Source organism: Aspergillus karnatakaensis (assembly GCF_047715665.1).
Source record: "Aspergillus karnatakaensis strain CBS 102800 unplaced genomic scaffold BJY04scaffold_10, whole genome shotgun sequence".
In the NCBI taxonomy this organism is placed as follows: domain Eukaryota; kingdom Fungi; phylum Ascomycota; class Eurotiomycetes; order Eurotiales; family Aspergillaceae; genus Aspergillus; species Aspergillus karnatakaensis.
In genome coordinates this window covers 111-502,177 of record NW_027395722.1, presented here as the reverse complement: position 1 = coordinate 502,177, position 502,067 = coordinate 111, and the positions used below count along the sequence as shown (strand labels likewise).

At 51.3% G+C, this 502,067-nt stretch overlaps 194 protein-coding genes and 1 non-coding gene across 195 annotated transcripts; 89 read left to right on the top strand and 106 right to left on the bottom strand.

Annotated features, from left to right (window-relative positions):
* The first annotated feature begins 140 nt into the window (after nt 1-140).
* Nucleotides 141-1,617, top strand: BJY04DRAFT_182618 (uncharacterized protein). Its single transcript, XM_073710358.1, has 4 exons — nt 141-267; nt 336-412; nt 477-887; nt 1,011-1,617. Exons 1-4 carry the CDS (start codon nt 216-218, stop codon nt 1,272-1,274), a joined length of 804 nt encoding a protein of 267 aa, XP_073574316.1. The 5' UTR covers nt 141-215; the 3' UTR covers nt 1,275-1,617.
* A 175-nt stretch (nt 1,618-1,792) lies between these two features.
* BJY04DRAFT_182616 (uncharacterized protein) lies at nt 1,793-3,345 on the top strand. Its single transcript, XM_073710357.1, has 4 exons — nt 1,793-2,363; nt 2,415-2,673; nt 2,737-3,224; nt 3,277-3,345. The coding sequence occupies exons 1-3, from the start codon at nt 2,112-2,114 to the stop codon at nt 3,111-3,113; spliced, it is 888 nt and encodes a 295-aa protein (XP_073574315.1). The 5' UTR covers nt 1,793-2,111; the 3' UTR covers nt 3,114-3,224; nt 3,277-3,345.
* Nucleotides 3,346-3,422: 77 nt separating this feature from the next.
* On the bottom strand, nt 3,423-4,832 carry BJY04DRAFT_225686 (uncharacterized protein; the record flags this gene model as incomplete). The annotated part of the gene is made up of 3 exons (XM_073718254.1): nt 3,790-4,832; nt 3,658-3,753; nt 3,423-3,548 (listed from the first exon to the last, which is right to left on the bottom strand). Exons 1-3 carry the CDS (start codon nt 4,810-4,812, stop codon nt 3,423-3,425), a joined length of 1,245 nt encoding a protein of 414 aa, XP_073574314.1. The 5' UTR covers nt 4,813-4,832.
* Nucleotides 4,833-5,014: 182 nt separating this feature from the next.
* BJY04DRAFT_215465 (uncharacterized protein) lies at nt 5,015-6,785 on the top strand (the record flags this gene model as incomplete). The annotated part of the gene is made up of 4 exons (XM_073715489.1): nt 5,015-5,233; nt 5,293-5,412; nt 5,471-5,698; nt 5,784-6,785. The coding sequence occupies 4 exons, from the start codon at nt 5,015-5,017 to the stop codon at nt 6,783-6,785; spliced, it is 1,569 nt and encodes a 522-aa protein (XP_073574313.1).
* A 329-nt stretch (nt 6,786-7,114) lies between these two features.
* BJY04DRAFT_215464 (uncharacterized protein) lies at nt 7,115-8,632 on the bottom strand (the record flags this gene model as incomplete). The annotated part of the gene is made up of 6 exons (XM_073715488.1): nt 7,115-7,454; nt 7,539-7,634; nt 7,727-8,106; nt 8,165-8,238; nt 8,302-8,355; nt 8,413-8,632. The coding sequence occupies 6 exons, from the start codon at nt 8,630-8,632 to the stop codon at nt 7,115-7,117; spliced, it is 1,164 nt and encodes a 387-aa protein (XP_073574312.1).
* A 1,401-nt stretch (nt 8,633-10,033) lies between these two features.
* On the bottom strand, nt 10,034-12,951 carry BJY04DRAFT_225684 (aconitase iron-sulfur domain-containing protein; the record flags this gene model as incomplete). Its single annotated transcript, XM_073718253.1, has 7 exons — nt 10,034-10,401; nt 10,474-10,651; nt 10,734-11,098; nt 11,154-11,691; nt 11,749-12,108; nt 12,164-12,349; nt 12,406-12,951. 7 exons carry the CDS (start codon nt 12,949-12,951, stop codon nt 10,034-10,036), a joined length of 2,541 nt encoding a protein of 846 aa, XP_073574311.1.
* A 193-nt stretch (nt 12,952-13,144) lies between these two features.
* Nucleotides 13,145-14,559, bottom strand: BJY04DRAFT_215462 (3-isopropylmalate dehydrogenase; the record flags this gene model as incomplete). The annotated part of the gene is made up of 6 exons (XM_073715487.1): nt 13,145-13,380; nt 13,441-14,083; nt 14,147-14,242; nt 14,302-14,373; nt 14,423-14,443; nt 14,506-14,559. The coding sequence occupies 6 exons, from the start codon at nt 14,557-14,559 to the stop codon at nt 13,145-13,147; spliced, it is 1,122 nt and encodes a 373-aa protein (XP_073574310.1).
* Nucleotides 14,560-14,775: 216 nt separating this feature from the next.
* On the top strand, nt 14,776-16,100 carry BJY04DRAFT_215461 (aminotransferase; the record flags this gene model as incomplete). The annotated part of the gene is made up of 4 exons (XM_073715486.1): nt 14,776-14,818; nt 14,879-14,911; nt 14,978-15,798; nt 15,858-16,100. 4 exons carry the CDS (start codon nt 14,776-14,778, stop codon nt 16,098-16,100), a joined length of 1,140 nt encoding a protein of 379 aa, XP_073574309.1.
* A 242-nt stretch (nt 16,101-16,342) lies between these two features.
* Nucleotides 16,343-18,192, top strand: BJY04DRAFT_215460 (aldolase; the record flags this gene model as incomplete). The annotated part of the gene is made up of 3 exons (XM_073715485.1): nt 16,343-16,513; nt 16,562-18,055; nt 18,109-18,192. The coding sequence occupies 3 exons, from the start codon at nt 16,343-16,345 to the stop codon at nt 18,190-18,192; spliced, it is 1,749 nt and encodes a 582-aa protein (XP_073574308.1).
* Nucleotides 18,193-18,475: 283 nt separating this feature from the next.
* On the bottom strand, nt 18,476-19,584 carry BJY04DRAFT_205934 (isopenicillin N synthase family dioxygenase; the record flags this gene model as incomplete). The annotated part of the gene is made up of 3 exons (XM_073713650.1): nt 18,476-19,144; nt 19,199-19,363; nt 19,423-19,584. The coding sequence occupies 3 exons, from the start codon at nt 19,582-19,584 to the stop codon at nt 18,476-18,478; spliced, it is 996 nt and encodes a 331-aa protein (XP_073574307.1).
* Nucleotides 19,585-20,736: 1,152 nt separating this feature from the next.
* BJY04DRAFT_215458 (cytochrome P450) lies at nt 20,737-22,379 on the bottom strand (the record flags this gene model as incomplete). Its single annotated transcript, XM_073715484.1, has 2 exons — nt 20,737-21,495; nt 21,552-22,379. 2 exons carry the CDS (start codon nt 22,377-22,379, stop codon nt 20,737-20,739), a joined length of 1,587 nt encoding a protein of 528 aa, XP_073574306.1.
* Nucleotides 22,380-22,926: 547 nt separating this feature from the next.
* Nucleotides 22,927-44,808, top strand: BJY04DRAFT_215457 (uncharacterized protein; the record flags this gene model as incomplete). Its single annotated transcript, XM_073715483.1, has 3 exons — nt 22,927-26,940; nt 26,998-36,883; nt 36,953-44,808. The coding sequence occupies 3 exons, from the start codon at nt 22,927-22,929 to the stop codon at nt 44,806-44,808; spliced, it is 21,756 nt and encodes a 7,251-aa protein (XP_073574305.1).
* Nucleotides 44,809-45,063: 255 nt separating this feature from the next.
* On the top strand, nt 45,064-46,269 carry BJY04DRAFT_182608 (Clavaminate synthase-like protein). The gene is made up of 3 exons (XM_073710356.1): nt 45,064-45,331; nt 45,388-45,451; nt 45,510-46,269. Exons 1-3 carry the CDS (start codon nt 45,096-45,098, stop codon nt 46,215-46,217), a joined length of 1,008 nt encoding a protein of 335 aa, XP_073574304.1. The 5' UTR covers nt 45,064-45,095; the 3' UTR covers nt 46,218-46,269.
* Nucleotides 46,270-46,493: 224 nt separating this feature from the next.
* Nucleotides 46,494-48,213, top strand: BJY04DRAFT_9127 (cytochrome P450). The gene is made up of 2 exons (XM_073721283.1): nt 46,494-47,138; nt 47,197-48,213. The coding sequence occupies exons 1-2, from the start codon at nt 46,532-46,534 to the stop codon at nt 48,135-48,137; spliced, it is 1,548 nt and encodes a 515-aa protein (XP_073574303.1). The 5' UTR covers nt 46,494-46,531; the 3' UTR covers nt 48,138-48,213.
* Nucleotides 48,214-48,278: 65 nt separating this feature from the next.
* On the bottom strand, nt 48,279-50,192 carry BJY04DRAFT_225678 (uncharacterized protein; the record flags this gene model as incomplete). Its single annotated transcript, XM_073718252.1, has 5 exons — nt 48,279-48,581; nt 48,631-48,956; nt 49,007-49,415; nt 49,476-49,853; nt 49,917-50,192. The coding sequence occupies 5 exons, from the start codon at nt 50,190-50,192 to the stop codon at nt 48,279-48,281; spliced, it is 1,692 nt and encodes a 563-aa protein (XP_073574302.1).
* A 3,697-nt stretch (nt 50,193-53,889) lies between these two features.
* Nucleotides 53,890-54,990, bottom strand: BJY04DRAFT_225677 (isopenicillin N synthase family dioxygenase; the record flags this gene model as incomplete). The annotated part of the gene is made up of 3 exons (XM_073718251.1): nt 53,890-54,552; nt 54,605-54,778; nt 54,829-54,990. 3 exons carry the CDS (start codon nt 54,988-54,990, stop codon nt 53,890-53,892), a joined length of 999 nt encoding a protein of 332 aa, XP_073574301.1.
* A 249-nt stretch (nt 54,991-55,239) lies between these two features.
* BJY04DRAFT_215452 (putative ABC transporter) lies at nt 55,240-60,499 on the top strand (the record flags this gene model as incomplete). Its single annotated transcript, XM_073715482.1, has 14 exons — nt 55,240-55,467; nt 55,523-56,045; nt 56,103-56,329; nt 56,387-56,666; nt 56,726-56,959; nt 57,014-57,807; nt 57,864-58,026; nt 58,084-58,428; nt 58,475-58,598; nt 58,652-58,723; nt 58,776-59,507; nt 59,561-59,644; nt 59,709-60,095; nt 60,229-60,499. 14 exons carry the CDS (start codon nt 55,240-55,242, stop codon nt 60,497-60,499), a joined length of 4,464 nt encoding a protein of 1,487 aa, XP_073574300.1.
* Nucleotides 60,500-60,790: 291 nt separating this feature from the next.
* BJY04DRAFT_182604 (NAD(P)/FAD-dependent oxidoreductase) lies at nt 60,791-62,496 on the bottom strand. The gene is made up of 5 exons (XM_073710355.1): nt 62,265-62,496; nt 61,742-62,214; nt 61,250-61,673; nt 61,090-61,163; nt 60,791-61,025 (listed from the first exon to the last, which is right to left on the bottom strand). Exons 1-5 carry the CDS (start codon nt 62,412-62,414, stop codon nt 60,944-60,946), a joined length of 1,203 nt encoding a protein of 400 aa, XP_073574299.1. The 5' UTR covers nt 62,415-62,496; the 3' UTR covers nt 60,791-60,943.
* A 973-nt stretch (nt 62,497-63,469) lies between these two features.
* Nucleotides 63,470-64,989, bottom strand: BJY04DRAFT_215450 (glycoside hydrolase family 76 protein; the record flags this gene model as incomplete). Its single annotated transcript, XM_073715481.1, has 4 exons — nt 63,470-64,039; nt 64,088-64,543; nt 64,589-64,836; nt 64,890-64,989. 4 exons carry the CDS (start codon nt 64,987-64,989, stop codon nt 63,470-63,472), a joined length of 1,374 nt encoding a protein of 457 aa, XP_073574298.1.
* A 1,318-nt stretch (nt 64,990-66,307) lies between these two features.
* Nucleotides 66,308-66,828, bottom strand: BJY04DRAFT_182600 (uncharacterized protein). The gene has a single exon (XM_073710354.1). The coding sequence runs from the start codon at nt 66,629-66,631 to the stop codon at nt 66,317-66,319; it is 315 nt and encodes a 104-aa protein (XP_073574297.1). The 5' UTR covers nt 66,632-66,828; the 3' UTR covers nt 66,308-66,316.
* A 2,903-nt stretch (nt 66,829-69,731) lies between these two features.
* On the top strand, nt 69,732-70,384 carry BJY04DRAFT_182599 (uncharacterized protein). Its single transcript, XM_073710353.1, has 2 exons — nt 69,732-70,066; nt 70,132-70,384. Exons 1-2 carry the CDS (start codon nt 69,776-69,778, stop codon nt 70,204-70,206), a joined length of 366 nt encoding a protein of 121 aa, XP_073574296.1. The 5' UTR covers nt 69,732-69,775; the 3' UTR covers nt 70,207-70,384.
* A 480-nt stretch (nt 70,385-70,864) lies between these two features.
* Nucleotides 70,865-72,456, bottom strand: BJY04DRAFT_215447 (endonuclease/exonuclease/phosphatase family protein; the record flags this gene model as incomplete). The annotated part of the gene is made up of 5 exons (XM_073715480.1): nt 70,865-71,264; nt 71,325-71,495; nt 71,565-71,846; nt 71,926-72,182; nt 72,256-72,456. The coding sequence occupies 5 exons, from the start codon at nt 72,454-72,456 to the stop codon at nt 70,865-70,867; spliced, it is 1,311 nt and encodes a 436-aa protein (XP_073574295.1).
* Nucleotides 72,457-72,802: 346 nt separating this feature from the next.
* On the bottom strand, nt 72,803-78,883 carry BJY04DRAFT_215446 (tetratricopeptide repeat protein; the record flags this gene model as incomplete). The annotated part of the gene is made up of 3 exons (XM_073715479.1): nt 72,803-73,438; nt 73,482-78,494; nt 78,542-78,883. The coding sequence occupies 3 exons, from the start codon at nt 78,881-78,883 to the stop codon at nt 72,803-72,805; spliced, it is 5,991 nt and encodes a 1,996-aa protein (XP_073574294.1).
* A 655-nt stretch (nt 78,884-79,538) lies between these two features.
* BJY04DRAFT_215445 (uncharacterized protein) lies at nt 79,539-80,621 on the bottom strand (the record flags this gene model as incomplete). Its single annotated transcript, XM_073715478.1, has 1 exon — nt 79,539-80,621. One exon carries the CDS (start codon nt 80,619-80,621, stop codon nt 79,539-79,541), a length of 1,083 nt encoding a protein of 360 aa, XP_073574293.1.
* Nucleotides 80,622-81,331: 710 nt separating this feature from the next.
* BJY04DRAFT_215444 (SDR family oxidoreductase) lies at nt 81,332-82,467 on the top strand (the record flags this gene model as incomplete). Its single annotated transcript, XM_073715477.1, has 3 exons — nt 81,332-81,662; nt 81,718-82,117; nt 82,179-82,467. 3 exons carry the CDS (start codon nt 81,332-81,334, stop codon nt 82,465-82,467), a joined length of 1,020 nt encoding a protein of 339 aa, XP_073574292.1.
* On the bottom strand, nt 82,451-84,065 carry BJY04DRAFT_182589 (kinase-like domain-containing protein). The gene is made up of 5 exons (XM_073710352.1): nt 83,746-84,065; nt 83,354-83,682; nt 82,998-83,299; nt 82,774-82,939; nt 82,451-82,715 (listed from the first exon to the last, which is right to left on the bottom strand). Exons 1-5 carry the CDS (start codon nt 83,991-83,993, stop codon nt 82,528-82,530), a joined length of 1,233 nt encoding a protein of 410 aa, XP_073574291.1. The 5' UTR covers nt 83,994-84,065; the 3' UTR covers nt 82,451-82,527.
* Nucleotides 84,044-85,451, bottom strand: BJY04DRAFT_182586 (uncharacterized protein). Its single transcript, XM_073710351.1, has 3 exons — nt 84,673-85,451; nt 84,354-84,602; nt 84,044-84,299 (listed from the first exon to the last, which is right to left on the bottom strand). Exons 1-3 carry the CDS (start codon nt 85,198-85,200, stop codon nt 84,204-84,206), a joined length of 873 nt encoding a protein of 290 aa, XP_073574290.1. The 5' UTR covers nt 85,201-85,451; the 3' UTR covers nt 84,044-84,203.
* An 866-nt stretch (nt 85,452-86,317) lies between these two features.
* On the bottom strand, nt 86,318-87,288 carry BJY04DRAFT_215441 (uncharacterized protein; the record flags this gene model as incomplete). Its single annotated transcript, XM_073715476.1, has 2 exons — nt 86,318-86,948; nt 87,011-87,288. 2 exons carry the CDS (start codon nt 87,286-87,288, stop codon nt 86,318-86,320), a joined length of 909 nt encoding a protein of 302 aa, XP_073574289.1.
* Nucleotides 87,289-88,416: 1,128 nt separating this feature from the next.
* On the bottom strand, nt 88,417-90,994 carry BJY04DRAFT_205924 (transcription factor domain-containing protein; the record flags this gene model as incomplete). Its single annotated transcript, XM_073713649.1, has 2 exons — nt 88,417-89,680; nt 89,727-90,994. The coding sequence occupies 2 exons, from the start codon at nt 90,992-90,994 to the stop codon at nt 88,417-88,419; spliced, it is 2,532 nt and encodes an 843-aa protein (XP_073574288.1).
* A 120-nt stretch (nt 90,995-91,114) lies between these two features.
* BJY04DRAFT_182582 (putative 2-haloalkanoic acid dehalogenase) lies at nt 91,115-92,337 on the bottom strand. Its single transcript, XM_073710350.1, has one exon. The coding sequence runs from the start codon at nt 92,328-92,330 to the stop codon at nt 91,551-91,553; it is 780 nt and encodes a 259-aa protein (XP_073574287.1). The 5' UTR covers nt 92,331-92,337; the 3' UTR covers nt 91,115-91,550.
* Nucleotides 92,338-93,703, top strand: BJY04DRAFT_182580 (PhzF family phenazine biosynthesis protein). The gene has a single exon (XM_073710349.1). It carries the CDS (start codon nt 92,661-92,663, stop codon nt 93,621-93,623), a length of 963 nt encoding a protein of 320 aa, XP_073574286.1. The 5' UTR covers nt 92,338-92,660; the 3' UTR covers nt 93,624-93,703.
* An 83-nt stretch (nt 93,704-93,786) lies between these two features.
* Nucleotides 93,787-94,953, bottom strand: BJY04DRAFT_182579 (uncharacterized protein). The gene has a single exon (XM_073710348.1). It carries the CDS (start codon nt 94,850-94,852, stop codon nt 94,322-94,324), a length of 531 nt encoding a protein of 176 aa, XP_073574285.1. The 5' UTR covers nt 94,853-94,953; the 3' UTR covers nt 93,787-94,321.
* Nucleotides 94,954-95,292: 339 nt separating this feature from the next.
* BJY04DRAFT_9019 (uncharacterized protein) lies at nt 95,293-96,493 on the bottom strand. Its single transcript, XM_073721271.1, has 2 exons — nt 96,307-96,493; nt 95,293-96,253 (listed from the first exon to the last, which is right to left on the bottom strand). The coding sequence occupies exon 2, from the start codon at nt 96,150-96,152 to the stop codon at nt 95,427-95,429; it is 726 nt and encodes a 241-aa protein (XP_073574284.1). The 5' UTR covers nt 96,153-96,253; nt 96,307-96,493; the 3' UTR covers nt 95,293-95,426.
* Nucleotides 96,494-97,011: 518 nt separating this feature from the next.
* On the top strand, nt 97,012-98,675 carry fmqD (FAD-dependent monooxygenase fmqD; the record flags this gene model as incomplete). Its single annotated transcript, XM_073715475.1, has 5 exons — nt 97,012-97,185; nt 97,243-97,459; nt 97,507-97,883; nt 97,937-98,313; nt 98,402-98,675. The coding sequence occupies 5 exons, from the start codon at nt 97,012-97,014 to the stop codon at nt 98,673-98,675; spliced, it is 1,419 nt and encodes a 472-aa protein (XP_073574283.1).
* A 277-nt stretch (nt 98,676-98,952) lies between these two features.
* BJY04DRAFT_215435 (uncharacterized protein) lies at nt 98,953-101,270 on the bottom strand (the record flags this gene model as incomplete). The annotated part of the gene is made up of 4 exons (XM_073715474.1): nt 98,953-99,769; nt 99,821-100,678; nt 100,728-100,891; nt 100,950-101,270. 4 exons carry the CDS (start codon nt 101,268-101,270, stop codon nt 98,953-98,955), a joined length of 2,160 nt encoding a protein of 719 aa, XP_073574282.1.
* A 1,094-nt stretch (nt 101,271-102,364) lies between these two features.
* On the bottom strand, nt 102,365-103,285 carry BJY04DRAFT_215434 (uncharacterized protein; the record flags this gene model as incomplete). Its single annotated transcript, XM_073715473.1, has 3 exons — nt 102,365-102,511; nt 102,590-102,900; nt 102,994-103,285. The coding sequence occupies 3 exons, from the start codon at nt 103,283-103,285 to the stop codon at nt 102,365-102,367; spliced, it is 750 nt and encodes a 249-aa protein (XP_073574281.1).
* A 225-nt stretch (nt 103,286-103,510) lies between these two features.
* BJY04DRAFT_8994 (uncharacterized protein) lies at nt 103,511-104,760 on the top strand. Its single transcript, XM_073721265.1, has 2 exons — nt 103,511-104,320; nt 104,378-104,760. Exons 1-2 carry the CDS (start codon nt 103,591-103,593, stop codon nt 104,695-104,697), a joined length of 1,050 nt encoding a protein of 349 aa, XP_073574280.1. The 5' UTR covers nt 103,511-103,590; the 3' UTR covers nt 104,698-104,760.
* A 163-nt stretch (nt 104,761-104,923) lies between these two features.
* Nucleotides 104,924-107,568, bottom strand: BJY04DRAFT_215432 (uncharacterized protein; the record flags this gene model as incomplete). The annotated part of the gene is made up of 3 exons (XM_073715472.1): nt 104,924-105,716; nt 105,763-106,866; nt 106,937-107,568. The coding sequence occupies 3 exons, from the start codon at nt 107,566-107,568 to the stop codon at nt 104,924-104,926; spliced, it is 2,529 nt and encodes an 842-aa protein (XP_073574279.1).
* A 462-nt stretch (nt 107,569-108,030) lies between these two features.
* BJY04DRAFT_205913 (nucleoside phosphorylase domain-containing protein) lies at nt 108,031-108,825 on the bottom strand (the record flags this gene model as incomplete). The annotated part of the gene is made up of 1 exon (XM_073713648.1): nt 108,031-108,825. One exon carries the CDS (start codon nt 108,823-108,825, stop codon nt 108,031-108,033), a length of 795 nt encoding a protein of 264 aa, XP_073574278.1.
* Nucleotides 108,826-108,894: 69 nt separating this feature from the next.
* Nucleotides 108,895-110,817, bottom strand: BJY04DRAFT_215430 (uncharacterized protein; the record flags this gene model as incomplete). The annotated part of the gene is made up of 4 exons (XM_073715471.1): nt 108,895-109,137; nt 109,197-109,493; nt 109,554-109,899; nt 109,958-110,817. 4 exons carry the CDS (start codon nt 110,815-110,817, stop codon nt 108,895-108,897), a joined length of 1,746 nt encoding a protein of 581 aa, XP_073574277.1.
* Nucleotides 110,818-110,944: 127 nt separating this feature from the next.
* Nucleotides 110,945-112,174, top strand: BJY04DRAFT_8981 (uncharacterized protein). The gene has a single exon (XM_073721262.1). The coding sequence runs from the start codon at nt 111,072-111,074 to the stop codon at nt 112,053-112,055; it is 984 nt and encodes a 327-aa protein (XP_073574276.1). The 5' UTR covers nt 110,945-111,071; the 3' UTR covers nt 112,056-112,174.
* Nucleotides 112,175-112,549: 375 nt separating this feature from the next.
* On the bottom strand, nt 112,550-115,060 carry BJY04DRAFT_182563 (deoxyribodipyrimidine photo-lyase PHR1). Its single transcript, XM_073710347.1, has 2 exons — nt 113,864-115,060; nt 112,550-113,809 (listed from the first exon to the last, which is right to left on the bottom strand). Exons 1-2 carry the CDS (start codon nt 115,024-115,026, stop codon nt 113,266-113,268), a joined length of 1,707 nt encoding a protein of 568 aa, XP_073574275.1. The 5' UTR covers nt 115,027-115,060; the 3' UTR covers nt 112,550-113,265.
* Nucleotides 115,061-115,546: 486 nt separating this feature from the next.
* Nucleotides 115,547-116,861, top strand: BJY04DRAFT_182561 (uncharacterized protein). Its single transcript, XM_073710346.1, has one exon. It carries the CDS (start codon nt 115,567-115,569, stop codon nt 116,461-116,463), a length of 897 nt encoding a protein of 298 aa, XP_073574274.1. The 5' UTR covers nt 115,547-115,566; the 3' UTR covers nt 116,464-116,861.
* A 20-nt stretch (nt 116,862-116,881) lies between these two features.
* Nucleotides 116,882-118,370, top strand: BJY04DRAFT_225661 (branched-chain amino acid aminotransferase). The gene is made up of 2 exons (XM_073718250.1): nt 116,882-117,187; nt 117,294-118,370. Exons 1-2 carry the CDS (start codon nt 117,115-117,117, stop codon nt 118,358-118,360), a joined length of 1,140 nt encoding a protein of 379 aa, XP_073574273.1. The 5' UTR covers nt 116,882-117,114; the 3' UTR covers nt 118,361-118,370.
* Nucleotides 118,371-118,619: 249 nt separating this feature from the next.
* BJY04DRAFT_205909 (glycosyl hydrolase family 76-domain-containing protein) lies at nt 118,620-124,051 on the bottom strand (the record flags this gene model as incomplete). Its single annotated transcript, XM_073713647.1, has 19 exons — nt 118,620-119,186; nt 119,283-119,342; nt 119,379-119,435; nt 119,466-119,504; nt 119,535-119,735; nt 119,802-119,867; nt 119,934-119,958; nt 120,040-120,056; nt 120,096-120,155; nt 120,201-120,283; nt 120,320-120,373; nt 120,434-120,560; nt 120,594-120,673; nt 120,725-120,782; nt 120,816-121,497; nt 121,578-121,795; nt 122,541-123,107; nt 123,175-123,896; nt 123,955-124,051. The coding sequence occupies 19 exons, from the start codon at nt 124,049-124,051 to the stop codon at nt 118,620-118,622; spliced, it is 3,780 nt and encodes a 1,259-aa protein (XP_073574272.1).
* Nucleotides 124,052-124,669: 618 nt separating this feature from the next.
* BJY04DRAFT_215423 (MFS general substrate transporter) lies at nt 124,670-126,176 on the bottom strand (the record flags this gene model as incomplete). The annotated part of the gene is made up of 4 exons (XM_073715470.1): nt 124,670-124,837; nt 124,887-125,325; nt 125,382-125,623; nt 125,679-126,176. The coding sequence occupies 4 exons, from the start codon at nt 126,174-126,176 to the stop codon at nt 124,670-124,672; spliced, it is 1,347 nt and encodes a 448-aa protein (XP_073574271.1).
* A 317-nt stretch (nt 126,177-126,493) lies between these two features.
* Nucleotides 126,494-128,472, bottom strand: BJY04DRAFT_182552 (chaperonin-containing T-complex subunit CCT2). The gene is made up of 4 exons (XM_073710345.1): nt 128,389-128,472; nt 128,176-128,333; nt 126,745-128,119; nt 126,494-126,695 (listed from the first exon to the last, which is right to left on the bottom strand). The coding sequence occupies exons 1-4, from the start codon at nt 128,389-128,391 to the stop codon at nt 126,636-126,638; spliced, it is 1,596 nt and encodes a 531-aa protein (XP_073574270.1). The 5' UTR covers nt 128,392-128,472; the 3' UTR covers nt 126,494-126,635.
* A 145-nt stretch (nt 128,473-128,617) lies between these two features.
* BJY04DRAFT_8840 (WD40 repeat domain-containing peptidylprolyl isomerase) lies at nt 128,618-131,035 on the top strand. Its single transcript, XM_073721228.1, has 3 exons — nt 128,618-128,704; nt 128,756-129,133; nt 129,180-131,035. The coding sequence occupies exons 1-3, from the start codon at nt 128,632-128,634 to the stop codon at nt 130,616-130,618; spliced, it is 1,890 nt and encodes a 629-aa protein (XP_073574269.1). The 5' UTR covers nt 128,618-128,631; the 3' UTR covers nt 130,619-131,035.
* Nucleotides 130,871-132,364, bottom strand: BJY04DRAFT_8824 (uncharacterized protein). The gene is made up of 2 exons (XM_073721225.1): nt 131,532-132,364; nt 130,871-131,478 (listed from the first exon to the last, which is right to left on the bottom strand). Exons 1-2 carry the CDS (start codon nt 132,161-132,163, stop codon nt 131,124-131,126), a joined length of 987 nt encoding a protein of 328 aa, XP_073574268.1. The 5' UTR covers nt 132,164-132,364; the 3' UTR covers nt 130,871-131,123.
* Nucleotides 132,365-132,968: 604 nt separating this feature from the next.
* On the bottom strand, nt 132,969-134,120 carry BJY04DRAFT_8905 (uncharacterized protein). The gene is made up of 2 exons (XM_073721244.1): nt 133,896-134,120; nt 132,969-133,841 (listed from the first exon to the last, which is right to left on the bottom strand). Exons 1-2 carry the CDS (start codon nt 134,014-134,016, stop codon nt 133,123-133,125), a joined length of 840 nt encoding a protein of 279 aa, XP_073574267.1. The 5' UTR covers nt 134,017-134,120; the 3' UTR covers nt 132,969-133,122.
* Nucleotides 134,121-134,175: 55 nt separating this feature from the next.
* Nucleotides 134,176-135,460, top strand: BJY04DRAFT_8856 (aldo/keto reductase family protein). Its single transcript, XM_073721235.1, has 2 exons — nt 134,176-134,857; nt 134,907-135,460. The coding sequence occupies exons 1-2, from the start codon at nt 134,335-134,337 to the stop codon at nt 135,413-135,415; spliced, it is 1,032 nt and encodes a 343-aa protein (XP_073574266.1). The 5' UTR covers nt 134,176-134,334; the 3' UTR covers nt 135,416-135,460.
* BJY04DRAFT_8819 (dihydrofolate reductase family protein) lies at nt 135,460-136,255 on the bottom strand. Its single transcript, XM_073721224.1, has one exon. It carries the CDS (start codon nt 136,150-136,152, stop codon nt 135,505-135,507), a length of 648 nt encoding a protein of 215 aa, XP_073574265.1. The 5' UTR covers nt 136,153-136,255; the 3' UTR covers nt 135,460-135,504.
* A 405-nt stretch (nt 136,256-136,660) lies between these two features.
* BJY04DRAFT_215416 (uncharacterized protein) lies at nt 136,661-137,969 on the bottom strand (the record flags this gene model as incomplete). Its single annotated transcript, XM_073715469.1, has 2 exons — nt 136,661-137,220; nt 137,294-137,969. 2 exons carry the CDS (start codon nt 137,967-137,969, stop codon nt 136,661-136,663), a joined length of 1,236 nt encoding a protein of 411 aa, XP_073574264.1.
* Nucleotides 137,970-138,761: 792 nt separating this feature from the next.
* Nucleotides 138,762-139,529, top strand: BJY04DRAFT_215415 (uncharacterized protein; the record flags this gene model as incomplete). Its single annotated transcript, XM_073715468.1, has 1 exon — nt 138,762-139,529. The coding sequence occupies one exon, from the start codon at nt 138,762-138,764 to the stop codon at nt 139,527-139,529; it is 768 nt and encodes a 255-aa protein (XP_073574263.1).
* A 278-nt stretch (nt 139,530-139,807) lies between these two features.
* On the bottom strand, nt 139,808-144,169 carry BJY04DRAFT_225650 (major facilitator superfamily domain-containing protein; the record flags this gene model as incomplete). Its single annotated transcript, XM_073718249.1, has 12 exons — nt 139,808-140,106; nt 140,193-140,451; nt 140,562-141,056; nt 141,106-141,159; nt 141,216-141,396; nt 141,444-141,523; nt 141,574-141,631; nt 142,415-143,308; nt 143,363-143,692; nt 143,769-143,842; nt 143,896-143,917; nt 143,979-144,169. 12 exons carry the CDS (start codon nt 144,167-144,169, stop codon nt 139,808-139,810), a joined length of 2,937 nt encoding a protein of 978 aa, XP_073574262.1.
* Nucleotides 144,170-146,026: 1,857 nt separating this feature from the next.
* Nucleotides 146,027-147,867, top strand: BJY04DRAFT_225649 (uncharacterized protein; the record flags this gene model as incomplete). The annotated part of the gene is made up of 2 exons (XM_073718248.1): nt 146,027-146,262; nt 146,319-147,867. 2 exons carry the CDS (start codon nt 146,027-146,029, stop codon nt 147,865-147,867), a joined length of 1,785 nt encoding a protein of 594 aa, XP_073574261.1.
* A 723-nt stretch (nt 147,868-148,590) lies between these two features.
* Nucleotides 148,591-149,909, bottom strand: BJY04DRAFT_215411 (uncharacterized protein; the record flags this gene model as incomplete). The annotated part of the gene is made up of 2 exons (XM_073715467.1): nt 148,591-149,442; nt 149,502-149,909. 2 exons carry the CDS (start codon nt 149,907-149,909, stop codon nt 148,591-148,593), a joined length of 1,260 nt encoding a protein of 419 aa, XP_073574260.1.
* Nucleotides 149,910-149,995: 86 nt separating this feature from the next.
* BJY04DRAFT_182538 (Zn(II)2Cys6 transcription factor) lies at nt 149,996-153,646 on the bottom strand. The gene is made up of 5 exons (XM_073710344.1): nt 153,023-153,646; nt 152,945-152,971; nt 151,542-152,893; nt 150,539-151,497; nt 149,996-150,492 (listed from the first exon to the last, which is right to left on the bottom strand). The coding sequence occupies exons 1-5, from the start codon at nt 153,082-153,084 to the stop codon at nt 150,406-150,408; spliced, it is 2,487 nt and encodes an 828-aa protein (XP_073574258.1). The 5' UTR covers nt 153,085-153,646; the 3' UTR covers nt 149,996-150,405.
* Nucleotides 152,951-153,646, bottom strand: BJY04DRAFT_182537 (uncharacterized protein). Its single transcript, XM_073710343.1, has one exon. It carries the CDS (start codon nt 153,308-153,310, stop codon nt 153,092-153,094), a length of 219 nt encoding a protein of 72 aa, XP_073574259.1. The 5' UTR covers nt 153,311-153,646; the 3' UTR covers nt 152,951-153,091.
* A 480-nt stretch (nt 153,647-154,126) lies between these two features.
* BJY04DRAFT_225644 (putative integral membrane protein) lies at nt 154,127-157,733 on the top strand (the record flags this gene model as incomplete). Its single annotated transcript, XM_073718247.1, has 8 exons — nt 154,127-154,207; nt 154,273-154,310; nt 154,390-154,413; nt 154,479-154,675; nt 154,827-154,986; nt 155,037-155,215; nt 155,931-157,195; nt 157,245-157,733. 8 exons carry the CDS (start codon nt 154,127-154,129, stop codon nt 157,581-157,583), a joined length of 2,283 nt encoding a protein of 760 aa, XP_073574257.1. The 3' UTR covers nt 157,584-157,733.
* Nucleotides 157,734-157,851: 118 nt separating this feature from the next.
* On the top strand, nt 157,852-158,962 carry BJY04DRAFT_8726 (presequence translocated-associated motor subunit PAM17). Its single transcript, XM_073721215.1, has 2 exons — nt 157,852-158,479; nt 158,536-158,962. Exons 1-2 carry the CDS (start codon nt 157,913-157,915, stop codon nt 158,710-158,712), a joined length of 744 nt encoding a protein of 247 aa, XP_073574256.1. The 5' UTR covers nt 157,852-157,912; the 3' UTR covers nt 158,713-158,962.
* A 25-nt stretch (nt 158,963-158,987) lies between these two features.
* On the bottom strand, nt 158,988-160,123 carry BJY04DRAFT_215406 (enoyl-CoA hydratase/isomerase family protein; the record flags this gene model as incomplete). Its single annotated transcript, XM_073715466.1, has 4 exons — nt 158,988-159,135; nt 159,217-159,573; nt 159,628-159,738; nt 159,804-160,123. 4 exons carry the CDS (start codon nt 160,121-160,123, stop codon nt 158,988-158,990), a joined length of 936 nt encoding a protein of 311 aa, XP_073574255.1.
* A 313-nt stretch (nt 160,124-160,436) lies between these two features.
* On the bottom strand, nt 160,437-162,331 carry BJY04DRAFT_182515 (MetAP 2-2). Its single transcript, XM_073710342.1, has 6 exons — nt 162,244-162,331; nt 161,430-162,190; nt 161,118-161,381; nt 160,906-161,070; nt 160,768-160,854; nt 160,437-160,711 (listed from the first exon to the last, which is right to left on the bottom strand). Exons 1-6 carry the CDS (start codon nt 162,284-162,286, stop codon nt 160,655-160,657), a joined length of 1,377 nt encoding a protein of 458 aa, XP_073574254.1. The 5' UTR covers nt 162,287-162,331; the 3' UTR covers nt 160,437-160,654.
* A 922-nt stretch (nt 162,332-163,253) lies between these two features.
* Nucleotides 163,254-164,928, top strand: BJY04DRAFT_8586 (uncharacterized protein). Its single transcript, XM_073721200.1, has one exon. It carries the CDS (start codon nt 163,383-163,385, stop codon nt 164,640-164,642), a length of 1,260 nt encoding a protein of 419 aa, XP_073574253.1. The 5' UTR covers nt 163,254-163,382; the 3' UTR covers nt 164,643-164,928.
* Nucleotides 164,929-165,768: 840 nt separating this feature from the next.
* Nucleotides 165,769-166,328, top strand: BJY04DRAFT_215403 (DUF3602 domain-containing protein; the record flags this gene model as incomplete). The annotated part of the gene is made up of 3 exons (XM_073715465.1): nt 165,769-165,805; nt 165,903-166,112; nt 166,186-166,328. 3 exons carry the CDS (start codon nt 165,769-165,771, stop codon nt 166,326-166,328), a joined length of 390 nt encoding a protein of 129 aa, XP_073574252.1.
* Nucleotides 166,329-167,306: 978 nt separating this feature from the next.
* BJY04DRAFT_8435 (uncharacterized protein) lies at nt 167,307-169,057 on the bottom strand. The gene is made up of 2 exons (XM_073721171.1): nt 168,831-169,057; nt 167,307-168,597 (listed from the first exon to the last, which is right to left on the bottom strand). Exons 1-2 carry the CDS (start codon nt 168,900-168,902, stop codon nt 167,467-167,469), a joined length of 1,203 nt encoding a protein of 400 aa, XP_073574251.1. The 5' UTR covers nt 168,903-169,057; the 3' UTR covers nt 167,307-167,466.
* A 4,661-nt stretch (nt 169,058-173,718) lies between these two features.
* BJY04DRAFT_8513 (velvet factor family protein) lies at nt 173,719-175,982 on the top strand. Its single transcript, XM_073721180.1, has 4 exons — nt 173,719-174,302; nt 174,358-174,437; nt 174,493-174,981; nt 175,036-175,982. The coding sequence occupies exons 1-4, from the start codon at nt 174,066-174,068 to the stop codon at nt 175,325-175,327; spliced, it is 1,098 nt and encodes a 365-aa protein (XP_073574250.1). The 5' UTR covers nt 173,719-174,065; the 3' UTR covers nt 175,328-175,982.
* Nucleotides 175,967-177,267, top strand: BJY04DRAFT_182487 (putative IgE binding protein). Its single transcript, XM_073710341.1, has 2 exons — nt 175,967-176,705; nt 176,772-177,267. The coding sequence occupies exons 1-2, from the start codon at nt 176,448-176,450 to the stop codon at nt 177,117-177,119; spliced, it is 606 nt and encodes a 201-aa protein (XP_073574249.1). The 5' UTR covers nt 175,967-176,447; the 3' UTR covers nt 177,120-177,267.
* Nucleotides 177,265-178,936, bottom strand: BJY04DRAFT_215399 (WD40 repeat domain-containing protein; the record flags this gene model as incomplete). The annotated part of the gene is made up of 3 exons (XM_073715464.1): nt 177,265-177,508; nt 177,564-178,648; nt 178,712-178,936. 3 exons carry the CDS (start codon nt 178,934-178,936, stop codon nt 177,265-177,267), a joined length of 1,554 nt encoding a protein of 517 aa, XP_073574248.1.
* Nucleotides 178,937-179,159: 223 nt separating this feature from the next.
* Nucleotides 179,160-182,171, top strand: BJY04DRAFT_205896 (MutS family protein MSH4; the record flags this gene model as incomplete). Its single annotated transcript, XM_073713646.1, has 7 exons — nt 179,160-179,657; nt 179,705-180,023; nt 180,082-180,122; nt 180,166-180,315; nt 180,363-180,482; nt 180,536-180,623; nt 180,667-182,171. The coding sequence occupies 7 exons, from the start codon at nt 179,160-179,162 to the stop codon at nt 182,169-182,171; spliced, it is 2,721 nt and encodes a 906-aa protein (XP_073574247.1).
* A 95-nt stretch (nt 182,172-182,266) lies between these two features.
* On the bottom strand, nt 182,267-184,905 carry BJY04DRAFT_8377 (E3 ubiquitin-protein ligase HEL2). The gene is made up of 3 exons (XM_073721168.1): nt 184,318-184,905; nt 184,017-184,255; nt 182,267-183,967 (listed from the first exon to the last, which is right to left on the bottom strand). Exons 1-3 carry the CDS (start codon nt 184,753-184,755, stop codon nt 182,362-182,364), a joined length of 2,283 nt encoding a protein of 760 aa, XP_073574246.1. The 5' UTR covers nt 184,756-184,905; the 3' UTR covers nt 182,267-182,361.
* A 141-nt stretch (nt 184,906-185,046) lies between these two features.
* Nucleotides 185,047-187,302, bottom strand: BJY04DRAFT_182474 (SWIB/MDM2 domain protein). Its single transcript, XM_073710340.1, has 5 exons — nt 186,678-187,302; nt 186,463-186,599; nt 185,941-186,387; nt 185,834-185,887; nt 185,047-185,779 (listed from the first exon to the last, which is right to left on the bottom strand). Exons 1-5 carry the CDS (start codon nt 186,682-186,684, stop codon nt 185,594-185,596), a joined length of 831 nt encoding a protein of 276 aa, XP_073574245.1. The 5' UTR covers nt 186,685-187,302; the 3' UTR covers nt 185,047-185,593.
* Nucleotides 187,257-189,853, top strand: EifCb (translation initiation factor eIF3 core subunit b). Its single transcript, XM_073721164.1, has 4 exons — nt 187,257-187,454; nt 187,525-187,717; nt 187,789-189,319; nt 189,372-189,853. The coding sequence occupies exons 1-4, from the start codon at nt 187,382-187,384 to the stop codon at nt 189,798-189,800; spliced, it is 2,226 nt and encodes a 741-aa protein (XP_073574244.1). The 5' UTR covers nt 187,257-187,381; the 3' UTR covers nt 189,801-189,853.
* A 293-nt stretch (nt 189,854-190,146) lies between these two features.
* Nucleotides 190,147-191,182, bottom strand: BJY04DRAFT_215394 (putative extracellular SCP domain protein Pry1; the record flags this gene model as incomplete). The annotated part of the gene is made up of 2 exons (XM_073715463.1): nt 190,147-190,776; nt 190,859-191,182. The coding sequence occupies 2 exons, from the start codon at nt 191,180-191,182 to the stop codon at nt 190,147-190,149; spliced, it is 954 nt and encodes a 317-aa protein (XP_073574243.1).
* A 43-nt stretch (nt 191,183-191,225) lies between these two features.
* On the top strand, nt 191,226-191,527 carry BJY04DRAFT_182468 (uncharacterized protein). The gene has a single exon (XM_073710339.1). It carries the CDS (start codon nt 191,262-191,264, stop codon nt 191,481-191,483), a length of 222 nt encoding a protein of 73 aa, XP_073574242.1. The 5' UTR covers nt 191,226-191,261; the 3' UTR covers nt 191,484-191,527.
* A 114-nt stretch (nt 191,528-191,641) lies between these two features.
* Nucleotides 191,642-194,708, bottom strand: BJY04DRAFT_8348 (exocyst complex component Sec10 family protein). Its single transcript, XM_073721161.1, has 2 exons — nt 192,043-194,708; nt 191,642-191,995 (listed from the first exon to the last, which is right to left on the bottom strand). The coding sequence occupies exons 1-2, from the start codon at nt 194,295-194,297 to the stop codon at nt 191,725-191,727; spliced, it is 2,526 nt and encodes an 841-aa protein (XP_073574241.1). The 5' UTR covers nt 194,298-194,708; the 3' UTR covers nt 191,642-191,724.
* A 1,054-nt stretch (nt 194,709-195,762) lies between these two features.
* Nucleotides 195,763-197,055, top strand: BJY04DRAFT_205891 (ubiquinol--cytochrome-c reductase catalytic subunit CYT1; the record flags this gene model as incomplete). Its single annotated transcript, XM_073713645.1, has 5 exons — nt 195,763-195,837; nt 195,948-196,096; nt 196,219-196,281; nt 196,340-196,737; nt 196,790-197,055. The coding sequence occupies 5 exons, from the start codon at nt 195,763-195,765 to the stop codon at nt 197,053-197,055; spliced, it is 951 nt and encodes a 316-aa protein (XP_073574240.1).
* A 43-nt stretch (nt 197,056-197,098) lies between these two features.
* On the bottom strand, nt 197,099-198,733 carry BJY04DRAFT_8261 (uncharacterized protein). Its single transcript, XM_073721147.1, has one exon. It carries the CDS (start codon nt 198,586-198,588, stop codon nt 197,449-197,451), a length of 1,140 nt encoding a protein of 379 aa, XP_073574239.1. The 5' UTR covers nt 198,589-198,733; the 3' UTR covers nt 197,099-197,448.
* A 267-nt stretch (nt 198,734-199,000) lies between these two features.
* BJY04DRAFT_182458 (uncharacterized protein) lies at nt 199,001-203,974 on the top strand. Its single transcript, XM_073710338.1, has 5 exons — nt 199,001-199,921; nt 199,971-200,126; nt 200,175-200,260; nt 200,319-203,403; nt 203,453-203,974. Exons 1-5 carry the CDS (start codon nt 199,541-199,543, stop codon nt 203,687-203,689), a joined length of 3,945 nt encoding a protein of 1,314 aa, XP_073574238.1. The 5' UTR covers nt 199,001-199,540; the 3' UTR covers nt 203,690-203,974.
* BJY04DRAFT_182456 (3-deoxy-7-phosphoheptulonate synthase) lies at nt 203,975-205,923 on the top strand. Its single transcript, XM_073710337.1, has 4 exons — nt 203,975-204,187; nt 204,251-204,305; nt 204,367-205,272; nt 205,332-205,923. Exons 1-4 carry the CDS (start codon nt 204,179-204,181, stop codon nt 205,481-205,483), a joined length of 1,122 nt encoding a protein of 373 aa, XP_073574237.1. The 5' UTR covers nt 203,975-204,178; the 3' UTR covers nt 205,484-205,923.
* A 292-nt stretch (nt 205,924-206,215) lies between these two features.
* Nucleotides 206,216-208,531, bottom strand: BJY04DRAFT_205889 (F-box protein; the record flags this gene model as incomplete). The annotated part of the gene is made up of 3 exons (XM_073713644.1): nt 206,216-206,250; nt 206,281-208,077; nt 208,159-208,531. The coding sequence occupies 3 exons, from the start codon at nt 208,529-208,531 to the stop codon at nt 206,216-206,218; spliced, it is 2,205 nt and encodes a 734-aa protein (XP_073574236.1).
* A 228-nt stretch (nt 208,532-208,759) lies between these two features.
* On the bottom strand, nt 208,760-209,591 carry BJY04DRAFT_8276 (uncharacterized protein). Its single transcript, XM_073721148.1, has 2 exons — nt 209,418-209,591; nt 208,760-209,344 (listed from the first exon to the last, which is right to left on the bottom strand). The coding sequence occupies exons 1-2, from the start codon at nt 209,464-209,466 to the stop codon at nt 208,989-208,991; spliced, it is 405 nt and encodes a 134-aa protein (XP_073574235.1). The 5' UTR covers nt 209,467-209,591; the 3' UTR covers nt 208,760-208,988.
* A 209-nt stretch (nt 209,592-209,800) lies between these two features.
* On the bottom strand, nt 209,801-213,071 carry BJY04DRAFT_182451 (putative DUF221 domain protein). The gene is made up of 4 exons (XM_073710336.1): nt 212,624-213,071; nt 212,399-212,563; nt 211,172-212,333; nt 209,801-211,103 (listed from the first exon to the last, which is right to left on the bottom strand). Exons 1-4 carry the CDS (start codon nt 212,783-212,785, stop codon nt 210,109-210,111), a joined length of 2,484 nt encoding a protein of 827 aa, XP_073574234.1. The 5' UTR covers nt 212,786-213,071; the 3' UTR covers nt 209,801-210,108.
* A 152-nt stretch (nt 213,072-213,223) lies between these two features.
* Nucleotides 213,224-218,305, bottom strand: BJY04DRAFT_182448 (putative glycogen debranching enzyme Gdb1). Its single transcript, XM_073710335.1, has 3 exons — nt 217,887-218,305; nt 213,502-217,828; nt 213,224-213,427 (listed from the first exon to the last, which is right to left on the bottom strand). Exons 1-3 carry the CDS (start codon nt 218,099-218,101, stop codon nt 213,359-213,361), a joined length of 4,611 nt encoding a protein of 1,536 aa, XP_073574233.1. The 5' UTR covers nt 218,102-218,305; the 3' UTR covers nt 213,224-213,358.
* On the bottom strand, nt 218,290-220,650 carry BJY04DRAFT_182444 (glycerol-3-phosphate dehydrogenase family protein). The gene is made up of 4 exons (XM_073710334.1): nt 220,070-220,650; nt 218,870-220,002; nt 218,762-218,813; nt 218,290-218,681 (listed from the first exon to the last, which is right to left on the bottom strand). Exons 1-4 carry the CDS (start codon nt 220,321-220,323, stop codon nt 218,585-218,587), a joined length of 1,536 nt encoding a protein of 511 aa, XP_073574232.1. The 5' UTR covers nt 220,324-220,650; the 3' UTR covers nt 218,290-218,584.
* BJY04DRAFT_215386 (FAM207/SLX9 family protein) lies at nt 220,354-221,394 on the top strand (the record flags this gene model as incomplete). The annotated part of the gene is made up of 2 exons (XM_073715462.1): nt 220,354-220,365; nt 220,870-221,394. 2 exons carry the CDS (start codon nt 220,354-220,356, stop codon nt 221,392-221,394), a joined length of 537 nt encoding a protein of 178 aa, XP_073574231.1.
* Nucleotides 221,395-221,986: 592 nt separating this feature from the next.
* BJY04DRAFT_8153 (putative ATP-dependent Clp protease) lies at nt 221,987-224,213 on the top strand. Its single transcript, XM_073721131.1, has 2 exons — nt 221,987-222,542; nt 222,614-224,213. The coding sequence occupies exons 1-2, from the start codon at nt 222,107-222,109 to the stop codon at nt 224,026-224,028; spliced, it is 1,851 nt and encodes a 616-aa protein (XP_073574230.1). The 5' UTR covers nt 221,987-222,106; the 3' UTR covers nt 224,029-224,213.
* Nucleotides 224,214-224,227: 14 nt separating this feature from the next.
* On the bottom strand, nt 224,228-227,798 carry BJY04DRAFT_182435 (putative Chromo domain protein Chp1p). Its single transcript, XM_073710333.1, has 3 exons — nt 226,341-227,798; nt 225,397-226,266; nt 224,228-225,345 (listed from the first exon to the last, which is right to left on the bottom strand). Exons 1-3 carry the CDS (start codon nt 227,538-227,540, stop codon nt 224,398-224,400), a joined length of 3,018 nt encoding a protein of 1,005 aa, XP_073574229.1. The 5' UTR covers nt 227,541-227,798; the 3' UTR covers nt 224,228-224,397.
* Nucleotides 227,799-228,219: 421 nt separating this feature from the next.
* Nucleotides 228,220-229,139, top strand: BJY04DRAFT_225639 (Rab family GTPase; the record flags this gene model as incomplete). Its single annotated transcript, XM_073718246.1, has 4 exons — nt 228,220-228,244; nt 228,406-228,816; nt 228,874-228,954; nt 229,012-229,139. 4 exons carry the CDS (start codon nt 228,220-228,222, stop codon nt 229,137-229,139), a joined length of 645 nt encoding a protein of 214 aa, XP_073574228.1.
* Nucleotides 229,140-230,147: 1,008 nt separating this feature from the next.
* BJY04DRAFT_8102 (putative mitochondrial carrier protein (Rim2)) lies at nt 230,148-231,480 on the top strand. Its single transcript, XM_073721123.1, has 3 exons — nt 230,148-230,361; nt 230,419-231,145; nt 231,206-231,480. Exons 1-3 carry the CDS (start codon nt 230,243-230,245, stop codon nt 231,416-231,418), a joined length of 1,059 nt encoding a protein of 352 aa, XP_073574227.1. The 5' UTR covers nt 230,148-230,242; the 3' UTR covers nt 231,419-231,480.
* A 1,115-nt stretch (nt 231,481-232,595) lies between these two features.
* On the top strand, nt 232,596-234,496 carry BJY04DRAFT_182420 (S8 family peptidase). Its single transcript, XM_073710332.1, has 3 exons — nt 232,596-233,133; nt 233,199-234,122; nt 234,179-234,496. Exons 1-3 carry the CDS (start codon nt 232,753-232,755, stop codon nt 234,317-234,319), a joined length of 1,446 nt encoding a protein of 481 aa, XP_073574226.1. The 5' UTR covers nt 232,596-232,752; the 3' UTR covers nt 234,320-234,496.
* A 112-nt stretch (nt 234,497-234,608) lies between these two features.
* On the bottom strand, nt 234,609-236,201 carry BJY04DRAFT_182419 (ribosome biogenesis protein BRX1). Its single transcript, XM_073710331.1, has 2 exons — nt 235,905-236,201; nt 234,609-235,800 (listed from the first exon to the last, which is right to left on the bottom strand). Exons 1-2 carry the CDS (start codon nt 236,138-236,140, stop codon nt 234,951-234,953), a joined length of 1,086 nt encoding a protein of 361 aa, XP_073574225.1. The 5' UTR covers nt 236,141-236,201; the 3' UTR covers nt 234,609-234,950.
* A 381-nt stretch (nt 236,202-236,582) lies between these two features.
* Nucleotides 236,583-237,993, bottom strand: BJY04DRAFT_182418 (ketohexokinase). Its single transcript, XM_073710330.1, has 6 exons — nt 237,886-237,993; nt 237,436-237,832; nt 237,213-237,371; nt 237,097-237,158; nt 236,934-237,044; nt 236,583-236,879 (listed from the first exon to the last, which is right to left on the bottom strand). The coding sequence occupies exons 1-6, from the start codon at nt 237,930-237,932 to the stop codon at nt 236,702-236,704; spliced, it is 954 nt and encodes a 317-aa protein (XP_073574224.1). The 5' UTR covers nt 237,933-237,993; the 3' UTR covers nt 236,583-236,701.
* Nucleotides 237,994-241,300: 3,307 nt separating this feature from the next.
* BJY04DRAFT_215378 (uncharacterized protein) lies at nt 241,301-242,095 on the top strand (the record flags this gene model as incomplete). The annotated part of the gene is made up of 1 exon (XM_073715461.1): nt 241,301-242,095. The coding sequence occupies one exon, from the start codon at nt 241,301-241,303 to the stop codon at nt 242,093-242,095; it is 795 nt and encodes a 264-aa protein (XP_073574223.1).
* Nucleotides 242,096-242,492: 397 nt separating this feature from the next.
* On the top strand, nt 242,493-243,659 carry BJY04DRAFT_182414 (uncharacterized protein). Its single transcript, XM_073710329.1, has 3 exons — nt 242,493-243,273; nt 243,346-243,421; nt 243,475-243,659. Exon 1 carries the CDS (start codon nt 242,759-242,761, stop codon nt 243,266-243,268), a length of 510 nt encoding a protein of 169 aa, XP_073574222.1. The 5' UTR covers nt 242,493-242,758; the 3' UTR covers nt 243,269-243,273; nt 243,346-243,421; nt 243,475-243,659.
* Nucleotides 243,660-243,991: 332 nt separating this feature from the next.
* BJY04DRAFT_215376 (uncharacterized protein) lies at nt 243,992-244,774 on the bottom strand (the record flags this gene model as incomplete). Its single annotated transcript, XM_073715460.1, has 3 exons — nt 243,992-244,469; nt 244,556-244,608; nt 244,706-244,774. The coding sequence occupies 3 exons, from the start codon at nt 244,772-244,774 to the stop codon at nt 243,992-243,994; spliced, it is 600 nt and encodes a 199-aa protein (XP_073574221.1).
* A 300-nt stretch (nt 244,775-245,074) lies between these two features.
* abp2 (putative ARS binding protein Abp2) lies at nt 245,075-248,264 on the bottom strand. Its single transcript, XM_073710328.1, has 2 exons — nt 247,274-248,264; nt 245,075-247,211 (listed from the first exon to the last, which is right to left on the bottom strand). Exons 1-2 carry the CDS (start codon nt 247,919-247,921, stop codon nt 245,559-245,561), a joined length of 2,301 nt encoding a protein of 766 aa, XP_073574220.1. The 5' UTR covers nt 247,922-248,264; the 3' UTR covers nt 245,075-245,558.
* A 309-nt stretch (nt 248,265-248,573) lies between these two features.
* On the top strand, nt 248,574-251,275 carry BJY04DRAFT_182410 (uncharacterized protein). Its single transcript, XM_073710327.1, has one exon. It carries the CDS (start codon nt 248,803-248,805, stop codon nt 250,927-250,929), a length of 2,127 nt encoding a protein of 708 aa, XP_073574219.1. The 5' UTR covers nt 248,574-248,802; the 3' UTR covers nt 250,930-251,275.
* Nucleotides 251,276-251,582: 307 nt separating this feature from the next.
* On the top strand, nt 251,583-252,555 carry BJY04DRAFT_8034 (uncharacterized protein). The gene is made up of 2 exons (XM_073721107.1): nt 251,583-252,251; nt 252,311-252,555. The coding sequence occupies exons 1-2, from the start codon at nt 251,719-251,721 to the stop codon at nt 252,471-252,473; spliced, it is 696 nt and encodes a 231-aa protein (XP_073574218.1). The 5' UTR covers nt 251,583-251,718; the 3' UTR covers nt 252,474-252,555.
* A 1,933-nt stretch (nt 252,556-254,488) lies between these two features.
* Nucleotides 254,489-255,497, top strand: BJY04DRAFT_215372 (uncharacterized protein; the record flags this gene model as incomplete). Its single annotated transcript, XM_073715459.1, has 3 exons — nt 254,489-254,524; nt 254,686-254,758; nt 254,917-255,497. 3 exons carry the CDS (start codon nt 254,489-254,491, stop codon nt 255,495-255,497), a joined length of 690 nt encoding a protein of 229 aa, XP_073574217.1.
* Nucleotides 255,498-256,175: 678 nt separating this feature from the next.
* On the bottom strand, nt 256,176-257,051 carry BJY04DRAFT_215371 (uncharacterized protein; the record flags this gene model as incomplete). Its single annotated transcript, XM_073715458.1, has 3 exons — nt 256,176-256,792; nt 256,876-256,945; nt 257,016-257,051. 3 exons carry the CDS (start codon nt 257,049-257,051, stop codon nt 256,176-256,178), a joined length of 723 nt encoding a protein of 240 aa, XP_073574216.1.
* A 712-nt stretch (nt 257,052-257,763) lies between these two features.
* On the top strand, nt 257,764-258,566 carry BJY04DRAFT_215370 (uncharacterized protein; the record flags this gene model as incomplete). The annotated part of the gene is made up of 2 exons (XM_073715457.1): nt 257,764-257,838; nt 257,892-258,566. The coding sequence occupies 2 exons, from the start codon at nt 257,764-257,766 to the stop codon at nt 258,564-258,566; spliced, it is 750 nt and encodes a 249-aa protein (XP_073574215.1).
* Nucleotides 258,567-262,510: 3,944 nt separating this feature from the next.
* BJY04DRAFT_7937 (uncharacterized protein) lies at nt 262,511-264,284 on the top strand. The gene has a single exon (XM_073721088.1). The coding sequence runs from the start codon at nt 263,142-263,144 to the stop codon at nt 264,237-264,239; it is 1,098 nt and encodes a 365-aa protein (XP_073574214.1). The 5' UTR covers nt 262,511-263,141; the 3' UTR covers nt 264,240-264,284.
* A 381-nt stretch (nt 264,285-264,665) lies between these two features.
* BJY04DRAFT_7855 (C2H2 type zinc finger domain protein) lies at nt 264,666-267,461 on the bottom strand. Its single transcript, XM_073721076.1, has 7 exons — nt 267,273-267,461; nt 267,191-267,206; nt 266,591-267,117; nt 266,331-266,540; nt 266,235-266,279; nt 266,083-266,184; nt 264,666-266,026 (listed from the first exon to the last, which is right to left on the bottom strand). The coding sequence occupies exons 1-7, from the start codon at nt 267,357-267,359 to the stop codon at nt 264,842-264,844; spliced, it is 2,172 nt and encodes a 723-aa protein (XP_073574213.1). The 5' UTR covers nt 267,360-267,461; the 3' UTR covers nt 264,666-264,841.
* Nucleotides 267,462-267,873: 412 nt separating this feature from the next.
* BJY04DRAFT_182399 (putative MFS transporter) lies at nt 267,874-270,544 on the top strand. The gene is made up of 5 exons (XM_073710326.1): nt 267,874-268,853; nt 268,912-269,239; nt 269,291-269,457; nt 269,515-270,191; nt 270,247-270,544. Exons 1-5 carry the CDS (start codon nt 268,593-268,595, stop codon nt 270,383-270,385), a joined length of 1,572 nt encoding a protein of 523 aa, XP_073574211.1. The 5' UTR covers nt 267,874-268,592; the 3' UTR covers nt 270,386-270,544.
* On the bottom strand, nt 267,923-268,477 carry BJY04DRAFT_7853 (uncharacterized protein). Its single transcript, XM_073721075.1, has one exon. The coding sequence runs from the start codon at nt 268,360-268,362 to the stop codon at nt 268,075-268,077; it is 288 nt and encodes a 95-aa protein (XP_073574212.1). The 5' UTR covers nt 268,363-268,477; the 3' UTR covers nt 267,923-268,074.
* Nucleotides 270,545-271,093: 549 nt separating the features above from the next.
* On the top strand, nt 271,094-271,891 carry BJY04DRAFT_7665 (uncharacterized protein). Its single transcript, XM_073721033.1, has 3 exons — nt 271,094-271,426; nt 271,497-271,546; nt 271,623-271,891. The coding sequence occupies exons 1-3, from the start codon at nt 271,294-271,296 to the stop codon at nt 271,800-271,802; spliced, it is 363 nt and encodes a 120-aa protein (XP_073574210.1). The 5' UTR covers nt 271,094-271,293; the 3' UTR covers nt 271,803-271,891.
* Nucleotides 271,892-272,417: 526 nt separating this feature from the next.
* Nucleotides 272,418-273,942, top strand: BJY04DRAFT_7611 (NADH:flavin oxidoreductase/NADH oxidase). The gene has a single exon (XM_073721017.1). The coding sequence runs from the start codon at nt 272,522-272,524 to the stop codon at nt 273,866-273,868; it is 1,347 nt and encodes a 448-aa protein (XP_073574209.1). The 5' UTR covers nt 272,418-272,521; the 3' UTR covers nt 273,869-273,942.
* Nucleotide 273,943: 1 nt separating this feature from the next.
* On the bottom strand, nt 273,944-275,370 carry BJY04DRAFT_7706 (polyubiquitin-binding protein UFD1). Its single transcript, XM_073721039.1, has 3 exons — nt 275,244-275,370; nt 274,883-275,182; nt 273,944-274,827 (listed from the first exon to the last, which is right to left on the bottom strand). Exons 1-3 carry the CDS (start codon nt 275,244-275,246, stop codon nt 274,042-274,044), a joined length of 1,089 nt encoding a protein of 362 aa, XP_073574208.1. The 5' UTR covers nt 275,247-275,370; the 3' UTR covers nt 273,944-274,041.
* Nucleotides 275,371-275,542: 172 nt separating this feature from the next.
* Nucleotides 275,543-276,883, top strand: BJY04DRAFT_215363 (GYF domain-containing protein; the record flags this gene model as incomplete). The annotated part of the gene is made up of 1 exon (XM_073715456.1): nt 275,543-276,883. The coding sequence occupies one exon, from the start codon at nt 275,543-275,545 to the stop codon at nt 276,881-276,883; it is 1,341 nt and encodes a 446-aa protein (XP_073574207.1).
* A 156-nt stretch (nt 276,884-277,039) lies between these two features.
* rvb2 (RuvB family ATP-dependent DNA helicase reptin) lies at nt 277,040-279,151 on the bottom strand. Its single transcript, XM_073721038.1, has 3 exons — nt 278,706-279,151; nt 278,206-278,652; nt 277,040-278,146 (listed from the first exon to the last, which is right to left on the bottom strand). The coding sequence occupies exons 1-3, from the start codon at nt 278,712-278,714 to the stop codon at nt 277,196-277,198; spliced, it is 1,407 nt and encodes a 468-aa protein (XP_073574206.1). The 5' UTR covers nt 278,715-279,151; the 3' UTR covers nt 277,040-277,195.
* Nucleotides 279,093-281,945, top strand: BJY04DRAFT_7634 (uncharacterized protein). Its single transcript, XM_073721022.1, has one exon. The coding sequence runs from the start codon at nt 279,190-279,192 to the stop codon at nt 281,728-281,730; it is 2,541 nt and encodes an 846-aa protein (XP_073574205.1). The 5' UTR covers nt 279,093-279,189; the 3' UTR covers nt 281,731-281,945.
* Nucleotides 281,946-283,970, bottom strand: BJY04DRAFT_7726 (putative alpha/beta hydrolase). Its single transcript, XM_073721040.1, has 6 exons — nt 283,204-283,970; nt 283,107-283,146; nt 282,921-283,045; nt 282,640-282,835; nt 282,258-282,561; nt 281,946-282,193 (listed from the first exon to the last, which is right to left on the bottom strand). Exons 1-6 carry the CDS (start codon nt 283,386-283,388, stop codon nt 282,162-282,164), a joined length of 882 nt encoding a protein of 293 aa, XP_073574204.1. The 5' UTR covers nt 283,389-283,970; the 3' UTR covers nt 281,946-282,161.
* Nucleotides 283,971-284,601: 631 nt separating this feature from the next.
* Nucleotides 284,602-285,332, bottom strand: BJY04DRAFT_215359 (uncharacterized protein; the record flags this gene model as incomplete). The annotated part of the gene is made up of 2 exons (XM_073715455.1): nt 284,602-285,206; nt 285,287-285,332. The coding sequence occupies 2 exons, from the start codon at nt 285,330-285,332 to the stop codon at nt 284,602-284,604; spliced, it is 651 nt and encodes a 216-aa protein (XP_073574203.1).
* A 1,987-nt stretch (nt 285,333-287,319) lies between these two features.
* Nucleotides 287,320-287,890, bottom strand: BJY04DRAFT_215358 (uncharacterized protein; the record flags this gene model as incomplete). Its single annotated transcript, XM_073715454.1, has 2 exons — nt 287,320-287,593; nt 287,706-287,890. 2 exons carry the CDS (start codon nt 287,888-287,890, stop codon nt 287,320-287,322), a joined length of 459 nt encoding a protein of 152 aa, XP_073574202.1.
* Nucleotides 287,891-288,831: 941 nt separating this feature from the next.
* Nucleotides 288,832-290,335, top strand: BJY04DRAFT_182379 (TMEM53 family protein). The gene has a single exon (XM_073710325.1). It carries the CDS (start codon nt 289,241-289,243, stop codon nt 290,132-290,134), a length of 894 nt encoding a protein of 297 aa, XP_073574201.1. The 5' UTR covers nt 288,832-289,240; the 3' UTR covers nt 290,135-290,335.
* A 24-nt stretch (nt 290,336-290,359) lies between these two features.
* On the bottom strand, nt 290,360-291,435 carry BJY04DRAFT_215356 (uncharacterized protein; the record flags this gene model as incomplete). Its single annotated transcript, XM_073715453.1, has 2 exons — nt 290,360-291,303; nt 291,369-291,435. 2 exons carry the CDS (start codon nt 291,433-291,435, stop codon nt 290,360-290,362), a joined length of 1,011 nt encoding a protein of 336 aa, XP_073574200.1.
* A 216-nt stretch (nt 291,436-291,651) lies between these two features.
* On the bottom strand, nt 291,652-297,636 carry BJY04DRAFT_225631 (DNA-directed RNA polymerase III core subunit RET1; the record flags this gene model as incomplete). Its single annotated transcript, XM_073718245.1, has 6 exons — nt 291,652-294,569; nt 294,622-295,427; nt 295,489-295,531; nt 296,185-296,699; nt 296,757-297,285; nt 297,335-297,636. The coding sequence occupies 6 exons, from the start codon at nt 297,634-297,636 to the stop codon at nt 291,758-291,760; spliced, it is 5,007 nt and encodes a 1,668-aa protein (XP_073574199.1). The 3' UTR covers nt 291,652-291,757.
* A 5,101-nt stretch (nt 297,637-302,737) lies between these two features.
* BJY04DRAFT_225628 (putative RNA-binding protein) lies at nt 302,738-309,184 on the top strand (the record flags this gene model as incomplete). Its single annotated transcript, XM_073718244.1, has 7 exons — nt 302,738-303,010; nt 303,283-303,710; nt 303,931-304,171; nt 304,228-305,167; nt 305,228-306,323; nt 307,550-307,919; nt 307,977-309,184. The coding sequence occupies 7 exons, from the start codon at nt 302,738-302,740 to the stop codon at nt 309,141-309,143; spliced, it is 4,515 nt and encodes a 1,504-aa protein (XP_073574198.1). The 3' UTR covers nt 309,144-309,184.
* A 4-nt stretch (nt 309,185-309,188) lies between these two features.
* BJY04DRAFT_182363 (uncharacterized protein) lies at nt 309,189-311,628 on the bottom strand. The gene is made up of 11 exons (XM_073710324.1): nt 311,508-311,628; nt 311,347-311,454; nt 311,194-311,297; nt 310,878-311,139; nt 310,799-310,829; nt 310,665-310,746; nt 310,578-310,615; nt 310,421-310,518; nt 309,955-310,352; nt 309,723-309,888; nt 309,189-309,628 (listed from the first exon to the last, which is right to left on the bottom strand). Exons 2-11 carry the CDS (start codon nt 311,375-311,377, stop codon nt 309,432-309,434), a joined length of 1,407 nt encoding a protein of 468 aa, XP_073574197.1. The 5' UTR covers nt 311,378-311,454; nt 311,508-311,628; the 3' UTR covers nt 309,189-309,431.
* A 523-nt stretch (nt 311,629-312,151) lies between these two features.
* On the top strand, nt 312,152-315,197 carry BJY04DRAFT_215350 (plasma-membrane proton-efflux P-type ATPase; the record flags this gene model as incomplete). The annotated part of the gene is made up of 4 exons (XM_073715452.1): nt 312,152-312,577; nt 312,633-312,863; nt 312,914-315,017; nt 315,067-315,197. The coding sequence occupies 4 exons, from the start codon at nt 312,152-312,154 to the stop codon at nt 315,195-315,197; spliced, it is 2,892 nt and encodes a 963-aa protein (XP_073574196.1).
* Nucleotides 315,198-316,457: 1,260 nt separating this feature from the next.
* BJY04DRAFT_215349 (EF hand domain protein) lies at nt 316,458-320,646 on the bottom strand (the record flags this gene model as incomplete). Its single annotated transcript, XM_073715451.1, has 6 exons — nt 316,458-316,487; nt 316,548-319,828; nt 319,887-320,084; nt 320,164-320,287; nt 320,350-320,507; nt 320,634-320,646. 6 exons carry the CDS (start codon nt 320,644-320,646, stop codon nt 316,458-316,460), a joined length of 3,804 nt encoding a protein of 1,267 aa, XP_073574195.1.
* A 616-nt stretch (nt 320,647-321,262) lies between these two features.
* Nucleotides 321,263-323,573, bottom strand: BJY04DRAFT_182354 (tubulin alpha chain). Its single transcript, XM_073710323.1, has 6 exons — nt 323,158-323,573; nt 323,055-323,095; nt 322,920-322,946; nt 322,738-322,813; nt 321,712-322,666; nt 321,263-321,658 (listed from the first exon to the last, which is right to left on the bottom strand). Exons 1-6 carry the CDS (start codon nt 323,180-323,182, stop codon nt 321,433-321,435), a joined length of 1,350 nt encoding a protein of 449 aa, XP_073574194.1. The 5' UTR covers nt 323,183-323,573; the 3' UTR covers nt 321,263-321,432.
* A 194-nt stretch (nt 323,574-323,767) lies between these two features.
* Nucleotides 323,768-324,999, top strand: BJY04DRAFT_7496 (uncharacterized protein). Its single transcript, XM_073721000.1, has 3 exons — nt 323,768-323,789; nt 323,859-324,264; nt 324,349-324,999. Exons 2-3 carry the CDS (start codon nt 323,977-323,979, stop codon nt 324,790-324,792), a joined length of 732 nt encoding a protein of 243 aa, XP_073574193.1. The 5' UTR covers nt 323,768-323,789; nt 323,859-323,976; the 3' UTR covers nt 324,793-324,999.
* erdS (aspartyl-tRNA synthetase, cytoplasmic) lies at nt 324,875-328,340 on the bottom strand. Its single transcript, XM_073721001.1, has one exon. The coding sequence runs from the start codon at nt 328,081-328,083 to the stop codon at nt 325,207-325,209; it is 2,877 nt and encodes a 958-aa protein (XP_073574192.1). The 5' UTR covers nt 328,084-328,340; the 3' UTR covers nt 324,875-325,206.
* A 234-nt stretch (nt 328,341-328,574) lies between these two features.
* BJY04DRAFT_182350 (alpha/beta hydrolase) lies at nt 328,575-330,439 on the top strand. The gene has a single exon (XM_073710322.1). The coding sequence runs from the start codon at nt 328,598-328,600 to the stop codon at nt 329,948-329,950; it is 1,353 nt and encodes a 450-aa protein (XP_073574191.1). The 5' UTR covers nt 328,575-328,597; the 3' UTR covers nt 329,951-330,439.
* An 11-nt stretch (nt 330,440-330,450) lies between these two features.
* Nucleotides 330,451-332,512, top strand: BJY04DRAFT_225621 (serine hydrolase domain-containing protein; the record flags this gene model as incomplete). Its single annotated transcript, XM_073718243.1, has 4 exons — nt 330,451-331,009; nt 331,058-331,177; nt 331,230-331,485; nt 331,540-332,512. The coding sequence occupies 4 exons, from the start codon at nt 330,451-330,453 to the stop codon at nt 332,510-332,512; spliced, it is 1,908 nt and encodes a 635-aa protein (XP_073574190.1).
* A 109-nt stretch (nt 332,513-332,621) lies between these two features.
* On the bottom strand, nt 332,622-335,237 carry BJY04DRAFT_182347 (rDNA-binding RNA polymerase I transcriptional factor). The gene has a single exon (XM_073710321.1). The coding sequence runs from the start codon at nt 334,957-334,959 to the stop codon at nt 332,827-332,829; it is 2,133 nt and encodes a 710-aa protein (XP_073574189.1). The 5' UTR covers nt 334,960-335,237; the 3' UTR covers nt 332,622-332,826.
* A 165-nt stretch (nt 335,238-335,402) lies between these two features.
* Nucleotides 335,403-336,892, bottom strand: BJY04DRAFT_7473 (uncharacterized protein). Its single transcript, XM_073720989.1, has one exon. The coding sequence runs from the start codon at nt 336,433-336,435 to the stop codon at nt 335,686-335,688; it is 750 nt and encodes a 249-aa protein (XP_073574188.1). The 5' UTR covers nt 336,436-336,892; the 3' UTR covers nt 335,403-335,685.
* Nucleotides 336,893-338,708: 1,816 nt separating this feature from the next.
* On the bottom strand, nt 338,709-340,380 carry BJY04DRAFT_205865 (rRNA-processing protein PWP1; the record flags this gene model as incomplete). The annotated part of the gene is made up of 2 exons (XM_073713643.1): nt 338,709-340,065; nt 340,127-340,380. The coding sequence occupies 2 exons, from the start codon at nt 340,378-340,380 to the stop codon at nt 338,709-338,711; spliced, it is 1,611 nt and encodes a 536-aa protein (XP_073574187.1).
* A 274-nt stretch (nt 340,381-340,654) lies between these two features.
* On the top strand, nt 340,655-341,262 carry BJY04DRAFT_7455 (COX assembly mitochondrial protein). The gene is made up of 2 exons (XM_073720986.1): nt 340,655-340,804; nt 340,875-341,262. The coding sequence occupies exons 1-2, from the start codon at nt 340,771-340,773 to the stop codon at nt 341,132-341,134; spliced, it is 294 nt and encodes a 97-aa protein (XP_073574186.1). The 5' UTR covers nt 340,655-340,770; the 3' UTR covers nt 341,135-341,262.
* A 128-nt stretch (nt 341,263-341,390) lies between these two features.
* Nucleotides 341,391-346,576, bottom strand: BJY04DRAFT_205864 (uncharacterized protein; the record flags this gene model as incomplete). The annotated part of the gene is made up of 9 exons (XM_073713642.1): nt 341,391-342,172; nt 342,253-342,342; nt 342,428-342,510; nt 343,021-343,038; nt 343,078-343,755; nt 343,813-344,298; nt 345,036-346,030; nt 346,090-346,293; nt 346,346-346,576. The coding sequence occupies 9 exons, from the start codon at nt 346,574-346,576 to the stop codon at nt 341,391-341,393; spliced, it is 3,567 nt and encodes a 1,188-aa protein (XP_073574185.1).
* Nucleotides 346,577-347,573: 997 nt separating this feature from the next.
* BJY04DRAFT_182339 (F-box protein) lies at nt 347,574-349,097 on the bottom strand. Its single transcript, XM_073710320.1, has 2 exons — nt 347,865-349,097; nt 347,574-347,808 (listed from the first exon to the last, which is right to left on the bottom strand). The coding sequence occupies exons 1-2, from the start codon at nt 348,909-348,911 to the stop codon at nt 347,662-347,664; spliced, it is 1,194 nt and encodes a 397-aa protein (XP_073574184.1). The 5' UTR covers nt 348,912-349,097; the 3' UTR covers nt 347,574-347,661.
* A 1,953-nt stretch (nt 349,098-351,050) lies between these two features.
* Nucleotides 351,051-352,256, bottom strand: BJY04DRAFT_182332 (actin-related protein 2/3 complex subunit 2). Its single transcript, XM_073710319.1, has 3 exons — nt 352,123-352,256; nt 351,122-352,047; nt 351,051-351,071 (listed from the first exon to the last, which is right to left on the bottom strand). The coding sequence occupies exons 1-2, from the start codon at nt 352,182-352,184 to the stop codon at nt 351,363-351,365; spliced, it is 747 nt and encodes a 248-aa protein (XP_073574183.1). The 5' UTR covers nt 352,185-352,256; the 3' UTR covers nt 351,051-351,071; nt 351,122-351,362.
* Nucleotides 352,257-352,419: 163 nt separating this feature from the next.
* BJY04DRAFT_7352 (snoRNA-binding rRNA-processing protein DIP2) lies at nt 352,420-355,516 on the top strand. The gene is made up of 3 exons (XM_073720967.1): nt 352,420-352,441; nt 352,508-352,762; nt 352,821-355,516. Exons 1-3 carry the CDS (start codon nt 352,425-352,427, stop codon nt 355,432-355,434), a joined length of 2,886 nt encoding a protein of 961 aa, XP_073574182.1. The 5' UTR covers nt 352,420-352,424; the 3' UTR covers nt 355,435-355,516.
* Nucleotides 355,517-356,376: 860 nt separating this feature from the next.
* BJY04DRAFT_182328 (metalloendopeptidase WSS1) lies at nt 356,377-358,120 on the bottom strand. The gene is made up of 2 exons (XM_073710318.1): nt 357,575-358,120; nt 356,377-357,526 (listed from the first exon to the last, which is right to left on the bottom strand). The coding sequence occupies exons 1-2, from the start codon at nt 357,856-357,858 to the stop codon at nt 356,560-356,562; spliced, it is 1,251 nt and encodes a 416-aa protein (XP_073574181.1). The 5' UTR covers nt 357,859-358,120; the 3' UTR covers nt 356,377-356,559.
* A 102-nt stretch (nt 358,121-358,222) lies between these two features.
* Nucleotides 358,223-360,501, top strand: BJY04DRAFT_182326 (DUF1776 domain-containing protein). The gene is made up of 4 exons (XM_073710317.1): nt 358,223-358,710; nt 358,780-359,122; nt 359,181-359,344; nt 359,394-360,501. Exons 1-4 carry the CDS (start codon nt 358,678-358,680, stop codon nt 360,240-360,242), a joined length of 1,389 nt encoding a protein of 462 aa, XP_073574180.1. The 5' UTR covers nt 358,223-358,677; the 3' UTR covers nt 360,243-360,501.
* Nucleotides 360,502-361,864: 1,363 nt separating this feature from the next.
* Nucleotides 361,865-364,875, top strand: BJY04DRAFT_7257 (uncharacterized protein). The gene is made up of 2 exons (XM_073720946.1): nt 361,865-364,185; nt 364,248-364,875. The coding sequence occupies exons 1-2, from the start codon at nt 362,123-362,125 to the stop codon at nt 364,393-364,395; spliced, it is 2,211 nt and encodes a 736-aa protein (XP_073574179.1). The 5' UTR covers nt 361,865-362,122; the 3' UTR covers nt 364,396-364,875.
* Nucleotides 364,876-366,737: 1,862 nt separating this feature from the next.
* On the top strand, nt 366,738-368,199 carry BJY04DRAFT_7314 (DUF3712 domain-containing protein). Its single transcript, XM_073720957.1, has 5 exons — nt 366,738-366,809; nt 366,966-367,134; nt 367,206-367,621; nt 367,677-367,798; nt 367,850-368,199. Exons 2-5 carry the CDS (start codon nt 366,986-366,988, stop codon nt 368,129-368,131), a joined length of 969 nt encoding a protein of 322 aa, XP_073574178.1. The 5' UTR covers nt 366,738-366,809; nt 366,966-366,985; the 3' UTR covers nt 368,132-368,199.
* Nucleotides 368,200-368,476: 277 nt separating this feature from the next.
* On the top strand, nt 368,477-370,085 carry BJY04DRAFT_182315 (asparaginase ahrA). Its single transcript, XM_073710316.1, has 3 exons — nt 368,477-368,944; nt 368,993-369,693; nt 369,761-370,085. The coding sequence occupies exons 1-3, from the start codon at nt 368,770-368,772 to the stop codon at nt 370,007-370,009; spliced, it is 1,125 nt and encodes a 374-aa protein (XP_073574177.1). The 5' UTR covers nt 368,477-368,769; the 3' UTR covers nt 370,010-370,085.
* A 782-nt stretch (nt 370,086-370,867) lies between these two features.
* On the bottom strand, nt 370,868-372,458 carry BJY04DRAFT_7221 (glycoside hydrolase family 18 protein). Its single transcript, XM_073720937.1, has 4 exons — nt 372,180-372,458; nt 372,068-372,092; nt 371,769-372,003; nt 370,868-371,713 (listed from the first exon to the last, which is right to left on the bottom strand). The coding sequence occupies exons 1-4, from the start codon at nt 372,365-372,367 to the stop codon at nt 371,052-371,054; spliced, it is 1,110 nt and encodes a 369-aa protein (XP_073574176.1). The 5' UTR covers nt 372,368-372,458; the 3' UTR covers nt 370,868-371,051.
* A 2,128-nt stretch (nt 372,459-374,586) lies between these two features.
* On the top strand, nt 374,587-376,044 carry yth1 (cleavage polyadenylation factor RNA-binding subunit YTH1). The gene has a single exon (XM_073710315.1). The coding sequence runs from the start codon at nt 374,697-374,699 to the stop codon at nt 375,459-375,461; it is 765 nt and encodes a 254-aa protein (XP_073574175.1). The 5' UTR covers nt 374,587-374,696; the 3' UTR covers nt 375,462-376,044.
* A 98-nt stretch (nt 376,045-376,142) lies between these two features.
* Nucleotides 376,143-377,574, top strand: pst2 (putative NADH-quinone oxidoreductase Pst2). The gene is made up of 5 exons (XM_073710314.1): nt 376,143-376,250; nt 376,324-376,502; nt 376,569-376,654; nt 376,718-377,117; nt 377,170-377,574. The coding sequence occupies exons 2-5, from the start codon at nt 376,476-376,478 to the stop codon at nt 377,263-377,265; spliced, it is 609 nt and encodes a 202-aa protein (XP_073574174.1). The 5' UTR covers nt 376,143-376,250; nt 376,324-376,475; the 3' UTR covers nt 377,266-377,574.
* BJY04DRAFT_182302 (GPALPP motifs-containing protein 1) lies at nt 377,526-378,632 on the bottom strand. Its single transcript, XM_073710313.1, has one exon. The coding sequence runs from the start codon at nt 378,410-378,412 to the stop codon at nt 377,639-377,641; it is 774 nt and encodes a 257-aa protein (XP_073574173.1). The 5' UTR covers nt 378,413-378,632; the 3' UTR covers nt 377,526-377,638.
* Nucleotides 378,633-378,926: 294 nt separating this feature from the next.
* On the top strand, nt 378,927-381,288 carry npl4 (nuclear protein localization protein 4; the record flags this gene model as incomplete). The annotated part of the gene is made up of 4 exons (XM_073718242.1): nt 378,927-379,025; nt 379,099-379,229; nt 379,284-380,736; nt 380,799-381,288. 4 exons carry the CDS (start codon nt 378,927-378,929, stop codon nt 381,054-381,056), a joined length of 1,941 nt encoding a protein of 646 aa, XP_073574172.1. The 3' UTR covers nt 381,057-381,288.
* Nucleotides 381,288-383,288, bottom strand: BJY04DRAFT_7110 (uncharacterized protein). The gene is made up of 2 exons (XM_073720915.1): nt 382,934-383,288; nt 381,288-382,885 (listed from the first exon to the last, which is right to left on the bottom strand). The coding sequence occupies exons 1-2, from the start codon at nt 383,081-383,083 to the stop codon at nt 381,476-381,478; spliced, it is 1,560 nt and encodes a 519-aa protein (XP_073574171.1). The 5' UTR covers nt 383,084-383,288; the 3' UTR covers nt 381,288-381,475.
* ppe1 (putative ribosomal protein/carboxylic ester hydrolase (Ppe1)) lies at nt 383,200-385,135 on the top strand. Its single transcript, XM_073710312.1, has 5 exons — nt 383,200-383,669; nt 383,745-384,241; nt 384,299-384,389; nt 384,448-384,701; nt 384,781-385,135. Exons 1-5 carry the CDS (start codon nt 383,494-383,496, stop codon nt 385,014-385,016), a joined length of 1,254 nt encoding a protein of 417 aa, XP_073574170.1. The 5' UTR covers nt 383,200-383,493; the 3' UTR covers nt 385,017-385,135.
* An 11-nt stretch (nt 385,136-385,146) lies between these two features.
* Nucleotides 385,147-387,575, bottom strand: BJY04DRAFT_182285 (putative transcription initiation factor TFIID subunit). The gene is made up of 4 exons (XM_073710311.1): nt 387,437-387,575; nt 387,341-387,384; nt 386,476-387,290; nt 385,147-386,425 (listed from the first exon to the last, which is right to left on the bottom strand). Exons 1-4 carry the CDS (start codon nt 387,528-387,530, stop codon nt 385,372-385,374), a joined length of 2,007 nt encoding a protein of 668 aa, XP_073574169.1. The 5' UTR covers nt 387,531-387,575; the 3' UTR covers nt 385,147-385,371.
* A 557-nt stretch (nt 387,576-388,132) lies between these two features.
* Nucleotides 388,133-388,959, top strand: BJY04DRAFT_182284 (mediator of RNA polymerase II transcription subunit 11). Its single transcript, XM_073710310.1, has 2 exons — nt 388,133-388,262; nt 388,335-388,959. Exons 1-2 carry the CDS (start codon nt 388,179-388,181, stop codon nt 388,776-388,778), a joined length of 528 nt encoding a protein of 175 aa, XP_073574168.1. The 5' UTR covers nt 388,133-388,178; the 3' UTR covers nt 388,779-388,959.
* cap2 (F-actin-capping protein subunit beta) lies at nt 388,793-390,361 on the bottom strand. The gene is made up of 5 exons (XM_073720895.1): nt 390,179-390,361; nt 389,682-390,061; nt 389,334-389,603; nt 389,220-389,267; nt 388,793-389,170 (listed from the first exon to the last, which is right to left on the bottom strand). Exons 1-5 carry the CDS (start codon nt 390,205-390,207, stop codon nt 389,097-389,099), a joined length of 801 nt encoding a protein of 266 aa, XP_073574167.1. The 5' UTR covers nt 390,208-390,361; the 3' UTR covers nt 388,793-389,096.
* A 90-nt stretch (nt 390,362-390,451) lies between these two features.
* Nucleotides 390,452-393,769, bottom strand: mph1 (3'-5' DNA helicase; the record flags this gene model as incomplete). The annotated part of the gene is made up of 1 exon (XM_073715450.1): nt 390,452-393,769. One exon carries the CDS (start codon nt 393,767-393,769, stop codon nt 390,452-390,454), a length of 3,318 nt encoding a protein of 1,105 aa, XP_073574166.1.
* Nucleotides 393,770-394,218: 449 nt separating this feature from the next.
* BJY04DRAFT_6995 (uncharacterized protein) lies at nt 394,219-395,557 on the top strand. Its single transcript, XM_073720893.1, has 3 exons — nt 394,219-394,731; nt 394,784-395,140; nt 395,195-395,557. The coding sequence occupies exons 1-3, from the start codon at nt 394,602-394,604 to the stop codon at nt 395,338-395,340; spliced, it is 633 nt and encodes a 210-aa protein (XP_073574165.1). The 5' UTR covers nt 394,219-394,601; the 3' UTR covers nt 395,341-395,557.
* A 339-nt stretch (nt 395,558-395,896) lies between these two features.
* Nucleotides 395,897-397,066, top strand: BJY04DRAFT_182266 (HD domain-containing protein). Its single transcript, XM_073710309.1, has one exon. The coding sequence runs from the start codon at nt 396,245-396,247 to the stop codon at nt 396,950-396,952; it is 708 nt and encodes a 235-aa protein (XP_073574164.1). The 5' UTR covers nt 395,897-396,244; the 3' UTR covers nt 396,953-397,066.
* Nucleotides 397,067-397,090: 24 nt separating this feature from the next.
* BJY04DRAFT_6983 (uncharacterized protein) lies at nt 397,091-400,724 on the bottom strand. The gene is made up of 2 exons (XM_073720887.1): nt 400,384-400,724; nt 397,091-400,323 (listed from the first exon to the last, which is right to left on the bottom strand). The coding sequence occupies exons 1-2, from the start codon at nt 400,575-400,577 to the stop codon at nt 397,230-397,232; spliced, it is 3,288 nt and encodes a 1,095-aa protein (XP_073574163.1). The 5' UTR covers nt 400,578-400,724; the 3' UTR covers nt 397,091-397,229.
* A 1,382-nt stretch (nt 400,725-402,106) lies between these two features.
* On the bottom strand, nt 402,107-402,402 carry BJY04DRAFT_215314 (dolichol phosphate-mannose biosynthesis regulatory protein; the record flags this gene model as incomplete). Its single annotated transcript, XM_073715449.1, has 2 exons — nt 402,107-402,292; nt 402,346-402,402. 2 exons carry the CDS (start codon nt 402,400-402,402, stop codon nt 402,107-402,109), a joined length of 243 nt encoding a protein of 80 aa, XP_073574162.1.
* Nucleotides 402,403-402,737: 335 nt separating this feature from the next.
* BJY04DRAFT_215313 (pre-mRNA-splicing factor CWC22) lies at nt 402,738-405,309 on the top strand (the record flags this gene model as incomplete). Its single annotated transcript, XM_073715448.1, has 2 exons — nt 402,738-404,760; nt 404,837-405,309. 2 exons carry the CDS (start codon nt 402,738-402,740, stop codon nt 405,307-405,309), a joined length of 2,496 nt encoding a protein of 831 aa, XP_073574161.1.
* Nucleotides 405,310-405,418: 109 nt separating this feature from the next.
* Nucleotides 405,419-407,131, bottom strand: BJY04DRAFT_215312 (putative MYND domain protein; the record flags this gene model as incomplete). The annotated part of the gene is made up of 1 exon (XM_073715447.1): nt 405,419-407,131. The coding sequence occupies one exon, from the start codon at nt 407,129-407,131 to the stop codon at nt 405,419-405,421; it is 1,713 nt and encodes a 570-aa protein (XP_073574160.1).
* A 1,150-nt stretch (nt 407,132-408,281) lies between these two features.
* Nucleotides 408,282-409,977, top strand: BJY04DRAFT_215311 (major facilitator superfamily domain-containing protein; the record flags this gene model as incomplete). Its single annotated transcript, XM_073715446.1, has 4 exons — nt 408,282-408,636; nt 408,720-409,409; nt 409,474-409,727; nt 409,807-409,977. 4 exons carry the CDS (start codon nt 408,282-408,284, stop codon nt 409,975-409,977), a joined length of 1,470 nt encoding a protein of 489 aa, XP_073574159.1.
* A 481-nt stretch (nt 409,978-410,458) lies between these two features.
* BJY04DRAFT_215310 (WD repeat-containing protein) lies at nt 410,459-413,955 on the bottom strand (the record flags this gene model as incomplete). The annotated part of the gene is made up of 5 exons (XM_073715445.1): nt 410,459-410,467; nt 410,522-410,635; nt 410,682-410,929; nt 410,976-413,710; nt 413,798-413,955. 5 exons carry the CDS (start codon nt 413,953-413,955, stop codon nt 410,459-410,461), a joined length of 3,264 nt encoding a protein of 1,087 aa, XP_073574158.1.
* BJY04DRAFT_6672 (uncharacterized protein) lies at nt 413,896-414,783 on the bottom strand. The gene has a single exon (XM_073720823.1). The coding sequence runs from the start codon at nt 414,677-414,679 to the stop codon at nt 413,990-413,992; it is 690 nt and encodes a 229-aa protein (XP_073574157.1). The 5' UTR covers nt 414,680-414,783; the 3' UTR covers nt 413,896-413,989.
* Nucleotides 414,784-415,703: 920 nt separating this feature from the next.
* BJY04DRAFT_6936 (uncharacterized protein) lies at nt 415,704-417,765 on the bottom strand. The gene is made up of 2 exons (XM_073720879.1): nt 417,407-417,765; nt 415,704-417,332 (listed from the first exon to the last, which is right to left on the bottom strand). Exons 1-2 carry the CDS (start codon nt 417,452-417,454, stop codon nt 415,992-415,994), a joined length of 1,389 nt encoding a protein of 462 aa, XP_073574156.1. The 5' UTR covers nt 417,455-417,765; the 3' UTR covers nt 415,704-415,991.
* A 6,562-nt stretch (nt 417,766-424,327) lies between these two features.
* On the top strand, nt 424,328-425,119 carry BJY04DRAFT_6591 (uncharacterized protein). Its single transcript, XM_073720815.1, has one exon. It carries the CDS (start codon nt 424,565-424,567, stop codon nt 424,991-424,993), a length of 429 nt encoding a protein of 142 aa, XP_073574155.1. The 5' UTR covers nt 424,328-424,564; the 3' UTR covers nt 424,994-425,119.
* A 2,450-nt stretch (nt 425,120-427,569) lies between these two features.
* On the top strand, nt 427,570-427,982 carry BJY04DRAFT_182233 (uncharacterized protein). Its single transcript, XM_073710308.1, has one exon. It carries the CDS (start codon nt 427,616-427,618, stop codon nt 427,844-427,846), a length of 231 nt encoding a protein of 76 aa, XP_073574154.1. The 5' UTR covers nt 427,570-427,615; the 3' UTR covers nt 427,847-427,982.
* Nucleotides 427,983-428,731: 749 nt separating this feature from the next.
* Nucleotides 428,732-429,997, bottom strand: BJY04DRAFT_215308 (PP2C family serine/threonine-protein phosphatase; the record flags this gene model as incomplete). The annotated part of the gene is made up of 1 exon (XM_073715444.1): nt 428,732-429,997. One exon carries the CDS (start codon nt 429,995-429,997, stop codon nt 428,732-428,734), a length of 1,266 nt encoding a protein of 421 aa, XP_073574153.1.
* Nucleotides 429,998-432,275: 2,278 nt separating this feature from the next.
* BJY04DRAFT_6577 (uncharacterized protein) lies at nt 432,276-435,021 on the bottom strand. Its single transcript, XM_073720814.1, has 3 exons — nt 434,791-435,021; nt 434,371-434,738; nt 432,276-434,324 (listed from the first exon to the last, which is right to left on the bottom strand). Exons 1-3 carry the CDS (start codon nt 434,939-434,941, stop codon nt 432,549-432,551), a joined length of 2,295 nt encoding a protein of 764 aa, XP_073574152.1. The 5' UTR covers nt 434,942-435,021; the 3' UTR covers nt 432,276-432,548.
* A 501-nt stretch (nt 435,022-435,522) lies between these two features.
* On the top strand, nt 435,523-437,090 carry BJY04DRAFT_6514 (putative L-cystine transporter). Its single transcript, XM_073720810.1, has 4 exons — nt 435,523-435,622; nt 435,704-435,721; nt 435,813-436,251; nt 436,323-437,090. Exons 1-4 carry the CDS (start codon nt 435,582-435,584, stop codon nt 436,686-436,688), a joined length of 864 nt encoding a protein of 287 aa, XP_073574151.1. The 5' UTR covers nt 435,523-435,581; the 3' UTR covers nt 436,689-437,090.
* A 1,705-nt stretch (nt 437,091-438,795) lies between these two features.
* Nucleotides 438,796-440,472, top strand: BJY04DRAFT_6486 (putative C2H2 transcription factor). The gene is made up of 2 exons (XM_073720803.1): nt 438,796-439,351; nt 439,417-440,472. The coding sequence occupies exons 1-2, from the start codon at nt 439,220-439,222 to the stop codon at nt 440,284-440,286; spliced, it is 1,002 nt and encodes a 333-aa protein (XP_073574150.1). The 5' UTR covers nt 438,796-439,219; the 3' UTR covers nt 440,287-440,472.
* A 757-nt stretch (nt 440,473-441,229) lies between these two features.
* On the bottom strand, nt 441,230-442,863 carry BJY04DRAFT_215304 (uncharacterized protein; the record flags this gene model as incomplete). Its single annotated transcript, XM_073715443.1, has 3 exons — nt 441,230-441,359; nt 441,416-441,613; nt 441,662-442,863. 3 exons carry the CDS (start codon nt 442,861-442,863, stop codon nt 441,230-441,232), a joined length of 1,530 nt encoding a protein of 509 aa, XP_073574149.1.
* Nucleotides 442,864-443,097: 234 nt separating this feature from the next.
* BJY04DRAFT_6489 (uncharacterized protein) lies at nt 443,098-443,445 on the bottom strand. The gene has a single exon (XM_073720805.1). The coding sequence runs from the start codon at nt 443,333-443,335 to the stop codon at nt 443,144-443,146; it is 192 nt and encodes a 63-aa protein (XP_073574148.1). The 5' UTR covers nt 443,336-443,445; the 3' UTR covers nt 443,098-443,143.
* Nucleotides 443,446-443,931: 486 nt separating this feature from the next.
* On the bottom strand, nt 443,932-444,589 carry BJY04DRAFT_182219 (uncharacterized protein). The gene has a single exon (XM_073710307.1). It carries the CDS (start codon nt 444,414-444,416, stop codon nt 444,126-444,128), a length of 291 nt encoding a protein of 96 aa, XP_073574147.1. The 5' UTR covers nt 444,417-444,589; the 3' UTR covers nt 443,932-444,125.
* Nucleotides 444,590-446,790: 2,201 nt separating this feature from the next.
* Nucleotides 446,791-448,120, top strand: BJY04DRAFT_182214 (uncharacterized protein). Its single transcript, XM_073710306.1, has one exon. The coding sequence runs from the start codon at nt 446,857-446,859 to the stop codon at nt 447,469-447,471; it is 615 nt and encodes a 204-aa protein (XP_073574146.1). The 5' UTR covers nt 446,791-446,856; the 3' UTR covers nt 447,472-448,120.
* A 47-nt stretch (nt 448,121-448,167) lies between these two features.
* BJY04DRAFT_215303 (phosphotransferase family protein) lies at nt 448,168-449,552 on the bottom strand (the record flags this gene model as incomplete). Its single annotated transcript, XM_073715442.1, has 3 exons — nt 448,168-448,873; nt 448,922-449,217; nt 449,292-449,552. The coding sequence occupies 3 exons, from the start codon at nt 449,550-449,552 to the stop codon at nt 448,168-448,170; spliced, it is 1,263 nt and encodes a 420-aa protein (XP_073574145.1).
* Nucleotides 449,553-449,823: 271 nt separating this feature from the next.
* Nucleotides 449,824-450,581, top strand: BJY04DRAFT_215302 (dUTPase-like protein; the record flags this gene model as incomplete). The annotated part of the gene is made up of 3 exons (XM_073715441.1): nt 449,824-450,172; nt 450,253-450,425; nt 450,498-450,581. The coding sequence occupies 3 exons, from the start codon at nt 449,824-449,826 to the stop codon at nt 450,579-450,581; spliced, it is 606 nt and encodes a 201-aa protein (XP_073574144.1).
* A 220-nt stretch (nt 450,582-450,801) lies between these two features.
* Nucleotides 450,802-452,207, bottom strand: BJY04DRAFT_215301 (pyridoxal kinase; the record flags this gene model as incomplete). Its single annotated transcript, XM_073715440.1, has 6 exons — nt 450,802-451,438; nt 451,497-451,614; nt 451,667-451,879; nt 451,928-452,007; nt 452,087-452,097; nt 452,157-452,207. 6 exons carry the CDS (start codon nt 452,205-452,207, stop codon nt 450,802-450,804), a joined length of 1,110 nt encoding a protein of 369 aa, XP_073574143.1.
* Nucleotides 452,208-452,770: 563 nt separating this feature from the next.
* On the top strand, nt 452,771-454,380 carry BJY04DRAFT_182207 (uncharacterized protein). The gene has a single exon (XM_073710305.1). The coding sequence runs from the start codon at nt 453,096-453,098 to the stop codon at nt 454,140-454,142; it is 1,047 nt and encodes a 348-aa protein (XP_073574142.1). The 5' UTR covers nt 452,771-453,095; the 3' UTR covers nt 454,143-454,380.
* A 269-nt stretch (nt 454,381-454,649) lies between these two features.
* BJY04DRAFT_225609 (AFI1/MesA family protein) lies at nt 454,650-457,842 on the bottom strand. The gene is made up of 3 exons (XM_073718241.1): nt 456,777-457,842; nt 456,658-456,718; nt 454,650-456,603 (listed from the first exon to the last, which is right to left on the bottom strand). The coding sequence occupies exons 1-3, from the start codon at nt 457,409-457,411 to the stop codon at nt 454,933-454,935; spliced, it is 2,367 nt and encodes a 788-aa protein (XP_073574141.1). The 5' UTR covers nt 457,412-457,842; the 3' UTR covers nt 454,650-454,932.
* Nucleotides 457,843-457,858: 16 nt separating this feature from the next.
* Nucleotides 457,859-459,261, top strand: BJY04DRAFT_6418 (putative calmodulin). Its single transcript, XM_073720794.1, has 3 exons — nt 457,859-458,091; nt 458,145-458,616; nt 458,679-459,261. Exons 1-3 carry the CDS (start codon nt 458,089-458,091, stop codon nt 459,077-459,079), a joined length of 876 nt encoding a protein of 291 aa, XP_073574140.1. The 5' UTR covers nt 457,859-458,088; the 3' UTR covers nt 459,080-459,261.
* A 186-nt stretch (nt 459,262-459,447) lies between these two features.
* BJY04DRAFT_6413 (rab-GTPase-TBC domain-containing protein) lies at nt 459,448-461,516 on the top strand. The gene is made up of 3 exons (XM_073720792.1): nt 459,448-460,086; nt 460,178-460,974; nt 461,235-461,516. Exons 1-3 carry the CDS (start codon nt 459,643-459,645, stop codon nt 461,356-461,358), a joined length of 1,365 nt encoding a protein of 454 aa, XP_073574139.1. The 5' UTR covers nt 459,448-459,642; the 3' UTR covers nt 461,359-461,516.
* Nucleotides 461,517-462,050: 534 nt separating this feature from the next.
* Nucleotides 462,051-464,379, bottom strand: BJY04DRAFT_182198 (RNA-binding protein). The gene is made up of 4 exons (XM_073710304.1): nt 463,624-464,379; nt 463,404-463,560; nt 463,152-463,347; nt 462,051-463,090 (listed from the first exon to the last, which is right to left on the bottom strand). The coding sequence occupies exons 1-4, from the start codon at nt 463,699-463,701 to the stop codon at nt 462,226-462,228; spliced, it is 1,296 nt and encodes a 431-aa protein (XP_073574138.1). The 5' UTR covers nt 463,702-464,379; the 3' UTR covers nt 462,051-462,225.
* A 1,754-nt stretch (nt 464,380-466,133) lies between these two features.
* BJY04DRAFT_6394 (major facilitator superfamily domain-containing protein) lies at nt 466,134-467,986 on the top strand. Its single transcript, XM_073720786.1, has one exon. It carries the CDS (start codon nt 466,274-466,276, stop codon nt 467,969-467,971), a length of 1,698 nt encoding a protein of 565 aa, XP_073574137.1. The 5' UTR covers nt 466,134-466,273; the 3' UTR covers nt 467,972-467,986.
* Nucleotides 467,987-468,286: 300 nt separating this feature from the next.
* Nucleotides 468,287-469,294, bottom strand: BJY04DRAFT_215294 (glutathione S-transferase family protein; the record flags this gene model as incomplete). The annotated part of the gene is made up of 5 exons (XM_073715439.1): nt 468,287-468,501; nt 468,571-468,738; nt 468,801-468,858; nt 468,920-469,144; nt 469,199-469,294. 5 exons carry the CDS (start codon nt 469,292-469,294, stop codon nt 468,287-468,289), a joined length of 762 nt encoding a protein of 253 aa, XP_073574136.1.
* Nucleotides 469,295-470,106: 812 nt separating this feature from the next.
* Nucleotides 470,107-471,361, top strand: BJY04DRAFT_6381 (uncharacterized protein). Its single transcript, XM_073720782.1, has one exon. It carries the CDS (start codon nt 470,582-470,584, stop codon nt 471,323-471,325), a length of 744 nt encoding a protein of 247 aa, XP_073574135.1. The 5' UTR covers nt 470,107-470,581; the 3' UTR covers nt 471,326-471,361.
* A 65-nt stretch (nt 471,362-471,426) lies between these two features.
* BJY04DRAFT_182191 (uncharacterized protein) lies at nt 471,427-472,870 on the bottom strand. Its single transcript, XM_073710303.1, has one exon. It carries the CDS (start codon nt 472,690-472,692, stop codon nt 471,586-471,588), a length of 1,107 nt encoding a protein of 368 aa, XP_073574134.1. The 5' UTR covers nt 472,693-472,870; the 3' UTR covers nt 471,427-471,585.
* BJY04DRAFT_182190 (uncharacterized protein) lies at nt 472,818-473,262 on the top strand. The gene has a single exon (XM_073710302.1). It carries the CDS (start codon nt 473,019-473,021, stop codon nt 473,199-473,201), a length of 183 nt encoding a protein of 60 aa, XP_073574133.1. The 5' UTR covers nt 472,818-473,018; the 3' UTR covers nt 473,202-473,262.
* Nucleotides 473,263-473,269: 7 nt separating this feature from the next.
* On the bottom strand, nt 473,270-474,287 carry BJY04DRAFT_182188 (F1F0 ATP synthase subunit delta). Its single transcript, XM_073710301.1, has 6 exons — nt 474,101-474,287; nt 474,002-474,024; nt 473,780-473,910; nt 473,593-473,681; nt 473,446-473,535; nt 473,270-473,383 (listed from the first exon to the last, which is right to left on the bottom strand). Exons 1-6 carry the CDS (start codon nt 474,230-474,232, stop codon nt 473,351-473,353), a joined length of 498 nt encoding a protein of 165 aa, XP_073574132.1. The 5' UTR covers nt 474,233-474,287; the 3' UTR covers nt 473,270-473,350.
* Nucleotides 474,288-474,983: 696 nt separating this feature from the next.
* BJY04DRAFT_182187 (60S ribosomal protein eL29) lies at nt 474,984-476,018 on the top strand. Its single transcript, XM_073710300.1, has 4 exons — nt 474,984-475,066; nt 475,165-475,216; nt 475,388-475,490; nt 475,556-476,018. The coding sequence occupies exons 1-4, from the start codon at nt 475,060-475,062 to the stop codon at nt 475,589-475,591; spliced, it is 198 nt and encodes a 65-aa protein (XP_073574131.1). The 5' UTR covers nt 474,984-475,059; the 3' UTR covers nt 475,592-476,018.
* Nucleotides 476,019-476,107: 89 nt separating this feature from the next.
* On the bottom strand, nt 476,108-476,747 carry BJY04DRAFT_182184 (uncharacterized protein). Its single transcript, XM_073710299.1, has one exon. The coding sequence runs from the start codon at nt 476,593-476,595 to the stop codon at nt 476,296-476,298; it is 300 nt and encodes a 99-aa protein (XP_073574130.1). The 5' UTR covers nt 476,596-476,747; the 3' UTR covers nt 476,108-476,295.
* Nucleotides 476,748-477,098: 351 nt separating this feature from the next.
* On the top strand, nt 477,099-479,685 carry BJY04DRAFT_225603 (uncharacterized protein; the record flags this gene model as incomplete). The annotated part of the gene is made up of 3 exons (XM_073718240.1): nt 477,099-477,605; nt 477,653-478,587; nt 478,638-479,685. The coding sequence occupies 3 exons, from the start codon at nt 477,099-477,101 to the stop codon at nt 479,458-479,460; spliced, it is 2,265 nt and encodes a 754-aa protein (XP_073574129.1). The 3' UTR covers nt 479,461-479,685.
* Nucleotides 479,575-481,355, bottom strand: BJY04DRAFT_205838 (cytochrome P450; the record flags this gene model as incomplete). The annotated part of the gene is made up of 6 exons (XM_073713641.1): nt 479,575-479,766; nt 479,815-479,943; nt 480,011-480,112; nt 480,168-480,929; nt 480,992-481,077; nt 481,127-481,355. The coding sequence occupies 6 exons, from the start codon at nt 481,353-481,355 to the stop codon at nt 479,575-479,577; spliced, it is 1,500 nt and encodes a 499-aa protein (XP_073574128.1).
* A 1,030-nt stretch (nt 481,356-482,385) lies between these two features.
* Nucleotides 482,386-483,733, top strand: BJY04DRAFT_215287 (uncharacterized protein; the record flags this gene model as incomplete). The annotated part of the gene is made up of 4 exons (XM_073715438.1): nt 482,386-482,565; nt 482,624-483,117; nt 483,195-483,203; nt 483,274-483,733. The coding sequence occupies 4 exons, from the start codon at nt 482,386-482,388 to the stop codon at nt 483,731-483,733; spliced, it is 1,143 nt and encodes a 380-aa protein (XP_073574127.1).
* Nucleotides 483,734-483,811: 78 nt separating this feature from the next.
* On the bottom strand, nt 483,812-484,438 carry BJY04DRAFT_215286 (uncharacterized protein; the record flags this gene model as incomplete). The annotated part of the gene is made up of 1 exon (XM_073715437.1): nt 483,812-484,438. One exon carries the CDS (start codon nt 484,436-484,438, stop codon nt 483,812-483,814), a length of 627 nt encoding a protein of 208 aa, XP_073574126.1.
* A 597-nt stretch (nt 484,439-485,035) lies between these two features.
* On the top strand, nt 485,036-485,127 carry BJY04DRAFT_t33. The gene has a single exon. It is a non-coding gene; the product is annotated as a tRNA-Lys (tRNA).
* A 2,262-nt stretch (nt 485,128-487,389) lies between these two features.
* BJY04DRAFT_215285 (uncharacterized protein) lies at nt 487,390-488,136 on the top strand (the record flags this gene model as incomplete). The annotated part of the gene is made up of 1 exon (XM_073715436.1): nt 487,390-488,136. The coding sequence occupies one exon, from the start codon at nt 487,390-487,392 to the stop codon at nt 488,134-488,136; it is 747 nt and encodes a 248-aa protein (XP_073574125.1).
* Nucleotides 488,137-491,171: 3,035 nt separating this feature from the next.
* BJY04DRAFT_182179 (uncharacterized protein) lies at nt 491,172-491,935 on the bottom strand. The gene has a single exon (XM_073710298.1). The coding sequence runs from the start codon at nt 491,460-491,462 to the stop codon at nt 491,304-491,306; it is 159 nt and encodes a 52-aa protein (XP_073574124.1). The 5' UTR covers nt 491,463-491,935; the 3' UTR covers nt 491,172-491,303.
* Nucleotides 491,936-496,806: 4,871 nt separating this feature from the next.
* On the top strand, nt 496,807-498,040 carry flbD (putative MYB family conidiophore development protein FlbD). The gene is made up of 2 exons (XM_073720769.1): nt 496,807-496,876; nt 496,975-498,040. Exon 2 carries the CDS (start codon nt 497,012-497,014, stop codon nt 497,954-497,956), a length of 945 nt encoding a protein of 314 aa, XP_073574123.1. The 5' UTR covers nt 496,807-496,876; nt 496,975-497,011; the 3' UTR covers nt 497,957-498,040.
* Nucleotides 498,041-502,067: the final 4,027 nt, after the last annotated feature.

Below are 502,067 nucleotides of genomic sequence, written 5' to 3'. Positions count from 1 at the left end.
TTGGGTTTGTATATACAGATAGCAGACTGTGCTCAGAGTGTTAGATTGCCGATACGAGGTGCAGGAGATGGTCGCATCGTGGCACCGAAGGGCGCGTTGTGAGTCACACACCAGAACCTATAAATGGTTTACACCATCATGCCATCATCATCTTCGGAACCCAACAATCATCCAGACTCGAGCAATTGTGCTGTAAAGCAGTTGCAGCAATCGAAATGACCGCCCAACCCGACTACCACCTCCTCGGGACCTTCACACGGTACTCCAGTACGCTTTTACCTCTCCTCCTCACCACCAGACAACGGCCTCATGCAAATGACTCACCAAACAACCAGGCTGGACCTCCCGCATCGAAGCAATCCTCTCCTACTTCGAAATCCCCTACACCAGCAAATTTATCCCCCTCGAAGATGTACTCACCTACCTACCCCCTCCCTTCTACCTAACCACCACTCACTCACTGAAACAAACAACAGGTCCCCACCCACTCCCCCAGCGCCCTCGTCCCAACCCTCACCAGCGCATCTCTAAACATAACCGTCACCGACTCCCTCGCCATCGCCGAATTCCTCGCCGACCAAAACCCGCACCTCCCCCTGTGGCCGCGCGACCCCGCCCTCCGCGCCCTCGCCCGCAGCGCAGCAGCAGACATGCACGCCGGCTTCGCGACGCTGCGAAACACCTTCCACACGAACTTTGTCGCTATGTACATTGGCGATATACCGCTTTCCGAGGACGGAAGGAAAGAAGTGAAGCGCGTGTTAGAGATCTGGGGGAGGGCGAGGCGGGAGACGGCCAGCCGGTTGGCGGAGAAGGGAGAGGAGGATGAGGGGTTCCTGTTTGGCGGGTTTAGTATTGCGGATGCGTTTTTCTGGCCGGTTTTGTGGGTGAGTTTTTTACTCTTTCCTTCATTCATTTACCTCTTTGGTTTTCTTGCCTTGGTTTGGTGGCGAGGCTCTAGGGTGTGTGGGATATGTATGCGTGTTTGGTACCGCTTACTGACGAGACAGCGCTTCCGCACGTATAACCTCCCGCTTTCTGACGCTTCAGCTGAGGCTCTAGCCTGGGTTGAGAAGATGTGGAGTGATCCCAAGATTAGGAAGTTGATTCATGGGTATTATCGGCAGTTGGAGGATCCGGCGACGCGGATTACGAAGTATGATCAGCATTTCGCGGAGTATGGTGTTCGAGTTGGAGAGTTTGGGGAGGACTGGGAGTTTAGCCGCGAGGCTGCGGCTCATAATCAGAAAGCTGATGGGTTGGTCGGGTGGTAAGACCAGGTGAGAGTGAGACTGAGAGAGCCTGAGACAGGAAATATTCCAGGACGAGGCTGGTGCTACCCCTGTCAGCAGTAGCAGTGGGTAATTCCATTGTCGGGCCATCAGGCTATTGTTTGAGAAGTCAATTGGCATTGTGTTTTGAGATCAGGTTTGATCAAGATCATCAGGATGATACATCAGAGTAGTACTTTGTAGAATTGGCCTTGTTAGCGGTCGCAGAAGGTCACATCGAGAATATCTCCAGCATGATCAGCAGGGGCCAAAACTATAACAGCCCTCTGGATGACGTTTCTGCTCGGGCTCTCAAACCCAAGGCTAGCATTCCATCACTCGCAGAATACGTCTGTACGGAGAGATTCCCACAATAAGCAAAGGCTAGCCATCTTGGATAGCATCATTGCCGCAAGATGACGGAGTGGCTGAGCCGCAGACCAAACACCGCAAGCGCAAGCACACACTGCCCCATCGCTAAGCAATCCTGCGATCGTCGCTGCCGATCAGTAATTCCCCTGTGGCCTTTCATGACGATCACTCGGCCTTGCCCCATAAATGTCGCATTGTCCGCTGGTGGCCGCGAACCGCCAAGGTTGGGGGCCGGACACACGCTTGAAGACAAGGCTTGTGCTGCTGTGCAGTGTGATGATACCCTGAATAGCAGCAGCCTTCCTGAAGGATTCGATCCACTTGGGGGTTTAAATGAGGAGGGCGATGTTGGTTTCTGGGGTATAAGAAGGTTGAGGACCTCTGGAGTTATCGCAGATCATTCACACACATCAATCCTCTCCATCTCCATCTCCCAACAGCCAATAACTTCGGTTTCACTCTTTCAAAATGAAGAGCACCATGAAGATCGTCTCGGCGCTCTCCGCCCTTGCCCTCGCCCAAGCCCAGCAGCTCGAGAAGCCCGCCCTGACCTCCAACCTCGACTACCTGCTTGACGGCAACGCCGCCAACCTCCCCGAGGTCGCAAGCCAAATCTCTCAATGGGAAGCTGGCTTCATCCCCAAGGACTGCAAAGACCTTGGTGAGGGCGAGGGCTTGAACGCTGCCGATTTCGAGGTGTATGATGTTACCTATGACGACGTACGCCTTTTCCCATATCACCCTACCCGATAGATGGTTAACAGCAAATAGTGCAGCGACCCCTGGCTCATCTGCCGCCACAAAGACGCCGAGCCCGTCATCGCCGACGTCGCCAACACCTTCGGCAAGCTCCCCGTCAAGATCCGCGACTGGGTGCGCCAGGTCCTCGTCGTCCCCGGCGGCAACTCCGCATTCGCCATTAACGGCAACGTCGCCTTCATCGGCACCACCGGCACAAACGTGGACGTGATGATCCATGAGGCCGCCCACGGCCTTGACGGCTTCGCTGCTTTTGGCGAGAACCTGAGCAGTATGTTCCAGCCCACCAACTCCACCCCTATCAAGGGAGGAAACCGATATTGACTATCAATAGCAAGCCAAAAATTCCTCGACGCATACAACGCCGACACACACGTCCCCGACGACTACGCGCGCTCCAGCCAGGCTGAGAACGTCGCGCAGAACACCGTCGTGGCCGTCTACGACCGCAACGTCCCCGGCGGGTTCCCGGGCGTGCAGCCCGAGTACGAGGGCATCCTGAACCAGTACACTGTGATCAAGGATCTTGGTGGGGATGCGCTGATCCCGGGTGGTACTTGTGATCGCCATCTCGAGAACTCGGAGACTGTCTCCACGACGGCGAACTCGAGGCTATTCAGGAAGGGGGAGAAGCCTGATACTTCTTTCAAGGGGAGCTATGGCAACATTGTGACGGAGTTTGAGGGCTTTGAGGTTAGGGAGTCGTTTTAGATTTGTTTGTTATAGGTGGTGTTGGTGTGGGTGAGATGGGGAGTTGATGTGTGATTCGAGATTTTTCTTATATATCATGTCGATGTGAATGTTCATGTTTTGGTGATATTAACCTAGGATGCATGAGTATGGAAGACCAACAAGCGATAATACCGTTCCAAATACCTTAGTCCAGGCCCCTCATCCTTTCTTTCCACCCCTGAGGACCACCGAATTTCTCCTCCAACCGTCTTTGGAACGCTTGAGCTAGCCCCTCAGCCCCTCTACGCTCTTCACTCCTCCTGCGCATCTCGGCTAGTTTCCATTCGTCTATAGCGGCCCTGTCCATTCCTTCCGATGTTTCCGGCTGAGATTCGCGCACTTGCCTAGTCTCATCCCCTTCTGGGGACCCAACCATTCTCTCAGAGTGTACCTGGTCTCCAACTCCTTCTGGACCTAGTCCCTGCTCATCAGAAAGTGCCTCCGAGTCTGTCAGTGGATGGTCTTCTCCTCGAGACTCGACATCACTTTCTGTTTCCACCGAACCATCCTCCCCATCGAGGACCCCATCATCCTCCGTCTCCCTCGGGAGCACAAACAAAGCCAGCTCCTCCAAATGCCTCCCAACGTGCTTCTCAAACGAGGCATTTGGTAGAGAACCCTCAAGGCACAGCGGACACGTGTAGCTCCCCCGTACATCCTGCGACGTAAGATGCCGTTGGCGAATATGCCCATACCACTCCTTACGGCTATCATAGAGTCTATTCTGCGTCGAGCAGCGGGCAAAAACACAAATGTAAGGCGACAAGTCGCGAAAGATATGTCGTGCCCAGGACTGTCGGTTCTTGATCGTAATGATAAAGAAACAATAAGGGCATTCGAATGGTTGTTGGTCTGTTGCGTTCTTGGGGAGGGCGGGTATTGCTAGCCGCTCACCGGAGAGTAGACTTCCTGCGTATGACGTGAAAGAGGTGTCGGAGTTGCTGGTCAGGTCATGATCAAGAGACTCTGGTATGAAAGTACTCGCAACGGTCTCGGAGAGCTTTACGGTGTCGTTGTCGCAAGCATCATGCAGTCCTAGTCCCTGGCTGAGCTTTAGGTGGTGGCGCTCGCGATATTTCAGGATTGCTCTCTGCTGCGCCATTGCAGAGCTGATTCGATCGATGAGATAGATTTCGGACTGTGGGAACTTGTGTGAGAGGTGCTGCCGGAAGTGGAATTTGAAGGGCTCGCCGTCTGCTCGGGCGGTTCCCAGGAGACGGTCGTGCTGTGCTGGCTTGCGTACTGTCATTGAGATGTCGAAGAGTTGGGATATCATGTTGGTGAGTCTTTCGTGAGCGTTGCGCAGGGTTGATGCGATGTCTGAGGGGTCGGCTAGATCCATGCCTGCCACTAGGTCTTGAATCTCCTCGTCGAGCGGCTCGTTTTCTACTTCGTCTTCATTGAAGGTGTCGTGCAGCTCTCTGAGGAGCTTGCCGATAGCTGTCAATATCTTGATTGTCTGACTCCTGATGTGGGAAGCATCTCTCAGTCGATAATCCAGCGAGGATTGCCCAGTTCGATGAGCGCCGATATTCCCAGCCCAGAGACGCAGACGCCCGAGCTCATCTTTCCACTCGCGGAGTGGAATCCCGCCCTGGCTCTGAACGAGAGCAGTTGAAGAGATCAGATTGTTCAGTTGCGTGAGAGCGCTCTGGGTCAGGCTCGATATCGTAGTCATTGTGCGGGCGGCAGCTGATATCCGACTGTGGTCAAAGCACTTGAGTCCAGATGTCGGTGAAGATATGACAATCCCTGCAGAGCCCTGCCCTGCTCATTGGTCTCGTACAACCCAACATCTGAGCTGGCGCGGGGCTGGCGCTGACAAAGGATCGAGCTTTTATCCTCTTTCTACGATCATACTCTCGGACTCGAAGACAGAAATGGCGACTGGCATCGAGGCACTCGGCGTCTCCCTTGCTCTGCTTCCGTTGGTCGTCAACCAACTCGACAACTACGCCCGCGGCATCGAAGCAATCAGATTACTGCGGTTCTATAAGAGTACACTAGAAGATGTTGCGCTAGAGCTGGGCGCACAGCACAGGATATTCCTGAACAATCTCGAGAAAGTCCTGGACGGGGTAGTCGACGACGATGACCAGGTGCGCAGTCTGATCAGCGATCCCACTGGAGATGCAGGGGCGAGCCTTCCCTCCAGCAGGGCCTTACGGCTAAGCTAGGGGATGATTATGCCTGTTTCTTTGGTAATGTTCTTAGCGCCCATGCCATGCTGAAGCGGCTGGCAGTGAAGCTCGAGGTCGACCTCACCGAGGGATGTCAGGTTCGTCTCTAGCGACCATGCGAGTCTAGTCGCCGTCTAATCTGTTATAATCGTGCAGACTAAAGCTCCTTCGAAGAGACAGATTGTCCTCTTCCTGAAAGCCATGGCGAAGGCCGTCTATGACGAGCTGCTCCAGAAGATCAGAAGCTGCAACGAAGTACTGAAAACGTTAATGGAACAATCAGAGCAGCTGGAATCTAGACGAAGCAAGCGCAGTCCTTGGCAAAAGTTACTTCCTAGATTTCGAGAGTCTCGAAAGAACGCCGAGGGTCTATTCCGGGCCATAGTGGGCGGGCCATAGTGGGCGGGCCATAGTGGGCGGGTCATACTGGAGTTGCTCCTGTCAAGGTTCTCACGATGCCCATCTGCAGGTTCAAGTGAACCCCCTCGCAGAGACCCAGAATGGCAGCAAGACAGTCAATCACCGTGTTATATTCTCCAACAGCAGCACCTTTACAAAAGATAAATGGAACTGGAAGGAGGTGGAATTCGAGGCATATGAACATCATGCTTTGGCGCCGCTTCCCAACCCTCCACTACCAAGTCTTGTATCACACAAGCAACGGGTTCGCTTTGAAGCGATTGAGATCGATGACGAGAGAAACACCAAGCATAAATCTTGCAATGTCCCTCCGATCCTAGACTTCTGCTCCGTCCTCTGCAGTAGCGAGATGCACATCCAAAAACCCGTGGGCTTCGTCACCGACCACTCGAGTGTGAATATCCGGTACAACATGCACATTCTCAGTAGCCAGCTAAAGCCAATCCAGCTCCAAACCCTCGAGTACGCATTACAGAAAAGCAGCCGCCGCCACCGGCTATATCTCGCCGTAGGACTCGCATGCACCGTCATCCAATACCACGGCACCTGGCTGAAGAGATCCTGGAACAGCGCTGACATCCACCTCCCCGCGAACGACAATGAAGCCCTCGATCTAGACCTCGATAATATCGACGACGCCCCACCAAGCAACCTGTACCTCCCCTGGTCAATAACCCCGCTATCTCCATCGAAGACAAACAACTCGCCACGCTCCCCCCTCGTCCTCAATCCTCTCCTCTTTCCGCTCGGAATAGCCCTGACGGAACTCTCGCTGGGGAAATCCATTTCCACCCTCCGAAGGCCAGAAGATGAGCAGGGAAATGAGGATTCAACGAGGTTTGTCACCGCGTTTCAGCTTTTGAACCGGGTTCAGTGTGAAAGCGGGGTGGAGTATAGGGATGCAGTGCAGAGCTGTATATGCGGAAAGGCAAGCGAGGAGCGGTTTTGGGGGTTGGAGGATGAGACGGTTGAGGGGAGGGTGTTTGCGGCTGTTGTGGCGCCGCTGTTGAGGAATTTGGTGTGTTTTGAGGGGTGGGCTGGTTATAGTTAGTTAGAGAAGTATCAACAGTTCTCGTGGGATTATCAATGGTCATGAACAAAGGGCAGGTTGGAGTCCAGATGACTTCCATGTTCTCTTACGTTTCGCTTAACTCCCACTGTCGCAGTAGTGTAGTAGGATCTTTTATATCATAATGCCTTTAGAACTGCTGATAGAGAATATTCGATCAGGCTCCAGTGCTTTGCTACCTTGTCTCTGTTGGCGCTACACCAGACAATATACCAGATACACCTACTGTGATAATGTTTACGATATAGGTACCACCATACCCAACCCAAAGGCATTCCTCTATTGCTCCATTTATAATAACCGAAGAACCCTCACGTAACCCCCACCCCCTGCACACTGTCACTCCTCGAACAAAGCGAGCTCGGAATCGGCCCGTTCACAGCTAACGCCCGCTCGACATCAGCATCATCTCCACCCCGCAACGGCGCAGCTGTCCCTGTCTCCGCCCCCCTCCCACCCTTTTCCTGCGACGACCGTCCAGACCTAGACCTAGACCTAGACCTAGACCTCGATCTCGATCTCGATCGAGACCGACAAATCCGTATCCGAAGAGAACTCGACTCGGTGAACCAGCGGGGGGCGTGGTGACGGGTGAATTGCCGCAGGTAGGGGAGGCATGCGCAGAGGATGATGAGGTTTGCTTCGATTATGCTGTCGATTTAGTGTCAGTGGTGATATGGAAGTGCGTAAGAAAAAGGACAAGGGGGAGGGGGAGGGGGGAGAGAGCGCGCATACATGAAAATACTCGCCTCGGCGAATCCATACGGCTTATCCTCTGTTGTGATTTGCGGCATGAGGGTTGCCAGGCGCACGATGCTCATTGTTGTTGTTCTGCAAAGCCCAATAGTCCAGTCAGTCAGTCAGTCAGTAAGGACCATCTACCACTCTACCCATCTCAAATGAAGTTGGAAAGAAATACTTACAACCCCCCCACCCCAAACATACAAACAACCCCAACCCTCCTCCAAAACCCCAATCTCAGCCTCGTGACAATCGGGATCGGAATCACCATCAACACCAGATCGCTAACTGTATTCGTGATTGCCGTCGCTAGGTAGACGCCGTTCCTGCTTATGCATTTCCCGTCCGTTATGCTCGGGTCCCATGCTTTGTTGATCGGCGAGCACCCGAAGATCAGCGCTAGGATGAGGGCGATGCTGTACCCGCTTATCAGAAATGCGCAGATGTAGATGATGTAGCGCCATGGCGGGGTCAGGTATAGCAGGGTGTGGAAGAGGATGAGCAGGGCGAGTTTCGCGAAGGCGAGGGCGGGGATGTAGATTATTGCGGAGGCGAGGACGGCCTTTAGAGATTGATTAGGATACAGAATAGAGAGAGATTAAGGGAAGGAGAAGACAGACCTTCGCGTATGTACTGTGCAAGGGTACTGTCATGTCCCAGATGTGCAGGCCGTAGCCAGCATGGTTGTAGCCCCCTATAAGATCGACATGTTAGCTGGATATACCTCCTACATCGAGATATGATGTAGCAATCTCACAGATTATGATCGCCTGCGTCGCCAACGCAAACACCCAAGCGAGAATGATAAACACTGGCAATCTGCATTAGCTTAGCAGCCTTACAGCCCGTGGATACAGCGCAGGCATACCATCGTCCCACCAGAACTTCCTCAGCAGTCGAATCTTCGTGTAGACCCTCATCCCGAGACAAAGAGTGCACAGCGCGATGCCAACCCCCGCGATGATAAGATTCGCGTCTCTGAAGCGTCCGTCTGAGCCATGGCCTGTGAGATGGGCGGTTTCGCCGGGCGGAGGGGGCACGACGCCGCCGTCGCTCGTTTCCTTGATTTCGTCGGGAGGTGGATGCATGTTTGAAGAGCCGGCCAGCCCGGAGGCGCTGGTCGGAAAGCTTGAATGAGAAGACAAAACAAGAAGGGAGTTTTATTACATTTTTGGAGAGTTGGAGAAATTTGAGGTCCGGATGATGGGTAGGTTTGGGTCGATGGCGTCACGACAGGGTTGCAACCAGAAGGGAGAGCTGGGTGGACCCTGCATTTTGCGGGGGTTGCGATGCCTTTATTTTGGAGAGGGAGACGGTTGCGGCGATGAAACGGAGAAGGATTGCGAGTTTAAACTCGTGGCTGCAGACTATTGAATTGTTAAGGTTGGAGGAAATTAGGGTAGCGAGCTATCGCGGATAGACCAATCTCACCAGGTAGCTAAGAGCTCATATCCTACGGTCTTGAGTGGTCAAGAAAGACAAGAATGGAAACGATCATGGGCATTGAAAGTACTCTCAGGTCTGGACCATAGCGACTGCCCCAGATCAACATGAATTCACCACCATACTGGCAATATCGCGGACCATCACAAACCCATAAAACGCCAAAACGCCTGAGCGTTACGCGCCCCTTTCTAGGAATCTCTTCTGGAGTATTCTCCACCCTTCTAATAACTAGCTATACCACCTCTCCTAGTTCTGCTGCATGTCACTACAGCTGTCTACCTCAAAGGCTCAAACCCATCCCAATACCGTACCTTACTCCACGGAACCCTCCAATCTCCACATTGAACCTGATCGCCGGCTGCTGCAGCGTCCTCCCCACCCGCTCTCTCTGGCACTTCCCTCCAGTGCCCGCAGCACGGCTGTCGCTGCCGACCAGGGCGAGCCAGTGGCCACAGTAAAATGGAGGCACGTACATTTGCTTTTTTTTTTATCCCTGGCGTATTGGGTTTATAGGGAAAGGCGTGGAGGGTGTCGTGGGCTATTGGTATCAACCTGTCAATGGGGTTTAGTTTATGGGTTACCGAATCGTCTTCGGCCGGGACGAGGTAGGCGACTAGGAAGACGGGGCTCTAGGTAGGATCTCTGGTTGAGAATTGCTGCTGGAGCCGGCGCACTCTGTAGAGGACGCGGAGTCCTGCTTGCTGTTAGACCCGGAGAGAGTTCTGGCTGGGTGGGACTAGGGGCGGTCGATGATCTGCAGCTTGGAGGGGGAGACATGGCCATTGTACTCCGGCGTAGGCTGAAAGGTTTGGAGGTGACAGCCGTTGTGTGGCGAGTCAAGAAGTGGAAATGCAAAGTGTGGTAACTGGTTCGATGGTGCGGGGTGTTGGAGATGATTTCGTGCATCGTATACCTATGGAATAATATTCTTTGGATGCTTCAGCCGTGGATATACACAACACCTGACTCCAACTACTTGCCCCGTTATAGAAAGGCCTTGATTGTGAAGGTGAAACCACATATGCAATACTATATCAAGGCCATCACCAAGCAAGCGCCTCGCCAACTCCTTTTGCCCCTGCTTTCCTCAAACCCATTCCAGCACTCTCAAATCCCTCCAAATCACCCCCACAAAGCGATCTGAAAACCGCCTTGCCGAACTTCTTATACGCCGCCGCCAGCCCCCTCCGCTCAATCAACGCAAGCTCCATATCATCCATCACAAACCCAAACTCCACCCCGCCAACCCGAACAACTCGCTCCGACGGACAAACCTCAATCCCCACCCCGGTCTGCGCAAGCTCATAGAACCGCTCATCCGTGATAATAATCCCCAACAGCCCAATCGTCGGCTGGTTCCGCCCGTAGATGAAGGAGAAGGATTTGGCGATGACGGCTTTGATGCCGATTCCTAGAGGATGGATGCATTGGTTAGCGAGCTATTGTCTTGTATTGTCTTGATCTAGGCTTGAGGCCTTCTTACCCTTTAGTGCCCGTGGGGCTTCTTCTCGCGATGATCCGCAGCCGAACGCTTTCCCGGCAACGAGGACTTCGTGCCCTGTTTGTACGTGTGAGCGGAAATCTGGGTTGGTGAATTCTAGACAGTGGCTGCCTAGCAGGGCGTCCGTGGGGCTTTCAAGGATGAATGCTGCGGGGATGATCTAAAGCGCGGCTGGTGTTAGATGTTGGTTTCTGTGGATATGGCTTTACATCTTTGTGTCTGGGGGAAGATGTTGGACGTACCGCGTCAGTGTCGACGAAATCACCTACAGCGTACACCTTGCTGGTTATCTTTCCGTTGTGTTCTTGCAGGTGGCTAGCTTGTTCAAATTTGATCTGAGGCTGATATGGTAGAGTTGCGCGTTGCTGGAATGAGAGGTACGGCTCAACGTATGCTGGCATTGTTGCAGGCTTTACCCGCTGCCTGGAGACCTTTGCTGCCTGGCGACTGGCGGTGGGTTTGGATACTTTGTAGTCTCGGCATTTGCGGAGCAGCTGTTCATATTGCTCTGGAGAGACTCGCGCGAGGAGAGGTCGTGGATCTGTTACCTTCATGCTGAACGAGGAGGCCGCAACGACAGCCGCAGAGCAGATATGGCCGGTAGATCCTAAGACATCTGTCAGCTCTGGCGTCTACCCAAATACCCGAACAGCAAGACTCACCATGCCCCATCCGATTCTTGAAATTCCGATTCTGAGATGACAGCCAGTTCTCTCCATGGCCTGCACGATCTGCACCCATGCCCAAGCACAAACTACAACTGACAGCCGGCTGCTCAAACCCAGTCTCCTCAAAGACGCTCAGCAGGCCGAGTGCGCGCAGGTTACTCACGATGGGTAAACTGCCTGGAACGACCATTCTTTTTCCGGGTGCGAGCTGTAATCCTTCTTGAAGGCCAGCCTCGAGTATCAGAGCCGCGAGAACCAGATCCTCTTCTGTCGTTGTGCAGGCGCCAATGAAGCAGCCGTCAAGCGGCATTCCAAGCTTTTCAGTGACAGGAACTACATTATCGGGCGAGGGGTATAGCGCGACGAAAGACTCGACTTCAGAGAGATCAATCTCAAACTTTGCGGCGTATGTTGCCTCAAGGTCTGGCTGGAAATATACCGAGTTGGACCGGTATCTGCTATGCCGTCGGTTTGATACAAACTCATGCGTAACCTCATCTGGGACAAAGATGCCGGTAATTGCGCCCAATTCCTATATCATCACTGTCAGCGAACGAGGAAAAAGTCCTTATGAAATGTTCTGACAAACCGTGCACATGTTACAGATCGCAAACCGCGCATCACAGGATAGATGCCGAGCACCTGGCCCTCCAAACTCAACGATCCTATCCGCCGCGTACGTGTTCCTTTTCAATCTCTTCAGGATATACAAGATAATATCCTTCCCCTTGATATACCAATCCGGTTCGCCTGTAAACTCAACCTTGATCGACTCAGGGCTCTTGAACCACGTCTCACCGGTTGCTAGCGCAGCCATGACATCCGCGGCTCCAAGCCCTATCGCCAACGAGCTAACAGCGCCAGCAGAGCAAGTATGTGAGTCTGAGCCGATAACGAGCATTCCGGGCTCTGCGCGCTCGCGCACAAACTCGGTGTGGAGAATTGTATACTGCCACAGACTCATTAGTTGTCTAACGAAATTTGAACTGAGTCGACAGACGTACATTCGACCCTTGATTTTCCGTCATCTTGAATACCCTCTTTGCATCCTCCATCCCACCCATGAGCTCCTTCACCCGCGGCTGATTATAAGTCCGCGGATCAACGGTGTGGTCACCCGCGAGCCAGAACCGGTCGTTGCGCCAGACGGTCGGTTCCTCGCCGATGCTGGTCATGCTGTGTTTCATACCCTATCCATCTATTTTAGCAGTCTTTCAAATTTCACTATTGATTGAGCTAAACCTACCACCCAGGACAGCTCGCTAGCAATAACCCAGTCCACAGAAACCCGCATGAGCTCGCCGACCTTGATGCCGTGCGGTGACGGGAGGGAGAATGCATGCTGCACCAGGATCTTCTCGGCTAATGTCATTGGCCATGTGGTTGGTGCCTTCTTGGTCAGCGGTGCGGGCAGCTTGGGAGTGGATTCTGTTGCGTTGAGGGCTTCGAGCCAGGCGTCGATGAGAGAGTGCACGGAGTCTAGCTGTGCTGGCTGGGGCCAGCTTGACAGGTCGGTGGACGTCAGGGCTAGACCGCCTCGGTCTGTTGATGTTTGACTGATGTCGAAGACATGTTGGAGGGTGGGGGATTCTGTGTGTCGGCCGATGGCTTCTAGGGACTTGCATAGGCTGGTGAAGAGTGACTCGAAACAGCTGATAGGGTTTTGTTGAGATTGCTCTTCTACCACGATTCCACGAACATCGGCAAGGGTCGTGATCACGTTGCGTACGAAGTTAAGAGCATAATCTGGGAGGGAGTCTGACAGCGTGACGAAGATTAGATTTGAAGACATGGTTGGTAATAAGTTGGATGTCATAGGGCTGTTGACCGGGTACAGGGCTGGCTTTTATATCCCTTCCCACTCCGAGGCTTAGCTTTGTGGAGTATTCAGCCGCCTTATTGTTAAGAATACCATGCCTGTTGACTCTTTATATACTGATCAGAGGCTATTTTCTTAACTCCATTTACTGTCTGCATCTTCTTTCTCACTGCTGCTCATCCTCTCTCAAACAAGCCACAACCATGTCACCAAACGCTGCAGTCGACGTCGCCCCCCCTATATCCCTCGTCCTCCCTCCTCGTTCAATAACCCTACTAACCGCCATCTCAACCTTCTCAGCAGCCCCCGGCATACCAAGCGAATACCGCAGCATCATCGCCACCGAAAGGATCATCCCAACCGGATTAATAACCCCCTGCCCCGCAATATCCGGCGCAGACCCTAGATCATCAGCATCACACACATCATCCCATCATCCAATCATCCAACCCAACTACATACCATGAACAGGCTCATAAATCCCCCTCACCCTCCTCCCCTCCCCTTCCTCCCCAGGAACCCCACACAAACTCGCACTCGGCAACACCCCCAAACTCCCCGGCACACAACTCGCCCCATCACTAATAATATCCCCGAACATATTACTCGTCAGCACCACCCCATTCAACGTCCTCGGACTACAAGCCACCATCATCGCCGCCGTATCAATAAGCACATGCCTCACCTCCACCCCCGGAAACTCCCGCCTCACCGTCTCCTCCACAACCCCGCGCCACAACCGCCCACAGGCAGCCAGCAGATTCGCCTTATCGAGACTCGTTATCGGCAGTGGCGGTGTAGATTGCATCGCTAACGTCCCTGCTAGCCGCGTCACACGCTCGATCTGCTCGCGCGTGTAGATATCCAGATCAGACGCGCAGTTCAGTTCTCCGTTGTGCTCTGATCGAGCACCGTAGTAGATCCCGCCTGTCAGCTCGCGCACGATCAGGATGTCTGTGTCTCGCACGACATGCTCTTTCAGGGCAGAGGTTTCGAGAAGGCACGGGTGGATGAGGTTTATGGGGCGCAGGTTGCCGAATGCGTCGAGGGCTTTGCGGAGGCGGCCGAGGCCGGATTCGACGGGGATGGGGGTGTTGGTCCATTTCTGATTGAGAGCTGTCAGTTTGGAGATTATAAGTAGGGATCTAGAAGATGGGGAAGATTGTACCGGACCGCCGACAGCACCAAGGAGGACGGCGGATGCGGCTTGAGCGTCGGAGAGAGCCTCTTCTGTGATTGGGGTGCCGTGTTTATCGTAGGAGGCCTGTGATGGGTTTTGTTATTTGGATGGAGGATACACCGGGTGAGTGGGGTGGTACGCACGCCGCCGAGGAGGTGATGCTTGAGGTTGAAGTTGACTTGGTGTTTGTATTGCTGTTGGATCTCGGCTAGGACCTGTATCTTCGCGTCAGTGCTGTGTAGAGGCGGATTCAGCGGAGCATACTTTCAGGCCTTCGGCCATCACCTAGGTATATTGCTGCTCGTCAGTGTTTCTGTCGATGGAGCAGGCTTAACAGGTCAACGAACCTCAGGGCCGCCATAGTCGCCTGGGAAAACTACGATGTCGAATGTTTCGACCATGCTGGCGGTAGTGAGACAGATATTTTCAAGGGTAGGGCTCCTATTTAGATGGATAGCGCTCACTATATATACCCTTTTTTTTACCATCACGACTCCCGAGCTACCGCTTACCTATACCTAACGGGCTAGAGACAGTTTCCCCACGTTGGTAGATAAATACCCAGCAAGTTCCCGAGAAATATACAGCACACAGATGACACAAAGACTCGTCACAAGATGGCTGGCCCAGAATACCCTCGTCCCCCAGTCCCAGGACTCGGTCAGTCCACCCCCGCCTGCTCTTGCGTACTCAATCCCACTAACAAAACACCCAATCCAGACTGGAACAATCTAGGCTTCGATCCAGTCCAAGGTATCTCTCCACAAAGATACCTTTTCCATATCAAACTCAAGTCCTAACACCTCTCCGAACCAACAGTAAACGGCCACATCCAATCCCACTACCACCCCGACACAAAAGCCTGGAGCACACCAATCTTCCACCCCTCCCCCTACATAACCCTGCACGGCCTAACGCCCGCCCTAAACTACGGGCAGCAAATCTTCGAAGGCCTGAAAGCCTTCCGCACCCCGTCGGGAACAATAACGCTCTTCAGACCAGAGCAGAACGCCGCTCGGTTCGCCAAGTCCGCTGCTGCAGTCTCCATCCCGGCTATCCCCGAAGAATTGTTTCTGGAGGCTGTCAAGTTAGCGGTCGGGTTGAATAGCGAGTTTGTTCCGCCGTGTGGAACGGGGAATGGAACTGGGGCTGGAGCTGGAGCTGGGGCGGCGATGTATATCCGCCCCGTGGCGTTCGCGGTAACTCCCTGTGTGGGTCTTGCGCTGGCGAGGAAATATTTGTTCTGTGTGTTTGTGATGCCTGTTTCGCCGTTGCATGGCGCGGGCACTCACCAGGAGAAAAATAAGACCCCTGGGGTGAAGGCGTTGGTGATTGAGGACTTTGACCGTGCGGCGCCCCGCGGGACAGGGGCTGTGAAGGTCGGTGGGAACTACGGGCCTGTGTTGGGAAAGATTGACGCGGCGAAGAAGGAGGGGTATGGGTTGACGCTGCATCTGGATAGTCGGACGAATACCCTGGTTGATGAGTTCTCCACGAGTGGGTTCATTGGTCTGCTGAGGAATGCTACTGGGAAGCCGACGCTGGTGGTCTCGGATAGTGCGGCGATTGTGCCGAGTATCACGGTGGACAGTGTTTGTCAGATTGCGCGCAGTTGGGGCTGGGGTGTCGAGCGGCGCGCTGTAAGTTACTTCCATTATAGCGTGTGGATTGGGCCAGGGCTGACACTCATACTGGGTAGATTCCGTTTAGCCAGGTGGGAGAGTTTGCGGAGGTTTATGCGGCTGGGACGGCGGCGATGCTGGTTCCTGTGCAGGTGATTGAGCGGTGGTCAACGGAGGAGGTCATTCAATTCGAGTCAGATTATTCGGACCCTACGAGTGGCTTTGCGCAGCTGTATGAGGCGTTGGCTGGCGTTCAGCAGGGGCTGGTGCCGGATCAGTGGGGGTGGACGCAGGAGGTGCTGCGGCCGGACATACTGTAGCATAGCCATACTCTTTAGACAAAAATAGAATCAAGGCCAGCCCACCTGCTTGATTAAGGCAAAGAGATGCTTTGGAACTGTATAGGTGCTGAGTCAGAGACGGTATACTATGCTAGTTAGTCTACATCGACCGAGCTCTCGGTGACTAAGCTGACAAGAGATGTATGAGTTTTGTATAAAACACCAGAAGCAAGACAATTAGGGCTTGGAAAGCGGAGTATCAAAGAATACGATCTGCAGTCATGACGACAATCTGCGCGGGCGGACAATCGCTACAGAGCAAGTATGGTGGGCGAGCACCGCCGGAGATACACCTACCAGAGAGGCAGTGGCCATCAAAAAAGTTGACAAAGTCCCCAATATGGCTGTCTACAGATCTCCGAGATGGGAACCAGGCTCTTCCTAACCCTATGGTAGGTAGTTGAGTGTAGTAAACAAATGGCAAGGCTAACTCGTAGTAGACAACGGCACAGAAATGGCAGATGTTTCGACTGCTGGTCGACATTGGGTTCAAGCAAATCGAGGTCTCCTTTCCCTGTGCCTCGGAGACGGAGTACAACTTTACGCGCGAGCTCGTTGAAACGCCAGATGCGGTGCCAGACGATGTCAGCCTCGAGGTCATGACCCCATGCCGCAAGGAGACCCTCCTCCGCGCCGTGGAGAGTGTGAAGGGCGCGAAGAAAGCAATTCTCTTTACATATCTCGCGACTAGTGACAACTACCGCGAGACTATCCTGCAGCGGTCAGAGCAAGAAACACTGAGGCATGTACGGGAGTGTATCGAGTACGCGCGCAGTATCACCAAGGACGACCCCACAGGGCACACAGAATGGACGTTAGGATTCGGCATGGAAGACTTTGCTAATGCACGACCTGACGTTGCCCTGCGGTTAGCCGAAGTCATTCAAACCGCATGGCAACCTTCAAAGCAAAAACCGGTGATCTTAGGGCTAGCCTCCAGTGTCGAAGCAGCCACTGTCAACATCTTCGCGGATCAAGTCGAGTATTTCTCACGACACCTGCAAAGCCGGGATACAGTATGCATATCGATCCACACACACAACGACCGAGGCGGCGCCGCTGCTGCCGCCGAGTTGGCTTGTCTGGCTGGAGGCGACCGCGTCGAGGGCTGCCTCTTCGGCAATGGCGAACGAGCGGGGAATCTAGATCTCGTCACCGCCGCAATGAACGTTTACACGCAGGGCATCGACACTGGAATGAACTTTGGCAATCTTCCCGATATTCGGCGCGTGTATGAAGAAATCACTCAACTCCCTGTTCATCCTCGAACCCCGTACTCAGGGGACTACTACTTCCGTGCCTTCTCCGGCTCGCACCAGGATGCTATCCGGAAAGGACTGCAGAAGCGGGCTGCGGACCCAACAAGAGGTCCTTGGCAGGTTCCATATCTACCGCTTGACCCTGCAGATCTCGGAGTATCCTTTGACAGCGTCATCGGGGTGAACAGCCAAAGCGGGAAGGGAGGCGTGGCCTGGCTCATCCAGAAGGGGCTCGGCTTGAGCATTCCCACCGAGCTGGCCGCTAGCTTCAGTGTTGTTGTCAAGGAGCGCTCGGTTGCGTTGGAGAGGGGGCTAGCGGCGGAGGAGATTTGCGCCTTGTTCGCGGACCGATATGACCTTCGACACTCTCCCAGTGGCCAAGTAGTCCGTGAGAAAGTACGGATTACGGCATTCGAGAACCCTGGTTGTTCTTTGGAGCTAGAAGATATCACGGCGTTGACAGCGAGAGCGGCGGCGATAGTGACAAGGGGGATGGGAGTATTGCTGCAGTGCACCCTGGCCGCTTCACATCTCTTCCCGGGGCCCGCGGAGGCGAATCTCACGGTGGTGTATGTGAGATGTGCCATGTCAGGGACCAAGGAAGAAGCATGGGGCGTTGGAATCGGCTTCAGTCAGGATTCGGCCATTGACCGGGCCTTGCTGTCAGTAATCAATGTGAGTGGACTTCTTTGGACCGGGCCAAGTTGTCTTTTGCTAATACTCCGCAGAGGTATCATCAGTCCAAGCCTCCATTATGCCCGAGAATCAGTGACAATCCAATATCTCCCTTGGAGCTTGTGCCCAGTGGATGAGCCTACTCGACGATAAATATTTACGAGAATAGAAATGTATACACTGCGCATTTTGATACCTGATTAATCAAGCTTTACAATTTACTATTATTGCCAATGAATCAACATACTACAACGTTCAGAGATAGAAAAAGTATGTGCACTTAAACTAGACTTCTACGTCAATAGACACTACCCTTTGGGATTTCACAACCTGTGCTATTCAATATATACACATCTCATAACTAAAAGATCTATTACAGATAGAAGCAAGTATGTGCACTTAACACCAACGCAATTCAATCTAACCATAAGTCCTCGTCAACTTCATCTGCATATACTCCAACGCCGTCACTCCATCACGATAAACCACCTCCTCCCCCCCCTCAACATCCACACACTCTTCCAAACTATCAACCAGCACCCCACGATCCGGCTTCCCAAAATACGCCACCGAGAACCGATCCTCCAACATCACATCGGACTCCACATCCATCCCCTCCGGCAACATCACCCGATGATTCGCCGAGCAAAGCCGCTTATTCGTCCACCGCTGCAGACAATCCCCGATGTTAATCACAACCTCGTACCCATCCTCCGGCTCAACGGGGATGAACGTGCCCCGGTTCCTCTGGTCTTCGACCTGCAGTCCTCCAACAGAGTCCTGCAGGAGGAGAGTCAGGGTTCCGAAGTCGGAGTGCTCGCCGATGCGCATGTTGCTTTTGAGTGCGTTGCAGGGGATGGGCGGATAGTGGACTAGTCGGAGTTCGCTGGTATTGTGTTGGTGTTTCGAGGGAAGGAGGGTAGGGGGGAGGTTTAGGCCGATGGAGATGGCGTCGAGGAGGTGCGCGTGGAGTTCATCGCAGGATTGGTAGAAGGCTTCCATGAAGGTCCGGAACCCCGGGAGGTCGTGCTCGTCGACCCATTTGTTGGGGAAGAGGGTGTCGTTGGAGGCGCCTTGGTCGAAGGATTCCTAGATAGAGTAAATCAGCCTTGGTTTGAACGATCTGAGTGAGCGAAAGCGTACTCGGAACTCATTGTAGCTGTCTGTCCGCTCCTTGTTCTGCTCGAAGCCGGAGATCTTCCAGACACGCTCTTGCCCGACGGCGCTCCAGCCTCGATGTGGGTTGGGTGCTTCGGGGTGTTTTGCTTTGGCTTTGATTTCGTTGGGGAGGGCGAAGAATGATCGTGTCTGGTGTCGATGGTATTAGTGACTCGGAGAGCTGATAGAATCGCTCATAGTAGACTCACGTGCTTGAATATCTGGTCTATGAGGTCATTTGACAGCGTCGTGTTGCGGATCTTCGCGAATCCGTAGACGGAGAGTGTTTCGCAGAGCTCCTTGCAGAACTCTTGACGCTGGCTGGCGTCTGTGCTGCGAAACCGGTTGAAATCGAGTGTGATAATTGCCATTGCGTGGATTGAACCTGGATGTCCTTGTACGCTGTTAGAGTATCCTATCTCACTAGGTCTATATATAATGTCTCAGATCACCGGATGCTCCAGCCTCTAGACAAAAATAGAAACCGTCTCTGGGACATAGAGGGCCTTGAGGCTGAAGCAGGAGAAGATGGTCATACGATTGGGAGTCAGTGATTTGGAGACCTAAAGGTAGAAACAATGACGGTATATACTTCGTCAAATAGCTAGGACGCGCTCCCAGAGAGAGAGATTTAACTACACGAAAGATATTTATATACTGCATATATCATAGCTCTACAGATAGTCTACCTGTTTCAAGCTTCATATTGAGTCGAAACAACAAGTTTCAACCGGTGAAATAGCGAGATGCGGTCAATAAGACAGACGTACAAAGCCGAACAGATAAGGAATAAACATAACCACAGATGGAAAACTGGAAACATGATCAGCCACAGAGTCTACACTTATGTCGTCCGCGCGATCCTTACTCTAGGAAACGGATAGCAAGAGCCAGGAGCATTCATATCTGGTCATCGCGCAGCCACAGCCATTCCGTTCACAGTCTGCTGCCGGACCTTCCGCATATACGCCCTCTGTTCGCGTGGTATCTCTCTATACGCAGCATTGTCGCGGTCCAGCGGACGATACATCTGATACACGCCGATGCCGATAAATAAGGCTGCCACGCAACCAACGATGACGATGAAGACGTAGAGGGAGTATTTTGAGGAGTCGTCCATTTTGTTTCACAGTGGAGAAGCCCGCCGGCGACAGAATTGGTGGGACTGAGAGGAGAGAGGAGGTCTAGACGTTGGAACTTGGAGGGCTAGCCGGCTAGGCGATGGAAGCGGTATTCACAACTAAAGACAATGGGAATAGCGGGAATTGCAAGATGGAGTTATTGATGAATCCGCCCTTGGCTGGAGGCTGTGACTTAAAAGATAGATTAAGGCCATCCGTCTGGTGGGGGGTTATATGAGGTTTACGGCGAGTAGGTTTAGATAAGCTATAAATGGCATCAACCATGACAAGGGATACTGTTTTGCTGAGCCACATCTTCTATGGGATACACGGGCTTGTTGGTTGGATGTTCACCGTCATGAGTACTTAGAAATCTTGTCAAACTGTCTTCGAGACAACGACTTAGGCCCCCCGTCTCCTGACAGTCAGCCTAAGGCTAGCATCAGGCCTCGTTGTGCCCACCTGCACCTGCTTTTCCACTGGCTGGGTCAAGCGCGCCACATCATAATGCTGCACAATATACGCCAGGATGAGTTTCATGATTAGGGCGGCGAAGAACCGACCTGGACAGGCGTGTCGCCCATGCCCAAATACTAAGAAGGAGTTGGTTGTCGTAGCGAGCGATGGCCTCTTAGAGGGTGACTCCGAGACACCGGAAGAGTCCGTGCTAGGCTCTGTAACAAACCGGAAGGCATTGTAGCTTAACGGCTCAATGTAGAACTCTGGATCCCGATGTATTGAATGAGCAGGCACACACAGCTTTACTCCAGGCGGAACATGTAGAGGCTGATCCCCCGTCGTCTTGAGATCGACACCGTTGGGATTAGCCACGACGCGAGGGATCTGGATATGCGCAAAGTCGGAAACGCGCATTGATTCGCGGATCGTGGAGTCGATGCGGACTAGCTGGTCTAGATGGGATTTGGTCCATGCTCCGTCTCGTGGAAGCACGCGTTGGCATTCTTCACGTAAGCCTGCGACGAAGACTTCGGCGTCCGCAGAACTGTAGAGATCCGCTATGGCGTGGGTTATGCCCATGGCGGTTGTTTCGATGGATACGAAGTTGAGCATCAGCAGGCGTTGCGTTAGGAGGAGGGGGTCTAATTCGGAGCGGTCGCTGCGCTGTAGAGCGGCGTCTACGAGCCATTGTAATACATCGGTCTAGTAGAAGTCCATCGTGTCAGTAATGATTGCGGTGGAGGGCATGAGCTGCTAACGGGTGCTTCATAGGTAGATAACGGGCTGCTGCGCTGCTCGACAGCCTGCTGCACCCGGCGGCGGATTACAGGTACGCAAATACTTCTGCAAATGTTCAAGTGGCGGCGATATGAAGCTCTCAAAATCGGTGCAATAACTGAACGTAGCCACCGCGGTAGAAGACGGATGATGATTCCGGCGCGGACGACAGCTTCTGAGTATCGCTGCATATGCTCGATGAAATTCTCGTTGCTGCAGACGTCAGGACCAGCAAAGACACGGTTCGCCGTCCGGATGACAATGTTAGTACATGTCTCTGAAAGGTTGATCTCTCTTGTTGCCGTGGAAGCAGATCCCCAGTAGTGTCGGAAGCTCCTGTCAACCTCATCATGCAAGGCTTCGGCGACTAAAGGTAGTTGACGAGATAGCTGACGGCGTACGATATCGTACTGCAGTGGCACTTCTGCGGTATGGTGGCCTAAGGCCCCTTGCGTGTGGTAGATCTGCAGTTGCTCCTCATGGAGGATGCTATGATCAAGGTCGGCATCTGATTTAAGGATAAGCTCGCGCAGTGAAGACGGCGGAAGCACCAGCCATGGTGGTTCTGCAAGACTAGGGAGGACAAAAGCTTTCTGGGACTTTGAGAATTGCTGGTAGCCTTGGTCGAGAAACTCGCGTACGCCGCTGAGGATCCTGATCGATGCTCGTAAGTGGGCAACCCATTCCTCACGGACACCGACCCACGGCTGGGAGGACAGGAATGCCTCCTTGGTGTCATTTCGTTTCAGGAGAAAAAAGTAGAGGGCTAAGGCCAGGGCAAGGCTGATAGATCCGGCCAGGACGTGCATGATCATTAGCGCCTCTGGAGGGACACGAGGTGTGAGAGGATGTCTGATGTATGAACCTCCAGTCAATCAAGCGATCAACCTCCCGTCGCCCCACCGAACAGGAGACGAGGTGATTAAGAGGACTTCTTGTGAATGACGGCACTTGGTCTGGCATATACAGCTGGCATGCACCCTCTCACCCTCACTGCCCAACCTTTCTTATACTCAACTTCTGCGCCTTAATCCCATAATGTCAGAATTCGATAGATGCCTCTAATGACAAGGGATTCCCAGTGACTAAGCAGCAGCACGAGGCGAAACAGGCTACAATCTCCGTGGTGGAGCTTAGTAACAGCCCTATTTTCAGCTGGCCGTTAGGCCCTCTGCACCGCCACCAGGCCCTCTATACCTACCAATTCGTTAGACAATATAGCTGTTGCTGATAGCAAATCTGGCTGCCCTGCACACTTTCCACCACTTTCTCCTATTCAGTTTCATTCATCGCTTCCAGCTTCCCGAGCACCCTGTATACTACTAACATACTAACTGACATACTAACATTTGCAACATGCCGCCAGCACCAACCACAGAAACGACCGACATCATGAGCGACACCACAGTCACAGACCAACGGCAAACCTTTCTGACAATCTGCGCAGAATCCCTCAAAATCTCCACCGACGACCTACACGAAACAGAATCATGGGTCTCTCACGGCGGCGACTCAATGGCGATAATAAGCCTCATTGCGCGCTGCGAGGAACGCGGAATGAGAGTCAAAACAGCAGACGTTATCCGGTGTAGCAGCATCGCAGAGCTGTACGACACGATCGAGTACTTGCAGCCTTCAGAGCAGATTCATCAGGGGGAGGGTGGATTTGAGGAGGGAGACCCGGAGCCCTTCAGCCTGTGGCCGGAATATCACAATGTGTCAACAGAGGAGGAAAGAGGAAACCTGGTGGATGCGGTGGCAAGGCTCTGTGCTTTGGATAAGGAGGATATTGAAGATGTATACCCGTCCACGCCATTACAGGAAGGCTTGATGGCTATTACGGCCAGGAATCCGGCAGCTTATGTTGACCGGCGCGCGTTTGCCTTGCCGTTGAATGTGGATATCGCACGATTTAGGGTGGCGTGGGAAACGCTCACAGAACGAACGCCTATTCTCCGGACACGGATTGTTATGGATCCTCGGAGCGGGCGATCGCTGCAGGTCGTTACGCGGGATAAGGTCACTTGGGGAGGAAGCACGACCCTGGAGGACTACCTCGAAGAAGATCGGCGCGAGGGTTTTATGGTGGGCCAGCCATTGGGTCGATGCGGGCTGATAAAGAATGGGGAGACAGGAAAGCAACCCATCTTTGTCTGGACAGTCCACCACAGCATCTACGACGGATGGAGCGCGTTGCAACTATACCGACAGTTAGCGGCCATCTACAATTTCGAGAACCTACCACCTGCTGTACCCTACACACGATTCGTGCGATATCTTCAGCAACAACCTCCCGACCGTGCCAGGGACTATTGGCGGAATCAGCTCCAGGGCGATGCGGTCACGGTAGACTGGCCGCCTCTACCCAGCGCGACATACCAGCCGAAACCAAAGGCCCAATACCAAGCCACGATTGCGCTCCCTGAGGAGTCTGGCAGTAGCTCGGTGTTGATGTCGGCTATCCTCCGCGCAGCATGGGCACTGGTAATGGCGCAATACAGCGGACAGAGCGACGTGATATTTGGGGTTACGCTGTCGGGCCGAAATGCCCCTGTTCCCCAGGTTGCGGATATCACTGCGCCATTGATCACCACGGTACCTGTGCGGGTTCAAGTGGACCGAAATAAAACGGTCGCGGAGCTTCTGCGACTGATCCAGCAGCAGGCGACGGAGACGATAGACCACGAGCATACAGGACTGCAGAATATCAAAGCTTTCGTCCCTGAGTGTGCGTCATCACTCGACTTTCGAAATCTTCTAGTCATCCAGCCGGCGGTTGAGCGAGATGTGTATCAGGCTTTTCCCGGGCTTTCGCCGATTCCGATCGAGTTGGAGGAGTTTGACAGTTATCCGCTTAATACGGAGTGCACGCTTGGACGTGAGCAGATCGACCTGCAGGTTAATTATGACGAGCATGTTATCGCGACGGATACCCTGCGTAGCGTGCTGGATCAGTATTCGGCGCTTGTGCGGAGGATGTGTACGATCGACGCCCATGATCAGACAATAAGCGACATTATGAAACTTCCGGCAAAGGACATGGAGCAGATCAAACGGTGGAATACAAGGATTCCTTCACCAGTAGCACGGTGTATTCATGATCTGGTGGATGAGCAGGTGCGGTCTCGCGCGACAGCGATAGCGGTCGATGCGTGGGATGGGCAGTTGACCTATGCTGAATTGGCACACCAAAGCATGCAGTTGGCTCAGCACCTATCGGCCAGGTTCGGGGTAAAACCTGAACAACCCGTTGGTCTCTGTATGGACAAGACAAAATGGGCGGTGCTGTCGATGCTGGCTATCCTATATGCAGGAGGAGCTGTTCTTCCACTCTCGGGTAGTCATCCACTTCAGCGTTTGCAAGGGATTATTGAGGATGCTGATGCAAGAGTGATACTTTCTGACCCAGTTCAATCTTCACGATTGAGGGATTTAGACCGGGAGGTGCTTATTGTCGACGCATCACTCCTGGATTCCTTACCATCTACTGACCATGCACCAACCTCGGGGGTGACCACGTCCAATAGTGCCTGGGTAATGTACACCTCTGGAAGCACAGGAACGCCAAAGGGCGTTGTCCTAGAGCATCAATCCCTCAGCACAAGTCTCACGGCACACGCAAATGCCATCGGCATCAATGAACACACCCGGACGTTACAATTTGCTGCATATACATTCGATGTCAGTATCATGGATACATTCAGCACACTCCAAGCGGGTGGCTGCGTCTGTATACCGTCTGAGGAAGAACGACTCAATTCACTAGCAGAAATGGCAACTCGTTTAGAGGTTACTTACGCGGAACTTACCTCGACAGTTACCGAAATGTTATCACCGGCCCAGATACCGTCTCTGACAACTTTGTTACTCAGTGGCGAGCCGCTAAAGCCAGCTGTATTGGAAAAGTGGGCACAGCATGCGCGAGTGTTTAACTCCTACGGGCCCACGGAGTGTTCTATTACAGCGTCGAACAGTCGACAGCTATTCAACATCGATGAGGCGAAGAACATTGGGCCCCCCATGAAGTCGTTGTTTTGGGTTGCACAAGTCAATGATCATCAAACCCTATGTCCGATAGGAGCACCCGGCGAGTTGCTCATCGAGGGGCCTCTTCTTGCGCGCGGGTATTTGAATGACGAAACGACGACTAATGAATCCTTCATCACCGATCCGGCCTTCCTGAGGCAGTTGGGGTTCGAGTCCAGAGGGCGCCGGATGTACCGAACAGGCGATCTGGTGCAGCAGAACCGAGACGGTTCCCTACTCTACCTAGGTCGGTGCGGCGGCCAACAAGTCAAGATCCGTGGTCAGCGTGTCGACATTGGGGAGGTCGAATCTCAAATCTCACAGCGCCTTCTAGGTGCCAGGACAATAGCGGTTGAGCTAATCGGGCAGAGTAGCCAGCTTAGCCTTATGGCTGTTGTGGACTTCGCCAATGAGCCGCCAACCCCAACGACGCCGGTATTCGAAAGGCTGCGAGAGGACCTCTTGAGGGTGCTCCCGCAGTACATGGTTCCGACCTTGTACATGCGAACGGGTCGTATCCCCATTAATGCTTCGGGGAAGCTTGATCGACGAGCCCTGCGGGCGCAACTGCAGGAGCTCAAGCCCGACGACCTTCAGCGGTATGCGCTGAATGCTGGAACCAAAAGCGCACCTTCAACTGGAACGGAGCATCAGGTTCGAGAGCTGTGGGCTCAAACACTCAACGTTCAACCTGCCAGCATCGGACGAGAGGACAATTTTGTCCTCCTGGGCGGCGACTCAATCGCAGCAATGCGCATGGTTTCGATGTTAGCTGCGCAGCAACTACGACTCACGGTCGCGGATATCTTCCAACACTCGCAACTATCAGAGCTTGCGCAGGTCCTTGAGAGCCGATCGACGAGTGAGAACGTGGAAGAGGAGGATCCTGCCCCATTTGCGCTCTGGAGCTTTGAAGAAGATGACCGCACACGAAGAATCACGAACATTGCAAAGCAGTGTGGTGTTCACGTCAAGGACATTGAGGATATCCTTCCATGTACGCCCATGCAAGAGGGGCTCATGGCCCTTACAGCACACCAGCCTACTGCATATGTGGGACGACAAGTGTATCGGCTGGGTGGCTCTATTCACAGTCACCGATTCCAGGAGTCTTGGAGGAGGCTAGTAACATGCACCCCAATACTGCGGACGAGGCTCGTGGTTGACGGGTCCACAACGTCCCAGAGCGGCTCTTTGGTGCAGGTTGTCGTCCGTGGTGACTTCCACTGGCAGTCAAGTGCGAATCTAGATGACTACCTGGCCTGTGATCAGTCAGAAGGCATGGCGTTAGGGCAGCCACTGGTTCGCCTTGCCCTTGTGCAAGAAGACGCCGAGAGCTTCTTCGTATATACAGCCCACCATAGTATATATGACGGATGGAGTGCTTCTCTGATGCTTCAGCAACTAGCCGATATTTACCTGCACAACACTACCACTTCAACCCTCGTACCTTACGCTCGGTTTGTCCGACATTTGCAATGGCAGAACACTGCCTCGACAGCAGGCTACTGGACCAGCCAGCTACAAGGCGAGGCGGTCGTTGACTGGCCACCGCTACCCAGAGCAGACTACAAGCCAAATCCCAAGCACAAGCAGACACACACGATCATTCTCTTAGACCCCAAGGGGCGCAAGCAAGCTCTATCCGAGCTACCACATACTCTTCGTGCGGCATGGGCGCTGTTAATGGCAACTTACGCCGGCGGGCAAAGCAATCGAGTGGTCTTCGGGGCGACACTTTCTGGGCGGAACGCTGCTGTTCGAGGTATTGCCGAGATGGTTGGACCTACCATTACGACTGTGCCAGTGGCAGTCCAGCTGGACAAAGAACAGACAGTTGACAATTTTCTGCGTGCGGTACAGAAGCAAGCGGCGGATATGATTCCTTTTGAGCAGAACGGCTTGCAGGAAATTCGGAAGCTCGTCCCCAGTTCCTATCACGCGTCATTGGACTTCCGCAATCTGTTCCTGGTTCAGCCCCTTCCAGACAGCAATGGGTCGGAAATTCCGGGGTTGGAGCCCCTCCCTGTGACAATGGAGGGATTCGATACATACGGGCTCACGGTACAATGCTCGCTTGGTGCTGATACGGTAACAGTGGAGATGCGCTATGACGAGAATGTGATCAAAACTTCCCGTGTGAAAAGAATCCTACAGTGCTTAGAGCACGTTTTGCATCAGCTTCTCGGCAAACTCAATGGGAGCGAGCTTCTCAAGAACGTATCCATGCTGAGTGAGGACGATACGGCAACAATTGCACGATGGAACCAGAAGGTTCCTGAGTCTGTCGAGCGCTGTATAGATGATCTTGTCGAAGAACAAGTGACAAAGCGGCCAGATGGTTTGGCAATTCATGCCTGGGATGGGGACCTGACGTACGCCGAGTTACACACGCAATCGAAACAGCTCAGTCGCTACCTTCGCGCTCTAGGAGTTAGTGCAGAACATATGGTAGGTGTCTGCATGGATAAATCAAAATGGGCTGGAGTCGCAATGCTGGCAATCCTTCAAGCTGGTGGTGTTGTTGTTCCGCTTGGTGTCAACCACCCCATGAGCCGCGTCAAGGGCATTGTGGAAGACACCGGGCTTGATATTGTACTGGTGGATGCTGAACAGAAGGACCGTTTGTCAACTCTTCCAGGCGTGAAGCTAGTGCTTGTTGAACAAGCACTGTTGAAAAACGTCACTAGCAGCCTGATTGGCAGCATAGCGGGCTTGGAGGTCACGCCCAACAACGCTGCATGGGTCATATATACGTCTGGTAGTACAGGAAAGCCAAAGGGAGTTGTGTTGCAACACCGTGCCTTGTGCAGCAGTTTCCAGGCGCATGGTGCACGATTCCAACTTGGCCCTGAGACGCGAATGCTTCAGTTTGCTGCACACACCTTTGACGCCTGTATCCAAGATTACTTCACGACGTTGTCGTGGGGTGGTATAGTGTGTGTGCCGAGTGAGCACGACCGTATGAGCAATCTGACCAGCGCTGTCCGCACTTTGGGGGTGACATTTGCCACGCTCACTTCTACAGTGGCGCGGTTGATTGACCCACATGAGGTGCCTGCTATGAAGCAGCTCGCCCTAGTAGGAGAGCCAGTGAAAGCAGACGTGGTAAAACGCTGGCTGGGCCATGTTACCGTTCTAAATGCGTACGGTCCATCAGAATGCTCGATTCACTCAACCTGCAGCGAGCCTCTAGTGGATCCAACGCAGGCTGCCATCATTGGTACTGGCATGGGCTCTCGGGTCTGGGTTGCTGATGTCCAGGATTATAACCGCCTCGCACCGATCGGTGTCCCCGGTGAACTATTAATCGAAGGACCAATCCTAGCACGAGGATACCTCAATGATCCACAGAAGACACAGAAGGCCTTTATCACCAAACCGAGCTTCTTAGACGATTTCAATATGCCCCACACCAACGGCGACGTGCGCATGTATCGGACCGGCGACCTGGTCCGATTGAACGAAGACGGGTCTCTCACCCACTTAGGTCGACGAGATACGCAGGTTAAGATCAGGGGGCAACGCGTCGAGGTCGGTGAGATCGAGTATCAGATCACCCAGTATCTGTCTGGGGCACAATCAGTGGCGGTCGAGCTCATGGAGGACGAAGGCCAAGGCCAGGTAAGGCTAGCGGCAGTCGTGGATTTTGTTGCAGACAGCAATATTCGACAAGGCGCAGTTTCTGAGATGGGCGTACTATTACCGTCGCCTGCATTGTCGACAGCCCTGCAGCGTCTTCGGGGGTCGCTGTTCCAAGTGCTCCCGACGTATATGATCCCCACTGCGTTCTTGCCCATCCTGCACATGCCACTGAACGCGTCGGGAAAGCTCGACCGGCGTGCTGTTCGAACTCTTCTGGAAGGTGTGCCACGTGAAGATCAACAACAGTATCTGTCCTCACCTGCTCATGAGTTATCTTGCATTCCCTCTACACCAATTGGGCTGCAACTGCAGACGCTATGGGCGGACATACTGCGCCTACCGGTTACGCAGATCGGTATCCAGGATAATTTCTTTCAAATCGGAGGAGACTCTGTGGTTGCAATGCGTATGGTCGCTACCGACTCCGCGCGCACGCTACATTTATCTGTGGCGGACCTCTTTCAGTGCCCGCGTCTCAACGATTTAGCCTCCTTGTTGGGCGAACGAGTGCAAAGCGACAAAGAGAAAGAAGTCCTAGAAGAAGAGCCAAAGCCGTTCTCACTATGGGCAAGCGGCATTGACAACCCAGAACGCCGGCAAGAGCAGCTCGAGCAAATCGCCCAGGATTGCAGTATTGCGGTGGGCAGCATCCAGGACGTGTACCCCTGCACTCCATTGCAGGAAGCAATGATGGCAGTCACGACTCGGCAACCATCTGCGTACATCAACCGTCAGGTTTTCCAGATCGACGAGAGCATTAACCGGGACCGGTTGCAGGGTGCCTGGCAGATACTAGCGCAGGCTGTCCCTACTCTGCGGACTCGGATTGTATTGAGTCCGGGCAAAACGTCAGACTTCATGCAGGTGGTCGTAGATGAAGATGTCTCATGGACAAAGACCGATAGCTTGGACGCATACATCAAGCAGGATCAACAACACGGCATGTCCCTAGGAGGCAAGCTAATGCGATTCGGATTAGTCCACGAAACAAGCCCCAGCAGGCACCTCCTGGTCTGGACAGCACACCACAGCGTTTATGATGGGTGGAGCACGCGTCTGATCTACCAGCATCTAGCGGATATCTATCATGCTGGCACTTTGCTGCAAAGTCCGGGCTCTTATCCAAGCTTCATCCGCTTCCTCGCGGGTCAGGACACTCCGCATACTCACCTGGCGGCAGCCAATTACTGGTCAACCCAGCTACAAGGAGAAGCTATGAGCAACTGGCCACCTCTGCCTCATACAGACTATCACCCACGCCCAGGTCAAGAATTGATCAAAGTCGTAAATCTCACTCACAATGGCTCTGGCCAGACTGTGACCCCTGCCAGCATTGTCCGTGCTGCTTGGGCTATCACGATGGCTCAGTATGCGGGCCACGATGATGTGATCTTCGCTGCGACAGTATCTGGTCGCAATTCTCCTGTATGGAATGTAGCGAACATTGTGGCTCCAACATTCACGACCGTTCCCGTGCGTGTGCGCCTTGACTGGGGGCAGAAAGCATCCGCGTTCCTGGAGAGTGTCCAACGTCAGGCTGCTGAGATGATTGCATATGAACATACTGGTCTCCGCAAGATCAGGACCATAATACCCCCAGAGCTTGCGACTTCCCTGGATCTCCGAAACGTCCTCGTCGTCCAGGCAGCAGGGGAGGCTAGCACGGGTACTGCTCCATTCTCAGGAATTCAACCACTTTCTTTCGAGGGTGCTACCGACTTCGATAGCCACGGTCTCACAGTCGACTGCACGGTTGGCGACGCAGAGCTCCGAGTGGCCTTCCGATTCGATCCAGTCATCATTCCCACAGCACAGGCGGAAAACATTTTGTCGCATTTTACACACCTCGTTCGGCTGCTGTGTGATCCCACCAATGTTGGCGAGCGCACCTTAGCGGAATTAGACCTGCTGAGCCCTGCCGACAAAGCCCGCGTGGTCGAGCTAAACGACGCGGTTGACATTTCCCGTGCGGACGACTGCATACATCATCTCGTGAGGAAACAGGCATCGGCCCAGCCAGAGGCACCCTCTGTATGTGCATGGGACGGAAAGCTCAGCTTTGCGGAGCTAATCAAATATGCCTCTTGTCTAGCACATCGACTCATTAGTCTTGGTGTCGGCCCCGAACGGAAGGTCGCTGTGTGTATGAGCAAGTCGCGGTGGGCTATAGTGGCCTTCTTGGCCGTTCTGCAGGCAGGAGGCGCCATTGTCCCATTGGGAGTGACACACCCAACGTCACGTCTGGATGTGATTGTCCACGACAGTGCAGCTACCATAATCCTTGTTGACACACAGCAAGACCGACGCCTAGCTGATCTTCGCAGTAATATCCCTCGAATGGTTGTCGACTCTGATATGGTCGAGGCGTTGCCACTAGAAGATTATCCCCAGACAAATGTCTCCCCCGATAATGCTGCCTGGGTTAACTACACGTCCGGGAGTACTGGTACTCCCAAGGGCATGGTATTGGAGCATGGCGGGATCTGCACTAGCATGCGGACACAGGCTGCTCGGATGCATATTTCCAACAAGACGCGGGCATTACAATACACCCCATTCACCTTTGACGTGAGCATATCTGACATTTGGGCGACGTTAATTTACGGAGGGTGTGTATGTCTTCCTTCAGAGAGTGACCGGATGAACAATATAGCCGGCAGTATTGGGGCCATGGATGTCAACTTTGCCAGTTTAACGCCGACTGTTGCTCGCCTATTGGCTCCCACCGAGGTTCCATCTCTGAAGACCTTAGCTCTGACAGGTGAAGCCGTGAAGCCCGATGTCGTGGCCTTGTGGAAAAGTGTTCCCGGCGTTGCGCTTTACAATACCTATGGCCCCTCCGAGGGATCTGTGTGCACCTGCAGTGGACCGATCAGCAGTCCCGACGAAGCAGATATTATTGGTACCCCCATGGCAACACGGCATTGGGTCACGCAGCCTCATAATATTCATAAGCTGGCTCCTATTGGGGCGCCAGGCGAGCTGCTGATAGAGGGACCTTTGATCGCCCGAGAGTACATCAACAACCCAGAGAAGACAGCAGCTTCCTTCATATCTCCACCAGACTTCCTGGACAAGCCATCTGGATGCCGGATTTACAGGACGGGAGATTTGGTGCGCCAAGATCCTAATGGGTCATTCACGTATCTAGGTCGCCGAGACACGCAGATCAAAATTCGCGGTCAACGCGTTGAAATTGGGGAGATCGAGCATCAGATCGAGCACCATTTTGCTGCTGCCCGCACAGCTGTTGTTCATTTTCTTGAGGCAGCCGGTCTTGTTGCTGTTGTTGAGTTACGCGTTTCAGGTGCAGAAGCGGTAATAGACTCAACTGCGACTCTTGCGCCTTCTCCTATCCTGTGCTCTCAGTTTGCTGGCCTTCGTGAAGCCCTGCTCCGTGCCCTGCCAGAGTATATGGTTCCAGCGCTTTTTGTCCCGGTTCACCACGTTCCTACAAATATCTCTGGCAAGATTGATCGCCGCGCAGTACATACGCTACTGACATCGCTTTCCTTTACTGCACTTCGACAATGGACCTCGGAGGGGCAAAATGTGGTCAAGGCAATCTCAAAACCATCAACGCAGATGGAAAAGCTTGTGCAGGAATTGTGGGCGCGTGTGCTCAAGGTCCCTGTTGACACCATTGGCCCGCAAGATGACTTCTTCCGCCTTGGAGGGGACTCTGTTGCGGCAATGCGAATGATCGCAACTGCAAATCGCACCAACAAGGAGCCCAGGCTTGTTGTAGCAGACCTCTTTCAACATCCTCAACTAGCGGCGCTTGCCCATGCGCTAGAAGAACGCGTACAGCAACATTTAGTTGGAGGCGAGGCGGAGGTCTCTGAAGCACAAGATCCTGAGCCGTTCGCTCTCTTCAAAGGCATTTCAGCTCCAGGTGATCGGCCACTCGAGGAGCATCTAGCTGCTATTGCAAGGCAGTGCGATGTTCCAGTCGAGCAGGTGCAGGACATCTACCCCTGTACGATGCTTCAGGAAGGTCTTTTGGCCAACACGGCACGGCAGCACGCGGCGTACGTCAGCCGGCAAAGTTATGTCCTCTCAAGTAATGTCGACCTGGAGCGTTTCAAGCAAGCATGGGGGGCATTAGCAAAAGCCACTCCGATCCTCCGTACACGCATAGTAACTGGCACGAATGGCAGTTGGCAAGTGGTTGTGGACGAACCTATTCGGTGGCTGCACTATTCTGGAAGCCTGGAACAATACATTCAGCAAGACAAGAACCATGGGATGGCTCCAAGCAAGCCGCTGGCACGATATGGCATCGTGCAACCGCCTTCAGGGGAACAGATCTTTGTTTGGACGGCACACCACAGTATGTACGATGGCTGGACCGTCCGTCTGTTGTGCCAAGAGCTCATAAAGCTCTACAAAAAGGAGGACTACGTGCCAAGGCCAGTCCCATATGTCCGTTTTATCCAGTACCTAGGACAGATTGACGAGGCACGCAGCGTCGAATTCTGGCAGCAGCAGCTCCAGGGTGACGACGTGGAGGCGGATTGGCCACGACTCCCGCATGTGGGCTATGAACCACGCCCTCGGTGCTCTATTTCTCGGGATATTGTCACTCCGTCTGAGGGAGTGAAGGGCATTGCCCAGGCTAGCATTCTCCGAGCTGCATGGGGACTGGTCATGGCACAATTTTCGGGGCGGAACGATGTAGTATTTGCGGCCAACGTGTCTGGCCGTACTACGCCAGTGGCCAATGTCAGCGAAATCATCGGTCCAACCATTACGACGGTTCCGGTCCGAATCTTCATCAACGCTACAAGCTCCACAGCTGTCGGAGAATTCCTTCAGAACGTGCAAGTACAGTCGCAGGAGATGATCAGCCATGAGCAAACCGGGTTGTTGGCGATACGCAACCATCCTAACCTGCAGCTACGCAATTTGCTTGTGATCCAGCCACGTGCAGAGAGCGACACCGTTCTTGACTTCCCCGGGATCGAGCCTGTGGATAGCAGTGTGGAGGACTTTGACAGCTACGGGGTGAATGTGGAATGTGTGCTGGGCAACACGGTCAGGGTTGGAGCTCGGTTTGATGAAAGGGTAGTGAGCGAAGACTACATGAGACGCGTTTTGGACCATTTTGCGTATGTTGTGCAGCAGTTATCTGACACCACTTCGCAATCACTGCCCTTGAACCAGATTGTGTTATTGAGTCCTCGAGACCAGCAGCAGATAGCCGCTTGGAATGCTGCCGCTCCGGAAAGTGTTGAGCAATGCGTGCATGAGATGGTGGCGGAGCAGGCTCAGGCACACCCGACCAAGTGTGCCGTATGGGCGTGGGATGGACAGTTGACGTATGGAGAATTGGTTGGTCTATCGCGAGTCCTGGCGGACCGGCTCGTTACCCTCGGTGTTGGTCCGGAATGCATGGTTGGAGTGTGTATGGATAAATCAAGGTGGGCAGCAGTGGCCTTTCTAGCAACTTTGATGGCTGGTGGCGTGGTTGTACCCCTTGGCGTCAGCCATCCAATTCAGCGCATCCAGAACATTCTTGATGATACAAAGGCCAAACTAGTTCTTGTTGATGCGAAACATCGCCAGCGTCTGGGTGCTGACCGCAACGTACCACAAGATTTGCTCGTGGTGGACGACAGTCTGCGCCAAACTGGATCCTCCTCCATCGCAGCCAACCAACCAGCCACAAAGCTCACACCTGACAATGCAGCGTGGGTGATTTACACCTCAGGGACAACCGGCCTTCCAAAGGGTGCGGTGCTCGAACATCGGGCTCTCAGCTCCAGTATTCGGGCTCATGGCGCTCGTTACAAGCTCGGTCCACAAACCCGCAAGCTCCAATACGCAGCGCACACATTTGACGGAACAATCGAAGACTACCTTACCACCCTATCGTTGGGGGGGCTTTGCTGCGTCCCCTCGGAAGACGACCGGCTCGATATGAGCAGCCTCACGGCGTTCATGCGCCTGACCGAGGTGAATGCTTTGGCTACAACGTACACCGTCGCAGGGCTTTTCAGCCCCAACCAAGTGCCAACCCTGCGCACACTCGTGCTTGGTGGGGAGCCGGCTACGGTGGAGGTAACCGAGACCTGGAGAAGTAAGCTGGATCTCTTCAACTGCTACGGCCCATCAGAATGCACGATCTTCTCATCAGCTGCGGGACCAGTAAAGGATATCAAGGAGATTCACAATATCGGTCAGCCAATCGGCACACGTCTTTGGGTGGTCAATCCCGAGAACCCGGGTCAATTGTGCCCGATAGGAGCACCGGGCGAACTGCTTATTGAAGGGCCACAGCTTGCTCGGGGGTACTTGAACGACGAAGCAAAGACAAACACGGCTTTCGTTACAGACCTTTCCTTTATGGCACAGTTCGATATTCCGGTAGGTTCTCGGTTCTATCGAAGCGGTGATATCGTGCGCCAGAAGGATGACGGCTCGTTTGTCTATGTGGCCCGGCGCAACACGATGCAAGTGAAGATACGCGGACAGCGCGTCGAGGTTGGGGAAATCGAACACCAGATTGGTCTACATCTGCCGGAAACTCGAGCTGTTGCTGTCGAGCTGCTCAGACAGGGCACCCAGGGGCTGCCTGTTCTTGTCGCCGCGGTTGATTTTACCGACAACAGCCAATATCGCGTGACAAATGCAGCAGACAAGTCAAAATTCACAGATGGGCTTCTTCATCCTTCATTGTCAATCCAACAGGCATTTAATAGCCTCCAGAGCGCATTGTCAACCGTGTTACCCAGTCATATGGTGCCTTCGATCTACCTTCCTGTCACTCAACTACCCCGGAATCTCTCCGGCAAGCTCGATCGCAAAGTTCTCAGAGAGATGCTTCATCAAGTCCCCAATGAGGCTATGCATTTGTATCTGAACCCAGATGCCGAATCGAAGGAAGCTCCGAGCACGGATGTGGAGAGAAGCCTGCAGGTTCTATGGGCTCAAACCCTGGGCTTGGACGAAATCCGAATCGGAGCGCAGGACAATTTTTTCCAGCTGGGGGGGGACTCAGTAGCGGCTATGCGTCTGGCAGCAGCAGCTCAGCAACAAGAAGGAATTCAGTTGACCGTTGCGGATATCCTTTCGCATCCTTGCTTGTCGGATTTAGCCGACATCTTGACCAAACGTGCCGGTTTGGGCATCGATAGGACATTTGAGGCTGACCCAGAACCACATTCTCTTTGGTCGAATACCTCCGACGATGACCTACAAACCATCGCTGCAAGATGCAATGTCAGCGTGGACCAGATTGAAGACATCTACCCCGCAACGTCACTGCAAGAAGGCTTCATCGCAGTCACTGCACGGCAACCAGCAGCATATATCAGTCGGCAAGTATACGAGCTGTCAACAGCCGTACTAGATGTAGAGCGATTCAAGAGGGCGTGGGAGGTGGTTGTGAGCTCGACTCCTATTTTGCGGACGCGTCTGTCGATCGGACGCGACGGTCACGTGCTTCAGGTCGTGGTCCGAGATCCCGGCGCGTGGAGATACGGCGCCCGCCTCGCCTCCTACCTTGCAAACGATCAAGAAGAGCCGATGAAATTGGATGGTCCATTGGTGAGATACGCCATAGTCACTGAGCCAGACACGGGTGGCTGCTACTTTGTTTGGACCGCCCATCACAGTATCTACGATGCTTGGACAATCCGTGCAATCAGCAACAGGCTTGCCGAAATATATAATGTCGCTGACGGCAGTCTAACAAGACTACCAACAGTACCATATTCTCGATTCATTCGGTATCTCACGAGGAGTCATGCTGAGACGAACAAAGAATTTTGGAACGAGCAGCTATCTGGCGATGTGGTTGCAGATTGGCCGCCTCTGCCACAGAATGACTACCAGCCTCTCCCACGGTGTCGTATCCAGAAAGACATCAACGTTACCGGGCGCAGTCTCTCAGGTATCCTAGACTCCACCATTCTGAGAGCCGCATGGTCTATTGTCATGTCGCAATATGCTGGTTCGAACGACATCGCTTTCGCTGCGACCCTCTCCGGGCGCAATGCCCCTGTGCCGCAAATCAACGAGATTGCAGGCCCAACACTCACCACCGTTCCAGTCAGGGTATCAATCGACAAGAGCAGCCGTGTTGATAAGTTCCTTCAGACCATTCAAAACCAGTCTACCGGAATGATCCCACACGAGCAGACCGGACTTCAGACAATCAAAGCCTTATTACCGGAGTCAACCCAGGCCACGCTGAACCTCCGCAACTTGCTCGTAATCCAGTTGGCAACAGAAGCAGAAAGCACAATTGCATTGCCGGGTCTGGCAGCCCAACCGTCGTCGTTCGAAGATTTCGGTAGCTTTGGGCTGCAGATTGAGTGTACTCCTATTCCTGGGTCGACCACCATCAATGTCGAGATTCAGTATGACGAGAAGGTGATTTCCACTACATCTGTTGGCAGAGTAGCGGAGCATTTCGTGCACGTCGCGGAACAATTGTTCAATCCTGACCTTGCCAAGTCTACTTTGGGTGACATCCAATCTAAGCTCAGTTCAGAGCACCGGGATATGATCCTAGGTTATAATACTGATTTACCACCTCGTATTACCAGGTGTGTCCATGAACTGGTACTCGCAACGGCAGATGTGCAACCTGTCGCTCAGGCCATCTGTGCCTGGGATGGAAATCTGACCTACCGGGAGATGATAACACTCGCTGTCTCGCTTGCTTCTGATTTGCACACCAGAATAGGGGTCAGAAATGGGGACATGATCGGCCTCTGCATGGATAAATCGAAATGGGCCGTGGTCGCCATGTTGGCTGTACTTTGCGCTGGAGGCGTTGTGGTACCGCTTGGAGTCAACCATCCTGTACAGCGATTGCAGGCCATGGCAAAGGACACGCAGTTGAGGCTCATTCTTGTTGACAACAAACAACGAGAAAGATTAGCCGAGCTCGAACAGCAGTTACTCACCGTTGACGCACATCAGATGGAGAAGCTTCCTACCATTATGGAAGAGCACAGGGCATTCATTACAGCTGCGACACCCGATGACCTCGCTTGGATCATCTACACCTCAGGCAGTACCGGAACGCCGAAAGGGGTCATGCTGGAGCATGGTGCTCTCGCCACGAGCATAGAGGCCCATGGATCTGCCTTTGAATTCGATACCCAAAAACGAGTTTTGCAATTTGCTGCACATACGTTTGATGCCGCAATCCAAGATATCTTCACCACGCTTTGTAAGGGCGGCTGTGTTTGCATTCCCTCTGAACATGACCGCGTCAATAGGCTCACCCAGGCCATGGCATCCATGCATGTCAACTGCGCCACCTTGACGTCGACTGTTGCTTCTCTCCTTGTTCCCAAGGAGCTTCCGTCCATGAAAACGGTAATATTGGTCGGCGAGCCGGTTACTCGTGCGGCTGTTGAGCTGTGGTCTCATGTGACAGTTCTTAACGCGTACGGACCGTCCGAATGCTCTATCCATTCCTCCTGTAGTGACCCAGTGACTGACCCGGCTCTTGCACCTATTATTGGACGACCACTTGCGAGCCGTTTCTGGGTCGTTGATCCGGAGAACTACCACACACTTCGCCCGATTGGCGCCCCAGGCGAGCTTCTCATTGAAGGACCTATTCAAGGGCGAGGATACCTAAATGACGAAGAAAAAACAAACGCCTCCTTTGTTACTGACCCCAAGTTCCTGGAGGAGCTTAGCTTAGCCGGGGGCGGCCGTCGACTTTACAGGACTGGAGATCTTGTACGTCAGAACGATAATGGAACCTTCACACATCTGGGAAGGAGAGATCTCCAAATTAAGATTCGTGGTCAGCGAGTTGAGGTCGGCGAAGTGGAATACCAGATTCGACGACTACTCCCGACTGCTCAAACAGTGGCGGTTGAGCCGGTGAAGCATGGAGAGAACGACAAGCATATCAGTCTCGTCGCGATTGTGGACTTTGCAGGCTCAACAAGCGATGAGCTCACGGCGACGGGAGCGCCTGAGGCTCTGCCTAATACTGCAGCTTTCCAGGCCATATTTCGTGAGTTACGCCTCTCGCTGCTTCAGGTCATACCTGCGTACATGGTTCCTGCGGCGTATCTTCCTGTGGATCGCCTGCCGATGAACGCCTCAAACAAACTTGATCGACGAGCAATCCGAGAACTTCTTACTCGCTACTCGCTTGAAAGCCTGCAGCAGTACTTAGCAGAGGGCCAAAATGAACACATCAAGACTGCCCCCCGAACGGCGATGGAGCAAGATATCTATGGCGTCTGGGCCAAGGTGTTTGGACTACCTAAGGATGCTTTTGGTGTTCATGACAACTTCCTCCAATTGGGTGGAGACTCTTTAACCGCGATGAAGATTGTGGCGGCATCAGGAGAATATCTGCATGTTCGGGTCACGGTTGAGGATATGTTTAAGCATCCCACAGTGGCCGAGCAAGCCATCGTGCTCTCCGAGCGGTCATTAGAAGACCAGGCAACGAACATTGAGAAGCACGAGGATCCGGCGCCGTATCAACTGTGGATTGACCAGAGCAAGCTTTCAAAAGGTCAAGTGGAGGACCAACTGGATGCCGTTGCGGCCCAATGTGCGACAGACCGCTCCCTCATTGAAGACGCCTACCCATGTACTCCTTTGCAAGCCGGTCTGATTGCAATCACTGCAAGACAGCCGGCGGCATATGTTAGCCGGCAAGTTTATGCCATTGACACTAGCATCGTCGATCGTGTAGCTTTACAACAAGCATGGGAGAACCTGACTGCCGACGCAGCCATTCTTCGAACACGGATTATTATGGCACCCGATTCATCCTCTACTGCCCTACAGGTTGTGGTGCGTGATAGCATACACTGGGAATTCGGCACTGACCTAGAGAAATACCTGCGCAGAGACATCAACCGAGGTATGGCACTTGGAGAGCCGCTTGTGCGCTATGGTGTGGTGGAGGAACCATCTGGCAAGTGCTATTTTATTTGGACAGCTCACCACGCCCTATATGATGCCTGGACCCTTGGAGCCCTCAGCAAGCGACTTGGTGACATCTATCGCCAGAGAGCCGGGTCAGCTCCTTCAGCCCCATATTCTCGATTTATTCGCTATTTGCAGGACGGGCGTCCGACTACCGAGGCTAGTGCCAACTATTGGCGCGAGCAACTGCAGGGAGATGCCATGGCGAACTGGCCGCGCCGACCTACATTGGACTACCAGCCAATGCCGCAAGACACTCTTCGACGCGCGATGATTCTGAGCTCTGGTCAAACTTTGGTGACAACTCCAACCATCCTACGTGCTGCCTGGGCCCTGGTCGTGGCACAGTACGCAGGTCACAAGGATGTCGTGTTTGCAGCTACGGTTTCCGGTCGAAACGCGCCAGTCCCAGGAATTACGGAGATTGCAGCACCTACCATCACGACAGTACCGGTTAGAATTGAGATTGATGCAGGAAGCTCAGTGGCGGAGTATCTGCAAACCGTACAGAGACAAGCGATCGACATGATCAGCTACGAGCATACAGGGCTCCAAGACATCAAAGCTCTTGTTCCAGAGTTGGCGTCCGCACTGGACGTTGGAAGTTTAATGGTTATTCATCCGGCAGATCAGCGCAATGGAGACAGCAGTTTGGACTTCCCTGGGTTAGAGAGCGTGGAAATGCCGACTGCGCCGTTCAACAGTCACGGTGTGACTCTAGAATGCAAGCTTGGAGGACAGAACCTTACAATGGACGTCCATTACGACTCGAAGATCATTCATTCTGAGCAAATGACGCGGGTCATTGATTACTTCGCCTGCTTGATCCAGCGGCTGTCCGATCCTACCGCAACATCATCAGCCGTCGCGGACATCCTGGAGATCAGCGAGCATGACGAGCAGCGAATTCATGATTGGAACTCAACAATCCCACCACGTATGGAGAAGTGCATCCATGAGATGGTACAGGAGCAAGTCGCTCGAACACCAAATGACATCGCCATCAATTCTTGGGACGGGCAACTCACTTACCGCCAGTTTCATAACACCGCCACCACCCTTGCTCACTACCTAGTCGGCTTAGGTGTCGGACCAGAGACTCTAGTTGGCGTATGCATGGAGAAATCAAAATGGGGCGCTGTATCCATGCTGGCTATCATGCAAGCGGGGGGAGCGATCATGCCCCTGGGTGTATCGCAGCCTTTGGCAAGGATACGAACAATTATCGATACATCAGAGCCGGCGTTCATTTTGGCTGATGAGGATCAGAGGCATCGACTGGGTGAACTTACTACACTGCATAAGTCGTTAACCCTAATCACTGTTGGCAACAGGCTCTTTTCCGAGTTGCCGGGTCACACTCAACCCCCTACTACTGGGGTCACTCCAGACAATGCATCGTGGGCAATATTTACTTCTGGCAGCACCGGAACGCCTAAAGGCGTCATCATCGAACATGGTACAATGTCGACTAGCCTTGACGAACAGGGCCGTTGGCTCGGGCTTAGCCGGAAGACCCGATTCCTGCAGTTTGCTTCTTACACCTTCGATAATGTCATCACCGACACCTTTGCTACAACTGCATTTGGAGGATGCGTCTGTATTCCTTCCGAAAGCGACAGAATGAACCGGCTTGAAGATGTTATTCTAGAGATGAAAGTCAACACCGCAATGTTGACTTCGACAGTTGCTCAGCAGCTCTCTCCTACTCGCTTGTCACTGATGAAGAAAATGATACTAACGGGTGAGCCTGTTCGTGCTGATGTTGTCCGCACCTGGTTGGGTCACGCCGAGATTTACAACGCGTACGGACCGACTGAGGGCTCCATGAGCACCTGCACAGCACCGTACACCAGCAGCTTCGAGGCCAGCAATATAGGGCATCCTCTTGCAACGAGGCTGTGGGTTGTGCAGCCTGACAACCCTGCTCTCCTGAGCTCAATAGGAGCACCGGGTGAGCTTTATATTGAAGGTCCATTTTTGGCTCGAGGCTACCTTAATGACAAGGAAAGGACTGATGCCTCGTTCCTGGTGGATCCTCCTTTTACACAGCGGTTGGGCCTCACGGGACGAAGAGTTTACCGCACTGGTGACTTGGTCCGCCAAAACGATGACGGCACGCTGATTCACCTTGGTCGCCTCGACTCCCAGATAAAACTACGGGGTCAGCGTGTAGAGATCAGCGAGATCGAGTACCAGGTTACCCATAATCTTCCAGAGGCTAGCACTGTTGCTGTGGTTATCCTCGACGATGATCCAGTGACCCTAGCTGTTGCGATAGAATTCGACAACAATAGCCCTCATCGCATGGGCTCACATAGCGATATAGAAGGCCTGTTCGACCCGACAGAGGCACTACGCATTGACTTCACCAAGCTATACGGAGCCTTATCCCAGGTCCTGCCGATCTACATGGTCCCGAGCATTTTTATTCCAATGCAGGAGATGAGTCGTAATTTGTCGGGCAAATTGGACCGACGAGCCTTGCAGACCCTCTTGAGAGAAATACCCGACGCTGAACTTCGCCGTTACCGCCTCGGAGAGGGCCCTAAGATTGCACCCTCGACTGCGATAGAGCGACAACTGCAAGCAAACTGGGCGAAAGCACTCAATATACCGGCGGAGCAAGTCGGAGCACATGACAATTTCTTCCATATCGGTGGTGATTCTCTGGTCGCCATGCGTATTATTGCTATGGCTCGCACACAAAAGCTCAAGCTGACAGTGGCCGATCTGTTCATGTATCCCTGCTTGTCTGAACTCGCGAAGATAGTGGAGGATCGGGTCGCAGCTAGCAGCATCACACTAGGAGGAGAGGAAGCGGAGGAAGTGGCTGCTCCTTTTAGTCTAATCGCCACAAACCAGATCGAGACTTATGTGCAACGATTTGCGTCGCGTTTGTTGGGATACAAGGCGCATGATGTTGTCGATATACTACCAACAACTGACTTCCAAGCCCTGACAGTGGCGGAGGCCCTAGCTGCCCCTTCCACAGCCAACTTTGCCCACTTTCTGCTTGACGGGAAGGGCATATGCGACGCCGAGCTATTGAAGAGAAGCTGTCTCCAGCTCATCGAGGCCATTCCGGCGCTACGTACTGCATATGTCTTTGATCAAGGAAAGCTGCTACAGGTAGTTCTTCGCGAATATGAGCCAGAACTTCAGATCATGGAAACAGACGGTGCTATCGAGGAAGTGACCGCTGATCTCATCAAAAACCAAATGTTCCAACCCCCGCAACTGGGTCGTCCTTTCACAGAGATAGCCATCATCAAAGAGACCATATCCAGTCAGCACCGTTTGGTTCTTCGCCTGACACACGCAGAATATGATGCAGTTTCGATGGAAGGTATATGGCAACGCTTACGGTCACTTTATGAGGGAACGAATCTGCGACCACAACCGGCCTTCTCCTCGTTTTTATACAGCCAGCGACAGAAGATAACCTCCGAGAGCTATACTTACTGGCGAAGCCTGCTTGGGGAGTCATCGATGACACCGTTGAGTACACAAAAGACAGCAAGTACTATCGGTCAGTACCCTTCCAAAGTAGCACGGCTACAGTCTTGCACTGTCCAGATTGGCAAATCCCCCGTGCAAGGTATAACGAGTGCCATCCTTATCAAGACTGCTTGGGCACTTGCTTTAAGCCGGCTCTCAAACACTCAGGATGTTGTTTTTGCAGACACGGTCTCCACCCGCGGGACAGTCGATGAATCATTTATGGACGCGGCAGGATGTTGTGTTAATCTTCTACCTGTGCGAGTCCAGCTTATACCCCAGACTTCCATACATGAGATTCTCGTCGGGTTACGGGGACAGCAGGCTGAAAGCTTTGAGAATGCACAACTCGGCTTCCGAGAGATTCTGCACGAGTGTACCGACTGGCCGACTTCTACCAGGTTCACATCAGCTATCAACTGCATATCCGCTTCAAGTGATAGTGCATTTACGATGCGGGGAGTCGAGTACTATCTCTCTAATTTCGAGAGCAAGGATGCTACGTGGACTGTTGATCTGGGCGTCACGGCTACTGTGCGTGAGAACGGAGACGTTGAGCTACAGATGTCCTTCTTACCAGAGAGGATGTCCGAGGATATGGCCAACAAATATCTTTACGTTCTCCAAGATATTCTGCAGGCCATGATCAATGATCCAGCTATGCTCATCTCAGAGCTCCTCTCAAGACAACTCGGAACGCCAGCATTTGAGCAAAAGGTGCCTTTCGAGCCCAAGGTCGAAGTAATAGAACCAGAGCCGGAGTCCAAGTTACAGATCGTGCAAGGAGATACAATGACCTACATGGAGCTGAAAAAGACGCCTCAATGGGAAGACGTTCTGGGCACCCGCCGAAGTGTGAGCATTCCCGGGCGACAGACGGATCTCTCCTTCTCACAGCGAGGAGGAGATCTGCTGGATGCAGTTAACCTGTCTTCTATAATGAGAGACAGGAACCGGACTATATCTCCTATGTCTATTTTAGAAGGCTCTAAGGAGGAAGAGAGCAGAAAGCCGATCCCAGCGGCCGTGACCCAGCCACAGCCGGCTCCTCCAGCCACAATATGGACCAGGATCCGACTACGTTATAAGAAAATGGTCTCTGGCTCGCGACGGAGAAAGGCGAATGGCTCTGTGCTTACTTGAAATTATGCTGGATTTCATGTGTCAGGGGGTGCGGGTGTTTGGTTTAGTGTGCGACTGATTTTTTGTATGTAGACAACTACAGATTTTCCTGTTCATTACAATTTAGGCTTTAATTTCTCACACGATTTCGAAGTAGGGAGGCTGAAATAGAAGAATACCTCAGCTGATTAGCCAGGCGTCCGATGAGGCGCAGCCTATGGGACCTTGAAGATATAAGTAGATCCCATCCCTTCCTTCAAAGCAACAGTCCACCATCTCTCACCAAACACTCACCGATACTCACCAATATGGCTTCCATATCGTACGATGGCCTCCTCCGCGGCGCGCCTAAAGATCTGCAGACCCTCTCCGAGGCTGCTCTTGTTCATGGCTTCTTCTATCTGCAGCTTGATTGCGAGGAGGGAAAGAGTCTCCGGGACGATGTCCTGTTCTTGGAATCATTTACGAAGGAGATTTTTGCTACACCGGAGGATTCAAAGCTGGTGTTTGATTTCAAGAAGCTAGGGAGATTCAGAACGACTGGGTATGTGGTCTCTCTTGAGTCTGAGGGTCCTAAGCTAATCACCTTCTGTCGTCTAGATTCAAACCACTCGGAATCGAAGAAGGCGCCGAGGGCAAATCTGACGGGTTCGAGATGTTCATGGTCCGTATCAATCCCTACCGTCTCATCCTCACCTACTTACTATCCTTATTGCCTCCAGCTCCCTCAAAACGAACTCCTCCTCCCCACCCACCACGCAAAGCTACAATCCCCCCCAGCGATCTTCACCCACCGCGCAGCCCTAACCCGCTGCATGGACCACTACAACACCCTCTCCCACCTCATCCTCCACCGCATAACCCAAGTCCTGTCCCTCGACGACTCCCTGCTCGCAGCGCACAACCCGCTCCTCCCATCAGTCACAAACCTCGGCATCCTGCAATACCCGCCCCAACCACCAACCTCAAACAATTTCGGCCACATCGCACACACAGACGTCGGCACCCTCACAATCCTCAGCGCCACGCAGCGAGGCCTCCAAGTCATCGACAGCACGACCCAAGACTGGATCTTCGCGGACCCGCATCCCGAGCGACAGTCGCTACTAGTCCAGTTCGGGGACTGTCTTAAATTCCTCTCTGGCGGGAGGGTCGTGCCGTCGATTCATCGTGTGATTCCTTCTGACCGGGAGGAGGAAAGGGGTGGGACGAAGGGGACGCTTGCGTACTTTGTTAGGCCGAATGAAAACGCGAGGATTGTTGCTGGGGATGGCAAGGAGTGGGTTTATGGGGACTATCATTGTAGGAAGTTTGAGGCCTTTGCGAGGCCTGTGGGCGAGGTCCTTGGGAAGGGAAATGGGAAGGAGAGGCCGGTGGGGGAGTACGATATGATTAATATTCGGAAGCTGGTGGGGGGAATTGCTGCTTAGAGGTGCATCTGTATGGGTTGCTTTATTCTTTGCTTGGACTGGCTTTATTGAGTGGAATGAACTATCGGATGAGATTGAGAGTGTGCGTATATGGTGGGATAGATAGCACCGCCTCAGGTCTCCCAACATTGGCCGGAGGCCTTAAGCAGTGGACAGATTCGATTGATAGCATGGCTTGATGTCTGAGGTGAGCTGACAGGCCTAACGTTAGCAGTAAATTCTTACCGAGCAGATATATAGGAGAATCCATATTCTGTATTCTTGTTTCTAATCTATTTTCATCTAACCTCACATATTATCCCCTCTGAAGCACGATGATAGCCACCATGGACCTTTCATTCAACCTCTCCACCATATCCTGCATCGCCCTCATTGCCCCCTCCATCCTCATCTACCTCCTCAACAAACTCACAACATGGGAGCATATCGTGCCCCCCTCGATCCGCTGGATCGACCGCCGCCCTGAACTGCTCAGCTACATCCGCTCCAAAGCGCGCTCCTTCTTCGCCATGCGCGAGAATGTCATTGAGGCCTACAAGCTCAACAAGGAGGGCCACCCTGTAGCCCTCGCCATCGCCTTCGGCCGGCCGCAGATTGTGCTTCCGCCGAAATACATCAAGTGGATCGTTGACCAGCCGGAGTCAAAATTGAGTATTGATCCGATCCATAATGAGTTCCATGCTTTTCTTCGCGATGGCCTGGTCGGGGATCATATGGTGCAGGAGGTGATGAGGAAGGAGCTTGCGGTGAATCTGGCAAAGTTGACGGAGGAGATGAATGAGGAGATTGTGTGCTCATTGGAAGATGTTTATGGAGGCGAGGGGGGTGGGAACGGGGAGTGGAAGACGTTGCCCTTGAAGGATAGCATGAGGATAGTGACTGCGAGGATTTCGAATCGGCTGTTTGTTGGGAAGGAGCTGGGTGAGTCCAATATTGCTGACTATGTTACGGTCCTGACTGGCTTGCTGACTATCTATAGGTCGCAATGAGGAGTATCTCAAGCATGCGATTGGGGTCGGGATGGCGGTTATGCCGCAGACGGTGGTGCAGGATCTTATTCCGCGACCTCTGAAACGGCCGCTGTCCTTTGCGACAAAGATCTTTACGAGCTTCTCGTTGGGCGGGTTTACGCGTCTTCTGAGACCTGTTGCTGAGCAGCGCGTGCGCGAGGTGCAGGGTGTTGCAGGAGGAGAGGGGGATACACACCCCCATGAGCTGTTGACGTGGATGGCTCGACGCGCGGTCCAACGCGGCGAGTCACCCTCCGTGATCATAGACAGACTGATCTTTCGCATCGCGGCAACTAACCTGGCCTCGATTGAAACTACCACCGACACGGTTACAAAGTGCCTGCAGGACATTACGAAGTTCTCTGAAGAGGGCGGGAAAGACTACCTCGAACGCATGAGAGAGGAAGCGCGGACGGTTTTCGAAAGCTGCAACTATGCCCCCGCCAAAGCAGACATTGACAAGCTAGTCCACATCGAAAACGCACTGAAGGAGTCTCTGCGACTCGGCGCTGTCCTCCCGGCCCTGATCCGCCAGGTCACCACCCGCACCGGCCTCACCTTGGACGACGGCACGCATCTTCCGTTCGGAGCTCGGATCAGCGTCGCCGCGTATGCTATCCATCGAGATGAGGACAAGTGGACAGATGCGACGACTTATAACCCTTCGCGCCACGAGCAGGATGGGTTGCCCATGTCGCGGGCGTCCGAACGGTTCCTGTCTTTCGGACTGGGAAAGCGCGCGTGTCCCGGCCGATTCTTTGTGACTGATGAGATGAAGCTACTCTTTGCGCATCTGCTGGTCAAGTATGAATTTCGGGTGGTGACGCCCCCAAGGACAAAAGTAGGATTGTTGCAGGAGCTGGCAATGCGCGGGCCACAGGAGCAGTTGGTTATACGGCAGATCAAGTAGTTGCAACGGCGGTAGTAGTAGATCAGTTTGTTAACTATAGTACGATAGAACAGATATGCATCAAGTATTTACGACAGGGGCCTTCAATAAAATTATCTCAATATGACAGATAGAATAGTTGTACCATAGGTGATGAACTATCTAAAGCAGCTCCTTCAGTTTGAACTTCAGCGCCTTCCCACTGTGGCTCTTCGGAATCGCCTCTATAAACCTGACATTCTCCCGCAGCCAGAATGGCTCGCTTAGGGTCTCCTGGATGTGCCTCTGGATGCTCTGCCGTAGGGCCTTCTCGTCAAGATCAGCATCCGCAGTCTTCGAACGCACAACAAAAGCAAACGGCCGCTCGCCTGCCCCGTCATCATTGATACCAATGACCGCAACCTCGCCCACAGCGGGGTGCGTCAATAGCCGGGCCTCAATCTCCGCCGGAGCAACTTGAATGCCCTAGACCTAGTCAGCAGAATGGCCTCAACGTACGAGAAACAATACATACCTTGACCTTCATGATATCCTTCTTTCGATCGACAATGAACATGTGCACCTCTCCATCAGAGCCCTTCCGGAAGCAAGCAACATCACCGGTGATCAACCACCCACTAGCATCAAAGGCACTCGTATCGGTCACGCCGTCGGTCAGATACCCCTTGACAATACTAGGAGATTTCAAGAACAGTTCCCCAGGCACATCATACTCCGTAATCTCCACTCCATCCTCGCTAACCAGCTTCGCCTGAGCATGCGGCAGCAAACTCCCCACAGAACCAGGGTAGATACTATGCTTGCTCGTGCAAGACACAAACACCGCCGCCTCCGTCAGCCCTAACCAACATCAGCACCTTATTGACATCTCTGAAAGAGAGACAACATACCATACCCCCCCAACAACTCCCACTCGGGCCTCACCCTCTTCAACCCCTCCACCAGCTCCTTACTAACCATCGCACTCCCAACAACCAACCCCCTCACACTACTCAAATCCGCCAGCCGAAACAAAATCGGATTATTGACCAGCGCCGCAACAAGAGCAGGGACAACGTAGAGCCTCTGAATCCGGTATTGCTGGATCGACTTAAGCGCCGCAGGCATATCGAACTTGCTGTGCAGGACTATGCTATCCCGGCGGTAGAGCAGCGTTGTGAATGCCACGAGTCCGTAGGCGTGGCTGAGGGGTAAGATCCCGAGGGTTACCTCGGGGGATTGGCGCGTTGCGTAGCCGTCCAGGGTTGTGGCTTGCAATGCATTGGCCTTAACATTGTAGTGGGTGATCTGCGCGAGTTTCTAGGTCACAGTCCCATCAGCGAGGGCAATGCTGCAATGAATATTAAGTTGTGTACGTACCTGGTATCCCGAAGTCCCACTCGTAGGACACAGATACGCAACGCGGCGGCTGCTCTCGCCCGATTGCAAACCCACCTTCTCAATGCTCGGCAGTTGCTCGCCGTCGGCGACCAGCTGGGCGGCGGTGACAATGTCTTTCTCTGTGGTTTTCGTTTGCTCCTCGCCAGGGAGATCCAGAAGAAACAGCTTTGAGGAATCTAGCTGGAGTGCATTGAACACCGCTTGAGAGTTCGGTAGCAGATCTCGACAGGTGAATAGCGCCTTGCACCGCGCCTGTTTCATTAGGCTTTCAATCTCCGCTGCCGACGACGTGGGGTGCAGAACGAGGCAGATTCCGCCAATCCGATGAATCGCCCATGAGAGGGGGACGAAGTCCATCTTTATAGAAATTATTAGCCCTCTCCGACGTCGTGATATCCGAGTAGAATAGGATGTACGCACCGCGTTAAACGAATATATTCCCACGACTTTATCCTCCGGGACACCATCGTTGGGCGACCACCCGAGAGTACTTGCTAGGCTTCTTGCTAGTAGGTCGACTCGTAGTTCGAGATCTCTAATGCTGTAGGATTTTCCTGTTGCGGCGCAGATCAGGAGGGGGTTTGTTGACTGGTTAGAGTCGGTGCCGTGTCCCTCGAACACAAAGTCTGCTATGAGCTTTGTGTCCGGGACAGCAGTGACGAGGGCGCTGCACCAGGGGGGCGAAGTGAAGACCATTTTGGCGGGGGGGATTGAGCTATCGGTTTTTGGTAGGGTGTTGATATCTTGGTACGGCGGGACGAGTAAGAGAATACAAACCAGGTGGATTATTGAGTCTATATAGTTCATGTTCAGCTCAGGCGGCTTATAGCCATAGCCACGTTGCACTGTAATAGCATGTTGGACATTGTTGGAACTTTTGCTGCGCATTAGCTAGGGCTTACAGGGTGGTGGGCGTTGAGTGCATGTTTAGTGCAGTCAATATGGGTATTTTGAGCCATCGTCCACTGTTGAGGGTGCAAATGCTAGAGTGCGACTGGAATCAACCTGGCTATGAAGAAACAAGTTACAGAGGAGGGCCAAGGTCTGTCTCCCCTGGTCTCATACCTTCACCATGCAGGTATAATTATTTCTCATCCAAGGGGTTTGAACGGAAGTCACGTCATGTCTGTCGTATCGCATTATGGTATCTGTTTATACACGCTTACAAAGGTCAATCAAATCATCACTATCATACAACAGGTCCCCAAAGGAGTCCTCGTCCAGTTCCTCAAACGCCCACACCCCGGTCCCATCCGCCCGAGTCAACCCCCCAAATACATCCAGCGCCTCACTGATCCTCCGCAGAAAATCCCCCCGATGTTCCTGCAGGTAATCCAAAAACATCTGGACCGTATCACTGGGCAGTTTCTCTATCCTAATCCGCGTTAGCACTCTTCCGTCAGTACTCTGCAACCGGATGTCCCACTTACTGATCAATACTAATCCCAAATCTACCCGCGCAGGGTATTAAAGCCAGGATGCCCCCCGGAAACGCCTGTTCAAACTTATACCAATTCCGCGCGCATGATAACCGATTGCGAAGCTTCATCAGCTTTCTACTATACACGCAGTTCTTACTGCCACCGGCTACAGGCTTGAGGTCCGGGTAGAGCATCTGCATCAAATCGGTGAGTGCCTGCGTCTTTGTGCGGTACTTTGGGCGGCAATCGCGCTCGCGCTCGCGCTGCTCGGATACCACATTCCCACCGCTTTTGATTAGCTCGACGCGGGCGCAGTCGTACTTGAGCATGCGCTTTGGGCGGCGCCAGGCTTGCTTTGCGGTGATGTGGTCTTGTTCAAGGCGGGTGCGGTGCTCGAGGAGGCGGACGAGGTAGTAGCGGCGGAGGATGTGGGAGAGGCTTGTGAGGGAGTCGAGGTGGTCTAGAGCTTGGACTGTGGTGGCTAGGTCGTTGGTGTGGGAGATTGGGGTGACTGGTGTGTTTTCGCGGCTTAGTTTGACGGCGTGGCGGAGCTGGGAGAGGGCGTCTGGGCTGCCGATTGCGTAGAAGAGTCGTGTTAGGAGCTGTGCGGTTGGTAGCTTTTCTTCGCCGAGGTGCTTGGTGAAGGTGGCCAGCACCGTGGCTGGTGGTGGGAGGTAGTTGGGTATTGAGTGCGTCCAGCTTGGTGAGTCTGTTGTGATGGGGGAGATAGGGCATGCTGCTGGGGTTGAGGTTCTCTGGCAGGTCGTGTAGGTTGAATAACGGTTACGTTTGCGGGAGGTTTTATGATGGCTATGGGGCGGCGGTGTTGTTGTTGGGGAGGGCACCGGCAGTGCTTGAGGCTCTTGGTTTGACAATGGGGCAGTCGCTCTAGACCGGGGGGTGGTTGATGGAAGTGGTGCTGGGTGTGAGGACGTAGTGTGCCCTGGTGAGAAAGAGGGCTGTGGGAGTGAACTGTTGCTGTGGCGAGTCTCTCGTGAAAGGGCCGGAGGGTTTGCCTCCATGTCAACAACGTCATTCTCGTGGCCCGGTTGACCAGGGGTTGCAGCAGGGGGGGTTCGATTGGGTGATGGAGTAATCACGGCTCTCGTTGCGTTCGGTGGAGAGTCGACACGGCATGATGAGGGCGTCTCTGGTGAGGGTTGACTGGTAGGTGGGGTTATAGCGTTGGTGGGGATAGAGTCGAATACAGGGTCCAGCTCCATCTCACTATAGTCGAAGGAATCGGCCGCAAATGTGCTGATGGAGAATACCTCGCCGTCTGAGAGAAGGTCGAAGTTGACAAAGTCTGAGCAGCAAAGAGGAAGCTCCGGGACTGCCTTGCTTGGATTACCTGGATCCTGGGCGTTCGGGCTACTCTGCTGTTGACGAGTCGCGGCAAAGGTGGGTTCTGGTGTTCCAAGGACCTGTTGCCCCGACAATGGCTCATGCACTTCAGGCTCCTGTGAGCCTCTTGTGGGATGGATGCCATCTTGCATGCACATAAGCTCTTCCTCTGATGTGTCTTGCCGCGCTGCAATCGTCGATGGGCATGACCCATGGGATCTATCTGGAGTCGGAGGTAGGTTGGGCAGTGGGGTAGGATGATAGTGAAAGTCGGTGGATGGAGGCGTATAGATGGACGTATCGGGGGCTGCCATGCATTCGAGAAGCTCAAGAAGCTTTTCCTTGGCAAGGTTGCGGGCTTCGTGGAAGTGGCTCTGACACGAGGTGTATAGCACATTGAGCAGTTTCTGCCTGAAGTCCATACATAGCCAGGCTACCAGCATCAGGTCTTGATATCTCTGATCCCACTCAGCCAGATCAAACCCTTCGCTCTGGCCAGGGAGAACATCGGGAGTCTGTGATGGCAACGGGGTTCTCTCCAAGCTCTCAGTGAGGTCCATGACTGTGTTCACTACCTGTCTGAAGTGGTCGGTCCATAGTAAGGCCCATATAACAAAGTGCGGCTTCTAACTCTTCAGCGGCTGAGGCTTTCGGTTTTGCCCGCGATATGCACTTTGCTATATTTGGCTTTCGCCGCAGGAAGATTCCGTGGGGCTGGGTTGCCCTACACCACATCATTGTTCAGGTCCGTCGGTTCTTCATGTCGTTGTCCGCTGGGAGGTCTTCGGCTCCTTGCGGCCGACGCAGACAGGATTCAAGGCCTTGCAATTTAGGCCAGGGCAGACGTCCTCCCGCTCTCTCAGCCGCAGCCGCGCAGGTACTCCAACTGAGACCAATGGAAAGGAAATATGCTGGAAGAAATACAGCACAAGGAACGAAAAGGCCTAGGGCCTGAAGCGAGGCTGTGAAGAGCAGAAACTTTCGTCCCTCGATGTGGACCTAGCAAAGCGTGGCAAGGGTAGCCATGCCGACATGCTGCTAAAACATGGCCTGACCCAGAGCCGAGCTGGCCCTTTGCAGAAACATAGCCTTCGAAGTTCGAGGCCGCCGTTTCAGCACATGTGAAAATTAGCGGCATTCTCTAGTTAAAGGGTCAGGGAGACATGAGCTATGAAGAACGAGGGGGTTGGCCCAGGGACGCCTGATGGTGCAGGACCAACACGAACGATCCAATCAACCAGGAGAACCGCATGTTTCGGCACTGGGGGGACTACTCCGTAAGGCGTCCCGCAGGCTGCATTAGCCCGGATGTCCTGTGGGATGCCCTAACTACTACTACCAATCTGTACTTCTGCAACCATAAGCACTAGCGGACTAAACGGTGCGGGCTGTCACTGTTATGCTGCCCTATCGCCGCCGCATGGTAACTTTCACCGTAGCTATCGACTATGTAAGCGGAGCTGTGCGGCGTTAGCCTACAGCATTCGAGGCTTTTTTTATGTCATCATCTTTAAAGTAACAACGACCAGTCCGACAGCCCCGACAACCCCGACGATTCCGACGGAGTAGCGACGGTTAAGATTGCAAAGACGGCAAACAAGTCAATCTATACCCTAACTATGCTAGAGCTAATACACAATCCCCGTCCTCAGCTGCTGATACGCCAGCGCTGTCATATCCTCGTACCTAGCGGGCTGCTCCTCCGTGACAAAATGCGAGATCGGCGCCACCGACATCTGCCGGTGCGCCTTCATGAAGAATGCAACCGACCGCCGTGCAGGCAATTTCTCGCTCCCTAGACTCTGCATCTGTCGAGGGGCCGTGACCTGGTGCAATCCTGCCCGTAGTCTTCCGTTTGTCCAGCGTTCTAGGACATCGCCGATGTTGACGACAAACTCCGACGGGTCTTCCCTATTTACAGGTAGGAACTCGCTTGGATGCTCTCTATCCTGGATCTCCAACCCGCCAATGTCGTCTTGCGCGAGTAGTGTGATGATTCCGAAATCCGTATGTGGCCAGATCCGACTGGTCTTGCCTTCCTCGATTGTCTGCACGGGGATCGACGGGTAGTGGTTTAGTCGCAGTTCGCTGGCGTGGCCGTTGCAAAGTCGGACGAAGGTGTCGATTGGGACCTCCATCGCTAATGCCAGTGCTTCGAGTAGTCCGAGTGTGATGGCCTGGCTGCGGTCAAAGTAGGAGTTCATGGTCGTCTGGAAGCCAGGGAGGACTTGTTCCTCGGGCCATTTGTTGCGGAATTCCTCGTCGCCGGCTGGACCAATGTCGAAATGTTCCTGTCAATGGGTTCTTAGTTCAAGAACTTTGCTCAAACATCAAGATTCACACCTTCGCATCCTGTCGGTCGTTTTCAGCCCCCTTTGCTAGACTGAGCTTCCCACCGGGATTCAAGAAACCTGTCTTCTCGGCGCCGACGCTGCTCCAGCCTCTCTGCGGCTTGGGGCCCTCATCATTGCGGATGGCAGCTTTGCGGTCGTTCGGTAGGTCGAAGAATCGTTGGTTCTGAACACAGTCAATGTTGGACCTGGACAACAGCAACCACTGTAGCATACCCATTGAAATATATCGGCCATCTCGTCCTTTGAGAACCCATGGTTCACCAGTTTCACAAAACCCGTTGTAGTAAAGCCATCTAGGAGGGCCTGTCCAAATTCGCGCCTCTCGGCTTCGGTGCCAGAGTGGAACTTTGCAAAGTCAAGCTTTAGGACAGACATATCTATTTGGTTGTATCGATAACGCTGGGATTTTGCGCTGGCCGTTATACGAGCTTATATACCTCGAGACAGAGCTATGTATAGCTAGGCGTACCAATCTAGTATTGGGCACCTGAGGCTGTGTGGCCGTCAGCGCTAGAGAGCAGCTCTTCCACCACCGCTGCCACCACCTGGTCTCTTCTAAAGACAGAGAGCTTGTCAACATCATGCCACCGACGACTGAATTTGATTCTGTGAACTGGAATAGCGATGGATGAAAGCGCGTGGCCACAATGCCATATCCGAGTGCAAGACACGTTCGGCCCGCAGGTCTCTGGCTGCTACGAAGACTTCGACTTCACCCTGCTCTTTGAAGAGAGCATTCTGTACCTACCTGCCGTCTTGACCGCATCCGCTATCTCAGCATGGAGACTTTGGCGTCTGCGATCGGTAGAGAACCTGCTGAAGCGCGCGGGGGTTCCTTCAATCCTCAAGCTTGTACGTTCCCTCGCGCAACGAAGTTCTCTACTAACCACCACCATTACTCTTAAAGCTATGCTGGACAGCATTCACCCTCCTCAATCTCACCCACCTAATCCTCACCTCTATCCTCAAGACCTCCACAACCCGCCTCACCACCGCCGCAGTCGCCCTCGGCTTCATCACCTCGCCCATCCTCGCCTGGCTCTCACTATGGGAGCACACCCGCTCCCCACGCCCGTCGACAATCCTCACTGTATACCTACTCGGCACGATCCCCATGGACGTCGCACGCGCGCGAACCCTCTTCCGAATGCCTGGTAACCATGCGATAGCAAGCGTCTTCATCACGGTCGTCGTGTGCAAGGGGATTTTGCTCGTGCTCGAGGCAATGGAAAAACGGAAGCTTCTGTTAAACCCACGCTTAGCGCCGGAGGAAACAGCGGGGATATTCAATCGCAGCTTTTTGTGGTGGTTCAATCCGTTGCTGTTGTCCGGGTATAAGCAAAGCCTTACGGTGGATAAGCTGATTGCGGTGGATGAGGATATTGCGGTGGAGAAGTCGAAGGATGATATCAGACGAAGATGGGCGCAAGGTATACCTGTTATTTCAGGTCAATTGTCTCAGACATGACTGACTGAGTGGTGTTTAGCTCGGAAGCAGGATCCTCTGAGCCTACTGAAGGTCCTTTTGGCCGTGTACAAAACACAGCTGTGGAAAGGGTTTCTTCCGCGGTTGTGTCTCATCGGCGTCAATTATGCGCAGCCTTTTCTTGTGAATCGTGTTGTGAGCTTTCTTGGGCAATCCGATACCCCTACCAGCAAGGGTGTCGCGTCGGGCTTGATTGCGGCGTATGCGATTGTGTACATGGGCATTGCAGTAAGCTGACACGGTCTCTCCAAAACCTCTAGTGCGCACTAATGAATGTTATTGTAGATCCTAACGGCTATGTTTCATCATCGGTCGTACCGAATGGTCATGATGATTCGCGGCGGGTTGATCCTGTTGATCTACGATCATACCTTGACCCTGAACGTCGCCTCGCCTTCGAAGAATGACTCGTACACTCTGATTACAGCTGATATAGAGCGTATTGTGTCGGGCCTACGCAGTTTGCATGAGACATGGGCTAGCATAATTGAGATTGGGCTTTCATTATGGCTGCTTGAGACCAAGATTGGGGTGTCCGCAGTTGCGGCTGCTATGGTCGTAGTTGGTGAGTAAACCAATTTCACCATATTTACAATGCTGTTCCAGCTGACTGTATACTCATAGTATGTCTGCTTGTCAGTGGCGGGCTCAGTACACTTCTCGGTGTCCACCAAAACCGCTGGCTCGAAGCCATGCAAAAGCGCCTCAACGCCACTTTGGCAACAATCGGCTCCATCAAAGGCGTCAAAGCAACCGGCACAATGAACAGTCTATACACGAAAATCCTCTCCCTCCGAAGCACCGAGATCCAGCGCTCTCTTAAGTTCCGAGAGCTCCTCGTCGCCCTAGTCACCCTTTGTAAGTCCACCCCCCTCAAGTCAATATCAACCCCACTCACACCAAGCGAGAAAGCATACCTCTCAACAACCATGTCCCCAACATTCGCCTTTGGCACATACAGCATCATCGCCAAGCTCCGTAACATGGCGCCCCTAATCGCCGCCCCCACCTTCTCCTCCCTAACAATCATGACCCTCCTCGGTCAGGCCGTCGGCGGCTTCGTGGAATCCCTCATGGGCCTGCTCCAATCCACCGCCAGCCTCGCCCGAATCCGCCTCTACCTCACCGACGGAGACACAGACACCTCTTCATCCTCCCCGGAGAACCCACGAGCAAACTCAACAGACGGCCTCCTCACTTGGTCCATCACGCTGGACGAACCCTTCATCGACCCGCTCTTCGAAATGCGCCGCATAAGCTCCCAGTACCGCTTCTACAATCTCGACGACACACCCGATACCCTCATCACAATAAAAGCCCTCTCCGCGCGGTGGGAGCAGCCCGCCGAGAACGTCCTAACTGATATCAACGTCTCCATTCCGCGCGGGTCCTTCACCGTCGTCGTTGGACCCATCGGGTCTGGAAAATCCACTCTGCTCCACTCTATCATGAGTGAGGTACCATACACGAGCGGGCTGGTCAGCGTGCAGGAAACCGATACGGCATTCTGCGCGCAGACACCCTGGTTAACGAACACGAATGTGCGGGAGAATATCGTCGGCGCGTCACACTTCGACCCGGTGTGGTATAAAACCGTCGTCAAGGCGTGTGCTCTGCATCGAGACTTTGCGCAGTTGCCGTACGGGGATCGCTCGATGATTGGGAGTAAGGGGATTCTGCTTAGCGGGGGGCAGAAGGTTAGGCTTGTGAGTATTGTCGCGAGATGACTCGCGTAGTCCTGGTAGCTAATCGTATGCTGTAGGCTTTGGCACGCGCATTGTATGCGAAGAAATCTCTGCTTATTCTAGACGATGTCTTTGCGGGTCTGGATCCGAAGACGGAGCAGGAGGTTTTTGAGGCGCTGTTTGGGGGTGGCGGGTTGTTGAGGGAGGGGAAGACGACGACGGTGCTGGCTACGAATTCTAGTAGGTTATTTTCCAAGAGAGTCCCTGGGAAGATAGGCCTTGGTTGACATGTCGCAGTGCAGAACCTCGCTTCAGCAGACTATATCATCGTTCTCGGGTCGGAGGGCAGGCTTATTGAGCAGGGCACACCGACCGAGCTGCTTAATTCAGGGAGCTCGCTGAACTTGGAAGAGCTCGTCAGTACTCGAGATAGCAATAGGAGCTCTGAACCGGAGCGAGAGAGGCCTGAGTCAGTCCTCACAATGCGGAATAGTATCCAGCCGGGTGCAGTCGCGGTTGCTGCGCGGCGGAAGTTCAGTGACTGGGCTGTATACAAGTTGTATATCAGAACTATTGGGTGGAAGTCGTGGTGGCTTTTTGTGTTCTTGTGTGCTGGTTTTGTTGTGACCCTGACTTTATCTCGTGAGTTTATTGATTCTATACGAGATAGAGAACTGACCATCTATAGAAATCTGGCTCAAGTTCTGGACTGAGGCGAACGCGCGAAAACCCCATGATCGCCTGGCATACTATCTCTCGCTGTTCTCTGTGTGGTCCCTACTGGCCATCACCTTTTTCTTGTTTGCATGCCTGTATGCTCAACAACTATCCTCTTGACAGGCAGGCAGCGAGCTAACGACTACAGCCACCTAATGCTGAGAATGGTCCCCAAAGCAGCCAAAGACTTCCACAGCGCCCTACTCAAAACAATCAAAAGGTGAGGTCCACCTACTACCCATCCTCACATCCAGCCCAACTGACCCCCGCAGTGCCCCCCTGGTCTTCTTCTCCAAAACCGACAGCGGCCAAATCTCCAACCACTTCAGCCAAGACCTCGAGCTCATCGACATGGAGCTCCCGCGCGCCCTGATCGGCGCCGTCATCGCCCTGATCCTCTGCATCGCTGCAATGGCCGTCATAGTCTCCAGCTCCAACTACCTCGCCGCCACAATCCCGGGTCTCCTCGGCCTGCTCTACCTCGTGCAGATGTTCTACCTGCGTACATCGCAGCAACTGCGCGTGTTAGAGCTCGAGACAAGAGCGCCCTTGCTCTCGCACTTTATGGAGACGATCCAGGGTCTTGTGTCACTGCGTGCATTCGGCTGGACGGCACAGTATACAGCTCGGCATCACGATCATTTAAAAATCGCACAACAATCCGCGTACCTGCTGTTCTGTGCGCAGATCTGGCTCACCCTGACGCTGGATATCATTGTTGCGTTTCTGGCGATTATCCTGGTGAGCATTGCGGTGACGATGAAGAATTCCTCTGCGGCGTCGATCGGGCTGGCGTTGGTCAACCTCATTGCCTTTGGAGCGAATATGAAGGGGCTGGTGTATAACTGGACTGCGTTGGAAAATGCGATGGGAGCCATTGCGAGAGTCAGGGAGTTTACGACGGAGACACCATGTGAAGTCCAGGCCGGCGAGTCGAATACGCCGCCACCTGACTGGCCTCAGCAGGGCTTGATCCAGTTTAAGAATGTCACGGCGAGTTATGAGTGAGTCAAGCAAAGGACTGTATACGTATTGTCTGGTCTCTGATATATGGCAGCGTCGCCTCACCCCCCGTCCTAAACAATATCACCTTCACCCTCCGGCCAGGCGAGAAACTCGCCATCTGCGGGCGAACAGGCTGGTATGTACCCACCCACCCACCCTCTCTTCCTATCCACGAGCTGGGAGATACTAACCCTACACAGCGGCAAAAGCTCCCTAATAAGCACCCTCCTCCGCCTCCTCGAGCTCCGCAGCGGAACTATCGAAATCGACTCCGTCGACATCTCCACCCTCCCCCGTGAATCCGTCCGCTCGGCGCTCAACACCCTCCCGCAAGAACCCTTCTTCTACGCCGGGTCGATCCGGCAGAATCTCGACCTGTGGAGCCTCGCAGCCGACGGCGAAATCCTCGACACGCTAGGTGTTCTCGGGTTACGCGAGATCATCGCTAAACGAGGCGGGTTAGACAGCGATATGGACGAGGGGTTTCTGTCTCAGGGACAGCAGCAGCTGTTCTGCCTTGCGCGAGCGATGATTAAGGGGAGGGAGGGGCGGAGTAAGGTTCTGGTGTTGGATGAGGTTACGAGTTGGTTTGTCTTCCCTTTCTTTCTTTTTTTCTTGTTCTTGGCCTCCTTCTCGGTTTCCTATACTTATACCCCCTGGCCTATATATCCCACAAGACCGAGCGTTGTCGCTGTACTAACCACACCTGTCTGATCTTAGTGTCGACCAAGAAACCGAAGCGCTCATCACAAAGGTCATCCGCGAGCATTTCCGCGACCAAACGGTAATCTCGATTGCGCATCGGCTGAGCACGATTATGGATTTTGATCGTGTTCTTGTTTTGGATAAGGGGTATATTGTTGAGCAGGGCAATCCAGAGATCTTGGCGTTGCATGATGGGGTTTTTGCGAGTTTGTTGAGGTCGGGGGGTGATGGGGATGGTGATGGTGATGGGGAGGAAGAGGAAGAGGAGGAGAGCCTGAGTACTTGAGACTTCGCATTGACGCGCACTTAGTACGTGATGCTGAATATGGCGTACGATGGATTTAGATAGATCTCTTATAAAGTTGTGATATGTTTGACTGTATGATGCGGGTATGGATGTTTGTTGATATGCTATATTCACTGTAAATACTCCGTAAGGACACATGTAGGTGCGTCGCTGTGCTACTGTGAATCAACGGGTTTGCCTTGGTATATAGACATGTATATTCGAGGCGCAGCAAGCTGATGGGTCAGGTAGTTTGTTCCTGCAGAGCTTGGACCGCATCATATAATGGACCCGGTCTATATGCGTCTCATATGTAGATTCAAATTCGATCAACCCCGAGAATCTATATTTGACAATTCCAGAACCAAACATATCTAGATCCGTCACATATCACGTCGCTCTAAGAAACAACAAGCCTACCCTCTAATCTAACCCGCCCCTGACCTAGAGATGATACTGCTGCGGCCCATTAACCTTGAACCCCATCCTCTCCCACCACCCATCAACGCCCATATCCTCTCTCCCACTAAATCAGCTTAATTAGTACTCCGTAGCACATAATCAAAGATCAGAACAAAAAAGAAACTTACTCCTCCCGCTCAATAACCGTCGGCTCCGTCTCCCCCTCCGCCTCATTCGGGTTCCGGAAGACAATGTTGTATTTCTACCAATTTTCAGATTAGCTCAAAGTCCACAATAATCGCAACAGCCCCGATGCAAACTGACAGAAGAACTGAGAGAGAGACATACCAATCCCAACGTCAAATGGATCCCCGCCGGCGCGCGCGGAAACTCCTCTAACCCGCCCTCCCCCCGAATCAACGCATTGATATTCCTCGCTACAACACCCGCCTGTACGGCGCCGGGCCGCGCGGCCTTGCGTAGACCGGTGTCGGCGATGTCACCGACAGCAAAGAGGTTAGGATACTGCGGGTCGGCGAATTGCATCGTTGGTCGGATGCGGATGAAGCCGTTGTCCGGGTTTAGGAGGGATGAATTGGATGTTGAGGGGGCGAGAGTCGAAAGGAGATCTGTGTTTGGCGTCTGTCCCGTTGCGAGGATAACAAAGTCGTATTTCCCCGGTAGGGGCGTGTTGTTTGTTGTTTGGACTTCGAAGGGGGTTGTTTTGGGGAAGCCGCTGGGGGGAACGGAGACGCGGGAGCCCGTTATGAATCTGATTTAAGACTGTTAGTTTATTCAGATCAACCGACTCGGGGGAGTGTTAGAGTGGTGGAGGCGCACTTAATCCCCAACTCCTCGAACCGCTTCCTGATGATCTGATCGAGCTTGCCGTGATACTGCGGCATGAGCTTTGGTCTCGACTGCACAACCGTAACCTCCTTGTCGGGGTAGTACTCCTTCAGATCTGTCGCCATCTGCACGCCTACCGCGCCGCCGCCGGCAATGAGGATGCTCTTGGCCTCCTTGATGTCGTTTTGATGTTTTTGCAGGTATGTGACGGAGGAGACTTTGTCGTCGTCGCGCATCCCCGCTGGTTCGGAGAGGCGGGTTCCTGTTGCGAGAACAAGGTACTCGAACGGGAGGTCACTTGAGCCGTGGAAAGGGCGGTCGAGGGTTAGGTGGTTAGGGAGCACGGAGAGAACACGGGCTTGGACTACAGTGTGGTTTGTTGGTGAGGATGAGAGGGAGGTGAAGAGGTTTGTGTAGGGAATGAAGGCTTTGTGTTCTTGGCCGGGGAGGATGGCGAAGCGAGGCTGGGGTTGTTAGTATGAGTTGTATTTGAGAGAGAGAGAGAGAGACATACGAAAGCGAACAAATGGTGAAAGTGGCTATGCGGCTCAATCAGCAGGACTCTATGTGTAGCGCTGGGCACCAGTTTGGCGAGCTCTTGGGCGGTGGCCTTTCCGACGTAGGAGCCGCCGACGACGATGATGTTCCGTAGAGTGCTTGCCATTGTTTCCTGTCTTGTAGAATGTAAAATTGTAAAAGGAGTGAAGCTGGAGATGATATAAGTAAGCGGAGTAAGTCTTATCCCCCCAGCTCCGCAGTGGCGCCAGCCGGCTTATCAGATCCGTCTTATCTCCGAGCCGAGATCGGATACCCTGCCTGTTGCAGCATCTCCACCTCCGAGTTGGCTGCCTGCTGCTGGAGCCTGGAGTTCTCCGGCAAGTGGAGGTCAGGATGCTTAGCTGCATGCCCGGCGCTTGTTCCCGATTGCGTGCGCGGTGACGAACTTGAAGGCTGAACGTTGTGGAACTCGAACTATGTCAATTCGGACTTATCCCCGTCCGAGGTAGTAGCACCTCGGACATTTTACTATCGTTGTCCGATAACATCGTAAACTAGAGTAGCACCCGTTGTCAACGAGGAGACTAGTTGGTTGCAAAAGGCGACTATACTCGGCTGGATTGCTGGACAGGTATTTCCTCGGAGCCCCCCGAACTGTCCTCGGGGGTCGGCTCTCCGACCTTTTCTTGTGTGTCAACACTACATACTTTAGCTTTGCCTCTAGGTTACTAGTGACGTATGCAAGACTTGAGATGATGAAATATGATAAGGATCTTTCTAGGTTTGTCGGCAAGTACAAGGTTTGTCCAAAACAGGGCAGGTCAAATGTCAACAAAGTTTCCAGCCCTGGAGGAGGGGAAGAAGATTCTGTCTAACAGCTTGATTCAGCCAAGTACCAGGAAGAGACTAAACTTTATGCGCCAGTTGCCATGATGGGCCTGCTGTCACGTCATCGGGAATATCGTGGTGCTCCACCAGAGGTTCAGTCCGAATGGCACAGGTAGATGACAAGGGGAAGAATGATTCAGGAATAACTAGTAAACAGGAGAAACAGGAGATAGAAGAGAAATAAAAGCAGTATAGTATAATATATAGAACCCGCGCCAATAATCAGTCCTTAGGCCCTTTTCTGGAGTGCTCCTCCCAGTAGATTCACCACCAGCCTCAACCACCCAGTATAGCATAAATCACAGCGCAAGCAATGCAAGAGAAACCAGAGACCTACTGCTGCTTAATCAACCACCAGGCCGCAGCAACAATACCCCCGCCCCAAAGCACCGTCAAAATCCAACTACCCACCCTATCGCCGGTGGAAATATGCGGCAATGAATCCGGCGTATCATCACTATACGTATCCAAAAACTGCTCCTTGGCATTCGGATTCGTATCGATCGTCTGCGCCCTCGCACTCGTCATGAGCATAAGATTACTCACAATCCCACCCAATGCCGCCATCTGCACCTCCAGTCCCTGAATCCCGTCCCAAGTCTCCTGATACCAGCGGGAACCGCAGAGATTCTCGGTCTCGCCGTCGCACTGTTTGCCGATGGCGACGGCGGAACCTTGCAGCTTTGGCGTGATGCGCTCGCGCGTGTCGGGGGCTAGTTGCGCGGCCATGGCCATCCACATGGAGGACCAACCTTTGAAGTTGAGCATGTTGCGATCGCAGGTGTGGAGCTTTTCACAGGAGACCTCCGAGAAGACGTTGCCGCCGTAGGCGGCCGGGAAGAAGTGGGTGGAGAGGCGGCGGAGGATTTGCTCGGTGCGGTTGAGCCATTTGGCGTCGCCGGTCTGGGTCTGTTAGTGACGTTTACATAGTGATAAGCTGGCAAGACATACTCCGTTGTACATGTAGGCGGTACCGGCCAGATACACGCCGTAGTTGTAGGACCACTGCATGTCCCCGCTGTCAATGCAATTGTTGTCGCCGGAGGTTGAATCGGCGATGAACCACGGGTCTACGTCTGTTTGGATGAGCGGAGACTCGTAAGACCAGTCCCAGATGCGCTCGGCCCAGTTGTAATAGGTCTGGTTGTTGGTGAAACGGCCGAGACGGGCGCAGAGCTGGAACAGCCCGCCGTTGGAGATGGAGTTGCGCAGCGTGTAGCCGGCCTGCCAGGGGTGGATCTGCCAGCTGATGCCGCCGTTGCAGGTGCGGTTGTCCCAGCGGTTGTACTGCATGGTGGCGACCGCTCGGGCAAGAGAGGTCCAGGTGGGCTTGTTGCTGATTTCCGGAAAGCCGGTCTCGGAAGCAGTGATGGCTGCAAGGCCGAAGAACATTTGATCGTCGTTTCCCTGAATATGTCAGTTTTGTTTGGACGGAAGGAGCGGTGGACGCACAAGCCATTGACTGTAGTTGGAGTCGAAGTAGTCGTAGTTGCGACCGGCCTGGAACATCATGTCGTGTGAGACAACACTGTTGTACTGGTTGTCGCCAGAGGTTTGCCAGTACTGGATCAGGGTCATATACATGGCACCGGCGAGATACCAGGTATCTGTCAGTTTACCGGGAATGCCTTCGGTCTGGTTCGCCAGGTAAAAGTCCCACATGGGGGCGGCGATGGCCTTGCCGGCCTGCTTGAGGGAGTCTGTGCATAGAGTCAGTGACGAATGGATGGATATAGATGGACAGGGTGCAGACCAAGATTAGTAGGCTCGACGGGAATATCGGAGACGACGAGGTGACCCTGAAGCAGCAGGGCCAGGGCGGCCCCACCAAGGGATGACAACCCCCAGCGCATTTTCCGGGGGAAGCAGTTGGTGCTAGGATGAATTTAGAATTGGACGATATGGAGCTATCACGGATGCAAGAGACGGAAGCAGGCAGGTTCCTGGACAGATCGCTGGGAGTGAGGTTAAAGGAAATCTCACCTGATGTGGCCAAGAGTCCCTAATCTTAGCCGCAAATCATCGACGCTCCCTAGCCCCTTGCCTAGACCTGCCAAGACAGACTCAGCCACCGACCTGCAATAGCTGTCCAATCACACTACAGTATCAAAGACATGCCAAGACATTTGCAGTGCTCCAGCCAGGAAAAGGAGAGCTGACTCAGCCTCTCCCAGGCCCAGGCACCAGGAATCTCTAACAATCTAACAACCACGGCTCTTTCATCCTGAGTGTCAGCGATAGAGTGATACGCTCGCTGTATACCCTGTCTGCATAGAGTCTACTCCCTCAGAAATCGATACCAGCGTTGGCGGCAGAAATTTATGTTGACTGTATGGGGTAGACGAACCTATAATGGCAAAGGCAAGCAAAGCACTTCTATACAAAATCACATAACAATCAGTGGGTATACCCAATCTCAACAGAAATCAGAAACAAAACACCCTACTCCAACACAAGGGACCTCATGCTTCTCCGGGAATTATCTTCCGATCATCGTCGTCATGGTCATAGCACACCTGTAGTCCCTTGACATTGACCTGGGTGGTCGAAGCTGACGCCCCAGGTGCCGTTCCAGGATGGTACGAAACCTCCAGGACCTCAACTTTACTCTTCAACACAATATTTTCACTTTTGAGTCTTTCAATATACCGTAAAGCACTGTCTATAATGGATGCCTTGGGCGACTGCTGCCGCCGGGGGTTGAGAGAGGAGGGGGTGGAGGATGCGGTCGTCGAGGTAGGGTTTGGGTTTTGGGAGGGAGACGTTGTCTCGGTGCCGTTGTGGACGACCTCCTCGAGGGCTCTAAACTTCTCGTTGAGGTTCAACCGATACCGCTTCTCCACAATGTTGTGGGACTTTCTGCGGTTGGCATGTTTCTGCTGCCGGTCTAGCTCGTGGGCGTTGATCTCGGGGGCTGAATGGCGGCGGTAGGGGCCGCTCATGATATTCATGCTGATACCTGGCTTGCTTAGCGACATACCTGGTCTATGGTATGGGAATGGCGGCGTGGGGTACGGGGGGCAGTGGCCCGCGGTGGTCGGTACTGTCATCGGGGGCGCGGCCGCTGCGACGTGCTGCTTCATATCGGGGAGGGCGGGGATCTCGGTGCTCTCGTTGGAGGAAGAGTCGGTGGGGTTGAAGTCGAAGTTCGTAAAGTAGTCGTTGGAGGGGGGGAAGAATTCAGGGAAATTCTAAGCTGTCAGCCTGGGTTCTCCTCCAGACTTTCGGGGCACACACGGTTTGAATTAACGAATTATCCATCAGAGGATCGCTCGTGCTCCCAAATGCAGTGTCTCCCGAAGTGGCATTCTGATCTATAGAATACCCACAAGGCAACTGATTCAACTTGGTTCCCCACCCCTGCCCCGTGGACGAAGGAACATACGTGCTGGAAGGAAGGGAAGAGTAGTCCCCGATTAAGCCTGCCATGTAGTCCTTGTCCTGCGTGCGAGACAATGGAGCTGAGCAGGGATCATTCGAGTGCGGATTCATCATGTTGAGAAAAAGTCTAGAGAAAAGAAAAGTATTTGTTGATTGACGAAAGAGTGCAGAGTTCTGGACAGATATAAGTAGCGTGCGCCTACTTGTGCCGCCGTAACGCTCATGGATTTGGGGTCATCTAACTTTCGCACTGGTGGGAAAAGTCGGACACGATGCTTAACGGTCCAGTGTTCCTGGCCTGCCAATGAAACCGATGGTAGCGAAGAATATAAATGTCATTGCTGCGCTTGTCGGAGAGGGATTTCTCGAGTGTGGAAAGGAACCTGGGGTAACTACTGGAACTTTTATCAGCGGAGTCGCCACAGTACCGCTAATGGCTGGCTTGAGTTGTCGAGCGCTCTAGACCCATTGTCCAATCGTGCAAAGGCTTTGGTAGATGTCCGAAATCCCTCTGGCTCGTGATGCTCATTTCAACGGCCTTGCAAGAGAGGAGTAAGTAACTACCCCCTGTGGCAACTGCACCCAATGTATAGCTTCTCGATTTGTAACAAAGCTTCAGCTGAGTGGCTCGCATATGTTTCCGACGAGATTCTAGCTGGAAAGGATCAGACGACCTTACGCGGCCGTTTAAGCCGTCCAGAGAGGGTGGCTCTGTTCCCTGGTTGTCGAGCACCGTCGGCCCCGATTCGGTCCTGGACAACTTTATCATCGAATACAGATAAGACAGTGAGTTCAGCTGGAGTACCTTATTTCTAATGAATACAGAATTTGGCTCTTACCGCCAGCATCCGGCGAGCTGGATGTACGTTACCTCTCTGCACTGCCTCTTCCCAAGACCGAACTTGATCGAACTCGATATGCTGTTTGGTCTCAATCATAGAACCTTAAGCAATAGGTCATGTCTACGGCTTCTGTGCAGTAATAAGTTTTAAAGTAACTTGGTTCTTGTACCTTAGCATATGACGTCAACCACTCCTGAACCTAAGTACTCCTGCAACCAGAACAACTACCTAGTATAAAAATATCATCCGAGGCTTTGCCTTGCATGGACCTTTGCAATGCCGATGTAGTGCATGGGAGAAATCATTGTTGGTACTCGGGATATATATAGAGTATTCGAGTGTTGATCCTCATGCTAGAGCGGTAATTAGCCCTTGCTGCTGTGATTTCCTAGAATGATCGGTAGTGATGTAGTCTTTCAAGGCCCGGGGATTGATAAGTGATCAATGCAGGTAAATCGCCAACATGCCTTCAACTGGGAATGCGGGTTTAACTCACAACTAGTCCAACGCATTGAGGTGGAGCTGTGCTCGGTGTTATTCTTGGCCTAGGTGGACTACAAACATATCATCTACTAGTACAAATCATATAGATCATCCACCTTGTATGTTATCCTGGGCTGCTCGGTGTCATTCCTGATAGGTTCATCAAATACCTCAGGAGCGCTCGAAACGCAAAAGGAAACTCTCCAACACCATCATGAATCATTTCACCATATCTTACCCAATCTGAGCTCTTCCTCTGACTCAATAAGACACTATCCAAGCCACAGTTATGGCCCCCCATTTGGGCGCGCTCGACTCTACCCTTATAGATAGAGTATACGCTGCGAACAGTACAGCCGGCGAACGACCCACAACAGCCTCCCGGGCCATTCGGGGAGATCCATGATTCAAGAAGACCTTGATTTGTGGCAGAATGCGCCGACGGCGCTCGCTTCAGGTGTCCAAGACTCCAGGTCCACTACTAGTAGTTAATGACTTACACATTGGGGCAAATCGTCATGTGGCGGGCGGTCTAGGCCGCTTGCACAACGGCGAGTGCTAATCATGCACTAAGCTACAGCTCACCTTGCTGGCATTAGACGAACTCTACAATGTAGAGTGCGAGATGTCAAGAGCTCGGCTCCGCTTCGAATTATCCATATAGTCCCGGTAAATCTCAAGCCCGACTGCACAAAGCAGGCTGCCCTGGTATCCAGAAGTACAGTACGTGTCTGTCTAGCAATGGTATCCGCAGCAATCTGCAGGACTTAAGCTTACTGACAGCTCTGCTGCTTGGTGCGAGCGGGCCGATTTACCTTGTGCTGATGGATCTGCACCCTGCCTACCCATGAGCGTTTTCTGGAGCTTGACGGGTGTCCACTGTGTGGAAACTTCGGGATACACGGGGAGACCAGTGTTTCTTTTGATCCACTGATGGTTTTGACCTTTGATTCACGAAGATCAGACTCCGCTGCAAGCAGGTCTGTGAGTATTAGGTTAATATAAACAATGTTGTTTGCCCCGGTTGTGGCGCGCGAGGAGTGTCGTCTTGGCTGCAGAATCTTGGAAGCTGCATGCGTACTACTCTTAGCTCCATGTGTAGTATCCTCGCGCTTGTCTATATGGTGCACTGACTGTGAAGACTTTGACACGGTAAGCATACATGCTTAGAAGGTTTATGGTATAGAGTCTAGCACCATGTGAATGTGTGCGTAAAGTAAGTTCTACGAGCTACTCGTAGTACATGCCAAAGCTTTGCCTATCTACTATTCAACTGTTGGTAGAAGTTAAAGTGTAAAAAAAGATATAACAATCTTGATTACACGTCTATCTCCATCACTCTGAAGAGAGGATCGCTGAGATGATTGCTCGTAGAGGTAAAAGCTCTCCTGGCCAATATGCTGGCACGGTGGGACCTCCCTCGGTCTTTCTAGCGTCACGTTAAATGACCGAATCCATGCACGCTCAGTTGTCTTTGGCTGCTGGCGAAGACTCGGTGGAACAATTAGGTGCCAAGGGGCCGGGGGGTGTTGACCGGGTAGACGCAATAAGCACCCAAAATCAGACTTTGTACCCCCTTGCCCCAGTGAGCTGACTCTGCAGTCTTTATAGATGGTCTTGGCCCACCGAGATTGTATGAATTTATCGCTTTGGGGGCCGAAACATTGTATGTCTCTCCCAAGCCCTCCGGCGGTGGTTAGTGCAACCACAACAGCGAGAGCAGGTTTGGCATAACGTGAATGATCATGCCATGGCTTGCGAAGGTGTACTACCGACTCCCCAATGTCTGTGATACTAATGTTATAGGGCTATGACGCAATATCAATGTTTACAACTATAAAGTCGGCGGAGAGAACATGGCCTCAATACTCTAAACCAACCCACTCAACCTTCAAGTCTTTTATCCTCAATCATCTCCTCCATCAACTTCACAATGAAGCTCTCCATCCTCGCCGGTGTCATTGCCCTCGCGGCCCCATCCCTCGCCCAGCTCCGTCCCCCCATCCAATTCCCCGGCCTCGGCGAATGTGGCGAGGGATGTATCGAGATCCGAGTTCCAACCAGCGGTGCTCTCATGGCCTGCTGTGGTGAGGGTCTCAACTGCGTCGACTGCTCCCCGACATGCACAGCGCTTTGCGGCGGTGGCGGATACGGATCCTGTGTCTCCCTGGGTTCCACGGAACTCACCTGCTCTAGGGGCTGCGAGGAAATGTGCGGAAGCGATGTGAGTAATATGATCGAAACCTGAGCGCTGTTCTAGAGTGTCTGAGAAAGGTCTAACATGAATAGGACTACGTTCTTTGCAACGTTGGTGGATCGCCTCTGGAGCCTAAGCCTGAGGGCTGCGTAGGTTTCCCTACCTAATTATATCCTATTTGGACGGTATTCCTCAGTCCTAACTTTATGTGCAGCCTTAGATGATGAGACGAGAAGCCTTGATGGGGGTAGAGTATCTTGGCTTGCTTTCGAAACCGGGCGGCGGGCTAACTCGATAGTTAGACTGGGATCTTGATATATGGATGTGAGGAACTGAAGAGTGTGATGTTGCAGACTTCAAACAAGTCTATAGAATTGTACTGGATCCTTCAGCACCTGTCTCACCTTTAGATATGTCAATGCATTCGTTATTTTCCGCATAATACCTTAATATCTTATTAAATTCCTAGAACTGTAGTACGACCATCACAGCTTGTGCCGCAGATAAGGCTGTTCCGACTCAATCCTTGATTTCCAGTCTTATGAGTACTAAACCTGAAACTTTCCTTTTCAGTGCTAGAGCAGTTTGGCCATCTTGTACCAAGTCTAGTAAGGTGGTCTCTATCGGTAATGATGCGATACACTCCGCTAGCTCTAAGAGGATGCCAAACAACAGTTCGATCATCCTCCCTAACAGTTCCTACAAGGGTCTATAAGGTCTGCTATCTGTCTGCCACGCAATCTGCAACCCCCCATATTTAACCCTACCCAGCATTCACCCACTACCCTCCTCACCCTTCTTTTCCCCAGTAGCCACTATCAACAGCTAATACCGTCCATACACAACCCCCACCATATCAACCTCCTCCCCACTCCTCCCCATCAAGCCCACAACACCAAACCCCTCATCTGCAGTCCACTCAACACATTCCTCCGTCTCCACCCCCGTCGCAACACTATTTCCTAGGTTCGTCGTAGCCTGCAGGTAGAAAATCCTCGTTCGGTCATTATACTTCCCCTGGCAAACTCTCGTAGAGGTCCAGTACTCCCCGTCGGAAAGAGACAGCTCACTCGCTGTGCCACCGGTTCCGCCATGCGTGGTTGATGTGCCGTCGGAAAGGGTCAGCGTGATACTGTCCAGGCGGTTGCCGCCAGCAAGGGACATTTTGGTTGCTTTTATGCCGGAGATTGAGGTGGGCAGGAAGGGGAGGGTGTTGAACCAGGTTCTTCGCATGTTAGTATCCTATCTTGTATCCTGGGCAAAAGGGCGGTAATTGGGAGCATACCCATGCGGCCCGCCATACAGATCACTCAACCGGAAGTCATCTGATCTGCTCCATGAAAAGTTCGCGGCGACGGGGTTGTGGTCGGATAGGATATCTCCGTTGTTCAGGAACTTGCTATCCTCGTACGCCCATTCGGTGGCTTGGATGGTCAGGGCGCGGCTTCCGCGGTAGCTAGAGGGATATTGTTAGCACGCTGTAATTCAGACGAACACGAGCTATACTTGGAGAGTAAAGACATACAAGATCTTATCAACAGTCTCGCACTCCATCGTCGTCGTCGGGTTCGAGCAGGTAATCGCATCCGTCCCGATCGTCGGCTCCTGGCCGTCAAGAATCAATTCAACCCAGGGGTCGACCATGTCCTCCTGCGAGCCGAAGATGCGGATATTTTCGGACAACGTGGTATACCGCGCATTGGTATCGCCAAAGACCATCACTGCGTTGCCGATTGAGAAGGTCGAGATGTGATCAGCGACTTGCTGGAGGTTTGCGCTGCGTGTTGCGCGGTCTTCATCACCGGAGCTACACAAGTCAGCGTCTTCCCTACCGTGTAGACTGAAAGCACTGGAAACATGAAGGGAAAAGTAAAGAGGAGACAAACCCCGCATCAGCATGCAGATTGTAACAATCGACATAAACGCCCTCGTCCACTCTAACACGCATAACGGTGAACCCCTTCGGGGTGAGACAATCGGCCCCAGACTCGTTTGAGCAGGAGTCCCATTTGACGCGGTGGAAGTCGATCCAGGGATAGTTGGAGAGGGTGTTTAGGCCAGAGCCGAAAGGGACGCCGCCGGATGTTGCGGTGCGATAGGGGTGTGTGTTTGTCGAGTAGAGGTAGGCGTGGTAGTTGAAGTCCTGGGATTCGTTTTTTAGTACATGATTGAAGTAAGGGAGGGAATTAGACAAAGATAGGAGCAGGGGTATTTACTTCCTGCACGTGGATAATATCATAGTCATACTGGGAGAGACGCTCGCCGATGATTTCGGTGTTTGTGGCTTTGTCGCCGGGGACGTCGTTGCCGTTGATGATTTCGGGGAGCCCTGCGACGTTGAAGGCGATGATGTTGAGTGTCCCCGAGAGGGCGGCTAGCGTAGGCTCGAGCAGCGAAAGTAGTACGACAGACTTCATCTTGCTTGTGATCTTGCTGATGGCTCGAGATTGGCATGCAGGATTGATGCAGGATTTATAGTGTTGCAGCCTGCAGGTCGGTAAAGGAGTCTATGCTTCCTTGGTCTATATCTCCGCACCTAAGGACTAGTTAGCCGACTGTGAAGAACATCTTAATTAATTTCTCCAAGCGACACGTTTAGTTCTGACGATCACTCATAGGTCGAACGGGAGACAATATATTGCATGCATCATCAGACTGTACTGAGTAGCCAGTGACATGGGTTGATTCAAGCATCAGTACACTATAGACTACAAAATTAATTAATACCAGACATTAACACTACATTACTTCCAACATCCAAGATTACAACGCACTGATGGAGATCCGCTTCGCGCCCGCATTTCCCGAGAGCAAGGCCGACCCACTCGACTTGCGTAGATGGTTCTCATGCGCTTCCGCCTGGTCCACGTCAAGACTGAACCTTCGCGGCCGCTGCCACATGCCCACCGACTCATCACTCGTTGAAGAAACTTCAAGGCGCTCGGCTGGTAACCCGAACCTCAACGCGATCTGCTGCACGCGATCGTGCGCCGTTGCGGCGTCGATTGCTGCGCTTTGCCCGTCCTTTGCGAGGCGCATCTGGGCGTGCTGGAGCAGTTCGAGGTGCTTCGTTACTGCCTCCATGGCACCATTCTTGCCGTGCTCTTCGCTGTTCAGAATTTCCGCGAGAGCGGTTTCATGCAACGCAGCAGAGGCGAGGTAATTCCCGGACGCAGTATATAGACCAGAAAGCAGTTTGTTCATTTCAAGGGTGACCGGGTCGCAGTTGCCCCAAACCTGTCGAAGGTTGTAGCAAATATCCTTACCGAGCTGTGTTGCTGCGTTGACATTACCGCGACAGAAGCGGGTTTCGACGAGGCGACGACCGATCCAGACAACGGCCGACAGCGACCATGTTTTCTGGATCATCCGGGATGTCCATAGTTCGGTAAGAATGGCCTAGACGATTAGCATTGGTCGGTTCGGCAAGTAGGTGACATACCTCTAAATCATCAAACATCTCATGTTCTCCGAGGACGGTGACAAGGTCGTTGAGTTCCTCAAAAGGCAGCTCCGTGAATTCCAACGGAATCTCCTTTGCATTCTTCATCACGCCCTGCAACAACATCTGCGACTGGAGAGCCATCTCTTTTGCGGTCGCTTCGTTGGAGCACTTAGTAGTCTGGTACCCGGTGAGGTACAGGCAGAGCTTGATGGCCGTGAAGATCGTCTCGAGCGTTCGGAGGCCGTCCGTCAGATGGACAAACGAGTGGAACACACCTGTGAGAATGGCCGCATCCTGAAACCGCGACTCATTACATAAATCGCGCACCAGCCCAGTGGTTTTATTGACGATATCAACTTCCGAGTCGGTGTTGAGGCTCTCGCGCCGGCACATGCTGTAAAACACATGGACAATGTCCTTTGGGCGGGTTTGCGGAGCAACGGACAGGGTGTTGCAGAAGTACTGGTACAGCTGGTCTTCGGTGTTCTTCGCGGCAGCCATGTGCTTTTGTTGCGTTTGGAGACGGTACAATTTCTCGCCGGCGGCCAATGTTGGCATCAGGTCATGGGTCGTTAGACTCTGCTGGAAGTTGCTATACACCTGGCCTTCGCGAGACATTTCATCCAAGATCTCCCGGGCGGACTGTCGCTTGCCAAACACTTCTTCAAATGAGGCAACAAAGACGGCTGGTCGATGCTCATCCAGGGCTTGGCGATGAGTGGCAGGCGTTTCTTGAATGACGCGCTGGTGTAGATGGTTAATCAACGCATTGCCCTCATCAATGTAACCACATTCGAGGTAGATTTCCGCCAGCTTATGACCTCTGTCAATAAGTGTTTGATGGTTGGCAGTGACACGGATGACCTCTTCCACATGATCTCCCAGAAGCTGAGCACCCTGTTGTCGCGAGCTGGTGGACTCAGAGCTGGCATGCATACGAGCAATTTCTCGGAGCCACATCAGCGTTCCAGGCGCCGACAGGCCCTGGTGCTGTTTAGCCAAGGCAAGCTCCTCCATGTACAGTTTCCGCGCCTCGGGAGATGCCTGCTGCCGACGCAAATATAACTGTGCCATGCGATGTTTGATGTCAATGGGAAGCGCCTCCTTCATGTCTGGTAATTCACGAGAAGCCTCTGTCTGCGGCACCCAGTCGTGAGTATTCAACACCTGCTGGTACAGATGAATCGCTTCGTCAAAATGGCTGTCGTTATTGGAGCAAAGTTCTGCCAAGAGCAGAGTCGCGTCGCGGGTCCTTTCATGTGTTGGTCCGTAAAGCTTGCGACACAGCTGTTGATGCTCCGAAACGAGCTGGTGGCGCTCGGCGTACGAACCCTTGACATCAGGATGATTGAGAAGCGTCATGTAGCCGGTGTAAACTTTCGGAAGCAGCCCCTCGAGAAGCGCATGGTCATAATCGTCTTTCTCGTCAAACCGAACTATCGTTGGCCACAGGTGGCGGTAAACTTGGAGAGCTGAGTCCCACTGACGGTCCTGCTCGTAAAGCGTAACGAGAGCCACCGCAGCACGAACTCCAGATGACGTTATCTTGCCATCTCGAACGCAAGCGCGATAAATATGACTGTAGCTATTTTCGGCTTCCTCACGGCGGTCAAGGCGAAGGGCAAGGTCGCCCTCGTAGTAGCGGCTGTCAAGGGTGTGCTTTTCATTCTCTCCCAGACGGGAAGCGAAGAACTCACTGACTTGGCGCAGGAGGATCAACGCTTTGTCGAACTGGTAGGTACTTTCGTAGAACTCAACGACTGTTTTCACGACCGCTGTGACTGAAGCCACCGCTACTTGATCGGCAGTAATCGCCGCTTTGAACGCGTTTCCATAGACAATGCTCGCCCTGCCAACGTCCAGTCGACGAAACAAACAGTACGCGTGGTCTTGCGCCAGATTAGCCATGATGGGAGCCTCGTCGGATGAGAACTTTGCCTTGGAAGCAGGATCCTCAATACCAGGCCAGGTGTGTTTGAGAACCGCCCAGGCACAGTCGCTGCCTTGGCGCCACTCCTCATCACGCATATGATGACGCGCCAGTTTGTGGCACAATAAAAGAAGTGGTATCCGCGATTGTTGGTCTTTGCATGCAGAAGCGATACTATCGATCCACTCGGGGAGCATTCTACTCTCCTCCCGCGACAGATTTCCCATCGAGTCGGCCGGGTGCCCCTCGGCTGGAAGCGTTCCTTTAGTTAGAGTCTGAGCGAGGCTAACAGCATCAGGATGATATTGCTGGTTCGTAGACTTGTAGTACTTCCATAACTGTAAGCCGAGAGTGCGATCCATATCATGAAGCTGCATCTCTCGGGCTTCGCGACGGAGCTCCTGTGCGCGACTCGCCATCGCTTGGGACTTGACACCACCCTCTGCTTCAAGATCGGCAGACAGGGCACGAAGAATAGCGGTGGCATCATCAGGGCGACGTTGCCGACGGAGGAACTGAGAGTAGTAGAATGCAACCTTTGTTCTTTGGTCCCATGAGGGTGTTGTGTGCTTTTCCGGAGCTGACAGACTTTGCCACAGTTTCGACAAAACAGCGCCGGCCTCTGCGGTTTGCGAGTTCTCTTCATACAGTTGCGCAAGAGCAAGGGAATAGGCGACGCGGCGTGGATCGGAAGCGTCCATTGAGCGGACCATTGTTTCATACTTGGTGCGTGCGAGCTCGAGTGCAAGGTCGTCTGGCGGTGCAATCTTGAAGTTATTGGTTAGGTATTCAGCAGCTGCCATGGTCTCTGATGAATACGGTCCGTACGTTCCGACTGTTTGCCGATAAAATTGCTTGCAAACAGCATAAGCGCTGTCAGACTTTTCCTCCTCTTTGTAGGCCTTGACAAGTCGGTCGAGATACTGCAGTCGCTGCGTAAAACTGATATCAGAGTTATCCCAATTGGCTAACGCCATGTCCCTGAGTGCATCTGTCTTAAGGCCGGCGGTGCGGTCAGCTCGACCAGCACCTTCAGGTGTAGCGACCAGAAGCTGCTCGAGGTCTCTTGTGATATTGGCGCTAGCGCCTAGACGAGACCTACTGCGCGTCCAGGCTTCGTACAAGTGATCATTAGCCCAAGGTGCTTGTGCCTTATCCGCTGCCCGAGCACTGATGATCAAACTTTGCAGTAAAGCTGGAGAGTCATCACCAAGCACCCCGCGACGCACAGAAACGGAGAGACGGTACAGTTCAACAATGCTTGACCGGCTGAACTCAGACTGAAGATTGGTGAGCTCCAGCTGGGCAAATAGTACCGTATCTGGCAACGCTCGCTGGAAAGAAGGGGTGAAAGAAAGCCTCCCAGTGTCGGATGCCACGTTTGAAGAAAGCATGTGTGATAGCCAGTAGCGGGCAGTGTATTCGAGCAGTATAAATGCATCCAGGTAACGATCTCGCGCGTGTACGGCCATCTTGTCCCAGGTCACGGCGACCTCATCCGTCAGATTGCGCCGGACCCATGTCAATGAGCGAATGAGCAAATCATGATGGGCGTCGACGAGAGAGAAAGAGACTCCTTTTTTCACCTTTGCTCGAGCTTGTATATGTTCACGAATCATCGGGTGGCGGAAAGTGACGAACCCATCTTGTACCGTTACCAAGCGGCGGAGCGGCTCAAAAACCTCTTGGTCGAGCTTTGCAGCGCGTGGCACAACCTTCAGAGTTTGCGTATCGACAGCGAGGAGCTGCTCAACCTCTTGGGGGCGCAGAGGACGTTCGGCCACTGTGAGCCAAGCAAGAAGGCCGTGAGTGCCGGGTCGCTGAAGGTTGGTGTGTCGCAGGTGCATATCAATTAGATCACCCAGGTTGTTGGGGATCTTGTCAATGGCATTCTTCATATTACTGTAGGCGGTATGGCCGCGAAGTGATTCCACGGCTAGCTGCGCCCATATGAAACAGCCCTGAGCGCGGGATGCAATTGACAAGATCAACGGGTCGCGCTGGGACGGACTCAAGCCGAAAAAGACTGGATCGTACGCCATTGTGTCCGACACCGAAGTGGTCAGGTCATGCTCTGTAATAGACGCATCCATCGCGATCTGGTGTGTGGAGGTCGTCTCACGTATGGGAACTTGTTCGGTGGTCATTGGGCGTGTAAAGACAATGAGCTTAGAGGGAGTATCGCCGACCATGTCGCGAAGAAGCCCAAAGAAAGCACGAACGGTGGATGTCGCATTCTTCATTTGATCCATGCCGTCGACGACAATCATAAAATGCAGGTTAGACCGTGCAGCGGTACGAATCGCATTCCACAGAAGAGCTTCAACCTGGGGATCAGGCGCCCCTCTTTCAGCCTGGTTCTTGGCTTTGGTAATGGCAGCAATGATGTCGCCCTGGGTCTTACGGCTCGTTACGCAACAGTCAAGCATCTGAATCAGAATACCTTTCAGGATGCTGAGTGTCAAAGTCGTGATAGGCACGTCTGATCGGATGACGATGGGGATAACGTTCCAGATGTCGTATTCAGACGAAACCTGTAAGCGCTCTATTGTCCACTGCGCTAGCGCACTTTTGCCGGACCCTGGGTTGCCGCGAATGAGCATCGTGCTTCGCGGACCGACGGTGAAGGTGGTCAAATGTGGCTCGAACCAGGAGAATGAACCGTCAGCAAGCGAGTGTGCTTGGCTTTCTAGTAACATTTGTAACGGCCGGTCCTGTAACTCAAGGAATTGATAAACTGAGGCGAGGTCGGCATGCTGCTGTTTGACAACAGTCGATTCAAGGACCACCCCAGATATGCGGCGCCAGTGTGTGGTAAACCGATTGAAGTAGCAGAAGAAAGCATGGTTCGCAACGTCTGTCATAGAGTCCCAGTTTTGGTTTCGGATAACATGTCGATATTCCGCCGTAATGTGCACGACTAATTGGAGCAGATGCGAATATATCTCAGCCACTTCTTGTTGAAGAGCTCTCGAGCTCTGAAAGTCGTTTTCCTGCTGGAGAAGATAGGAGATCCCCAACGTCACACGACCGTAGCGGCTAAACAGATTGTCAACCATGTCGATATTATCGATGCCCATCTGTCCACCATCAGCACAGGCCATATTCATGTTTGTTGTGAACCTACCTCCAACAGAAGCAGGGTGGTGCCCCAGATCATTTTTGTCGCATCCTCGGCGCCATCCATGAAGCTCGTGACGGAATCACGTAGCGAGGCCACGGCAAAGGCCAGACGCGAGGCCCGTCGGAGGGCACTGTCAAGGCGGCTGCCATCCGCGGGCATGCGTCTCAGTCGCTCTGTTGCGATGGCGTCGAAAAACACATCGACGGTAGGCGACTTCGCCACAAGCTGATCCGAAGTTACTCCAAGACGCGAGGTGCACTCTTGAGAGACGGTATCGACGGTACTCCGCAGGATCGGAAGTGATGTGGCACCCCCGTCCAGGGAGTTGGGCCCGGCTGCCGACATGCTGTATGGTTTGCAGTAGGCCGAATCCAGAATCACGCTCGATCCTGAGTATAATAATTCGCTAGTCTCGTCCTGGGAGACTGCGCATGGGTGTGTTAGAAGTTATATCAGGTTGCGGGCTTGTCGAGCTGCACTGCCTTCACTTCCGAGAGTTCTGACATCACGAGTCTCTTCACCGTGGGCTCTCAGATGGGGGTGCCGTCTTGCTTGCCACCATGAACTGAAAACATCTCAACGGGTGAGAATTGGCGTAGTCGTGTTGTCATGTCATTAGGCTGGCGGCCTATAAAGTCAATGACATCAACCGACTGATCCCCCCTCGGGTATGCAGGAGCAACCATCATTGGGCGGGATCACAGACCAGATGTTGAACCATGGTAACACGCGGGGTAAAGTGATCTTAAATGGATATAGCACAACAATGCCATTAGAGATGAGTCTTCAAGCCGAAAACGAAGGATGAGATGCGGAGAAAAGATGAGGTTGAGAAAAGATGCCTCGACCGTCACGTGTAGTCGCCCCTCCGTCACGATGGCCAACACCATCATACTAGAAGGATTGTACCTTAAAGCTTTATAACAACTGTATTCTCTGCCGTTAATGACGGTTGCCTACTGCCTTGAGACCTATTTTGCTCCCACTTGAGACCCTGCTTTCAAGGAAGCGGCACAAACTTAGGTCCTTTCTCCAACAACTCGATCAGCGACCCCCCGAAGCCCAAAGCTTTCTGATCCCATGTATACTTGACAAAATTGAAGAGACGGTCGACACACGCCGGTCGCGTTTGAAGCCAAGTCAGTCCCTCCCAGAGTCCTTCCAACGGCACTCGGACCTCGAGGAGTGCGAGGAGTAATGGGAACACAATATTTTGCAGCTTCGCATTGCGTCCTGCCTCCACAAAGAATTGGTGCCTGGCGTCAAGTATCTCTGTCGCAAGAGACGTCGCCGTTGTATCCTCATGCCCGAGCAAGGGATGGCGGAGACGGTGAACAAGGAGAAGACCAGCGATTCGGTACATTCTCGCTTGGGTGCGCATTGACAGGATCTCCAGCCTGCTAAATGTCGACGACAGATGAGACTCCGAAGCATCAGGGGCCCAGGCTTGAATTCGCTGTTCTATCCCTTGGAGACCGTTGTTGTCGACAGTTCCGTTTTCAAGCTGCTGACTGACGACACACAGATCGTATAAAATCGACAGTAGCGACGTGCACAAACCAGCCGATCGATCAACCACACCAGTGCGGTTGAGGACTGGTCGTATCATAGGAACTTCGCGGTGTAAAAGACACCACACTGTGTCCCATAAAAGGGGCGAAATGGCGATGGGCTCGAGGAACGAATGTTGAACAATCTCCGCATACCACGGACGAGCGAGTAATAAAGAGTGCCGGATGATGAGATTCGAACTCTTCGATGTGAGAAGAGAATCAAACGCTGCCAACGCTTGTCCAAGCATAACAATTGCGAGGGCATCATGCATGTTTGAAATGACTGCATTTCTCAGCTTCTCCAGTGACACCGCGCCGCTGTGAACATTGACTTGCTCTTTTGTAAGTTGGCCGAATCGAGCATACGAGAGCATACTTCCCAGCGCAGCAAAGCCCTCTTCGAAAATACACGGGGAGTGACGGTAGCAATACTCGAGAGCGCGGTGGAAAGCAGTTGCAAAGCTCGAGCCGAGCATATAGATATCGTTGAGACGGTAGAAACTTTCGACGTCCACGTTCAGCGAAGGCATTTGGGCTTTCTCATCTTGCGGGAGCTTTTCCGGTAATGTGTGGTCCCAGATGTCCACCAGTCCATCTTCAACCCCAGCAAGGGTGTGTTTGGGCGGGCGTCCCGGACGCAATTGCGCTCTGGAAAGTGTGCACGCATCGTGTGCTTTCTTACATCTGAGGCATGTGGGTGAATCTGATTGGACAAGACAGCGCTTCCTCTTTCTATGACACTGATCGCAAGCCTTTCGTTGCATTATCAATCGCCATGCTCGCCATGATCACAGGTATCGGATAAGCTGAACTTAAAAGATGGGTGTCGGGGGGCGACGAAGCTGAGCAGCAGGCTTTTCTGATTGACGCGCACTTTAGGCCCACCTGCATTTAACGTGCGAATTGCATGTCTGCTGGCGTATCAGACCGCGACTATGCCTTGCACGGACCCCGCTGGCGGAGGGTTTTATCTATTTGCGGGTTAGTGTCGAGTACGGGCTACAATAACTATCATCACTTCGCTCAAATCAGGCCTGATGATAACTTCTGGACAGGTATAATCCACGTCTCTAGGAATTCTGACTGTGAAGCCTTGGGGCTGCATGCATTCAAAAGTCCCGAGAGCCCTCCGCCAACGATACACCTGCTCTTTTTTAGATTACGATATTCTGAAGTATATATAGGGAACCAATCTGTCTCTTCCTCCCGACCAGACCCTCTACTAAATGTATCCGCTATCATGGCTTTTCTGAATGTACCTGAAATCCTTCACGGGGCTCACTCTCTCTTCCCGGCTCTCCCACCACCTCTTCAAGCCATTCTATCTCACCCAGCCTTCCAAACAACCCTCGCTTTGGTGGCCACCATCCAAGCCCTTAAAAGTCTGAACAAATATCTAACCAGACAGGTCCAAAACCACTGGACCCCGCCTCGCCCCTGGGACGCATCGCAAGAACTTATCCTCGTAACCGGCGGCAGCAGCGGAATAGGCCACCAAATCATACTCGACCTGTCCGCATTAGGCGTTAGAGTAATAATCTTTGACATTCAGGACCCTCCGTCCCCTCTACGTAAGTCCGCCTTCACCATTCAAATCCCACTCAGGACTTACGTATGTCTTCACAGCGCCGAACGCCCACTTCTATAAAACCGACCTCACGCTCCCCTCCTCAATCGCCTCCTCTGCTGCACTCCTCCGTCAAGAGCACGGCGATCCCACCGTTCTGATCAACAACGCCGGGGTCGGCACCAAAGCGCCTATCCTCTCCACGCCCGAAAACCAGATCCGAGCTGTCTTTAACGTGAACGTGCTCGCGCATTTCTGGACCGTCAAGGAGTTTCTCCCGGCTATGCTCGAGAGTGATCATGGGCATGTTGTTACAGTGGCGAGTATGGCGAGTTTCACGACGAGTGCGGAGCTGGTTCCTTATTGTTGTTCCAAGGCTGCGGCGTTGGCGTTCCATGAGGGGGTTGGGCAGGAGGTTAGGTATTGCTATGGGGAAAAGAAAGGCGGGGTGCGGACGAGGTATGTTGTCGCTATCCATGTTTTCTGTGAGAGGAAGCGCTGACTCTGGTTTGTGTTGTAGTATTATCCATCCCTTGTGGGTGCAGACGCCTATGATCAAAGCTATGGTGCAGAAGGGTTCTCTGTTTAAGCAGCCGGTCTTGACGGTTGAGGAGGTCTCGAGGGCTGTTGTTCAGCAGATTGTTCGTGGTAATGGGGGTCAGCTCTGTCTTCCCGGGTCTTATGGGATGGGGGCTATGGTCCGTGGGCTTCCGGGGTGGATTCAGGAATGGGTGAGGGATTATTACTCGAACATATATGTTAGACTGGGACGTATGGAGGAGGAGGTAAGGCTTGGTGAGGGTAACTGATGAGTGTATTCGGATGCGATCATTATCATATATCTGAGGATGTGTTAAACACAGAAGACTTTACACCTTGTTCAGCCAGGGATCGTCCAGCAACTCCCTCGCTGTCTTCCTGTCTTCAGGTCGCCATTGTAGCATTTTCCTCATGAAAACTAAAAAGTCTTCTTTGTTCTTGCCCTTGAGAAACCTTTCCGAGGTCTCTAGGCTCACCCCTCGCGGTATCATAACCTCTTGTTTGTGCTTCCACTCTCCTAAAACAGTACAACAGGTCAGCACCCGCTCGCCCGCAGCTAAAAGGGCTTCTCTTACCTCCAGTCGTAAAGAACTCTGAGCTCCGCGCCCCTCTCCTCAGTAAATCCAACGGTGGTCGACCCAGCAGCCCAACCACTTCCGCCAGATGTGCGCGAGTCGAATACTTCTTGCTCTTGGGTTCCTCTCCGTAGAACATCCGCCTGCCCTCAAGTAGATCCCATACCTACATAGAGCCATGTCAGTGCCACAGGGAAGTGCTAGAAAAGGCCGATCAAGCATACCATAACCCCCACGTTCCAGATATCTACCGGGTAACCCCACTCAGCCTGGAGCATTATCTCAGGCGATCTATAGATGCTACTCTGAGCGTCGTGGTTTTGTATCTTATTTCCTCCGACCGCGGCGCCGAAGCCGCTTAAGACTGCGCGTCCATATGACCTAGGCTGATCGAAAGATCGAGAGACATAGACTGTCATTCCTCCGGCGATCTTCCGTGGCGAGGGTGTTTCCAGCTCCGCTGTTGTGAAGTTGACAAGGATGGTCGGGTCGGTAATTTCTAACAGGATGTTTTGGGGTTTGATATCTGCTCATTCCTTATTAACTAGTGTTTCCGCTACAGGTCCGGTGCGGAACAGACCTGTATGTATGAGCTTGCACTCTGTATGCAGATAGTCCAGTGCTAGGAGGACCTGCTTAAGACCAGCTTTCAGCTGTTCCTCCGTGAGTCTGTGGATAGGGCTGCGGGAGAGCAAGTCTCTGAAACTCCCCGACGCGGGCGTGTGAATGAAGCAGCGATGATCGTTTCCGGGGCCCTTGCGACCAAGCGTAAATCCGTCTAGAGCCTTTCTGATATGGAGATGTCCGGGATGTCGTTGGCTCGCTTTGTCGAGAAGTTTGTATGTATCGAGTTCCTTCCGATGCCCCTCGGCGCAGTTGTAGATTTTCAGTGTTGAGTATTTATGGGCTCTATGTTTCTTCCACGTTAGTATGTCATGCTTTAGATATTGGTTCTATATAGGAAAGACTTACACAAGATCCCGAGCGAGCCATGCTGTCGACTTCGACCCGAACCCAAGTTTCCCGATGACTTGGTACTTGAAGGCGTAGGTATCGCCGATGTAAACGGGGTAGTAATGGCCCTTCTGAAAGTCGATTAAATGTTCCTCTTCGATGATCTCTGATTGTTTGATGACTTTAAAGCCGCTTGTTGCGAATTCGAGGGGTTGAGCTGGGGTCTTCCGGAGTGCACTCCTGGCCCACGGTGAGAGCTTACTCATGGTGAATACATCAAACTGAGGGAAGAGAAACAGATCTACAGCGATGTATCGATACGTCTTCTCCACTACTGCTCTGCATGATGGAAGAAACACGGTGGCTGGGCTGGTGTTATCCCCGCATCACATGACAGATGGCCATGCAGGGGTCCGGATGACTACAAGACATGCACAAAGAACCAGCTCAACATATTCTACCTCAGCCTGATATCTTTACAGCTTCGCTTGCTTCTCCTTTCTCTTCTTCGCCGCCTCAATATCATCTAGATCAAACTCCGTCGTACAAAGCAAAAACGTATCCCGAAGTGCCTATACTCAGTCAACACGTCTACTTCACTACATCAAAGGACAAGTGCAACTCACCCCAAGCCGATGCTTCCGATTGACCTCCTGGTAATCTTCCCCGGCAAGCATATCACAAAAGTGCCGAAGAGAGGGATAATGTACGATTGAGATCTCATTCCACCAAGTCTCTTCTGGCCGATCAACAGCTCCTCTGGAATCCAGCCCGGTCGATGATTTCGAAGCAGAGGAAGATGAAAGAGAAGGCCGAATCACGTTCCCTACTAGCTTTGCATTGCCACCGCGTTTGGCTGCGACGGGGGTAAATGCCTATCAATCTCTTGTCAGTGTCTAGAAGAAATACTGAAGGCGGAATGGCGAATTGCTCAAGGGGATATACCTGTCCATATCGATAGTAGCTCTCCTTCCCACCGGGCTGATGGAAGTGCAGCAGATTCAACATCGTGACAGCGCCATCATGTACATTCTTGGTGAAATTCTCCATGAACTTCAACAACTCCCCTGAAACTTCGAGATTCTGTCCCGACTCCTCGGGGTTTAGGTTGTCCAAAGAACCTGTTAAAGGTGCGCTCTTCGCATCTTGCTTTAGTTGGTTGGATCGCACAGTGTATGTGCTTAGTAGTTTTGATGGAATGCCGACATTGATTTTGTATTCTTCCTTGATCTGCGACGTTAGGTCTGCTGGGAATAGTGAGGTTCCGGGGTCTAATTGCTGGAGTAGCAGGAGTAAGTCCCACGACTCGGTGAGGAGAGGGTCTGAATCGAGGATAGTAGGGCTGATTATGACCCGTCGGGGCTGTGATGCGACGATGATTTTCACGCCGGCGTGGTTTTTGAGGTTGGCTAGGAATGTCTGTGGTGTTGTTGCGGGGGTGAGGGTCAGGAGATGGAGGGTTAGGGCCGGCATGGCTTGCTGTACTCTTGCAATAGTAATACAGAACTGCAGAAGAACAATGATGTTGTCGAAGATGTCTTGTAGAAGGGTGATAGTTAGATGGAGAGTGGTTGGTTATGACGGGATGAACCGAGGTTAAGTTCTGGCTACTTAGGTATCCAATGCGGGGCTGGCCTTATTCTGCATAGAGATCTTCACCAAGCACCTTCTCCTACATTTATTTTAAACTGAGTTCATAGGTGTTCTGGACCTCTGAATATCGGATGCCCTGTTGAAGGGTGCAATATCCGATGTTTCGGAGGGATGCTGGACTTGATGAGAGTACTACAGTAGGAGCCTGTACTAGGTTGTCAAGCTGTTGTTTTTTTTTTGATGAACTGTTATTTCTCAAGGCTATCTATATCTCTAAGAGGTGGCATAGAGTGTCGATGTCAAATTAAAGTGTCTATGCTCAGTTAATCCGTTGTGATGACAGCCGAAATTCAGGTAGATACATAGTGGTACACATTTTCCTTATAAAACCATCTCCCATCAACCGTCAGTAAATCTTCATTGTTAGGTACAGCGATACAAATTGCCAGATTTCACTGCATGGAATGCCACAAATGATGGTTGTTGCATCTGCCGAGCAGGCAAATTAAAGACCGGGGAAATCTCGGTAAATCCATCACCGGTTTCACCATCGATCCTCCAGGAAGTCCAATTTCATCAAACCAGAAGCATGAAGAATCACCCTTGCTCGAACCGTCAATCAAAAGTTGCTGCGATATTAAATTCCCCAGCGAGAGTCGGCCCGGGCCTCGAGTCGAGAGCGCGCGGCCCTGAGTCATTTGACCAGGAAAAAGCGGTGGTGCGACGTGGGTGGCTTGACGCCGTTTTGCTCGCTGTGCTCGGCGATGCGATGCAAATCGACGTGGCTTGGATGCCGTTGATTTGTGAGCGGTTGGTGAGCGACCGATTTAGCCGACGTCGCTTGGAAGCTGCTGCATTTTCCTGGTTGAGCCTGGGGACGACTCGAGCAGGAAGCAGTCAGGGTTGCGGAGGATTGTCCGTAGGCCGCACGGGCGAGACTAAGGCAAACCCCTCATTCAGAGTGGGGAGCTTAGAATAGTGTGGTCTGGTCTGGCCCTCATACCCCAGCTTCGGTCCCTGCGTCAGGTTTTTCCAACGAGATAAAGGCGTTTCGGTAGTTATAGTTATTCTGAGCATGATCTTGGTGGAAATGTGTTTGACAATCCATCATCATTTCCATGTCCAGTTCGGCAGGATGACTCTCGGGCGGGCGGATGGTGAAGCCACCCTGGGGATCCACAGGCAGCCAGTTGGCGGTGAAGCGTGTGGTGCCGTCTGGCATTTCCAGCGGGGTCAGACTGTTCTTCCTTCCTGACTGGGTTCGATGTGCTTTCTTGTCGCCGCTGTGTGGGACTGCCGTGGCCACATGATCGCGGGATTGGAGGTGGATCGAGGGAAAATATCCGTTAGTGGTGTTGTTTGCGTCGGCTTCGGGGAGCTGGTAGACCTGCGCGTATTCAAACGCCGGCAGTTCGTGGTCATCGGTGTCGCTTGCATTGGAGTGATGGCTTGGGCTCGCGGCGGGTGAGCTCATACCAGGCTCCGGTGTTTGGTGATAACCAGGAGTATGCGAGCTTGGAGGCGGGATGTTCATGTAGAGCGCACGCTCCGTCGCTAGCTGCGAGGCAGTTCGGAGGAGATCATCGAGGGAATATGGCGTGCTGTTGTCGGCATGCAGATTGTCAAATCTGGTATCGAGAAATCCAGTCAGCCTCTGCTTCCGTGTGTTTGACCTTGACCGAAGCCATACCTTGGTAATACTTTATCCGGCCGATTGTGGAAGCCAATTTGCGGAAAAGGGACCTGCTGGTAAGACGTCTTGCCTGATGCTGGAGAAGACAAATCGTATCCAGCTTGGGCCATTTCCACCGGCTGCCACTGCGGCAGATCGAATCCATTCATATTGAACTGGCTTCTATACCAGAGCTCCTCGTCGTTGGCAACACCAGGCTCGAGGGTGAATCCTGGCCCTGGATTCATGGGGTCGAACCAGGTGGGCACATCAGTCGGCATGCGCGTCTCGGTCATTGTGACTTCTTGGACAGTTATGTCTCGAGTTGATATAATTCTGCTCTAAGGATCGAATTGAACGCGGCGCATAAATATGAACTGGTTGAACTGCGATCCAGTCGAGAGCTTCAAGTTGGGAAATTCATGAAGATGGCTGCCAGGGGGAAAGAGCAAACAGGGTCTCCTTGGGATTTAAACCTGGAAATTAACCTCATCAGGTCAAGAACAGCTTGACAACGGCGAAATGGAAGGGGTCTGGGTCATAATATTATTACAATTGAGCTCCTCCGGAGCACAAACAGTGTAAAAGCATGCTTCGGTAAATTGAGGACTCACAATGATTCGTTGCCCGCATTTTTCTCTCCACATGGGGTCCGTTCTATTTCCCTTCCCTGTAAATGAAGGGGGCCTGCAGAGCGACCATACGATCATCGCGTCGCTGTGGCAGGTGTGGTCGCTGGCGCGTCGCAGATTCAGGCCCTGAGCGGCGGTGGCACGGAAATTAACCGAGTCTGTTCCCCAGATTCCACCTGTGGGATTGCGGAGGTCGCCCAAACTGCCCAATCCCAGTATAGTCTACTAGAGTGTGGGTGGATTCTCGGTTGAGATCAGACTCGGTAGAATGCCAATTACCCGTCGCCAGCCACTCGGCTCGGACTGGTGCTGTCTGGGGAAAGACGTCCTTGCCGGCTGGGGGAAAACGTCCGGAGTCTGCGTTCTGGATTTTTGCTCCTTTCAGAAGTTGCCTTCGAGAATCTGCAAGAATGCGGAGACGAATCATAAGACACCAGCTTTTCCAAGATTCAAGGCTTGCTCTCTGCTCCATAAACAAAGACGTCACTACACCGCACAAGAATATGCATCATTGTTTCCCGAGAAAATTATTTACATGAAAGCCACGAGGGACCACGATTTCGAAACAATTCAGTAAGCGGTTTCCGAAGAGGTGAAATCGACATCAACGGGATGAAGCATCCAGACTCCCCGTTTCACGTTTGGGCAGGATCGACCGAAGAGTGTCAGCCACAGGTGCTCTGAGTACCTGACGATAACAAGCAAATTAAGCTTAGCGCACCCCGCAAGAAGAGGCGCGGTAGTCAACTGTCGGCAGCTGATGCTAATGGCGTGGCGGTCTGGGTACTAAAATCAAAGAGCCAACCCGGTCCCTTTCCTCGTCCATCGATAGAGCGCTAAGACGGCCTTGCGCCGGTGGCGAATCTCACTGTGATTGACTGGCCTTCCCCGCGCCTGGGCAACGGCACTGCGCATGACCTGTCGGAAATTTCGCTGGTACTCGGTGTTCAGGGTCACCACGCATGATTCGGTGGCCCGGATCATCACCTCGCATGCGTTGAGGATTCCATCCCCGGCTTCTTTCTGCAAACGCTCAACGATCAGCAGGAGTAGGAAGCTCCCTTGCAGTAATTGGATGCCGAAAAAATAAGGCATAAAACTAATATCGGGATCGAATCGTAGGATTTGGTCAACGGAGTCGGCAGCGTCCAGCGCGTGGGAGATGGTTGAGGCAAATGCAGGGGATGATGTCCAGAAATCTTTGTCTTCAATCAGGGACACGGGGTCCCACTTGCCCACGAGCAGGATGTGGAGCACATGGACGAGGTATGACGCATATGAGATGACGGTTTGGGTGTGCCATGCATAGGCTTGGGAGAGAGAAGGTTCTGCTGGTAGATGGTCGGGTTTGGCATGCGCGTAAGTGGAAGACAGTGGCGCCTCGGGGTCCGATGTAGTAGCAGCAAAGGTAGTGAGACTAGCTTTGTAGATTTCAAGCTGCCGTAGCACCTCGCTTACATGGACATTCCACGCATCTTTGCCGTGGAGTCGCATGCCAAGCATCGGATGGTTCATCGCTTGATTCAAGTCGATCAATTCCCCGGTGATCGTCATGAGGGGGAGGAAGAAGCCAAAGACAGAGTGATCGTGGCAGATGAAGTTGGGAAAGAGTCTTCGCTTGTTTTTGTCGGCAGAGATTAGACATTGAGGGCCGTCAGGCTTTGGGCTGTTGCTGTGTATGTTACCCGACTGCCATGACCCTTCGTCAAGAGGTAAGAGAAGATCCTCGCTCTCTGCATCTAGCAGGGCCAGAGGCCGGTTATAGCAAAGCGCGAGATGCCGGTCCATAATGTACAAAAGCCACCAGGTTCTGCGACGTTCTTCTCGATGCTCTTCCGTGATAGTGATGTTCTCCCGGCGATCACAGACACAGTTCAGACTGGATCGGGTGGGATTTGAGTAATCGAACACAGGACCGGGGTCTGCGCCATCCCACCCGGGAAGAGAGTATCCAAAAGATGGGCTTGAGCCTTCGGCCTGGTTCTCGCCATTGGGCATTACCTCAATCTCCTGGTTGAGCTTGAGCTCACGGGCCAGGGTAAAAGCCGCATGCCACCTAATACTGTTAGCGAAGTAGAGAAACCGTGTCGCGTAGTACCAACCATCGCATACTGGCAGCCTTTTGCTCACTCGATGAGATAATTGAAGCAACATGGATGTATGTAATCACGTCGTCGAGGGAACCAGCTGGCCCGACCAAGCCTCGGTCATCACCACCTCCCTCGAACGGATGGTGGACAGTAGTCGGTGGCAAGTCCGGGCCCACCCCAGCAAACGCGGGATCGTTTGTCGCCGCTGCCGCCGCTGCTGCCACGGCCGCAGCGGCTCCCCCTTGGTCTCTGAACGAGACATGAATCAGCGGCCGTAGCAATCGTATCGTCAGAGCGCACAGGAACTGGCAGATTCGCTTGCGCTGGGGAGGAGAAATGGGCAATGAAAAGGCCCTGTCATCCAACGCAGCTACCCATAGCATACTCGAGAGCAAGGCCGGACTGCTGAATCGCGGCGCATCCTTGCTGAGGAATGATGCTTTGCGCAAGAGATAGCAGTGAATGTGATGGCAGACGGGGTGCATATGAGTTGAGAACGCGCTCGTAAAATACAGATCGAGCAGGTCAAAGACCAACTTCCGAGGCAATGCACCTTCGACAAGCGGCATCAACGGCTGTAAAACAGGATATTTCAAGGGCGCGGTCGACGATGATGGGCCGGTGCCATTTGTCCCTTTGGAGCCTTGAGAAGGAGCGGCACTATACGCAGCGAGGTCGACGCCATTCCAGACATCAAACATGCGTGAGAAGGCTCCGTCTCCAAACCCGTTCAGGATATCGTATGAACCTGGTGACACGTGTGTCCCTGCCAGCCACTCCTCGGTCATGTTTCCTCCATGTTCTGGTCTTCGCATGCCAAGCGGCGGATCTGCTTGCGACCGTCGCTCGTCGATACTCGGGGCCGAGACGGTGGGAGGATTTGTCGCGGGCGACCGGTGGTGGAAAGTCGAGACAGGGGAGGCATGTTGTATTGGAGGAGCTTCAACTTCAAGAACAGGTTGAGTCGGTGGCGGGTTGTTCAAAGGCTTTGGGGGTGTTGGCTTTTCCGAACCGTCGGCAGGTTTGTTGTTCATTTCGGCCAACTTGGATCGTGCGATTCGACCTCGCTTCCGGCGCTCCCTGGTGAATTCGCAAGTAACCTCGCTGCGGAGACAGCGCGAACAGGGAAATTGGCGATCGCATCGCACGCGACGGGAGTGACAAGAATCGCAAGCTATTCGGTTACGACGCCATCGACGTTTGGCGGAAGAATCTGGGGGTGGATCGTCAGCGGTGGTCGGGGCGCTGGGTTGGAGATTCCCCTGGTGGGAAGACGCCATTTCAGGACGGCATTGGCAGGTGTGGAGGATGTGAAGGGTGTGAAGGATGAGAGTTTGGGGATAATGAGAGATAATGACAATTAGGGAAGTGCCCAGAGCCGTAGATAGCCGGGCGAGTGAGAGGAGTGACAGTGAGACAGAAAAAATGAAGCTGTTGTCGGCAAGTCACGATGGATGGATGACAGGCGGGGGTGCCGGGGCTCCGCATTGTTCTTCGGACCCCGTGCCGCTTCGCTTCGCTTCCACTCGCCCGTCTCTGAGTCTCAACCTCATCACCACCATTTCAGATGGAGCAATCCCGATAGGTAAGTCTTCAATGCCGAGTTGTTACGATGTAAGACCAACAGCTACCACCAGGAGCTGTAAGCTGAGTTTAGCGCGTTCTAGAAGTTCTGCTCCGGCGATCCCCTCAAGGTCCCCAGGTATTCCGTACCGGAAAGCTCGCAACAACATCTCGTATCTATGAAGGAGTACGAAGTGTCGGAAAAGACCTGGGTTCAGAATTGAGGTCGGAGCTAGGATCGCATACAATGCATCTTCCACACAGAACGGGTGTCTAGCATGCGGATGCTCTCACTATGCCCTTCGCCATTTGGACCAACCCATCCGCAACAACATCCATCTCCTCCTCATAGATCTCTCCAGTGCCCTTCCCCTCTAACTCCGTGCAATACGCCCCACGAAACCCGACCTTGACAGCCGCAGAAACATCCCACATATGGGCCGCCGCAAACCACACTTGACCCTCCGACTTCCCCTTCTCCTTTGCCAATTTATCAAGCATCGCACGATAAGCTCCCAGATCGGGCTTTGCGACGCCCAAACTGTCGCAGCTAACCACATTTCTCTCCGGTATCTCCACATCGCCAGATTGAAAATACCCCTGCACCCGTGCTAGATCTCCAGACGTCAGGCACCAGACCTCGAAGTTCCCTTCTCGAAGTATCTCAAAAGCCTCCTTGACCTGATCTCTGATCTTGAGCGTCGAGTAGCCCTGTACGCATTCGTCTCTCTCCTCATTGTTGACCAGATCCCGCGGATTCGAAATACCGGCCATGTAGAGTGACCGGTAGAACAAGGCTGATAGAATTTCTCTGTAAGGTTTGTACCGCGAGGACATGGAGAGGAAACTGAATTCCAGCTCGGCGGCGGTCATCCAGGTGTACCCGAAGTGCGCGGCATTGATACTATACTTCTGTAGCCGAGGCCCAATGACGTCGTCGATGGTCTTGTAGAAAGATTCAAAGGATACGCAGGTGCCGACGACATCGAAGACAATATGGTGTTTTTGGTCGGACATCGTCACAGTAGGTGGTGCAGTAAAACTTGGAGACATTGGAAATTGCATGGGCTGATTTATATATATCGTCATACGTTACCCCGCAGAAGGAAACGTTCAAGATCATTTCGTTCGATCCAAGACTCTCTACTATATGGAAGATTGGAAACGTTGCATTGAGATGTGTATTGTTTTCTTGCAGCTCTTCAAGTATTCTAGTCGACATTCAACGAAAAGGCGCAATGGCGCGACGGCAACTCCAGCTGCAATCCATGACCCACGCGTCAGCGCATTCCTGCTGAAACTTGTCTATCACTCTCCAATCCCCCTAAGCCAATTCTACTATCAATTACACACGACAATCGACTTCAAAAAATCTAAACCAAAATGTCTCTCCCTTTCAAAACCCTAGACGTCTTCACCACAACCCCCTACACAGGCAACCCGCTAGCCGTGGTAACAATCTCACCAGGGATAACCCTAACGCAGCGCCAAAAACAGCTCATCGCACGGCAATTCAATCTCTCGGAGACGACCTTTGTTCATGAGATTGACAAAAATGAGGGTGATGCATCACCAGAACGCCGGTTTGACATTTTCACCCGCACGGCTGAACTGCCCTTCGCGGGGCATCCGACTATTGGGACTGCGGCTGCGGTTTGGGGAGATGGCGTCAGGAGATTAAGAGCGAAGGCGGGGGTAATTCAAATTGAGAGCGAGAGTGTCGACGGTAGTGTCGATGGCGTGAGGAGGTATCGAGCTGCGATTCCGTTTGATGTGCGGTTGCATGAACAAAGGGTTCCGTTTATTCAGCACGGGGATGAGTCGATTCCCGAGGGGATCAGAGCTGCAGAAGGTGGCGCTCCGCTGTTCGCTATTGTCAATGGCATGACGTTCGCCTTGATCGAGCTTCCTTCTGTTGAAGTTCTTGGGAGCCTGAGGACAGGTGGGGCGTCTAAGCTACCGGAGTTGCCTGAGGAGCTTCTGGACGATGGATGGAGGAGTGGATGGGTGACAAGGCGATACTACTTCGTGAGGCTTGGGAGTGAAGTTGCTAATGGGAAGACCGTGTATAAGCTCCGGACGAGGCTGGTGAGGCGTGATATGGAGGACCCCGGGACGGGGAGTGCGGCATGTGCGTTGGCGAGTTACCTGTCGTTGCATATACTCAAGGAGGAAAGGGAGATTGGCTTTGAGATCACCCAGGGTGTGGAGATGGGGAGAGTGAACCGAATTTCGGTTGATGTTGAGGTTGCAGAGTTGATGAATGGGAAGAGGAAGTTGGAAAAGTTGTATCTCGGTGGCTCAGCAGTCCAGGTTATGAATGGCTCTCTTGTGATACCAGAGTGAATTAAGGATGTTATTCAGAGGTCTGCCCGCCGCACAAGTCGCTATATGGTCTTTCTTTCAGGAACTAAATATCTATCCATATACATAAAAAAGTCACCGGTCAACCCCAGAGCTTTCTTCAAATATTGTCATATAGCCGAGGCCGGCTATGCTCGAGCGTCCACTGCGTATCGTCTCCTCAACGAATCAGGTCCTTCTCCCAAGCACTCAATCCTGACCCTAGAAGCACGACGCATTTCTCCCGGACGACAAACAAAAGGAGCAACTTCAAATTCCTCGTACACTTAATACGAGTTTGGAGACAAGCCGAGAAAATGCGGGTGTTCGAAAAGGAGGGGCATGTCGCGGATGGTGTATAGCGTCGTATTAAGGCCAGCAATGAAGAAGGCTTGAGTTAGCCTTCTCACGCAACCTTTTCAATGCCCTCGGCAATGTTTTCTTTTCGAATATGACCCCGGGATGGCGGCTTGTGAAGTAGAAAAGTTTCGTGGGTAGGCAGTGAACCAATGCGTTCAAAAGGGTATGAAACGACTCCAGTCGAGTCACGATCTGGTTACGTATCATGAGGGCCGGCCATCACTAACTCCTTTGTGGCAATGCAGCATCTGAAAACGGATAACAAATCATCAAATGTCTCTCCCCGCACCACTCGGGCAGCCATTATAACAGGCCGTTTGGCCTTTCAACTCTGTCGCCACTCACGAGTCCAAATCTGTTGCCTCAATCCTAGCGCAATAGTCCCGCATCAACCTATAACACCCATATGTCTCATCATATCCTTCACCCTGAGCCTGATTCAAGTCCTCGCTCTCGCATACCATGTCCCAATCCGAGTCCAAAGCCGCACCAACTTCCCGGACCATCTCCTTGGTTACACCCAGAGCCGGGTTGAGAATGCGTTTGACTATCTCCACATGACCGGCGTCTACCGCGACGTATAGCATGTTATGGTTATTTTCGTCGAGGTGCCATTGATCCGTCCAGGTTTCTGGGATGGTTAGAAGAAGATCAAATAATTCCGGCTTGTTACAAGCTACTGCATTCATCAGTGGTGTATAGCCCAGGCTGTCGACAGGCACTTTATCGACATCATCTCGGGCAATGAGAAGTTTGAGTAGGTCGACATGGCCGTTGATCACTGCTATGCCAAAGAGCGTTGAGTTGCATTGATCCTGATAGGCTTCCACGTCAAAAGTCGGGTGTGAGAGTAACTCTTCGGCGATTGCCATGTCAATTAATACCAAATCAGCCCAACCTGCGAAACTTAGATACTGACCCACGAAATCATCCTCTTCGTAGCTTGTGCCTACGTTGGCGTCGATTTGGGGATGTTCCAGAAGCGCCCGAACCTTGCCAAGGTTTTTCGCATCGATGGCTGCGCGTAAAGCAGTGCGGCCCTTATGATCGCGAGCGTGCACGTCCACTTCCTCGCGCGAGAGTAAATATCGAAGCATCTCTACCGAGCCGTGTCTCGCAACATAAACGACGGCTGGCTCGTATTCGCGGCGCTCGAAACACTGTATTATGTCAGGGTCCGCTTCCACCATTGTTTTCACAATAGCGACGCTGTCGCCGTCAAAGGCGAGTTCAAGAAGATCATCCTCCCAGTGCTGCACGACGTATGACATACGCGGAAAGAGCATTCTGAAGAGCTGACCCCGGCCATGCGCAGCAGCAAGCGACAAGGGCAATGATTGATACCCATGCTCAACAAGGTCGAAGTTTAGATGCGGAATTTGCAGCAATTCATCCATGACAGCTACATGGCCCCGTTCCGCCGCATAGGCAAGCGCATTTCGACCTTCACCACCCTTTAGGGCGTAGGATCCCACATCTGCAGGTGCCCCTCTTGCCACCTCCCTCACAACGTCCGCATGCCCTGCAGCCGCAGCCCACAAAAGCGGTGTTTCCCCTTCTACATTCAAGTGAAACGGTTCCACGCCGGATTCTGTCAGGAACTTGAATGCATTCGGATGCCCGCCCAGCGCAGCAAAAAAAGGCAGCATTTTCCCCCATCGAGGTAAGCGGCCCGTCAAAACTCACACCGCGCTTCTTAAGAAAGTCCAAAACGCCCACTTGCCCACCAAGCGCAGCGGACAAAAGCGCTGAGTGAACCCAAGCACTCTCGGAAGCCGTCGGGCGTGCGACTTCAAGTTCTGCCCCTAAAGCAAGCAAATTCTCCACGTGGTCGATACGGCCTAAATATGCAGCCGCCATCAGCGCAGCGTTTTGCGGATTGCCTTTGAACTCAAATGTCGACGATGGATTCCACACTAGGAAGGTGTTTAAGCGCCCTCGCATAAGTGCACTTAGAATGGCACACAGCGCATCGAGATAATCGCGCTGTATCTGTCCGGCACTCTCGGTGTTGCTGCTTCCAGTTTCCGGTGCTGTGGCAAGGGCCTTCACGGCCGCCTTGGTACTTTGACTGATCATGTCCACAAAGTGATAGGATTTCCCAGGTTCGGTGTGGCTCAGCATACACTGAAGGGTGAGTGACTTGACTAGCCGGGCGCCCATGGCCAGCATGCCGGGTGTAGCAAGGGGATATCTTCCGGTTCATGCATTGGTGATAACCCGGGCCTTGATCTTTTTGAGGAGCTGGTCAATAATGAAATCGTCGATGCGCCCTGAGAGTTGTTACTAAATGAGCAAGATGGTCTTCGGATTTAGGATTACGGACTACCAACACGCCTGAGGTTTAGATACCATGACAGGCAGTCAAGGACTTCATTGTGGCCTGGGCGGCGCCTGATGACCGTTGTGCGGGGTATATCTTCCCAGACGGGCGCAAGGCGATTGAGAATAGCTTCAAGTAGCTCCAAGGGAAGGGGAGAAGGCCAATTCTTCAAAGAACTGGATTGACAGAGTGGAAATGAATGGACTGCCCGAGGAAGAGAGGACCTCGGACGGGGTAAAGATCTCGTGTTTGGTGTTGTGGAGCGCCAAGCCCCAAGGCCGACGATCGATCAGGAGTCACGACAACCACAACCATCCCTTGCTGATTTCTATCACATCTTCTCATAATGACTCGTTCGACATAATTGGAACATGGCTTATTGGGCTTACTCCGATGCTTACCGAATCCGAGGAGTGGATGAAGCTCGGCGCTGTCAGACTCTCAGCTCGATCTATATCATCTTGTGCCTTAACGCCAGCTCAAAGCCTGAGTGGATACAGGCTGTGAGACCTAGCTGAGCTAATTAACGCGATATCAATGGATTAGGAATGATTATGCGCTCGCATGTGCTTATCCTGTCTCTCTCCTTTCAGCTGAGGTGATAACACATTGAGAAATAAAACGAGGTGGGCTTTCGTTCACACAAGAAGACCTTTTCTATGCACCTATAGACAACCGCCTCACCCCCCAAGTTTGGTCACAGAAATCATGGAATCAAAGATCAGCGAGCTCTTCAAAGCGCAAACATGGTCGCCCCAGGCGGTTTTGCACCTGCGCGGCACAGACGAGTTCAACAAGGCCACCGAAAGATGGAATACCCATCAAGCCCCGACTTTTGCGGCAGTGCTGTCTATTGGCTCGGAAGAGGATGTTTCTACCGCTGTAAGGCAGCGCTCCACCCGTACTATACCGAGTGACCTCTTCTAATTCTATATCCAGATCAAACTCGTACTTTCTCACCGTATCCCCTTCCTAGCCACCGGGAGTCGCCACGGATACGGCTCAACGCTGGGTGAGATGCGGGACGGCCTAGCACTCGACCTTAGCCTCCTTAAAGACTTGAACATTGACGTTCGAGGCGAGACACTGATTGTTGGACCTGGCGTGCGCGCCGGCGATGTGCTCAACCCTGTCTACGAGGCAGGATTCCAATTCCGTATGCCCTCTTCCCATTCTTCCTATTCCGAAGATTAACGGCAGCAGCAACCGGCGCCTGCAACGCTACCAGTCTAATTGGAGTCACCCTTGGCGGAGGCATCGGTCGTCTGAATGGCGAGCATGGCCTGATGATAGACGTCTTGCTTTCGGCCCGCATTGTCATCGCTACCGGTCAAATCCTCGATGTTTCGTCAACTTCAAACCCCGACCTCTTCTGGGCAATCCGCGGAGCAGGACAGAACTTTGGCATTGTCACTTCAGCAACGTACAAGCTGTTCCCTCTGACTGGGCCCTACACCAGCGTCGACCTTATCTTTCCACCAAATCTCAAGATCGATGTCTTCAATTGGTTTGCGAATTTTGAAATCACTGCGAAATGGGCTGTTGGGTGTTTGATTGGTTATAATAATGATATTGGATCGGTACAGCACTCTCCCCCCATATGACTTTGTTCCGACTAACCTGACTACTGCAGCCCTACATCCTAATAAACATTGTCCACCACGGCCCCGAAGCCGAAACCCTCTCGCACCTAACCAGCCTCCTTGACCTCGGTCCCATAAAGATGGAAGTCCACGAAATTCCCTGGAACAAAGTCACCGAGACAGTCGTATTCGGCATGGATGCTGCGATTTCCCAGCCCGGAGAAATTCGTGATGTACACGGGTTCAATTTGCGTAGCCGGGATGCAAAGACTTTGATTGAGGTCTTTGATATGGCTTGCGCTTTCTACGACGCTGTGCCGACTGCGAGAAGTCTGACGGTCCTTTTCGAGGGGTGGTCGAATGCTGCTGTGAAGGCGGTTGAGGAGGACGAGACGGCGTTTCCGTGGAGAGGAACTGAGGTTTATGGGTATGTCTATGTTGAACTTTCTTCCTATCTCTTGTGATTTCGCTCAGATCCAAAGATCCTCAATACTAACTCAATACACTCTTTGCAGGTTCATCGTCGGCACCTGGCCCGAAGGAGACGAGGAACCCAAGGCCGCGTCGCAGGGGATGGCAAAGAGACTGCGCGCTACACTTGCAGAGACGTCGGGGTATGATGGACTGGCAGTCTATGTCAATTATGCAAAGGGCGACGAGACGCTCGAGCAGATTTATGGGGCTGAGAAGCTACCGAAACTGGCGAGGTTGAAGGGCAAGTATGACCCGGAGAATATCTTCCGATTCCATCATGCGATCCCGAGCGCGCATCCTCAGAAGAAGGTGTAGTGGGTAAATTGCGCGAGGCGAGGGGGGGTTTATACTCCGGTCGGATGTCGTTCTTTCCAGACTGAGCTGAATTTAGGACGCACCTTCCGTTGCTCACACTCCACTCGCCATGAAAGGGACCGGACCATTCATTGCCAGTGCTGTATTGAATAAGAAAGGGGTATGGCTCTAACTGTGGTGATGGCTGCGTACCTTTACCTAGTACCGTGGACAATACTGAAGGATAGTTGCAGGACGGACGTCAATACCTCTCCCTCTATTACTGTATCTAGTAATATCAGCTATACACAGCCCCATCAGCAGGCCTTTCAACAGTCCGATATGAAAACGAGCAATGCCCAACCTCCACCTTCCCTCCAGTCTCTCCACTATCATCCTCAACCTCAACCTCATAAAGCTCCACCCCCCATTTCACCCTCTGATATTCCACCCCCAGCCCCTCCCCTTCTTTATCATTACCCCCCTTTCTCGAAACAGGATGACAACCGGCCGCAATCGCAAGACTACAACTCCCCGCAACCGGCATCCCCGACGCAAACCTCCTACTCCCCATCCCCAGCACCCCCACCGGCAACAACAACCCCACACATAACCCCGTCACGATTGCCGGCGGCGAGTACCCGATGGTCGTGGTATCTCTACTCTCGAATCTCTTCCCAAACGAATCCCGCGCTAGGACCCGGACTAGATAGATACTCTGCGAGAGCAGCCAGTGTAGCAGCGCTGAGAGCGCAATCAGCGGGATGCTGTAGCGGTAGGGCAGGGAGAGGAAGTATGTGCTTCGTTGATGGCCATGCGGGGGTGTGGAGACGCGGAGACCCTTGCGGTGGGTGGAGAAGGAGGACCACTCGCCTGAGAGGGAGAGGGTAGTTAGGATTGAGTTTGTGGTGAAGTAGAGGAGAGAGAAGATGAGGTGGGGGATGTTGGCGATTAGGGAGTTTGGGATTAAGGCTGATGGCCATCTGAAGGTTTCGATCATTGTGCGTGTGTCGATGGAGGCGAAGCCTGATGTCCAGATTCCGTCGGTTGGGGAGCTTATGTGGTGGAGACCATTGAGGAGAAGACCGAGGGCTACGGCAAGGGAGGAGGTGTATCTGGGTTGGTGGTTAGATATTGGAATGATATTCTAGGAGTAGGGCTCGTACGTGACGAGGGAGAAGGCCCAGCGCAGCTTGGACACGGAAGACCATCGACGCAGGCGCACGGCATTGTATCTCGATAGCTCGTGAGGCTCTGATTCAGCTTGTTGAGATGGCTGCTGGTATCCAGAGAAGCACATACTTTGCTTCTGCTGTGCGATAACCATCTTCCTGGTGAGAAGACACCGGCCGCTTGTGGCAGGGTCTGGTACGTGCAGGAACGAAGCAATCGCGTCTCCGACTGTTAAGATTGGATTCGTTCTGAGAGCAAATATAGCCATTCCAATCAGAAGAATCTTGAGCAGATTGCTTGCAATCACCACAATTGCCAGCGCAAGACTATACTCCAGGGTGCAGTGTTCCGTCGTCGTTTCCACAAGACAATGGTCAACCTTGTAGCCTTTGACAATCCAGTACCTCTCTGCATTCGACTTCACCATGGCAATCTGTGACTGGCACCGGTAATCCAGAGATGGCATACTCGCCTTGTCGGAACAAATCCACCCAAAAGGATCCTCCCAGCTGTCACCCGCGCGAGGCGCCAATTGTCGGTCTGCGAGATGAATTGCAGACATAGATCCATTGAACTCACTGCTTATCAGGACCACGCTGCCGTGTTTCGATTGCCAGGAGGTTCCATATGCGGCTATACATTCCTCTGGCGGCATCCGCGTCAGATTGCCGGCCTGGGCTGATTCCAGCATTCTCACAGCGGAGACATCGAGGTCCCCATCCCATTTCAGCTTGAGATCTTCATCATAGATGGTCATCACATCTGAGGGGTTAAGATTGGTGAAGCTTGAGTTTCCGACAAAGACATCGTATCCATTTGCCGAAATGGTGGAGTATATGGTTGAGTTGTAGCTGGGCTGTGGTCAGCGAAGCTCTATACCCTAGCAGAGGGAAGACGTACAAGAGGTGTAGGGGTACAGAGGATACAACGAGACCTAGCCATAGAAGCATCCGTACCCTAGGAATTCTTAAGAGGTTGCGTACGCTGGGCACACCAACGTCAAGCCACTTCTTCTTCGCGTGGGCGCGATCTACGTCCGCTCGAGTTGGCGCACTCAGGCATTGCTGCTCCAGAATTAGTAGAGGACTTGAACTCAAGTAGTTGCCGAGCTTGCTACAATACCATCGCGAAGTTACTCGCACTTAGCAAAGCCGTGCTCAGGATGTTGATCAGCAGATGGATACCAGAACTCATCTGCTTTGTACGGTCGCATGCACCCGCGTAAAGCACCGAACTCCCCTCTTTCGACTTCCTTGTCGAGGCCCAACTCACCATCACCAGGTTTAGGATGAGCACAGTGAATGCGCCGATTGAGCCGAGGTACAAGGTGCCTTTCCATCCGCCGAACCTTCGGCTCTCTGGCCTGGTGTCTGTATCATCTTCACTTTGTGGCAGGGGGTTATGTTTTTGGCGAAGGGACATCAGCTCAATAACCTTGGCCATATCCGAAGAATAAAGTCACTGGAGAGGAGGTTACAGGCGTCTAAAGGCATATTAGCGGCGGAAAGCTATTAATATAAGCCCATCCTGCGGGCGGGCTGAGCCACTCTTAGCTTGCACCCCGGCGTCGATTGTCAAGCAGGCTTAGCCAAACGGCCCCAGTCGCCTACCAATGAGATAGCAAAACAGTATCCACCATTGCAGACGTTTGGAGTCGATCTTCATGAAATCATCGGTCTTTCAATGCGGTTCAAAATGGTGTTTGCGCCAGACGTGCGCTGATACTCCATTCGTACCGAGAGACCCTTAATAACGCTTCGCCACCCCTCTGGTGGTGGCAGGAGGAGCTGAAATCTTTCAGTACATTCGCGACTACCCCTATCGTCTACCTAGGTAGTACTCGTGTCCGGTGATAACATGTCGTCCCTACAGGAGCCACCGCCTCGTACCTTCTAGAGTATATTGTGTTGTGAGTCGGCTTTGTCTATCTTATCCACGTATATGGTCTGACTTTACCTACAGAGATCTATTGGCCTGTAGACAGGGTTTCGCATCCCTGATACCCCAAGATACAGCAATCCAGAGGGGTTGACATTCGTCTAAAATCCCCGGGTAAATTCTACGCCTGTCTTGTTTGGATTTAACGACGCCAAAATGACCTTCCATTCACAAGGCACAAACAGCGCATAGAAGGTGCGGTCTCAGTCTCTCAGTTCGATACGGAAATTACGATATACGGCGGGAGTATAAACCCCCTCCCCCCCCCTCGCCCCGGTCTTTGACGAGGTAGCTCTATCGTCAGAAGCACTCTATTTTCGACCCTATTAAAAGCAATCAGATATTCAACTCCAGCTCTTTCATCACATGAGTCAGGTGAGGCCTAGGGTCGTGGCAAGCGAGCGGATAAAAGATCCCGATATAGTGACCAGGTTAGGGAATACATGTAATATCAAATAGCACGAAACGCCAGTCCCAAGCTTGTTGAACGTTCGCACATAAGCAGGTGAGCAGATGACGCTTATTGACAGAAACCAAAAGAATCTGCGTCGTTTTGCCATACCTTGGTCTCTCGTTACATAAGAACTCCATCTCTGGGCCTATAGCTCCAATGCTTCTATGAACTTTTGGTACATCCGTTGCAAAAGACCCGTCAAGCCGATCTCCTCTGCGCCACCCCGAGAATCAACCATTGCAATCACGCCTTCCACATGCTTCCGAGCAACATCGTGTTCACCCGCCGCCACCTAGATGAGAAAAATATCAGCCGTCTGTCTCAGGGGAAACCGCAGCTCAGTCGTGTCATGAGCTTCAGAAGGCATTACCTCGTCCAAAGCAAGAGCGAGCGCTTTAGCAACAGTCATGGTATTAACGGGAGCAGAGCGGTTGTTCACTTCTTGCCGCAGTGTTTCAAGGCATATCTGCTTATACTGCAGAGCCAACCGTAGGAAGACAAGGTTGCCTGGCTGGAGCTGCAAGATGTAGCGGCATGTACTGAGAAGAACGGCGGCGACCATGAGTGTGCTATCTGCGACGGCGAGGCCAACCCATCCACGTAGTAGCTGGGCTTTGTGGTCTCCTGGATAGTCGAAGAGGCCGCAGTGGCCTGTGGTCAATGGTACGATTACGTGAACATCTGCAGCATAGCGAAGTCAGCGGGTAAGGGAGGAAAAGGGGAAATATTTTCACCTATGGTTTGATAGGAGAAGTAGGATGATGATGGACTTACAGTGATTTAACAGAAAGTATTCCACCGAAGAGAGTTGTCTCGCCATTGATGAGAACGGGTCTTTATTACTATTGAGCTCGTGTATCAGGGGGCTTGAGATAGCGTCCCCAGCTGCAGTGGAGACCTTGTCAATTGGGAGTTTGACTGTCTCTCTTCTGTGTTTCTCTATTTGCTCGCGTCTTCTCTGGGCGTGTGCCTGGCGAAAGGCGTGCGAATAGGCGGATTTCTTGGCCTTGGACGAAGGGTATCCCGTCGGGTTTGAGATGGTAACAAATTGAAAGCGGCGGGCCATATCTGAGAGACTTGACAAGGGAGAACTGCAGATGGCACTGCAGTTCAGTCAGATGAAGGAAGGTCAAGGTGACGACCATCCCCAAAACACATTTGTCAGACGCCAGCGCCAAGCAAAAGGATTGCCCGATTGGGATGTGACATATAGCCCTACCCTATTTTCCTTATGACAAGCCATGCCCGGATCACCCACGCCAAAGGCTGTCAACTTTTTGCCGGACAGTATATAAAGGCCTACTTTGGGCCTTTGGACTGAACTCTCTACTCCTCACTCTATCGAACCAACCAAAGCCTCTGTCCTCTACCATGTCCTCTCCGACCACCTCTATCCCCACCGGCTCCCGGGTTCTAGTAACCGGTGCCAGCGGCTTCCTCGCATCTCATGTCTGTCTTCAACTCTTGCAAAGGGGCTTCAAAGTCCGAGGTACCGTCCGCGACCCAGCTCAATCTCCCTGGCTGTTAGAAGGCCCCTTCAAGCATTATGCCGATACCGGCGCCCTCGAACTCGTATCCGTCCCTCATCTCGGCGCCGAAGGAGCTTACAACGAGGCTATAAAGGGCATTGCGGCTATCATCCACATTGCCTACGTGACAAACATCGTTCCCGATCCGAACGACGTCATTACGCCCATGGTAGCCGGCGTCCGGTCAATCATGAATGCCGCCATGCAAGAGCCTTCGGTCAAGGAAGTCGTCTTCACTAGCAGCGCTCTATCTGCATCGCCTCTTGTGCGCGGTGTTGATAATGGAGTCATTGGGCAAGACTCGTGGAATGATGCTGTCCTCGAGGCTGCATGGGCGCCTCCTCCGTATGGCATGGCCCATGCTATGGCCAATTATCCTGCCAGTAAGGTAGCAGCTGAGAAAGAAGTTTGGAAGTTTGTCGAGAGTCATGACCTCCATTTCAACGTTAACGTCGTGTCCCCCGCGGGAATTACTGGAGAACCGCTCAACAAGAAACATATCGAAGGGCCGGCCAACTGGATGGTCCACGCGTATAGGGGTAACAAAGCGGTGATGGACACTTTGCAGGCCTGTAAGTAATTCTTCTCGCACCAGCTTCTATCCAAGCCTGACATGACTCCTACGATAGCCTTCTACGCGGACGTTAAAGACGTGGCGTTGGTCCATGTGGCTGCCGTTCTGGATCCAGATGTCAGGAATGCGCGGATCCAGTCTTGGGGACATAGTGCTCACTGGAATGAGGTGCTCGCTATAATGCGCAAGCTTCGGCCTCAGAGGGAATTTGTTGATTACTACCCTGATCCACATCATCTCCAGGTAACCGTTGACCAGTCGAAAGCTGTCGCGCTTCTGAAGAAGTGGTCTGAGAGACCAGATAAGAGTGAATGGATATCTCTGGAGGACAGCATCTTTGATAATATCAACAATGCTTACCTTGAGGCTGAGTAGATTTGCTATAGGGCATTGATGTTGCTGAAAACAATGTGTATGGTTAGGTCTACTATAGCTATGGCGCAGACTACATTCCATTGTCCTTGGCTAAGACATATCACCAGGTTAGATTAATCGAGCGGTCAAAAGATATATAAGTTTAGTGCGCTCTGATGGAGGAAGCTTCTTGCCGTGGGATGGCATGACGGAGCTGCTTGAAGACACAAGCAAATCGAGATATAGATCAACTATAGTTCTGTAAAGTAGGCGCAAGAACGTCCTTGGACGTAAAAGTGCAGTGTGTATAGGCGGCCCCCGCCTGCTCCACCAGTACCTGACGAGAGAATTCCAGAGCTCCTCGGTCTGATAGAGGGTCCTCAACCACCTTCCCCCACATGACCGCCTTCAAAGATGCGTCGGTATCATCCTCAGGCGGATGACAAGCCGACGAAATCGCCGCACTGCAACTTCCCGCAAGTGGCATGCTCCCCCGGAGCGGCTTCAGAGCAAGAAAGCAAAACACCATCAGGGCCACGGCGCCTATCACCAGCGTCAGGAACAGACCGAAGAGCGAGAATCCAGCCTGACCGACGCTCGCGCTGTAGGTGATTTCCTGGCGCGAATTGCGACTGTCAATAAGAACGAGGAAGAAGGTCAGTGAGAGTAGCCAATGCAGGGTGGCGGAGACCGCGAGCATTGGGAGCCCATATCGCCAGGGGATGCTGAGGTAGTAGGTTGAGCGCTGGGCACCGCGCGGCCAGGAAACGCGTAATGGTTTGCGGCGCAAGGCAAAGGTGTGGTATTCAGCGGCGGCAAGCATCGTCGAGAGCGTGCCGTTGCAGAGATAATAGAGGATTGAGAGGATTAGTTGTGGTGTGTTGCATAGGACCAGTATCCCCGTTATGCTCTCGTTGTAGAACAGGATCGCATCGCCCAAGCTCTGTCTGCCAATGCCAATATTTGCGCCAATCGCGGTACCAATGGATCGAGAGCCTTCGTAATAGCCATAGATTGTAGCAATTGCGCATATTAGGATGCTAACAGGTTAGGTGCCTTGTGTGGCAAGTCCGGGCAGGGGCTTACCAGAGGATTGTAACGCTCCATCGCCGCCAACTGACTGTGTGGTAGAGTCTCTTTTTCTGCGGCTCCATTGAGTATATTTCTCCATGTAGCCCGTCATCGTCAGTTTGCCTGCACTTGAAAAGGCTTTTTCTATGGCCTGATACGCTTAGAAAGCGAGCGAAATGGGACCGTGACTTGGGGCTTTTGCCCTCTGTCTTAGGATCAGGATTATCCAGGAAAGATACCACTGCATCCCCAATTGTGAGAAGAATTTCCCGGTGCGGAATCCGAGCCGTCAAGTATATGCAGACTAGCTTGATGATATTACACGCAATGACAGCCAGACAGATAGGCACACTCGTGTAAAGCTTGCAGTCCTCGTCGATCCGTTTCACCAGACAGTGAGAGGGATATACATCAGCCGGCCCGTCTATAACAAGACTATCACCATCTTCTCTAGGCGTATCGGTCCGGACATCCAGTTGCTTCGCCCACGTCTCGTTGTGCCATATCGAGGAGGTGGTGAGAAGGTTTCGCAATTCCGGCTCATCGGGGTTGTGGATGCAGATGTATCCGTACAGCATCTGGATGTCAATTGAGAGCGCTTCACCAAAGTTATACATGTCGCTGTATAGGTCACGGTAATCCTGCCATCCATCTGATGAATCCACGTCCGTAGAACTCGTGTTTCGAACAGACCAGACTGGATAGCTCCAGTGCTGCGGAGAGACTGTATAGCGTTTCTCCGTGTTTCTTCCTAGTGATGATGCGTACATTGACCCCGTGTATCGATATTCCCAAACCTCACTGTCCGCGGCACTGGTGTTTGTCCTCTCCATCCAGTAGGAACTATAGGAATAGTCCCTTTCCGTGGCGATGAGGATTAGCCCAATCCCCGATCCCACCGTGTGATCAATCCTCGTGTGGCAGTCATCCAGTGAGATTTCTTCAAGATCGCCGTTGAAGATATCAGCCTGTATCTCATCTGGGTCAAATCCAGTGATATTTCGAAACTGTTTTACATCGCGTGGGTCAACAAGAGGCTCGTTGGGCGCGAGATCGGTAGGAATTGCAGCCATTTCATAATCGGACACGGTCATGGATGAAAACACGGCCGAGTTGAAGCTATAGTAGTTGATGAAAAAGAGAATAACGTCAGTCCAGCACATCCGCTGTCGAAAGGAAGCGGACTCACAGCATGTGAATGGGCATCGAGCTCACAAGCAGCACTATCCAAAGTACTCTCCTCTTAATATCCATCTCCGAAAAGTTCCTCAGGCTCATCGTGCCGACATCCAACCACGTATTCTCTGCATGGGCACGGTCAACCGCCGCGCGTGACGGTGCACACAGACATTGCATGACATAATTGCTAACGGCCAGGAGCCCCGTACTGAGGACGTTGATAAGAAAATGCAGGCCAACTTTCCAACGGTCGATCAATTCGCAGCTACCCTCGTAAACAACGCCTCGTTCGAAGTTGTCCCGGTTAGATGGCTTAGAATATGCCATCCCGACCGCGATCGCGGTCAAAATGATGTTAATGACGAGGATAAGCCCAGCGCCCCACGCGCATAATAGAACACCCTTGATCCATTCTCGGCCGTGGCCGAGGTGCTTTTCTATGAATGGGAGAGGAATGTTGTCCGGGTTACCCAGGGCTTCTAGCCGCTTTGTGAATGCTTTCCATTTCGACGAGAATAACCCCAGACGCGTGGATGGTGTAGGTTTGGTCTGGACACTTTGCTCGATGCTTTCGTCCTTCGACTCGGGCAGGCTGTGTGAATACTGGAAAGGCTGCTCTCTGTCTTCTCGCAGCTGCCACATCGTTGTACACCTTCTCCGTTCAGTGGAGCTGTGGGATTCTGGGCGAGAGCATTGCAGGCAGGTGATGGTATAAATAAACCATCTGCTCAGCCGCGCGACGATCAAACCTCCAACCCCAGGAACAGCAAGGCTGACGTCAATGTCTAACTGATCGGCAGCTCTGTGTTGATGCCCAGACCAGACAGTTTCTCAGCTCGCAAAAGCCGCCCCCATGTACAGTGTCCGCGCGCCATGCTACCCCTTTGGGTGGGTGATCGCCGTAGTTAGCAAACTTATGAGTGTAAATAAGGCCCTAGCTTTGTTTAACAATGTTAAGGTGTACAATTATATCTATTGGTAACTTATCACCCTGCATATCCTCAGACTATTGCTCGCTCAAAGCCTGTCGCCTGGCCATGCAGGTGTATACAACGACATTCCTTCCTCGAAAACGTGTAGTGCGCAGGATAAATCGGTGTAGAGCTACCACTGCTGAGCAAAGGCCTTAGCGCAGGCAGCTGCGGTAGCTGCAGCATACGCCTGCCACAGCTTATTTTTGTGGCTGTCTGCATAATCGCAGACGCCTTTAATGAAGACACATGGGATCGTATCCCATACTTCAGCGCCCTCCATCTCAAAGCCGATGGCCCCTGTATCGCTGCTGATTGCATCGCGATGACGACCGGACTTGATGACGCTATCTCCCGAGGCAATGAGGCCGATATGGATACTTGGTCTGTATCTTTCGTTTGTCCGAAAGCGCTGGACGAGATGTGTATCATCGCAGCTGATCTGTGTGCATGTCTGTACAAGGGCCTGGCGGCAAATTGGGTCTGTGGGTTCAATGCAAGCAGCGCAGGTGGTACAGTCCTGCAGACGATGATGCTTGTGCTGATAATCGGCAGGAAATAGTTTGTCCTCATGTGCTCCGGGGTAGAAGACTGGGTCTGGAAGCTGAGTTAGATAATGAGTGATCTGCTCTTGTAGTTTTCTCTCGTGGATTTGAGTTTCCAGTTTTGCCAGCAAGGATGATATTCTTGCATTCGGTCGACCCAGGGAATGTTGCACGTCGATCTTGCGTCTGAATCCGTCCGAAAACTGCCGGCCAAGGTCATATTGCATCACGCCTTTGCTGATGATAACATCCCCAAGTAGGATTTCCTTGTTGTCTTTTCCAATGGGCACCCCTCCGCAGACCCCAACCAGGAGAGCGAGCTTGACCATCTTGAAGCTTGTGGCACAAAAGGCCGCAGGGCTGGCTGCAGTAGCCTTTCCCATCCCTGATTGATGAGCCAGAACAACATTTCTGGCCCCCATTCTTCCTAACGAGTAGGAGTTGGGGTCGTCTCAGTTTCGTTGGGCCAGTGATAGGCCGTTATCAAAGAACTGGTCAAAAAGAGATAGTACAGCATTTGCTTCCAATGGGAGGGCACATATGATGGCTACTTCGAAGTTGTCCCTACTGACGGGGCGATGAAGGCTGGTTGAAAGGAGGGGTGTATGAGGCCCAGTAGAACTCACTTCGTCGACCTGCAATTTGGTGATGACCTTGCAAATACCTTCCTCATCAATCTTTCCCTTTCCAACCACCTAACCTGATTCCATGTCCATCTTGCCCCAGTCACGAGATCCTGCTCAAGCGGACGTACAGCGCTCAAATAGAAGGTGTCAACGAAGTCTCTTTTGGAGAAGAGCGCATCAATGCTGGTATTTGCAAATTGCAGGAACGACTCGCGCTCGATGCAGAATCTGACTGCTCGGAGCAGACCAGACTCATGAAACCGCCGCTGACACTCTTGTAAAAGACACTTGGCAAGCCCAAAAGGCCGATTCTTCAACTTGGCAACCATTGGATCTTTGTAAAGATTGGTAAGATCATCCCCCAGCTCGATTTCGGTTAGGGTGATGCCCAGCGCAAGTATCGCTGGAAATGGATGGACGTTGAACTAACCGCGATGTTTGTTGGGAACCTTGCACGGTAGACCGAAAGTGGTGGAAAGGAAAACCTTGTCAAACAAAGGATACATTTGATGATCTTCAACCCGGCAGAACATCGAAATGTCATCAATGCAGAAGGACCATGGGATCCATGGCCCACCCAGAAGATGCAGGAATGACCGCGCGATTATCACTCCCAGAACACGTTTCGAGGCATAGCTCGGCTTGACGATTTGCAACAATTTTCCCAAGCTATGCTCGTCATATTCCTGGTCTGGCTTAACCGTTTCCGGTGGATGTGCGAGAAGCTGAGGCCATAGTCGGTTATTCTCGTCTCTAGTCAAGTGCAAACATACGGGACGTGAGTCTTCATTGTAAACTTGGCATAGAACTGTCTGACCATTATCTGCCATCCTGCACGAGTTGAGTCATTCCTGCCGACAGGAAGTGTTTATGGGAAGGTTGGTCGTACCTAGACTCGCTCACACACACGCGGCACTCCTGGATGATTTTGCCTCCAGTTAAGAGGATGAAAAATCTGCCACCTACTGGGTCAACACCTCGACAGGTCCAACCGGAGTCCAGGCAAAGTTTGGCACTCGAACAGTGACCCAACATTCCGTCTTCGTGATGGTCCTCCACATGGCAAGGCCAGTTTGAATGCAGAACGTCGTGCAAAGTACAGGAAAGTTGTCGGACACTATCCTCACCACAAAAGGCCGAATCTTTCATAAAAGATGAAAGTACCTCGTCCTCCGCCTCCGTTGCTTTGTATTCATCATCCCCGCCGTCGTAAGCCAAATCAACCAGCTCGTTCCAGTCCTTGATTTGCTTCTTCAGCCGCTTAATTGTTGACTGGTCATCGGTTAATAGTCTAGCCAGCTGAAGTCTGTTCCGAGACTGACTCCCTAAGACCTCATGGAGCATGCCGAGGGTCGGCAATGGGAACTTCTTCCATCTGTCAGGATTGATATTGTGCCATCCACACGTGTCTCCGGATTCGAAAAGCCAGAGTCTGGAACCATATTCTGTGTTCCTCTTCATCAGTTGATGGTAGATCTCCTGCACATAATCGCTGTTTATGGCACTGTCCAAACACTCAGCAACTGGCCGTAGCAGCCGCTGTAGTTTCCTGGATGTAGCGGATTGTTGGCCAAAGTCCACGATCTGTAACTCTACTACCAGAATAGCCAGAGAGCGACTTAGACCTCGGTAGATGAGGGATGACCTTTTAAGAAGCTCGCTGAGCGCCTCTGAAACATCACCAACAAGGTATGCGAGGTCGACGCGTTCTATATCCTCTGATGCCAGGTTTAGAGTATGGCACTGCATTGCCCTTGAAGCATCATCAGGACAGTAGAAGGGGCTAGAGTGAGGTCGGAAGATGCTGACGGTTGTGAAATTCGTTTACCCCTCAGTCAGCTGGAGGTGCCAGATATCATCCCAACCAATAGAGTCGCATCTCGTGTGAGCCTGGTGTGCTCTATCCCCTTTCTCTCCCAAACTGGCCTTGAACCCGACTTAGAAAGGGCCATCGAAGCGCGAACACCGCATAGTGGGGGGTCGGAGCGCGAAACATCCTTTTCATGGCCAACGCTGCCAGATCCGCACAGTGTGTGCGGCATTTGGACGGGATCGCGCAGGCTACAAGCAACGAGGGTTCCAAACAGTGGTGGGAGAATCAAATGTTTCGGTTCAACCTTTGGTGCGAAAACAACTTCGTTTTTGCTTCGAGGAGAGCATCGATGGACTGGAGACTGCGAAATGCACCTTTGCTGGAATCATCAGTGTGTGAACTTCTCGATGACTTGCAGAGTCATCTGCTTTGTACAAGGCTCCAGCAACCAGACCATTGGTCCACAATACTAACGAATTCCTTAAGGCGTGCCGCGCTTATACACACAACAAGTCTCAACCAGAAGCCCGACCAGGAGAAGCCCGTTGATAAGGATCTCGTAAATCTTTTTCGACTTTCGCGAGCTATCCGTCGGTCAGGCATTCTTCGCCGATTCGTCAAAATAGGATCGTATGTTGAATACGATGATAACGGAGTCAATCTTACTGAGGAGTTTCGAAAAGGAGCTGAGAAAATCATCCATTTCCGCCTCAGGCAGTGTCCTGCAAGCCAGGGCCTTCAGCAGCGGGTTGTAGACACCATCTGTATACGCCAGCAGCACTTCTCCTACCTAAAAGTCAAATGGGAAAAGGGCAAAAGTAAACCAGCAGGGAGAGCCGACGCTGCGCCCCCGACAGTACCCAGGTCAATGCTAGGAGCCACATTAAGCGTGTCAGGATCACTTGTATTCGCCAGGAGCAAGACTCAAATGAAGATGTCTCCTGTAGCAGTCCCACTACATGTTCCATCTATGATGACAGCGACCACGGCACAACCGGACCGGATGAAGAAGCCACGATCAGTCAAGTCTGCGCAAAGTGCGGAGCACGATGAAGTGCAGTGCAACATAGATGACTTACCACTACCACCCAAAGTTCCCACCAGTGCAGTGGAGTATGAATGCCCGTATTGTTATATGGTCTGTTCGTCGGGCGAGTTCTCCGGCGAGCGCTAGAAGTAAGCATTACACATCTTCTCCTTGGCTGCGTGCTAACCGATGAAGAAAACATGCGATCCAAGATATTATGCCGTTCTTCTGTGTTTTGGAGGATTGCCCAACGCCGCATGCACTATATGAGTCCGGAGGTGACTGGATCAAGCACATGATGACACAGCACTCGAAGAACGTCTAGAGCTGTATGGAAGAAAGTCATGAGGCAACCTTGTTTTTCGACACGGGCCCTGAATTCAGAGATCACATGCTTAGCTCCCATGAAGGTAACTTCTTCGACGACGAGTTGGACGACATTGTAGCTGCGAGCTGCCATCGGACTCCCGTCGACAGCTTGATCGTGATGTGTCCGTTCTGTCCAGCTGAGACGCCCGATAACATGTCTATAGGGGGCAGCTTTCAACATCTTGCCGAGCACCTCGTTGCGTTTGCCCAGATATCCATTTCGTGGATGATGGATGAGGGGCAGACTGACTCAAATCCCTTAGAGTCGGCACCATCATCAGGCGATACGGGTGGAGTATTTGGCCGTGCGTGAGATGGGTGTCGTGGACTTGATGAACTGCTGAAGGAGCGTGAGGGCGAGGAGATCGATCAGTACATCAGGCCTGGGGATGTCAGTGATTCCGATGGGTCAGCAGCACATCAGGAATGGAACCCGTTGGTGCCCGAGGACGAGAAAGACGAGGAGGCTACAACAGGCTTGGGATCCGAATCGATGGATGCAGAGTTCGTCAATTCGCTGTGGCAGGATGTGCGGCAGGCGCTACATTTACCCCCGCTCGATCATCAGGCGCCAGAATCACTGTTCGAATTCCAGGTTAAGCACGAGAGAAAGAACGCCATTGCACTGCCGTGAGTATAGCCCGTTCTATTCAACCCTAGCAAAGATGACTTCTTTCTAAAGGTTAGACAGAGTGTTTGATAGCTCGGAATGGCATGCAACCACGGAAGCGGGCGACGCCACTCTCAACAATGTTCCCGGGGGTTCGGCCAAGCATGAGAGTTTCCAAGATAGAGGATATAGTATTCACATCGCCCCCCGTCCTGTTGGGTTGGGGGAAGCGTACGACCTGGGAGGCAACCCTCCTACTGCCGCCGAGCTGCGTGAGTTTGAGTTCGGTAAGACGAGGACCAAACACCGCGGGAGAAGGGGCATTTTTCAATTCCCTGTTGATGACTAGGAAACAGGATACATCAAAGTATACCACCCTCACTCTCCCTTCGAAGCCCTCCGAAACTCTACCAGTGCCTTTTCCTTGCTCTCTTCATGGCTGACAATCGGTCTGGGGTACCCCGCCCTCTCCGCAGCTTGAGAAGCGCCTCTCTCATATGGTGCATGGATCGCTTTTCCCTCGATTCCTCTCAGCTCCGGCACCCACTGCCGGATATAAACGCCGTCGGGATCAAACCTCTCACTTTGTCTGAGCGGATTGAAGATTCGAAAGTAAGGCTGCGGGTCAACGCCTGTACTCGACCCAAAGCCCCACCCGCCATGATTTGACGCAAAGTCTCCGTCGATAAGCACTTCCATAAAATACCGTTCGCCGCGGCGCCAGTCGATCAAAAGGTCTTTGGAGAGAAATGACGATACGACCATACGTGCGCGATTCGGCAGCCAAGATGAGTGGGCGAGTTGGCGCATTGCAGCGTCGACGAGGGGGAAGCCTGTTTGGCCGGTGGTCCAGGCGTCGAAATGGTCTTGGTTGTATGACCAGTTGAGGTTGGTGAATTCGGGTTTGAAGCATTTGTTCATGCTGTCTTGTCAGTATAAATGGTCCCAAGGAGGAGGGAAGGCTGGCATGGCATACCAGATAAACGGCCAGTTGACGAGGACATGCTTGTAAAAGTCCCTCCAGGCAACTTCGCTAATCCATGAAATGTAGCCCGGCTCACCACCAACAATCCTGTCACCGTTTGCTTTCCTCGCCTGCACAACCGCTGTCCGTGCACTTAATGCACCAGATGCAAAATATGGACTCAACACGGATGTGCTTTCCTTGTCCAGAAAACTCCTTTCGTCGTCATACGCGCTCGCCTTCTCCTCCAGAAACACCTCTAACCTCCGCAACCCCTCGTGTTCACCAGCCGGAAATCTCTTTCTCAACCTTTGCGCTTTCTCCCTATCCTCATCTTCCTCAATTCTCTTTCCATCAGGGGGCTCAGGAATATCACAATCAAACAGCCCCTTGAAAACCCTCCTTGCATCACCCGGATTACTACCTAGCTCTTCATCATGCTCTAGAGTCTCTGGATTCTCACTCAAATAGCTCAGCCACGACCGAAACCAATGTGAGTAAACTGCATATTGCTTCCCCTGTTTCGACGACAATAACCCCGGCGGAACAACACACGTGTCATGTTTCGTCTCAAAGTTGATCCCATTTTCCGCACAGAGACGCACAAGTCTCGCTTCGCGCCGGAGCTCATCGACTTCATATTCGATGTTTGCGAACAGGTTGTTCGCACCCCATTCGTGGCATAAGTCGACCAGTCGCTGTGGGATATTTTCTCGATGCTCTTGCGTTTCCATATATAACGGTACATCCAGCTCCCCCAAGTCGCGCTGCAGGATCTTCAGTGTCCTCAGGGTAAAATCCACACGCGCGGGGCTTGAAAGATGCGCTGTCAAGTCTTCCGGCGACAGGATATAAACGCAAACCAGCGGAATGTTGTGTTCCTTGGCGACCTTGAACGCCGCCTGCAGGCCGTGGTTGTCGTGGATCCGCAGGTCAGACTTGAACCAATGCACCACGGCCGCGTTTGGGCGGATCTCTTGTCGCGCGTCTTCCGTTTCACTGCTTGCAATCTGGAGGGCCTCAATGGGACGCGTTAATTTGCCGTTTGTGTAGTCGGCGCATCGCGAGTTGCTCATTTCTGGGGGGTAAAAGTCTCGCAGGACGATCCCAAAAGCGGCCGTTTCCGAGGCGTTTGGGTGGTATTTGTCGTCGGGGTCATGTTTTCGTTTTGGCATGGTGAGTTAAGGTGATGAGGTTGTTGGCTGGTTGATGGTTGATGGTTGATGGTTGGAAGGTTGGGCTAGACAGGGGGGTTTTGATTGACGATCGATCGCGATCGGAAAGGAGGGAATCGTTTGACGTCAGCCTCAACCATGGTTTGCTGTATCCATTAGGCATGTTGTTGTTGGAAACTTTGGTGGCTGATGCTAACTCGGTAGGAGGTGCTCTAAGCTTCAAGTCTCGACCTTTTCGCTCTAGAGACTTGTCGCTACCTAATGATCGACGGCCAGCACGGGCCTATACACACAAGTACGAGGGGAAGAACAAGGAAAGAGTCCGACCCCGGTGTTCCGCGAGATTTGCATTTCAGGGCGGTTCGGTGGTTGGCCCGCCTATAGAGCTCACTTCAATAGCGCTGTGATGGAGGCGTTGATCGCCAAAGTCAAAAGATCCAAAACATGCCAGCCAGATGTAGAGGTGGGTATTTAATGCCCCGATTAACGCTCTTCCTCATCGCAAGCAACCAACTTCCAAGAAGAAAATGTGCGCCGCCCATGTCCTCCAAACTGGTACTCCCCGGCATCGGCGAGAACCCAGTTGTACCCTTTGTGCTGGCCTCCTTTGTGGCCCTGGTTTACTACAATGCCGCTGAGTTGATTGTCCTTACATTAGCGAGGTTTAAGCGCCGGGGGAGTCTTTACTTCTGGTGTCTGCTCGTCACATCGCTCTCCCTCATTCCACACAATACAGGCTTTGTCCTGCTCTTCTTCCGACCTGATGTCTCTCGATATATCGCCGTGAGCCTCATCACGACGGGATGGTGCGGCACGGTGACCGGCCACTCCCTCGTTCTGTGGTCGAGGCTTCATTTCGTCCTCCACAACAATCGACTCCTCAACGGTCTCCTCGTTCTCATCTGCGTCGATGCCTTCCTTCTCTGCATTCCTACCACAGCCCTCCTCTTCGGCTCCGTTTCCCCGGACCTCACCATTTCCGACACATTCTCAGCAGGCTACAACATAATGGAACGGATACAACTTGTCGGATTCTGCATTCAAGAGGCAACACTCTCGGGGATCTACGTCTGGGAAACAGCCAAGCTCCTACGTCTACGGCCTGAGCATCAGCACAATCGGATACTGGCGCAACTGCTCGCTATCAACATTATCGTTTTGTTCATCGACTTCACTGTCGTGGTCATCGAGTATGTGGGGTTCTACGCGGTGCAAGTGATGTTCAAGCCTGTGGCATACAGCATTAAGTTAAAATTAGAGTATGCGGTGCTTGGAAGACTGGTGCAGATTGCACAGAGGGGGGCCGGAGACTCAGTCACGCCAGAGTTCGAGACTGTGCCGTCGTCTATAGCATGCGAGAGGAGGTTGGGAGGATGTTGCACACTGGGGATCCGCGAAGGGATATTGGAAAGGGAGGTCCTCAAGAGATGTGGGTGATTCCATCAGATTGTCCGTTCCCTATTCCGGGAGAGGAGAAAGAGCACGATCTTGACGAGGCATGATCGCCCAATGTCTCACTCCTGTCAGTGCACCCCTATACTCCAATAGTGTCGGGGATACTCCATATTCAGAGTGGAGCGCCTAACGAACGAGGGGGTTTGGGGGCCACAACTGACGAGCCGTGTCAGCCAAGCCGCTTCCACCCCTGCCTTGGTGTAATGGAAGAGGAAGCTTAACTACTGATCATGTGGCCAATGAGGCATTGACGTTAGAAATGGTCTCTCTGAATTGTATGCATTGTCATGGTGCCCAAGCGCGCCCTACCGAAGACCACGAATCCACAGCCCATCTCCAATTCCCCACTGTAAGCTGAGCGGACTCGGAGTTGTTGTATGTATTGTACATATTTAGTCAAGTGATCGGTTCATCAGTCATCTCTCAATCATCAATAGGCTATTTATTTTGTTTTGCGTCCGTGAGACATTGCTTGAGTGAGTGTGACTCAGCCTCTAGATTCAGCGCCGACTTCGGCTTCCGTCCTCACCATCCATCTTTACTTTCACCCCTCCTCAGCTTAACCAACTTTCTTCCTCCTTCTACTTTCGACATCGCAACCAAAACCCTTCAGAATACACCCAAAACAACACAATGGCCTCCACATTCCCTCCTCCTTCAGTCGACACAATCGACTGGAACAATGTCGGCTTCAAAGTCCGCGAAGGTACCTCACACCCACACCGTCACCCCACCATCACCACCGAAAGAAGTCCCCCAAGTGATGCCACAGGTCCAAGCTACAAGCCATACTAACCCTTCTTCTACTCTAGTCAACGGCCACATAGAATCCCACTACAACAACACCACAAAGTCCTGGTCGCCCCCCACACTCGTCAAATCCCCCTACCTCCCCATCCACGGCATGGCCCCCGGCCTCAACTACGGCCAACAAGCCTACGAAGGCCTCAAAGCCTTCCGCCACGCCGGCGACAAAAAGATCACCATCTTCCGCCCCGACCGCAACGCCGCCCGCCTGCAGCGCTCCGCCGCATTCATCTCCATCCCCGCCGTCCCCGAGGATCTCTTCCTGCAAGCCGTGGAGCTCGCCGTAGCCGCGAACGCGGAGTTCGTCCCGCCGCATGAGACAGGAGCTGCGATGTATATCCGTCCGTTGGTCTTTGGGTCGTCTGCGCAGCTGGGCCTTTCTCCGCCGGAGGAGTATACTTTTGTTGTGTTTGTGATGCCGACGGGGGTGTACCATGGGAGTAGTGCGGTTGATGCGCTGATCCTAGAGGATTTTGATCGGGCGGCGCCGGAGGGGACGGGGAGTGCGAAGGTTGGTGGGAACTATGCGCCTGTGCTGCGGCATAGTGCGAAGGCGCATGGTGAGGGGTATGGGATTACGCTGCATCTGGATTCGCGGACGAGAAGTGAGATTGATGAGTTTTCGACGAGTGCGATGATTGCGGTGAAGAAGGATAAGGTGTCTGGAGCGATTACGCTGGTTCAGCCGGACTCGCCGAATGTTATTGATAGTGTCACCGCGGCGTCGGTTTGTGAGATTGGGAAGCGCTGGTTTGGGTTTGGGGTTGAGAAGAGGAGAATTCCGTATGAGGAGTTGAAGGAGTTTGAGGAGATTGTTGCGGCGGGGACGGCGGCTGCGTTGGTGCCTATTCGGAGTATTACTCGGCGCTCGACGGGGGATAAGTTTGAGTATGAGAGTGGGGAGGGGGCACAGGGTGGGGAAATTGCGATCAAATTGTTGCAGACGCTTAAGGGGATCCAGTTGGGGAAAGTGGAGGAGAATCTGGGGTGGAATCTGGTGGTTAGGGCGCCGCCGGAGGGGTTTCTTGAGGCCGCGGAGGGCAAGGGGGATAGCGGCATTGAGGTTCCTTAATTCAGTGGCGTTTGGTAGATTAAAAGTGGATTTATTCAACATCCGGCTATGAGATACAGAGAGACGACGCTTAGTCCTTGCATAAAATACATAAGGAAGCCGAAAAGGGTACTACGTCGTCGCATCAACAGGAAACCCGGGCTTGTGCATAAACCTGAACATGTACAGGCACGACCATGTGTAAACATGATCATTAGTCCACCAGCAAGTAAAGGTCCGCGCTCGACATAACTCCACACATCACAAAGCACATCACAACTCAAGAAGTCATCCTCGCAGGCCTCAACTTCTTCACATGCCCACTGGACATGATATCCCCTTCATCACCCACACTGACCGGACTCTGCTCCTTGGCGCGCTTGCCATTGGCCTTCTCCTTCTCACTATCACTGTCACTATCGCTGCTCTCGCTTTCACTCGAACTCGTCTCCGTCTCATCAGACGAGCTACTATCAGGCCGCTCAAAGATGTCCTTCCTTGGCGGGCCATTAATATTGCGCTTCGGTGCAGCCTTTGCGGCAGCTTCTTGTTGGGCTTTGCTCGCGAGTTCACGGGCGCTCTTGAGTGAGGGGCGCGAGAGTCCGAGTCTCTGGGAGCCAGGGAAGTGCCAGGTTTGAGAGGCAGGTTGGGATTGCGACTGAGAGGCTGTTGAGGGGCCGGGAGATTTGGTGGCGCGCTGCGCGGAAGGAGGAGATGGTTTGAGCTTGCTGTTGCTCGGTATTGGGGTGGGTTTGTTTGAGGTTTTCGCGGCTGGTGATTTCTTGGTCTTGGGGGAGTCTGATTCGGATTCTGAGTCAGAGTCAGAGTCGGAAGTAGAAGAGCCGGACTCTGAGGAGGAAGTTTCATCTTCAGAAGATTCGGATTCGTCGTCAGAAGAGATTTCGACTGGGGCCGATTTCTTGCTGTTGGTGCGGGCATGCACTTTCATTGTGGGGAGTTCGACATCATCCGACGCCGTAGAGGTCTGTGATTGAAGAGAGGGCTTGCCAGTCTGCTGTGATAGCGTTCTAGTTGCAACGGTCCGTGCCTTGATGGTGTTGGTCTTGTCGGTGCCGTTGACGGTTGGGGCGGCAGGCTTCGTAACGTCTGGGGACCTGCTATTGACCGCGTTCCAGCCCGCGATTTGAGTAACCGGGGATTTTTTCTCCACAGCCGGAGCAGAAGTTGGAGTGACCTTGGCGGTTGGCGCCTTAGACACCGGCGCATTATCCTTTGCATTCTGCTGGGGCTTTGTGGTTTTCTTCGCCGCCTCGGCCTTCTTTCCCTTGCCCTGCAACTTCGTGCCTAGCGAGGCTTCCATATCCTTGATCTCAGATAACTGCTTCTCATGTTGGGCCCGGAGATTCGCTGTTGTGAGTTTAGAGCCCTGGCGGTTCTGCTTCTCATTGCGCAAGAGAGTGTCCCAAGTGGTCAGTGCGCTCTGCAGTTTGGCCAAATATACTGGATTCAGCTTGTCCTTCTGTGCGGCCTTAAGCTTCTGCTCAAGCTCGTCCCTGCTCTTCTTTTCCTCGTCACGGCGCCGTATTGTTTCTGTCGCTTCGCGTTCATAACGGGAGAGAAGATCGGGGGAGACCCCGGGAGGGAAAACCATTGAGCTGCTGGAGCGTCGTTTGTTGGAGGCAGCGACTTGAGAAGCTGGCTCAGCCTTGATGGCCTTTCCAGTGTTCATCGGTGTTGACCTGGGGGCGGGTTGTGACTCGGTAATGAGAGGTTCATCGTCATCAGCGAATGACACCGACCGGCGTGCGGGGTCCCTACTAGCAGGCGAGTCTTTTCGCATGGCGGAGTTGAGATGCTTTAATTTATCGGTCGAAGACACGGGGTTCGCTGGTGTAGAGACCTTGTCCCCAAGTGTTTCTCGAAGACCGTTGGACGCGCTGACAGGTACTGGCGTGCTTTGGGGGAGGCTCGATGAGGCAGTTTCTTGTGACAGGTCAGGTTTCACTAAGGCCTTCTTACTCGGACTCCTCGTGATACCCAGTCCCAGGCCTGTGCTAGGCTGTTCTGCATAATCTGTAAAGCCGAGCCGCCGAACAGCACCAGTGAAAGGCCCTGTTCCTCCGAGACGTCGACCTGACGGGCTGAATCGAGGGGTCCCAGGAGACACCTCGCTATCCCGCCTCGCACGATTCACAGATGGAGGTGGTGTAGACTGATCTAGACGCGGTTCCTTCTTAGGCGATGATTGCTCTGCGCTGTTCTTTCTCTTTCGAGACTGAGTCTCAACACCGACGTCAATAACAGTTATAGGTTCTTGTGTCATCGGAGATTGAGTCTTCGGTGCGGAATCCTCAACCATTGTAACATCGCCATCTAGATCGTGGGTTTGTGTATCCTTGTAGCGCTCGTCTGAGTCATTGCTACTTGATGCAGTTTCCTCAGCACGTGGGTTTCCATTTAACAGGGCGAGATCAGGTTTCGTCTCTTTGAGAGGGAGTCTCTTCTGCGGAGATACCGAATGAGTGCTCTCGCGCACTAGCTGATCGCCGGGGGAGTCAACCACGCGGGCATTCTCTGATTGATTCACGAATTTCTCGGACTGAATCGACCCGCGTCTGCTAGGAGGCTTCCGTGGGGTTGTTGCACGCGAGGATCGAGGTGAATCACCGAGCTCCTCACTACCTAGTCGATTCTCCTGAGGCGCACTTGAATCCTCTACCGTTGGTTCTTGAGAAGGCTCGTGCGTGAGGGATTTGCGAGGCTGCTGAGATGGAGAAAGTGGGACTTCATGGTCCTTTTCCACCGATGAAAGGGGGATATCTCGGCGATGTTTCCTTCCCGGCGTATAATCCGACCACGAGTCCATGTGCATCGGAGAAGTTGGGGCGGATTCTTGTGCCTCTTCGGTAATCGGTCCAAGCTTGTTGAGAGCAAACTCTGCTTCCTTCTTCGACTTCTCGCGACGCTGCATTTCATACCGCTCCGCTGCAGCATCCCAATCTTGAGCAACAGAAGGGAATCTGACAGGCGACTCCACGCCGCTCGCAGGTTTCTGGATAACACGAACGATCCTGCGCTGATCCAGGCCATCTAAACGCGCCTTCCCCTTATCGACAAACACATCCGCGACGGTCATATCGGTGTCCAGGTCGTCGGATTCATGGTCGTCGTCCAGCAGTTTCTTTATCGCAATGGGTCTGATAACACGAGAATTAGCACACAGTTCTGCAAGAACCTCCTCACCGGGGACTAAGCCTTAAGATAGAGCTACACTCACTCCGCGCCAGGCCTCAACTTCCTCCATTTCTCCCTTATCATACCCGCCAACCCACCCAGCGTGACATCATCTGGGTTCTCAAGAACGATCAAGAAGCTCGCTGGCTTCCCAGACGCCGTACCTGATGAAGTCCGACTAGCATCGTCGCGTTCACGATCACCGAGGAGCGAGCGAAAGGAGAAGGAGTTGGAGGGGGGAGCTTGGTCTCGGGGGAAGACCTTGACGGTCAATCGAAGGAAAACCATGTTCGCGAACAGAGGGCAGCCGTCAAATATTCAATGGAACTAAAGAGTAGAGATCATAACCAGAGTTTATGGGGAATAGTTGACGAAAACAATGGGTTGTGTTGCTAGCGCAGCGGAAGTTTGGAAGAAAGCGAAAAGGTGGGGAACGGAAGGCGGGGAGGAGGATAAAAGAGTAACACTGCTCCAAGAAGAGACAGCGATCAAAGGACGAGAAATTGGCTCGATGGAGCTCAAGATGCCCGCCTGGCAGGTGTCTCGACTCCGACGAAGCTTTGACAATTAATTCAGACAACGCGGAGCTGCGCCGACCGCGTTTCGGGCCGCAGTCACGAGATCACACGCCTCAATCTAACCAAATTAGGTGTCATGTCAGCCAGCCCTAACATAGGGTGAATTGTATAGATTCATTAAGCTGGTCGACTAAACTATGGTTTGATATAACATCTTAAACTTCCAATATCAAGACCCTTGAGTACTAAACCAGACCTTCTTGAACCGAAAAATCAACGCACGAACTCTTGCCACTTCAAGGTAAAGACCACAAAAAGAAGTAGACAGACGCAAGGATATGTATACGGCGCTTTAAAATATAGACAGCAAAAGAGCCATGCAGGCAGCACGACGGATCAGATCAAACCCTTCAACTCATAAAGGTACAGACACATAGAATAGATATCCTCCCTAGTCAAACCAGGGCCGAAGATCAATCTCCACAAACCAACCAAGAGAACCCAGAGATCCAGAAAATGAAAAACACCACCGTCGCGACTGAAGCTCCCACCGTATCGCGCATCATTATCCCTCTCAGAGTGTTTGGAGCTGATTTATCATAAATTCCTGCATTCGGATTGCTTTTACTCGTTGCCCCAGTCTCTAGAGTAAGGGGCTTTGCGTCTCGCTTATGCGCGATCATCGATGAGGATATAACACTAAGGGCACTCATATCGGATTTCATGGAGGCTGTTCCATCCCATTCTTCCTGATACCATCGTCGTCCACACTGCGTACTGCTGTCACCGCCAGCACACTGATTTGCTGCGCCGATGGCGGATTGTTGGATCCTGGGAATGATCTTGTCGTTGGTGTACGGAGCGAGTGTTGTGAGAAAGGTCATCCAGGATGAGAGGAAGCCCTTAAATAGGTCTTGATTTCGGTCACAGGTCATGGTTTGCTCACACCAGATCTCGGACATAGTTTGGCCGCCGGTTTTGTGCGGGAAAAAGGTGCGGAAGGTTGTATTCAAGAGGCCGTCGATACCTTCTTTCCATTTCTCGTCGCCAACGGTCTATCATCACCGCCATCAGCATCAGCGACACTGCCAGACAAAGATACCTGGATGGGTAAGTGCACACCAAGTTATACATATAGACGGCACCACTAAGGTATGCCCCATAGTTATACGTCCATTGCTGATCCCCATGGTCTGCACAATCCGTCGCCATACTCGTCGTATCTGCAATACTCCAATTCTCCGTCTTAAGCAACGGCGTCGTCAGACTCCAATCCCATATCTTCTCCGCCCACGCGATGTAAGTCTCATTCCTTGTATACCTGCCCAACCGCGCGGCCAACTGAAACAACCCGCCATTCGAAATCGCATTCTTCGTCGTATATCCGGCCTGGTGCGGCCAGACCTGCCACCTCAATCCACCCCCACAAGCACTCATGTCCCACCGCGGAATCTGCACATTAAACAACGCCTGTGCGAGCGAAACCCAGCTCGGCTGCTCCTCTTCATCCTCGTTAAGCCTTTCATCTTGTGGGAAATTCAACTCTGCGGCCGTCATAGCCGCCAGCGCCCAGAACATCTGATCGTCGTTACCCAGATAGAGGGTGTAATTTCGCGGGAAGAAATTATTATTCTCCCCCTTTTGGTGAAGGAGGGCTTGGGAGGTGGGTTCGTTGTAAGTGGTGTCGCCGGTCCAGTACCAGTATTGGATCAGGGTCATGAACATCGCGCCACCCTCCCACCAGGTATCGTCAGGTAATTTCCCAGGGGTCTGGCCTGTTTCGTTGCCGTTATAGTAGGTCATCATGTTGTGTGCTATCATACGGGCGGTGCGGCGGATGGAGGCTACAGAAAAGGATTGGTTAGGTCGTCATGGAGGCGCGGAGACTAGGAAGTGACTTACTTGGGTCTTTTGTGTTGAGGGTTACCGCATTGACGGTTCCCTGGCTGGCGAGGGTGATTGTCGTCGAGAGACAAAGCAGCCATTTGCGGTACAGCATTTTGAGGGAGGCAAGAAGATAGGTGGACTTGTCGAGACTTTGTCAAAAGTAGGCAGAGGTATGGATATAATGGGATAAAATATAGTCCACACAAGTGAAAAGGAAAGTGTGCAACCCAGGGTAGAGGCACACATACGACGATATATCAGGTATCTCCCCTAGTTCGAGATCACTCTCCGAGTCTTCATAACGGGCTTTGTTCTGATGTTTGCAATGAAAGACGAAGATGCTGCTCTGGTGAGGGAGAAAGGGAATGAAGAGGGCGATGACTCCTTGTCCTCGTGGAAAAGTTAAACAGCACGTTCATTAACTGTTACTCTCCTCTGCTGTTTAAGAACATAGTTTGTATATTGGCTCGGAACTGTTGGAGGGCACATTCGGCGGCTACCTACCGGACATCAATTCCGACGTGGATGATGGAAGACAGATCCAGAAGTTTGCAAGTCAAAAACCCTCGAGATCAGCAGTACTAATCAGATTTATAGGTACATGATACCGGTGTACGCTCCTTATATTCCGAGTACTTAGACATATAAATTAAACAGACTTCTTTTAAGTATACACAGCTATTATAGTATACACAACCACTCATCTGAGCTCAAAATCCTGTTTCAGGGATTACAATCTCTTTTTCAGACTCCTCGCCGTCTTGAAGCGTATGACTCCGGCTAGAATAGCAGCGGTTAGCGCCAGCCCACCGGCATAGAAGATCGCCGGTCTGAACGCTTTGATCCCGCTCTCCTCACCTCCAGAGGCATCAAGGATATATCCTGCAATTGGCGCCCCCTATAAAATCGTCAGTCACTTCAGACTAGGGGCAGTTTAAAGAACTCACAAGAAGATAACCTCCCATCCACCCAGTTACAATCATACCCATCGCCACCCCGACCCGCGCGCTTCCGAACACCTCTCCAACAACCGTAGGCATTGTGGAAAAGAAACCCCCGTTCGACATCCCGTTGATGATCACAAATGCCACTAGCGGCTCGATTGAGTTCGAGACGGGCCAGATAACGAGCATGCTTACTGCGCTGAGCAGCAGAGACAGGAAGAGGGTATTCAGCGGCCCCAACTTATCACTGCAGAGGCCACAGAGCAGACGGCCTAGCGCAGAGGAGAAGTTAAAGGCTGCGACCACTCCGGCGCCAACACTGGATTTTAAACCGAGTGAGTTGGTATAGAGCGGGAGGAAGAACGGAGGGACAAGTAGGGGAAATGTTGCCAGAGCACCGGCGAGGAAGAGAAGAGTAAAGCGAGCGTCTCGAAACAGGGGCCTGCGTCGGCCTTGTTAGTATACTCAAGAGCAGCAATGGGGTGGGGTGCGGAATACCATTCGACAAAAGCAGATTTCGGAATCGGCGTACGCTCTCTGATGAAGAAAGCTGCTGGAATCCCGGTGGCGAGGGTCATTAGCCCCAGGGCTCTAAATGTCCAAGCAATATCGGTTCTCTGAACCAGAGCGTCTGTGATAAAGCTAATCACGGCACCACCAAAGCCACCAGCAGCATAGACGATGCCATTGGCAATTCCTCGCTTATTCTTGAAGTATTGCGCCGGAATGACCGAGACGACCTGGTACGGAAGTTAGCTTGTCACACCGTCATCATCTACTTCAGGAAAAACACACCATAAAACAAAGACTGATTCCCACCCCCATAATCGCCCCCGCGGTCACGAACAGCCCCCCAACACTATGCACCGTGAACCCGCTGAGAATCTCTCCAAGCCCCAGAAACCCAACTCCGAGCAACGCACAAACCCTTGTCCCAAGAATACGAATCAACCGCGCATTAAGTATCCCCAGGACGGAAATGCTTGCGATTGCAAGTGAGCCGACAAAGGCGAGAGTAGACGCTGATGAAACACTCTCTTTCACGAGCGCTGCTTGGATGACTCCCCAGCTGTAGGAAGTGCCGATAAACCACCAGGTTACTACGGCGCAAGCTGATATGGCGATCCAGCCGTACCCGCCGTCTGGGACCTGGGAGTCGGCGATTAGAGAGGCTTGCATCATGGCGTCGGTGGTGGTTAAATCTTCAGGATTGTACGGGCGGGGGAGGCGCTCCCCAGCGCCATGTCTGGGGGTTAACTCCACGGAGGTTGTGGACACGACTGTTGTTGACATGTTTGGCGAAACCTCTTGAAGCCGTGAATTGCGAAACTATTGAGTGGAAGATACCTGGTAGGGACTCGGGCAAGAAGGGCTTCTTATCGTTTGCTGAAGTGGAGTCGTGTCCGTCATAGGGCGTGGTGCTTAGTGAGATCCCCAAACTTTTCGTTTCCTTCCAATCTGTAGGAGTGAGTCAATAATTTGTAGAAGTAATTGGAGACTTCTAATGTCTCTTGGCTATTGATATTATCTCAAGTTTGTTCGACATGGTCTATGCCTCAATGCATGGACCTACAACGCAAGCAAGGGCTCACTTTACCCAGTTGGTTTAGACGTCGTAATTACTTTTATTCATGAAAGTTGGTTCTATATGGTGAGTACGCTCAAGGGTGCAAGCTATTCACATACATCAACACAGGTGTTGTGCCTTATTTCATTGATTATATCGTGTTTCTGCTGCAATTACCACTCGACTTACATCCGCTCACGTCTACGGGGAGCAGCGCGGATGATGTTGTCCACACGGAGAAGAAGCTGGGAAAGGGTTAGCTTATCAAAGAGAATATGAACGGATAAATCTCACCTCAGCTGCCTCGGATGCAGACGACACGACAGCCTTCTTCAATTTGTAGCTCTCTACAACGCCCAGCTCGCGCATGTCGGCAATACCGCCTCCTGGTGTGAGCAGATCCAGACCGGAGCTGGTCATGCCGTTGTTGATGGCTTGTCGTAGTCGGGTAACAAGGTCACTCGAGTCAAGACCGGCGTTGTCGGCCAGGATTGTGGGGAGCTGCTTCAGAGCGTGGGCGAATGAGTCGACAGCCAGTTGCTTCTTGCCGGTGGTGTTCTGAGCGGCCTGCTCGACAGCCTTGGACATCACCATCTCGGCACAGCCACCACCGAGGGTCACTCGTGGGTCCTTGACGGTCTGGGACAACACAGCCAGGGCATCGTGGAGCGAACGCTCGGCCTCATCGAGGAGCTGCTCTGTGGCACCGCGGAGAACGATTGTGCAAGCTTGACCGGCGGCGACACCGGAGAACTTAATAAGGGTATCTTCACCGATGATAACTTCCTCAATCAGGTCACACTGTCCCAGCTTAACCTGGTCAGGGTGATCAAATGTAGACGCAATCTCACCACCTGTGACAAGTGCCAGTCGTTCGATGCCATCAAAGTCGGCGTGCTCAATAGACATAATACCAGCCTCGGTGAACAGCTGCTCGGGCCAGTTATAGATGAGTTGTCGGTTGACGAAGCAGTTGATGCCGTGAGACTTGATCCGCTCAACCTTAGCCTTCATCTTCTCACGCTCCGCCTTTTCCAGGTCGGCCAGCTTTCCGGTAGACTCGACCTTGACACGAGCACCAAAAATTTTCACCTTGTCTGTGTCCATGGCAGTGTTTGCAACTAGGATCTTAGCGTTCTCAAGACGCTTCGGTTGGTTGACGCCGATCTTCTTGTCCAGAATGAAACCCTCATCGAGGTATGAGTCGCTAAGCTTTCCGCCAGCCTTCTTAATGATCTGGATATGACTCAAATCGGTTGAGCCGCGGAGACGAAGGACGGCATCGCAGGCAAGGGTAGCAAAGTGGTCGCGGTCCTGGGCCAGAACCTTAGAGCTGAGGGTGGTACGGGCGATGGAGTGGAGGTCTTTCCGGAACTTTTCCTTGTCCTCACTGCGGTCAACAGCAATTTTGTCGAGGGCATCCAACGCAGCACGGCTGGCTATGCGGTAACCTTCAATAATCGTCTGGGGGTGAATCTTGCGGTTGACCAGCTTTTCGGCTTCCCGCAATAGCTCCGCGGCCAGGACCGTCACGGAAGTTGTTCCATCACCGACCTCATCGTCTTGAACCTTGGAAATGTTGACAAGCACCTTTGCGGCAGCGTTATCGAGGGCAATCGACTTGAGAATTGTGGCACCGTCGTTCGTCACTAGAATTTCTCCGGTCGACCTGTACAGCACTCAGTAAGTCGGCGTACCCCACCACGCATTCCTCTCATCACTAACGCTGATTGTAAAATCTTGTCCATGCCCTTAGGACCTAATGTGCTCTTGACTAAGTCTCCGACGGCGATGGCGCCGACGAAAGCTGAGAGACGGGCGTTCTCTCCTTTCTCCTCGATCACATCATCCGCAAAGATCTGCGTGGGATTGGCAAAAGACGCCTATGGCGGTCAGTATTAGTTCGACTATTCCTGCAGCTCACTCCGGCAGACTCACCATGTTGTATAGACAATGATAGAAACAAAAACTACCTGAGAGGGGAGGGGTAGTTCAGTTCAGGGATGCTGCGAAGAGGCGGAGAGACTCCCACAATAATTGGAGCGATGCGGGACACCCAGAAAAGTTCGCGATGTGGCCCAAGCTTCAGACCGCCCTGGTCTCCGTCTTCACCACCGACAATCAGCAACCCTGCCTGAATTCTCGGATACTTCAGACATATTGCAGTGTTACCTTCCAAAAATGGCGGCCGAAGACGAACAGACCAACTTGACGCAAAACAAGCGTCCCCATTCCGAGGTCGATGCCGACGACGGTACGTTCAGTTATAGCTTCATCGGAGCTGTCGCAGCTAATAGATGAACAGGAAACGATTCCTCGTCCGACGATGACTTCGGTCCAGCTCTGCCCTCTGCCGATGCCCCTAAAAAGAAACGCCGCAAGCTTCCCTTCGAGAAAGTCTACGTGAATGCGCTCCCCGCCTCGCCCCGATACTCCAAGTCCCTCATGCACAAGGAGCAACTGTCTTTCACGACGGTGACACCACATACAGACTTTCTGATCACGTCGTCAATCGATGGAGTCGTCAAATTCTGGAAGAAGATGGCTGTTGGGGTCGAATTCGTCAAAGAGTTCCGGGCGCATACTACCGAGATCAAGAGCGTCAGTGTGAGCGCGGACGGCCGAAGCTTTGCGACAACCGGCGCGGACAAGACGGTCAAGATCTTTGATGTGATCACTTTTGGTATGTTCGGAGTATGGGCTGTACGACTACATGCTAACTCTGATAGATCTACTCTCTATGCTTACCCTCGACTTCGATCCCCGCTGCATATGCTGGGTGCACCCCCGAGGCGCATCTCTCCCACTCCTTGCCGTTACCGACGAAACCACCAGCTTAATACAGATATATGACGGCCGCGGCGAGAACCCAACCCCATTGCACACTCTGAAGTCCGTTCACCGTAGTCCTGTGTCAGCAATCGCTTTCAACGACGCCTATAACTGTGTCATATCCACCGATGAATCAGGAATGATCGAATACTGGAGAGCGTCGGACGGCTCTTTCGAGAGGCCAGATAACGTCTTCGAGCTGAAGTCCTCCACCAACCTCTTTGAGTTCAAAAAGTCCAAATCAACCCCATCGTCTCTCACAATCTCTCCCTCCGGTAAGCAATTCGCAACAGTCTCCTTCCCCGACCGCCAAATACGCATCTTCGACTTTGCCTCGGGCAAACTTTACCGTAAATACGACGAATCCCTCTCCACAATCACCGACATGCAACAGGCCGGCACAGCTCTACACACCCTTGACGCCGTCGAATTCGGCCGCCGCCTAGCCGTCGAGCGAGAACTCGAAAACCCCGTCACAAAACCCAAAGCAAACGTCATCTTCGACGAATCCAACCATTTCGTCCTCTACGGCTCCCTCTACGGCATCAAATGCATCAACACCTACACCAACCGCGTCGTCCGCCTTTACGCGAAAGACGAGCCCTTTCGCCCCCTAAATCTAGCCCTATACCAAGGTCAGCCCTCAAAGAAAGGAATCGTAACAGTCTCCATGGCCGCCAGTGCAAATCCCCTCCTTGCAGAAGCCGAAGAACGAGATCCCATCCTAATCTCCACTGGTTTCGCGAAAGTCCGCTTCTACCTCTTCACCAACGAAACCGACATCTCAAAATCCACCCGTGACGTCCACAACGAACGGCCTCGCGACGCCTCTTCATCAAGTGCCAACGCAGCGGCCCAAAAACAAGCCGAACTCGGCACCTCCGCTGTCCTCCACACCACCCTCGGCGACATCCACCTCCGCCTGTACCCAAGCGCGGCCCCCAAAGCCGTCGAAAACTTCACAACCCATGCCCGAAACGGCTATTATAACAACACGATTTTCCACCGCGTAATCCGCAAATTCATGATCCAGGGCGGTGACCCGCTAGGCGACGGCACAGGCGGCGAGTCAATATGGGGCGGAGAGTTTGAGGACGAATTCTCCTCTCTCAAGCATGATAAGGCCTATACGCTGTCGATGGCGAATGCGGGACCCAATACGAATGGAAGTCAATTCTTTATCACCACGGAGAAGACGCCTTGGCTTGATGGGAAACATACTGTTTTTGGAAGGGCGGTGCAGGGGTTAGATGTTGTGCATCGCATTGAGAATGTCAAGACGGTTAAGGAGAAGCCGGAGGTAGATGTGCGGATTGTAAGCATTTCCGTTTCATAGTTCTTCTCTTTTCTTTTCTTTTCTTTTCTTTCCTTGTGCTTTTGATTAGGGTTGGTTATGTGATTATATAGGATTTGAGCAGCGATACTATTTTTCTGTAGAATACACTTCATGCCCATCAGGGTACACATGAAACTACATATCCTCAAAATCAAATGAGTATTCATGTCTAGCTCACGCCAGTCCCATCACATAAATGGGAGAATAGATTCAGAAACTAAAGCGGTTAGTGTGCTATATGGACCAAAAATAAACAAGAAAAGCCAAGTCAATCGTATAGACAGCCATGCAGCGATGGGAAAGTAGCCTCAATTCAAACAACCCTGTACACATAAATCCAACAACGAAGATTGTGACCAGTAAACATAACGCAAAACGCCAGATATATGCAGTATTCGGCAGGATATCTAATCACAGCTAGCAGAGTCGGTGGCTATGTTTGATGTCTATTGATCGAACAGATAACGCCGAGTAACCAAGGAGCTGCCGCAGATGGAAGCGATCGTCACCGCGGGGCTTCCCGAATCTCTATGTCATCAGGTCCTTGCGATTTCTGCAGACGCGACGGTGCAGGGCTTTGTCGGTACTTTGAAGGGATGACTTCCGTTCGGGAGCTGCTCGCAATGGAGACCGTATTGGCAGAATCATGTCGGCGCGCTAGTACGGCAGCTGGGAGAGCACCTGGTACCGGAGACTCGCTGCTGGGGGTTTGGAAGACCCGGCTGTCCGTTCCGCCGTGGTAGAGGTTTGGATATTTCGCGTCGTGACGGCGTTTGAGCCAGATACCAAGGATGGCGATGGCCGTAAATGCAACGGCAAGAACAATAACCATAATCACCCATTTGTAGTGCGAATCCCACCTACATTTGTTAGTAACCATATCCAAGGCGAAAGCAGAGTAAGGAGGACTGACCATGAATAATGCGGGTCCGCCGGACGGGCCGTAGGGGCGGTAGTGTCTGCCGCAGAGGATACATCTGAGTCGTCATTATCATTGTCGTTATTGTTGTTGGAGTTGGAGTTAGTGTTGCTGTTGTCGTTGTTGGTATTGCTATTGTTGTTGCTGTTTCCAGTGTTGCTGTTCGTAGAATCTTCCTCCACGTCGGCCTCTGTGTCGGATTCGGTATCGGTATCGTCCGAGTCCTCCGTGTCGCCGCCGTTGTTGCAGAAATTCAAGTACCACTGCTGTAAAAGTTGCCGATCAGTCGGAACGGCGCAGGTGTCGAGACAGGTGTTGTCCGGGGAGTTTTGGAAATCAATAATCGCGGGAGACTGGCAAAAACACGAAACGTAGGTTTGTTGGTTCGAGACTGCGACGGAGGGAGGTGTGCAGCTCGTCTCTGCCTGCGCGAGTAAACTACAAGTCAATCCACAGGCAGGAAACGAGTCGGAAGCGGCGGAAGGCAGGAGAGAGACATCTTGGGCGAGTATCGAGGCGGAAAAAGCGAGAGTGAGGTAGAAGAATGTCGAGAACGAGCGGGTGGTGGGCAGGGTCCTGCTCGTAAAGGGCCAGGGCCCTGAAGTCCCTGAAGGCCCCGAGATCATAGCGGGCGGCTCAGAGGCGGTGGAACCGTCGGAGAATGTGGGAATCGCGATCGTCAGTAGCGCTGCATAATTGGAATGATCTGGAGGAACGAGTGACGAGTATGGAAAAGGAGATGAGAGAGTGAGAGAGGGATAAAGAGAGGAATGGAGGAGGGACGACGGTGATTGGGAACAGGGCAAGATGGATGGATAGTAGCGCGGAGGGAAGAGATTAAACTGGAATCTCCGGTTGCGGCAGACTGAGACGAGAGACTGGAGCCCTTTTGCCTCTGAGGGAACAACAGACAATAAATTGCCTTTTACTTGGCTTGACGATAATTAGCTGGTTTGAGATAGCCTAGCATAATAAGGTAAGGATAAATTTCGCAGTCTATTAATATTCGGCTCGATATTGGTCCAGAACATGCTTGGAAGCTCGCCGAGTCTGAGCTCCTTTGTGATGGACTGTCCTTCCCCTCCTTTCTCTGCGATGTCTCAGCTTGTCCCTCGCTTGGGAGTTCTTGTCCGTGAAGAAAAGAGCAAATGGCATTTCAGGCTGACAGTTCCTGCTTCTGTGCCTGTGTTGTGCCGGATGCGTGGCTGTTTGCCATGTCAGAAGATCTGGTCTCTCTGCATCGCGCTATTCCCACTAGCAAATCCTGCCCTTAAATAAACGCAACTGGCAAGGTTGGGCGACGAGACCGCACGATACTACAGTACGGTATGTAGTAGTGCCGCGGTCTAACGGCCGGTGCGACCGTGACTGAAGCTTGACTGTTGTTTTCTACTTTGTCGTTACGTCGCTGCTGGTTGTTTGGATCCACGGATCGTCATTCAGGATCCAGAGATCTTCGAATCGATGCAATCAGGGGCCGAATCGATGCGGCTTGGCTTTGCAGGTTGCTCACTCAATTCGCCCTTGGTTCTGGACAAACCACTTCAAGAACTAACTACAACACAAAGAACACGGAGCCATGCCTTCACTGCAGGTAATTCTCGATCGGAAAACTAAATGGCCCACGGCTCTCGGATCTCAACAATAAAGAGTGAATCCCAACACCCTTTGTTCGCAAAAACTCCTCGTCGGCTGCAGTTTCTGCGGCTCGAATGCGAAGCGTCCCTGTAAAGGTGTGGACTCCAGGCGCAGAAAGCTGGAAGTCAGCCTTACCGTCGCTCTCCTGTGGGGAAGCGCCAACAATAGACGTGTATAGCTTGGTGTACGATCGGAGCTCCCCCTTTGGCACCAAAACCTCGATCCTCTCTATTCCTGTCGCTGCTGACGGATGCTGCGTCACAGAGGGCAAATTGTAAGTCACCCGACGATTTCGCGGAGTCACATCATGGCAGAAGAATGGGCCATCTGTGCGTCCTCTCGGATAAAACTCGTCTGCTGGTGTAGAATCCGACCGAAAATACTCCGCTTTCACAATCTTCCAAAGGACATCTTGACCTTCCGCATTCTTGCGTCCTCCATCTCGGGGAGGGGTGTATGTCACTCCAACCCCGCCATCTCCATGGCTATTTTCCAGCGCATGCGCGATGCGTTGCTGGCTGACTTCAGCGGTGATAGGATCTAGCGATGTCAAAGCGAAATCTCCGGGCAAACGCTTCCTCCAGTCGTCAGGCTTTGAAACCCAGTTGTATAATTCGAGGTAGGTTCCATCGCTGAATACGACGAGTTTGTTACGGCTCAAGCCACCTAGTTAGTCAGCTATTAGCCGTGGCCGGGGTAATAAAGTCGAAGGATACTTACCGATATGGACCCCACCGTCTATCACAGTGAAGTTATCCGAGATCCATGATGGGAGATTCTCAAAATGTTCCTGATTAAATTGGAGAAGGAGGTGGTCAAGATATACTTTCTGAGACGACATATTCGCAACATGAGAGCACGCTATATTGTAGGAGTGAGAGAAGGCAGCGTGCGGGGTGCCAAATATATACTTGCGCGACGCTCGTCATCCAAGCCAATCTTGCATCAACCCAACTCCAACATTGACGGCTTCACGTCGAACCGAACTCGTCAAGGTATGCTTCAAGGGTCTGCACTAGCATTAAGGCAACGAAAGATAGAAACAGGCGATTATGGATCTGCACCCGTGACGGTTTCGGTTAGGCATTGATTTAGCATGTTATATCTACAGCGCTCCGCGCTGTCATCATGAACAACCAACCGTGCTCTTCGTTCCGCAATGTCGAGCTCGAAACCTCGAACAATCCTCGGTCTAATGACCTTTGGTCCTGATCCCAGCACCGGAGCCCGAATAACGTCACTCGACGGTTTCAAACACATCCTCGACTACTTCCAAGAAGAAGGCTACAGCGAGATCGACACAGCGCGGGTCTACAGCGGCCAGAAACAAGAGGCATTCACAGCTCAAGCAGACTGGAAAGAGCGCGGACTCAAGGTCGCTACGAAGTGGTACCCCTCAAAGCCAGGCTTTCACAAACCTGAGATTGTCCGAGAGAAGCTGGACGAGTCTTTGCGAGAGCTTGGAGCCGACTCTGTCGATGTATTCTACCTCCATGCCCCGGACCGCTCGGTACCATTTGCGGAGACCCTTGAGGAGGTTGATAAGCTCTATAGAGAAGGCAAGTTTAGACAGCTTGGTCTAAGCAACTATACGGCATTCGAAGTCGCAGAGATCGCAATGACTTGTCATGCGAGGGGCTGGGTGCGGCCGACAATCTATCAAGCGATGTATAATGCGATCAGTATGCCACTCTCAGGTGTCATCTCCCCGGCTTATACTAACAGGCATAGCTCGAACCATTGAGAGTGAGTTAATACCAGCCTGTCGCCGCTACGGCCTCGATATCGTCATTTACAACCCCATCGCCGCAGGTGTTCTAGCGGGCAGATACAAATCACCAGAGATCCCCGACGAAGGTCGCTTTAGCCTACATAATCCAACAGGCCAGAACTATCGCACTCGGTACTTTAAGAATACCACATTTGAAGCCATCAAGATTATAGAAGCTGCAGCCAACAAACACAGCCTGACCATGGCGGAATGTGCTTACAGATGGCTCAGACACCATTCCCAGCTTCGAATGGGCGCAGACGGCAGTGATGGCGTTGTTATCGGTGTTAGCAACATGATCCAGCTGAAAGGTAACCTTCACGATCTGGAAAAGGGGCCTCTGCCGGATGAAGTGGTTATGGCTTATGATCAGGCGTGGGCTCTCACGAAGTCAAGTGCACCTGTTTACTGGCATCATGAGTTGGAGTACGCCTACGATACTCAAAAGGCTCTTTTCGGAGATTCATAGTCTTTATGCTTTGCCGTGACTATATTGAGGCAGTCAATCCTCCCTATGGATATGCGTATATCAAGGTGATAAACACACCAACTCGCGCCTTACGCGTCACCTCCAGTCCCAGCCTCAGTCTTAACATAATAACAGCTCACCATCCCATCCTCAATAACATCCACCCCCTTAAGGCTAAACCTCACATCCTCTAATCCCTCCGTACCCCCAAACAACGCCGTCCCCTCGCCCAAAAGAACCGGTGCCCTCGTAACAACCATCTCATCCACCCAACCCCGTTTCAAAAACTCCCTTCCTACTTCGCCGCCGTCAACGTAGACCATCTTTGCCTTCTGAGCGCGTAGAACATCCTCAACCAGCTCGATTGACTTCGCGATCCGCACTTGGCGTGGGCCTTGATTTCCCCCATCCTCACCCTTATCTGTGACTGGACCTTCGAGCGTTCGGCTGAGAACGACTAATCTTTTATCTAAGGGATATGGCCAGTCGGGGAATGAGAGGCAGACGTCATACGTGACGCGTCCCATAATGATGAAGTCAACTTCGGAAATGTGTTCTTCAAAAGTTGGTGTTTGCCGGTATGCGGCTGGGGTGGGTTGTATATGGAGGGAATTTTTGGGGGGATTTGTGAGCCAGGTTATGTCGTTGTTTCGACGCGCGATGAAGCCGTCTAGGCTTGTTGCAAAGAATAGACGGGTTTTGAAGGGGCGAGATTCAGTAGTTGTTGTATCTGTCATGGTGTAGTTTTTGAATTTGGGTGGGAGGGAATGGGCTTGTTGGTCGTGGGTAAGCTGTTTGGCGGCTATGTAACTCTATCGCTCTTGAAGTTGGATTGTTGGGGTTTAAGAGTACGTTTAACGATGCTGTGAGTCACGAATACGAGGTTTAACAAGGCAGCCAAGATTGTTTGGTTGTAAATTGATGCGCCAGCGGTGATGCCGAGATGGCCTCTAGATGCGTGTCAATCGGATCTGGATGGTTTGGCGTGGTACCTAGAGAGGAAGACTTTAATAGCATGGGACTTGTACCTGATAAGCACCATCGGATTCAAGTGATATATAACGTGACTATGAGATTGACCAGAGGGTCGGAAACGCCCTTTGGCCAAACAATCATAGCCCTAGGTAGTCTCATCGGAAGCATGGCTGTGTTCATTGCAAGACACTCCCTGGACTGCCTATGTATCCTTGCTGAAGGTATCTTAAAACAATGAGATGGTGCATATCGAGCCCGCTCACACCGACATCAGTACCGATAAACCCACCTCCGGTCATCCAACAAATCGAGCGCATTCTGCCGTCCCTGCTGCTCAAGCTTCAACCTGGCATGCACAGCATCAATTTCTTGTTCGGCATTCAACCTCGCTCCCTCAAGCATCACCCTCACGCGCTCAACCTCCGGCTGGTATGGTGCCAATGGTAGCATATCCCGGGGGATATCACCCCACTCTGTCCAAATTGGGATACGAAACGTCTGAATAGCGCGGTTGATCTGACCCCAAGCCGCAGATGGGTTGAGACACACGCTCAGGACTGTGAGGTCCGTCCAACCACGGAATGTAAGCATGGGCTTTTGTCCGCCTGAGAGGGATCTAGCGGCTGACTGTGATGGCATGAATCTAGACATGGCGTCACGCTGGGCTTGAGGGAGGTACGACAGCGGGTCTAGAGGGGACTTCACGGGTGTAGATGGTGGAGTGCGAGGGCGAAGCGCAAAGTCAGCGGAGTAGGCAGTGAAGTGGTCGGTGAGTTCACGGTCTGCCATATCGTAGCCGGTGTTTGGGTTTCTGGCACAGCTGGCTCTCCCTAATAGATGTATTAAAGAGTGATCCAATTGAAAGGCATATCATGCTGGAATTGGTAGAGAGAGAATACTGACATATATTATGGTTCGGTGGTGCTCCACATGCATCTAGATAGTCGGAATAAGCCTCCGGACTAATAAGGCCGGTTCGTTGGGGATCCAGATGTTGAAAGAGCTCTTCAATCAGCCTGATAAAAGAAGGAGACGGCTTCATGTCTTGGGTGAGAAGTGGAGCCCAGGCGGTGGTTGGGTACTGTGGAGGGGGCGGTGCAGTATTCCGAGGCTCCTCATGTGATACTGGCTGCGGTGATGGTGGTACAACTGGCGTGTCTTGTGTGGCTGGCGCCACCGGCACAGTATGCGCAGTCTCTTCCTCGATTTCATCCCTCACCTCTGGGCTCATTGTGGGCCGAGGAGGCTTTCTTGGTGGCACCTCACTATATGATGCCGATATAGGCCGTCGTCGTGGAGGCCCGCTTGGGCTTCTCACGGACTGAGATCGAGGTGGGCCATAAGATGGACCTCTGGTAGACTGTGCCCGCGGCGGCGGGGGTGGCGGCACCGGGAGAAAGCCGCTGTGCGGATGAAGAGAGATTAGATGCGAGTCATCGTTCTGATGCTGCGGGGAGTAGTTCTGCACGACATAGCAGTTGGCGCATAGTGTCATGCGAGGCATGCAGGTAGCGCAGGACAGACGAGGCTTGGTGTGCTGAATCTGCTCATTGCATGACACGCATTTGTAGAGCGACATGGTGGTTGGCTTACGACGATCAAGAAATGATCAACATGCGGCTTAACTGGGCAATGCGATCGCTTTATACGACAGCTTGTCGGCTAATAAAGCCATCTTAAAAGCTTGGCGGGCGGGGATGACAGCCCAAATATCCAAGTTTAGAGGGAGATATTCCCTCGTGCTTCAGCTGAGCTTCAGCTTCAATCTCGATACTGAGGTACAGGCCCGCCATGGGTCCCTAATATTAACGTTGGAACATCTGGCTGATCATTTTCTGTTCCTGGATTTGTAACAGATGATAAAAGTAGCGTATCAGGCTTTGTGCAGGTTTTCCATGAATCCTAATGGAGCTGTGTCTTGATGTCAACTGTTAAGAGAGCCGCCGAGAGCCACATGTAGCTAGACGAGACCGATAACCTCTTGAATGGCGCATGATTTCTTGTGTGATTGAGCACTTCCACGTCATAGAGCTGCCTTCAAATAAGTTAGTGACAGATCAACATTATGATTTTCCAAAGAATACCTCGTACCTTAACAGCATGTCGGAGTCATTGTATATAAAGGTCCCGTTGGTCAGACTTGTGGCTGCCCTTGGTATTGCTTGTTGTTTGGTTGCAATCACAGCAGTTGAAGGCCGCTCAGGGACGAGATGCCCATCGGCCCGCCCCGCCAAGTCTTCCGCGGAGGTCGGGCCAAACACTCCACTCTTCACCCATCGCCATCTTCATCTTGAATTGAACCTCTTCTCCTCTCTTAACCCACACCTTTCGCCTGGAAGATAATGTCTAAGCACCTATACAACAGATCACAATGACATCGACATCATCACAACTCACCGCAACCCCCGAAACAGACCCAATGCCACCAGCACTTCCCCGCGCCTTCCTCCAAACCCTCTTCACCTCCCTCACGCGCACATCCAAATCCAGAGCCTCTAGCACGCCGCCACAATCCCGCTGGACGCTCCTCCGCACCCTCAAAAGCGAAAACCCAAACGACATCACCGGCGACCTCCACGGAACAGCCACATTCACTCCTCTTCGCAAACGTACTCCCTCCAACCTTGAACAGAACTCGAACGATGACGAACACACAGAACTCCTCTACAGTGAGGAGGGATCCCTCCCTGCATCCTTCGGGCCCGGACTACGTTGGACAAAGAAATACATCTGGCGATTGAGTCCCGACGGGAAAATCAGCGTTTGGTTTGTGAAGGTCGACAAGCGGTATGAGGAGGGCGAGGAGGAAGCGGACTATTTGTTCCATGAATTTGATTTCAGCACCGCTGTTTCGTCTTTATCCACGGCTAGTGCTAGTGCTGGAGAGGAATTCGTGTCTCCGCCTACACCGCCAGATACTGGGATTGGGTCGCTTTTCAAGACAGATACTGGGTCAGGATCGGGAACGGTTGTAGCGGCGAGGGGGAACCATCTGTGTATCAATGATATGTATCGTACAGCTTATGCGTTTCGAGTGCAGGAGGGCAGTGGGGAGGTGCTATCTTGGTCGAGCCGGCATGTTGTGAAGGGGCCGAAGAAGGGGCAGGATATAGTCAATCTGTATTCTAGGGCGTCGTAGTTTATAGGTAAAGATAACGAAAGCTTTCAAGGGGCGGGGCCTGCTATGATGGAGGGTGTATCAAGATCTGTTGTCTGGGCAGATGTGCCGGCTAGGTGTATAAACACCTCATGCCCTCTGCGGCACTGAGTATGTGAGCCTCTACGACACAAGCTATACACGGATGTCAACGCAGCTGCTTTATTTCACATGCTACCCAAAAAGCACCAATACCACGGCATATACAACTTTCCACCAATTTCCTTCCTCCCCACAACCGATTAACCACATCTCGCCACTCAAAGCGTGTAAATGAAATCGGGCCTCTTATCACCCAACATCTGAATCTCGTTCTGGCTCCTGCCCTGAACCCAAACATCCCGATCTCCTCTTCGTCGTCGAGCATTCTCTCTGCGCAAAAGCAGATACTGAATCACAGACCCACCGAACTGAAACAAAACGAGGTATGCAAGCACTGTTCCATGACCAGGGTAGAACTCCGGCGCATCATCGCCGCGGTAAATATTCGACGAGACGATGCCGTTAAGGTTACCCCAGCCGATGACAAAGCCTAGGGTCACACCACGTTTGTAGACACCTTTGTTGACATTATTAGTATAAGTGACCCATTAATTATTGATTGCAGGTGAAGTGACAGGACGTAGAGTAGTAGGAGGGATATACCTTCAGTATTGTTACTAGTCCAAGAGATTGTGTTAGCGATAGCAGGGTAGATACCCATAGCGCCCAGGAAGGTTCCTGTGTATCGTGCACCAGCGGACTTTGCGCCTAGGAGCATCGAGAAGCCAGTTATTCCAAGAAGCGAGACGAGCATGTTGCAGATACCGCGTTGACGGGTGCGGTCTGCAATGAAACCGATTGCGACAGTGACGATTGCAGCGGCGGCGTAAGGAGGAACGCTCAGGAGCTGGGCGTGGATGTCCTCGTAACCTGCTATAGTCAGTGAGAGGTCAAAGTGTGGCTCTATGTTAGAAAGACGTACCCTGTACGAGTTAGCTTATTCCATTCACGAGGTCTTTAGTGGAGACTCACCAATTCGTTGATAATTGTTGGCACGAAAAGCGAAAAGGCATACAAGGCTCCATCAGCACCCATGTAGATCATCATTCCGGTATAAGTCTTCCAGTCCTTGAGACTGGCCCAGAAGTAATCCATCTTGAAATTTTCGTGTTCCGCGCTCGACTGCTGGTCAGCGGCCAGTCGACGCAGGACGCGCTTGCGATCATCATCGGACAGGAACTTCGCCTCATCGGGAAAGTCGTACACCATCCAGAACGAGATGATGCCAATCACAATGGTCACCAGACCTTCCAGAATGAAAATCCAAGCCCAGCCTTCTTTACCTCCAATACCATCCATCAACGCGATAGCGGCTGCGAGAAGACCACCAAATGACCCGGCGAGGGCAGCGGCAGAGAAGAAGATTGCCATGCGGACACCAAACTCGGAGCGCTTGTACCAGCAGGAGAGGAAGTACCCGACCCCGGGGAAAAGACCAGCTTCTGTGAGACCGAGGAACCATCGGACCTGCTCGGGATTAGTAGTGCTCAGACTAGGGAGAACGACAAGGACGAACAGCCATGAGACCGGCCCAATTGTGAACAAAACCCATGCACATCATACAGACGCCCTACGCAATTGCCGACGTCAGTCTCTGATGCCGGTGAAATTAGGGGAGTTGCGTACCCAGAGGAGCATGATAACGGGTATGAAGATGCTAGGCCTGAGACGCTTTAGGAGCACATTGGTGAGAGGCTCGAAGACCGAGTACGAGACGAAGAAGATGGTGAGAGCGGCGTTATATTGGCTGTCGGACATGTCGAGGTCCTCTTGCAAATTTGCGAGCTTCGCATTACCAATGTTTGTTCTGTGCTAGTCAGCTTTCGCAATCAGAGTGTTTTGCATGACACAGACCTGTCAAGAAAAGAGATCAGATAGAGCAAACTGAGCCATGGGACGAGCCTCAAGTCAAGCTTCCAGAGTAAGGCGCGATCCTAATTTGTTAGCCGTTCCCATACGATCAGAGATTGAGTAAGGAACTCACAATCTTTGCGCGCTCCTCATCGCTAAGCCCCGCATCTGGATCCTCGAATTGATCGAGCCTTGACTTGTGATGGTCATGGTGTGAAGCGACCTTCTCAAGGTCAGAGTTCTTGGGGGAGGAGTATTCGTGAACGGATTGCGCCGCCATGGCCTTGAGGGAGCTCGGGAGCGTTCAGGACTGAGGAGCTTGTGATTAAGGAGATGAAGATACCGGTGATCGACCGGGGGTAACCAGGTTTTTAAAGCAGGGGGCAGCTGCTTATGCATGGTCTTTCCATGGTAGTCGAAAAAATGGCTGATCTCGGTGATTTTCAGCCATAGACCGTATAGTCAACCTTTCATAGGCCAAGGCTCGGGGATTCTGGTGCTGATGGGCGGACATGCTCCGCGACAAGAGGCTAAGAGTCGCGGGAGCAGCCTGGATGTAACATTGGTGGTGGGAGAAATGAGGGGAGAATGACCAGTTCTGGAGGAAAAGGTAAGGCGTGGGGTTGGCTCTGTTGCGTCACAGGCAAACAAAGGAGGGAGTTGTGGGGAAGCTTGGGGGTGCAAAGAACCAGCCATGGCTGAGCTACTTATCACTTATCAGCCCATCCCCGCATAATCTGTCCTGACTCCTGAGTTAAGACCCTGAATTAAGCCTGATTCCTTTGGCCCGGAATCATTAATAATCCTTACGGAGAAAGGCCGAGTTGGACTACCGGAAAACAAACAATCTTTGATATCAACTGACTCCCTAATGAGCACCACCCCGGAAATCCAAGCACAGAACCAGCTTACCAAAACCATACCACATAGTTATTAGCTACACCTAAACTAATCCTTTTTTCGCCACTCAGTACTCTCTCTCAACTGTCGTCTCCTCATACACTTGCAGGCTGTACTGTGCAAACTTGCTCCTTTCGCGCAATCTTCGTCCATAGTATCGAAACACGAATGGCACCGGACAGAAAATGATCGCTCCTGCTGCCAATACTGACAGTGCAACATTTGCTCCCAACGCGCCGAACATCTTCGGTGCAATAAGGGGGAATACCGCCGACAGGGAGGAGCGAGCGAGCGACATGGCAGCAAACGCACTAGCAGCGTAGCTGTGATAGCTATCCGCCAGGTACCCCGCCAACACCGTCCCAAACTCGTTGAGCGCGAAGCCAACAAAGAACAGCGGGATTAGCGTCACAAACCAATGGACACCACGCACGACAGGAGGTACCATCCAAGCAAACCACCACAGTCCGATAGCCAGGAATGGGGCGCCCAGAGCTATTCCAGCGAGTTTATTTTCAGGAAGCAAGGGAAGTCGGTCTCGGTGTCGCTGCGCTGCGACGCGTTGGTCCATCAGTCGAATTGCGATACTGGGTATGAATCCAAGACCGATTGCGAAGAATGGCAGGTTTGATTCCTTCTGCGAGAAGCCCATGGATTCGTAAATGGGCGGCAGAGATTCGGTGAAGAGGTACATGACAGCGACGCTGCAGCCGCTCATGAGGGAACACGCGAATACAATCGGCTCCGTGAAAAAGAGGCGAAGTGGACGAAGAAGTCCTTCGCGGACGAACGTACGGATGTTGGGTGTTTCATCGGGGTTCAGTGCCTGGAGGCTCGTATCGCCCGTTACCTGACGCAGCTTTTCAACTTCCCACGAGAGCAGCAGCGATGGACGCGACTCTCGAATCCCCAGGAGCAGCACCGAGATGCTGCCAGTTATGATGCTCGAGATATAGAACACCCATCGCCTATCATTCTTGTCAGCAGTGTGTCCATAGCTCTTTTTATCAACGATGACTGACCATCCTAGCTGAGCAGTGATATAGCCGCTGATCACAGGACCCATCGCCACCGCAAAATTGGCAACCACCATGTACGCGAAAACGAGCCAGATCCGATCCCGTGCGTTGAACATATCCTCGATACTGCCTGTGATGATGACGGTTGGGACAGCGGAGACCAGCCCCGTCAAGGTCCGCCCTGCCACCATCGCTCCCAACGAAGGTACCGCTGCGATCACAATGCTGAAGACGCTGAATAACACAGTGCTGATGACGTATAGTTTTTTCCTCCCAAAGGCCTCCGAGTATGGTGGGAAGACCACATTCCCAAAGGCTTGCGCGAGAGAGTACCTAAGCACGCCATCAGTATGAGCATGCCGTCGTTGCTTCAGAAACCACAATTGTAAACCTCGGAGTTAATACGTACGTGGACACAAACAGGAATACAGCAAACGTCAAATCGATCCCAAACTCATGTCGTGCATCTTTCGCCGCCGTTGCCTACGAGACGTCAGATTTATACACGCAGCTCGTATTGAAAGATAATAACCAACCCCTGATGCGTTGATTGCCGTCCTATGGATCACAAAAAACATCAGTCCCACTTCACAGCGCGTCTTTAGGGGTCTTTACTCACGTATAGAATTCGAGAAATATGATCAAACCTATGTCGTATACCTTTCGAATAGTGCGCCAGTTTCTTGGATGGTTTGGGTTGGTCCTGGCCCAGCGGACATACTGTCCGTCTGGGGTCAGCTCCAGCCCCTGCTCTTCCAAAGCAAACTGTAGCACTTGGGCATCTTCGTCTTTTTGGTCTAAGTCCGCCATTTTGAATACATGATATCGACGGACAAGAACAGACGAACTCTCGAGTACAAGTACATGAGCCCTGGAGTCAAGGGATAGGACCAGGTTCCACCTTTACATATCGACGGAGCGCCGGCGACGGGATCAACATGCTTCACTGTCCATTCCCTTCATCATTAGGGTTTGGCAATATCAAGGCTGACGTCGATTCTCACTGATTGCGACATGAGCTGGGTATCCCTTTCATGAGCCACGCATTAATAAGGCAACAGATAGGACCGGACAGAACGAAACCTTGACAGTGGGCTTCTAAAGAGGAGAGAGGAGTGAGAAAATGCCTATAGCTCGAGTTCTGGAATGTTGAGAGGCTTAGGCGGAAATTCTCCGAGAATCCGATTCGCACAAGCTTGGCCAGAACGGCGCTTGCAGGTTTCTTTCGGCGGAGCGCCAACGCGTCTACGATGCCCCTTTACATGCATTCCTGTTTTGAAATCTTTTAGAACAGAGCGTATGCCCTATGGGTCAGAGGCATACAATGCGCTCAAGCCTCAGGCACATCATGGGGTGCTGATCCGGAATGCACAATGACGATACTGTGACTAGAGATGGTTTGAATCGGCTTGACTCGGTCTTCACGATAGGAGTTTCGAGTTACGGTTCAAAACTCTAAGAGGAATGAGGCTAAGTCATTTTCCTCAGAAACACCGGGACACCTCATGCTCTTCAAACCTGACTACGGGTTTATGTCGGAGTAGCGAGTCGCCAAGTATGCTTTGGCCCCCAATTCTGTTCGGCGTTTATGGAGTCGTGGGCCCATCGAGCAGAGGGCCTTTCCATCCGACAGCCGAGGTGGCTAGCATGATACGGGTGGAATGGAGCAGCACCTTTGTGCATTCCAGAGGTGGGACTGCCAGGGAGCTACCCTGTTAGTGGTGAACTGCTGATACACTCGGCTTTCCTTCTGCGAGAATATAACCTAGAACCTGCGTCACGACTTCCTACGATGTGCATTCTGCTATAGCCGTGAGAGTCAGGAGATGGTGCCAAAGACCGCGCGTCCAGAGGCAAAATCAAGCTCTGTTGGGCCTTGCCCAAGAGGCGCCAGGGAAGCTTAGTGCTTCGAGGATTTCTTAGTCAAGGCGCCAAGTCAGGCCATGGGTACGAGCGGACCCATCTTGCGCTCATTGCTGATGATTGCTCAACTCTCGTGTCTTGCTGTGGACAATGACTCGTGCTGTTTCCAAAAGTCCACTCGGGCTAGGCTGGAGTAATCCGTGCCGGATAGACTGGCTAGTCGGCTTCCACGGAATTACTCGTAGGTACCTGGTAGAGAAAATACGTAGTGTGGACTGTGGCCACTGGCCACGGGCAGAGATCATCAGATAATCAAATCAGATAAGGGGACCCACGATGGATGAACCACTCAAGCGCTTCGATTTTCTCCTCGACGGGCCACTCTCCTGCTTGGGTTATCTAGAGCGGCGCTAGAAACTCTGACCCCCAGTATCAATGCTATTTTCTGAAAACTTTTCACCACCAGCTGCAGCCACCTGACTTTGTATGATGAAGAATCCCGGCTTCTAGACGCGCGACACCGGCTGGCCTTGGAGCCGGACCCACAACTTCATCAACTTCATCGTCCTCACTTCGCGTGGCAGCGGAGAATTACCGTTCTCGAGGTCACTGTCTCCATCAGTGCGAGATCTAGTGCGCCGCTTTTCGGCCGTTGGGGGGACGAGACTCAAGCTTGCCATCAGGCCTTGTCCGCTGCTATATAATCCCCTCATACCCCTGCCTATCACTTCTGTTTGAGACAGTGTTTCTTCTTCTGACAATCATCGGGGAGTTTAATATTGCTCCATCTCTCCTGAACTCACTATGAGGTTCAGAATTCCCTTCAAGCGTGATGAGCTGCCGATTGATGAGAACCGGCAGCGACCGACCGACACTGAAGCAACAGTGGAGAAGGGAGCCGAAGCCAGCCCTGCAGAGGTTGGAGGAGAAAAAGACCACCAGAGTGACATTGTCAATCCTGAGTTCCAGCATGGTGTGCAGTCTGCTCAGGCCATGACCCAGGTGTGGTCGTTCAGCCACATCGTTACCGCATACGTCTTGTGAGGTCTTCTCGAGGATTTCAATCCAGAACTACAGCTAATTTTCCGTGATACAGGATCTGGGTGCTTCACTTTATTATGGCCTTTGCCTCGGGCATGATTGGCAACCTGACACCCTTCGTCACCAGCGCTTTCGCCGAACACTCCCTGACTGCTACCACCAGTATCATCTCATCTCTAGCTTCCGGACTGATCAAGCTCCCGTACGCAAAGCTGATGGACATCTGGGGTCGGCCTCAAGGTTTCGCCGTCATGGTCGCTAGCATGACCATGGGTCTGATTATGATGGCTGGCTGCAACAACGTGGAAACATACTGCGCCGCCCAAGTCTTCTATCAGATCGGCTACACAGGCCTCGACTTCACAATGACCATTTTCATCGCCGATACCTCGAAGCTCAAGAACCGAGCCTTCTGGATCGCCTTCGTCGCCTCCCCCTACATCGCCACAGTCTGGGCCTACGGCCCTGCTTCCCAGAGCACCATCAACACCATTGGTTTCCGCTGGGGCTTCGGCATCTGGGCGATTGTGATCCCCGTCGTCTCCGCACCCCTCTTCTACCTATTCTACTACAACCAACTTAAAGCCGAGAAGATGGGTCTCGTCCCGAAACGCGAGTCCAACCGCACAACCACCGAATCCATCATCTACTACATCAAGGAATTCGACCTGATTGGCGTCTTCATCTTCGCGTTGGGAATGGCTCTCTTCCTCCTCGCCTTCAACCTCTACACAAAGCAACCCGATGAATGGCGCTCCCCGCTCATCATCTGCTTCCTCATTTTCGGTGGCCTCCTCATTATCTCCTTCATCCTGTACGAGAAGTATCTGGCACCAGTAACATTCATCCCCTGGCCATTGCTCAAAAACCGCACCGTAATCTTTACCTACACAATGGCCACATCCCTCTACATCGCCTGGTACGTCTGGGACAACTACTTTTACTCGATGCTGCTGGTCGTCTACAACCAAAACGTGACCCAAGCCTCCTACATATCCAACATCTACACTGTCGGATCGTCATTCTGGTCAATCGTCATGGGAGTCCTCATCCGCTATAACGGCCGTCTCAAGTGGCAGGCCCTCTACTTTGGCGTCCCCATCACAGCCCTCGGGGTTGCACTCATGATTCACTTCCGACACGCAGGAGTCGATATCGGATACATCGTCATGTGCCAGATCTTCATCGCCTTTGGCGGTGGCACGCTCGTCATCTGCGAGCAGATGACCGTCATGGCCGTCTCCAGACAACAGGACATCCCCGCCATCCTAGCCGCCGAGGGAATGTTCATCAACATCGGTTCCGCCGTCGGATCCTCCATCGCGGCTGCCATGTGGACCGGTATCTTCCCCAACAAGCTAAAGCAGAACCTCCCTGCTTCGGCACAGGGCAACCTGGCCACTATCTACGGCGATGTCACAGCGCAGTACGGATACCCATGGGGAAGCCCCGAGCGAGACGCGATCAATCTAAGCTATAGCCAGACGCAGAGGCTGATGCTGATTGCTGCGACTTGCCTTTATTCCGTGACGCTGGGTAGTGTGTTCTTCTGGGAGGATGTGAATGTCAAGGAGATTCATCAAGTTAAGGGGAGGGTTTTCTAAGGACCCTTTTCCTTTTTTGTTCAAATATGGTAGATGCTGTGGACGGCACCTTCCAGAGTCCAAGAGAAGGACACGGGGCAAAAATACATGATGAGCCCTGCTGCTTCGTGTGGAGGGCTGGGTGTCTTTATAGAGTAACTACTTAGGCATTTACCGTCTGTCTGTCTGTCTTTTGATGATATCTCTATCGTCTTGTTAATCGAATAATAAGTAATGCCAAAAGAAGCACGTTGATAACGTTAAGGATCTATCCATGGATGCTAACAGCGGTGCTCGTATGCTGACTCTGTACTGGTTCAGAAGCTACTTAATTGAATCTGTAAAGCTACCATTGGACGACGTCAAGTCAGAGTATTAGAAAAGGTGCGGTGATGAAAAGCCATTGGAGCCATCATATAGCTCATATATGCGATATGCCCAAGTGATCATCGATTTACTACTTATGTGCTCTTCTGAATACATTAAGGGTTATTTTTGTTTTTGGCTTTTCTAATCCATATCGCCATGATTCATCAGATCATATCGGTTGGCAACATAGCACCAGCACCAGAGGCTTCGACCGTGTTCAACGCAAAACAAGCATGAATAGGATCCTGATTCGTGAGGTACTGTATCAACCTGAAGGGTAGATTTGCAAAAAAAAGGGTTTTCTTCGAAAAGAGCCTTCCAGTACAAAAGTAAGAAGAAAACGATTTCAGGCGGAAACGTGAGCAGAATCTTGTACTAGAAACCATCGCGCTCCTGCAAGATTCCCTGGGTACCCTGGGGTTGACTATGGGTCGAGTCCTGGCTCAAAAATCGGAATCGGCAGTTGGCGAGAGTCGGATGACCCTTGAGCGTAGCTAACACGGCCGCCGCTCCCTTGACTGAGAACATCTTGATCACAATTTCGCCGGGAGCAGGACCATCGACAATCTTTTCAAGCTGTAGAGAATATTTGTAATGGTGGTGGGTTATAACACGTGTGATTTCGGCCTTGAGAGACGGTTTGCTGTGGTACACAGCCAGCGAGCGGGTCAATCCCTCTTCCATGATCCAGTGTTCGATATCGGCAGGCATAGGGTAGGTAGGAGTATGAACCGGAACAATCTTCCCGAAAGGCAAGACGGCAGTCTTCTTTGCAATTGCACCCAAGAACTTCATGGTATCGTCCTCGGTAACGAAAACGATCATTGCGGTGTTGTAGCCAGTGATGGCGCTTGTATCGGTGAGCCGAGCGCAATAGACCTCGCCAACGATGAGAGGCAAGATCTGACCGAGGGTGATACCGCTTGGAAGTTCCTCGATGCGAATGGTACGGTAGACTTCACTGTCGGAGCGAGACGGAATGTAACGAAGGCCGTACTGGAAGACCCAAAGGTCGGAATAGGGCTGGCGGAGAAGCATGTTGGTGCGTGTGCGGAAGGCGTTGTATTCTTCATCAGCATCGTCGAAGACACTTGCTCCCTTCAGAGCCCAGGAGATTTTCCCATCCCACATAACGGCTTTCGGAACGGCTTTGCGTTTTGTTACGGTGTTTGGGCGGGGAGACGCGTCGCGGGTGTGGTGTTGAGAGAAAGGGTTGCGCGGGGCAATCTGAACGAGGGGATTAAAAGTGTTCAGAGTCAATAATATGATCAGAGCAGATGGCCTACCTTGGGCTGTAGTGCGGGAGTTTTCACATTGTCTATGATGCCGTCCAGCCAACCGTCCGGTCCTTCGATAAGTAGAGGGGTGTTTTCATCAGACACAGACCTCGACAGTGGTCGGAGGGGTTGGATACGGATATCTTCAATTTTGTCATCGAGAAGATCTGTAGAGTAAGCGGCGGGTGACGCCATGTCTTCGTCGACAACCTCTTCCCAGCGACGCCAATCGCGATCGTTGCGTCCCGAAGTAGAGGCCTGAGTGAGAGCCAGGATTCTGGTGTCAATGAAGTACAGAAATACACACAGCATCAGAAATATGGGAACAAGGAAAGAGATCAGGAGGATAGTGTAGGTGGCCAGGCCTCCTGTTCCTATTTCTGGAGACTCTCGGTGGGAGACACCATATCCTTCCATTTTGGGAAAGGGGAAGGTTGTGCAGGTGGGCGCCACCACTCAGAAGGTGTGACTGAGTGAAAGGATGAGAGAGGGTGAGAAAGAGAGACACTGTTGAGGTATTTATTGTAAGGCAATAGTGAAGAACAATGGTTGGCACAGCAATTGGAAGGTTGCTGGGTTGCAAACAGAAGACTGTGGTCCTTTAAGCTCTCCCAACTAGACTCTATAAAGAACCCTTTTGGCGTGAAGGCAAGCTAACAGACAACTGAGAGGCAGGTGATAAGAGAATGACAGATAAGCAAAGCAGAAACCAAGGTATAAGTGAAGGAATAATGTTACCTCGAAGCCTACAAATTTGAGAGAAAGGTGCTTGTTCCATACTGCAAACGGAGGTATCGCGGAGTTTTGCAGAAAGCAACAACAAACAGCATAATATTCCCAAGCAATCTCCCTTTCTTAGACACATATAAACGCAGGTGGTGTTGAACCACTCATGCTGCAATAGCTTGCCAATCTACCCGATAAACTCTCCCTGTGCAAAGACAATCCAAGGTAGGTTGGTGTCCCAGCACCTCTGCATCAGGCCACGCGCGCTCCGAAACTAAGGCTACGTTAGCTTGCTTCTACTAGGAACACTGTATACGGACCTGCTTCATCCCAGTCCTTTCAAGGACATCCAAGCGCTCCTTGATGTCAATCCTCTGTTCCAAGTCCTGGGATTCACAACCTGCGGTGAATATCGGGAATAGAACACCTGCTTCCACGGCAGAACCAGATTGGATGGTTCGCAAAGCCTGCATCAAGCCTTCCACGGCGGACGAAACCACGTCAGATGTAGATCCATTGCCGAGAACACGGCGATGAAGTTGAATCAAACCAGCATATCGAAACGCATGATCGACCGAAATCATATCAGACGATTCAGCGTCAAGGTAATGCCTGTCGTGGGCGTGAGCTCTCTCGTCAAGTGCTTCCCATTCCATAACTAGTGCTTGAGCCTCAAGAATTATAGCTGACGACGGTTCCCACTCGTTTAAGAAGTTTCCCGCATCATCAAATCTCTGATTGTCACACTGATGTAAGAGGCCTCCAAGCTTCATCAAGAAAAGCCCAGTGCGAGGAGTAAACCCAGTAAAACAATCGACTGCATACTCGTCCCAGTCTTCAGCTGCGGAGCACGTGCTCAGTACAGTATAATACTCCAGGAGAGGCGGCATGTGATGGCGACATGAGAGCGAACCCAAAATATCTAGATAACCGAGCCAACGCGTAAGAAATGCTCCTACGCGGTTATCAGGGTAAGTCATTTGAGATTGACGCGCGAGAAACAGGTCTCGAGCTAGTTTTAAATGACTTTGCCACGGCACCGGCACCTCAAAAGTGCTAGGCGAAACGATTTTTAAAGACAGCAGCATAATGGCAGTTGCAAGGTGGCTGTCGGTGATGTTCTGTTGAGCGTCCTCCAATGCGATACGCAACGACGGGAAAACATTGCTCACCCAATGAGCAATTCGAGTGGTAGGCTCGGAGTGGCCTAGGAACCTCGCGCGATGACTTGCTGAGTATGCGAGCATCAAATTTAGAAGGTTTGAGTCACTCATCGCCACTATCTAGTCAGAATTTGATAGAAGAAAGGGACTGGTCTCTTACTAGAAGGTAAGACAGAACTGAAAGGGTTGCTTCCACAATCATGAGGGACAAGGACCCGTGCTGTGTGGTTCAGAAAGTGATGGAAGTACATCAGATTGATGGGCACTTCCACCAAGGACGGAGGCAGCGGGGAGAGATATCTCGGAATGTTGATGGGCACAGGCAACGCATAGTATTCGTAGTTACTATTTACCATAGCACCAATTGCATTCTCCGTGACGATGTTTCCGGGGCTGGATACATGGCTCCGCGACTGAATCATCTCAAGCGCATCGCTGATATCGATTGCTGAGTGATCATCATTGTTCCCCAAGTCTGCATCTGGACGACCACAGTCCATACCGTAGTGGTCCGTCACACTGGTGAGGTATGTCTGCCATTTCTTCTCCGATTGTGAAAGGCGGCGGCGGGGTTGGCCGAAACAAGCTTGACCCTCATACGTGGGTTGGTAAACTGGCTTCGTTCGGCCATGTTCGATCTTATCCCCATCACACCCGGGGGATCCATCTAATATTCCAGCTAAAAAGCTATCTGTGGTGTCATTGAAATCATGGGGCGTCTCAGCAATAAACAAACTGGTGTCTAGGGATTGTGGTGAAAGAGTTTCGTGAGAGTGAGAAGGACTTCGGGAGTGGCAGTCAGAGGCATCGGCGGACCTAGCAGCAACTGGGGGCGACCTAGGGTAGTCCTGGCGGTAGGCACAATCTTCTTGATTGAGCGGCAGTCCTTGTGAACACACTGGCCCATCAACTGCGGGTCGAACAAAAGATAATGGCTGGGATATTGGGCCTGAAGGGAAATTGAAATCCGGAAACTCGTGTATAATGGTATTGAGATCTGGAAGAGGCGGATATTGAGGGTCGTTCTGAGAAATTGAAACCGACAGGGTACTAGGTAATTGTTCTCCCAGCAGGGACTCCCCTGGCCAAATATCCTGTTTCCGCTCTCGCGGCGGGCCCATGTCTACTGGAGCTCTATCCATTGTATGCATCGGTGTACTAAGTGACTGGTCAAGGACAGTCGGGGAGTTTTGGATCTCAGGTAGCCTGCTAGGGTACGTTCTTCCTAAAATCTCCCCCCCTGTGGCCCGCGGCTCTTGACGGCTGTCCTGCACAGTGTTTTCCTCCAATGCACGAGCCTCGAACGGTTGATTGGGGCTTGCTGGAAGTGGTGAAATACTTGGGGGCGATATAGGAAACGACGATGAATGCACTGAGAAGCTACTAGACAGCGAATCTGGGGAGTCAACCGAGGACGTCCTTCTCGTCCTACCACCCCAGTTCAAGCGGATACTGTAGTCGCACGGCTCATTTTGTCGCTGGCAATTCAAGCATGCCGGCTTTTCCTCGCCGCTACATCTATAGAATTAGCTGAGCGGCTAGCACTGGGTAGGACGTACAAACCATTTGACTTTGCGTGCCTTGCATGGCCTACTCGAGGTTAATGAATCAGCCAGTTAAAAAATGGCGCACTCCACTCACCAGCATCCTTTGCGCGATCTCCTTTTAGGCTCGGGAGCTCCGGGCCTGCGAGGACGCGGCATTTGATGCTCAAATCAACGACTGATTATTTGAGGAACTAATCGTCCGGGGTGCAAGATAGTGCCAGCTTAATCTGCGGAGTAAGATCGCCATGCAGCGCGGATATCTAGATTCAACCACAGGGCTGAAGGGCAAAGTTCGTTTTCGTCTGCGAGTTGGGGGCTTGACCCAGGAGGACAAGAAACGATAGTCAATAATGATATAAGGGCGGCTGTTATTCGTACTCATCGAGGTACGGGATAGGCGAAGGGCCACTCAGTCTTCAAGGGGAGTATATAGTGTTTTGGGCGATAACAAGTGATCTCAAAAGACCGACAAATGATGGGAACAGCAATGGCTTCACTTCTCTTACGGGAAGAGCGGAGGAAAATCACACAGATCACGAGAACTGGTGGTATTGGCTATGCCCAGACAACTCTGTTACTACTGTACTAGTATAGCAGCAGGTGTGCTACCCTCCGTCCACGTTCCGCGCGTATAGGATAGGTTCTGAAGGGTAGGAAAACAAAGGATCAAGAAGCAGCAAAGGGAGGAAAGAAGGAAGAAGGAAGAAGCAAGTTCCCAGTTGGAGGAGGAGGAGAGAGATGAAGCAGATGCATTGTTATCGGGCTGTCGGGCGTCTCCAGCAATCACAGTCCACATCGTGAGCGAAGAAGCGGTGGGCCCGCCTCGACTTGCCCTAAACGGAAGGTAGACACCTTAGGCGTCCACTGATAAGCCGGGGGGTTTGCGGGCATCGAACGGATCGGAGTTACCCACCCTCCGAGGCGACTGAGATCCGGGATCCCTTAGCCCTGACATCACAGACAGGGCTATCCTTGCCTTGCTTTCTTTTGTATGGATTCCATCGGATTCGGCGGAAGATGCTTCAATGACGGATTATTCGGCCTTCTTACGACCCTAGCAAACTTTTAGCTGCTGTTCCATTCCTTAAATACCCCTTGGTTTACTATAAAAAAAAAAGTCTACTTCTACAATAAGTTGCTTATCCTCGAGTCCTACCTAACTACCGGTATCGTACTACTCCAGATAACAGCCGCTACCATGTCCTCGGCCTCCATCACCAAAATCCACCCGCTGCAGCGCCTCCCCAGTCCCTCAAGGGGTTTTTCTGCATTGATCCACGTATGCTATCTCTTGAAGCCTGAGACCTCATCATGTCCGCCATAATAGACTAATTACTTCCGCAGGCTTCCGGACTTGCTAGTTTCATTTGGTCCTTCAAATAGTGAGTGTATACAAGCACCATCGTGCGCTACACTATAGCATATCTAGCTCGAGGATCGCTCAGCTAACTTCTCCCTCAGCATGCACGAAAACCCAAATTTCGCGTAAGCTTCCAATGCCACACTACACCCTAGGCTCGTTAAAAATTGACTCTCGGCCCTTACCGCAGCAATGAAGCGTACGGATGGCATTTCCAGTACCTGACCGTCATTGGTCTTTCCCTGGCAACGATCACCTTTACTTTCGGCCTCCTCGCAGATCTCACTCTATCTCCGCGACTATTCCTTGTAAAGAACCTGCTCTCAGTATGTAGCGCTCCCATGGAAGTGCTCATCAGTATCCTTTACTGGGGTCTTCGCCTTGTAAGTCATCTTTTCTTGAGGCTCATCTCACCTCATTAACCATTCCCCGCCAGATCGATGAGCGCCTCGTGATTCCGGACTGGGCAGTGATACCCTTACACGCTGGTAACTAACTCTAGACCCTATTTCCTTCACACTATCTAACCAATCCAAAGATATCAGCTTCCACGCCATCCCCTCGATCGTCTTCCTAATTGACCTTCTCTTTCTTTCTCCACCATGGACCATCACCATCGGTCCCGCCCTCGGTCTTTCAAGCGCAATCGCTGTCAGCTACTGGTTCTGGGTGGAACGCTGCTTTGCACTCAACGGATGGTACGCACTCACCCCTTTCTAACTCCAAAACCAAGAACTAACCTAGCTAGGTACCCCTACCCAATCTTTGAGCAACTTCCGCTTGAAGGTCGCATTGGACTTTTTGGCCTCAGTGCCGTCGTCATGGCTCTTAGCACCGCAACTCTTAAGTGGCTCCATGGCCGTGTCAATGGATTCGGCACACCTGTTAAGCCCACGGCGAAGCCGGGCGCTGTTCAGCTAAACGGGGGTCTTTGAGTGGTATTAAGCCAAGATCCAGACCTAGAACTAGACCTAGACTGTCGTGCATGAAGACTTCCGAGTCTCAGTCTTTTTCAATAGAGCATAGCGTGGCTAGTTAGCGTTAGAGCTGTACTTATCATTTCAAGATGAAGCAGGACTTTTTGTCAACCGCGATCGCGATGTTTCGTTCAAATAAGACATGCCTTGAGACCATAAATGTGAACTGAATACAGAAACAGCATCAGAGATTTTCCCCTCGTTTTGGTAACCCTAGTTTCCGGAGGTGAAACTATATTATAGTATTATACAGCACTATATTCTACGGTATATCCCAAATTCCGAGCCAAGTAGGCTATATCATCGGCAGAGACTCCAACCTTTAATGTATTTGACGTTTATGACTGGCACCCACCCCGCAGAACGTACAAGTGCCTCGGGATCCCCGCAATTTGCGTAACCGAAATCAGATCTCCAATTTAACCCAAACACGCGGGTGAGGTACAGAGCGCGGTTCAGGGACTATTTTTCCAGGCCATCTTTATGCAGCGGACGCAATTGTTCTTGTCTATACGTCGATTATACAGACGTTGAACTAGAACCATGCAATACCTACCGGAGAAGGACTATGATCTCCCTAAACTCGATCTACTCACACTCTTGTTTGGTAGGTTGATATCCTGCAATGCTCTACTCAGAACACAACTGATACTCTTTACTCTCAGAATCCCCTCTGTCTTTGACAGCAGAGTCGTCAATCCTTCACGCAGAAGCTGCAGACCCTACAAACCACATCACGAAAGCCCAAGCTCGGACTATCGTCAAACGTCTTATCCATGTGTTTCGAAACAATTTTGGCATTGGAGCAAATGGGCGAGGAGGAGATGCTGTTCTGTGTATGTCATCTAATCAGGTCCTTCTACCGGTTATATTCTTCGCCATCATCGGTGCAGGGGGTGCCTACGCTGCAGCGTCGGCAGCGTTAACGACACTGGAGGTGGTAAAGCAGCTCCGGCAATGCAAGAGCCAATTGATAGTCACCTGCACTGAAAACAGGAGCAAAGCATTGGAGGCCGCGCGGCAATGCGGTATTCCACCAAACAGAGTGCTAATTCTTGAGAGCATGGGACACAAACGATCGTTATGCAATACCGTCCAGCCGGGTAGAAATTACGTACAGAGTACTGCTGAGCTGGAATGGGATCGGATCTCGGACATCAAGACGCTGGAGGATACTACTATTTGTCTCTTGTATTCAAGTGGAACGACCGGTCCTCCCAAGGGGGTCATGCTTTCTCATATGAATCTTGTCTCCGAAGCACTATTCACTCAATTAGTTCTGCGGGACTCGAGGAAAGGGAAGCCACAGTTCGATGCGCCCTATCGAACCATTGGTCATCTTCCAACAGCTCATATTGCAGGATGCTTGGGGTATTTCATAACGCCGGCTCTTGCTGGAGGGTTGGTTTATTGGATGCCAAGGTTCAACATTGATCTTTTTATCGACTACTGCAAAAAGTACCAAGTAACGTTTTTGGCAACGGCGCCCCCAGTGTATCATGCAATTGTGCGGAGTCCCCGGGTGACGGACCACTTTACAACCCTTATTCGGGCGGAATCAGGCTCGGCACCACTTAGCATTGAGCTCCAAGAGCAAGCGGAGAAGAAAATCGGATGCACAATCAGTCAGCGATGGGGTATGACCGAGTCAACTGGCAGCGTGACAACCATGCCATGGGGCCAATCAGACAACACTGGGGGCATCAGCCCGCTGCTACCCAATACACGATTGCGGCTAGTAGATGAACAGATGAGAGACGTTGGCTTCGAAGAGGCGGGGGAGATTCTGTTGACCGGCCCCATGATAACCAAAGGTTATTTCGACAATCCGGAGGCAACCTCTAGCGCTTTTACGACCGACGGTTGGTATAAAACTGGGGACGTAGGGGTGTATAGAGACAGACAGGTGATCATGCTCGACCGTATAAAGGTAACCAAATCAGCCGGCCTGACGCGAGTTACGTGCTAATTTGAGGTAGGAGCTCATCAAGTACAAAGGACTGCAAGTCTCTCCGGTTGAGGTCGAAAGCTTCCTCCTCACGCACAGGAGCGTTGCAGATGTTGCCGTAATCGGCGCACCAGATCCAGATGCACCAGGCAATGAGCTTCCTCGAGCATATATTGTGGTCAAACCCGGCGAGCGCGTTTCCGAGGAAGAATTGAAGGAGTACGTCAAGTCCAATCTTGCACGCCATAAACAACTTCGAGGCGGTGTTGTATTCCTGGATGAGGTCCCCAAGAGCGCATCAGGCAAAATACTCCGAAGGATCCTCAGGGATCAGGCAAGAAGCTCAAAGGGAAAACAGGCGAAGCTATAGACGTCATTAGATGTTTTAAATCTAGAGGTAGAGCTTTCAATAGGGCGGCAATGTATCCAGAGCATTACTAGCAGCCCAGGTACAGCCGTGTATCATTCAAGGCTTTCAATTCATAATAGCAAAAGATCAACGAACGGTAAAATAGGGGTGGGTGGTACCGTGGTAGTAGTCGTCGTCGTCGTCGTCAAAACCATTACATGCGCTGACATAATCCGCCAAGCCCGATCTCAAGAACTCGAGGCCACTGACGAAAGTCTCACAACAGGCCGATCACCAAGTTCTTCAGGATCCAAGTACGAGCTCAATATCTTACCTTCTCAACCTCCAAAATGCATACGACTCTCATCAGCAACCCAGTACGCTGCGCTGCGCTTTGTACCCGCCTACCCTTCACAACGCTCAACCCAATTGCCCTCCAATCTTCCGTCGGCCCCTACCAAGCTCTTGCTCTCAAGACCCAAACACGCCCATCCAGCACATCTACAGCACAACTGCTTAAAGCTTCCTCCACACTCCAGGTGTCATCTCGGCCGCAAGCCGCAGTTGCCCCGACATGTATCGCGCAGTCTACCGCCACTCGCAACAACTCCACCACTGCCCGCGAGGAAGCCGCGAAGTTGGACTGGAACTCGTTCTTTAAGCTCCGTGCTTCTCGTCGTCGATACACACTTGCCTCATCAATTGCAAGCTCGGGTGTTAGTACCGTGGTTGGCGTACAGGTCCTTTCAAGCCAAAACCTCGAGAACCTCGGTGCGCAAGTTATGGGCTTGGATCCTTTTGTTGTCCTTGGCATGGCTACGGCGGCATGTGGTGCGGTTGGCTGGCTTGTTGGACCGTTTTTGGGTAATGCAATCTGGAGTATTGTGCATGGGAAATACAAGACGGCTGTTGCTGTGGTGAGTTTAGCCATTCTGGCGGTTGGGGGGTAAAATCTAACAATATCCAATTACAGAAAGAGAAAGAGTTCTTCGACAGGATCAAGCGGTACCGGGTAGACCCTTCGTCCAACTCCATCGCGAACCCCGTTCCCGATTACTACGGCGAGAAGATTGGCAGCGTTCAGGGTTATCGGCAATGGCTGAAGGACCAGCGGGCTTACAACCGCAAGAGGCGCAACTTTATTGCTTAAAAAGGGCCACTCATTACATATAACATTGACTCCTCTATACTGTCCCGCATTGAGCATCGCCAGCTGTCGCTTGGGTTTCTTTTTATTTGGGGTATATTCCTCCTGTATCACTATCTTCACTACACACCTTCGAGGTTCTTGAGCGTTCATAATGAATATTTTGACAAAACAGGCTTTCATATTTTCTGTCACCTCATAGGCGAAACCCCATATACCAGCTATATTCGAATACAACGCACCTCTTCGAGTAGCAACGGACCCTCATTCAGCCAAAACTACAACTTAGATCCCTTGATCCCACTCGGAGGATCAATATTTACAGCCGACCACCAAGGATAACTTGCAGGCTGATTTTTGTCCACATCCCCTGTGAAGTTCGGCTTTCTCTTTGCAAAGAACGCCGCAACACCCTCTTTCTGGTCTCTACAAGCACAGGCAATCAGCATCACTTTTCAACTTCTCTCAACCAGACTCAGCCCCAAACATAAAGCTGGAAACACTTACGGCGAAATGAACCGATGATAGATAACCTCCGACTCCAACAAATGCGCCTCCTCCGCACTCTCCGGCCCCCGCCACATCAACTCCCGATTCAGCGCCGCCGCTTGACTACTCACATTATCCGCAATCTCCGAAGCAAGTGCCAATGCCCGCGGAAGAACCTGACTCTGCTCAGGCATTGTCTCTGCAAAGAGGCCGCCGAAGTGCGGGGATGTGGAGGGGTAGACGGCGCCCGTCGAGACCAGATAGTTTGCGCGCGAGTGCCCGATCAGGCGGGGGAGGAAGTACGAGGAGCATGATTCCATTGTTATGCCACGGCGGGCGAAGACGAATCCGTATTTGCTTGTTTCGTGAGCGATTCTAGTAGAGCGGGTTTAGTTTGGGGTGTAGTGTGAGGCACTTGATAATTTGTACCTGATTGCCGCTGGAAGGACCATGGTCATTCCAACGCCCACGGCGGAGCCCTGCATAGCGGCGATAGTGGGCTTTCGGCATTTGTGAATTGCGAGAGCTACTCGGCCGCCGCTGTGGTGCACAGATTCTAGTCAGTCTAATCCATTGCGCTTTTGTTCTCGTGGAGAACTACAAACCTATCCCTATGATCCTTCGACCTTTCCTCCAACGCATGAAAGCCAATTTCCAGATCTGCGCCAGCGCAGAACGTGTTCCCAGCACCCGTCAACACAATCACCTTGACGCGCTCATCGCGATCGAAGAGGCTGAACACCTTCTCCAAATCCTCGGACATGGGCATCGTAAAGGCATTGCGCTTTTCGGGGCGGTTAAGCGTGACGATGACCACAGGTGTTGCAGTTGCGGAGCCCACGGGGTAGTGTGAGACTTTGATGTGTTGAGTCGGGAGAGCTTCGTAGGAGGGAGGGATTGAGAGGGGTGGTGGTGTGAAGTACATCTTGATGGTTGTGTGCTTCGCTCGATAGGGTGTGGAAAGGGGTGCAAAAGCTGTTTCGATGTCTGAACTGGTGCTAGAAACTTGAGCAGGAGGACTCTGTGCCACCCCTCTTTTCTTCAGGTCTCGGCTTCATCTTGCACAGCCGTCGGCTACGAGGTGGTGCAGCTCCTTTGAAGATTAGAAGTTCGAGGCCAGCGGCAAGGGACCTCGGTTTAACCGGTTAATGTGGGGTGCTATTTTTACCCCGCAAATTGGGGAAGCTCCTCAGTCCTTTCAAATGACACCAGTGGACTTGCGATTTTTACTCTTGATTTGGTTCATACGGCGATTGGCATACAAGAGCTCGATTTTACTGATGCTCAGACATAAGTAATGATAAAAAGATGTTCATTATGTATATTATTCTGTGAACTAAACTGAAGGAGTGAATATAGTTGGTCGGTATTCAAAATATGACGCAACAATCAGAAGAGTACGTGTTGAACTACTCGGTGTGAAAACGTTGAGGAAGCCTCTATTATTCAAGCAGGCTTAGTAGTCGTCTCCGCGACTGATAACTTCCTTGTTGTTCTCACGCAACAGTACAGTCTATTGAGATTAGCCCATGTCCCGAAAGCGAACAGATGAATGGGGAGGTAACATACATGTTCGAACTGCGCTGAGTACGAGCCTTTGATGTCGATTAGAGGGGGATAGACGTCAACGACTCCGTGCTGAACAAGACTGTTCATCTATGAATGAGTTAGATTATTTAACTCGTACATTGGAATCTGACAACTTACCCCAGCCAGATACCGCTCCAGGCCAAGACGGTCGAGGTAGCGGCGACAGAAAACAATGGTTCCAAAGTTTTCATTGATCGTTTTCCACACATTCCTGGCAGAGGCTAAAGGCAATGATACATGCGAGGGTGCATCGTAGGACTTTCCATATCCATATACACCGACCTAGAAACGTAAGTTTGTGAATGCAGTGAACAGCAGATTAAACATACATCATCATGTATAGCACCTCGGCCGGTGCTTCCGAAGGTTTCGATGGCAAAGACTTCTCCTTCTTCCATCTTCGTCTGATCCGAGTTCTTGACAAAGGGTATCGATTTGCCGCCATGGATACGGTACTGTTTGATGTCGTGGCCAGTGATGTTACGCACTGCCTTCACAGGGAACGTTTTGCCCCCAATCTCAACTTCGTAGCTCTCCATGGCCTCCTGGATGGCGGCACTGACATCACTAATGCGAACATCAATCCCCGCAGTCTAGTGCTGTTAGCAGGGCTCAGGTAACTCTTCAACCAGCGATCTTACCCTCAAACCAGTGTTGGTGGCATCCTTGACTGCGGCCAACAGATTGTCATAAATGGGGTCAAAGCTCATGGTAAATGCACTATCGACAATCCACCCATTGATATGAACGCCAAAATCGACCTTCATCACATCCTTTTGCTGCAAAATGATCTCTTTCTGTCCAGGATTGGGTGTATAATGCGCCACACAATTGTTCAGAGATAGGCCTGTCGGAAAACCCATTCCAGACTTGAGGCTGTCGCCAGGATCAAGTCCAGCATTGCCCAAAAGCGCCCGCACACCGTCTTCGATGTCCACGGCGATCTCGGTGAGCCCCTGGCCAGGTTTGACATTCTCCTGTGTCCATTTTCTGACCTGGCGGTGAATCTCTGCGGCCTTCCGGTAATTATCCAAGAACGAGTCATCTTCAAGATGACGGCGTGACATGAAGCGCAACTCCTTGGCCGTGGTTCGCGAAGTGTTCTCATTAGGCTGGTATTCCAGAATTTCGCCGACCGGGTATTTGCCCTGCGGGAAAAGCTGAGAGAGCGGCACTCTCGGGGGAGAAGACTGCTTTGCGGTCTTCTTCTTGCTCTTCTTCTTCGGCTTCTTTTTCTTCTTCTGAGTGTTTCCGTTCGTGGTTTCGGTCGTTAACGGGGTCGAATTCGCTTCATCATCATCGCCGTCGTCGCTGTCACCAATCGTACCGTCGCCGTCCGTAGCGAGATGCACGCCTCGTGGCATTCCACCGGTGCGATTCTCGACTGGCCCATTGGCGTGTTCTATGGCGGAGTTAGCAAAGGACAGACGATGAGGTAGAATGGAATCCGGCTACCTTGGCCATGACCGCCGTCTGTTTCGGGAGACTTCGAGCCCATAATGACATGAGTAGGCTACAAAGGATTGCTATTGTGATCTGAACGTTTGTTGGAGAGTAAGCAGGTCCACCAGGCAGTAGGGAGATATTTAATTCTCCCCTCTGAGGCACGTGACGTGGCTGCACCCCGCAGCATGTTTTAATTCACAGCATATGCAAGACTGGCCCGAACGAGAATTGTTTCAATATCTAAGTATCAGGTCTTCTCTATGGGCAGATTAAAGTGCTATATCTTATGTACCTGAAGATTGGTCCACGAGTCTAACCTGCTCTCTGAACCAAGATTTTCTAATTACTCCGAGTATATATCAGCCGATGCACGCGGAGAAAGCTTCTGGTGGTTCTATTCAAGCTAAGCCATGAAGGTCTTTGCTTGTAATTTGTCGCATTCCAAGCTAATAATTGGGGCTTACTTGATCGGCAGAACGGCGTCTTGACGTTATTATGATGAACACGATTATATCTTGCTCAGCTCTTCTGGCTTGGCCAGTGGCTACGGCGAGGTGAGACCTGAGCACTGAGCAGGGCTGAGCCTCCATCCGGTGGCAGCTGTGGGGCAGCTCGAGGACAATTAATCCTTCCTTTGGGGGCCAAGAACGTGGCTTCTCCAGAGAGAACCATGAGAGATCCGAAAGGCCCCTGAATGTGTGAAGAGGAGGCTATTGAGCACATGGTTCCCTTCAGGCTTCAGGACTGGAAAGATGCTAAATTGAGTATGCTAAGGCTGACACATAGAAGACAAAGCAAACGAACCCCACAGTATAATCAGCTTGAGCCTTGACCCTGACAATAATGAGATTGTGGATTTTGATGGACACCCTGAAACTGGGTCTCAAACGACACCGGCCGCAGCCAATCATGGCCCAGAGCTAGCGGAACCCTCTGAATTTGCAGGCTGTAAACCTGCCGGGCACTTGGGAGATGAACTAGCGACGAGCCAAGATTAGTGGACTTGTCACAACTGGGAGGATGGTCAGAGTCAATCTTCAAATAGACACGGGGTTCCGAGGCTGTCTTATTTTCCCTTTTTCTCATCTTCTCTCTGCTTGCAGTCCTCGTGTGGTGATTTCGCCCACTCCCAAAATGCTCACAGCCAAATGATTCACTTCACCAGGAAGCAGAGGCTCTTCCTCGTCTCCTTCGCCATCTTCTACTTCTTCCTCTTCATCCTCTATCGATACCGCTCCGCTCGTGACCCCGGTTCCTATTTCTTTCAGCCGGAGGAAGGGTATCGGCCAAACTATAGCCTTCGCAGAATCGACGAGTCGTTGGAGTACCTCCGTCCGTATAATCAGTCGTTCAATGACCCCGCGCATCCTACGAGAAATTTTACCGATGCCTCTGAACATGCCTCGATTTGCGTCGGAATCGTCACCGTGAAGCGTCCTATCCAGCAGAATATCGACACGACAGTCGCCTCTATCCTAGATAATCTCTCCGAACAAGAACGTTCCACCATCTCCGTCCACGTTCTCTTTGCATTAACATCGCCTGCTGATCATCCGGATTACAGTCAACCCTGGCTGACCAATGTCGTCGATCGCGTCCTCACCTACGAACAGCTAGACGGTCCTGTCGGAACCCTACATCGCCTGGAAGAAAATAAGGACGTAAAACGGAAATCTATAATTGATTACTACCTCTCTCTCAAGTCCTGCTACGACGATAGCCAAGCGCAATGGATAATGATGTTGGAAGACGACGTCGTTGCACAGCGCCAGTGGTACAACCGCACGATGCTGAGCCTCGAGACGATTAAATCGTGGCATAGCACCGGCGAAATTAGAGATTGGATATACGTCCGCCTCTTCTACACCGAGAAATTCTTGGGATGGAACTCCGAAGAATGGCCGGTCTACGCTGCCTGGAGCATCGGTATCATCACCATGGTTGCCGTTACGGGCGTTATGGGCCGACGATCGGTGCGGCCGATGCAGGGCGTCCTCACCAATTCATTTATATTCGTCGTGTGCACTGTGTGCGTACCACTTCTCATCGTCTTCTACTTCCTCGCCGGCCGAGTCACGATGCTGCCCATGAGACCGGGGGTTCACTTGATGAACAGTCATGGGTGTTGCTCTCAGGCGCTTATCTTTCCCCGTGAGGGCGTTCCCCCACTTCTTGATTATATGTACAAAGCGCGCTTTGAACATCCATACGCCGTGGATAGCGTGATAGAGCGCATGGCGGATGCGCATGGCCTAGACCGTTTGGCAATAGTCCCCTCTCAAATGCAGCATGTTGGGGCTGCCTCATACAAGGAAAATAGAGACCGATATGATCTCCAAGGCCCGCACCATGTACAAGGAGCACATGGTGTATGGAGTATGGGGTTTGAAAATGCTTTTGAAGAGTGATACCCAGGATCCTGATGCAAGCGCGACATCTTTGTTGGATAAAATGTATATAAGCAATCAAAGAAGTGTACTTTTTCTACAAAACCCTTGTCCATACCCCAGACTCTGTACTTACGTACCCTTAGTCTGTGTAACCTCACACTTTCTTTTCTCATCACCACCGCTCGCATGTACACTCAGGCTCTCAGGAGTCTTCGTATCGAAAAGCTGCAGGAATTACTAGAATGTTTGTTTACTTCCATCAGCAGATATTTGTTTCTACTACAAGCTCTAAAATTTGACAACAGACTACCTTCCTTCTCTCATCGACTTGACTACGTACCGTCAACAGCCACTCTCGCCATTACTTGGTGTACTTCGCGTGCCGCGAGGTCATCTGCCAACAGCCCAGGGGCCAGCGCGCCCCAACTCAGCCCAGCACAAATAAATCAGCCGAGGGACCACTGGGGCCCTGAAGATCAGCTGCCCAGACCGACACGAGTCGCGCCCCATAGATCGGTTCATTTATCCAGAATCCAAACGCGCTACATCGCGGGGTAGATAGGTATGCCAGCATTGTACGAGCAATAAGTCATGGACCATCATGATGGATGGTGGGCAGCCGACGCTCAAGACTGCGATCACAGGCTCCTCCACGGCCCTAGACAGAAGATCGTGGAACCTCGAAAACAATCTATTGGAGTAAGACCAGAAAAGCTGCGCGCAACCCAAGAATCTTGGATTGAATCATAGTGTAGCGGGCTGATGGAGCACTCGTTCTTGGCCGGGAGTCATGCTCGATTTCAATTTTTTTTTTTTTTTGCGGCCGCTTGCGATCGGATCCTCGGTCGCCACTGCTTTCTCTTTTCCCCTTAGCAGAGCATCACATCATCGATTGCGGTGGGTTTGGTAGATTAACTTAGCTTGGGGTCCCTTTTGTTGACAGCCTCGTCTTTTTTTTTTCTGGCACCATCTTCTCCGAATTCTCTGAAGCTGCTCGGTCGTGTTGCACATTGACAGTCGTTCATCTCAATCCCACTTCCACCTCTCCCTCCGTCCGCAAACCTCCAGCTCCTGATCTCAGCTTCTCCCGCTCGCGGACACCCGCATCGTCGCATACCCCACACAGCACACAACCACCATCGCGATGTCCAGAAATATCTCCCACGGCCGCGGCGGCGCTGGTACGTCTTGTTCCCTTCAGTTCAGTCTTTCCACCCTATGCACCGTCCAAAGCAGTAATTAATAAAGACCAAACTAACCCTTACCCAACCACCTCAGGCAACATCTACTCCAGCGAAACCAAGCAAACAACCCCGCAGGACCTAGTCACCCCCACCATCAAACAAGAAGTCTACACAACCGGTCGCGGCGGCTCGGGAAACATGGTGCACAACGATCCTAACCACCCGGAGCTCGCGCGCGAGAGTCAAGATGTCGAGGCGCCCCCTATGCGTGTACAGGAGACGCAGCCGCATCATACTGGCCGCGGTATGTCTCCTGTCTTGTTCTTAAGCTCGATCTCGTTCTCTCAATTCGGTGCGCTAACACGATCTTGCGTCAGGCGGCGCCGCGAATGCATACTTCCCTACACCGGAAGAAGAGAAGAAAGCCCGCGAAGAGGACGAGCAGTTGCGTCGGACTGTGACTTCGAAGTCTACCCCACCCGGGCGGGACATCGAGGAGGGAAATAATGCGAGGGCATAGCTGGTGAAGCGTGGCAGGTCCTCGCTGTCGAGCAGAAGGCTTCGAGATGATGAATTGCACCGTTTGAGTGACTTATACCATTTTGCTTTTGTTTGCTCCTGCTCTCTCGTCTTTTAGGTGGTCTGAGTCCGTCTCTTGCTGTCGCTTTTTCTCGTACCTATACATTGTCTAATTAGTCAGTACACCTTACCTTATACGAGGTCTGCCTTAAGGCCCTCTTAATGCATCCGCTCTTCTTGATTCTTGAAGGTTGTTTTCTTTTTCAGACTGGATGATGGTGAGATGTCTGTCTCAGGTCGCATTTCAGAAACATCAACAACCATGAAAGGAAAACTCGATTCCCGACCTGCAGATATCGATGCATGTGGGATGGGATGATCTAGAGTCAAGATTTTTTGGAGTTTAAATCATCTTGCCTGCAAGTTCAAGGACACTAACGTGATGCGGTTGGCCGGTGATACCTCCAATAAGACGGCGCGGGCTTATCAAGCGGGCGTGATGCCAGATACCAACTTACATATATGTACTTTTGCTACGCTGTTTTAGGGAAAGGCCGTAATTTCTTTTCTCTCACAGATTGGTAATTTGTATTGTTTCTTGTTCATGGTGATAGACGTGCTCGGATCTTAAGCACGGCGGGATATGATTGGATTCAAGATCTCCCTGACTATGTACATTGTGATGTGCTGTGCATGTGCATGTGCATACCTGATGTGCTGACTGTAGGCAGCGCAGTGACACTGACAGATATGGGTGGCGTAGGGCCAGGCCCAATTCTAAGTATGGTGAGTTGTCACTCAGTGGTATTTTCTCTGACATCTTGACCTGAACTGGCAGTCGAGAATGCTGGTTCCAGTGCAGAGATGGGGTTTCCTGTGTCTGTTTGGATATACCGCTCGGCTTGCGTATGGCCGGTATGCCCCGTTGTGGCCATGCGTCCAAAGCAGCGAAACTTGTTTGTCGTTCGAGGTCGCAATTCAGGAATCACGCGGTCCGATAGAGTTGGGGTATGAGCCCGCATTAGAGGACCCGAATTTGATAATCGGTAAATTTTTAGTCGCCGAACTCGAATAGCCTGGCGAAGACCATTTCAATAAATATATTCCCGACGGGATGATAAATATCGATTTTGGCGCTCTCACACCGGAGGAATATAGTAACCTGTCGCATCGAGAACCCAAGTGATAGAATTCCTCCACTTTGAGTCCAAGTGTTGACCGATTTCTCGGACTAACCTGAGTCCCCATTCGCCCATCCACCAGTGGCGCCTCAGGAAATGTATGATCACCGCGTAATGCGCAAGAATGACCAAGGCAAAAGGTTCACGCTGTCGATAAAGCTCCATGTATTCTGACGGCACCTGAAATATCCACTGAAATGCAACGATCATGGTTTCGCCACCCCTTGCTACCTTGTCCAAGGAGTATCCTAGATGTTTGATGGTGGCGTCATAGAGCTCTTTGTCGTGGTGAGGATCCTGGCGGGCCAGGTGAGCATTCATCTGAACGAGGGACATGATGGCTAATCGAGAGGTATCAGGCATCTTCGGCTGGGCCTTGTCGTACTGGAGCAATGGTTTGAGTTCCCCATCTCCAACCCAGTCAGTGGTGCTGGCTAATACGTCAACCGACTCTCGAGTCGCTAGAAAGACCTGGTACAGTTCGTCCAAAGGACTCCGGCCTGGAGTTGCGCCAATAATCTCCGGGAGAGCAAAGGAGAATATCATCATAATGTTGGATAGGGTAAAGGCCGCATTGCAATGGGACGGTTTCAGTTTCCCTGCTAGTCTGGACAGACCGATCACTGCCTGGTGTTGATGTGCTTTGGACGCCCGAATATAATGGTCTTTGGTACTATTCTTGTTGGTGACTGCCAGGTGGAGGGCAGAGAGGGCGAGGATTCCATGCATCAGAAATGGATGGCGCATGGCTTCCCGGGGCACGACGGCTTGCCATATACATTCCACAGCACTGTTGCGGGAGACCGAACGGTATGTTGTTGTGCACCACTGCATCATCAATTCGAGATCCTCAATATTCAGCTCCTTGGACGGAGAACCAGAGACGGAGGGATCCATGAGATCTTGATACTGGGTTATCAAGGCAGGTTCGACCACGGACGGCGAAGCTTTAGCTGTAGCTGGGGCAGAAGGTGTAGATGAACGAGACTTGATCCGTGACCAGGCCAACGGGGCGGAGGCAGATGGTAAGTACTCGCATATTATGTTGCGACTCAGACATGCGGCACATTGAGGGTTTTCTTTTCCGCACTGCGCCAGGCATCAATTAGCACATGCATCAGCAGAAACATCCTTGCCTAGGGTCGGACCAAAGCTTCGGAGACGCGAATTGAGTGGTGTGGTGTGCTGCGGTGGTGGAGCCTAGAAGGAAAGAGAAGGGGCCCGACAAGATCATGGGAGACAGAGTCATGGCGCGGTTGGGAAGAATAGGTCTTGGATGAGGATAGAGAGAAACAAAGCGCTTAAAACAACTGGGTACTAACCTTGATTCGCCGGCCTCTGCACTCCAAGCAGCCATGCCGAGCACTGGCCTTGTAGGTCCGTCGGGATGGCATCCCTGGAGAATCTTCAATCAAGGCAGTCGCAATTGACTAATAGACAGTCTCTTCTCATCAACAACAATTCTCGTATGATGAGGCTCCAACAATGACATCTTATGACTGTCGTCCAGTAAACGGTGATCCGGTTCAGCAACGACGGCTTTTCCCGCGTTGAATGCAGAGGGAGTCCAGATGGGCTGGTATTTAATTTATTTGACTTCCGTCCGCCCTGGCCAGAGTGGACAACAGAGTGTGGACACCAAACAGAGGCGCCAGAAGAGAGAAAGATCAGTGCTGCTGTGGGGCGGGCGCGCTCATCACTCTGCCCACTGTCCAGAAATTGTTGTTTTCCAGAGTAGTTAAAGGAGTAGCCGCCGCCGAACATCATGACAAAATCAGTAAAAGACCGTGCTGAATCAGGAGAGATGCACATGCAGTATGCACTTTGAGAATCCCCACGGCTGAACTTGTCAAACCAGCGAGTGATTGGCATGAATTATTCGGGGGGAGGAATCGATGGTCTGCCTGGCGCCGTCCGGATAGGGAAAATGGTTGGCACTAGTTAGGCGCTGCTGCTGTCAGGACCTCCAAGACTTTCAGCACAGATCAACAGGCCGTCGCAGTCCACACTCGGGATATTTTCTGACCAAAGAACATCCAATCGATAGAGAGTGTTAGCGAGGTCCACAGGAATATTTTGAAGGGCCTGGCGGTGGTCGAGGCGATCAGCACCCCTGAGGGAGCTTGTCACGAATCGCGCGGAATCAGGAGTTACTGACTGGCGCTGACTTGGCCTCGTCATTCCCTTTTGGGATCAACGCATGCTTGGGGCTCCATTTGGTCCCCATTTCGTCTCCAGAAATCTTCCAACTTAAAATTTCTCAGAAATCATCCGCCGACACGCTTTGCCTATCAAGGATATGGCCGAGGCTTCTCCGAGCTGTCCTTTTACTGTTTTGGGAGATAAGGTCGGCTTGGCCTCTTTCTACCTCCCCACCTTCTGCTCCACCGACCGTTGTACCTAACCTTACCGCCATCCATCCATCTCCTCGCGCGCCATCTCGGCTCAACACCCAGATCGTGCTGATGGCGAACTGTCCTTGCAATTGGTTACAAGCCGCAGCTGGTCTACCGGTATGTCCCAGCGGCTCTAGCCTGGAATAACACCTCGTCTTCGTAAACCAGTCTAGTCCGTATAGAAGTTAATTGTACCAAAGGCTTTGTTAGCAGGGCGCTTGATCGAGAGATAATGCTTGGAGTGTCCGGAATTTGTGAGTATACTTGTTCACATTGCTCTATATCTATATTTCCATGGTTGACCGAGGCTGTCAGATCTGCTATTTTCAACCACCCCATGACTCCCAGCTTACCCTGCGTGCATGCACTTCTCAGCTCTCACTGTTCGGCCGTAATACACCTCCATTTCATGCATGCACGGTCGATAGTCAAAGAGCGCCGAAAGTGCATAGTTACTTTATACAGCCAGATGTCCCAAGGAGGGAAATGCAGCCGCCGTGAACCGCCCGCGATGCCAATCCTGATGCAGGAATTTATCATTCGACGGCAGAATTTCCCCGAAGCATGATGCTTGTACCATCTATTGCCATAGGGTCGAAGATCCCTCCAGGTGTACCGCTGCGAAGTACAACAGGCATCGTCGGTCTCCCAATGGCATGTCTTCTACGTCCAACATGAGCACATGCTCACTATTTTAAAAGCAAATTACATCTTCATGTCCGGGCTCTTTACCAACTCAGCGTCATGCGACCTGCTAATCAGGTATCAAGATACTGGCATCGCTTTGTTGGGACTCAGACCGGCTAGAAACTTAGCCAAAGAGGTGGCGATACGCGTCATGAACCATTTGAGACATGGACATGTGATGGGTAAGCACTGCCCAGCATCACCCTCAGGGTCAGGCTTGAATGTATGAACTTCGGCGTCTTGATTCATTGACTATTATTCGTAGCCAGTTACTTCGCGGTTTTTCAAAATCTATTCCCTTTTTGACCAAGATCTGTCTATGTCGACCTCGTTTCCGTGCTAATTTGGTCATTAAAGCAATGATGCGTTCAGGCTCCGAAGCATCAACCTATGCGGTGAGTTAGATAAAGGGGAAAAGCCTCAACATCGAAACAGAGTTGAGAAATCCCTGCTCAATCTACAGATTGAACCATCAATTTGGACAATCGTGCGCTTAGTACTATCAACGTTAAGGTTGATGTGCGACCTCTATCCGTTTATAGTTCGGCTACTTAGGCCTTATGCTTATATCTAAATGGTCCATAGCGATGTCCAGTCAAATTTTCTATTTCTGCTCGGTTCGAATCCCACCTTTATCGATATCAAGGCCGTTTCTTGAAGATCAATCCAGCCTCGAGGGTGGTATCGTGCCAGTGTCGGGACTTCCCGTCAATAACTTCCCTAGATTTTCAGCCTGAGTTCTTCATCACAAAATGTGAGACTGTGATATTTTGACTTTACGGCGCATGATCTGCCAGCTCATCATCCCGGGGTTGCGTGTGCGGTGTGCCGTTGCATCACAGGGCAAAGAGCCAGACTGGTCACCAAGCACAAATACATGGAATACCTAGTTAAGCAGTTTGCCATCATACCTCGCTTGACAAACATCCTGCTCGACACTTACAGCCAGAACTTCCCTTACTCTCTTAATCTTTACATATCCCAGGCCGCAATCTTCGAACCCGTTTTCCAATGATCTACAATGCATCCGGCGACCATCTGTCAACTAGTTTAGTTGATAGATCATCGCCGCGCCAGACTCGGACATGAAGGAAGGGCTCCTCATCCTCCGCTGAATTGAACTCAATTTCCTCACCCTGTTTTCCCCCGACGGTGGGCACCTCTGAACTTGATTATCACCGCTGGTGACTGACGATCTAGGAAGTCGAAATATCTTGATGATCGACAATCTAATTGCCGCAAAGGAACGCCTATTTGTACTACCGCGTCAAAGGCGTCCGGATCGGGGAAATCAAGGAAGATGGCGTTCACTAGTGCAGATCACTCACGGAGCATTGGACCCTTTGGGAGGAACTGCAGTTCCTGTCATTTGCATTGATCGACAGGGCTTGTCGCTCGCTTCCTCTTTATCTGCCTGAGGAAGTTGCGCTCAGGAGCTCGCACTCACAATGGCATCGGTCTAGCTGCTTCCGAGTCTCCGTACGGGATACTTTAAGGCCTCCGGATGTCCGGCTAATTTTGAGCCGATGACAGCTTGTGAGTTGTGAGTCTTGCCTGAGTTAAGATGATGTCGTGGGACTTCTCCGTAGTGGCCAAACCCTCTGCGGTTACGACATACCGGCAAAAAGATATTTACCATAGCTCTGTTAGCTACTTATTGGGTCCTTCATGGATGCGTGAAGTCTCTTGGTCAGTGAATAAGTAGCATGGTAAACTTGCCTAAAACTAAACATTCTGTTGATTGAGATATATATTGTGGAGACTGGAAGCGGCCTCCGTGCCTTGCTAAAGACATTCATAATGGATCTCGCTTTTCTTTACCCTTGTGGCTCTAAGAGTCTCGGGCCCGGTGGCTACATTGAATGGATTTATTATGTTGCCTCAGCGTTTAGCTTGTATATAGGTACCATAGGCCCCAGGGACAAGAAAATATCGGCCGTTTGAAGCCTTGCCAGATCGACCTTAACCGCTCAAATTCCAAATTCCAAATTACAAGACTGGTATTGTGATAGCCAACACTAAGCTCAGGTCCCGGGCAGCAGAATGATAGGGAAGATAGTATTCCGTCCCCCGTACTGTCCAGCGCAGTCTGTAATCACTGTATACAGATCGGTTGGGTTATGCTTGTTTGCATCCGGAAAATTAGTAATCAAGCAGTATAGAAGCTATTCCTGATGCGGAAGGAGCTTCTGTCGCTTGCTGGGGTTCCTTCCGCGTCCTGCAGCAGCACACCTCCATCCGACATCGCGGGACCGCGACAGTGGACCGGTCTTCCGTTCTCGGTAGCAGTCTGATCCCGACAATTTGGTTCGCGAAGGTTCCTGCGCCGGATGAGCCACAAGATTACTACTCTAGAGCTTAGAGAGTAAAGGGGGAATTGCAGTTTGGGCAGGAGGGAAGTAAGGCCTTTTCTACCTTGTGGGGATATCTGTGGTTGGGCTTTGACGGTAATCCTCTAACTATAGAATTGAAGTATGAAGCAACTTTATTTAATCGGGACACCGCACTCTAAGAAGCAGCCACGAAACAAGTAACTGAAACAATGGACAGTCAAAGCAAACTCGGCACTCAGAGCGAAGGTTGCAGTCGATAGATCAAAAAGAATCTGGCAGATAAAGCCACTGTCGGAAAAGTCGAGAGGTCAAAAAGAGTAGATGAGCTCATCCCCCAGGCGCTAACTAGCCCGTGACTCGGTCGCCTGCTACTCTTCCAACGACACACCATCTCTCCGCCGTCTCTTTGTCAACACTTCCCCTCATTTTTCTCATCCCCGCGGTGCTTGTCAATTCTTCCGCAGACGCTCAATTTGCTTGCTTTTGCACTCACACGCGACTTCCTCGTGTCGCGCCGAGTTTCACCTAGTCTGGACGTTGTGAACCTTTGGCGTTGGATCCGTGGATTGAGCAAATCTCCCGCACTTGACAGCTCCCGCGGCTCACTTTGGTGGACGATCCCCGGTAGCTTCTTGAGAGCTTGTATGCTTCTATTGCATACTTTGCAATCCTGAGCTGTTCGTATGCCCTTGCTATTACCCCTATTCTTCGTGCCTAACGTGGTGCATCGAGGCTATTTCTCCGGCCCCTGTCGCAGTTAACTACATACCGTCGCTTGGGTCCTCACCCCCTCCTTCGCCACCTTATCACGTCGAAAAATTCTTTCTTCCAACTTTCGAAAACCTACATCGTAAACACATCGTCGAACACCAACCGTTCGCTTTCCCCATCCTCGCGGCTCTCCATCCGATCTCATCCGTTCGCGGTCAATTCTGCGGTTGGAATCTTGGCACTTCGAACCTCAGCCCAGGAGTAACCTTGGCCTCCCCCACGAAAGCCTCGTCGACTGATCGATCTATTGTCCCTGCGTTTTTTCCAAGCATATAGCTCTTTCTCGCCGGCCTTCTTGGCGAGAACAGTTCTCTATACGAGATCTCGCGTGTTGTCGACAAGAAGTTCGCCGCCGCGTCCGCTTGCGGCTATGTTCGCTGTTGAGGAAAGAGGACATCCAGGACATCATCCTCTACCACCACACTCTATGGATCGAATTGCTCCCCCGTCTTCCATGTACTCCGGCGCCCCAGGCTCAGTGCCCCCTAACATGGTTTCCCCGACGAATCATGCGGAACCTGTTTCGACTGTTCACGATGGACGTATCTGGTCTCTTCAAGTTGTGCAGCAACCTATTCGTGCTCGGATGTGTGGATTTGGCGACAAGGTAAACTCTTTCCCTATTCTTGAGATCTCGAGTTTTCGTAGCTGACCATTGATAGGATCGACGACCTATCACACCACCTCCGTGTATCCGTCTTGTTGTGAGGGATGCTAATACCGAGAAAGAAGTTGATATCAAGTATTTAACCAGCAGCCTCCTTCGATTACTTCGCCTCAAACTAATTTGATAACAGTGAAATGGATACCACGTTCTACGTAATCATGGCAGACTTGTGGAGTGCAGATGGATCTCAGGAAGTGAATCTTGTGAAGCACTCTGCTACATCCCCCTCGATTTCTACAGCGATGTCCGCGTCATATCCACCGCCGATGCATGTTGCAGCTCCCGATTACCCAGGGTCTTTTTCGCAAGGAGGCTACGGTCAACCTGTTGGGTACCCGGTGAACAATTATTACGGCACTCAGCCGATACAGTATCCGAACTATGGCACCCCTCAGGCACCGTACTATCCACCTCAACCTCTCTATGGATCAGGCAACATGGGACAACCCGCTCAGGTTCCCGCGCCGCAGCCGGTTGCTTCAGGCCCCGGAGGCATGTTCACGCGGAACCTTATTGGTTGTCTCAGTGCCAGTGCTTTTCGTTTATGTGACCCGGAGAACAAGATTGGCATCTGGTTCATCTTGCAGGACCTAAGTGTGCGAACGGAAGGTATCTTCCGGTAAGAAGAATGATTTGGCCGGTCCTGTGATCGATATGCTGACGCGCAAAACAGTCTTAAATTCAGCTTTGCCAATGTAGGTAGGACAGTTAGCGATCTCAACGACTCACAACGCGTTATGGAGGTGATAAACAAAGGATCTGCACCGATTCTTGCTACGGCGTTCTCAGAACCTTTCCAGGTGTTCTCTGCAAAGAAGTTCCCTGGTGTCATCGAAAGCACGGCACTCAGCAAATGCTTTGCGCTCCAGGGAATCAAGATCCCCATTCGCAAGGATGGTGTGAGGGGGCAGGGAACCCGTGGACGTCACAGCGATGAGGATGACGGCTTAGATAATGATTTCTAAGACCGCGTCTGTCTCAGTTGGTTCTTGCACAGTGACTTACCCCATGGGTTCAGACCAGTTTATGCCTTTTCACGCCTTTCTTTCTTGGGGTTCTATGGTGACTTGGGGTGTTTTGGACATGGTGTTATCGGAAAAAGGTGGGATGTATTACTACCAGGCTGGTGTCACTGATTTCTTGTCTTGCTTTCTTTCGTTATTATAGTACCGTGTACTGTCGATTTGTTCGCTGTCATCCTCACCGGGGATTGCTGTTTCGAGCCAAACAACGAAAATAGTCTATTTGTTTTTCTTTCTTTTTTTTTTTTGTTTGGATGTGATTCAACAATTGCACATGCTGCTCGTTCCAAGCTGCAGGCATTTTCGGTGCGAACTTAAGAGTCTCAAAGGTACAGGCAGCCATGAAGCGCTCGAGATTCCTTGCCACAGCGAAGCAGACAAAAGTAGATAAGAACCCCAATTCCGAGATTTAATTAGGTTTTAAGGCCGTGATCTGCAGGCAAAATAACTTCTGCAAACCCTTCGCTGCCATGCTTGGTGTAGAAATGTGGCGGTGTCTTGGAGACAAGTAACCTTGGTCAACCAACAGAGACTCAGGAGTACAATCCTTTCCGTCTTATCCGCAATCCTTTGCTGCTTTCCACGGTTCTCACCAGGGCCAACTTTGGAGTAAACCCACAAGCGAGCTGGGGGAGAGAAACAATTGTCTCAGATAAGTGAGACAAGCTCCTCCTTTGCCTCTCCACGATCGACGTCATACTTGCCTCTTTATCAACCTATCGCGGTGGCCATCAGGCGAAGGATGGGGTCCGTGGGTGGTTTCATCTGCATTGCTCTTGCTATCATGGGTATAGGATGTTGAGTAAACATAAACATCATTGTGGAGGTCAGAGGGCGAGTGCGAGAAACTGTTGCTCACTATTCTTAGGATATTTTGTCATGGACGCGATGGGTAGAGGATCATCCGGATCGGCAGGTCCAGGTTACCTATAAAATCTGCCCTACTTCCTCAGCCAGATAGCTATACTTCGCTGTCGTTAAACAATCAACTCGTCCTATCAATCAGATCTCGATTACTCGACATCCTCTTCTCAACCGCAAGCAAGAACCACCAACCGCCACAATGAAGCTCGAACTCATCTCCTCCCTCCTCCCCCTCCTCGCCGCCGCTGCCCCGGCCCCAGCATCCTCATCCACCCCTCAACCCCCCGCAGCCTTCACCGTGATCTCCAGCCGAAGCGCCTCCCCCATCCATCTCCTCCCCCTTAACGCCGCCGGCCAATCCTTTTACCTCGGCGGCTCGGCTTCAACCTACTGCCCTCTCCCCTCCAACTGCCCTAACGGCACCAGCACCGTTTTCGCAGGAAATGGCGGCTCTCTTGTACGTTCCTCGCGCCCACCACTCTCCATCTAGGCAACAAACAGACCAGAACTAACAAGACTGCAGAGCGTTACCGTCCCTGGCGGCCAACAAATTTACGTCTCTCCCGAAGGCGCCCTGAAGTTCACCCAGGCCCACAGCGCAAACATCCCCCCTGGCTCCTCGCTCAGGCCCTTCGAGTATGTCCCTCCTGCTGCCGGGTCGGTTAACGGTTTCGGCCACTACGTGTATAACGGTCAGGGCGCGAGCGGGTTTATGGCTTGCCCTGTTGAAGAGGAGGAGGGCCAGAAGTGGCAGGTGTTTGCGGCGCTGCAGAATGCCACTGTGCCCGGTGGTGATGTTAGTGAGTGTTATGGATTCTCGGCTATTGCAAGCCCGACAAACCAGACTGGCAGCGTGTGGCAGTACATCTAATTTCAGCAACGTTGAGTCCCGAATCTAGAGATTGAGGGGGAGAGAGTCGTTCTGGGGATTCATGTATATTTGTATATGAGTGCAAGCCCTGTTGAGGTATATATAGACATACTGTGAGCCTGATAAATTGACGTTGCATTTGTACCTAATGCCTCCATATCCGAACTGCTTTATCTTTTCCTCCGCTACCGACTTTCTGCCCGTCCGGACTCCAGTCCACGGCAAATACCTCGTCCTTGTGACCAGGAAGATCCATCGAGAGCTTCCCTGTTCTGACGTTCCACACCTTCAGCGTCGTATCCTTTGACGAGGAAACTAATAACCGTGAGTCGGCTGAGAAACAACACTGGTATACAGCGCCAACGTGGCCGCGGAGAGTTGTGATGAACCTAAATGAATCTTAGCGCGGTTCATAGTTTAATCATTAGTCTAGTTAAGACTCACTTTCCGTCCCGGCCGTTCCACAACTTGACGTGGTTGTCGAACCCGGCGGAGGCAATGTAGGCCATATCCGGTGAGAATGTGACGTGGTTGACCTCCTTCTGGTGCCCGAGCAGCCGTGCTACTGGCTTACTAGAGCTTTCCGGATCCCAGAGGTACATAGTGAAATCGTCACTAGCGGAAACCAGCTTCTCAACGATTTTGTTGTTGATGGTCGCTGCTTGCTCGAAGCGCTTTTTCGCTGCCGCGACCTTCTCTGAGTCAGAATCTGGGACTTTGCCTGTGTGTTCGTGATATGCGGTTCGGAGAGCAAAGTCGGTGGAGAGGGCAAGGTGGTTCACGCGGTGTGCGTGGGCGGATAATGTTTGGATAAGAGTACCAGTCTGGGAGTTCCAGACCTTGACCGTCCTGTCATGCGAGGATGTGTAAATCTTGCCAGTTCCGCCCCATCGGACACAGGTTACTGAGCCTTTGTGCCCTGAGAGGACGATGTCTGCTCGCTTTGTGATCACATCCCAGACACGAACAGTGGAGTCCTTCGACGCGGAGGCCAAGCGGGGGTGCCCCGTCTGCTGTAGGTGGTATGGCTCCCATGCTAGACTGGTGATCCATTTCGCATGTCCTTTCAATGGGGCGCCTAGAATCTGTCCCTTTATCGCATCCCACACCCGCACAGTGTTGTCCATACTTCCCGTCGCGATCATGGTTCCATTAGGTGAGTAGCAAACAGCCAGAACCCAGCTCGTATGTCCTTTCAGTGTGTGCAACGGTGTTCCAGTATCGCAGTCCCATATACGCGCTGTCGAGTCTCCGCTACCGGTGACCATTGTGGAGGAGTTGATGGGGGAGAATGAGGTTGCAAGAATGGCCTCGCCGTGTCCGGCGATAGAGGCAGAGCATCGCGAAACGGCCTTGACTCGGAAAACAGCTTGGGGTGTGAAGTAGAGGTGGACAGTGTCTTCGGTTGTTTTCAGTCCGGGCTTGAGTAGGGAGTGGTATAAATCCGCGAGAATATCGATCGTCTGGTTGTCCTTGTCCTTATTGTCATTCTGAAAAGTAAATCGGTATGGCACTCGCTCGTCGTCGTCCTAAATAGTCACCAGATTAGATTTCCGTATATCAGGGTCCGGCAGCCTGGAGCGCATACTTACATTGCCTTGTAATGTGTTCAACAGAGTCTCAAGGTTCTTCACCGTTGCATCGGCCACTGGAACGGAGACGGCGGGACCTGTTGCTGAGCCGGTCGCTTGGTCGAAGAACTGCACTCGGACGCTCCCCAGGTCTTCCGGAATGCTCTGAATTTCCTGCTGAAGACGCGCCTTTTCGGCAATCTCCGTCTTTTGGCGTTTACTCGGAGGAGGAAGGAGAGTTGCCATTTTGTGTCTGCTGAAGAAAATATGAAATCTTCGCGATAAAAAAAGTTGCTCCGCCGATGGCTTATCGGGGAGTTTGCGCTAACCCGTTTTGGAACAATCCATGTATACTCCGTAGAAGCCCAGACTGGAGGCATCCCTCGCCAATTTTCCTTCTCATCCATGATGATTGAGGGATTGTTCTATCGTTTTGTCAAGCCAGTGCTCTTTATGGAAATATTCAAATATGTCGACAATCTTCTCTAGAGCTTCATCTGCTGCACTCCATAACCCATTTGGCCCTCCGTCACACCAAAGCAGTACGCTCAACAGAACAGGTCGGCCAACTACAACTGCAACAAGCGTTGCATCGCAGGACATCATTTGTGCCATCAGTGAGTCTCGGGGAGTATCTTCTACAGTTGGTCTAGCATTTGTCAATCTGTCAACTGCGGAGGCCGTCCTATGCCAAATATGCGACAGTCAGACCTATGCCAAAACCGTAACCAAGATCAGCGTGTTTGAGCCCACCGAGATTCTTTTCATGGTCTCTGCGAAAGAGTCTAAGTTGTCTCATATCATCCAAGCCAATATCTCCGACGCCACGTTTACCTGGCTTGACCGGCGATACTGGGCAGAAAAAGCCGGGCATGAGTATGTGGAACGATTAGGCTTTACTGAAGACGTGGACTCCATCAAGGTTATTCTGGGAGGGAACTACTTTGCGGCGTGCTCCTTCGCTGCGGTGTGTCAAGCATTGAAATAAGATCAATGGCACGCTAACAGATATAGGTAATCAAATTCATTGAGCTTGAACTGAACAGGATCTTTGCCTCCCATTCGCTTCGCATCCGCTTTGAGCCTTCGCAAGGGTCCATGTCGATTGATCTTTCAACGATAATCTCCCTGGAGTTGATCCAGAACCTCCACGATATCAAGTCAAAAGAAAGTCTCTTCGGTCTATTGAACGAAACTCTAACCCCAATGGGGTCACGGCTATTGAGGGCGAATATCCTGCAACCATCTACGGAGGAGCCGAAACTGACTGGTCGGTATGAGGCTGTTGAGGACTTGTCGACAAAGGAAGAGATGTTCTTCTCTGTACGACAAGGTTTGCTTGGAGCCTCTGGCCGGTAATTCTAAGAGCGCGTTACTGAAGCAATCTGTAGCTTTGGAGGGGTTTGTGGATGCAGACAAGGTTTTAACTTCGGTGAGTCGGCCAATGTGCCTTACTTCTCCTGCTAACAGCTAAGCTTATCCTTGTCCCCACGAAGCGGACGTTCCAATATGTGGAGCAGTCTGTCAATCATGTTATAATGCTTAAAGCATACGTCTCTGCCATTGGTTCCGTGTACAAAGCGCTCGCAACAGCTCAAAGTAGCCTTCTGCTCACTATCAGAAATGTATACGTCTTCACCTGCACTTGGACTGGCGTATGCTTACCATTCAGACTTGTGCCCCGGCAGGATATTGTAGCATTGAACATCTGATCGAAACAACACTCAATGAGCATGTCGCATACCAGACGAAGCCAATCGACCTTCGGAATCAGCGTATATACTGTGTCAAGGTACGCTAATCCCATAAATATGGATATCACTGCTGATACTTGCTCTCGATTAGGCTGGGGTCAACAGCCTGCTTGATGTCGCAAGACAGACATACAAGGAAGCGAACCTAGATGCTACAGAGCTGGTAGCAAATCTATCAGGTAGTACTCCCGATACTTTTTTTTCAGGTTTAACTTCCTTCAGAGTCCCATAACTTACGGCTTGACCTGAAGTATGACCCTGCACGGCAGTACTACATCAGCCTCTCCGCAACAGAACACAATCCCCTTCCAGACGTGTTAATCAATGTCTACCGCAAGAAGAACCGTATCGAGTGTCAGACCCTTGACCTCGTTAAGCTCAACCAGAAGATAACTGACGCGCACAACGAAGTAATCAGCCTTAGCGACAAAACGATCCAAGAGCTCATCCAAAACGTCTGCGCGGAGATCTCTGTCCTCTTCAAGGTAAGCGAAGCAATCTCAATGCTCGACATGCTCGCTGCCTTCGCCCAACTAGCCACCACGAACGAATACATCCGCCCAGAGCTCACCGATGTTCTAGCCATCAAGTCTGGACGACACCCTATCCGCGAAAAAATACACGCAAAGAAATACATCCCCAACGATGCCTACGCCACCAGACGGACTCGCTTCCAGATAATTACAGGCTGTAACATGAGCGGAAAGTCAACCTACATCCGGTCATTGGCACTCATGACCATCATGGCCCAAATCGGCTCCTTTATCCCTGCAGAGTACGCTTCCTTCCCTATAACCCACCAGCTCTTCGCCCGCGTCTCTACAGCCGATGACATGGAAGCAAACGTCTCAACTTTCGCCGCCGAGATGCGCGAGATGGCATATATTCTGCATAACATCGAGCCGCGAAGCATGGTCATCATCGACGAACTCGGCCGCGGCACGAGCACAACAGACGGCCTTGCCATTGCCCTTGCTATCGCAGAAGCCCTCGTTCATAGTAACGCCCTCGTCTGGTTCGTCACTCACTTCCGCGATCTAGCGATTATAATGGCCGAGCGCAGCGGCGTAGTGTCCCTGCACCTCGCTGCCGAAATTTCCCCTGACGCCTCAAAGATGACAATGTTCTACAAAATCACCGAGGGACCTAACGAGACCAAATTCTATGGTCTCACACTCGCAAAGCTTGTCGATTTGCCACCCGGCGTGCTAGATACCGCACACGAAGTCTCCGAGGAACTCACTCGGCTCTCGCTCTCTCGACACAGCCAAACGAAGGCTCTAGCAATAGCTCGCAAACGGAAGCTCATTTTGTCATTGCGGGAGCAACTTCTTCAAGCCCGAGACGGGAACATGGAGGGTGCAACGTTGAGGCGGTGGTTAAAGAGGTTGCAGGATGAGTTTACGTTGCAGATGGCTGCTGCCGATGAGGATATCGCTGGGTTTGAGGGTCGTGCTGATGATCACGTCAAAGACCTGGCTAGTCATGTTCAACCTGCTGAGGTCATGGATGGCCTTGTTGAAGTGAACGAGCAGTGTGATGATGAGCAGCTCCTTCAAGCTTCAGAATCAGAGCTCTCGGAGCCTTCTAGGACGTGTTTGTCGACTTCGGATTGGCCAATGACAGAAGTTACTTCAAGAGAGGCTGTTGAGGGTCAAAGTAGATTGTTTCAAAGTCTAGAGAAGGATGATACATGTATGGATGTGGAAGAGGAAGTGGATGGTTGAAACTGAAGCTGCTCTGGTACACAAGAGAACAACATTAATCAAGTATGTTCATGTTTATCTCACATACTTTTCTCCTTCTATCAGTGATATCAACACGCTTTATCTACTCAAAACATCTCGCTTGTGACGGACATAGAAGGGATAGATCCTTTAAGTGGCAACATAATTATCATAAAATATCATAGGACAATCACCCGAAGTGAAAGAGTGTTTGCTTGCCCTTCTTACCCTTGCCCTTCTTCCCAGCACCGGAAGAAAGGTCTGGGAAGTCATCTGCTGAAGAGCCAATGCCCGGGTCAGCTGCAGGGGCCCAAGCGTTACTTGGTTGTGGCCGACGATCGTCCCAGCGAACGGTGCCGCGGGTAAGACCAGCCATGAGGACATTAGGCTTAGGAGCAGCGGGGAGAGAAGGGAAGGCACTCGTGTCTCGGGTATTGACACTACCGGAGGATGTAGACTGGGTATTTGTGCGAGATACTGGGTTTGCGTATGATCGGGACTGAACAGGTGCTGCGACTGGTGCACCACCCCATGCAGCTGCAGCGGCGGCAGCACGAGGTGTAGGGCGTGCTGAGGACAAGGGAGGGAACGGATTGCTCGACGCAGATGAGCTGCTCCTGCCGGCAGCGGCGCGGGAGGACTGGGCTGTTGATGACTTGAGGCGTAGTACGCGCCTGGCACCGGTACCGCTTGTATTCACAGTACCGGGAGACATACCTGGTATGCTACCTCCAGGCCCCGGAAGAGCAGGATAATCCTCATTTATTGCACGCCAGTCATTCCAGGCTTTAAGCAGTGCATTCTTTTTACCAACGTCTTCGTAGATCTCCGCAAGCTGTTTGATGAGCTTGCCAAGTTCTGAGCTGGATGTGTCAAAGAGGGTGAAGAAAGCGTCGATGAGTTCGGTTGCGGTAATTTGAGCAGTGCGATAATGAGAGACTCTGGTGCGGAACTCGTTTAGTTTACTTTGGTCGTTTCCAAGAAGATTGGAAGCCCGCTCAATGACGGTGGTGTGCCTCAAGCGACGGGCTTGCTCCTCAGGAGTAGTTGATGTGATGTTGAGATTCTCCAATTCGTTTACCGGGGTCGCAGGTGTTGGTGGTGTTCGACTTGGAGTTGGCCCTAATGAACGTGCCGGTGCACGCACTGGTTGTGTTTCATCACGAGATAATGCACCGCCGAAGCTTCGTGTCGAAACAGATTGTGCGCTTTGAATGGCCATCTGGCGTTGATAGGCAATCTCATCTCTCCTCATTGGTTGAACAGTTGACAAAGGAGCCGTTTCTGCATTTGGGTCCCGCCCGCGGCCAGCACCACGGCGTTGTTGTCGTTGAGGCTGATATGGTGTTCTGAAGTCAAAAGCCGACATGTCCACGCGAGCGTCGCGCCCGGAAAGTCCGTTGGGATGATTTTCTAACTGGTGGGCTTTCAGATCCATTTGTGATTCGAAAACGACAAACTTCTTCTCTAAGCACTCTTTGTCTAAGCAGAGAAAATGATCCTTCTGGAAATGGCTTTCAAGAGCACTGTAATCGACATAGTACTGGTGTTGGCGGGTTGTTGACAGTCGATCGCAAATGTGGCACCGCTCGTGACGGTCGCGGCAGTGCGCATATAGCTCATCATCCCCATAGAATCTTTGGCGACAGAATCCACACTCGGGGTGGCCTTTAAAACCGCTCTGGTCCAGCGCTCCAGGCACGTCATCGCCGTGTCGTTCGTGCTTGCGTAGCTCGGCATGGGTGAAGAGCTCGTGCTCATGGGTGAACACTTTCTTGTTTCGGGTACACAGGTCACTATATCATAGAGTCAGCTATGGCTCGTCAAACAGGAGTTGATACATACCACATGACTCTACCATGTTTATTCTTGACGTGACGGTGTAGATCCGGCCACCCCAGGCAAGCTACGTCGCAGTCTCGTTCGGGGCAGTTGTAACGTAATAGCAGAACCGTATCCTCGAAAATCTCATCCTTCTCGTACTTGATGCCGAGGTTTTCATCCTTTTGTGTATAGTCGCTCTCCTGGAAGTCTTCATAGCGTTTCGAGGGGTCATCTGTGAAGATAACATAGCTAGCTTCACTCTGAATAAAATGACACGTTAGCTACAAGGTCCTATATAAACATGGAAGGCGTGGAAGCTTACTCGACAGTGTGCGCAAGCTTTGTTCTTGTAGAGTGCTCGCAATCTCAGGGCGCAAATATGGCAGGTGCGATGGTTGCATGGTGATACCGAGTTGTGCTCAACCTTCGAAGCACAAATGAAGCAAATCTCGCTATCATCGGCGTCATCCTCTATCTCTTCGAGTGCCTTGCCCTTCTCCGTGCTCACAGCAGCTTCCGATGGTTTCGGTCCAGGTGCATTGCCTCCATCAGTCTCCGGCTTACTGAGACTTCCGCCGCGGCCACCTCGACCCCCACCACCTCGGCGCGGACCGCCTCCTCTCGCCCTCGGTGCTCTCACGGAGCCATCTATGTTATCCGAGTGTTCGTACTGACGAGCACCACCGCGGCCGCGTCGACGACCGCCGCCGCGGTTCTGGCCTTGGGGAGCGGGGGTTTGGGTCGGTTGTGACTCGGACATTGGGCGGGCGTTATTGCGGGGAAAGCCGGATAGAGCGCTGCGGATAGAGTAATCCAGAGAAGAAGCTCTGGAGCATGAGGAGAGCCGAACGCTCTCTTGGGTTGTGCTACTGCCAGGGGAGTGAATTGAGTCTGGAGCAGTGGGGAAATTAAACGGCGGGCGGCGGGCAGAAAAAAGTTGGCTTGTCAAGGGTGCTGATGAACTCATCGCAACGTGCTTAGTTGATGGCCACAAATAATGTCTAGAAACTGCTATGCAATTCAACGTGTGTCTTTTCTATTACGCACTACTCTGGATTCTTCTATTTCACACAATTTGAAACTGATTGAATGCCTGGTGGTTCAACGGCTGATGGCTCATGATTACTCAGATCAACTCCATGACTCCTCCAAGCTTTAGCGCGGAAGATTGGGGCGGGCTGTGGCCATGACCGCTTTCATCTACCTCCTCGTGTTGGCATCTTGAACTTGAAGAGTCATAAATTTTGCTATATGGAAATAACTACTGCATGGCAGGTAGCCCCAAGATTAGCATGTATCTAGATGGTGATTCAATCACGCCAGTTGCAAGTCAACACCAACTCCCGCTGTAGAGAATCGTAGGTAAAAAGCAAGCAAAGTAAATCAGTTCGCCCAGGAAGGCCAAATGCTGTGCGTAGATGCCTCGAGTAACGCAATATCCAGTGCAAAAAGAAAGGTAGAGAATAAATAGCGCCTGGTTACCAAATGCGGTGCAATGAGTGAAATCAGAGATTCGTAAAAGATCGCGATCAGAAAGCGATCGCTTGTTTCCTTTGTGGTGCGGTAGGCAGTAGCATCCTTTCTGGACGACAGGGTGGCTACTCGTCGGGGCTGTAAAGATTCTGGCTGAGGATTTTCGTCATCGTAAACATGTGTATACGGTCTTGCTTGAACACAGCACGCATAGCGTCATCACAGCGAATTTGACGTCTGTCAGCCGGGTCCTGAAGGTCATGCTCGTGGATATACTCCCAGAGCTTCTTGACAGTTTGCGGTCGTGAAAGCTGTCGGCGATATTAGCCAGAGTATAATGAGCGCGAGGGTATGTGGTTTCGTACAGACACTTCACCACCCAGCAGCGCCGAAAGAGCCGGTGAAAGGTTGAGGGGTTTCTGGAACACTGTCAGCTTCGAGCGTGTTTAGATAGCCAAGTCTCCTAACGTACGTGAAATCCTCCCGAACGATTCACCTTCTTCCCCGTGTCTGAGCCAGACCCGATATCGGAATCGTCCTCCGCTTTGACCCTCTTCGCCGTTTTCGCAGAAGCTTTTTTCTTCTTCACCGGTGCAGATTTGCGCGTACCAGCGCCCCTTGTCGTACGGGCTCGGAGATTCTCTTCGGCCTGTAGCTTTGCAGCGTAAACCGCATCCGCATCAATATCATGACTTGGCTTGTGTTTCTTGGGTGGGGGGGTTTTGCTCGAGCGATCATCGGAGTCAACGCTATCGGCCTGGCGCTTTTGTGCGGTAGATGACTGAGACGGAGAAGAAGGTTCCGCAGGGGTTGCAGAGTCGGGACGTTGTTCATCGCCATTTGCTGTCGCGGGCGCGCCTATGCCCTTCTTCTCGGCGAAGATGTCGAACCTTTCCATAATGAGCTGCTTGACAGCAGCCTAGGAGTACAATAAAGTTAGCATGGTGCTGGCAGTAAGAAACATTCAGAGAGAGTGTGCAACAAGAGCGCAGACCTTCTGCGGGGTAAGGTCATAGCCAACTTCCTCTTGGAGTCCCTTGCGAATGCGCTTTTCTGATATGGTATTCAAGTCGCTTTTAGATAATATGGAGTCGATGATAGGAATGAACTCATCGCGAGTACCTGGAGAGACTGCGCAGAGCAGAATTGAAATGATGTCAGTTGATAGGCAGTTGAGCCGCGGCTAGGCATGGGGAGACCGGAACATACGCGACATCCTGTGCAGAGCTTGACTAGATGCTTTGCTAACGGGTGTAAATAGAAATGGAGATGCAATTGAACCAATTGCAGTCGGCTGCAAGCTTCAGCAGTGCTTCTATGCTGGCAGCGACGCGGTGGTTGCTTTGAGGGCACAGTTGACAAGGGTGCTGGGAGGGTATGGTCCGAATCTAGGTGTAGCGCTGGCGCTTAGGACCGGCGGGGCGTGTGAACTGGTATAGATGACGAAGGACAGTATAGGAATAGAAGAGAAAACAAAGAATAGCAAAGAAAGCTGGTCCACAACAGCCAGCAGCTTCACTGAAAGAGTGAGGTAACTGGGGGCGGGAGAAGGATAATAAGCGGCTATTGTTGATGTTCCCCAGGCGGATGCACGCAGTAAAGCAAAGTGACTCCAGGTCAAGTAACTAGACTATAGCACCAGCGGCAACTTTCCTTTCCTTGTCGGCGGAAAACCCCGTGGTACCGCTTAGTAAGGCGGTAGAGTCAATGCCTGAGGAAGAAACAAAGAAGGTAGGCTGACTCAAGACTGACTCAGCCGCACACAGTGGGTTGTGATTTGTGCTTTTTGCCCTAAAATCAGCCAAAACGGGGTCCGCCAGCAGATTTCCATCCCTCCAGAACCAGCAGCTTTTTCCATCTTGAGATCCATCGCGGCCCTTTCGACTCCCTATCGCCGTCTGCGTCCCGCAATCATGGCTCCAAGCTTTGATACCTTGTCCGAGCAGGACCTCCACGAAGAGGAGGAAGAGGAGATTGACGTCTCCGGTGCGTGCCTGACAGAACTTTCGACCTCCGAAACCCCTCCCTCGCTAACATGCGTCGTTATCTTTTCTAGACCTCAAGGAGCAGTTCGAAGTGAAACTTGAAGAGGGCTTGGACACATTTATCGTCATCGATGGTCTTCCTGTCGTGCCGGAAGAAAACAGACAAAAACTTATTAAATTCTTGTTGAGGAAACTCAACACGGTCGGCCACACCTCCGAAGATGCCGTCTTTATGCCTCTTAGCGACAAGGGCGTGACTGAAGGGTATGTACGAGGATGAACACGCGATGAGTGAAGGCGGATTATGGGCATGGAAAGGTTAACACACGTCATAGTTTTGCCTTCGTCGAATATGAAACCCCCGAACAAGCCGTCGCCGCCGTTAAGCAGCTACACCAAACCCCCCTTGATAAGAAACACACCCTCCAGGTCAACAAGTTAATGGATATTGAACGTTATGGCCGGGAAGGACGCATCGACGAGGAATACAAGCCCCCGACTATCGAACCATTCACAGAGAAGGATCACCTCCGCTCATGGATCGGAGACGCCAACGCCCGTGATCAGTTTGCTCTTTACCGTGGCGACAAGGTCGGAGTTTTCTGGAACAACAAGAGCAACCCCCCGGAGAACGTGGTGGATCGCGCTCACTGGACACAACTTTTCGTTCGCTGGTCTCCCAAGGGTACATATCTCGCTTCGGTCCACCCGCAAGGTGTGCAACTATGGGGCGGTCCGGCTTTCGCCAAACAAAAGCAGTTTCCCCACCCATTCGTTTCTATGATCGAATTTTCGCCTGCTGAGAACTACCTTGCCACCTGGTCTGCTCGACCCATCCAGGTTGAGGAGGGTAATCCAGTTTTGAGCTACGAGGAGGATGGAAAGAACATCATCATTTGGGATATTGTCACGGGCAAGCCTCTACGGTCATTCATCTCGCATGACCTGGCGGCGGGCCCTGAGGCCGACGGCCAGCCCAAGAAGAAGGCCCTATGGCCAGCTTTCAAGTTCTCTGCGGACGAGAAGTACGTCGCGAGAATGCAGCAGGGCCAGTCGATTTCCATCTACGAGCTCCCGCGAATGAACTTACTCGGAAAGACATCCGTTAAGATTGAAGGTGTGATGGACTTCGAGTGGTCACCCGCGACAGTAGCCCGAGACGGTGTCAAGCAGTACGAGCAGCTACTCTGCTTCTGGACTCCCGAAATCGGCAGCAACCCTGCCCGTGTCGCCTTGATGAGTGTTCCCTCCAAGGAGATCGTCCGAACCCGTAATCTTTTTAACGTTTCCGACGTGAAGCTACACTGGCAGTCCCAGGGTAACTTTGTCTGTGTCAAGGTGGATCGTCACTCCAAGTCCAAGAAGTCTATGGCCACCAACCTCGAAATTTTCCGGATTCGCGAGAAGGGTGTTCCTGTTGAGGTCGTGGATAGTCTTAAGGATACCGTTATCAACTTTGCTTGGGAGCCTAACGGAGGACGTTTCGTTCTTATCACAACCCCCGGTGAAGCACAAGCCGGGTCTGGTACTGGTCCCAAGACAGCTGTGTCCTTCTTTGCTCCGGAGAAGAAGGGTGTGCAAGCCGGCAACTTCAAGCTTGTCCGCACCATTGAGAAAAAGAACAGCAACGGTCTCTACTGGTCTCCTAAGGGCCGTTTCGTCGTTGTTGCAACCGTCCACTCCCAGAACAGCTACGACCTTGACTTCTGGGATATGGACTTTGAGGGCGAGAAGAACGAGAGCGAGAAGGACTTGGCAGCCAACCTGCAATTAATGAAGACAGTTGATCACTACGGTGTCACAGATGTTGACTGGGATCCAACTGGTCGTTACGTTGTCAGCAGTGCTAGCGTGTGGACACATTCGGTACGTTGTCATGCTCTTTACCTCGCGTTACGCTTACTAATACTGGGCCCAGATGGAAAACGGCTTCAACCTTCATACATTCTCCGGAGAAACACTTGCGGAAAACCCCACAGACAAATTCAAGCAGTTCCTTTGGCGCCCGCGTCCACCAACTCTTCTGAGCAAGGAGGAGCAGAAACAAGTACGGAAGAATCTCCGCGAATACTCCAAGGAGTTCGACGAGGAAGACAAGTACGCCGTCGACATTGCCAACACTGCTGTCGTCGAGAAGCGCAAGCGTGTTCTCAACGAGTGGGTTGCCTGGCTCCGCCGGGAGAAGGAGATGCTTGTCGAGGAGAAGGATGCTTATGGTCTCCCCGAGAACGCGGACGATGCCAAAGCCGCCAAGGATGCCCCGGCCGTTACGGACGACCAAGGCGACACAGTGGTCGAAGAAATCGTGGAAGAAATCGTGGAGGAAAGCGAGGAGATTATTGGTTGAATTACCCCTTTCTCTTTTCGTATCTAATTCTATTCCATCTTTCATTTTTTTTCCCATGACATCTACCTTGTCTGTTGATATCCAACCTCAACTCCCAACCGCTTCCCTATTTCTTCTGCTGCCGCCGACTTCTCCTTTCTTGTGTGCCTCTTTCTGCTGTTCGTTTGGCGTGGTTCCAGCTTAGGGGGGTTGTCTGGAACTGTTCAAAAGTGAATAGATCTGTATTGCATCGCTCTCCGGTGTGGGAGTATATGCGTGATGTTGGTAGCATGAGTGATGACAGATCATGATCAACTGGCAATTGCGTAAATCAAAGCTTCAAGTATCATACATCCATTTTCAATATCTATATCGAACTTATTATACACACCGTTGCAACCCACCATATTATGCCCTCCATGCCGAAATCTATTGACCTTTCACTCCCTTGGCCATTGAATATCCAGGCCCAATGCTCAGGGATTTCATCGTCATCAACTTCGTGCCCCGTTTCTGCCTCATCTCCGCTGGCATTTTCGTGGTCGTCACCCTCATGCATATCCCCATTCTCATCGCCGCCTCCATCCTCGTCGTCCTCGCCATCTTCATCCTCATGTTCATCATCGTCACCCAAACCATACTCCTCCTCCTCCGCCTCCAAGACATTCTCCCGAAACCACCGGTTCTTATCATCCTCCCCACCCACCATATTCCCCCCAGGCACATACTCACAAACAACATACCACCCCTGCGCCCTTTTCTCTTCCTCGTCCTCACCATCCCCATCATCCGGATCCCAATCCGTAACCCCACAGTCCACCGCTGCACAGCCAACCTGCCTCGTGCCCTTCCAAACAAGCTGCGTAAAGTGCCCCGTAGCCTTCGTGAACCCCGTCGGCTTGTCAAAGTCGTACATGTGAACTTCGTCGCCCCAAGCGCGCACCGCGGCGGTGGCGTTGGCGTAGCCGTATGCGAGGTTTTCGCCGTATGGACCGTGCTGTTACCAGGTTCAGATTAGTCTACCTACATCAAATCCGGATGGTGTTGGTGGGTGAGAGGAAAAGAAAACTTAGACGTACAGAATGTTTCCAAGCACAAGTCTCCGCCCATTCTTTTGCGTAGGTTGCGAGTGTGTTGTTCCAGGTTAGTTCTGAGGCTTTGTGGGCGGTGCGGTAGATGTTTGATGTATCAAGGATGGAGGATTTGAAGACATTGGAGGAGGTGTAGGAGGTATCTTGGGGGACGTCAGGGAATTTTGTTTCGGCGGCTGTTGTTGTTGCGGTTGCGGTTGCGGTTGCTGTGATTGTCACTACTACTGTTTTCTCGGAGGCGCATGCTGGCCGTGATAGGAGGAGAGTTGAGAGGAGCAGTGCTATATGGGTTGTTCCTGGTATTCGACGCATTTCTACAATGTAAGTAGCGTAGGCAAAGTTGTTGAGCAACGTAAACGGCCAAACAGCTCTGGCTAGGCAGGTGTGATTTATGTATATTCAAAGAAGAAGAAGAAGAAGAACTAGTGGCTTGAGCTCTTGCAGGAGCAGTTTCAGTTGCTTTGTGGGCTTGAAACAGAGCATTGGTGATATAGTGTGCCATCTGGTCTTGCAAGGTTTGGTAGAATACAGCCATGTTTGGGACGGCCTGGGGGCGATCGTGTGCTTGACTCAAATAGACGCCGCTATAAATAATGCTGAAGAAAAACAATAGCTGCAAGCAATATTAGCCTAAGGAAAGTTGAAACCAGAGGTATTTAAAACATGGCTTGTTTGATTCTGAAATGTGTGGTTGAGAGCTGTTGTTTACTCGTCGCAGTAAGCGCCAGCTGACGTCAGGCTTCGAGCTTCGCTAGGTGGAAAATAGCTTTAGGAGGGTTCATACTTATTTATTCTTTTCCTTTTCCGTGGTATTATATAGCTAGGTAGTATATACATTCGCGATGTGGAGGCATCTACATGACATTGCACCCGATTCCGTACATCGCTCGCTCGACATCTCGCTTGATTTGGAACCAGTCCGCTCGTCTTTCTGCGAACTCGTACACTTCCTCCACGCGCCAGATGCCAGAAAATCGGCTTGCATCGGCGATTAGCGTAGCTAGTTCTTTTGCGTCCTTCGGGTCAATGAGGTAGATTTGTGATAGCTCTCGAAAGGCTTTGAAATAAACGAGTAGCTCGTTGTTCTTGAGTCTTTGGATGAATTTGAAATAATGATTCATATCACTAGTCAATATTAGCAAAAGAAGGAGTGAAGGGAATTTTGACTGTACCTGATCAGCTTCAAGGATCCTTCGGTGCTGACCCGCTGGCGCTTCAGATGTTTACAAAGTGCAGTAAAGAGGCGTAATCCAACCTCCTGATTAAAGACGTCAAGAGTGCTCTTGTCCGTACTCCCAACAAGCATTTGAGTGTGTGATGAGACGACATCAACCACGGCCGCCGCAGCTTCAGTGACGCTCACGTCCATGGTGATTCGGTGAGGATCTGTGGAGACCTCTGGGTTGAAATCAGTCGCGTGCTGCCTTGTTGCGAGAATGTAGTCCACTTCCTCCATAAGGACATCGATTCCCTTGTTCAACCCAGCCGCGACACGTTCATCGAGGTTCGCCTCGAATTTTTTTTTCTCCTTGACGGCCGGATCTAGGAAGTCATTCCGATCAGTTAGGTTGGACCCAATAAGCTCTTGCTCGTAGAAGACATCGATCATTTGGAGAATGAGGTCTCCCACATTGACGAGCTCCAAGAAAGTTACTAAGGGCTCGACGCCAGATTGATCACGGTCACCCTGCTCGTGAGGGCGGTAGTTTGATAAATGGTCTACGGCTTTATTAAACCCTTGAATAAGGTGACCATGACCAAGGATGCGCAGCAGAGCAACGAATATGGCTTCGCATTGCTGTTTGACTGCAGCACCGGTTTCCCCCCCTATAATCGCAAATTGTGCCGCACGTTCCAAGCTTGATTTGGCGGCATGGACCAGCCCTAGAGCAACTTCGATACTGAATAAGGAGCGGATACCCTCCATTTTCGACTTCATGATTGCCGCTTTCGCCGCAAGTTCCGTGGTAGGCGCTTCCACTACCGGAGGCGTTCCGGGCGAGGAAATGGTGGAGAACCGGTTGTTTTTTGGTGCGGAAGCGGCGTCGCCGCTCAGCGAGTCGCGGTTCGCTTTCTGTTCATTGGACTTGCCGGACGAGAAGCCTGGGAGAATATTTACAGGCGCCATAATCACTTTCTTGAAGGAGGATAGAAAGTCTCGTTTATCAGCTTGCCTATTGACATTCGACAGAAGAAATGATTCCGTCGATGCAGCCTGTTCAGACAGTTGTCTATCCCACTCTCCCACAGCTGCTTCCGAGCCTTTTCTGAAAAAGTCCAACTCTTCTGCCAAGTACAGATCCATATGTGGCTCATATACTTGGGCGATTGCTAGGTGCAGGAGCCCATCGAAGGTGTCGAGTGAGTTTTGCACGGGTAGTAGGTTATCGCACATATTCATGCACTGCGCAAAGGTTCCTGAAACAGCGGTAAGGTAGGACTCCATATTTGAACGATGCAACTCGTCGAATATCACCGTCAAGAAGGGAGAGACAACATCTCGGCCCACTTTTTCAATGAATGGTGCAGCCACCTGTAACGCTGGTGGAAAGGCACGATTGATGATTGACACCTCTTCATTGAAAGCCACACTGAGTCGTGTAAAAAACACCTGCGTGTGTTCGAGTTTCACTCTTTTGGTTGCAGCATCAATACACTCGCTCACTTTACCAAGCTCTGTCTTGCTCGTGATCATATGATTTTGATGGATGAAGAGCTCGAGAGCAGAGCCTCCTCCATTCAATGTATAAAGAACATAGGCATGTTTCTTCATGCGCCCATCGATATCATCAGTCTCATAACCGTGTCTGAATTCCTTTAATGCAGCCGTTGCGAACAAGGACACTGCAGTTCGTAGATATTCATGTCGATCCTCCCATCCCGCGGTTGTGTCGCATTTAGCGAAGGATTGCAGCTGAGAAAGTATCTGCGCCTGTTGTCTCGGGTCTGGGTACTTCTTGTATAGCACATTATCAGGAGAGGGGCCAAGCGTGGTAATGTCATCGTAAAATGGCGCCAGAGCTGCGTGGATCTTTCCATATTCCTGTCGCGCCTCTCCTCTTATTGACTTGGCCTGTTGCAGGACCCTCAGAACTGGATCAGCTTCCAGCTCCCCAATACTGTCCGTCGTGGAGGTGGATAGGTTTATCTGGTCGAACCCATCTGAGACCGCCGTCACTTCTATCGTTGGCTGAATTGATCCCTGCTTTGCATTGCCCGCCTCTTCCAGCTCGACACTTTCTCGATTGGCAATTGTCCCGAACTTCTCCTCCGTCAGTTTGCGAGCTTCTGCTTCATCCCAGCAGCCTATCCTTTTGAGTCTTTGTACCCATCGCGAGTCATCGTACGCCATCTCGCGCAAGAGCTTCGACGCTCGGGCCGCTCGGATCAGGTCGACGGGCGGGAGGTGATCGAGAATCGAAGACATCAACTCTGGTCCAAGTCAGTATGACCCAATCTGCATCTCCCTCCTATTACTTGCCTGCGGGAAGGGAGGCCCTGGAGACGTCCTCCATGGAGGCCAACTTGAGCGACGCCAGTACATCGCGGCGAGGCTTGCCGCCTGTGCCCGGCCCATTCCTCGCTTTCGACATTTTGTTTTTGCAGAGCCTGCATCTGGAGAAAGGCAGAAGGTATCGTAGATGGGTTGTCCGGGCGCGTCAGGGTTCAGGGTCCGAGCTAGCCACGATCTTCGTAAATAATGCGGCCGACTGGAAGGACTGGCAAATCAGTGACGACGCGATAAATCAACGCAGGAATATAAGTCATGGGGTCATTTCAACATCCTTCAGATAGTTCGGAGACCAGGTCCTGGGACCTTGATTGAAATACGTATGCCGCAATGATAAGCTTGAGTGTAGCTGGGGAAAACCACGGCTAGATCGGCGGGGCATTTTCCCCTTCCGATTCTATCAGTGCCGACTTTGCTCTACTCTGTACTGGGAGTTGGAGAGTGATCAACTAGGCATTGCACAGGACGACCATATCTCTGAGCTCCTTAAAACCTGGGATAAAGAAGATTATTAGATGCTACGATTGATTCAGTCCCCTCTTCGGTCCGGATTTTGTAGTGTTCATACTTTGATGTAGAGATATATATACGGATGAGGTATACCATATACAATTAATTATGTTATTAACCTCGAATAAATGAATGGGATATATATAACATGCCTAGGGACATGTTTCGCAGACAGGCTATCCCCGTTTCCCTGGGTTCTAAAAACATCATGAAAGCAGAAGCAAGGCAAGGCAAGGCTAATCGTTAGAACAGTTTGAGTACTTTCATCGAGATGATCCTGATCTTCGGAACTTCGAGACATCCCAGAAGCTACTAGGTACTCAACTCTTCCAATGGCGTAAACTGAGATTTGTCTTCTTCTGAAAATGTGCATTCGTTAATACTATATTATAGTAGCCTTTGTCCGTGACCCTAGAGCCATTCCTTCAGTGGACAGCTACCAATTGTTCGGGCGAAAAAGGCAAAGAGACTCTCTCGGGCAAGTATAGTTGAGCATGAGCAGAGTATTGTTGCAATAATAGCCCAACAGGAAGCTCAGAATCGAAGAATTGACGTTCCGGAAGGCCGAACAAAGTGGTATACACAGAGATGGTGTCATGCAATCGCTGCGGCTCATGGCTAAATGTGTTGTTCCGAGAAATCGCGGTTTCCGCCGAAGGCGGTTAGCACCAGGACGGCAGCCAATCAGATGGAAGGTTTAGGCAATTCCAAACCCAGCGAGAAACTTGACCGTTCGGACAACCTCGACTTCACCTCTGAAAGCAATCTCCTGTGCGCTCATCCGGCCCCCTCACCCCCTCCCCTCTCCCCGTCTCCGGCTATTGTGCCTTCCTGTTTATCTTTTGATCGGAGGGTCCTTCATATCACCAGTATGCTGGCACGTACTGTCCTGCGCAGCGTGCCCTTCCGGGGCGTCGCACGTCAGTCCTTGAACAAGACCTCTTCGGTACGCATCACCCCGGCCTCCGCCTCCATTGGCCTCAATGGACGAGTAGAATCGCTTTCTAGCATGTATTGGGAGCATGTCCAATGGTCAATGACTGACAATTTACCCAGCGTGCGTCTTCCTCAGCTGCCGGCCCAGAGTCCGCTAGCTCCCCCTTCCACCTCACAGTCACTGCGTCCGTCGCTACCGCCATCGCCCTCGGGTCCGCCACGTATCTCTATGGTCAGGAGGCTTTCGCCATGACACCTGCTGAGGAGGGGTGAGTCGACTGAACACATTCTGCCGGATAGCCATCAATCTCGGCTCTTTCCGTTCCCCCGACCGAAACACAATAAGAGGTCCAACGAAGATCATCAAATGGCTGACTTTTGGAATATAAAGGTTGCACGCTACTCATTACCCTTGGGAGCACGCCAAGTGGAACAAGACCTTCGATCATCAGGCGTGAGTTCATCCCTCCGCAGCTCGAGACTCCAATTTTGCTCATGGTTATGCTCTATAGTCTCCGCCGTGGTTTCCAGGTCTACCGTGAAGTTTGCGCCAGTTGTCACTCTTTGACCCGTGTGCCGTGGCGCTCTTTTGTCGGTGTGACGCACACCGTTGATGAGATGAAGGCCTTCGCCGAAGAGAACGAGTACGACACCGAGCCCAACGACCAGGGTGAAATTGAGAAGCGCCCCGGAAAGCTTTCCGACTATATCCCCGCTCCTTACAAGAACGAAGAGGCTGCTCGTTTCGCAAACGGTGGTGCTCTGCCCCCGGATCTTAGCTTGATCGTCAAGGGCCGTCACGGTGGCTGCGACTACATTTTCTCCCTGCTCACTGGTTACCCCGATGAGCCCCCGGCTGGTGCCACCGTCCAGGAGGGCATGAACTTCAACCCTTACTTCCCCGGAACTGGTACGTCTTGACTCGACCGCGCTCGGCTGATTAGGTAACTAACTATTTGTAGCTATTGCCATGGCCCGTGTTCTCTTCGACGGTGTTGTTGAGTACGAGGATGGTACCCCCGCCACGACCTCTCAGATGGCCAAGGACGTCGTCGAGTTCCTCAACTGGGCTGCTGAGCCTGAGATGGACGACCGCAAGAAGATGGGATTCAAGGCTCTTACCATGCTCACCGGTCTCTTCGCCCTCAGCGTCTGGGTCAAGCGCTACAAGTGGTCTCCAATCAAGACACGGAAGATCGTCTACAGCCCGCCCGTCCCCCGGCGCTAGATGGTCGCAAACGGACCTGTATAAACTATGAAAAGTGGAGGATCTAGCGACGATAGCGAGCCGTGATTACTTCGAGCCATAAATCTTCTCGTTAGCCATGTCGTTTTCCCATCTTTCACTCCGGTCTCTCGATTCGATGACCTCTTTCTGTTTTGTTAGATGTTTTGCCAGACACCTGTATCTGTACCTTAGATATTTATTTCCCGTCTAAAACTTTGTGTGAAGAAACCAATGTCACTATTTCCTTTGTTTGCTAGACATGGCCCTTTTTTTTGTAAATTGACTCCTCTCAAATCTTGAATCGTATCACTCTTCATTTCGTGAATGTTCATGTAGGTCTATATATGTCAATGGAACATGTACAGAGACTCGGGTCGCTGACATCACCGAAGCTCATCGCTCAACAGTTCTCTCCCCATCCCCAAATATCCGCTTGAAAACATTATCATAAGAACTCCACATTGAAGCCGTCACAAAGTCAGCGTAACAACCCACCCACTCAGGACTCCGTCCATCCGGACGAGCAAATACCCTCCCCAACATTACCATTAAGAGGAACAAAGGGGCCCACATTGTTATAAAGAGCCCCTTACCGATCTTTTGACGCATCGACGTGACATGGTATGTCTGAATCTGTTCAAGATATTCTCGATATGCAATAGGGAGGTTATGTTCTGCTGCGCCGGTAGTAATCAACTTCAAATACCGGGCGGAGGGTTGCGCGTAGCGCGGTGGGCGAGATGGGAGATCTGATGGTTTGGTATGTGACTCAAGTTGGCGGAGCTCCTCCATGCCTGCTGGAGAGAGGAGGGTGTGGGCCTTGATGGGTTCAGTGGAAGGTTGCTCGGGGATTGGGGCGGCTGGGTCATAGTTCTGAGGGAATGGGTAACAAGTGATCACGATGTCTTTGTATCCCCGGCCGCCGCCCTCTGTTGCGATAATTTTCGCATAGTCCAGGAGCGTAACTTCGTAGACGACGCCGACAAGGGGACCTTTGTAGCGGTCTTGGTCACGTTCTTGGTCTGAAAGGAGAGTGTGCTTCTCTGACGCATCTGATAGGTTGTTCGTGGACTTTTTAGTCGTTGGAGCGTGTCGAAAGTGGGTTCCTGCGAAGCAAGGTTCCATGTATGGAAGGCCGGGGAGGTCGAATGTTAACCGGAGATCAGGAACAATGACGCTAAGTTGTGACAGGGGCCTGATGCCGCGCATTCCAAGGAAGGTCGATGAGGCGAGATTGGATCCATAGGCTAGGTATAGGACGGTCTGGTCGGTGGAGCGAGAGCTGACAAATTCACCTTTGTCGGTGCTGGAGAGCCGGCCTGGGAGGTATTCATCTTGGTCGAGGGATTGTGCTGTGACTGAGGCTCGTTGTCGAGTAGGTCCTGTCTTGGCGAGAGCCTGGTTTGATGTGTCGCTATGAGTGTGTGGAAGGAGATCTTCTTTCAGTTCTTCAAGGGTGGCGTATGACTGGGAGAGCGTGATTGGAGACGGCTCAAGGATCTCCTCTTGCCGTACATCCTGGTTCTTGTGCATTTGGCTGAGTGTTGGGCTGATGAATGCGCAAAGGAGGAATCCCGAGCTGGAGGCTAACTAGAAGGCAGAGAGGAGGGAGATACCGTTGTAATATCAGGTATGCTTTGGTCTTGGATGGCGCGGAGTTTAGAAGGGAGTCTACTTAATTCCATAAGTTAACTAAATCTCGGGCTACGGAAAAGATTCAACGTCACCAACCGGCGCTGCCTGGAATCGGGTCAAGGAACAATCCAAATATCCGAGCTTGCGAGATCCAGATCTCGCAAAACTCGCCATTCGGGTCTCGGAACGGTCATTGGCTGGAAGAATAGGGTGCACCGGAACGGAGGCGGATTATGCCGTCTCTCATCTTTGCTAGTGTCATCAGCTGGCATCCTTCCTGGTGATGACCCGAGGTGAGCTATCTACAAGGGCTTGGGGATCTACGACGTATGAGGCTCGATGGTTTTCTCCGGACTATTTGTACTGAGCATGGGCAGATCATGCAAGGGTCGACCCCAGGTTCCTGGCCTCGATTGCCAATCACATCGCGATCCTCAGGGTGCACTATGGCGCGATCCCGTCAGCCAAAATGATCATGCAGATGGCGCCATTTTGCTTGCTTTGCAGCATATTTTGCTTCACAGCCTGTTTTTGGTGCTCAGAAGTATAATCGTTGGCTTGCTGAATGGACTTGCAGCGACTGACCTCGGTCAAATATGGCTAACTGCTGTTTCGTATCGAGTGGATGAACTTAACCGCGTATAACACTGTCTATAAGACCTTTAGCACTGCTAAATAGGACCCTAATCATAGAAGGATCTGGTACTTACAAATGACTAGGTGATCTTTATAAACCTTGGAGTGCAGCCATCATGTGATGCCACCTTCTCAAGCAATTTGAGCACATTGACGGCCGTCCGTGATTGAGCTCCTGTCCGCAGCATCACTTTCCGTGTCTCTTCAGCCTCATATGCCCTCAAGACGCAAGATGCCATCCATACGCTCAGAAGGGGCTCGAAAGGTCATCTTGTCGGACTACATCGATAAGCTCTGTTCGCTCCTGGAAGACTCACTGGGTGAGAGAATAGCGGTCGAAAAGCGTCTCGATCCCTTTTACTCTTGCCTACTCTCCGATCCGCCGATATACGCCCTCTCAACAGCCTTACTCGGTTCTCTCATTGCTGAAACATCAAGGCCCCAGAATCTCCCTGATCAGCTCCTCTGTTTTATCATTGAGCATGGGAACGAGATCGTCAACGCTTTGAACCTAGTCTCGCTACAGTGCATTTGCATCTATTTGCTCAAATCGTCCACAGGCGATGAATTTGCATTGAGATTGTATATGTTGTTGGTGAGTCGACTTTGATGCATGCTTTGCTTTATTTAACTCTTTCTCTCAGGACGAGAAAGAACCCGTTCCCAATCCCAACTCCGCGCAGCCTCAGTTACCTGATCCGGAGCTGGCAAATTTGATACCAACTGTCCGAAGAGACCTCCTTGACAGAGTTTGCACGATATTCACAGACACAGCAAAACACGCACGGGCACGGAGAATGGTATACTTTCCACAGCCAGAGATGGTGACAGTACACTGACAGAAGTAGGCCGGCAAGGTGCTAGCAGAGATGGTACACAACTCTGAGGCGCTATGTCGACTAATCTGGGAACTAGACAGCGAGGATCATATTAGGTAACAAAATGGCCGTCGAGTCTTAAATGAAGTGTTCGTCTGACATCGCCATAAACAGGCTTATAATCGACTCCCTCACTGATTCGGACACCGTGATATCCTTCTTTGCAAGCACGGTTACCTGTGCCTTACACATTGCTGGAGCTACAGATGCGCTGAAAAGAGAGCTTCATAGACTACAACTGAATACGTCAAAATACGTGGAACGTTTTGGAGACTCGATCCACCAATTTCATTCATGGGTCCAACTGAAGCGGCATCACATACCAGACATACAAGGTAAAATGGGACTAAATGCGCCTCACGATTCTTCTCCTGCGTGCTATCTAGTTGAGTTTGAGGGGACAAAAGCAATGCAGGAGCCTTGTCTCCTCCTGTTCAGTGCCGGCAGACTAGATCTTATAAGCTGCAGCTTGAATGCATCTAGAGAGAGCTTTGACTACGTCTTGATTCGACTGTCAGATAAAACACAAACTAGGTGCAGTTTCTCAGTCTGCGGTGAGGGGCAGAAATCATCGTTATCGCTGTTTATTCATGCTGAAGATACGGTGGTGAAAAATGACCAAGAGCATACTTTGCAGGTTTTACATCTTCTCATCACCCTGGGTGATGATATGACAAACATACGAAAAGCACTTGAATCAGTGGGTGTCCAATGTCAAGCACAACGAAGGTCCTCCTCACGGGTAATCGAGCTGGATGCAGCCGACGAGCTGGACGCCTCTCAAACTTCTGATGCGTCGTCTGATACGACATCATCTACCACTCCAAACCATGTCGGGTGCAAAGCTGAATCGAAGGACTCAGTACCGCATGTCAGTTACGTTTCAGAGACCCCTCCTGATCCCGAATCGCAGAGCAGCCTTACCGAGCTCTCCAAGACTCCCACTCCTCAGGGAACTTCGCCAGCCGACCACCGAAACCATCATTGCCCCATAAGCCCTAGAAAACCTGCAGAGGATCGCCGAAAGGAAAAGGAAGCAGAGAGTATGCTGGAGCTTCCGGTTGATGCTCCTCCGCAAGGGTATTCCACAGATTCTATATTCAAGGATGCACAGAGTAAGAACGATGCTGCCCCCTCGGACGAGGATCATGGCTCTCAAAGTGGACCTGCCCACAATACGCGGTCGAGGACTTTTCGAACAGAGAGATCAGCCTCCGCTAGTACAGCACTTAGACCCATTCCTCCAGACACACAAGAGTCTCTCATATTTCCTAGACGACGCTCCCGGATAAAAATCTATCTAGCACCGAAGAAGACACAAAACAATGAGTTAGTGGATTATGATGAAGACCTTCGACCAGGTGATGGCTCTGTTGAGCCGACTTCAGTGTCATCCCCCCTGTCCAATGATGTTAGCTCTATTGCTTTTGGTCAAAGTCCCATGATGCACCGCAAAGTTTCCGCTAAGAATAAAACGGCCACAAAGAAACCAGTCTTGAAGGCGAGAAAGCGACCCGCGAAAGAAAAGACTACGAAAGCAAAAGGAGTCATTAATGGACAAGCCAAGCATGCGTCGCCGACTAGGCGTACTGGTGACGAAAAAACCAATATCCCTGGCGATAGATCTCTGAAGCAAAAGAATGCAGAGATGGAAGTTAGCAAGCAGGAGGCCTGCATCGAGTCTATTGAGAGGCCAGATAGTACGAATGCATGTACCAACTACCCAGAAGGCGCTGGCGCCGACAATACTGGCCGCCCAAGGGCAAACTCTTACATGCCCCGCCACAACCGCCAATTGACAATGGAATCGGGCCCAAGCGATGGTGGGAACCTCGCAGAGCCTCGTCAAGGTAGAGGCCAAAGAGTGGCGCAGAAGCTCATTGCGGCTCTTCGAGGGAGTATCACACCGAAGCATCTCCTGCACGGCGCTAAGGAGAAGCAACCCGATACAATTAGCAATGAAGCCGTAGGGGTCAATGAGCCTACCGATCCACAAGTTAAATTATTCTCTGATAACCCACATGAGGACTATGAGATGCAACAGTGTGGCGCCCAGGATGTGCTGGATGCTTGGACAGAGGGTATGAGCCAGGAAGTCACAACGGTCGACGAAGCATACTCCGTTATAGATCTGGAAGAAGGTCAAGGTAGCCTGTTGCAACACGGACTCCCGAGTCAAGACTGGATCCTTGATGGTAAAGAAGTAATGTTCCCACACGGCCGGAAAGAGAGAAGCGCAGATGCACAAGACATGTCTTCCCCAATCTCGGTCTCATCTACCGAATCGCCCTCGACCGAGTCTATATTTGAATTCTTCCAGACATACCCTCAGAACGAGCCCAAAGCTGACTACCATATTCCCCCTGACACATCAAAAGGCGGCACATCGCTGAGGAGGAATCATGAGACGGGCCCGCTTCCTAAGGGATTATCCACTGATATCATCATTAAGCAAGACAACGAAGTGGTCCACCTGTTAGACGACAGACCAAAGGGGAGCCATGACAGAGGCGTTAGTGATGCCGTCAATTACTTAGATCCAAGTTCAAAGACAATCGTTGATCAGAACGGAAGTCCCCGACTCGGACAGCTAGCAATGCAAGAACAGGTTACATTGAAACGACAAGCCGCATCCGCTATAGAGCGACAAGGACAGAGGAAACGAAGCAAAGCTCCGACTCAAGGTTCTGATCATCCAAAAGATTTGCATCCAAGTTATGAGGTTCGTAAGCGGGATGATGATAATCAGGAATCTCACGTTGGCACAATGAAGAACCAAATGACGATCGAGGCCATTATCGCACCATTTGATGGCTGGTCGAAAAGAAACCATCCAGAAGTACGGGAAAATGCTGCTCAAAAGCCCTCTGGAGCATCTATTGAGGATATACTAGAAAGAAAAAGGCAGCTGTCGTTCTTGGACCGTCTTAGGGCAAATGATGTCAAACAATGCCCCTCTGAAACCGTTTCAGCTGAACAGTCAACGGCAGAGCAGGAACAACGACGACTGGCGGAGAGCAAAGAACGTGGCTTCATTTTTCAGGGTTCCCCGGCCAGCAAACTACCTACGGACGTCGCCGGTGCAGCGCGAGAAACAGTATCAAAGCTGGCGAACAGAGCTACCAGTCAGCCTGACTGGCAAACATCACTGCATGAACTCCATGCGGATATGCGAAGGGCGCTACTAGACAATAATAGGGTAAGAAGGCCTGACTGCTTCTACTGAGAACTGCTAATAAGTTGTATAGCATCTATCGCATCAGATAAAGAATGAAAGAGCTACTGTCAGGAAAGTGTTGGATGGCTACAGAGAACAATGCCATACTATCCTGGAGGAACTCTACCAAGCGCAAGTGCAACGCATCAGGCTATGCAAACTGCAGATGGAATCCGTCAAACAACAGCACGCCGAAGTTTGTCAAGAGCTGATTAGTCGTCTGGAGGAAGATGAAGAGAGATTGGGGGCTGCATATGGAAGCCAATGAGGGCAAATGTGAAGGATCTGGCCAATTACTCCTATGCCTGGCTCTATGTTGTACGACGTGATGTTGGAGGCGCTGAGATTTCAGCTGAGCGAGAGTATCTGAGCGCCCTGGACTCTGGAGCACAGGAAATCACTAGGACAGACAGTCCAGGTTTCATGAGATAAAATGCAAGGGGTTATCCCTTTGTTGACAGACGAACATGTTGAAGCTGCGAATGAGGATCACCTGAATTACTTCTGACTCACCGGGATCACGTGTAGCCGAGACTCTTTCCACCCGCCCGCAAGCCATCCATTCGAGCTTCCAACTTTTTTTTTTTAAAAACAATAAAGAATATACTTACTGTGTTGTGATAGAAGAGACCAGCTTACTGTCGGCATCCACGAATTGCTGCACCTTGAAGTGTCCTGCAGCTTGCCTCGCCTCCCTTTCACCACAATCCCTCGGCACTTCTCTTCCACACAACAATCTATACTACCCCGCGAAACTATGTCGTCGGTGAGTCACCAAATTCTAGCTATCAGCTCTTCAAAACACACCAATATTGACTCCATACTACAGTTCTTTCTCCCAAACCCCAATCTCGGGGATGCTACTCACCTTGAAGATTCAAGAAGTATGGTTCTGCTCAATTACACTGCTAATGTCACCCAATTGACCAACGTCTTCGCGAACAGTCCGCGGATACAACCCTCTCACACCACCCAACCTCCTACAACACGAAATCGCTTTGACGGAAAAGTCCCGGCAAACAGTCCTCCAAGGTCGAGATGAAGCGATCGCCGTTGCCCACGGCACCGACACCGACAAGCGCCGTCTCCTCGTCGTCATCGGACCCTGCTCGATCCACGACCCGGAAATGGCCCTGGAATACTGCGACCGGCTATTGCAGCTCAAGGAGAAATACAAGGATGAGTTGCTCGTTGTTATGCGCTCTTATCTGGAGAAGCCCCGGACAACTGTTGGCTGGAAGGGTCTCATTAATGACCCGGATATCGACAACAGCTTCAACATCAACAAAGGTCTCCGCGTCTCGCGACAGCTTTTTGTTGACTTGACAAATAAGGGTATGCCAATTGCTAGTGAGATGCTAGACACTATCTCCCCGCAGTTCCTGGCGGATTGTCTCTCCGTGGGTGCGGTGGGCGCACGTACGACGGAATCGCAGGTTCACCGGGAATTGGCCTCTGGTCTTTCTTTCCCTGTCGGCTTCAAGAACGGTACAGATGGCTCACTAGATGTCGCCGTTGATGCGATTGGCTCAGTCAAGCACCCTCATCACTTCTTGTCCGTTACAAAGCCCGGTGTTGTTGCTATCGTCGGTACCGTCGGTAACCCAGACTGCTTCGTGATCCTCCGTGGTGGCAAAAGGGGCCCCAACTACGATGCTGCTAGCATCGCTGAAGCGAAGGAGAAACTTGAAGCCAAGGGCTTGGTTCCTCGTCTCATGGTTGACTGCAGCCACGGAAACTCGCAGAAGAACCACAAGAACCAACCTAAGGTCGCAGCCGTCCTCGCTGAGCAGATCGCTGCCGGTGAAACGGCTATCATGGGTGTCATGATCGAGAGTAACATCAACGAGGGTATGTATTGTATGCCTCAATCTAAACAACAGGAATCATCGCTAATATATCTCGAACAGGCAGCCAGAAGGTCCCAGCAGAGGGCAAGGCCGGTCTCAAATACGGCGTCAGCATCACAGATGCTTGCATCAATTGGGAAGACACCGAGTCTACATTAGAGACCCTCGCGAAGGCCGTCGCCATCCGGAGAGAGAAACTCGCCTCAGCATAGTCGGAGTGCGACTTTCCTATCCTTTATAAGGTTTATTTCTTCTCTAATTTCGGGTATTAAAATGGGCTGGTTGAGTTAGCGGATCTGAATATGGTAAAAGTCTGATGAGTTTGACGACGTTCAAGCTGTGCTCAAACTATTGTTCTCTTGGGTTGCACACTCGATCTTGATTGTAGATAGAGACAGTAGGTATAGGTAAGCCAGAGGGAGGGTTCACGCCGTCAGGGTAGCACTTTCCCTCTTTGCCCCGTCCTGTAAAATGAGCGCACAAGCACCTCCTTGAATGTTTTCGACTAGATATTGGACCTCCTCAGAAGGAGTAGACTAAAGACGCACGTACTTCGCGCAAAGCCCTCGAGCCCTCTTGTCTCCACACCGCCACTGGAGCTAGCTTAATGAACGAGATAAAGCATGTTGGATTGAAATGCGTCTAGTAGACAGTAGATAGTCCAAACCCAGCCTAGATCTGGCGGTGGAGATCTAAACGTCAGACATAGGATGGAGAAGAGATGAGGAAGAAGAGTAAAGCATAGCCCCGAGACTGATATTAAGGCGCTAAAATGATGTAATGAAACGACAGCGTTCTAAGCTAAGAAGGTAGTATCGTGGTATAGACATAACTCATCAGACGTAGACGAAACAATATACAATCAGTGTACTGTATAGAACAAGCGCCGCGCTATGTCTGCGAAAGGAATGTGAAAAAAGGCGAGAAGAAAATAGGAATAGAAATTAGTAGACAGCTTCAGGCTGTACCCGCCTGCCTTCTAGTTCCGGAATCTGGACATCCACGATACGTGCGGCAAACGATTCGCGTCGACTGTTGCTGACCTTAAGATCGCTTGCCGCTGATGCATCACGGCCATGAAGCATCGCTGGGCTGCTGTGTAGACGAAGCATATGCCGTCCGATAAAGTCCGCCCTGCACTCGGCCTGCTTCCGCTTACGCGACATATCAGGTGCTATGAGATTGTGTTCGGAGCGATTGACTAGCTGCGCGGAAGCAATACGTCCATCGGCACCAATAGTGAACGATTTGCAGGGAATATCGGATGCCTGCTGAGAAGTGGAGGTAAATGTGTCGACGTCGATGATATTGGATTCACCCGATGCACTGAATGCCCAGATGCGAGCACCTCCATGAGATGATTGAAGTGCCAGCTCGACCACGTTCTGCACTCGTCCAATCTCCTTCCCGTAGATCTTGAACGGCCACATCATGGCAGTAGGTCTATAGCTGATGCTGAGGAGGAACTCCCAATCGCCATTCTGGTTCTGGGCGATACTGCCACGACGTGCATTGCCCCTCTGTTGGTTGAGGAAGAAGTCCCGCGCAAGGTCGCTGTCGGCCATTACGCCGTCACCCTGCCTCTCACGCTCCTTTTTTAGTAGATTGAACACATCCAGCGGTACCGAATAGAAAACGAGCCTGTCTCCATAGGCAGCTATCACACGAAGACCCCAGTTTAAGTCAGATCCCGCAGCGAAGGCCATAGGAAGTGGCGTATCTTTAAATCCATCCGAGATATCGTCTTCAAGTGGCGGCGGAACGCACACCAGAGCCCTTGTTAGACTTGTAGGCCCATCAATCGGAGCATCTGATCCAACACAGAGAAACCCGCTGCGAGGCTCAACGAACAAGACATGGACGCCGTCGTTGACAGGGATTGCTCGATAGTGGTGACATTGGGTCGTTCTCACCAAGCCCACGCGATCTTTTTGTTCTGGTGCCCACCGGCTGAAAGTCTGTACATCATCCTGCAGCATGTGGAACGGGCAAGATGGGCGCGTTTCACCGGGTGAAAGATTTTCGCAGCCACAACCATCCACCCCAGGGCTAGCCAAGGAGGAAATGAGACGGAACTCTAGAGGGTTGTCCGGCCTATTCGGCATGAAATGTAGGATTTCTGTTGGCTGTGACATGGGCAAGTGCTTTCGACAATCTTTGTTAGTCTGCTTGTCAACCCAGCGTAACTCAATTCCAGAACCAGAGCCAAATGCAACACAGCGGTAGCCGGGGCAAATTGAGACACTGCGTGGTGGATCCTCTGTAGAGCACAGGTTGTAGTAGAAATGTCGAGACGCCATTTTCATGGAGTAGATTGTTCCAAAGCGACCACTCCTTGAGGTGCTTCCCATCGAGCCGTTCATTTCTGTTTCAGATTTCTTGCGCTCCTGCCAATCAATTGGAAGGAGATCACATATCATACCAAGTCTTTTAGCCATCAGAGCAGCAACGGTAAAGTCACGAGTGCTGGTATCAATGGCCGCGGAAAGCACCTCCACAGGGCAGTTGATACAGGCCACAGTAGCGATATCCGTGTTGCGCAAATCCTCCGCTGACAGTGGCACATACTTTCCGGTACGTCGAGTAAGCAATTGATAGACGTAGATCGTGCGACCAGATATCACAAGGAGGTAACTTCCGCAGTTGCTGACGTGGAAGCTAGAAGCAGGTGACATATCGTCGTCCCCAGTAAATGGAGTTGAGAAAGGTACGGCGCGGGAATCTGGCGCAGAATCTCGAGAAAGCTGCGAGAAGTCGACGACACTCGTTGTCAAAAAGCCACTCCGTTCGACATTCGTCTTGCGGCCTGACAAAATGCATTCAGTGGCAAACCGCTTGCTCATTCTCCATGCGAGGCTCTCTGCGTGCAAATCCTCCTGACTTGCACGTCTATTTCGGTTATCCCTTCGCCAGCTATCCCACCAACCTGCTCGTTTAAGCATACTCTCCAATAAACGCTCATTGAGACTGGCACGCATCCATCGCGAGCATGTTCGGCGGGCATTGTCAAAGTCTCGAGGGCTCAATGAGTGAAAGATCTGGGCAAGTAGCTCGGAGGGTATAGTATTTGCAGTTGGTAGCGACAATGGTAAGACCTCGTCGATGGCTCGGGCCCAGGACTTGCACGTCAGGCGCAAAGACCGTCGAGCGTCCTTGGGAACAAATTCTAGCAACCTCCTTGTCACTGCAGGGGGTATCTCAGTACCAGCCTTGCTGCCGCTGCCAAGGCCCGGGTTCGAAAGATCCAGAGATGCTTGCATATTGTCTGCTTCTGAGTGTCACGCGAGCGTAAGGTTGCTGATTGCAGCGCATCCGAAATGAACCGTGATGTGAGCAAAAAGGGCTCCTCTAGGTGCGTCAAATCGCTTCGCCTTGTCAGCCAAAATTCCAATAGTTATGCCCAACGTTCTACAATCAATACCGTTAGACGAGACCCTATCGTTCCCGGAAGCATCAAGAATGTGAACAGGACGGACAAAGCGTGTGTGGAAGCTTCATCGATTCGTTCCGTTGAGTATGGTGGCGGGATCAATTGTAGTCGTAATATATGACTATCGCGGATAAGAAAAGTAGTGGTATGAAACTCAATCTAAAGTTAGGTGAAAGAATAATATTTCCACCAGGGGTGCAGAGGTATAAGAACCAGCGCAAACTCAAAGAGCACCTGACTGTCCCCAGGATTGATTACCATGACCTCTGGATTGCTAAATGTGGTTATCATCCAGCGCCGCCACACCCACGGTCTACGGAGGTGAAGTGTGGGACAACCGCCATTCTGACGTCGTCAACAGGGCGCCCGCAGAAGCGGCCTCGAATCCGTCGATAGAACGCTCGGCAAGATAGAATGGAGCTCTTAATGGTGGGGAATGCGTTGTCGCGATCCGCACGGTTGGAAACCATAAACGGGGGAGGGCCAGCGACAACGGTGGGGAAGTGGTGAAAACCGAGTACGGTTATGCCAGTGGTTGCGGAGGGAAGTTTGACGCTGGAGCCGGCGGAGCCATGAGGGACAAATGTAATTTGTTGGCGAGCGACAACGGAAAAAAGAGCAGCACTAGAGATCGTGAGCGGGTCTTTGGCTCCTTGCAATGACGAAAATCAGTCGCTGCACCATACAGCAATGGCCGCTAAAGGATTCACACTCACATACTGGCCAGAGGGTGGCAACAGCTTGCTTGCAATCTGATTGTGTCATCAGAGACAGACAAGACAAGCCTGTTGTTTTGGTTGAATGCAAACCGTAGATCTAGGAGAAGGGGGCGTGAGGATGTTGAGGGGAGGAGAAGAGCGAACAAGCATGGATGGAGAAGTAGTCACGGTCGCACCGCCGGATAAATTCAAGCGCACCACACTACCAACTTAGCTGTCGACCTATATAAACCCAAGGCTATAACTGGGATAATGATCCTACTCTGAAGACCCAGGCACTGTTAATGCAATGCTACGCTGCCGCCCACCATCATCTATTTCTAGCATACGTCGTCTAACGCAGCCTTATCACCATCTGTCTAGCTGCCTGTTGCCATTCCTTGCAGCAAAGAAAAATTTAGATTCATGTCATATCGATACTTAGAATTCATGTACAGAGTAAGGCTATAGATATTACCGTAGAGCTCCTGTCGCAACCTTGAACCCAGGGGTCGCACCACCTGTTACCTGCAAGCCATGCAGTATCTCCTGCAGCCACAATCCTTCTTCCGTGGCGATCGACAGTCATGCGCTAGCATTATAAACAGAATTAAAACATCAAGACGCTGGATAGAGGTGGTATATCTATATGCAGACGTAAAAGAGTGACAACAGGTCGTATAATCGAGAGATCTTCATCGGGGTATGTTTACACCGAAACCTGGTTAGGGTTCTCGTAGTATTCAAAGCCCTGCTGAAGCTCTGGCATGGGATTGCGTCCCGGCAGCCAGGCGCTGTCGAGGGGTAATATGAGACTTGGGTTAATGTATTTCTTCAGCTTGAGTCCGAGCACCTGTCCTCCAAGACGGATCGGGAACGCATCGCGGTCGAGTGCGACAGGCGGTGAGAATGTGGATGATGGCGAGGGCGAAATATCACCTGAAGAAGGTGTATCCCTGTAGATACTTTTCAGAGCAATGAACTTAGTCAAAGGTTCGTAGCTGCGAGTGTAGAAGTAACTGAACCACACCGTGGCCCCCAAAAGAGGCACAATAAGCAGAGACGGGGTAATGGCTTTGCGCAGAGCAAGTGTTCCCGCCATAGCAAGTTGAAAGACCAACAGACCAACCAAAACCCGGTTACAGATCATGGGCCAAGCCCGTCCTGTTGAGTGTTGTCGATGATCCATCGCATATAGAAGCTGATACTTGTATATGAAGCTCCCGATCGCGAAGTACAGCAGCCCAAAAAGGCAGATCAGCCAAGAGCTCGGAAATACACTATATACCACACAGATGATCAAAATGAGTATCGTCTGTGGGATCGAGTACCCGTAGCTGAACGTAGGTGGTGTAGAAAGCTCGGCAAAGTCTCGGGGCGTTTTTGCCATGAGGTAATTGATAGGGTACATAAACACACTCCCAATCTCGAGGAGCCGCAGCGGGAACAGCCCTAGGCCTTGAAGGACCAGAAGATTGATATAGAACGGCGCAAGACTTTCCAATGACTTCGCAAGTGCAAGTGCTATAGTGGTAGCATCTTTGAATGAGTCCCGAAGGTGCTCCCATAGACCGTAGAAATTCGTTACGGTTCCAATAACTGTGAAAACCACGAACAGGTTGAAAAACGAAAAGAAAAAACTCTTCGAGATGACGGAGAGCTCAACATCGCCCTGAGACATCATTCCTTGATGGTGAGAAAGCCCTGTAGCAGGTCATCATCAGCATTCATCGCATGCAGATTAATGAGGCAGAGAGTCGGCTAATACTCACAGCTATACAGGTAAGGAACCGCAACCGTCAAAAGAGAGAAAGTTAAGGTAGGAAGACCAGTCTGCACAAGTGATTGGATGAGGGGATGGCGAGACAGGGCATCGGCCAATTGAGGAAACACCTTATGGAGAGTCTCCAATTTCACAAGGGTGCCAACGGGAACAAGCAATGCTGACCAGAAAACAGACAGGAAGCAGATTAGTATAGTAATGGACCACGACTGCAACATTCGCCTTGACCGCTTGAGATACGTGTTCTTCCAAACAACATCAGCGGGGGACGGGGCCAATCTAGCGAGAAGCTGCATCGGATGAGGATCAAGAATGGCTTGAACAAGCATCTGCGCGGCAGCAATAGATTTCATAGTAACAAATGCGAGCTCAGTAGGCGGATAGTCTTTCTGCCGTGCGCTTTGGATCTGCTCGTCGAGTCTTCGAAGTTTCTCTTCATGGTAGTCAATGGAGTCAACCGTTCGGTAACGTAATTTGAACGGGCCGTACCAAATGCGCACCATTGGTCGATTCCCGGCGTGATCATACGCTTCGTCGTGTCCATTCTCTAAAAGAAGACGCATTCTCTCGTCGTCTTCAGAGAATAAGCTTGATTCTGTCGGCTGCTGACGTTGAAGAGGCAGAGTGTTCCCAGACTTCCTGATACGTTTGTAGCCCAGGTACTTAACCCAAGCGGTTTCAAGTTTTCGTAATACTTCGAGTCGTTCTTCAATCAGACGGTCCAGTGAACTCCAGTTTCGGCAAAGCGTGATGCTTTCAACATCGCCAATGTGCAGTCCCTCAATGAACTCCCTAATAGCTTCTTCGGAGCTCATCTCAAGAGGAATTCCAGACAAGCGAATAGTCCGATCAGTCGCACTTGTCTGACTTCCGAGGTACTTCTGTCGGATATGGATAATCTTCTTAGTTTCTTGAAGCAGCATAAACACAGCTAGACCGGTGAAAATGTAGGTAAACACCACATATGTCCATAGGTACGGTGGGTCCGTGACGAGCTTCTTCTTCCCGTCCTTTCCGCGACCAATGTCCTTATCCCAATCCGGAATTCCAAAGTTCCCGGTGTAGCTGTAGTGGATCGGAGAGAGGATGACTGTTGCCAGCACAAACACAGTTGATAGAAATTTGATCGCAAATCGGAAGAAGCAGAGGAACTAGACCACCAACTTGTTAGCACAAAATGTACCCAAGACAAAAAAAGAGAAAATGCTGTACATACAACGTAAGCATCTAATCCGGCAGACTGTAGCACTTGTTCTTCAGTTATCCGATATAGTACGGGTATCCACCCAAAAAAGCTGTCAGGGAGTTCCGGTAAATGTCCAGCCGCGTGTCGTTGTCGCCTTCGAGCCGCATATAGTTCCGTCCATTTCGGCCGGAGAAGCTGCCTCACGGACCCCTCGTTAGCAAGGTCGATAAGCGGGACCGGAGAATTTGAACATACACAGAACGACAAGAAGGCTGCTAGTCCTAGAGCAAGGCTGATAACAAGCTGCGTGTACAAATCCCGCTGGGGCCCAGGGTCGCCGGGTTCACCTGCTGTATCATTGTTCGCGAGAGGAAAAGCGGTTGCCATTGCCGCCACGGGAGATTCCGTGAGCGACATGGCTATATGGAGGGTAAAGGTTCGATTATCAGTGTATTCCGATGAGCCGCGCGATCATGAATGCATTTAGGAACGCTGAGCACACTGCCCAGGACTCGGATGATCAGCTCGACAACAACTGACGTCAGGGGTCTCAAGGTTATGTGCTATGCTGTGTCGCAAAATCGAGAGGGTCGCTCTATGCACAGAAGGTATAATATAAGTCAAAAAGTAAGGTTCTGATGTGGTCTGAGGCGTTGGGGTTCGGTAACAAACCGATGTTAAGAGCTTGTAACCTCTTTCAAGCTAGCGAGTCGCGACAATTCATCTTGACGATCCGGTCCTCCATGCGGACTGTGTATAAATGCTGAGTCATCCACATTTTATGCACAGAGCTCTTTTGTGCAGCCTATAACATTCTGTTCAGAAGTTATTTGAGAGAAAAGGAAGCAATTGGAGCCCGGAAAAAGAATTATCATATTTTTATCACCTCCTATGGTAGTGAGTACTTCATGCTAACAGACAATGCGTTTTCTATGTGCTGTATACTTGACACTCGTGAACTATATATTGGCTTCTTGAGAAAACAAAATGCTAGGTAGATCGTGATGCGTCATAGTAGAGGTCTAGTAAGCAACCGGCTGACCATGCTTGGGTCGGAGACTATCAAGGCGAGATATATCAGACTTGGTCCTTTGAGGCATAGTACAGCACGTCTGGGGTAAGAGGAAACATACCGAATCTTGGCAATGGCTTCCACTCTTGTTCGTGAGCTCTGTGAGACCCTTCCAAGGGCTTTCTCTCAAAGCTTGCTTACAGCTTTCTAGCCTCCTGGTTACTTGTTGAAATGCTTCAGTTCGCTCATCAGCAGTCTTGCGACGGGTAAGATCAAAGTGCAGGAGCGCCCGGAGGAAGTATCCCCGCTGCCATACCCACTCTGGGCCTTGGTGGTAGTTCCGCCCCTTTGATGTTGCGAAATCGGTCGAATCCTCGGAGTTGAAGTAATCTGGCCGATAGTTGAGGTCAGACGGGTCCAGTGTAGCCATGCCCAAAGGCCCTACAAGCACAGAGTCGGCAAGGGCAAGCGCACCCAGTGCTTTTGCTGGAGTGAATAGATCGGGAGATACGACCATAGCAATTGGGAAGTTGGAGCGGAGCTGGTAGTCTTCGTAGGGCTTTCCGGAACGGTATAGATCTTTATATATGCCGCGGCGATTGACGATGTGCGAGTCGAGATCATATTGATCGTCTTCCTTCGAATCTTCCGGGACATAGTAGCAGCGTTCGAAGCTGTTTTTGATCCTGGCCGCCCACTCTTTGAAGGTAATGGAGTTACCATCTCCGATGTCCACTTTGTCGTATGGGTATAGACCCTGTTCGTTGAGATTTGAAACCCATTTCAAGGCGCTGTAGACGAGTCCGGTAATTTCGATAGCTGCGCCGTCGCGTGGTGTACCAGGCACTCCCTTACTTCCGGCCTTCTCACTCTCTCCCATCTTGTCCTGCCATGTTCCACAGTTAAACTGATTGCCACCGAATATTAAACCAGTTGTCCAATCTACATTGATGTCAATCTGAAAGCCCTCCGGCTTCATTTGCATATCAAGATCTGGACCCGCATTGTATTCGCGGAAGGAGAGCCCTTGGGCGTGACGCTGGAATACTTCCTGGATGACGTCCACAATAGTCGAACTTTTAGAGTAAGCTCTGTGATCGTCAAACGGGAACCATGTATCATCGTATGGGAGGAATCGCCTTGGGGTCTTCTCGCTTAAAATTTCTCCTCCATTAGGTGCCATGTTTGTGTAGTCCTGGATGGCTTGCAACAAGAACCAGATGGAGTCGCGAGAGTTGTAGCGTGGAAGCTTCCCACTGCTCAGGAGATTAGGGATCATACCATGTTTGAGCACACTTGCAAAGGCAAGAATGTGCTCCTTCGCATCGTCGAATCTTCCTGTACACAGCAACAACCCCCGGAGAGCAATAAAGACATCCCGACCCCAACATCTAGTCCAGTCTGTTGCAAAATGTGGTAAACCAGCAGCAAGACTTGGCACTTGCTTTGCAGGCCACAAAGATGCGGAAGGCACGTACCCAGTAAGTTGCACACTTACCATAGCAAGCTGCTGGATGAACACCTGGCCCACTCGCACATCATCGCCAAGGAGTTGTATCCCTTTGTTCCAAGCGGCAACGTAGGCAGTTTGAACGATGATGGCAAAGTAGCGAGGTAGGAGAAAGTTTGGCAAGTCACGAACGGCCTGGAATTTCGACTCCAGCCATTTCGCGGGACGCTCGAGCGCAGTGTACTCAGGCTTGCCCGCAGCCTTCACTAGCCTCTTGACAATGTAGTCGAGGGCCCATTGGCCTTGCCTGAGGTGATCACAAAGCGGATGCCCCAAGTCATTATATCTAATGATATTCTCGAGGACGCTCCACCATCCCTGAAGGCCTGCGTAAATCAGTGGACCATGGTTCGGAATGTTATATACTCCGTCCTGACCACCACTTGAGTCGCGTTCTTCAGCTTCACAACGATAAAGCACGAAATTGAGATCAACAAGATTTGACCCGGAGAATGCCTCATCTGCGCCTTCGGTAATGTTGTCGTTGCTGAGTCTATCCCCTTGTTCAAAAACAGGAATAGAAGTCTCAAAGAGGGCAATAGAACCCGGAACAAATGTATCCAGCACTGATATTATGGTATCATTGTCTTTCTGTTCGACCTTGGTACCCTCAATTCTGGAAACCTTACTAGACAATCCTCGAAGGTGAGTAGTGTCCGCCAGAGCACTATCTTTGTCACTGTCCTCTTCCTGGACAGTGAGAAGCCAAGTGCCAATAGGCTTAACGTGAGTTGCTTCAAGATGGGTGGGGGCAAGGATGGCACCGCTATTCTGATCGGGGAAAGCTGTGTGGGCTATCAAGAAGATGCCCTTACGGGTCTGAGGGTGTACCCGGTGTACGGTTATGTATTCGCCATCATGGTGAATGAAGGTTTCAGCGTATCCTTCCTGCCCCATTTTCGTATGGAGCTCATTGAGCAACCGCTTCAGACCACTAATGCCTTCGAGGCTAGCCAGATCATCAAGAGCTGGAGACTCTGGAAGCTCAAACGAAGAGTATAGACGAGTCTCGTGCACCAGATCTACTATCTTCGGGTAGATCTCGTCATAGCCCATTACACTCCCAATAGCAGAGTCGCACATCGCAACAAGTGCAGCATTCGGCAAAGTGTCCTTTGCAGTTCGTTTCTGTGCTGGCATCTCATTATCATGAGTGCAGTCCATGAAGAGCGCCGGAACCGGAATTGGACGAATACTGCGAATGACTTCCTTCTCACTTCCAGCTGATTGAGATTTTGAGAAGTCAAGGCCAGGAGAAGACAGATCAAGTTCGAAGCTTCCGATAGGGCGGCCGCCGTGACGGTGCACCAAGCGACTCAGTTCACCCGTACTCCAGGCTTGCATGGCCTCACGGATGAGTGCGTTGATACCAAGGCGCTTGACAAATATGTAGTCAGCCTCCTCAGAGCCCGTGAAAAGTTCAGCAAAAATGGCGAGGTCAGGGCGAACTTTGCGTGCCTCGTCGATCAAGTACTCTGCTACCACCAGAGGCGTAGAGTGACAGTTGTCAATGCGGAACCCGGAGAAGTACTTGGCCATCAGGCGCGTATACTTTGTCATAAAGTCCCAGAGGAATGGGCTTTCTTCAGGAGAGCTTCCATAGCGTAGTTTGACGCAGTCCCCCCAAACAATCACCTCTCGCCGTAGGTATGCTCTAGAATCAGGCCCGGCATTGTCACGCATAGCATCTGCATTCCATATCCAGCCATTGTTTGCCAGCGCTAGGGCTTTTGAACTATGCTTCTTAGTCACTTCGTTCAGAGGTAGTCGTGTAAAATATGACTCTATAAGAGGATTCTCGCTGGTCACTGGTCCGAGTTTGGGGCCGTGGGCGTCAATCCTCAAATACTTGATACGATTAAAAAGCTGGTCTATAATAATCGAGAGATCAGAGTTGTACTCCTCATAGAACGGCACGTTGACTGTATCGAGTAGCTTTCGTAGAGCGCTTTCAACTGAAGCCTGCTCAAACGCAGAGTCAAACTGGCCAAAGAGTGCAGTAGTGATGGCCGCACCAAATTGAACATCGATAGCCCTACCGTATCTCCCCAGAAGTTGTTTGGCGGCTGGAATTCCTTCCCCTCGTATCAGAGCCGTCTGTTGTTCTAAGGGAAATGCCTTGAATCTTTCCAAGTTGAGCTGGGCCCATCGCCCGCTGCTCAAGTCTGTGTCCTTAGAAGCTTTCCATTCGTCGACAATGATTTGAATGTTGGTTTCGACATCGATAACGTAGAATTCCCAGAGACGGATATCTTTGAGTACATGCTCTTTTATACCATTAATAACAGCCGACAAGTCGTCAACGCTCCCAAACTCAGTGGGCAGACTGTACTTCTGCAGGTCTTTGCCAAATTGCAGTAGCGCAGTATCTAGTTCCAATGCTGACTCAAGCCACGGGGCAGTCTCCACGCTGTAACCAGCATCGGGATGTTCTTCGAGCCATTTGCTATTATTGGCCGTATGATTCCAAACAACATCAGCGAGCGAGAGCAGCGAGTGTTCCTCTTCCATATTCTTAATAAGCTTCTGGACGTCTGTCTCACCATTCGGGAATGCAATGTCGTCAAACTGCAGCTGATCATATATACTGTAGGGTGAATTTGATGATCCTCGCTTCATTAACGGTGTGAAGTGAACCATGTTGTACTTGCGTCGAGAGATGCTACTAAGGTATCCATTCCAGTCTTCCGGGTACTTGCCCATGAATTTCGAGTTGACTGAAAAAATTGAAAGAGCGTTAAGGGGAATGCCTCGGCCTTCGAGATTGAGCCTTGGTGCGACATCAATATAGTAAGTAGGTGTGTTCGTTGAATTCGTGGTTGACGTGGAAGTAATTGAGAACTCCGGAAGAGGAGAGTAGGTCAGGTAAAAAGCGAAAGATCCAGGGCGAGTAACAGGTACGTCTATCTGGATATTCTTGCTGAAATCAGGAGATAATCTGTGGGGATTGTTTTAGCAGCTGCCGCCGGGGGGTGTTATTTAGTCGAAAGGCTCACTTGAATTCTCGGAAAGAGGAGCGGTCAAAAGCCTTGCCGCTCTCAGGAATGTTCACCCACAGAGTGCCATCCCTGCAGATTGAGCTGCTGCCCTCGATAACGAAGCGGAGCGAGTAATTAGGGCTGTCTGGTGGGGGTAGATAAATGTATCCCCCGGGAACGTCTGGAGAGCCATCATCCTTCAACGGAAGCAAATAGAAGGTTTCTTCGGCCATTGCGCGTTGTGAAAGCACCTTCCCGCTTGTCCAGTAGCTCAGGTTCAAGGTTGACTTTGTTGGCGCAATTGAGCGAAAAGCGCCGTTGCAAGGACGCGAAACGATCAGCGAAGCCCGAGACGGCAATTCTCGTAATACCTCAAGGAGCCTGGCTCTGAGATAGCTGGAGGGGCAAAGAAAGGAACTGGGGAGAGAAATCGGGAGAGGAATTCTTGAGAAGAGGAGGAGGAGCAGGTTGAACCGGTTCCTGATCAGCCTGTTCCAATCACCCCGCGGAGGGTGACATCATGGTCTAGACCCCTGCCAGTACCTATCTCCGCACAGACTCGATCTCGACCAAGTTTTTGACTACCACAGCAGCAAAATAACTATAATTAGGTCTATTGCAGTTCGACTCTCTATATACATGTATGCGAACTATTCCACGCCTTGAAAAACTCTCTATAACATACAAGATTAAGAGAAGATAAAGGGAGCGCGTTTTCACAATTTGGCGCCCAAAACCAGCTGACTCATGCCGTTGTCATGATTTGGCTCATCCAACCCAGAAGATGCAGAAGATGTATGTGAAATCGGCTTGCTGTCAAAATTCAATAGATGATTTCGTAAATTAACAAAGGGAACGAATCCAAAGGGGTTATTATTTAAGGTCGTATTTACCGCTCAATGTAGGCCGGAATCTCGTCAACGGTCATGGTGCCTTGAAGAACGCCTATAGAATGGTAAGTTTTCGGGTTAGAAAAAGATGTAGTGCTGGAGTCTGCTTACGGTAGACTGCAGTGAATAGTGGAAATTCTTCTTCAAGCCCTTGCTTTTTCAGGAAACTGTTGACCTCAGCCGCAGTCAACGTGCCTTGCAGCTTTTGGCCGTTGAGTTCCGTCTCTTCGATCTTTTCGATAGGAAGGTTCTTTTCAACACTAAGCTTCGCGCAACGAAAGTTTCGTCCGCCGCTGCAGCTGGTGATCAAGTCCGCCACACCGGCGCTCTCTTCGGTGAATGTCCGAGTATTAATGGTGGCGCCGAAAAACTGTTCTCCGAATTTGACCATCTCCAACAAACCGACTCGCATAATTGCGGCCTTCGCGTTGTCTCCCCACCCCTTCCCTACAACCCAGCCTGCTGCGACAGCAACAACGTTTTTCAGGGCGCCACCCAGGGAAACCCCGGCAACGTCACTGACGACACCAATGTGGAAGTAAGGACGATGGAAGAGCGTTTTGAGGAGGGAGTGGTCGATGGGAGGGAACTCCGAAGGTAAAGCCTGCAATTTTACTCGCGAAAACTGGCCAGATACATCTTTGTGCTCAAAGTGCACAATGTCATCGGTGGACGCAGAAGGCGATCGATTTGGAGAAGGGGCTTGAGAGTCGAAGCGAGGGGGGTCATATCCGATACTAGACTCAGACCATTTCTCCTGAGCAACTTCGTTGGCGATGTTGGCACCGGACAACGCGCCGCAGTATATGCCGAGGATCTTGCCAATAGTTTCAGAAAATAGGTGAACACCCTCCTCATTCACATCCACACCCTTGATGCAAGATACACCACGCGCATACGGAAGGATTTTGCCCTTGATCTGACCACAGATGTTGATGATGAACTGATGAGGTAAGTTGAAGACAAGAATTGTGCTGTCCTGAACGGCGTCTACTAGCGACGGGTTGGCATGCAGATTTTTCGGCAGGGCGATGTCAGGTAGATATTTAATGTTCTCATGTGTCTGATTGATGATATCGGTCAAGTTCTGTTTGCCCTGGCAAAGAGGAGAAGCGGCATCGTAGTGTTTAGACGACTGCGGGATCTCGACCTGTTCCTCAAAAACCCACATTTGGACATCTTCTTCGAAAACAGCAGGATTGCTGGCAGTATTTTCGGCAACAATTTTGGCGATGGCGGTACCCCTATCTTCAGGTTAGTTCATTCACAAAGATAAACAAATACCGTAAGGTGATTGGCTGTATAACAAACCAGTTGCCAGATCCCACGACCGTCACCTTGTGCTTCCGCTTATACGGTGCGAGCGAGCCCATCTTGCTGGTAGTCGACGACAGTACGTGCGACGGTTGCGGGTTTGCGGTTGAAAGACGTTTGGAAGAGGGCGGATGCAGAGAAAGAGTCGAGTTCAACAGGGTACTCCGGAATATATGAATGGACGGGAATCGTTGAAAGTTGTGGGACCGATGTAGGGCTCTGAGTAGAACTCGAGGAGGCAGCAGACGCATTCACGAGGAATCCCCTAAGATGTGGTGGCGATGACGAAAAGTGTACGAGGTGTAGGGGACGGACAATTCTGGATTTTAGGACAATCCGAGGCTTCTATAATTCGCGAAGGTGGATCTTGTTTTGCCCCAACAAGAGGGTCAACCTAGTCCAGAAATGGGATAAGAGGCAAGACAGGGCAAAATAAAACAGGCAAAGAGATGTTGAGCCTGCAATGTAGACGTCGGACTAGCCTAGTGGTTCTGGACTCTGATCGTTGAGATTTTCGAGAGTGTTGATAGGGGTATAGCAGCCAGTCTTAAGAGCAGGAGGGGGAGACCTTCCTCGGATTATCACAGGCTCCCCCAAAAAAGTAAAAAGTGCTCACGTGTCCGTGCGGGGAGGTCATGTGGGCGGTGGGAGCCGTGGAAGGAGAATCAGTCTAGTCCTGTTTGTGTTTTTGTGAGAATTATTCTGTCAACCACAAGAGATCTGGATCTGACTCAAGATGGTAAAACGGCACCTTACATTTGGCTTTGATAGATCGACTTGACTGATATTTCGCTCAGGCTCCAACTCGATCGATCAAAAAGCAAACCAATCGCCCAAATCCTGCTGCCGGCAGTGGGGTTTCGCTCCCCAAAAAGGCCTCGCTCTTTGACGACGATTTCCGCACGACTAAAAAAGATAAGCGCTTGATCAAACACTCGAGCTTCGTATCAAAGATCGAGAAGAGCTCTGCCAAGTCGAATAAACGACGTCGCACATCCAAGAAACTTGTTGCCAACCTCGAATCGCTAGCCGATGCATTGCCCGAAGCGGAGACGGAGCTGAACGACCCCAGTCAGATGAATATCATCAAGCAAAAGACCTTGAAGCATAAACCAGGCGCTATGAAACGCAGAGAGAAGCTTGAAAGGACGGAGCGTGATCGATTCGCGAAGAACATGGCGCAAATGTCCAGTATACAGCCAGCGACTACGCCCAGCTCACAACCAGCCGCTGCTGATTCAGTCTCAAATCGATGGGCAGCATTGAGGGGGTTTATCTCGCAAACCATGGAGCAGCAGCCTGCTTTCAAAACAAATAAGTGAACAATTGCCCCCACGGCGGTCAACGCTGGGCCCATTCTGTCGAGAAGGCCATCAGAGCAGTTATTCTTCGAGTCGAGTGGTCATGGTTCAAGTATGAGTGTGATCACTGGCGCCCCACTATGCGAATGGACGATGCTGCAGATCATGCATGAAGCTTCCATCATGGCCGAAACACCTAGCTGCGGATTTAATCCACACCTCATCGAGGCGGAGGTAAATATCGTCTCCAGCTATGTAGTATTGCACAAGAAAGGCATCATCACCCCCATCTGCGAGGGCTTGTGTTTGTCTCAGATGCAGTCAGCGCGGGCCTCGGCACGCGAAAAAACTCGGCCGGGTATAGAATTTCTGGTGGAACCAGCCAAGAGTGACATCTTCTGGTCTGGGTGTGTTGACCTGGACGTTTAGGATAATCAATGTAGCATTGAGACAGTCAAGAAGATCAGAAACAACAATAAACGCATGAGTGTCACGAGAGCGAAACTACCTAGAGGAGCTAAAAAGCGGGGGTCAAAACGGCGGGGGCATTTGGCAGGGTTGCATGACGCGATGGATCGGGGATCTTATCTCCCGACCTCCTCACCGGCCGGCTGTCCATCTGTCACTCTGTCTCCTGCTGCTTCTCTTTCCAAGTTAGATATACTATCACATTTCCTTCACTTGAATTATACCCGGTCACTGTGCACCAGCCTTTGTGATCGTAGCGCCTCTCATGCTGCGGCTGCCGTCATGCGGCGTGCGCCGCTGCTTTGCCCTCCGCTATCGGCCGTCCATCGGCCTCCAGCTGCGTCCTCCACATGCTCATCGGGGCTTCTCGAGCTCGTTGGTTTCATTCCCTACACTTTCACAATTCGATAGATCCGATTTCACAGACCAGCCATTTTCCGGCCTTTATGAACCCGGTCTGCCCACGGCCGGTCCGTTGGGGTCCACCCCCGCCTTTGGGGCTCCGCGCATTACCCCAAAGACCTTGAAGCAGTATCTGGACCAGTTCGTTGTTGGACAGGACCGTGCCAAAAAAATTCTGAGCGTCGCCGTCTATAATCACTACCAGCGAGTGCAAGAACTTCAAAGACGACAGGAAGAAGCTGAGGAGTTAGACGCCAAGCGTGCGCGGAGGGAGTCTACCGAGCGTCATCCGGTGGAAGGTAAGTCTTTAGTTATTTGTTTCTCTCACGAGAGAAGGGCCCAGCTGTAACGGCTGCTAATGCTAAGCTAGATGAGTTTCCAGGCCAGCAACGCGCTGCTTTTCTATCTCCTGAGCATGCACCGCGACCCCCGCAGACACCGAACAAGCTAGAGCCAGACGAATCATCACAGCTACAACTTGAGAAGTCTAATGTGCTTCTCTTGGGCCCGTCCGGAGTTGGAAAGACGCTGATGGCAAAAACGCTCGCAAGGGTGCTCTCGGTTCCATTCAGCATCTCGGATTGTACACCTTTCACCCAAGCTGGTTACATCGGCGAGGATGCGGAAGTGTGCGTGCACCGACTCCTGGCTGCTGCAAACTACGACGTTGAGCAAGCAGAGCGCGGCATAATTGTGCTTGATGAGATAGACAAAATCGGAGCCGCTAAAGTCAGCCACGGCAAGGATGTGGGCGGCGAAGGAGTGCAGCAAGCCTTGCTTAAGATAATCGAGGGAACAACAGTACAAGTGCAGGCGAAACAGGAGCGGAATGCACCTCGTGCTAGTGGCACACCCAGTTCCTCAGCATATCCTTCAAATAACCCGCTAGGGAATCCTCCTTTTACTCCTCCCAGCGGAGGCAACTCCGCACAAAAAGGCGAAGTCTACAATGTCCGTACTGATAACATTTTGTTCATCTGCTCTGGCGCGTTTGTCGGGCTACACAAGGTCGTCATGGACCGAATATCACGAGGCTCCATGGGCTTTGGCCAGCCAGTTCGGACACCCCCTCGGACCTCAATCGAACGTTCACACACCTCCGACTCCACACCAAACCAGCCCATCCCCATCCTCCCCGGCTCCGAAGAAGAAGCTCTCTACAAGAAACACCTCCCATTCTTCACACCTCCCTCAGTATCAACACACGATGTCGAGCCCACCTATTTCAATGCCCTAGACCTTCTCAACCCCACTGATCTTCAAAATTACGGCTTCATCCCGGAACTTGTAGGCCGTATCCCTGTCACCGCAGCCCTATCCACCCTCAGTCAGACCTTACTCGTCCGCATCCTCACCGAACCCCGCAATTCCCTGGTCGCCCAATATACAACGCTCTTCTCTCTATCCGGCATCGAACTCCGTTTCACCACGCCCGCTCTCCACAAGATCGCTGCAAATGCCTTCACGATGGGCACGGGGGCTCGCGCCCTCCGGAAGGAAATGGAAACTATACTCAGCGACGCAATGTTCGAAACACCTGGTTCGAGCGTGAAATTTGTCCTCGTCACGGAGTCTGTCGCGGAACGGAACGAGAAGCCTGTGTATATGGGTCGCGGCCAGGGAGGACGCTTCCACGCAATGATTGCGAATGAGGAAGACCGGTGGGAAGAGCGGCAGCGGCAGAGTAAGCTCAAAGGCAAGGGGAGGCCTCAGCCTAACGAGTTCGGACAGTTTCCGTCCACTTCTAGTTTTAAAGAATATCGGAGTCGGGCTTCTGGGTCGTAATCGGTGTCTCAAAGTGCAACATATTCCTGTATCTGTGAGCATAGGCTTAGCGTGCGCCAGTTTTTGAAGTTCTATTTAAGAAAGCATAATCCTTCTCGCTATTTGCGCGGTATGAAAGATACGATGCATCTCTAGGAGCACTTGTAATATCATGAATTGGTATTTTGATGACGGCTCGCCTGTTCGTGTTGCATTTATAACACTGTTGCTCTGATGTTCAAAAAAATGCATTGGCTTTGTTGTATTGTCAGCAGCTAGGTGATATGTACAGCTCTGAAAACATGGCCGGTAAAGCTAAGTGAACAAGAGAAAAAAAAAGATGATACTGTTCCATTCCGACACATACACATCCGGAGAAAATTACTGATATCACTGATATGGCTGGGCATAAGTTTGCTTAAACGATGCCTGGGCGGTAGATGATGACGACGAAGATCGTTGTTCAGAAGCAGGTGCACTGGCTGGCTTCGGGGTTCTCGGGGTCTTCGGGGTGTACGAACCTGGATCGGGTGCTTGACTAGATTTGGGCCTGCTGTTTACCCTATCCCAAATTGTCTTGTAGTCCACTTTGAATGCAGGATTATTGAAAAAGTCTTTAGCAGAGGGCTGGATTTCGACGTGTTGCCATTTCATCCATCGATCGAGCGGCCTGAGGGCTGTGACCATAGTGAATTTGCGGAAGCGATGGGTGTTGACCAGGCACCAGCCGGCAAAGAACTCGGCGAGGTGGTCAGCGTCTCGCTGCTCTTGGGTGCAATCCCTGGGAATATCTGGCGAGTCTTCAGGAGTTCGAGAACCGTAATCTGGCAGTTTGGGTGGAGAAATAACGAGGCTGTCGAAGGGGTCGTCGTCTTCAATGCCTGGGAGAAGGTCGTCGTACGGTTTAAGTCCGAGCTGTTTGAGTAATTGGTAGATTATAAACCACCTATTGTGCAATGTTAAAGCAAAGATCATTGAGATGCCGGGTCTCTGGAAAAACACATACTTCGATACCTTCGTGTCACACCGCTCTGTCTGCCTTTTTACCCAGTTCAAGACATCTGGTCGAAGCATTATCTTCCAGCTTCCAGGAAACTTTCTCTTCGTCCAGTCGAGAAACCACTCCAAGGTGATCATGGTAGCCTCGGTATCTCGAATCATAAAGTCTTCGGTTAACAGGATGACACCGCCGTGAGGGAATAGTCGCTGAAAATAAACCCCGCGACCCACCGGCTCAAGCGGCCGGGAGAGAGAGACATTCCAACACGAGGCGTTAGACCTACGAAGAATTTCTCGGAGGGCAGGAATCTTGTGATAGTCGGCAAATGACTCATGAAACTACCAAGGTATCAGTTAGGTAGTGTATGTGACGGACAAGAGAGGACTCACAAGAAGGGCGGCATGCATATCCGCAGTGAGTGCAAGTGCAGAAAACTTTTCCCAGTCTCCATCTTGACTATTAGAAAACGAAAGAGATGTGTGCTTTTTGACGAGCTCCAGCAGTAATTCCTTCTCGCCCCTCACAACGGCCAAATCTTCAGGGAACCAGACATATGCTGTCTTGACACGGGATGCTTTCCCTTTCTCGTTGCTATTGATATTACATAGACCCTCAAATGTGATATTGAAATTGTCACGGAAGAGTTCATCTAGGTCAATAGCTGGATCAGCCTTTAGGTCAGTACGGGCTGGGCTTCGGGCTTGAGCAATTTGATCGTCATTATTCATTCCCTCGGCTGACAGATAGCTGAGCCGTTGCATAGCTGACTTGCCAATCGAAAACTGGTGGGTTGCCCTGTTTCGAGATGGAGATGAAGTACAAACTGCTGTAATCGGGCTGTCGAGTGTAGGAGAAGCTGTAGGAGACTGCATATTCTCTTGTGTGATGTCAAGGCTGCGGTATTGTTTGAAGTTGCCCGTATTCACCATAACTGAGTCGGGCTGAGCTATTTTCGTGCTGTTATTCATTTCTGACAGATGACGGAGGTTGTCTTTCGCCCTTGACCTCAGAAAATCCAAAGACCCTAGAGAAAACCTGCAAGTAAGGTTTAGGTACGCTGGTTGTGGTTTGCGTGCGCCCTCATCAAGGAATGCGAAATGAGAACCTGGGGGGTATGCCAACAGATCATTGCTACTGTCCACCCGCGCTATGGCAACTAAGCTGTTTTGCCACAGAGTAACCGCTGCCTGGCGAATCGCTGGCTCGGTGTCGTCGAATCCCTCGACCCAACCGTTTGAATATTTGTGATTCCTTCCCCGCTTGTGAATGGGCTTCATGTTAGTGTTTGCGACAACCTCCTATCAAAAGCAGCAACTCGACATCTTGAACTCACCCGGTTGCAAAGCTCATTGTACTCTTCTAGAGTACAGAAATCACGGAACCACACCACAATCTCCTTTCCGACTTTCGTTCTGAGAACTCTGAGCCTTGTTTCCGGCTCAAGGTCACATAACCTCACATTCCCGATTTTCAGTTTGTCTATCCCAAAATACATTGTGACGTACACATCGGGTTTATAGTACCAGCGAGAAGAGTGGGGATGTGAGTAAACGGGGTAAGCGCCCCGCTCAGGTATTCTGCGGGGAACCTCAAGGCTGAATTCTCTCGGAGACATACTAGGAACACCCTTCGAGGTAGTGTCCCTTCGTGTTAGGCTCGTGGCCTCGTCATTTTCAGACCTAGGAAAATTCTCCGTGTTGCTGTCCGGCTGGGACAAGGAGCTCGGGGACAAGGAGCTCGATCCGGGTGCATATCCGACAGGACTATTATTGACAGGGGCTGGTAGATGGCGAGAGTTACCAAGTTGAGCTGCACTAGCGGACGATATGGGTATGGGATCCCAATCCGATGGTCGTCTCAGATCTAATTGATTGATATTCGGTTCAGGCTCCCTTTTCAAGGCCTTTGCAAACCTATACTGAGTAGAGGTGTATTGAAACAGCTTACCGGTGTCGGTTATGGGCTTCTTATGTCTGGATCGATCTGGCGCAGTTTCGCTGCTCCCAAAGCCAACCGGGGACTTTCTAGATGGCCCGGACAGTGCTTTCCTGGCCGGTTGGGCACGACCAGAGGGCAACGAGTTGGTGCTTGACGGAGCTGTAGGGCTTTTGGGCTTGTTGGGTCTTTGTTTTGCAGCCTCAGGGACAGCCCTAGCGCTGCGACGGGCACTCAGCTGCACCGAGTTTATTCTTCGCCTCTTAGCAGCTCTCTTGCTCTTTCTCTGGTCCCGTTCCTCGCCCAGGCGACGTAATCGGGCCTCCCATGCAGCGACATCAAAAGCCGGTTCCTTCCCTTCGGCAATCTGCTGCTTCTTCGTCTCCCAGTCGATAAATGTCTCATTGGCAGCAAACATATCAGCGGGCTCCCAAGTGGATCTGTCATCAGAATAGCCAGCCCACCGAACAAGATACCTCCTACCATCGGGAAATTCATCCTCAGCAAGAATAGTCTCGACTTCATACTCGGACTTTTGCTCACTCTCAACAGTGGACGTTAGAGATATCTCATCGTCGCTGATATCTCCCGTGGCCATGTCCAGGTGACTATACGCGGTGAAGTTGAGACAAGCGAGAAGTTTAACAAGTATCGCTTCAAGTTGCTGTAGTATATCAGAGTGGTCTAGAGAAGGTGGGGAACATCAGGATTGTTTGTTCTGAGCTAATTTAGTCTTTAGAACAAGAGATGCTCGGTACAATGAAGGGTACCTGCAGCGCCACAAAGGTTGAGGGAAGAACCCCATCAAATAGGTTCGAGGCTTCAGCCTGTTGAGCTGTGTCTTTTTGCAACGACGTGCATCTTGAGGTAGAGTGAGAGTAAACCCAAAGAGAAGAGGGAAGATATGAAACGGGCGGGCCACGTGATCCACCTACTAGCCCCGAAAGGGATTCGGCGGCCACTCGGCTCCTGCGACGAGAAACGGGAATTCATAAGGAGCGACGACAGCAACCATCCGAAGAGCCTCCTATCTCTCGCTCGCCCCTTGCACAAGATATTCCGGTCAGTCTTCGGCATCGAGCTTGCATTCTTGGTGCCTAACCCTGGCCGTTACTCTTGACTAACTTCCTCGTACCCCTCCAGAACTGGGTTTCCATCTATTGTCGGCTTCGTCTCTCTAGCTGCCTACACATTCAGCCACGTCGAACCATAACCACACTCTCACTTCAAATTCTACATATACCAGGAGCTTATTCTAGCTCTTGTAACTGTTCACCATGGCTAACGACGAGTATGATGTGAGTGTAAAGCACTTGCTTTTCGCAAACCACCGCCGTAAACCTTGCTAACTTTACTGCCTGATAGTTCCTCTTCAAAGGTAATGTTGCCACAGTCCGCCCACCCACAACGACGAGATCCCTCTGCTTGACGAACACCCCTTTCACGGATACTGGGACTAATAGCGGCCGCTTTCGTTCTCATAGTGGTGCTTATTGGAGACTCTGGTGTTGGCAAATCCAATCTATTGAGTCGATTCACCCGAAACGAGTTCAACTTGGATTCCAAGTCAACCATCGGTGTCGAGTTCGCGACTCGCTCCATTCAAGTTGACTCGAAGACGATCAAAGCTCAAATCTGGGATACTGCTGGTCAAGAACGTTATCGCGCTATCACATCCGCCTACTATCGGGGTGCCGTCGGTGCACTCCTCGTTTACGACATCAGCAAGCATCAGACCTATGACAACGTCAACCGGTGGCTAAAGGAGCTTCGCGATCATGCTGATTCCAACATCGTTATCATGCTTGTTGGTAACAAGAGCGATTTGAGGCATCTCCGAGCTGTCCCCACCGAGGAGGCCAAGCAATTTGCCAGTGTGTACCTCCTTACTTCCTTTATCACAGTGTAGCGTCAAAGACTGACCGTCATAGGCGACAATAACCTTTCGTTCATCGAGACCTCAGCCCTCGATGCCAGCAACGTGGAGCTCGCCTTCCAGAACATCCTCACAGGTACAACTTAGCATACGTACCCTATTAATGGTTAATATGATAGCTGACTCCTGACAGAAATTTACCGCATCGTGTCAAGCAAGGCACTTGAGGGTGAATCTGGCGGCGCTTCTGTTGGGGAGCGTCGGCAAATAATTGACATCGAAAAGACTCAGGACACCGAAAACAAAGGGGGATGTTGTTAAACATTCTTCAACTTGTTTCGGTCCAGGACACAATATGCCAACCGCAACGAGTCTTCTATTTGTGATGAGATATTTGATTAGGTTTGACGTTTCTTTTTGCCTGTTTATTTGGCTTCTGCAGAGATGATACACAAGAAGGACATGGTTGGCAACGGCATACGAGGATATGGGCATCGTGAGGCGATGGCCATTAGGTCTTACACTATCCCGGACACTTTATTTTGTCACTTTTTTGCTTCGACTTCTTACCCCCACCTCTATTCTAACAACTTGATGAAAATGATATTCCACCCTTGTCTCTGTTCTTTTTCAACCTTTCTCTTCCGACCTTGTTCGGCCCCGATCCGACATTGTGATTTGGTTGGCGACATCTCCTGTCGATGGCTCCGGGCTCTGGTTGTTTTGCAATGTTCTCGTTGCTGGCGTCTGAACTGGCTGTGCGGTCTGTATACAGTTATGCTTGTAGTTATGCCATGAATAGGATTTGTGCTGAACTTTCCGAAAGTGCTCTCCCTTTAGCTTTTGAATGGCAGGACCGTTGATACATACATTTGCAATTCCAACAACAGTACCAGTTTCATGACGAATCATATCTGGATTGAATCTGGATTGAATCTGGGTTGAATCAGCGAGTACCTGGCTGAGGGCTTTCCTCATCCTTGACAATGTGCAAACTGTTTAGGCGGCTGGAGGAAGTAAGATCCGATTAAAGCTCGAGTAAAGCTCCTTGGCAACGATTGCCGACGAAGGGGACGCAATGCCGTCGACTCCCTGGAAAACATTGGAACGCTTATTGGTATGGGCTTCGAGTTTCCGTGGACCTGAAAAGGCCTCGGCATCAAGTTTCTGAGAGGAAAGTGAAAAAATATTGATGCTGTGACACGTCCGGAGATCCCAGTCGCCCGGAGCTTTGACTGAGCTATCTCCGCATCAGATGGATTACATAATCTCAGATCTGTAAAAAATTCTGGACCGCCTTGCATTTGAGATTCCTTCATCATTGTTATACATGGATTGAAATAGCCTACATCGGCCTTTCTAGCTTATATTTGTCTGGCTCTTTCTACTTAGCTAGGCTGCAGGCTCAAAGCGAACCCTCAGATATGCAGGCTCTACGCAACGAGTCGAAAGACGCGGCTCTGAATGCTGCGTCTGAGCATCCGATAGCACCTCCGCAAGTACAGCAAACGAACAGTTCATGGACTCATCTGGTAGCTGGCGCGTGAGTAAACCACCTTATGACTTCACTAAATGATGAGTGTACTGAATTCTTCCGCAGCGCTGGCGGCATGGCCACTGCCCTTCTCACATCGCCCCTTGACGTCCTCCGAACGCGCCTACAATCCGACTACTACCGCTCTCATCTTAAATCCCACGCCTCCGCACAACATATGCGCTCTTCTCTAGCCCGCTCGTTCGTCCTCCACTTTAGCGAAACATTTGAAATTCTCTTCTCTATCCACCGAACTGAAGGCTGGCGGAGCCTGTTCCGCGGCCTCGGGCCCAGTCTTACTGGCGTCGTGCCTGCAACAGCAATCAAATTCTACGCATACGGAAACTGCAAGCGCCTTTATCCGGAGGTTTTCGGCCTCGATAAGGACGCGACATCAACTCATGCGCTTGCCGCCGCCACCGCTGGCGCTGTAACGGGGACAGCCACGAATCCAATTTGGCTAGTGAAGACCAGGCTCCAGCTGGATAAGTCCCATAGAAATAACGATGGCTCTATGAGGCCACCGCAGTATCGCAATAGCTTTGATTGTGTCAAGCAAGTTATCAAACAAGAAGGTGTCAAGGGTCTTTACAAAGGGTTGATGGCGAGTTATCTTGGAGTTATAGAGACGACATTACATCTGGCATCCTATGAGCGGATAAAAGTCATGGTCGCGCGGCATTATGAGCGACAAGGAAAAACCCAGTCCAGCGAGGTGGCGCAGGGATTGATCCTAAGTGGCGCGGCCGGTATTTCAAAGTTGATTGCTGTGCTGATTGCCTACCCCCACGAGGTAAATCTTCTCCATCTCCATCTTGTATGAGCCCTTTCGCTAACAGGTCTTCTTCTACAGGTCCTTCGAACGCGACTACGACAAGCTCCGATGGCGAACGGCCGCCAGAAATACACGGGTGTTGTCCAATGTTTACGATTGATGGTGAAGGAAGAAGGCTTCGTTGCCCTATACGGTGGTTTGACCGCGCACATGATTCGAACTGTCCCCTCCGCTGCGATCACACTTGGGACCTATGAACTGGTGCTTAAACTGCTGAGCCGTCCATCGTGATAAACACTTGGCGCAGGCTAGCGAAGACGACAACTGTATATTATGACTGTAAACTATCATGTACTATAGACCGGGTTATAGATGGCGTCTGTATCAGATACCCTACTTTGGATAATTAACTAATCAACACTGACTATGTTTGGTCCTGTTATACATGTATTGCGTCAGTGGAATTATCGCCACAACTGACTCTATTGAACGTAAAGGGACATGCGGTGTAGAGAATGGCGTAGAGAAATGTAGATTTGTAAAAGCTTTCTCGATCTCTATAATTTTGGGAGCTTGCGATGGCTGCGGATTCGCAATTTTATAGCTCCGATAATAGGGCCTCTCAACAACAATCTTGCTGGGCCGCTCAGCGTCGTATGTCATGGCATCCCGTTCGGTCAGACGCCAACTCGTGCGTGCTCTCCTGAGACGGTGTTACAGCCTGACAGGGTCTATCCTGGCCATTATCTTTGGGATAGATCGCTCCGTGGCGCAGCTGGCAGTGACTGATCGGCGCCGGGGTTGAGCAACTGGGTGAGGCTTGAGCTGCCTAGTTAGTGCGTATATACAGAGGTTATGGGCAGTTGGTTAGTTGATAAGCTGGGAAATATGTGGGAGCTCGCTTCACTTAACTGTTATCTACACTTGATAACACCACATCAATAATCCTCAATCCATTCTGCTACCTCTCCTTGCCCCCAAGGTTGGGAGGGCTGGCCACTTATCAACCTCAGATAAGGCCACTCCGCATGACTGAGTCACTCTCCGCACGGCGGGTCTCCGCACGACTCGCCCGGTCGCGGCGCTTGTACGCTCCACGAGTCACAACAGCGAATATATTCGACATATCAAGAGCATCACCCAGTCTGATATGCTAAGCACACAGGTGATCTGATTATTAGAAGCTTTTCTGGTAGCAACAACTAAGGACTGAGGATTGTTCCCAAAGATCGCGTGATAGGCAGCCCAGATTGTACTCTGCTGCGGTAGAATGCATTCCGTCAGCTTAGGACCCGCTCCGAAGATCATACAGTCTGATACAGTACAAACACCAGGTTGAGTGGGGCACGGGTCACCTGAGGCGTAAAATACGGTTAACTGGTTGCATCATCGTCAGGGCCCGTTGCCTGCCTTGGAGCAGTTGCTGAGCTGATAAGAAGCTCGGGTATCTCCTCGCCTTCCCATCCAACCTCTCCTCATCGCTATCCCTCTCTCTCTGTGTGTCTCCATCCTCATCTCCCCATCATCTCTATCTGAATCTACCAAGTTTTGTTTGTTACTCTAACACTACTTTCTCTCTTTGCTCTGCTGCGTTAGTTCACATTCTTATCCCACCACCACCCATCATGAAAGGCATTCTCGGCCTTTCCCTGCTTCCGCTGCTCGCTGCAGCCTCGCCCCTTGGGGTCGAGTCCATCCACAACGGAGCTGCCCCCGTCCTTTCATCTACAAATGCCAAGGAGATTCCAGACTCCTACATTGTTGTTTTCAAGAAGCACGTAGATTCCGAAGCGGCCAACGCTCACCACAGCTGGGTGCAGGACATCCACAGTGAGCAGCAGGTCGGTCGCTCAGACCTCAAGAAGCGATTCCTTGGCTTAGAGTTCGGTTTCGGCGAGGAGCTGTACGATGGTCTGAAGGGCACATTCAACATCGCTGGGTCCCTGATGGGATACTCGGGACACTTCCATGAAGACACGATCGAGGAGATCCGCAACCACCCCGACGTAAGTCAACCATTCGCTGATTTAGATATCCAGATAAGAATTCGTTCTAACATGATATTAAACAGGTCGAGTACATCGAGCGGGACTCTGAAGTTCATACTATGGAAGACTCGGATGTTGAGAAGAACGCTCCTTGGGGATTGGCCCGTATCTCTCACCGGGATAGCCTGTCCTTTGGTACATTCAACAAGTATCTCTATGCTTCCGAGGGTGGTGAGGGTGTTGATGTCTACACAATTGATACTGGTATCAACACCGAGCACGCCGACTTCGGTGGCCGTGCTCACTGGGGCAAGACCATCCCGAACAACGACGAGGATGCCGATGGTAACGGTCACGGAACCCACTGCTCTGGTACCATCGCCGGACAAAAGTACGGTGTCTCCAAGAAGGCCAACGTTTACGCTGTCAAGGTTTTGAGGTCCAGCGGCTCCGGCACCATGTCTGACGTTGTTCAGGGTGTTGAGTGGGCCGTTGAGTCTCACCTCAAGAAGGCTAAGAAGGGCGGCAAGGGCTTCAAGGGCAGTGTCGCCAATATGTCGCTCGGTGGAGGCAAATCCAAGACCCTTGAAGATGCTGTCAACGCTGGTGTTGAGGCTGGCCTCCACTTCGCCGTCGCTGCTGGTAACGACAACGCCGATGCCTGCAGCTACTCTCCTGCTGCTGCCGAGAAGGCTGTCACCGTTGGTGCCTCCACTCTCGCTGATGAGCGTGCTTACTTCTCCAACTTTGGAAAGTGCACTGACATTTTCGCTCCTGGTCTCAACATCCTCTCCACCTGGATTGGTAGCGAGCACGCGGTCAACACCATCTCTGGAACTTCCATGGCCTCTCCTCACATCGCCGGTCTCTTGGCCTACTTTGTTTCCCTTCAGCCATCAAAGGACTCTGCTTTCGCCGTTGAGCTTACCCCTGAGAAGCTCAAGAAGGACATTATCTCCATCGCGACTGAGGGTATCCTCACTGACATTCCTTCCGACACCCCTAACGTAAGTATCTTTTCTTCTCGGATGTATTTGGCCCTTCCACTAACTTCACATGCTAGCTCCTCGCCTGGAACGGTGGTGGCTCCTCCAACTACAGTGACATTGTCGCCGCAGGTGGCTACAAGGCCCACGCCAAGACTGAGGTCAAGACTGAATCCACCTATTTCAAGGCTGGTGGTATCCTTGCTCAAGCTTTGTAAGCTTGACGGGGTGAAGTTGCTTTGAAGACTCGATTTCGTAACTCACGTGTCCATTGGCTTAACTATTTCGATTGTGTGCGTAAACTACTGCTCGGGTAGTGATATTATCTTTGGTCACTTGATACTACATCACGCACAGGCATAAATTGGCTTTCAATGAAACACCATGAAACTCTGCTCCTCTCCCGTTCAGTCAATCGTAATTAAGGTTAAATTGTAGCTATTTGGTGGTTGAGTAGCTTTGTCGACTTGTACCTGCAGCAAGGTCTTGAGGTCCTTGTCCCTCGCCCAGCAGAGTGGCCTTCCCCGCACTACTCCCCACACGTGAGGGGGCAGCTAACTGGGCTAGGTAGGTCATATGGGACTGGCGTTTAGAAATGTCCTAGTGTAGTAGGAGGCCAGGCGAGCAGAAGGAAGGATGTATATGAGTAGTGCCAGAAACTTTTGAAGTATTTATTTGCCACACCCCAGACGCCCTTGAGATAATAATAGAGAAGATGAAATCATGAACAAGAATCCCACACATGCATCCCGTCGAGGATATCATAGTCTAAGAGTAGTCGTACGTCGAGCAAACAGACAGAGAGACAGATAAGGTAGAATCGAGATAACAATAGCAGAAACAACCAGATTACCCAAAGAGCGCCCTCGTATCCAGCGCCCCCGGTTTCCGCTCGCCCTGTCCAAGCTGCAGATTGGAGCGCTTGGACAGCCGCTCCGTCTGCACGTCCCGGCGATTTGCATACTTGGCGGCCTTGCTAACCCGGATATCGCGACGGACCTGGTTAGGACTGACGTACTCCTTATTCTCATAGATGACGGGGCCGCCGAAACTTCCCTCCAGAATAACGATTGGCGTAAGGACGAATCGGGGACCGATTTCAACGAGGGAAAGTTCGGGGCCGTCCTTGGGGTTGTGTGCGGGCTTGGTGGTATCTTCGGCTTCTCCGTCCTTCTTTTTTCCCGCGCCTTCTGACTCGCGAATTTCGTAGACTCGGATCCAGATTTTCCCGTCGACACCATAGATGCCGATTACGCGGTCGATGAAGGGCTTCATTCCCTTGACGCCGCGCTTGGGAACGCAGAAGACGCTGCGGAGCATCTCACGGATGAGTCCGCGGTACTCGTTTCCGGGTTGGCTCATAACAGGCCCTGACTCGTCGAAGGATTTATCGAAGACAACCACCCCGCGACCGCCTTTGAGGCAGTTTCCTGCAAAACCGGTGTTCAGCTCCGCCATTGTGTGCAAATTGTTCACGTGAAATTTAATCGTGGGGCCGTTCGGAGGTCGAGACAGCCAGAGGTAGAGATCTTGTCCGTTCTTCTTGGCTTCGAGGAAGAAGATCACGTTGCAGGAGTGAAGGTCGGCGAGGGAGTTGAGGAGGAGGTTGTAGCCGGCGGCTTTCTTGCGCGAGTCGAGTTTGCTTTCTTTGTGGGTGTGGGGAAGAAGAGAGGTCATGTCTGCGAGAAGGTGACGATGGCTGTGATCGCAAAGGATAAAGGTCAGTCATTATTCTATCTTGAAATTCCGGAATTGGCGACGCTTGCGCATTGCATCTGACATTGGGATGAGAAGAAAACATACCGAGACGTAACACCCCTTGATGTCAACATAAGCACACGAGTCTTAGGCATCATACCAGCAGCGAGCTGCTTCTTTGCTGTATCGGCGGTGTTTTCTTCCTCATCTTCGTCGCTATCGCTTGTGTCATCGGCGTCGTCGAGCAGTTCCTCCATGACAACGTCTTCCTCATCTGAGTCTTGTTGCCTCGCGAGCTCGCGGGCCTGCTTCTTTGACAGGGTCTTGTAAACGGCGGCCATTTTAAGCAGGGTTTTTCCCCAAGGGATTGACTGGTAATTTGCGGAACAGGTGCTGTTGATCTGCAGACGAAAAGCTTCGGCGAAAAGCAAAAAGTTATGGGGCAGAATAATTTTTAGGTCACCGCCTCGGGAGTGTACCAGTATGGTCACGTGAATGATCCGAAAATCAAAGGTAGGTAGATCTATATCTGACCTCACCCTGATTGGTTTCAAATGAGTAGGAATCTAAGCTGGCCCGGAACTGGCTTCTTGAGTGGGTTATTACTAGGCAAAATGCTAATCTACAGTGGTTGCGCCCCTAGAGTCGTCTCTCCAGATCTGCCCGTTCTTAATGCGTATTTACATATCTATATACTGCGTAAGGCGTCAGGCGGTCTCTAAGATCGAAAAGTATGCATAACAAGGAAACTCCATTGAATATCCTATCACAGCGAGTGTACATACCTGGACAGTCTTTAGAAGAGCTTGGCTAGATTACTGATTGGAGTAAAGAGCATCCTCGGCTTGAGAATATACCTAACATGTCTGTGTGTGTCGAAATTTGCCCATCAAAATTGTGCCCTAAACCTTGGTGAAAGCCTGTAAAACGTGTCCAAGGTCGCCAAAGCCCTCCTGAGACAGTTTAGCTACAGCAAGTTGATTTGCCATCATCAGCTTTTGTGATAGGTCCCACGAATCTCCCTTGCACAGTATACCGTATAGCATCCCGGCTATGAAGGTGTCGCCTGCACCTATGGGGCTAGAGCTCTGTTGGTAAGCCAAAGGGTAGTTTCGACATAAATGGGCAGCTTACTCGGCCACTTGAAAGCGCTCCGGCGTGTGAGCTGGACTTTGTACGAGCTTATTCAGCTTGGGATCAAAGCCCACCGCTCCGTCTTGACCCCAGGTGCAGCAAAGGAGGGATCTGTCGAGGGTTGTCAGATTGCACAGAATACTTCCGAAAAAGAAAATCCTACGCGTTTTGTATCAGAGCCGATTGTTCCCGGAGGCATTCTTCGGCTGACTTATACCCGTTTCCCTGCCATATGTCAGCGATATCCGTGGTAGAAGAGTAGGCCGATGAAGCCCTTACTTGAGCCCAGCCTTTCGAGTAGAAAACCACGTCGGCCTCCTTTGCGAGCTCCTGCAGCCCCTCACGTCCAGGCTTCTCTACTTCGACGCTCACTCTTATGTTCGGGAAGTGGCTTCGCAGGTGGCGAACACAGGCAAGCGTCACATCTGGTATACGGCCCTACTCCAAAGCTTGTAAGCAGAGATTCTTTTCAATCATGCTCAGCGGGCTGAGAATGGCTAACTTCGAAGTGGTACCAGGCGACTTTCTCATTCAAACTCTTTGTTGTAGCTTCAAACTCCTCCAGGGTCATTTCCGGAAGCTCATTGTAGTTGACAATCGTCCTGCTGCCCGAGGACAGGCTTTTAATAATGTAGCTAGAGGCCGGCTCCTCAAACTCTTCTCGATATATACAATGATTGAGGGATACTTCAGGCTCGAGTCCGCTTCTGATTTGATGCGAGGCAACGGAAGATTTCGCTGGAAGAGTTGTAACCAAGCTCAGTGGCATTCTCATATTTGGCGGGCTTTGTGCAACTAACTGCTGCAACACTTCTAGTGTATTGGGGCAGTTGCCTCCCCGGCGGCGCGAGATGGAAGAGGCACGCAGTTTATCATCCTCTAAAGGGTAATGTGGGGTTCTGTACTTGATGTCAGCGAGGCTTGTGTATGTAGACGAAGGGTATTGATTGACGTTAATATCGTGTCGACATAACATGCCCCTACTGCAACTAAAGACATAATATCGAGACGGCCTTCTAGATGCAGGGCTGGATTTATTCCCTTTATTAGTTGAATTTCTGGATAATTGAGGAACGGTGCGAAGGGCAAGACGTGACGGCATCCATTCATTTGCCCACAGTGGGGTAACGTGACCCACTGCTTTCAAGTATACCTGCCTACTGTTAATATGGATGCACCGTCGTAGCAATATCTTCCAGTGGACTTCTGCGATGTGAGACCCCTGGTCGGAAGCTCAAGTATGATATCTTGGAAATGCCATTCAGAGATAATGACTATGTCGGCCATTACAGTTTTTACCGCGGCGATCCGCCCCATTTTTGTGGTGTAGACGACCAACTATCGATATAATGGCACTTGATTCATAAATCTTTGGCTAAAGGAAGTGACCCATTTACTGACTTCGAGCCATCTGCAGAACTGCCAACAGTTGTAAGCGTCACTAAGCACATGAGAAACTTTCATAACCGCAAGCCACGAAACATACCAACAAGAACACCAAAATAATCATACACATTTGCCGTAAACAAATACTAAGCATTCTCTCTCCCTTATCTCACCCAGAGAGCACTCTTCACGATAACCTGGGCAGTGACACTGGTGTTCAAAAACGCCGTGGCCTATACTCCTCACAAGTTGTCGGAAACAAGAAGCCATCTCTGTCCCTCTCTTTGTGAGCTTGTGCACCACTGTTGGTGCTCCCAGAATTCCCTTCTGCCCAACTCAGATGTCGAGGACCCGTTGGCGGTGCCCTGTTCTGGAATTCGCCTCTTATACCTCCCAGCTGCGGAGTTCGAACAGAAGGGGTCAAGGGCTGCACTGCGCCTGCTGGGAGGGTTGTAGAAGGTCTCTCGCTAGCAGAGCCCGTATTGGGTCCACGTTTAGGCTGCTTCGAGGGCCGACGATTCCTCTTGCGACAAGTATCGTTTGACCGCGGGTTTCTTGCCGAAGGAGTACTAGGATCATGTAACTGGAAGCACCTTTGGCTTCTTTGATGATATGGAGACATCTGCTGGTCATTGGGTCTGTAAGGTCGGATGTGGGAGCGAGATGTGATAGATGAGAGAGGAGCCTTTGGAGGAGGTGGTACCGTGCTGGCTCGAACCTTCGCTGGAATGGGAGATGAAGGCGATATGGCAGATGACGGTTGGGACAGCTCAACACTCCTTTCTAGTGCTTGAAATTCCATTGAAGCTTTTGGCTGGGGTGAAGGTGCAGGCGCACGTATCAAACCAAGCGGCGAATCCTCATCCTCATCCTCTATCTCGGATTCGGGCTCGGTCTTCGAGTTGACGCAGGTAGACTTGGGCTTGTCAGGCTTCTTCGTTTCCCTGTCAGCCGCAGAAGTTGAGTATTTAGTGTCTATGATATTACTCCACTTGGAGAGGATATCATGGGCACGCTTGCAAAAAGTGAAATTTCCGTTCGCGGGGTAGGTTGGGCAGCTTGGTGATAAGTTCAAGAACCTTGCGAATCTTGGATGTGTTGATAATAGAGTAATCTAGGTCTTCCTGGATTCTCTCAAGCTTAGTAAAGAGGTTGGACATCTGCGCCATCTCTTCCTTCTTGGGTGGGTTATCGGGCAAAAGGAAGCCCCTCTGCAGGCTATGGCGAATAAAACAAACTCAAAACGAAAAGTTAGCTATGCCTCTCAATGGAAGGTATTGTCTTGTACCCTCCTTCTCCCTCTCCCTCTCCCTCTCCCTCTCCCTTCTCTTCTTGGTCTCCTCGAGAGCCATCTGGGGCTCAGGCTCCATGGATTTGGGGCGAGACTCGTCATTTGCTTCACTCTGAGTCTCATTATCATGGTCTTCCGTGCTGATATTTGGTGGAGATGTCTCGTCTGATTAAAACAGGGTTGTGTTAGTATGAGGGCATCCCCGAGGGAAATCATGGGGTGGAGTACTTCAACATGTCCGCAGAGTAGATATGACTACCCAACATGTCCGAGAGCTGCTGGAAATTTGGAGCAGCGTTGTTCATCTGCGAGAAGATAGCGAGCAGCATAAATTTGTCTTTTCTGTGGTCCCAGCGGACCGGCAGGCGTTTGGGCTTCGAGACGCCACTCTGCTGCGCAAGTCTTTCGCTACCTGAAAGCCTTCGCTCTCTCGGCATCGTGGATGTTCTCGAGTGTGTTGCAAAGGCCAAGGAAAAGAACAGTTTAGAACGAGGGTGTGGAAGAAACTGGAGCAGCGAAAACCAGAAGTAGCTTTGAATGCGAATGTGAAATCATCTCAGACGAAGCCATCATACCTTACCGCTGAACGCATCACAACGCGCTTGTGAGTGTATATTATCATGGTGTGAGGGGGTTTTCTCGTCAAATGCTCACCTAGGGGGGCTCATACGGGTCGTCTGGGAATTCTGGGCAGATGCGCCAGACAACCCTTTAGCAAGCACTTATTGTTCGAGCATTCAGCAGTGGGCAGAGCTTGAGAATAAAAGGCAATCAATATAAGAGAAGTTGCGTTGACGATGCAGCCAGGGTGCTTCTGCTTATACGAAGTCAACTTCTCTTTCCAGTTCATGATGGGGAGGTCTGGAGTGAGACATAGCCGCCAAATCACATCTTTTTGTAGATACCTCTAGCTCTGAACTCCCTTACCTGCCCGACTACTTTTCCCCCAGAGCGCTCTCAACGCTCCGTTACTGAAATCTATAGGTCAAGCATTTCTGAAGGATGCCATTGTGTCCTAACGAATAGATTAACCTTGAGATTTGGCTCGTGGCCGTCAGAGCCTCCAGTTTAGACAAGTAAGCTATGTATGCGGCCAGCCTTTTTTCTTTGATGTCAAGAGCCAGCCGCAGTACAGAAGGAATTATTCTGAGAATTTCTAGGCTTAACTTGACCATGAGTAAGATCTGCCTGAACTCTCATTGCGGCCATATCAGGGCAAGGCGACCCACGTGACATACGGTCGTCTCCAATCCTGAGATTAACCGTTATTCAAGAAGACACAGATCGTTCGATGGCTTGAAAGCTATGAAAGCTGATTGATATTGATGCAGATCTATGCCGGAAGGTGGAGCACCGACAAACTTACCACTGCGTTGTTGATATTCAAGACATGCAGCCCGCCTTCCGTCCTTTCAGCCATTACACCTGAAGAAGGTCATCTCCCCTTTTTTTTTTGGCTTCAGGAACTCCTAAATATGAAGCCTTCTGCTTTCCTCTTTGTGATTTGCAATGTCTCCCACTTCTGGCTCACTTCTTTCATCAGGGTTCATTGCTGCTGCAGGCAGCTTATATAGCCTGCAGTGCGCCCAGGTGTGTCAAACTTCAATTTTATGACTCTAATTTCCTGAAATCATCTCCTGGACGACTTTAGTTATCCTCTTACCCTAAGTATTCAGTTCGCCTCTTTATCATGTCTCCTGTGAAGGAGACCGCTTCGACTCCCTTTGGGAAGGAGTCTACTCCGACACCAACCATCGTCCGCCGCAGCAAGACGATGCCGACCGATAGCCCGACAGCCAAGTTTCTGTATACCATAATCAAGCAGCTCGACCTCAAGGGGGCACGTATACCACCACAAGCTCTATCCATATTCATTACTGACAGCAGACAGATTGACTGGACCCTGGTCGCATCGCAGCTCGAAATCTCCAACGGCCACGCCGCCCGCATGCGCTACCACCGCTTCCGAAACCAGATGGAAGGCATCAATCCCACGCAGCGAAAGCGACAGAGCAAACCCGTTAAAACAGGGACCAGCTCCTGCAAGACCGGTCTCAAGAAACAAGTGTCCCCGCCCCCTTCGCAGCCTGTGAAGATCGAGCCCTCCAGCGCCAGTCCCTACCTTTCGAGCCCGTATATCAAGCCCGAGCCATACATCCAGCAGATGCCGCATCTCGCCGATATCCCACCATTCACACCGCAGATGACATCTGTCTTATACCCGCACTCTGCTCCGTACCAGCATTCTATGCCGGCTCCATATCCCCAGATGACTTTGTCTCCACATCTAAGGATGTATTCGTCGACGCCGGAATATCCACCCGTGCCGATGGGGTTCGAACAAATATGCCAGACACCGGTGGATTGGACACCCGTTAAGGCCGAGCAGCAATCTTTCTCTGACGAGCACAGGGAAGTTAGCGCGGTGGAACCTGTGTTGAAAGAGGAGGTGGATGCCGATGCGTCCGTTGTACATGATACATAGGCAGATTTCCTGTCAAGGGTGAACTATTTGGGTGAGAAGACTTTGATCTTGTCCCGACATTAGACGTTTGCGTTTTGGGTGTTGTTTGCTATGATTTTGCTAGAGGTTGTTTATAGAGTATGCTTGCTTTGCTTAGATTCAGGCTTTAATGTGATGTATTTTGCTCTTCTGGAGAGGTTGAATTGAAAAGGAATAAGTGCTGGTCAGATAGGGGAACAAACAGAGGGAAACTGCTATTGAGCTTCAAGAGGTAGTAGCAAGTAATATTGACCATTTATTACTCTTAGTCACATCCATTTTTTTAAGAGGTAGGCAAAGAATCAGTGAAATTATCTCACACTTCCCCTCACTCTATTTAAGTGGCCTTGTGTTATTTGGACTTTCCTGCTTTCTCTCCTCTCCCTGTCTACTACATCTTCTTCACTCTCTCTTCACAACACAACTTCTTACTCCCCTCCAAGATCTTGCTCCCCTTTAAGACCAAAAACTTCATCCATCATAAACCATCCAAACCGACGCTCAGAATCAGGTATAACAAACCCACCCTCATCTTTCCTGAACAACAATCCATCATGACTTCCAACACCACCACCAACCCCGACGACGGCATCAATCCCCTAGACGTTCGCTTCGGCTTTGAGTGCCTTCGTAATATTGGCAGTGATGGCAAGGCAAGTTCTCTCTATTCCCACTATATTTCCATTCTCTCTCATCAAAGTCTCAATATCTAACAAGTTCGTGACAATTCAGGTTGACCTCGCCACCGTCGCTACTACCCTGGGCTACAAGAACGTGAACTCGGCTGCAAACCGCTTCCGCACACTGAGGAAGCAGTACGGCTTCGAGTCGCTCGAGTGCAAGACTGCAGGCTTTTCGGCCCCTTCTACACCCAGCGCCACTACCACTGCCGCCGGCACTGAAGCTAGCACTGGCGCCGCTACACCTACCCCCAAGAAGCGCGGACGTGGGCGTACTGCCGCGCCTGCGAATGGTGCTACTCCGACCAAGGGCAAGGGAACTGCGCGTAAGGGTGCGAAGGTCTCAACGACTGAGCCAATCCCTGCCACTGGATCGGTGATCAAGAAGGAAATTACTGTGAAGACTGAAAAAGATGAGGGATTAGAGAGTGATGAGGCCGACGCAGAGGGCGATGACGACGATGCTTATTGCTGAGAATGGTACGTTAGCCTGCACATGGCTTATGCCTTCTCGTTTCCCGTGGTTATGAGAACACACTGACCTTTGACTAGTCAACTGCAAGATTGAAGAAGACGAGACTGCTCAGACTGTTCATCACCACTACATCTGGAAATAGGCGCCTGATAAGTTAAGGCTCAGTGACAAGAATCGGGGGCGCAGATGGCTGATTCTGAGTCTAGTCTATTGAACCAAAGCTACGTTCTGTCACAGTTGGTTAGAGGTTCTGGGGTCTTTTTATTTGAAACTTCCCCCTCATAGCGTTGTGACCACAATTTACAATACATATCAGGAGATATGGAACAGGGGTGGCGAAGTATGGCCTTGTATTTATTTCTTTCGTTTAGCTCATCTTCCATGCTTTTTGTGCCAAATTCCTGGTTACTTGGGATTTACCAAGGACGTCAGAAAATCTTCGAAATGAAACTGTTTTGTGGTTCATCCTTCCGATTTAGCCCAGAGAGTGGAGAAGTAATCCCAAATGAACGTAGAATATTAACGCCTATGCCCATAATCCAGACGCATCCAAACGCCCAGTACCTATTGCAAAACGAAAACGGTATCAAAGACCAAAGATAGATGAAGAGAGAACAAAATTGCAAAAGCCCAGTCTGATCCCATCCGCCAAATCCAAGCTCACCCTCTCTCATCAAGAGACACAACCATCTGTGCTATCCATGCGTGTCTGCGATAAATCAATCAAATGGTTTCAGCAGCCTCCATATCCTCCTCATCCTTCTCCTCCTGACATCTGCCACCTTCCTCCTTAACCTTGACACCCGCAAACAGAGCTTCCTCGCCCGCATCATCCTGAGTTTTGTCCTCACCCTTTATATTATGGGCATTATCATCCTCCTCCTCCTCCTCCTTCTCCATCTTGACAGCGGTCTTGCCCTTACCCTTTCCCTTTGAAGTACCTGTAGTTTTTCGCGTCTTGGCAGGCGGCTGGGCCGAAGTTCCAGCCTCATCTGCGTCTTCCTTCTTGACAGCTGGCGCCTTGCGCTTTCGGCTGGCCTTTGCGGGGGCTGCCTGATTCTTGTTCTGATCGTTGTCGCCGGTGGTCGTGGTAGTTGGGTCGCTTGACTGAGCGTGGGGTTCGTTGCTTGCACCAGCAATGTCACCGGCGGCGGCCATAGATTCGCGGTGGGATTTGGTGAGGCGGGAAAAGCGCTTTGCACTGTTACTCTTCTTCTTAGTGTTTGTCTTGGCTATGAAAACTCAGGTGCAGATCATGTCAGGTGTGTTCAAGTGAGGAAAACGTACGCGGCTCCGGCAGAGGTTATGTTGCATTCTCGAGCGACAGTAGCAAAGTCGATCTGGAAAATAAATGATAGGAGTTAGCTTTGGTCTGTGGAGTTTGGTGGTAGGATTTGGGATCTTAATTCATGAATAAGGGGGTGGGCTATGGCTTACCTTGCCGGCGGCAGAGTGCTGGATGCAGCTCAGGAGGAGGGTTATGTTTTCCTGGCTGGTGATAGACATTTTGGAGTGACTCATGACTTGTTTCGGGTTTGAATATCGAATTCCTGTCGAATCGAGAGGTAGGTTGTTTGTAAACGTTTAGGGTGAAGGGTGAGAGGGGGTTGCAGGTGGATAGATGAAGTTGGGACGAAAGGCAGGGCAGGAGAAAGTTAAAGAAGAAAAGAAAAATACCGCAAATTCAGCAGGACAGTGGTATCAGAAGACTGAAGTCTGCAACTCAAGAAAGATAGTGCTGGGAGTAAGGTGTAAGTTCGCGAGGTCTAGTGCTGTAAGACAGGTCTTGTTCGCAGAGCCACTGTTGGGTCGCAAGAGTGTTTCTGGAGTGGTGTACATTGTTCCTTTGCATCAAAACTAGGAGGCTATTAAAGAGAGGCTGCAATATTCTCTCTAGGTAGTGTGCCTAAGCTGCCAATACAGACAGAATCAATAGGCTGACCACACCTGGGTTTGTGACATCTTGCTTCTACATGTAACAAGTGGTCATGAAAGAAGATATTAACCACTATTTCTGAAGAACAAAAAGACTAGAAGCTTTCCATAACATTATTCGTAATTCAATGCAATGATAGTCAATGGTAGCCATAGGACAACACTGCTCAGTGGGTATCTGTAACAAGGAAAAAGCTAAACGTGAATAAGGGACCATCACCCGTTGATAAATAACAAACATAGAGCATTAGGGGTATCAAGATCTCACAGAGATAGGAGCCAGTAGGCAAGTGGAGTATACCAATATACAGGGTTTATACCAGTGTCCTTTGAGATATAACCGAAATATAATAGCTTATATGTCTGCCATGACAGACTCGAGGATCTTGCGCTTGTAATGAGACAGTGAACGTTCCCGTTTCTGCATCTGGGAGCGGAGCTTCATGTACCGTTGCTTCCAAGTCGTCTCAGGTATCATGCCGTTGCTATCGTCAACTTCGAACTCGGCATCAGTCAAGCTGTCCACCTCTGCGTTGTTATCCGAATCATCCGGTTGTCTCGGGACTGTGTCCATGGTGTTCATGGACATTGCAGGATTGGCAGCAAGGTTGATGATGTTTAGGTCTTCAAACACAACCTTTGTAGGGAACCGTGACCCTTGTTTGTATTCAATAGATATCTGGTATATTGGAATTGCCGGAGGGTTTGCAACGGGTTGTCCAGAGTTGGCAATGAGGTTGGGTTTCAATTGGAAATGGACCCCTAGCACACTGTCTGTCACTCCTGAGTACCCAAAGTACGGCCCTAGTCCAAGATGCAGAGCCGATGTGAGAGCCGCGGCATTGAAGGGTAATTTGGAGTATAAGGCAGTCAGATTTGTGACCACCACCGTTGCCAAGGCCCGTGCTTCGTTTGCGTTCAGAGGATTCTGTCGACCAGTGAGCCTTGCTCGAAGTAGCTCGCCCGAGAAAATCCGCGTCACGTCATCAGGGTTCACGATGGTATTTGGGACGCCGGCAGCCGTACCGTTATTCCCTCCGACTTGAATTCCTGCCGATCCATTCTTCATCGGGACTGAGGTGTTGCTCACTCCATTGACCAGTAATGTTGGCGGGGTTGCGAGTCGAACGGGGGCACCTGAGTGCTGCGGTACTTGCAGCTGAAGCTTGCTGGGTTTTGCGCCCGTGTTAACAGGTGTAGGGGACTCCTGATACTGGGAGCTGTTCGAGTGTTGTTCAAGAACAATGGCTGGCGATGGCCTTACTGCGGTGCCATGAAGTTGAGAGGGATCGGAGCGATTTGGATTCACGGGAAAGGATGAGAATGGCCCGGACACAGTTCCCCTATTCGGTGGTCTACCGCGCATCTTTCCAGTGGAAGAAGTCATGTTATTCGGCCAGGCAGATGAGACAGCAGGACCATGCCTCCGCTTAGCACGGGTCTTTTCTCCAGATGAGGGCGTAACTGCGGAACGTGGTTCAGCGGATGCAAGAAATACCTCAGACGGGTGGTGTCCCCGTGGGATTATGGCAGATTGTGGGTAGCCAGCTGGAGATGCCTCACGCTCGAGTGCTTTCCAGCGAAGGTCTTGCCCTTGCTGAGTACCAGGGGCATCCGCGGCTCCATCCGGCTGAAATGACGACGTTGCCATCCAAGGATCATGAGGCTCCATGTCCTCGGGGAATGCGCTGAAAGGTATAGCGCTTTGTGGAAACGTCGCTGAGTGGGCGGGAAAGGCTCCGGCTTGAAAGACGCCCACGGAAGTGTCGAGTTGAGGCCTCTTAACGATCCTTTCGCTGGGCATCTCCTTTTCCTCTGCCCGCTTTCTCCCGCGCTTTGGCTTCCATTGAGGTACAAGAGCCCGCAGAGCGAGATCTTCCTCTAGTGGTACGCCATCGCGGCTTTCGCTAACCACAGCATTGTTTGCCGGAAGTTGTGTATAGTAAGGGTGTGGGTGGCCTAGACAGTATTCAAAAAACGCATCCACGTGCATCGCGCGCATCCACCGCTTTCATACCAAGCCTTGGTCAGTACCACGGTAATTAGAGACGAAATCCACGACGCGCATACCTTTAGACGAACTGCATACTGCTGAACCTTCTGGGTGCTTTGCTTCTTCTCCATATCAGGCGGCTCAACGCCCAGCTCAATGGCTAGTTGAATCCACGTCTTCAACTCTTTGCTGTCGAGCTTCTTTATCAATTCCCACAGAGTGAAAACGCTAAAGCTTTTGCCGTCACTGCGGGGCGGAGACCGGAAGGTCTTGCGTAGCTCGGTTGAGTCGGCAGAGAGGGGGACATTGGGGTTGCAATAGAATATAAACATGATATAGGCATCATCAATATTTTCATCTGTGATTTCGCGGGACGGTAGAGAACGAGGATCGGCGTGGTCTATAGAATCGCGCATCGGTCTCGGCCGTAAAGTGTCAAAGACCGGAGGTGACATTGATGGCCCGGGGCGTACAGGAGGCCCTGATGGAATGCTTGAGCGCGGGATTGTAGGCGACGATTGCATACTTCGAGGAGTCGCTTTGCGATGAAGCGGCGGTGATTTGGAGTTTGCCAACTGCGAATGGGCGCTGCCGATGGAGGAGGCGCTGTGTAGTCCAGGCTCTATTGACTGGGGGTACCTCGCATATTGCTGGATGACCATCGGAGGTCCACTCAGCTCATTCCGTTCAGGCTGGTTCATCATTGTTGGGAAAGCACCCTGCATCTCAAAAGACGAGCCCGCGATAAACGTCAGGCTGCAGGCGGCTGTCGCTCAGAGTCAAAGTGGGTGTATATCTCAATTCCAGGCAATAAATCGGAGGCGCATGAGGAGCTGCGGAGAAACCGATGTCGAATCGCGTCAGGCGAATGAACGGTAGAGCTAGTATCAAGTGGTGGGAGCTGAATAGCCGAGCCAGGGACCAGCCTGGACTAGACGCATGGAATGATGATTAGGAGGGGTATATATATAAACAGCGACGGCCGTCACGCAGGTGCAGTTAATCGCGAAAGACCATAACGATGAGGGCATGGGAGGAAGCAAAGCGCCATGACCACGAATAGCGAATGGGGAAGAGGGGAAGAGGAAGAGAGTGAGAAGGGTGGCTGGAGGAGGGCGGGCGCTTCAAAGAGCGGGCGATAATCAGACACCGTGAGCGAGTCAGAGCGGCTGGACTGCACGGGACCCTCGCTGCTCTGTTGCTGGGTTGCTATTTTCGGACAGGGCTTGAGTCTATCCTCAGGATGGACTAGCGTGGTCTCCGATGCCTTGATGCCTGAGACCTTGTCATCACATGACAGTCTGAATCAGGCCATTGCTCCTTATCGATAAACACCCTCTTCCGTCGATCTTGGCACTCCGACATCATTGAGCTCCGGTCATCAATCACCTCACTCTCTCTGTTGTCTAGGACCAACCTTTTACTCACACCTTCTATGATTCTTTTCCGCTGTCACTCACGCCTCACCAAGTATAGCGCACATCTTGCTCCTCTCACTCCGATGCCATTCTCCTCGATTCACCCATAGCCGACTCGGCGGGACATGACTCCACTCAGCATCCGCTCTCTTTGATTCCACAACCATTGTGTTGTTCAATACGTGCCCATGGCTTCTATCCCTCGGACCTCTCGTGGGCGCTCTTCAGGGTCGACCCGGCCAGTTCGCTCGAGCCGTACCCACGTTCAATCCTACAATGAGGACAGTGGCCCGGAAGAATCACTGGATGATGAGGATGGGACAAACCGACAGAGATCCCGGCGTCTGTCGTTGTCCTTGCGACCGCGTGATTCGAACCACAATCCCATATCCTATCGTGAAGACTCAACAGATGGCGAAATAGATAATGATCTAGATGAAGGTTCATTAGCTGCGGAAGCTCATGTGCACCAACCATATTTACGAGTCGAAGCTGCAACACAAACCAGACCCGCAACACCTACTCGCGCCCGCCGTAGCCGCACAGTCAAGACGAGGTCACAAACACAGAAAAACAAGCGAACCCCAACAAAGAAGAGGTCACAGCTAGGGGCGCCTTTGAACAAGCGCAGGAAGGTGGAAGAGGGGGAGGCACCATTTATTGGTTCCGGCGTCATTCCGCCGTGGCAGACACTGCCTTACCACATACTTTTTGACATTTTTCTTCGCGCGTCTGACCCGCTTGTCGACGAAAGAGCCCCAAGGAGATTCAGTACGGTGAACTGGCTGGTAAATGTCGCCCTGTTGTGCCGCGATTTTCATGAGCCCGCGCTAGCAGCCCTCTACTACTGCCCGCCACTTATACCTGCACTTAAGTCTCACGCGCTGTTAGGTCTACTTGCGAAACCCCAAGACTCACACTCTACAAACTACGTGAACAAGATTAAAGAGTTGCATGTGAACGTTGAGGCCCTCTTGGTGCACAAAAGCGGGCCCACCTTAGGATATTTTGATCTGCCGAAACTGTTGGAGAATACCCCTCAAGTCAAGGTACTACGGCTCTATCACAATAGCGATTATGTGGTTGGCCTCCCTCCCTGGGACATCCCACGTTCTAAATGGGTCTATCCAGAAGCTCTTTTTACCTCCATGGGTTCTAGCTCAATTCGCCTCCACAGCTGGGACTGGAATGCTCGCTTTATGGATACAAAGCATCTACTGCCACTCATGTTAGAAACACACAAACAACCTTCCTTCAAGAGTATACGCGACCTTCGTGTAATACATGTTAATTCCGATGACGCGGATGGCGATGAAGTCTGTGGAACGGGCGATGACAGAGAAAGCGTTCTTGCAATGGCGCTGAACGAGCTAGGTGATTTGCGTCGGCTTGAGTTCTTAGAGTGCTCCATCGTGAACGAGCATCTTCTGCCCAAATTACCCTCGAATTTGACCTCGCTCACCATCAACAACTGTGACGATGTAACAACGGCCAATTTCAGTGTGTTTCTCGCCTCTCACGGGCATAGCCTGCGGGAGTTAAGTCTGGGCCACAATCGCCATCTGAGCCTCTCGTTCGTTGTGGACCTTAAGCAATTTTGTCAGAGCCTGGAGAAATTCAAGATGGATATCTCAATGCATGACTGGTCAAGCTTTCACGATGTGGAGCCTCATTTCGAGGAGCTTCTTTCCCCGTCCGAAGTCCCCACTTGGCCCGCTACTCTACGGCAGCTAGAGTTGATCCAGCTACGCAGGTGGGAGGAAAAAACAGCTGAGGCGTTCTTTACCTCTCTTATTGATGCTGCACCCGAGCTTCAGAATCTACGAAAACTCTTTATTAGCGCAATCCTCAAGACTGGGTGGCGCGACCGAGCCTCTTTCCGCGAGAAGTGGATTGGCAGGCTGGAAAGGGTCTTTTTACGACAAAGTGCTCCTCCAAACCCAGCCCTTCGCACGCTCGCTCAGAGGTCGCAGGTTCAAGAGAAGGTCGACTTAGCCCAAAGCTCACATGCACCCGAAGATGACTCTGCATCGCCCTCAAAACGCAAAAGCGCGCGGATCGCTAGTCTGAAGCATTCTGATAGTGAAGAAAGCCATAGCCTAACCCCAAGGGGATATCGAACAAACGAGGACGATAGTGACCATGAGTCACCTGGTTCTCGAGGCATGTGCGATGTTGTGGTGATTCGAATCGACAATCAGCGGCCGACGGGTACCCAGTTCAATGAAGAAGACTTTTTAGATGATGAACTGAGCGGAGACGAGGATTGGACCGGCCACGACGTTGATATGGACAATGGAGGCCATGCCTGGTGACAAATGTACTAGTTCGCCCGCAGTCGCTCAGAATCGGTCTTCATATATTGCCTTCTTCGTCAGGTCTACTCTTTTTATGATTTCCCTCGTGGCTGTTCCTTCTGGAGTACTTGGCGTCTTGAGCCATAGGTAAGGCTATGGCGTTAAATAAAGTGTGTATCGGTGGCCTCTTGCTTTAGAGTATCTGGCTAATGTTATCTGCTCAGAACAATGGCCACATTTGTGGTCTCGTTGCTGGTTACGAGCATAGTCCTTGTAATATAAGTATCGGTCAAAACGTGGTCCTTCGCCATGAATTTTGGTATGCACTAATAATAAATAAAAATAAATAAGCATTATTAATGGCAGCCTCACTCTCGAGAATAGCTGATACATCAGCTTACGAGCTTAGTACTGTACCCCACCGATGCAAACTGTCCAAGAATGCAAAGCTTGCAAACACTGCCGGCAGGGACCGAGAGCTCCGCAAGAAACCCGCTTCGCGACCAACTCTCCAATAATTCCACGGATCTATGAGTCTAAGACCCTAAGTCTTCAAATAAACCCCCCGGCTGTGAAAGTTCCGAGAATATTTCATGCATTCCCATCTCCACCCATATTTGTACTCGAGGCGATGTGACACGAAGAAGAGGGGGTTTGACGCAATCTATTATCCAGCAGACTGATTACAAATGCTGGACGCTGGACAAGGCGCGGGGTATAAATATCTTGGACTATCCATGGCAGAGAAGCTCATTCCACATCCACGCCTCTTTCCAAACTAACTAAAAGCTTATCAACGAACAAATAATGTCCAAGCCAATCGCCTTGATCCTCGGAGTCGGCCCTCGCGTCGGGACTTCCATCGCTGCAACATTCGCAAACAAGGGCTACCATGTCGCCGTTGCATCCAGGAAAGGAACCGGTGATAAGACCCCGGAGGGATACCTTTCCCTCGCCGCGGACTTCAGCAACCCGAATTCAGTCCCTACCTTGTTCGACTCCGTTCAGAAATCGTTTGGCGCAGCCCCAGCTGTTGTTGTATACAACGCCGCCAGTCTTACCCCACCACCCGAACAGGACTCTGCTCTCTCCATCCCATCAGACCGACTTGCAGGCGATCTTAATGTCAACACCGTGAGCCCCTATGTGGCGGCCCAGAAAGCCGTTGAGGGGTGGAGCACCCTCCCCGGCGACGTGAAGAAGACATTCATCTTTACCGGCAACATCCTGAATGTCCGCCCCATACCTCTGCCCCTGTTCTTGACCTTGGGTGTGGGGAAATCAGCTACATCCTATTGGATTGGCACCGCAGACCAGACGTATAAGGCGCGTGGGTATCGGTATGTATCCTACCTGGAGAGCGGATCTGGTGAACATGGATGCTGATTAAACCATCTAGATTCTTCTACGCCGATCAGCGCACAGCGGGAGGAGATTCAGTGGGCAATGACGTTGATGGGCCTGCACATGCGGACTTCTATGCCAAATTAGCGGCTCATGAGGGCGACGTCCCTTGGCTTGCTACCTTCGTCCCTGGTCAAGGATATACGAAGTTTGACTGACGGACTCATGACAACCCTCAGCAAGATCCTGTGGTGGGAAAGCCTAGTTGGAGGTTCTCCAATAGTCCAAAGCTCAAAAGCTACAGCCAAGAGCCAATAATCTATATGTTTGAGCCCATGTAGCCTTACTTTCGTCGATCATAAGCGGCGGTGACTAGTCCTTCTTAAAGGATTACTCCATAGATAAGCCGCCCTGTCCAGAGCCCAACGGTGTACTGAAACAGGCTTGCTACGATGAAGCTCCGAAAATAAACTGATGCGTCCCAATTTAGCGTTTGGCGGCCGTGCCTGGTCAGATTACCCATGCGATTAACCGTATGGTGCTGAGCTCGACGGTTTCCATCTTCATCCTGGGTAATATTAGTTAGTTGCGACGGTACATGAGATACCGAAAGACTCAACAAGGTTTGGGGAGCATGAGCTTTTGGAGACTGCATCAGGTGAAGACAGATTCGTCGTTTGCGAATATTAAGTGCCCCTGCTAGCCTTTCTCCCCACGTCAACCACCAGCTTCTTGGTACTACAGAGTCTCCAAAACCCAACTCATCAACAAACATTGAATTAATGCTGTGCTCTACCTGGTTCGGCGCTTCTGAATATATCCATGACATATGAATTGACTAAATATACCTCCGAAGGGTAGCCAGAAAATGCGCGCCGAATATGACCATGATTGAAGATAGTCTAGGGTCACCAAGTCCTCCGCCATGTAAATTCGAGCATCATGCAGATGGAGGTGCCGAAGCTCTGAAATATAGCCAGATATGATTCTTTTCAACAATTTCCATCCAAGTCTAGTTGCGGCGCTTGAGCAAGCGGCTGCTGGCTGAGCCTCCACTCCTCGCTCCTGTCGCCCGGGCTCAACGCGAAACCATTCAATGGAGACAAGGTATGTTCATCTATTTCGATAACCTGGGAGGCCGTCCTAAGATTCCATATCGTGGCTTTTCCACACTATCATAGACGACCAAGGAAGTTATGCCGCACGCGCTGAACAGTACGGACTCAAACTCCAACTTCATCAATAAGGGCTCTAGGAGTCAGTCCAGCCTAGCCGTAAATATCAACATGTATTAGCTTATCTGCTTGCTAGAGACCTAGTATGGTCAATGAATGGAATTCAGGCGCATAGGGAGCATCGAGAGTCGCGGGCGCGTTGGTGGTGTTTTGTCAGTTCCGACATATCCAGATGTTAGCAGCTATCCACCAGGTTTATATACAGGGTGCTCACATTGCATAATCAGGAAGTGAAGTGAGCTATGAAGTCCAATCAGAAACCATGGCGGCATTTGCTGATGCAGCTGAACGGTTGCTAGGTAGTGTTCGGTTTTAGTACCTAGGAGCAAAGGGGAAGCGATATCTGTCAGGGAAAGGCTGACGCCATAGTTCTTGAATTGATACCTACCTACCTAAGGTATGGGCTGTGTTTCTTTCAAAAACTTTGGCAGAAGGCCTCATTACGCAGCTCTGGAGGATACTTAAGTCTCGTCTATTGTGCGTTCTATACTTCAACTCATAAGTAGCGGCACAAGCCGAGTCTTGAAGCTCTACTATCTGGGTACGAGTAGTACTTTTCTTTACAATTGTTCAGAGGGTCCACGGTATCAAGCGGGCGTAGTAACTCCCATTTGACGTGAAAGACATTCTTTGACATCACCTCTCAATCCAGATTCAAGAGTCTACTAGGTACCTAGGTAGCACTCTAAGCTTTGGCCAGTGTTGTTCTAGCCAGCTCTTTCTCCAGTTCTTGGTATAGCCAACACAGCATATCAACTGCTCTCGCTCTTTTTCTTCATCTCTTCTACTACCATTTCCTCCTCGATCTCCCTCCAATTCCAGGCCAAAGTTTCTTCCATCGTCTTCTTCAGTTTCTGCAAACAACCTTGATTGACCCTCCAAGCAATTTACAAAACATCTCCATCTACTCTACTCTATCTTCGCCAGTTCCCACCTCTCTACAGACTCTGAGCAACAACCCCCATCACGAGCTCTACACTCCAAACACAACCACCAAAATGCCTATAAGCTGGGATGACCAGAAAGATGCCAAGGTATGCAGCCCACTACATCCTCATGTCACTCACTCAATATTACCGTCTGTCTGCAAGCCTCTCTCACGAGTCAAGTTCCTTGAGGCTACGGCTCCAGACTAAATCCCCATGACGCCCCTATCCCCAAACAAGCAAGCTAACAGTCTTCTCATCACACCCAGCTTCTCATGGGAATCATCACCATTAGCGGCGCCAAATGCGACTGGAAGGCTGTTTCCGCCTATATGGGACCTGGTAAGTCAAGTTCACTTCTCTAGCGCCCAATCGGAGTCCTTTCAAAGCCGGTCCATTTCAGTTCCCTCTAGCCCTGTGTTGCTGGGCAGCAACGAGCACCACTACGGTCTCTTTTGGTATCTGCTTCAATGAGAAAGATACTTACCAACGGCTTGCAGAGGTTACGCCCATCGCCGTGCAGCGTCGCTTCCAGCGCCTGAAGGAGAAAGCTGCCAGCGACCCCACTCCCGCCACCACGGATGGCAACAGCAATGGGTCTAAAGTCTCCAATGACACTGCTTCTGATGCTGGTGCATCTGTTGCTACCGGTTTGAAGAGAAAGAGGGGTAGACCAGCAAAGAATGCGAACACGGCTGGCTCTGCCGTTGAGAATGAGGAGGATGGTGGACCTAGCAAGGTCGCGAAGGGAGCAAATGGGACGGCAAACGGAGCTGCCACTGCGACTACAAAAGGAAACGGAGCTGGAAAAGGAAAAGGAAACGGGAAAGGGAGAGGAAAGGGAAAGGGAAAGGGAAAGGGAAAGGCTAAGCCCGAAGCCGAGGCTGAGTCTGCTGAGGACGTCAAAATGAAGGACGAAGAATACGAGGAACAGGCTGCTGATGCGGCCGACTCCGGTACCACCGCAGACATCAAGGGTGTTGCTGGTGCCACTGCCGACGAGGACACCACTGCCAACGGCGACGTCAAGATGAAGGACACCACTTCTGCCGGCGAGGAGGAAGAAGAGGCGGTTTGTTAGCCTTGCATTGGAATCTGTTTCCGATACCGGTCTTTTGAGTCTGATCAGAACCTCGTTATGGATGATGATATGGGGTTGTTTCTCGGGGGCGATATGTTTCTGCTTTTGGAGTTTTCCTACTATTTGAGCGGGCAATATGGAAGGGGATTGGCGTTAAGGCTTGACTAAGGGCGCCATAGCTAGCATTTGCTGTATCTACGAGGATAAGATATGAACTAGTATTGCTTATGGATGGAAATTCGATTGAACTGTGCTTTTTCTGTCGTGCGCATCTCTGAGTTGAAAAAAAAAAAAAAAAAAAGAGAAAGAACAGTCATAACACGACGAACGAAGCTATCCTGGAATAAACGCATGGCGAAAGATACCCATCGAGAGCGATATACGCCCTTGGTGTCTGCCTCGTAAATCCAGAAAGACGGCGACAGCAGACCATCTCTAGAACGAGAGAGGTAATGAGAGACCTTCAGAAGGAGCTAGATACTGAAAATCAAATCTAGGACCTCCTCTCACGAAGGTAAATAAGACGGGGAAAGAAAAGAAAAAAGGAAAGGAAATGAACCTCAAAGCAGGATAACAACAGACCCTGTTCTAAAAATAAAAGAGACCAAGTTGAAAGAATCCGACGATACCATGAGGTAGATTGAACCAAAGCTTCAAACCTCTCCTCTCAATCGCCTCTCAAGCATACTCCTCATAGTCTGATGCCGAGCTCTCCGCATAATCCGCCCCGTGGTCACCCTCGCTCTCCTCTTCATCGTCATCACCAAGAGCATTACCATATTCCACCATGCCAAGGAGCGCTGTGGCACGACGAACCCTAGTCTGGCGCTTCTTCGGCTCAGCAGCACCGACACCAACATCAAAAACGTCGTCGTTCTCGACTTGCTCCTGCTTGATATTGAGGGTGCTCCCAGCCCTGACCTCAACTTCTTCGCTGTACTGACGAGACGGGGTAACAGAAGCCTCGGATAGCCCTAAGCCCTTCATCTTCTTAGTAGGCGTCTCGACAACCTCACGCCCACTTTCTTCGAGCTCGGTGGGCTCATTGGTATCTTCCTCCTTGACCCGGGTTGTTTTCATGGCAACGCGCTTACGCTTGCTGGACTCAGAAGTTGAGATTGAAAAACCCTTGTTCTTGCGCGGTGTAGCTGCAGCCGGGCTCTTGGCGCCTTTGCCAATGCTGAAGTGGCCGTCAGTGCCAGAGGCTGAGGCGCTAGACTTGGCCATCTGGCGAATCTTGACGAGGCGCTCGGTGATGGCACGGGGCGTGGGCTTTTGCTGTCCTGGGCTTGGAGCTGTGTGTTGTTAGAAAAGAGGTCTGGGGTTGGATTGGGTTTACACGAAAACAAAGGCGAGAGGGCGAGAGGGGGCAGCGTACTCCATGCTTCTGAGATCTTTTTCACGTCGACTGAGAGGTTATTATTGGTCTCGAGGATTTTGAGTAGGAGCTGTGTGTATTAGTTTGTTTGTTGGTTTTGGAAAATGGGAGGGAGTTTGTTGGACGGATGGGGGACATACTTGCTGGTCCTGCTCGGGAGTCCATCTCATAGGCATTTTGGCAGACTTGAGGGGATAGACTTAGAAAAACGAGTCTATTTGTGGGTTGTTAAGGAGTTTTCTTGATAATCAAGTAGAGAGTCTGTAGACAGAAGTAAAATTGGGCAGGGGTAAAGAGAGGGTACTGATGATGCTCAGGTACTGGGATCTAAGAAAAGGAGGAAGTCGAAGAGAAGGAAAAGTGCTAAGAAGTAGAGGAGAGAAGAAGGGGGGTGGCTAGGAGGGAGAAGTGTGACTCCTGTGTCTGAGAGTACTTGGGTTTACTGTTTGATTCACTACTCTGCCTGTGGCAGGTAACTAAACACGGCGACCTAAAGGTGTGAATGTCTTTTCTCTCACCTATTTCTCTCTTTCCTTTCCTTTACCTCTCTCTCAGCCAACTCTTCCCTTTATCAAGAAGGCTTTGATTCTCCCATCTATTTTGTACTTCCTTAGCCTTGAATCCATCAGGCAACACTCCTCCCAATCCAAGCAGACTCACAAACTCTCCTGAAATACTTCTATTCATTTTCACACCACTCTTCCATTCCAGGGCCTTCATCAGACTGGACCTTTCCTGAACAACTAATTCTCTGCAACATCCGAACAGTTAGTAGCCATCTTACCCGCTGATAGAAGATATGCAGTTTTGCTAACAAATCTTACAAAGATCCCACGCTCTACCCCTCGACTATCCCGAAACCAAGAACACAAGCTGAGAACAAGCACAATGGTCAACTGGAGAGACGCGAATAATCAGTACAGGCTTATAGCCGTGCTGATAGCCTCCCTGCCTAACACGAAGGTACGATACATCTTCGCAGTTCAAAATCGGAGAGTATGACTAACTAAGTATAGCTTGACTACCATATGATGGCCGCCCTCTTTGGTCAAGATGCTACATATGATTCTATCCAGTACCAGTTCCGCGGCTACAAGACTATGGCGACTGAAATCAGGGCCGAAGCCACCGCAAGAGGAGTCAGGCTTACCAACCTCCCGAGCGTGAAAGGCACACGCACTCCGCGAACCCCTGGCTCTCGAAGCGGAGTAACTAAGTCGTCTGCTTCTTCCACCGGAAAGGGTAGGACAGGTGCAACCAAGGATATGGGCACACCTATCAAGCCAGGGTCCCGTAAGGCCTCGGACGCCGTCAAGATGGAAGTCATTCTCATCGATACCGACGATGAAGAAATCAAGGAATTGAAAAGTGATGTCAAGCTCAAAACTGAGCCCGGCATGATTCTTCCTAGCATCGAAAATTCTGACCCCAGCGACGAAGCCAACCACACGCCAGGCTCTATGGTTAGTGTAGTAATCCCCGTGAAGGTTGAGCATCCTTCTACCCCGACCAGAGGCAGGCCTACTGGCCGTACTCGTCGATCCACTGCACCTTCCAAAGATGTCAACGGAGACGAAGACATGTTTAGAAATGAGAGCTCTCCCACTCCCAATAGGGGTCGCGGCCGTCCTCGTGCTCCTCGCCGTGTCGTTGCGTCTGATACTAGCTCTGAGTTCGAGGAGACTGTTTGAGCTCTAGTAATCATTCTCTTCTTTTCAATGTTCTCTTCCAGCACAATCTTGCGTTCTGAATTCCAACTCTACCAAATTAGCTTGGTGATGTGTTCTAGGGCTCGTTTGGATTCGTTCCACCTCAAGGATCTATCGTTTGATATCTTATGCCACGAAGCGCAGCCATTGAAGTTCGTTGGTGTTAGGTTTTTCGGTTAGGACCCGGCACTTCAATAATCCCTTGGGCGATGTAGCAGCTGGTTTGGTGTTAGTTTTCTGCGTTGTCGGTTCTAGAATGAGGTTCATCAATTCTCGTCATTTTTAATGTAATCAGGGTCTCGGAAGACAAGAATTTAGTCCTCATAACCTCGACTCTGATACCAACAGCCTTGTAAATGTATATCTCTAATCGACTCGGGCCGGCCCTGTAGGGACTCCACCGATGGACACAGTGTAAATTGACAATTTGGAATTTTTTGATTCGGAGTTTCAGTTGACATACGTAGCAGAGATCCTGCTTTGTAGGAATAGCTCCCTTTGTTGAGGCGCCTTAGCAAGTATTCCAAGCTCGTTGGTACCACGCAGACTACATAGGAAGCATACATCCATCCTTCTCCCAGTAACTGCAAGTAATCGAAGATGAGCTTTTGATCCCCAACGTTCTGACTTACTATAGCCTCGGCACAGGATAAAAGCTGGGACACAATCTCCTGTACTGCCGCTGTTCCTTCTGCATAGCTCTTGAACGACTGTTTCGCCCATAGGCTTCCCTGGACCTGGTCGACGAATGCAAGCCACAATTTCGCTTACGACACCAGAGATAGCTCTGTGCGAAGAAATCCCGGTGTTATACTTGTAGCATGACATCTCACCCTGCCTTCAAATACAACCTTATATTGCTGAAACGCAAGAATGACACAAAGCTCCGCACTCGCTAGATAGATGCTGAAGGCTTCTTCAAGAGGATCTGGATGCTCGTTTCGCTCGCAGAGAGACGAAAACATACAAATGAAGAAAGTCGTCCCTAGCTGCTCTACATAGATACGGGGTAACCATACTACTAATAACAATAACTCGTCAATAGCACTTACCTTCCTCCTGAAGCCTCGAGAAAAATTATCGGTCCTGAACGAGTCCCGCACGGTGTAGATCAGGAATTGGTGGAAGATCAGGTTATGGCTCGGGAGATACCTTCCTGAGTCATGATGACCATGCTTTTACCAACCATGACAGTATGCCTAAATATAGAGGCCAAAGAATAGAAATGCCGATAGCAGCGCCTGGCAGTGTCTTTCCCTCTAGCCTACAGCTCAGCTTCTTCGCCTACCCCTTATACCAATATGCTTGCACAAGTACTCGTCAAGTTACTTTTGCTGGCTTTGCCAGCACAGAAAACACGGTTAAATTGCACAACAGGAATGGAATAAGCTCTCAGTATGCAGTGGAACCCGAGGGCAGTTGTTGCAAGTCTATATTACATATCAAGTATCGCCTGACCATAGACACAAGCAATCAACCTTTCGATCACTAATTTTCCTCAATGGCGGTTCTCTTCAGCAGCTCAATAATGATCTCAAAGTAATGGAGATCCTAAGTGGCTATCGGTGCGTCATTTGGTAGTAAGTTGTGCCCACCTTGCCAGCAACCGCTCGCCTAGGATACGGGCTAATAAGCCTTTCTATTAACTGCAAAGAGAGACATACAAACTCTATTGGTGGATTTCCACAGATTAGTCAAGTCTGCTATCATAATTATCCGAACGATCTGTATCATGACTGGGCAAAGAAAGCCTCCTCTTTCAAATGTTGTCCAGCGGGCCCAGATCCGGGTTGGTACGCAGGGTCAACCCCGCACTGCACTTGACGTCGGCTGTGGTATGGCAGAGCTGGGTCTGATGGGGTTTGAGGCTGGCGTAGTGAGGATAAAATGGGTGGAATGAGGGCATGAGTCTTGAGGCACGATGGTGTGCTTGATTGTTTATATAGCATTCGAAAGCACGGGCATCCGTTAGTCCACAAATCTACACAAGAGTCTCTTCATCCATATATTATCGTCTGCTGATACAGTCCTGGGACTTTAAGGACAAAGGAATAGAGTTAGCAACGCCCATGTTTGAGGGTACTGAGTCTCCGGTCAAGATGCGAGTGGTACGGCGCCACTCGTTCAAGACGCCTGTGCTTTTCTTCGCCCATGATTTTGTACCTGGCCGAAGACCTACCTAAGCACCCCTCGTCGTAAGAGACCTAGGGTCGCGATTCACCTCTATATGTGCGATTGTGCACCAACGCATGCTCAGACAGGAGGTGACTGAGAGGAGTCAAATATGTCTTGAGCTGCGCAAGTTGATTAGACGTCTGACCGAGTCACCCATCTATTAGAACCTTACAGCGCCGGAGCTACTTCTACCTCCTCGTTTCGCAAGTTGAGTCCGTAATGAACTGTTCTATCGTGGCGAGCCTTTGAAGGCTGCGCCGCAGCGTTCCAAAGTTACATTCATGTCTTGGCCGCAGCAGCTGAGCCCTTGGCGCTAGGTAAAACCTGCTTTTTACTGGTCAGGGGCATCAGATTGAAGCTACAGGCACATCGCCAAGTCTTTCTTGGCTGGGTGGCAGTAGTAGTAACAAGAGGACAGAATCACATAGTCTCTTTGGGACTCCAAGGCCTCTGATGGTCGATTAGGACTATGTACATGCTATTCATTCTTGGCTATTACCAGTATTATATACTAACTCAAGTATTCTCCGTATGGATGCAGAAAACTACTCTTTAAATCAAGGCAGAGGCAGAGGCATGCTCTACGCCGATCTAATAGTGCGCAGTTGCGTGACAATGCACCCCAGCACCTGCTGTAAATTCACCTCCGAGAGATCCGACAGCCCTCCGGGCTGCAGATTGACCTTCGCGTCAACGGGCAGCTTGTCGACAAGGGCCGCAACGAGGTCCACAATCGGCGACTTACGCAGATTACCATCGTGCCTCAAGACTCATGCTCTCATTGCGACCATTTTATTCTCACAGGCTACCTAGGTAGTCATATACCGACGATCTATGGGATCTATACTATGAACTTGATCGCAGTGATGATCCGTATACTCTATACTCTGTACATGGAATCTGTGGATTTGACCAAGATTGCTATCTGCACAAAATCGCCCCAGAATGACGGCATAAGTATCTAGATTTGCCGATCTGAGCCTGTGGAAGGTTCACTTTCCAAAATCCAGATTAGTTAGCAATAGCAATCTACTCTCCCGGGCTGGTTCCGTCGAAGTTGGTAATGATCTCACGTGCACTCACTCACGATTTAGCGTCTATCACCGGTAAAGCAGCAGCACATTCATCTTAGCCACATTCGCAATGGTGGCTTAAGTACGGCTGAGCAAACGGTTTTATAAGAGACAACCTCACATGACAGAGTCCAAACAGAGGCCGAAGCGGATCAGCAGTCGTGCCTGAAAATGAAATCCATGCCCTGGGAGCTACAATGACGCGTTATCACCATAAGTAGAAGAAGCAGGCAGTGATGGTCGACAACCGAATCCTCTGCACTGGATGCAGGTATGGAATTATAGAATGTCCGTAGGCAGAGACTCGGGAACTAGACCGTGACGAGAGGAACGCGGGGGTTTCTAGCCCTGTCGCAACAATATCCGAGCAAGACATCGTCAGTTCATTAATTGATCGTTTTCGGTGAGAAACACTCCTTGGTCCAGTGGCAATTTATTACCATAGCCTTTCTCTTTTTGCCTACCAACTCGAAGGCCCAGGCGACTGTGGATGTTCTTGACAATTGCCACCCCGGATATTCCGGTTGACGACCGGCTAATGATCCTACAATCATGTCGGCTTACCGGAGATTTTCTAGTAATCTTGATCAGCCTAGCAACTTGTGGAGGAAATTTAGGGCTCGAAATGTACCCCTGCTAGGCTATAGGCAATATTCCGAAGCAATTGACAGGCTGCAACATGGCCGAGGCTGGATAGACCCACGTCTTGGTGATATAGGGGGTTGCCAGCCAAAGCAAGTCTGTCCGACGTGACCCCGAGGCAGGCGGTGGTAGACTTCAATGATAAATCACGAACTGGACGGATGAAAGAGTACAAGTGTGACACTGGACTGGCAAGTTGCAAGATCCTTGAGGAGAAAGACGGTGTGTAAGCGGGCGGAGCCGCATCTCCGAGCCCGAATTATATGTCCGGGGAGATTGCCAGTTGCAATTTGTGGAACGTCAACGGGGATCGGATCTCTGAATCGGAGCCCGATCAGTCGATGGATGACACGCCACGCCACTTGCAGAGTTGCAGCAAGGAAGAATCTTGTAGAGTAATTGCTTGGTGGATGATTTAGAAGGGTCAGGGTCGGTGTCGGTGTCGGTGAGAAGCGATCACGTGGTGCGTCTCCTGACGCGGAGAATACGCGCCTTTCCCTTTCCTCGCTTTTCCGAGGTGGCGGGGATTTTTCAGCCCATCCATCCACTTCCCTGTTCTCTCATGCAACCCAACTACTTCCTCCCTCTATCTTCCTCTCTTGCTTCGGGTTCGATATTTCCATCTCGCGACCGGACAAGAAGGAGGCTAGGAGGAAGAGGATGAGCCATGGAGACCGGAATCACTGTCTTTCATAAGGATGAAACACTGAAGAAGCAAAAGGAGGCCGCCGCCCGAAAGCCGAAGCGAGGTCCGCTCGACGTCAACGAACAAATCGCCCTGATCAAAGTTTGCGAGAAAAGGGCAAAATTTAAGGAAATATCCGACATCTCATCCTCAAAGTTCTGGACTGGAATTGAAGTCGCTCTCGAGAGGGAGATTGGCCGCCGCTACTCACACTATTCGTGCCGTCGCCGCATCATCGACTTCCTCGCACAACGCTCCGTCTACCATGAAGCCATCAAGAACGGAGAACAACCACCTTTTCAACTCTTGGATCCGGAAATCCGCACGATGCTAGACACGTGGAAGGAAATGGACGAATTCAAGGAACAACTGGAAAAGGAGAAGGCCCTAAGCCAGCTGGTTGGCCATGACCCGGAAGTTCCGCAGTCCAACAAACTCAAACGAGTCGCCGATTGGGTCAGGAGCCTTCCGGACCCGGAGCCTCATTCAGTACTCACTCCGCCTTCTACCGATACATCCCACACTCCAGTCAACAAGGAAGAGGCCTTGGCTCTCTGGGCCCGATACCAAGACCGGGCAAATGCACGGGCTAACCATCTTCGGACGCTGAATCATGAGATGGCCAGCAGCCGACAGCTCTTATCGAACATTCAAAACCAATTAAATTCGACGCTTCAAGATCCACGTGCCATGCAGGTCCTAGCGGGCGTAAAGAGGCCTCGTGAAGAGGATGAATCATCAGCAGATCGACTTGCACAACGCCCCCGGACGCAATTGACCGACCAAGAGTCAAATAAACCGGTATTGAAGCAAAGCCCCGGCAATTCCCACGTTTTACCGCGCATTGAACACCAGCAACCGCCTCCGCCTTTACGAAATACAGTTGAGACCGTCTTCGGCAAATTCTGGGAGAGTATGCTACCATACTTCAAGGAACGAGCCATGAAAGACGGCTTGAACATCACAACTTCCGAGTCGATAATGCACGAGCTTTTCAAAGAAGTTGGCTCCGCCTTGACTCGAGCGTTTATAAAGCTTGAACAGAACGCACGACCTGCACCTCATAACCATCTCCTCTGAGCGTTGACCTGACTCAATTCCGAGCACCATACATCACATTACGCCACACTTTCCTATCAATCGAGCCACCAAGCCTCTTCTCATAACGTCTTCAGCATTTCCTGTCCTGTCTCACGCCTTCATGCATCGTTCTGCCTCTTGTACTGGTTTTGTTCATCTGCTTTCTTAGACTGCATAGAGTCGATACCCTTTGTTTTTGGGTCGGTTTTTTTTTTTCTGGGTTAATTGTCTTCGTTTTCGAGCATTGCATATTTGTCTCGCGTCAACGTCCATATCCATATACTTCTTTATCTGTACATACAGCTGGCATTAGGTCTTCCTGAACTGAAGATTTTATGCATCAGATTTTATGCATCAGTTCTAAATTGAATAAATCTTTGAATAAATCTGGATAACTCATCCCGCTTAGAAGAGTCCTTGTCATGATATCATGCTTGTCGAAAAGCCCGCGCCGATTGGATATAGATATTTGGTTGCGTGGCTTGTGAGACCTTTGATGATCTCCCTACCACCAAAAACGCCCTTCTTCATCCCCATACTCCGAAAATAAACCCAAAGAACCAATCCCAAATTCCAGATTTACCACCAAGAGGCAACTAACCTTAATGACATAGCGTAATCCATTGGTTCACAATCTCCTCCATATCCAACGCAATCCCCCACTGGCTAATCAAACACCGAAACAACTTTTGCATCGAATTCATCTCATACAGCAAATTCCTGACCGCCGCAACACCCTTCGGCGAATCTGTCTTCCCCTCAGCCACAAACCGACTCGTCTCGGTGCCCGTTGACGGCCGGGTGGTGTCACAGCCAAGATAGAGGTCTGTGTGGGAAAGCAGTGCGTCTTGCCAGACAATTGTGCGGGGGAGGTGGATATTGGCTACACCAGCGAGGGCGAAGACGACGTAGACCGTCGCTGCGGCAAAAAGTGCAGATGGCATGTGGATGACGTGGGCGCGGCCACGGGGTAATTGCTCGATTATGTCTTGGATGGCGATTGCGTGGAGAAGGGCGCGACGGGCGTCTTCCGTACTGACCCATTTGAGCATGTCGAAGCCAGGGCGGAGGGTTCGAGCACCCCCGGAGACGTGCTGGGGAATATCGTAGCGGGAGCAGACGTGGCGGCAGAGGACAGTGGAGTTAATCATTGTGTCGAGGCAGATCGTGTGCCAGCGGAGAAGGACTTCGAGGCGCTCTGATGAGGAGAGATGGATGCTCATGGTTATGGTTTCGTGGACTTGGGCTAGTGCTCTCCGAACGTCTGAACGGTCTGGGACACCGACAGCGGAGAGGTCGAATTCGTCCGAGTCTGTGACGAGCGACTGTAGGCCTTCTAAGATGACGCGGAGGGAGAAGGCGGATAACTGGTAGTCGAGGGCTCTGAAACTACCGGTGGGCGGGAAAAGAGAGCGGAAAATCAGTCGGAAGGAGGGCTGTTCGGCTTTCTGAGAGCGCATGTGAGTCAACCACTCGTCTGAATTGTTGGCGTCGAACGCTGCTTCGCTGCTGGGCAGTGTGAGTGGATTGGCGACGTGGCGGGTGGAGGCTCCATCCCCAGACATTTGTGCAACCAACCCATCGAGAATATAGTATGCTAGCAGGGCACGCTGCTGGATCTCTCTTGCAGCCCAGGTTCGCCAATTGTGCTCCTTGTCGGAGCTAGGTGTGTCGGGAAACGGCAGATCCTCTAATGAGAAGGGTTCACAATCGGACATGCCGCAATGTCGTGCCCAGAAGAAACCGAGAGGGCGGAATACCTGACTCGTGGTACGAATAGCCCGGTTCTGTGCCACAACCATATGATCAGTCTATGAAGACCATGCCATACTCCGGTGCATACCTTTGACAATGCTCCATAGATTTGCCCTAAAAGTGCAGTCAGAAGAAGTTGCACGCCGTTGCAAGCGTCGTACGGTCCGCGGTGAGTTATCAACGATTGCCACTATATCGGTTAGCATTGATGATCTGTACTACTATTGTTCCTAGACATACCGAGGTTGAGACGGCCGTATGTGCTAACCTCCACAGCGCTTCGCCCTGGTGAAACATTAGATGCGGTAGCCTGCAAGCTTTAACATCGGTACATACCTTGGCGACCGAGTCTTTTGGGCCAAGATACAGTGATCCCAGCGCCATTGCATTTAGAAGCAGAGGATGAGTGCAGTCTCGAAACACAAAGGTCGCTCGATGTAGGATGGGAAACGTAGGAATAAACCGCACAAAGAACATGTGCAGGCATTCGTCTAGGAATACGGATGTGATTGAAGTCGCCTTGATCGCAGCAGTCACGCTGGAGGACTATCTGACTGTCAGATACAGAATCACTATCGGAGGCCTACGTGTCTTACCGAGCTTGTCACCATGTCTGAAACGTTCCGTACTGCCTGATGGCTCCCACCAGAAGGGATTGTACCAATCGATGAGGCTCTATCATCAAATGAGTTTGGAGATCCAAAGTCCATGCCACTGACATCCTGGACTACTGGAGGAATTGGCAGAGATCCAAGTGGTATCTGCCATTGTTCCGAGGAGTCCGAGGACATAATACTCTGGAACAAATCCTCCGAATCGGGCCATATTAGGGCAAAATCGAGGTCTGAAGCCACAGCTTGTAGATTTACAGCCTGCTGGGCATCAGATGTCCCCCATCCTTGACCTGGTGCAGGAGTTGAGATATTAACCTCCACCGGGGCTCGTGTAGGTTCCCAAGGGAAAGTATCCAAATGATTCACTTGGGGCACTGGAAGTGACTGGGGTCCTTGTGCCTGCTTGGTAACTGCGGCGCGGGTATGTAATTTCTCATGGCGGGTCAAAGCATCTTGGCGTGCAAATGGCCGCCGGCACTCCTTGCAAACGAATGGCTTAGAGCCGGTATCTTCGTCATATCGAGTCAGTGCTGAATTATCGGCATATCGAGGGCATTGATAGTTGTTTCTAGGGGTCCTTACGGCAACGTTCGTGTCTCTAAATGCCGGATTAATATGACAGTCTCCACTACCGGGGAAAGAATACACCGAAGGCATGACTAACTCTTAGATGTTCAGCTTTGGAGAAGCCCTTTGCACATACACGACATATCAGGGGCTTTGCTCCTGGTGAAGTGGCTGTTTGTGGCATATCTCAGAGCTTAACGAAGAGGAAAGGGGTCGGATAGTAAACACCCACAAAGCACTCCATTAGACTTACTTCAAGAGGACAAACCTGGGGGTGGAGAGCAACGCAAGAGGCATATGAAGCTCGAGATGCTGATGAAGTACCTTTTGCAGAGTGGGATGGATTGTGGGAGCAATTGTGGGGGCTGTGGGAAGGCGTGGCGTTCTCGATGGCTGAATCTCTTGGCGCCTTCGCCTTTTCCAAGTGCCGACTTTGCTCCCGACTTTCTCTCCTTTCTTCATCGGGTTTGATGCTTGTCTCTTCGCTTGGAATCGCTGCTTGGCATGCTTCGGCTACGGTTTCGGATTCCGGAGGTCAATTTTGTACTCTCTTCCGTCGGGATTGGTCCCGAATCCAGTATCACGGTATGCGGTGATGCCCTCCTTAGAGTCCTTACGCAAGGTTGTCAGCATCTACGCTGATTCAAGTCTGCATGGGGACTGGCACCTGTCAATCTCGCCTAGTTGTGTCCATCATCCTCTCTCAGTGGTCCTTTCGACATCGATCGTCGGCCTCTCCAGCCTACATTGACTTTCTTCACAACGTCCTGCCGTCTATCACATTTCAATCACTTATGGCTCCGATAGGTCGAAAGCCGAGCGTTCTCATGGCTCAATGCTGATTCGTACCGTGGCTACTCCCCTTTTTAGCCGAGCGTCCAAAACCAATGATTCGCTTCTCAAAACAATCCTACCCCGAGATGGCAATTCGGGCCACTAGTCATTCGGAATAGGTTCCATAATCGCTCCAAGGCCTCGTCAGCGGCAAAAGCCTCGGCCGTATTGCCCAGGGCATCCACAATAGTGCGGAAATGTGATATCTGACTCGCCGATGCGATGGAGACCCCCATGTCACGCTCTCCGCGAGATTTTCCCCAACAGGCTGGAGTAAGCACGGGTCCACAAAGGCAGATACCCCCCGGGGAGAACACCTGTAACCATACGGCCGTGATAGGCCAGCTAGCCATTCCCCAGCAGAGATCGGGAAATCCGACCCCTTCAGCATCCGGTGAAGGAGGCTTGGGTCCTTGCTTAGAAACGTCAGTCTCACAACACTTCTTCTTATTCCTTCTAGCACCCAGGGTCGTGATCGAAACCGCTCCTGTCTTGACACCCTGAGTATTCCTCGAAGGGAGTCAGCTTTCAGCAGCAGAGTATTCCTGAAACTTCAAGTGACTCCTCTTTATACTCATTCAAGATGTCTGCATCTATGGAAATGCAACCTACCTACGATGTGGAGGGGGCTCCAGAGACGGAGAACTCTCAACAACTGCCAAAGAATGGGGTTGACCTAGTAGAGAGCACAGAGACCGGTATACCGTCAAAATACTCGGACATACTAGCCTCTCGTCTCTCACCGGCACACCGTGATTTTCTCATGGAGCGTCATGGTACTCTGGAGCTAGATCCCATCCCCAGCATGGACCCTGCGGATCCTTACAACTGGCCATCGTGGAAGGTGAGTGTTTCGTGTCATGGGATCCAGTGATGCTCTAGCTGACTTTCATTCCATCTAGAAAGTCGCAAATCTCATTCTAGTAGCCTTCCACGCATGCATGGGAACATTTGCTGCCGCGGGTATCATCCCTGCTTATGCACTTATCGCTGAAGACTTCGGCGTTAGTCTTCATCAAGTGACGTATTTAACGTCCTTACAAATTGCCATCCTGGGTGGTGCTCCTCTATTTTGGAAGCCGCTTTCGAATCGATATGGACGCCGTCCGATTTTTCTTCTTTCCTTGATTTGTAGTTTGGTCTGCAATGTCGGGTGTGCAAAGTCTCCAGACTATGCCTCAACTGCCGCTTGCAGAGCCTTGCAGGCATTCTTCATCTCCCCTGCTTCAGGTATGTAATGAGCTACTCTAACAAATGTGCGGTTCTGATTCTGTTCAATAGCGATCGGTAGTGGTGTCGTGATGGAAACATTTTTCAAGAAGGATCGAGCAAAGTACATGGGTGTCTGGACTCTGCTCCTCACACTTGGTATTCCGTGCGGACCTTTTATTTTTGGCTTTGTGACTTACCGCGCTGGGTATATCTGGATTTATTGGGTCCTGGCGATCGTAAGCTTCTTTCCGGGTATTCCCTGCTTCTCAGCACATTTTCTAATAACAGGACAGGTTAACGGAGTCCAATTTATTCTTTACCTTTTTCTGGGTCCTGAAACGCGATACATTGGCGGAAATGAGGACCCCAAAGAGCCCGCATGGAAGAGAGAGTATCTTAAAATCCGTCGGATTGATCGAACTCCTATTCACTGGTCCGAGTTCATCAAACCGCTAGGATTGTGCTTCCGTCCGTGTGTCATGGTACCTGCTGCAGCGTACTCGATGATTTTCCTTCTGAGCAACGTCTTGGCTACCGTCGAGGTGCCGCTCTTGTTGCAGGAAAAATTCGAGCTCAACACCGAGCAATTAGGTCTGCAATTCTTGGGTCCTATCATCGGTTCACTTATCGGCGAGCAGCTAGGTGGCCGCACATCCGATCTTTGGATGAACATGCGCGCCAAAAAGTCTCAGCGCAAGCCGGAGCCTGAGTTCCGTCTCTGGCTCAGCTATCTCGGTTATACCTGTTCCATTGTTGGTATTATCGTTTTTTTGGTGTGCACTGAGAAGGCCAAGCAAGGACAGTGGAACGTTGCTCCAATCATTGGCATTGCTATCGGAGCTGCCGGTAACCAATTGGTGACAACCGTCCTTATCACCTATGCGGTGGATTGCCACCCCGAAGATGCTTCTAGCGTCGGTGTGTGTATCACGTTTGTCCGTCAGATTTGGGGCTTCCTGGGGCCGTTCTGGTATGTTCCGTCCTCGTGTAGTTTTCCCACATCGCTTTCGCTAACAGGTAAGCAGGTTTCCGGGAATGTTCGAGAACGTCGGTATTGCTGCGAGCGCTGGTGTCTGCGTGGCATTGATGGTTGGAGCCAGTGTTTTGCCAACAATCTTCTTGCAATTCAAGGGACGCTCGTTCCGACCGGTTGCGAAGGAGTAGGTGTGTGTCTAAATTTTATGCCGTCAAATTAGTATGCGGGTGAGGTGGATGGTAATCAAAAACTGAGGTCAGGTAGGCGTCTAGACATAGAGCAGTAGCTAGGAATAGAGACAGAATAGAAGGAGAGACAAGTATCCAGATCAATTGGGGTTTATTAAGAATTCTTGACGGATAAACACTTACTTTGCAGCTGGCTAGCGTCCTTGCAGCACATAATCTGGTGCGAAATTGCAGGGCTGTAGGATCAGACCACCCGATCTCGGGATCCTGGTCGGCTGGCCGAGATGAGGCCAAAGTAAGAAACGTCGGGAACTTGGCAGGGGAGCTTATTGTTGCTGACTCCTTGGCTCCGGAAATGCCCCCGGGCTTTGAATTGCTCAGTCCTATCCTAGGCACTGCCTGAGGTAGACTCTTATATCTTCTAGAAAGTCTGAGAATTCTGCGTGGAATGCTCATTATCATCCGCTGCGAAGTTCTACAAAGAAATTCGCGATACCAGCGGATGTGATTTTGCCCGCAGAGGGTAAATCTATACCCATCCACAATTTAACGGCGGCATTTTACAGGTCTATGAATCTCACGACAGTGGGTCTATACTGATACTGACTAGAGCTAGACAAGCGTATCTTGAACAGATATATGCATCTACAACCCTTCTTGTGAAGCTATAGCCTGACAGCAAGTTGATTCTCGTGCCTGGGGAGAGCACATATGCCAATATGGGCTCCTGATTGTGGGGAGGATTGTGGGGATGTGGGAATTGGAGTGGGATGTAACTACTCTATCTTTCCCCAGGGAGTCAGTCCATCATCTGAACTCCAACCAACATTCAAAAGCATTAAAGATAATAGCTACATTCTCGAGTCGGCCTTTTCTTTGCTTGATACGTTCTGTACAAGAATACCACAATGTCTGCCCCAAAAGGCCCCTTCACCCTCGTCACCGTTAATACGGCCCCCGAGCGCGCGAAGCGCCTCATCGGCCGTCTAGTCGAAGCTCTCAAGGACCAATATACCATTGTCCATGTTGATAATTGCGAGAGTATGTACCTGCTTATCATAGTCCAGCTGCGCATCGAATAATGTCGTGAAAGCTAACATCTCAATAACAGACATCGAACAAGTCGCCCCGAAAGTCACTGAACACCAGCCTGACGTCTTGGTATACTTTTCCCACGCTGGACATTCTCTCTCTATCTCAGACTGAATGATTCGAGTCGCTGCTAACGAGGATATAGTTCTCCGCCTCAATGTGGTCGCCCGAGGAAGCACAACAGATCCACTCCATCGCGCGCAGCATCAAGCCCAATATCAAGCTTCATGCGATTCCGCAGGGGCTGCAGGTTGAGCGCGGGCCTGATGCGATCGTCGAGTATCTGCTTGAAAATGTGCCGCCTCTTTTGGATGCAGACAACTAGGTCTTTTCCGGGATTTTAGAAGGAGAGCAGCCTTGAGGGTGGCGCGAGATGGTACTCAATATCAAAGATCTGGCGCATTGCGAGCAACTGCGTTGCCGACATGGAACTTTAGTTGTTGCTGGCGGTTAACGAGATGTCTGTCCTTGAATGACTCTGTTTCTGTTTTTCGGCTATTTGCCTAGCAGCCTAGGCTAGGTATGAGGAAACTCGCGGGGTACTCGGCGAGTTCGCCGAGGTCGGTAACTCTTGCGTTCAGTGTACATATTTTGACGTGAAATTGATGATTAATGATGACCCCGGACGCAAGATTCGTTTTGCTCAGTAATTGTGTCTGAGGCGACGCACTCCATATCGTCTTTCGCGAAGACATACGTTGGTGGCGTCAGGCGTTCGTGAAGCTTAGAAATATGCCTCTCGGAGGTCAATGCGGAGCGACCCTGGCTATTTACTTGCCCTGGCTAGTAAACTTAGTCGATACGAGCCCAAGATCACTCCATCATTGCACCTATAAGGTCTCTTCAAGGTCGAACCGAACATGGACATACGAAGCATTTCATCTGATCGTATAGAGACGATCGCATCATGATTTGTCAGCGTGGGTATACGACCGAAGTATATAAATAATGCGATTCCACAATTCGGAAACATTATCGATCAACTCTCAACACTTCTAGTCCACCTCACAGCCCCAGGCAGTACACGGATTGATCCATCCCGCAATGGCATCCTCCGACCTCGCGACCGCACCTTCCCCTGCCAACATCGGCGCTGAGGGAATCCCCTACTTCACACCAGCCTCCAACCCCGGCGCAGCAGTTGATGCAGACAGTAAAGACACACCAACTCTCTTCCGTCCACTCAAGATCCGCGACGTGACACTCAAGAACCGTGTCTTTGTCGCGCCGATGTGCATGTATTCGACAGTCTCAGACCCATTTTCGCCTTTCGTCGGCGCCCTAACAGATTTCCACATCAGCCATCTCGGCCACCTCGCGCTCAAGGGCGCAGGGCTGGTGATTATTGAAGCGACGGCTGTGCAGCCAAACGGCCGGATCTCCCCTAATGATTCTGGATTGTGGCAGGAGGGGACGGACTCGGAGCAGTTTAAGGGTCTAAAGCGTGTTGTGGACTTTATACATTCGCAAGGCGGCAAGGCGGGAATTCAGCTTGCGCATGCGGGGAGGAAGGCGAGTACCGTTGCGCCTTGGTTGGCGTCCGCCAAGGGGGTGAGGAGTCTCAAGGCTGATAAGAGTGTGGGTGGATGGCCGGAGAATGTTGTTGCGCCAAGTGGCGGGGAGGAGTATGTTTGGGTGGAAGGTGGTGTGTCGTACTGGGCCCCTAGGGAGTTGAGCACGGAAGAGGTGGAGGAAGTTGTACGGGCATTTGCGAAGAGTGCAGAGCTAGCTGTCAAGGCTGGCGTCGATGTTATTGAAATTCATGGTGCGCACGGGTATTTGGTGAACCAGTTCCTGAGCCCCATCACGAACCAGCGCACAGATAAGTATGGAGGAAGCTTCGAGAACCGGATCAGGTTTCTGACGGAGATTGCCACAGCGATCAGGGGCGTTGTGCCGGAGGGACTGCCGCTATTCTTGCGGATCAGTGCAACGGAGTGGCTTGAGGGGCAGCCGATTGCTGAGGAGCGGGGGACCTGGGACATCAATGCTAGCATTGAGCTTCTCAAATATCTGCCTGAGATTGGGGTGGACTTCTTGGATGTCAGCTCTGGAGGCAACCACAAGGATCAGAAGTTCCATACATTTACCGACTATCAGATCAAACTGGCTGGACAGCTGCGCAAGGAGATCAAGGCTGCTGGTGCTAAGACGCTTGTTGGAGCTGTTGGACTTATTACACAGGCCGAGGCGGCTTCTGAGATTGTCCAGGGGGCAGATGCAGATGAGGCTCATCGTGCAGAGTCCATGTTGTCAGGCTCAGAGCCCAAAGCTGATGCTGTGTTGATGGCGCGGCAGTTCCTGCGCGAACCGGATTGGGTGGTTAACGCTGCCAGGAAATTCGGCGTCAAGGTTACTCCTCCCATTCAGTTCGGCCGGGCGTATCAGTGAGGATAGACGGATATTACGATACAGGTAATAGACAACTTCGGATAATGTAGAAACGTTTTGTTAATGTCATATTATGCCATTCTAGACGCAAATTACCCCAAGCCCAGAGAAGAAAAAGGCCCCGTTATGCATGTCCAAGTGACGGATGGAGTATTCATTATTCTATTATAGCTTCAAGTGGGCGTAGAGGAGTCTTCTATACCTTTCTTTTTGCCGCGCAGAGACTGACCGGTGCCCTGGAACCGAGGCTTATCCTGATCAACAGCGTTTCCAGTTCCGTCCCGTTTCTGTACGGGTTTAATAGCATAACCAAAGAAGAGCTGGTTGGGTGGCAAACGCAGTGGTTGTGGGCCATTCGTTCGTCTGACTGGGGGTGGATGCTGAGGATTTGTCGCTCCAGGCGTAGGTGTGGACGCTGTTGGTGTCGGAGTCTTGCTGCCCTTCTTAGCATTTAGACGGTGGCCGCTAGACAAAAAGTTCGATGACACTGCCCGTGCACCCGCAGCAACGTCAGTAGACTCTGGAGCTATAGCTGCATAGTTGATCGCCTGAGCCATGCCCCCGTGTGAATGAAGAAGCCCGCCAGCCGGAAGCCTCCCGCTGACAACGCTGCCTGGTGTGCTCGTCCCGCTTGGGCGTTGCGGCTCCTCGTATCCAACAGGCGGCGCGAAATCGACTTCCAGATCGGTCTCCAGGACAGATATAGCACTTGTCTCGTTTGCAGGCTTCGTTTCCAGCACGGCCATCTCATAAACTTGGTCATTATAGGCGAATGTAAAAATATCATCCTTTGTTAGACAAGAGAAATTTCGGAAAGCGTTTTCGAGAACCGCCTTTGGGTCGCTGATATCCAGGAAGGAGGTAGATTGTGCTTGAAGTTTGATAAATCGGCCAGGTGGAAGGTCTGTCGATTTGACTTGTACTAGATCGCCGGGTTCGAGGAGAAGTGTTTGCATTAGCTAGAGACGGTAAATGTTAGCGCGAGCAAGCTGAGGCAACCAGTCAACAGCTTACCCAGTATGGTAGGTAAATCTTGCCCTCTTCAGCGATAAACTCCAGCACACCAGCATGCGACATCTTCTCCTTTGCACCGTTGTGCAACTCAAAAAGCATAGGATATGTGATATGTAGTCGAGTCAACTTGTCTAGGGCGCTGGGAGGCATGATGACTTTGCCGCCGTGGTTCACATTTTCTCTTTCCGGCCCAGGCATCATAGCGACGGGGTAACAACGGTAGTACTCATCGAAGCGACGTGTTGCTCCATGTCTGAGCATTCCGTCCATGGAATCGTCCTCCCAGTAGCCTGGTCGAAACTGATCTGGTAAGCCGATGCTCAGGCCGCAGTAAACAGCATCGGAAATAGCTCATACATACCATGATTGTGGATAGAACTTCCGAGTCTCAATGAATGGTAAGAGACAATAATAGCAGTACTCACTTTCAGGCAGAGTAAGGAGAGGCTTGGGCTCAGAGCGATAGCTTCTAGTGAGAGAGAGGTGGTTGGTTGCGGAAGTGAGCGCGGAGGTCTTTGATTGCCCGCAGTGACGCACATGGCTCCACAACGATTTTCCGTCCCGACCCCAGACAGGCACAGCAGGGAGCTCGAAATCTTAACTCTCTCGCTCCTTACAAACACGTACGCAAGATATTCGTACTCAATCTACTTGATAGAAATGTCGTCCTCACTCCCGCGCCCAAAACGGGCAGGCGAAGACTATGCGCGCACCCACCACCAAGACGAAGCTGAAGACGACGGTCCCTCCAAAAAACCGCGATTTGACCTCCGGAACCCATCGACTCTCGCGCCTGACGCAATCGACGATGATGCTGTACTAGACGCAGACGAGATTGGCCGCCGTGGACAACAAGTCCGCCGCAAAGCCGTCAACCTCGATGGTTACGAATCAGACAGCGACAATGAAGGCTTTGACGGACGGGCCTCTGCGAAAGCGCGGCAGAACGAGGAAAAACATGAAGAGGACGACGACGACATGTTTGCAGAGCTACAGGAAGACTTTGGTGAGGAGGAGGTAGATGGGGATGAGGCCTTGCGGAAGAACAAGAAGAACGTACGATTCTTGCGCGACGATGAAATTGAGGGTCAGGTCTCGTCGTCAAAGAGCGGCCGCACGCTGCGTGTCGATCTGACCCAAGGCGATGGCGAGCTAAATATCGACGAAGAAGATAGTGAGAGCGATGTTGCTGAAGAGGACCGTGCGAGAGTCGAGTCCGGAATAGACGAGGAGCTGGGTGCCGGGTCAAACAAGAAGCACGCGCCTTTGCTGGATGCGTTCAACATGCGTACTGAGCAGGAAGAAGGCCGATTTGACGAGCAAGGGAACTACGTTCGAAAGGCAGCGGATCCAGATGCCGTGCATGACACTTGGCTGGAGGGTGTATCAAAGAAGGAAATCCGAGCTGCTAAGGAGGCCGCTGAAAAGAGAGAAGCTGCGAGGAAAGAGAGAGATCGCATGGATGATAGCGTCTTGACATCGGATGCGCTCAAGGCTCTTATTACACACTTACATCGCGGCGAGACTGCACTAGATGCACTAGCGAGAATAGGAAAGGGCGCTCCCAAAAAGCCTAAATGGCAAACGAAGCGTAAGAAGAATCAGGCAAAGAGTGACGAAGATACAGAAATGGCAGAAGATGATCCCAAGGAGGTAGCCAGGAAAGAAACGATTGAGGCCGTTACGGCGGCAGCTGATATCCTAATGGCACGAGGACAAGCTGAAATCTACGACACTGAACGCGAGATTCTCACAAGGCAGTACCGCCGCGAGACTGGCGAGGAATGGGTCGACCCCCCACAGATTATAGACACTGAAGATACCGGACCCGTGATGTGGGAATACCGCTGGTCTGATGCCCGTGATGGTGGCGCTGTACATGGGCCTTACGATGGTCCGACGATGGAGTCATGGAGGGGTGCTGGTTATTTTGGCGAGGGTGTCGAGTTCAAAAGAGTGGATGATATTGGAAATTGGAATAGTAATGCCACATTTGTATAAAAATGGTCGTCGAACAATTGGCAGGCAAACAAGCAACGAAGATACCAAATGATGGAAACTTTAGTTATTTCTCGTTTATCATGTAGACCTAGAAATCAGAACCCAGATATCAAATACCCATATTGAAACTGCAAACAAGCGCCAGTATTATCGTACACTAATCAGTCGATGAGGCTAGAAAAATTGCGAGATCAGACGACAGCTTTTCAGATATAACCACCCTTCTTCCCAGCCCAAGGAAGGTTCGTCGTGTCTTTCAAATACTCCATCCATGAACACCAGAAGAATTTCTAATGAGAGTGCAAAATGGGTCTATGAAATTTCCATGGCGTCCCCGTTAGCGACGGAGAAGTTGACGTTCCCCTGGTCGCCAATGAAGCGCTGTTCGTAGGTGTTGACGAACTTGACACTGCGAGCAGGGTCATAGAACAACCGGTAGCTCCGTTGAACGTCATCAACGCTGACCTCCTTGGCTTTCCGTTTCAGACTGAGCAGATGTGATGTTGTGATAATGTTGCTGGCGTATCTAAGGTTGGATTCTTGTCCGATTTTCGTCAGAAGAGCCAGTGCATCCGGAGAAAGGTCGATCTCTTCCTCTTGAGCTCGGATTGCCAAAATTTGCCTGATCTCGTCGCCGGAGTAAGGCTGCGTGCTCACAATGACCACGCGGTCAAGGAAATCGAGCGGAAGACCGTGTGGAGAGCTGTATGTTGTCCCCCGGATCCGGGAGTTACCGCGGTTGCTGGCCATGATGACAATGGGGGCGAGCTCGGCCTCAAGGGCTCGGTTGATATAGGAATAGCACTCGATGTCGAGCATGTGTACTTCATCGATGAACAGAACACCCGGGATAATCTCTGCCTTGCCTTCCTCTTTCCACTCTGCGACCTTGGTGTTGATCTGATCCCTAACCTCGCTTCTGATCTCACCAGTATCACCGGAAAAAAGAGCCAAGAAACCTTGCGAGCGGGAGTTGATAACATCAATCTCGTGCAGGCTAACCGTGTGTACAATCTCCTTCCGGACCTGAAGTTCTCCCTCGGGGCATTGGACAAACTTGACATCGGCACCCATCGCATCGTAATCGCGAGACCGGGCATAAGAGCGTCCAAGCTTGGTGATCTTGCCTGACGACTTGTCGATCGAGATAATATCTCCAGCCATAACCCTTTCCTTTGTCATAGAATCGATCATCTTCGTTCCCATGTCGTAAATCGTCTCCATGTCGGTCGTCTTGATCGTGAGTTTTCCTTGTTTGTTGCCCTGGATAAGTCAGTGAAATTCAACGGCAGATTGGTCGCTTCCAACACCGAACCACTTACACCAGTGACACTTCGATCGATCTGAATCTCCACCACCTCACCCTCGATGATCTCACTCTCCTCCTTGATTCGTACCCCGATAGATTTACGGAAAGCCTGTGTCAAAGCCTCTGTCTTTGACATCTCCATTGAGAAGATTTCGGAAGCCGCAAGCATTGTGAACGGCACATCTGAGCCAAGGGATTGCGCCATGCCCATAGCAAGGGCTGTTTTACCTGTACTGGGCGGGCCTGCGATCAGGACTGCACGTCCAGCGATCTTGCCTTCCTTGACCATCTGAAGGATCACGGCAGCCGCCTTTCGAGCCTTTTCTTGGCCCACAAGGCCCTGAGAGGCTGATCTAGGTTGTAAAGAGTCCGCATCGACGCCGAGGCCCCTAATGTGTGAATGAGCAGCAATGAGATTCAGACCCCGGAGCTCCTTGGACTCCGCGACGGTAGAAATTGGCTGGTTTGAGGATCAGAAAAAGAGGTCGTCAGGGAGGAGTCGTGCGAGCTTACCGCAGCCATTTTTGGATTTTCAGAATGACGATGCCCGCTTTTGAATAACAATCAAGCCGTGAGGTAGTCTAAAGAGGCTGAATCTGAGTCTAGTCGCAAGCCTTGATTGCTTCCGCGCCGCAAGAGCTGCACAAGCTGAGATAAACCACCGCCCGGCAGAATTTGGCACACCACGCGTTCGCCGTAGCAACAAAGCAAGAAGCAAGACATTGGTCGAGGCGAGTCTCAATTTCCAGATCAAACTTCACTTTCCCTTCACTCTGCTGCCCTTGCTGCTTTGGACGATTCATTCATGTATCGCCCTTTTCCAATTCACCTGCTGCTTCACTATTCTCCGACCTACAAATAAAGAAATGTACTTCCGTTAAGGATAAATTTCGTAAGTACTAGTTCGCTACGCGCTTCTCTGCCATCTACATGATCTTTTTGTAACACAACTTCTTCCTTTGTACAGATTGAGCGTCGCCTTCTTCCACGAACTGAGATGGATGTTGACTCTCCGGTGTCACGCGATCCCCGCCTTCAAAATCGGCCCCAGAATTGGCCTCAGAATCGACCGTCGCTATCTACTCGCTTGAGTCAACATGAAATACAGCGACTGCCCTCAGAGCCTGTACAGCCGAGATCTGCAGCTACCGACGCACAGGACGATGCATGTGGTGAGCAGTTCATCCAAACGCTCAGTGAACTAGTCCAGACGGCCGTACTTGAAGCTACACACAAGTCCGAGAGAGAAAGAATACAGAGCAGACGGAGCAATACTGAGGCCGTCTTGCGAAAGGCGAGAAACTCGGCATTTCCGGCAACAGTAGACTTCTTCAGGCAAACTCAAGTTGACGAAGACAGAGTCTTAATGAACATCAATGCGAAAATTAAGCAACACGAAGGACAGAGCCAGCGTCTATTAGACGACCTCAGGGATAGATGGACCGCATCTATCACCCAGAAACCCCCAAAGCCTGATGAGAAGGTGCCGCAGTTGCAGCGGGATCTTAAAAATGCCATTGAACAGATCGCGACCCTACGTGAAGATGTTGATACGCTGCTTCGCAACAATGAAGACCTTCAGACTAAGCTAACCCATCAGACTACTACGCTGGAAAATCAGAAAAAGGCATTCGCAAGCTACACGCACTCGTTGGGCGTATTACAGACTGACCTGGTGCCTTTGAAAAGGGATTTGAACGAACTGTCGACTCTGAAAAAGGGCATAGACGATCTACCGGCACTGAAGAAGAGTATTGATGATCTAACAACGCTAAAAAAGGATGTTGACGATATCTCAGTTCTGAGGCAAGACTTTGGGAAACTCTCCGCTCTAACAAAGGACGTGGGCGAGCTCTCAAGTCTCAAAATTGACATGAGTGAATTCTCGAAACGGCTTGAGCTGCTGGAACAAAGAACGACACAGCCACAAGAAGGGCTTTCCTCTGAAGCGAACAGAGCTGTCAATGAGCTCTCAGACGATTACAAGCGTCTAGAACAAAAGACAGCTAAGTGGATCGAGAAGGTTGATATCTTGACGTCTAGCTACCAGCGGATCTCACAGCTACCTGACCAGGTTAATCAAACCCTGAGAACCTACCAGCAAAAGCTAGACCAACTTCCCAACGGCCAACCCGCAAATAATCCAAAACTAGAAAAAGATGTGCTATCCCTCAAAACCAGGTTAGATGGACTTGAAGAGATCCAAAGCACTAAAGATGATATGGTATTTGCGGACATGGAAGATATGAAAAAGATTTTAGATTCGGCCCAGCAAGGCCAGAAAGAGCTCTCTGAAAATTTGAAGCAGGTATCAAAGACAATTGCAGTCGATCCAGTTGAGCCGAAATTGCAAGCCTTGTTTATCGACGTGCAGCGGGATCTGGTGGAACCCATCAACCATGCCTTGCATTCCTTGGAAGCAAGGTACAACAACATGACTACCGAAGTGGTCGTCCAGCACATGGTTGTGGCTTTACAAGAAATGTACCCATCTGCCGATCAGATCATGAAAGAGCTACCGCCTCTAAAGGGCAGGCTACAGCAATTGGAAACGCATGCAAATTCCTTCTTGACGCTCAAGGGGGAACTAGATGCTATAAGGACCGAACAAAAAAATATACAAAACTCAATCGGCCCCTTACTAGCTCGGTACGAATCATTCAGTCCAACAGAATATCAGGGGATGCAGGCCAGTCTGCGCTCTATAGCAGATAAACAAAAGAGCATGGATACGGCTTATTTGACTAAGGTTCCAGAGGAGCTTCGTGAACTACACTCGAAGCTTGAAAACCTTATGGGAAAGCAAACCCATCTGGAGAGCACCTATCATAATCGAATTGCAGAAGACTTTCAGGGGATACAATCAGGTCTAAAATCTCTTACGGAAGACCAAAGCAGCATGGGGGGCAAATTCCAAAGCCAGACAGACCTATTGCAGCAGATACAGTCCGATCTGCAATCCCTCGCGGAAAAACAAAGCATCCTGGAGGCTCAGTGTGGAAATAGTAAAGCGGACCAAAACTCTCTGAAAAACCTCCTGGACAGGCACGAGTCACTAAACAATCGCGTGGTTTCTCTCAGCAATGCGTATGAGAAGCTGAGCTCGGGATTCATTCAATCAAAGACAAGCTCTGCCGGTGACGAAACAATGAGCGCAATGCAGCGCACTTATTCAGAGAAGCAGAAAGACATCATGGAGGCTAATGAGAAGCTGAAGCTTGGTGGCCTGAGGAGAAACAAGCAACCGTCAGCAGCCCTATCAGAGGATAGGTCTTCACAGCCTCGTGATGGAACTCCCAAGACTGCTCCCGTGCAGCGTCCTCCGTTAGCGAAACCTGCCCGAATCGACACCTCCATGAGCACAAACATCAAGCGCCGGCATCCGTCTGCATACTCTGACGACGAGGGAACCCCGGGGCCCACTCCCAACTCCTTGACAGCCTCTCCAACCGTTGCAGGGTCAGACTCTAGGAGAAAGAAGAAGAAGAAGAAAAGAAAGCGGGACGGTGATGGAACTGTCATACAAATCGACGACTAGGTAACTCGGAGAAACCCCACATAAGTTTCTCTCACGTATCATCAATTTATAATCCTTTACCAAGTGTCGGTGGGCTGGATCGCTGTGCACTTTGTCTTCTTTTCCTCCTCTCTTACTTTTTTTGTCTTCTGTCTTGTACTATTTATCCCTGTTCGAATACCCCTTGCTTCAAATGCGGCTCTTGGCTGGCGCGGAATGGAATGCATTGCATATCAATACCAGGCCTTGGCGTTGGTCGGTACATAACGAAGGTCATGATGGTTGCAGCAAAGCAATAGATGTGGTTTTCTCTTTCATGTATCCACTGTACAACGTCCTCCTTATGTTTTGATTTTGGAGGTGTCATGCCGGTCTATCTTCCTTCTATGCCCAGAATATAAATAAAGCACATAACTTAATCAATAATCCTCTATCCCAAGCTCGTATATTGCCTATGGTGTTTCTTGCAAGAATTCGACAACAGCTAAAGAAATCACTATCAGCCAATGCCTCCGGATGCTCGGATTAATGACGAAGTAGACACTTACCCTTCCTGAACCCCTCTGGGTTCTCTGTAATAACCCAATGCCCGGCCTCAACGTCCACAACCTTCGAGTCCGGAAAGAACCCCTTGATCGCTGGGAACGTGTCATCAGAGACATAAGGGCTCTTCGTGCCCCTGACAACCAGCGTTGGGCCTTTATATTGCACAGAGCCTGGTTCCGTGAAGGGAAAATCACCTAGAGCCTTGAGTGACTCCGCGAGGGTTGAGAGCGGGACGCGGAACTTCATTGTTGAATCTTCCGGTGAGCGGACGAGGTTTGTGAGGAGAAATTGCCGGATCGGAAGGGACTGAGTGGGGCATTAGCTTGTGTGTCATGGTAAAGGTAAGGTAAGGTGGGATGAAGTGGTAGTCGAGGTGGTTTTTACTTCTTCGTAATCCTGCAGAATCTTGTCCGCATCAGATTGCTTTGAGACCTGCGCGGACTCGACCTGTTGCATGCCGCGGATGTACTTTCCGAAGTCTGTCCGGAGAGCTGCTCTCACTGGCGCATTGTCGACAGGAATAAGAGCCGAGACGAGCTCGGGGGCATTGAGGGCGACGGTCATGGCGGCCTTTGCGCCCCTGGGTGTGTTGAGTTAGTAATTGTCTTGACAAGTGCAAGTGATCCAGGCGAGGCTAAGAGCTCAGGCTAAGCAGACAGACGTACATGGAGTGACCGATAAGAACACACTTGCTCAAGTTATTCTCGTGAATAAACCCAGCCACGTCATCGGCCATAGCGGAATAGTTGTGCTCCGGATCATGGAAGGAGTTGCCGTGGTTGCGAAGATCCTAACAGGCAGTTCCAGGTCAATATCCTGGGTAGAATATCACAACTAAGAATAAGACCAACCACAATGTAAACCTCACGTTTAAGATCACGTGCTAGAGCCCTACATCTAGTTAGTGTCTTCTTCCATTGAGGTCGCAGTGGAATTTAAGGAGAATACCGGCTAATACTCCGATTGTTCTGCTTTGAGCCGAAAAGACCATGCATGAAGACAATCGGATTCCGCGTGGCTTCCTTCTCCGGGCCGAAAACTTGGAATGAGAGATCGGAGCGAAGGAGTCGTTGGGAGGTTGAGAATGTGCGGAGGCTGGACACGCCCCGAAGGGCTATCCGGGGTGAAAACATTGTGGCTTGAAAAAGAGATTAAGAATACAAGATGATGTCGGGTCTATAGATTGGAGAGAGGAATTGATGATGACGCGCGCGGGTGGATTCTCCAGGTTACGCTGCCACGTGACCTTATAGCAATATGGATCCCCTCATGACATTTCGGAGTTTGGGAGGATGTTGTGGCAATGCTAAACGTTGATCTACAACCGGATAAAATGGGCGGTAGGAACAGCACGACATGAGTAGTTCAAGGGATCGAGCCGGTCCGTGTGCCTAAGAGATTGGCTATCAGCACCACGCGTCCTATCGGGAACCGCTACATCGAGCCTGCCGGTTGTCCCGTGTACATGCGCGGGAAGGTGCATCTTGGAGGCTCATCTCGGAAGTATAGACTCATTCGAGATTCCCAGGTCATCGAGTTAGCTTATCGCATAAGGGGGCCTGCATTAAGGCCTGCGTCCAAAAAAGCGATATCGTCTGAACTACTGACAGCTTAGGTGAGAATCTCAGGCACTGAGGAGAATTGAGAGATTGTGATTTCGATTTTACCTAGTAAATGTTAGGAACTGATTGAAGAGTGGTGATGTATTGGTCATTCTTCCAGCCGGCAGCTTCTATCCCATCAGTCATAGACCATATGCAAGTCTAATCACAAAATATCCGAAGCCAAACGGCACGGTGGTAAGAAGCCACTTCCGTGCAGGCGCAATCCTGCCTTCGCTGGAAATGGACGACGACCTCAGATAGGCCAGTCAGGAGATGCTTCGCTCCTTCCAGCCTGTGCCTCACAGCCATCCCGTCCACATCCCATTTGGAAGTTGCATTCCTTGGTGGAGCGGTGCATGACAATTGGGCGCGGCGTAACTATTCACGATCTGAGTCGTCAAGGGTCAAATCTGCAGCGAACTCGGGTATTCGCTTCGGGACGTTAAATCGCAAGGTAGTTCTATCGGGGGCGGTGTTGGGGGAGCCGCAATAATTAGGGGCGTGTTTTACTCGTTCAAGGGCGTGAAAAAAAGCTGGTTATTCTAGCCGGTTCCACAATTTGTGCTTCCACCTGCGCTGCTGCTGCCTGTTTGGTTGTGTTAGTTCAATGCGCGACCTAATAAGAACGATAGTGCGGGTGTATAACTGTGAGCGTGAGAATAAAAAGGGATGAACAGGAAAATTCGAGTCCACGTATCAACTCATGCATGGGAAGTATTTGACGTTGGGAACTCACACAAACTCAGGCAAATATTTCGTCTTTATATTTCTCCCGATAGGCAGCCGCAATCTGTTCCATCCCCGCGGCATCCGGAACAACGTCGAAAGAGTTGACATTCTGAGTATGAAGGTGCTCTCGGTTGAGTGGGCCGCCCTTCCGGTCGCGAATGCACTTGAGCATGGCGAGAAGATCGCTCATGTCGACCTCGACCTTTCGATCCCGACCTGGTGTAAACATCCATCTGATCTTGCGCTTCAAGGCCCACTTGATCGGCGCCGCGAGAATTATGAGATGGTCGCCTCTGAAGAGCACGATGTCCTGCTTCAGCGCCTTGCGAAACAAATGTATCCTTGTCTCCTTGGTTACATAGAGTGCCATGTCTTCATTTGCCCACTGTTCGCTGATTTGGAGACTTTTGGCGACGCGCGAGATGGCCTGCTCCAGAGGCTTTTTGATGTCCTCGTCCGTCGCCCATTCCGGATCCAGAAGATAGTTGAGATCCTTGGTGGTGTCTCTGTTTTTGAGGTAATTGACAGCGAGGAATCCGCCCGCGGTTATCAATTTGATAGGAGCAAAGGCGACGATAAAGTCGAATTTTCCCAATTCCTCATCGAGAGCCTGGAGAGCTGTAGCGTGTTAGACAAAGCGAAAGCGGGGGTAGGCTTGTGGCAGGTCAGCTGAATTTTTATTTTGGCAGCAGACTTACCTCTCTGAAAGGCGCTCAAGTCCAGAGGCTGCTCGAGCTCGGACATTGTGGGAGCTCGCAGCGCACGTTGGTAGTCACCAGGTGCTCGGCAGTGTGGAGGGGAGCAATCAAGGAGGAAAGAGTCAAATCGGGTAAAGGGGGGAGACTGCAGCGGAGGGGGGTCTAAGAAGCGAAGAGAGATGGAACAGTGGACCTGGGGAGCAAACAAGAGGTCATGACAGAAGGTGAGTGGCAGACTGGCAGTGTGTGGGCAGAGTGGACAAAGGTACGACGGGGATAAATCAATAGTCTGGTTTTGTTCAAAGTTGTTTGTGAAGGAACTGAAAGGTAGGTTAGGTACCCCGCATTTCGCCCTTGGCTGGAAGATTCTCTCTCTCCCTCTCCCCCACCTGCACCACTCACTTACTACTTACTGTTGACACTCCATGACTCGCATATACCACCATGATAGTAACTTAGTAGTAGGTCTTCTTCCACTTTCCCCTCCAGGATGTAGGTTCCGTGAATATTAATCTGCATGCCTTCTGCCATCCGGGCCGTACCTTTTTCAACGCTAGGAGAAGCTGTCTCCAAAGTCAAGCAACCGTCGAAACGCTATCCTTCGCTTCCAGATGTCTGCCTGTCCATTGGCCATTGACCATTGACCGTTAGTTCTTTTTCAGCTGGCAGACTTCTTCTGTCCCCGCACAAGAACCTTGGTCAGCTCACCCACTTCCCACGTTTCATTAAGCTTTCTGCAAAGTTAATCCCCATCAAAGGGCAGCGGGAGTCAGGTCAAATCATTTGCTGTTAACATTATTCAGCCCGGTGTGGGTCGTGAGGAAGCCGGCTGGTTCAGGTACCCCGAGATGGCTCGGGACCGTTGGTTGAGGATGCGTTTCTTGACGGCTTTGCAGTCCGACAGCCTTGCAGATAGCTAAAATATTTGCTCCTGGCAAGAGGCTCGTGTCCAACGCTCAGCCTCAGCATTATCGGTCCGGAAAATGCCCTGAGATTGGTCCGACAGAGCGTAACTGCAGATCCCCCTGTGGGTGACGCAGAAATCTCCAGGTAGCTTAGTCAGGCATATAGATGCAGCCTTTCAAGTAAAATCCGTGTACATCAAATCCTGACCGGAAGGGAGTTTGGATAGATTTCCCATCTGTCATCGTCCAGTGGGAGAATATCTAGCACAATTTATCGACCGTCTCCACCTACTTCAGTCCGGTGGTTGCACCGTGTACTCTGTGAGATATCGGCGACAATTCCCTGGTTCTTATTTAAGGTCTTGTCGAAATGATGAACACCCATGTCATCCTGCTGTCGATTCGGCCGAATGGATGCTTAAAGTCATTGGAGCTGCCGCAGGGTCGCATACCCACATCGACTGGCTTACCTGCAGCATCTGGCGCTACCCTCCAGTTTACAGGATACTCGCAAGTCCAGAATCATTTCATCGAAATCAAACTCGAACGCCCCCAGTTTGGCCCAGAATACCAAGGTCAGGCCGTGAAACAAGCCGAGTACCACGACTGCAGCCTCCTCCGCCACAGCTCTGCGAGCTTCAACATCGATTCATCCAGCAAAAATGGCATTTTCCCACTTACATCTACTCTAAGACCATTCTTTGCAGCATGACAGCCCTCTTAATTGAACTCTCTTGACAAACAGTTCCACCAAGGAGCTCCAAAACCAGATGGTCCCCGTCTTCTTGATCCTCAATATCTTTGGTCTGTCGCGCGATTATAGGAAGTTAGAAATACTCCAGAAGCTTAAGGAACCACCCTGGAGTGAGATACGGCCAGGGGACTCCTGTGTAAAGGCTTGATAAGGTCTTGAGATCTTCTGAGACTCATCGACAAAGAGTAGTAACGGGAAATGCGATAAATCCATTGACAAACTAGCTATGTTGGATACCCCAAGAGAATCACCCCTATAGTCTCTTACTACCCGCTCGCTTAGGTAGTGTCGCTAGATCACTCGTGTCGGACGGCCCAATCAAAACATCACAACAACCTCAAACACACTGTTCCTATGCTAGGCAGTGTAGCAATCTAGCAAATGGGAAGATCCGGCCAAAACCACTCCTTGAAAATAGGGCCCGAGTTGCCACAGTCGGTGCCGCTGTAGTTGCAGTCCGTAGCACGGTCTGTATTCGCAACGTTCTCTGCTCCGATATTCCAGGACATGCCTCCTCCGACATCGATAACGTACAGCTCAGGCCGGCCGTCGACCCAGGAAAGCCCGACCATATGCCCGCAGATGTCGTCGAGGATAACCCCTCCCTGCTCAGTGAGGTATTGTTCGAGACTGTCGGCTGCTCCTGTCCTGTTGGTGGGGAAACGGTGTTAGGTATTTCTCTTGTTCCTCAATTCTTGGGGCTCTTGTAGGATGGGCGAGACTAGACAAGGCAATATATGAAAGGGGACACGGCACTAACCTTATCTCCTGTGTGCCGGGACCGCAGACATTGACGCCTGGAGACCACATCTGATACCATCCGCAGGAGCCACCTTGGCCAGGGGGCGCAAGGGTGCACGCGCTGGAGAGGCAGAGATCTCCAGCAAGGGCGAGGGGGGCGGACACAAGGAGGGTGCCGATAGCGGAGAGGATAGTTGCCTTCATCTTGAAGAGAGAGATGAATTGGTGTTCGGAAGAAAAGTAGACTTGGGAATAGGCAGGATTGAGTCTGGATACAAGGGTTATCTAGTTCTCTTTCTGTGTCCTTATATACTCTCTGCCTAGAAGAATGAAACCTATATCCTCGATGCCGATTGGGTTAACCGTTTATTTTCCAGAATCCAGCTATCCCTCTTGTGTGTCCTGGAAGTAACAGAGTAGAGACGAGTCAGATTTACATCAGCCAAGCTTTCATATAGCAGGTACAGTATACTTCACTTTTTTCCGCTGAGGTCTTGGCCCTCTCGGAGGCTTGGGTTTCGGCCCCCATGGTATGGATCCCCATCAAGGGGACCAGAAGCTATTGGTGGTGCCGTGACGGTATATTGGAGCACCGTGGACGGCGCCCGCCCGGCGGAGCTACCTATAACCATTAGGGTAAATAAAATGGCCAAGGCAGTTGAAAGGGGGCCAAAATGTGTTTGTGAGCTTGGTAACGGTGTACTAGGTACCGATGGATTGACTAAAGGGGCCAAAGGCCAAAGGCCAAAGGTGGCTAAGTAATGAAGTATTGGACTCTGGATCGAGGCTCTCTGGCACTTGATCCACTGACACCGCGAAAGAGGGTCCAGCCAAGTCTTCACAATCCCTGTTGGGTGTTTTGTATTTCTATATATGCTTGGCGCATACAATGGACGCTCTGTTGTAGATCCATCTAGGTATATGCTTGCCACTATGTTCTTACAAAACTCTGCCTTTTCAACATCCCATCCTCGTTTAGTACCATGTCATTATACTGTGGTTCAGAGGACTAGAGAGTTGTAGGTAATGATCTTAACCTTAGGTAACCTCATACATAAGCTTCAACATTGCTTACTAGAGCTCCTGATCAAAAAATAACAGGCTAGCCCCCACGCCTTCCTCCATCCCGAGTACCTTCTGGCACTATGACGGCAGTCTACTCAATAGTTCACCTTGTCTGGTCTTTGCTCGCACGGCTGAGCCTAGGCAGCGTGTGGAAGCCTGAAATGTCAGGCCGAAATATAGTTATGATTCGTGATTCGCGATCCCGAGGTTAGGGAGAGATTCGGCATCTCTTGAGTCTTCAGCCTCTTTGTTCTTACTGTTCCACAAACACTGTCGCTCCTTGCTAGAACTTTCAGTCCTTCAAACTCTCCTTTACTTCTTATTAGTCTCTGTTCTTCTTGCCTTTGCCCTGCTTCGCTTTTCTCTCCAATATAATCTCAAACAACCCCTGAGCCACTTCACCTACTGGTCCAATCTTTTGGAAAGAACCGACTTGATATACAAACTTGATAACTATACAATTCGATAGCTTACCCAGCTTTACCCACAATGGCGTCGCCAGTAGAGAAAGTCGACCATCTAGCCCCTTTCAAGCGGCTTTCCGACTCCATATACGTGCAAGAACCTGACCCCTCAGCCGCCGATACAGGCGACTACCCCAGAACAATCGTCATTGCATTCTGGATGAATGCCTTTTCCCGATCTCTCGTCAAATATGTCGCTACATACCGGGAGTTAGCTCCTGCAGCTACCATCATCTTCATCCGAACATCCTCCTCAGAATTTATTCTTCGACCGACAAAGCGGGCGCAGTATGCACGTGTTGCTCCAGCTGTCGAGGCTCTCAAAGCTCTTCCCGCGGATGAGCCTGTATTCTTTCACATGTTCTCGAATGGAGGCGTATTTGCCGTGACACATCTTCTAGAAGCTTATCAGCAGACCACCGGTCGACCGCTTCGTGTTTCTTCTACCGTCATCGATAGTGCTCCAGGGACAGCCACGCTCTCGGCTTCTATCAAGGCTTTCTCATTCATTTTGCCCAGGAGGTGGATTTTTCGCATTTTCGCGAAACTGCTTCTGTACGCCTACATGACTTCTATGTTCGTGCTTGGGAAAGTGGTCGGCAGGGTGTTTGGTGTTCGTGACGCAGTCAGCATTGCTCGTGAGGTGATCAACGATGGACGACTCATGCGTGCATCGAGTAAGACTACCCCTCCAAGGCGGTGCTACATTTACTCGGATGCGGACGAGCTTGTCGACTGGAAGGACGTGGAGATACACGCTTCGGATGCAGAATCGAAGGGCTTTATAGTCCGCCGAGAGAAGTTTCTGGGGTCGCAACATGTGGCTCACATGAGAGCTGAGCCGGAGCGTTATTGGAGTACGGTAAAGCTATATTTGAAGAACCCAGAGTCAGCCGAGACTCTTCCTGTAGCCAATTAGGGCTACTAGAGCGCTGACGTTGACCGTCCTTTTCCTTATGTCTCTTTTCAATTCTTTCTATATTGGAGCTTTGCTGCTGGAGTCAGCTTACTCTCTAATATTGGATACACGGCTACCTGCCTACCATTATCTCTTTACTTCTTTGAAGAGTTAGATAGATACACGTAAATCCAGCAATACATCTGACACTGCCCTCTACAACCCCAAACAGACTATCCTGGTCATTTAAGACCGCGAACCACTCTCCGGAATATACCTCCCCTTAATCCTCTCCATAACCGCCCCCTCCTCCTTGATATTCGGCACAATCCTCGCCGCGCCATCCAAGAGCCCTCCTTTACATTGATTGATCTCACAGTACCTCCCGCCCCAACTATAAATCACCTCGCCATGTCTTCTCTCATCCCCGAAGAGCAATACCACGCTCTTCGCAACATCCTCCGGCTCCTGCACTATCGCGCCGCGGTCTCTGATAACCTCACCTGCTACAATCCCTGTCGCCGTCCACGAGGGCGCGATCGCATTAAGCCGGACTTTCCGGCCTGGATTAGTATCGACGAGGAGGTCGACCACAAGAGCACGAAGAATTCCCAGCACGCCATGTTTGGCAACTGTGTAGTCGCCACCGCTGAAATTCTGGAAGGAAGACGCTGACGCTGTCAGGACTATACTTGGAGACGAGTCTTCCTTATTTGCCGCTGTGCTCGTGTCTGAGTCTGGGTCTCCGGTTGATTCACCGCTGGGTGGGTTGGTAGCCTGTCGACGCCGGAGATAATACGCGCCTAGTCGAACGGTATATATCACCCCGATGAGATTCACGTTTATCGTGCGGAGGTCAGGAGCCGCGAGGAGCTTTTCTCCATCTGCATTCTCATCTGCATCTCCCTCTGTCTGTGCCTGTGCTGCGTCAAACGTCTCCTCGAGGAAATTGCACCTCGGTGCGATTCCCGCATTCGCAAAGACGTGGTCGATCCCCCCGAATCGTTTAACGCCCTGCACGAACAGATTCCGGAGACTGTTCCAGTTTGAGACGTCTGTGGGCACGAAGAGCAGGGAGGGCTCGTCTGCGTCTAGATCGGCGGGGGGAGGGTTTATGTCGCCGGCGATGATCTTTGCGGAGAGAGAAAGGCATAGTCTTACGGTTGCGAGGCCGATGCCGGAGGATGCTCCTGGGGGGTTGTTTGCGTTAGTTGTGGGCGGATAGGGCTGGTTATTGGGCGTGTAGTGTACGTACCGGTGATGAGGATGACTTTGTCTTTGAGAGATGGGAGGGAGTCGAGCGGGATTTGGATTTCGGTCATCTTTTGTAAGAGGGGAAAGAGGTTGGTTAGTGGCAATTTGGGAAATACGTTGTGTGGTGGGCATATATAGTGCTGTCTCTGGCCGAGGTGTAGGAGTGCGGGGAGAGAAGGAGAAGAGGGGGTAGATGGTGAGGAGAGCGAGGAGGGATTTGCCGAGTGGCAGCCTACGCCTAGATAGATTAAAGGGATGAAAAGAGCCAAGAATCCCAAGAGACTGCTCGTGCTCAATCGTTCTAGATAACCTATCGCTATGCATATATCGAGTAGAATACAGGACCAACGCCAGTTGTGCAAAAGCTTTTCTCGACCAAGATAAAGACGTCTAACGACCCATCGTTTCAGGGAATTCATCATCAAGTTTCAGCCTGGCTGTGACGTTCATACTCATCAACTCTTGGATAAGAAGTTTGGCTGCGTAAGGAATCACCATCTTCACGACGCTCCTCGAGGACTTGCAGCGCTGGCACCAGTTCAAATAGCCCATGAAACCACATTGCTCGCACACGTCGACTTCATGGCGATCGGATGAGATCATTAGTCGCTCGAGGAGGAGTTGACTGGTACCGTACGCGATCAGACAATCACGTTCCATCTCTCCGAGACGCAGACCACCATCTCGAGAACGACCTTCTGTTGGCTGACGAGTGAGGATAGCACGAGGACCGCGCGCACGTGAGTGCATCTTGTCTTGAACCATGTGCTTCAATTTCTGGTAGTAAATGGGGCCGGTAAAGACGTAGAATGGGAGTGCTTCGCCAGTAATACCGGACGTGAGGTAGTCCTTGCCACCGTAGCTGAACCCCTTGTCAATCAGAATCTGGGACGCTTCCTCGACAGGGGTACCACCAAAGCATGTTCCATATCCGTGGCGTCCGGCGAGCACGCCAGATTTACCGGCGACAAGTTCCAGCATCTTTCCGACTGTCATTCGCGAGGGGAAACCGTGGGGGTTCATGATAATATCCGGGTTGATACCCTGATCGGTGAACGGCATGTCGGCTTGATCGGCAATAATACCTGTGACACCTTTCTGTCCGTGACGGGAAGAGAACTTGTCACCGACCTCCGGTCGCCGAGTTTGGCGCGTGAGGACTTTGATGATTTGATTTTCGTTTTCAGTGACCGACACCATGACCTTGTCGATGTAGGCAGGGTCAGGAAGTTTGTAGGTCATTGGAGTGGCATTGTAGCTGACTGGCCGGCCCGCGTCGGAGCCCGTGAACCCGGAGGACATCGATTGATCTGGGGTGGATTTGTTGATGTAAACCTCGCCGGCATTTACTTGCTCTCCCACAGCTGCCAGACCGTCGCTTTCCAAGAGAGCATGCTTCCTAATTGGTGCGTCGTTCTCATACGTAGGAGGACTTAGAATATCTTTCGTTCCGTTTGAGTAGCTCTTCAAGTTAGTGACATACTTCTTGAAAACCTGGCAGCGACCGAAACCTCGGTCAACAGAACCCTTGTTCAAGACCAGGGCATCCTCAATATCGTAGCCGGAGTAGCTCATGACGGCAACAGTGGCGTTCTGTCCAGCTGGAAGCTGATCATACTTGGTCAGTTCGATTGTGCGTGACTTGACCATAGGTTTCTGTGGGTAAACCATGAGATAAAGAATAGAGTCGATACGGAGGAACTGGTTGGATGCGATGGCGCCAATCGCTTGTTTACCCATAGCACATTGATAAGTGTTACGCGGCGATTGATTGTGGTGCGGATAGGGAATCAGACCAGCGACGGCTCCGAGGATTGTGAACGGCTCAATCTCCATATGAGTCGTCGTGTCAGTGATATCTTTTTCGTAAATAGCAATCAAGGAGTCATTCTCCTCATTGACGTCGACATACTCAACCAACCCCTGGGCAAGAAAATCATCAAACTGCAACGTTCCATCACGGAGTTTCCGAAGATGATGCTTCTTAACCCGGGACTTGCCCCCTTCGACGATGATGAGCGGCCGGCAAATTCGCCCATCGTCAGTAGCAACATGCACAGCACGTTGGTGATGATTGATATAGATACTCACGAACTCGGAGATTCTGCCCATGCGTCGCAGTCTGCGGAATGCGTTCAGGAAGAACTTTGGCCGCCGGGTCAGTGCCATTGGTGTGCCGTTGATTGAGATTGTGTAACTGCCGGGTGCGTAAATCTCCTTTCCACCAACAGTTTGAATGTCTTCCGCACCAAGCATGAATATCAAGTTCTTGATTGGACCTTCTTCGTCATTTGTCGTAATATGTGTCATCAGGGCAAGGTTCTTCACAAGACCGCAGGCTTCACCTTCGGGGGTATCGGCCAGACAGACCATGCCGAACTGTGAGGGCTGTAGAGCTCTGGGACCACTGACTTTTCTTGTCTTCTCGAACTGACTGCTAATACGCGTCATCATTCCAAGAGCGGCGATATAACTCAGTCGACTGAGCACGTGGGTAACACCAGCACGTTCCATGCGGAAACGCTTCAAGCTCCAGTTTCCTGTGGAAATTGCTCGGTTCATTCCCTGCGTAATATGATTGCTGTGCATGCTAATAACACTCCAGGCATCAAAAGCTTCGACTCGGTTGCGCTTGTTCAGAACCTTGTCAATGTTCATCTTGATGTCGAAGCAAAACTTCTTGAAAAGATCTTCAAAGAGGAGAGCTAGTAGCTGCCCAGCCAACTCCAATCGCTTGTTTCCGAGGTAATCGCGATCATCAATTAATGCTGCGTCGTTCTTCGCCATGAGAACACGGCGAGCCATGTTCGCAACATAGATGGCCTTAGGCCGGAAGTTCATGTCCTTGACTTCGATATGAGAAATGATGACGGATGCAATAGCCTCGACAGCTTCTTGCACGTGAGTCCGGCGGTAGGACATCTGCTTGCGGTTGATTTTGATTCGAGACCCGATCCAATCAAGGGCTTGCTGCTGAGTGAACACGCCGACTTTGATAGCCTCTTCAAAGTTGATAGCGAAGTCTTCCTGGTAGACCTTATCTACGCCGGCTACGAGAAGCATCATCTCCTTGTCCGTATGGATTCCCATCGCTTTGAGAAGAATGACGATAGGGATGTCCTCACTGAGAACGTTGTGCTTGACATAGAGCTTGTCCTTCTTTAATATGATATAACTCTTAGACTTGCGCTCATTGGAAGAACTATAATGATGTTAGAGGGCGGATTCAGTCATAATACAAGTCAGCCTCTCACCTTGTGACCGATGCCTGCACGATCTCTTTCTTCGGGTCAGTCTCCACAATGATTCGGTTCTTGCTCAGCTGTTCCTGAACAAGAATCACCTTCTCCGTTCCGTTGACAACAAAGTAACCGCCGGGGTCAAGGGGACATTCGTTGAGCACGGTCATGTCGGCCGGACTCTTGTTAGCCAAGACGCATTTCGAGCTGCGAAGCATAACCGGCATCCGGCCAATGGCGACACCCTTCCTTCTTACCCTCTGCCGACCACGGATATATTCAAAATCAACCTGTATAGGCGCTGCATAAGTTGTGTCACGTAGCCGGCACTCCTGCGGAGTCACAGTGGATTCGCCAAACTCCGCACGCACATCCTGGGGCTCGTCCGCGCGACGAGGGAATCCGAGATAGATGTCAGTGAACTTTATGTAGAAGTTGTGATCCACATCACTCCGAATCGTGTTGCTTGACTCGACGATTTTTTTAAGTTGGACCTCCACGAGGTAGTTGTATGAGTCGATGTGCTGCTTCACTAAACCCTTGACCTTTAGGAATGCTGGTAAAAGGTTCCATTTGTCCTTGGCGGTATTTATGGGGTCAGTCAGCGATTTGTTGTAGTAGAAAGGTTCTAGGAGTGCGTCGAAGGGGTCGCGGTGCCGGTAAGGGTGTAGGGGCTCAGGCACGGGCTCGGTTTCCTCGGCGGCATTGTCTTCCTTGCTTGGTGTAGGTTGCTCGGCGTTTGATGCTTCTCTTGCTTCCTTTGATTGAGCGGCGCGCTTTCGTCGTGCGGTCTCGGTTGTTGCCCTGGCAGATGCTGGAGCCTGTATATCATAATGAGTCTCAGCACAAATCGCGCCTAACCAGGAATTTTCAGAGTCATACCTCTGAAGATTGCGCAGCCCGGGCGCTGGCAGGAGCAACAGCTCTCTTCCGGGGCGGCATTCCTATGAAGATAGGTTATAGGCCAGCTAGTTTAGGGATGTTCGGGTTCTTGAGAAAGGATCGGAGGTCAGCGGAAGTGCATCGCAGTCAAGGCGTGAGACCGCAATTTCTTTCTTATCGGCGAGGGGAAAAGAATAAAGTTGCTAAAATTCCGGATGAATTTCCCCTTGTAGAAGAGGGGTGATTACATAATAGAGAGCTCCCCAGATACGGCTAGCGCCGAGTCTCGCCAACCAAAACAAGCTGTAACAAGTACCTAAGATAACTAACTATGAGTTGGGACCGAGCGTTTCTGACCCATCTACCGTCGATCTGAACCTAGAGGCTAGCGCGCCATTAATATTTGTTCATGTTTATGAATCATCTACGATGCCCATTTCCAGCAACGGGACAGATTTGATGCTGCCAATCCATGGAATACATTCATATTCGTCGTTGAGCTGCGACCAATGAATGCACCACCCAATTCCCGTCGGGCTTCAGCAACCTCGGTTTTCCTGGTTGTAGGCAGCTAGTCATATCACAGGCATCCGGATGTTCTCCGGTGCCCTTCGCGTGATAGGCCGAAAAACCTTCTTAATCGACCAGGAGCTGGCTGTTTTTGATTTGAACGCCTCCTCAATTTCATCTAGCGACCGTCCTTTAGTCTCGGGCATATAGAACGCACAAACCGCGGCTGTGATGAGCGAGCATCCACCGAAAAGGAAATATGCACCAAAGCTGCTTTTTGACAGTAGGATTGGTGTGGTAAGAGCGACAAGGAAGTTCGTTGCCCAGTTGCTCCCGTGTGCCAGGCTAGTTGCTGAGGCACGGGTTCTTTGTGGTTGGATCTCGGCTGCATATATCTTAATGCCAACTGCCCAGCTGAGAGAAAATATTACGGCAAAGATATAGATGGACACGATGACCACCCAGCGGCCTGCACCGGTTGTACTGTGCACTGCGCTGCCTGCATAGAGAGCGCCCATGAGGAACATGGTGAGGCTGATTCCAATGCCGCCATATATGACGCTGTGTCGACGGCCCCATTTGTCAGCCCAAATAAGGGCTGGAATGGTCACGGTGAAGATAACGAGGGCTGACACGCCAGACGCAAAGAAGCTGGCGTCCGCAGAAGCAAGGCCTGCTTGCTCAAAAAGCAAAGGAGCGTACTGTCAGGATCTGGTCAGCAAACCCGTTGTATAATTGAGAAGATGCGGTGGACTCACATAAAGAACGCCGTCGATACCACTGAGCTGCTGCATTGCCATCAAGAATACAGCAAGGCCGGTGCGCGCGCGGACATCCTTGGAGAAAATGTCGAAAAGCTTATGCTTAACTGACCTATCACCCGCCTGTGGTGCTGCCGCACTAATATCCATACTAGGTACATTGGTCACAGCAATGTCCTGGGAGATAGGACCTTGGATGACCGACCCTCTGTCCTGTTCGATTTCGCTCTTTTCACGCTCCGCTTGACTGACACCCAGCAGACCCCACGCAGCATTGGCTTCCGCTTTACGACCATGGATAGTGAGCCATCTAGGCGAGGGCACCAGCCACATAAGAGCAGCAGTGGAGAAAATTGCTGAAAGACAAGCCAAAATAATGAAAGGAGTCCGCCACGACATTGAGGACTGAATTCGGGCGGTCCCATAACAGGTGAAGAACCCGATCACCAGGCCTAATGTAATAAGTAACTGTGGACCAGTCGTCAACGCGCCGCGGACTCTGGGTGGTGAGATTTCACAGATATATCTGCTCATGTCAGGAAGTTCGCCACATTTGAATTAAGGACTGGACTTACACGACCAAAGTTCCAAGATATAGGCCCTCTCCGATTCCTTCAATACAGCGCCCGACCACAAACATTGCAACATGGACCGCGGATGCCTCGAGAGCTGCACCAATTCCAAAAATCAGAGCGCCGATACTGATTCCTTTGGGACGGCCGAGTTTGTCTGCCAGATATCCAGCAAAAAAGGAAGAGATAGCTGCTGGAATAAGGATTGATGACACCAGCAGCCCATGCACTGTTGCGGACTGGTTGCCAAATTGATCAACGAAGCCCTTCATAACCGTCACAGGGCCAATGATACCAGTGTCCATTCTAGCAGGTGAGGGTTTAGTGACGCCCTAATCTAGGGGTAAGTACTTACCCGAAGAGCAGACCACCGCATGAACATAAAATGCTGTTGATAACATAACGAGGCGGCTTCTTGAGGAAACCCATTTTCTTCGTCAACTCGAACTAGAATGAGGAACTCGAATTCGAAATCTCGAGGACTTTGAGGCAGCAATCTCAAGGTTGACTTGAGATTCTCCAGAAATTAAGAGACACATCATGGTGGGGGAATTGGAGACCAGAAATTTATACCCCCAAGCTCCCAAGCGCAACCCTCGTGCTATCGGACGCGGTTCCACACCCTCCCCACCTCGATTAAAAATCCAGCTTTTGGACCCATCCAGACAGGCTGAAGGGTCTTTTCTTCGAGTTATAATAGCCATCAGTTGCTCTTTCGACATGATTGAACAAATCACAGGTCGCACCTTGCCTGTTCAGGAAATCTTTTCCCCCTCTAGAGTTGGTTCTAATGCAAGAACTGTGTTCTCGTGATAGTCAAGCCCTATGTCATGTCGGTGCGTTTTCTAAGCAACAAGGCCGCAGGATCTAATTCCTAGTCATTGTAATATGATGACTACGGTACAGCTGTCTCTTCTAGAACGCGTCTGCTAGCTCCGCCAGTCATCTCTGATCCGTTACGCTGATATCAAATCTGTCCGAGTTGTTTCGGGCTTGCGCTCGTCCTTAGCTGACTCCCCATAGGTTTTGGGTCACAGCGTATTGTGGGAATGACGATATCCTTGGAACCGGTGAATAAAGTGATCGTTAGAGCAGCTAACCATCAGATGCAGAGCGTCGGCTCCGAGTGCACACAGTACTATATAGGAGTTTCTGCTAACAAGGTTGACTTTGTTTTCAGTCCATAGCATACAGGGCATATAATGGACGTTATCAAATCCGCGTGCTCTAATGTCGAAAACTCTAAACTGCCTAGAAGCCCAATTAACGAGAGATGCCAGGTCATATACATATCGGGTCAGCAAATCCCAATCACATTCACAATTTCCGAGTATCCATTGGGACAGGGACAGGCAGCTGTGATCACCGCGAAGAGCTTAACAATCACCTCATCAATATTCTTACTGGAAAAAGGGCTATGAGTTATTGGGAAGGCATTGATGGTGATACAGCTAGACTGCCATGAAAATTTCTAGCTCTACATATCCCGGGGTGCAGGCTGTCTTCTCGTTGTGCTATTAGGAACCAAGCTCTTCACCAAAATACCGCATGCTCCATAGGCCTTAGCTTGTCATTTGCAACTTATAGGCTTACGGGAGGGGGCCGCTGTGAGCGATGCGAGCACCCGCTTAGGGACGAGGATCCCTCAGCGTGCACCAAGTTGTATCGTGCTAGGATGCTCTTTTTCGAGAATGGCTCTGTTTGGATGCTTGAGGGAACCGGAAAGTTCCACAATGGTTCAACGTCTACCTCACTCCTGGTAAATATGTTACCCTCAAATTTAACGAAACCACGAAGGTGCCAGCATCAGGAGCGTTCGGCTTTGGTATTCTGGGTGACTCGAGCAACAAAGAGGGCGTAAGTGCTAAGCCATATGGGGATGAGGATACCAAAGGACAATGATTTACCTGCATGCTATGGCTTGGTCAACATCGGGGAGAGGACAAGCGCCGTCCAGTCAACAGAATCGGACCCCTATTCCGGCTATGTCTACTCCAAATTCTTAAAACATCAGACCTCAGTTTTGCGGATCCGAGCAATGACCCGGAGAAAGCTACGCTGCTATTAATATCACAAATATGCTGGTGATAATGAGACCGTCTGGTGGTGGATGTCAATCTCAATATTGTTAGGAAAATGGATTGCAGTTGGCAAGTGGCTCGGATCGTTTCTGTCGATCGAAAAAGTATGACCGCCGCAGATGACAACAAAATGGGAGGAGATATCTTTCACGATGGGGTCGAGCGAGTTGACCTATGCAAGCTCAGCGATCGCATGCTCTTCAGCTCCCTGATAGAATGGAGCAGCAAGCATATTCTATACTACGAATGGTGCTGCTAGGCCACTACAACTCTTACTTAGTGTTGTTTCTTATCTTTATCAGGTGAAACACCGCTAGTGATCAGTGGTGACCGAGCCACATATTGGATAAGAAGAATATAGACTGGAGGAATCGGAAGATGGACATGCTCAGGCAGCATCTCCACGGTCCACAAGACTTTACAGGAAAAGTGCCCTAATGCACCGATTAGGTGAGTGGTTCTGCAGGCCAAATTTCCGCACAAATCGGGGGTTATTACGTATACTGGACCTCTCGACTCCCGAGTAAAGAGCTGCTGTCTACCTAGTAACTATGTACCAGCTTGATAAGAAGTGGCCGAAGCCGATTGGTTCTCGCATGGAGGTGAACAGTTGGCCCTGCTGAATTGTGCCTAAGCCCATAGGAGTAGCACGAACCTTTAGGTTCTGAGACCTCGCCCTGGACCATTTTGATGGATCATTGTAGGGTAGAATTGGCGATTGCACACTCCCATGGATCGGATCGCCCCCTGGCCACTTCCTGCGGAGTCGAAGACTATCGATAAGCTTGCTCTCTTCTAACTACTTTGAATCAGTAGGGTATCAAGTATATTCTTTCTTCTTGCTCCTCCAGGTTTCTCGAACAAGAGAGGGCATGTTACCGCAACAACAAGGCTAGGCTTTTGCGCATCATTTTCTCAAGACACAGTTTGACCAGAAAGAAGCGATGACCGCACCTCAGACACGGGCCAGCCTCCAGCTGCGTCAAAGTCGCCTCCCTTCGCGACGGCTCCGGAGATCGTACACCGCTTCTCCCTGGCCGCACCAATCAGCGTTGCATCATGCTCGGACTGCTCATCAATTCGCTCTGGAATCTCCAATGGCTTCATCCTGAGTGGCATTGCATCAGCCTGTGATGAGACAATCGTCAGCGTTCCTTTGATCATTTGTGTCTTGAGAGGATTCAGTGCTCCTCTTGATACTCACACACACACACACACACACAACCCTATCAAGTTGAAAACAGAGCTCTCCTGTCAGCAAAACTCAAGTCGGTTGCGGGGATGAGACAAATGACATGTGACTAATACAACAGGACCGCTGGGTTGTTTGTCGCGAACCTCTGGGTCGCGCGTGGCAATCCATAATTGTTGACTTGGTGGTACCCCTGGTCGTGGAGTTACAGGAACGCAGCATGCTCTCTTGACCAAGACGGCTAGCTTTCGACTTCTGTGCGAGCTACTTCCCCGATAGACATTTGACCCTCTTTGAAACAATTCCTCGAGAGTCGAGAATCAATACGTACCTATTTACACACGGTGGGCTATCTAGGGCCTGATCCGCCGTCACATCTTTTTTTAATTAGGTTGGAGTCTCCACTCGCTGTAGAAACACTTGCAGCGGCCACGCTCTCGACCAGCAATCCAGCGCACCCAACGAGAACCCTCCCCTCTGCTAGCCCCCTGCTTTACCACAAAGAAGCGTGCTTTTATCCCAACATAACTCGAGAAGCTCGGCCCTTGATAATCTCAGCGCCTGGTATTGGGTTATATCGCAGCTAATCTCGCAGCGGCCCGGCAAGAAGATTAGGTGGTTGACGCGGGCGATCTACTCCATGATCCCTGTTCGGACCTGGATACATGACGGGGGCCACCACTCTATCCCTAATAAAGTAATGCATTAGCACAAAAGCTCCAGGTCACAACTAGTCGCACTTAGCCGAATCACAATCGACTGCGCAGAGCGCTGCAACTCTTGATCCATCAAAAAGCAAATGATCGGCTGCGCTGGAGGGTTGGCATATTATCGTCGACAAGACAGCTCATCGGCCAACAGTCTGGCCAGCTGGGTCTTGGAGAAGCCCCATGCAATGGATAGACCCTCTCGCGCACTGATCACAATTGTTGAATTTGGTTTCCTTTGAAGAACGCACTAATGGGGTCCCGGTTCGGGCCAGCTGTCCAAGGTGAGCTAAAGAGCAGGGAGATGCTGGGCAGTATTGCGCGCTAGTCTCTTCATCTACAGGGTAGTGGTAGTATAACTACTCGTTGAACACCGAGGGAGCTTGCATGAAGAGATACCATGACTTATAGATTAGCGACAAGCGTGTTGACAGAGGGACTGAAGATCAGGAGGTACTTTCGTGTATGAAGGAATGAAACTACTCTAGCACACACACACACACACACACAGACCAGGGACAAAATGGAATGTAAGAGAAGGGAAAAACTAAAGAAAGAATCAAATACAGGTAGATTTATAGGATAATCCCCAAATCCCTGGTCTTTGTAGAGCATGATCCCCTGGGAACTGATAGTGCTGAGGGCGAGCACTGCCTAAACGAGACTTGAGCTCCCCGCTTGGAATCCCAGCCGCCGCCCACTCCAGTCCTTATGTCGTCGTTTTCCCCTCTCGCCCTCCTTTCCTCTCCTCCTGCTCTGCTTCTCCCTCCTTTCCTTTGGAGTTTGCATGCTATTTGTATAACAGTTATTTTTCTTTCCTCATTGTCATAACTGATCTATTCTTCTCTCGTCTCCGTCCCTCGTTTATTGTTACAGCTCTCCCGCAGCTCTCGACAAGACAGAGAGCGCGTCCCGTGTCGAAGTCAGCGCCGTGATTCAAACATCGTCCATCAAGATCTCCGCATTTCCAAGAAGCCTGCGAAAGAGCGCGAACAACTCGCGGTTCGCCGTCAAACAGTCCTTACTCGCCTGTCCAAACCAAACATCGGCCATCCAAGGTCTCTTCCCGTCCCTGAAAGTCAAATTATCGAGGCGTTCATTGTGGGTGAGTCGCTGTTCTTTTCCGAAGATCTGCTTCGCCAAATCACCCCTCCGCCCCTCTTGAGTTGTGACTCCTTACATCAGTCGCTATCGGAGGATACACCGCCAACAGCCACACACACTCTCTCTCTCGGGTCTTGTACTTTAATATCGAGCCCCCGACCTGCCTGCAGACCTTTCCAGAGCCTGCTTCCTCTGCTCTCTTCCTCAATGCTTAGGTTCCGTCGTCCAGACTGTATTATGACATAGCTGACATATGCCTCGCTCTGGCCCTTCCGATGTGTTAGTCCTATAAGAATTATTGCCCTCCAATTGCCCGCCCACCATGGCCTTCAAAAACGGACTTAGTGAACGTCTCGATGAGCTTCGATTTCCCTCTCCCCGCTCGCCGCCCTCGGAGACCCCGTTCCCCGGTTATACTTCGCTTTCCCCAGGTCACTCGAACTTTGGTTCGGCATTTTCGCGCTCTTCAGGCGACGTTCGTGCGAATCTCCAACGACGTTTTACTACAGACGCAAGCAAGCTATCATCTTGGAACTATATGAATCATGCCGCACCGGCCCCTCAGATGCCCGATGCTCTAGATCTACTTTCATCGGTAAGCCCGCCCCAGATTACAATTATACCTCCGCCCAGAACTATACACCTTGAGGCCTCCCCAGCATATTGTCAAGCAGGTGTTCTGAGAATAAACTTCAAATGACCCTCCCTTATTGTGCTCCACACCTATTCACATTGTTCTCACCTGACCCGCGGTGTTACACCCCACCCTCTCTTCTTCACTTCTATTGTTGCCTTCTCGTCACCCATTCATCACATACCCCTTGGTCTATGAGACTCTGAATTGGATTGTCGCTCATTGTTCTGCAGTTTGAAAAGAAACGGCAACACATTGAATACATGCGAGAACAGAAGCGGAGATTCGAGGAAGATATGAAGCTTCTGGACCTGCAACACGAGAGGGAACAGCTGGAGATGAATCAGCTTGCCAAAGACCTTGCTAAAGCGGGCATTCCTGGACCTGTTAGTGAACCTACAACACCTCCTGAACGCGAGAACGGCTTTCCAGGTGCTTTCTCTCGACCCACTCGCTTTTCAACATCCAGTGTCACGTCATCTCCTGGCTTCTTCAACGTCTTCGCCTCCTCTGTGACTAGTCCCCCAAGCCAAGCGAACCACGACTCTGTTCAAACTCCATTGAACCGTTTTGCTGTGCACTCAGTTCCCGGTTCTCGTAGGAACTCAGAGAAGGAAGACTTCGGGAACGAGCCCACCTCACCGTTTCGCCCTGGACCATCGTAAGTGGCTTTTTTGTCTGCACCTCCATTTTACCCTCTTACATTGCCCCTCGCTTGATACCTCCCGATTTGTGTTGCCATTTTTCAGCCGAAATTCACTTGTCTGCGTTCACTTCAGGCTATCCAGTCAATTCACCTCAACATTCTTCTGATCTCGCCTTATTCTGGAATTTCCTTGAGATTGTGAATGACCCGTGTTATTGACTACTCTCAATACTAGAATTCACCGATATTCCATGCCATCGTCCGGAATGAGTTCCCAGCTTCGATCCAACGCTGGCTTCAACACTTCCTCGGCTCTTGAAAGCTTCAATCCGGCCAAGTACCTCCTCCACCACGACGACGATCGAACCCTGAAGGACGAGGATAGGATTCCTACGCCTGACATTAAAAGTTACCTCAAACTCACAGAAACGGACGACAAGTTTCCCATCCTTTCTCGAAGAGAGGGTTCCGGTTTTGTAAGTTATCATCTTCTTCCCTTGCAGTCAAGCCTCACTTGCTCATGCAGCGACAGCTTTCCGCAAATTCTGACGCTTTGGACCTTGCGAACTCAAAGACGCCAGGCCCAGAGACCTGGAATTCTCATAGTCGCCATCGATCTTCTCATCAGAGCATGCCACAGAACGCTCTAAGTATGTTTCGTCTTGGACAGCTCGCTGGTTCAGCAGAGGATTCTCACCTTCCCGCCGCCAACAACCCCCGACACGTCGCTAGACACTCTCTTGAAGCAAACGTTCTCTTTAATGCGGAAGGTAGTCTTGACTCGGTAACACCGACTCCTTCGAGTCGCCCTGCCCCTCTACAGTCGTCGTACTCTACGAACGACCTACCTACTGTCAAAGGCGATAGCTTCAATCCTGCTATCACCCCTCCGAAGACGCACGCTGAGCAATACCATCACCAACACAATGCCAACTTAGGCAGAGTCCCTCCTGGTGCTATGACTCCCCGTCAGCAGAAGGACTCGCCAGAACGCGAGGATGTGAATCCCAGAGGCGTACAGCCCACCATACTTCAGGCCAGTGCAACCCCATTTGGTCCGCAACTAGGCGCTACAACATCAGGTAGCACAGCTGTACCACAGACTTCCCTAGCCGGCTTCCAACCTCCATTCTATGGGTACGGTATTCAACCATTCATGGGAGCGCCAATGCAGGTCAACGGTCAATACAATGCTCCATCTCCATACGCAGGCTATCCGTCGTACGGGAACTATCGTCTCGGCGATAACCAAGGCAAACCTGCGGGCTCCCGCAGGAATGCAGATGGTGATTCGGCTCAGCTAGCTCGCTTCACAAACTATCCCCTCGAGCATTATCGCGGAGAAATTTACAGTCTTTGCAAGGATCAGCATGGATGTAGATACCTGCAAAGGAAGTTGGAGGAGCGCAATGTGGATCATGTTCAGATGATATTCGATGAGACACGTTTACACGTTGTTGAACTCATGACCGGTTTGTCTTCCCGGTTCCAACCAATAAACCAGGCAAACAACTAATTTATCTGCCGTTTAGACCCGTTCGGCAATTATCTTTGCCAAAAATTGCTTGAATACTCCAACGATGAGCAACGTACTGCTCTCATCAACAGCGCAGCTCACCACCTCGTACAGATTGCTCTAAACCAGCATGGCACAAGGGCGTTGCAAAAGATGATCGAGTTTATCTCCACCCCAGAGCAGACCCAGACTGTGATCTGTGCCCTCAGAGACCATGTTGTGGAATTAGTCCAGGATCTGAATGGCAATCATGTCATTCAAAAGTGTTTGAATCGACTCTCTGCGGAAGACTCGCAGTTCATCTACGATGCGGTTGGTGCTAACTGTGTTACCGTTGGCACTCACCGACACGGCTGCTGCGTGTTGCAGCGCTGTATCGACCACGCGTCGGGAGAGCAGAGGGCCCGTCTTATTTCTCAAATCACGAACAACGCATTTGGTCTCGTTCAGGACCCATTTGGCAACTACGTTGTCCAATACATTCTCGATCTTGCTGAATCGCACTTCACCGAACCTCTCTGCCATGCCTTCCGTGGCAACATTCCTGCCCTTTCCAAACAGAAGTTCAGCTCAAATGTGATTGAGAAGTGTCTACGCACCGCGGAGATGCCCATTCGTCGGCAGATGATCGATGAAATGCTCTCCGGTGTGGAACTCGAAAAGATGCTCCGAGACTCCTTTGCGAACTACGTGGTACAAACCGCTATGGACTTTGCAGATGCAGACACGCGTACCCGTATCGTTGAATCCGTTAGGCCTATCCTTCCTTCTATCCGCCAGACTCCTCACGGGCGTCGGATTGCTGGTAAGATCATGGCATCCGAGGGTTCCGGTCGGAGCAGTGCTGCCACGAGCGGGCAGGTCACTCCCAATGAGATGAACTCCGCTCAACTTCCGGGGCCTCTACAGACCCCTCAGAAGTCGTTCATGTATCAACACACCCATTTTCCTGTTTCTGCGGGCGGCGCACAGTTCGGGAATCAAAACTTCGTTCCCACGTCTGGCACTGGCTCGACCTCGAACACTCCTTCTGGAGCTAGTGAGAATTCTTCTGGGATATACAGTGCTACCGTTCAGCAGCCGAACAGCAATCTTGGTGGGCAGAACCAGATGTATGCGGCATACTTCTAGAACCCGACTCCCGCCCACGATTGCCAGCCCCTGCGTTATTCAATTGTACTCATACGGAAATTATGACGCCACGATCTTTGATGACTTCACGGCTACCCTCGACTTGCTGTCAACACGAGGGTAATGATACCATAGCAAGATCTTTATCTTTTATGCAATCTGTTTTGCATCTCTTGGGTTCTTTTCGTGACGGATTCGGTGCGACCTGCCTTGGAAGCACCTCCCAACTCTGTCTTGTATTTTCCCAACGCTTGGATGCTTCCTTCTACGTCCTTCGACAATGACGTTGAGATATTTCTCGTTGTTTTGTCCCTTCTCGTCCAATTCCCTCTGCCTTTTTTGGCTGTTTGTGACCTGGGCTTTGGGAAGACTGACACGTTTCAACTTGCGCCTCATCGGAAATTCTGAAGTTGTGCTACCCTTGTTGATTCCTGCCGAATTCCATTTCGGAATATGCTGCGTTGTTCTTCGTGCGAGACTTGGTCTTGTGTTCATCAAGCGTTGAACCAAGACATCGCTCTCTGCGGTGTTCCTGCATCTGCTTCTATGCATAGGGGATGATACGTCTATCGTTCCGATATCATCCTTCCCGGTTTTGTCACCAGAACATGCGGTAGATTAGATGTATCCATATCTACAGGCAGCCGGAGATGTCTCTCTTTCTTTTTTCGATCTCCTTTGTTCTGTATTTATCTCTCTTTTTCTTGTACCATCTAACCATAGCGGTAGAATTGGACTTTGCTACAATATTGAATTAGGATCATGAATATTTAGTTACTCCAAGATAGACATCGTAGATCCGCTAGATTCTCTACAGTACTTGCGAGTCAGGACCAACTGATAGTTAGTCGTGGCTATTCAATATATCGAGGCGAGGAGAATCGTTATCAGCACGTGATCTAATCTGTTTACTGATACATGCGCGCGGCGGCGTTGATCTGGAGTTTTGCAAGGCTCCCTTGAACGGTTTCGTAATCTTAATTGCTGCTTTCTATCTGGTCTTTGGAGATTCTGGCACCGGCTTGATCTCTTCATATGCTGCCAAACGAAGTCTCGGATTCCCTGAGCCCGCAATGGCCTTGTCGGGAAGTTCAATCTCGGCAACTTGCAAGCCTCCTCGCGGTGAGTTTCCCCCAACGCCGAAATCAAGATCCTCCACTGGTCTCGAGCGCTGACTTATCAACCTGAACTAGCCCGGGGTCTCTAGCCCTTCTACCATTGTTGTCCATGGTATCTCGGCGACTTGTAAGTCAACTATCGTCAGCAACGTCCTTGCCGCTCTCGAGGTACCACACGCCATCGTCCGGAGTCCAGAATGCATTACAGGCCGTCATCTATTGACGAAGATACTATGGGCCATACTAGAAGCGCTAGGCCGGAGAGACGAATGGGAGAAGTTCGGAAAAGGGAGGTGTGAGCACGTTAGCTCTTTGGCGGTTCTCTTGGGCGAATGTCTTGCTCCAAGTCCTGGATTTGGAAAGGGGGTCGAAAAGTTCGTGCTGGTTCTAGATGGTATTGATAAACAGCGAGAGGCGCCGCCGACTTTGTTGTCTGCGTTGGCTAGGTTAGGGGAAATGGTATGTTGGGGGGTGCTATCTCATTGGAAGAAGGCTAACCGTGCATGTCCTGCGTAGATTCCCCCCCTCTCTGTTGTGCTAATTCTCAGCTCAACGCCTCGTCCACTTTTCCTACAAGCAGTCGGAGTTCCGCATGTCAATTTTCTGCCCTATGCACGCAAGGAAGCGATCGCTATCATTTTGAACGCAGGTGCACCGGCTGTACTTGGGCTGCCGGTGGAGACATCAGTACAACTGTATACTCACTTTGTCTCTGCCGTCTACGACTCCCTCGTTGGACCAACAGCAAGCTCCATACCGGTCTTCAAATCCATATGTGAGAAACTATGGCCTCAATTCGTTTCTCCAATTACCAGCGGCGAGGCTCCGCCAGGCGACAGCGAAGACTGGGACTTTTCTCGCCTCCTAGTCAAAAATCGCTCTCTATTCAGGCGTCAGGGCGAATCCGCGCTAGTTCATCGAATCGTCACTGAAGATACACCTCCACCGAAAACCAACGGCTCATTCTTCAAACCATCATCCTTACTATCAGCCGTCTCAGCACCCTCGCCTCTCCCATCCCTACCATATTTTGCGACTCTCGTTTTGACGTCCGCCTACCTAGCCTCCCACACTCCTCAAAGACTCGACACAATCTTCTTTTCAAAGTTCTCCTCTTCCTCGTTATCAGCACGAAACAAGCGTGCTCACCACCGACGACGTCTAAAAGTCCTCTCCCAAGCCCAAGCCGCCGAACAAGCTGAGGAAGCCCCGGTCCGCAGCAGAAGAGGTAAAGGCAAGCGAACAAAGACTCGCATCACAAAATCAATCCTCGAGTCTGCCTTTGCTACCACCTCCGCCACGACGTCTGCTTCGGGCGGTGGCCCCGGTATCACCGGCCCATCCACTATACTGACCGCCCGTCCATTCCCTCTAGAGCGGCTTATTGCTATTTATCACGCAATCGACCCGAATCCACCTGCGAATCCGCTACGGCTCACTGCCATTGCTGATGCAATCTACACAGAGCTTGCCACGCTCCGCCGCCTACGACTAATTGTACCGGCCGCTGGACGAGCAAGCGGTAGTCGCATGGGACTAGGGTCGGGGGGCGTCAACAGTGGGAATACAACGGCAGATGTTGGAGAGAAATGGTGCGTAAACGTGTCTGGCGATTGGATCGGAGAGATGGCGAAAGGGATCGGAGTCGAGGTTGGAGAGTGGTTGGCTGGTGGTTTGGATTAAAGTCTTGGTTTAATTTGGTGTAGCAATAGCATATATAGGCGTATGGTATAGTGTGGCTTGGCTTGGTATAATTTGTGAGGCAGACATGTGCATGTATGCAAGTTTCGAGACAGCAATATCAATATTGAGCATAATTGTTATAAATAAACTTCACGTCGTTCACCGTTCGCTTCCTCACTCCAAGCCTGACAGAACCCAAGACCTCGAACGTCACGCCCCAATTCCAACGTCCCGTAACGCATGCAGCATTTTCAACTTATCAGATCCCACCTCTAATTCACTTTGCAATCACCAATTCCACTCATCAACTGTCGCCTCAGAACAAACGAGTAAACTTGGCGTCTGCGGTCCATGCGTGGACCGTCCCCCGGCCTCGAAACAAACGGACCGAATCGAATCGCGGTATCGATATCGCGTTAGGGGTGAGATGATTTGTTCTCCTGTACGGAGGGAGAAGAGTTGGATTGTTTGTTCGGTTGAAGAGGCTATTATCATCATAATATATCAGTGAGGTTTTTGGGAGAGCGATATGTGAATTCTGGGTGTAAGCGAAATATAGAGGATGAAGGGGAACCTTACCGCTTGCAAGGAGACCTAGTTCAGGGCTTACATCAAAATCTGGGATGATGGAGGGCGAGGGGTCGGAGAAGGAGAGGTAGGGTACTGTCGAGGTGTGGTGTTTGGCGTTTGGGTTGGGATTGCGTTGGAGGTTGTTGGGTGGGTAGCGGATGTCGTACATTTGGAGCTGTTGATAATAAGCATTCAAAAGCGGGCTTGATACGGTGATGGAAGGTTTTGGCGGGGTTCATACGGAGTTTATACCAGCTACAACAATCCGGTAAGGATCCAGTTTCTTAATTTTCGACACAGCATGTGGATGTTGAAGGCGGGCTGCGCTTCCCCCAGAGCGAGTGTCGTGGAGAAAGATGGTGGAGTCTTTGAGGCCGGCTGCGATTACATCTGGTGATAGCCACTCGACGGCTGTAATGAGGGAGTGTGATGAATCTGTTTGTCGGCGCTTGGTTTTGCCTGTAGGCTTGATGTTATCATTGGGAAACGGCTTCTTTGACAGTGACCAGTAGCTTCCCAGACCCTCGAGGGTGTAGAGGCCGTCGGAGGTTCCGACGGCAAACCGAGGAACATCGCCGGTTGGTGAGGGCGCGGAGCACCAGAGAGAGGATGTGGTGTGAATTCGTATGGGGTGTGAGACTGATATACGTATTAGTGATTGAGCTTTTACCGTCCATGGCTCGGAGTTGATAAGAGAAATATCATACAGAATGGGGGCCAGCGATAGTCTCCGCCTTCATCTGGGTCGGGGAGCATTCGTGGCGCGAGGAAAGAATCGCCATTTGGACCGCTGTCCATCGTCGCTCTGGTCTAGTTAGCCAAATTGAGCAGGCCGATGGATAAACTTATGGGGTTTGGTCTGACAAGAGATAGCCAGTGTGGCTAAGAGCGAGTGATGAAAGCTACAATCGTTACTGTTTGGAGCCTCGGGACGGTCTTGGCCCGACATACCCTATATGGTTCCTTGAAAAGGAGGCGCTCCATAGTTCGATTGTATGTCCACTTCTCCTGATCACAATCAGGAAAGCAAACACTGAGCAGAGTCGCGTCAGAGTCATCCTCGCAGAGAGCAAGGCTGAACTTACGACACTGACGACTCGCCTCCACGATGTCCGCCTGTGTACTGTCAGCTTATGATCAGAGGAATAAAAGTATAGCACATACTAGCAATCAATATCCCAGATCGCGGATTTCGCACTATTTGCTTGATGGTATACTGATCCGGCCATGGCTCGAACTGGTGCAGCTGATTTCGGCGAAATTGGCTTGCGTAGGCCAACCCTAACTGCTCATGTTCGACAGACCTCGGTGCAGGAAGTACTCCTACTTCCCTCTGAGCTTTCAAGAGAGGATGCCGCAAGCTTGGTGCTCTCTTGATCGTTTCCTTCTCACACCTTCGGACCAAACGAGCGTTGCGTTGGCGCTTCTGTCGGGACTTTAGTAATGACAACCATTTCTTGAGAGGCAAGAACAACACAACCTCTTCGTCAACGCGTTTCCGCTTCACAGCATCTTGAGAATACTGAGCCTCTGGGGCGGCCTTGTGGTTCGCCTGGATTTTGAAGTACTTCTTTTTCTCAGGATCTGTAAGCGAATGTCAGTGATGTTCCGCGCCGAGTCCAAAGCACAGTACCATAGTAGAATCCTGGAATTTCTCGATTCATGGTTTTGAGATAGGTTTATCGCCGTTTCAGGAAGTGATAAGGTAGAGACTACTATTGTAAAAACCCTAAAGTAAATACTGGCTATAGTTAGTACGTATTCGCAACCGATCTGGTAGGGTTCCAAGCATACAAACCGCGTTGCTGTGTCTCCGGTCCACAGAGCACACAACATGCTTATCCGTTAAGCAATACAGCGCACAACAGTACTTGATGGTCACCAGTCTCCAAAGCACACGTCCAGGACACTTTCCAGCAACGATGAATGGATTTGAGAGTGTTTTGGATTCTTCCGCGTCAAAGCTGCTTTTTCCTCCCGTGACGTCGATATTGGTTTATGTCAGCACTGACCATGATGTGATTGGTCAGATACTCTCACTACTAACTACCGTAGGTAGTACTCTGTACTGGGCAGGGCATCCTTCATGTTATCCTCCATCCTCTCACTTTTGGGCATCGAAAATGAGCCATTCTTGGAAAGAGATACCCTTTGACTTCCTCAATCTACAGCAACACGAGGTCAGGATCTAGTCAATGGAGTGGGATCAGAGCTCGGATATAAGAACACGGATGGAACGACATAACACCGGATCGCTCACGATCCTGATGGAAAGCTCGACCATTTCGAGCTCTTGCCCGACAACTATTTCCTGCCAACTCTAGTATGGAAGCCTTCCAGCCGTCTCTAGACTGATGCCTTGAGTATACGCCTCTAGCTTTCACTGCTTTGCCGCAGAGTATATTGCCTACTCCTGCATCTTTACACACAGCTTACCAATGGATACGCCGAACATTCCCTCTACAAACCCTTTTAGGGGCCCTGGGGTCGTTAATGAGCAAACAGCCCAGACGGAAGCCACCGAGACGAAGTCGGTCCACATCGCTCAAGAAAAGGCGCCATCGATTGCTGACCCTGATATCGACGATGAGGACGAGAATGGGAGTATAACCGTCCTCATTAAAGAGCTGGAAGGTCTTGAGAAGGTTAATGTCACCAAAAGTGTGCGAAAGAGCGTGGAATCTGTAGGACACGGCCATTATGGAACGGACGAGTACGATACCGACCTCACGACCGGTCTTACGTCGGCGGAGGCCTTGGTTCGTCGAAAACAATTTGGCCCCAACCAATTGAAAGAGGAAAAGGAGAATCTATACCTAAAGTTCCTCTCATTTTTTGTTGGGCCTGTTCAGTTCGTCATGGAGGTTAGTGACACTCCTTGACTAGAACCCCTCATCCCTTTGGGCTAACAAGATACAGGCAGCTGCGATACTGGCCGCCGGACTAAGAGACTGGGTCGACTTTGGGGTTATTTGTGCTCTTCTCTTACTCAATGCCACAGTGGGCTTTGTTCAGGAGTATCAAGCTGGTTCGATTGTGGATGAGCTCAAGAAGTCCTTGGCCCTCAAGGCTCTTGTGAAGCGTGACGGAGAATTTGTTGAGATAGAGGCCACAGAAGTCGTGCCTGGCGATGTTCTCAAGATTGAAGCGGTACGTAATCCTTCATATTGTCACCGAATCAGTGGGCTTACTTTTGTTAGGGCACGATAGTTTCCGCCGACGGCCGCGTCAAAACAAATAATCTCTTACAAGTCGATCAGTCCTCCGTCACCGGTGAATCTCTGGCCGTGAACAAATGCAAAGACGAGGTTTGCTACGCATCCTCTGTGGTCAGGCGAGGGGGTGCATCACTCGTGATTACGGCCACCGGGGACGATACTTTTATGGGGAAAACAGCAGCGCTAGTCAAGTCCGCGTCGTTGAACGCTGGCCACTTTACGGAAGTCCTCAACCGGATTGGTGCTGCCCTTCTCGTCTTAGTCGTATTTACGCTGATCATCGTATGGGTCTCATCCTTCTACCGTTCGAATAACATCATCACCATCCTCGAATTCACGCTAGGCATCACGATGATTGGGGTGCCTGTTGGACTTCCCGCTGTCGTTACTACCACCATGGCTGTAGGGGCTGCCTATCTAGCGCGAAGGCAAGCGATTGTACAAAGACTTTCCGCGATCGAATCGCTTGCGGGCGTGGAAATTTTATGCTCAGATAAGACCGGCACGCTAACAAAGAACAAACTTTCACTTTCAAATCCCTACACAGTGACTGGAGTGGACGCTAATGATCTCATGCTTACGGCCTGCTTAGCGGCCACAAGAAAGTTGAAGGCCATGGACGCCATCGACAAAGCTTTCATTAAAGCCCTCCCCAATTACCCAGTTGCTAAAGAGGCTCTATCACAATACAAAGTCCTGGAGTTCCACCCGTTTGATCCTGTCTCGAAAAAGGTCACAGCTCTAGTACTGTCTCCGGAAGGTCAAGAAATCATTTGTGTCAAGGGAGCACCTTTATGGGTGCTCAAAGCTGTGCAAGAAGACCAACAAGTTCCAGACAGCGTCGAGAAAGAATATACAAGCGTAACGACAGAGTTTGCGGAACGCGGCTTTCGATCTCTCGGAGTTGCTCGAAAACCTGCAAATGGTCCATGGGAAATCCTCGGAATCGTCCCATGCTCTGATCCTCCACGAGATGATACTACAGCCACTATTAATGAAGCGAAAATGCTGGGGTTGAGAATCAAAATGCTTACCGGGGATGCTGTAGCAATTGCTAAAGAAACTTCACGCGAACTAGGGCTTGGAACCAACGTCTACAATGCAGAAAAGCTCGGTCTTGGAGGTGGGGGGACCATGACCGGGTCCGAAGTCTATGACTTCGTTGAAGCAGCAGATGGCTTTGCAGAGGTATGGCCTCAGCATAAGTACAATGTTGTGGAGATCCTACAGCAAAGAGGTTATCTGGTTGCAATGACAGGAGATGGTGTCAACGATGCACCATCACTCAAAAAGGCAGACACTGGCATCGCTGTGGAGGGTGCTTCAGACGCTGCTCGATCTGCCGCCGACATTGTTTTTCTTGCTCCAGGCTTGTCGGCTATCATTGATGCTCTCAAAACTTCCCGCCAAATATTTCATCGTATGCATGCATACGTGATATATCGAATTGCGTTATCACTGCATCTTGAGATGTTCCTCGGTCTATGGATCGCCACCATGAACGAAAGTTTGAATCTGCAACTCGTGGTCTTCATTGCCATTTTTGCGGACATTGCAACACTGGCAATAGCATACGACAACGCTCCCTACTCAAAGACACCGGTGAAATGGAACCTCCCTAAACTCTGGGGCCTATCAGTCATACTTGGAATCATACTTGCTCTGGGCACGTGGATTGCACTCACCACTATGATGGCTGCGGGTGAGCATTCAGGGATTGTGCAAAATTATGGGAAGCGGGACGAAGTTCTATTCCTCGAGATATCCCTGACGGAGAACTGGTTGATCTTTATTACCAGGGCAAATGGTCCCTTCTGGTCTTCGTTACCCTCATGGCAACTAGCGGCAGCCATCCTGGTGGTGGATTTGGTTGCCAGCTTCTTTTGCTACTTTGGTTGGTTTGTGGGCGGACAGACGTCGATTGTCGCCATCGTTCGAATTTGGGTGTTTTCTTTTGGAGTCTTTTGCGTCATGGGTGGGGTTTACTTCCTCTTGCAGCGCTCTCGGACATTTGACGATCTCATGCACGGCCGGTTTTCTTTTTCAAAGGGGCAGCGTGTTGGCAAGCGTGACCTGGAGGACTTCAGTAAATCTTCACCCATCATCTCATTTTAATCTGAGCTAATCATGAGCAGTAGTGAGGCTGGCGAAAATATCGCAGCAGCATGAAAACTGCTCTCTGAAGACTGAGAATTCTACCGGTAAAGAGAGCGAGAATGGCGGACTGGAATCAGGAGTCAAGAAGTTTGAGGGGCATTCTTCGTGAACAGTGTTAGAGCCGGAGTAATTATATATGGTGTACATTGTATTGTTAGGTTTTTATTCTCCGATGCTCCTCGAGTATCTGGTCAGAGGTGCACTAGCATCCCTGGAAGGTGGTATGGAGATATTGAACCTTCGGATGATGAGGCCTTAGTCGATACATTGAATGTTATCTTACGTTTGTTTTTCATTCCCACATTCAGATTACCTCAGATCGCTGCTGGACTGAACCCTTCAATAGCCTTTGGGTTGCATGAATCCTGGCCCCGGCATTTCTTCGAGTCTTCTGTGTGCTTGCCCCTGCAGCTCTCACTACCAAATGACGGGGTTTAGGTGAAACTTGTGAACATATTTTTGAAGACCAAGTACAGCTTACATTCAAGCCTCAATGTTCAAGGACCGATACGGCGGAAGGCTCATGCAGACTCGGATTCGATAAGGGAATTCGGTCCCTATCCAGAGCTTGCAGCGAAAGCATAGAAGCCTCTCGCTCAGCATATCCCGACGCCTTGTTTGTTTAAGGAGTCAAACCTCCTTGCACACTGCCAGGAGAAAAGAAGAGAAAAGATTCCTCGCTCCCGGTCATCATGATTTCAAACTCACCACACGTCTTTCTTCTCATCAACAAAATACTGGTGACCGGTGGAATTCTAAGGTTCAAACTTGGGGAAATGCAGTTACACGGTTGAGTTGAGCCGCAGCGTCGCTGGGGCAGTCGGACATGTAAATAATGTTCCTGGCGCGAGTTTTAAGGGAGGGGTGATCTGTGGGCTTGTTCAGGATGGGGAAAGGGGTGTACCTCTAGAATACATTATGTCCTCTCCAGAGGTGCTGCTTCTCTCCCTGTCAATCATATACATACACTAGGAGATATATAAAAATTAATCTGATTAAAAACCGCCTGACGTCCCGGCGTTCTCGCGGTCTCGTAGCTCGATCCTAGATTACATCTGGTAGCCGTACAGGAAGTTCGTGGAAGAATCAACCGATTAACCAGTCGATAGAGTCGAATGAGTCCAGAAGGGGATGCATGGATGGATATACATGACATATGCAAAGTAGCAAATGGGGAGTGCAGGAACAAAATACAGTGAAGCGTGCGTGGGTTGAGTGAGGGCAAGTTGAGTAAAAACAAGGCTAAACTCAAAGCAGAAGGAAATATCGAGGTATTAGACTATGTGCATAGGTAGATGGGTGGGGGTGGGTTGTTTGAAAGGTAGCCTTAACCTAAGGCCGGGATAAGTATCATAATGGTAAGAAAAGATCAAGCTTTCGAAGTGAGATGGTCAATGGCCTGTGCGGGAGAAGAGATTATTAGCTAAATCCATCTTTGTACTGAAAGATGAAAGCATACCTTGTCGATGTTGTAGTCGAACTTTTCTAGAGCCGAAAGGGAAGCATCACGTGGGAAGCCCATGCCGGTCAACCGCTGGAGGTTTGGGTCATCTTCTGTGGTATTCTCAAGGGCCCAGCCAGGAATCTTCGATTCGGGGGAGGCGGCGGAAGGAGCTCCGCTGGTCGCTTCATGAGCGGGTTTGGCATTGTCTAGAGGGGCAAAAAGCGCATCCCAGTCGTGGTTTTCTGGTTTCGCGCTAGGATTCGCTGCACCTGAAGACGAAGCGGCGCCGACGCTCTCATCGAAGCTGAAGAAATCGGAGCTTGTGGTTCCGGCATTCCTCTGCTTTTGGGAAGGCGAAGAATCAAACGAGAAATCAAAATCCATATTGTCCTTGCGGGTCTCGGAACGAGAGAAATCGTCGTCATCGTCGTCATCGGCCTCCTTCGCAGGTGCAAGATTCAGCCCAGAGAAAGCAGCTTCGAAGTCAGGTGCTTGGCTTCCGGCTGGAGTTTGGGCGGGTGGAGGAGACGCCGTTGTGGTATCGTGTTGAGCCTCTCCGCCGACTATAGGGGCACCGGTACCGGATTCAACAGAGTGAGGAGCATCCGGTGCAACAGTTGGGTCAGCCCTGTTGGGGAGCAGTCCGCTGAACTCCGGCGGCATGTTTCCTGAACCCTGCCTTTCGGCACTCTCATCGTACTTCGGAGGGCTTGGCTGTGACTCCGCCGGAGGGGGAGGGGCTAGAGGAGAGCTACTGGTTGCCCCTGGAGTTGGGAATGCAGCAAGCTGTGAGGGTTCAATCTGATCTGACTTGGACGGTGCATGAGCTTGAGGGGGGAAAACCGGGGTAAAGTTATCATCGAAGCCTAATTGGCCCTCGCTGTCTGTGCTATCATCGTCATCATCCTCGTCATTGATCTCGCGAATAGGCGGGAACTCTGATTCAGGGGCACCGTTCGTCTTTGCCGCATTGGGGCCCTTCATTGCAGCGAAAGCTTCCTCGAAATCGTTGTTCTGTTGGGATTTGGACCGTTGGTGCGCTGGCCCACCGAAAAGTTCGTCGAAGCTAAGGTCCTTGGCTTTAGCTGGCTTCTCTTCACTTCCCGAGGAAGTTCTTGTGCGTGAGGGGGTCTCAAAGGCACCAGGGATCGCAGGGAATTTCTCCTCAGACTCATCGAATGGTGATGTAGAAGCAGCACGGGCTTCACTTCCACCAGCACGGGAAGGTGTTCCAATGCTCGACGCGTCATGAGTACCGAATCTACTGCCTGGGGGAGAAACTTGTGTAGAGGTTGTTTCAGAAAGTGCTGTAGTCAAAGGAAGAGCATTGGGCGTCATCTGCCTTGACAGCGCAGGTGGTGGTGGCTCCGAACCAAATGCGCCAGCAGACGAAGGTGGAGGTGATACTGAAGGGGTCGGAACGCCAGACGCACTTGCAGACCTCACTGAGTCCGTTCGGGACTCAGCACGGAATGAGGTTGGCGGTGGAGGTGTCACGGCTGGTACGGGAGCGGCACCGAAGGACGGGCCGAAAAGGCTGTCAAAGGTGCGCTGTTGGTCATTTGAAATCTGCGGAGATGAGGCATTGTTGTTCTCGCTCGAACCAGTCACGGTGCGTTTGAAGAAGGGATTAGTGGTCTGGCTAGTGGTCGAGGCAGCCGGGCTTGTCACGGCAGGAGGGCTGCTGACAGGGGAAGTGACTTCCCCAGGCTCTGTTGGCTGTCCCTTCGAGATAGTGTCAATCTCTTCCTGAATCTTATCCCGTTCTCCCTCCACAGTCGCTAGTTGCTTCTTGTTGATTGCAACAAGACCCTTCTGCTGACGTGCTTCAGAGCGACTCTTTTCTAGGGCAGGCTTCAACTGGGCAACTGTTGCATTGGCCTCGCGAATCTTCTCCTTCAGGTTGGCGTTCTCCTGCTGGTCAGCAGCAAGCGCAGCAGTGACCTGGTTGTACTGGTTCTGAAGATCCTGTCTACTTCCTTCAAGCAGAGCATACTCTGACTGCAGCTTCGTAGTTTCAGCTTTAGAAGTTTTTAGGCGCTCTTCTAGAGCCTTATAATTCTTGACCTCTTGCTCATACATTGTTCGCGCCTGGGCAAGGCGAGTCTCAAAGTCACGCTTTTGCTGAGAGGTCTGGGAGAGTTCTTGCTCCGTAGCAGTTCGCTTCGTCTGCACATTCTGCATCTCGTTGGCGAGAGAACCGATTTGGTTGGACAAGTTGGCTAGCTCGGTAGTCTCCTGAGTCAGCTTACTGCTTTCTTCAGGATCATTGTCTCCAAGAAGATCGTCAGACGGTTGAGGGGGGGACCGAGCCGCTGACGGAACAGACGAGGCGCCTGTCATCTGAGGCTGCAGGCTCTGACCAAAGGTAGATGTTGGAATGAAAGGCTTGAAGGTACTTGCGCTCCCGGGTGGGGAGGTTGGCCGCCCTGGTGAGCTCGGTGTGGCAAAAGGCGCATTGGAGTTCCCTGTAGATTGTGCAATCTGAGCGGGCGCGGATGCCACGGGCGCTGCTGTGAATGAGTCGAGGCCAAAAAGGTCATCTGCAGCAGTGCGGATAGGAGCGAGGGGTTGAGGTGCAGCTGCGACAGGAGCCGGAGCTGGAGCCGCGAAAGGTGAAGCCTGTGCGGAACCAGGCCGGCGCATGCTGGGAGGGATTAATGCTGGTGGTAGGGTTTGCGGGACGATTCCTTTGTTTGTGAACTGCTGGCGGATCAAGTACATGGCAACGGCAAATTCGTCCCTCGTCAACTGACCGTCAGCATCAATGTCCGCGAGGTCCCAAATCTGGGCAAGGGTTTCCTCAGGTAGCTGCGCCTTAGTGAAAAAAGACACAGCTTGGTCACCACTGATTAATCCAGACTTTGTTGTATCCACAGTGTTGAAATAGTTGTCAAATTGGAGCTTTTCTTGCGGAGAGATAAGCCATTCGCCGCCCGTTGATTGTGCAGAGAGTGGGGACCCAAACTGCACCCTGTTAATCGGACTTTGAGTGCGCTGAGGCCCTGTGAACTGCTTGGGAATTGCAGGCACGGGTGGAACGTCGAGTCCGGGCCGTGGACCACTCATAGATGGGCGACCGCCTCGCCTAGCAGCAGCCTCGTACAAACCGGGAGGTAGGGCTTGAGGAATACCTCTCATTGCGCCAGATTTGTATGAAGTGAGCAAGTGCATCGCGATGATGAACTCGGTGGAATCCAGTGCGCCTCTTTGCTTGGTGTCCGCTAGGTTCCATATCCGACCAAGAATTTCATTGGGAAGCCTCGCACGCTCAAAGATCTGTTTCGCAGTCTCACCTGTTGGCGAAAGATTTGGTGTTAGTGCAAACCGTAGGTAGAACGGAGAAGGGCTTACCAGAGATGGTTCCGCTTTTGACAACATCCGACTTGTCGAAGAGGGAGACAAATTTATTCACATCGTCAGGGTTCAGTGGAGGAACTCTGATTGGTGCTCCAGAAGCCGGTTGGGGACTGCTTGTGCCGGCGTCGCGCGGAGAAGGGGTAGGGGCGGAGGTATCAACGTGAATTCCATCGAACCTAGGTAGCGGACCAGCTATAACCGATTAGCATCAAGTCAGACCCGCGGCTTAGGTGGAAGTAGACGTAAGCGGCTGCTCGGAAAGATCACTCACGTTGTGAAGCCAGTTCCTCTGTAGGCGCGCGACCAGCCTGGGCGTGTCCGATTAAGCGCAATACGACACCGAACCCAGAGGGGGTCAGAAGACCCCTGTTCTCTCTGTCTGCAATTTGCCATATCTAGTGAGGCAGAGCACGCGGTTAGGCAAAAGCATCTTGCAAGGTACAACGGTTTGACATACCAATCCGAGGGTATCCGGGGCAAGCTTGGTCTTCTCAAAGAACGGAACGGCAATCTCGCCGGTGATGACACCGAGGTTTGTTGTATCGGCAGCTTGGAAGAGTTGATAGAAGACTCGCTTCTCCTCGGCCGTCAGGTTTAAATTCGGTTGTTGGCGCCCTGTTGAGAGGAGTAAGCATCCGTTGATTTTGTGGGCGATACGCCGCTATCCAGGCAACTCCAACTGCCTCCTGAGAGCTCGGGGGTCTCCCCGCGATTCTGCAGGTCCCAGGTGTATAGACTCACCATTATCAGCCATGATGATAGCTCACGAGGAGCAAAAGACTCCCGTATATATTCCAGCGTTCTGAGTGGGATAGTTGTGCAAAGCCGCAACGTCAATGGAGGTCGCTCGAAGAAGCCACGGGCATAGATGGACGGGCCAAGGCGACAGCAGCTGTTTTGGGAGGTCGCAAGCTAAGGGATGGCTGCGGGTTGGGGGATTTGGGACGGTGCTCAAGTACTCAACGAGGTACTGTCAAGTACTGTTGAAAAAAAAAAAAGAAAGAAAAAAGCTCGCGACCGCGGAAGGCAGAGGGTATAAAAGTTAGTGAGGTGTAGACTGTCTGTCTCCGAAGTTGGACGGGGAGCAGGCGCCTCTTAGTGAATGATGTCGAGGGGGTCTGACGGGCGCTGACGGCTACCTTGGCTGGGCGGTCAGTGTCAACCTGCCCCTACGGAGTACGACGGGACAATTTCCTAACTAAAGTTATAACCTGTTCCTGTTAATCATAGTACCTACTCCTATTTACCTATATCTTCAGTCTCAAATCAACTTGAATCTTAGCATTAATACTATCTTCTCTCTAATTACGAGATGCTGTAGTTAATGATGCCTACTAACTTAGTTCGTAAAGAAACTGAACAAACACTGGTTCATGTTAACGAGAGGTAAATTTTCGCTGATTCAGGGATATTAAAAATATATCAGACAGAATAACCACATGTAGTCTGTATTAAGCCAAATTCTCCTATTTGCATGCGGCCAGAGTTTCGCCTAGACTAGCGCCTGGCTCCCAATAGCTTCACTAGAGCAGCATTACATTTAGTACTCGACTTCACCCTCCTCCTCCTCGAGGGAGTCGCTGGCAACTTCCTCGTAGTCGCGCTCGAGAGCAGCAAGGTCCTCACGAGCCTCAGAGAATTCACCTTCCTCCATACCTTCGCCAACGTACCAGTGGACGAAGGCACGCTTGGAGTACATGAGGTCGAACTTGTGGTCGAGAGCGGACCAGGCCTCAGAGATGGCGGTGGTGTTGGAGAGCATGCAACTATCATCGTATTAGCTTTTTGACGTTCGTCTAGGGGAGTAACTAGAACATACACAGCGCGGTTGACCTTGGCGAGATCGCCGTTGGGCACCTGTTGAGGGGGCTGGTAGCAGATACCGATCTTGAAACCAGTAGGGCACCAGTCGACGAACTGAATGGTGCGCTTGGTCTTGAGGGTAGCGACAGCGGCGTGGGTCTCCTTGGGGACAACATCGCCACGGTATAGCAGGCAGGTGGCCATGTACTTGCCGTTGCGAGGGTCGCACTTGACCATCTGGTTGTTGGGCTCAAAGCAGGACATGGTGATCTCCTGGACGGAGTTGGCCTCGTGGGAAGCCTTGTCGGCGGAGATGACGGGGGCGTAGGCAACGAGAGGGAAGTGAATACGGGGGTAAGGCACCAAGTTGGTCTGGAATTCGTTGAGATCAACGTTGAGGGAGCCATCGAAACGCAGAGAAGCGGTGATGGAGGAGACCACCTGAGCAATCAGGCGGTTAAGGTTCTCGTAGCTGGGGCGCTCAATGCCGAGGTTGCGGCGGCAGATGTCATAGATGGCCTCGTTGTCGACCATGAAACTGCAGTCGGAGTGCTCAAGGGTGGTGTGGGTGGTGAGGATAGAGTTGTAGGGCTCGACAACGGAGGTGGCGTTCTGGGGAGCAGGATAGACGCAGAACTCGAGCTTAGACTTCTTGCCGTAGTCGACGGAGAGGCGCTCCATAAGGAGAGCACCGAAACCGGAACCAGTACCACCACCAAAGGAGTGGAAGACGAGGAAGCCCTGAAGACCAGAGCAAGAATCCGCCATGCGGCGAACCTTGTCTAGAACCTGGTCGATCATCTCCTTACCAACGGTGTAGTGGCCACGGGCGTAGTTGTTTGAGGCATCCTCCTTGCCAGTGATCAGGTTCTCGGGGTGGAAAAGGCTGCGGTAGGTGCCGGTGCGGACCTCATCGACAACGTTGGGCTCAAGATCGGCATAGATGGTACGGGGAACGTATTTTCCTTGGCCTGAAAAGACATAACGTGTCAGAATAGCACGATCATACAGATGATCGCGTGTAGTATGGTTGTATGCGTACCAGTCTCGGAGAAGAAAGTGCTGAAACCGTGGTCAGGGTCTTCCTGCTTGCGTTCTTCGGTCAAGTATCCATCAGGCTGGAAAGTCAGTTAGACCGCTATTCACACTGCCGGCATCATGGCGAGAGATTCGAAAGCCGGGAATACGCGTAAAATTCCTTCACCAGAGGCAATTGTCACATACCTGGATACCGTGCTCAAGGCAGTAAAGCTAAAAAAAATCGCATCAATAGTCAGCACTCTCCGCCATTTTCACATTCCTCAGCCCCAGCCAATTTTTCTCCCCCCTCCTCCAGGATAATTTGACGGCGTGATTTACCTCCCAGCAGGAATTGGCGATCTGGCAACCGGCCTGGCCGACTGAAGAGCAAAAGTCACGTTAGCAGTGCAACCAAGCGAGGGGCACGGGTCACAAAACGCACCGTTCAAACTGATAACTTCTCTCATTTTGTATCTGTGGGTTGGAGAAGGGAATTAATGTTAAGAGGAGATGAAATAATCAGAGAGAGGAAAATGAAGGAGAAGGAGAAGGCAGAAAACGAACAGGGCCCAGTGGACGATCTGGAGTTCTGGACGGGCTGCTTCAGGGGTAAGGTTGGGTAAATAGACGGGAACCACAAATTGTGAGGGAAGAGAGATACGGGGAGGAACAACAGAGGGGAGAGAATTGGAAAACGCTGAGCGATCCAAGGAACCGGTGGGAGCGCCGCGAGACTTACTATTGGCAACGGCGACTTTTAGCTTGCAAAGCAATTGTCCAGGTTTTCGGTCAATCAGACAATCCAATTTGCTGGGAATTGGATTTTTTGTTGTCTTTTTCGTTTATGCGCTGTCAACAGGGCCTCTTTTGCTGTGCTGGTGGAAGTGTTGATCCGTCCATTTTGGGTCGCGTTCGACGCTACCTCTTCCTATTGGCTGTTGCGGACCCGCGCTGCTCTGGCGGTGAAGGCTGATTCAGCATCACAAGTCACGTGTACCATAATGAGCTCAACAGCCTCAATCTATACTGGCTTCATCTACTTTGTACCGAGGCTAGAATTATTCATATCTACAGGTACGTCTAATCTCCAATGCAGAAATTCTTCTGTTATCTGCCAAAACCATATCTTAACTCTAGGAGCAGTTTCTCATGAGTCCTCTGATTGCCATTGACTGAACTTCGGTCACATCTCTGTACCTCCGAGCTATGATGATGAGCTGACCACCATACAACCACGAGAAGTCATGTAACCGCCATTAAAATGCTCTTCCTACACCTACTCATAACAATTTCTACCGCTATCTTTGTTTCCGCCAATGTCGAGAAAACCATCTTCGTCGCCCCCACCGCACTCGCCCTCCCGGCAACAGAATCAGCTTTCGACTACCTAGGCCTACAGCGCCTCTCCCCCAGGGATGGCACACTCCGAACAAAGCTCGATGCCTCCTTCCCCACCGAGGAAAGCCTACGCGTCACAGACTCATGGTATCTTCTTGAGAGCTTGGCTCCTGGACAGCGGTATGAAGTGCGCATTTGTTGGTTGGCCACTGTACGTTTTTTTTTTCCCATTGACACCCTGGAACATGGATATCTCCCTTGAACGGGGGCTAATGAAAGCTCTGACTTGCAACAGCAACCAACATCATTTGATCTGACAACATATACACTCTCCGAAGCCCTAGTCGATACGTCCCTCCGCTCGGCAATCACCCAGTATGCCTCTCCGGAGAAAGCAACAGCGCATACGAAACGCACGCACGACGGCCACGATGCCTCTTCCGGTACAAAGGCAGACCTTGCACCTGAGTCCGTGCTGTTTCTACGCATCTCTGCGGCTGCGGACTACTTTTCGCTGAACCAGACGCTCATGGAGAACGTGCCGCCCGTGCTGGCAGATATCATCCTTGATCCGTTCTTAGCGAATGTCTTTCCACGGAGTCTCGTGCCGACGGCGGGATATATTGTCGTTGTTGCGTGCGTGGCAATTGTAATCGCGAGGTGGATTGCGGTGCAGTTTGCGAGGGTGGTGGACTCTGTGGATGGCAAGGACACCTCCGAAGGGAAGAAGAATCAATGACGGTGCCATCAAAGCATATGCGTTGTCCTACGTATAAGCCAGAAAAGAAGAACCGACGTGCAATCTGTTTTATCTATTGACCTAAGCAACCATCTGTCATGATTCTAGTCCAAGGCATAAGAGAGCAAAGCATTTGTAGAATGCAGGCATCACGGTGTATTATTTATTCATAGCGACTTTGGGATATAAAAGAGGTGAGTTGGGGTATGTAGTTCATAGCATATCATCCAATTAGCAGCAACAAGACAACATGATCAACTAACAAAGGGGGAATAGATTTGAAGATGAAAACGGCAGGGAAATGCAAATAAACATGATAACGATTCAACCACTCTATCATCTCAAGCAAAGCAAGGGGGGGTGGTGTAGTGCACAAGACAAAAGGAATCGGGGTATTAGATTAGGCCGTTAATCTTAATCTTCGAAGAAGTGCAGGATAGCACGGATACCTCTCTGGCCGAGACCATGGGGAGGGTAGGCGATGTAGAGCGGTTCATCGACAGCACCGAGCTTCGCGCGGAACTCACTCTTGCGGACGAGGTGGAACTGCTTCGCGAGGGCGTCGTAGGTGTGCTGGAGCATCTTCATCTTCGTGCCGTGCATGTTGTGGCCCGGGAGGAGATTGTTGGTTGCTCCAGCGCCGAAGGTGAGTTTCTTGACACCAGTGCGGCCAGCGGACTGGATGGCATGGGTGATCAGGGATTCAATGACACCATTGGGAGAACCAGGGAAGTCAAATGTGTATTTGACCTGCATGCCATAGCTTGGCGAGATGGTGACCAGGGTTACGAAGGCACAAATATTGCCTTCTTTGTCGACCGCGTAGAAGTACCAGCGGTGTTCGTGGTCGCGCCATGGGTGAATCTCGGAAAGATGCACCTGTGTACCCTTGCGGTTGTTCTTCCAGTCCTCGATGCGCTTGTCGATAGCTTCACGGACGCTGTCAGGCACCATCTCGCCATAGTTCTGCGCCACAATCTTAATACCTTCGTTCTCCGTGCGGCGAATCTTGCGGGCAAGCTCGCCGTCCATAGCCTGCTGGTTGCGAGCGGGCTCAATTCGTTCTTCAGCAATGCAAGACAAGCTACGCCAGCCGAGCTTCTCGCCGAGAACAGTCTCAACCTCAGGGGAACACAGGAGCCAGATTGGCTTGTACTTGGTTTCACGGCGTAGCCACTGTAGGAATTGAGAGATGATCCGGCCATACTGCCTCTCGTCGCACAAGGGATTTCCAGGTATCACGACATAGTTGTTGCTGCTGATGACGTATGAGATAGCAGCACCAGTAGCCATGTCACGCCAGATCTTGAAGCGCTCATCACCCCAAGATGTAGATGTAGCATCACCGTAATTAGCGATTAGGTGCTCCATGGGCTGCAGTTCACTCTCGCTGGTGGCCACGGCGCCCCTCTTCTCTTGAACCCAAGGTGGATCAATGGTCGATGATTCGGGGTGACGCAGCTGCAGAACAGGAGGTTTGGCGGGGAAGCTCTTAGGATCGCGGTGGAAGAGAGATGCGAGGCGGATATTGCCCAGCTTGAGAATGAGCATCAGCATTCGCTCCAGACCGATACCAGCGCCAGCGTGAGGAGGTGCACCCCAGCGGAAGCCTTCCATGTATTCCTCCATTGTATCCGGGTTGATACCCACGCGCCGCATGTTCTCCTCCAGCATGTGCGGGTCATGAATACGCTGACCACCAGAGACGATCTCTTGGCCACGGATGAACATATCGAAAGAATTTGTGAAGCGATGGTCATCCGGGTCAGGCATCGCATAGAAGGGGCGAGCTCCCACAGGGAACTTGTCCAGAACGTAGTAGTCTGTGCCGTACTTTTCCTTGACCAGTTCGCCCAAACGGATCTCGTCTCTGGTACCCAGGTCCTGATCTTCAGGCAATTCTTTGCCCTCATCGTCCCGCCATCCCGACTCGTTGAGCATCTTTATACCATCCGTGAAGCGGATAATGGGTGTCTCGTCAAGCCAAACGAGGTCTTCGGAGGGGAATTGATGTTTAATAATCTCAACCTCGCGACGGAAGCGTGTGTAGATGCCCTTCAAAATGTTCTTGATTGTAGCATCGAGCACCTCCAGCATCTCATGGTAGTGTTCCTCAATTGACATTTCAAGATCAAGGCCGGTATACTCAGTCAGGTGACGGTGGGTGTTAGAGTTCTCTGCGCGGAACACAGCTCCGATCTCATACACACGGCCAAAGTCCGCCGCAATAGCCATTTGTTTAGCAAGCTGGGGAGACTGTGCCAGGAAAGCGTCACGGCCGAAGTAGTTAACCCCAAAGACACTGGATCCAGACTCAGTTGCGGCTCCCTGCAGCTTCGGGGTGTGGATTTCGATGAAACTGCGCTCATCGAGGGATGTTCGGAACAAGTTGCTCACGGCGGACTGAACTCGGAAGATAGATTGGGAGGTGGGTGTGCGCAAGTCGAGCAGACGGTTTGTGAGACGGGTACGGTCCGAGATATGACTGCGACGACCCTCGGCCAGATCCTCCTCAGCCGTGCGGATTTCTGCCTCGTAAACACTGAAAGGTACGGGGTCCTCACGCCGCACGACAAGGTGGACCTCATCAATAGACAGCTCCACATCGTGAATAGAGCAGCCCAACACTGGGACGTCGGGGGCTTGGATAGTTCCGCGAACCCGAACAATGCAGCCAGTCTTCAAGTGCTCAGCCCATTGAACCATAGCAATGGACTTGACACCGGGTTCCTCATGAAGGACACCCTGGAAGGTCGAAAGCTGCTGGCGGAAGACCAAGAAAACCAGCTTCGCGCTCATCCGACGTATGATATGCAGTCTCGCAGTAAAGAGTACCTGCTGCCCGACCATATCCGCAGTGATGTGGTCGAAATTCAAGCGTTGTTCTCCCTTTCGGTCGCTCGATTGTAGCAGAGGCAGGTCGCCATAGCGCGCTCTCATTTCAGGGGTTTCCTCACGAATGGCTTTGGAGAGATCTTCTTTGTGACGACGCTCGGACTCGGATGAATTGATGTCTTCACTCATGCGAGAGCGCTGCTCGCTCTTCCTTTGACGCCGAGCGAGGCGCTTCTGCTGGTTCTTGCTCATCGCACCCGCCCCGGTAGGCAAGGAATCGTCGGAGACGTCATCGGAAGAGGAGGCATATCCCTTATCACGAAGGAACCCACTTAGAATGTTGCGACGGGGTGACGCAGTGCCCGAGGAGGTTGAACCCTTGGAGTGAGGGAGGGAGGGGAGGGAAGCCTCATCGAGCTTTGGCTTGATCTTGGACAATGCCCGCTTGATGGACATATTGGCGGATGGTGTGATTAAGGATTGAGAAAGAGCATGAGACGAAGGAGGGGTAGAAGTTGAGAAGGAGGCAGAAGGATAAAAACAAGAGGGCGAAGAGGGGCTGGATGCGAGCCGGGGCTGAACGGACTTAGAGCTGGCTGCGTCAGGGTTTGGAAGCGATTAGTGAGCCTTTAGTCGTTCGTTGGTCAGTCAACCTCGCGGATTATTGTTCTTGTTCTATTCAGGGGAAAAAAGGTTCAAAGAAATAATGCTTGAAGATTCGAGCCCGAGCTTATAAAGAGACAAGACATGGCTTTCAGCCTTGAGAATAGATGTCTTCACAGGGTAAAATCCAGGGCACGATAGAGTGATGTCATCCACACGGTGCCAGGGAGAGAGAGAGACCAGGCCGGCTCGCATTCCCGGCCGTTAAGGGTGATTGAAAGGACTGTTGCGACAATTCGACATCATCGATAGGATAGGTAGAGTAATAATAGAAATCCACTTCCCCTGTTGTGCATAGTCTTAGATAATGCGAGAAGGACAGAGGTATACCTCCGATTATACTACGACTCCGCAGTCTCGGCCCTCTTGGCTTGCGCTGCCCTGTCACCTCACCTTTTTGCCTCACCTCACGCTCACTCACCCGGTCGGTCATCCTCTCTCTTATTCTCTTGCTTTCTCCCCTATTTTGCCATCACATTCCCTTTCCAAATCCTCATCTCCGAGGGCCAAGTTTTTACCTTCTTTCTCACTCGTGTTACTCAGCGGAAGCTGCTTGTTGACTGTTCTTGCACCCATTGCTTATCAGCCTATCATCTCATCCATCCTCTTTGCCTCTGCGTGTCGGACTTTCGGGCTGAATGGTCACGCTGCCATGGCCTCTCGCTGGTGGCTGTATGTCCAGGCCTGGTTCTGGCGCGTTTTGATGCGCTTGGGGATGGTCTTTCATAAACTCCCGCATCCGCGGCCTCCGAGTCCGTCCTTCTCCCGCTCGTTTCCGTCTGGAGGCTCAAAGGTGGTTCTGGAGTTCTACTGCCCGCCTGGGTATCACGAGAACCGCAAGGAAGGCCGCCGCCTCCCCGTGCTTATGAACTTTCACGGAGGCGGGTTTACGCTCGGAGCCCCGTCAGACGACTCCCGATGGGCTCAGTCCGTCTTAACCGAAGTCGGTGCTGTGGTCGTTAGTGTTGGTTATCGCCGCGCTCCCGAGCACCCATTTCCCGCCGCCGTTGACGATGGCGTTGCGGCTCTGCAATATTTAGCCACCCACGCATCGGAATTAGGGCTTGATGTGTCTCGAATTGCGCTCAGTGGCTTTTCTGCCGGAGGAAATCTGGCTGTTACCGTACCACTCCGGCTCCGGGACCGTCTAGCTCAGGCGTCGCAAGAATGGCTGAGCCGAGCCGACTCAACCCATCAGCTCCTCGCGGTCGCTGCAAGCGACCTGCAGATTGTCGCCATCTTCTCTTGGTATCCTATTCTGGACTTTAATGAATCTCGCGCACACCGTCGAGCCGAGAGCATCATGCCCAACAAGACTCTTCCGGAGTTCTTCACCAGTCTGTTCGATAACTCTTACGTTCCGAACATTGAAGACCGGCGGTCGCCATATGCCTCTCCCGTCTATGCCTCCGACAATTCTTTACGCGAAGGGCTTCCAAATGACATCTATTTCTACATGTGTGAATGGGATATGCTACTGAACGAGGGACAACTGTTTTGTCGCCGACTGCAAGATCTTGGCAAGCATGTGCGAGCGATGATGGTTGAGAAAGCTCGCCATGCCTGGGATAAGTCTGCAAATCCGTTTCGCGATACCAAGGCCGTGAACGTGCTCTATGCAGATGCTTGTGCTGACATGAAGAACATTTTCGGGATGTGACTTCCCCTAAGGGCCGGGTTTGTTTCATGGTTATCATTACTTTATTTATAGACTTGCGTGCAGGCACATTGGCGTGGCGTTGGGTAGAATCTGGCTTTGAAAGCATTGTATAGACTCCAGCAAGGCTGAATTCATTCTATATCGTCGATCTTTCTCTCTCAAGGCTTCATGGTTAGGGCTAAGTTCCACGCTAAATACGATCGTATCTGACCAAACCTTCCTGTTGCAGTAACTCTATCTTCTGGACTCTCTACGATCATCATTCGATAGTAGTCGGGTTAGTTGGATGACCTCTGGTCCAGGTTATAATTGGGGATCGCCAGACTTGGCGTTGGAAAGAAAATACGACACTTGCCTAAAGCGGACGTCTACAGTCTCAGCCAAATAAGTACTGGATGATCAGGCATCATTGGCCTTCGCTGCAGTACCTATATAAATACCGCAGTAATGAACAATGACAATGGTCCAACAGCCCACGGCAAAGACCACTCATAAACACAATGCATTTTCTTTCTTTCGTGGCCTGCGTATGCCTGTTTGCAACTTCGTTTGCCCAGCTTCCCTTAGCACCTGAGCTCATTGCTGACCCATCTTACTCTGGCTGTCCCCCAGGCGGGCCCCTCCTCCCTCGTCCAACTGACCTCGCCCACTCGAAGTACATCCATGATGCAGGAAAGGACCTCACCGCGAAGCTCGACGCCGCCATACAAGGCGAGATCAGCGCCGGCTGGACTGTCGAGAATGTTTCCTTCTCTTTGGCCCTCGTCTCTCCATACGGTGCCTCCGGCGTTGAAGACAACGTGGTGCCATTCTGGGAATACCACCACCGGGGAAAAAATAATGTGCAGGGTGTTTCTCAGGTTGATGGAGACACACAGTACATGATAGGCTCAGTCTCGAAGGTTTTTTCAGACCTGATGCTGCTCAAGTCTGGTGTGGACTTGAGGACTCCTGTTACGGACTACCTGCCGCAGTTGCGGTCAAAGAGGTCGAAGATTGGCTGGGAGGACATCACGTTGGAGATGCTGGCTGATCACTTGGCTGGGATTCCCCCTAATGGTTGGACCATTCCCTCTTGGAAGAAGAGCTTTTGTGCTGATCGAGTAGCGTTCTACGAGTTTTATTTCCTCAATTCCTTCCATGAGAGTCTAGGACTACCGCATCTTGATGACTCTCAATACCCTGGATGTGGAGTCTTGGGGCTGAACAATGGCTGCACCAGAGAGCGTACGTCGAATTACATTAGTCTAGAAGATATTGATGCTGACGATATTTGCAGAAATTATTGAGGGTCTGCTTTCAAAGGAACAGATCGTACCCTTCAACTCCCGCCCTGTCTACTCCCAGCTCTCCTTCACCATCTTCGCACTCTGTCTCGAAAGCCATACAGGCAAGAGTTACTCCCAACTTCTAGACGAAACGATCTATAACCCTCTAAGCCTCGAGAGCTCGGGCGTGTCTCCCGGAAACACAGACCGAGCAGCAGTTCCTCCCGGCATATCAGGTTGGGGTAGCGATTACGGCTTCAACGCTCCGTATGTCTTTACCCGGCTTCTTTCCATTTCAGAGTAGCTAACACAATCTAACAGCGGTGGCGGTCTTTACTCCACGACCAACGACCTAAGCGCCTTCCTCAGTTCAATCCTAAACAAACGCATCCTCGACACCCCTGCTGATGTCCGCGCATGGCTCAAACCTCAGTCCACAACATCCTCCCTTAACACCCTCGTTGGCCGACCCTGGGAGATTCTTCGCACGACAGATCTCCTTCCACATGATTATGTGCACACCGTCGACATCTACGCCAAATCCGGCGGTGCAATGGGGTATATGGCCCAGATTGGCGTTATTGATCAGTACGGCATCGGCATTGCCGTTCTTACCGCCGGCCCCGTTGACGCAATGGATATTCTTTACCGTGCTGCATTAGGAACATTTGTCCCAGCTGTTGATGAAGAAGTCAGGTATCAGAGCCGCCGACTGACAGGAGCCTGGACATCAAAGTCTATAAACAGGACCCATGATCACAACTACAGCGCCACGAGTATTGATCTCAAGCTAGAGCTTGACGACGGCCCTGGCCTCAAACTCACCTCCTACACGCGCGACAACAGCTCCATCATCAACGCCATCAAAACGATCTGGGACACAGAGTATCTTGCGCTCGGATTCGGAATCTTGCCTGAGGAACTACGCATCTATCCAACGGACCTCGAGATACCAGTCCCAGCAGCTGAAGCGTCCGCAATCCTTGCTGGTCTAAGCTCAAGTACACACCACAAACCCTATACCCGCCGCTGCAACGATAGCGAGCCCGAGGTCCAACTCATCCGCCAGCAATGGCGCATCAATCTCGACATCATCCCGATCGGGGGCGACATTGTGTCTGACCTGCCTGGTCAGAAAGTTGCGACGAATTATTGCGGGTCGTGGCAGACGGTGGACTGGATGACGTATGGCGGAATTGGTCTGGATAAGATCGTAGCTGTGATTGATAAAGTTAGTGGGAAGGTTATTGGGCTTGAAGTTCCAGCGTTGAGGGGGGGCTTCTTGACAAGGTAAGTAGATATGTATATATTAGGCATATAGGCTCCACTATGCCTCACATTTAATTCCTGTTGCTATAATACTATATATATTTCCCATTTCGTTTCGTAGATCGTCAAATTAAGGTCGTTAAGGTGGTAAAGACTGAAGGATCCATTTCAGCCCATTATCAAAAATATGGAGAATAAGTAGACAAGAGATTCATATAACATCATAAGATATAATTTCCAATGATTTCAACACACTTCAAAAAATAAAGTCCGCTCATAAACAGAACACGCCAAGCACAGCGACATATACATATACTTCAGTTATATCTCAAAGCCAATTCATTCACGATCCGTCTCAGTCTCATCACTCAAGTCGTCATCATCAGCATCCTCCTCATCGAGATCACTATCATCACCTTCCTCAGGGTCATCTAGCCCCGGTATCCCGCGCCAGTGGACGTAGTCGCCCTCCAGCCACCGCTGGCTCCGCGGTAGTTGGTAAGGGTCGAAAGGGAAATATGCGTCCAGCTGATACCCCATGTCATCGCCTGCCCTTGTCTCGCGCTCAACCTGGCTGAACCGGGGATCCGCGAGGGCGGCGATATTGCGGTATGTAGACATACGAAGACGTTTGTTTGTCTCCAGGATGGAGAAGACGTAGATGAAATTGAGGTGTTGGGACATGCGGGCGAATTGGGAGACAATGGCCGGGGAGCAGACCTTGAGCGGGTTCAGTTTGGAGAGAATAGCTTTGTGGAGGGTTTCTTTGACGGAGGGCGGGAAGGAGATGTCTTCTGGTTCGAGGTCGTCGATTTGCTCGGGTGTGTCGCCGTCGAAGGCGGCGGTTGTGAGGTCGCGCCAGCGGAAGCAGAAAATGTAGAGGAGAGCTTGAGCAGTGGAATAGAAGGGACCGAAGCGGCGGAGATCGGGGCCGCGGCAGGAGGGTTCGTAGTCGAGGCGGAGGGTGTTAAGGTGGGTGCTTAGGAGGTCGAAGACGTCGCGGACGACTTCGCCGGAGATGTGAGCGCCTCGGGCGACGAAGCTCGCGAGGTAGGCGGCGGCGGATTGGCGCAGGATGGCGGGCTGTGCCTTGTTGAAGATGAGGTTGACGCAGGTGGCGGCGAAGCGGTCGACGAGGACGGGGGAGGATTGTGAGAAGTGGAAGAGGAGAAATTGGGAGTGGCGGGAGCGGTAGGTGGGGAGGATGATGGTTTGGAAGTGGCTGAGGAGGAGGTCGAGGGCGTTTTCCTTGTCGTCAAGAGTGCCCGATGTGAAGGGTGGTGCGTAGTATTCGAAAAGTGTGTCAATCATGCCGTCTAGTTTGAGGATGTTCTCCTTGATGGTCTTCAATCTTCGAGACTCTGGCTCAATAGAGTCATCGCTCATGACTGAAGCGTTGTCATCGTCGTCATCATCTAGATCCTCGGCGAACATGACACTTTCCGGCGAGATGTCATGCAAGACGTCCTCGCCCTCTTCGTCTTCGAGGTCCTCCATGTCCACCTGGATCTGAACATCGATCTTGACCAGCTTCTCGCTTATGAGAGCGAGAATGTCGGCTTGGAGTTCGGGTGTATAGCCAATAACTCGGATCAGGTTCTGGGTATAGGCAATGTTGGACTTGGCTGAGTCTGTATCAAAGGGAAATTGAGATGCAATAATCGGCGAAAGTGACCCGCTGCCAGAAGGAACCAGCTGCATGACGTGACGCAGAGCCATATGAACGCGAGTGTAAACATCAGCGGGGTGCACATGAGGATATCCTGGTAGTCTTCCAACACCCTTGGGAAGTTCACCCATGTAGTTCGTCAACATCTTCAGCACAGACCCCAGATAACTTCCTTGGGCAGCCGCAAGATTGCCCAAAAAACGGATATACAGCTTGATATACGACTCATCCCGTCCAAGCCACTCGCTGTTGAGCACAGCCTGCACCAATCCGTTGCAGCTGCGATCCAAAGCTGCCACATTTGATAGAAGACCCATAAGGTGATGCTTCAGTGTATTATGTGTAGGTACATTTGATGGCGGCATGCCGTTAGCATCCCGCCGTCGGGGGTTGATGGCAAAAATCTCCTTAACGCGGTCATAGGCCTCGCTATCGGCGCCACAGACATGCCGTTGGATGGCCCGCCGCACCTCCTCTCGTACCACGGCCGCGCTCTTGTCTGTTTGTCCATTCCCATCGCTTTGTCTCTTATCGTTGTATGGGATTTCCCGCATTTCCACATCTTCGTCGAATTGCACCCTTGTCTTCTTCCGCGGACTAGGCAGCGCCTCAGGATCGGATACGACAGAAGACGTCGGAGAGAGGTAAAGGTCTATTTCCTCCATCCTGTGTTTTACCCCGGCTATTGAATTCGGTGTTCTCGGGTTTTTCAGGATCGGCACTGGTGACGAAGTAGCTATCATTTTTGAAGGCGTGTGAAGTCCCTTCGCTGGGCCGCGCGAGGCGCTGGCGAGGGAGACCATGGGTATTGACACCGTGAATCGTATCTAAACTTTTGGAAAAACCGACGCAGTGCCCGCAACTGCGTCGTATGAAGCACTTTTTAGGTCAAACAAAAAGGAAGCCAAGCACACGACACCGCTGGCGACAAAGATTAAGGGTTTGGGGAAAGGAGATGTTCTGGAAGGGAGTTCAGAAGACAGTCCATCACACTTGAGGGCTCGACGCAATCAACTCCTTTGCTTAGATCAAAAAAGACAAACTTTTGGATAGAAATAGAAAAGCAAAGAAAGGGAGCGAGATGGATGTTGAATGTCAAAGCGGAGAGATCGAAAGTGGACTCTCTCGAATTTTTTCTGTGGGGCAGTATTCGGAGCCTGAGGCATCAATGAGGCCCGTGACCAACGCGTGTTTGAACGCGAAATGTCTACATTTGCCGGCTTTGGTTATATTTGGCTTTACTACGGCGGAGAAACATAAATTCTGAGCATTTTCTTTACATTCATTGAAACTAGAACATACTTCCTCATCTCGGATCGTTCAGAAAGCAACAGTTTACAATAACCATATTGTATGCAGGAAAATGTAACATGAAGTAGAAAATCGGGGAAGAGATATTGTATCGTAGCAATATTCTCGTGGTATATAGCGAAGGGGAATCGAAAGCATAAGCGACAGGTCGTGAGAGAGCGAAAATAGTTGGTCGTGATAATGAGCCTCGGTCGGAAAGAGACGTAGGCTTCGGTAGATCAAAGCCATGCCGTAGAAGCTATCGGGCCCAGCCGATCGTTGAAGATACTTCCATAAAGATCCTCAATTTCCACAAGATAGTCGTCCACCGAGTACTTTTTTAGCCCCTTACTGTGCAGAAGTCGCTCTTCCTCATCAAACAACGGTGCACCACCGAACTCTTCAACAACTTCGTTGACTTGCTCCAGTTCTTTGCCGAATGGATGCGGCTCTGCGTTGTAGTTATCATACGCAGGCCGAGCTGGTGGGTTGCTGGTGGGCGCCTGTAGCGGGGGAGGAGACATGCGCGACACGGAACGCTGACGAGCTAATTCTTGGTGATTGCGCTTGGTGTGGGAAAGCGCGCGCCTGGGGATCATTGGAGCTTCGCCGGAAGAGGTGGTGGATGTAGAAGATCGCGGATGGCTCGTCACAGTTGCAGAGCGCTTGGGAAAGTAGCCCGAGAGCGGATTAGGCTCGATGGGAGAGTCTTCAGGTGAGGTCGTTGGCGACGGGAAGCCGTATTGGTTGAACGAATGTTCCGAATCATCGGGCGACAAAGACGAAGTGGACGACGAAGATGCCGAATGAAGGTCTGGAGCGTTGTAGGCGAGCATGTTGGTCGTGGACAGGAGCTGCACTGGCCCAGAGATCTTGCCTCTTTTAATTGTTCCGGCGGAATACTTGGGCTGACCCTCACGATAAGGCATCGGCGCAGACACCTCCACACGCTTAGAGCGTTTGGTAAATGCTCGAGCAATTCCTGACATAGTGGCTTTGCGATAGATGAGGTCACTTCGTTGACTTGAGAGATGTTAGTACGTCAAAATCGAACAGCCCTACAGCGGGTGAATTGATCAATTGGATCCTGGTCGCTTGTTGTCTATTTCCGTGTTTTTTTTTTTTATAGAAAAAAAAAAGGGTTTGAATCGTTTGCGAGGCTTTTGTATAGACCTTTCCTTTAGCGGGGAAGACAAGAATGTATGGCGGACGATCGCGGATGTGGAGAATCGCAAGGAATGGAAGATCGATTAACGGTTATCCGTTATCCAATTTGTATGTGGACGAAATCGCTTTTGACGGTGAGTGCGTGAATGAGCGTAGGAAGACAATTTCTTAGTTCCCTTTTGCACAGCAGAAGAGAAGCGATGAAGATTTGGTAGGCGCCTCCGAGGACAGTGGGCTGCCTGACTCAAGGGGTGTCGAGTTGCTGCAGCAGCGGAAGATTGTACAATGAAGATCGTGGCGGACAACCAGGACTCGCCAGAAGGAAGGAAGAAGAAGTGAATATAAGGCCTCAAAGCCAGGGCCTAGAGAAAGGAAGGTATCTAGGACAGACTGATTAGGGACTGGAGAATGGGAAAGGAGAGATGGAGGGAATCCAGGGAAAGAAAGAAGTAGGAAGGGCAGACACAGAAGGCGAAATGGAAGCGAAGGAGGCGACGGAGAGGGACTTCTAGCCTCTGGTCGGGCCACTCAGGCTATCTTTGGCTCCGCCAGCAGCTCCCGTCGTCTTTCACTCTCTTCCAAACGCCCGTCCCAGCTCCGAACCCAATTCCAAGGGTCTGAATGCAGTGAGGCCAATTTAGAAAACTCTTTTCAGTTCGAACCACGGTAGACACCTGTTTGCAGCCCACGGTTTCCAACCACGCTTAAGGCTGACTGACCCTTCCATAGTCCCATTTTTACAGCAACAAAGAAATCGCATTACCGCATCTTCCGATAACGATGACCAGACGACACATCCATCTGATCCCGTCGAAGTAGGTGGAAAGACCTAATCCAGCTGTTACACTCGCTAGGTCCGATCGACCCTCGACTCCTCGAGGAGTCAGTCGGTCGCCTGAGCAAAAGTGTGACGTCTCTTGAGGTTTGAATGGCCAACGTGGGGGATAACAGCTGATTGGCGCCCTTCTGCCGGACGAGTAATTCGCATCAATCAATTTTAACCAGTCACTTCGCAGACTAGTCATGCTTGCACTCGCGCCGGCTCATTTTGGCTCCAGGAACGGGAAAGCGGCGGGCCTCTAGAAACGCCCATCTGCTTCAGGTGGTGGAGATGAAACAGCGATTTCGTGCCTAGACGTCTCAGAACGATAACCTAAACTCCTTGAAGGTTACATTTGCGAGGGAAGGATTGAGTTCTCGGCTACATGGCGTCTGTGAGGGGTCATATACTTTTGGCGCCGTATTTGCGCTCAGCAGTCGCGCACACCACAGATTGCACAATAGGTGATGAACTGTTTGGGCGCCTGCTGTGTTGGCTGGACACGAATTCGCTGTCCTAATTGTCAACGTTGGCTAGACAATCACAAATTCACAAGGCTGCTCCCCCACTCGTGGGGCAGCCCTAAGTACCCACCGATTGTCCGGCTACACTATGAGGATTGGGAAAGTGCTGACTGCTCTGACTGCTGAGACTTTGTCTAGCGCTCAACGAGATGTAGGAACAACGCATCTAGCAAATGGTTCATGCAGGCGAAAGAATTGCCGGTGATACGCCCAGCGCGCGGGTCCAATATCCGTGCTTCTCAAGTCCTCGGCCACCGGACGATCCCCTGCGTCGAGCGCGGCCACGGTTTCTTGAGTGGTTGATGATTGATGATAAGCACGATACATCCAGCCGGACACGCCCGCGCCTCTCTTAATATCACAACACTATTGTTGAATCTCTAATAAAGGTCCATACTTAGTACTGTGAACTTTGAAGTTGACTACGTTACTCCGTATTGACGTTGATACAAATGCAGGATTCTCGGCCATACTCCGGAGTAATAGCATTACCCGCACAGGGTATCCGGTACTGCAGATCGTGAATACAAGGCTCATGGATACAAATTCGACACTGAATGACTGAAACATATCAAATTATAGCCGTTCGTGATGTAAGGTTTGGAAATCCTAGTAGCCAGAAATACTGCATGAACGATGGGTATCTTAACTTTTCATTGAATGCTGCTATAAACGAATAGTGTACGCTATACAGAAATCATCCAGGATTCTATGTAACCTTCGAAGACTCACATACAAGTCTGTCCACCATTTAATCTTCATCCATCGACTCCCATCCATCCTGGCCTCCTCCAGCACCAGTCTCCGGGACACCCTCATCCTCAGACTCATCCCGATCAGGCTGCATACCGACCATGCGTTCCTGAACTTCACCCTGAAGCGAGGGCATGCGCGAAACGAAAGCCCGACGCACAGCTGCATTAGTCGAAGTGTCCCAAATTTGTACGGCTCCCTTACTTCCTGCAACAGCCAGCCGGAAGCCGACCTCGTTATCCGGCGCAAAAGTCGTCGAGAAGACCTTGCCGACTTCGAGTTTCCGGGAAACAACCATACTGGGCTTGTCATTCTCCACGTTCCACAGCTTCACTTGTTTGTCCGTGGAGCCGGTAGCCAGGAAACCGGGAATGGCGGGATTAATGTCGAAGGAGGAGACGGAAGAGTCGTGGGCTTGCAGGGACCAGACGGGCTTGGAGTCCTTGGGTGTGGCGGGTACGTTGCGGATGTCGTACCGGTAGACCATACCGGCGTCGGTGGTCACGTAGAAGAAATTAGGGTCGTGCACATCCCAACGGACGGTCTCGACATCGGCGTCAACGCCCCAGCGGGCCTTGGAGTCGGGAGCGCGCATGTCCGCGGCGACTATGGTGCGGTCGTAACTACCGCTGAGGAGGACGGTGGATTCCTTCGGGTGCCAATCTAGAGAGCATACCTTGTCTGTATGGTGGCTGTACGATTTTGCGGCCTTGGCAGTGTTCAGATCCCAAAGCTTAACGGTTCGGTCAGCGGAACCGGATGCAAGGAGATTGCGATGTTGACGGTTTGCGGAGAGTGCGAGGATTGAGTCAACATGAAACTCGTCGTTCGCCTTGCTCTTCTTCTTCTTCTTGGCCTTCTTGACGTCGTCTGCACCGCCCTGGCCGAGGATCGCATTCGGGTACATGGAGTCGACGACATCCAAGTCCCAGACCTCGATATCGGGCTCCATAGTTCCGACAGCAACAAAGTTTCCTGTCGCGGAGGCGTCCTCACCGGATTTTCCAACGGGAAAGTCCAACCATTCCAAGCACAGCGGAATGGCAGGCAGCATAATATCATGGTGCACATAGAGGTTATCCGCCTCGTCTTCGTAAACATAGACCTCGAGGTGAGCCACCTCATCCTCAACCTTACCTGCCAGCAGCAGGTTATCTGTAGGAAGAATCTGCAGCTCCTCTCGCTCCTCATCTTCCTCTTCCTCCGGAACAACCAGGTAGGGATCCTCCTCGTTGGGCTCGTGGTAAGCCAATGACTTCACATTGCCGAACATGGTAACTTTCTCGCCGTCCTCGTCCACCTCGTCGCTGTCATAGTGGTCGAGGTCGTATTCTTTTAGGTCATCATCGTCGTTACTACTCAACGCGGTGAGAATGTAATTCCAAAGCTCAACTTTTGATCCAAAGATAGGCTTACAAGCTCTTCTTTGACGCATCCTTCTTGTCTTCTTTCTCTTCCTTCTCGTCCTCCTCCATCGCATCGGCGTCCTTCTCATCGGCACCATCTCCTCGTTCTTGTGCAGCACTCAGATCCTCCCGAGCGTCCTCGAGCTGCATCCGCGCAAGCTTGGATATCCGTTCCATCTCCTTCTCGTCGATGTCATATTTCGTTGGAAATTGAGCTGCGACACCGCGTCGCACCCAAGCGGAGGTGGTGATCATTGAAGACATGGTATCGTCACAAATATGGGAAAAAAGAAAAAGAAAAAGAAATTCTCGAGAAAAACCAAAGTATCAGAGACAAATAAAATCGGCCCGTAAGAATTTCAGCGGAAACAAACTTCCTTCAAAAGGTGAAATTCTCGTCTCAAATCACCCCTCCTGCTTGTAAAAGATCATATTCCGTAGATTTTTTTTTTTTTGGCGAGGGACCGTTTTTTGTCCCGCAGAATTTCTCACCGTCTCAATCACCGCTTTGTATATCGTGCGATTGGGATTCCCTTCTCCGGATAGCAATCTCATAAGCTCCGAGTCAAAGTTGCCAATTGAATCCTTCATTGTCCATCAAACCAATTTTCGGAAATCCAATTGAAGCAGGAAAACTCCCAGACAACCATCAAAATGCATTCTCACCTCCACACCGCCTACAATATCAGTACTTTCCCTCTTTCCCCTCCCGCCGCCCCCGAACTTCTCGAGCTTGTTGCGCTAACCCTAATCTCTAGACTGCGAGGATATTATGACCGCTCTTGACGAATGCCACGCAAAAGGCTTCCTCCACAAAGCGCTCGGAAATTGCAACGATATCAAACGGGACGTGAACAAGTGTCTAGCGGGTGAGCGGTACGAGCGCGCCAAGCGCAATCGTGATGATGCGAGGGAGAAGAGGAGGCGGATAGAAAAGATCTGGGCGGAGGAGAGAGCTGTTGCAACGGGTGTTCCTCAGGGTGATGCTGCGGGGGCTGCGGCGGGCGCCAAGCAGTGATGCTCTTATGCTCCCTCAGCCCTGTGAAGATCTACAGTGTATATTAGATGCATTCTGTGGTGTTCTGGCGTTTACGATATCTTTTGGGGATATTCTCTGCTCTTCTGTTCGTGTTTGGCTGATGGAGGCGGGTGTATATGCTAAAAAGCAATGTGGATATGACTCGAGAATGTATGATAGCAGCTATACAGGATTCTGCTTTGCCCAACCAACGCCGTACCGAATAATCAAACAAAAGGTTCTTTTCATGGACTTGCTAGTCGTCCTCCCCATCGACTGAAGCTGCAGCCACAGGTTCGCCGCCGTTTTCGCCAGAATCACCCAACCTAGCACCCTTGCCATGCCTCCGCCGTCTCTTCGCTTTGGGCGCCGCATCCCTATCTCCATCCACCTTCTCAGCACCATCATCTCTTTCAAAATCACCACTTCTCTTCTGCCTCTTCTCTTCATCCTTCTCCGCCACCTTCTTCTTCGTCGACTTCTTCACACTTAACGGATTTGGCTCCTTCACCTTCTTCATATCCTTCTTCTTTCTCTCCCCACCACCAGCCGCACTCTTCCCCGCATTCTGATTCAGCCCAACTCGAAACTTATCCTGCTCGACGCCCTCCCTAATCCCCTCCGACGGCGCACTCATAGGCTCGAGAATCATGACCGACCGCTTCACATAAACAATCGGCACACCGGGTATCGACCTCGCATTCCGCCTCAGTCCTTGCGCGCGCAATAGTTTCTGGAATGCCTCATCGTCGCCCCGCTTGCGCTTCTTCCCTACATCTTGCGGTTGTGCTTTCGGCGCCGGTGGGTCTGACGTCGCGAGGATGTAGTGTTCCTTGTTCTTCTTCACGTCGGCGAGAGGGGATAGAAGGGAGAGGAGGCACTCTTCTTCCTCGATGGGGGTGGAGTCTGCGTTGTGCGAGCAGTGGCGGAGGGGGAGGGTTGTGGGCGGGGGGAGGAAGTCTGGGCGGACGGTGTTGTTTGTACGGGGGTTGGTGGGCTGGTTAGCCATTATCGAGGCGAGGGAGCATTTCGTTAACACTGAGGACCGTCAGTTTATTTGCTTTTTCTTTTCATCAAAGATCAATGAAGAGGGACGCAGAGTAAGAACATGGACATACAAGGCTTGACTTGACCCTGTAACGTCCGCTCGAGGGCAGGTATCAGGTCCATTTTGAACGATTGCACCGCGCGAAGTAGGTTTGAATCAACTGCGCAGCCGAAATGTTAGCTGTATTTCTCATTTTGTTCGATCGCGTGTGACGTCGCAGAGCGTTGGAGAGGATCAAATCATACCGAGGACCTGGTACGGTTCACGGAAACCGAATGCTAGCTCATACTGGTGCATAAGCTTGCGATACTTCTTCGAGCGTTTGGCTCTCATTTTGGCAAATTTTGGTTCTTTTGTTGACTTGTCGTCTCGAGCTTGCGGACTTGGTCGGAAATTTTTTGTCTTCCTTCTTTTTCTGCCGAGCGGTGGAGGAGCTCGCCGATATCAAGGATGCATTAGGCCCGTGCGTAAGTATACAATCATTTACAATGAGCGAGGAACGTTGGAAGCTTGAAGGCCTCTTGCTTATGGGAGGTAGAGAACTTCTGGATTGTGATTCTTAGTCTAAAGCTCCGTAGCAATTATTATTTTGCCTATATGCAAGTGCCAGCCCAGCCGTACCTCCCATCCGTGCTAGATTAATATGTCCAGCTCCACCTACCAACCACATGCAATGTCTTGAGTTCGTGTCACATCAGGTTAAAGATTCATACGTCGTTTCAGTAAAGTAGGGCTGATGCTGACGGTCAGGCAGCAACCGGTTGATCATCAGACAATGAGACTTGAGCGTCCGGTTCTGCTTTGCCCTGTCTTCTTTTGCAGGTCCCGACAACCACACTGATATCGTCCATTTTCCCTGTAGACATGGTTAGTTCAAGAACAGGAGGCAAGGTACTGCGATTGCTTACCGCCCTGAATAGCGAGGCCTTCTTCAACTGCCTTCTCCATATAAGGACTCTCGGCAAACGGGTCTTGAGCTACTGCCAGCGCAGCTTTGAGTATCTCCCTCGCCAAATAGACCATCTTTTCCTCCGCAAGAACAGCCGGTGGAGCCCACTCAAGCTCCTTATCATCCCACCGTCCATGGTCCCATTTCTTCAGGCCTTCCATCGTGATCGAGAGAACCTCATGCTCCCAGAGATTATCGAGGACACCGTCAGACAGCGCAAGAACAATGTCGCCTTCTTCCAGGTTGACCAGCGAGAGTACTGCGTTGTTCCGTGGTGTATCCACGCTATTTGTTCCTAGTTGCATAGGGCAGTCAAACCAGTGCCATTGCTCCACGGTCCTAAAAAGGACCTTATCCTCGCTCGGCCGTATGACTAGAACCTTGCAGTCTCCGATGTTGGTCACGTACAAAAGTGGTTTCTCGGCTCCGTTGCCGTCTACCGTCTTATGCAGGAGTGCCGTCACCGATGTCGTCGTTCCGAACCACTCACTAGGAGCTGTTGTAGCTTGAGTCGTTTGTTCGTAGGCTCGCTGGAGGTACTCGACCGGGTCTACCGTGGAATCTGGGTTAGATAACCGCTCAACTTCTAGACACCAGAAATGTAAGATGAGCCTGGACCATAGCCTGCACCTTTGTCAGCTGATGCGCGAGCAGAAAACAAAAAGCAAGAATGTAACATACGCGGCATGACCTCGCGGTTTCGTCGCCCACGCTCCTACCCCGTCGTTCACCCCCAGGAAGTTCTCCGTAACCAGCACAGCATCATCGCCATTATTGAGTCCCCGTATAAGCTCGCCCTTGACGGATAATCTCTTATCCTGGCTATGGTAGTGTGTCGTCAGGGGATCTGAGAAGGAGGAGGACGGCGGAGAGAGGAATGGTGGGGGAAATGGCCGAGAGCGCCGCTTCGCGCACAGCGCGTAGCCTGTCTGGAAGCAGTAGGGCGATTTGAGTATTGGGAACTGCGGGCAGCGATCTGGAACGGGGGTGGTGATTCCGTAAGAAGGCCAGACGGCGCGATGGTAGCGGCGCACCAGGGTCTTCTCAGGACCCCAGATCCACTTTCGGTGGAGCGCCAACGGAGATGATGAGGCTGATGTGCGTTGAAGCGGCGACGACGATGACGGAGAGGCCCAGGACGAAACTGCGGAGGGAGTCCCAGAAATCCTAAGCACCATGCCCGCAAGCAAAGGCTATCAACTGCTGATTGTGAGTGAGATCGTGATCTCCTTCTTGCCCGAAGCGACGCACTCTCCGCAATACTGTGTAGCAAGGGTGAGCTAACTTGGAGTGGGAAGAGTGGGAGGTTGATTCTTTATCCGGAAGATCTCGACGGTAGAGTTAAGCGGGAGGAGGGCGGCTTTTGTAGGAAGAACGATGACGGATGACGGCTGTTTTACCCCATCCTCACCTCTGTTGAGTCGGTGTTTATAAGGGGCGGGCCTTCAAATATCTGATTACGAACTCTAGTTAATAGGCTGGTTTATACTCTGTAGATTGGAGACTACAGTTGGCTTGTTCGCGTCTCTTGTCAGCCTGTGCTCACTTGTACACGGGCCGTTCTCCGCGCTTCCATGATCTCTACATCTCCCGGTCGTAGAGAGGGGTTTTCAAGGGGTAGAAGAATCCTCAAAAGGCCTACAAGAGTACAAAAGACCTCAATTATACGAAACCGTGGTCATATCCGTAAATATGGACATTCGATCGTAGATGCTTTCTGCGTAACATCCAAAGCGCTAGTTAACGGCCGATGACGGTTTCCCTCGGAAAACACATCCACTCCCACTTCGTACTACTGCCAACTTACTCGAGTCCTCCCTAATTATCTCCCGACACTCAGTCAGCCTTTTCAGAACGCTTTGTTCTATGCAGCAGTTGTGCCGGCTCTGATAATACTAGCAGACCGCTGCTTTCGTATCTCCTCGGCAAATATCATGGTAGCACGATCCAGTTCCGCAGCAATCTCCTTGTCATCCGCGTCAAGTCGAATGGAGGCTACACCCTGAAATATCGCTTTGGCAAGTGCACTGCATCGGGAACCGAAAGGAAGCGGGCCGATACTGTTTCGACGTTTGGCGACCATGAGACTCAGCATGCGCTCAGCGCAGGGGCAGTAACGCTCAATATTTTCGGTACATTCTGTTGCGCAGATGCAGACTGCACGACATATACATTTCCTCTCGCGGACAAGGTTGATCAGACGACGTCGAGTATCTTGACAACGGACTTCGCCAATGCATTTACCTTCCAGCTTTGCCAAGGTGGCTTGACGATTGTCTAAGATGTGATCGCGCTCGCGGATATCCGGGTGGACAGTATCAATGTCGATAAAGGGGAGGTTGAGCGCTGGAGCCACCCGCTGGATTGTCGACTTAGGCATGAAAGCGAGATATTTTTCCGACTGAAGCGCGAGCACCTCATCCGGTGGCATCTCATACAGCACAGATTCTCTGTTCCATCTCTGGCAAAACTCAGAGTTCTCGTCGTTGATGAGGGTGAGCGCATATTGACGGTACCCAACAAGGTCATCCAGGACGAACCCTGCGATAGGGACTTTTGCTACTCCGCATCGGATATATTCCTTCTGATGCTGCTGGACGAGCTCGGAGTTGAGGTCAACACACACGGAAGGATCATCCAGGGTCTGCTTGCAGAGAAAGAGAATTTTGCATAATTGGCCAGGCTCTGGGAGGACAAAGCCTCTGTTGACGACCATACGACGAATCTCCAAGGTGAAAGAGGCGCATAGGTCGGCTGCAGCAAGCTCCATAATCAACGCAGCATATAGGGCGTAATACATGCTCTCTGTGTTATCGACAAGGTCTGTAATAGAGTTGGATGTTACTAGCTTCTCAGCGCGCTTGATGTGCGCAAGGATGCTGTCTGGCGTATTGTGCAACTATAAGACAAAAGTCAGATCATCAGCACTGAACTAGAGCATCTTGGCTGTTCACTTACATCAACACCATAGTGCATGAAAGCCATCACAGCCACCTTTGAAATGCTGTACACCCTCGACCAAACACCCAACACACTGCTGAGCCACTCGCAGATGCTGTCGTCATTAGTCTCGCTCAGGGCTTTGACGCCAGGCGAGAAAATATTCCAATCGGGCGAACTGACGGTATAAGGGATCTGGGGGAGTCCAGTAGGAGCCATGAGCTGACTTGTTAGCCATACACCCCATTTCATGATCTTGTTATAATCAGCTTACCGCAGACTCGTACGAACCGGTGGTGCTGTTGGACGACCGCAGCCTTTCTTTTTCAAGGACTTCTTGAGAATATTTGTAGAATCCATCGGTATGGTCGTCAATCGCAGAAGCATCGAGGTTACCCCAGCTCGAATGTGAATCGGTTTCTCTTGACAGAGACCCACGCTTGGGGAACAGCTTGCGGAGGGCCAGGTCCCAGATGTGGGAGGCGGATCTGTGAGTGGTACCCATCCTGACCGGACGAACTGGCAAGTTCAGACAGGAAATCACCCTTGGTAAAAGCTGGTGTTTAGCGAGCAGTGTCTGAAAAGAACAGCGGTATCCAGCAAAATTGGTGTGGACAATGCTGTGTGGTTGACTTGCTGAGGTGCTCTCAGGCTGGAGCAGGATGAGAAACAGTGGCAGGAACATTGGACACCATGAGTCCTTCCTCCAGCAAGTGTTCCTCTAGATGATGAGGGGCAAAACAGGTTCAGAGTCGAGGCTCTATCATCTTGGTTCTTTTATCTTCAGCCTGTGATATTTTGCTCACTCAGAAACATAACTGCGCGGGTTCTGAAGGTGCCGGGACCCATGGATTATCAGAGTGAAACTGCCATAAAGGTCATGAACAGCTGTTTTGGGTTCAAAGCACCTCTGCATGTGGTCTTTTCTTGCTCCTTATCTAGATAGCAGTGCAGTAAATAGACTAATCCCGCTGTGTCCTATTGTATAGTTCTATAGCACAAGTGTAGGTGCAGTAAGCGCTGGTGATAAAAGTATGTTGCTTGTGCCGAAAGATCAGCTAGCCACCAGAATTCTGCAGTGAGATAGATATACAGGAGACAGGGATTTCAAGATATCAAAACGCTACCCGAGTTGCAATTTCACATCGGTTGCTAATCTAGAGGACGAAGACAAACTTAACTTAGTGGCGGCGAGCTCTAGGAAAGCAACAGTGAAATCCATCTAGAGAACTAGCATAACATATGTATACGTATTCATAGATGGGTAAAGCGAATACTTTGAGAGCTTTAGAAGAGTTAAATACACATCTTTAAGAGCCTAGCTATGGATATGAACAGCCCAACAAAGAAAAGAACTATGGAATGAATAAACATTTATCAGATCGCAACCACTAATTCTTATTGATGACAGGTACCTAGAGAGAACAGTGGCAGTGGCCAATCTCAAGATTTTGGCCTTAGGCCTGGCCAAGCATGCGTTTGTTCTGATACTTCAGTTCGATCAATATATTATGCTATAGCTCATAAGTTATCTAGGTCGCTCAATAGGATGGCCGTCCACATATATAATCACTATTCCTTAATCGAAGGTCACTTCCACTTGGGGTCCACTGCGATAACACTGCTGGTTTCGTTGAGAAAGTATGGCAGTATGAGTTCGGGGATTTTCCATATCGTTTTGTTTGCTCTGTCGAGGAACTCTGACGAAATGTGTGCGCTTTCGCTGAACGATAGTGACTACTTTGAGTAAGTACTAGCCCCATGGATGTTATCCTAGGATGCAGCAAACTCACCCGTAGTTTCTTCAAGCCCCTGACCCATTCAAAGCCACAGTCATAGGTCTCACTCGTCAGGCTGTCATTTTCTTCCACAGGATGTTCAAGTAGCCGGTGACAATGCTCTAGCCAGAAAGTTTCGAGTTTCGCACCAGGAGCCGACTCCCGTAACTGTATCGCATACTCTTCCTCAAAGTCATTCTTTATTCCTCCGAGCCAATATAGAAACTCTGGCCGGGCGCCTCGACATGTTCTTAGTTTCAGCGTTCTTAAGTCGGGGTTCTTCTTCACAAGCATCATCAATTGCCACGATGTGATGCCCGCCCGCTCCAAAATCAAGGTGTCAAGGCTGCGAAGCCCTGTATCTTTGTGCCGCCCAAGCCCAATAAGTAAATTCCATGCTTCATTCCCGGGTGCCGGATGTAGCCATGTGCTCGGCCTCATTAGCCCGTCTCGGATGTGCGGATGTTCGAAGCGTAGTGCAAGGTGAAGGAGAGTATGTTGGCACCTTGTCCCTAGCGCAGTTGCGCCCTCAAGGTTGAGATCGTAAGCCATGAATTCGAGATTCCTGAGCGAAGGGCCATATCGACGAAGTAATCTGGTGAGAACCTGGTTCTGTAGCCTGACCATTTGTTCTTGAGATTGGGGTCTCTCGCGCGGCCGGGGGGTACGCTTCTTCGAGTCGGTTGTTGAAGTGGATTGCTCGCGCGCTTGCCCTTGCTTTTTTGACTTATACTGTTGTTGCACAACGGAGACTGTATAGTTCCGCTCGCCCATGTTTTCTCCCCAAGCACTGCTGGGTTGATCGGGGGTAGCCCATCCGGCCTGGAGCAGAGATATGATTGAGTGCACTCGTTTCTCGAAGACACCGAGCCTTAGACGCTTCAGACTAACGATATGGTATTCGTTGTTCAGTCGACTTGTGGCGCCAAAAGCAAGAAGGTCTTCGAAGGAAAGGTAAGACAATATCTGTAGCGCTATCTCTGGGGGCAGACATTGCATCCAATCTGTGGTAGAGGACTTGCAGAGCCGCTGGCCGTAGGCAGAGCCGCTTCTACCTGGCATGATTCGAGAGTTTTCTTTCCTTTAAAAGAATGGCGCGAGAACGGATCTACTGTGCCCTAGCCGTGTATAATGGGCCCTAGCGGAAGTGCAAGGTTTTTTGGCCTTCACTCAGCGGTCCGCGTAGGGGCTGAGTAACGTCGCACGAAGGAGTTATCGGTCTGTCACACAATTCTAGGAGTTGCCGTTAGAGGTGCATGAAGAAGAATTTGGCGTGAGGACGCAGCTCTCGTCGAGGAACAAGTAGAAGGTGACGACTTCTATTCAGGCTGACTTTATACTTCGACACGATATGTATAACTAGGGCTCGGTAGGAGGTCCGACACAGAATGACCGAGTGATAACGGCTCAATCGATGAGCGAAAAGGTAATATGCAAGGTTCACCTCCTGTCAGTCCCTGGGTACTTTTGTACTTTTCCGTACCAGCCCCAGCTAACTGATCTCTGAAGACAGCTGTTGTGATTTAAGTGTGGATTTAGAATAGAGATCAGCGCGCGAATTCCCGCAATCTAGTCTCCCAGAACCGTGGGTCTGGAAAGGGCTTAATAAAAAAAATGTAAAAGCAAAAAGGTTCCATCTGATCCGTCAAGGTTGGTGGAAGTCATGTCATGGTTCACGGCCGCAACCACATTTCCAGTATCCGTACCATGGGACCTTGGGGACCAACGTCAATCTAGCGGCTTCGAAAACCAAGGGGAACAGGGTATTCGCATTCCTAACAGATCAGTATCAAATCCAGCTCCATGACTGGTTGTTTGTAGTGCTATTACCCCTCTGCGCAAACAAATCATGGACCATCTAGATGCGGCACCCGGTACAGAGCGTGACTTCAGCCACAATCAAAATGGATAGTATCTTCTGTATCCTTCGGGTATTAATGAGGGGATAAGGTGTCGCAAAAGCAATCATGCAGCGGCCTCAGCAGCCAGCGTCAGCCTGGATTCTGCATCATGAGTCGAGATTCTCCCAAACAGGCCCCAAGTTGGCGGAATAATCCGAACTCCAGGGATCCTTGCGCAATGGACCCCCAGGAATGCCATCTTCCGAGCTAACGAGCGACGATAGCGGGGGTGTATTATTCTGAACGCAAAACATGGACAACGGCCGAGTGCTGTCGTATCGCAAGAGAGAAGCGTAGCGCTGCGGCAACCGTGCGACGCTGAACCACTGTGCTGGGACGAAACGTCCAATTGAAACGCCTGCTTGCTGCCATCGGTATCCAAGGAGGCCTGAGTCAGGTAGTCAGATGCTGATCTCGAACCATTCATCGAGAGGCGCCGAGATCGTTGAGTTGCCAATCTGCCGGAAGTGAGCTGTTGAGAAATTAGTACAGCAATAATAAATGCCAACAGCGACCAGCTGAAGGGCGAGCGCCGAGAACCCAGACCTACTTTGCTTTTGCCAGCTGAAACCCCTTATTCGGTGAGCCATCCCCTTCTTTGTGCTCCTCATGTATGCAGCTCAAGGTTTAGCGGCCATGTTCCTTTGTGATTCAGCAGACTGTCACGCATGGACTGCCATGCTCACTGGCCAGTCGAGCTACTATCTCGGGGAAAATCCGGAACCACCTTAGTTCTCGGATGGCGGAAGACGATAAGACCTCTTGAAGAGTGAAGATGAGAGCACACCCCGAAGGAAAGCTGATCTCGACAGTGGAGCCCAAGAGTCAAGAACAAAGAACCGGGAGACGCCGGTTGAAGGATGCGTGAATAAAGCAGACCCCGGCTCCGTGGACACGGGTAGGTTATCCCCAACTTCCCATGGGGAATTGGCCAAAGCTAGGCGCTTCTGGAAAAAGCATGAAGCTACGGGTGCTCTGTCAAGTTTCAACAGAGCAAGCTAAGGAGTTCTTCAGTTCATGTTGTACTACAGAATGCTCTTGACTTCCCTGTCAGTCTGGTCGTCCTTCTATCGCAACTGACTCGCGAGCCTCCCTAAGGGTAGTACAGATACACTTCCCGTCGGTTGCTACTGCACTGTGGCCTACAGGTCTTAGAAGCGGTCATGTCAGAATGCCTTATGTTCTGTGCTTCAGGCTGCAATGTACAAACAAACAAAGACCATATCTGCAGAGTGTCTCCTCTATCCCTGAACTCTGAAAGTACGTCCGCTCGCAGTCTTCCTTTCCCGCTCTTCGTTCTCGGGTCTCGCCCGGTTGAGGACTATTATTGGTTAGTTGAGACACACCGTCTGTTTAGCAATCGACACGTACCTTGAAGAAAATCAGCAGTCCTCTTCCGCATTCTGGTGTGGATGTATGCCTTAATCTTGGTTAGCGGACTTTCTTATTCTATCCGAAATCCACCGCAATTCTTACCTTGGATGCTTTGATGTGGTAGTGGAAATAGTCACGGAAGGTCTGGATGTGAGAAATGTTTTCGTGGCGTCGCTGCGGTGTCAGGTGGCGGGGGAATAGGACTGTTCAAGTCAGTGTCTCGAGCTCTTAACAGGTATTATGCTACCATACCAAATGTGATATAACTGATCTTTCCGTCGCCAGCGTCCTGAAGACCGGGTAAACCTGCCAGTTCTAGAGGAGGGTCGTTTCGGAAAAGGACCTGAGGCGCATTCTGCAGCGTCAACACACGTCGCCGAGCATCGACAAACTCTTGCAAGAAGACCTTGCCAAAGATACGGTCTGTTTCCTCTCGGAAGACTGTGCTGAAGATGACAGTCACTCGGTCATGGCTGGCCTTGATATAAATTGCCTCCTCCTCTCGATAATGGATTGTCATAACTTCTCCACCCTCCGCAATCCCTGCGGGAGCCGACTCCGTGGTGTATCGTGAAGCCTCCTCTGCAAGTTGGGCGAACTCGTCAAATGCCTTCTCGAACGGGGCAGCCATTGCGTTGCGCTTTAGCAGGGCTAGTCGCATAATCAGATCCTCACGCGCCGTTTGGTCTTCGGGGAGGTTCTCCAAGTCAATCACAACGGAGAAGTCGTAGCCCGGCTCGGGAGCGACAATGTAGGGACCATATTCTCTTTCCAGGACCTGCTGGGCACCATACTGAACAAGTTCTCGGAAACATTTCACATTGATAGAGATAAGGATCTTCGTTTTCGTCTCCGGGGTGGATAGATGAAACGTCACGCCGTCAAAATCGGACACAATCTGGTCAACGGAGACCGGCGGGGCGCTGAAAGCAGCAAGCTGTCAGCTCAGGCACATGGGGTGTATACTGAGGGAGTAAACGCGGGGGAGAGGTAGATACCCAGAGAATCGCTCCGTGAGGAGCGACTTGATAAGGACATTTTCATAATCCAGTAAGAGCATTGTGACAGTCAGCCAAAGATAATTGATTTTGATGTTCTGAGATCCTCTTCCTCTCTTCTGCCTAATAGATAGAGTGACGTTTGTTGGTGGTTGGTCCAGCTACCGGGGGGCATTCAAGGCGGTGGGGAACAAGCAGTGCTGGCCGCTGTCGTCTGCCGTAATATTTTTATCGTCGCTTTTCTGCGTCTATCGATAGCGGTCGGTCTCTTGATTTTTTTTTCTAGAGTACGCCAATACACGATGGTGAAGTCTTATTTGTGAGTTTTCAAGCACTATATCTTCACCAATTCAATGCGAATCATTGCTGACTTCTGACACCTTAGAAAATTCGAGCACTCGAAGACATTCGGTCTCGTTACTTCCGCATCGTCAAATGCGATCTGGGCCCGAGACGATGCGATCACCGGGGTCGCACGTCAAACAGGCGCGGGGCGTGCTGTGGTAGGCGCTGGCGAGGAGGTTTTGTGCTGGGATATCAAAAAAGGTGACCTGCTCGGCAGATGGAAAGATTCCTCGTGCAGGGCGCAAGTCACCGTTATTACCCACAGCAAGACTGATGAGGATATTTTCGCCGTCGGGTAGGCCTACCAGGAAGTATGAACTTTGGGTTGCGCTAATAAGATTATTCCGTTATAGTTACGACGATGGCAGCATCCGTTTATGGGATTCGCGAACTGAAACGGTGATCATATCTTTCAACGGCCACAAATCCGCGATTACACAACTTGCTTTTGACAGCGCCGGCGTTCGCCTTGCAAGTGGCTCAAGAGATACTGACATCATTCTCTGGGACCTGATTACTGAAGTCGGTTTATTCAAGCTACGCGGGCATACGGATCAAGTCACTTCTCTCAAGTTCCTCATTCCTCCCCCCGAGTTGCTGAACGAAGCCGGATTGAACGACCATGCCGGTTTCCTGATTACCACTGGAAAAGACTCCTTGATCAAGGTGTGGGATTTAGCATCTCAGCACTGTATTGAAACGCATGTTGCACAGTCAAACGGAGAATGCTGGAGCTTAGGTCTGGCTCCGGATCAGAGCGGTTGCATAACTGGAGGAAACGATGGCGAGCTGAAAGCCTGGTCGATTGACGAGAGCGCCATGATTGAGATCTCTAAAGAGAAATCCGGCTCAGAGGACCGCAAGATTCTCACCGACAGAGGATCTTTTTACCGTAACGGCAAAGATCGAACAACTGGAATCAGCTTCCACCCTCGCGCTGACTATGTTGCATTGCACGGCTCAGAGAAGGCGGTCGAAATCTGGCGCATCCGCTCAGGAACGGAGGTTCAGAAGAGTCTCGCGCGAAAGCGGAAGAGGAGAAAGGAAAAGGAATCCCAGCGTGCAGCTGAAAGTGACGCCGTTGAGAAGGCTGATGATGATAAAGCGGAGGAGGACGTGTCTGCAGCACCAGTCACCGAGGTCTTCGTCTCGCACATCATTGTCCGAACAGGCGGGAAAGTCAGGTCCGTCGATTGGATCAGGACGAAATCAAGCGGCAAAATCCAGCTGTTAGCAGCCACAACAAACAACCAATTGGAAGCCTACAGTGTCGCCACCGCGAATAAGAAAACAAAGGACGATGATGAATTAGACTACAACCGGACTTTGGCTGTGGATATTCCAGGCCATCGCACCGATATTCGATCAGTTGCCCTGAGCTCTGATGATCGAATGCTGGCGTCTGCTTCCAACGGGAGTCTCAAGATCTGGAATGTCCGAACACAAAACTGTCTACGAACATTGGAGTGCGGTTACGCCCTTTGTTCTGCCTTCCTCCCTGGTGACAAGATCGTCGTCGTTGGCAACAAGGATGGTGAGCTAGAAGTCTTTGATATCGCATCATCTACTCTTCTGGATACCATTAAAGCACACGAGGGGCCTGTTTGGTCTATGCAGGTACATCCTGATGGCAAGTCCCTAGTCAGCGGTAGCGCAGACAAGTCTGCGAAGTTCTGGAACTTCCAGGTTGTGCAAGAAGAGATTCCGGGTACTAAGAGGACGACTCCTCGGCTGAAGTTGATCCATTCAAGGACCCTAAAGGTCTCAGATGACATTCTTAGTGTCCGCTTCTCGCCCGACGCCCGCCTCCTAGCAGTCTCACTTTTAGATAACACTGTTAAGGTGTTCTTCACCGACTCCTTGAAGCTGTTCCTGAACCTCTACGGCCACAAGCTTCCTGTTTTGAACATGGACATCTCGTGGGACAGCAAGCTGATTGTCACCTGCTCAGCTGACAAGACCGTCCGTATATGGGGTCTAGACTTTGGTGATTGCCACAAATCCTTCCTCGCTCACGAAGACAGTATCATGGCAGTAGCCTTCGTGCCCAACAACAAAGAGGGCAACGGCCACAACTTCTTTAGTGTCAGTAAGGACCGCGTCATTAAGTACTGGGACGGCGACAAATTCGAGCACATCCAGAAGCTTGCAGGCCACCACGGCGAGATCTGGGCATTGGCAATCAACCATTCCGGAGATTTCATCGTCACCGCCAGTCACGACAAAAGCATCCGTACTTGGGAACAGACAGACGAACCGCTGTTCCTTGAAGAAGAGCGCGAAAAGGAACTCGAAGAGTTGTACGACAGCAACCTCGCCGCCTCTCTTGAGGAAGAAGAAGGCGCAGACGGCGAAAAAGCCGAAGCTGTCGAAGCCGGCAAACAAACAACCGACACCCTCATGGCCGGAGAGAAGATTATGGAAGCACTAGATCTTGGAATGGAAGATCTAGAGATCATGCGCGAGTGGCGCGCCGTCAAGGCCAAACAACCAAATGCTGCGCCTCCCGCCCGCAATCCGCTCTACCTAGCCCTGAACAACGTCTCCGCCGAGCAATACCTCTTGAACGTCGTGCAAAAGATTCCAGCCGCTGCCCTTCAGGACGCTCTCCTTGTGCTCCCCTTCTCGAAAGTTCCTTCCCTATTCACCTTCCTTAATATCTGGGCTAGCAGGGAGTGGAACGTCCCTCTTACCTGCCGTGTCCTCTTCTTCATGCTGAAGACACACCACCGCCAGATTGTCGCCAGCAAGATGATGCGGCCCATGCTTAACAGTATTCGGTCTTCCCTCCGCCGGGTTCTCACGCGCCAGAAGGACGAAATGGGCTTCAACCTTTCTGCATTGCAGTTCGTCGGTCAGCAGATCAAGGCGCAGGGCACAAAGGATTACATTGATGAAGAAGCGTGGGAGGAGCAGGAGCGGTCGACGGGAACTGGCAAGAAGCGCGTCTTCTCCAGCATCGCTTGAGGTGGGAACTTTACTGTACATTGACGGGATCTCGTATAATGCATGTGTGGCGTTTTTATTCAGATTTGTTTTTAAGTCTGGGGGATACAGAAAAGTTATATATCCTGGAGTTAATGAGAATATGTGCACGATTCATGTTTACTCTCTAGTACTCTGCAGCAGATGGTAGTTCTGAGAAAACAATCAAATTCATTCAACTACTGCTGATGGTTTCCACCCGGGTTGGATCTACGACACCAATCACCAACTCGCAGCGAGGACAATGACCTAAGAAGCACAATTAGCACTCCAGCAACCAAAATCTCCACACCGTGACACTCATTCAGAGAATTGTAGAGCTTGAAGGACTCAAGCCACGCCACACCACTAAGCATTTCGCGCTTCCCTCCTCCTCCCATGCCCATGGAGCAAGAGACGAGAAAAATGAAGAGAATCCCAAGCGCAATTCAAAGGCCCAAAACACCACTCAGCAGAACCATTATAAGCACCGACGACGGGGCCCTAGTATCTTAAGGGTTTCCCGTCATACCTCTTCCGGCTCTTCCTAAAAATACCGGTTCTTGAAGCAATGTTCTCATCATGTAGGTGTTTCGAGGTTTGACTTGCGCCGGGGAGCTTTAGAAAGCTTGGTTTGATGGGGCGGGTTGATGGTGTCTTCGAGGGGGGGCTAGGGAATTGCATACCTAGCTACTTGTTAATCAGAGGCGGGTCGAAGAAATCGAAGCTGAACGGCATTTGTTTGAGCCCTGATCAAGGTTTGTTGTGGTGAGAGATGCAGAATCGGGAGGAGAATCGAGATTGGGAAGAAAGAAATTTTGGAGGGAAGCTTTTAGGTCGCTTAATCTAGTTTACGTAAGCAGGAGTATAGTTCGATGATTTGAAGGTTTGGAGGCTGTACTGCAGCTTCATGATATTGAACTTTATACGAATAGTTTATATTGAGCCTGTTTCAACGCGAGGTGTATGGTCTAGATAAATGTGATTATTGTTTCATATTTCGTAGTGTCAAGGCTTTATGGCGTTGAAGGGATAGAATCGTAAGTCATGAAAACCTCAACCCCAAACGCTAGAGCGGAACAGAAAAGATGACTCAAAAGCCTAGAGCTCCGGATACCGTTGTCGGAATCAAGAAACTTGCTTCATGGTTCCACAGCCGGAGCAAGTCCACCACTCTGTCTCCATAAAAGCACCACAAGAAGTGCAGAGCCAACCTAATGGCCGTTTCTGAGCATTTTTTTCGAGGCTGGAGAGAGACTCAACAGCAGTTCTTCGATTCTTAAACGACCGTTGCCCAACTGTTCGGTTTATAGTGCCCTTGTTCTTACTCTGTGTCACCGCCGTAGTTGTTGGGTTTGCTGTGGATGGTGGTCCGGAAACGGATCGAGAATTGACCGGGCGAGGACGTTCTGATGCACAGGCATCACAACACAAGAAGTTTGACGGGTTGACAAGCGTGCATGTAGGGCAAGACCACGACTTAGCATAATTACTGTCGTCTACCGTAAGATCGACTTCATTCTCTTGCTGAACCAACACGCTCGGCCTGGTGTGTTCGGGTACGGGTGGTGGGGAAAGGTTTGTTCGCGGTCCTGCTGGATTCTCCTGGCTAGGAGGAATATACGATGGACCGTATTTCTCTCTTTCCTCCTCTTCAATGAGATCAATGTAGGCTTGCATGATGGCTTGTTCATTAGCGTCATCTTCTTCAGCTTTCGTCCGGAAGCCATTCCTCGAGGCTTCTTCAGCCAGTTCATTGGAGTTGTTTGCGCCAGAGGCACAGCCAGTCGTCACATCTATGCGCCGTTGAGCCGCGTCGGCTATAGCACGTCGCATGGCAGCTCCCCGAGATGGACCCGTTCCACCAACTTTCTGTCCTGATCCGGCGTACAGGGTCTGCCTTCGCTCTGCAGCAGCTCGGGCCTGCCTGCGGGCCTCATCAATAGGTACTTTCTGTCCACCCAATCGTCTACCATGAGACAAGAACCCTTCCCCCGTGTAGCCTTTAATAGACAACTCCGCGTGTTCGTCGCGTAGCTGGTTCCAAAGCGCATGAAACTGCTGGTTGTGTGGCCCGTGTACATTGTGGCACAGTCTGTACCGGTTAGCAAGAGTACAGTAAAACATGCTCGAGATCACTTACTCATGTAACATAGTATCCAATACCTGGTCAATTGGCAGAAACTGGTTTTGGTCCGAAGGATATCGCAGGCGCAAACATATCTTTTGGCCACCGTTGACATTAAGACCAAGTAAATTCCGCTGATGCGGGTAGAACTCGCAGAGTGTCCCAACTCTCCAGGACCGTCGACGCATTATCGGTTTCACCAGTGAAGCTATCTTGCGGAGAATTAAGAGGGCCTCCGATTCTCTCGGCCGATGCCTGTCATGTTGGTACTCACCAACAAGAGGGTCTAGCTCGCGCATAGTGACGCTTGCAGGATCGCAGTATACTAGCAACGCTTTTGTCGGAAAGCTCACTGAATGCACTGATCATAGCAGGCTAGGAGATGTAGAGGACTCCTACGTCTCACTTCCGAGACTAGCTCAGCATATCATAACTTATGGGAAGCCGCGTCCATCAATAGATGTCGAACAGGGGCACCAGGCGTAAGCTAGTCCAATGCACCCAAGAGAAGCTACTAGAAAGCGCGAAGTAAGGTCAGGTATTCTGATAATTTTCTTCGTTGGATGGCGAGAATTATTAATGATTCCAGGCATCAATAAGCATGCGATTGCCGCTGCTCACGTGGAATGTTTTGGCCTGAGGCATCAGCTACAGATATCTTTCCTGCAGATGTTCATGCATAGCTCACTCTGTAAATGCAAACTTAGGTAGTAGGTAGTACCTGGTATGGGTTAAGCTATGTCAGGTCTGCTTTTCTATTGTGAGTATGTCGATGAAGGACACCTACATGGTTCGCTGATGCGAAGGCTCGACAACCGAAATATATAGATGGGCTTAATTGTTAACTCCTGTCCAAGTTAACTTACATAACAACGACACCGTCTACACCTGTGAAATCAGCAAATAACGTCCGTAGATATGTTTATCCAGTTCGAGACGGTAGTATATCCTAAAAATCAACCACAAGGTCCAATGTAAGTCTATACCTGCTTTACTCCCCGAGAGCATGTGGTCATGTGATAGTTGGCTGCTTATCGGCATCCTTTCTTTCATCTTATCAGAGTTTGAGAGATTTGTTCACCAAACAACTACCTAACCGACGACTGTGGTTGATCGAAATGACTAGTGACGATCAGTTTTTCTTCGACTATGTAAGTTTCTTCATCGTATCTTTCGCCCATCAAGGCTCGGTTCTAACGAGTTGCTATCCTCATCACTAGCTTGCTTCTATTCCTCATGACGTAAGGAGATATTCGCTGCAGGTCGCCGATGCGATTGACCGACATGTTGACCACGCTGCGGATGTGGTTCGGGACACGCTCTCACATCAATCATGGCTTCCGTCCAGCGTTCGGCCATCGCCAACAATACGGCAATTTACTCCACAGTCGCAAACGTTTTATGATCGCGTGCACAGTTGGGTTATCCGAAATCGAGCATGGAGCGCCGCTATCTTAGCATTCGTGGGGACGACCAGTGTGTTGTACTTCGGCAGTAAGACACTAAAGTCGAAGCGACGGAAGGCGCGGAGAGCTGCCAACGGTGGTCGAAAAGAAATCATTGGTACGAAGCGAAATTCTTATCTCGCTGCTCGCCTTCAAGCTGGGTCTGACTTCTACAGTTGTTGCTGGGTCACCGCATGAACCGATGACTCGAGCGATAGCCGCCGATCTGGACCGCCGGGGATACATTGTATACATCACCGTGTCGTCTGCAGAGGAAGAACATCTTGTCCGTGCCGAAAACCGACCCGACCTAAGGCCTCTGTGGCTCGATTTGACAACGGTGGGTCGCATGGCTACGAATCTCCTTGAACGCATGCTCATGTCTTTAGTTGCCTTCATCGCCCTCCGAGGTGCACTCATCGTTGAACGAGATCCAAACCATGATTACTCAACCGCATTCTCCAATGCCTGGAGTTTCGCCACACATCTGCCAGTTGAGCGGACTAATACTAGTGCCTTCGCCGAACTTTGTGGCCGGCCCAGTTGCTACAATTCCGCCATCCTCTTGGGTTGATACCATTAATACACGTCTTCTTTCGCCTATATTAACAGCTCAGCTTTTCTTACCGCTACTCACACGCCGCCACACCAACAGTACTATTATACTCGTATACCCTTCGATATCATCATCGCTCTCAGCGCCTTTTGCTGGGCCGGAAGTGGCCACTGCAGGCGCGCTCTCAGGCTTTGCGACATCTCTCCGAAGAGAACTAAGCCTCTTACATCATAATAACGTTGATCTGGTGGAGCTGAAGCTTGGGAATATTGACCTTGGACCGCAATACCGAGCCCCGAATAGCCACATTGCGGGAACTGAAGTTCTCACATGGAGTGTCCAACAGCGTGCTCTGTATGGACCCCAATACCTCAACAGCATTGAACAGCGGCCTGTAGCATCAGCCGGGCCTGGCATGGTGCGAGGATCACCCGCCAGGGCTCTACATAACGCGGTGCTCGATGCTCTGGAGCCGACATCGAAGAATATATTCGGAAAACGAGCCGCAAAGAAGCCTGTCAGATATGCAGGCCGAGGGGCGCGGACATATCATTGGATTGGCCAATGGACACCCCCTGGCCTTGTTGGCTGGATGTTAGGCCTGCGAACTAGCTATGCGACTCCTGGTGAGAATGCCAGCGGTAATAGCAGTGAGACTGGGTGGGAAAAGGTTGACCGGTGAAGGCCTCTTGGATTGATAAAGAAGATCCATAGTAATTTGCCGATCTAATCTAAGCATCTCTGCTCTCTAGAAAAGGAATAGTTGGCTTTGGGGGATCTACGGGAATCAATTCTTCTTGTCTTCTGTCAAGATTTAAGCATGCCCGCTAAACCTGGCAGGATATACTATGTATTTTTAGAAATAACTTACTTTGAGTACGTTGTCCTTGACGTACACTACGTATATATAGGAACTCGGAAGCGAAATCGATTTTGACCTCTTCGTAGAGACCGTCATCGTGCCTAACAACGGGGTGTTTCCCATTGTCACTCTACTCGAATAATAATCTTGACTGAGACATTGTTCCACAAGCAATGGTGGAGTAGCTCTTGGTATGGCGTCCAACCTCTAAGGCTCATTGGGTAAAGAGGAGATTATCCCAATAACAAATGATCATCCACATCGCGAACAAGGTGAGATCGGAGGAAAGACCGTTTACCCGCCAAAGGTCTTGTTGAATTGCAATTGCAATTGTACTCGGTGAGAAGGTGGCACAAGTGCTCTTTCTCTTCGGTGTTCATTCACGCTGTTACTTGTGTCAGTGAGCCAGTGTCTATTAAGGGGAGTCCATCTGAAGAATAAAAATAGCGAGCACGGCGAGGAGCATCTTCTCCACCGTCGAGGACTTTAGGACCGAACCAAGTTCGGAGCGCCCCTGGTTTGACAGTTTCACACTCGCCGGTTCTGCGTGTCCTGGCGATTTGAGTGGTAGAGTCATGTCTATCATTCAGTCTAGATTTCGAAGACTCAGCCGGGTCGAATGGTTGGTTTTCTGGAGTAGGGCTCCTCTCAACTCCAGAGTATCACCTCGTCAACAAAAGGAAGCAAAAGGGGTGGTGCGCTTGAGCCTTGAGCAGATGTCAAATTGTCACTGAACCCTGACGGCTATGGGGCCTGAAACATCAATAGTACGTCATGAATCTTTACTATTGCTACTCGATTTATTTGCTTCTATATTAAATCAGCCCCTGACTGAGACCTCGGCCACTCCTTCAACCTTCAGGAGTGAGTCGAGTGACAGGGACGTGAGGATGTACCGTACTAGTATAGGTAGTGTACTGTATGTGTATATACCATTTCAATTCTGGCTTTGGTGGTCCTAGCTGCCGTTAAATTTCATGTAAATACCAATACTATACGCAGTGATACGCTCCTCCACACTCAATCCCGTCCGCCCCTCAGTCTTCGTCGTCAGAGTTGCCCGCCCGTCAGTTTGGCGATCGTCTCATCGTCAGTGGTCACTGGTCACTGACAAAATTTCCATTCTGCTTCCATCATCCTTCTCTCGCTGTCTGAAAACAATCAACATGGCGGCTGCTGAATGAATCTCTCCTCTCTCTACCTCCCAACCGTTGCTCTTCACTGGCGTTGCGCAATGCTGGCCCAGATCTCCTCTCTTATCTAATTGACACTTTCACGCTGTCCTGTACATACTCATAACACTGGCTCTGCTGCCTTGTCACTCCTTACTACAACCACTTCGACTTGACTACACAAACCTGGCTCGTTGACCAACGTTGTTGACCAACTATTTTCTCCATTTGCATCTCGGGGCTGTCACTCCTTCCAGTAGTTCCGCCCTCTGTGACATCTCGTCGCTCTTGTTGCTTCATTCCAACCCCCCCTTTCTGCTCTCGAAACCGCCGTCGCAACGAGACATCACTCTCAATTACCTCACGACATACACTAGCGCGACCGGTGATAGCCGTTCTCGATGCGCGCCAGCTAAATCGCCTACAGGACACGACCCTGGCCGAATGAATTAATTGGTCGCTATATCTGTACAAAGTTCCCGCCCCGAAAGTCTACAAGAATTGTCCGCGGAGGAGTCTGGTGTCACCATGGCCTACCGGCCCCATTTCGGTACCCGTTCGCCTTCCCAAGACACCGTCCGGAGCGGTGCCGCTTCGCCGCGCATCGCGCATTTTGATGGTGAAATACCCCCAGCGCTGTCTCCGCTCGATGCCTTTGCAGCTCAAGGTCGGTTTCTGGCCCGCCAGTTGGAAGACTCGGCGCGGAGGGACCGTCGCATGAGCCGTTTGCCTCCAGCCAGTGTCGCACGCTCCTTGTCCCAACCTCGACCCGGCTACTTTCGGTCTCAGTCATCTGGTGACTCTTTACATGGTGGAGGTGCTGGAGGTGGTGGAGGACTTGCGAGACAGCCGACACACAAGGCTCGACCGGAGCCTGAAGAACCTCGCTTTCGCCCCCAATCTCAGCATCCTCGTTTGAGCGGCGTGTCCCGCTCCGCTAGTGAAAGCAATTACCTGGAAGATGAAGATGCGACGCCGAAGAACGAATCTCCAGTTGTCGCCGACGAGGGCTTCAGGTTTGATGCAGTCCGCGCCGAATCTCCAGAGGAGGACAGCAGAGTACGTGCTTCATCAGAAGGACCACGCCGATTCTATGCTGCGGCTCCACCTGTATTTGCGGTTCCTGGGCAGTCCAATAGTTCGTCAACTGATTCAGTTGCTTCGCGCTTAAACATTCCTCGCAGTCTGGCTCCTCCTGCCTCGCCGTTGTCGCGCCCAGGGAGCAGCTCTCGTGTACCCCAAACAGAAAGCTCGGACGATGATTATAGCAGCTCCAACGCCGGTTCAACCTTTTCTAACCAGCGCAAATTGTCTTCAAGTAGCGCTATGTCTATGCCCCATTCTCCGATGGCTTCTATGGCGCGCTCTCACCCGCGATCACCATCTATCAGCTCCGAAGCTTCAAACTCCAGTCATCTTCCACGCCCGTCGTTCAATTTCTCACGCCCTCTGAGCAGATCTAGCACCAGCCTCTCTGCACCCATCGGGCTCGGGGTTTCAGAACCGCCATCCGCCAACGTGCAGGGTACCATGAACCGCAGCAATAGACCTGGCCCAATTGTCGTACCAGGGCCGTCGGATTTGTCTGCTACACCAAATGACGAGCCCTCATCTGCGGTATCATCGTACGTTTACGCAAAGTTCGCACTCCCACGTGGGCGCGGAGTGCCTAGAGATTCCGTGATTTTCTCTGGCTTGCAAACACCCCATTTTGAATGGCAAGAACCGCTATTTGAGAGCCCTGAACAGCGGCCGAAAACAGCTGAGCCACAGGCATCTGCGAGAACTCCATCCCCTTCACCATCTCGTCAAGAATCGCCCGGTCCTCAAAAGGCACAATCGATCAACGAACCATTAGCATCGGATGATAAAATGCTGACGCCGGTGGTCTCTGCTTCATCTCAACATTACACATCGTCGCCCGAGAAGCCCGAGCCCGACCGTGCTTCGCTTCGACCTAGCTCGGAAACCACTAGGAATGACGATGTCTCTGAAACAACCTCATCTGCGGGCTCTGCCTCCACTCTACGTCCGCAAACAGCGAAGGTTCCCGTGGCATCCTCGATCATATCTGCAGAGGAGCATGTCGCCAAGGGAATTGAACTGCATGAAAAAGGATCACTGAATGAGTCTACTTACCATTTACGCATTGCGGCAAAACAAGATCACCCTGTTGGTATGCTACTGTACGCTTTGGCCTGTCGGCATGGCTGGGGCATGCGACCAAATCAACAGGAGGGCGTGCGTTGGTTGCGCAAGGCGATGGATTCTGTCGGGCTAGAGTTGTCTGGCGAGTCTGATCCGTCGGTGTCGGCCAAGTCACGTGAAATTCAAAAGACCTACCGGGCTCAGTTTGCCCTGAGTGTCTATGAGCTTGGTGTGAGCCATCTGAACGGATGGGGAATTGAGCAGGATAAGAAGCTCGCTCTACGCTGCTTTGAGACGGCAGGCCAATGGGGAGATGTTGATGCTCTCGCCGAGGCAGGTTACTGCTACGCTCAGGGCGTTGGCTGTAAGAAGGATATGAAGAAGGCGGCGAAGTTCTACCGTGAGGCAGAAGCTAAGGGAATGAGCATGGTCGGAAATAGCTGGTAAGTTCAATGCCAGGTCGACCTGTGCGTCTGTTGTTTGATACTGACTCGTGCCTGCGAAGGATTTACAAAGAAAAATACATGTCAGATGATGACCGCAATACGCGGTCTCGTGGCCGACAAGCAAATACCCCAGAAAAGAAGCAACGCAGCAAATCTCGAACTCGCAGCCTGTTCCAGCGTAAAAAGTCTAACGCCACTGAAGCATGAAAGGTTTCTTCGTGTGTTTTGTTTGTATAACAATCGCATTGGAATAAAGCGATATCATGGGTGGCATCGAGCAGAAACGCTAGGTGCCGCAGTATCTATGATTCTTGCATCTTTATTTACTCTTGCTCCTCTTCGTCTGCCAGCGATCTTCGACTATGCGATTAATTGTCTTTCTTTATCTGCCCCGTTTCTTTTCACCCTTTACTTTTCACTACATTCGTCACACTTTCTCTTTTACTTGGACATTCTCTTAGGCTTGTTGCGCAGGTCTCCCACATTTTACCTTGGCGGTCATTTCATTTGTCTAACTTCACCCTAATTTCTGATCGCAGGGCCTTTTCTTCCAGCAGGCTCAGCAGTTCTGTTCCATACGACGGGCACGTGCTTTGCTTTTTGTCTTGCCATCTTTGCAGGCATCGAAATTCGCTTCTTGGATACCCTTCATTCCTCTTATCACTGTGTGATGTTCCTCTAATCTTCAGTTCACTTTCCCTTCTGAATCTGACCTTTCAATTCATTCCATGTCTTTCTTGTCTTCAATCCCAGTGGGGGAATCGTTCGTTGCCCTCCTTAGCTATTGTAGGTGGTTGTGACAAAATCGTACATAGTTTGAAGAGTGTCTGGTACCACGGTGACTGTTTTGTAGGACAATTGTTGGCCGGATTGTTTTCAAAGTGGCTATTAGTGTGGCTCTTTGACAGGGATCAGTAGCTGCAGGTGTGGCATGGTATGGGTTGAGTCAGCTTGGCACAGATAGCATTGAACCCGGGACGAACGGCAACAGACAAATCATCAGCTGGAGATGAAAGACCTCTGTCAGATGCTCTGTTGATTGAGTTCAAACTTCAGGCAGAGAAATCCGGGGTGAGTCGGATCCTCCCGCATTTCGAGTCGTGTTGGAGTCTTGGAACTGGAGACTGGAGACTGGAGACTCGAGAGTCACGGGGCCCCATATTATTATGTATTCTAATTTCTTTCTTAATTCTTTCCCTCCGAGAGAAAACTCCCCGCCTCTCCATTCTCATGAGAGTCAGCCCATCGACTCCATAACTACGAGTCTTAACAAGCACACAGCTTCTGCTTATGTACTGTACTCCCTAAACGAGATTACCTGGGCTTGTCGGTGTTCCTGCACTGGACTGGTCTGAGGATTAGCCAGCCGCGCCATCGAACCAGCATGCAGGTAGATATTAATCATCGTCGCAGTGGTGCCCCTGTTCAGAGCTAGTGGCTGGTGAACACGGAGAACTGGCCCAAAAGGTCACACTGCACTGTGGAAGGTTGCACCATGGCGACCTCGACCAGTGAGCTAGCTCTGCACCACAGTACCATGCCAACCCTGGGTCAGCGAGCGCCCAGTCGCCACTGCTACTTTATTCGTACTGTTCGCGTGCCTCTCATTCGCTTCCAGCCGCGACTCCCGTATCGGCTCCCTGGTTACCAGTAACCACTGCCGAGTTAGCTTGGAATAATAATGATAGACCGGGTTGATGTCTCAGTAGACCGTCTCACACGCCAGCTTGCAGTCCAATGGCCGGCCAGACCCGGAGCCAAGCCTGGATGGATCACCATGGGGTAATAATTTGGGGAATGGGGGCTTGCTTGGGTTGTTGTCTTTAACCTGCAGCTGCTCTCTCCCTTTGTTGCTTTTGCCTTAGTGCTGCTTTTGTAGCCAATCGATCGCTGTGCTGGTGACAGAGCCAGGCGTTCGGAGTTGTCGTCTCTCAAATTTTGACACCTCGGTATGTCCGATGGCGGTTTCATTTTGGGCGCAGGGAGATCAGAGATGCACGTCAACCTGTAGATCGCCTATCCTCGTACGATGTGAGTTTCAACTTCCAACCGTCAAAGGATCAGCGCGAGGCTCACCGAGGCTTTATATCCCGAGTAACAGCTCTTTGGAACCGAAGATCAAACAGGAAGATGCGCCGTGCATATCGCCCCTCGCCCCCCTTTTACCGTAAACTTGTACGTACGTACAGTAGCATTCTAGTCGAGAACAAGATCATGAGCCGGCCTGGGCATTTTCACAGAACCCTTGCTCCACGCTCCACCAGCGAAAATCCGCGGTGCTTGACGAGATCTCTCGTGTCAATGGCCACATGTGATTTTTTTCTCGAGCCCCTCTGGAAGGACGGGAGGATAGATAAAATGCTTAGGGATCCATCTGGTGGCCGTTCGCCAATTTTTCGGTGGTACTCTGCTCCTCCCTTGGACTACCTAATAATCTTCTCGTCACAGACTCGGTGATTCGAACAGCACCGAGGTGTCGATTTCTTCTCTTCACCTCACTTTTTCTTTCCGCTCTTTCTCTTTGCTGCTCACTGCATTTCGTTTCTTTGTTGCTTGTACTTGTTTTTTCTCCCCTTTTCTGTCCCCTGCATTTGCCGGAGAGCACCAGTGGTGAGATATAGGTATGTGGCTTGCCCTCTCTGCACGAGATTCCAATGATTGACAGCCTCGATTGCGAGTCACAGTGACACCTCCCACATCCTGTATGTCCCACGAGGCACACTCACACTGGCATGCTCTTGAGCCGCAGACTGACTTGATTGGGCGTGCCTGTCTAGAATAAATATACCCGTGCGCAATGGCCGATAAAGCTGCCGTTGAAGAAGTCCCCGTGGACGTAACTTCGAAGCCCACCTTCTGGACGAAGGTCAAGGCCCATTTCAAGAAATGGTGGTGGGCTCACTTGATTGCCTTTTGCGCCATTGTCCTGATCATCGCGCTTCCGCTGTAAGCCTTGCGACTCCCCGCTGAACGCTAATGATAGCGGCCTGGTTGGATCTAACCATGTTCTCTGATAGCGTCTATGTCGGGTATCCGAATATCGCTCAGGAAGACATCGACGAGTCGACCCTAACGGTCGAGTCTATGGAGATCAGCGATCCCGCTCCTAACGGATTCCATCTCAACCAGCGCCAGGTCATCGGAAGCGGCAGCATTTTCCACCCAAGAATCTACAGCTTTGATGCTGAGGTTAGCCTCCAGGGCTCGCCTCCGTTCGCCACAGTTACCGTTCCAAGTGTCCGGGCAGACGATGGTGTCGAGCTTGTCATCGACCAATGGCTTGAACTGAGTGATACCGGGGCTTTTGCGGATTTCTCGACTGCGGTCATGATGAATGAGGAGTTCCAGCTGCATGTCGTTGGCGAGCCGGACTTGAAGCTGGGTGCGCTGCCAAAGATCAGCGTAGATTACGACAAGACTGTCACCATGAAGGGTGAGCTAATGTTAATTTCTGTTCCTGAGCAGGGCACTGACTGACTGTAACTCAGGTCTCAACAAGCTAGCTGGCTTCAAGATTGAGGAACTGAATATGGACCCTAACCGAGATGATGGAAACAATGCCAACGGCACCGTGTTCATCCCTAACCCGTCTGTCTTGAGATTAGCCATGGTATGTAGCCCTTGCTCGCTGATCGCTCCAGCAATTGCTCACCTCGTTTAGGGCAACATCACCTTGGACGTCTCCGCCAACGGAACTGCCGTTGGGCAGTCCTTCTTGAACGATTTGGTGCTCGAGCCTGGTGACAACCATGTGCCCATGCTCTCCACCCTGAGCACAAGACTCTTGATCCCTTTTCTTGACGGGGTAGATTCCACCATCCCCTTGACCATCGTCGGAAACTCCAGCGTGTACAACGGGGAGGAGATCCCCTACTTCACCGCCGCTCTAGCGGCAAACGAGCTCGTGGTCGACCTCAATCTTCTGTCTGTTCTCGGCGAGTAAACAGGGCTGGCCCGGCGTGTATGGATACTTTCTTTATGGACTTCGCATGATATCCGCTTTTTTTTTCTCTTCTTCTCCATTTTCTTTGTTATTGTCAGATGTAATGCTCCGAGATGACGGATGGAACAGATACCACTATGAGATGTTTTTATTCAATTCTGTTACAATAATCTTTCCGTAGTGAGTGCGGTGACCACTGACTGTGACTACTACAAATGAATAACTCCAAGAGCCCTACTCCGTATATCTCCGAGTGCTCCGGTGTGATGGATCCCACGAGTCGTTATCTGTACCCTCCGCCTCTCAGATAAGCGCTCGATTAATTCTTCCGCTTGGCGATCCACTTGGTTCTTTCTCCATTTTCCTCCACTTTGGAACTGCTCCATTCACCGTCTTTGCTTGCAGCTTATCGCTGTGCCAAATTCCTGTCAGCGAGGAGCTTCCCCTTTCGGTGATGACGGGTCTTGGTTATGATAACGGTTGTTTACCCCAAGATTCCACATGGTCCGGTTGAGCTCCGATACCGTCAAGATGAGGCTATATAAGGTCCCTTGACGGCGGGACGATGAAGTCGATACAGCTCCAATCCAACCTTCTTCTTCTCAATAGCCTCAGCCACTGAAGTACGATACTACGCTATGGGTCCTTATACTCGAGCTCTCGCCGTGGCTGCCCTAGCTGCTCTCAGCCAGGCATCGCCTATACTCCCCCGTGATGACTCCACGAACATCACCTATGCTTTCACAAACCCCAACGGCCTGAACTTTACCCAGATGAACACCACCCTCCCCAATGTGACGATATTTGCTACCGGTATGCCTTCCCTCTCAACCCTCAATCGCACATACTAATACAAAATAGGCGGCACAATCGCCGGCTCCGCCTCCTCCAACACCGCAACAACAGGCTACCAAGCCGGCGCACTGGGAATCCAAACTCTCATTGATGCTGTCCCCGAAATGCTCGACATCGCCAACGTAGCAGGTATCCAGGTCGCCAACGTCGGCAGCCCGGACATCTCCTCCACAATCTTGCTTGAGCTGGCTCACAGAATCAACACTGTTGTTTGCGAAGACGACACAATCTCCGGCGCTGTCGTTACGCACGGCACAGACACCCTTGAAGAAACAGCCTTCTTCCTTGACGCAACAGTAAACTGCAAGAAACCGATCGTTATCGTTGGCGCCATGCGTCCTGCGACTGCAATCTCCGCTGATGGTCCATACAATCTCCTCCAGTCTGTGACGCTTGCTGCGAACCAGGATGCGCGTGATCGCGGCGCGCTGGTTGTGTTGAATGACCGGATCGCATCAGCATACTACGTCTCCAAAACGAATGCCAACTCGCTAGATACGTTCAAGGCACTCGAGGCTGGATACCTGGGCGCCATTGTCTCTAACGAAGCTTACTTCTACTACCCTGCCGTCCAGCCAACTGGCAAGACAGCCTTTGATGTGACAAACGTCACAGAGATCCCCAGGGTGGATATCCTCTACTCGTATCTAGATATGAGCAACGATACTTTGCTCTCAGCTGTCGAGAACGGCGCAGAGGGTGTTGTTGTATGTCCTCAAGCACTTTCTCTCCGCCTTCCTTACTCAGAACAGAACTAATGATTTACTCCTACAGATCGCAGGAACAGGCGCCGGCTCCACCTCAGGCACATTCTCCTCCGCCATGTCCGAGCTAAGCGACACCGGCTTCCCGATCGTACGCAGCACGAGGACTGGAAGTGGTGAGGTGCCGTACTCTGACTCGGGAAGCATTTCGAGCGGATTCCTGAACCCGCCCAAGGCGAGGATCTTGCTTGGATTGTTGCTTGCTAAGGGGAATGGTGTTGAGGAGATCAGGGAGGCTTTTGGGAAGGTCGCTGTTTAGGGTTGATATCCTTTTGATGGATGACGAGACTGGTATATGATATGGCATTTGTATATAGATCTATGAGTAATTTTATAGTATGAGAATAATGAACAGATATGCACAACTGTTGATCTGATGGTGGTAGCCGTTGAGTTTCGTACTACACAGTCAAAACACTATCAGCACTTAAAGTATGAGCTCCAGCTCATGCTAAGATGCGAGAAACCAAAACAAAGGTATTGACATTTTTATTGACGTGCGACAGAGCTGGCTGGCTGTTTCCTCAGATGGTGCTTGTTTCCTGCGGTGGGACCCCCGTCCGCTTCTTAGAAAACAACTGCAAATGGTACTCACTGCAAGGCCGGTAGAGCTTCCAATATCCATTTTTGTGAAGGGTCGGCTGTATCTATTCTGGTAGTATGTGGGTAGTTAGGCGTTGAGTGAATTGAGTTGTTCGTTGAGTATGGTTGGGCACCTAGATGAGTTCTCCTGGGCTATCTAAGAGGGGCATCCCAATGGGTCATCCATGGAACCCGGCCTCAACCACTAGGGTAATTATTGCAGTATATCGTAACTACTTAGGTATGTACTGGTTCTTCAGTAAGCGATATATCAGCATGTAATAGGACGCCAGAATTAGCCGATAATATTTTGTACTTCAGCTGTATCATCGACATCCCTCTCACCGACTGATAACGACACCACTGCAGGAATGATGTGACTCTTGGTACGACGGTAGCTTGCTCCTGATTTAAATGCCGATTACTCCCTATTATTGGACTAGATAAGTACCTTGCGGTCCTTTCGTCTGGGCGAGCTGTATGCCTATAAGAAGCCGGGAATGCTCTTATCGTGTGCGACCGAATCCTGCAAGCTTATCATTGCAGGTCTTTTGTGTTTATATTAGAGGCGTAGGTTGCGCCTCAATGCTCTTTGTTGACTTACATCTGGTGCCCTAATTTCTAACGACAAAAACTTTGTTATGAAATTAACAATGATAAAGCACATGAGCCACCATTTTTGTTGCCTCCGATTGCACAATGCTTTGGAACTGTGTTGACTACATATCGTGCAGAGTGTTATACCCCATCTCGATGAGGCTTCGTGGCCCTCGAGCGTCTCCGCCAATGTGCCAATAAAAGAGCCCTCCAAGTCTTTCCCTCGTCACGAACTCCGCTTTCTGCTGCACCGTCTGGGGCGTGTCGTACGTCACGAACCCGCCGTCTCCGCCGACGCAGTACGCTGCTGCGACCTCCTCATCGTGATACTCTGTCGCTCCTGGCCGCGGAAGCTCGCTGTAATCGAATACACCATCCTCCCCACCGCAGCCTGTATATCGCTGTCCGATGTTATCGCTCCCAAGGAACGATCGACCATAAGCTGGGATGCCCAAAAGAAGTTTCTTGGAATGAACGCCCTGTGCAAGCAGATACGACACAGCGGACTGGCATGATATCGCCGAGTTTGCATATGATGGGCTATATAATTGGGCATGGTGTCCGGTTTCCCCACCCCAGGGCCCGGAAAAGTCGTACCCCATGATGTTGATCATATCAACATAGTTTTGCGCCTTATCAAGGTCGATGTGCTGAAGTGCCCACTCGCCTGCTGGGAGACATGTTGCTACTACATACCGTGGTGTTGGGAGATAGTCACGTAGCCGGGCAAGAAGGCGGATATAGTCCTGTCCTTGTTGTGCGTCTGCCGGATGCTCCCAGTCCACTTCAGAGGCAAGTATCAGTACAGCAACACGCACACCGTATCATGAAGAACGCACCATCGATTCCGTCGAGGCCGAACTCGTCTACTAATTTCCGAGCAGATTGAGCGAAAGTTTCTGTGCGAGACTGACTCCGAGCCACTGCGGCGAAGTTCTCGCTTCCCTTACCACCACCTCCAACTGACAAAATGAGTTTCATCTTGGAATACTGCGGCTTGAGCTGTGCAAACGCCCGGAGACAACCGTTCGTGCCGTCGACGGGCATCTGTGTGTCTGCCCACTCATCGCTCAGCTAGTTGCAACAATGTGGTTAGTACGGTTTCAAGCCATAAAACATGGTCGCACGGGAGAGATACATAAACCGTGCCATCTTCTTTGACCCTAAATGAAGCAAAACAAGGTAGGTCAACAAAACTGGTCTATAACGCTGGGTTCGGCCACCCGAGGTGGTGCATGACTAGTATGTACCAGGCAAAGGCGTAGAAGATATGAGAGACAAATCCCAATCTCAACGAAGACGGAGGCTGCTTCCGATATATGCGCCAATTCGGATAGTAAGCAGCATTCAGGAAAAAAGGAATCTCATAGGAGCTGCCACTAGAGCGTTGTTCTGCGGATTTGCGGTGCCAGTGAGGGAAAATGGAGCCGGAAAACATGGCTATAGTGGCGGGCGATACAGGCAGGGGTGTGATGGAACTGACGATACTAATGACGAAGAAGGATAAGAGGAACACTATACAAGAGTTTCAGATGCGAGGAAACGAGGTGAGAAAAAGAAAAGCGATGAATCTGAGGGCAAAAGAGCAGTTGCTTGATTGAGAAGAGCGTCACGTGTGGGATGTTGCTCCTCCTCGAAGCAGGTGAACGGTGGAGGGTGGATGGTCTGGAGACTCCTCGAGACCTGCGATGGGCGAATTGCAGAGAGCCTGATTCCGATTTGCTTTGTTTGGTGACTCCAGCACGAGAATCGAGAGAAAACTATATTAGAGACCGTACCCCTCCATTGGGGAGTTGCGAGAACAGCGCCAGAAGGCAACCGGCATCTCCTTACTCCTTGTCTCTACGAAGGCCATGTCCTTGTAGTCCGTCATCCTCAGATCGAGGCTGCTGCACCTGCAGATTTTTCTCTTCGCTATGCGCCTCATCCATGTCATTAATGCGGCCTTCCCCGCCTTTGCAAGCGCTGCCTGCTAGTTAGCCTGTTGTTAGTGTGTTGAGCTGTACCCATCTGCCACTGTCAACGAAAATACCATGCGTTCATTGCACCGTTCTAGTCTTTAGAAGGCCTCGAAATGTAAGGCTCCGCAGTCAACGCAACTATCAAGGTCACCCGTTGACGGTTGGCCTTGATCATGCTGATGGGGGCATAGGCACGAGCGCTACTATTTTCCCGGGAAGAAGGTCAAAACGCACTGTAGTGGGTTCTCCTCACCCCGCCTTCGCGGTTGGCCAGCGCTACTATTTTTTGCTGCAACGTTGCCAGCAGCCATGGTTCTGCTGAATTTACCTAAGAGCCAGGGACCGGAACAGCAGCCGAGGTATTGGCCATTGAATGCCCTTTAAAGCTTCGTCCATATCGTCTGGGTGCTACAAATCGCAAGCCACAACAACCGGGCAAAGTGTTGTCGGTCGAGAGTACCGTTCTGACTCCCGGTGAGAAATTGAGCATAAGGTATAATTGTGGCAATGGAAGCAGAATAGCTTTCGACTTAGCTTCACCCCAAGCCGCCAGGTGGATCATGCTTGAACATCAGGTCAAAGTGACAACCTTGAGTCCTCTTTTCAGCTTGACCTTGGACTTGGAGGATCCATGGATGCGCCTGAAGACGCTTGCACCCTACGCGGAGGATGTTGCAAAAAGCGGAATTATGACAGCAAATTGCCAAAGCCAAACAACCTGAAAATCCGGAGGATCACGAAGTCTTGAGCCTCGCCCAAGTCGATTGGACCAGAGCCCTCAGAGTCCAGACAAGAACGATTGTTCTTTGAAGGAAGCTGGGGGATCGCCTTACCCCTTGTCCCTCATTTTCCCTTTCGCCTCTTGCATAATTTGCTTTTTCTCCCCTCTCAATTAAAGTTTTCACCTCGTTGCTTTCTGCCCCTTGGTGAAATCCGCTGACAGGTCTACGGAGTATATCGTCTGCATGCCGAAGACGAGCGACATCCATCTCCGCATGGCAGATTCAGGTATGACTTGGAAGTTGGATGTCATGAAAGCTAAACTGGAGTCGCTGGACGGCACAAACATGCATGCTCCGCGTAAGAGGATTCTGACCCTAGATGTTTGTATCCGGGGTATACAAGCCATGCATCCGACAATCAGGGTCGACAACCAGGAACAGCGATCAACACGAAATACCGACCAGTCAGAACCCTCGTTCTACGTTGGTATATTGGTACGTCAGCATAGTATTCCGTAGCAGGCTCATTTGTGCAGCGAGTGCTACGTCGTCCTCTGGATCTTTCGCCTTCCGAGCCACGATGACAGTTTCGAGCACTCCGGAGTGAAGAGCCAGACTGGAATCTGCAGAGAGAAGCGCCGCCTGCCCCTGTGACCCTCTCCATACGAGTGTATGCAAGGGCAGTGAGCTCGGACTCAGGCCTTGCGCAATATCTACGCTATAATTGATGTAGGATTGAGGCGCAGTACCAATACTGTTCATTATTCTCTAAGGGATAATCTGTAGACCGCATACAACTCTGGTTATCCGTAGACAGTTCCAGCTGGATGGAGCACGCTCAAGCGGGCGGCGGGAGCCTGGACTCTGCAACTCCGCTCACCTGTAGAAGCCGGCACGGATTTACTTTCTGCCATGCAGCTTTCAAGATCCACGCCACCGCTTTCCGCATTCGTCAGCGGATCTTCCAGCTTCTTCTGTCCTTGACTGCGATCTCAATACATTCCACCCGACTGCAATACTTTGACTACCTTAATACCTCACCCTTGGCCGGTACGCTCGTAATCACTATTGTTTCATCACCGCAATGACTGCAGACGTCGCTCACGCTGCATCTCAAATCGTTTCCACAGACCGCACCCGTGATCCTGACTTCAATCAGTTCTCATTCGTACCTTTTCTACGCAAGAGCTATGGATTTGGTCTTGCAAGTGATGTCCCCGTTTGCAAAGCTTATAGCGAAGGGCATTGTCCGCTAGGCCCTGCTTGCCCTGATCGGCACCCGACCCCTTCACGAGTAACCACGTCTACAACAACGGCTTCCGGCCTGGCGCCGTCAACAACACACGGGTCTCTCGTCTGCAAACACTTCCTAAAAGGTCTCTGCAAGAAGGGAATAAAGTGCGAATATCTTCATGAATACAACCTTCGGCGTATGCCAGAATGTCAGTCTTTTTCGCGTTCCGGCTACTGCCCCAACGGAGATGATTGCCTGTACCAGCATGTTCGCGAGCAGGCCCGACTTCCTGCGTGCGAACACTACGACCAAGGCTTCTGTCCTCTAGGCCCGCTGTGTGCCAAGCGACACGTTCGTCGCCGTATCTGCCAGTACTACCTCGCCGGATTCTGCCCCGAGGGACCATCTTGCCCAGACGCCCACCCCCGGTGGTCGGAAAATCTACCGAAGCCATCAATGAGAGTAGAGAAGACCGAGGAGGAACTCGAGCACGAAAGGAACTTGATACGTGAAGAACAAGAGAGGGAAAGAGAAAGGGAGCGTGAATGGAGAAGTGAGCGTGGTCGCGGAGGATTCGGTATGCGAGGTCGATTCCGTGGCAGAGGGCGAGGTTAATTCGGCGTGGTGCCGTGTGGTATATAACACCTACACCTTTGCGTACGCGGATCCAAACAGTATGGTCTAAGCTCACGCAATTTTACCCTCACCAATTCAGCCGATGCGTGTCAGCTTACCTTCTAGATTGAAGCGCCTTGGCCGCAGGGTTCAAACTTCAATCAAGCCGATCCAGTCTCGGCCGGGGAGCGGTACGGAGTGTTGAAGACTGTTTACGGAATAGTATATCAGCCGCATAAGCGGCACGGATATACCTACTAGAAGGCTAGCGGGCCCCAGCGGAGCAGCGGATCTCCATGGCGTTGCTGGCTAAAAGAAATCGCTCCGTGATTGTCAGGGACAAACTCGGAAACAATCTAGAATCAGGTACTCCGTACTTTGCCTGGTTTCATACCTGCGCGGTCGTGGTTGCTGCCGAGTACATAGCTACCACCAGTACTTGCGACTTACTGTATGCCAGAATATCTGAGAATCACAATCTATGCTACAAGGTGTAACGAGGTCCTCAAGTACCATCATTATTCTAATCAATACCTAATTCGGTACCATATTATCGAGGTAGGTAAAATAATGGATCCATGACATCACGAGTCAGCATTTGCGATTGAAGCCCACCCAGGCTCCAGCATTCAATCCCGTAAATCCGTAGAATATTTCCAATTCCTGAGCAAGCAAAGCAAAGCAATATCGAAACAATTGCGCCATAATTCCGCGAGCGTGAGTTGATCAGCTCATCCTTGCGAAAGATGCATTTGTCAATTCTCAGTAAGACTGCACTAGACCCACGAAGTAAGGAGCTCGGGCCAATCAGTAGGGAGAGCGCGAGGGGTGCTGCATCTGTAAGAGCTGACAAAATCTGGAGCTCCGATAGTTAATCGAATGCCCCGCCTCGAATCTTTATAAACTGTCCTCTGCCTCTCCAATTCTGTGAGACTTTCCTGGTTCCAGACAGTTCTTACTCGCCGTACAATTCCTCTTTTCTCTCAAACTTCTTTCGACGTTAAATCCGTCGCAATGGCTCCCAAGGTCGCTATCGTCTTTGTTCGTTACCCCTCACCAATGCCTAAGACCTAGTGTAACGACACCACTAACCATGTTGTGAATCAGTACTCCCTGTACGGCCATGTCGAGAAGCTGGCCCAGGCTGAGCTTAAGGGTATTCAGGCCGCCGGTGGCAGCGCCGATCTCTTCCAGTATGTTTTTACCCCGCATAACCATCATATAGACTACCTCCCCCACTTACATTGGACAAACAGGATCGCCGAGACTCTCTCCGACGAGGTCCTCGCCAAGATGCACGCTCCGCCCAAGTCCTCTGTCCCCGTTTTGGAGAAGCCCGAGCAGCTCCTCGAGTACGATGCCGTGCTTTTCGGTATCCCCACCCGTTACGGTAACTTCCCCGCTCAGTGGAAGACCTTCTGGGACCGCACTGGTGGCATCTGGGCCACTGGCGGTTTCTACGGCAAGTTCGCTGGTCTCTTCGTCTCCACCGGCACCCTCGGTGGTGGCCAGGAGTCTACTGCCATTGCCGCCATGAGCACCCTCACCCATCACGGTTTCATCTACGTTCCCCTCGGTTACAAGACGGTCTTCCCCCTCCTCTCCAACCTCGAGGAGATCCACGGTGGTAGCGCCTGGGGTGCCGGTACCTTCGCTGTACGTCAATATAGTCCAAGATAGCTCCAGACATATTGCTAACCACTACTAGGGCGCCGATGGCTCTCGCCAGCCCACCGAGCTCGAGCTCCAGATTGCCGAGTCCCAGGGCAAGGCTTTCTACGAGACCGTTTCTCGCTCCGCTTGACTGCATGGTAGCACCGAAGCCAAGTCTGGGGCTCAGCCTGTTCAACACCAAAAGGAAACAACAGCGGCAACCAAGCCAGAGACAAAACAAGAGGGTGCTAAAGCAACGAAACCAGAGAATGACGAGGAGGGTGGCCCTTGCGGTCTGCCCAAGAAGTGTAACATTCTCTGATCGACTTCCCTATATACCCCTTCCTGCTTTCTCTGTTTAATGGTGTTATCTTTGTCCTTTTGCTAAGGAGACTTGATGATTGATGATTCCTGTTTATAAAGATAATTAGAAAACCTAATATACTCCTATATTCATGAATTTCTATGCCCAGAATCCGTGACCGCTATATTACAATCAATAATGTGCTATACAAACTTCATGTCTATAAAAATTTCCCCTTGGAGAACCTCGAGCCAAAATCCGCCGCTTTACTCATCATCTCCCTTCGTTGCGCATGCGTAAGCTTCGACGAAAGCGCCATATCTTTCTCCCTATCGAACGCCCTCTTACTTGGATCATCCTCATCCTCTTCCTCTTCCTTCTCCTTCTTCTTCTTCTTCTCGTCGACTGACGACGTCTCCTCCTTCCTCACGCGCTCATTATACTTCTGCACCTTCTCCCTCATCGCCTGAGCCTTCTTTTCATCCGCCCCTGAGCCCGACACACTGCCAGCGCCTGGAGATGACGATACGATTCCCATTGCCTCATCCTGCAACCTCCTCATCTTCTCCTCCGGTGTCTCCGTCCATGAACTATCGACCCCGCCTCCAGAAGCACTATTCCCGGACCTTGGGCCACTATTGAATTTCCGATTTCGTAGCTTTGTGGGGTCAACGCGTGAGCGGTCCGAGCCTGCGGTTGGTGGCGCAAGCATCCAGGCATCTCGCTTTGGTGCGGCCGTTTCCTGTTTCTGAGTCGCTGTTGTGATATCTGAGCTTTGCGCTGCTGAATGGGCGCTTGGAGGTGGTAATGACCCCTCTGGTGGGGGGAGGCTGGGACCGAAGTCATCGTCGGAGTCGGATTCGGAGTCACTGTTGCTCTCGTTTGCCAAGGTGGGTGGTGGGAGAGACGGGCCGATAACTTTGCGGCGTTTGTCCTCTGTGCTTAATCCTGGTGCGGCGGATGCCTCGAGCTTTCGTTTTGATGTGTTGTCCATGGTCGTACTCTGGAACTCGTGAGATTTGAGAGGGAAGTTGCAGATATGAAGTAGAATCTTGGGATGTATATCGTCGGTGCAAATTGATCAAACAGAAAGAGATACTATATATGTGGTTTAGTTAGGACTCCCTAGAATGCCGCGGTGACTGAGTCGAATATTACGATACTTTGACTGTGCACTGCTCAGATTATGCAATTTTTGCACTCTACCTTTGAGTATATATCTAGATAAACTAATGTTCTTTTTCAAAATAGTTCAGAAGGTGGGTGAAAGGGCGGTCACCTAGGCGGTTCCTTACACACTGCAGAATAAGCAGTGCATTACGACATGAACTGGCCCAACAGCGGCTGACTTGATTTACCTTCCACCAGCTTCTTTTGCCTCTCCAACTCCAGCTCACTTAACACCAGAGCTCATCTTCCTCATCGTAATGATCTCACGAATTACGAAAGCTTTTTCCAGTTTCTAGACGGTCCTACTCCTCTCAGACAACCCTCATCGAGCTGCCATCATGGCCTCCCGCCCAATCATTCTGAGGTTCGAAAGCCGTAACGGTCAGTTCCGATTAAATGTCAGCCTGCAAGACCAGTTTCTCTCGCTCCAGGAAAAGGTACGTCTTGAAATTGATCTATACACGAATCAGGAGCATACAAGGAGAACAGGACCTAAAGTATGAGCTCTAGATTTTGGAACGCCTTCCCTCCGACGTTGAACCCTCATCAGTTAAGCTCTCCAACAAACCGATAGGAGCTTCGGGAGATGAACGGCTGTTGGGTACATTGGAGGGGGTCTCCTTTGAGCAGGTTGGATTGAAGTCAGCGGTACCGCTTATAATGGGGAGACCAGTGACTAACGTTTGAGGTTTCAGACATGGCGATAAGCTCTACATTGGCTATCAGGAGAAGAAAGACCTACAAGATGGTGCTAGTAACGGACTTAGCAATGGATCGTCGGCACGGCGATTAAACGGCACTGCCGTGCCCCAAGAAAACACGTCCCGATTGTCGTCTAATAACACCGCCTCCGTTACTATCAAGAATCCGTGGGAAGTCGTTAGGCAGTCTGCTCTTGACGACCGCTTGGAGAGGAAGGATGGAAAGATTCATCGGCCTCGTGATAACAAGATGTGCAAGCATAGTGCAAAGGGCATGTGTGATTATTGTATGCCACTCGAACCCTACGACGCGAAATACTTGGCCGAGAAAAAGATCAAGCATCTTTCGTTCCATTCATATTTGAAGAAGATAAATGCTGCGACAAATAAGCCCGAGCTCAAAAGCTCATTTATGCCCCCCCTCAACGAACCATATTACAGGGTACGACCAGATTGCCCGTCCGGCCACCCCGCCTGGCCAGAAGGAATTTGCACAAAATGCCAGCCCAGTGCAATCAGCTTGCAGCCACAAGAATACCGCATGGTTGATCATGTTGAATTCTCTTCCCCCGATCTTATCAACTCTTTACTTGACTTTTGGCGCAAATCGGGCAGTCAGCGGCTAGGGTACCTCTATGGTACATTCGAGGAGTACACTGAGGTACCCCTGGGCATCAAGGCTGTTGTACAGGCTATTTATGAGCCTCCACAAGTTGATGAAGTTGATGGAGTTACTCTCCATGAATGGGAGAATGAGAAGGATGTAGACGAAGTTGCACGTCTGTGTGGTCTTGAGAAGGTTGGTGTCATTTTCACCGACCTACTCGATGCCGGAAAGGGTGATGGTACCGTGGTTTGCAAACGACATATCGACTCCTACTACCTTTCATCATTAGAGATTGCATTTGCATCACGTTTACAAACGCAATACCCGAAGGCGTCAAAGTGGAGCCGAACCGGCCAGTTCGGATCTAACTTTGTGACTTGTGTTCTTAGCGGAGATGAGGAGGGTGCTATTACTATTAGCTCCTACCAAGCTACTGTTGCCGCAGTGGAGATGATCAGGGCTGATATAATTGAGCCATCCGCGGAACCGTCGGTGATGTTGGTGCAATCTGAAGACGACGCCAACAGCTCCCGGTATATACCCGAGGTTTTCTACCGGAAGATTAACGAATACGGAGTCTCTGCTCAGGTAAACGCAAAGCCAAGCTTTCCGGTCGAGTATCTCTTGGTCACACTGACCCACGGTTTCCCCACGGAATCCAAACCACTATTCATTGACAGCACTTACCCAATTGAGAACCGCGAGGTTATCGGCGAGGGACAGGAATTCCGCTCGCTTGCCCGGAAACTAGTGTCCCACGGAGATCCAGATAAAGCCCTCCGCGCAGTATCCGACTTTCACCTTTTGTGCTTCCTTCGGTCCTTGTCTACTTTCAATAAGGTAAGTTGACTAGCGCTATATTACCCGGAAAGCGCCCACTAACCGCGACTTTGACTTCACAGGACGAAGAAGCACTTCTCTGCCGCGTGGCGACAACCCAGAACCCGTCAGACGGTCTCCAGCTCATCAATACCCCCGGATGGGCAACGTTGGTCACTATTCTTCAGGAAAGCGGTGAGCGGCCCCCCAAGCGTCCCTGGCAAGACCCTGCACGCCCCGTGCCCCAACCCGGAAAACGTGTCCCTTCCTCCAGACCCGAATCTCCCAAATCTGAAAGTGAACAGCTTGCTAAGAGGTTCAAGGGAGCTAGTCTAAGGTGACCGGTATATATACTCTGGGTCGCTACACCAGCTAGTGCATACATCCATCATTCGTTATCCGTGCCGATGAACGACTGATACAGAAAGCATTCGAAAGATACCTTTGGGATCGCCTAGTGTCTGGACGTGAACGAAAGGAGCGCAATCTCTGTAACGCGCAGCGAAGTAGGCTCTCCTTGATGGTTTTGGATAGTCGAAGACTAGAGGAGGGTCAGAGTCTTGGTTGTGGTGCGGCTTCAAGAATGAATATACATTATGGTTGATCCTGGATAAACAAATTCCCCGAATATGCATAGTAGATCGTCAACCCTGATACTTATAATGGTCATGAGCGTGTGAAAAAGACGTGAAGTGGAGAAGTATGATCCCAAAGATATAGAAAAGACATGACGAGAAGACAAGGAAAAAAGGAGAATAAATCACCCCTCCAACACCTCCCTCAACCTTTGCTCAACAACCCTCCTCCCTTCCGTCGTCTTCCAAACCTCATGCGGCGCATCCTTAACGATATCCCAATTGCGCAGGTTCTTCGTGATCCCCGTCAAATCCTCCTGCTTATCAGCCCACTTCTTACTTCCGTTGACTGCCTTCCCAGAGCTAACAACCACCAACGGCGTATCCGCCATCTGGACGTGTCTGGCAGCTTGGATCTCAGAAGATGTCATAGACCCTGCAACAAGATTCTCCTGGAGCTTCGCGCGGATGAACTTCCCGGTTTGGTAGGCGCTTCGGCCGAAGACACGGTCTTCACGTGTGCGGCCCCGGAAGATCGCGCCGAAGATACGGTCTAGACCGAGGGGAGAGAGAATACCTCGGATCCAGAGGCCAAATCCACTACCTGGGTTTGCAATGTCGGAGAGATAGTCCTCGTGGAGAGGGTCGATGAGGAAGATGCCTTTAACCTCGAGGAGGTGCCGGCTAGCAAAGATGCGGCTGTAGATGCTTCCTACACCTGAGGAGACGAGGATCCAGGGCCCCTCTTCGTTAGCGAGAGCGAGGGCTTCAGAGAGGGCGTCTGAAGCCATTCCTGCGGAGAAGGGCGAGGGGGCATTATCGGACCAGGCGAACCCGGGGCGGTCCCAGTAGCAGTAGCGGGGGACTGCGCCCTTTTGGTGTAGTTCGTCGATGAAAGGTTGCAGGGTATGCTCTACGGGGCCTTCGCCGCCTTCGAGAAGGACTGTTGGAGCGGAGGCATGGGTTGTGGTGTTGCCAACGCAGTCGAGATGGACTTGATAGTTGCGGGCGCTGACATAGTACTTCTGACCAGGCGGGTGGAGGGATGCGTCGCGGGCACGCAGGATCAGGGTGATCATGAAGAGAATGGAAATGATGGCTATGATGGCTGTGAAGAAGGTCTCGACTAGAACAGCGAGCCATTCTCGGAGAGACCGGCGGGTTTCTTCGCGGCCTGTCAGACGCTCCTCTTCCTCACGTTTCCCCCAGGCGACATAGCGGTTCTGTACGATGTTGTAGATAGCAATGAGTGTAGCCCAAACCACTGTGGCAATTCCAACCCACCCTTCCTCAACCCGAATTTGTGGCACAGCGACTGTTAAGATCATGTCGATGAACAAGAAGATTGCTAGCACGACACCCCATACCGTCATCGGCTTCGAGGGAACAGAGAAGAAGATAAGCCCGAAAAGAAGGTATCCGACAGTCAAGGTGGTGTATGCAAATGCAAAGAAGCCGGATCCACGCGTGTGTAGCGCCGGTGCACTGACGAAGAGGGAGACAAGCAAGAATGTCCACCAAACGAAGCTGATTCCGAGGAAGGCAGTGGAAAGGCCGCGTAGAGCGCGGACGCTCCACAGATTGTAGGGAGAGACCTGTCCATTTATCAGAAGGGATAGGTGTAGAAGAGCTTGTCAACTTACGGCTGGATCATCCGGACTCAGATAGGGTTCATTGTCGCGTGGAAGAAGCCGAGTTCTCTCATCGGCACCTTGATATTGTTCCTGATGCTCTCCATCTCGAGTTTCTTCTTCTCGGCGATCGTGCCCTGCTCTTTGAAATAAACTGACCATGGCTGCTGCTTTTTACAGCCGAGTTGGACCGGGGATTGAAAGTATTGGGGAGAGAATTGTAGGCCGGAATCCCAGTTTATAAACTGGGGGATGACGATGTTGACGTCATAGCCTGCACCTCGTTCGATCCATGGAAGACGGAACATGGATGCTCAAGCATGCACAGTGGAGTTTTCGATGATCGGCTTTTCTGCCTGGCAATACAATTGGCTCGATCTTTGATGATTTACGCAGCGGAGGGGGATCGGATATCCGGGAATTGTTAAAGGATCATAGCCTCATACCGTAGGATGGGGACAGGCGGGGTTAAGCTTAGGTGAAGCTTTCCACCACGCAACGCCCCTCTAGCTCCGCTCTTTATCATCAACTTCGTGCTCCAACCGTCAGGAACGAGCTCAGATTCCTTCAAGATGAGTGATCTACAGAAATTGTTCGCAAAGTCGAAGCTAGCCAAGCTACCCCCAGAACCCCCGCCAATCCCCGACACTTTACAAGAAGAAAACGAGGATGACTCCGGCTCGTCAACAGAAACCGTGACTCCATCACCTACGAGGCAACTATTTGCCCGACCAGGAGGAAGACGAGGGTACGTACACCCTCACAGCCTCAGCCATCGAGATGACGTGCATTGTGAAACTAATGCGGGGAACAAACAAGCCAGGTCATCCACCTCTCTCAAATGGACCGACTTCTTCGTCCAAGAGCTATACCTCTCACAACGAATAAATGATCTCGATGTCGTGCACCATGTATACCTAACTCCGCCCACGAATTCAGGGCCTCTCTTTGTTATGCACCACGGTGCTGGCTCTTCCGGTCTTTCATTTGCGACTTGTGGTGCAGAGATCCGTAAGCTCATTCCTGATGCCGGAATACTTTCCGCAGATGCTCGGGACCATGGGAGTACAACTGTAACCAGAGCAAGTGAGGATGGAGAGGCCGACCCTGCAAAAGCGCAACTCGATTTAAGCCTGGAGGTCCTGAACAATGACCTTGTCTTCGTTATTTGTGAGACCCAAAAGAAGATGGGTTGGGATATACTGCCGGACATTATCCTTGTCGGACATAGCTTGGGAGGGGCAGTGATCACAGACGTTGCGCGGAAGGGTGAGCTAGGCGCAAAGCTGTTAGCCTACGCTGTGCTGGACGTTGTTGAAGGTAAGTTATCGATTCATTGTGACCTCTAGGAATTGATCGATCTTAAACTTCAACTAGGATCCGCCATGGATGCCCTCCAGAGTATGGAAACGTACCTCTCTACCCGACCCTCACGCTTCCCATCTTTGGCCTCAGGTATAGAATGGCAGTATGTTGAGCCCTGCAATACCTGCGAGCCATTCCTCGCTAACAAGATATCCAACCAGCACACGCTCTCGCACAATCCGCAACAGAACTTCAGCCCGTGTCTCCGTCCCATCCCTCCTCTATCACGAAGACGTACCTAAAGACCCATCAAAACCATGGGTTTGGCGAACAAATCTCGCAGAAACTAAGCCCTTCTGGGAAGACTGGTTTGTCGGTCTGAGTAAGAAGTTCCTCGAGGCTAGAGGGGGCAAATTGCTCCTCTTAGCTGGAACCGATAGATTGGATAAGGAGTTGATGATTGGTCAAATGCAGGGTATGCTCTTCCCGCCCTTTTTTCTCTCTCTCTGAGATGGAAGTTGCATTTACTGATATTGGTACTTCAAACCGCGTAGGAAAATACCAACTTCAGGTCTTCCCTGACGCAGGACACTTCATACATGAAGATCAGCCCGCAAGAACAGCACAGATACTAGTGGATTTCTACAAACGGAATGACCGCAGCGCGCTGGTCCTCCCTCCCAAGGTGGCAGACATGCAAGCCTCAGCGGCTATGAAGAAAGGGCCTGCCACTGGGCCGTCCCTGCCGAAACCTGAAGGCGGAAGCACTGGCTCCTTGGGAAGACCTTAGACATGGTGCCTTAAAGGGTGCATGGAGCTACATGGGGGCCGTCAAGCTGGTCTTCGCTAGAGAGGAAAGGTGAAGAAACCCTATAGATTGGTCTACCAAATAAACTGTAACATCATGACTCTTTGATTGCCATCAAGATAGCTGTAATAGTACATAACCAACCCAGTAAACACCAATACCATTCCCACCGTCACCGGGACGCCGCCAGGCTGCCAAAAATGAGATGAAAACAAATTGTGTCTTCGGAGACGCAACCAGTATAAAACCCAAGGAGAGTAGTCCAAGAGATGCAACAAGAGATGGGCTATCAGCACTAAAACAGCACGCATATTTGCATCCGCATGTATTGTGTTCATTAAGGAAGATACGCACCGCCAGCAACGATGAGATTCATGTTCGTGAATTTCACCTTATAGACGGGGCTCTTCTTGGTCGGGAATGCACTAATCTGATCCGGCGTGACAACAACATCCTTACCCTTTTTCTTGCCTCCGATTCCGGGGCCGACAGCGCTGCTCGTTTGCGTGCCGTTGGTTGTAGCGGTATTCCCATCGATCTTTGTGCCTGCGCCTCCCTCGCCCACAACGCGACCCTGTGAGGAATCTTGTGAGGGTTTAGTGACGTCCCATACGCGGACTGTTCCGTCTGAGCCCCCGGAGACGAGAACATTTGACTCTACGCTCCAGCTAAGAGACCAGATACCCCCTTTCCCGTGGCCGCGCATGCGCTTAAGGAGGCGACCGGGCCCGAGGTCCCAGAGGAGGATGGAGCCATGGTCATCTGCGGACGCGAGCGTTTTGCCGTCGCGGCTGCAAGCCAGGGCCATGATATTACCCGTGTGCCCAGTGAACATGCGGACGGCGTTTCCTGTAGTAACAGCCCACATGCGTACTGTGTGGTCTGAGGAACCGGTGAATATGTATGCGGAGTTAGGGTGGAAGCAGACGCAGTCGACGTCTTGGTCGTGGCCAACGAAGATGCGTTGTTGCCGGATGTGATCGGTCACCCAGAGACGCGCGGTCTTGTCGTGCCCGCCTGAGACAAAGTAGTGGCCGAAAGGTCCCCATTGGAGATCCCAGACTGGTTGGTCGTGACCCTTGTAGACGACCATACATTGCCATAAATCGAGGGACCAGAGGCGGATGGTTCGGTCTGCGGAGGATGAGAGGAGCCAGCGGGCGTTTGTAGGGGCTACGGCGTTGTCGGTGGGTGTGGCGGATGGAGCGAATGCGACTGCGTAAATGGGGCCGGAGTGTCCGATTAGGCGGCGTGAGTTTGTTGGATGGTCGTCGACGTTGTCGTTCGTGGAGGTTATTTTCTTTCCGTCTAGGCTCCAAACTCGGATGTATGACTCTTGCATACCAGCTGCAACGAGCATATTATCATCTGAGAAATCAAGGCAGTTGACCCTAGATATAGTTAGTGAGAACATCTTCAAAGACATCTAGAGCCAGCTTACCCGCCGTAAGTGTTATGAAAAGTGAACATGCAAACGCTGACGGCAGGACCAATCCCTCCGGTTCTCGACTCAATTCGAAACCGATCACGGTTCTCCTTAACCTTCTGAATCTCCAGGGCCACATCGCGGGCGGTTGACGGAGGGTAAGGAATGTCGGCGCGAGTAAAGGTTTCTTCGTCATCCTCCTTCTTGATCATCTCGTCGAGCTCCTGCACTAGAGTATTCTGACCAGGACCTGGGGGGTTCTTCGCGTCTTCATCTGCAAGTTCGGCACGCACGTCACCCTCAAGAGCTTGTTCCATGGGAAGCTTCGACAGCTTAAGTCGAGTCAAGGTACCGGCCATAGCCGGGTTATCGCCAGTGTATGCAGAGCCAGGATGGTGACCTGGGATGCCTTCGTCTTCTGTAGGAAAGCTCTGGCCCGTCCCAGCTTGATTGAGCATTGCCGCAAAGCTGAACCTGTCATCAACGGCACGTTCTTTGGTAATTATCGTACAGAAACTGCTGAGGATTGCGGACATGACGGAGCCGCCTTCCTTCTGTTTGCTCTCGAGAAACTGCATGAGATTGGCAAAAGCGGGGTTGCTGAGGACCAAACGGTATTTGTTGCCACGATACAGTTTGGCGATTGAGTTATCTTGGACGTGCTCAGGTAGGCTGATAGGCTCTAGAGCGCGTACGTCCTCAGTGTGTTCTGGTAAGAAGAGGTTTTTGTTGATGTCGAAAAATTGCTTGGCTTCTGGTGTGTATAAAGAAGTCACCATACTCAAGAAGGAATAAACAAAAAGCGGCCACAGAACACGTCTCAGTTCAGGCTGCCGAAGAATTAGCATGTCGCATGGTGAAAACCGTCCTGAGACCGCACCTTGTATAGATCCAGGTTATCTTCAACCCAGACCTTGATCAAGTCTAGTATCCGTGTTAGTCTCCTAAAGGAAACAGACTCTGTCAAACAACTTACCAAACCCAATCCTGTACTTAGGACGCGCATCCTCTCCCAGAGGAGGCAAAGGGCGGCCATCGATCTCTTGGTTCGCAGACTCCATACGAAGCATGGCTTCCGTCCGACTGTAGCCCTTTTTGGCCAGGTAGTCAATGACCTGTATTGATTAGCGAGGTGAGCACAGTTGTCCTCCATGATACCATAAACTCAATACCCAACACCCAAACCCAAACAAGTGAGGTGAGGGTACCTACAATCTGGTTCAGATTCTGCTGAGACATCGCACCACTGGGCGGCGGAGGCGGAGGCGGCCCTGGTGTCGGCGCCCCAACAGGGGTAGAGACCATTTGCTGTTGATGAGGGGGCATAGAAACACCAGCGCCAGGTCCCATACTCCCACTTCGGGGAGCAGGGCTTGGGGCCCCGCCAGGCGCAGACATGTTTAATCGCCCTGCGGTGCTTGCAGCCTACCTAACTTGTAAGAAGTGAGAGGTTATGAGCATAAAGCAACTGTCCAGACAGTTTGGCGAAACGCGACACAAGAGACGTGAGATACTGTGATGAATAGTTCTACCCATGCATCTTTTTGATTTGATAGAAAGTTAAAGGACGTCGCCCTGTGCTTATGTAAGGTGAGCTCCCCAGATAATTCACGTGACAGTCTGTCATTTGAGATCGGGGCATTCATGCTCTGTGGACATTTAACCATTTTGTTATTCCTTGTCAGAACAACAAAGGTTTTAAATGAGGCGAAAGAAAGATGGCTGAGGGCAATGGTTCCGACAAGCCGATTCAAAGCTTTACTTCGTCCGATCGCATTCGTCAGTTGAATGAAATCGACAAGGTACGGAAACCGAAGTACTGTTTCTTCAAGTACACTTACCCAGGAATCCGCTGCTGACTCTCTCTTGCTTAGGATGTCGCCAAGTTGATACACTCTGCCGGTCTTGCGATACAAGCTCTCACGAACGCGAGACCGAGCGACTCTCTGTCCGCCGACAACTCTCTCGAATCACACAAAGCTCGGTTCAAAGAAGCTACGTCACAGTACTTTGCCCTTCTCTCGTCCATTGACGTCCGACTGCGCCGTCAAGTCTACGCGCTGGAGGAAGCTTCTATTCTTGGTCCCGACACTACTTCAAGGAGCGGTGATCTTTCTGGTACTGGCGCAGCAGCCGGTGCCTCCAATCCGCTAGACGTCAGCTGGTTAAACAGTAGGAAGGATACCGTGGGCAAGGAGAAGGAGGCTGAGTTGTGGGCTGCTGCAAGACATTTTGTCCAGAATGCGAATCAGGCGCAAACGGGAAAAGATGGCAGAGTCAAGGTGGAGGGAGGACAGGAGAGCATGGAGGTCGACTGAATAGATTTCTTGTGAAATGAGAAACAATACCGCCTTGGCTCCTGGGAATTGCCTCAACGCGGCATGGCGTAATTTTGCATGGGTTGAAGGAGTTGTCTTCTACTTTACTACCCTCATCTGGGAACGACTGCACTGCGTCCGTTACTGGATAACTCATTATGATACCCGAATTCGAGATATTTGCCATATACATTTTTTATCTCAGGAGAAACCTGGAAGCTTTATCTTGTGGCACGCCCTGTTGTATACACATGGCTCAAAACTGGACCGCAGAGTAACGAAACAACCGCTGTGAAATTTAAGACCAAGACACATTGCCTACCGCTGCAGCGACCGGATCATTTCTTGCTGTGTAGCTCTGTCCCTGTTGGTTTCCGAAAGTGGTGCAAGGCCTGGAGGAGTATTAGCTAACAAGGTTTGAAACTCTAGCAGATGGCTTACTTCTGAGCTCGCCAACAACATCCTTGGCTTTACCGAAGTAGACCTCCTCTACAAGAACAATAAGATTAGTATGGACCTTTGGATAGTGGCACGGGAAGCTAGGAAAGCGCATACGCAGCAAGTTTCTCATCTTCAGCTCCATATCCTCCACGAGCTTGCCAACATTGATAACATGGCTAGCCTCTGATTCGATGGGCAGATCGACTTCAATCTGCCGAGTCATGTTTCCACTTAGATCCATCTCGCCGAGAGCATCGCTTTCGTTAGAAAGATGAAGGATGACTGTGCTGGTGAGCTTATAATGAGCGGATCGGGCGCGGTCAGTCGCTTCGAATACGTGGATGCTGTCCCATTCTCCAGAGTGCTTTCCGCCGGGTGAGACTCCTGTTCGCAACATGTATCAGTACCAGAAAGATGTAGAATCTTGCCCCGCTTGTGAAAAGCCGAGAACAGGAAATTCACCTTTCTTTAGGAGAATAACACCTGCGAACCCGTCATCCAAGTCCCAGAAGTAAACGCTCCCCACGCCGCCCTCGTAGTAGAGCTCCCGATATACGTCGAAAGCTTCGTTGGCCGCAACCTCCAGCCTCCTCACCCTCTCACTAGGGACCGTACCGTCATCCAGAGGAGGATCGAACTCATTGCTCCAGGGAGACCGGTAGCTGTCACCGTCCCGATTGTAATCGCAGAGCAGGTAGTCGCGCTTCGTCTGGGGGCATCGACGGATTTCGAGGGGTTGGTCGACAGAGGAAAGGAGGTCTTCAGTGAGATCGGGAACAATGGAGGTAATGGCTTGAAGATTCTGCTTTGTATCGCGGGGATTTAACCGTCGGAGAAGGTCGCTGGAGCAAGCATTACCGTCAGCGGGCTGCAAGCGGGGTCGGGACTCGGGGCACGGAGGCTTTCTGGCAGAGGAGGTACTGCCGTAGACGAACTTGTAGCCAGGCGATGATACTTACAGTGCACTATCAAATTGAGCGTCGGCCATTGTTTCGGAGATTTGGGGAGTGTAGTAGTGTTCTTGGTGATGCTGTTTACTTGCTTGCCTTGGAGATGTCCCTGAAGGCGGGCGAGAGGTGCGTGGCCACAGCAGGCCGAAACGTGGCGTTAGGTTTGAGCTCCACTACGGAGTGAATGCGCACGAAAGGTATAAGGAGAGCTGCAATGTCTATTTGTCCAATACTGTATACAAGTAAATAAACCAAGGGTATTATGAGCGAATCAAGCTAACATTACTCGTCACTGTCATCATCAAGCACAATTCTCCCCCGTTTCTGCGAAGATCTGCGCTCTGCGTCCGGCGCAAAGAGAGTACTGGGGTCCGGGAGATCAAAGTCGTCTTCCAGGGCATCTACTTCGCTGAATTCACGCGAGGGTTGGAATGGCTTCGGCTGACGGCGATCCTCAAGTCCTGCAAACAGCTTGCTCGGCGACGGAAGCCCTTCAGTGTCGTGGTCTTCATTGTCTTCAGGCAAATGTCGAAGGCTCGAATTGTTTGAGCTAAGCTTGGTTGAGCTTTGGCGTTTACTCGCCGGAGGCTCGCTAGAGAGAAGGGACTCCTCAGTTGATAATTTCGACTCGCGATCTAGTATGTCTTTGAAGCGCTCTTCACAGCCCGCTGAGACCTGGTTCATTCGTTGCAAAGCACCGATGAGACGACGGGTGACAGAGCCATGTCGCACCATTTTAGTTGGGCGCTCAATCGACTGCAGTCGAGGAAAGGCATCGTTTCGAGGATGGCAGATGAATTGTGGACTTGTATCCCCTATATCTTGATAATTGCGCTCAAGTTCTCGTTGTTGACCTGGAGTAAGTAGGACATCTGCAAGATCCGGAACGCGAACAGGCTCTGGCGTTGGTAGTCGCAGTTTCGGCTTCTCTTTTGCTTTTGCTTTCGTTTTAGATTTGGATGTTCCTTCGAGGCTTGATGCCTTTGTAAATCCCGTCTCGACATTGTCCGGCATATGGAATTGTTTCGGGGGCTTCTTAGGGAGCCGTCCATTGCGTTTCTTCGGCTCCGGTAGATCGCCAGTTTCGTTCTCATCAGGGATGTCGATATGCCGTTTATCAGGGACAGGTTTTGTCTCTTTTGGAAGAATGCGTGGAGATCTGTCGTCGTGAAAGGTGAATTGCGCGCCACTTGCTATCAGTTGCTGCATCTTCTCGTAGTTATCCTTCGCTTTTAAGTAATTTTCCTCTTCCTTGCCTTGCATCAAAAGGAGAACTATGTTCCCAGCTCTTTTCCGACCAGTTCTCCCCATGCGCTGCAGCATTCGTATGGGAGAAGCTGAGGCATCGTAACAAACGATAAGGTCGACTTCGCCAATATCCAATCCTTCTTCACCGATTGAAGTTGCCACAATCGTATTATATGTTCCTTTCTTGAATTTTTGAACAATGTCAAGCTGCGTCTTTTGGCCCATTCCTTCTGAACCTTTGGCGGTGCTCTGGCCGACAAAAACATGAGGCCGTATCATCGGTTCATATCGCTTCAGCACCCTCGTCACTTCTTCGGCGCTGTCTCGAAAATGTACGAAGATCATCACTCTGGTAGCGGTCTGGTTATCGCCGGTGGCCGCGTTTGCACCTTCACCAGCATCCATAAAGTGGTTCAAAACAACCTGTTTTAAGTATTCCAATTTTGGATGTCCAATAAATTCAGGATTCTTGGTCCAAGGACCCAGGTAATTCATTAGCTTTTTGAAGTGTTCGTCTTGCACAATCTGGCGCTGATATTTCCCACCTTTCTGTCCGTCAGTATTGGATTGAAAATGTACCAGGTGGCGATATAGTGGGGTGATTCCGTGATATTTAAGCAAGTCAATCCCATGCGCCATGCTTGCAAGAACGCTGAAGATAGCATTGACTTTCCCTTTCAGACCAAAGTGCGCATTCCTCCCGGCATCGGACAACATCCACTGCTGTCTTGCTTTGGTGAGCCCGAATGGCGTCAATGCCATTGGATCCCTTCCCCAGTATGCATTGAGTGTTCGAAGTTGGTCGACTAGCGGCTGAAGAATATTCGTCAAAAGGTCCATGCATAATATCATTTCGTCCGAGTTCTGGAAAGTTTGAACATCTGTATTCCGCGCATGCACGTACTCCCTGATATCGAGCGACTGTTCGGTGCGTATCTCTACCTTTGAGATGTCAAGACCATCAATAACGGCTTGTACTGACTCAACTGTAGATCCAGGCGTTGCTGTCAGGGCTAAGACACGAAAGTTCTGATTAAACCGCCGCAGGAACTTGACAACCTCCACGTATGCATAGCCACCAGTAGCGCGATGGGCTTCGTCCACCACGAGTAAGACAATGCGCTTCGGGTCGGCTATTCCTGACTTGAGGTCATTGGTCAGGGTCTGGGGGGTCATGAAGAAGACTCGTTTGGATTTCCATTCTTCCGCACGAATTCCAGGTGGAGCCTCACCCGTGAGCATGGTGGTTTGGGAGCGTGGAATGCCGGCAATCTTCAGACAGGCAGATATTTGTTGTGCTACCAGTGGTTTTGTTGGAGCAACGAATATGATTTGAGAGTCCTTGGTCCATCGCAGCCAATTGAGCATGATGGTAGCAGCAATAAATGTCTTGCCCAGGCCAGTTGGCAGAGCCACAAGAAGATTATGGAACAAGCCCTTTTGAGCAATATTGAACTGATAGTCTCGAGTCTTGCCCAGGTTCGTGGGGTAGATCCATGTGCCTAAAGAGTCCCCAATCAATGTGTGTTGCGTTGGGGGCTCCGCTTTGTCTGGCGGAGACATCAGCTGCTCGCCGCGGGGAGGTTGTGTCGCTGGACTTCGTGTTGCCATATCGAATAAAGTCGTCTGACGCACGCCTAATGGACGGTTACGAGCCTGGGAAGCGGCCCATGGTACTCGTGGAGTTTCTCTCGCTGGGGGTGATAGCGATACATCGGAGTCGAATGCATCGTCCGGAATGTCGTCAAAGAGGTCGACAGATTCAGAGACAGCGATGGAAGCAGGGTCAAAGGTTGTACGCGGAACCGGACTCATGGCCCCTTGATCCTCCCCCTCAAAAGACTGTAGTGATGCCTCAATTGCTGCATTTAGTTCGTCATCAGCTTCGTCCGACTGCTCTTGCCTTGAGCGTTCCTCTTGAGGTTCGGTGACTGTTTGCATAAAAGGCGAAGGTGGGGCAATGGGATCAGGCTTTTTCCAACGGGGGCCGCGGATCATCTCTGGGGGTGATGGGGGTTGAGTCAATTGCGTGACGAATATGTTCTCCCGGATATTGCTCTGCTTAGAGACGAATGTCTTGTATCTAGATTTCTGCTCCCTTTCCTCGTCCCGGGAGTAGAATGACGACTGACCCTCATCCTCGCTGTGAGAGCTTGCAATTGATCCAGGACTCACGTTGTTGCTGTCTTCCCCGTTGGTCTCCCGACGCGATTGATCGCAAGCTCTCTCAGATGGGTTGCGATCATTTAGACGCCGTCTCTTTGCTGAACGTGGGGAACCATCATCACGAACCACAAAATCATCCAAGTCATCGTCTAGGTAGTCGGATGAGCCTCTCTCAAAATCGGACATGTCGGGTTGGTAGTTTTGGTGGCGATACCGTAGATGCACAGCTGAGGGGAACGCGACGCGAAGCATCACGAGATCATGTGATGCTGCGGCAGGTGCCCAACTTTAAGCCCTGTGCGAGTAGATTCCAGCTCAGCCAATAGAATGCTCGCACTTGAGGAGATGATTAGTGGGCTCAATTAAACCTAAAAAAAAGGTAATGGAGCGCCCCCGGATTTCCCTCCGTCGCTCGGGAATTGGTCAAATCTCAATTCCATTTCCAGTCCAAGAGTCCAAACAATCTCCTGATTAGTGGCTAATATGCGACACCGCGCACTTCACATTGCATTGGCGCCTCGCCCTTAGCTCCTCGCAGCCTATGGTATCGCCGATTGCCGACCAGAGTGCTCTCCTGACAGGGCCTCAGAAATGAAGATTAATCTCAAAGGAGCGCCTGGCGGATGATCTTGATCTAGTAGTCTCGCCCGAACCAAGGAATTGATCAGTGCCACGGCGAGGAGCTGTGAAACGCAGCTAATCGCAGGGCGCCGTGAGGGCCGGGGGAGTTTCAATAATAGCACCGTTAGCACCTAAAATCCCGCCCGAAGCTTTGTGATTCACCTGAATTGCCGTGAGTTTTTCTGGTGTTGCACCAAGCCTGCAGCTGCCTGCGCTTTGTTTTGCCTTTGCTTTTTCGCCCCCGTGTGTTCTTATTGATCTTTCTTTCGCGCTCTTCTCTTCCTCCTCCTCTTCTTTCTTCCTCTCCCCATCGTCCTTCGTTTAGTCTCCTTGACTCCGTTTCGTTCAATTCTCATCCTCTTGAACCTCTTCCGTCTGTCATTTCTGACTTGTCAAGATGAAGCTCTCTCTCGTTGCTCTCACCTCTCTGCTCGCCCTGGTGGTTGCCCAGGAAGAGTCCTCCACCACCTCGGATGCCCCAGCTACCACCCCCAGCTTGACTCCTCAAGAGCGCTGTCTCGTTGCTTGTACGTACCAACGTGATCGCTGTGAATTTCTGGAACTAACTGATTTGGCTAGGCGAGCCTGCCGACCGCTGCTGCAGGGCCCAATGCATTGGCGTCCCCTGCCCTAGCGAACAGCAGGCCAACGACACCAACTCTTGCGTCGCTGCTTGTGATCAGGGTGACGGCTCTGAGGCTGACACTCAGGCCTACGCTCAATGCCAAGCCCGCTGCATCACCACGACTTTCTTCCCTGGAACTGTGACCGTCACCGACGCTCCTTCCAGCACCTCTACCGACACTGAGGCTACCGCTACCGACGACTCTGACGACTCGAACAACGACGACTCTAACTCGGATGATTCGAGCAACGACGATTCTAACAACGACTCCAACAATGATGACTCTAACAACAACGACTCCAACTCCGATGGTATGCTCCACTTTCATTCTGTTGCTGTAACACAAGCACTGACCTCTCTTGCAGACTCCAACGCCTCCGAGTCCGACTCTGCTAACCCCAGCGAGACCGACTCCGCTGAAAACCCAGAGGACACCGACAACGCTGCTGCCAAGCTTGGCTTCTCTGCTGCTGGTCTTGCTACCTTCCTCGTCGCTGCCCTTGCTCTGTAAGCGGTGTAAACCAACTGCAGCGTTGACACGGGTGTGAGCACATGGTTTTATGGGTTAGGCAATACATGGTGGAATGGATAACATGGAAACTTAATGGTTACTTACATAGTATTTGCATTCTGTTGTTTTAATAATTATCTGGTTGATACCAATACGACTTAATTGCTTGAAGCTATTCCCGTGTAGTATGGTTCGTATGAACAGTATCCATCCCACGCTGTAGCTCTTGCAACTCTTGCATCTCAATCCAGATTTAGGGTCCAGGGCAGGAATGTAGATCAATCATCAGCGTTATTGACACTGTGGACCATCAGCCCCATAATCACAGCCTACGAGATCCCTCTAAATTTAATAATCAGTAGTGGAGACCACGATCCGATTCCGAGCAAACTAAGATCGACTTCAATTCCAAGCTTTATGCTCCATACTTTCAGGATCTCATATCCGGCCTGGGGCGTTGGGAGGACGCGTAGTCTAGGTAAACTCAGGCTGCGTAACCTCCAGCAGTCCGAACTGGATTAACGTCGGAAATATGCCGAAACCCCCCAAGTCTCAAATGAAACCTATCAAGTCGAATCTTAAACTAAATCGCAAGGAGCTGAAGCTTACCATTTCTACATCCATTATTGATGTAACCCCCCGCTCTGACTCACCCGGCGACCCCGACGCGTCAGACTTGAAGCCGCAGAATCTACGCGTCTTACCAATATATCTACAATGATCAGACAGTCAAAATCTTCCTATGTGCCTTTCCTACGTGCCATTACCTTAAATCCATTATAAACAGCAAGAAGGCTGGAAATCATCACATCCCGAAACGCCCCTCACCCACGGAGTACAATTCTCCCCGCACATTCACCACCATCTCTACAACCACCGAAAATAACCAACCCAATCCTCCAAGATGACATCCACACCAACAAACCCCCTGATAACCTCAATCGCGTCCTTCGTCACAGAATGTATGAAAAACTACGACCCCAGCCATAACCCCGCACACATCTCGCGCGTCGTCTCGCTCGCCCTCCGCATCGCAAAATCCGAACAACAGTCTCTCGCTGCAAAAGGAAGCTCAACCGAGGTCGATTTCGAGGTCGTGCACCTCGCTGCCCTGCTACATGACATCAGTGATCGTAAATACCTCCCTAAAGACCAGGCGTCGGATGCGAACGCGATTCCGGCGAAGAAATTAGTCGATCATATTATCCGGCAGCATGGGGGGACACACGCGCTAGGCGAAAAGGTGCAGAAGATTGTCTCGCATGTTTCGTATACGACCGAGTGTAAAGACCCTGTTGCTGTTCGGAGGGTCATCGAGGAAGAGGGTATATATGAGTTGGCGATTGTGCAGGATGCGGATCGGTTGGATGCGCTGGGTGCTGTGGGGATTGGACGGTGCTTCACCTTCCTTGGTGCTAAGGGGCGGGATATGTTGAAGGAGGGGGAGAAGTGGGAGATGGAGAACTCGATAAGGCATTTTGGGGAGAAGCTAGAGAAGTTGGAGGGAATGATGAAGACGGAGACGGGGAGGCGGTTGGCAAGGGTGAGGACGGAGAGGCTGGTGGAGTTTCGGAGGTGGTGGGAGGACGAGATGGAGGATGTTACTGTCTGAGGTATCTAGGAAGCATGACGATGACAACGACAATGATGTTACTAGTACTGGAGTAATTACGTACTGTGCTATCTATTCCCGGGTTATGTGACATCAACGTAGACAGCCAAAACAATGTAAAGCTCATCGAGCCAGTGTTAAATGATAGTAGACCGCTATTAAATGGTATGCCATGCCAAAGGGAGCGGCGAATGAGTTAGTAATAAGATCAATGGCACAAATCAACCCAACGCCAGACCAATATAATGTCTAATTGCATGCTACTGCAAGCAAAGGATTAAACCCGATCAACGGCAAAATCCAACACCTCGCAGTCATCTTCGAAGAATCCGTCCTCTCCGCCGGCCTGAAGCTGGGACAGTGAGTGTTTCTTCTTCCTCCGTGTTGTAATTACCACCTCTTCAACGTTGCTAGTACTGTTACCCAGGCTGATCAGATTTTCCATTCCGCCTCCTGATTCCTGGTGGAGCCCGTGCACGACACTTTCACCTTCATCTTCGCTACCACCGCTGATTCGACGAACGTGGAGCTTGGCCATGGGCATGCTGCCACCGAATACCCACTGACCGGTTGGGATGGGAGCTGCCTCACCCATTTCAGAGTAAGTGAACAGACTGACCCTCTGGTCGGTATGGAAAGGTTGGTATGGTGCATTGGTCTCAAGCTCGGCTTGGGAGAGTGGTTGACACTTGAGCTTTGTTGACGCGGACGGCCGTGTGGTGGACGACGGGAGATCCAAAGACGCCTCAACTACCAAGTCTGGGTTGAAGCTGCTGATTGCCATGGGACCACAGTGGCTCGAAAGATTTGGAGGCAATCGGAACTCAAATTCCTTGGCTCCAACCACTGACTGAGGCTGCCGTGACTTGTTGGACAAGACGGAGCGCCTGATCCTGTACAGTCGAAAGTAACCGTTCGCTACCAGGGCTAAAAATGGTTGGCCCTTGTGAATTATCCAAGTGATACGCGACGCAGCAGGCTCACGTGAGAAGCCAGATATGTGAAGACGGTTTTCGCCGACATGCCTCAAGGTATTGACCGTACCACTAGCGGCAGCGCCCATCGACTTGCTCAGACCAGCAGCAACTGCTTTGCCCCCCATCCCAGCGGCAGCTGGAATAGTGAATCCGCTCATGGCTGGGAATGCGGCACCGGCGGAGGGCGCCCTTCCTCTTACGGCTTCCAGAATAGGTTGGGTTTTGCCCCCAACAAGTTTAATCGCTGTCGACAGTGCATTTGTATTCGCGGACCGTACAGCCAGATCATCCACAGGAGCGTCATTTGCCGGCGGCCTCACGCGCGAAGGCCGAGCTCTTCGCAATGGGGGCCATTGGAAAGCGGCTCGCGGGAGGTCAAAAACATGCACCGTCCCTTTCAGTGTGATCACAGCCAAGCGATCGCCAGATGGGGGGCACCATATCACATCAACTATGTGCGATTCGGTCAAGCGGGAGTACCGTGCGACCTGGCGCACGCTTGCAGATACTGCTGTCGAATCCTCAGATAGAAAGCGCCCTGCGCGACAATACTTGGCCTGCATGAGATCCCATACATATTGCACATCCCCCTTCTTGCTCGCTGTCAGAAGCATAAGACCGTTGGGCGAAAATGATAGGTAGCTGCACCCGTTTGGCGCTTCGAATGTGGCAGCAGGGGCGAAAAGGATCGCACTTCGCGAATCTGTTCCTTCTTCAAGCCTTCTGAGATCCAGAATCGAAACAAGATCGGGCTCAGCTGACGATGCGGTTTGGGTCTCTTGGGCGTGAGTTGGAGGGAAGGCGCTGTATCCTTGGGGTGGAACATCCAAGACTTGCGAACGGCGCTGCTGGGAGTTTTGCTGCTGTTCTTTGTTCCAGTAACTATTCCAGGCTTGAACGCCCTGGTCGATGCTCCAGCGGGCTCCGCGTACGAACTCCTGTGTGACACCTCGGGCTACTTTGTCGAACAAGCTTTCGCCTTCGCCGACATCAGTTACACAGGTTGTTGGTGGTCGCGAGGGAGGACTACGGGTCTCAAGACCGAAAACCTTCCCTTGCACTAGAGATGCTGGAACTACTCCACCAAGCGAAGCTCGATACGTTGCTGATGGGGGTACGATTGCTAACCATCTCCCCTTCAAAGCAAGGATCGGATTATCAGATCTGCCGCCGGCTTGAGGAGAGTCATTCCGCGAACTGTCTGGGTCTGTTGAGCTCGATGATGTTGAGTATCGTCTCACTTCCCTCGACTGAATGGCTGTCCAAGTTTTCCCCAGACACTGGTACATACTCATACTATAAATAAAGATCTCTCCGCTGACACCAGATGCTAGGACGAGGTAGCCACCACTTGCGTGAAGCCTCAAATTACCAATGGGCGAAGGCGCAAAACTAGCGAGTCCAGGGATATTCTCAAAGCATGGACTTGGCTTTGTGGCGAAAAGCGTTGTGACATGGTCTCCGGTTCTAAGCGAATACACTTCAACCCTCGTCTGATAAAACCGGGTCTCATCCCTGTTCTGGCGTTTATCAACACTGGAATATCGGCCACTGGGAACAGATATCTCGTTCGCTTCCGAGCCGGTAGATGAACGGCCTTCATCGTCGGATGGAATAGACGGGCCGTGGATAATGACAGCAACGTGCGGACGAGATGCCGAATTTGGCTCCTCAGATGCTAATATCTTCGCATCGATAACTCTACCGTTGAGACCGTCTAATCTCCCGATCAGACGTGTTTTGCGATCCTCAATGGCAAGTAACTCCAAAGACCCATCACCACCAACCAGTAGAACGCTACCACCCATCCTGGACGACTTGAAGGTCGGGCTAGAGATGGTATCAAATGCGCAGAATGAGTACTGTGCGTCCACAGGTGACCTATTCTGTCCAGATAATGAGGGAATATCAATCTCAGGTGCTCGGTAGAAGTGAGCCTGGGGTAAATGAGGTGGTGGTATCCTGTCACTAAAGGGCGTGTTGGCGGAGTGACTTTTGTTCCTATCCACCGACTGCTGACGCGAGAAACCACTGCTAGAGTAGCCATTCCCATAACTCAAAGGCCTTGTCCTGGGTGGAGGGGAAGCGGAGGATGGATGGCTAAATCCACCTCTATCCTGGCTTGTGAGGAAGCCTCCAAATGGCGAGCCACTAATGAGGTCTTCATCAAATCTATCGTTTGGTGGGCTCTTCCCGAACGGAATCGACTTAGCCCAAGTGTTCGTCCGCGAGGCAAAATCTTGCTCAGGAGTGTCCCTGAGCGAATCTAAAGCATCGAGGACCGGAGATACAATGCTAGGACTAGGCTTTGGTTCTGAAGGCGGGTCGGACGGTGGGTCGGGGACCTCGGGATAGGAGGACGGCTCGATCTGCGAGGGTGGCGATCCGTCAAGCCTGCGAAGCATAAATCAGCCTTCGGATTCAAAAGAAATTAAATATGCTAGTGCAGCTTACAAGTCGTCCACGGGTGCCTTGGACGTCAGCTTGGCGGCCTTGTTCTTTGCCTTTGAACCGCTTTTTCCTTTTTTCTTGGACTTTCCTCCAGTATCATTATCTATTTTGGCGGCGGTCGGATCGTCGACAGGGTCTATATCGCCTTGTAACCGGCTTTGCTGGCGAAATAAGTCGTCCGAAGCTGCCGGGGGCATACGAAGGGTTGAGCTGCCTCACAGAGGCAAGATGTATAGCAAGGACAGCCGCTCTCGGGACCTTTCGATAAGGCCTGAGAACGGGAATTTGACAGTGTAGGCGAAAGGCGAGACGCTTCAAATCCTAACGACCTTGCGGATGTTTGTGTACCTGTATAGGGTTGAACGAGCTGTCAGCATGAGTCACCAAGCAGGGATTACAAGGGCGGACGCTTTGGAGACTCATACAGTCTATATGTTTTGATGAAGCTTGTATGGTCTAGAAAATGGAACAGTAAAAAAAAGTATCGTTGGTGGAGTAGTCGAGATGGTAGGGATCTCGACAGCTTGGTGATACGCGTCGGTCCGGGGAAGGAGGACAGGGCGGAAGCTCAGCTTTGACCGGCGTGTCCACGCTTCTGGGAGATTAGATGCTTAGATGCAATAGTGGTGTAGTATGTGCAGATTGCGCGAGTTGATCGGAGTTGGCGAGATATAGTAGCGAGCCAGGGTGTTGTAGGAAGGAAGAGGGTAGATAGGCGATAGAGGGGCGATAATGGGGTCGTCGGAGAGGGGGAGGGGAACCGGATCAGGTCAGGAGCATACGGGCTAGAGGACGCTGGGAATGACATCTACCGCTGTGGTAGGCTGACATGAACTCGGACTGGTAATTTACCCCCCAAGGACGTGCTGTACTGTTGTTAATAATGCTTGAAGCCACCGTGCCTCTTGTCTTTGTAGGGCCGGAAGTTGCGCCAGCAGCCTGTTGTTGGGGGGTGACGAGGAGCGGGGAGACGATTGGTTCTTGGAGATAATATATTACAGGGACATAACGTTGATAATACCTTTGTCGCAGCTGCTGGTACGCCCTTTCACACTATGTAGTTATAATCTTTGAGATACGAAGGGTTGATTTTGCTTGTGAGTAAGTCAACACCACTTCATGAGGAATATACACTGACTTTAGCTACAGTGTCATGAAGCTCAAGCTGTCGGAGTAGATTCCGTACCATACCAAGTCATACACATGAGGGGTACCGCAACCTTGGAACTCCTGATCAACCAGCCCCCAGCAAACAGAATTTAACAGCCATGGTTCCTGCTCATCATCTCCTGCGGTTCGTCGCAAAACGTCCGGTTCAAGCCGGCTTCTGCGCGATACAAAGAGCGATCCCGTGATATACGGTCACGAGGCGGAGTATCATCACCTGTCAGGTCAAGGTCAGCGTAAGGGGTCAAATGCACCATGACGCTTATGATCCGGTTTCCTGGTTGTTCTTGGTTTGATAACCCTGATCTGAGCTGAATGCGCGCTTGGGTTTCTTTGGAATGTTCTCGGCTAAATGTATATCAAGGTATTGGCCGTTGCTGAGAAGAGCCCCTTCCATGAGCGTATTCTATTTGCCGAACTTCCAGAGGTTGCCTCGGCAAGTCATAATTATAAGAGTATTGAGAGAATATTGTTACAGGTTATCAAACAGAAAGTCGTGCCTCCGATGCCTAGAAATGGCCTATACACGCCCTTCCAGCCTCCACAAAGATTAGGCCCTTCAAGTCTTCTTCTTTGCAGCCACCTTGGCCTTGGCCACCTTCTTCTTGTTGCTATTGATCATGACAATCCCAATAAATGTACCAACGACAGCCGAGCCCAGGAGTGTAAGGAAAACGGGAATGCGGATGGCCCATACGCGGGGGAGGAAGAAGGCATGGAGAGGGTGGCCGGGATCAACGAATGGCTGTTAGGAGTTAGCGGGCTATTCTTAGGACAAAGGCACTATGAATGCATTACCATGAGAAGCGTCCATGCGGTGTAGTAGAGGAAGATAGCAGTAGCGGCCAAAAGCATGGCGGATCCCACGAGTTGGCCCAGCTGTAGGTACTAATTAGCAAATTAAACTCTCAGTGTGAGCAGCGCCAAAGGGATAGGTAAGAGCTTACCATAATGGCAGAGGCTTGAATAAATTGGCAGGCAAAGTCAAGATCTGAAAGCTGTTGTATACGCGACAAGGAGACTGGGCCAGGCTGGCTCCTGGAAAGTCACGTGGATCAACCGCGCTAAGACTTTGTCCTTCGCCGCCTGACGTCCTATCTGAAAGACCTTCATCCAGCTCGACCAGCTCGACCAGCTCGAGTTTCAGGGTGAAACCAAGGGCTCTTCACATTGACTACAGTACCAGGGAAATGTCGGACCCTGTTGTTCTACAGTCCGCCGTGCGGGTGCCCACACCTCCACCAGGTGCCTCTTACTCACCCCAGCCGTCCGGTTCACGAAAGCGATCGCCTCCTTCTCGTTCGCCTTCTCCAAATCGGCGTCGCTCTCCACCGGGCGACTCTACAGAAGCTGACGGAGCTGTGCCACATATTGATTCCGACCGCGCGATTGAGCGAGAGCGCCAGCTAGCGGAGCGTGTCCGCCAACATGAACGACAAGAAGCCGCGAAAAAGCCCATGACGGAGGAGGAAAAACAGGCCGCCGCAAAAGCGGAATATGAGAAGCTTCTGAATATGCGCTCAGGAGGTACATACATTCCGCCGGCGCGACTTCGTGCTCTGCAAGCGCAGATTACAGACAAGACCAGCAAAGAATACCAGAGGATGGCTTGGGAGGCCTTGAAAAAGTCGATCAATGGTTTGATCAACAAAGTCAACGTGTCTAACATCAAATATATTGTCCCGGAACTCTTTGGCGAAAACCTTGTCCGGGGTCGTGGTTTGTTTTGTAGGAGCATCATGAAGGCACAAGCGGCAAGTTTGCCGTTCACTCCGATCTATGCCACAATGGCAGCGATCGTCAACACGAAGCTACCTCAGGTTGGAGAGCTCCTTTTGAGCCGGTTGATTATACAGTTCCGAAAGGCTTTCAAAAGAAACGACAAGGCAGTCTGCATTTCCTCGACGACATTCATCGCGCACCTTTGCAACCAGCAAGTCGTGCACGAAATGCTTGCAGCTCAAATTCTACTCCTTTTGCTCCACAAACCTACAGATGACAGCGTTGAGATTGCGGTTGGGCTCACTCGGGAGGTCGGTCAGCATCTGGAAGAAATGAGCGGTCCGATTGCACTGGCAGTATTCGATCAATTCAGAAACATTCTCCACGAAGCCGACATCGACAAGCGGGTCCAGTACATGATCGAAGTTCTCTTTCAGGTGCGCAAGGACCGATACAAGGACAACCCAGCTGTCAAGGAAGAACTTGATTTGGTAGAAGAAGAGGATCAGATCACACATCGAATTGGACTGGACGACGAGATTGAGACTCAAGACAGCCTCAATATTTTCAAATTTGACGCGCAGTGGGAGGAACATGAAGAGGCATATAAGAAGCTGAAGGCGGAAATCCTAGGAGAAGGAAGCGATGACGAGGACGAAAGTGACGAGGGTGACGAGAGCTCAGACGAGGAATCTGAAGAAGAACGGCAGCTGGACATTAAGGATCAGAGCAACACCAATCTTGTGAATCTGCGCCGAACGATCTATTTGACGATTATGTCCAGTATAGACTTTGAAGAATGTTGCCACAAGCTGATGAAGATTTCGTTGCCAGCCGGCCTGGAACATGAGCTTCCTTCTATGGTCATCGAGTGTTGTTCTCAAGAACGGACATACTCCAAGTTCTATGGTCTTATCGGTGAGCGGTTCGCAAAGATCAATCGCCTCTGGTCCGATTTGTTTGAGAACGCCTTCGCCAAGTACTACGACACGATCCATCGTTACGAGACCAACAAGTTGCGCAACATTGCTCGGTTCTTCGGACACATGCTCAGTACCGACGCAATCGGCTGGCATGTTATGTCGATTATTCACTTAAATGAGGAGGAGACGACATCAAGCAGCCGTATTTTCATCAAGATTCTTTTCCAAGACCTTGCTGAACAGCTTGGTATTCCGAAGTTGCGAGAACAGCTGACAGACGAGATACTTCGTCCCAGTTTCGAAGGGCTGTTCCCAACAGACAACCCGCGCAACACCCGTTTCTCCATCAACTACTTTACCAGCATTGGTTTCGGTGCATTGACAGAAGAGCTGCGCGAGCACCTGAAGAACATGCCCAAACTCGCTCCTCCTGCGCTCCCACCTGCTCGCGACGAGTCGGTCAGTTCCCGGTCGTCCTACTCATCGCGTTCCCGTTCTTACTCACGCTCTCCATCATATTCTCGCTCTCCTTCTCGAGACCGTGGACGCCGGCGTTCTACCAGCCGAGGTAGGTCTTATTCGCGGTCCTTGTCGGGCTCGCGCCGCAGCTATACCCCCAGCTCCTATACTGCTTCGCGTTCCAGATCACCTGTATCGCGAAGCCGTCGGCGTTCGGTTTCATACAGCCGGTCGCCGTCTCGCAGCCCGCCTCGCCGAAATGACCGCGGGCGCGACTCTCGATCTCCACCTCCGCGCCGAGGCCGCAGTATCTCCCGGTCCGTTACACCTCCTCGCCCGGGCGCAAGGCCTCGCAGTTACTCCCGTTCGCCTTCACGCTCTGTATCACCGCCATCCCGGCGAGCACCTGCGCGCCGACGCTACTCCTCAGGGTCGGTGTCCCCCCCACCGAAGCGGGTTGAGAGAAGCATTTCCAGGTCACGTTCACCTCGACGACCTCCTCCAGCTCGCCGTGGCCGAGATCATTCAGTTTCTCGGTCGCCTAGCCCACGTTATAACAAGAATCAGCGACGACGGAACTCCAGTTCGATTTCTGCATCTCCTCCCCGTCGGCGGATGCGATCTTCAACGCCGCCCCGTCGGTAGTTCTGTATTTTAGTATAAAGGGAGTCTGTAGAAGGAAATAATGGGTTGGCCATGATGTATTTTAGCATAACCGAACAGAAACAATACACCACAAAATAACGCTCTCTATATCTTTTCTTCAATTACTGATCTATCTCCCCGGCCTCCCAAACACAGCGTTTGCACAAGCACTTACCCCCCAACGCACCTGCCGCCCACTCCCTCCTCTCCTTTACATCCAACCCAATGTCACAATAATGGTTCAAGATCTCCTCATCCTTGCCCACTCCACCCTCAACCCTCTCATTTTCTTTCTCCGTCCCATCTGCCCTCTTCCACTTCACCTTCCCCTCTCTGTCCCGAACCACAAACGCAATCTCCCCACCCCACTCCCACCGCACGTTCGGATCACATGAGTGATTCGCAAGACACCAAAGCGGATGCACAGCGCAGAGCTCCGGCCCGCCATCCCAGGTCGAAAGCCGCCCCGACGCAGTACCCCGGAACTTCGCATACAGCGTGTTGAAGATCCAAGTATCGTAGGTTTCCAACGTAGCGTAGGGGTCCAGTTGCATTTCTTCGACAAGCCGCATCGGCTGCAGGATGTTCAGGTGGAAGCTAAAGGGGAGGGACCCGTTCACCTTATCCTTGTTCTCAGCTGTATCGTTCTCCGGCTGCTGCGAGGCGTCGAAATCGCCCCAGATGTATTTTATCTCGGGGAGCTCAAGGGGACTGACGCCTTGGGTTTGTGCCATTGCGACGGCCCGCCCGAGGAGGAGGAGATAGAGGTAGTCTGCTTTATCCTTTGCGTCGGGGATGTCTTTGCCTATTGACTCGAGGTTTTCCATGAGACCGCAGACGGCACCGTGGTAGACTTCCTGTGCGCGATCGTGGCAGTCGGCGGAGCAGAAGATGGTGTCGGAGCACTCTTCGCAGGCTACCGGTGGGTTCTCGGCGGAGAGGTCGGGGAGAGACCCGTTGCAGGCGTCGCAGAGGTCATCGTGGAGGCGGTTTGTGGCTGTAAGGAGCGAAGATTCACGCAGGATGGTTTCGCCGGGGAGGAGAGCTTCTTTGGCGAAGAGGCCGAGTTGGATGGAGACCTCCTCTTCTTCGTCTTCTGCATCACCGTTCTTTGGGGCGTTGTGAAGAACTGGTAATGCCACGGCGCGGACCTCGCATTTCGGTGCGACGTCCTTGAGACGCTCATTTAGTAGGTTGAGGGTCTCGGGGGACTTGCGGTCTGGTTCGTGCGTGTTCCAGGGGTAGAGGATTCTGCGGGCGAAGCCTTGTGCTTTGAGGGTGCTGGGGTTGATTTCTTCTTCTGGTTGGTGTTCATTGCCTTTGACTGCAAAGTGTTCTCGCTTGATGATGGTGATTTGATCCTCGATGTCTTTCTTTGCTGGAGAGGCTGATGTGGTATCAGGTGATAACTCCTCCAAGACTGTCCGGCCGCGCAAAGCAAATTCATATGCATCACGGAGACAGCCGCACCGGACGAGACTCCTCACAAGTAAAGCGTACACCGGTCCAATAATGTTGTTGTATTCGACCTGAGTAATAGGTTCGTAGCCCTCATCCCCCTCATCTTCGTCTTCATCTTCATCCTCGTTCTCGGCAGGTGCAGCTGCAGAGGCAGATTCTCCTTCCGTGACCTTCTTCCTCGCATGAAACTCGCACTCGTCCGGCGCAACAACGGAGTCTAGTAGAGACAGAGCCCGGTATGCATCCGCAGATGCAAGGTCGGGATACCCTAGTCGCTCATGAACCAGGCCCCGTTCCAGGTGAAGGTGGGGGTTGTGCGGGTCTGCATAGATTTGGGATGTGACAAAAGCACGTTCCTCTAGTGCTTGTCCCATTTTGGAATCTATATGCCAAGAGCGGTTTTAGTGACCGAAGAACCTTGTGGGCTGAAAGAGGCGCTTCTTGATGGTTGCGGATGTACCCCCCGCAGATCTATAGAATTTTCAAGCCCCGCAGGTGAACCAAAGTGTCGGAAGAAGGCCACAAAGGGATGGCAAATGTTATTATTGGATAGTACAGTCGATCAAGGAGTAAAAGATAGACCAGCAATGGTAGCTTCTGTCAATTCTCAGAACGTTATGGCTGAGTGCAGTGTCTATCTCGAAAATCTCTATACGCTTAGTCACCCCTGCCACGAATGTGCATGTATTAATTTGCTTAGTCAGTTGATACACTGCATATCCCAACTACAGCCCTAATAGGCCTGTAAGAACCTCGCTCCCAAACACCAATATTATATATTTTAGAAATGCTTCAGATCAGGCCATAAGTAAGCCGCTCTTATCCGAACCGGCCGAGAGTTGGTTGGCCTCTGGTACGTCAAGACTCCCGGGTAGTAACGGTTTGACGGACCGAACCGGGGTTTCGACAGCTACTCCAAGCCAAAGAGTGAGTTGAAGGATGGCAGTTGGAGCTGGAGCTTGATAACACGTTACTATTAGCTCTCTTCTTACTGGTCTGGGTGTTTTGGGCTGTTGGAGCACCTGGGGTTGAAATACCCGCTGGGAGTACGATCGGTCTATAAGGTGTGTCCGTACCTTCGGCGGACAATTCGATCTTGCAATAGCATTGATAGCATATAAAGTAGAATAAAGTAAAGGCAGTACTATATATTCTTGTGACATTATGCTTGTAGTAGGTGATATTTATATTTGCGCGTACATTATAAATACAATCTGGTTCATTCTATTTCTAAGCGAACCCTAGCCAGTAAAACTCCCCTCCCTCTGGGCAACACAATGAACTTTATCTCCAATTTAAATCACCCTATCAGCTCCATAGACAGTTACCGGATACTCAAGGAGCAGACCGGCAACCATAATCTGGGGAAAATGCGGGGGACACCCAGGGCCCAGCCAAGGAAGCCAAGAAGGGTATACAAGAGTCTCCGTATATATGACCCGCCAGATCAGTCTCCTGACCTGATCAGAGCTGTCAGTCTATTGCAGAATCATCCGTTACACCATTCACATCTATACCGTTACAATGACTTCAAATACTCAACCCCCCGGGACAGTGGTCCATGATGAGAAACCGCGCACAATCCACGACGAGACCCTCCCGGACGACGACCTCAAGCCCGCCCCTGTGCTGGGGAATATCGACTATACAGGCACAACGAAGAAGACAGACCCCGCAGAGATCAAACTCGTCCGCAAAATTGACTTTATCATGATGCCCATCCTCTGGATCATGTACTGGTTCAACTATCTCGACAGAAACGCAATCACCGTTGCCCGGTTGGACGATTTAGAGGACGAGCTAGGGTTGAGCTCGACACAGTATCAAACCTGTGTGTCGATTTTGTTTGTCGGGTATATTCTAGGGCAGATTCCTAGCAGTATGCTCTCACCTTCTTTTCCCCCTTCCCTTGCAAGATAGCACAGATGAAAAGGATCTGAATACTAACTATCTGATATAAAGATATGCTCCTTACCCGCGTGCGCCCCTCCCTCTTCATGTCCGGCGCAATGGCCCTCTGGGCCGTCGTCTCAACCCTCACCGGCATCTGCACGGACTTCAAAGGCCTCCTCCTAACGCGTTTCTTCCTGGGCATCACCGAAGCCCCCTTCTACCCCGGTGCCCTGTACATGCTCTCGATCTTCTACACGAAGAAAGAGATCGCGACTCGGATCTCGATCCTCTTCACCGGGAACATCTGCGGCACCGCATTCGCAGGTCTCATCGCGATCGGCGTCTTCAAAATGGGCGGCGTCGCCGGGCTGAGTGGCTGGCGCTGGCTGTTCATCCTCCAGGGGATAATTACCTTTGGACTTGCAATTATCGGGGCGTTTGTTCTGCCCGATGAGCCACTGAATACGCGGTGGTTGACTCCGGAGGAGAGGGAGTTGGCGCATAGCCGGATGACGAGGGATACCGTTGAGATTAGGGAGAATACACGGCCCTGGACGGGGCTGAAGGAGGCTGCGAGAGACCCTCGGCTGTGGATCCTGGTCTTCATGCAGCATTTCCACATGGCGGCAAGCAACTACAAGAACTTTTTCCCGACGATCGTGGAGACGTTAGGGTTTAGCCAGAATGTGACGCTAGCGTTGACCTGTCCGCCGTATTTGATCGCTGGGATTATTTCCATTGGATGGGCGTGGAATTCAGGTGTGTTTTCTACTGCTAGTAGTTCCTGGTATGGATGTACTAACTGATGATCCACCGCAAACAGGCCGCGTCAACGAACGAACCTGGCACATCACATTCGCAAAGATCATCGCGGTCATCGGCTTCGTGGTGGCATGTACAACACTCAATACCGGGGCGCGATACTTTGCCATGTGCACCTTCGCGACAGGCGTATACTGCTGCAACAGCATCATCCTAGGGTGGGTGGCTTCAACCTGCGGACAAACGAAGGAGAAGAAGGCGTCGTCGATTGCGCTGGTGAACACGGTAGCTACGGTGGGGATGATATATACTGCAGTATGTTACCTACCTTCTCTTCTCGAGGAGGAGCGGGGCGCTCGAGGAAACAACAACCAATGCTAACGACGAGATATAGTACCTCTGGCCGGACTCGGACGCCCCGCGGTACCCAATCGCCATGGGAACAAGCGCGGCCTTTTCAGCAATCTCGGCCGTTCTAGCCTGGGTGCTAAGGATAGTGCTTGTCCGCGAGAACCAGAAGATTCGACGATCCGACAACGAGCAGACGATGTTCTATGCATACTGAGCATGTAGCGATTGGGCCGGATATCATTTCCATACTTCTCTGTGAACCCATCCCCGAGCTGGAGCTGAAACTGATGGGGTTGATGTATTTTATACGTCAGCGGCAGCGCTAGGGATGGAGGCACCACTTAGCGTCTAGGGGGAAGTACCTTAAACCATCCGCGATCAGCGGCCAAAGCACAGCGATTGGGGATTCTCATTGGTTGTAATCGACGTGGATAACGCGGCCGAAGCTCGGGGGCACAAGCCACTGACGTCGTGGCTGATGATCGTGTCAGGCACTGAAGGGGGGGGGGTATGATATAATATAATAAACACCCTCGCGGCATTTAGTTCAATAGAAAACATTGATAAACGTTTCCATTATCTTTCTTTTCTCGATTCTTAACAAAAAAGGGAGGATTTTCTAGCTAATATTGCGCGAGACTAACTGACATCCAGGTCGTCACAATTTCTACTGCCCGTCTACGCATGGGTGTCACTCACATCACCTAGTAGCGCTTGTCAATACATTCTACCGCTGATATAAGAAAGAAGACACTTACACTGCAATTCTCGTCTAGCACGATTCGGGAATGCTCTCCCTGGGCTAACCCTTCTTCTCCGACCTGTCCTCCTTGCTGTCGCACCGTCGCTGCAAACTGTGCCAGCATATGCCTCTGTTCTCATCAGTATCTATCTAACTCATAGCATTCAAGGACGTACTGTTAAAAAGGCATCACTCATGCCCCCCTGCCGTTGCACGTCGTTCTCGCTCATGATGCGGTAGCTGTCGTGCATGCACTTGCTGCTCTTCAACCCACCGTAGCCCGCCCCAAGGGTGTTGGCGGGGTTGTTGGGGTCTAAGATATTGATCCCCTTGCGCGCATCCTCTTGGGCACGTCGATCGGGCGAGAAGATTTTGATCGTGTCGTCGATTCCAGACACCGCAATGGTAGGCTCGTAGGGATGTCCTGCAGCCATTAGAGATGGTATTCACCAGATGACAGTATAACCAACCTTGCACGACGTTCACGACCTCGTCATCTCCTTTGAGGATATTAACAAGCTTGCAGGTGTCGCGCTCCCAAATGAACAAGTGCCCTGAGTCGCTTCCGCTCACCACGTACTCGTCGTTCAAGCCGAAGAAGTTGGCATCCTTGACGGTCTTGACATTGCAATGTCCTCGATACACTCGGGTGTGCGATCCGCATGGGACATCCACCTTGACGTCCTCTCTCGCACTACGTTCGAAGCCATAGTCTCGGAATAGACGCTCTGCGGCATCCGACTCTGAGGTGTCCTCCTCGACCCCAACATCACTGTCATCATCGTCACTCTCCGAAGTGTCAGAGTTGATATCGGGATCATCATCTGCATCACTGTCTTCATCTTCGCTTGCGGTGTTGGTGCTCATTGTAGGTGCATCGTCTCCCGATGCTGAGTGGTGCTGACGAGAGTCCCGATGGATGGCTAAGCTTATGTCATGGATAGGTTCCTCTTCAACATTCGCCTCGGTGTCATCCTGCGATCTTTCTATTTCCATGTCATCGTCATCTTGAATGGTCGCGTTGAGGCCTCCAAAGGCTCGGTTGAGAAATTCGAAGTTGACACTAGTACCAGCTTCCATCAAGACTCCGCGGCCTACTTCTAAGAGCCAGTAGTGTTCCGACGATCCTGGATCGCTAGAACTGAGGCCGGATCCGTTGGAAGTACTAGAGTTGTTGGACCGATTCGACCCGTTTGAGCCGTGACGATGATCTCGGGCTGGTGGGCCATCTTCAGACTCGGGCGTTGAACTAACCGATAATTCATTCTTCAAGGCATCCTCAAAAGCAGCGACGGCCGCATGTTGAGTGGGGAATAGTATGCGGGTCTCATCGCGCTCAAACCTGGAGCTATCAACGTTCACCACGGGAGTGTCATCCGCCAGATCTTGCAGGTACGGAATCAACACCCCCTCCAACGCATCATCATCCGCTCTCTCTGGGATCGGGAATCGATCTCGGTTGCGACCGTGGGTCGAGCTGCGCTTAAAGCCGGAAAGAACAGCACTTCGCCCCCCCTCGACGAACAATATCAATGCTTTAAGGAAGTCGTACCCAAACTGCTCCCTCCGATTGATAACATTGTCCTCCCCGGGTGCGGGTCCTATCTGCTGAAACTTGTCGAGAAGGTCTTCGTCTACTCCATAATCCTGGACATCCCCACCCAACGCCCGCGCGAGGGTCCCGGCAGCCTGCACAAACCGATAAGATGACTCCCGGTTACGGCGCAGGGTCTGCTGAACACGCACAGTCTCCACGGTAGGGTTGATCGGGTACCTCCAAGTCTTCATTATATCTTCCATCTGCGGCAGGAAGGTTAGGGCGAACATTAGAGCGGAGCAGAATGATTCATGAAAGGCCGTGACTGAGGATGGATGGGATGCCTCGGCCCCTTCCCGAACCGCCGCGTCAAGGGAAAACAAGGCCTTTCGAAGTTTGACGAGGTCCTTGGCTATGCGCAAACTGCGCCTCTGTGCTTCGTTCAAGACCGCGTATCTCGCCTGTTCCATGGCTTCGGCCGACGCCGCTTCCGCTGCGGTGGCACCTTCGTGTAACAAAGATGGGAATGGAATATTCTCGGTTTCTCCATTCCCGTACCGGACTCGAAATGCTAGCTCGCCGTCCTCATGGGCTCTTTGTCCTCGCCGGGACCTGTGTCTAATGCCGCTGGAATTGGAGGATCCTGACGTCCCAATTTGGCGCTTACGCTTCCTGTCCTTCGATTGCCGCCTCCTACGTGAACCGGATTTGGCTTGAACGGCGGACTGGTGACCCTGGGTGTCTAGTGCATCGGAACTCCGAACCAAGTCGAAGCTGTAAATGTGGTCGCCGGACCAGCTCACGATCATCTCATTGGGGTTGGCATTACTGATTTTACACGCTGTGATGTGACCTTTATACCGAGATTTGGACCGCTCCTTGCCGTTGGGCGCAAACCTCCGTACACACCGCGTTGCCTGACCCAACTCGTCCCCATGACCGTCTGCTACTCCCGGCGAACCACCAGGGTCACCCCGTTCAGTCGTGGCATCCCGACCCAACATACGCCTGTCATGGAGGAAACAATGCAGGTGGGCTCCGCCGAGGGCGATATAATGCGGCTGACTCGGAGAGCACGAAATGGTGTTCAGATCAAGCCTATGCCGCTTATACGAAATCAGAGGGGGCGGCACGTTCGAGTCGTCATGTCCATGTCCGGAGTTCGTCATATACAGCAGACCGCCTCGCGGTTTGGGATACGCGGAGGAAGGCAAGCGCAGATCCCATTGGCGAACTTCACCATCCTCAGAACACGTCAGGAAAAGATGCGGGGAAGACTCTGTGACGATGCGTTTGGCCCGATCCGCGTGGCTTCGATAAATGCGCGCATTAGTATTCCCTACGCCGAGATAGCGGGTGTTTCCGAAGAATCGATTCAGATGAGGACTTCTTGATTGAGTGGCGAACATTGACGGTGCACCATGAGAGCTGTTCCGGCTGGAGTGTTCGATGTCGAAAACGCGGACCTGGGAGTCGCCGGCAGCAGTCACGAGTGTCCTGTCATTGGAATGCGGCATAAAGGCTACTGAGAAAATATTGCCAGTGTGGCCGGTAAAGACCGTTGTGTTGAGAGCAAAAGGTGATGTCGAGGATTCTGGCTGATAAGAATATATATTCAAGTGGAAGTCATCCGAGCCTGAGGCAAGAAGTCGCCCCGAGCGTGACCAACTGCGAAACATCAGTCTCCCAGCCGCTGGGAATCTTCAGAAGCACCTATGACCAGAAACAGCTAACGGGAAGCAGCTTGACACATACCTGAGCGCGTTGACACAACCACTATGGCCCCCCAGCTCGTTCACGATGTCAAGGTCGCCAACCCATTCTTTCGAACCATAGAGGCCCCGGATGCTAGCCGATGTCGAACCCCCCCCAGCTTCCCGGCGCCAGATTCGATCGTACAGGGACCTTGACATTTTCAAATCGACGTGGGATGCGGGAAATCAGTTGCTAGATGGTGAAGGGAAGAATCATTGCGAGCAGCGCAGATAGCGCTTGCCGATCCGCCGGAGTTACGCCTGGGCGATATCCTTGGGCAGATGAAGTATCAAGGGCGTTAAGTCTTTCAAAGGGAAGAAAGGGACCGTCACGCGCACGACAACAGTCTACTCTGAGTAGGATATGAATGGATGGTGGAATATTGAAGTGGTGGCCCTGGCTAGCCGAGTGACCAGCCAAGTGGGTGTGTGGGTTGATGCAGCGGGGAAGGGTATGAGACCAGTGGAGGGGGGTAAGAGGGCGCAGAAAACAGTGATTGCCTGCTAAGTTGGGAGGTGAGTTGATTGAAGGTGAGCTAAGGGCTGAGAGCTGAAGCCAAATGAAAAGAGCCCGAGGAGAAAACGAGCAGTGAGGCGTCAGAAGAAATAATAATGTCGGCTCTGAAAGCTCCACCAAGGTCAACGTTTCGACACGGGCGGAATGGGTACTAGCCACCGCGCAACACCACACCCTACCTGAAGAGAAGGTGAGCCTGGCCAACAAAAGAAGCAGAGCAAGAGAGCAGAGAGGAGAGGCTGCAGAGAAGTCAGCACAGGCCGCAGACGGAGGAGCAACGGTCTGTTTGAGCAGAGTTCTGATCTGTCTGCATTGTGACTGGAGTACTAGGTAGAGAAGATTGAGATCCCGAAAGTGAACATCCATATGACGTTGACGATGATAAGGTGGGTAGCAGTTAAGCTACCTAGGTAGGTGTGTGGTTTCCCCATTCTTCTCGCGCCTTCGATGAATTATAATGGTCTGGACTCTGGACCTCCTTTGAATTACTACTACAGTTAGTCCAGTGGGCCACTGTGCAGCCTGCAGGATCCAGGTTAAGTCGTTGACTCTCTTATTATTATTGCAATGAATTATGACGCATTGCCTGAGAGAAAGACCAAAAATCTTGGAAGTCAGGGCGGCGGCGGCCCCAGAGAATCAGAATGACGGGACCAACACCAATGCACCTGCACCCAGCAGCACGACCCAAAGGGGCTTAGTCCTTGGCATCCTGCCACTCAGTGGAGTTAGCATTTCTGCTTCAATGCTCTTTAATTGGCCTTTCGATGCGCCTCGCGCTGCATTGATTCGGGTCGAGGCCTTCGTTGACCGGAATTTCATTTCCTCGCTCTTCTAGGGCCGTCTATCGACTCTGCTCTTCGATGTATGCGTGCATATCAATCGCTTGTACAAATTATTGGCAAGGGACTAAAGGTCGTACCCGGTCGCACAATCTTTCGACAAGTTGACCAGGTCGATAATTGGCAGAGGAATCCTCCTTACTCCAGCACTGAAATGCAGCTAACATTCTTCTCCAGCAATTATAATTCAATCTTTGTCCCCTCTGTTCCTTCCTTTTCCCAGGTTGCCACGTCCCTGAATGAACCCTCTTATGAAACATAATGATAAGTCCAAGCTGCAAGCCGGCTCCATCTTAGCCAACTTCGCCTTCGTAGGTTGGCAGCAACCGTCATCGCATTATTTGCCTTCCAAAAGTTCAAGAATCTGAGTCGAGATGTCACGAACTCGGGTAGCTGATTGCATGTGAGACTCTGCCGACCGTCCGCAGCAGGTTAGCAACCTACCCTCAGGGATAATCTTGGATCTGCATCGCCATTCGGTCTCCAAACGGCTCGAAAAGCCTGTTTGGATGGGATGATCCAGACGAGACCTTCCTCAACCAAGATTTGCCTTGCAGAATTAGACCGTGGTCGCTGAATATCTTCTCGGCCATAATTGGGGTCGGATGGATAATCAATTCAAATACCCAACAAGGAAATAAACCTGCAAAAAACTTGTTTTTGCTCTCGCCATGGCCCCTTGGGAAACAGGCAACCCGGCTCGTCCGCGGTCCCTGCCCATTCAGACGCTTTTCGAGCCAGCGTGGTAGTGTACCACAAAGAGAAAAAAACGAGGGATCAGGATTTGGCTGCTGTTGTGGGGTCGATTATTCGTTGACCTTGATAATATTTTCCTGTCATGCCATGAACGACGATCGTCTCCAAAGTCCAGTTCTCGGGATCGCCTGCGCAGGACCCTCGCGTGGTTGCATCTCCATCAGCCGTTGTGCTAGCTGACTAACCCGCATTGTCTCCGATTTCATCAATTCTACTTCCATCTGGCGAACGACGTTTAGCTCCTCGATCATATGGCTGAACAATTCGGTGAGGTTTTTGGCCGTTCGAAGCAGCGCGGAACCGCGGAGCGCCTCGACATCGCCATATCCCAAGATATCAAGGCTCTGTAGCTGCCTCAAAGCGAGTTCGAGCTTCATCAGCAGGGCATCAATCTCCTCTTTCCACTCCCGGCGCATGGGATCAACGAAGAGTCCGTGGGCCTCTTCCTCTACATGTGAAAGTCGGGCATGTTGGACTTCCTCGACTTTCTGGAGCCAGTTCTCGAACTCTAGGATTGCCATTGTATACCGTCCGCCATGGCTGTCGCTTAAATCGTACACTTCTTGAGAAAGCTGGGATAGAAGCTGAACTTGCTCTGCGAAACTTTGCTGTCCATTATGCTCGCACGAATTCTGAAGCCAGCAATGCAACGCTTGTCCATTGAGTTTTCTCTGCGATTCCTTTTCAACGCTCAGGTTAGCCTTGTAGTCCCTAGCGACCGAGTTGTATTTTTTCCGTAACTGCGCCTCGGCTTCGCTTTCCCATTGACCGTTTTGCTGTATCCAGGACGTATGTAAAAGACTGAGCTGCAGGAGTTCGGTTTGTAAAGCCGCAATCTCCGGCCAGGACGAAGGGAGTAAGGAAGCAGCCTGTTCGGCTGAAGCGCTGGCGGGCGTCGGGGTTGGAGGTTTGGCCGTCTTCTTTGGAGAGGATTGCTGCTGGTATGTAGAAAACTGAGTCTTCGACCTGGGCGTCGTCACAGACAGTGGTGTTTGCGAAGGCTTGGAAGCCGGCGTAACAGACTGGCTCTTGTGCCTAGCATGACCCCGTGGTGCCGTTGGCGTTACGGTACTCGAAGTCTTTGGCTGTCTCAGAGAAGCTGATCGGATCGGTCGAGGAGGCGGTGGCATGTCCGTTTTCTTCGGGGAGGGTGGTCGTCCATTATATTGTCTAGCGGTGTCATCGCGTTTAGTTGGTGAAGCTGGAGCTCTGGGGACCGTTCTAGCACCGGTCGGGATAGCTGGGGACTTGGCAAATGAAGGGGGCTTTAATTGACTCGGTCGGATGAGGCTTTGGCGACGCGTAGGAAGAGTAGAAGGAATGGTTCTTGAGGCAGGTTTCGAAGGAGCATCGTCTGTCGAGGGCGCGGCGGCGGAGGAAGGCTTCAGGCTTGGGACTGTACGTGCTGAGGTAGCAGCCGGCTTTAATGTAAGTGTTAGAAAAGAGAAGAGAACAAGATGAAAGCACAACGAGGGAGATCGAAGTTTGAACTCACTTGCTTGCGGGGCTCCCGTACTGGAACTGAACGCGTGGGGATTGGCATGATTTCAGGAATGTGAGTAGTGCCTGCCACTGCCTTGAATTGAGAACTGAAAGAATGGATAGCGACTGGACAGCCATGAAGTTCCTTCAGGTCTGTACATACAGCTTGTGAGAGTTAGCGAGTCGAGTCCTGAGGTCGAAAGGACGGTGAGATTCCGCGTCAACAATCGAAGCTTGGCACTCCGTATAAACCCCATCTTCCCCGGGCCCAGCTCCTAGATCCCAAGGAAGGAACTACCGGCCCCGGGAGGGGGGTACCTACTAAGTAAATGGATATGGAAGCCCTGTACAGGTGTCACATATCGCAATTGAGATAAAATTAAACTTCCCACCTATAATCAGATCCTTTATAGGCCCCTTATATGGAGTACTCCACCCCATCTAGTCATTTCCCTTCTTACAGGGTCGAAACGAGACAGTAATCGTAGGTTAGGATAATAGTGTATCAAAGGCAAGCCTGTTGACTGTGTCCCATAAGCCTATTCTATAGTGTTTAACGGATACATGTGGATGCATAAAGCCAACAAACTGACCAAAGACAACTTTCAAGTTGGTCAACCTGGCGAAGCATTTGTAAAACTGGCTTGAAAATGGACAACCCTACAGGCTGCCTCTTCTTGGGAAAGATACTCCGTCCACAGCAGCATGATCGGTGAACCAGCTGACCTTCTCACCGGCTCCTTGGTTGACAAGGGCGGAGGGGAGACTCCTTCCCTCCTCTGCATCAAAAATCTGCTTCAAGATCTCCTTCTTTCCACCCCCGGTAGCAATGAAAGCAATGCTCAAAGCATGTGTGACAACGGGGAGTGTGAGCGTTATACGCTTCGGTGGTGGCTTCGGCGAGTCGCTGATCGCAGAGACCCATGCGTCCTTCTCCCGAAGCAGTTCGTGGCCAGGGAACAGACTGCAAGTGTGGCCATCGGGCCCACAACCGAGGAGGATGAGGTCGAATACCGGTAGTTTCACACTATCCTTTGCCGCAAAAGATCGCATCAACTCTTCCTGGTACAGATCGGCCAGCTCCTGGGGGTCTTCATCGTTGACGTGGTTCTCGTCTATCGGGTGAACTGTAGGGGCGCCGAGTTCCGAGGGGATCTTGTTGAGCAGTTCTTCCTTCAAAAGATGATAGTTACTGTCCGGGTGATCGAGAGGAACCGCTCGCTCGTCCGCGAAGAAGACCTCCCATTTAGAAAACTGGGCAGTGTCTTCTGGAGAACCATCCCCAGGAGCGAGAAGCGCTTTGGCGAGAACAGCAGGGAGCGAGCCTCCAGACACTGCAACACGAAAGACATCATGGCGGCTTAAGGCGGAGTTCTGGTTGCGAAGGACATACGGCCGTAATTGTTTCGCTAGAGCCTCCGTGTCTTGAAAACTGTACAGGTTCGGTGCTGGACCAGGCATAGCGACAAAATCGAGACTCCTTACGTGGTTGTGGAAGAGAACGAGGAATTGATGAAGCGGCTTGGACGCAAGAACAAGAAGATGGGCTCGAGTAAGAAAGCAAGTTAAGAGTCGAAGTTGAAGGGTGAGGGGTGGTGGTGGTGTTCCGGCTCGAGCTTCAGGTGGGGTGGCGGGGCAAACAACGCTGGATAGTGCCAGTTTTGCCGGAAACGAAGACCGTTGGACGTGGGAGATGTAACGATGATGGAAGTTGTCCTGCTATGATTTAGTATACCCTGGAAAGGCGATAAGAGATTGAAAAGCACCCAGTCAGCCTTCGGAAGATGCTGATTAATTTCATTGAGGTTGTCAAGAGTTGCCCGCCAGGCAGAGCAGTCGCGACTCGCGACGAGATCCATTACTCCCCAATGACGTACTCCTCCGGCCCTATCCAGGGGGAAAGCGGCCATGCGCCAGCAGCAGCAACTTCATGCAATATAATTCGGATGTCTTTAGCTTGCATCGAGCTCTTTCGCAAAAGTATTCTACTTGCTATGAGGTGATCTGTAGGCATTAAAATTTTGAGTAGGGTTATCATTGTTGATTTCACTATGTTTTAGGACTTGGAATTGGCACCTCTCTACCAGGCTCGAGACACAGCGACAGCGAAAGAGAAAGCAAATACCACCTTTTCCTCCTTCTAAGAAAGATCCCTCCATTCTCTTGCAGAATGAGACAAGAAAGCGCATTGAACCTCAGTGCTTTCCCCTGCAACGCAGATCTCAATCCAACCCGGACGGACGACGAACCAACAATTCAAAACTCCAACGCACCTGTTCCAAACTCCACCACCTCTCAAGCCTCCGCCCCGCTGGCTTGCTGTCCCCGGATGAGTGCATTCGGCCTGCTCTTGTGTTTCGGGCCCAAATCCCAACTCTCTATGGGACCGGTGTACTTGTCATCGGTGCCGTGGGGTTCCCAGAAGCGCTTCCCAACAACAGAGAGGAGTTTGAGGCCGGTCGTATAGACTGCCTTGGTGTTGCCCCTTTCTTCTTGACGAGGGCTTCAAGGGCCTTGGCGACAGGGCCCCAACGGGTCTCTGCCGGATTGACGTATGATACGATGCAGTCCTTATCCAGCCTGCGGTATCCAAGTTTTGAGAGGTCGATGGGAGCACCGAATCAGTTTATGCCACATGCGTTGTATACATCATCGGCTTCGAGGCCGTAACCTTCCTTTAGCCACATAATGCGGCGTCTATGCACCCACTTGTGGATAGTTACCGCGTCAAGGTCAGGTGGAAACTCGTGCTTGATCTCATCACCTGATTTCTCGGGCAAACACAAGAGCGGGTGAGTCTTGGGTAGGGGGTTTCCCATCTAGGGGAAGGTCATCCTCATTGCCAAACGGCCTCGATCTGGCAAAGCACATGATATTTCATCTGAGACGGGTGCGCTGTCCACATACGCTTGACTGGAGACATACTCTGGTTGCCGTGGTGCCTAAAGCGTGATGCGCCAATACGATTCGGGCAATTGGTGTGGTGTGTCTTGAACGGCTTCCGAGTATAACACTCGAAGTGGCAGTTTGCGCATTGATATTGAGACCGGTGTCGCTAAAGTGATACGGGGCAACGTCCGTTTTGCTGAATAAAATTAACAAATGCCGTGGGATCTTGGCATCAGTGTCTGTAGTTTGATGTCCCCATAAGGCCCCGGGTCTCCAGCAAAGCAGCTGTCTGTTCCTGGGCTCTGTGCATTTTTATGAGATCATATAGCGTCCTCTTTCGATGGCCTGATAGTGGATCAAAGGCACCATGAACAATTCCTGATACCTCACAGCGATATCCTTCAATCGCAAACACCCTCAGTTGTCGTACGGTAGGGGTGCCATGCAGTGGAGGTCAGCTATCAGATCCCACGGCGCGTTCAACGCGATTCGTGCTCTAGCATTGTATATCCACTGAAGAGGGGCCAGCATAGAACTTCGTCGTCTCTCAATAGCGACTGCTTTAGTTCAGCAGAGAGCCGGCCGCGGCTTCGTCCGTCCCTTTATGACAGCACGCGTCGGACCTCTTGGGGCACAATAGGAACAGTGAGGCCACAGTGTGTACTGAATGATCGAAGGCAATTGCCGTAGGAGTCATAGCAGCACAACTTCTGGCAGGCTTTTGTCGGAGAAAGGGTATTTTGGGATAATAGGATACTCAGGATGCCTCCAGCGTCTGCGAACGGCTCCCATCTGCCGGGCATCTAATAAACCTCCCCAATAATGCCCCCATAAACGTTTCCCGTGCGGAGGGTGATGATAAGCAATAAAAATCACCGCAGAAACAGTGTTTTGCTCTGTGTTCTCGAGGGATTGAGCACATGCGCCGGCTCAGTTGTGTAATCATTGGATTAAATTTCGCGTTGGTTCATGTCATGTCCTATACTGAGACAGGGCCTGTGTTCGAGACGTTTAAGCGCATGTCTCCATAAGACAATAAATTGGTTGAGTCATGAGTTTTAGGGAGCATGTCTCCGGCTCTGCAGCCCAGTGCCGCCTGTAACAGGATTCCGGTCAACAGCCCCAGGTCTTGTCCCAAGTCTGAAGGGGGCGATGATAAGCAGTCAACAACCGCCTTTTAGTGATGAGGTGGCGATTTTTAGACGAAGGCATCGAACTGGGCGGCTCAACCATTCCTACACCGAGTTTCCATTCGCGAGTTCCTGCGCGAGTAAATTCAAGACCGGTTTGAACTCGACGTAGCTAAGCAAAAATCTCGCAAAGCAGTACTTTATCAGGTAATCAGCTGTGAAGTTCAAACCAGCCTTTATAGTCGTCGCTGTCGCAGCTCGATAACACCAATATTGTGTTTTGCGAACTTCCAAATGTTTTCCATATGCGGTGCGTCCGCTTCACTGAGACACTCTTCGGTCCAGTAACCGTTCCAAGCCGCAATGCAGTACCTTGGCTGTTGCTGTTCAACGTGGCTGTCGGTATCTTAGCCCTGTTCTCGCGAATATGGGCTCGAGCCTAGTACAATAGCAGGTTGACGTCAAGTCTCTCTCGGATATGATGTGCTAAAACTGCCGGAATTCAGCCACTGGCTCTGCATTTACGTTAACAATCTGTTCGACAGGCAAAGGGTGGGGTGGGGTTTGGAAATCCGCACTTCAAAGTTTGGCAGAGTCCGATTCTCATGTGTCTGTATAACAGCATGATAGGCATCGGTTGCACGTCACTCCAGGCAATTGACCGTATGCGCTCTGTGCGTTGTGACTCGTTTCGAAGCGATGCTAGACAACTCTTGTATAAAACCCTTCGATCAAAAGAGCCCAATCCGTATAGAGCAGAAGCAGGCCGTCCACAGCAGTAATGCTACGAGATGTGGTTAAGTGGGCTTCTGAGAAAGCTAGACAGGTAGATAGTCCGCCATCATTCAATCATTTAATGTAGAACAGTCTCACAGGCATGAAATCAGGGGCGGGCAGAAAAGTAAATACTAAGCGCCTTGACATTTGCCGCGCTGCAGTTGCATAGATTGCGTTTCCCTGCTTCAAATCCAGTGGATGCCCTAGTATAATAGTGGTTCTTGATGAACAAGCAGAGTGAAGGTAAAGGAAGATGTAAAAGAAGCAATCCAGAGATTTGCGGCGAGAGTGCTGCATCACAGTGAGAGTGGAATTAAGGCGGGGCCAGGAAATCATGTGTTATTGTTGAGAGGGGAGGCGCGAGGGGAAACACCGTAAAGGGAAGGCACCGTGCTGCGGGGAAGGTTGGAATGGATTGAGGGGGTGGTACTGATTACCTATGATGTCACCGGGCTGGGATGGTACTTAGGTACGCACCATTACACCATCCCGCAGGTGTCTCGACCCGGAGGGTTCGAACTATGTTGTTTACGCCGTACGGCTAAGTTATGACGCTTATACCGAATCCGCAGGAGTGGTTTTGAACCTTGGAAGATGGAAGTCACGCAAGTGGAGGTGTCTTTGTCACTAAGATCGTGCTCCTTGTAGCGATTGCGGATTTGAACTCCGGATACCTAACGATTGATTTCAATGATTTGAGACTCGTGAGAAAGATCAACTCCACAATCGCACCGGGAAAGACGGGTTGGGCTGCGGGCAAACGGTAAAATGTCTCGACCCCAGGCGCCAATTTGGAGTGGGCAAAGCACGGTGCACGCCGACAGTAGTGGGTCAAGCCCGGCGTTAGGTAGGAAATATGAAGCTCGCCTGGTCTCAGATATATCAAGACATGCACATAATAGAGCAACGTCAGTGCTATGATCAAACCATTGCCGTTGCTCGGAATCTGTCATGCTAACTGGGGTGCATGGATTACATTGGAACCTTAGTGCCTGAGGCAACCTTCTTCAGAGTCCAACCAATCAGACAGCTTGGGTCGAGAGACGCAGCTCTGCAAAAAGATATCAGTATCAAAAAGGTTCTTCCAAGCATACTGTACTTGCAGGTAGAATTCCAGGCTCAAAGAGACGGACGTGCCTGATCACACCAATCATATATCTAGTTCTTTTGACTAAACATTTCATGGTAAGCTGATATTTGTTGAATGGAACCGGCCCGGAGCACTGGTTACGACAGCGGGAGGTTGAAACGGCCAAAGTGGGGGGCCGTGGTCCGCAAGCATTATCCGAGCACACTCTGCACACTGCACAGCCTTTTTAGTTGAGTTTGGCCGATGCGTTGGATTGAAGCTAGATACTGCCCAATATGGTTGGTAAGAACAGTTACTGTCATCTTATGTCAGACTAAGAGGCTAACTAGTTAGTATGAGTGGAAGAGGTTAAACCACTTACCGAGCATCAGTAATCGGTAAAAGTATGCGTATTCCTCAATGTCCCTTACCCACTAATCGATGTGATGATAGGCTACCTTATCAACATGGAAGACAATCCGATTCATCAACCAGCCAGAGACCGGGTCGATTCCAGAGAGACTCTCGATCTCCAATCATAGGCCGAGTTTGAGCATGGGGCTGTGGAAGGATTGATCCAAACAGTGGATTGAGCAACCGGATGGGCATGGGCGCTAACCAGTCATGACTGTCATGCAGTTCCCCAAGCTCAGAGTGGTGATACCTCTATCATACTAAGCATGCGGCGATCGTTTTGGATCAGTGGTGACGTACACCTTTTTTTTTTTGAAAAGGATGGGTGTGAGGATTTCTCCTTAATGAGAAAATGGCATGCAGAATTATTTCATTCCCACAAGGTCTTTAGTTAATGATGAAATAACAATCTAGCAATAGATCTTGCTCGAAGCATATCATGACAACAGCAATAAGCTTTGCATAGGTCATCAATAAATGTAGTGTGAGTTACTCATGGAGTAGACTGGAGAGATAAGCCATTACCCACAGCTCGCTGAGTCACGGTTTTTGGAATCATTTTCCATCCCAGTCCCATGGTTGACTCGACGAACCTAGAATAGCCTCGACTTGGGGTAGGGAGAGCAGCGCTGCAAGAACTATTGTAGTTGTAGTTAGTAGGAGGAAAGAGAAAGACCATGACTTACACGTCTGCGGAGTACCCTGTAACTAGGTATAGCAGAATTAATTATTATTATTACGATTTTTAATGTTTTTTTTAAGAAAAAAAAATTCCTTTTTGAATTTCTTGGGCTGACCAGGGTGTGGTCCCAAAACAGGGAGGAAAAGAAAAAAGGTGAAGCCTGAGGGTAAGTGGGTCGATCGCTAGTCTACCCTGAAACAGTGAAACTCCATGGATCATTGTCATACATATACCTTCGCCCTGTCCCAACTCGCTCCCGTCACCATCTTAACCTTACTGCCCACCAGCACTTGGAGGCTCCTCGCCTTTCTGTTGAAATCTCTTCACAGAACAGATAAGCACCAAACTCAACACCATCAACCTATCCGTCCACAACCTCGCCTACCTCCTCCGTTGTCCTCCTCCACCACCACCATGAGCTCCTCCGTCCAAGTCGCCCGCCCGCCATCTTCCGGCACAAGCAAAGACGTTGCACCCACCGGAACAACTCCAGGGTCTTTGGGCTTTGATATCGTTCGCTGCTCACGCTGCCAACGCTCCATGAGCCTCGAGAGCGAATCCACCCCCGGCGTCGTCCGATTCGGAATGAACTCCTACTACTGCAGCCGCTGCGCCTCGATGGTCGGCTTCAACCGTTGAACAGACACCGTACCATGTCTCGACAATCCACCTATTCCTCCGATATTTGATATCATATTCAAAAATATCTATACCTGGTATCCTCTCTCGTTACCACGCACACCCACTCGCTCGCTCGGCACTAGGAACAACGGGCCCGATGTCTCGGTTTTGACAGTCTCACCACCATCTCATACCACTCACTTTGACGATGTATTTGGGAACATTCTCACTGTGCTGGCGAATAACGGATCTTTCAAAGGTCTGATAATAATGGCGGGGTCAGACTGTTTTATCCACAACCCTCTCCGCATGTCCAGAGGTCGACCTTGCGATGGTGTCTCGCCGCATCCTATAATAGGAGCCGGATTGCGCACCACCAGGTCGAAATGGCTGCGCTCGTTTTACTACGATATCTGGTCCAAATCTGCGAGACGATTATCTACTACGATTTCGCCACGCCCTGGGCCCTGTATCGCAACCACGTTCGCATCACGCTCGCCTACTGCAATGGCCTCGATATTGGTCACTCCAATTCAACAACTGTATAATATTCACTCCTGTTCTTTAGCATCAACATAGACTTTTCTTCTCTTCACCATGTGGCCAATTCCGAGTCAAAGCTATTCCTGTTTCGCAACACGCGGTGGGCTGCCAGGCTCAGATAGGGCATCATGCATTTAGCTAGTGTTTCGAAGACAAATGGTATCTCGCACTTTGAAGAAGACACTATTGAAATCCTAAAATGCGCGCTGTAGTCGTGATTTGAGATTCCCCAATCTAATCCCCGTATCGTGGACCAGACTAGAAATATCACATGCCCATCGCAATGTTAATCCGCAAACAACCCCAGAGATCCTCACTCGCACGCCCCCGATCATCACGAACCTGTAGATCCTTCCTCAGCTGGCGGCCTGTGCCCCTGCCACGATTTTCCTGAACCAGCACATTGGAAAGCTGCAGCGCTTGCTCCCGCTGTTCCTGAATACTAAATGCGATAGCAACATGGTTGACTGTTTACGAATCGTCCAACCATGACTACTAAGCAATCAGCCTACTAGTTACCCGCAGCGCATCTAGCCATCTACAGTAGCCAGAAAATGAATCACGCCCTCCCATTCTTTCCCCTCCCCCTTTTCACCACCAAAAATTCAACAAACAATAGAAACAGCTAATGCACCCCGCAGTGGGCCACCTCGAAATTTTATTTTTCAGCTCCGTGTGACTCGGATCTGGGGACGCCAATGTCTCCTAGCCCGCTAGGCTCCTCCTATTATCTGTCGGTCAGACCATCAGTCACAGTGAGTGCTATTGCATCTCGCGGCGCCCTGGGCCTCATTGACCTTCGCAGCTTCGTTCCCTTCCTTGAGGGGTCAATAGATGTTTAATCGAGGGGCTAAGCTTGTCGGTTTGGAAATTTGAGGCTGCCATCCAAAGCGGAGACTCTCAGACACGGACTACGGGGCTAACGATAGCGATAACCAGGCGACTGCATTGGAAATTTGCCCCTCGCTTGCCTCGCTTGCCCTTGCAAGTAGTCGCTCCTTTCGCGCTTTGTACTCCGTACTCTGGATAAAGGACGCTCGGGCAACGGGAAGAGGCCGAAGGCCGGAGCCAGAAATGTGCTCGGCGCCTGCGCGCCGGACGGCGGAAAGCCCGGACTGAGTGAGTTATCTGGTGAGTTATTATTGATAGGGGTGTTCGTGCCTGGGCCGAGCAGCGTGCATGATCGCTTCGGAGAACACCGTACGATGCTTTTCTCAGCTGTGCTCAAGCCTCACTACTACTACTCGGAGACTGGAGTCGGGTACACCCTGCTCCTGCTGCTTTTGGCATCTCCGACCGATCCGTATTTCCGTGCTTCGGTTCAAGTGGCGCCTACGAGCGTATCCGCTTAATCCTACCTGAAGATATCGCCGGGCCGTTTGTTGTTGGAGTCTAGTCCCTACTCCGTACGTCAAGGACGGCAATCCACGCCCTGCGGACATCGTATGAAAGGGATCCATGCGTTTCATCAAAACGCACTTAGGCAAGCAGACCGATTCAGCCAGCCACAGCTGCAAAACGCACTGCCGAGGCTCCTATCGAAAAAATTTCGGTTTTGCTCTCAGTTGAAGACTCCGACTTTCCGAGACAGTGGAGCGGGCGGGTGCTGATCAGTGGGTCTATACTTGGTCAACATAAAGAGTTTTATTTGACTGTCTACCTAACGGCTTTGACATGGCTAAAATTCAGAGACTCTGCGACAAGGTTGGGATCAATTATGATAAGAATAGAAAAGCTGCTTTTGCTGCAGAAAGATTACCCCAGATGCTTGCGGAGAGAGCAGCACAAAGCGCGAAAGGCTTGTCAACAAAACATTAACTTTGGTGGGAACAAAATAAAAACACATTGATAATAAACGAGAGATAATTTGCCCATCTGGCTTGTTGACAAGTGCCTTTCAGTTATCCTAGTATCTGTTCTCTCCCCATCACCTCTCTCTTCACACGGCCATGTCTCCAGTCTCCCGTCAGCCATTGGTCATTTCGCGGACAATGTTTTCTTTGCCTTGTGCAATGTGTAAATAGAAAACAGTTAGATATATAATAGAACCGCAGTGTTTGATTGCCTATATTCTGAAACCGTTCATAACCCGCGTGCATGTCAACAGCACTAAAGAAGCGACAGTATTATCAAGCCCGAAGCCGTATTTGGACCAGCAAAATGGTTTTCTTTGCTCTTCTACTTTCGAGCACAAGCATTAACTATGAAAAGCTATGTAGAGGGAATGGAGGATATGGAGATCTATCAAAAACGGGGCTTACGTACTGCTTGATTTTGCAGCTGTTCATTCTCCAGAGGACTATGCGTGTGACGCTCAAGATCCTCTAGGCCAATTTATGGCTTGGATCGAGGGGAAGGATTTATTTAGTTCGATTTTCAGTAGTTGAAGTATGTTCGAAGCAGACACGGGCAGTGGATTGCTAGTGCACCATGAAGTCAACTTCCAGAGTAAGTTAGCTCCTCCTTGAGGCTTCTGAATTTGGTCAGGCAAAGGTAGGAGAAATTTATAATTATTCATCCTAATGGTAAACTCAGCTAGGGCTTGCTGACTACCAGGTGACTACTCTTCCTCGACCTACAAAAGTGGAAATAACAGCACAGCGTGATAGACCTCGTAATCATTACATGTGATTGTCCCGTGCTTAAAGTCATCTGTCTCCGTTGCGGTCTCGCTCAGCAACTATCTCAGCCGCATCGCCGGAACTAGTTCGCTTCGCTGTCGCGGCTCGCCGGGGCACCCGTTCCCTGACTGACAATCTGTCAAGCTGACAACCTTAAGTCTAGACCATGCAGTCTCGCACACGCTGTGCCCAGTCAGGCTCCCCCTTTATGTTTGTCTATCCTTCTAGATTATTCTGGCCTCGTGGCCTATCGCCTGCGCCACGATCCTGTCAGCGGATAAGACGGCTCAGCCTTGCTGGCCCCGTCCAGCTGTCGGCGTCTGTGCTAAAAGTAATATCGCGTTTGGCTGCCTCATATCGGTACTTGGTATCGCGCTAGAATGATCAGATGTAGAATGTATTTGCGGCCTCTTGCTAGCCACTGCCGCTGCTGGTGGTCATTTGATCGTGAGTGAGGCTTTTGATAGAGTTTGCGTTCACGCGATGTTATCAGCATGACTTGTGGACAGCTCCAAGCTCGGTTAGGTAGTGGCTATTGAGGCTTGTCATGCAGGTCCCTCGTCTTGATCTGCTGGTTTCAAGGTACTCACAACTACTGTTCCTGTTGATCCGTGCCATTGAAGAAAACCACTTGTACAGTGGTATCATCTCGTACCCGTCGAGAGAACGGAAACGTAAAGGCGAGTCGACCTGCTATCAAATCGTGGTGGTTTCCACCAAGAGCATTGCGCAGCAGATGTACAGCGGCATTGTCGTCCTGAGTTGTTGTTCGCCTTTTCTTGAATCTCAAGCCCGTGCTTTGTTCAAAGTCGAATGGTTCATATGCTGTCTCTGTCTGTAGGCTGCATTTTCTCGCTTCAGGCGGTGTTTCCAACCATTTCCCTACCAGTTCAACACCCTGATGGCTGGAAAGCAGATCCCACAGCCCATCGGTTGCCATGATTAGGAAAGAAGACCTGTTGGCATCAATCTTAGTGCTGGTCACAACCGGCTCAGCAGTCAGATACGGCGGTGTCCGGATTTCAAACCTCGGGGTCAGTGGTGGTGGGCCGTGAAACCTGCGTTCCATATCTCGTTGAAAATCTATAGGCCATTTCCACTGGCAATCGCCAAAGGCTCGTGAGACTGCCATCTCCAACACGCGGCCATTCTGAACAATGTTTCTCTCGCCAGGGTGCCCGCTCTTGGGCTGGGCGATTTCGTCTTGGTTGTAGCCCGTTTGGTCTTCGGATAGTGGTATTGTTTTCCAGTTTCCACCTGAACTTTTCTGCCCCAGCACTGCCCTCGAGTTTCCGGTACATGCGACATGTAGTGTGCTTGTGATGGGGTCGAATATCGAGAGTAACGCGCATGAGCCGGAATAAGCGGGTAGGAGTTTCTTGATCTTTAGTGACAGAGAAGCGTCGCTATCAGCGGTGTTTGCAGCACTTTCGATGATAGAATTGTCGAGTTCAGTAAATCCTTTCATGATAGCTCGCTGCACTGGCCCGATAGGTAAAGGTCTTCCGTCCGATGGTAACCCGATTCGACTCAAGCTCTGCCGCACAAAAGGCAGAAGTTGCTTCTCTAGCAGTTCGGCAGTCTGCGAACCTGAGTGCCCGTCGAAAACACCCCAAGCCATCCAAGAGTTATTTTCATCCCAAGGCGAAGAAAACTTCCCGTGTGTAAGCCGATCCTCGCATGGGTCATTTGAGGCTATCTGAGCACCATCGTATCTGTCGACGCCGGGAACGTTCTTGACATCGAAAGAGTATGCGTCTTGTGTTAGAAATTTGGTCACTTGGTCTCGCAACAGACCTAGCTCGATTTCTCTATGCACCGTAGGTAGGCAGTCGAGCTGTGGGACATTGTCACTCATGGTTTTTGCTTCGATAAGCTTTGCGTCAAACCACTAGAACCCCGGGATAGTGACTGCACCGAAAATAGTGGTGTAATCCAAGATCTTAGGTAGAGAAAGATATGTTTGCTGAAGACGATGTTTGTGTTCCTTTCGCGTTTGGACGAAGATGCGTCCAAGCCACCTTCAGTGAGAGCATTTTCTTGGGGAATAAAGATATCAGAAACAATCTGCTACAGCTCCTCTCTCCTCTCTCTTACTCCCTCACTCATACTCTTTCTGACACCGGCTGTTTGTTACTTGGGGAATGTGGCACTGAACACGTGAGATGTGAGGCTGGTCTTGCCATTTCCAGCATTTCCCGAACCTCACCTGCAACACCTCTCCAGTTCACCTTCTGCTTCGCCTCTGGCCCTCGCCCACCTCAACAGCTGCATCGAAAAGCTCACCAGTACCATCGATTTCCCTTAGTTCACACGAATGTGAGACAAATGACCAGCAATATGATGCTGTTCCAGACGCATGTCAGGATACACCACTGCCATCCGACTCTGCCAACTCCAAGTGAAGACTGGGTCGATTGTCTGAAACACGATGGCTGTTCACAAGAACAGCCAAAATCTGTGACTGTTACCCCAAGAGCAGTACTGGATCTGACTTTATCCCGGCTGATGTCTATAGCAGCCCTGGTCAAATCGGCTAATATCAACTTTAATGCCATTGCTGTGGTATGGATCTGACGAGCATCTGCTCCGCTTCCTCAGCCCGTCCCTACGCAACAGGCCACCGCGAGCTTTTTGGGCATATCAGAACATAGTTGTTTAATATTGATATGCCGGCATGACCGCTTATATCAGACAAGGGAGCTTTGAAGCTTACTGAAACTGCATTTGACAAGTACCGAAGGTAATTCAACTTCCGAGGAGATGGCCGATTAACTAAAGCACTTATGTTGTATAGAGAGCTAATCGTCACTCGCTGCTCCGGTTACACCAGTTCAGCTTTTAGTATAGGCGTTGCCGTGGACCTCCTGCAAGCACGCCCAAAGCCTAAGCAGCGCCTTTTCGCTCCTGAACATGCCGAATAATGCTGCGGAGGTCTTTATAATAGCTAGCCTGACAACAATCGCTGCACCCATTGACATAGAAGCCAGCAACCAAATTGATCCGTGAGCGGTCCACAAATGAGACAAGAAACAAGGCCGCCTGCGGACAGGGAAGTCACAAAGATTCAAGACGTGACTCGCTTGGGTGGTCAAATAATAATAAAGCCATTTACAATTCCTCGTCCTTTGGTCAAAGCCTATGCTGCCGAGGGAGCGATAAGGAGGAGAAGGCACAGCGTGGTCATCTTTGGGCTTTTGCACCATGGCGGTGCGACATTTACGAACTACCGGCTTCGGTCCTGTTCGAGGAGCTGCGGTAGGCATGATTGATGATCAATTAAACCAGTTACTGGGGCTGTGTGAAGCTAATGGTGAGTGAGCAGTGGTAACCTATGGTACCTTTATCGTCTGGACCTTATTACTTATGCATCAGAGTCCCAGGGAAGAATCCTGGCTGTCAAGCCTCAGAATATTCAAGTGAATCTCGCGTGTCCTACTTTCGGTCTTACTCAACTGCAACTGCAGGCTCAATTGCCTCACACGCCGCGGCTAGTCAGGAACAACGCATCGTGGACAGTGACAGCTAATCTGGAGATCCGGCAATATCAACGTCAGAGCCTGAGCTAGTTGCCTAGGTAATCTCACACGGTGAACAAGTTTTCCAGCCAGCAGTCTCGATGCTCCTGCGATGACTGCACATCAAACAGAACTAGAGGCCCACCAAACTCACGACTAAGAAGTCAAATGACTATCAACTATATTAAGAAAGGAAATCCTGAGAGATATAAATAGGAAGAGAGATTATGGTAAGAAAGGAAGGAACCACCAGCCGCCAAGTCCATCGCACCTTCCTTCCGAAAGCTTTTGAAACAGGAAGGTGCAACCATCTACCTAAGGTTCCAGCCCATCGCACCTTCCTCATACATGAACATGAGCTGGGATAACACGCAGTACAACAGAAAAGAACGACCAGGCCCTCTTTTCCGAGCCTGCCGCTCGTAAGAGAGACTCAGCATCCGGGGTCGTCGTGGCTTCTAAGGTAAGAGACCTAGCCTTGAAACCCTCCGCCCAGATGCATCTGACGCAGAATACCTTTTAACTTACAATGTCATATTGAACCCATCCAAATCAGGCTTTTCATTTCATTTCAAAATATCATAGGTAGCATACAGGTCCAAAGGAGACATATCGCTCATCGACATAATCAGCCAGCTCAATCAAAATAGCCGCCGCCAGTGAGGATTACTCGTTCAAAACATAGATCCATCCAGAACATCAACTCAAGAAAATCAAAAATGCAGAAAGGTCCATCGCTAGTCATTAACTTAGAAGGTCATCAGGGGAATATGTGAGAGAATAAACAATGAGAAGATGAAGCAAAATACATGACGAGGACAAATGTGAAGAGGATGTGGTGTTGTCTATACAAGAGGCAAAATAGAAGGAAGGGAAGAAGGATAATGGTGATTAGGTGAACTCGACGCTATGTCCTTGCCGCTCCTGCTTTGCGCGGGCTCTCTCCGCTCGTCTGCGCCGGCGGTTACTGGCGTACTCGCTCGCATCGGTGCCCGTGTATGTGCCCTGGGGCGATGTGATACTCCCAAAGGGGTTTGTCGATGGCGCACGCGGTGGAGGGAGATTGAAAGCCGATGAAGCGGGTGGAAAGCTTCCTGAGGCTGCTGGCCCAGGGGCGAATGGTGGTTGTGATAGCGGTGGAGGGGAGGCAGTTGCGGCGGCAGCTCCGGCGGCGGCGGCGGACATTGCCGCTCGCTCGCGATCCATCTGTTCCTGTTGTCGACGCTCGAGTTCCTCAACGCGACGCCATCGATCTCGACTGCCGGTGCCCTCATTTCCGGAGAGAGAGCTCACGCTGCCGTTTCGGCGGCGGGAGTTGCGTCGTTCTCGGCGCCGGGCTTCTCGACTGGCAGCTGCTTCCTCCTCAGTTAATCGTCTGAGCGTGATGTGCCGGCCGTCATCGTGCATCTTCACTTTGACTGATACAGGTGGGGACTCGACATGGTCATCTCGCTGCCATGTACCGCTTCCAGGCGCGGGCAAGTGACTTGATGACGGGCCTGCAGCACCCCCAAGGGCAGCTCCAGCGGCCGCCGCGGCCGCCGGGTCAAGAGAGGGACCTGAGGGTGCAGGGGCAGCTGCTACCGGCGTCATGGATGAAGCTGGATCATAATGGATCGGTGGTGCAGGAGGAAGATCCGAGTGTGTGGGAGCGGCGGCGCCCGATGCAACAGGTGCAGCGGAAACTACTGACTCTGGAGGGTACGGGCCACGAGGAGGTCGCGGCGTTAGGTCAGTCGAGACATCGGTTGCTGTCTGGGAAGCTGGACGTTTGCGTTGTGGATAATAACCATCTCCGGTATATCGCCGCTTTTGGCTGTTTGCTCGCGCGACCTTTTCGTTGTAGAGATCATGTCTGCGTAACTCCTCTACATGGCGCTGTTCGTCGGACTTCTTCTTGCGTCGCGAGAAAAAGCCCTTGATAGCTGCAAAGGCTCCGGCTCCTAACAGAGCGTTCCGAGCTCCGTGATGGCTTCGGCCTTCGTCTTCCCGCGAGAAGTAGGAGTAATCATAATAAGAAGAGTTCGGACTTTGCGGTCTGCTAGGAGGACGGGTAGGAGGGCGATTCAAAGGAGTTGAGTAGGCTGGTTCAGGCCGAGGGCGGTCATCCAAGCGGCTCAAACTCTCCTCCGTAATACTGTCCGCTCGACGATGGGCAGGATGATATCTCCCGGATTCGGTGTCGCTCTCTCGCTCCCGCCTCCTGTCGAAGAATTTCTTGGCCATAAAGGCACCACCGCCTAGGGCACCTATTTTCAAAAACTTGCTTCCCCAGCCGCCTTTTCGTGACCCTTCATCGGAGTATTTTTCATCCATATAGGACGTCCGCGAGCCGTCGGATGCATCGTCCCGGTTGCGTCGCCGGAAGAGGCTAGCTAGCCCAACTCCTGCAGCTCCCGCAGCAGCCATGCGCCCAAAATTACTGTGCCCATGATCATCATCCGGAGGACGAGACACATGGCTATAACGACTGTCGTAGTCTCCCTCCGGATCGGGTCCTCTGTCGTCGTCATATCGGTACGATAGTATGAAGAAAGTTAACAGGAGGATGAAGGCAGCGACGGCGTAGAGAATAAACAACGACTTTGGCGAGCCGTAGAGGGTGAGACCCAAAGGGATTTGCACAATCCCTAGAATTGCCAGAGCGCGGCCAAGCCACCGATGAATCTACGGCACGTTAGATCTTTTTTACGAGCAATGACATGCGACTCACCACTAGCTTCAGAGGAACTCGGAAACGTTTCTTATTTCGCTCAATTTTGTGAACGAACCATCCCCAGAAAACCTGGGAAACGATGATAACGTAGATGGCGAGACCGATCCCATGGTGAGGATTTGTAAGGCTCCTTCTCGGACCAACAGCAAACCAACCGAGAACGAAGACGACGGTGCTGAGAAATAGAGTGAGGACTTGGCACCATATATGGTATTTGAATGCCTTGTAAGGATTGCGGAGCGAGTAGTAGCGAATGAGGAGGATTGACAGAGGGACCAGCCCCAGGAAAACGATCGCAGCAATAACACCATGAGCAATGATCAGAGTGTGGTAATGGGGCATATCTCGGAATCTATTTCCCATCCCTGATGACACGTTAGTAGGAATTACCAGAGCCACGGCTAGTTGTCAACGTACCATTGTATCGCATTGTCTCGAAGTTCACACCCATCAGGTTGGGCAGGAGAAATGTGTCGCGATCGAGGTCCCATGTTCCATCACCGACATGCAGAGTCTCGGAGGTGTATGATGATCCCCCAGGGGCCGTGAGTCCCGAAATGCCCGACATGGCTCGCGATTGTTTAGTTGAATAGCCCTGAGTGGGTTCGAAAAACAGAGGGTGATGCTACCGAAGGAGATCTATAAGATCCCCCGCTTCGAGGAATGCACCATGCGACGACAAAGGGTGGGATTGAAACGATCGAGCAGCGAGGATAATGCGGATGCCTACTAGAGGTGCACAATGTTGAAGAATGTAGCGATTCCTGGTATGCGATCGGGTGGAGCAGTCGATATAGTGCTCTTGAGAGAATGTAGAGCGGGGAAGATATGGAAGCCTTGTGAAGCCGTAGTTGACCACGCGAGAGGTGTAACAGAATTCGAACACAAAAAGCAGCAAAACAAAGACAAGGAAGAGAGGAAGATGACTGGCAGAGCAGAGAAAGCCAGCTGCAAAGCGATAGAGATTGAGATCCAAGTGAGAGGCTGGAGGCTGGGGGTCTGTCAGCCAATAATAGTATGCCTGTTGCGGTTTAGCGTGCCAGCGCATATCCAGAGCAACCAGAATTTACCGCCTGCTGTTTTTGATTCGATCGCTATCTTATCTCCAATGATCACGCGATAATCGACTGCTCTTCGGTCACTTCCTGAGCTCCCTTGTCTTCGGTGAACGTCACAGTTCCCTCACACATGGACTGACGGGCTTCAAGATGGCATCTCAAGCTGAAACGTTTGTCAAAGCTCTTTCCCGGTAGGTGGTACTTCTCTCAAAGTGACGACATCGCTCCACAGTCGGTGGGTTCTTACTAACTGCCGATCTCATTGCTACCAGCCTCCTCGGTTGGATATAGTAAGTCCACCGCAACTAGGATGCTTCTCTCAAACTCTATGGAGTATCTGAGCAAGAAGCTTGATACCTCAGTATGCTAACAAAGCTCTAGTATGGTCTGCTGGTCAGCTTCCTTCTACCCCCAACCCATCCACAACTACCGCCGAAAGTCCACCATCGGACTAGCCATCGACTTTCCCACGATCAATGTGCTCGGCTTCGTCTGCTATACTGTATACACAGGGACATTTCTATACTCCCCGGTGATTCGTCACCAGTACGCCGCTCGCCATCCCTTGGCGCAAGAGCCCACCGTGAGGTTCAACGACTTTGCCTTTGCTTTGCACGCTGTCGTTTTGAGCGCCTTGGTCTACACACAGTTCTGGCCGAGCATTTGGGGCTTCAAAGTCTCGCGCTTCCAGAGAGTAAGCAAGCCGATTGCTGGTCTATTCTGGGGCTCGTTTGTCGCCGTTGCCGTGGTAATCTGCATCGTCTTAGCCAAGAGTCCCGACGATGGCTATGAACCGTCAAGCTGGGCTTGGATTGACGTGGTAAGTACGGCCAACACGAGGCTGTAATCCTTCGTCCTATTTTTAGGGGGTGCCTAACCGTATGATCCCAGATCTATGCTCTCTCGTACGTGAAGCTAGTGATTACAGTGGTCAAGTATGTGCCACAAGCATGGGTTAACTACAAGCGTCAATCTACGCGTGGCTGGAGCATCATCCCAATCCTGCTGGATCTTACAGGCGGCGTTCTGTCCCTGGTCCAATTAATCCTGGACTCCGCTTTCCAGAATGATTGGAGTGGGATTGCGGGGAACCCTATCAAGTTCCTCCTGTCGAATGTCACCATTTTCTTCGATCTAATCTTCATCCTGCAGCATTATGTTATTTACCGGGACGCCGCGGCCGAAGACAAGGGTAAGAATCCTGATGTGTACAGCCCGCTCTTGTCGGGCCATGAGGAGCCTGTAGGGAATGCTTGATCGGTTGCAGACTTGGCTTTGTTCATTTGCTTCTTTTGGTTACTTCAAACGACGATGGCGACCTCTTGTTCATTGGATACTGTTTGCATCACGGGTCGAAAGGGATCGTCAGAGACGAGGCCATCAACTGCAGGGGCGCTTGCAATTTCGTCAAGAGGAACCACCCAGAGGCGTTGCCTGTTTCATGCGCCGATCACCTCCAGCAGCCCCTGCACATTTCAGGCGTCTTGCCAGACAGAGGACGGAGAGGTGCCCTGCTCTCCACCGTTAACGGCTTTCCAGTAACGGCTATTAATATCGACTGTCAAATCAAGTCTTTCAGCCACGAGTCCATCTGCCATCAGGCCATCGGGTGGTTAAGCTAGATAGAGAGCAGGGTTAGATAGACACATGTGACTCTGACTTCCCTTTCACAATCTCCGAAGAGAGCACATGTACGCGCCCAGAGGACGTAGTACGTAGATTGAATCCACTTCCACAGCCTCACTATACAACGCCAATGGCACCAGAAGATAATGGCACCGTTGCCGAGCTTCGGCTTCGGCAAGGAAGCCCTGAAATCTATGAAGAATCTGATTAGAAAAGGCTGACAAAGAGCAATCGCCGAAGGCTCAGACCCCGAAAATCGTAGACAGTGGAACACACAGTAGAAAAAAAGTGCTTATCACACACCAACAGTATCAGAACTGACAGTGCCGTTCCCATTCCCGACCCCATCATTCCCGACAACCTTTGCCGTTCGGCCCATCTCCGGATCCACTTGTGCTGTTAGCATTACTTCTTCGGTGAGTCTTGTGTTGCCAGTCAGATGTCAATATTGTTGTCGGCCGACTCCTCCGTGGACCAGAAGCCGTAGTTTAATGTGCTTGATGTCCCGCCTAAACTACTGGAAGCACTGACAGCGGGAGCGATGTCACGTGGGGTCCAAAGTGGCATAACCCAAAGAGGTAAAAAAAGGGCGAAAGGGCGAGCAAGCACGGGGAAGCCGGACTAGCGAGGGCCTTAACAATCTATGAATGTATGAAGGTCGAGGATATTTTAGGTATCTCTCGATCCTTCAGATTTCAAGGGTTGGGATTGGTGGCAGGGGCGGCTTCGCAAACTCAGCCACGTGATCGTCAGGGTTCTGGAACAAACGTGGAACGGTGGAACAGACTCCGAGGGGGAAATTGCATTAGACGACTATTAGGTATTTCGATGAAATATCCAAGGCATGCACGAATCAGATCTCAATGGGTTAAATGAGTACTTAATTAGTATCTCGGAGAAAAGCGAAAGACCCTGGCTGAAAATGCCACACTACTAGGTAGGTAGTAGGTACCGGGTCCCAGATGAGCTTAACGTGACACCGCTCTTCAGCAAGTTTAAGCTCGAGGAGCATAGGGAGGAAGCAGCGAGCAAGACCGCCAGTCTGGCCCATGGAGCAGTGTCTGCACGAATGACAGGTGAGGCTCGGGTGAATTGGAGCGGTAAAAGAGCAGAGTGGATCTGCGGTGTGCTGCAGTCGATGCAGGCCTGCGCCTTGGCCCTAAAGCATCAGCCACCACCGCCAGTAGTGTGTGCCGCGGGGGGCCCAACCCGATCTCTCGCTGCCAAACGGGGCTTCTCCATTTTCTCACGGCCTGGCGAATAACCTTTGGAACCATGGGGATCCGCCAAGTCGATTTCTCTATGGAACTGTTATTTTCGGGGTACCTATTTTGTTGGTTGTGAATATGGACAGCTAACTAACTAGCTTACTCTGGGTCTAGAGCACGTTGTTCTCTGTCTGTCTGGCTGGGTCGGTGACTCGGCAGTGAGTGCGCGCATGATGGAGAGAGTCTGCTGCTGAAGCAAGCTTTGGATGCAGCTGGGATTGCATCTGTTACTACTGCTGCTGCTGCTCGTATCGAGCACCGAGAAGCTGGTAATCGGTGATGCCGTCAAACCTTACTTCCCTTGACTCACTGAAGAGTAGGGATGTTCAGCCCTACGAGGGATTCTAGCAGCCATCATCCATGCAAGGAAATGCATGCCATGGCGGAGCGAATGAGATCCACCCTTACACTGCATTAATCGCAACGTTCGGCACTAGTCTGCACACTTACTCACTTCCCGTTGAGCCCGAAGCGTAATTCAGCTAGCTTGGTGGGCTTTTTCTTTCTTTTTATTCTCTTGTAGATCGGGTTGAGTCTGCACTACAAAAGGCCGCTCCTTGACTGCAACAATCCACTCTCCAGCACAACACCCCAGTTTGAGAACATCCACCGAACACATCCAGTACATTTTTGCTTGCGACTTATTACAACACCATTCAGCTAGTTACTGGGTTGTCAGCCAGAAAGCGATCTTGCATAGCCACGTCTGACTTGGGGTCTATTCTGTCAGGGTGCCAATACCAACAGTACGGCCAGCTACTAATATTAAACTGCGTCTTGTGGACTCGAGTAACCGATCTCGACACTGCACTGCACTGCACTGCATCAGGTTCTAGAATAGATCCCTGAAGATATCATCGCTACGCAACGGCCACCCAGCCGGGATATAAAGTCATGCTGGTGGCAACAACCTCTCACAGTCTTCACGGACAGAAACACCTTTGTGATCTTCATCAGCATCATCATCAGCGTCACAGCCATATTACCAAGCAGAGAAAGGCATGGAAGATGGACGACCACAGAGCTGTACGCCACCACTTCGATAAGACAAGACTATTTACAAAAAGACATGATTAACTGATTATTCATAGAGACGAAACCGATACGCTGCTCCTTACTCTATGCCGCCAACCTCATCGTCATCTTCCGCCATGGACGACTCTCTCCTCTACACAGACTCCATGCTCTATGCCTCCCCGGGATCGTCGTTCGCTCCAATCCCCGGCCACCCGGTCCACCAAGTGCCTGACTACCTCTCCTACGACGTCAACAACCAACTCGACCCTTCTTACTTCCCACAACAATCCTACCTCTCGCACCCAAGTCAAGGCCAAAATACATACTACACAGCCACCACCAACCAACAATACCTCCATCCCTCGCACGCCGCGCAGCCATCATCCTCCGCCTCCTCTCACCAATCTCAACCCCAATATCACGAGTCCTTCTCCTCCGACATCGACTACGACTACGACCTCGACCCTCTCTCCCACTCCCACTCACACTCCCACTCCCACTCCCATTCCCATTCCCATTCTCACTCCCACTCCTACTACTCCCCCTCTCCCTCCCCAACCCCCTCAACCCACTCCACCGGCGCAACCTCCAGCTCCAACAGCAAAGACCTCTCCCTCTACGGCACCCCGTCCCCCACCCACCCGGGAGCCTGGCACTGCGCCTACCCATCCTGCACCTCTCCCGCGCTCTTCCGCCGCGGCTGCGACCTGCGCAAGCACTACAACCGCCACCGCAAGCACCTCTTCTGCCGCGTCGAGGGCTGCCCGCAATCGAACCCCGACACCCCCGGGGCCGGGTTCAGCAGCAAGAAGGACCGGGATCGGCACGAGGCGAAGCATAATCCGGGGATTGCGTGCGAGTGGGCCGGGGAAGGGTGTGAGAGGGTTTTTTCGAGGGTGGATAATATGAAGGATCATGTTAGGAGGATTCATATGAGGGGGTGATGGGAGGGGCTTCCTTCTTCGTGGAGATGGAGCTGGTTCTCTATCAAGGATCATACACGATGGCGAAGAGGGGTGAGGATGACGAGGATGGTTTTTATGCAAGAGGAGGAATAGATCAGGGATAATAGACGGACGGCGCATGAGATGGGGTTGATTTGATATGGCCTGGTTTGAAATGGTTCTTTTGTTTACTCATGATATACGCTGATGCTGATGGCCGGTTTTATGGTATGGAATCGTATGGTTATGTTGGGTTGTTTGTCGGTTCAGCATCAGCGAGGGAACGGATCTCATTGTTGGGAATACTGTGAAATAGTGCCTGGCTAGCTGGCTAGCAACTTCTTTCCGTCTGTCTGTTTGCTATTATCAAGTCATACAATCTGTTCGTTTTTTTTTTCCGTCGTATCTTCTCCATCCTCAACACCAGCTAACCAGACAGAGTTCCATACAAGGTACCAAACCGTAGAATTCAAGATGAACCTTGGCTGAAACTGGAATGAACTCAGTTTTAGATAGCCAGAGTTTAAACGCCAGCCCGAAGGCATTCCGTAAAATGCAGTCAAAAAGTCAAAGAAAGAAAAAGAAAGTAAAAGAAAAAAAAAAGAAAATGATAAGGAAGAGACTTTGGAACGCTATATGTGGCCACTGAGGATAAATGAAAACGAACGGAGGTATAGTATAATCCATGCCAAGCAGCAAGTAGACTCAGACAGTAACGTATTCAACGCCAAAAACACTCCATGCTCCATCTTCGGCCCCTTGTAAATACGGGACTAGATATGCAAGAACGAACGTATGACCGAGGGCACAAATGTCTAACATTTGGATCGCTGAAGTCGAAAAGCGGAAGTCGAAGAAAAGCAAGTTCGTAATGCATGCATGCGCTGTGCTGTGAACCACTCATGTCACTATAAAAAGAAGCTGCGTGATCCTCGTTAGGCCTCTACACGATCAGATCTGGGTTCGGACGGCGGGCCCTTCTCCCTCGTCCGCTGCCTTCGGGTCGCTGGGAAAGAACGTTGCGCAATGCCGGATCATCCTTGTTCTTATCCACGTGGTGTACGCGCACGTGCCTACAAACTTAGTTTACAACCCCCTTTTGTTTTTCCAGACTCAGGTGGAGACGTACCGTTGCAGATTATCAGGCCGTGGATATTTGTGTTGCTGATCTGGACAGAACGGACACACGTACCCGGGCGAGTTATGCACAAGGCCGTGCCGGATCATCTCATTTTTTCGCTTGAATCCTTTCCCTCCGTAACCACGAGAACAGCCTTCGACAGGACAAAAGTGAGGTCGGTCTTGCGAGTGCACATTCGCGTGCGAGCTAGGTTGGTTAGTATGTTTCGATATTTTATCGCTCCAGTGGACTCACTTCAGCAAGTACTGCGTCTGGAAAGGAGCTGCAGTGCAGCCAGGATGCGAACATTTGAATGTCCCTGTCTGCGGTACGCTGCTTTGTGAGGAAGGAGTAAAGGCGGATGATTCGCAGGTTCCTGCGGGCGTATGCTCGATCGGCGTGGGATAGCTCGATGCTGGGCTTCGCGAGGTGGATGGGGGATCGTACGGAGGATAAGGCGCGGGTGCCTTGGGCACGTTTCGCCAATAATTCGGCTGCGCGACCGGTGATGAAGCAGCGGAAATGGCCTGCGAGCTTGCTGGCGACAAATGCGAGTAAGGACTTGGGGGTATCTTTGGTGGTTGTAATTGAGCAGGCGGCACTAATGGCGCAAGGCGAAAAGGCTCCCGAGGGCTAGGGTCGACCCTCGTTAAAGGAGGAGATACCGCAGTAACGGGAGGCAGGGGGAACGATGATGTGCTGCCGACGCGAGCCGAAGGGACGTTCGATGGTGTTAACCCGTTCGGGGGCGGCAGGACAGGGCCAAGCTGACTCAACTGAGTGTGGATTGAGGGTAACCTGGTGCCAGAGTTCTCTGGCGACCGCGCTATTGACGGATCACGGATGGCAGGTAGTGAGTTTGGGTTCTCGGCATCGGTTCTTAGAATGTTGCTGAGCGACGATGACGGTTCACGATCCAGTCCGGGGCGACTGTTCAGGGAGACTCTCGAGTCTCTTCGTTCTCTTGGCCCTGTTTGGTCAAAGGTTGTTATGGGTGGGAGTTTGTCACTCAGTCGGGGTGGCTTTGATGGCTCTGTAGCCGAACTCGGGAGCAGATTCAGAGCCAGATGCGCGTGTGTTTGCAGATCGGGGTTGATATGGTCGGCGTCGACGGGTTGAGCTCTGAGCGGTCTGGTATCTTTTAATTCTCTGGAATAGAAGCCACGACCGGCAGGAGAACTGTCTACAACGAGTGGGTTATCTAGTTCATACCTCGCAACGTCTGGGCGGTTGGCAGCAATGCTAGACCCAAGTAGAGCAGCAATAGCCGCATCCCCATTGCGGTGGAGCTGCAACAGTTTAGCCTTATGAGGATCCTTTCCTGCAAACTTGGCATCGCTCGCCGGCGATTGGCTTCGTTTGGGAAATGGCGGCGGCGTCGGTGACTTAGGAGCGTAGTTGGGTTTGAATTCCACGAGTCCGGGGGATTCGGGCTCCTCATATGTGTCGGGAATCATGGCGGCGGTGGTTTTTGGCGCATCAGGAGCGCCACCCTTGGGTCTCCGAGCAGTTGAGCTGGTCTAGTTGGCTCTCCTGGGCAGTAATGAACCTATCTCTTCTTTTTCCTTTTCCGTCTCTTGCCCTTGGATAATAGACACTCCACGGCAACAATCAACTTAAAAACGGTGAGAAGCAATGTACTTAGGGCTTGAGGTTAGACTAGACCACATGCTATAGTCCTGAGGTGATGTCAGTCTTTATCCAGGATTTACCAAGCAAGGTAGATATGGGTAGCGACTATAGCTTCGAGCAATTGAACGAAGAGCAGGCTAAGGCGAAACAAGATCTCTCAGAGTTACACAGGGTCAGAGCATGAGGGGGCGAAGACACGTTGGATATTGTTGGCCTGTAAGCCGGCAGTAAAGCAGCAGTAAAGCAGCAGCCAGAGGACAAGCTGGGAACAGGTGGGTTGTTCTTGGAAGGGGGCATGGGCTTGAGGATGGTTGAAGGCGGAGGCGAAATAAGCTCACCTATTTTCCAGGAACGGATGAGGCTCAATCGGAGACGAATCGCCCACCGGTTGAGGCTCAAGAAAGAGACCCGTCGATAAATCAAAGAGATGCCCCGTCCGCTCGAATCCAGCAATTTTTCTGGAGAATAAACCCCCGGTCAATCGGGAGGGAAAAGGTTCTTCAAGAAGGAAACTAGGATGACGCCAGCGCCGATCGGGGATGTGCTGGTCGGATTCTCTCACAGAGAGCGCCAGTCAACGGAGAGGGGTCGCGGTCAAGTCGGAGTTGCCGCAGGAGATGACCTCAGTGGAGGGATTGCGTCGCATATGAATACGAGGAAGAAGAATCGGGAGAAGGGAGATCGAACAGAGGACAAGCGCGTAGATCAGAGAAGAAAGGAAGAATTCAATAATCGGCAGACGGGGATGCAACGTAGTTCCTGTTCGCTTGGCAGGGTGGATTTTGTCTCGCAGAGGCTCAGAGCTCCCGGAGCCTCTAAGCGGTCAGCAGCAAATGGTTTGTCTTTTGTTTTAGAAAAGGGAAAAGGGAAAAAAAAAAAAAATTAAAAGAGAGAGAGAGAGGAATGACGGAGATGATATCAAGCAGCAAGCTGGACCAGTAGTGGGCGAACCCCAAGGCGCCCAGCAATTGGAATGGTAAGAATTCAGAAGCTAGACCCAGAGCCCGAGCCAGAAGCCAGAAGCGCCGCACCTTTTGTCCGGAGTGGTGGGAGAGCCCAGTGGAGACCTCTGGCAGTTCACTTTCCGTCAGGTCCCCGAGGTTGTGGATTGTGGATTCGGATTGTAATCTCTTGACTGGAGTCCACGGGTCGGCTTCCTCGCTTCGAGGTTGCTAAAATTTCCAATCTGACTGCTCAGTCGTCTCACAGGTCCATGAGGGGGAAGGGGGGGGGGCTCTTCGAGGATTTGCCATATAAGAAGAAAAAGCAACCCAGGGGATGGGGGAGCACAGAGGAAAGAGAGGGGAGGGAGGAATCGGAGGATGGACTCAGGGAGAGGGGGAGAGGCTGACTGCAGAGGCGCCACCCAGGCAAACATCAAAAATGTTCACGATGGGCGAGGACGAAGTGGGGTGGGCTCTGGAAAGCAAGAAAAGAATCCATTTAGCAGCAGTCTGCGACTCTGCTAGTGCGACGACTGAAGTTGAATGGGGTGATGTGAGTGGGTGGAAAAGGGGCTTAAAAAGAGTTTCGACGGGCAGCCTCAACAAGGAAAGAGTTTAAGAGAGTGCTCATGTTTCGTAAATGCCACGTCCGCAGAGCCCAGCGCCAGCCCTTTCTGGTCTTTCCACGAGACTAACGCCAGCCTGCGATCCACTCAAACCGATGAGGCTCTGCGTTTGCTGCCGTCATTGGCTGTCGCTGACAAGGAGGCTGAATGTTCGCCGTCTTTCTGCAGAAGAACCGCCGTGGAACTTGTCTTTCTGATTCTCGACCACCAGCATCAGATTAATTATACGAGGACATACCCTTCTGGCTTACGCCAACTCGTATTCGTTTCTCTCGCAATATGTTACTTCTTATATAAACTGATTGTCTCCCGTGGCTTTGAGTTTGCCTATGATGCAGAGAGTGGAGTGGGGAGAAAATCCCAAGTGCAGGTTGTCAGCAGAGTTGGTACCTAAGGCTGCAATGCTGACCGCCACTACCCTACTACTACTACTACTACTACTACTACTACTACCTAACCTACCTACCTATCCACCGCAATCCATCCCGAGACTCGACGATGAACCTATGCTTTCGGCCTCTTCAAAGCAAAAAGAACAAGAAAAAAAAAAGAATAAGAAAGAACTGAAAGAAGCAAGAAGGACCAGCGGAATGAAAATTGGACCAAAAGCTAAGGAAAAGGATTAGCCTGCCGGGCGGGACTCCAGATACGGCTTTGCGGGTATAACCAGTCATGGCCTGAGTTTTCAGGCTGCCACTCCTTGGACATCTTTTGAAGAATTAAAGGATTGAAGGAACTGAAGGAACCGAGTTTGCTGTTAGCGCCCTTACATGATGATTCTCGAAACGACTGTCTTTTCTTCACAACTTCCGTCAGTACAGAGAGTCATGAGTTTTGTCTGCAATCTGCAGCAAGCTGCAGCAAGAGGGCGACACCGTGGCCTGGTCATGTTGCGTCTGTGGAAGCAACTCCTGTGCTCTTCTCCTCGTCCTAGTCAGCAGGAATCGACTATCTCTCTTGGCAAGCCTCATGGTTGGATGATTACTGCCAACAACTGTCACTCTGCGACTCTGCAGTGAAATGATCGGCCACGTTTCCCTGTCTTTCCCCTCTCCACTCGGGCTCTCAGACTCGGACGGGACTGTCGGACGCTGCTCACTCAGTTCGCCCACTGAGAGGGGCGGCAGAGCCGCTGTCTCATCATCGTCACTGATCTGCTGTATCACTTCTCGCCCACCTTGCAGCCTTCGTATCAGATGCATGAAACTTGGAAGATGATTAGCGGCGTAGCGCCCGCCCGTCCTTTGTTGTAAAATATTATTCTTCCAAAACGCTCAGGGCGCCTGGTAGAACGGGATCTCACGGTTCTACCCGTCCAAGACTCCAAGAACTTCAAGAGGCTGAAGGATGGAGATCATAACCCCAGCAACCTTGTGGAATGCGAACGTCAAAACAGCATGACAAGAATCTTCACAAATTCACCGGCGTACAAATAGCTCCGCTGACTACTGGGCTGGGTCTGACAAAACTGACAGCAGTAGTGGCAGGAGGAATAATAATCAATAATATCTCCTTTCCTTCTCCTTCCAGCCCCTCATCAGCCGCCGTACTACTCCGTGAGTATCTCCGGCCAACCCTATGCTGCGAGTGCGATTCATGTTTTGGTGAACGGTAAACCCCCTCGCCAAGGCAAATCTCATGAGCCGCCCCGGCGCCCACTGCTTCAGATAAATCATGCGATGATCGTCATCAGGGGGCAAGTGCGCCGTTAAACTATGTGACATCGTCGCCCCCGTTCTCCCGCAATATGACGGAGTAGGAATATCTATTCTCTCATTCTCCCTAGCAGCGACATTTCCTGGCAATCGGCGGGTTTCGCGGGCCTCATTCCAACCGGACTTTCTTCCAATCATGGTCACGATGCAGCCTTCGGGGAGTTGCAAAACTAGCACGCACCACAGGCTGACCAGGAACGCTCACTGGTCGCGCCTTGCTGTGCTGCACTGCGTGCACTGCGTGGCCATACCGAAAGCCCTACTAATGAGGAGATCTGGATGCCGCCTCATTGGATGCTAGACTTTCCTTCCTGGTCATTGAAAGCCTGAGGCCAAAACATAGTACGCAGATAGCGGCTCTATTCCTCCGGAAGTATACCTAAGTAGTAGTGTCTTGAAACTTGAGACAGCAAGAGGCGGGTTCAAGGCGAATCACTCGTCTCACAAGGCGCCGACACTTGCAACCTAAACAAAAAGGAAAAAAAAAAAAAAAAAAAAGAAACTGTAAAAAAGAAAAAAGAAAAAAGCACCGAATGAGCCGCACCCAATTACCTAGTTTCAGTCAATTAATTGAACCTGACAAGTGCCACTACATCCATCGTGCATTCGCAACGGATTCTTTCCGCGGACCCCGCTGTCGCCTCAACTCAGCTCGACTCAAGTCACAGCTCATCCTGGTGGCTTGGAAATCTTTTGAAGAGTCAGACTCAGTCAGTTCACTTCACCTTCTGAACAGTGAGTTGTTTCCGCCTGACTGGCGCGGGTGTTTCCCTCTTGGCACATTATACGAGGATGTTAGCTCAACTTTCCATCCTGTTGAAGCCATGACAACAACCCAACCCATCCAGCCTCCATCATGCACCGTCATCCCCAATCACCAATCACCACCATTCCGAGATCGCAGGGACAGGGTTCATTATCCAGATGGATTCTCACCCGCATGCCCTAGTTTTTGTACACAGAGCATGCTTGACCTCGAGACTCGAGACCGAAACCGTCCGAGTCGAGTTGAGTCGAGCCAAAGTGAGGTGCGCTCGTGTTGTTCTCTGTCCATATCCAAGGCTGCAATCAATTTCAAGTTTGATCCCGAGCTCGAGGTTCCTGCACGAGGCTTATGGAAAGACAATCAATGGCCCGGTTTTCATTAGTTAGTTGCTTGACGGCCCGGATAGGAAAGACACCTTTCCCGCCGCCAGCGTAGTCTCCCAGTTTGAGACTTTGATGAGACTTGAGATCTAGCTTGCGGTCTTGTCTGCTTGACCAAGCTAGCAGCTAGACATTAACAGCTAGACTACCCTCGGAGAAAATTCGCGAAGAAGGCCCCAAGTGGGGAACGAAAGACAGCAGAGTAAGACATGATTCGGATGACTGTACTATATGAACTGATGACCGAACGCCTGAGTCCGACAGCCGCGGGGGTTTGGGGGTTCAAAGATTGTGTAGAGTCAAGTTCTCGTCAAGGGTCTGGCCTGTCATGTTTTGTCATATGTTTAGTTAGTTGACAAGTAAACAACCTTACAGTGGGAGCTTACCTAGGTAGGAATGCATGTTTGTTTGCTCGAGGTCTTTGCTGACATGCTCATTGCCTTTAATTTAGGTGAGGGGATCGCAAGACTTGAGCCTTCCAGTTCCAGTTCGAACTCCTCGCTTACTGACAGTTGCTGCAAGCATAGTTTGTGGCTTGCAACGCCACGCACAATCACACACGATCCAACCCAACCAAACCCTACTCCGCAGTCCACTGGAGCTCAAACTTCAAAGTCAAAAACAAGGCAGAGAATCCTGGTATATTTGTTATGGAATGTACTATCTTAAAGTACGCACACGCTAAAGCTGACGCTACGCTACAACTTGCCCTTTTGGCGGGCACCGATTGCCGTTTGTACCTTTCGTACTCGCTCCCAGGCGCTCAGTGCAAAAGGAACCATCTTCTGGGCATACTCTGCGGCTCGCGCGCTACTAGCTTGTCTCAATGCGTAGCGGGCTTTGATACCCTGCATAATGACTGAGCTCCGCCAGGAGAAGAATGCGTCACCCCAGATGACATCCGGTGTAGGGTCCCACGCTGCGGCGTCACTGTACCATCGCAGACACTCTTCGCGTGTCGGCAGACCGGGCACAGCACCCGGTTTGAACTGGTCGGCCTGATATTCTGTGCCGTCGAGGAAGTAGGGACTGGTGAGGTTGCAGAAATCAGAGAGCGGGTGGCCAACTGTGGCCATTTCCCAGTCTAACACACCGATGACACGAGGCTCCGTTTTATGGAAGACCATATTGTCGATCTTGTAGTCACCGTGGACGAGGGTTCCGCGGTCTTTCGGCTGCGCGGCCTTGTCTTGGAAGAAGCTTACCATTTCGTGGAAATGGGGTAGTTCGCCGACCGGTTCTTTTGATTCGACGTCGACGGCTTGAGCTTGTGCTTGAGAGATCGTGGTGAATGTGGCGATCTGTCGATCATAGAAGCCTGTTGGCTTTCCGAACCTTTCTAATCCAACCTCCTTAGGGACAACACGGTGAAATTTAGCAAGGGTGCGGACCGCATCTTTCCATCTGCGCAACGTTAGTCGTTGGTGCTGATACTCGAGATATCTTCCTTACAACGCGTTTCGCTCCTCGGCAGAAACCTCTGGGATAGCAGGATCGGTGAATATCCGCCCATCAAGGAACTCCATGATATAGAACGGCGTCCCGATGACACTGCTGTCTTCGCAGAGACAGTATGCCTTTGGCACGGGCACATCCGTTTGTTCCAACGCATGAATAATTTTATATTCCCGCTCGACCTTGTGTGCAGTTTTCGACAGCAGCTTGCCCGGGGGCTTCTTGCGCATCACAAATTTCTTTCCATCGGGTGCAATGAGCTGGTACGTCGGGTTCGACTGGCCGAAACCAAACTGTGAACATGAGTTAATACGGTATTCTCTCATACTTGTCTCATGGCCCACGTTTGGTCCGTTGGTTGTATTACCTGCTTCACCTCCAACGGCGTCTTGATGATGGGTACATGCTGCTCGATATACCGCTCAAGAGCTGGGATGTCGATCGGCTGACGCACGGCTCCGGCCATGATTTCGCGATAAAAGAAAGGGTTATGAGAGTATCCTCCAACGACGGAGAAGGAGGAATTGGGGCCAAAGTGGACGCATTGCCAGGCCAGGAACGTTGTCGGTATTAAGACGCTGGCCCGGAGAGCAAAGCGTCCCCAGGTTCCCCCCGGACCGAGGCTCATTTCGTTTGCTGGACAATTGCTTTCTGCGGGGCTCGGCAGCTTCCTCAGTCTACGTCGGCCAAGCAGACCACCTGCGCAGTATTAGTCAGTCAGCACTTTACGCGTGCGCGTTCACCGCCAGACGCGTCCCACTCGACTCGATGCGCATCAAGCTCTCGAGAAAATCGCTTGCATGAACCCCGTATCCATACACCGCACTTTTCTCCTCTCCAAACCTCGTCTTCCTCTTCCTCCTCTTTCTCTCCTCCTCACACCCAGACTTAACCATACCATGACCAAAGAGACAACGCCACCTCCCAAAGAATCAACAACCACCCACGAGCCCCCCTCTCTCCCCGCCTCTCCCCTCGCCAAACGCCCCAAGCCTTCAAACACTACATCAATTGACGAACAACTCAAAATGGGCTCCCACAGCACCCCCGTCACCACCGCTCCTCCCGCAAACACCCCAATTCCTCCACTTCTCGTGAAGAAGCTCACAGACTCTGCCCGCGCACCGACACGGGGTTCCGCCTTTGCCGCGGGGTACGACCTCTACAGCGCGAAGGAGATTGTCATTCCCGCGAAGGGAAAGGCGCTTGTTGATACCGGGCTGGCAATTGCTGTTCCTGAGGGGACCTGTACGTATCCAGATCTTCTTATCTCGTCCGATTTTTCGCAGTGGGATGAATGACTTACTAACTTGGCTTTTCGGGGATAGACGGCCGCGTTGCCCCCCGCAGCGGCCTCGCCTCAAAGCACTTCATCGATACCGGTGCCGGCGTTATCGACGCCGATTACAGGGGTGAGGTGAAGGTGCTGCTCTTCAACTTCTCGGACGTGGATTTCACAATCAAGGAAGGAGATCGTGTTGCGCAGCTGGTTTTGGAGAGGGTATGTTTTATTTCCTTCCTCTACATGCTATATCCTGCTTGACTCTGGTTGCTAACGGGCGATTGGTTACAGATCTATACACCCGAGGTTCAGGTTGTCGAGGAGCTAGAGGAGAGTGTTCGTGGTGCTGGTGGCTTTGGAAGTACTGGAAACTAAATAACCCGAGTTGATATATGCTTTGAGATGGTATGAGCTGAGCTCATCGAGTCTATTAAATGGTACATTTACGACACGAATGAAATAGACAGCGGAATCCTGTTGACATCCGCCCCGATCTACGAATAAACACACTATGCATGCCAATGCTCTATCCTCTCTAGTAATGATGAGTCCGCACTGAATGTTTAAAGACATAAACAACCCTCACCGACTCCGCTCAGAGTCCCTCCTTCCACTCCTCCGCTTTGAACTCCACCGTCGGCTGGCGCAAATACCTTGCGTTCCTCACTAACCGAACTTCCGCAGCCTTCGTCAACCGCAAGTGCTCCCTCTTCTTGACCTCCTCCTCACTCCCCTCCTTATTTACGAAAGACGCATTCGCGGCGAGCTCCGCATCCCTCGCCTCAATCGTTTTCTCAAGCACATTATGCATGCTAGCCAATACCTTCTCCGTCGCCTTCGCAAGCGGCAGCTCCGTAGCGGAAACCTCGTCACTAGAAACCCACGACTTGGTATTCCGTAGCTCCTTGTTCGAGTCTTCAAATACAGCTTCTCGGAGGCGGGCGACGGTGAGAGCGGCAAACATATCGCCTGTCCCGCTGAAGAAGCAGTCAATGGCTGGAACATCGATGCGGAAGAGACGCGGCTTCCCGCTCGAGTCGGCAGTGGAGCCGATTACCGTTAATGAATTCTGGGTGTTGGAGGATTCCGGAGAGGGGTTCTGGGAAGAGGGAGAGAGTTTGGACAATTGCACGGAGGTGATGATTATGTGTGGGATTTTGTAGGTGGCGTGGAGGGTTGTTATTGCTTTTGCGAGGGTGGGGAGTGAGGTTATTTGGATGCCGGATAGGACTCTGCAAGGAAGTTAAGATCTGAAATTCAGGTTGAGGTGGAGCCGGGGGGGAGACGTACTCGGCTTCGAATTGATTAGGCAGGATGAGGTCGGCATGGTCGATAATGCTTTTGTATGCGGGGACTACGTCGTCGTTGACGTACAGACGGCCTTGGTCGCCCATGACTGGGTCCAGGACTATGCGATAGCTGTCAGCTCGACTTGAGATTATTCGGGATGGGAAATGCACCCCAAAAGAAAGACCCCGGGCGGTCTGCGGCCTTGCGCTTGAGGTCTTGTCCGATAGCATTGACTGCTTCTACAGCAGCAGCGCTGGGTGCGTATCCAGAGAGCATAACATCGAAGTCTATGAGGTTGCTTTGGCATAGGCCTTCGTAGAGACTCTTGATTTCCTCTGCCGTGGCCCTGGTCCCCTTTAATTGCCGATAACCGGCATGATTACCTGAACTTAATGTTAGTATCGAACGGCAGTAGTTCGGGGTCTACTCACTAAAGTTGACGGTATTTAAGGCGGCGACGTCGCAGCCCATGAACTGCATAACGAGAGCTGCCATTTTGTTGCCGACATGGCTAGTTTGTGTTAGCTCGGAAGATCAAGCCGCAACAATGTTCGTTCCCAAAATTTATTGAGTAGGTAGGGGAAGCGTACCCATAGACAACCTGGTGCTGTCAGTCTCGAATTTGATAGTGGGATATCAAAGTGGGGGTTAAACGCATACATGGCTGGCCACAGCAAGGACCCTTGTCTCGGGGACTGGATCTGACGACATATTTGAGCGGAGAGTGTTTGAGCGAGTGCAAGTATATGTATATACAAAGAATTGTTCTACTAGGAAGTTGGAAGAAGAGTCATCCTGGCTGACTGCGATAGCGGAAGTGGACTCGCTGCAGATTTGGTGGAGGACTTCTCCACATTCTGATTGGCAGGCGCCCTTGGGATTTTGGGGGGTTCGAAGATGTTCTGCAGCTCTTGGTGACTCTTCCTGTTAATCTGCGTCTGTCAGTTCTCGTGTTCACGATAATCCCTCCGTAGTACGAGGTGTCCGGTATTCTCGTGAAGGGAATGAGCAGGAATCCGGGTGGTCCCCACGATTCCACTGCCCCTGACCTCTCAAGCAACAGCAACAGCAACAGCAACAACAGATATCGAATCCATGAATGGCCTGAACCCAGACTGCGAGCACAGTCAGCCCTAATCCTGCTGAAAGTATAGCCAGTCGCAAGCAGGAATTGCTCGTGCTATTGGGGGTGGCTGTTGGCCGAGAGTCCAGACGCTTCGAATTGGAGAGGCTAAAGTAGCCAGCTCTGGCAGCCTTGCTTCAACGCCCCTATCCAACTTCCTCTTCTCTCCTTCTCTACTTCTCTCCCCTCTTCTTCTTCTTCTTCTTCTTGTCTTTCCCCATCCCTGTGCTTTCTTGTTTTCATGTGATTATTTGGACTCCTCAGTCCGTCCTGTCGTTCTCCCACCCTGGGGTACACCAACAGTACAATGTCTTGCCCATAACAAGCGGGCCGAAGCACTCCTTTCTCGCGTTCTTCGCCTTCACCAGTATTACTCTTAAATCTTAATCTTAATTGTTCGACTCTTTACGTCTCCCTATCGCTCATTCATGCCGCTATTCATCCATCACCGAAGCCGACCGTAACGAATCCACGCCATGCCCCTCAGGATGCAACAACCATCCGGGTTCACCATTATCAGACACCTACGGACTTTCGTCCTGTGGACTTTGATCCTCCCAGCAGTCTGTGCTGAACAAACCACAACAGAATCTGCCGGATTGTCGCGACTTGGTCCAGACCAAGGGATCGTCGACATAGTGCCCGTTGAGGATGATCCACCCCTTGCCGTCTCTATCAAGGCTCCAATTGCCTCCATCCACCACCATGAGCATGCGCACAGGCATATCCTGACAGCAGACGACACCGACACTCTTATTGCCAGAGCAGAAGCCTTGTCGTCTTTCGAGTTCCCAACATCTTTCGACACCAGCCTGACTAGCAACTTCACCACCGATAGCTGCCCCGACTTCTTCCAGAAATTCCTCTCCGACTCCACCTTCACGGACTGCCATGCCATCTCCACGCTCCTTCGCGACTCCACCGGCTTCTTCCGCTCCTTACTCTCTGCAGCAACAACATCCCGGATCCTCGACATCGCCTGCGCCGCGGACGTCGAATCATGCTCCTCCACCATGTCTGACTTTGCATCGGACCTGCTAGACGACAGCAACTGCGGCCAGGACTACAAAGACGGCAACCCGCTAGTCACAAACGCCTACTACAACATGATCACCTACCAACCCATCTACCGCGCCACGTGCCTCCAGAATCCGGACACATCAAACTATTGCTTCGTGGATGCCGTCACAAACACATCTAACCCCGCGGACTACGACGTCTACCTTCTTCCGTACGGAAGCACCACAGACCGCGGGTCTCTGCCCACTTGTGACTCTTGCCTACAGGCTACCCTCGATATATTCAGCACTTGGGCCCAGGTCGAGGATCAACCACTCGCAGAATCATATCTCCCTTCTGCCCACGCAATTAACAGCGGCTGCGGCGCGAACTTTGCAAACGTCAATATCACCACCGGTGTAGAGGATGAAGTCCCTAACTCTTCTGCGCCGGAAAGGCTCCTTGCCCTATCTCTTCCTGTCTGGATCTCCATTGCACTAAGCATAGGCGTGGCTATGTACTAGTCTTTTTTTTACTTAGCCATGCCTTTCACCGATCTTATACCTCCTATTTAGCAAGCGCTGTCTTTGATCTCACTACATTACACTGCCCCCACCCTGCTAACACCCTCCTTTTCACTTTCCAGCGCGTCGTCCCTATTTGGATCATGTATGGCTGATGACAGCGACTGCTATACTTTTACTTCTCTAATGTTAATATCTAGAGCTCCGTATATAATACATATGATTAAAACAATATAAATTGCTTTCTTATACCATACATCACTAAGTCCAGCGCAAAACGAGTTCAGCCCTTAAATAAATAATGACGTTTGAGGGAGATCCTCCGAAATCTTACCTGGTAGTATTATGGGACTATATATTTTAGTGTTCAATGACGACATTTGCGCATACCCAGCAACATCCCCTGTATATTTCGTTCTATAAGATGAGAGATATATTGCATAATTTGAGGAATAAAAAGGTCCAGGAAAGACATATAAGTTGGTTAATGCATTCATTCATCAGCCGTGTGGCCATCCCATCTTCCCAGTCTGATTCTTATTCTTAGCAGATACAGATCGTGAATAATTCTAACTAGCAAACAGGTATATCCGACTCATTACATCATGAGTATATCAATCAACAATATAGACTGAGAAAAAGAGGCAAGATATGTTGTAATATGCACGTAGAATATTTAAGAGAAAGGCAATGGAGAAGCAGAATGTGGCGCATCGCTCGAAACAGAAACCAGGTGTATTCGTTTGACATGAGTGGTGGATAAGGGGGTAGACACTCGAGAGGGAGGAGGTTAACTCTCTCGAGACTGCACGCCACTCATTGCAACCCCGACGAGGCTTTGAGGTGGACCGAAGCTGTCGCTTGGTGACTTGAGGGACGACGACCCGGAGTCTCGTTCTCGCTTGATGCGAAAGTAGGCTGTCTTCGCGAATCGGTTGAGCTGCGCCCAGAAATGCCGTCCTGCGGGGTGGAGCGCGATTCGTTCAAGAAGATCTGCTGTTGCCTCGCGGACGCTTTGCTCAGGATGAAGAAGGCCCATTGCGAGATAGAAAAGACCCGCTTGGCTCTCTGGGGTAACGGTCAAGAGCTGGCAGATCCCCGCGTAATCTTTAATTGCGTGGGAGAATGCGACATAAATAGCGCTGGCCTCACTTGGTGGGAGTTTCAATGTTCGGAGGCGGTCGTGGTGGTGGAAGAGGTCTGGTTTTTGTATAGGGCGGGAGGGCCAGTACATTGCTGCGATGTCTTGAATGAAGGAATAGTATGATCGGGTTGTCCGCCAACCTTCGATTCGGGAAACCGAGGCCATCAGCTCGCGCTGTTTAGAGGCTTCGTCGGCCCAGACGTAGCCATGGCCACGGAGAGTTGTTGGATCACTCGGATCCGCTTGGAGGCCGCTGGGGCTCTCCGGAGTCAGCTCCTCGTTAGGCCCCATAACATATAGGTTCGACGCTCCGTAAACTGTCTCCTCGAAAGCGGCCGCTACGCGCGTAAACTTTGTAATGTAGGCGCGCCATTTGGCTCTAACAGCATTTTCGCCATAACGGTTTGCGATGCTGCGCAGCACATCTTCCATAAACGGATTGTCTCCGCAGGGATCAGCGTTCGGCCCAAGGCTACTCACTGGGCTCTGTTGCTGGAAGTATAAGAGGCCGTCGGTGACTGGTGCTGGTTCGATGTGATTACTGATCTTTATCCGCCCGGTGGGAAGATCGCAGAGCACGTCCCACCATTCGGGGTGATTTGCAAACGTAGGGTTTGTGACACCGGCGATGAATCCCGGCACTCGCAGTAGATCATCAATCTTCGTCAGATCTGTGTAGGGAAAGGCATGACGGGTGAATCCCCGCAAAATTCCACCAGACGCCAGTGCACAGGCAGCTAGGACTGCCTCTGCCACTTCCCCAGACGGACGGTTATGCCCGAGAAAGACAACCCGTTTTTGCGTCAACATTGCATTAACAAGAACAATAATCGGATGTGTATAGGCACCACTGGTGGTTAGATGAGGGTGAAGCGGGAATGGTTGTGGCGTCGCGGCGTGTGGTACGGAGAAAGTCTGGATGAGCTTGACGAGAGAAAAATCGCCGACAATTTCGGGCCAGATAACTGTCGGTACCTTGACCGGTATTGGAATGTCGTGATAGACTATCTTGGATTCAAACTCGTGTGTATCCCGTGGAAGTACAAACCGGGGAGCAGCGCCTTTCTTGGGTGACGGTGGATTCTCCTCATCAGTCTCATTTTGTTCGCCATCTTCAATCGCTCGTTGATGAACCATTTGCTCGAATTTTTCAATGAACATATCTTTGCTGTTGCTTGCTTGCAGTATTTGGCGTTCGAGTAGATTCAGTTTCGGCAGCAGAGACAGATCCATAGCGTTCACGGCATTATAAAGTGTCTCGAGAGTCTCCGTATACGGCGACTTGAAGTAGTCCTCCAGAGCTAATAGTAATATAGGCTAATCTCTGTTAGTGAATTCTGTTAATGGAGTAAAGTCAAAGCAGTAGCGCACCTTATATATATGAAGAAAAGAATGCCGTGTGCATATTGCCATGGCCTTGACCACTGCACCTCTAGTAACAGGTCAGCTATGTGTACATAGTGAAGCTTGGGGCTAGAGCTAGGACTTACCGCTTGACAGTGTTGTCTTGTTTCGTGTTGACCAGATTGAGCACATACATCAACGGGGGTCCCTCTCCACTGTCCTCTTCGTCGCTGCTTTGCTCATCTTCTGTGATGTCCTCAGAATCATTATCTGGCCCGTCACTACCCTCTTCGCCCGAGGATATCCTCTCTCCCTTTCGTTTCTTCTTCTTTTTACTGCCCGATGTTGGATCATCCTCATCGCCGTCTGTGCTGGTATCTTTATGAAGGAAAAATATGGTCCAATCCTGGCTGCGAACGTGCGTCTGATCCGGCAGCATCAATTCCGCCAACATGCTCTCATCACTGCTGATGGCGCCCGGATACTGATGTTCCATGATCGGACCCCGATCAATGTGGAAGGAGGCGACCAGGATGAACTCGACATGGCGTTCGGGTGAATCACGAGGGTATTGCGATTTGCAGCGACGTCGTTTGGAGATCGGAATGGTGGTTTGTTGGTCACCGGAGCGGCGGAGGCCTGAGGTGTGAGAGCTCCGGGGAGATTGTCTTTGGATGAAAGACGGAGAAGGCGATAAGTGAGGAAGTCCGTTGGACTTTGGCGGACTCGACGATGACTGGCCCGATTCGTCTGATGTCCGTATAGGCAGTGTGACGCTCATTTTTTATCGTGGGAGGAAGGAGGGTCCTGGTGGAGGAGAGGGTGCGATGGAGAGGAGGCGGCGATTAATTGAGGCGGGATAGCTCCAGGAAGCCGGCGAACAGTGGCAGCGGCATGCTCAGTCAATGGGCCAATCGAGAGGATGCTGAGGAGTAGGACATTTGGTTGGTTGGGGAGAAGAGACGTCAGAGCAAGATAGGAGGATTATCGGCAGTTGGATCGACAGGTTGAAGCATGTCTTGTCTGGTCGGAGTTGGACTGAGACTCAGACTCAGGGGGAAAACGAGAGGCCGAAAGGGGATCAGATCTCCACAGCGGGGAAGTAGCTTAGGATGAAGCTGTATAGGGTTGGGCGGAGAAAACACCGCAATTGCTTGGTGGCTATAGAGTATAAAAAATAAAAGACCGGCGTAGGACCGCGGACTAGGCACTCTGATTAATTAACATAGTTACTGTAGGCGTTGTGTATCCTGCATTATGCGTATAGGTGCCACTCTATAGTCCAGGAAGACGCCCCGCACGTGCTCCGTCGGGCCGACTCACCTGCCGAGTCCCCCGAGTTTGTTTTGTTTGGGTCTTTTCCCAGAACGGGAAGTATGTAGTTATACCTACCTAACCTCCTCGACTCCGTCATCGTTGCCCTTGGTCTTTAGACTTACTTTCTTTGCCCTTTAAAATATGGTATGATAGTCTGATATTCAGCCCACTCAAATGGTCCTAACCGCATTCCTTAGATGCCCTCCAGCAATGCTCCCTTCCGGCCCTCCCCGCTGTCCTTCAACTCGCCTCGTGCATCACCGTTTCGACGCCCGTCTACCCCAAGTTCTCCGCCGGCACAAGCTCGTCCCGTCACGCCAGGAAGCTCTCCGAGTAGAGGCTTTACTCCAGTCGTATCTCCCAGCAAGCTCAATCAATCATACACCGCTGAAGACCACGATGTCCCTTCAAGGAGCAGAGATCCAATCCCCCAGCCGCGCTTTACCAGAGATCCACCTTCTTCCCCGAGCAGGGGGGCCAACGCACTCGAATCATCACCCTCTAGCATGGAGGCGAAAACTACAAGTATGATGGCTGCGACGTCAGATGCGGCCGCTAGACTCGCCCCGGCACAGCTTAGAGAGATCCGAGAGGCATTTCAGGTATTGGATCGGGACAACGATGGATTCGTGGATAAGGACGATGTAGCAGACGTACTTGCGAATGTCGGTGCGTGAAAACCAAAAGAGTGCTGAGAACGACCTAATCATAATTAATGGATTCTGAAACAGGCCAAGATCCTTCAAATCTGTTTCAATTCTTCCCTCCAGGAAGCGCTTCAACCATCAACTTTCCTACATTCCTGAACACTCTTTCCCAACTGCTGGCACCGCTCTCCTCACGCCAAGAGCTAACCAACGCATTAGCGGCATTTGATGAAGATGACAGTGGCCAGGTGGATGTGGACGAATTGCGCGACGCCCTTTTGAACACAGCCCCAGATGACGGAGAGCGGCCACTCACAGAGCGCGAGGTCAACGAGGTTCTCAATGGATTTACAGGGCGTAGGGCGTTTGGTGGGAAAGGCGGCAAGGCGCCAGGAAACGGAAAGAGGGGCGATGTGCTGAGGTACCAGGAATTCGTCAACACAGTGATGGGAGGGGCAGAGAACGGGCAGGCGAAGGCAACTTGAAACATACTGGGACGAATTGGGCCGCGATCTTACGAATTGTTATTTATTTTCATCTGGCTCCGGGGCAGGCGTTTGAGGCGGATGTTTTATTTATAGATAAATTTCAATAGCTCTGGCAGCTGTGTCAATATGCGGTATCCGTACCTATTGAAGACTGTAGCATCGCATTGGGTGATTTGAACTGCAACTGTTCAATAGTTATAGCCTGCCCGAGGAGAGTGCCCCTGGCAACAATCACATACGCCTCGACCGTGCTGCTAGACTCGTTAGTGGCTTAGTGCCTGCAAATAAGCGCGGCGTCGCGTGGGAACGAGCTTAGAACCAAGTCTCCGCATTCCTTGATCATTGGCGAGAAAAGCCCGCCACCGAAATAACTACACCTTCCTTTTCTGCCTTAAAGGATAGCTTCACTTAATTTCGCTCTGGAACCTGTGAGAGTCATACATGGCTGATCTGCCTGGTGCTGGTTGACCGAAAGATGGTGTGTTTCCCACCGCAGCCTGCGATCACTTCCAGCTTCAGCTCCGGTCTCGTCCCGCCAGCCCAGAGCCTCCTCGACCACGATGTCATCCCAACCACCCACCCAGGCTCAGCTCAACCTGGCCGCTCTCGCCGGATCTCCATCGCCTCGAACGATGCGAGGCCTACGTAAAATCCAATCCCATCAACACCTCTCTTCCGGTCCTGCTTTGTCCTCCCAGCTCTCCTCCGCTCGCTCCTCCGCAGGACCCGACGAGCTCTCCAAGCCAGCTCAGCTCGATTCTCCTGTCCGGCTACGCACACATCGCCGAGCACGGTCAAATAGCGACGCTTCCTCTCGCGATGCTCCAATATTACCGACTCAGCGGCGACCTGGACGGAAGACCGGCTCCGGCTTTGGGGTAAAAAGATCCCATTTGGAGACTCTGCTGCGAGATGGACCCCAACATGGGAACCTCCAAGAAGCGCTTCAGGAACTGCGTTACTTGGTCTTGTCTACAAGAGTAGAAGCAGATGGTGACGGCATGGTACGTTTTCTCTCGTTGAATTGCAACTGGGCTCCCAGTCCCAAGCCAAAACCTCCCCGTCTCGTGCGGTTGATTAACCCCTTACTTCTAGTCAACGTATCGAGTCTATCTCTGGCTTATCCTACTCGATATTCCTCCTCTGCCCGCCGACCAATATCTCTCTCTTATACATCGTGGCCGTTCTCCTGCGTATACCAAAATCCGCAATGATACCTTCCGCACACTGGCCACAGACCCGCTCTTCAAGCGCCGCGTCACAGAAGCCAGTCTTATCCGGCTGCTGAACGCCGTAGCATGGAAAATCCACGACGAGAAAAACAAAAACAAATCAAAATCACGGCCGTCTTCCCGACGACGAGAGATGGAACTCCTGATCAACACACCCCCAAGCATCGCAGAAGAAGAGCCGTCCGCGGACGACATGACGCCCAATAGCCTTGTCAGTAACGGAAGCAGCACATCACCTATCAGCCCTGGCATCACCAGCGAGACCGCAGTCTATGTCCAAGGCATGAATGTTCTTTGCGCCCCTTTCCTCTATGCAGCCCGCAGCGAAGTCGAAGCGTTTGCGCTGTTTCACACCTTCATTACGCGCGAATGCCCTGGGTACATCCGTGGCGCAATGGACGGTGTGCATCGCGGACTCGTCCTCGTGGACCGATGCCTTGAAATTGTGGAACCGAAACTCGCTTCCTACCTGTTCTCCAAAGGACTTCAAGCAAAGCTCTACGCATTTCCGTCAGTCCTAACCCTTTGCGCCTGCACCCCTCCCCTGCCGGAAGTCCTCCACCTCTGGGATTTTCTCTTCGCCTACGGACCACACCTGAATATCCTCTGCATCGTGGCGCAACTTATCTTGATGAGAGACACACTCCTCAAGAGTCCAAGGTACGTAATATCAGTATACCATGTTTTCTTTTTCCCACTCCTCCACCCGTTTCCCGGCCAGCCAGCCAGCCAAACGCATGGCGTCAGAAGCAATCTCAGGGTCCATTTTCAAGTCGACCAGTCAAATACCCCACCCCTTTTCTATTTCGAATGTCTTGCATTTGTTGTTTGGCCATTGCCTCTACCCCACTCTTTCCCGAAATCGATCTATCGATTTCCCCTCGAAACTCGTTCGTTATCTAACCCGCAATTCTCAACAGCCCAAACAAAATCCTCCGATCCTTCCCCCCACTTGACGCCAAAGAGATTATTGCCTTGGCCGTTCTCATCGTCCGAAAGATCCCCGAATCGCTGTACGCCGAACTGATCGACCACGCTAAATAGACCTGCTGCATGAGTGCATGCATGCAACATCCGAACCGGTATGATGCGGTTTGAACTTGCGGTTCGATCCTTTTCCGATCCTTCAAGGGTCGAATTCCCAGCGCGCAGAGTTCAAAATCTCTTCCAACAAGGATTCGGACAATGAATTTTCCTCGCGAACCTCTCAGGCGCGGACAGGGGTCTATTTGACTCCTCTAATATCACTTATTTCTAGGGCCTTGTATTATTTATGTTTTTGATCTTATTGACCTTTGTCTTATTTATCTATTTCGGGCTTCATCTGCATGGCGTCCATTGTCTGATACTTCGGGATCTGTTACCTCAACGTCCCTATTTTTTGCTTTCTTGAATATTCGACGGATTGTATTATTGATGTGATGAGTTTGAGATGAGAGCATGATGATATTGAATGATTTGACGGGCCCAGAACATCGTGCCTGGGTGGAGTACTGTGGCTTGATTTGGGCTGCTCGGTATACGAAGCATGCAGCACAACATGGTACGAGCCAGGAAATGTGAGAGCCCGGGGGATCTGGTAAAGCGGAGGAAGGAAAATGGAGGAAATGATTAATGCATGCATCATGACTGTGCTTTGTCCTAGCATTAGATGACTGATGATGAATGAAAACAATTGCTTAATTTACCCTGTTTGGCTTGTGTCACGGACGATATTCTATTTTCGCTCCTATATACGCCCATTTAATTATTTCCACCTGCTAAATCGCTTATATAGATGGCTATGTTATATTGACAGAAAAAGACAAAAAAACATCCAAATCAAAGATAAGACAATAATAGCTTGGTCAAGGAAATGATATCGTTAGTAAGGAGACCATTGGAACAGGTCCGAAATATGGCAGCGATAGATCATGTAGATACGGCTGTTCTCCCACCCAAACCAGAGCCATTAATCACCAATGGCTGGCACCTATCCGCTGATTTCGGCTGAGTGGTCGGGCCCCGCTCCATCATCTCGCACGGGGAAGAAGTATGGCTCTGGATGACTTCATCCGTGTCTGAGGTTGAGCTCTCAGTTGCAGGCGGGGTCATTTGCACCTGAGGCTCTGCGCTTGCAAAAGCAGAAAAGTCACCAAGCGCAGGAGCATATTCGTCAGGGACAAGGGAGCATGGGTCACTCTGTAAGGCGCTCCTGTCAATTCTGACACGAATTCTGAATCGCATAAAGGTGGTGTTGTTATAGAGGGCCACGGCGCGTTTGGCCTCCTCAGCAGAGCCAAGTGTAACGCGCGCGGTAGCCCTGTACCGGGTGAATCGAGTGTCGAGACTAGTGTTCATAGGGACGACCTCGCAATGCTCAACAGTAACTGTTTCTTGCAGGAATGCCAGCAAGTCTTGATCTGTGGTAGCCGGGTTGAGGTTCTGGATCACGATATTACGGCGGAAGCTTTGGCGAGGACATGTGGGTGCTGAAGGGTTGTTGTAGTTGTACAGGCTTTTGCGCGGGGTAGACCTGTTATGTAGGCCAGGCCTAAAGCCGTTTGCCATCATGGGTTGATGCATTTGGTGGGACACTGCATATGAAGGGATGGTGCCGAATGTCATTGGATCACAAAACGAAGGTTGCAGGGTCGGCGAATTAGGCACTCCTGTGACGGTATGACCTAGGGGATCCGCAAATATGGCAACAAAAGATTGTTGAGAGGCAAATATTGGGCTGGGTATAGGACCATATTCCGTGCTCTGGTAGGTTGGACTTGATGGGACAACGCGCCTTGTTATGACAATTAGCACCCCGTACATTGCCTATTAAATTCTACCGCCCGAAAACTTACTCTGTAGATACTGGGGATGGCGGTAGAGCCATAATTCGAGACATTACTGGAGATGTTGAGTACCCCGTCACGTAAGTAGGCTGAATCATGCTGGGTGGGCTTCTCGTGGGTCCAGCAATGGGCCGAGTGGGCGAGCTGGTTCGTGCAAGGGTGACAACTAGGCTTTGTCCCTCCCAGCCGTTGGTGGATAGTCTGTCTGACAGCCAGAAGCTCTGTCAGTCGTTGTTTTAAGCCAAGGAGTGTTGCACGTACGGTAGGTCCGCCAAGCCTCATCTTCATTCTTCACAATGATCTGCCCTAGCCCAGTGGGAAATCCATGGTGGTCATCGTACACTACTGCTTGCCGGATGTGCAAGGCAGTTTGGCGGACCAGATCTTTGAGCTCTTGCCAGCGGCAGCGAGCTGGAATCTAGTTGCTTAGTGAGTATTGCTATCATATTTGTTCAAAGAACTCTGCGAAGAGCGAACTCACCCCCTGGAGGAACAGCACGAATTCTTCTTCGGACCCTCGTGACCTAGGCGCCCGAGCATTGTCGCGGGCTAGAGACATTGTTCTTGTAGTACAAGTGGCCCCTTGATGGAACTTGCAGAAGAATATTGTTCGCGAGCTGCAGTCTCTAGGGTAGGATATCACGGATCTCTTTGTCCGCTGAGGCAGTCGATAGCAAAACCCCGAAAGTAGGTGAAACGAAGAGGATGCTGCGTGGAACGGTGGATATCACTCGTCAGACGACGATAATCAAAGGCCGGTACTTCGTCTTCGAGTTAGTACCTTTGGATATCAAGCGATCGCAAACGGCACGTAAGACAGGAGGCGGCTCTTGTGCGGGGAAGTCGATTGTGAATTCCAAGCGAAAGAGACCAGGGGAGGTGATGATCACACTCTCGGTGCCGAAGCTATAGTCGAGTGCATGCAGTATAGGAATGGAAAGAGGGAAAGGCGACACACGGCTGGTCCGTTTGAGGCGGATAGCTTCAGGCTTGGAGACAGAGTAGCCTAAAGGAATGGCAACGGGCACATGCAAAGACTTGGTCGTTCGGGACAGTCACTGGCAGAGGAAATACAAGAAGCGAGTGTGGTAGGTAGCAAGCAGGGAGAGAGCGAGGGAAATAGTTGTGGGAAGGCAAGTTTCATCGAGGGAAGGATGGCAAAGGGCTGGTGTAAGAGGCAGATCGCTTCGCCCGCTGACGAATGGCAGGGCGCAGCTTGAACGATGCGAGAGGGCAAAGATGTATCAACTCGACTGGGATCTGGAATCGAGTAGATCGGAGAGAGCCTGATATGTCGTGCATGATCAACGGTTTCGAAGGATGAGGAGGGGGGAAGAGGGGAGTTGAAGAGGGAAGAAGAAGAAGAAGAACGAAAGTGAGATGAAGCACAGGAGAGAGAACTTTCTTTTTCCACCCTCTCCTCCTCAACAAGCATCACTTACCACTTACTTTCCTTCCTTTTTTTCTGCTTTCTGCTCCCTGCTTTCTTTTCATCCATCTCTCGTACTTTGTAAGAGCTCCAGACCCAAACTCTAACCCCATCCAACAATCACATTGACAGATCCTAGTCTCCTTCCGGTCTCTCACACATCAGCCATCGCACAAACCTCCTCCTTTCTCCAGACAGACAGACAGTCAGTCCTCAATCTTCGTCGAATAACACAAGCAATTCTCCAAGTATTAATCTTGGCACTATGAGCGTGTTACACCGCCAGATTGAGCTCACGACCGTTCTCCAGGGGGAAGCTGAACTCTGCAAGCTAGGATGGCCAAAGGCTGTCTGAATGGTGGACTTCCGACCTTGCATATCATTCCTGCGCAGCGGGTGAATGGTGGCATCGCTGCATCCAGGATGAGGCGAATGCGATGTCATCAAGCGAGGGGTGGTAGTTCGAGAATCCGAAACGAGAGATCCAGTCAAAAGCAAAAGCAAAACATCACCGAGTGTATCCGATTTGGATTTCAATACTGGAATATTGACGCAAGTTCCAGTCGTGATTGGAGGACCGGGCTTGAGAGTCTTGCTTTGAACCCTTCAAAAATAGATCTTCGTGGGACATTTGTGATGTATCAAGTCCGATGACACGCACAAACCCATAACGAGGAAAACGATCGAATTTCTTCTCCCCGCCCCAGGTCAATCCGGTGGTACTACCGGGAATCCCGCAAGGCGAGTCGAGGTACGGCCATCTGCGGAACACAACAGCCTTCTCGAGGCATATGGGGCACTGCCTGGGTGCACCGCGGTCATTCCGTCTTTTGCCCCTTCTGTTTGGGTTCAGGGCCGCTCCGATCCAACCAGGGTGATCCCTGGCCGTCCTATGCATGAGAGATATCGATTCGGTGCACTCCACGCCTCGGGTATGCGCATCGTCGCAGCGGTGAGGTGGATGCGGCGTCTCTCCATTTCCCAATCCTCCACGATTTCTCCCTCTGATCGCGGAGAGGCTGAAATATGTTCCGACTTAGCCAACTGTCGTCGCCGGAGCTGGAGCTGCCTTGAATTTGGGGTGACCTGCTATGAGTATGTAACCGAGCTCGTTAAAAAAAATTCAATAGGATAGCTCTTTGCTATTATGTGGTTTCGAGACACCGATGTTCCGTTCTTGAGTGAGGGATGCAGGGGAAGGGTAGGATGAGCTCACGGCTAAAATGGCAACGACTCGGGAAATACTTCTACTATTTCCCTTCGACTTGTACGCCGCACACTCTCCGAAACCCTCGTCTGAAAGCCAAATTACTGGTGAAAAGCTTTGAGATCGTGAAGGACATTGTGCTTTTAGTCGTGCTCCCGACTTCCTCACAAATGCGCAAACAGCCTGAAGTCGCCACTCTACTTAAACCTGGATAACTCAACTCAACCTGTGATCAACATGGATACTCTAGACTAGGGATGTCACTATGGCAAAAGATCAACCGGAATATATGATCGCTGAAGTTCAGACTCCAGAAGCTAGTTGATAGCGACCTATAGCATCCTACCACCTGGTTCACTATGACTCTATGATGATATAGAGTGGCAGACCGGTTCCACCCGCTGGAGACTCGCTAGCAACGAAAATGTATATTAGAAAACCCTCCACTCTATCTCTCTTACTCATTGTTCTCTTTTGCAACCGCGCAGATTCAGCATGCCACCTTCCAGCGACCCTCAGCCAACACCAGGCTGGTCATCCCTTGCGAGCACTCCGGGATGGGCCAGTCCAGCTACCGGGGCGCAGACCCCCGATCCGCTTCTGGGCCATCAGAAGACTGTCACACCGAGTCAACAGCTCTTGCAAAGCCTATCGCGCATTGCCGACCGCACTGACGAGGTCCCTTTGGGGAGTCTTCCCGGTCGGGATGCCGCCACCACGGAAACGCCCGCAGCGAAGCAACGGCAGGGCGTCCCGCCCGAGATCCGGAGTTTCACGGCAGAGATCTTCCTCATTTCGGTCTGCTCAATCGGCCTCATGCTGTTTTCGTTCTTCCTTGGAGATATGCTTGCGCCGCAGGAAGAGCTACGGGAGGCTCTAGGAATCACCACATCCGAGTTACCTTGGATCGTGGGCTCCTTCAACACCGCCAATGGGCTCTCCGTCATAGTTTCCGGGTCTCTGACCGATCTCATTCCGCCCAAGGGACCTATAGTATGCGCCTTTGGATGGCTTGCGGTCTGGAATATCGTCGGCGCATTTTCGCTCCAACCGTCGCGCTATGTCTTGTTCTTCGTGGTAAGAGCCATGCAGGGCCTAGCGATCGGTGTTTTAGTGTCTGGCAGTATGAGCATCTTGGGACGCCTCTATGCCCCGGGAGTGCGCAAAAATAGGGTATTCTCAGCAATAGCTGCATGTGCTCCGCTTGGATTCTCATTGGGGGCGCTACAAGGTGGCGCATTGCATGCGCATCTTCGGTGGATTTTCGGAACGAATGCTATACTATGTGCCCTTTGCGGCGTCGCTGCCTACTTTAGCATTCCGTCCCTTCAACCCGCAGCAGACCAAGCCGGCGGCGAGGCTCCTTCGTTCCGTCAATTTGATTTTATTGGAGGCGCCTGTGCTGCAGGGGGCTCTGTCTGTCTGCTGTTCGGATTGACACAGGGTCCGGTCGCTTCGTGGTCTCCTTACACCTACACGCTCATCATCATTGGCATCCTACTATTGATTGCTCTGTTTTTCTGGGAGAGATCCGTCAAGACGCGTCCTCTGATTCCTCACCACCTCTGGAGCACCCCGGGATTTACTCCGCTCATGGTAGCATATTTCCTGGGATTCGGTTCCTTCTTTGGCGTGTGGCAGTTTTATGCGATCCAATTCTGGCTGCGCATTCAACATGCCACACCCATAGCAGTGGCACTCTACCACATCCCCAATGCCTTGGTCGGGATTTTTGCGACCTGGGTCGTCAGTCGCACACTGCACATTTTCCCAGGTCATTACATCTATACTGCAGCGATGTTCGCTTTTACAATGGGCCCAGTGTTTTTCATTCCGCAGACACCCAATACCACGTATTGGGCGCTTTCGTTCCCTGGTATTATATTGGTGACCTTTGGTCCGGATCTAGCCTTTGCAGCCGCTTCGATCTTCATCACGAGCAGCGTGCCGCGGTCTTATCAGGGCTCTGCGGCGAGCTTGCTAGTGACGAACCAGAATCTGTCGTCAGCGATCATGACTAGTGTAGCCGATGCAATTGGGACAAAGATTGATCGGATGCCTGACGGGAGTATTGGTCTAACAGGGTTGAGGGACATCTGGTGGTTCGCGTTTGCGACGCAGCTGCTGGCAGCTTTTATAACGGTGATATGGGTGAGGATTCCGAAGGAGGAGGAGAAGGAGCATGTTTCTTGATTGAAGCAGTATGCTGTTGCTGGTTTTTGCTTACATTGCACTGCCCGTATGATAGATAGTTGGACTAGATAGAAGTGAATGTTTAGGAATAGATTGATAGATAAGAATAGAGTACATAATATCATATTTCTTACTAGGTTTGTAATATGTAGTAAATGTGGCTCTCAGCTATAGCATTCCTTCTACATAAAAGCACTATATCAATCTATCTACCTTAAAAGAAGAACCCCCTGCCAGCAACACCCCCACAAAACAAAAATGCTCGCCCAGCTGCCTTCGCCCTTACTCAAACCTTTCTCATCTCCTCAATCCCATCTAAGCGGCCGCATCCCTTGCCATAGCATCCTGAATCCACTTCACCCCATACTTGGCCGCCTCATTCAACTCCTCCTCCGAAAGCTTGTTGAAATCCAGATAAATGTGCGGCTTCGGGACGTGCCTTCCCTTCTCGAACCCAGGACGCTCAAGGAGCTTGTAGAGCCATTTCTGGATATGCGGGAATTCGTCGATAGCGGACAGACCGGAGTACTCTGTTCGGTCATTAGTATTCTCGTACATAACAAGAGTAATCAGAGAAGAGGGAATGGGAAGCTGCGTACTCCACGCCGTCACCCAAGGCCAGATTGCAATATCAGCGATCGTGACGCGGTCGCCGACCAGGTATCCGGAGGGGCTTTTTGCGAGGTGGGCGTCCATGACGCGGTAGAGGCGGCGGGTTTCGTGGACGTAGCGGTTTAGCGAGTAGTGGTTTGGCTCAGCGGCAAATCCTTTTTACACGGTGCGCTTAATATACGAGACTCAAATATTGGGATAGGACAGGGGTCCATACTTGCAAAGTGGTTTGCCTGTCCCTGCATAGGCCCGACGCCGCCCATCTGCCACATGAGCTGGACACCCAAGTCAGTTTGTGGGTAGTGAGGATAGTTGGGTGACTGGTGGAGCTCATACCCAGGAAGTCACCTCCCAATGTTCCTTGCTCCCATAGGGATAAGAGATCTTGTGGTCCTTGTCGTACCTAGCGACAAGGTACTGAAGGATTGCACCACTTTCAAAGACTCTGAACTCGTGGCCGCTCTCGTCCCTATCGGTGATTGCGGGGATACGGCCGTTGGGGTTGATTTCAAGGAACCACGGTTCTTTCTGCTCGTTCTTGAAGAGGGCAATTTCACGGAACTGGAGGAGTGAGCCTTGTTTGAACAGTTGCGGAGAGCATCTACTTGTACAGACCTGGTAAGAGAGACCTAGCTCCTCGAGGGCAATGGAGATCTTGAGCCCGTTGGGGGTGCCCTCTGTGTAGAGCATGATATTGGTGTTGGTGGCCATATTGTAGTATTCTTGTTACTGTTTCTGTGAAAAAGTTGAATAGTGACTGTTCGGAAGGACTTGCTGTCACCTTATATAGTTACGCCAGAGCCTCCTAGCTATAGTTGAGAAACAAGCTTGCTTAGAAATGAAGATTCAGACCATAGCTGGACCTCATGCTCAAAGCCAAGAATATACATGCAAGCCGGCAGGGACCTATTACCGGATTGGGACAAGGCGCGGTTAGGGTTCGGCATCTGGATTACCAATCCTCTTCCTATATAACCTACCCCCTACAAATTGGGTAGCAGGTCTTTATATTCTCTCAACAGATATCTACCGTCTTGCTCTAAGAGACATAGACACTCAGAATCATGGACCTCTCAACAAAACGCCCCTTCCTCTTCGTCCACTCCAATGGCCCCACCCACATGCATGCCCGAGATGAGCTGGTCAAGACCGATATCCGGCGCCACATCATGGTTGATATCGGCAAGGCGAGGCGAAAGCCGATTCGCAATCCGAAAGTTGAAGTACGCATGCGCTCTCCACCTACAGCGAAGCCACGCCTCAAGCCAGCCCGGTTGAAGAGGACTCGGAGAGACGAGCCAGCGGTTGCCTCAAGAGCGGACAATGATCAAGCACTTCTCTCTCCAATGTACCCTTTTTGGGACCAGCACCCGCTTGCTCTCTTGGAGAGGCAGTGGGAAATGGACATGTTCTCGGCATATGGGATTGCTTTGGTTGTTAGCGAGGGGAAGAACAGGAGGGCAAGAGGTGAGTAGACAAACTATGACCGTATCATAGTATATCATGCTAAAGCTCACATTGGGAGTAGACAAGTTGGCTAGCGGGTTTTGGTTCCCATTTGCCTTCCGTGCATCAAGATTCTTGAACCACTTCCAACAGGCCCTGACTAGCCCTGGCATGCTAACTGCTACTGCTTATGCCCCGGAGAACAAGTTCCAGATAATCGCGCTACAGCGTTCTTCAGGGACCATAACTTGTCTTGAGACAATTATGTCGGACCCAGATATAACCAAGGCAACGGCTAATAATGTAATTCGCGCCGTTCTGGCCTCTATCTGCTACAACGTGAGCCCGAATTGCTACCCGATCTGGACTGATAATCTGACCATGCGCAGTTTGTTTGCTCCGAATTCACACAAGCTTCAACTCATCTTAAGGGACTAGGGCTCCTAATCTCCGCAAAGGGCGGAATAGAAAGTCTACAAGACGACAACGACCTCCGACTCATGATCTTCTGGTACTTACCATCCCACCACCACTCTTCCTAAAGCCCCTTGAATGACTGACGAATTATCCCTTAGGGTCGACATCACAGCATCCCTCCTCTTCACCCGCAAACCCCAATACCCTCTCCCCTCAAGCCTGATTCCCCACTGCGCCCTCCCAATACCCCACGACATCCTGACCCCAGCACTCCAGGCCCTAGCAAAAGAAGCACAGATCGCAGAAGACATTTATACAATCGAGATCCTTACCTGCCTCCAAAGCCTCTACGCAATAGCCTCATACATCGAGTCTGACATCGCAGTTAACCATCACGCGCCATGGCAGGACGAAGAGTCGATAGGGTTACGGCTGAACCCGCTTGCTCATCGGCTGCTCTCTTTGCCCCCACTTTCAGGCAGTAGCTCTGCTTTTCGTGGGAATCATACTGCGACTGCGCTGCAACTGGGACAGATAATCTGGATTATCTGGGTTAAGAGGCGGTATCGAGCATATCCGGGTTCTCCGGCGGGGTATGCGTCGAAGTTGCTGGGGTTGATGATGGTGGATGAATTGGGTGGGGGGCAAGAATTGGAGTTCCTTCCGGTTCGGCTATGGCTGCTTGTTCTTTGCGCTGTTAGCTGTTCTGAGAGGGAGAAAGGCGTGGCGGTAGGTATGATCGGTGATGTGATGAGCAGATGGGGGTTGAATTCGTGGAGTGCAGTCATGAGCCATGTGACTCAAATGCCGTGGGTTAGTATGTTGGATGCGTTGTGCACAGATATAGAGCGAAGCTGTATCATAACTAGCCATAGCTAGCCATCTGACCCAGCTTTAGAAGGAAGAGGCATACGAGAATCAGGATGTACAATCTACCTTCGATCATGTACATTGCCTAGGATATATATATTTCCAAGCGGGGTCATCTTCGGCGTACACTGTAGAGAAAGAGATCTTAAGTACTCTATTTTCCGAAACAGTAATTTTATTAAAGTCGTGCTTCCCCCCAAGTAGTGTGATACAGAAGATGATACCAGCCCCGCCCGTACAGCATACGCGTCCAAGAGCCGACCACTATTTCAGATTCGTCGAAGTTCAAGAACAACATCGATCTTCAGAACAGAGAGTAGCCAGCGGAAAAGAATCTCCATAAAAGCCCGGGCCAGCGAGCCAGTGATCTGGATGGCCTTCAAGGACATGCAAGCACGAATGACGTTCGCTAGCAATGCGGTGCGGTCGATGAGTAGAAGTGGAAAGGCGAGGTCGATCTGTAGTATGTACGCGCCGTCAACGGGACCCAGGGTGGAAACTTGTTCGGGCTCCACGGAGCATGTCTCACACCTTGAAACGAACGGGACGGTGATTGCTGTACGCACAGTTGGATTCTGCTTGTTAGGTATGCCCCTTCGCCTTGACGGGATAACACCCCAGAGGATTTCCTTCATGACTTTTCCAAGCGCGAAGGCATTCTGAGAAAATCGCCAAATTGCATTTGATGGCCCGCTCGTAGCCATAGGCCGACCTGTGCTAGCACTCGGGAAACTGTCGCCATCTTGTGGGTACTGGTCTGCCTGTTTCCAGTCGAAGTTTATGATCCTTCGGCGGAGGGGAAGATTGTCTATGGTCGGTATAGGGGCAGGAAAGGGCATGGCTGGGTTGTTCAAGGGTATGCCCAGTATTTCCAGTTCTTGACGCGTAAAGGGCCGAGGGAAGTATCGACAAGGAACGATGCTTCGAGTTTCCCAAGACTGTTTCGGTCGCACCGTGCGCTGGTTTGATGGTTGTCCGACGGTAGGACGCTCACTCAGTTGACTTGATTTCCTGGTCGCTTGTAATGGTAGGGATCGGTTAGGGGTCTCCGGCAACGGTCGCCCGTGTTCACTCTTTCCCAATGACTTCTCTGCGAGCGGCGGCCGGATATTTTCAGCATCGTCCTGAACTGAGATCGCGACGTCGGAGAGGAAAGAAGGTTTAGGTGGTTTGGGCGGTCTCCATGTTGAATCACTGCCATTGAAAAGAGGGCTTAGCGGGCCGTCATCAAACCCGGCTGGGTCGCTCGATTGATATGCCGTATAATTGTCGAGTTTGACCGGCGTGAGAACACTTCGTTTGTCATTCGCCCACGACCCATTCTCGGATTGACGGCCACTTTGAGTTATTGGCGTATTGTGTGGATTCAGAGGCATTCCGCGGCTCTCCAGAAACGGGTCCCTTTCCAAGGTCAAGTCCGAGTAAAGTCTTGGGAACGTAAAGAGTAGATCTCTATAGCTTTCCTCCCCACTGGCCTGGTGCGGTGCTCGTGGCCGGTCCTGGGCTAAAGCTGGTGAAGCGGACCGCTCTTCTTCGGGATGCGTGGTTAGTGTCTGCTGCCCCTCAGGACTTTTGAAAAAATAGCTGCCGGTGAAGCAGTTTTCCTCCATAAGTCCTAACTTGAAAGGTAAGGGTGTCGAAGGGTCTGTTGGCCCCTCTTCGGTCATGCTGCTGAATCGTCGAGATTGGGATTCGGAGATATATGATAACAGGCACGGTGGAAAATGGGGCACCTAGAAAACGAACACACTATCTAGTCACCGTGGAACTCAAGAAAGTAATCAATGCGGAGAGAAACCGGGGGAGGGGAACTGCACCGACAAGGATATCCGTAATAATGGCTAGATTCATCCATGAGGAAGGTGCGATCGAGCCTCGGATATAAGGCGAGTGTCTCCAGTTACTATACCTGTCCGAGCTTCAGAGGGTACTCTGTTACTGTAGCGATGTGAATGAGGCAGAAAAGTCGTAAGGAGTTGCTATAATTCTACAGGTTCACAGTTGAAGACGCGATTGGATATGTACATCAGGTATCTATTTGAGGTGGGCCTGCAGAGTCTCGAGAACCTTTTGAGAAGTTAGCTTATGTCCGACCCAAAGGCGTAGCTTCCTTAGGATTGCCGACTTACCTCGAGCTCGATCTTAGCCTCAGCAATGTCCTGCTCGCTACCGTTGCCGCTGGCAATCTTCTGGGCTTCGGCGATCTGGGAGCGGACGTTCTAAGAGCACGAGACTGGTTAGTTCTGTTGCCTTGTGGGGGCTGAGCAAGAGCCTACCTCGGCGCTGAAGTCTTCAAGGGGGTAACCCTCAACGGCGTTGATGCTGAGCTGGGAGTCGGGCTGAACAACAGCGAATCCACCAGACACTGAGCCAGAAGCATGTTAGTGACACCGCTGTTTGACGAGTGGAAACCAATTCGGTGTATATTGAACGGGGTGGATATGTGATTTGGGTCGGACGTACGGAAAAACTTCTTGTTGGCACCACCCTCCTCGACGATCTCGACGAGGCCAGGCTTAAGCTGCTCGATGGAGGGAACGTGGTTGGCGAGGACACCCATCTCTCCGGACTCAGCGGGGATGTTGACCTGGACACTGGATTGGACGCTCGTCAGTAAAGGCGCAATGAAAGGGTGGACGCGAGACGGCAGTGCGCGGCATTGGGAGACGGAGGGTGATCACATACACGCCGGTCGACCTGAAGATAGTCTATTCGTAAAGTACTTGTCAGCCTAGAACTCCGCAGAGATATCAAAAACACCTTTCATCGGGGCGGAAGTCGTACCTGGTGAGGGAGCACCAGGGAGAGCTTGATCTTGTCGGGGACAGCGTCAGCGTAGCCTCTGCGCTGGAGAGGAACGCGGAAGGCAGCAGGGCGAGCCCTGAGAGCAGCGCGAGCGAAACGGAGGGAGCTCATCTTGCGATTGGGGGTGAAGAAAAGGTGGTGATGCGGTCAGTCTCCCACTTCGGACTTGGATAGCGAGTTGCAAAGGTCGACCTTCGGATGCCGGTTGTTCCCTAGCGCCGTTTCCGCTCACGTGATGTCGGCAGAATATACCAGCAGTTCCTTACTCCAGAGTAAACAATCATTCTACGGTTGAACAACATAAGCCCCAAGGCTTTACATTATTCGCTTTCAACTCAACTGCATCTGTCTGCATCTGATATCTTGAGTCTCCTCATCGAGTCTACTCATCTGCCCCGACTCCAGCCTGCAGGGAGAAACCCCCTGCATGATCAGGGGCGATATCACGGCTAAGGTGTACTCTACAAGCTAAAGATATTGGGCAAACATCAAGCACTATAATCACTTCGTCCAATCTTTCTTCCAAAAATGGCCGATGCTCTTGTTGATGCCGTGAGACATCATTAGTATCTATAAGTCACGTGGGAGAGAATCACATGATCAAAAAGCTAGTCCATAGCCAGCAGTCGCCTCTGTCCAGACACCCTCTTGAAAGGTCTTGATTAACTTAATATATTGTCAACTTGATTCTAATTGATTGATCAGGCTTAAATAAAATCATGATAGCACCAGTAGACCGTTGTAAAAGAGTACGATAGAGTTGTTGGCAGTATTGTCAGGCAGACGCTAGCCGTGCTCGGTAAGCGAAATCCCACACAAATTGACCGCCCAGCCCTAGCCGACCCGTCAATTGGGAGTCGCTGCCATTTTCAAGACGCTGGATAACCTCACCCGCCAACTCAAGTCACCCGTCATTTCAGTCGCGATAAACTGTCAAGATGGCCAGTACGTTTTCCCTCGAGATATTGCTGTTTCAATTTTGTCGCCTCCAGCAGCTTCGCCGACTGTCCGATCTTGAATGCTAACGTTTCTGTTCTTCTCAGAGTCCAAGAACGCCTCCCAGCACCACCGCAGCCAGAAGGCTCACCGTAACGGGTGTGTACAAACCGATCTCTATCCGCTTTTCCCAAACACAGTCAGCGAGGTGGTTATTGTTTCGTTGGAGGTTGAGCGACAACCAGCATGCGATTCAACATACCACGCAGTTCCATCTCGCAAGCCAACGATAAGACGAAGACAATATCGCTAATATTTTTTCGTCAACAGTATCAAGAAGCCCAAGACCAACCGTTACCCTTCTCTCAAGGGTGTCGACCCCAAGTTCCGCCGCAACCACAGACACGCCCTTCACGGTACCGCTAAGGCTCTGGTACGTCAGATCGCACAACTCGAATTCGAACTCAAGCGGCTGGACACCTGCTAACAAACCGACAGAAGGAGCGCGCCGAGGGTAAGCGTGAGATCGCTTAGGTCATCTAATATAGAACCAAGACGAAAATGAAAGCGATTTGAGCTGGTGATTTTTCACGTGCAATGAACTCAACAATTCCCCCCAAGATCGTCTGTCGAGCGACCTGTTGTCAAATAAGCAAATAGACTTAATTGTGACAGTCCCGTTGTCTCTGTCTGTTTATTTTGCTCTACGTTCCGACGTAACCACTCATCGATTCGCTCCGACGTAGTCGAAGTCGACTTGAACCATACCAGGCATATGTGTGTACAGCTTCGTGCTTATTCTAATGCGCGCTTGCTGAAGGATTTTTCAACGTGCCGAGAAAATATCCCCTGCCCTCCTATTACCAAACACCTCACCTCTTTCTCTTCCGTGGCGATGAGGTGCATGGACGGAGGGCTACAATACTCGTAGCTTAGGATAGCTGGTTGGCTTTATCAATGCAATTATTTATCACTCTGGTGCTTCGTTCTTCCCCTGCTGCTGAGCGCTTTGAAACTGGGTATAGTATATACCTGTACCTACTCACGACTTGTCTGTTTTCTTATGTTCTCTTCGTTAACGCTCTAGGGACCGGTCTATAGACATGGTTGACTAGCTCAACCACTGTCGTACGTTCCTGTGTTTCTCCGAGCAGTCGTTCGCATTCTGCAGGGCCCGCAGAGGGTACATGCACCCTTGAGCTACATCGTCTCCAGAAAGTGGAGTGATTGGAGCTCTATCAACAATTGCGATTGCTTTCTAACCTAAGTGTAATGCTTTGCGGGACAATCCACCAATGATGGCTAAAGTTAGATGTTTCGGATTCAAGAGTCTTGTTCTCTGGATAATGGTAGCACGTGCAGCAGAGGCAGTTCTCTCGCATCCATTTCTCCTTTACAGTCTCTCTTCTGTCTGGTTGCGACTCACTCGGCGTGTTCATTTCATCCAGATTCTCTGCTTTCTCTAACTTGAAGTCCACTATTCCATCCCGTTCGTCAGTAATCCCGCTCCGAAGCTTTCCGATTATCAGAGACTTCATGATTGCGTGTCTGAGCAGAGCATGACTCGGACAGCCAAGAAAGAGAAGCTTCGGAGAAGACGGTGGAGACCTTCTGTTGCACTTTGCGACCTCCACGATATCTACAATTCTCCTCGCTCAGCCATACCTACTGTTTGAAAAGCACTTTGAACAAGTTTTACAGACTCGACTGTGTCGCATGACAGGAACATGCGATGCAACGGTCCCCCGCTTCACCGCAAGCTGCCGTCTCACACATTGGGAAATGCAGAAGTCCCTTGGTCGTGGGGGACCCCATCATGCATTGCATCAGAACTGTCATTGGAAGAATGTAATCTTACATTTTTCTAGCTCGAATCTAGCTGATATTGACAGAAGCAACGACAAGTCCAATTGAAGGCCAAGCAGGCCGCACGAGGATCCCGCCGAAATGACCTCCAGTGGAGTTGGTCTTGGCACCGGAGGTACTTAAACAACAAGTTTGCGATGATCAACAATGCCATTCTTGTCGGCCATCTGCCAGAATGAGACTGACTTTGGCCGGAATCGCCCTTGGCCTCTGCCTGCGTGGCACTGCTGCCGCCCCAACAGCGGACCTCCCCGTCTCGTCGGTGACGACCGAGGTGGAATCTGATCTCGCGACTTTCTACTATGGCAGCAAGTCCAAAGGAGCTCTGTTATTTGGCAATGACGGTAGTGCAGCTACTGGTGGTTTCCGAAGTTTTGACCTGCAAAGCCTGAACGAAACCGCCCGACGCACCCACGGACGATCCAAGGATGTCGGCTTTTTGTACGATGTCGGGAAACGCGATCTTCTCGTGACCATTGCAGCGCCAGACTCGTTGATTCGTGTCTTTGATGTGGATGGTCTTAAGGAGGTCCCTGGAGCCCAAAAGAAGGCCCTTGGGGACTGGTCTTGCTTGTGTACTTGGCGCAGCTCAAGCGGTGCCGACTACTTCTATCTATTTGGAAAGAAGCAGGCTATTCAGTTCTTGGTGCGTCCGGATGGCTCAGATGTCGAGGTCCTTGAGGTTAGTTCCATTACATTTTGACTCTTCCTGATACTAACAAGACAAAGATTCAAACTTTCGAGCTTCCGGTGGAACCAAGCTCTTGCGCTGTCTCCACTGCTGATGATCTTGTCTACATCGCGGCCGAGGATGACACTATCTATACATTTACGGCAGCGGAGTCTACTACCGCGCCGGAGATTCAAACCTTGGGTCATGTTGAGGAGGATATTTCAGGACTGGCCGTTTATGTGACCTCCGAGTCCCACTACCTGTTCGTGGCTCAGGAGAACATTGTCGAAGTGCATTCTCCCAGCCTGGAACTCAAGGGAACTTTAAGCCTGACTGGAGCTGAAGACATTGAGATTGCCGGAACATCAATATACCAGACGGCCTCGCGCAAGTATCCTTATGGACTGTTGAGCTATGCGTACGAGACAGACTCCGGCGCTGGGTTCGGCATCAGCTCTCTTGAACCGGTTTTTACCGGGTTGAAGCTGCAAGAAAACACTGCTTACACGCCGCGGACAGAGCGTCCATCCAAACAAAGTTCAGAGCTGAACGGCTTCAAGAACTCCAATGGCTCACTATCCTGCTTTGCCGGCTTCACAGGCTCAAAGTGCGAGCAGACGACCTGCATCAATGACTGCTCGGGCTATGGAGCCTGCGTTGGCCCCAATGAATGCAAGTGCAGTGGCCCTTGGGCAGGCCCTGATTGCTCCTGGGTTGGAGCAGAGCCAAAGTACGAAACCGATGCCAACGGCGGTGACGGCGATGATCCTGCTATCTGGATCTCTCCCAAAAACCCTAAACTGTCCACCATTATCACCACCACGAAGTCAGAGGTTGGCGCCGGCCTGGCTGTGTTCGACCTCGCTGGAAACGTGCTACAGACGATGGCTGCTGGTGAACCTAACAATGTCGACGTTATCTACGGCTTTCAGATTGGCAACCGCTCAATCGACCTTGCCTACGCCGCATGCCGTGAGGACGACACGCTCTGGTAAGTTTCTTTCTATCAACTACTGACTATCATACTGATTCCTTCTGCAGCCTCTTTGAAGTCACTTCTGCTGGACTTCTGAAGTCTATTCCCGGAGGTAAGCAGCCTGTACCCGAAGACTACACCGTCTACGGCTCGTGCGCCTACCGCTCGCCCATTACCGGCAAGCAATACCTCTTTGTGAACCAGAAGGACGGGCAATACCTCCAATATGAGCTCACAGCTCTCCGCAACGGTACCCTTGCCACAGCGCTGGTCCGCGAGTTTATTGGTGGCTCAGGCGGGCAGCCCGAAGGCTGCGTCCCTGACGAGGACAACGGATACATCTTCCTCGGCGAAGAGCCCTATGGTCTATGGCGCTATAACGCGGAGCCCACCGGATCCCCCAACGGCACCCTCGTCGCAAAGGTCGGCGATGGATACCTCCACGCCGATGTCGAGGGCGTCACTCTAATCCCGGGAAAGACAGCCGATAAAGGCCTCATCATCGCCTCGAACCAGGGCGTTAGCGCATACACCGTTTACCGCCGCGCCGCGCCCCATGAGCACGTTCTGACTTTTACCATCCACGAGTCTGCAGATGGGTCGGTTGATGCAGTTACGAATACCGACGGTGTTGCTGCTGTTGGTACAGCATTGAACGCGGACTTCCCTCATGGACTTGTTGTTGTGCATGATGATGCCAATCAGTTGGCTGAGGGGGGGACTCATGAGCTTGCGTCGTTTAAGCTGGTGAGTCTCTTGGATATTCTGGGCTCGACAGACGTAGGAAAACAACTTCTGGAGGAGGTTGATGCCGACTTCGACCCTAGGGCTGCATTGGGCAACGGTGGCAATGGCGGTGGTCATTGTAAGGCTAAGATGTCACAGTAGCCCATGTATAGAGCAGACGGTAGTATAGAACGCTATGAAGAGATTTGTATGTTACGTCATTTCTCTACAGTTTAAGTTGTAGCTACAAGCGCCAGCTCGTGATCATTCCTAAGCTCACGCCCTCTGCTTTCTCTGGATCCTACAAGGCCACCCATACGGCACAGCCAAGAATCTCGTCTCAAACTGCCACTCCTTCTTGGGGTCTATGCGCTCTATATCGTAGTCCTTTAGCACGGTAGCGAGGACCTTTGACAGCTCGAACTGGGCTAGATTCCGCCCTGGGCACTGGTTGTATCCTGCTCCCCACTGCACACCGTAAGTGTCTGGCCCACAGGTATAATGAGGGGAACGTACGTGAATGAGGTAGGCATCCATCTTCTTGACATCGCCTTTCAGCCAGCGGTTAGGGTTGTACGTGTCACAGTCCTTTCCAAAGATTTCGGGATTGCGGTGGATGACCCAGGGGTGGACGCTCAGGATGACCTAGACTCTCATTAGTTATCCACGGTCTATAACTAATGGATTATCCTGAGTTTGAAGGTGATCTTACCCCCTCTGGAAAGTACCTCCCTGCAACGGTGATCCCTCCTTTCGGCGCCACCCGAGGAAGACTATGGCAGACACCAGAGTGGAATCGATACGCCTCTTTCAACTATCCTCACCCCGTCAGCACCCTCCTTATCCGTATCCAAACTCGATAGACTCACACAAGCCTGCAGAAACGGCAACCTCGCCACCTCGCTATATTGAATCAACGGCGACAGCTCCCCCCTCCTCTCCGCATCCGCAAGCTCATCCTGCACCCTTTTCAGATGCTCCGGCTGCTGAAGCAAATAATAAATCACCGCCTGCGCAGTCGCACTGACCGTCTCCGCCCCAGCGCCAATATTCGCAACCGCCGCGCCAAAGATATCCTGCTCCGACAGTCTCTCCGGGTGGCTCGCGCGAACATCCAGCCACCGCTGCATCATATCATGGCGAACCTCGGGGTTCTTCTTCCTCTCCTCGATAGCAAGAAGGCAGGTATCGAAGATATGTGAGTTTGGCTGCAGACCCAGCCGGCTGAAGATCGGGTTTCCCAGAGTCGCATTATGCAGCCAGACATAGTACCCGATGATCGAGATGTAGTAGACCAGGTGACCCGTATTGGCGATCGCGTTGCGGATGTCGACGCCAGATTGAACGAAGCCGAAGGATTTGCTGAAAGTGACTTCGCCGAGGACGTCGAAGGCGAAGAAGCTGAACCAGTCTTGGAATTCGACGGGCGCGCCGGAGGTGGCAAGCTCGTCGAGCTGGGTTTTGAAGACTTTGAGGACGGAGTCGATGTATGACTCGGTCTTTTGGATGTTGGTGAGTGAGAAGCCGGCGGATAGGTTGCGGGTCTTGTGGATGTGGCGCGTTGGGTCGAGTTCGGACATTTGGTTGACGTAGTGGTAGTCCGGGAGGCTGAAGACTGAGTAGAAGGTGCCCTACTGGCAGATTAGTTTACTCGTGTCCCTTGGTGGCTGCACTGGGTGCACGCCGTACGCACCTTGGGGATGTTGGCGTGGAGAAGCTGCTTGACAGCGTCTGGGTGAGAGACGCTCACTTCGTTGTCCGCAATGCGAACGAAGTCGCCTGTTTTCTTAGTATAGTTCCGGTGCTGTGCTAGGATGTCATTGCGTACCATGCACTTTGTGTAGCTTGATCACTTCCTCCTCAATATGGCCCTTCCAAACATGATAGACCCGCCAGAGGCTCGAGAACGAGGCGACAAACGGGCCAGGAATGTCTCTGATAGAGGTGGCATATCGCCTGGAAAGCACACGTCCCAGAAGCGCCGCAGCAAAGAGTATCAAAAAAGGATGCATGCCCACGAATGACAGCACCACTTCAGATAGATTGGTGTTTGCCATTGCTTCAGGTATGTTTGGCTTCAGGAAATGAAGTAAAACATTTGACGAGTTCAAGAGGAAACAGAGGGGAAGGTCGAATGAGGGGGAGTAGAAAGTAACCTAGTGGCCATGATACGACAACGGCTGCCACCCCTGCTTCTGGCTCAGCAATGTGCATTCTGCATACTTACTGGTACTTCTGGAAATAGATGAAAATCGAAAGTACGAAGCCACTATGGAGCAAGTGAAACGACCAGCCGTTGATCGGCCGAGACTACCAGTCGGCCCGCCCCCGCCCCCGCCCCCCCATCAATATGACAGCTGTTAGGGCCTTGGCCGAAAGGGTACTGCACTGAGATCTGGACAAGTTGACAACAAGTTGATCAATCTTACTCTCATATATCCCTGCACTGCCAAATCTATACCCTGAAAGCATGTTGAAAGTACCTCTGTCAGACCTCGGCGTCCCAGCAGTCCGGTTCAGCCGTGCGTATCACTCACACCGTCGCAGTCACCGTTGAACGACCCCGGTCTAGGCCGTCTGGGCTATACAGTAGCCTAAGATAATTGGGCCCTCTGACAGGGATTACATTTTCGTACATTTGACCCGTCTCTCCTCGCTTGCCGCCCCTATCTCGCTGCGAGACGGAACAAACCCCCCACCTGGCATAGCGATCCTCGTCAATCCACCCCTAGCCCCTCGCCGAGCTGTCATATTGTCGGAAGTAGCCCTAGACAGGGATCTTAAGCCTAAACTGGAAGCCCTAGCTCTGTCCAAGACTTGATAGGTAGTGACCGAAATTAAAAGGGCCGATTGCACCGGTCTCCTGGGGTTTTGACAGGCCGTTTTTAATCTATTTCCTTGCTAGTGGTGTCTATCACTTTCATGCACAAAGAACCTTCATGTTTGGGGCTGTTTGCTAACCCTTAGCGTTTGGTTCGGCGTGATCTATCAATTTGAAGTTACCATTTATCTCGAGATGACTGCTTCGGACTCTCGAGGTCGTGCCTAGGGACCTCAAAAGACATCAATCGCATAGCAAAATTAACCATGTCGTTGCCTCCAGACTTCTCCCCGGAATACCTGGCCGAAGACCGCCGGACACCCGCCATGATCGGGATCGTGGTCGTCACCGTCCTCTCCTTTATAGTCGTGGTCATCCGCCTCTATGCCCGCAGGTGTCTGATCCGCGAACTCGGCTGGGACGACTACGTGATTGTGCTTGCACAGGTATATTATTCTTCCAGATTACACTCATTTCTAGCTAACAGACCTCTCTATGTATCAGCTCGTAAGCTGGGCGACAATGGCCTGCTGCATGATGATCCTCCACTACGGCTCCGGTCGTCACCTCGCCTACCTCCTGCAAACACCGTCAACACTAGTCCACATGTACAAATGGCTCTTCACCACGCAGATGGTCTACATGTTCAACCTCTGGCTGTGTCGGGTCTCCGGGCTCGCATTCTACGCGCGCCTCAACCCCATGCCCCAGTTCCTGCTCTACCTGCGTCTCTCGTTCGCTTTCGTGACCGCCGTGTACGTCGCGCAGACACTCATCATTGCGCTACAGTGTATCCCTCTCAGGGCATTGTGGAGTCCCGAGACTGCAGAGGGGGGAGGGAAGTGCATGGGGTCGGAGGTGGTGTTTGTGAGCACGGGGGCGTTGACGATTGCGTGTGACAGTTTGATTCTGCTCCTACCTGTGAAGATTGTGATGGGGTTGCAGGCGAGGTGGGCGAGGAAAATTGCCTTGTTGGGGGTTCTTTGCTTTGGGGTTTTGTATGTGCTTGCTACTTTCCTCTCCTTCTCCCGTATATATCTAGGGCTTGGTTTGCTGACTTGGTTGTCTCTTCTAGTGCTGTTGTGTAAGTCTTTCCTTCCGACACGTTTTATTCCTATCTACGTGTTTGATCATGAATTGACATGGACCAATAGAGCCTCCGTCCTCCGCATGGTCGCAATGATTATCTCCGTCAACAACCCCACCGACGCAACCTGGTACTTCTCCCCTGTCATTGCCTGGACCTGCGCCGAGATCAGCGCCGCGATAATCGCTCTCTCATTGCCCGCGCTCCGTACCATATTCGGATTCCTAAAAGAACAACGGTCAACTCGAGACCAAAGTGGTTCCGGTTCTGGTGGGATTGGACTCAGTTCTGTTTCAAACTCAAAGTCGCGGTCTGCAAAGGGGAAGGTGTTTCAGGGGACAGATAGCTATATCAATACGGTTGAGGTTGAGGGTAGTACTGTGAGGAGCCCGAGGGAGAGTCAGGAGGCGCTTTGGGGGACGGGGAATGGGGGTGAGGGTGAGGGTGGTAGAGGGAGGAATGGGACGGGGGAGTTGAGGAAGATTAGGGTTACGGAGACAGTGGACGTCGATGTGAGGCAGTATTGAAAAGAGTGTACGATTCTCTGCTGGAAACCAACTGGAAAAACAAACAAACCTGTCACAAATCAAAAAAAAAAACAAAACTCAGTAAAGCGAGCGCTTCTTCTCCCTCTCCTCCTCCTCATCAGCCCATTTCACGTTCCTCTTAGCCAGCCGCATTCTCCTTACAATGCGATCCAAGTCGTCGTCCGAATCCTCGCGCTTTCGCTTCTCGGGCCTTTTGCCCTCCTTCTGCTCCTCTAGCTTCTGCTTGAGTTTCAGCCTCTGCTGCCTTCTCTCTCTCGCCTCTCCCCGTTTCTTCACCCACTGAGCCTCATATTTCTTCCCCTCGCCCACCTTCACAACCCCCTCCCTTTCCAGCGTCTTAAGGAACGTCCCCGGCCACGGGCCCACCTTCTTCTCATCTGTAAAGTAAGTCAGCGTCTCATTCACAATATCGAGCATCCTTTCCTTGAACTCCACGGGAATCTGCCCCTCAACCTTGTAGAGGATTGGTTCTTGAGTTAGCGCTCCCTGGACCGCGGGTTTGCGTGAGTGTTCGTAGCGGGGGCCTGGGATTGCGGCGCCTCGCTCGAGGATTCGGTACATTTCGACGGTGTTCAGGTTGTCAGGGGTTGTGACTAGGAGCCAGCGGTGGGGGCTTGTTGTTGTTCTGGGGGGGATTGGGGGGGAGAGATAGAGGGAGAGTGTCTGGTTGTTAGTGCTTGACATTGTGAGTGCTGATGTTGGGTTAGTGGTTGCTGTTGCTGTTGCTGTTGCTGGAATTGCAATGGAGTGTCTGTCTGTGTATTGCTTGCTGGTAGTGCTTCTTGCGGGTATATATAGAAGTGTAGATTTGATCGTTTATACTTGGTGGTTCTTTGTTGTTCATACATCGCGGATGCGGAGTATAGGGCTTTGTTGATATAATGTGCATTCATTTCTTTGTGTGATTGTACCGGTACAATACCCCTTGTTAGGGTCTTGAACGAAATCCCGTGTAAGAAACGGCAGGTCATTAGTTACATAGAAAACATGGAGTATGTCTTGTTAACGATAGCACAACAACAGCGTTAGAGACCGATCTCCGGACAAGACTCTTGTCAGTCATATCAATCAAGACAGTCTTTAAAACTGAAACGAAGTCATGACCAAGACAAGTTCAAGAATGGCTACGCAAGATAATGTCAACTTGTAGAAGGATCTAAATTGACCGAACTGCAAAGGGGCTGTAGTTAGTTAACTAGTTAACTATAACTACTCGGTACAGTATCCTGGCTGCGGCTCTAGGAATATAGATTAAATTAAATGCTGTTAAACTCAAAGGTCGCCCGGCTAGCTCAATCGGCAGAGCGCACGACTTTTACTTACGTAAGCAAGAGTTTATCGTGAGGCTGGGAGTTCGACCCTCCCGTCGGGCGAATGCTCAATTCGTTTTTTTTTTTCTTGTTTCTTCTTGCTCCCTGCCTGCAGTCAAGCAGTCTTGTTTTGTACGCATCAGTAGCAAGTACCTACTCACTCGCCCAAGCAAGACACTCCGTCTGGATTCAGTACCGTGAAGAGAAAAACCACCAGGTCATCGAGAAGAATTATCCGACTGATATATATAGTTCATATAGTAGTCGACAAAGTATAGGGCACGAGCCTTGTAGTAGGTTGATACTTCAAGTTTCCATTCTTTCTAACCTGCCTTCTGTGATATTGATTCTGCTGCATATGCAGGAATTTCCTTGGTGTGCCTTGTTGGCAACAACACAGCCCCGCGCCTGCTTGACAAGGCCGACAATCCTCCGCGTCCTTCTCAACTGTTTTCTCCCATCTGACGATGTTTCCATGGCCGGTCCACCACCGCCATAACACAATGGAAACTTTAGCAGCTGTTGGTGCTCGCAGGGAACATCCTCCAAGTCGTCGACTTCCTCACCCGAATCCTCAGAACCTCCACAGAGCTATACCACTCTCAAACCGGGGTGTTGGTCGGCCACGCCGAGATCGAGTGTGTCACGGACGACCTGACGAACATACTCAAGTCGACCAAGTTGACTGCTTCGAAACAGCTCGCTGTCGACGAGGATCTGCGCAGGCCCTGCGATGGCTGTAGCTTAAGGCAATAGAGAAGGTGATGACCGGAGGCGCACCCATCACCACTACTCGCAAAATACCAGCAAAGAGGTACTGGTCTGTTCCCCTGATGCAAAACGCGGGATTTGATGGGCGCGAGTCGCAGCTGGAAGAATTGAAGCGGTTGCTCTTTCTGGATGGAGGGGACTCGTTTAGAAAAGCAGCCCTCTCAGCCCTGGACCCGGCGGGTTAGGAAAGACTCAACTCGCTCTGGAGCTTGCCTATCGAACGAGAATCCACCGTCCTGACTATTCTGACGGAGCTGCTTGAACGCCTCACTTTTCTGCCACTGGCTATCGTTCAGGCTGCCGTGTATATGGATAAGAATGATATATTTTCTTGAGGAGTACTTGTCTCTCTGGGACGACACGGAAGAAATGGTCATTGGAGCTTCTTGGAGAGGACTTTGAGGACGACTGGAATTACAACAAGCTGAAGAACCCTGTGGCGACGACTTGGCTCATTCCGGTTGACAAGATCCAGATCTCCAATCCCCTTGCAGCAAAGTACCTCTTCTTCATATCCTGTTTGGGTCCATCGGTGATACCAATGTCATTGTTACCGGCAGCGAGAACCAGGAAGGTAACTCTGGATGCGATTGGAACCCTGTCTGCCTACTCCTTCATCTCGAAACATGGGAACGGGAATCGTATTAGCGTCTACCGACGGGTACAGCTGGTCATGCGCAATTGGATGAAACACCAGGGTATTCTGATGGACTACTCGGAACGCGTAATGTGTCATATAATACTTAGTCTTCGCGGCCATGAACAGGAGAGGTCTCTCTGGAGTCCGTGGCTCCCACACATCGAGTTCGCATTGTCGACTGAAGAGGCAGAGGCTCTTCTACCAGATAGGTGTGCTCTTCTCCAAAAAAGAGCACAAGATACCAGGAAGCGCAAGCGTTGCAGCGTATAATTGTTGAGGCAAAAGCCGCTGTCTATGGAGAGGACCACGGAATCACATTTACCAGTCTATCAGGTCTCGGGTGCGTGCTGGGCTTGCTCAACCCCAATGAGGGGGTGATCTTTTTCAAAAGCCTTCTGCAGAGATGCGAGAACGCACTGGGCTGGCAGCATGAATCTGTGTTGTCCATCCTGAGCCCACTAATCACGCTTCTGGCCATACAGGAGCAGGCATGGCGGATCGCCGAGTCTCTGGGCCCAATATACCTGTGCTTTTTTGAATGCTGTTTCAATCAAGCAGTATCTCTAGAACATCGTGGAGAGCTAGAGGAGTCTCTCGACCTCCACCAACAAGTACTAGCTCAGAGGAAAAAGTTGTACGGAGAGAACCATGACGATGTCTATTTCAGTCGCCTTGGTATTACAACGTCTATGTGGCACAAGATAGATTGGAGGAGGCTTTAAAGAAAACCCGCGACATGCTAGAGCCTAGAGCAGCCAGGCAGTCTATGATGGGGCACTGATCAAATGACAGCGACGATGGTCGCCACGTACGCTGCGTTTATGAGTATGGACCAGCAGAACAAACTCGAGGGCGATATAATACTTCGATGAGCACTAGATCTTTGCGAACGCGTATTGGGGTCAGAGAGCATTATGACGGCCCATGTGTGTGAGAATCTAGGTCTACTCTTGAAAGGCACAGAGCGCTATGATGAAAGTAAAGGCTTACTTCTTCGAGCACTGGCGGTCTATGACAAGCTTCTCGGAGAGCACCACGGAGATACAGTTTATGTACTCAATACCCTTCTTTCGTTGGCCAAGACGCAGAGACGAGATGAGGATATAGAAGAGCTATATCGCCGTTTACTGGCAACTCACGAGCACACCCTGGGACTGGAGCATTTAAAAGCACTCTCCACCATGGAGCTGCTCGCAATAAGTCTCTTCAAGCAGCAAAAACACAAAGAAGCCGAGGCCTTGCATCTGCAAGTCCTGGAACGCAGGAAAGAGACGCTAGGAGAAAACCACACCGGCACCCTAGTGAGTTACAACAATGTCGCGATGACCCTAATGGACAGAGGGCAATATGACGAGGCAGAGCGCCTGCTCATGCCCGCCGCAGCCAGAGCAGAGACAGCCCTCGGAGCAACACACGACACAACGTTGCTTCTACTCAGACACAAGGCTCGGGCCCTTGAATACCTAGAACGAATACAGGAATCCTCCGACACCAAGTCCTATATCCTTGAGCTCACAGAGAAAGGGCTCGGCCCAGACCACGAAACCACTATCAAGGCCGCTTTATCTGTAGCGGGGGAACTACGTTTACAAAAAAAACTACGACGAGGCAGAGCCCTTCCTTCTCAAAACGAGGGCCCCGAGCCAGCAGTCACTGGGTGAGAACCACAAAGTTACTCCACTGGCAAGCAACGAGTGGTCGCCATACTAGCGTGTAGAGGCGAGCTTGAGCGAGCTAGGTCCTTCTTCCAGGAAACACTCGAGGAAGCTGAGTAGTTTTCGGAGTTGATCACCGGTGTGTCCAATGTTGCTGATGCCCGTCATGATCTAAAGTTTATTGCGGAGCGCCAGAAGTTGATTGAGAGGGAGGTGAAGCCGCAAGAGAATGATGGATAGGAGGAAGACAAGACGCATGAAGAAGATACAGTCGCTATCATAGCCTTGATTAATTCTCGTGGCTTCGGCCTTTATAATAGCTCTAGAAGGAAGGAGCGATGGACTGCAGGTGAGGCGGGTTCCAGTTGGTCGCTCCTTCCTATTCAAAAATCCCCCCATGAGGCAAGAACGATGGTCTTGGTTGTTGGTCGATCAACTTTCGAGGAAGGTACGATGGGAGCTGGAGTCACTTGCTCCTTCCTTCTGAGCAGTCTTCGTTTTCCCATCCAAGCTAACGAGAACCATGTGGCTGCAGAAACGCACAGGACTTCTGATTTCAAAGCCCTCAAATTCCTGTGCCGGATAATGTGATATCGAACCCCCCAATCCACTCTCCTGATTGGAGAGCAAACACCCTAGCTAGAGTTCCCACTTCCTTGGAATCACCCCCGTCATGACCTGCAGAAGAAGCAATATACCTGATCTCGTCACCACCGGCATCTCCTCCGTCTCCAGCATCTCCACACACATGCGCGCGAGCTCTCACCTCCTTCCTAAACTGACAGGAGTCACCCTCGGGCAGCGCCGAGCACACACCTGCGCATGCACGGTCTCGCTAGCCCAGTGGATTCGAGTATAGTGTACGGAGTTCGTGCGTGGTGGGTTCAAGGACGGTGGAGACGAAGTCGTGGAGATCCATGCGCCGAGCACGAGCCTCTCGCCTCTTGGTCTCATCGGTGTCGATTTGGCTTGTGGCTTGGTTGGTTCGTCCAGCTCACTCTAGAGTCTAGCTGGCGGGTGATGGTCGCGATCGTGATCGTGATCGCCCGGGTGATCTACAATCGTTGTGTACGTACTCACTGCTCTGTGAGTATTGTTAGTAGGAGTTATTCTGGACTCTGGAGGAAAATCGCCACTGCGGGCTCAGCTGGTGCTTACTGTTCTATGCTTATGCGGGCTTGGGTAATCGTGACAAGGGCTGTTGGGTACGGTGTAGATGCTGATTCCTGGTTTCGCCTGCAGTTCGTATGTCAGTCATTGTCATAGCGCTGAGAGTCACTTTGTGTAGAGTATTTGAATGGGGTTAGATAGAGGTATCTAAATGCTTGTGCTAATGAGTATCTCTGGGGATACTTATTGTAATAGGTGATGAGATAGCCAGAATAGCTCACAAATTCGCAGTAGTGATACTGTAGTGACTATGTAAGAGGAATCGAATTGTCAGTCATGACTGAATAGTATAGTACATAGCAGGCATGTCAACGTCTCGTACTCTCCGCATCACGTTGTATCAATAAGTTTTGCGCTCGGGCTCTGTAGTCTAATATCCACTCCAGCACACAAGCGACTTCCACTGCACGATGAATCCACGCACGAAAAGCGCTCCGTCGCTCCTGCTAAATCGCGCCCTCGCCGAGTATCCAGTACCCAGAACCAGAAATCAGATGGGCAGCCTGTAAGCCCAGTCCAGGTGAGCGATGCTTCTCACAAGCCGAACAATAAGAATCAGAATAGCAACCAGATGATCCACTCGAGCAAGAACCTCTGCATCATCTTGATTCTGCACAACATGGATCGAGTTGGTAGCACACGGTCCATCCGTTGCACGGATATCAATTCCATGGTTCCGAGTCTGACATTGACTGCTTGGGTCTTCATCGAACACTGGGTCTGGTACGGGGGTTAGTCCAGGATGAAGCACACCAGATCCGATCTTGTAAACCATGGAACTGCTTCTAACCATATCCAAGGATTTGATGAGATCAGAGAAGGCCAAACGGGGGCGGATATGGAATCCGCATACGCTCTGCTTACAGTAACCTGTACTCAGTACCTATAGTATGGGTAGGTTGTGGATGTGGCTACCCGCTGTGACGGAATCAGTTGGACTGACTGGATGAGATGATTTGTGACAAATGCGCTTTAGCTTTTGGCTTCGTCGGCGCAATTCCAATTTGCTGGGTGCGGTCGGGTCTGATGGTCCGATGGAGTTGGGATTTGGGATTCTAGATGGAGTCGCGGAGTTGCATGGTCTGTTCGAGCTATGACGATTCAACGGCCAGTGACCTGTAACCGCACTATTCGATTGTATCAGATACTATGGCTGGCATGCACCATAGAATCAAAAACCGATCACTGTGGCTGCAGTAGATCAACGCCCGCAAACTGAACGTAAACGGTAACCATGTGCGAGAGGCAGAACCCAGAACCAGGTTCGCGAGTCTATTTCATGATCTACAAGTCAAGCATGGCAATGGCAATGGCGTCGCACGTTGTTGACACCACCACTACCGAACTCAGAGCAAACGAAACAACTCATGGCTGATCTTGGCTGACCATACGGTGAAGAATTATTTGTCAGGTCGACTAGCACGAGAATAAGCTCCCGAGGGGAACAAAGAACAGCCAAACGCTAGCGGTCGATCCTCCAGCTTTTGCAGTTTCCGGCGGCGTGGCTAGAGGCCAGTGCTCTCCGTTGAACTGAGCTCTGGCGTTTCTTTGTTCAGCGAGTAGACTAGTTATCCAGCGCCGTGGACCTGGTGCTTAAACAGGTAGTTTGTGGCTGTTGGGATTATTTGTCAGGTCGGCTTGTATGAGATAGTCTCAGATAGATAGTTACAGGGTAGATCGTGTGCGGACTGCGGAGTAGTGCGTGATAGTTGAAGGGGGAGAATAGGCTATAGCATTGCGGAGGTTTTCGATAGTCCCTGCAGGTCCGCCATCTGGACTCTACAATCCGATGTTCTGGGAGAGTTTACCTCGTGGTGTAGCACGAGGAGGCCGGTCATACTCGGGTACCTCATAACTTCCCAACCATGACAGCTCGGGGTCCATCTTGTCGACAACGTTGGCTATAGTAACATAGTTGGAGACATAGGGGACGTGACAGTACGTACCACGATTTCAATGACAGCAACAATACCATACACGTAGGAGTAACCGGTGGTACAGAGCTAACCATAACAGGCAGCAAGAGAGGCTCCTCGGCTTAGCGTCGGGAACCACAGGCAGGCCAAAATGGTCCCCGAGAGGTTCCCACCTGAAGCCCGATCCAAGGGCATCCAATCATCTGCATCAATGCAGGCCGGAGGTTTCTCTACGTCATGCTCCATGCTCCAAGGGTTTGGTTTGGTTTGAGTACCAGTGCACACTGCAGCTGCACTGCTGCAGACTGAGATTTTGTGGCTCTGGACCAAGACGGAGAGACCGTTTCCCGGCTCCGCCCGTGAAGGAGGCAGCAAAGAGAGGCTTGGATTGTGATCCTGGCGAGCTGTTGGGTTGTACAGTCGTTTTTCTTATTTGGTGATTGAACCCTCGCGACCGCCGACAAGAGTGTGGAAGTTGTCGGTCGGGGACCACTCTGGCACCTCTCAGTGACAGCGACGGCCGTTTTGATGGGGTTGTAAAATTGATACGAGGTAGATTTCAAGAGAAGGGCAGCGATCTCGATACAGGCGTAATACTTAATTTCGACGGCTTGAAAATTCCTTGACAGGTGCTTGGACCGCGTGGTTCGCACTTTACAGGCCCGACAGTCAGGAAACAGCGGCGGCTGCGAGAGCGCCGTTCGCTCCACTCCCTCTTCCAGTCAAAGTGCCATATGCAGCAAGCAGGGGTTCCTGGCCCGCGCCCTCTAGGGTCACACGGCAGGGGCAGAAGCGTAAGGGAGCTGCGGGGAGCGACCTCGCAGCAGATCATTCTCGTTGAAAGCTGGAACTGATGTGGCTGAATTGCGACCGCAGGAGATTTGATACAACCTCAGTCGGAGGATGTTCTGCACAGAGCAGGCGAAAAGCAAATTCTCCGCATAGACGCGATGCCTAGGGCATCAATCCCCCTTTTCAGCAGTAGGGGGACGATCGATTTTCGATCCTGCGTGCACAGTCCGCGCTAACAAGGGTTTATCTCAAATACTTCCCGTGTCTCTGATTGGATTTGGCCTTTGATGACAGTTAAGGTACACACGTTTTTTCCTCAGCACGGAGACGTCGCAGTCGCACTGCAAGCCCAGCATCCTGGCATGGGTTTTGACTGGGATCCACTGCGCGCTTCGTGATGAATCAATAGTCTTGATGTTGGGGGCCAATTATCTCAGCAGGATGCCATGTCGGAGGTTGTTCTCAGTTTGTAGACGTCAGCTCGTCTAGATGGACGGAATTGTCTTGCAAGGGTACTCCGCGAGAGCTGCGCTCGCGTATCCAAGAAGTATGGAGTAGGGTCAGAGTACAGAGCTGAGGGTAACTAGAGATCAATCATCAAGGATGGAGACCGGTGTACTCCGTATGTATGTGCCTGTACGCCCGTTTTCGTTTGTCCACGGTGCTCTGTACCACGAGGCTGGATCGTGAATACCCGTCGCATGGCAAAGTAGTAGCACAAGCAGTACTCAGATGACAGTTGATGCCGACCGGCGTTGTTCCTGCCGAAAATAGAGATGGAGATGGCGATGGAAGTCCAAGATCGATAGTCTAGAAGAGCACCGGGGCTGTCATCTTCTCCAGACGATTCATGAACGCGGCGGGAAGCGGAGCCAAGGAAACGGCGCAGTCCACGAGTCAAAAAGGAGAGCTGCGATTTAGGTTGGCAAAGAGGCTCCGACGTTAACTGCCAGATGCCAGATGCCAGATGCCACTGGTCCTTTTTCCTCATTCGGGGTCTTGGCGAGATCCGGTCCTGAAGTTGGAGATACGACGCTTAAGGGGACAACGCCCGCCCGAGCATCTCCGGGGCTGGCTCAGCTGCCAGAAGTTAATTAAGGCGGGCGGAAGATCTCAATAGTGCGACACCAAGAAGGCGAGGGAAGGAGTATCAGTCTATCAGATTCAAAGATGGTGAGGCCAAATATCGAGAGATGTTACCAGTCAACTGAAGGAGCAGCTTTGGTATTGTTGCGATGTGGAGTGCGAGCGACCTCCGTTTATCTTTGCCTAAAGGGGACTAGCATAATGACAAATACCTTAATTTGGCAGCCAATCAAGGAGCGGGATCGCAGCCGTCTGCTCCTCACGTCATGCCCCGCCAGGAGGGCTCGTGCTTTCCCACTGCTTTGGTGGAGTTTTTTTATATTGAAACAGATACAGAAAGAACAAGAATAATGCCATTCTTGTTCAAATATGATACTCCATGTTGGATACATGGCCCGCCAAGTCGCGACGGATCAACGGCGTCTAGCTCGTGACGGTTGAGCCAGGGGAGACTGGTCGATAATGTAAGGTACCGGGCCTGGCAGGCCATGACAGTTTGACAGCAGCATCTCCACCTCTCCGAGGCCGAGATCAGCACTGCTTCGGATTTTTGGGAGCTGCTGCTGAAGACAACTGAGGTTCAATCTATCTGTTTCGGAGAAATTATTCCTTGTTTGTAAGATCATGTGCTTTGCTGGCATTCAGGATTCATAGACATCATCGTGTATATTCAGTAGTCAATAATAGTTCGCGTCAAAGATTTGGGAATTGCTAGGGAAGCGAAACAATAGATCAGAGGAACTCTGCATAAGATTCCATGGTTCGGTTCCCAGCATGGTTGAGAGTCCACGCTCGATCAACCTATCAGACGGACCCGATCAGATCGCCCGCTAAGTATAGTCGAGATGGTGGCTACAGAGTGGTGCTCTTAGGTTATGATAGTCGTGCCTATCGATGCGCAACAAGCTTGTCCCTCAGCTCCTTCCATGACATCGGGAAGCTGGATTTCAGCGTGCCCAAAGGGGAGAGGCGGAGGGCAGTACCACCTTATACAACTTCACGAGCCGAACCTGGGGAGGTTCCCGATGTCCCCGAGTCGCCGCCGCCGCACAAGAGGTAACGTCGTCTTGAGCGACATGGACGAGCGTTATCGTGATCACTGTTCATCTTGCCGCGTGCACCGATGAGAGCATGGTTCCTCGATCCAAAAGTCCACCGCAGTCCGCACGAACGAGAAGATGGCCGCGTGTCCGCCACATTGCTGGGAAAATAAGGAACAGTCCCAGAGGAGTGGTCGGGGATCTTCAGAAAATAGCCGAAAGGGAAGAGCAACAAGCCACAATCCGATCTGTCATATCCCCGCTATGCGTTTGAAGCGGGCTGGACCTGGAGCCAGCTCTTGGGCCGTCCCTGCAGAATCAAACGTGAGCGCGACCAAGATCATGGGATTTCTCAAGGCCTGACCGTTCTGGAAGGGTGATGCCTCATTTTCCCATTCTTCCCTTGTGATGTATCGACTATTGAGTCGTGTCGCACAAGGCTTCACCATGACTCGGGCTCTATCCAGGATCATTCTGAGGGAGCGGACAGACGTTGTATGCCGAAGGGCAGCGAAAGGATCAGAGCCAATGATCGGGTATCTGCCTCGCCTATCTTCATGCAGGGCTACAAGGGTCGTGGGAGTGTTGACGCGGCAGGCTGTATGTAAGAGTATCCACGAGTTGATAGATGACACCGTTCCTGAATCTGACAAGATGAAGCTTGAGCGAGGTAAAGGATTTGATGGGCACGTCGATCATGGCCGAAGTGGGTAAAACGTCGGAATTCAAAAAAGATTCCAAATCATGGAGGACGCTAATCATGTTAGCCTATGCCAATCATGATCGCCGCCAAAACGGTTCATATCTGAGACTGAGAGGGCCGAGCTGGCAGGCTGGCTGGCTGGCAGTGGCAGCAGTAGTGGCACTGACAGGGGGGGGGAGAATAATCCATCCACGACGACAGAGGCTGGCTGAGCTCCAGCTCTGACTTTTTTTTTTCCTTCTCCATTCTTTCCACTCGCACTTCATATAGGATCGAAGAGAAAAGAGATCCCATCCAACCAGTCTAACTCTGATCTGATACTAGCTCGAAACTGTTGCTGCACGAAAGATCTGTCATTCTCCGACCGTCCCCACCTTCTTGTCTGGAATAGCCGCGAGGTCTACGCTGGCACAGCCTTTCCTCTCTGCCGGGTCTGCTGCTAATAATCCAATTAATACTCCGTCGTTCCGAGTTGATTCTCGCGTGGTCTGTGCTCAATAATGTCAATGATTTGATTTTTCAATTTGATTTGTATACCCCAGCCAGGATGACCCCTGACCACATTCCTCATTAGGTTTACTCACAGTCTCAGACCGTTTCTGCCGCGCCCGGTTTTCTGTCAGGGCCTGAACTTTGACGAGCATTGGCCAATTGCCCCCCCCTGGCTGTGCGTTGGCTAGCTCGAGGATCGCTCTTGATGAAATTGTCATCCGCCGGAGCTGTTCGCTCTTTCTTTCTTTAATTTATGCTCTGTCCAATGATATCGGGCAAACGTCTCGCCTTTCCTGGTGCTCGGTACTGCAGCTTCAGACCATTGCTTTCTTTCATGGTTTCCCCTGAATATAACTCCACTAATCCCTTCACCCGTTGATCAACCAGACTGGCGGGATCTTTAAGATAGCATGAATGAGATTGATGAGATTGAGTAGAGCTCTTCATGTTGGAGGCAAGTGTACTCCGTAGAGGATTATATGCGCGTCCACATCTCTCCGTATACTCCGTAACTCCATACATAGCATGGAGAGCCCAGCTTAGCTCAGGAGAGGAGACATCGGATGCTCCAAGTTTCACCTGGGTGGAATCTCGAAGCTGGTGAGAATTTCTGATGCAACACTAAACCTCTGATCTCTGCCGCTTCTCGATATAGTGGCAAATCTCCCCACGATCTGAAAACGCCAGCGCGAGGAGCTTTCGTTTCTTTTTCTCCTCTCTTAGCTCCGGCCATAATTCCGAGATGCTATGCTGGGACTATGCTGTAAGTCTAGAAGACTAGTGCCCACGAGTCTCGAGAGCACCGAGCTGTCTTTCCTTGGAATAGATGGATCGAAGGATTACTTTTTTTTTTTTTGTCATGATGGGGCCGGTTAGTTACCCAAAGCAGATACTGCACAATGCACAGAACGTCGTTGAAGATCCCCACCGTTGAGCTGAGGATCAAGATGGAGTTCTTCAGTCATGATTTCATAGTGCTATTGTATGATTCTCTGATTCTCAACCCCGAAGAGACCTGGATAGCCTCCTGAATGAACTGTTGTAGCATTGGGAATGGATGGAGTGCTCGGGTGGGGTCCAGACGGGGCTTCGATACCGATTCAATACCGCTAGGTATCTCCATCGTACCGAGTCCTAATTAAATAATGAAATAATGAAATAAAATAATCCAAAGGGGAAATGGAATTTCAAACTAATGGAGTATCATAGCTTTATTGTCCCTTTACCCTTTTCTCTTCTTCTCTAATTCTTATTTATTCCTCCGACAACTGTCAGCTCCAAGATCTTGGATCAGATCTTCTCTCATAGCGTGCTCAAACTGTGGAGTCTGCATCCATCTTGTTCTCTGACTCGTCTCCCTGCTCGTCATTCTCTGCTTCCTCTGCTCCGTATATCTACCTGCCTTCTTTCCAGTCTCTTTCTCAGATCACAACACAACACAACACAATTCCAATCAACATTCACCATCCCCTCTGACAGCCCCCTGTCTTATTGTTCGACAAAGCCGCTGCTTTAATTAACTTTGAGCGCTAACGGCAACCCCCACAGTAAGCATTCCTAACTGCCCTCCCACATCCTTTTATCCATCCTAAACCCCCGCCGCAACCCAAAATTTCCGTCTTGTCTCACTCTAACTTGTCACCAGTCAGCCACAAATTTACTTGCCTAATACTACCGTTGTCATGGCTCCTACACACCGTCGTGGACCTTGGGTTCCCGAGGAGGACCAGCTACTCCTTCAACTAGTCCGTGAACAAGGCCCCAACAACTGGGTCCGCATCTCTCAGCACATGCACTACCGATCCCCCAAACAATGTCGAGAACGATTTCACCAGAACCTGAAACCGTCTTTAAACCGAGAGCCCATTTCCGCCGAGGAGGGCATGATGATTGAGCGCATGGTGGGCGAGATGGGCAAGTGCTGGGCAGAGATCGCCCGACGACTAGGGAACCGAAGCGACAACGCCGTGAAGAACTGGTGGAACGGCAGCATGAACCGCAAGCGTAGAGGAATCCCCAACTTTGGCTCTTCGCCTTCTCGAACCTCGAACGGCCGCATTGAAGCACCATATCACCGTGCCTCCCTCGGCAGCAGCCCCATCATGCGTTCTCGTTTCCCTTCCATCTCCTACGACAGACCCTACACTTCCTGGACCAAGTCTTCCGCATCGTCTCGCAGAGAGTCTTACTCGACAGAGTCGACCGGCTACTCTCGACAACTCACTCCCATCTACACTCTTCCTGCTCTGAACCGTCCCGTGGAAGCGCCCTTGACCTCACCTGCTTTCTCCGACACCTCCAACGCACCATCCCTCGATCCTCCCTCTATGGTCTCCGACCACAACTCCGTTTCTTCGGCTTCACCACGCACAGTCGCCTCGCCACAGCTTCTACCCCTTCCAGTCGACACTCGCGCACAGTACGGAGAACTGCATCGGCCGCAAACATCGGACGACATATACTTTTCCGGCTTTCCGGGACCGAAATCGTTAGGTCTCTTTTCAGAGTCGAAGCCTCGATGGGCCCCGGAGCATCCCTACTGGCTTAACACCGAGGAACCCCGAGCAGAAAACACCCAACAACCACGACGAGACTCACGAATGGGCCTCGACACTCTCCTGAATTGAAGCGAAAAGAAGTACGATCGAACGAATCTCCTCTGTTTTACTATACTTGCTATATAACTTAATGCTGTGTACTTTTTACCTGATCTGATGTTCTGGGAGCGTCTTCTGTACATGTCATGGTCCGACCCCTTGTCACTCGCTGTTTGAGAATTCTTTCCTTTGTATCTACTATCTTCTGGAGGTTGATCCTACGACATTTACTGGAGGCGAGAGAAAAAAAAAAGCATGATCGGGGTGTTTGTGATTTAGAAGGGGAGGAGCACGGAGCGAGCGCTGACGATTGATACTATTTCCGGGTGGGTTGCATTTTGGATGTGTTTTTGGACTGGATTTAATAATACCCCATGGTCGCTGTGTTACGGTTAATACTCTAATTATTGTTATATAATATTGAACACATTTCATGAGAATTCCGCACACTCAGACCAGAAGATTGTATTCTAAAACAGCTGGAGCCAAGTAACACAGCGCCATCCCTGATGCATATACGAGGAGATCTAGTCGGCGCGGTGGCTGGCTGTCTCCGCACTTCAAAAGAAGCAACTACCCTTCGCTTTGAACTTTCAGCTTCACTCACGAGGGTGTCGGTGGAGAGCGGCGGAGAAGAGGGAGGCAAAAGACAAAAGACTCCCTCCATTTATTCATCCATTCATTCATCCACCCACCTACCAGATTCGGCAATCAGGAGAGACGACCTTGGGTAGCGCCTGCAGCTCGCAACGTTGAAATCGATAGGTCTCCGGAGTATTTCCAATCAAGCCAGCGAGCGTTTCTGCTCTGCTGCAACTAACCCTCTTCCAGGTGTTGAAGGTCAGGATCCGAATCCCGATTCTGATGATGGGCGGTTCATGCAGGTTGGATTCAGATCCGGCGGTTGCGGTTGGGATTGGGATCGATGGCGAGGCGCGAACAGGACTGCCAGGAGGGGGTTGAAGGATCTGCTTCCTGGATAGTATTGGGCTTTGGGCATATCTTGACGGGCCTGTTCACTGTCTCCTTCCTTTCTAACGGTTGAGTCTCCGAGGCTACTGCTACTGCTCCTGCTAACCACTGATACTAAGATTGTCGGCTGCCCATCCGGCCGCTCCAGCCCAGCGTCATGCTCTGCTGATCCACCTGTCAAGGAAGAGCAGTCTAGTGGAAACAACTTCGTTGCCAATCGATCAAGTCCAAGGCGCATCAAGGGAAAAAGCAAAGCTTCCCCGAATGCAGACAAACCTTTCAGCCACAGCTATAACAGACGTAATATGCCAGTCACTCCTGGAGTCCTGATCGGTGGTCAAGTGTCAAGTGTGCAAAGGGCCAAAGGCAACGCAACAACTACCCAAAACTCTTAGCCTTCTCCTGACAGATCGATGATGGCCTCGCCTCACCCCGGAAAAGGGTAAGTCTCTCTCCGGCGAGGGGGGACGGATCCTTCAGACTTTCCTTCTTGCCTGACTCGCCACAACGCTCCGATAGATTGACGACCGAGGGGGATCATGGTGCACCACGTCTCTCTTCTCTCCATCGATTGTCGCCCTGTTGCATCAGCGCCGATCGTATGGGCCGTTGCGATTGTCACGACCAGTCGATCCAGATAGAGTGACGACGAGGGAAATCAGGAAATCCAGTCCCTCCTGCCTGTCTGTATCGACAACGACGTGATTTCTCCGTAGCGAAGAACGGAGCATCTCCCCTCAATCCAACACCAACGGTCTATCTATGGGTGTGGATTCAGATCTAGACCAGGTGAGCACGGACCGGCAGGCTCAGCGTAGCCCGGGGGGGGGGGAGAGCACAGCGAGTCATGCGGCCAAGCATCATCAGCAATTTCTCATCCTCGTTTCTCAACCACCAAACTCCTAGAGCTGCAGGATTCGAGCGCGTGTTTCTTTGTCCGGATGTCCCGGGACAAAGGCACGAATCTGGGCTGGGCTGCTCGAGACAAAGAGACCAGACAATAATATACCTCGCCCAGCGACGCCGGCGCAGACTGGGCAGCCCCACGGTTCTCAAGGGAAAGGTTCCAGATCGAGTCATTGGATCCGACGGTTGACCGTTCAGGAGTCAAGCGAGATCTGATCGTCACTGGCCATTAATGGTACCGTCAACGCCATGCCGTTTCTCTCGTAATCTGCCAGCCAACTGTCGACTTCGATTCGATGCATAAGGAAATTGCAATAAGCCTTGTCAACGGTTGTCATCGATACAGTTCTCATCTTTATTCGCCACTCGCAATTTCAACTTGACCTATCGTCGCTACCGTTCCAGCTTAATGCAAAATTGCCAGTGCAGACTGCAGACTCCAGAGTGCAGACGGGCGGCAACAACGTTGTGGGAATATCCAGTCCCCACAGCTATGCAGACTCTCCTCGCATAACAATTAACCACCGCTGATCTTCCTCTTTCTTCTCTGGCGTTTCCGATCTGATTTGAAATACTGTGCCTTAGCGCCTGGACTGTGCACTGCACTGTGGCAAGTTCCGAGGTCCAACATCGCCAAAGCGAGACTACAGTATGAGCCCTTTAACCACAGCCCGTATCGAGTCTCGACACGGCAGGTCAATTCAGGGAGAGCCTCGTGCAGGATCCATTTCTGACGTACACCCCCGGCTGATCTGTCTATTTCGCAGCCATTGAAGGTGTACGTATTACGGTGTGCGTTGGTGGATCCGCAAATGCAAATACAACAGCAAGAGATCCAAATTTTGAAGTATGGCTGACTACTGAGGGCTCTTGTCTCTTGAGCGACGTGTGTACCTCGTCTTGTCGCCAATAATCCCCACGGCTTCTTTGGAAGTCAGTTCCAGTTTGACTTCGAGTCTCTGTTCTAAACTTCAAAAACCTGCACCTCGTGACTGTAAGCCGGCAGCCAGATCTCCGATGGATGACGAGCGTTGAAAGCCGTTTCGATCCAAGACAGTCTGGCTGGGGCTGGCCGCTGGCGGCTGTCGTCCCCACCAACAGCCCACGAGTCACAAAGGCGTAGACGATACCATTTTGGGGAAACGCACTGGGACTCTAAGCAGTATGGTATGAACTACGGAGTCGTCTTCCAATCAGTGCAAGCTGTGGTCTGGCAGTGGCCCTTGCGGCCCAGAACCAAGGACGGCGGTGGAGCTGACTGTTAAGCAGTCTCGGATGTGAAACGGCCGCTTGCCAGTCCCGTGGTTAGAGCTACGAAGACGCTCATCGAAGACCAGCTTGAACCATGGTTAGGGAGAGTGTCAGTGTCATGCAGGTCAAGATTCAAGTGGATGGTTTATTATTACAGACATGCCGGGTTGGTTTGGAACACAATTTTCGGTGGTATTTTTATCTCCTCCGCGGTTTGAGAATTGAGACCCATGCATACTAACAACGAAACTAGCGGGTTTGCAATTGATTACTTGACAGCAGCCAGGATCAGATTCTGATCGGATCTCCTTTCAGCCACAGATTGATTGCCTGGTATTACAAAGTATGTTATATTGCTGCGCATGCAGGACGCATCAACCTCATACATGAAAGAGAAGGACAAGCTGGACCCGACCATTTGGATAGAATACCGGGAAGGTCATCCTAAGATTAACCTTGACTTTCTTAACAACCAGCGCAGCCTGCCTGAATAACCAGATCTCAACAAATCTTCCCCTCCATTCCGATTGTTACCAAGGTGGACCCTGACATCTCGCACTCAAATCCTTTGCTGCGCTAGAGCAGATTCGGAGCTATCTGATCTGATTGGAAGACGGAGAATCTCGGTTGAGATGGAACTAAGTGGTTAGGGGCTAGTGTACCTTACAGTCTCCAGTATTAGAGGTATATACGACGTATTGAGGTATTGTACTGACAGTACGTACCAAGCACTTGAAGTATACACTTTCAAGCAAGATGAATTCCAACTACACAAAAGACAATGATAACGATGGTTCAATCCCCTTCGGTGGTGGCAGGTGCTACATGTTTGTAGCACGGGCCTCCAATCTCACCAGAGATAAACCTATCGAGTACAAAGGGTGTCAACTCGAGCTTCCAAATTCGGCTTCCCAGGTGGTACAGAGCTGATACCTGCGACTCAATGCACGGTGATGTCGCTTTTATAAAATCAGCTGGGGGCATTGGGAAGTCGTCTGGGGAATGACAAATA

Excerpts from the sequence above, each read along its gene's own strand:
- BJY04DRAFT_182618 (XM_073710358.1), top strand. The coding sequence starts at position 216 with ATGACCGCCCAACCCGACTACCACCTCCTCGGGACCTTCACACGGTAC. Across the intron at positions 268-335 it reads GACCTTCACACGGTACTCCA|GCTGGACCTCCCGCATCGAA; the intron begins GTACGCTTTTAC and ends CCAAACAACCAG. Across the intron at positions 413-476 it reads AATTTATCCCCCTCGAAGAT|GTCCCCACCCACTCCCCCAG; the intron begins GTACTCACCTAC and ends AACAAACAACAG.
- BJY04DRAFT_182616 (XM_073710357.1), top strand. The coding sequence starts at position 2,112 with ATGAAGAGCACCATGAAGATCGTCTCGGCGCTCTCCGCCCTTGCCCTC. Across the intron at positions 2,364-2,414 it reads ATGATGTTACCTATGACGAC|TGCAGCGACCCCTGGCTCAT; the intron begins GTACGCCTTTTC and ends AACAGCAAATAG. Across the intron at positions 2,674-2,736 it reads TTTTGGCGAGAACCTGAGCA|CAAGCCAAAAATTCCTCGAC; the intron begins GTATGTTCCAGC and ends GACTATCAATAG.
- BJY04DRAFT_182608 (XM_073710356.1), top strand. The coding sequence starts at position 45,096 with ATGGCTTCCATATCGTACGATGGCCTCCTCCGCGGCGCGCCTAAAGAT. Across the intron at positions 45,332-45,387 it reads GGGAGATTCAGAACGACTGG|ATTCAAACCACTCGGAATCG; the intron begins GTATGTGGTCTC and ends TCTGTCGTCTAG. Across the intron at positions 45,452-45,509 it reads ACGGGTTCGAGATGTTCATG|CTCCCTCAAAACGAACTCCT; the intron begins GTCCGTATCAAT and ends TATTGCCTCCAG.
- BJY04DRAFT_9127 (XM_073721283.1), top strand. The coding sequence starts at position 46,532 with ATGATAGCCACCATGGACCTTTCATTCAACCTCTCCACCATATCCTGC. Across the intron at positions 47,139-47,196 it reads GTTTGTTGGGAAGGAGCTGG|GTCGCAATGAGGAGTATCTC; the intron begins GTGAGTCCAATA and ends GACTATCTATAG.
- BJY04DRAFT_182604 (XM_073710355.1), bottom strand. The coding sequence starts at position 62,414 with ATGGCAAGCACTCTACGGAACATCATCGTCGTCGGCGGCTCCTACGTC. Across the intron at positions 62,215-62,264 it reads TTCACCATTTGTTCGCTTTC|CCTCGCTTCGCCATCCTCCC; the intron begins GTATGTCTCTCT and ends TAACAACCCCAG. Across the intron at positions 61,026-61,089 it reads ACGGTTATTGAGCGGGAGGA|TGGGAGAGAGGATATGGGCG; the intron begins GTAAGTTTCTTT and ends AAGCTGATTTAG.
- BJY04DRAFT_182600 (XM_073710354.1), bottom strand. The coding sequence starts at position 66,631 with ATGATGAATCCGCACTCGAATGATCCCTGCTCAGCTCCATTGTCTCGC.
- BJY04DRAFT_182599 (XM_073710353.1), top strand. The coding sequence starts at position 69,776 with ATGAAGCTCTCCATCCTCGCCGGTGTCATTGCCCTCGCGGCCCCATCC. Across the intron at positions 70,067-70,131 it reads AGGAAATGTGCGGAAGCGAT|GACTACGTTCTTTGCAACGT; the intron begins GTGAGTAATATG and ends TAACATGAATAG.
- BJY04DRAFT_182589 (XM_073710352.1), bottom strand. The coding sequence starts at position 83,993 with ATGAGTAAGCTCTCACCGTGGGCCAGGAGTGCACTCCGGAAGACCCCA. Across the intron at positions 83,300-83,353 it reads GTGCAAGCTCATACATACAG|ATATCAAACCCCAAAACATC; the intron begins GTCTGTTCCGCA and ends AGGAATGAGCAG. Across the intron at positions 82,716-82,773 it reads AGAGTTCTTTACGACTGGAG|GAGAGTGGAAGCACAAACAA; the intron begins GTAAGAGAAGCC and ends GTACTGTTTTAG.
- BJY04DRAFT_182586 (XM_073710351.1), bottom strand. The coding sequence starts at position 85,200 with ATGCCGGCCCTAACCCTCCATCTCCTGACCCTCACCCCCGCAACAACA. Across the intron at positions 84,603-84,672 it reads GCTACTATCGATATGGACAG|GCATTTACCCCCGTCGCAGC; the intron begins GTATATCCCCTT and ends AGAGATTGATAG. Across the intron at positions 84,300-84,353 it reads ATCGGAAGCATCGGCTTGGG|GCACTTCGGGATACGTTTTT; the intron begins GTGAGTTGCACT and ends GACTGAGTATAG.
- BJY04DRAFT_182582 (XM_073710350.1), bottom strand. The coding sequence starts at position 92,330 with ATGTCTCCAAGTTTTACTGCACCACCTACTGTGACGATGTCCGACCAA.
- BJY04DRAFT_182580 (XM_073710349.1), top strand. The coding sequence starts at position 92,661 with ATGTCTCTCCCTTTCAAAACCCTAGACGTCTTCACCACAACCCCCTAC.
- BJY04DRAFT_182579 (XM_073710348.1), bottom strand. The coding sequence starts at position 94,852 with ATGGCAATCGCCGAAGAGTTACTCTCACACCCGACTTTTGACGTGGAA.
- BJY04DRAFT_9019 (XM_073721271.1), bottom strand. The coding sequence starts at position 96,152 with ATGCTGGCCATGGGCGCCCGGCTAGTCAAGTCACTCACCCTTCAGTGT.
- BJY04DRAFT_8994 (XM_073721265.1), top strand. The coding sequence starts at position 103,591 with ATGTCCTCTCCGACCACCTCTATCCCCACCGGCTCCCGGGTTCTAGTA. Across the intron at positions 104,321-104,377 it reads GATGGACACTTTGCAGGCCT|CCTTCTACGCGGACGTTAAA; the intron begins GTAAGTAATTCT and ends CTCCTACGATAG.
- BJY04DRAFT_8981 (XM_073721262.1), top strand. The coding sequence starts at position 111,072 with ATGGCCAACGCTGCCAGATCCGCACAGTGTGTGCGGCATTTGGACGGG.
- BJY04DRAFT_182563 (XM_073710347.1), bottom strand. The coding sequence starts at position 115,026 with ATGCCAAAACGAAAACATGACCCCGACGACAAATACCACCCAAACGCC. Across the intron at positions 113,810-113,863 it reads GTCAACTGGCCGTTTATCTG|CATGAACAAATGCTTCAAAC; the intron begins GTATGCCATGCC and ends CTGACAAGACAG.
- BJY04DRAFT_182561 (XM_073710346.1), top strand. The coding sequence starts at position 115,567 with ATGTCCTCCAAACTGGTACTCCCCGGCATCGGCGAGAACCCAGTTGTA.
- BJY04DRAFT_225661 (XM_073718250.1), top strand. The coding sequence starts at position 117,115 with ATGGCCTCCACATTCCCTCCTCCTTCAGTCGACACAATCGACTGGAAC. Across the intron at positions 117,188-117,293 it reads CGGCTTCAAAGTCCGCGAAG|TCAACGGCCACATAGAATCC; the intron begins GTACCTCACACC and ends CTTCTACTCTAG.
- BJY04DRAFT_182552 (XM_073710345.1), bottom strand. Across the intron at positions 128,120-128,175 it reads GACAAGATTTTACAATCAGC|GTCGACCGGAGAAATTCTAG; the intron begins GTTAGTGATGAG and ends AGTGCTGTACAG. Across the intron at positions 126,696-126,744 it reads CTGCATCCGAGGCAGCTGAG|CTTCTTCTCCGTGTGGACAA; the intron begins GTGAGATTTATC and ends ACCCTTTCCCAG.
- BJY04DRAFT_8840 (XM_073721228.1), top strand. The coding sequence starts at position 128,632 with ATGGCGGCCGAAGACGAACAGACCAACTTGACGCAAAACAAGCGTCCC. Across the intron at positions 128,705-128,755 it reads CGAGGTCGATGCCGACGACG|GAAACGATTCCTCGTCCGAC; the intron begins GTACGTTCAGTT and ends ATAGATGAACAG. Across the intron at positions 129,134-129,179 it reads CTTTGATGTGATCACTTTTG|ATCTACTCTCTATGCTTACC; the intron begins GTATGTTCGGAG and ends TAACTCTGATAG.
- BJY04DRAFT_8824 (XM_073721225.1), bottom strand. The coding sequence starts at position 132,163 with ATGATCTCGGGGCCTTCAGGGACTTCAGGGCCCTGGCCCTTTACGAGC. Across the intron at positions 131,479-131,531 it reads GCGGACCCGCATTATTCATG|GTGGGATTCGCACTACAAAT; the intron begins GTCAGTCCTCCT and ends TAACAAATGTAG.
- BJY04DRAFT_8905 (XM_073721244.1), bottom strand. The coding sequence starts at position 134,016 with ATGTCGTCTCAGAAAGTATATCTTGACCACCTCCTTCTCCAATTTAAT. Across the intron at positions 133,842-133,895 it reads AGACGGTGGGGTCCATATCG|GTGGCTTGAGCCGTAACAAA; the intron begins GTAAGTATCCTT and ends CTGACTAACTAG.
- BJY04DRAFT_8856 (XM_073721235.1), top strand. The coding sequence starts at position 134,335 with ATGTCGAGCTCGAAACCTCGAACAATCCTCGGTCTAATGACCTTTGGT. Across the intron at positions 134,858-134,906 it reads AGCGATGTATAATGCGATCA|CTCGAACCATTGAGAGTGAG; the intron begins GTATGCCACTCT and ends TAACAGGCATAG.
- BJY04DRAFT_8819 (XM_073721224.1), bottom strand. The coding sequence starts at position 136,152 with ATGACAGATACAACAACTACTGAATCTCGCCCCTTCAAAACCCGTCTA.
- BJY04DRAFT_182538 (XM_073710344.1), bottom strand. The coding sequence starts at position 153,084 with ATGCCGCGTCCTCGCAGGCCCGGAGCTCCCGAGCCTAAAAGGAGATCG. Across the intron at positions 152,972-153,022 it reads AGATCGCGCAAAGGATGCTG|GCCATGCAAGGCACGCAAAG; the intron begins GTGAGTGGAGTG and ends AACCTCGAGTAG. Across the intron at positions 150,493-150,538 it reads AAAGGACTGGGATGAAGCAG|TTTCGGAGCGCGCGTGGCCT; the intron begins GTCCGTATACAG and ends ACGTAGCCTTAG.
- BJY04DRAFT_182537 (XM_073710343.1), bottom strand. The coding sequence starts at position 153,310 with ATGAGTACGAATAACAGCCGCCCTTATATCATTATTGACTATCGTTTC.
- BJY04DRAFT_8726 (XM_073721215.1), top strand. The coding sequence starts at position 157,913 with ATGCATACGACTCTCATCAGCAACCCAGTACGCTGCGCTGCGCTTTGT. Across the intron at positions 158,480-158,535 it reads ACAAGACGGCTGTTGCTGTG|AAAGAGAAAGAGTTCTTCGA; the intron begins GTGAGTTTAGCC and ends ATCCAATTACAG.
- BJY04DRAFT_182515 (XM_073710342.1), bottom strand. The coding sequence starts at position 162,286 with ATGGGCTCGAAGTCTCCCGAAACAGACGGCGGTCATGGCCAAG. Across the intron at positions 162,191-162,243 it reads AGACGGCGGTCATGGCCAAG|AACACGCCAATGGGCCAGTC; the intron begins GTAGCCGGATTC and ends ACTCCGCCATAG. Across the intron at positions 160,712-160,767 it reads ACTCAGCGCAGTTCGAACAT|ACTGTACTGTTGCGTGAGAA; the intron begins GTATGTTACCTC and ends TAATCTCAATAG.
- BJY04DRAFT_8586 (XM_073721200.1), top strand. The coding sequence starts at position 163,383 with ATGATTCACTTCACCAGGAAGCAGAGGCTCTTCCTCGTCTCCTTCGCC.
- BJY04DRAFT_8435 (XM_073721171.1), bottom strand. The coding sequence starts at position 168,902 with ATGCCATCCCGACGGACCTACAAGGCCAGTGCTCGGCATGGCTGCTTG. Across the intron at positions 168,598-168,830 it reads GCAGAGGCCGGCGAATCAAG|TGCGGAAAAGAAAACCCTCA; the intron begins GTTAGTACCCAG and ends TGCCTGGCGCAG.
- BJY04DRAFT_8513 (XM_073721180.1), top strand. The coding sequence starts at position 174,066 with ATGTTCGCTGTTGAGGAAAGAGGACATCCAGGACATCATCCTCTACCA. Across the intron at positions 174,303-174,357 it reads TGTGTGGATTTGGCGACAAG|GATCGACGACCTATCACACC; the intron begins GTAAACTCTTTC and ends GACCATTGATAG. Across the intron at positions 174,982-175,035 it reads CGAACGGAAGGTATCTTCCG|TCTTAAATTCAGCTTTGCCA; the intron begins GTAAGAAGAATG and ends CGCGCAAAACAG.
- BJY04DRAFT_182487 (XM_073710341.1), top strand. The coding sequence starts at position 176,448 with ATGAAGCTCGAACTCATCTCCTCCCTCCTCCCCCTCCTCGCCGCCGCT. Across the intron at positions 176,706-176,771 it reads CAGGAAATGGCGGCTCTCTT|AGCGTTACCGTCCCTGGCGG; the intron begins GTACGTTCCTCG and ends ACAAGACTGCAG.
- BJY04DRAFT_8377 (XM_073721168.1), bottom strand. The coding sequence starts at position 184,755 with ATGTCCGAGTCACAACCGACCCAAACCCCCGCTCCCCAAGGCCAGAAC. Across the intron at positions 184,256-184,317 it reads AAGCTTGCGCACACTGTCGA|AGTGAAGCTAGCTATGTTAT; the intron begins GTAAGCTTCCAC and ends CATTTTATTCAG. Across the intron at positions 183,968-184,016 it reads AAACATGGTAGAGTCATGTG|TGACCTGTGTACCCGAAACA; the intron begins GTATGTATCAAC and ends TCTATGATATAG.
- BJY04DRAFT_182474 (XM_073710340.1), bottom strand. Across the intron at positions 186,388-186,462 it reads ATGACCTTACCCCGCAGAAG|GCTGCTGTCAAGCAGCTCAT; the intron begins GTCTGCGCTCTT and ends TTGTACTCCTAG. Across the intron at positions 185,780-185,833 it reads TGCTGGGTGGTGAAGTGTCT|CTTTCACGACCGCAAACTGT; the intron begins GTACGAAACCAC and ends TATCGCCGACAG.
- EifCb (XM_073721164.1), top strand. The coding sequence starts at position 187,382 with ATGGCTCCAAGCTTTGATACCTTGTCCGAGCAGGACCTCCACGAAGAG. Across the intron at positions 187,455-187,524 it reads AGAGGAGATTGACGTCTCCG|ACCTCAAGGAGCAGTTCGAA; the intron begins GTGCGTGCCTGA and ends TATCTTTTCTAG. Across the intron at positions 189,320-189,371 it reads CTAGCGTGTGGACACATTCG|ATGGAAAACGGCTTCAACCT; the intron begins GTACGTTGTCAT and ends TACTGGGCCCAG.
- BJY04DRAFT_182468 (XM_073710339.1), top strand. The coding sequence starts at position 191,262 with ATGTATATTCAAAGAAGAAGAAGAAGAAGAACTAGTGGCTTGAGCTCT.
- BJY04DRAFT_8348 (XM_073721161.1), bottom strand. The coding sequence starts at position 194,297 with ATGTCTTCGATTCTCGATCACCTCCCGCCCGTCGACCTGATCCGAGCG. Across the intron at positions 191,996-192,042 it reads GGATCCTTGAAGCTGATCAG|TGATATGAATCATTATTTCA; the intron begins GTACAGTCAAAA and ends AATATTGACTAG.
- BJY04DRAFT_8261 (XM_073721147.1), bottom strand. The coding sequence starts at position 198,588 with ATGCACAAGAACCAGGATGTACGGCAAGAGGAGATCCTTGAGCCGTCT.
- BJY04DRAFT_182458 (XM_073710338.1), top strand. The coding sequence starts at position 199,541 with ATGCCCTCAAGACGCAAGATGCCATCCATACGCTCAGAAGGGGCTCGA. Across the intron at positions 200,127-200,174 it reads ACGCACGGGCACGGAGAATG|GCCGGCAAGGTGCTAGCAGA; the intron begins GTATACTTTCCA and ends TGACAGAAGTAG. Across the intron at positions 203,404-203,452 it reads CGCTACTAGACAATAATAGG|CATCTATCGCATCAGATAAA; the intron begins GTAAGAAGGCCT and ends TAAGTTGTATAG.
- BJY04DRAFT_182456 (XM_073710337.1), top strand. Across the intron at positions 204,306-204,366 it reads TCACCTTGAAGATTCAAGAA|TCCGCGGATACAACCCTCTC; the intron begins GTATGGTTCTGC and ends CTTCGCGAACAG. Across the intron at positions 205,273-205,331 it reads CGAGAGTAACATCAACGAGG|GCAGCCAGAAGGTCCCAGCA; the intron begins GTATGTATTGTA and ends TATCTCGAACAG.
- BJY04DRAFT_8276 (XM_073721148.1), bottom strand. The coding sequence starts at position 209,466 with ATGACACAATCAGATTGCAAGCAAGCTGTTGCCACCCTCTGGCCAGTA. Across the intron at positions 209,345-209,417 it reads TGCCACCCTCTGGCCAGTAT|ACCCGCTCACGATCTCTAGT; the intron begins GTGAGTGTGAAT and ends AAGGAGCCAAAG.
- BJY04DRAFT_182451 (XM_073710336.1), bottom strand. The coding sequence starts at position 212,785 with ATGTCGCTCACGGAATCTCCCGTGGCGGCAATGGCAACCGCTTTTCCT. Across the intron at positions 212,564-212,623 it reads CAGCCTTCTTGTCGTTCTGT|CTTCTCCGGCCGAAATGGAC; the intron begins GTATGTTCAAAT and ends TCCGTGAGGCAG. Across the intron at positions 211,104-211,171 it reads GGTTCCTTACCTGTATAGCT|GGCTTTCTCACCATCAAGGA; the intron begins GTGAGTATTAGC and ends GACCTGCTACAG.
- BJY04DRAFT_182448 (XM_073710335.1), bottom strand. The coding sequence starts at position 218,101 with ATGGCCGAAGAAACCTTCTATTTGCTTCCGTTGAAGGATGATGGCTCT. Across the intron at positions 217,829-217,886 it reads TCCTCTTTCCGAGAATTCAA|ATTATCTCCTGATTTCAGCA; the intron begins GTGAGCCTTTCG and ends CAATCCCCACAG. Across the intron at positions 213,428-213,501 it reads GAAGCCATTGCCAAGATTCG|TCTCCGACCCAAGCATGGTC; the intron begins GTATGTTTCCTC and ends TCGCCTTGATAG.
- BJY04DRAFT_182444 (XM_073710334.1), bottom strand. The coding sequence starts at position 220,323 with ATGCGTCTGCTGCCTCCTCGAGTTCTACTCAGAGCCCTACATCGGTCC. Across the intron at positions 220,003-220,069 it reads GTCGTGGGATCTGGCAACTG|GGGTACCGCCATCGCCAAAA; the intron begins GTTTGTTATACA and ends ACCTGAAGATAG. Across the intron at positions 218,682-218,761 it reads ATTCCGGCCTACATTGAGCG|CAAGCCGATTTCACATACAT; the intron begins GTAAATACGACC and ends GAATTTTGACAG.
- BJY04DRAFT_8153 (XM_073721131.1), top strand. The coding sequence starts at position 222,107 with ATGCTGCGGCTGCCGTCATGCGGCGTGCGCCGCTGCTTTGCCCTCCGC. Across the intron at positions 222,543-222,613 it reads CGAGCGTCATCCGGTGGAAG|ATGAGTTTCCAGGCCAGCAA; the intron begins GTAAGTCTTTAG and ends ATGCTAAGCTAG.
- BJY04DRAFT_182435 (XM_073710333.1), bottom strand. The coding sequence starts at position 227,540 with ATGGCCACGGGAGATATCAGCGACGATGAGATATCTCTAACGTCCACT. Across the intron at positions 226,267-226,340 it reads ACAATGAGCTTTGCAACCGG|CGGGGAAGGAATCACAAATA; the intron begins GTGAGTTCAAGA and ends CCCATTCACAAG. Across the intron at positions 225,346-225,396 it reads ATATGCATGCCGCCCTTCTT|TTTCATGAGTCATTTGCCGA; the intron begins GTGAGTCCTCTC and ends ATACCTTGGTAG.
- BJY04DRAFT_8102 (XM_073721123.1), top strand. The coding sequence starts at position 230,243 with ATGCAGGCTCTACGCAACGAGTCGAAAGACGCGGCTCTGAATGCTGCG. Across the intron at positions 230,362-230,418 it reads ACTCATCTGGTAGCTGGCGC|CGCTGGCGGCATGGCCACTG; the intron begins GTGAGTAAACCA and ends ATTCTTCCGCAG. Across the intron at positions 231,146-231,205 it reads TGATTGCCTACCCCCACGAG|GTCCTTCGAACGCGACTACG; the intron begins GTAAATCTTCTC and ends CTTCTTCTACAG.
- BJY04DRAFT_182420 (XM_073710332.1), top strand. The coding sequence starts at position 232,753 with ATGAAAGGCATTCTCGGCCTTTCCCTGCTTCCGCTGCTCGCTGCAGCC. Across the intron at positions 233,134-233,198 it reads AGATCCGCAACCACCCCGAC|GTCGAGTACATCGAGCGGGA; the intron begins GTAAGTCAACCA and ends GATATTAAACAG. Across the intron at positions 234,123-234,178 it reads TTCCTTCCGACACCCCTAAC|CTCCTCGCCTGGAACGGTGG; the intron begins GTAAGTATCTTT and ends TTCACATGCTAG.
- BJY04DRAFT_182419 (XM_073710331.1), bottom strand. The coding sequence starts at position 236,140 with ATGGCCGCCGTTTACAAGACCCTGTCAAAGAAGCAGGCCCGCGAGCTC. Across the intron at positions 235,801-235,904 it reads TCAAGGGGTGTTACGTCTCG|CCATCGTCACCTTCTCGCAG; the intron begins GTATGTTTTCTT and ends TTGCGATCACAG.
- BJY04DRAFT_182418 (XM_073710330.1), bottom strand. The coding sequence starts at position 237,932 with ATGTCTTTAGTTGCAGTAGGGGCATGTTATGTCGACACGATATTAAC. Across the intron at positions 237,833-237,885 it reads TATGTCGACACGATATTAAC|AACCCCACATTACCCTTTAG; the intron begins GTCAATCAATAC and ends CATCAAGTACAG. Across the intron at positions 237,372-237,435 it reads TCGCCTGGTACCACTTCGAA|GGCCGTATACCAGATGTGAC; the intron begins GTTAGCCATTCT and ends GCTTTGGAGTAG.
- BJY04DRAFT_182414 (XM_073710329.1), top strand. The coding sequence starts at position 242,759 with ATGGCAAGGCAAGTTCTCTCTATTCCCACTATATTTCCATTCTCTCTC.
- abp2 (XM_073710328.1), bottom strand. The coding sequence starts at position 247,921 with ATGCAGGGTGCTTTCCCAACAATGATGAACCAGCCTGAACGGAATGAG. Across the intron at positions 247,212-247,273 it reads AGTATGCAGTTCGTCTAAAG|CGGTGGATGCGCGCGATGCA; the intron begins GTATGCGCGTCG and ends TTGGTATGAAAG.
- BJY04DRAFT_182410 (XM_073710327.1), top strand. The coding sequence starts at position 248,803 with ATGGCTTCTATCCCTCGGACCTCTCGTGGGCGCTCTTCAGGGTCGACC.
- BJY04DRAFT_8034 (XM_073721107.1), top strand. The coding sequence starts at position 251,719 with ATGTCCAAGCCAATCGCCTTGATCCTCGGAGTCGGCCCTCGCGTCGGG. Across the intron at positions 252,252-252,310 it reads TATAAGGCGCGTGGGTATCG|ATTCTTCTACGCCGATCAGC; the intron begins GTATGTATCCTA and ends TAAACCATCTAG.
- BJY04DRAFT_7937 (XM_073721088.1), top strand. The coding sequence starts at position 263,142 with ATGGAGACCGGAATCACTGTCTTTCATAAGGATGAAACACTGAAGAAG.
- BJY04DRAFT_7855 (XM_073721076.1), bottom strand. The coding sequence starts at position 267,359 with ATGCCACAAACAGCCACTTCACCAGGAGCAAAGCCCCTGATATGTCGT. Across the intron at positions 266,541-266,590 it reads CAGACATGGTGACAAGCTCG|TCCTCCAGCGTGACTGCTGC; the intron begins GTAAGACACGTA and ends ACAGTCAGATAG. Across the intron at positions 266,280-266,330 it reads CAAAAGACTCGGTCGCCAAG|GGCGAAGCGCTGTGGAGGTT; the intron begins GTATGTACCGAT and ends ATGTTTCACCAG.
- BJY04DRAFT_7853 (XM_073721075.1), bottom strand. The coding sequence starts at position 268,362 with ATGGCTAGCTGGCCTATCACGGCCGTATGGTTACAGGTGTTCTCCCCG.
- BJY04DRAFT_182399 (XM_073710326.1), top strand. The coding sequence starts at position 268,593 with ATGTCTGCATCTATGGAAATGCAACCTACCTACGATGTGGAGGGGGCT. Across the intron at positions 268,854-268,911 it reads ACAACTGGCCATCGTGGAAG|AAAGTCGCAAATCTCATTCT; the intron begins GTGAGTGTTTCG and ends CATTCCATCTAG. Across the intron at positions 269,240-269,290 it reads CTTCATCTCCCCTGCTTCAG|CGATCGGTAGTGGTGTCGTG; the intron begins GTATGTAATGAG and ends TCTGTTCAATAG.
- BJY04DRAFT_7665 (XM_073721033.1), top strand. The coding sequence starts at position 271,294 with ATGTCTGCCCCAAAAGGCCCCTTCACCCTCGTCACCGTTAATACGGCC. Across the intron at positions 271,427-271,496 it reads CCATGTTGATAATTGCGAGA|ACATCGAACAAGTCGCCCCG; the intron begins GTATGTACCTGC and ends TCTCAATAACAG. Across the intron at positions 271,547-271,622 it reads AACACCAGCCTGACGTCTTG|TTCTCCGCCTCAATGTGGTC; the intron begins GTATACTTTTCC and ends ACGAGGATATAG.
- BJY04DRAFT_7611 (XM_073721017.1), top strand. The coding sequence starts at position 272,522 with ATGGCATCCTCCGACCTCGCGACCGCACCTTCCCCTGCCAACATCGGC.
- BJY04DRAFT_7706 (XM_073721039.1), bottom strand. Across the intron at positions 274,828-274,882 it reads AGATTTACCTACCATACTGG|CTAATGCAAACACTTCTCCT; the intron begins GTAAGCTGTTGA and ends TACCGTCTCTAG.
- rvb2 (XM_073721038.1), bottom strand. Across the intron at positions 278,147-278,205 it reads TCGATCGAAGTGTCACTGGT|GGCAACAAACAAGGAAAACT; the intron begins GTAAGTGGTTCG and ends TGACTTATCCAG.
- BJY04DRAFT_7634 (XM_073721022.1), top strand. The coding sequence starts at position 279,190 with ATGGATGTTGACTCTCCGGTGTCACGCGATCCCCGCCTTCAAAATCGG.
- BJY04DRAFT_7726 (XM_073721040.1), bottom strand. The coding sequence starts at position 283,388 with ATGTTTTCACCCCGGATAGCCCTTCGGGGCGTGTCCAGCCTCCGCACA. Across the intron at positions 283,046-283,106 it reads AACGTGAGGTTTACATTGTG|GATCTTCGCAACCACGGCAA; the intron begins GTTGGTCTTATT and ends ACTGCCTGTTAG. Across the intron at positions 282,562-282,639 it reads TTCTGCAGGATTACGAAGAA|TCCCTTCCGATCCGGCAATT; the intron begins GTAAAAACCACC and ends TGCCCCACTCAG.
- BJY04DRAFT_182379 (XM_073710325.1), top strand. The coding sequence starts at position 289,241 with ATGGCGTCGCCAGTAGAGAAAGTCGACCATCTAGCCCCTTTCAAGCGG.
- BJY04DRAFT_182363 (XM_073710324.1), bottom strand. The coding sequence starts at position 311,377 with ATGAATCGAGAAATTCCAGGATTCTACTATG. Across the intron at positions 311,140-311,193 it reads GGAAACGCGTTGACGAAGAG|AAGCGCCAACGCAACGCTCG; the intron begins GTTGTGTTGTTC and ends AAGTCCCGACAG. Across the intron at positions 309,629-309,722 it reads ACTAGGTCTCCTTGCAAGCG|CCTCTTCAACCGAACAAACA; the intron begins GTAAGGTTCCCC and ends TGATGATAATAG.
- BJY04DRAFT_182354 (XM_073710323.1), bottom strand. The coding sequence starts at position 323,182 with ATGAGAGAAGTTATCAGTTTGAACG. Across the intron at positions 323,096-323,157 it reads AGAAGTTATCAGTTTGAACG|TCGGCCAGGCCGGTTGCCAG; the intron begins GTGCGTTTTGTG and ends TTTGCTCTTCAG. Across the intron at positions 321,659-321,711 it reads GCCAAGGTCAACCGCGCTGT|TTGCATGCTCTCCAACACCA; the intron begins GTATGTTCTAGT and ends ATACGATGATAG.
- BJY04DRAFT_7496 (XM_073721000.1), top strand. The coding sequence starts at position 323,977 with ATGCTCTTCCTACACCTACTCATAACAATTTCTACCGCTATCTTTGTT. Across the intron at positions 324,265-324,348 it reads GCATTTGTTGGTTGGCCACT|CAACCAACATCATTTGATCT; the intron begins GTACGTTTTTTT and ends GACTTGCAACAG.
- erdS (XM_073721001.1), bottom strand. The coding sequence starts at position 328,083 with ATGTCCATCAAGCGGGCATTGTCCAAGATCAAGCCAAAGCTCGATGAG.
- BJY04DRAFT_182350 (XM_073710322.1), top strand. The coding sequence starts at position 328,598 with ATGCGAGAAGGACAGAGGTATACCTCCGATTATACTACGACTCCGCAG.
- BJY04DRAFT_182347 (XM_073710321.1), bottom strand. The coding sequence starts at position 334,959 with ATGGTCTCCCTCGCCAGCGCCTCGCGCGGCCCAGCGAAGGGACTTCAC.
- BJY04DRAFT_7473 (XM_073720989.1), bottom strand. The coding sequence starts at position 336,435 with ATGTCAGGAATTGCTCGAGCATTTACCAAACGCTCTAAGCGTGTGGAG.
- BJY04DRAFT_7455 (XM_073720986.1), top strand. The coding sequence starts at position 340,771 with ATGCATTCTCACCTCCACACCGCCTACAATATCA. Across the intron at positions 340,805-340,874 it reads CCACACCGCCTACAATATCA|ACTGCGAGGATATTATGACC; the intron begins GTACTTTCCCTC and ends CCTAATCTCTAG.
- BJY04DRAFT_182339 (XM_073710320.1), bottom strand. The coding sequence starts at position 348,911 with ATGCCAGGTAGAAGCGGCTCTGCCTACGGCCAGCGGCTCTGCAAGTCC. Across the intron at positions 347,809-347,864 it reads GGGGCTTGAAGAAACTACGG|TCACTATCGTTCAGCGAAAG; the intron begins GTGAGTTTGCTG and ends TACTCAAAGTAG.
- BJY04DRAFT_182332 (XM_073710319.1), bottom strand. The coding sequence starts at position 352,184 with ATGCTCTTACTGGATTATGAAAATGTCCTTATCAAGTCGCTCCTCACG. Across the intron at positions 352,048-352,122 it reads CTCACGGAGCGATTCTCTGG|CGCCCCGCCGGTCTCCGTTG; the intron begins GTATCTACCTCT and ends TGCTGCTTTCAG.
- BJY04DRAFT_7352 (XM_073720967.1), top strand. Across the intron at positions 352,763-352,820 it reads GAGGATATTTTCGCCGTCGG|TTACGACGATGGCAGCATCC; the intron begins GTAGGCCTACCA and ends ATTCCGTTATAG.
- BJY04DRAFT_182328 (XM_073710318.1), bottom strand. The coding sequence starts at position 357,858 with ATGCGCGAGCTAGACCCTCTTGTTGGTGAGTACCAACATGACAGGCAT. Across the intron at positions 357,527-357,574 it reads TTGGATACTATGTTACATGA|ACTGTGCCACAATGTACACG; the intron begins GTAAGTGATCTC and ends TAACCGGTACAG.
- BJY04DRAFT_182326 (XM_073710317.1), top strand. The coding sequence starts at position 358,678 with ATGACTAGTGACGATCAGTTTTTCTTCGACTAT. Across the intron at positions 358,711-358,779 it reads ATCAGTTTTTCTTCGACTAT|CTTGCTTCTATTCCTCATGA; the intron begins GTAAGTTTCTTC and ends CCTCATCACTAG. Across the intron at positions 359,345-359,393 it reads TGTGGCTCGATTTGACAACG|TTGCCTTCATCGCCCTCCGA; the intron begins GTGGGTCGCATG and ends TCATGTCTTTAG.
- BJY04DRAFT_7257 (XM_073720946.1), top strand. The coding sequence starts at position 362,123 with ATGGCCTACCGGCCCCATTTCGGTACCCGTTCGCCTTCCCAAGACACC. Across the intron at positions 364,186-364,247 it reads AGCATGGTCGGAAATAGCTG|GATTTACAAAGAAAAATACA; the intron begins GTAAGTTCAATG and ends GTGCCTGCGAAG.
- BJY04DRAFT_7314 (XM_073720957.1), top strand. The coding sequence starts at position 366,986 with ATGGCCGATAAAGCTGCCGTTGAAGAAGTCCCCGTGGACGTAACTTCG. Across the intron at positions 367,135-367,205 it reads CTGATCATCGCGCTTCCGCT|CGTCTATGTCGGGTATCCGA; the intron begins GTAAGCCTTGCG and ends GTTCTCTGATAG. Across the intron at positions 367,622-367,676 it reads CAAGACTGTCACCATGAAGG|GTCTCAACAAGCTAGCTGGC; the intron begins GTGAGCTAATGT and ends ACTGTAACTCAG.
- BJY04DRAFT_182315 (XM_073710316.1), top strand. The coding sequence starts at position 368,770 with ATGGGTCCTTATACTCGAGCTCTCGCCGTGGCTGCCCTAGCTGCTCTC. Across the intron at positions 368,945-368,992 it reads TGTGACGATATTTGCTACCG|GCGGCACAATCGCCGGCTCC; the intron begins GTATGCCTTCCC and ends AATACAAAATAG. Across the intron at positions 369,694-369,760 it reads ACGGCGCAGAGGGTGTTGTT|ATCGCAGGAACAGGCGCCGG; the intron begins GTATGTCCTCAA and ends TTACTCCTACAG.
- BJY04DRAFT_7221 (XM_073720937.1), bottom strand. The coding sequence starts at position 372,367 with ATGTTTTCCGGCTCCATTTTCCCTCACTGGCACCGCAAATCCGCAGAA. Across the intron at positions 372,093-372,179 it reads ATCTTCTACGCCTTTGCCTG|GGTCAAAGAAGATGGCACGG; the intron begins GTACATACTAGT and ends TGCTTCATTTAG. Across the intron at positions 372,004-372,067 it reads AAGAAGATGGCACGGTTTAT|CTGAGCGATGAGTGGGCAGA; the intron begins GTATCTCTCCCG and ends TGTTGCAACTAG.
- yth1 (XM_073710315.1), top strand. The coding sequence starts at position 374,697 with ATGACTGCAGACGTCGCTCACGCTGCATCTCAAATCGTTTCCACAGAC.
- pst2 (XM_073710314.1), top strand. The coding sequence starts at position 376,476 with ATGGCTCCCAAGGTCGCTATCGTCTTT. Across the intron at positions 376,503-376,568 it reads CCAAGGTCGCTATCGTCTTT|TACTCCCTGTACGGCCATGT; the intron begins GTTCGTTACCCC and ends GTTGTGAATCAG. Across the intron at positions 376,655-376,717 it reads GGCAGCGCCGATCTCTTCCA|GATCGCCGAGACTCTCTCCG; the intron begins GTATGTTTTTAC and ends TTGGACAAACAG.
- BJY04DRAFT_182302 (XM_073710313.1), bottom strand. The coding sequence starts at position 378,412 with ATGGACAACACATCAAAACGAAAGCTCGAGGCATCCGCCGCACCAGGA.
- BJY04DRAFT_7110 (XM_073720915.1), bottom strand. The coding sequence starts at position 383,083 with ATGGTCAGTTTATTTCAAAGAGCAGGGCACGATCGCCGAGAAGAAGAA. Across the intron at positions 382,886-382,933 it reads TGAGTCCGGATGATCCAGCC|GTCTCTCCCTACAATCTGTG; the intron begins GTAAGTTGACAA and ends ATAAATGGACAG.
- ppe1 (XM_073710312.1), top strand. The coding sequence starts at position 383,494 with ATGAGTGATCTACAGAAATTGTTCGCAAAGTCGAAGCTAGCCAAGCTA. Across the intron at positions 383,670-383,744 it reads CGACCAGGAGGAAGACGAGG|GTCATCCACCTCTCTCAAAT; the intron begins GTACGTACACCC and ends CAAACAAGCCAG. Across the intron at positions 384,390-384,447 it reads GCCTCAGGTATAGAATGGCA|CACACGCTCTCGCACAATCC; the intron begins GTATGTTGAGCC and ends ATATCCAACCAG.
- BJY04DRAFT_182285 (XM_073710311.1), bottom strand. The coding sequence starts at position 387,530 with ATGCTTCGTATGGAGTCTGCGAACCAAGAGATCGATGGCCGCCCTTTG. Across the intron at positions 387,291-387,340 it reads ATAACCTGGATCTATACAAG|CCTGAACTGAGACGTGTTCT; the intron begins GTGCGGTCTCAG and ends ATTCTTCGGCAG. Across the intron at positions 386,426-386,475 it reads TTTCATAACACTTACGGCGG|GGTCAACTGCCTTGATTTCT; the intron begins GTAAGCTGGCTC and ends AACTATATCTAG.
- BJY04DRAFT_182284 (XM_073710310.1), top strand. The coding sequence starts at position 388,179 with ATGGCTGAGGGCAATGGTTCCGACAAGCCGATTCAAAGCTTTACTTCG. Across the intron at positions 388,263-388,334 it reads AGTTGAATGAAATCGACAAG|GATGTCGCCAAGTTGATACA; the intron begins GTACGGAAACCG and ends TCTCTTGCTTAG.
- cap2 (XM_073720895.1), bottom strand. The coding sequence starts at position 390,207 with ATGGCCGACGCTCAATTTGATAGTGCACT. Across the intron at positions 390,062-390,178 it reads GCTCAATTTGATAGTGCACT|CGACCTTCTCCGACGGTTAA; the intron begins GTAAGTATCATC and ends TGCTTGCTCCAG. Across the intron at positions 389,604-389,681 it reads TGTTATTCTCCTAAAGAAAG|GAGTCTCACCCGGCGGAAAG; the intron begins GTGAATTTCCTG and ends TGTTGCGAACAG.
- BJY04DRAFT_6995 (XM_073720893.1), top strand. The coding sequence starts at position 394,602 with ATGAAGCTCTCTCTCGTTGCTCTCACCTCTCTGCTCGCCCTGGTGGTT. Across the intron at positions 394,732-394,783 it reads AGAGCGCTGTCTCGTTGCTT|GCGAGCCTGCCGACCGCTGC; the intron begins GTACGTACCAAC and ends TGATTTGGCTAG. Across the intron at positions 395,141-395,194 it reads CAACGACTCCAACTCCGATG|ACTCCAACGCCTCCGAGTCC; the intron begins GTATGCTCCACT and ends CCTCTCTTGCAG.
- BJY04DRAFT_182266 (XM_073710309.1), top strand. The coding sequence starts at position 396,245 with ATGACATCCACACCAACAAACCCCCTGATAACCTCAATCGCGTCCTTC.
- BJY04DRAFT_6983 (XM_073720887.1), bottom strand. The coding sequence starts at position 400,577 with ATGCCCCCGGCAGCTTCGGACGACTTATTTCGCCAGCAAAGCCGGTTA. Across the intron at positions 400,324-400,383 it reads AAGGCACCCGTGGACGACTT|GCTTGACGGATCGCCACCCT; the intron begins GTAAGCTGCACT and ends TATGCTTCGCAG.
- BJY04DRAFT_6672 (XM_073720823.1), bottom strand. The coding sequence starts at position 414,679 with ATGGATGTTCACTTTCGGGATCTCAATCTTCTCTACCTAGTACTCCAG.
- BJY04DRAFT_6936 (XM_073720879.1), bottom strand. The coding sequence starts at position 417,454 with ATGCCAATCCCCACGCGTTCAGTTCCAGTACGGGAGCCCCGCAAGCAA. Across the intron at positions 417,333-417,406 it reads TACGGGAGCCCCGCAAGCAA|CCGGCTGCTACCTCAGCACG; the intron begins GTGAGTTCAAAC and ends CTTACATTAAAG.
- BJY04DRAFT_6591 (XM_073720815.1), top strand. The coding sequence starts at position 424,565 with ATGGATCATTGTCATACATATACCTTCGCCCTGTCCCAACTCGCTCCC.
- BJY04DRAFT_182233 (XM_073710308.1), top strand. The coding sequence starts at position 427,616 with ATGTCAACAGCACTAAAGAAGCGACAGTATTATCAAGCCCGAAGCCGT.
- BJY04DRAFT_6577 (XM_073720814.1), bottom strand. The coding sequence starts at position 434,941 with ATGTCGGGCATTTCGGGACTCACGGCCCCTGGGGGATCATCATACACC. Across the intron at positions 434,739-434,790 it reads CGAGACAATGCGATACAATG|GGATGGGAAATAGATTCCGA; the intron begins GTACGTTGACAA and ends ACGTGTCATCAG. Across the intron at positions 434,325-434,370 it reads GAGTTCCTCTGAAGCTAGTG|ATTCATCGGTGGCTTGGCCG; the intron begins GTGAGTCGCATG and ends AACGTGCCGTAG.
- BJY04DRAFT_6514 (XM_073720810.1), top strand. The coding sequence starts at position 435,582 with ATGGCATCTCAAGCTGAAACGTTTGTCAAAGCTCTTTCCCG. Across the intron at positions 436,252-436,322 it reads GCTGGGCTTGGATTGACGTG|ATCTATGCTCTCTCGTACGT; the intron begins GTAAGTACGGCC and ends GTATGATCCCAG.
- BJY04DRAFT_6486 (XM_073720803.1), top strand. The coding sequence starts at position 439,220 with ATGCTGGTGGCAACAACCTCTCACAGTCTTCACGGACAGAAACACCTT. Across the intron at positions 439,352-439,416 it reads AGATGGACGACCACAGAGCT|AGACGAAACCGATACGCTGC; the intron begins GTACGCCACCAC and ends GATTATTCATAG.
- BJY04DRAFT_6489 (XM_073720805.1), bottom strand. The coding sequence starts at position 443,335 with ATGCCCCCTTCCAAGAACAACCCACCTGTTCCCAGCTTGTCCTCTGGC.
- BJY04DRAFT_182219 (XM_073710307.1), bottom strand. The coding sequence starts at position 444,416 with ATGTTTGCCTGGGTGGCGCCTCTGCAGTCAGCCTCTCCCCCTCTCCCT.
- BJY04DRAFT_182214 (XM_073710306.1), top strand. The coding sequence starts at position 446,857 with ATGAGCCGCACCCAATTACCTAGTTTCAGTCAATTAATTGAACCTGAC.
- BJY04DRAFT_182207 (XM_073710305.1), top strand. The coding sequence starts at position 453,096 with ATGCCCCTCAGGATGCAACAACCATCCGGGTTCACCATTATCAGACAC.
- BJY04DRAFT_225609 (XM_073718241.1), bottom strand. The coding sequence starts at position 457,411 with ATGAGCGTCACACTGCCTATACGGACATCAGACGAATCGGGCCAGTCA. Across the intron at positions 456,719-456,776 it reads CAAGACAACACTGTCAAGCG|AGGTGCAGTGGTCAAGGCCA; the intron begins GTAAGTCCTAGC and ends ACCTGTTACTAG. Across the intron at positions 456,604-456,657 it reads CTTTTCTTCATATATATAAG|CCTATATTACTATTAGCTCT; the intron begins GTGCGCTACTGC and ends AACAGAGATTAG.
- BJY04DRAFT_6418 (XM_073720794.1), top strand. Across the intron at positions 458,617-458,678 it reads AGACGTACTTGCGAATGTCG|GCCAAGATCCTTCAAATCTG; the intron begins GTGCGTGAAAAC and ends ATTCTGAAACAG.
- BJY04DRAFT_6413 (XM_073720792.1), top strand. The coding sequence starts at position 459,643 with ATGTCATCCCAACCACCCACCCAGGCTCAGCTCAACCTGGCCGCTCTC. Across the intron at positions 460,087-460,177 it reads AAGCAGATGGTGACGGCATG|TCAACGTATCGAGTCTATCT; the intron begins GTACGTTTTCTC and ends CCTTACTTCTAG. Across the intron at positions 460,975-461,234 it reads ACACTCCTCAAGAGTCCAAG|CCCAAACAAAATCCTCCGAT; the intron begins GTACGTAATATC and ends AATTCTCAACAG.
- BJY04DRAFT_182198 (XM_073710304.1), bottom strand. The coding sequence starts at position 463,701 with ATGTCTCTAGCCCGCGACAATGCTCGGGCGCCTAGGTCACGAGGGTCC. Across the intron at positions 463,348-463,403 it reads TGAGGCTTGGCGGACCTACC|ACAGACTATCCACCAACGGC; the intron begins GTACGTGCAACA and ends TCTGGCTGTCAG. Across the intron at positions 463,091-463,151 it reads CCATCCCCAGTATCTACAGA|GCGCGTTGTCCCATCAAGTC; the intron begins GTAAGTTTTCGG and ends TGTCATAACAAG.
- BJY04DRAFT_6394 (XM_073720786.1), top strand. The coding sequence starts at position 466,274 with ATGCCACCTTCCAGCGACCCTCAGCCAACACCAGGCTGGTCATCCCTT.
- BJY04DRAFT_6381 (XM_073720782.1), top strand. The coding sequence starts at position 470,582 with ATGACTGACGAATTATCCCTTAGGGTCGACATCACAGCATCCCTCCTC.
- BJY04DRAFT_182191 (XM_073710303.1), bottom strand. The coding sequence starts at position 472,692 with ATGCCTCTGAATCCACACAATACGCCAATAACTCAAAGTGGCCGTCAA.
- BJY04DRAFT_182190 (XM_073710302.1), top strand. The coding sequence starts at position 473,019 with ATGATAACAGGCACGGTGGAAAATGGGGCACCTAGAAAACGAACACAC.
- BJY04DRAFT_182188 (XM_073710301.1), bottom strand. The coding sequence starts at position 474,232 with ATGAGCTCCCTCCGTTTCGCTCGCGCTGCTCTCAGGGCTCGCCCTGCT. Across the intron at positions 473,682-473,779 it reads TGCCAACAAGAAGTTTTTCC|TGTCTGGTGGATTCGCTGTT; the intron begins GTACGTCCGACC and ends CTTCTGGCTCAG. Across the intron at positions 473,536-473,592 it reads TTGAAGACTTCAGCGCCGAG|AACGTCCGCTCCCAGATCGC; the intron begins GTAGGCTCTTGC and ends TCGTGCTCTTAG.
- BJY04DRAFT_182187 (XM_073710300.1), top strand. Across the intron at positions 475,217-475,387 it reads CAGAAGGCTCACCGTAACGG|TATCAAGAAGCCCAAGACCA; the intron begins GTGTGTACAAAC and ends TTTCGTCAACAG. Across the intron at positions 475,491-475,555 it reads ACGGTACCGCTAAGGCTCTG|AAGGAGCGCGCCGAGGGTAA; the intron begins GTACGTCAGATC and ends ACAAACCGACAG.
- BJY04DRAFT_182184 (XM_073710299.1), bottom strand. The coding sequence starts at position 476,595 with ATGAAGTCTCTGATAATCGGAAAGCTTCGGAGCGGGATTACTGACGAA.
- BJY04DRAFT_182179 (XM_073710298.1), bottom strand. The coding sequence starts at position 491,462 with ATGGAGCATGACGTAGAGAAACCTCCGGCCTGCATTGATGCAGATGAT.
- flbD (XM_073720769.1), top strand. The coding sequence starts at position 497,012 with ATGGCTCCTACACACCGTCGTGGACCTTGGGTTCCCGAGGAGGACCAG.